At 47.8% G+C, this 576,716-nt stretch overlaps 1 protein-coding gene across 1 annotated transcript; it reads left to right on the plus strand.

The window, feature by feature from the left end:
- Positions 1–4,985: 4,985 nt before the first annotated feature.
- On the plus strand, positions 4,986–300,681 carry CRIP2 (cysteine rich protein 2). The gene is made up of 8 exons (XM_078659569.1): positions 4,986–5,108; positions 166,421–166,515; positions 224,004–224,061; positions 227,186–227,329; positions 241,057–241,125; positions 243,237–243,331; positions 293,487–293,544; positions 296,286–300,681. Exons 1-8 carry the CDS (start codon positions 5,066–5,068, stop codon positions 296,351–296,353), a joined length of 630 nt encoding a protein of 209 aa, XP_078515695.1. The 5' UTR covers positions 4,986–5,065; the 3' UTR covers positions 296,354–300,681.
- The last annotated feature ends 276,035 nt before the right edge of the window (positions 300,682–576,716 follow it).

Raw genomic sequence — 576,716 nt, forward strand, 5'->3', positions numbered from 1 at the left:
CCCCTGCACCTCCACCTGGGACAACACCTGGTGGCCCTCCGCCCTCGGGAAGCCACCCACCCCTACAGACCATGCCCAAAACCTAAGCATCATCCTCGACTTCTCCCTCTCCATGAACCGCCAGATCAACGCCATTGTTTCCACCAGTTTCAACTGCCTGTGCATACTCTGCAAGACCTTCACATGGATCCCCCCACCCCCGATTACAGAAGGACCATCACCCACGCGCTCGTAATCAGCCGACTGGACTATGGCAACCTCCTATACGCCGGAATCAACAGAACTCTTCTACACAAACTCCAAACCATCCAGAACGCCGCAGCAAGACTCGTCCTCGGAACACCACGTCACGAGCACATGACCCAACACCTACGAGACCTCCACTGGATCCCCGTCGAGAAGAGGGTCACCTTCAAGCTCCTCATCCACACCTGCAAATCCCTTAACAACATCGGACCCAAATACCTCAACGAGAGAATCTCCTTCCACGTACCCAGTAGGAACATCCGCTCTGCCGACCTTGCCCTGGCAGAGGTCCCCCGCATCCGCAGAAACAGAGCAGGCGGAAGAGCCTTCTCCTACATCGCAGCCAAGATCTGGCACGAGCTCCCGGTGAACATCAGACGCTCCCCGACCCTGCACACTTTCAGGAAGGACCTCAAGACCTGGGTCTTCGACTGATCCGGAGCTGCCCCCCAGCACCTTGAGACCCACACGGGTGATTAGCCCGCTTTATAAACCCCCTGATTGATTGAAGCTTCAGTACCTCTAAACTTATTCGTGCCCTCCCGGTCCCCCATTAAAGCAATCTGAGCAATTCATCCAAACTGTGAAAAACGGATTTTGGAATGTGCATTGGCATGTGTTGCAATACATACAATACTCTAAGTAACATGATCATTTTGCAGATTGCAATGCGCCCCATTACGGACATCGGGAACTTCAACCACTTGTGTACATATCGTTCAAGGGAGACCAGTAAATTGCCCACATTAGAATCATATATTTCAGAGTATTCTTAGCTCAAATACACTCCTAGGTACTTCACTGGAGTCGTCTGAACTTTTATGTTAAGTAGGTATGCCTCATTAACTATGGTCGCTTGTATGGGATACAACACAGACTTATCTGCGTTAAGGCAGGCCACTGGAATGATATGATTCTGCAGCTGCCGCGTATTCCGCATAATTATGTATTTGCCACATAATTATCATCTTTTGCATACTTGGCAGACTTTAACAAAACAAAATATTGCTTCTAGCTCAAACAAATTGAAACTTACTAAACATGCAGCAACTTGAAAGGCCCTTCATTAAGGTTGACTGGTCACCTTTCAGTAACCTATTGCTGTATTTCGGTATTAAAATAGTACATACAAATTATTTTACTTGTGCTATTACAAAATGTGCTGCGTTATACTGAGTAATTTGCCTTACATTGCCACATAATTTAGTCAAGCCAGCCACATAATTACACCTGCACATTAATAGCCACCCCAGTGGCCTTACCCCTGTCCCTAGGCACTTAAAGTAGCCCAAGGCATTGGCTTATGGTTATAGATGAAAGATACACATGAGGCTTTGTTTGCGAGTCTGCAGGCCCTTGCGATTTTTACATTAAGAAAAAGAACAGAAGATGGTTTCTGGTTGTGATCAGGCCTTGGGTGGGCCACCGAGCTACCCTGGGAGGGCCTGGCCCACCCTCCAGAACCGGACCTGATTCCCCACATACTGCAAAAGGCTCCTGCTTTTCCTTTGAGACGGCACAGTGGTGTGAGCTTACACTTCCCTTTGCACACAAATATGTACCAAAATAGCTTCCCAATAATTCATTTAATTAATAGGCGACTAATGAAGTACCTCCTTGCTCCAGCTGACCTGCAACACAGTTGGAAAAGCATAGCTCTGTAAAGAACTACACCAGCCCAACCTTAGGCGCCACCTTTCAGACGTCTATGCTAGGGATTTCAGAACAAGCGACATGTTAGTGCGTTGAACTAAGCACACAAGCACTCACATCAGTGGCTTAGCATTTCATGGGTAGTCAACCACCCAAAACTAGGGTGACCAACTGGCATGGGTGCAAATTCAGGACAGTGAGTGCAAAAATTCAGGACAAAGGGTCAAAATTCAGGACAAAAATTCAGGACAGAAGGTCAGAATTCAGGACAAAAATTCCGGAATAAAGGTATGTTTTGCATACACATCAGAGGAAGTCCCGCAATACTGCATAAGTAAATAGACAACCAGCACAAGTCAAAATAAGTTTATTTTAGGTTCCGAGAACCTTGTACTCACTGCATCTGTTGTGTATGCAAGTGAAACACACCTGCGTTTGCATATTAAAAAAAAAAGTGAAGAAAAAGATCACAGCTTAAAACGTCTCAGATCTCACATTCCCATAGCTGCCAAGGTTTCAGATTGCTTACGTGTGACATTTTCATAATTTCTGTTGTAATTATGAGTGTCATTCAATGACTATGAGTGAGACTTTCTCACGAGGAGCAAAATCAAGCAATGAAGGCAAGGAAAACATATAAATATCAGAAATTACACCCAGCACCAGAAATGGAAGGGCGGTAAGATGTGTGAGAGGCCCCGCATGGAGACTAAACCAGCCTCACTGAGGCTGAACTCAACTTTGCGCAGACTATGACTGAAGTGCAGAGCTCAGCTCAAGCACTTACTTAACTCATCCTTTCTCTCATCTGCTTGCACAATCATTTGTCCATCAATACAATCTCTTAACCCCTTGCGTGCTTGTGACGGAACCACTCCATCATAAGCACAGCGCGCCCGTGGCTCGTGACGGAGTGGTTCCATCACAAGCATGGTGGCGCCACGTGACCCCCCTCACTCCCAGCGCTGCAGCAGAATTACCGCCGCGGCCAAGGGGTTAAACTATTCATCCATCAATCTGTTCATGCTCTTAGTAATTACTGCATGCACAGTTATTCCTTGATCCATGTATTCTACTATTCATTCACTAATCTATTCAAGTAGCACCCATTCATACATGCACTCACTCATCCATTGACTCAGCCACCATGTCATTCATCTGTGTGCTCACCGACGTACCTCATCTCCTCTTGCATTCATTCATTCACCCACCAATAAACTTGTTCATCTATCTATCCTCACCCATTAATACATTCTTGCAACCATGCACATGTCGCCCCAAAGAGACCTACATGCAGAAACTCGCCAATCAATGAAAAAAACACAAAACAAAAAGCGAACACCTATATTTTAGCTTGTTTTGAAGTGTTTTTACTCACATATCTGCCAAGTTTTCAGTTTCGTTATGAGTAACATTTCCATTTCTGCAGCTTGCTTAAGTGTGACATTTCAATAAATTCTGTGTGACACTTTAAGGGTCACTTTATAATACACTGAATAAAGCAGTTAGTTTCTCTTTGGTTCAACTTATTTGCCAGAGAGGACCTTGAAACAGGTACAGTGCTCAGTCACCTACTTCATGCTTCTATCATTGTAGCCCTAAAAGCGCATGATGTCATAAAAACAGCACAAGTCATTTGTGACAAGACCTCCAAGGACACCTGCGTTACCTCTCCCACTTTGCAGAGTCCCCTGTGAGAGCGGCTTTGCACGGGTCCTTTGACGCACAGTGTTATTTTTTTGTAGAGACCTTGGCCCCTTCCACGTTCTGGCTTTACCAACACTTGACATTCTTATCATGCCAAAGACACATTGCGTGTTATACTGCAGCCCACTCCATACAGAGATGTCCCTCACGCTATAGACGTCTACCATTTTTAAGGACTCATGCAAACCTCTCAGAAGCCCCTATTAAAACACGTACATTGTTTCTAGCAGGCATGTAACAGTTAAAACCTCAGAGATGGTGTAAGGTTTTTTTAAAATTTATTTTATCAGGACATTTCGATTCCCCCTCACCCCCACTGGAAAAAAAACATCGGATCCAAAATGCTCCCACTGGGCAGAGAGGCCCATTATCATTCTGTATGTGATAATTAGGGCAACATACAGAATGATAATGGGCCTGATAGCAATCTGTGCCAGGTCGAGGAGGGGCTGCTGCAGGCCACTAATCCCAGCAGGAGCACGAGCTGGCCCCTGCAGTGAGAGTTACAAGACTCTCAGGCTGCTTGCAGGGGGCGGCTGAAATTACGGACAAAAGGCGTCCGTGAAAGAAGTCTTCACGGACAACGGACAAGAGGCCCAAATTACGGGCAGTCCGTGAAATTTACGGACGGTTGGTCACCCTACCCAAAACACCCATTGGGCTCACGGGGCTTCAGCCCCCTTCTGTGTGTCAGCTCGGGCGGAGACAGCTTTGCGGGCTGGCGAGCATCTAATTGCAGCCGCACCCGAGTACTTAACAGGTCTTTAAAAGACCATTTACCGGTAAATTAGGCTTTTGTAGTGTGTTCATACCTTCTTACAGCCACTCTATGGTTGGGAGAATTAGCCCACCCCGAAATATTTTTCAGCCCCCCCGCCCCCCCCGAAATTTGGCTCTAGTTGCCCGCCTGAGTCAAGTCTGGTGTTTCGCCTCATCTTGGGTGCGTCATGTCAGGAAGTGGTGGCACTAAAGCAATTAGTAGCACTTACAAAGAAGGAGCTCAAATTCTATATTTAATAAAAACAGGACGACTGGTAAAATCGTTGACATTTGAGCTGCTCGTGAATTTCTCAGGCAGGGGTAAGTATGTGTAAAGAAAGGCAGAATAGAATACAAATTGCAGCACTTGGAGCGCGAGCCCTCCCTCCACGCCCACTCGGTGCCTCTGTTTCGGACATTATCTGCCTCGCACAGCAGCGCGAGGCCCGGCGTTGGCGCGCGGGACGGGTTCCAGGAAGGAATGTCCCAAACATCGGTGAGCAGGGCACGCAGATGGCGGAGATGGGAGCCGCGCATCGCTCACCCCGCCTCCTCCAATCCGAGGCGCGCCATGGAGCGGTGGGCGGGGCCTGAAGGTACAGAGCCGGGGCTGGAGCCCGGGCGCTGGATTCAGTTAGAATAGGAGGAGGCGTGGAGACGGGAGGCAGCCAGAGGTGCAGAGCACAGCGCACAGCCGACCATGGCATCCAAGTGCCCAAAATGCGACAAGACCGTCTATTTTGGTGAGCGCGCGCGATTTTTTTTATTCATCTCAGACAATGACTCCTATTATATTTTCCATTCAAAAATATGTACTTTTGCCTATGCCTGCTGTGCACCTGCCTCATTCTCCTGCAGGGCTGCCGACAAAGTGGACAGACCCCGCTATTTTAGTGTTCGAACCGCAGCCTGCCCCTCACATCCATCTTGTTTCACCACAAAAGAGGGATGCTCTTCTAATTGCCTTTCTCCGCTCGCTGCCTGCTCACGTTTCATCCCCCCGCTGTGCTTGTGGTGCTGAAGCTGCTGCTGGTGGCCGACTGCTTCCTTTACGAATCGTGCACAAAAAAAACACATTTCTGTCAAGGCGCCGCAATAGCTGCACGGTGTTTCCTATTTATTAATGGCAAGTTGTAGGAAGGAAATGCAGCGTTGATATGCATTGTTTTTTTGCCCTCCAGGATATTATGAAATCAGGACACAGCGAGGACAGGAGCCGGCAGCGTTGCTTGCTGCCAGCTGCCGGAGCCAAAGTCGGACACGAGTGCCATGGAAACGCCCTAGGCATGTCGGTGTACCATGGGCACTTATATAACCACTAATGTATGCACAGCGCGAGCTGGCATGTGGAACATTCCCACACTGTGTGCATGCCTGCTGCTAGTAAATATGCACTACAAATCCAGGCAGTCTGCCAGAAAGAGAACTGCATTAGAAATGCATTTTCAGACAGCTTCACAAAAGAGCCCCACATTGATTTCCGTCTGTTTGTTTTAACCAGGTTTGCTGATTTTCCAAGTAGTGTATGCACTCTCCGTTTCCCAATTCGGACTTTAGCCCCTTCCCTCTCCACTGGGGTCTCCCTGTAAGGCAGTAGACGAGTCACTCTGAAATGTGATGTTTCATCATATATTGGGTGACCAGGTGCCATGTGCACTGTGAAGAATGCATCCACCATCCTGCCTTGCATTTTACCCCAGGTTCCTTCTTAGAGAGGTGCACACGTGGATTTTCCTCGGTTCTTTAAAAACATCAATAATCATTTTAGTTGTGTCTCTTCGTGGTGATTCAAACACAGGGTGCATTTTAAACAACTCACCCTTAAACCCTCCACGCTTTTCCATGTGTTTACTGCAAGGCTCTTACTTGGGAACACAAGCCTGCCTTGGATACTTAATCACCATGAAACAGGTTACTTTGAAAGCCATTTTTTTCTGCAAGGATTGTGTATGTTTTTTTAGATTTCACGAGGATAAGCTCCTGCCAGCTTTCCTCTCATTGTAACTGATATCAAACTTCCTTCTACCCTGGAGACTCGCGCTGCCGGTTCTCTTCAGAGGTTGTGTGTGGCTGTGTGGGTACATACCTTCATTTCCTCCGGTATTCGGTCTTGTTTATTTATTGTGTAAGTGATGCGCCGTCGACTGTGAGTGGGAGTTCACAAACCCTTGAGAAGAATGGCTGGTTCGCATTCCTCTCCAGAGCATCCTTATTTAAGAAAACATCCAATACATCGTCCCAATGTCTAATAAGATTACCATCTCTCTCAGCCAATCTTCAAGGCTTCCCACCCTTGTTTGTTTTTTAGATTTTTGCTGCAAATGTTGTTTACCACATGCATTTTTCAGTTAACCTCTGACTTGCCAATAGGCACATGAACCTCAATCCAGTTGTGTTTTAGATTCCTTTTTTGGCAGGTGTACTTTATCAGAGGGTTGACGACGTAGGGTTGGAACTGTACTGCTGCACCACAAAAATGTTCTTTTTATTATTACAAAGGTGAGAAATAGTGCATATCTAGAGCATCTGACACTGGCTGTCAAACCTTCCTTTGACGTTTTTTGCAGTCAAAGAATATTCTTTAGACTGTTGCTTTGGCTTGGACATGTTTTTTTGAATTATGATATGGTATGTTGTGCACTTTTGGGCAGCATGCCCCAGTGAATGTGAGTTGGAGCACCAAAATAGGCCTCTCCCCGTACGCCATCTTCACAGGCCACATCCTGTATTTATCAAAGGTCAGAGGGGAAAACGAAGGCAAACTATCTGGTACTATCTGGTCTCAACTCTGTGGCTGACCAGGTTTAGGGAGATGGGGCGAAATATGTATTCTTGACAGAGCCATGAGTGGAGATAGGTAGTGGTTTGCAGCAACTTGAGTAGAAATAACAGAAGAGGTTGGTGCGAGAATAAAAATAAAAAAATGCAAAACTATGGGTCGTCATTGGGTGACTGCTGCGTTGCACAGCAGGTGAAACAAGACAAGGCAGGGAATCAGCGCAAGAAGTGGTAAAAGAGAGGAACCAATGGAACTGGCCAGCTATGGTATGGATGGCATACATAGGCAACATAAGAAAGCAGACATGCAGAGGATTGGAAGTGGGGAAAACTAGGATAGCCAGGTAGCATTATTGCAACTTTTAGACACATAGCTTTATCCAGAAATTGCAATAGGATTGTACCACAGCTGTGAACAAAGGTATCAAATGGTGGGCATGGCGGAGATATAGAGACGGTAAGGTAGTGGTAGGTGGAGAAAAGAGATCAAGGAGTAGGCTAAAGTAATTAGAGGTGGTAATCCACTACCACAGCTGTGGAGAAGGGGAGGCACCAGTGAGCATAGCAGAGATTTAGAGACAGGAAGGGAGTGGTGGGTGGAGAAAAAGAAGGTAACGGGTAGGGCTGTTGTGATTAGACAGGTTAATCTTGGATCAAAGTCAACATCTCAGCAGTGCATGGCTGCTCCACAGACTGACTCAACATTCAACATAAGTGCAGCATGGTCGATGTCAGCTCGTACCACTAAATCTACCTATCACTGCGCTAAGGTTCTTAGCTTCTTGTATAGCTTGACACTCTGCTTCAACACTCATGTGAGTTGGCAAGGAACGTGGGTAAAATGATCTATCTGTAAGAGATACTCGGCGTTGTGGGAGCGACCGTAAAGATCTTCTTGGAGTAATGGCAGAGTTAAAGCGGTGGGATCTCATGGAAGTTCAGCAACAAACATTTGATGGAAGGACTACTTTAATTTGTCTCTGCCACTTCCTGCATCCTAGTCCATCAGTCTTCATCCGCTGTGCCACTGTAGACAGAAACCAGTCAAATGCAAATCTGTATTGGTCCTACGCCAGTAGGAAGAGTACAGCCTGAATTGCTATTTCCCCGACTTTGGCACTCTAGACAGAAACCAGCCACATTCAAATTAGTATTGGTCATGATTCAATAGGAATAGCCCAGCTCAAACTGACAAGATTGGTCCACAATATCACAGCGTGCAAAAAACATTTTTGGGGCTACACCGGTCTTATGGTGCTCAGAATTGGTTTTGAGACTGGAGTTAGTTTGGTTGGGTATGTTTGAAAACGAGTGTGAAAGGAGCTGTGCGTGTTTATGTTTGAAGGATGGTAGTGTTACAGGAGAGTTTCAAGGAGTGCCCTAGTTTGATTTTTAAGGAGAATATTGGTGCACAGTCAATGACTGATGACCATGGTTTACAGATAGTTAAGTGTCAAAGAGAGCAGGTTGTTAATAGTGCATACAAGTTGATGAGGGTGAGGACAAAGTGAGGTATAATTTCAAGGTAAGTGGAGCTGTCAACAGAGTGAGACAGTGTGAGCAAGGTTTGTACCTATTCTTCAAGTTTGAAGTGGTCTTCTTATTCTTGTGCTATTTGCATAAAAGTGTTCGCATGTTGATTTTGAAAGTTATAATATTAGGTGACAGCCAGGGTGTGGGTGTGAGGCAGTGGGTCAGAAGTTGCATATGGATAACATGCATTGAAAGCTTGCTTTATACTAATGAATACAAGGTGCCGTGTCAGAGTCTGCTGTGGTGTGGTCATTGTGCAGTGTGAATCAGGTGTATGGGATGCTGGGAGGGAGTCTGTGAAGTGTTTTTATTTGGAAATTAGGATGTTAGTTGGGGAGGAGGTGCCAGGATGAAGTAGACTTGCATGTGCTGTGAGTTATGGTCAGACAGGAAGGGAAAATAGTTGGTTTAGATTTGATTAGAGCATGGCAGTGTGCTGAATGTCAGTATGAGGTAAGGGGTAAACGATTAGAAAGACATTAGGAGAATAGGACATGTTGCAGTTGATTATAAGTGTCAGGTTAAAGTCACCAAGAAAGATGATGGGCGTGGAAGGTTGAAGTGAGTCAAGAACAGTGTCTAGCTCAACAAAGAAGAGACTAATCATGTCAGATAGCTGGTGGGTATGCTCGCATTCAAGAGTGCCATGACTGAAATGTAGTGGAATTCAAACAAAGGGACAGGGTAGTATTTGTGGTGTGGTGGTCTTCAGTAACTTGTGGAGGAGAAAGCCCACTCCCCTCATTCATGGTTGTTGCTAGATGTTAGTGACAAAGTGGAGTGGTCAGTGTGGAGGGCTGCGGGTGTAGCTGAGTGCTTGCGTCACCTTGATGGCAGTAAAGTGTAATAGAGGGATGCAAGCGCTGAAAATGCTTACACCCAAAATACTTTGTGTGGGGTATTTGTGAAAGTAAGCTGTAGTGCATTCTGATCTTTTCACCACACAGAATAGTTAGCAGTGTTGGAGGTGAGACTCTATGGGAGGGATATAGAAAGAATACATGGTTTCACAGTGTAGTTTGCATTGAGCAAACATCAACTTTCTCCGGCCACTTGTGCTCACAGTGTGCAGTAGATTCCGATGCCCTTGCATGTATCCCTGGCAGAACTGTAATGAGGATGAAAAGGGTAATGTGCGAAGTATATAGGCGGATTGTAGGACTCTGGAGTCAGCCTCTCAGATCACATTAAACTGCGCAGGCAGGATCACACAGGCAATAGAGTTGAGAAGATCATACATTGTGTAAGTGTAGAATTGGAACTTGACCGAAGGGGTTCAGGCACAACATTTAGAGTGACAAAAAGGGGACTCAGTTGTTCCTTGGTGAAGAGTTATATGGTCAAGGAGGGAAGAAGGTTAATAGGAGGGTAGTGCTCAGTGGAGGGCTACCCTGGGCATCCCATTAGTTGGAATGAATGGCCTCACACACTCTTGCAAGTGTCATGCTTCATCATCGGCCGTTGCTCCTCGTTGGACAGGCGGTGCAATGTCCAACGGGCTCACCTCTAGGAGGGGCTCTTTGTCGGAGATCTTTTTTCCAACAGCCTGTGGGTGAAGTGCAAGTGAGGGGCCAGGTGAGGGGTGGATAGTGTAGGTGGGTGCGTTAAAATATAGCACGGGATACCGGAGATCAGTTTATTCTGGTGGTTCCCATACTATAAGTTAAAACCAGTGGGTAGCCTATGATCGCCAGAGGTTAGGTTCCGTATCACGATCTAGGACTACAAAGCGTTCTGTGAGGTCGACATGTTTCTCGCTTTTGCAATTATGCTGCGATTCTTCAGGACCTAATATAATTATACATCTATCACAAGGGAAGACCTAATAAAGTGTCAACCTATAAACATTATATTTTCTGTTGTACTACCTGGTTAAGACTGCTCTTGCCTAGAGGAGACAAAAGAGAGAGTTACCAAAATACACAGACAACAATTTCCCATTCTTGACCGTGAACACACTGTGGTTGTGTGAAGAGAAGTGACTCTGTGGCTGTGACATTCTGTGAGCAGTGACCGTTTAGTATCAACTTAATTCACGTATACCACATGTCACCTCTATCATAATTCAAATTAAAATAAGCTTAAAAATCAAATTAAAACATGATAGCAGCAGTTTCTTCATGGTGTCTACTTCGTAAAACCACTGTGGGTTACTTAGTTACTCACCTACAGGTCAAGGAGTACAGGTGTCAACAGTACCCGGTAGGTGTGACTTCAAGGGGGAGAGCCAATAGGGGTTTAATGGCTATAAGGGAGACAAAGGCACGTAATTCCAGTTTTGTCAGGGGTCCCCAAACGCCAAAACAACTCATGGTTCTAGAATTGGAGATGGTGTTTCTTTTGTGCTTAATGTTTCACGCTAATAGTATTAGACATGCCATTGTAGGGACACTCTTATACATTCATTCTTCCATTCGATAATATGCAGCTTGTTTGGTCAATGCATTCTCTAATTTATGCGGAGGCCTCAGTGTTGTTTTAGCCATGTTCTATTAAATGTTAGCTATGGTTACAGGATATAGGTAAAAACGTCCAAAGTGCAGCATTCACACACTTAGTTCTGTATGCATATGCCAGGGTCACCGATAGTGTGAAAGACACAACCGTGTGTTGGTTGTAATGTCGCCCGTTCCCTTCTATAGCTAGATTGGGGATTCAGAGGCAGTCGTGCTCGTGCATTATCGGTAAGGAAACGCCAGCACTAACTTCAGCAACGCCGGGCAAGCACACAAGTATCCTGGTGTCGGGGCGAGCGAAACAATCTCGCTGCGCTCCCAGCAGACGGTAAAACGCACGCGCCGCTCACTTACTTCTCGAAGCCTTGGTCAGAGCTAGTACGCCTACCCATCGCTACTGGTGTCCGGATAGTAACGGGTTCCCGGTACTCGAATGGTTATATCAGAAGTTTGGGGCGTCACCAGCGCGTCTGGTGTATCACGTGATTAGTGGTGCTAGCGTGGTCGCCATCTTAGAAGGTGCAGTCCAGGTGTATCAACGATTAACCAACCAGGGGTGCATCAAAATAAAGGGTGTTAGTACAATTACACTGTAAGCGAGGAGAGTCAACAGTGTAAAAGACAACTAGAGTTGTGGTCAGAACCCATTATATTGGACGTTGCCAAAGCGCCTGGTATATCGTGTGAAGACCGACGTTAGCATGAGCGCCATCTAGGAGAGGGGAATCAAACCCATTGAGTTTATAGACAATGATGGATTAATATGCATTCGTGTATATAACCCAATGGAACTCATCGTATATTAAGCAATATTTACAGAAGCATGGTCAGCGAGTGTCCCTTCATTGTGAATTGCACACTGTTCTTACAGTGGTCAATCAGACTATTGGAGCTGGTTCCAGACTAGACGTTGGTAAAGTCTAAAAAGGAGGTAGGATGCATACAGGAGGGCATGGGAATTTGAATCCACCATACCTAGGACATAGAGGAGTGGTATTGCATCAATGAAGTCATAGGCTGCTCCATGGGATATCCTCGTTGAGTCCCTGCTTATCTGAGGATAACCTATGTATCCACCGCTGTTCCTTTTGGAATAGATCCTGTTTTGATCTTTTATTGGGGATTTCAAGGATGAGCCACCTTATGGAGTCGGCAGTGTGGTTGTGTTCCAGAAAGTGTCGACACATCTTGGTGTTGGATTTCTTACATCGTATATTGCTTCGGTGTTCCGATATACGAATCTTGACCGGTCGGGTGGTCATACCCACATATTGTAATTCACAAGGGCACCTAATAAGGTAGATGCAATTGGAGGAGTTACAATTGGTAACTCCTCCAATTGCATCTACCTTATCTACCTTATTAGGTGCCCTTGTGAATTACAATATGTGGGCATGACCACCCGACCGGTCAAGATTCGTATATCGGAACACCGAAGCAATATACGATGTAAGAAATCCAACACCAAGATGTGTCGACACTTTCTGGAACACAACCACACTGCCGACTCCATAAGGTGGCTCATCCTTGAAATCCCCAATAAAAGATCAAAACAGGATCTATTCCAAAAGGAACAGCGGTGGATACATAGGTTATCCTCAGATAAGCAGGGACTCAACGAGGATATCCCATGGAGCAGCCTATGACTTCATTGATGCAATACCACTCCTCTATGTCCTAGGTATGGTGGATTCAAATTCCCATGCCCTCCTGTATGCATCCTACCTCCTTTTTAGGGCTCGCCTGCTGTGCACATGTGCACAGCTGGAAGCTCTATAGGGGCTTATCCAGTGTTTAACCACCACTGGCGATTCCACTGGCGATTCCTTTGAGTGCATGTGCTTTTTAGGTCATTGCGCAAGCGCAAGCCCTAAAAAGCGCGTGCACAATGCCACCAGCCGCCTGCCTGCCTGCCTCGCATTACCACATCAAAGGCAGCCCTCCCAGCGCATTTGTCACCACCTAATTATTCACGGCCGCCCGGCCGTACTTTCAGTTTCACGGCCGGAGGCCGTGTCTCCTTTTAAAACCTGTTTAACTTGTTTTGCTTGTTGTTATTCCAGCCAGCATGTCACGGTGCCTCCTGTGTTTCCTTGTCCCCGATGCCTTTCCCTCTGTGCGCTTGTGTCCATTAATCCTATGCTTCCGGAAGCATCTGCCTATTTGTAATTGTGCCCTACACCTTAAAGCAGTCGCCGTCCTTCGTCCCCCCGCTGCTTGGGTCCCATGATCTCAGGTCGCCTTTCCTCTTTGTCCTTTTGTTTCCTTCTGCCTATGCGGACTGGCTCCCCTGCCCCACCCTCTGCTCCGATTGTTCCTATGCTGCTTCGCACCTGTGGACCCCACTTTACTTCCTGGTCTTTATAGCGCCTACTCTCCATGCTCCATGACCGCCATTCTCTGTTCCCCTCTGCTATGCTCCCTGGCTCATGTTTTTTTTTTCTACTTATGTGCCTTATTCTTCTGGTCCGTGTACCCTTTGGACCCCCTGACGCTTTTACCCAAGTAGCACTACGTCACTTTTTGTCACAATTATCCATATTCTGTTTGCTTTTGAAGCCCTATAGCGCCTGGTCCTTGCCCCAAACCATTTTTCCCGCCGTGTGTCGCACTGTGCGCCCCCGAGGATGTCTGCACAGTGGCCGTCCTGGAGTGCCACTCTCTGCACACAGTGGCCTCATTAGCGCCTCGGAACTGGAGCCCCTCGTAGGGTTCGTTAGCAGCTCTGGTGCCCGTGCACACGGGCCCGGTAATTAGAGTGCCCCCGCCCCCGGGATTTCAACTGCACAGTGCACGGCTAATTGTATTCTGCCTGCAGCCACGCAGGCCTATTATAGATGCACAGCTCCCGCGAAGCCTGTATTTTGGGGAAACATGTTTGGTACATCAGGCTCCAAGTCTGGAAATGTGAGCATCCTTTATTTTGAGATATGGCCACAGCGTAGTGCAGAGCAGATGTGGCCATCGTCACTGCAAAGGTACACCAGTGCCCTCATTGCGAAGTATGCTCACATTTCGTTAACATGTGTTTACAGTGAATTGTGAAACTCATTGGAAGCTATGGCACACATCTCCCGCGCTGATCCGGCATCACATACCAGAGAAGGCCTTGCAGTGATCTGTGCGAACTCCATGAGTAGAACATGCTTCATTTAATTACACTGCGGTTTTGGCCGAATATGTGATGCAATGTGAGGCCCGGCACTAGCAGAAACGGCAGGCTGGTCACCCATGCCACAGCCCTTAAAGGGCAATCTCAGAAGCGGGCCTAGAAATGTATGAGGCAGGACAAATAGAATGATAGCAATGAAACTGCTGTAACTTTCAAGGAAGTGACATCATCTTTTGGCAATGTTCCATGAAACATCGCAAGGAATGTAGAACATTCTGGCTTAGTGTATTTTTCCACCAACTAATCTCACACACACACAAATACACATGCTCTCTCTCCCCTCATTTTGGGATTTAAACAAAGAAATAGTTTGGCCTGTTTTTTTGCAGTTTTATGTAAAGCAAATTCGACCCGAAGGTATTCGAGCGCTTCACACAAGCACCAGTTACATGACACAAGGACACATCCTTTTGTTTGAGGCTCGGGCAGTTTAGTGATTTGCCCACAATCAGATGATGATGAGCCGACGCCGAAACTCGAACAGGGTCTCCCAGTTCCAAATTCGGTAGATCTGGCCTTTAACCAATGCTCACATCCTTGCCCCTTGTTCCCTTAATTGTCACAGAACTGTTTGTACGACTTTAAATAGTTTCACTCTTGATTTGCTTTTTATTTGTGTATTTGGAAACGAGATTTGCTCATAGGTTACTCCGGATAATGTGGCTTTTTCTAAGAATGTATTTTCATCTTTCTACAGAACTATCAATTGAGGAATTTGAGCGTGTGAAAGAGTGTAATTAACTCTGCCACACACACACATAACCAAACACACACAACCACAAACACACAACCCCACACACACAACCCCCCCACACACAAACCCGCATGCACACACACACACCCACACACAACGTCCCCATACACACAACCCCCCCACACACAACCCCCCACACACACACAACCCCAGACACACACAATCCCACACAACTCCACTCACACACACAACCCCCCCCACACACACAACCCCACACACACACAACTCCACACACAACCCCCCCACACACACCCCCACACACACAACCCCACCAAACACACAAACCCCCACATGCACAACCCCACACACACACAACCACACACACAGACACAACCCCACACACAACCCCCCACACACAACCCCATACACAACCCCCCCACACACACAACACCCCCACACACACAAACCCCCCAAACACAACCCCACACACAAACCCCCCACACACACAACCCCAGACACACACACAACCCCACACAACTCTACACACACACACACACAACCCCACACACAACCCCACACACAACCCCCCACACACACAACGCCCCACACACACACCCCCACACACACAACACCACACACACACACACCCCCCACACATACAACCACACACACACAAACCACACACACACAACCACAAGCACACACACAAGCAAGCACACAACCACACTCAACCACACAACCACACACACAACCCCACAACCACACACAAAACCCCACAACCACACACACAACCCCAAACACTACACACACACAACCCCAAACACACCACACACACAACCACACACACAACCACACACAACCACACACACATCTATCTATCTATCTATCTATCTATCTATCTATCTATCTATCTATCTATCTATCTATCTATCGCCCTCACTCTATCTATCGCCCTCACTCTATCTTATCTATCCATCTACCTATCTATCTATCGCCCTCACCCTATCTATCGTCCTCACTCTATCTGTCTATCTATCTATCTCCCACATTTTATCTTTCTATCTGTCTATCTATCTATCTATCTATCTATCTGTCTATCTATCTATCTATCTATCTATCTATCTATCTATCTATCTATCTATCTATCTATCTATCTATCTATCTATCTATCTATCTATCTATCTATCTATCTATCTATCTATCTATCTATCTATCTATCTATCTATCTATCTATCTATCTATCTATCTATCTATCTATCTATCTATCTATCTATCTATCTATCTATCTATCTATCTATCTATCTATCTATCTCTCTATCTACCGCCCTCACTCTATCTGTCTATCGCCCTCACTCTATCTAACTATTGCACTCACTCTATCTATCTGTCTATCACCCTCTATCTATCTATCTATCTATCTATCTATCTATCTATCTATCTATCTATCTATCTATCTATCTATCTATCTATCTATCGCCCTCACTCTATCTAGCTAGCTATCACCCTCACTCTATCTATCTATCTATCCATCTATCTATCTATCTATCACCCTAACTCTATCTATCGTTCTCACTCTATCTGTCTATCTATCGCCCTCACTCTATCTATCGCCCTCGCTCTATCTATCTATCGATTTATCTATCGCTATCTATCTATCTATCTATCTATCGCCCTCACTCTATCTATCTATTTATCTATCACCCTCACTCTATCTATCTATTTATCTATCACCCTCACTCTATCTATCTATCGCCCTCACTCTCTATCTATGTATCTATAGCCCTCACTATCTATCTATCGCCCTTACTCTATCTCTCTATCTATCTATCGCCCTCACTCTATCTCTCTATCTATCTATCGCCCTCACTCTAGCTATCTATTGCCCTCACTCTATCTATCGCTCTTACTCTATCTCACTAGCTATCTATCTATCGCCTCACTATATCTATCTATCGCCCTCACTCTATTTATCTATCTATCTATCGCCCTCACTCTATCTATCGCCCTCACTCTATCGCCCTCACTCACTCTATCTGTCTATCTATCGCACTCACTCTATCTATCGCCATCACTCTATCTATCGATCGCCCTCACTCTATTTATCTGTATATCTATCTATCGCCCTCACTCTATCTATCGCATCACCACAGAATCACTCAGCACCACCACAGCATCACTCAGGGGCACCACAACATCACTATGCGTTACCTCAGCATCACTCGTTGCCACCACAACATCACTCAGCGCCACCGCAGCATCAATCTGTGCAACCATTCAACAACAACTAGTTCAAATATGTTCTCTCAATGTTTCAAGCTTTATTACAAATGTCACAAAAAGATGTTAATATTTCACTTCTGTTCTTGGATTTTCGTCACAATAAAATACACTGAACATAATCTTCACAAAAGTTATTTACAAAAGTTTAAGCTATTGCCATTATATATTACAATAACTTTTATTTAAGAATAAAATAAAATAAAAGCCATTGTTATTTGTAATATCATTACATCTAAGTCACGTAAATACAACACATATTGCATTACAAATGCTATAGGTGTCACATTTGCGAAAGTTATAACTATTGGCATTGTACATGACAAAGCTATTAATTTTGCTATTTTCAAAACCAACACATAAATAAAAAATGTGTCATTTACAATACCAATAGCTCAAACTTTACTAATGCGAGACCTATTGCATTGCAAATGCTTGTTAGACTTTACCAACGTCTAGTCTGGAACCAGCTCCAATAGTCTGATTGACCACTGTAAGAACAGTGTGCAATTCACAATGAAGGGACACTCGCTGACCATGCTTCTGTAAATATTGCTTAATATACGATGAGTTCCATTGGGTTATATACACAAATGCATATTAATCCATCATGGTCTATAAACTCAATGGGTTTGATTCCCCTCTCCAAGATGGCGCTCATGCTAACGTCGGTCTTCACACGATATACCAGGCGCTTTGGCAACGTCCAATATAATGGGTTCTGACCACAACTCTAGTTGTCTTTTACACTGTTGACTCTCCTCGCTTACAGTGTAATTGTACTAACACCCTTTATTTTGATGCACCCCTGATTGGTTAATCGTTGATACACCTGGACTGCACCTTCTAAGATGGCGACCACGCTAGCACCACTAATCACGTGATACACCAGACGCGCTGGTGACGCCCCAAACTTCCGATATAACCATTAGAGTACCGGGAACCCGTTACTATCCGGACACCGGTAGCGATGGGTAGGCGTACTAGCTCTGACCAAGGCTTCGAGAAGTAAGTGAGCGGCGTGTGCGTTTTACCGTCTGCTGGGAGCGCAGCGAGATTGTTTCGCTCGCCCCGACACCAGGATACTTGTGTGCTTGCCCGGCGTTGCTGAAGTTAGTGCTGGCGTTTCCTTACCGATAACGCACGAGCACGACTGCCTCTGAATCCCCAATCTAGCTATAGAAGGGAACGGGCGACATTACAACCAACACACGGTTGTGTCTTTCACACTATCGGTGACCCTGGCATATGCATACAGAACTAAGTGTGTGAATGCTGCACTTTGGACGTTTTTACCTATATCCTGTAACCATAGCTAACATTTAATAGAACATGGCTAAAACAACACTGAGGCCTCCGCATAAATTAGAGAATGCATTGACCAAACAAGCTGCATATTATCGAATGGAAGAATGAATGTATAAGAGTGTCCCTACAATGGCATGTCTAATACTATTAGCGTGAAACATTAAGCACAAAAGAAACACCATCTCCAATTCTAGAACCATGAGTTGTTTTGGCGTTTGGGGACCCCTGACAAAACTGGAATTACGTGCCTTTGTCTCCCTTATAGCCATTAAACCCCTATTGGCTCTCCCCCTTGAAGTCACACCTACCGGGTACTGTTGACACCTGTACTCCTTGACCTGTAGGTGAGTAACTAAGTAACCCACAGTGGTTTTACGAAGTAGACACCATGAAGAAACTGCTGCTATCATGTTTTAATTTGATTTTTAAGCTTATTTTAATTTGAATTATGATAGAGGTGACATGTGGTATACGTGAATTAAGTTGATACTAAACGGTCACTGCTCACAGAATGTCACAGCCACAGAGTCACTTCTCTTCACACAACCACAGTGTGTTCACGGTCAAGAATGGGAAATTGTTGTCTGTGTATTTTGGTAACTCTCTCTTTTGTCTCCTCTAGGCAAGAGCAGTCTTAACCAGGTAGTACAACAGAAAATATAATGTTTATAGGTTGACACTTTATTAGGTCTTCCCTTGTGATAGATGTATAATTATATTAGGTCCTGAAGAATCGCAGCATAATTGCAAAAGCGAGAAACATGTCGACCTCACAGAACGCTTTGTAGTCCTAGATCGTGATACGGAACCTAACCTCTGGCGATCATAGGCTACCCACTGGTTTTAACTTATAGTATGGGAACCACCAGAATAAACTGATCTCCGGTATCCCGTGCTATATTTTAACGCACCCACCTACACTATCCACCCCTCACCTGGCCCCTCACTTGCACTTCACCCACAGGCTGTTGGAAAAAAGATCTCCGACAAAGAGCCCCTCCTAGAGGTGAGCCCGTTGGACATTGCACCGCCTGTCCAACGAGGAGCAACGGCCGATGATGAAGCATGACACTTGCAAGAGTGTGTGAGGCCATTCATTCCAACTAATGGGATGCCCAGGGTAGCCCTCCACTGAGCACTACCCTCCTATTAACCTTCTTCCCTCCTTGACCATATAACTCTTCACCAAGGAACAACTGAGTCCCCTTTTTGTCAGTCATTGTTACTTGGGGCTCTGACTCAGGTTGGACCTTCCATTCTACTTTTCTGGAATGGTAATTTGAGCCTTAGGATCAACATTTGATCCAATTCCTTTACCCCTCCTTTGCTACATACCTTGCACGGCTAACCACCGTGGGGAATATACCGTTTGGTGGGTAAGTGTTCCTCTATCCCCCACATCTTTTTGAGTCCCTGACTAATATATCACGGACTGGGTTGATATACTTTCTAGTACTATCCCCTTTTGACCTTACCATTCATATCACCAAATAACCCCTTACTATCCCAATATGGACGGACAGGGCCTTAGTTTTGGTGATGATGATGCAGCAGCTATTCACAGGCTTCCATCTATGCTGGGCATGGAGCTAGAAATTGCAACAGGGAGCAATTCCACAGACTGGAAAGCACTCTCTGATATGAAAAGAGAGTGGGTCAGAATCACTCTACATGGAGCACTAATGGCCGAATACTTTAAGGCAAAAATAGCACCTAATGGCCTCATTGTTAAGAACTTCCCCAGGATTTTCTGGGAGGACGGCCAATTTAAGATAGAATGGTCCCTCATTTCTTGGAAATGTACACATGACTTACTTATTCTTCTGGTGAATACAGCCAAACGTTTGGCTGATGAGCTCCTGACTAAAATCCAGGCAGCAGAAAGTGCCCTCAAAAATTCTGGACAGAACACCGGTTTCAAGACTAAGTTGACAGAGCTCAACAAAGAAATCACAGAACATAAAGATTTCTTAATGAAACAAAAAGTGGCAAAACTACAAAAGGATATTGAACGGTTCTCCAAAGAGAAAGTCTATCCATATCTCAAGGACGACTTTGTCCCTACAGGGACAGGATATCTCTCCGACTCAAGTGCTACCTCTTCAAGGCGAGGTTCCAATAGCGATAACAACTCGAGTGGAGATGAGTGGCAACCTAGACCCCGTGGAGGCAATAGAGGAGGGAAACGGGCACAACCCTTTTATCAACCCCCCCCCTATCAAGGTCCTCCAATGTGGCAATTTCCACATTTTCAACATCCCATGACCCCCTTTGGACCTCCGTACCCCCCTCAGTTTGCCCCACAAAGCATGAACCAGCAGCCTTTTTTAGACAGAGGTTGGGGCAGAGGGCGCGGGCGCAGGCGAGGAAACGCTCTGGACAAAAGGGTCCAGTGGGAGGACACACAAACCCTAGGGATGGAAACGAGGAGCAGGACAGGAAGGAAGTGAGTTTGGTTGTGAACTTATCATCACGCCAACTTACAATACCAGAAGAAAAAGTCCTCCAGAAAGGATTGGGCTTTGTACCCACCCCAAAAATAGACAACTTTGAATTGACTTGTGAAATTCAGAAATTCTTCAGGAAAGTCAGACTGAGAGCTTTCTTCGATGATAAAGCCGTTGAGATACGTTCTGACTCAGGTCTCCATAATCCATCAACATTTACACCACATAGTGGGATGATACCCAACGAAGTCCTAACATATGAGCAGGCTGTGCTCAAGGACATTGGGGCCCTGAGACCATGTAAGAAATACCATAATCTGTCCAATATGGAGACACAGATACTCAATTCTTTGGGCAATGATGAAACCATCACTATCAAACAGGCAGATAAGGGTGGAGCAACAGTCTTAATGGACACTAAAGACTATGAAATAGAATGCCTAAGACAACTCGGGGATAGACGCTACTACACTCCTATCCCAACTGACCCCACTGCACGACTTAAAACCACCATTACATGATTGGTGGAATCTGCAGAGTGCCAAGAGTGGATCACCAAAAAAGAGGCGGAATTTCTTGTGAAAAAGGATCCAAGGGTACCATATTTTTACACCCTCCCTAAAATTCACAAAGGGACAACACCAGTACCCGGACGCCCGATTGTCTCAGGGATAGGCTCTATCTTGGAACCTTTATCACAATTCTGTGACTACTTCCTGCAGCCGCTAGTGAAGAGAATCCCTTCCTATGTTCAAGACACCAAAGATGTCTTACGCCTCCTTGACAACCTGCAGGAGGACATTCAGATTGACTTCCTCATCACCCTAGATGTGGAGGCCCTCTATACGAATATCCCACAGAGGGCCACACTCGGGGTGATAGAGAGGACTCTCAGTATGGAAGTATGGACATCAGCAACACCACCTTCATTTATTATGGAATGTGCTGAACTTGCCCTGACAGGGAACTTCTTTGAGTTCAAAGGACAGTATTATCAACAGACCCAGGGCACGTCCATGGGCAGTACTTTTGCCCCTTCGGTGGCCTGCCTGTACATGGCAGATTTTGAGGAACAATACATCAATGGACCAATGAACCCTTATCACTCCAACATCATACTATGGAGGAGGTTCATTGATGACATCCTCATACTCTGGACAGGGACATCACACCAGTACCTAGAGTTTTTCACGTGGTTGAATACCTTGAATAATTTCCTGACCTTCACAATCACTGCCTCAGACTCCAGGATAGCATTTCTGGACCTTACCATCAGATTGGAAGGGGGTAGGATCAGCACCACAATGTATCGGAAGCCCACGGACCGGACCAGCTTATTACTCTTCTCAAGCCATCATCCAAGAGCCTTGAGATTGAACCTTCCCTTTGGGCAATTTCTGCGGGTTAGGCGCAATTGCACCAACCTCACCGACTACAGGAATGAGTCTAGTATTCTTTCACGAAATTTGAAAGAAAGAGGTTACCCCACTAGGGAGATTTACAAAGCACGGAAGCGGGCACAGAACAACAATAGAGAGGCACTCCTGGAGGATAATATCAGAACCACACAAGATACCAATCCTTTGACTTGTGTGACAACCTTTACACCTATCTCTAATGACATTAAGAGAATTGTCAAGAGACACTGGCAAATTCTCAACACAGGAGAGCTGACTCTTGAGACCCCAAGGTTTGCCTTTAAAAGGTCCAGTAATATAAAAGACATTTTGGTCCACACCAGACCAAAACAAAGTACAGTCCGCAGACAGAACACACTTTGGCAACTCCCTCCAGTTAAGGGACACTACCCATGTGGTTCCTGCAGTGTCTGCCCCTTCACTAATGTCACCAAGTCTATCAACTTAACAGAGACATTCACCTGGGAAATTCGCAACCATACCAATTGTAACTCCTCCAATTGCATCTACCTTATTAGGTGCCCTTGTGAATTACAATATGTGGGCATGACCACCCGACCGGTCAAGATTCGTATATCGGAACACCGAAGCAATATACGATGTAAGAAATCCAACACCAAGATGTGTCGACACTTTCTGGAACACAACCACACTGCCGACTCCATAAGGTGGCTCATCCTTGAAATCCCCAATAAAAGATCAAAACAGGATCTATTCCAAAAGGAACAGCGGTGGATACATAGGTTATCCTCAGATAAGCAGGGACTCAACGAGGATATCCCATGGAGCAGCCTATGACTTCATTGATGCAATACCACTCCTCTATGTCCTAGGTATGGTGGATTCAAATTCCCATGCCCTCCTGTATGCATCCTACCTCCTTTTTAGACTTTACCAACGTCTAGTCTGGAACCAGCTCCAATAGTCTGATTGACCACTGTAAGAACAGTGTGCAATTCACAATGAAGGGACACTCGCTGACCATGCTTCTGTAAATATTGCTTAATATACGATGAGTTCCATTGGGTTATATACACGAATGCATATTAATCCATCATTGTCTATAAACTCAATGGGTTTGATTCCCCTCTCCAAGATGGCGCTCATGCTAACGTCGGTCTTCACACGATATACCAGGCGCTTTGGCAACGTCCAATATAATGGGTTCTGACCACAACTCTAGTTGTCTTTTACACTGTTGACTCTCCTCGCTTACAGTGTAATTGTACTAACACCCTTTATTTTGATGCACCCCTGGTTGGTTAATCGTTGATACACCTGGACTGCACCTTCTAAGATGGCGACCACGCTAGCACCACTAATCACGTGATACACCAGACGCGCTGGTGACGCCCCAAACTTCCGATATAACCATTCGAGTACCGGGAACCCGTTACTATCCGGACACCGGTAGCGATGGGTAGGCGTACTAGCTCTGACCAAGGCTTCGAGAAGTAAGTGAGCGGCGCGTGCGTTTTACCGTCTGCTGGGAGCGCAGCGAGATTGTTTCGCTCGCCCCGACACCAGGATACTTGTGTGCTTGCCCGGCGTTGCTGAAGTTAGTGCTGGCGTTTCCTTACCGATAACGCACGAGCACGACTGCCTCTGAATCCCCAATCTAGCTATAGAAGGGAACGGGCGACATTACAACCAACACACGGTTGTGTCTTTCACACTATCGGTGACCCTGGCATATGCATACAGAACTAAGTGTGTGAATGCTGCACTTTGGACGTTTTTACCTATATCCTGTAACCATAGCTAACATTTAATAGAACATGGCTAAAACAACACTGAGGCCTCCGCATAAATTAGAGAATGCATTGACCAAACAAGCTGCATATTATCGAATGGAAGAATGAATGTATAAGAGTGTCCCTACAATGGCATGTCTAATACTATTAGCGTGAAACATTAAGCACAAAAGAAACACCATCTCCAATTCTAGAACCATGAGTTGTTTTGGCGTTTGGGGACCCCTGACAAAACTGGAATTACGTGCCTTTGTCTCCCTTATAGCCATTAAACCCCTATTGGCTCTCCCCCTTGAAGTCACACCTACCGGGTACTGTTGACACCTGTACTCCTTGACCTGTAGGTGAGTAACTAAGTAACCCACAGTGGTTTTACGAAGTAGACACCATGAAGAAACTGCTGCTATCATGTTTTAATTTGATTTTTAAGCTTATTTTAATTTGAATTATGATAGAGGTGACATGTGGTATACGTGAATTAAGTTGATACTAAACGGTCACTGCTCACAGAATGTCACAGCCACAGAGTCACTTCTCTTCACACAACCACAGTGTGTTCACGGTCAAGAATGGGAAATTGTTGTCTGTGTATTTTGGTAACTCTCTCTTTTGTCTCCTCTAGGCAAGAGCAGTCTTAACCAGGTAGTACAACAGAAAATATAATGTTTATAGGTTGACACTTTATTAGGTCTTCCCTTGTGATAGATGTATAATTATATTAGGTCCTGAAGAATCGCAGCATAATTGCAAAAGCGAGAAACATGTCGACCTCACAGAACGCTTTGTAGTCCTAGATCGTGATACGGAACCTAACCTCTGGCGATCATAGGCTACCCACTGGTTTTAACTTATAGTATGGGAACCACCAGAATAAACTGATCTCCGGTATCCCGTGCTATATTTTAACGCACCCACCTACACTATCCACCCCTCACCTGGCCCCTCACTTGCACTTCACCCACAGGCTGTTGGAAAAAAGATCTCCGACAAAGAGACCCTCCTAGAGGTGAGCCCGTTGGACATTGCACCGCCTGTCCAACGAGGAGCAACGGCCGATGATGAAGCATGACACTTGCAAGAGTGTGTGAGGCCATTCATTCCAACTAATGGGATGCCCAGGGTAGCCCTCCACTGAGCACTACCCTCCTATTAACCTTCTTCCCTCCTTGACCATATAACTCTTCACCAAGGAACAACTGAGTCCCCTTTTTGTCAGTCATTGTTACTTGGGGCTCTGACTCAGGTTGGACCTTCCATTCTACTTTTCTGGAATGGTAATTTGAGCCTTAGGATCAACATTTGATCCAATTCCTTTACCCCTCCTTTGCTACACAACATTTAGAGTCCCAATAGCAAATCGCAACATGTATTCCATGCACCCCTGGCTGAGAGAAGTACGACTCCTTGTAGCCAATAACAAACCTCCGTGTGAGAGTCAGAACCACTTCTGAAGCTGTGCCTTTTGTATGCAAGAGGAGACCCCACCCATGTTTAGATTGGTCTGGCTTTATCTTTACAGCATGATACATTAACGAGGTAAACATGAGAGCGAATTAAAATGTACAGCAATAAGAAGTAAAAAAAACACGCCTGATTATTTTTCTAGGTTTTGTCTGAGACAGTGTATGCGCTGTTGCTTGCGAGAACTCATTAAAAGCGCTTAGAGCCTATCCATTATTTACCGTTGTTGGCTTTAACATCACTCTCATTTCATTGCTTCTCATTGGCCAGCCCTTCTTGCTTCCACTTTCAATTCTTAACCTTTTTTGACGGGCTTACTGTCGACACATGATATTCTTCATGAGATCGGCATATCATTTACACACTTTTGTTGCTCATTGCCATCTTCTATACATCTGAACCACAGGCATTGAATTTGAAATGTCCTGATGGTGATTCTTACATTGTAATAGGGTTGAAACGTCTTTGATCCCACATATGGACCCTTTATTGTATATGTAATTTTGATTGGGCTGGTTTGTGGTATAGTGCATTGTGACATACGTGGATTATAGGCTATAAATTCCACTTGGAAATTGAATGAGAAAGTAAGTTAATACTCTCTTTGACAGTACCCACTATTTTGGATTATCCAAAAATATTTTTTTTTACAAAAATGAGATTCTGACATTGTGTCAGAAGTAAATTAATTGATGCAATTCGCAATTAACTAGCTTTTTGCAGAGACTGTTGTTCCTTTAAAGTAGCATGCAACCTTGGGCGGTGTGTACTTACGGGTTTCCTTGTTTATTGTAAAATAACACTCTGCATAACAACATACGTGAAGGATGTCAAGTGCCTCCTTAAAAAAGTCTGAGCTGGGGGAAGAACACAGTGGGTAAAAAACCTCCATGTCAATTTAGTAGCTCTTGGTTGAAGATTAATACTGAAGTGATTAGCAGGGCTCTAAACTCCCCTGACAGCAAATCAGAGACAAGAGCCAAGCAAGAATATCTAGAAGGAGAATGTAATAGAAGTGTCACCTGCAAGCTCGGAGATTCCATAGCAGTCCACAAGGTGAGGACGTTCAACCACGCACTTGATTGCGGCATTTAGCAACATGCTGCCTGATAGTGCGGGGAGCACTACTTCTTCTCCTTAATATGTGTTATTTCTGGTAAGGGTTTTGCACAACTCTTGGCACAGAAGTAACACTTTCAGGTAATTCCTGGTTTAAGTTTGAACCATACTTAGAAAGTGATCATCATGGCGATATCATTAACTACGACAATACCTGTCATACTTGCAGATTTAATGAATAAGCCCCATGATGGTGTCATCCAAATGTATGCTTACATGACAAAATGGAAACATATAAAATCCTAGTGACAGGCCTGTACAATACAATGCCCATAGAGGTATACTCTCTTACAACACTGTAACAAACCCATGAAACAGGGGAAAACCTCTTAGCAATTGACAACACAGAAGACAAATGGACAGACCTATTAGAAACGTATGACCTGGGCCTACATGAATCACAACCAAAAAGTACTTAATATAAGATATTCCAAAACAACTGGTACTGGACCCTGACATGCTTAGCTAGAGTATGGTGAACACGTGATCCAAACTGTAAACAAGACAACAGTAAATTAAGCCAAATCATATGGTTATGCCCACTAATATTTGGCTATTGGGATATAGTTATGGCCACTTTTGTTACTTGACTTCCCTTAAACTATTTCTTTATTTGTATGTACGTTTTAGACACCAACTGTCATTAAGACTATGCAACTCTGCTCTGTGGCACACATTGTCACAATGGTCCCTGGCAATGAAGGGAGAAAATACTTGTGTGAGGTCTTGTGGAAGAACAGAATGCTGCCACTCGCAGTGAATTTGGCCAATGGCTGCAGTAGGCTGCCCCGGTGCCCCATGCTTTAGGCTGTAGGGGAGGGAAGAACACTATGGTCCTGATTACGAGGTCCTCGTCATTTTCCGACCCATGCGTAAACTCCTATTTACGCATGGGTTGGAATTACGAGTTTGAAGGTATTTAATGCATCCAATAATTGATGGATGCGTTAAATAAACTCAACCTTATTACATTTTTAGCAGGTCAAAACTGCCGAAATTTAACAGGGGAAACATACAGTTTTTACTGTATCATGTGGATTTTGGACATAAACACTAAAACACTAAAATCTGCATGTTATTCTCCATGAATGCGTAATTGGTGTTATTTATCCCCGCACCTGATAAATAACGTATCCTGTGGTATCATTCTTTTTCAGGAGCGATAACGCATTAGCTAGTAATGAGGCCCTAAGAATGGCACAAGAATAGACCAATGGTTGAAGAGAGCTGGCTGAAAGGTCTATAAGGTAGCATATTATACATATTATTTTAGTAATATCAAAAGGTACTGGCTAACAGACATAAAAAAAATAGCAAACGACAATTCAGTTAATTTTCTATTTATTGCACTGTAATCAATCAGTTTATTGCACTGCCTCACTTAAATGCTTGATCAATACTCAGAATGTACTACCAATAGAACAAGTGGGATTCAGAAAGGAGGCATGCACTATGTTTAATCTAATGTTCACCTCTACACTTGTGAAAAATGCCTGTGATAAGGGTTGCAATATACATTGCTGTTAAGTGGATTGTTCTTGAGCATTGAATCGCATACCTGAGACTGCGTCGCTTGGGTTTATCCACTGCTAGTCTTGTCTAAGAATATTTCATGCCAAGACTTAGGTATGAGTTGGCTTGGGATGAGGAGATATACAGTCGTGAACCATTCAATTCAATGCGGCGTTTTGGGCCCAAAATTATATAATGTATTCTTAGCTGACACACCTGATGTCCTTAATGCTGGCTTGATCCTTTCTCCCATAACTGGGTCTAAAGATTCTATTGTTACTACTCTGTGCAGGTGAAATGGTGCCGATAGACCCCATCTCAGCTAGGTTACAAAGACGTTCAGATCTTTTTGGAGAGTACAATCTTGCTGACCAAGTGTGAATTACTTGTGTAAAGTTGGAGGAAATGGTGTTTGGGCGTGGCCACAACAAAACAATTAGGTGGACATTTGTTGGTAAACCACTAGAATTAACTTACAAATAACTTTTATTCCCACCTTAAACTGGGATGTTCATTTGAAAACCCTTGAATCCAGACAATATAGTCCAGATTCACAAAGATACTTATGTTTAGTAAAGTTATGAGTGCGGAGTCTCCACACTTGTGATGGAGTGTTCGCACTCAGGGCGAAATCTACATACAGCGCACTGCAGAGACTGCGCCATGTAGAGATTATGCCTTGAATATGAAAATTGCGCCACAAGTGTGGAGACTCCATACTCGTAAATTTACTTCTTGTAAGTATCTTTGTGAATCGGGCCCTGTCGGTCACAGACAGTTTTATCTCAGTTGAACCCCAATTTGGTGCCATTAGAAGTAGAGTAAGATTGGTGTTAATGTATGGGGCTGCATAGTCCAAATAGTTAAGCTGATTTAAGAATTAATGTTCTAGAGTATCACCAGATATCAAGTTTTCTCTTAAGAGAACAACTCTGTCGGTGCTAATAAGTTTATAACTTGGGTGAGCTGCAGTGTCTCTGCTGACCATCAGAAGACAGGCTTCTGTATGTCCGATGTTTAAAACTTCCTAAACCTGGTACCTTGGCTGCTTTATTACGGGAAAGTAAGACTTATCCAAATAATCAGAGTTAAGGGTTGGCCATTTCTAATTAAATCGATTCTTAACTTTAATTAAGTAAGGGTTGAATTGACATGGATTTCTCCTGGAAAATAAAGGGTGTGGATATTAATGAAGAAGCTAATTGAATTTAGTTTGACTGTGACATGGTTATCAACCTAGAAGTTTGAGTTTGTTTAGCTGCTAGGTGCTCGGCATTAGAACACCAAAGATATTTACTATCTCTCTAAAGACCTAAAGTATGCAACGTTCACTTGAGATATTGTCCGCAGTAGATAAAAGTCTTGGGCCCAGTGGACTCATGGAATACGGTTTAAAGCAAGTTCAATAGCATCCAGTGGAAACACAGGCTTTCATGACATTGCTATAGGCACTCATGTTGGCATCTAAGAAGGGCATATTTTTGGTTGTTATGAGCAGGCTTCTATACACTTGTTTAATGTTCAGTGCAAATTGTCTACCATTGGTGATCAACAATTTATGCCCCTGTTGAGATTGTTCGACCAGTGCACGATTGGTTATTTCATTAGGTTTTATAGAATATTATTCTGTTCATTCATTTTTCACGAAATCCAAGTGCGCTTAGATTTTATGGCTACATCATGTGTTTTTAATGCTATTATTTTTTTAAACACTAAAATAGCGAATAAAGAATTTGATAATGAGGGGGATTTTTTAAATGAACACTAATAGGTGCTCTTATGTAATTGATCTGATTTGCATTTCTCTTTGGTGAAACAGTCACTTCACAGATGTATTGTAACCAGGGAAACCTGCTGCTTAGAGGACTTAGTTTGCAGGAAACTGCTAGGCATTTTATTACAGTAATTTGTTTTGTGTTTGATATGCTTTTTGCCTCTCTTGGGTGTCAGGGTCATGTAGATAACGAGTTTTGTGGTTGTAAATTGCCTTCTGCCCTTGAACATATTTTGGGTCTGCAGCCACTTGATTTCTTTTCGTCTTGCGCCTGCAGCGCACATTTCAGAACTTCTCTCTCTAAATGAGTCCCCTTTACACATACTATGTTAATTTCTTGCTCAGGTAGGAGATTCTTGTTGGCAGCAAATAAATCCTGCTACTGAGACGCCTTTAGAATATGGTTCTCCACAGACTAAAGAGCGTCAGGAAAGTAAAATGAGAAAGTCATGCTGGGAAAGGTTAGAAACGTACTTGAGTCCTCATCTTGTGACTATATTTCATGGTGGGGGAGAGTTGAAACATTAAAATTATGAAAAGCTCCAATTGTCTGCCCACGGAACCCCTGTTGCTTAGATCACCGCCCATACCTTATAATACAATAATGCCTTTACATTGGTGTCCTTTTCAGTTTGTTACCTCTTTTGCTTGTCGTACCTCCTTCCTTATTTGTCCCTGTACTTCTTATTTATTCTTCGTTGGTATTGGTCAAAATATATATTATACGCCCACATCAACTTCGAAATGATAATTTCACAGTCTCTTGAGGCTCTTCTCTAATAACTTAAGATTTCCAACTTTTGTATTGATTGAATATACTTTTAACATTGTTTGGTTTTCTATAAGTTTAATACACCTGTTTTAATTAAATGGAATACAGATGTGCCCAGGATTACACAGTGAGGTCACAGAGTTCTCTGGAGAGCTCAGGTGTGCAGGCAGACACAGAGAGCTGAATCTTGGGGCAGATGGAAAATATTCTCAGAATGTGCAGGTTCAGATTTCGGCGATCCGAATGAATGACTCACAGGCATAAAACACAATCAGATTGTGTGGCTGTAAAAAAAAAGATGCAGGAGCCAATGAACCACGGTGAAGCTAAGAAGATTAAAATGCAGATGTAATCTATTCCCAGACACCAAAATCAATGCAGTGCATTTGTCCTTGGTGTAACTTTCCAACTAAGGTAGTTTTGTGATGAGTGTTTCGTCATACAAAAATATTGTGAAATGCACCAAAGTTTCAGGTACCTGTTAACGAGGTGGTGGCATTGCAACACTATTCCCAGTTAGTAGCTACCTGTGAGTACCCGCCCCTTGCTTAATATTGCTTAAGAGTTCGACTTGTTCCCAGACATTACCATGCAACCCTCTACACTACCTCTAACAACTTCATCTAACACCACTGACTTTTTACTGCTAGCTCTGGCAGACCGACCTTTCACCAAAGCCTTCTTAACTCCAGCTCGTGCCCCACCGTACACAGCTGTGGCAGTCTAAAGAGACACTGTAGTAGGGTTCAATGTCCCAAGGGCATGCTTGGGGTATGAAAGTCCTAACTTGCAGCCTTTCATCTCAGTTCTAGGGGACACAAGTGAGTGGGCTGAGTATTAGGCTCACACTCGGAAAATAAAAGTAGGGTTGTTACTGATGAAGCTCCAAAATTTAGGTCACATTTGTAAACTTCCAAGTTATAACTTCCATACTCCGCAAGTTAGGGGGTCTGTCCCCCTAACCTGGGACCGGATTACCAAAAAAGTAAGAAAAATACAGGCGGAGAGCTCCGCCTCTGCATGAATCTATTTTTCCTGGGAAGGAGGTTAGGTGGCTTTCTATGCGGGCTGCTGTTATTTCTGTACAGAGTTTTCCAGAGTGGACATCTCACTCAACAGGAATAGGATCCCCTCTGCTATTGCATTTTTTTCTCCTAAGGGAACATATTTTTGTGAACAAAGCACTCCCCCGACTCCCCTACAGATGATGGTGGTGATATGTTCTTACCCTGGACAGGTAGTCCCCTACCCTTTGGATGGAGTACATTTCTAACCCTTTCCAGGTTGAAAAGGGGATAGAGAGGAGTTTGGGAATGCGCACAGATGTATGTTTTTGGATGTTCCCAAGCTTTCAAGACTTCCATGCCTTTTAACACTTAGTGACATTTATTGCTGTGTAAATCTCCTTACTCGTGGTAGAGAATATCTCTGCCCCATAAATGGATCTTTGGCTGTCCGGAATCTTTTAATGAATTCTTTTCTGGTGTAAAACATCTACATTCGAACATGGACATATTTTTGCAACCAAATGTACCTTTCTGAATTGGGTCCTTGATCTTCAGAGTCATAAAAAAACCAAAAATCACTATTGTTTATGGATCCTGGAGAACGTATGTTCCAAAGTCGAGCATCTTCTAAGCCACACTGGGCTCACCAAACGTATGATAGTACTCAATATGAGTTTCCCCATAAATTCTGATTGGGGTGGAAAGTGGTGTTCAGAAAAAAAATCAGTTTTACAAGATTTGTAGTAAACCCACACATTTTATGTTTTTTCCCAAAATATTTTGTATGTAAATCGATGGCAGAATTCATCTGGGGAAAAGAGCATTGAGAGAAATCTTTTAAAATCATTGACTCTCTGGGTTATTGCTCTTTTTGAGTGTGAAATGGCATAGTGGTTTGTAATAACACATCCAGTAAATAACTATGCCTTGTGTTACTGGCTTCTTCAGGTATGGCTTTACTGTGTCGATTTTCACGCAGACATCACAAGGGCATGATTATTTGTTTCTCCCCTGAGGCGGAAGCCGGGGGCATCTTTCTTTACACTTTGAAATCGGAAATCTGTTGAGTGTGCGTGTGTTGTGACAATTACTTTCCTGTACGCCTGGTGATTTAATACTAAGAGTACAGACGCTACCACGATCAGCCTATTTTAAAAATTGTATATATTTTAATTGGAGCACTTTTACTGCAAAACAGACCTTTCTGCCGGTCCGGACGAGATTACTTCGTCCCAGTGGCCCGACCTTGCTCTCTCTCCCCCGGCGCAGCCGAGCACAGCGCTCTCGCCGGCCGGGAGAACGCGGAACCGCCATCTTGGGGGGAGGCAGGGTAGCGCTCCAGCTCCTGGACGCCTCCCGCCCTCCCTCACTATTTAAGATCTTCCGCCCCTCTCCACTATAGATTATTTGTTTCTCCCCTGAGGCGGAAGCCGGGGGCATCTTTCTTTACACTTTGAAATCGGAAATCTGTTGAGTGTGCGTGTGTTGTGACAATTACTTTCCTGTACGCCTGGTGATTTAATACTAAGAGTACAGACGCTACCACGATCAGCCTATTTTAAAAATTGTATATATTTTAATTGGAGCACTTTTACTGCAAAACAGACCTTTCTGCCGGTCCGGACGAGATTACTTCGTCCCAGGGGCCCGACCTTGCTCTCTCTCCCCTGGCGCAGCCGAGCACAGCGCTCTCGCCGGCCGGGAGAACGCGGAACCGCCATCTTGGGGGGAGGCAGGGTAGCGCTCCAGCTCCTGGACGCCTCCCACCCTCCTCCCACCGCTAGATGGAGTTGGATAAAAAGAAGGGCTCTTCCCGTCCGCGCAGCGGGCGGGCGCAGCGGGCGCGCCTAGGGCAAGCCCGTCTGCGCCCGTCCGCGCCGGGCCCGCGCCCAGCGCCATGACCCCTGCATCTCGCTCCCCTAAAATCGCCTGGACCTCTGATCAACTGCTTCAACTTCGTCAAGGCACATGCAACCCCACAACTTGTTGTAAACCTTACAACCTGGACGAGACTGCTTTCTCCTGCCTACAATGCAACTTCACTATCCCCGTTATTCACAAATCGCCCCATCAGCCCTTTAGTGTTCATGGCCAGCCCCCGGTCACTATTAAAGCTGCCTTAATTAATTGTAGATCTCTTCCCGCCCACGCCACTGACATCTGGCTATCGCTTGACTCTCACAATTGGGACGTATTGTTTCTCACAGAAACTTGGATTAAAGACTCGTCCAAACCGGACATTAACTTGGCCATACCCCCCGGTTACTGTTTCGTAGGCATTAACCGCGAAAACTCTAAGCCCGGGGGGGGGGGGTCTCGCGGTAATTGCGAAATCCCACCTTAAACTGAACCTCACCAAAATTCCCAACTCCGGCCTTATTGAAGCTGCACATTTTACGATCACGGACTCTGCAAGTACCTTTTTTGCCGGTATCCTGGTCTATAACCCCCCTGCAGCCTCCGTCTCTTCTCTCCATGCCCTGGTACACACTATTGCAGATTTCTCACTCAAACACTCCCACTTTACAGTGTTGGGGGATTTTAATCTCCACATTGATAACCCGTCTTGTACACACGCCTCTTCCCTGCTGGAAACTTTACAAGGACTTACCTTGCCCCAATTAGTCAAGGGCCCTACTCATAAAGCAGGCCACACACTAGATCTCATCTTTTCCAATCACCCTGATATCTCCGTCCTTGCCCCCCTCCCCCTGACTTGGACCGATCACTTTCTTCTTCCCCTCACTATCACTATTCCTCCCCCTCCTCCCCCCTTTCCCCTTAACAGAGACCGTGGTCGCAAATGGACCAAAGTCACCTGTGAGTCCTTGGTGGCCCGTTTTCAATTCCAACTCAATCATTTGGAAGATCTTGACAAAGAAACTGTAAGATTTAACACGGCCCTTTCCTCTGCTCTTGACTCCGTTGCCCCTCTCGTCCCGTTGCCTTCCTCCAGATCTCGTCCCTCTGCCCCTTGGTTTTCCCCCCTGCTTCGAGAGGAAAAGAGCAAATGCAAACAGTTGGAACGTACATGGAGACGGGACTATGACCCTCTAGCCAAACTGGCCTATAAATCTGCCCTGAATAAATTCAAAAAACTGAAACGTTCAACGATGAGAGCCCACTTTTCTAATCTCATTCAACAGGCGCAGAACTCTTCCAAAACTCTCTTCACCATTGTGAAAGATTTTGTGAATCCCCCTGCCACGCTAACCCAATGTACCCCTACTCAAGACCTGTGTAACGGACTCTCGGATTTCTTTCAGAACAAAATAATCAAACTTTCCTCCTCCTTTGATAGCGCCCCTCCTAACCACTATTTTGACAATCCATGCCCCTCCCACTGTTCCTTTAACTCCTTTAGCGATCTAACCCCTGACCTAGCGTTATCACTGCTACATAAAGTCAAATCCGGATCACCTTTGGACCCTGTCCCCGCTAAAGTAATGGGCAATCTTGCCCCTGTCTTAGTCAATCCTTTTCTCTCCATCTGGAATACCTCCTTGTCCCATGGTAAATTTCCCTCTGTGTGGAAACAGGCTAGGTTACTTCCCATTCTGAAGAAACCCGGCGCTGACCCCTCACAATTTTGCAACTACCGGCCCATATCGCTTCTGCCTAAACCTGCCAAGGTACTGGAGAAAGTGGTACAGAAACAGTTGGCGCAGTATTTTGAATTGAATCAGTTGCTACACGATTCTCAGTCCGGCTTTAGAACCGGCTACAGCACCGAGACGGCATTGCTGGAGGTCTCCGAAATTATCAGGGAATCAGTGGATAGGGGCGAGGAGGCCATGTTGGTCCTCCTCGACCTAACCGCTGCATTTGACACTGTTTCCCACAGTATACTTGTAACCCGTTTACAACAGGTAGGGGTCGGTGGTACAGTCCTGGCATGGACCAAATCCCTCTTGTCCAGCAGGTCTCAGAGGGTACTGATGCACCCTTTTGAATCAGAGGACAAACCTCTCCTGTGCGGAGTGCCCCAGGGTTCCGCATTAAGCCCTTTATTGTTTAACGCTTACTTGGCCCCACTCGCCAAGGTAGTAGAGTCTTGGGGTGTCAGGGTGGTCTCTTATGCTGACGATACTCAGCTTGTCTTTTCATTTAGAGACCATTCTGACTCCCTTTTCTCCAACTTTAGAAACTGCCTTGGTAATATCTGCACATGGATGTCTGCTAATCATCTTGCCCTCAATACCGACAAAACTGAGGTACTCTTCTTCAGCCAGAAAACACCCCCCCTGCAACCCTCTGGTGGCCCTCCGTCTTGAACCCCCCCCCCACACCCGTGCAGGCTGCCCGCAACCTTGGCTTCATATTTGATAATACCTTGTCTGGTAGAATTCAAGTCAACAAAGTTGCAGGGGCCTGTTTTAACAAACTGCGCATGATCAGGAAGATTTTTCCCTACCTTCCTCAAACATCCCGCAAAACGGTTGTCCAGGCACTAATCACGGCACATCTAGACTATGCCAATAGTCTATATGCTGGTGCCCCCCAATATCTGATTGACCGTTTGCAAATCATTCAGAACGCCGCTGCGCGTCTCATTGGTAATATCCCTGCCCGTAATTCGGTCAGAGCATACCGGGATGAGCTACATTGGCTTCCCATAGCCCGGCGTATCGACTTCAAAACCCTGATTCTTGCATTCCGTGCAATTCATGGAACTGGCCCGACCTATCTGAGCAAACGACTCAAGATTTCATCTTCTGTAAGACACTTGAGATCCAACAGCCTTCGTCTACTGATCGTCCCAAGATTCAGGCTCTCTCGAAGTGGCGGCAGAACTTTCACCGTCACTGCTGCCAAGCTCTGGAACAGCCTACCTCTTGACCTTAGGTTCATTGAATCCGAGCCAGTTTTTCGTCGCAAACTAAAAACCTGGCTGTTTACTAAACGCTAATTAAATGCCTTAGCATTCCTTTTCACTTTCTTTCGGATTTGAACTAGGCCTCTCGCTTTGGGGATACTCTGGTAATCTTAGCGCCGGGACACCTCCGCTGGAGGTAGCCGCGCGCTTTACAAGCTACTAAATAAATAAATAAATCTGAAGTAATCTTTATTTCGGCCGACGGCCATAAAAGACACACATATATACATTCATTAACTCATACATTTATAAATAAATAAATAAGGGCTTTGTGGTTTGCACTGGTGAGATGCTGTTTGCTAAGAAAGTCAAGAACCCAACCTTTGTAGTATACTACTTACGAAGCGGTTAGTTCATTTGGTACATCTCAATGGTCTTTTTGCCCTTTCTAAGATCCCACCCTCCAGAGATCACTAGATACTGGTCTAGAGTAGGGGATGGCAGCAGTTTATTGAAACATATCATAATTGATGGCGACCCACAAGCCAGCTTCATCAATGCGCCTTCATAAACACCAGTCTATGCACCTTAAACATGCTCCCTCTGCCAAGGTTGTTTGCTATTGGCTGCAGGCAACTTGGATCCTGGCATAGCGCATTGGAAATGAAGCCTACGAGTAGTATTGATCCGCCGTAGTGAAGAATATGTGGAGCTGCAGACCACAGAGCCATGGTGGGATTTACAATGAGTGAGATGGAGCATTGGTAACAAGAATGGGGTTTATGATTATAGACAGGAATCCAGTGCAGTGGATTGTGATTACAGGCAAGAAACCAGTGCCCTGGGCTGTGATTACAGACAATAATTCAGTGTCATGCACTTTGATTACAGATGTGACTCCATTTCTGTGAGTTGTATTACAAGCATGAATCCAGTACTCTGGGTTGTGATTACAGGCAAGAATACAGTGCCATATTCTTTGATTACATGCATGAATCCGACGCTGTGGATTTTGGTTTCAGATGTGACTACAGTTCCTTGGGTTCTGATTACAGTCATGAATCCAGTGCTTTCGGCTGTGAATGCAGTCAAGAATGCAGGGCCCTATTTTTCGATTATAGCCATGAATCCAGTGCCGTGGATGAATCTGATGCTGTGGACGAATCTGGTGCTGTGGGTGAATCTGGTGCTGTGGCCTCATGGCTACATATGACTACGGGGCCTTCGGCTGTGATACAGACATGAATCCGGTCCCTTTGGCTGTGATCACCCCATGAATCCAGTGCAGTGGATTGTGATTACAGGCAAGAAGCCAATGCCAGGGGCTGTGATTACAGGCATGAATTTGGTGCATTGGGCTGTGATTACAGCCATGATCCGGTGCCTTTGGTTGTGATTACAGACATGAATCTTGAGCTGTTGGGCATTTTTTTTAGCTACCTGAAACACCTGCTTATGTTTATTGATAACTACCACAAAGAGAATGTTAAGTCATTATTACTGACTCAACTAATATTGCAAATGTTTTATTTTGCCTAAACAATGATTTATTGCCTACTATTTATGTCTGTTTTTTATCTATGGGTATATATATATGTGCACGCACACACAAACATGTTTTGTCAGAATGCATCCTTATTATCATTTCTTAGTGCGGGATGCAGACATGTTGTGCATTATAAAAGCAGCAGCAGGTGTGAGAGTGGTCCTCCCCAGCAATGCATCTCTCATGGCGGAACCATCGAGCGCTTGCCGCGTGCTCAGGGTGGGGTCAGTCTGGGTTGTGTCGCGAGGAGCTGAATGCGAATTTAGAGGATGGAAATTTAAGTTTCCAGCATTAGCACGTTAACAACAGCAGGGCATTTCTGTTTCCATCCTGGCATTCTGATGTAATCCACCCACTTCCCTTCCCTTTCTTTCTTTGATGGAAAAGAGAGACGTGCTGGCCATCTCACAGAAGAGAAATTAAGGTGTGACGTGTACAAATTTGGAAAAGATTTGCCATGGGCGACCACAACTGAATCACAGTTTGTCTTTTCTGTGGGCCCTTTATAAAACAAGCATTTACAATGCAATGGTTTCGCCTTTGGAAAAGTTTGAGCTATTGGCATTGCTCATGAAATTCCTTTTTTTTTTTTACTTATAAATAAATGGCATTGTTATTTACATTGCCAACAGCTCTGAGAGAGAAACATTGAACATAGGGGGGGGGGGTGGAAATTTTGTGGGGATCACACTGGGGACAGAAGAAAAGAGCTGATAAACCTATGCACTCTCACGGAGTACAATCCGAGACAAAAAAAAGTCATCGAATAAGAGATTGACAAAAAACACAACCAATGGTAAGCAATGGACAGGTTGTAGGCACACAGTAGGCCTTTTGCAATCAGACGCCTTCTCTTCCTTCCTTCTTTTCTCGCTCCACTTTCCTCTTTCTATCTGCCCATCATTTGTCTCATCCATACATTTCTTTTTAACCTTTCTCATGCTCACTCCCCTCCTCCCTCCCCCCCACCCCCCTAGTGTGACCCTCTGTTCCACCATTCACCCTCTCTCATTCTCTGTTCCTTTGCTGTGCTCGCCAGCCCCCCTCCCACCCCCTCTCTCGTGAGCTTCCCTCACATTGTTATTTGTAACATTGCGTCTGCAGCCAGAAGAGGCCCAGCAGCAACACCTAATCCATGGTATAGCGGGAGGTCACCTCTCCATATCTTCGGGCCAGTGTCACCGCTGAAGTGGGGGATCAATGTTTGAATCAACCGTGAACATAGCTGTCATATAAAAAGTGTATTATTTGAAGAAGTGGTAAACGTCTGGGGGAAAATAATATGAAGCCCAAAGGGAACTTTTTGGCAAAATGAATGTAGAACACAGACAAAAAAATATATATAGTTTCAAGGTGTTATGTAAATAGTGCGAGGCGATGCACAACTTGTTGTGAACGAATGATGAGTGAAAAACAAATGAACAAAAACAACACTGGGGGTCTGGCTGTTTAGACATGAAATACCTCAGACAGCACAACAAATTATATTGTCTACTCTCTGGAAAAATCCAATTATGGAAAATCAGCCCAAAACAAATATTACATTGATGTTTCGACCCCTTGGGGCAATGTACACAGGTTCTTCCTCAGGACAAGAGTCAGTCGGACGCTTAGCAGTACCACCATATGCCAATTTATATAAAAGTGTATGAAATCCCTGGATTAGTCAATGGCTAGTCTGAATTAAAGTAGAAAAGAGCCGTACAAGGTGTCACTGCCGAAGCAGGCACAATGATACCCCAAGATGGCGCTCAGTGCTGCAGCTGCCAACACCTCAGTCAGTGGATTTGTGTGGGCCACACGCACACCTCAAGGGCACGTGTGCCTTCGGTCGAACTTCACATCCTTCCTTTGCTTTTGAACAGTCTGTGCGTTAAAACCACTCCAGAAGCTGTTGGCGCACTACGCATAACACAGCACAACCCAGCATAACATAACATGTGGCTGGAAGGTAGTTTCTGCAACATATTTTTCTATTTTAAGTTCAGGAGCTTTGGGTAACTCAGTGGGTGATATAGAGGGACACATCTATAGGTTTGGTAGCTCGGTAGGTTAATGCACTGGTTGTACGGATCTTTTCTTTGTTAATAACAGCAGGTATTTAAAACACCAGTACATAGCTGCGGTGCCAGATAAATTGTAAAGTTTGCGTAATGTTTTTGCAGAATTGTAACGGCCTGTCTGTCCAGTGTGAGTGCGCTCACTGACTGCTTGACCCCTGACCCTTCTCGCCCTGTGACCTGCCTTCACTCTGTCCGGACTCTGAGTTTCTAGTAATATAAACGTGCTGTGTGCATAGCGCTCGCTGTCACCATCGAGCAACTTCTTGGCGCTATCAACAAAGGTGTATTATCGACCTCAGCTTCTAGTGTCTATTTCCAAGTGTATAAAAGTCAAAGCCAATGTCGGTTTCTGGGATTCAGTTGCGCACACACCTCGGCTGGCCGTGCACCAGCCCACCGGCCCTTTCTAGTGCTATCCTCCTCTCTGCTGGGCAGACATCCCTCGGATGCTTGACCTCTGGGTTCAGCTGGCCCAGGAGCATCACTCTTGTCGCATCACAGCGCCGACTTTGAGACTATAAGAACTTTGCCCACTAGTTTCCAACTTGCCGCACCGTGTGATTTCGCGCAAATCGCTATAACACCTGCGACAAACCAAGCCCCCGCGCCCATCCCATACATGGCCCCTTGAGACAGTACGGGCTGAAGGAAACCGGCAGGAGAAACCCGAGGAGGAGGCGAGGCTTCACTTAAAAAAAACACATCTCATAACAGAAAAGACTTCAGAGGCTAGGCTACCATGTAAGCAAATAATAATTCAGTTTTAAAATTAATCACTAGAACTGTGTGTGTGAGAGAGAGAGAGAAAGAGAGCGAGGGGGAGGGGTGTCCTTGTAGCTGGTTGGAAGGCAGGGAGTTTTCAGAGGTCTTTCAGGCTTGCTTACCTTGCACATTAAAACAACTCACACCCCCAGATAGCTCTAGCCAGGAGACGAGACCCCTGGGCACCAGCATTTTCATAGGTAATGTTTTATAGTCGGTGCTTGATGCAGGAAACGAACTGGGAACGCTAAAACTTAACAGTTTGGACCGTGTACAGGCAGACGGGTCTCTGCCAGGAGACGGTGTGTTATCTGCAAATCGCTGACATTCCAAAGGGGAAACGTTAGAAATGTGTTTGCTTTGTTTTTTTCAAAAAAGGCGAGTACGGGAAACAGCAGTTGGCTCTCCGAGCCCACGGAAAGGGTAATTCACAGAGGGTGGCGAGCACAGGTCTGCCGGGAGAGGAAGCAGGAAAAAAATAAAGCGCCCCCGGGAGGGGGAGGGAGTCACCGGGAGAAGGGAGGTGGGGAAAGAGCCAACCGACGACGGCAGCGAAACCACCGCCAACCCAACCACCCTCCCCATGGGTGGGCGAAAAACGTTCAAACCGCTCCCCACACGCACACACAGACGCACAACCGACAAAACCGCATCGGACACGCTGCGAACGGCGGCCGAGAAGGGCCGGAAAACCGACGGAAACAAAACACACACGCAGCACAAACGGAGAGCCCAGGATGGCGGGAGGGGAGTAGAAAGGAAACACAGATGCAGGAAGATGCACGCGTTTTTCTCAAGACTCCCCACTCCTGTCCCACCCCCCATCGCTTAAAGTCCACAAATATCCGTACACGGTTTAAGAGACTTCACCAAAACAGGGCCTCTTGAAACATTGCTTGTTATCATTTTTGCGGCTCACCTCAGCTGCTGGGGGAGGCTTCCCCTTCCTCTCCTACGGACACCGAAGTGAACGCGGCTGTAAATGTGTCAGGCTCTCTCGGGCCGCACGAACATAAAGGGAACAAGCACCTACGAGGACACAGGGGGCGGGAGAGGACACGGACGGCGGGAGGGGGCGGGAGAGGACACGGACGGCGGGAGGGGGCGGGAGAGGACACGGACGGCGGGAGGGGGCGGGAGAGGACACGGACGGCGGGAGGAGGCGGGAGAGGACACGGACGGCGGGAAACGTGCACAGGACAGCGAGGGGGGGGCGGAAAGGCACACGGAGGGGGCGGGAATGGACAGACTTTCAGTGAAAGGGGAGGGAACGGGAAAAAACGTAACTCCGCCCTGGGAAAAAATCTCGGGAACGCCCCCGAATCTGGTCCGGCCTTGACGGACAGATCCGGCACTCAATGGCTAGCCTCCATTTATGGAGCTAGCCAATGAGAGCCGGGGGACGTTCCCGAAGTCCTTATGGTCAACATAGGATTTCACCTGCGCCGAAAAGCTGCGCAGAGCGCAGCCTTCGGCAGGCGAAACCCAATGATGTGTTATAGTGTGGATTTGAAACATGGTACTAGTAAGCACTAGTTAAGGATCCTTTATATGGCATAGTGATGAGCCGAAAGATGGTATAAGTAAGGAATACTAGCATTTAATGCTATAGATGAAACATTGGCACTGCCAGGTTGGACAGCACATTGCTGAGTTAATGTAGCAGGCGACCAGAGAGACGTCTGCTGAGTGCATTTGCTGTGCCATTGCCAGTATTGCAAAAGGACAGGCACCCGCAGAATACTTACTAAAGAAAATCTGTAACTTTTTGTAACTTTTTTCCCATTCTGATTTTTTTCTTTTGTGTTATGGCTCAGCTACCACATTTTTTTCTTTGTTTTGATGTAAGCGGCCTGGCACCAATGGAGATGCATATTTGGAAAATGGCACATCTTGTCCAATGAGCACTTGGTGTCACCACCGGCTGTGTTGTGTTGCCTGCGCTCTCGCTTGCGAGAGATATTGTATACCACAAGGGGCTTGCAGTCCTCTTAACATTCATTGGATTCATTGTGATTCTTATTTGCTGCCTTGTGTTTGGCCAGTGCATGCTAGCCCCACTTCCTTTTCTATCAGCTGGAGCATGGGCCTGCAGTGACAATGACACTCACGTAACGAGGGTTTATTAGGAATACAAGGGTGAATGAGCATACATGTCTTCCCTTACACCAAGTCCCAATCAACTGTCACCACTCTCACAGTTCTGTAGTAGAACCATTACTATGTCACCAACACAAAAGAAGGTAAGCGTGAGGTGGTGCAGGATATTACTGGTAAAGAGACGAAGGAGTGCAAGACAGATGTATGAGGTGCATGACTCTGGTCTTGGGTTGTATGTAAGAATATTGACACCATAAATATTGTCATACACAAATATGTCCAAAGTGCAAATGAAAAATATGTAAGGATCCTATGGGTGGAAAGAGAGCAACAGCTGAGTGGGTGAGGGGAGGGCAGCTAGGGGAGAAGGAGGAGAGAAGCATGTGAAGGAGAGAACAACATAGAGTACTGGTGTGGCAGGGAAGAGAAACACAAGAGAGTGAGCAACACACGGGAAAGGGAGCAAATAACACATGAGGAAGGGATCAACACAGAGGTGGGGTGAGAAGTGCATGATGGAGAGAGTAACAAAGAGATTGGGTGTGGGCAATTGGGCGTAGGAGAAGCACACGAGGGAGAGAGCTGGACAACACATACACCAGAAAGAAAAAAGTAGTTCCCTAAAAGTGAGTGGTGGAAGGATGCAAGTCAGCTAATCAAAAGATGGTAAAGAGGATATGCTCAATGGGAGTGACAAACTCAAGAAGAGGTATGCAAGCCAATACCCAAAACAGAATGCCATTTTAATTTATAACGGATATTATTTTGAATGCACCTCTTAGGCCATGATTATCAGTTGCGCACTACTGGCATAATTTCTGGCATTTTAAGTTATGCATGTTCCATGAAATTTCCTAAATTACGCTGTTATGCCATATTACGTAATTTCAAGTCTATTTGTGTAAAATCATATCACAGGAACAAGGTAAATGAAAAGAATGAGAGTGGCTGTTGCTCGCAGCACTTGTGTTTTTTGCACTATTTTTATGCGGTCAATACTGGGACGTGAGTTCGCACTTTGCACTGAAATATAGCCCCATATTTATCAAAGTCCGGTTTTGCGAGTCCTTAATAGCAATTTTTAAGGAATTGCTATTAAAGACTCGCAAAACGGGATGCATGTAGATATCGCAATATTTTTTGCGATTTTTACTGCTTCCTTATTTGCGATTCGCTAATTGCGAATCACAAATAAGAAATGGCTTTCCCATTCATTCCTATGGGCCATTAGGACACCATGTAGCACCCCTGAAATGGCAATGTACACTGGCGTTGTGCACACACATGTCCAAAGGACATGTGTGTGTGTAACATACAACTTAATGTACTAAAGTGCATTTTTCTAAGTTTTTGCTATTTACCACGTAGTTAGACTTCGCGGTAAATAGCGGCCCCAGATTGCGAATTCGCAATTGAGATTCCTTAAATGCAATTATTCGCAATTTAGCGATTTCTAGAATTTGCGATTTTTGCATTTTGGATGATGAAGCGCTCGCAAAGGGCCAGGTTCTCAGAATCTTGCCCTTTGCAAGCCGATTTTTGCTTGATGAATCTGGCTGATAGTACTAAACACCAGATTTGCAATTTGAGTAATTTCGCATAATTTTTTTGAAATTATGGAAATTTTTCACATGCCTAGTTTCAACTCGAAGGCGAAAGTTATTAGTTATAGAGCCTAGCAACACTGGGAAATTACATTTTTTCTGTTCCTCCAGTTATTGCCCTCCACCTGACATAAATCGCCCACAGCCACGTGTGTCCCATGCAGATTTTGTGCTGCTTCCTGAGTCCTCGACCAATTACCTGTGAAGGCACCGAGGAATGTGTCAGTGCGGGGCCTGCACATTCCTGCACCATGGAGACCACAGGAATGCAGGCAGCCCCCGCCTCTGAGACCAAGGCCTTCCCCGGAGAGGCCGAGTCAAGGCCAGTCCCCTGTGGCACATGTACAGCGCCACTATCAGACGTTATCTCAGTACAAAATGTGTAATGCTCCAGCAAAAAAAAGACAACGCTGTGTGTAGGCGTTTTCATTGGAAACCAAACATAATTTAAAAAGTGTATCTGTGAAATGCGCCACAGTACACATCAGCAGAGAGCTCGATGAGTCTGTCACTCCTCGCCGGGTGAATTCAATTACACGCATGCTTCGCTTTGAAATTCAAAAGCTGTTCATTAACAGAGCGAATTTTGCATTAAAATTTGAGCCATCATCGGAGAGTCTTTGGAGAATGCTGGAGAGAAGATGACACGAATTCCCAGTAATTGCCTCAGCTGGAGGTGAGTGCGGCTTGACAGCTGTGCTGAAAGGGAGGCAAGAGCCCAGCTCACAACTGGATGCTGGGGCAGCAGGGCTGTGGATGAAGTAGCCACACTGGGGCTGCTGGGGGCAGCATTGAGACGAAGGTGACAGCACTGACGGCAAGTGAAGCTTGAGTGAAAGGCAGTGCAGTGGCTACTGTTGTCATTTTGTGCGTGCACTGGCGGTATACATGGGGGCGGCTCCTCTGTTGGAGCAGAGGAGCATCACCCCACATAAATTACCCCCAAAGCCCCAGAGATGAAAAATACAATGATAATTCATTACAATTTTATTTTTCCTCTCCTGTCTCAAACAAAGCATAAGGACAGGGTGGGGCCTGCTGACTGACCACAGCAGCGAGGATGGTGGGCTGTCTATGCACTGTTTAAAGTGCGCATGTCCTTTTGCTCTTGGGACGGCCTGCCACACATGCGCACTTTAAACAGCTCTAACCCAGCTGTCTTAAAACAGCTGGGTTAGTGCAACTGCAGGCCTCTAGTGCGCCTTGGAGAGCCAAGTGAGGCCGCTCCCTCCAATCAGGGTACTGCTCTCATGCTGGTTAGAGCCACTGGGTACAGAGGTTACAATGACAGTATTGATGCTTCAGCGTATTAGCAGCAGTAAGCCGTCTAAAGAGATAGTATATGGACTGCAGGAGCCATGCCGAGCCTGGGGTGGCATAGCGAGTTACCTACAAAACGGGTGCCTGAGCAGTGCTTCTGCAGTACTTAGCATAAAGTGGCGACACTAAAGTACACAAAAAAGGGATGGATGGAATGCTTGAATTAATCTCAGCCACTGGTAATTCCTCGGGCCCCAACTCTGTTCATCATTATTTTGCCCAACATGCCACCTCAGTTTGCACCCAGCCATATGCAAATCTGTCGTGATCCTGCTCCAATAGGAATAGCCTGTCCCGAACTGCAAAGCCACTGGGACATCTTAAGGATTTTCGGGACCCTGGGCGAAACATACTTCGGGGCACCTGTTCGGAACAGCTTTGAACGTATGATACAATTTCTGCTTTTTCATGCCCTCTTTGGCCAGGTCACTGACACCGCACAGGCGGACTGGTTTACATTCTGAATGTGTTTCCCTCTAATATTTAGGGATAGTGATGTGTGTTTTCAATAGTGCAATATAGCAGCAGCTAACTATTGTTAATGCAAATAATGTCTGCGGCGCACTGCCATTTCGTATATATTTGATGCCGTTTTGATCTAAAAGGAACTTTTTAATGGATGTTGCATGGTATTGAAAAACAAACACAACATTTCTCTGCAAATGTCTGTAATAGACTCCCACACATTATCAGTATGGAAAAATAAATTCAAGGAGATGCTATTGAAAACAATCTATTTTTAAATAGCATTCAAGGTAATCAGGGTAGGAATGTGTGGATCTGTCAGTGTGTGTCCCCTGATCGGCTGGGGCCCTAGGCTAGAGAAGACTTTGCCCATGCCTTAAAATGTCTCTGACAAGCCAGGTCCTCCCTGAACCAGAACACAAGCAACCCAAGACCAGTTTCACCGTAGTTAGGGCACATCAGCCAAGTGTAACTTGGTTCCAGTGAGGCAAACTGAGGTGGCATGGTGTGAAATGAAATGAAATGAAATGAAAAAGAAATTTCTAAAGCGCACTGCGGCCAAGCGGCTTCCTGGCGCTAAGGAACACATCAGTATCTGCCGAGAGTCCGAGGGGGATTAGCCGGGAAAAGCCTGGAGAAAAAGAAAAGTTTTGAGGGCTTTACGAAAGTGGGAAAAAATCGGGATAGAGCGAATGGAGAGAGGGAGATTGTTCCAAATCTGGGGGGCCCGCAATGAAAAGCGGGTGCCCCCAGTGCGGGATTTACGGAAGCGGGGGACGTGAAGAAGAGAAAGAGAGGAAGAGCGGAGAGAACGACTGGGGGCATGGGAGGAAATTAGAGAGTTAATGAAAAGCGGGGCAGAACGGGCGTGCGCCCGAAAGGCCAAACAGGCTAGTTTAAACTGGGATCTAAAATGGACAGGGAGCCAGTGAAGGGTTTTGAGGGCCGGAGTGATGTGGGAGGATTTGGGAAGACGAAGGATAAGACGGGCCGCCTGGTTTTGGATGGCCTGGAGACGGCGAGCTTCATAGGCAGGAATGCCTACGTACAAGCCGTTTCCATAATCCAGGCGGGATGTAATGAGGGCCGTGATAATGGTTTTGAGAGCATCAACAGAAAAGAACCGGGAGATTTTGCGAATGAGACGGAGGGAAAAAAAGCAGGAGGACACAACGGAACTAATTTGGGCATGCATAGATAGATCATTACTGATCTTGATGCCCAAAGTCCGGACAGAGGAAGCTGGGGAGGGGGGAGGGCCAAAAGAAAGGGGCCAGTGAACTGAGGACCAGGGATTAGACGAGCCACCAGTGAGGACGAGCTCTGTCTTGTCGGGATTGAGCTTCAAATGATTGAAGCTCATCCACTGGGAAATGAAAACAAGAGTAGAGCAAAACTTGGAAAGAGAGTCAGTTGGGGAGGAAAGATCAAAGACGAGCTGGAGGTCATCTGCGTAGTTATACACAGAGAACCCCAGCTCGAGAAGGGAAAAGATGAGGGGGCGGATGTAAAGGTTGAAGAGAAGGGGGGAGAGGGAAGAACCTTGAGGCACCCCACATGTGACCGGAAGGGGGGGAGCGGAAAAGTCAGAAAGGTGAACTGCCTGTGATCTGCCCTGAAGAAAGGACGCGATCCAGGAGAGGGCGGTGCCTTGGATGCCCGCTGCGCTGACCCGGTCGAGGAGGATGGCATGGTCGACCGTATCAAACGCAGCGGACAGATCCAAAAGGACCAAGGCCTGGGGGAGGTTGCTGTCGGCCTTCCCCTTAAATTAATCCAGGACCGCGAGGACCACACCCTCAGTGGAGTGGCCGGGACGAAAACCAGCCTGGTGAGAGGCCAGGATATTGTTCTCCTCAATGTAGGTGGAAAGGCAGGATGTCACATAGCTTTCGAGAATCTTCCCTAGGTAGGGGAGAAGGGAGATCGGCCTGAAGTTCGATGGAAGGGAGGGGTCCAGGTCAGCTTTCTTCAAGATAGGAAAAACAATAGCAGATTTAAAGGAAGAGGGAACACAACCCAAAGCCAGGGAAGAGTTGAGAAAAGTAAGGGGAGGGATGGGACAACTGGTGTAGAGAGTTCTGAGGATCCGTGCTGGAGCACAGTCCGCGGGGGAGCCGGACTTGACCTTGACAAGCAGGTCGAGGAAAAGCTCAGATGAGATTGGTTCGAAATGATCCAAAGCAGAGGGAGACGGGTAAGAGTGATCAGGCAGGTCAGGTTGAGGCACAATGGGAATATTGGCCTTGATGGTAGTGATTTTATTGATAAAGTAATCATTCAAAGAGTGGCAGAGAGATTGAGAGGGGGCAGGGGAAAGGCATGCACGGTCAGAGGTAGCAAGACTGTGAACCAGTGAGAAGATCTCACGAGATTTGTTGGCCGAGAGGGCCACTCGCTCAGTAAAATATTGAGACTTGGCCGCTAGGATGGCTTTTTTGTAGTTATTGAGGAGGGCTTTGTATTTGAGGCGGAGGGTAGGGCAGTAGTTGCGGCGCCAGCGACGCTCCGAGCGCCTGAGCTCTAATTTCAGGGATTTGAGGTCGTTGGAAAACCACTTGTGGGCGTCATGAAGGCGAGCTGATTTGATCTTTTTGAGTGGGGCGACCTGGTCACAAGCAGAAGAGAGCCAGGTGTTAATGGCATTCGCCTGACTTTCCAAAGGCAGGTCGGTCAGGGTAGGAACCGATGAACCGTGCAAAATAACAATTCACTGGGATGCAGCCCGAACATTTCCCAGTGACTCAGATTAGTTCAAGAGTTCCATCTATAACTTCTTTGTGCACTTACGCATCGAGTGGCAGCACTAAGTATCTTGAGAGGGTGTGCTGGGGCTTTGGTGGCAGTGAAGAGGCTGCAGTGGCAATGCTGTACCTGGGCTAGCAGAGCTAAGCTGCTTACAAAGGTAGTGTTGGGTCTGCGGTGGCAGTGAAAAGACTGCAGTGCTGAGCCTTGAGTAGCAAAGCTAAGCTACCTACTGAGTTCCTGCTGGGGCTTTGGTGGCAGTGTGGAGGCTGAAGCTGCAGTTCTGAGCTTGGAGTTGCAGAGGTAAGACACTCACTGAGGTCATGCTTTGTCTGTGATCGAAAGTGAAGGGATTGCAGCGGTAATGCTTGGCGTGGCACAGCTAGGCCACCTGCAGAGGGAGTGTTGTGTCCGTGGTGGAAGTAAAGAGGTTGCAGCAGAAGTGCTGAGCCTGATGTGCCAGAACTAAGTCGCCTGCTGTGTCAAGAGGCTGCAGCAGCAGTGCTGAGCTTGTAGTGACAACATTGAGCCACCTACAAAGAGAGTACTTGTTCTGTGGTGGCAGTGTAGAGGCTGTAGTGGTGCTGATCCTGGAGTGCCAGAGCTAAGCTGCCTACAGAGTGAGCGTTGTGTTCTTTGTGGCAGTTCAGAGACTGCAGCAGTAATGGCAGCACTGAGCCAGCTACTAAGGAAGTACCAGGGCGGTGGTGGCAGTGAAGAGTCTGCAGCAGCAGTCCTGAGCCTGGGGGAAAGCACAAGCGTAATGGGTGGAGTGCCTGAATTAATCTAAGTCAAGGGTAATTACTCTGGGCCACAATCCAGCCAAGTGTTATTTTGGCCACCATTCCAGCCATATGCAAATCAGCTTTGGTACTGCTCCAATAAGAATTGCCCATCCTGAACTGCCAGGATAGGTCCAGTCTGAATGGGAAACAAGCAGCCACTTCCTGGTTTGAGCCTATTTAGGCCTCATCAGTAGGGCGCAGCTTGGTTCATATTGTGTAGTGAGCATGAGACCCACATATGGGCATACCCGTTGCAGTTAGAGTGCTTGAATTAATCTCCTTCACTGGTTATTTCTCTGGGCCACAATCCAGTCAATTGTTCTTTTGCACATATCTTTATTGCTATCATTGTTGTATTCAAGGCAAGACACTGACAAGCACCGGGCCATCTTTTTAGCTATATATCAACTCCACAGAGGTACACTCCAAATATTCCCTGAGATGCCAATGTGACCTCATTCCAACCTTAATCGGAGCTCACAGGTCTTCGAGAGAAAGATTGAATATGAAACATTTAAAGGCCCTTTTCTCTGAATATTTGTTAGTTTATATATTATTTTATTAGTACAATAGAAATGAGCTGGTTGATGTGCAATGCAGTGTCCCACCAACCCAGTCTGTGGTCACAATATGAATACCTCATGCCACGACAGTGATGACAAAGTGTTGTCTATGTGGTTCTGTCTTAGTGGTGGTTCATAGACATTAATATAAAGAACATACCATGCATGCCATGGCAAAGCAAGTGACCTGTCAAACTGTACCTACCACACACAAATATATTCTTAAAGTTGGAGCCCAATCACATATCTTCCAGGAAGACCAAAACAAGATGCATGCATTCCTAAATGCCTCGTTCTCTATTTTCTTTCATAAACATGTATGTATGTTTCTCACACTGTTTAGATGCTATCTGATAAAGGACGTGCCCCATTTATTCTGATCACACCTCTACAATGTTGTCGATCGCGCCATTTTATTACCATTACTATGAGTAAACAGACACCGGTGCTCCTTTGAGTGAGGATTTCTTTCTGCTCTCTTTCACTTTCTTGAAATTCTGAGATCTAACACATAGCATGAGACTATATCACTGGGCCCTTCTGTTTTGCTAAAGCTGGAATGTCCTTCTCTTTGTGCTGAAACGTTTAGAGATCCACAGAAACAAAGCACTCAAAATGGGTTTCCTATTGAGATACTTGAGAAGGCGTTCATTGATTGGCTTAGAGAGTGGAGGAGGGAGGTCAGCAGACATTGGCTGGAGCAGAAGGGGGTGCACCCGCTTCAGGGTGGTTAAAATGAAATATATTAACACTCAGGGCGTAGCCCTGACATCTAAGTGGCTTGCAGAACCACTGTGGAACTTTGCTCAAGTCCCGCAAGTAGGCAACACCACAATATCTTTTACATCTTTTGCTGGATGTAAAAAAAAATTAAAAATGAGATGAAATCCTCTGGACAGTCCAATACTTGGGTATATCTATTATTCTATTAAAGAGTCCATTATTATGAGTTCATTATTTGTCCATAGTAAGATTGTAGTGTTAAACTCTGATAGTATCAGGTCATCGATTAACCTAACAGAAGTGCATTGTTTGGTTAATTGCTGGCTCATGGAATGGCCTGACATTAACATCATAAATGGCTGAGTATCAGCTCGATCTTTGGCCTAGCACATGCACGATAATTGGCCATAGGTAGGGTTAACACTCTGTTACCCAGTGCCAGCCCATTGACATAAACACATTGATTGGCCCAGAATCAGCTCACTCAGCGGTCAAGCAGAAGTTAATTGCTCAGCCCTGTAAGGTCTCATTGAATGGCCTCACATGAGCATATTGATGAGCCCAGTACTGGCTCACTGATTGGCATCCCATAAGAGCATTGATTTGCAAATATTGTCTCATGGGTTCGCCCAAAATGACATTGATTGCCCGAAGAACAGTACATTGATTAACCTACGATAAGTACTTTAACTGGCATCTTATCGGCTCACTGGTGGCTGTTTGCTGCATGAGGGAAGTAGAGAGCCCTTCACACACCACCCTTCTGCCCAGGTATTCCCCCCCCCCCCCACATAAGTAAGCAAAAGCCGGTGTTTGTTCAGTGGCATTGTGGACAGTGAGGGTGGTTTTGTTGAGCATACCAGCAGGTGGCAACTCTCATGTTGGGCCCAAACCAAAAATTACAGTGGGTGAGTCTGCTGTAGTGCACCCTGAGGCCAGTCACCTGCTTCAAAGCAGCATGGTCTTGGTTTAAGCTGCGGTGTAAGGCAACCACCAGAACCAGTTGGGCCAGCAGTATGCAAAAGTAGGGCTGCAAAACAAATGCCGCAGACTAGCCTGCTGGTCACTCCCCAGGCCACACCCATGACTGCTTGGAAGTCAGTTAGTGAGCTGCCTCTAATTGGCTGGTTGTGGCGTGTGTCCTCTACATCCTGAGCCTGCGCTGCAATCAGACAATTGGAACACCCATAGTCACTGATGTACTTTGGAGGGGACCCACCCCATGTAATTGGTCATGCCTGTAACTAAAGACGTGAATGAAAGGCATCCGCGGGCCATATGTTGGACATTGCTGATCTGGAGTGTGTGCCGGAGGTCCGCCCTCCTTTGGCTCTGTCATCAGGAACAATAATGTCCTCCGCAATTTAAATGAGGCAGAGGAATGCTGAGGAACCCATCAATTTCTAGCAGATTTCAGGGTACCAACCGGCTGTAAATGAACCCTTAAAAACGTGGGTCTGAAAATTGCACCAAATTCAGATCTCATCATGTTAGCCCCAATGCTGCTCAGAATCTGGTACGCAAAAGTAGGGGAGTGCGGAAGTTCAAGAAGTGTTCACATGTGTAGTATTATTGCCCACAGAGCTGGTCAATAAACCTCATTATTGATCCTCACAGATCTTTTAGAGGGTAAGGGGCCATTGAGGCTCAATACCGGCTGCAATGCCCTGTCACCATGTCAGCTGCCTGTTGTAAGAGCTCAAACTGATGGCATCTGCTTTTTAAGCCTGGTTATCTGCCCTCCCCCATCCCCAGAGTATTATAAAATGAAATGCAAAGTGGTTCCTCTAGAAGGAGGGACACTCTGCAAGACTGGTAAATAGTTGTAAAAATGGGATGTAGGTGAAGTTACACACAGCTTCACAGACATGTGGTGGATAGTGTGGAGGCTCTGTTGAAATTAACTACAGATCTCATGAATATATATATATATATATATATATATATATATATATATATATATATATATATATATATATATATAGAAAGAGCAATGCGCCAGGCGCTTTTGTATGCCCCGAAACGCGTCGGACCTTTTGCTAATCTGTGGTGGCAAGCTGTGAGGTTTTTCGGGACAAGCAAGAGACCGGATGGTTCTGGGGTGTTGTGGTGAGCCCTCCCAAAAGCGCCTGGCGCATTGCTCTTTCATATATATATATATATATATATATGTGATCTGGACAGGTAAGGATACCATTTTGTTAGCCCGCCTGTCTTGGTGTAAATGTATCATTTTTGTTGCCGTTTTACCCTGGAACCCTTTTGTGCACCACGTGTCACCAACCCGCTTGCAGCATCTTTTATGTGTTTTTTTCTTTTGTGGTTGCCGGAGGCTGGAGGATGTGAGGAGAAGGTTTCTACTTACAGTCTCATGATTAGGTGTCAACGCAGGTGGGGGGGGGGGGTAAGGGGGGTTACATATGGGGCTAGCTCTATGACGTGGAATGTTGATATTTGGGTGGGTAAACATCTGAATTGAGAAATATATCTGTGGCATTTCAGCACACCTTTTTAAAACTAGCAGAACACATTTTAAAATATTTCAGAATGTTTTTTAAAGGACTGAATGAATTTCACTTTTTAAAAGGACACAAAGTATACCGTCTACCCCCTCCTGAACCTTTGCTTGTGTTTTACGTCCATCTTTGGTCATTTAACCATGAGGGAACCTGAGGGACGAGGAACCCGTAGCTCTGGGGTATTTTGAACAGATGGTGCAGTCCACTTTGAGCACCACTTGCCATGGGTATCACAGAAGTGGGTCTTGGGTTGCAGGCATTTTAAGGGTACCTGTTTGTTCTGCCCGCTTTTGAGCTATTATTTAGAGGCCGTTACAGTACGGTTTTTATAAGAAGAGGGCGAAATGAGTGGGTGGTTTCAGTATTCTGATTGCCATTTTTATGTCTGGTCCACAGACAGCTTTAGCTCTGTGAGGTTGGCTCATGTTTTGAAAAAACTAATAAAAATACATACACATATATATACATAAATGAATTTTGGTCAGACCTCTTCATCTATTGGGCTGTTCAGTTGTCATTCACATTTCTTTTCCACCAACTACATTATATATATCGAAACACTGAGGCAGCTCACTTCAACCATTGGCTGCCTTGTACTGTGAGTGATGGCGCTTTGCCTGATCACACTCAAAAAGCCACCTGAAAAGTAGTGCACTTCCCTGCCCTCGTTGGCGTGTCTAGACTGCACTACACAAGGTTGCCAAAAACATAAATACAAAAATTGCATGCTTAAGAAGTCCAGACCTATTTCCTTTTCAGTGCTTATTATTGGCATTGTTATTGATTTAAGTTTGTTTAGTGAGTGGTTGTAATGCTGCTGGTGTGCCATAGGTGGGATGGAGCTATCAAGTTAACTACTCAGGTGGGTGGATGTAGCTTTTAGAATTTTATTCTGATGGTCAACTGCTGTAACTTTCTAGCATCGCATTTCATAATCCTTTGACACTATGATCCCTGTCCGTAGCGCCTTGATGCCCCTGGGCTAAGTTTGCGCTTTAAATTTTTTATATTCATTCATTCATTCATTCATTTATATTCATTCATTCACAGAACACTTTACAGGGCAAGCAGAAACAAAGGAAAATATGATACAAACTGAGATAGCATACAAATGATGGCATATAACATGTAGAACAATATTTAAAGCACAAATGGGAAGAAGAGAAATGAGAGCACACAGTTCAACATAGTTCCAGGCCTGAGCAAGTCTGATAGGTGGCATAATGCTGTGTAGATGACAGAAGAACGTAGAAGAAAGAACAGTGCAGATCTCGGGGTGCAGGCAGAGAAGAGTCGCTCATGGGGAGAAGGAGGTCAAGTCCTCAATGAGTGATACATTTGTTGGATAGTAGAATTTGTACTTCTTTCTTGAAGATGGATGTGGAAGTGTTGCATATAATCTCGGGAGGGAGAGGTCCAAATGTTAAGACAGGGCCTGTTACTTAAAGATTTTTTTAACAAGATATATTGGGTAGGAGCTGGACTGATCATGTAGCTACAGCGCAGCTCTGAGTGGTTGGTAGCATGGTAAACCTATATGATGGAAGGCTGGAAATGTCAATGGGGATTGAAAGAGGAACAGCAGGGTCCAGGAATACAGAAATGACAGGTAGGTACTGGAATGGTGGACGACCTTCTCTTCTCTTCTCTTCTCTTCTCTTCTCTTCTCTTCTCTTCTCTTCTCTTCTCTTCTCTTCTCTTCTCTTCTCTTCTCTTCTCTTCTCTTCACTTCTCTTCTCTTCCCTTCCCTTCCCTTCCCTTCCCTTCCCTTCTCTTCTCTTCTCTTCCCTTCCCTTCCCTTCCCTTCCCTTCCCTTCCCTTCCCTTCCCTTCCCTTCCCTTCTCGTCTCCCTTCTCCTGTCCTCTTCTCTTCTCTCTTCTCTCTTCTCCCTTCTCCTGTCCTCTTCTCCTGTTCTCTTCTCTTCTCTTCTCTTCTCTTCTCTTCTCTCTTCTTCCTTCTCCTGTCCTCTTCCCCTGTCCTCTTCTCTTCTCTTCTCTCTTCTCCCTTCTCCTGTCCTCTTCTCTTCTCTCTTCTCCTTTCTCCTGTCCTCTTCTCTTCTCTCCTCTACCCTTCCCTCCCCTCTCCCCACTCATATACATATCTGTTATATATGTGGATATATATAGATATGTGTGTGTGTGAATATATATATATATATGAAAAATATATATACAATTAGATAGCTAGATATCGATTTATATAGGTAATAGATATGTATAGTGATTTATGTATGGAGTGTGTGTATTGTTAAGTGTTTTTCTGATGCATGTATTGGAATGGGGCTGTGCACCATGCGCTATGCTTATATTTGTTGGTGTGTGTGTGTAATGTTTGTGATGGGTGTATTGGTATGAGACTTTACACCGTGGCCTGCTGTGCAGTCATAAAAAGGTTACATTGAACTATATTTTCTCCGTTTTATGAGTAGTCTACGGAAGAAGGTTCTGAAATCGATTTCTATTATATTTTTCTGTTGGGAAGGCTATCAGACACAGTCAATACAGGGCTATTTTTATCAGGATAATGGTACTTATAAGACGTGGAACCTAAAGCTATGTTCAGTGTATCCTTTGGCCTGCCAAGAAAGCTGAGCTTCTCACGTCCTCAGGTCTTTTTTTAACGTCTAGAGGACATCCAGCTGCAGAGATCATGTCCAGCTGCCAATTATGTATGACATGCAGCAGTGCACTTGGCTGAGTTAAAGAAGTCCTATGAACTGCCACTTGCCCGAGCAACAAACTTTTCTCTGTTTACATACAAAGTTCATGGAAACCCTGTACCTCTTTTTCTCCCTACTAATAGCTACTTACTCACTCTTGTTTGCCTGTAATATTGAAGACAGCCGGCCCTGCCACATCCCATCACACATCCCCAAAGCAAGCTGGATCTGTCGCTGATTGATTCCCCAAATGGTGCCTCTAGCTTATTACCAGGACTCCTACCTCACATCAGCCCTCATTACATGTATAGTTTCAGAACAGATGAAGAAACAACTATCAAAGGCATCTGTTTCCCTTGAACATTTGCTTGAACTGTACCACCCTCCAATGACTTTGGCTCTGATTTAGATATTGGTGGTACACCCGTTGTCCCACTGTGGCGGAGTATCCAAGTACTCCGCCAAGCTGACGGTATCCCGCCTGCCGGATTTAGATGTGTGCTAGCTGATCCGCCGTCCGCATTGACAGTCACTTTCCTGCCCCGTAAACGGCACACTGTTGTTCAGGCGGCGGGTTCCTCTGCTTGCTAACAGTACTCTGTCGCCGTCAGGTCGGAGTGTTTGCGCCAAGCCTGTTCAGATGCCTCTGTTGTGCTGGTGTTGCCCTAATGGCGGTTTGCAGACAAATGGGTCTCTGGTGGAGGGGAGAGAGGTAAGCACTACTGATTTATATGACAATACACATATATCACATATATATTTTTTGATTGCTTCAAAAATATCTGTAGGTAATGCGCTTTGCCAATTTTCTTACATTTTTTTAGCATATCACACAAACAACACACACTCACACTCTTGAATGCACATGTTCAGGCACCCAGTGCACAACACCCACAACCACCACAACAACATAATTATTAGTGTCAATACAGGTATGTTCATTTTACCTTGATAAGTTGTAATATGTACAGTAATGCATTTTGCATAAAAGAAATGCATGTAAGAGCAATGTGAAAATATACAAGACTTAAGCAATTGTCAACACACAAGTGTAAAAAGAAGCTTACCTTAGATCCTGGGTTCAAGATGGAAACAGAAAATAGGTATGTTTCTACCTCATTATCCTTCGATTCCACCAACTCAAAGTAGGAGGTATCCCTGCCACAGTTTCCCTGACAGAAAAGCACACTGTGATTGGCCTTGAGGGAATCTTGGCTGGACTCCCGCCGACAACCTCTTCTGCCTATGACACCAACGACGTGGGTGAAAATTCATGGCAGAGTTGGCGGCTCTCGTGCGCTCTTTTGTCCATGGATCCGCTAACATCTAAATAGAGCAAGAGTACTGCAAAGTATGCAGGTGGTGAAACAGTCGAAAAAGTGAAGGCTGGACCAGATCCACCCAGATGTAAATCAGGCCCTATGTATTCTTTCTCTTCCAGAATGTACCGTGGTTAGGCCAGTACCCAGCATAACTCAATTAGAACTATTGGGCAACTGATGTCTCGAAGTACTTTGAGACACATTTAGGCCTCACTACCAGACAGCGCAAGCTAACTGTTTGCAAAAAGACCTGTCTGAGCTTAATGTGACTGCACACCAATGGTTTGCTTTATTATCACTCTTATTTGATTGCTTCTTATTTATTAGCTTTTGCAGGCTTTCTTACCTCTTCTTGTGTTTGTACCTCCCCTGAAGCATTGCCTAATTACTTGTGTCCGTCCAAAAGTAATTGGTCCGTCTGTCCACATGTAAGGAGTAAGTCTGTATACTGCTTACTTTTACTTTCCAGACGCAATTTTTTTTGTTTTTTGTTAATCACTCCATGATAGTGCATGTTTTTCCATTCGTTGCTCTCATGTACTTCTGTTCCCCTTTTGCTGCACTCCATGTTGCTCTCTCTCTCACCTATGTGCTTCTCCACTACCCTACCATTTTGCCCTGGCCCTCACGTGCTTCCGCCTCCATTACTTTCTTAACTTTGTGCTTCATCCCTCAGCTTCACTTTCATTTCTCTCGCCTCTGCGTTTTATTCCATTCAAACTCTATGTTGCTTTTTCATCCAAGTCTTGTACTTTCCCCATGTACCTCCCTGTTGCTTGCACCCACCCGCTATCTGTATTGCTTCTGCTGGTGTTTAGACAGAATATCAATAACAAAAATATTGGCGGAAAAAATATTGAGGACAAAACTATTGTGAAGGTAATTTTCTATAGCTAAGCAAACTTTTACCTTATATAACTTCACATATATGTACCTTGACAATAAGGTACGTAGATGTGGCATTAGGGATAGTAGAGCTATACTTACCTACTTGCACTTACCTTCCCGATATTTTGGTCCTCGATGTTTTTGACACGATATTCTGTCACACAATAGTTTTGTTTCTGATATTCTGTCAGTGATCCGCTTCGGAGTCTACCCGCGCCCCCGGTGTTGTGTCTGCCCCTCACTCAAGATGTCTGTGTTTGTTCTCCCACCATTTGTGTTGCTTCCACCACCATGACCTTCCTGTTGCTTCTGGCACCGTGCCCTCTGTGTTGCTTCCCCCCATTTGCTCTACTTTTTGTGGGGGGTAAATTAAAAGGAGAAAAAAAAGCACCTGCATCATTCAGTAGATGCACTGCAGGGGCCATGTTGTAGAACCTTTTTTGGGGGGGTTTCCTCTTTAGCCATGCTGCAGAGCATCAGGAGGCTGTGCAGCACAACTCAAAACCATAGGCTGTTGTGCAGTTGTGTTTTGAACTTCACCAGTTGTATGGCTCCGTAGAACTTTCGGAGTCTGGCAGGGCACAAGTCCTAAAAAAAGAAGTGGGGGATACCCTGACGTCACGACAGGAAGTGACGTCACAAAAGGTGGCTTGCACCATTAGACTCATTGCCTCCCCTCGCTCACCCCTTAGATGTGATTTCATCAGAGAAGCCAGCGCGTGAGCAGCTTTCCGAATTACCTCCAATCACGCCCCAGAGAGGCCAAAGAGTGAGTGTGGCTCCATTTGCTCCAGTTATCGAGCTCCCGGTAAAATAAGTGGGGGGACGCCGTCCACCCGCATGGTACCCCGACTCAAGCCCTGGAGTCTGGTTACTCTGGTTTTGTTTTTTGTCATCAAGTTGTTTGATTGCGCATGGGTTATGAAGATTTGCTTGTCCAGTGTATTGCTCAATAATTCGTCAAGGATTTTAGTAGTGTGCTATGTGTGTGCCAATGCACTTAGCAGTTCATTTTGTTTCACTGAGATGATCGGTTGTCATTGTCCAACTTGAGCCGTGGAAATGGTAAATGTTGCAGTTGTGGCGCTTTCATGGGAATGAATTGATAGATTGGGTGGGAGTGAGAGGCATAGTTTTCCCAGTACACCACAGAGTTAACAAAAAAACAAAAATCTTGGACCCAGCCTCGCAGCATCCTCCCAAACCAGCACAGACTTTTCCTGTTTTTGGACGGATAAACGATGAGTTACGTCTTGGTTTGTGGGTGGTTTTTGTCACTTGTTTGGTTTAAGAGACGATAAAGTGCTGGAAACTATTTTTTTCTGGCTCATAAATTGACTGCTCAGTCGAAACAAAGGCATGAAAGTGTTTATTTCCTCTCCGACGTCTGAACTCATTCAGTTTTAAGCTGATCTAATGACTGCAATATTTCCTGACTTTATCGCCTCTGTTTGGCCTCTTTATCGGCTTCTGCACACCCTGCGTGTGGGCGGGAGCACCGCCTGTCAGTCTTGGTGGGGTCGATTAACGGAGAATAATGCACTCTCAGCGCTTCATTGTCCTATTATTATATGTTCTGTGAAATAACACAGAGGGACTCGAAGATCCCCAGAGCTCTCGACGCCACAAGAGGCTTTTGCAGGCTTCAATATGCAAGCTTGAAAGCACACAGTGTATGTGATATATTTTGCCAACTACAACTTCTATCAGACTTATTTTCTCTCTGCCTCTTCTGTCCAGAGTAAAGTAATCTCCCTTCATTTACTTTTTGATGTCCACTCAGTACTTCCCGTTTTCTGGTTTTAAAACTCGCATTTATTATTAAAAACTAAGGGCCATATTATCAAGCAAGGGCGATACATTATCGCCACTTTTATCGGCAGGAAACTGCCGCTAAAGCGGCGATAATGGGCTTGATAATATGCCCTTGTGAATGCCCATAGAAGCCAAGGCTCTGGTGTTAACCTGGGCTTCTATGGGAATTCACAAGGGCATATTATCAAGTTCATTATCGCCGCTTTAGCGGCAGTTTCCTGCCGATAAAAGCGGCGCTAATGTATCGTCCTTGCTTGATAATATGGCCCCAAATTAACAACAAAACAAGGAGAATATGATAAGAACTTGCACAATATCTGTAGATGGCATAGTTATGGTATAGTGTGTAGAATGTTAAGGCAATTAGGTATATACCAACTTTACAGGATTGCTCACTTTCCATTCAAGTGTTGTCTATTACTATAAATAATTGATGAAGAGTCTAGATATGGAATACTGATTTTCTTATTATGCATAATTAATGATGGCTGTAATACACTGTGTAAATAGCCACAGCTCATTGGTTTTTCTCCCACACATCTGTGTTGTGAGCCAGACTTACTTTTCCACTGGGCCTTTAAGCAAATCTCTGACTCTTGTCCAGAGAGAACATTCTCTTTGCCAATAACCCGATAAGATTGGCAGGGCTCAGGAAATGGAAATGATCTAATTAGGAAATTAGTTCATTTTCTCAAACAGCTCATTGTCTCTGACCGAGAGGCTTGGTGGGGGGCCAATATGCTATGCGTCAGTGCTGGGAGGGCGCCATGAAAGTCCAGAGATATATCGATCCTGCTGATCGGCGCAGACAGTGCCGATGCCGTCATGCCCGAAAGACAGTGTGCAGGTGTCCAAGGTACATGGAGATTCTCAGGACACAAAGCAGTGAGTTTCTGGAAATTTGCTTGAATATGCTCCATCGAAGTGGCAGATTGGACTGCGGCGTGACTGGCATGAGTTTGCGTGTAGCTGTTTTCGTTCAAATTAGATTCAGTGCTGGTTAGGCCACTGTTTGCTTTTGAGGTTACACCTAGTCTGCTTGAGGCAAGTCGATGGTTTTGCACCACTTATTTAAGCCAATGCATTCAAGAATTGTATTGTATTGTAATTGCATTTGTATAGTGCTTACTACCCCTGACGAGGCATCGAAGCGCTTTTCGGTGAGTAGCAGATTACTCCGGGACACATAGAGGATTCGTGTTGAATTAGTATAGTGAAACATGCAAGTAAATTTTAAGTGGTGGATATGTTAGTCAGTTATTTGGATTTGGAAGGGTAGCAGAAGGATAGAAGAGGAAAAAAGGTTTGTATTTGTATAGCGCTTCTTACCCTGATGGGGTGTTTAAGCGCTTTTTTGGGTGAGTAGCGCGCTAATCGGGAAACCCATAAAGGATTAGTGGTGAGTTAGTATGGTGAAATATGAAAGTAATTTGAGTGGTGGATATTAGTTAGTTATTTGGAGTAGACCAAGGAACACAAAGATTGTTGTGTTATTGACATGTTGTAATCCACCAAGAGTTAGGATCTGGCTTAAATTCAGGCAGATTATTGCCACTCTCAGGTTGCGATGCTCCATTTACAAAGCACCATATTGAGTACAACAAACCACAAGCACCAAATGATTGAGAACATATGTCCCCATGATCACTTACTGACAGACCATTTAGTGATGACATTCATGAATGTGTGATGTTAATATCACAGTGCTTTGACAACCAGCAAAGCAACGGACAGCCATTCACCCAGTTCAAAAACAAAATAGACAAGTCCTTCAGCAGACCCATCCATAAACATATGACGCTACAGCTGTCTTTCAAGATTACACTAATTTTACTTTCACACTAAACTACACAAACAATTTTTAAACTAAACTTTGAACACACTACTACCTTCTCATAATCAACCTCTAAAACATCAGACGCTATAGATTGATGGCACTACCTGATGTACATGAAATGGTGTCCAGAAAGATAATCCCATGAATTTGTAGTAAGCACTATACGAATGCGAGTTTAACATAACAGTAATCCCACCTCTTCCTCTTCATACTTTTGATTGGATCAGTAGTGGAACTGGTTACAGTGATGACTTTTGTCTCTCGAACACCCCGTTCCTGCTGTTGTTGGACGACACTGTATTTTCCTGCTACTTCTCTCCTTCCTTGTCTCTACTAATCTTAATGTTAGCTTCTTCAAGTTAAATACAAAAGTGTAAGGCGAAAGCCGAATCAAGGACATAGCAAGTAAGCAAAAATCCCAGTTGGGGTATCCAATCTCCTTCATCTAGAGAGCCTACGTCAGGTTCCATAGTTCAGGAAGTCAGATAAATGATGAGTCTGTAATCCATGCACTCAGATGAATGACTAGTCATTAATCCAAGAAGCCTGATAATTGATGGATCAATAATCTATGAATTCAGAAAAATGGCAATTCAATAATCTAGGAAATCGGATAAAATAATGGTCCAATAATCCTGGAAGTCAGATATTTGGTGGGTCAGTAATCCAGGAAGTGTGATAATTGATGGGGTGGTAATCCAGGAAATCAGTTAAATCACAGCCACGTAATGAATATTTTAGGAGAAACAAAATACCAATGCATCCAAAGCCACAATTTTCATTAAATGATTTAGCTCCCAGTAAAATATGGTGGCTGGGAAACCGATGATCTGTCTGTAAAATAATATGCAGGTGAACATGTGGTGGCTGACAGCCACTCAAGAATGACACCTCAATTTTCATTGACTAATCCCAATCCCTCGCTAGCCAAGCCTGTACTTTAGGGTTAAACCTAAAAGTTCTATGCACATAAGATGGAACTTGTGAAGCTGCTGCTTTGTCTCCAGGGCACCTTTGTGTGTGTGCATAAAAACAGCTTTCAGTCACACATTTTTCATCATTACTGTGCATTGTTTAGTGTGTTTTAGGATTAACTGAGTATCTCTTTGTAGAAAGTAGGTTGTATTCAGCCAAAACTAGGTGATACCCGTATATCTGTGCTTGCAGATGATTTATTGTTTTAGATCTAGGTTTGGCTTTCTGTGGGGTTTGCCTTCCCTCTCTAGATACAAGGAAATTAACCACATATGAATTTAAACAAAAGCAAAATCAGGGTGTTTTGGAGAGGGCAGAACAAGTTCTCTTGGTATGGTGACAGGAGTAAGATTGAGCTGATCAATGCATATGACTTGGTGAGTATAAAATGTATATCTTCTTTGCTTTGTGATTCTGCAGTTGAGTGCTTCGACTTTAAAACGCTGCAGAAGGAGACCTAAAATCTGTAGTTTTTATGTAACTAATCAGGGTGTTATACAATAATATCAACTTCTAATGTCAATCTGCTCTTATATTGACTCCAAGGGATCAATTATAAGACTGTCTTAAAGATAAGTAGCTATGGAGTTAAGAATAGTTGCTCTTTACTTCCCAGAGTATGACAACTTGACCATATGTTGGTAGTTGGAACTATGGAGTGAATCAATCAGTCAATTAATCAATTTGGGTTTATTTGGTATAAAACCATAAAAGATACATAAATGCAGAAGCAAAAAAATCAATACAATTCTATAAATATTACAACATGTTTTACACAGTTATTATTGTAAGTTAATTCTACTGTGGAGTAAATCAATCAATCAATCAGACTTTATTCAGCTTTTACAGAAAACCATAAAAGTCAAGTTAAATTGAAAACCATCAGTGTGCAACATATAAAAATCTATTAACAGTACAATACATCTGACAACTCCTTCAGTTACAGAAATGATTACTAATTAATAGCAAGGCCTATGAAACGAAACAAGTGAGTTCATATAACAAATCTCATCATGACACAGTAGCCAAAATTGACCCCCATTAGTTAACCACAACTGGATCTGAGCCTAACAGCAGACCATAAAAAGATAAGAACATACAGTACTATGTTACTTGAAAGCATTTGTAGAAAAATAAAAGCGGATCTGACCTGCCTCAAATTTGCCTTTTTTAAGATAAGAATGATGTATGACTTTCTTGGTACCTTATAAAAACTACAAAACATTAAAAAGTGCAACATTTCCTGTGGAGACTTTCCGTCGCAGCCACAGAGTGAAAGACTCTGATCTTTTTACGCCGCACACGTGTAGGCCGGGAGATAATGAAAGAGGTCCAGGTCAAACATGGTAGGATGTATGTAATCTGGTGCTCATTTAAAGTGTTACAATGCCCTTGGGCATTGGTGGCGCTATATAAAACTGATCTTGTGTATGCAGATTATATACACAAGGTCAGATTCATTTTATTATAATCACTGAACATAAAGTGATTTGCCCAGAATCAAAGGAGCATGACCCAAATCTGATTTTCACAGATCCAAAGTTGGCAGCTCTGCCCATTAGGCCACATCTATATTTCTTGCCCTATGTGTGAAAGTCATACACAAGTGTTATGGTTGCGCATGATCACATATAGCGAGTATATTCTGAGTTGAAATGGCATTGTGATAAAAAATATCAGGAGCACAGGTTTACTTCAGGGGCAGAGGCATGTTGCCACACTAGGTGGTAGCAGAAGTAAACACTTGAAAAATAAAAAGATAATAAACCAGTTTTATCATCATTTTATTTTTCTTATTACATGTGGCCACCAGCAAGCGCGTCATAGGGCGGGGCCATGCACTCTGTGCAACAGCAGTGGGGAGGAGGGGTGATGGGCAACACTAAGTGCGCATGACTGTTTGGTAGGCCGTCTTAGGCTTTGCTGTACAGCCGGGTGGAGAAAACCCTCATGCTCCCAGTCCCTGTCTGAGCACTGAACCACTCAGACCAATCCCAGCGCTGCTCTCATGCGGGGAATAAGGAATTGGCATTTGGGAGCCTGAACAGTGTGATCAGCCCGGGACCGAACCAGCATCCCCCTCATGCCCCACTGCTTCGGATCCAATGCAGTCTCCACTGGTTTAAAATTAGACTTAGGGACATTGTTCACCACCTTTGCACTAAAATATTACTTACATATAGACCAGGACTTTTGGCACTCACCAAAAATCGGCTCACAACCCACCAGTGGGTCCCGATCCTCAGTTTCCAAAACTCTGACATAAGTATGTAGCTCCAGTACTCTATTCAGTTTCAGTTGTAAAACATTAAAAATTAGTTAGCAGCAAAATTCTTTAATAGTAAGTCACCACACCACCACACGCATGAGAGTTTGGGGACGGATTTACACAGTAATTCAGAATAATTAATCTTCTCCTGTCTAAAATGCAGCGCATGCTCGTCATGAAGAGGAGGGTTTCAGAGGGAGGAGTGGTTTCTTGGAACTATTACTCGGTGGGCTACCTGCTAGATGTTGAAGATACTCTACACAATATTAGACTGGATGCAGGATGTGAGGGGGCGGGGGGAATATGCTCTTAACCAAAGCACAGCTCAGAGTTGAACTCACAGGCACACCTCTTTCCTTACATTCCAGAATCTGTCTATGAGGTTTGAGAACACGTAATGGGCATTCCTGGGAATTAATGAGGGTGAAAAGTACAACAGTTCACCCCTCACAGCAACCAAAGTTTAATTGAGGATTAAAGTGGAGTTTGCATTTAATATCTGATTACCATTCGTGCATTCATGCGATTCTTGATCTCACAGGCAGATGCCAGTGTGAAGAGTTAGTCATGAATGCACTGACCTTTTAGGTTACCAAGGAAATGTGTTTGTTCGGTTTAAATATGTGTGTTTTTTAGTAATACCAAAGACTAACCCTACTTGTCCCATTTGCCACAATTAATTCTTCGACTGTTGAACAAGGAATCTTTTTAGGGGGTGCTGAAGGCAGCAGCCAGTTTTTATGTATGGCTCAGGTTGTTTGAATGTATATAAATTCTTATCTCACACCTATGGCACCAGCTCATGCTTTGGGAGTTAAGATCTCTGCCTGGCTATGTGATTGGCCATAGGTATCTCCCAAATGCAGTGAATTATTGCTGTCCAGCATGTTAATCTAAGGCAGATGTTAGCTGGTGAAAGAGAATGAATTTGTAAGGACAACATGAGCCTGGTCAGCCAGCATCCCTTGTGCTTTTGGAAGAAGCTTCCAGTTCAGCATTTTCACTTTGTAGAAAATCCTCCTTTTCTGCATGGCCACTCAGAGTTTTCACCTTTTGCTGCACCCTATATTTTTGTTGGCTGTAGAACTCTGTGCACTTTACCCCTGCTAACCAGTAGTAAAGTGCTTGTGCCCCCACCCCCCATTAACAATGATTAAATTGGATTATTTCTGAGTGGTATTTGCCTGTAAGTCTTTAGTATATGGTGTGCAACGTGTACTTGGGCCTGAAGTTGAATGCTGCTAGTAGACTGCAGCACTTTTGTGCTATTCAATACAGTGGTAATGCAAACATGTCTTCAGGCCTACCCTGGCCGTGGCAGTGGGAACCCTGCCATGCGACCTGTCAAAACAGCCCTTTTAACAGGTAAAAACCTCCTTTTTTAAATATTAATAAATCACCCCAATATGAGCCTTGTAGCCCAAAATGTTGGGTGCGTGGTATTTAAAAGTGGGACATGTTGAAAAGAAATATTACCATATCCCTACAGTCACAAGGCCCTAAAAGCTATTTACAATGTGTCAGGCCTAGCTGTCCTATATAGAAAACCAGAGTACAGATTAAAATAATACCATATCCCAGGAATGGGACCATCTAGAAAAATAATTAACCACCATTTTAAAAGTGACTGAAAATCTAATTCAATAATAAAGTCAATTTTTTTATGAAATTCAAGGGAAAGGAACTTTCAGAAAGTTACCCTTTACCTGCCTGAACTGTGAGGAGACTAATTACTATTAGCGTCAGCCGGATAGGTTGTGCTCAGCCTTGAATAGGTGTGAAAAAAGGGTGAAATGCCTCCCTTGAGGAAACAACAGGCTGCCCTAAATTGGCAGAGATTACACCTGTGAACTCCAAAGAATATGCAGGATGGGAGCTATGGGCACAATTTTTGATACTGCAGTGTCAAATGCCGCTTGGCAGGTCAGTTGAGCTACATCTAACACTTGAGGCATACTTTAAAGGGAGAGATCAGGAGGCCAAGAATATTCTTATAAACCCCCTGCCTGGCTGTTCAAGGACTTTTATCCTACCAGACTTCTGTTTCTGGGTTTGTTGTGGGTACAATACCTGTGTCAAACTAGATTTTAGTGTTAGATATGGGAGGACACTAGGATTATCATAGTACGCTCCCACCCACACCCCCGAACCCTCAGAGCCAAAATACAGTGTGGCTGAAGACATTCACTATCTTGAAAATGCCCTGGCACGTGGCATTTTGGGTCTGTTTGCGGTAATGCACACTGGAACTGCTGCAAACGTGGGTAAGGCTACCCCTGAAACTTTTAATCCCATTTTTGGCAGGGGCCAGGAGTCACATCCATCCATTAGCTACTGCCCGACATAAATGTGGCATTCCCAGGCACTCTCTTCAGAACGCTTTCTGAATCTGTAGAAGATCAGAAGAAGGCTGACCTGAGGGGAGCCCTGAAGGACTAGACATGCTCCCTCTTGTACCATGGACAAAGAAGCGGACATTAAGAGTCAGCTGGCTGTCCTCCTGGGTGGCTACAGGGAGAAAATGAGCTGCAAGAGGGATTTGGCCTTTTTGTGGAAGTACCCAGCTGACCATTGGCAACAGGACTGGACTGGAACATAGTATTCGCCTCTATCTGATACCTGGGGAGTCTGTAAGTGCTTTCACTGATGCCCTGGGGCCTTAGAAGTGCACTCCTGTGGTTGGTTGGGACTTTAAAATTGACGAAGGACCTGATTTAGATCTTGGCGGTATGGATAATCCATTGCAATGGCGATGGAGTATCCATAGCGCCAAGACTGTGGCCTGCCCATCCGATTTAAATGCTGGAGAGACTACTACATGTCTGCCGTGATTTTACCCCTCCGACTGCCCAATACAGTTGGGGCCATCAGAGGTTGACCTCTAATTCTGCCTACCTAATTTAGATGGGAAGAATTTGAAGCCACTTTTCACTGCCTGTCACTGCCAGGAAAACCTTGGCAGTAGTGGGCAGTGAAAACTGCTAAAGGCTCTCCACGCTATGAGAAATAACTCCCATGGCGAGGGGAGTATTTTATTTTTTTAAATGTTTGATTGGATGGCTCAGTCATGTTGACAGGGCTGTGCACCAATCTTTAAACAGCATTTACAGGAACCACCATGACTATCATTGACACTTTGTGCTTTCTGTAGCTATTTTTACTTTGAATTTTAAAAATTGGTATCTCCAGTTCACCTCATGGATTTTTGTCATTTTGTTGTCATCTTGTGTATTAAATTCTACTCTAGTTTCCTTTTTTTTAAAACTCTTTATTCACAGCCGTATCATCAGAACAATGACAGTGCAATAAATGTCTACATTACATCAGCTGGTATTTTTAATTTTTTTCCCCCAACTACACAACCCACTTTGTCTTGTGTATTCCTAAACGGGGAGCCATCAGCAATACAGTTGTTCTAATTACGGCGTGTGACACATCTCGTTCCCATGTCTGTATTCATTTGCTGTAATTTTGTGGGATCTAACAAATGACCAACTCATCTTCCATCCCCCTCCCTCCCACCTCCCCCGTACATTCCCCTCCCTCCTCGTCTCCTGGTGATCCATGCAACTCTCTATTCATCTGAGCTCGGTTTGTACTGGCTTTCACGTAACATAATAAGTGTTGTATCCTGGCATGTCATACGACCCACGGGAGGCCATCAGATCCCACCTTTACAGTTCCCAACTCCCACCCCCTAACCTTGCGAGCCAAGTCCCGGTGCCGGGGCCAGGTCTACATCTTCGAGTGCTATGAGAATGACCTCCCAGTCTTGGGATATGGGGTATTTTCTGTGACCCCGTATTTCCTCCTTCCTGAGGGCTGCCCCCTCAGCCCTGCCCCATTTCAATACCTCTGTTTGCCATATGTGTGTTCCTGGTGCACTAGGGGATTTCCATCTCATTGTTAATGCCTATATTGCCAGTAGTATAGCAAAGTCCAATAGTTTCAGTCGGGCTTTCTGTGGTTTAGGCCGTCTGCGCAGCCCCAGAAGACAGGGCAGTGCCTCGACTGGCACCGGTAGGTTTGTGACCGTATGGAGCACCCGGCACACCTCTGACCAGTACTCACGAAGTCTTGTGCAACTTCAGACTATATGGAGGAACCCAGCGTCATCCTCCCCACAGCGCGGGCATCTATGGGGTGCGTCCGGGAACATCAAGTGTAGTCTTTTAGGAGTTAGGTATGCCCTGTGCAAAATCATTACTTGTATGAACCTGAACCTAACGTTTCGCGATACTCTCCGGGGATGCTCCAGTACCATACACCACTCTTTCTCAGTCATTATCCTGTCCGTGTCCTGCTCCCAGGTGTGTTTTAGTGTTGTGGTCGGGATCGCGGCGTGTGCCCTGATGCCAGTGTACAGCCAACATACTAGGTGACCCCCTGAGCCCATGTAGTATAGTAGGTGAACTAGTTCATGTTGTGGGGGTCGGAGACGTTGCGGTGCCCATTTGGTGCGTCTGAAATGTGTGACAGTGGCGTGAAGCAAATATAGCTGTGGGGGGGCACCAGTGGCCTGCCGGAAGGCGTCGTGATCCAACAAGTTGTCATCCCCGAAAAAATCACCCACCTCCACTACACCAGCCTCCTGCCAAGGGAGCATTGTTCTGCCAGTGAGTTTACCCTGTGGCGTCGGGATTCCCAATAGAGGGATATTATCCGCATATGCCACCGTTGGGGCTGTGTACGCCAGGGCCCTCCGCCAACGCACTAAACCCGTGCGGAGGAGTGGATGGCAGTCCTCATGGGATGTGGCTCCGCGGGAGTAATAATGTGTATAGTTCACCTCGGTTCAGCCTCTCAGGAGTCTAGCCTATTTCGTGTAGGTTCCGCCCTGCCGTCCAGTAGGAGAGCCATTGAAGTTGACTAGCCAGGTAATAACCTTTGAAATCTGGGGCCCCCAGCCCTCCGTCTCTAGTCCCCAGCTATAGTTTCCGGAGACCTATCCGGCGTCTTCCAGACCCCCATATTAAAGTGACTAGTAGCGTATTAAGGGTGTCAAAAATAGACTGAGGCAAGTTAACAGGGAGGTTAACAAAGAAGTATAGTATTCGGGGAAGCATCACCATTTTGTAAATTGCGATCCGGCCTATTACCGATATTGGCAACGCAGTCCAGAACCCCACCGAGCTGCGGAGCCATGTAATGGCCCTCTTGATGTTTCCGTCTATCTGGTCCTCAGGTGTCCTGTACACCTGTATCCCCAGGTACTTAAACGTAATTGGAGCTACTGGGATAAGATGGGCCCCAAAGGGAATGGGGCCAGGATTTGGGGTGTCCCGGAAGTAAAAGCTGCTAGACTTTTCCGGTTTAATGGCCAGGCCTGAGACCCCTGCAAATTGCTCAAATATGTCATAAATGGCAGTGTGATCCACCCCCAGGTCCCGTAGGTATAACAGAATATCGTCTGCGTAGATCGATATTAGGTCGTATGTACCGTTATGCGGTATACCTCTTTGTCCTTCTTTAGTACGCAGGGCTATGGCCAGGGGTTCCAGAGCAAGAACAAATAGCATTGGGGACAGGGGGCATCCTTGTCTGGTGCCCCTGTGCACCGCATATGTGTCAGACACGTGACGGCCTGTGCGTGCTCGTGCCGTAGGTGCTGTGTAGAGTAGTCTGATCCACGCCAGGATGGAGTCTGGGAGCCCAAACCTCTGCAAAGTTAGATACATAAAGGCCCAGGACAAGGAATCAAAGGCCTGCCTAAGGTCCAGGGCTATGCAGCCTGCTCTAGGGAGGGTCTGCGGGGTTGTTGCCATGATAGCATGTAATCTTCTCGTGTTCATGGAGGTACTTCTACCTGGGAGAAAGCCGCACTGGTCTCTGTGGATTAAGGCAGGGAGGTGGGACTGCAACCTCTGGGCTATTGCTTTGCTAAGAATTTTGTACACGGTGGAGAGCATCGATAGGGGCATGTAATTGGACATGTCGAGTTGATCCCTACCCGGCTTTGGCAATGAGCCCATTAATGCTTGCATAGTGGAGTCAGGTAGGTGGCCTTCCTCCAACGCCGTCCGGTACACCTTTTCCAAGACAGGCACCACGGTGTCTGCGTAGGTCACGTAAAACTCCACAGGGAGCCCATCCATGCCCGGCGTTTTGATACGGTTCAGGGACTTAATGGCAAGGCGTATCTCATGTTGTGTAATGGGTCCCTCAAGGTCCTTCTTAGCGTCTGCGGTCAGTGTCGGGAAAAGAAGGTCGGCCAGGAAGTCAGACATTTGGCCTGTGTCTTCCCGCTCAGGTCGCGCATAAAGCGCTGTCAGATGAGCACAGAATGCCTGGTTGATATCATTCTGTGTGCTAACCAAGGCACCTTCTCGAGTTCGGATTTGAGTCACCCCGGGGTATCCGGGCGATCCCTTCCCAAGCGAGCCAATAATGCCCCTGACCGATCCGCCTCTGTATGTTGTCGACGAAGGTATTCTTTGTGATCTATGACACGAAGCATTTCTAGTGTATCTGCGTGTTCTATGTTTTCCTTCTGCAATTCTATCTTCTTTGCAGGGTCAACTCCCACTTCCCTCTCCAGCAACTGTAACCTAGCCTCTATGCTGCAAAGTTTCTGGTGTATTTCCTGTCGGGCACCTACAAGCTGTCCTATCGCCGCACCACGTATCACCACCTTCATGGCGTCCCACACCACCAAATTGGTAGAGGCAGAGTCCCAGTTGTCCGCAAAATAAGCAACTAGTGTTTCAGACAAGGAAGTCCGGAAGGGACCATCCTCCAGTAAAAGCGGATCAAGGTGCCAGGTGGGGAACGGAGTCGGAACCCTACCCCACAAAAGGCGAAAGGTTAAAGGCCGGTGGTCGGAGAAAGTCTTGGCCAGATATTCGGGGGTCTCAACCTTCGCAACTATGGGGTCGGAACAGAGGAACCTGTCTATTCTAGTGTGTAGCATGTGTATATGTGAATAGTGGGATATTCCCTGGCCTCTGGATAAAGTGCGCGCCACATGTCCCTCAGGCCCCAACCCGCCGTCCATGTTCGGAACAAGTCCGTCAACCTGGACACTCCTGCCACCTGTAGGGGGGGATGTGATCTGTCCAGGTCAACATCTAGAATCATGTTCCAATCCCCTCCTATGACCCAAGGGATGTCCACCCAGTCCGCCAATGCCAGGCCCACTCTCTCCAGGAATTTATCCTGGTCAAAGTTCGGTGCATAAACACAGCACAGGACTATCAGTGTACCATCTAATGTGCCCTTCACTAGTATGTATCTGCCCTGTTCGTCCACCCGTTTCTCCAATGCTACAAACGGCGTACCGTGCCTGACCCAGATTGTCGCCCCCCTAGAGAACGCGGAGTAAGTTGTGGAATAAATAGCGCCCCTCCATTTCTTCCGCATCTTAATGGCTTCAGAGTCGGTGAGGTGGGATTCCTGAAGAAAAGCAATTTGTGTGTGGTGTCTGAGCAGGAACGAGTGTATTCTATGCCTCTTCTGCACCGCCCCCAGGCCCCGTACATTCCCGGTCGTAATACCGTAAGTTCCAGTTACGTCCGCCATAGTCGTCCGGGCACTTGTACTGTGGCCATACCAGCCGATTGACCTGATCCCTTTGCCCTAACCACCAGGAGACGTCCCCTCCCCAATCCCGTGCACAAAACTGAACAATAACGGCGCAGCAAAAGAACAAAGCTGTGCCCAACAGTAAACCTAGGTTAAACGAGTTTGGAGGTCCGGTGCATTCGCCTTCGGGGGGTTGGCCCAGCACCATTTCAGTCGACTTCCCCACCTAGTGGGCTCTACTGGCTCAACGGCAGACTGACTGCAGGGGCATCGTTACCAATGTACATTTGCAACAGGTAAAGCATGAAAACCTAGAACTATCAATCCTGTGCAGCAGCAGAATACTATTGCCGAGTGTGTACCACCCTTCGCCCACCACGGAACAGCATTTCAAAGCATAGTAAAGATTGAACAGCAAGATACAATACAGTTCGTAGGTAGATCAGCCGCTCCCAGTCTGGTCCTCTCTCCCACAGTAGTCCATCACATCATCAGCTGCACGTGGTGTCAAGGTAGGGAACAGCATCACACTGTGGTCCGAGTCCGAGTGGACCGTGCTTTCTTCCGAGTCCATTGCAATTTTCTGAGAATTGTCCCTGAAAGCACTCGTCGCCACCACTGCGTCCAGCTGGGTCTCTCTCTGCTGCTTCCGTGAGGGTCTATGTCTCGGCGGTCCTCGCCGCGGTTTGGGGGATCCTGTCAAGCGCTTGCATGTTTCCGGCTCCATTGGCGTCTGGCTCTTGTGTGGTCCTTTGGCTCCCGTCGATACCCATTACCTCCAGCCACTCTGAGACGTCAGAGGGGCCCTCAAAAAAGTGCGTCTTCCTATCATGTATGATCTTCAGGCGAGCCGGGAAGAGCAGTGCATACTTGATGTTGCCCTTACGCAATATCTTTTTCACCTCCAAGTAAGAAGAGCGTAGTTTTTGGACTGCATTGCGGTAATCTGGGTAGAGGGAGATCTTCTGGTTTTCGTATTGAATGAGGGATTTCTCTCGTGCTCTCTGCAAAAGGACATCCCGATCCCGATATTTCATGATGCGCACTATGTGAGGTCGTGGGAGGTAGCCAGATTTAGGTCTGCCCGTCGTGATCCTGTGTGCTCTCTCCACGCAAAAGTGCGGTGATAGCCCCTCTTCAGCAACGTGATCTCGGAACCATCGCTCCATAAAGTCCGCCGCCTGAGCCCCCTCACACCGTTCCGGAAGGCCTGTGACGCGAATGTTGTTGCAGCGGTTCCGGCCTTCCGCATTGTCGACTCTGCCTATGAGAGAGGTGACCTGTTGCTGAAGCTGTTGTATGGAGACGGTATGTTCCACCACAGTCGGCTTGATCTCCTCCAGCGTCAGTCCGTGGTCTTTGACTTTGTCCGCTAATTTGCCGTGATCCGCCTTAAGCAGGGACAGATTTGTCGTCAGGGTACCCATCTGCTGTTCCAAGATCGCCCTAGAGTCTCTTATTTCCTGTAGGATAATGTCCAGTTTATCCATGGGTTGGCCCTCTGTTTGAGATTGTGCAGTGAATGTTGATGACGCAACCTCTCCTTCTGTTAATGGCATTGTACGGGCCGCGGTCGTTCCCCTCAAATTTTCTGCAGTCTTGGCTCCTTTACGGACCATGGCGCGTGGTATTTACGGTCCCACTGCGGTCCGCCTCATGGGTGCTCCCGCGCTTGGGCCCCTCGAGAGGGAGAGTTCCTGATGTCACTACAACTGGCCGGATGCAGGAGTGGGCGGCCGGGCCAGCGTGGGGGTCGCAGCCCACTCGGTTGTCAGCGCTGTTCTTGCACAATGTTTATCCCACGGGGGGGCCAATCCTCCTCCCTCTTCTTCCACACGGTTCGCCGGTGTGAATATAGTTAAGGGGGGGGGGACCGTTTGCCCGCACATTTTTTTTTGTTTTGTTTTGTTGGGGGGAGGCAGGGGTGGGCGCCCCCGGCGGCTCCCCGCGCTCTCACTGCGTGGCCCCCGGATCCCAAGAGTCTCTCTGCCGCTAGGTGTCCGCTCCCGACCTGGCGGTCCCTCTGTATTTCACAGGGCCCCCCGCTGTCTCAGTCAGTATTGAGGTGGAGGGGGGTCTGTAGGCAATGGTTTCTCTGTCGCCTACATGTAGTCCCCTGCGATCCCCGGCCGCCGGCGAGCCGCAGTTTGATGAGTGCGGGGGTGGGGGGGGGGCGAGGAACGGACACGGGTATTGGGGGGGGAGGCAACCCAAGTTCGAACTAACCTCCTGGGGCTCTAGATCGCCCCCGTCCCCGGCCCTTCAGCTGCACTCCCGGTCTCTCCCCTCGCAACCGGGCCTCCTCGTGTCGTGCCTCGCAGCGGCGGTGTCCTCGGCGGTTCTCCCGGCCTCCGTAGTTCCTCCCCCGGGGCTGGGACGACAACGGGTATTCACCCGCTACCGCTGCGCACGTCGTGTCTCTCCTCCAGTGTCCTCGGCGAGGTACGGGCCGGTCCGCAGATAACTTCCGGCGGCGCCGGCAGCAAGTTCCTCGGCCTCTCGCCCCACTGTGGGACCAGGCTCCAGTCTGCACACAGTCGCCGCACGCCTCACTTCAGGGATCCCAGCGATATTCACGTCGCCTTTACAAATGACCAGCGTCGAGGGCACCAGGGGTCCCCCGCTGCGCTCGATCACAGGATTCGGCACCTTGGGGCCCCCCAGGATGCTTTAAATCCGGATTAAGCCCCCGTCAGCGCCGGAGCTCAAGCAGTGCCCGTCTCCTCACATGGCCCGCTAGCCACGCCCCCCCATTCTAGTTTCCTAATTCGGTTTGAAGATTTTATTATTTTACATTTTGACTTTACTGCTGTTTTGGTACACATGAATACTTTACACATTGTCCTGAGCTAAGCATGTCTGCTGTCCACCATAACTACTAGGTGGCTGAGCTTAGGTAAATATATTGACTTTGAGAGTTCACCCTAACAATATTTGTGATTATTCCCTGATGTGGGTAGTCACCCACACCGAAATAATAATCCAACTTCTAACACACACTCACTGGTTTGTAACACGTAAATGCATAGTCATACATGTGGATACCTCCATTTGTTGGAATGGTGTACCAGTTTTGTGAGTGAGAAGAGTCACATTTGAGGTGGCTGTCAAATGTTTTTATTCTGGCAGGAATTGAGTTTAATGTCTTATTCCTCTGAACAAAGAAGGAGCTTCAACAACTGAAAGACTTTTATGAAGTGAGGGATGGTCATTCATTGGTCAACTTGCCACCAAGTTGATTTTTTCACCGTGATTTTTCAAGTTAGATTTTGCATCGGTGTGAGAGAACCCCATTAAAATCTTGGCTCAGAGTTTCAAGTTTGAACCTCCCGGTGACAAACATAGGATCAAAGAAACAACTCAGGTAGCACCTAAAAGCTCACGTTTCCTGTCGAAAGAAGCAATGAGTACCCTGGGACTATATGGGATCCGGTGCTTAGGGTAGTGACTTTTAAGGGTCTCTGCAGAATAATAAATGTGTTTGGTTCGCACACAGTGTACACTAAGCACTTAGTATGAAACATGATCTGATGCAGAGTTCTGCAGAGTTAGAAAAGGCTGGCCACACTCATCCACTGGGAACCTGACCTGGAGCAGCCCAACCTTGGAAAAACCACAAACCACCTGCTGGGTCTGGGAACCAGTTGGTTCCTCAAGTGATGTTTAATTTGCAGCTTCAACCCTGTGCAATGTGTAGACAGGGGAGCAAGCACGTACCACACATTTGAATGCGATTCGCATGCTAGTGTGTAGCCAACATTCATGCACTTGTCCTTGCCTTGTTGGAAAGCAGTGTGGGAATAAGAGGAGAGGGCATTAGACCTGGATTTCCACATGGGCTATAACCTGTGAAAATACAGTTTGGGATGCACAGCACGCTGGCCGTGCGACTTAAAGGATGAAGTGGGTGCCAGTACCCATGAGTCATCTGATTTCTGTGGGTTGGGAATTGGACGGGGACCCAGTACAGCCACAGAAATGTAGGACCATCCACTGAGTGGCAGTAGCATTCATAACTTATAAAGGTCAAAGGTAATCCAGTCTCTAGAGTACTCACTCATCTGAAACACAACCTTTGTTTGGTGCCAGGGGAACAGTTTAGTCGCTAAGATGCAATTTTGTATGTATATGTTTACAGGGGCGTTATTTCACAAATACACCAGGTGTGTTATAGGCAGGACCATTACAATGAGGTGATTTCAGGGCTGCTGCTTTTTTCGTGTGAATGTGGATTTGCCGCATAATCCACAATCAATCAATCAGGGAATTTTAAGCACACTACTCACCCGTGAGGGTCTCAAGGCGCTGAGGGGGGGTGGGCCGCAGATCTGTTTAACCGAAGAGCCAGGTCTTGAGGGTCTTCCTGAAGGTGTTCAGGGAGGGGCGCGTCTGATGTCTGCCGGTAGCTCGTTCCAGGTCTTGGCTGCATTGTGTGAGAAGGATCTTCCGCCTGCTCTGGCTTTGTGGATGCACAGGGTTTCGGCCAGTGCGAGGTTGGAAGATCAGAGGTTTCTTTTGGGTACGTGTGAGTTGATTCTGTTGTTGGGGTACTGGGTCCGTTGTTGTGTAGGCATTTGTAGGCATGAGTGAGGATTTTGAAAGTGACTTTTTTCTCCACAGGGAGCCAGTGGAGACTTCGTAGGTGTTGGCTGATGCGTTCGTGTCAGGGAATGCCGAGGACGAGTCAGGCTGCGGTGTTCTGTATTGTCTGGAGTTTGCGAAGTAGGGACTTGTTGATGCCTGCGTAGAGTGCGTTTCCATGGTCCAGTCTGCTGGTGATGAGTGCGTGGGTGACTGTCTTCCTTGACTCATATGCTAACTGTGGATTTCTACAAAGAGCACTTTCTTTCTAGCTCAGCGGATCACAATTTCCTAAAACTCAGCACATGGATTATAAATGTCAATTGATCACCTTTTAACTGTTGATTGCTGTATTAGATCAGTGGAAAGGTGACAGTATTGCCCAGAATCTGTTAACATTCTCACGTGATGTTCTGAAGGTAGTGTTTTAGCCTGCAACTGGTACCACCAACACTTTGCATCTCATTTTGAGGGCTGATAGCTTAAATCTTAAAGACCTCCCATTAGGAAACACGCTAAAAAATATGTCATGTAGTGTCGCACAAGGGTGTTTCTTTGTAGAAAGAGGGGCTTCCAGGTGCACTGTAATATCAATAAAGGAGAAAGCGCAAACTGAAGACACGTCTTAAAGGGTAAGTAACAGGATGAGCTGAATAAAAGAGGCACACCTTTTATTACGAAGAGTGTGTACACGTGGATTGGTTTACTCGGGAAGGCAACATTGTAAATGAATTAACCAAGCAATGTAACTATTGGAGGTAAGTCATTTGGGGTTTCCTTGCCACATGATTTAAGCAACACTGCTGCATAAACTGGTCCTTCTTTGCCGCATAGTGCCACTGTACTGGTTATTAGCCGGTCGAGCTACAGAGTTGAAGGGGCTGAGCAGTAGACCCATACACCTTGTTTTTCTGTGCACACAGCTGCATTTCTTAGGGGTGTCGGCATCCTTTGTCCTGGCATCCTCAGTTGACACTGAAGTTCTTGTTGGAAAACTGTGAGCTATTGAAAGCTGCTTCCCTCCCCCTCCACACCCCCACATCAACGTGACGTACCCAATAAAAAAGGAAAAATCCAGTGATTGAGAACGCAGCCTGCACAGAAGCTTTATTCATCTGTGCCCGTCCCGGGAGTGAGTCTGGAAACGGAAGGCGTGGAGGGCGCGGTGGCGAGTGGAGCAGCTGGGATCCAGCGAGGCCTGAGCCAGGAGAAGGTGCCTGGAGTCACACCTGCCGTCTCCCGGTGAGCCGGGAACAGAGACGGCCCTTTGTCTGCCCGTGGGGGCTTGGACTGAACGTTGCACCAGAGATGCCTTCTTGGCATTCCTTCCTCGTTGTCTGACTCCAGCGTCCTACACTTGCGGCTTGGCCCGGCTCTCCTGCCCAGCCAGGGCGCGGCGCCCCGACGTGGGTGTGGCAGGAGTGAGCGCCGCTGACTCGTGCACGTGCTGAGGTGAGCTCACGTCGCCTCCCTCGCACATTCCCGGGGCCTTAATGGGAGGTGTGCAAGTGATGAAATGCACATGGAGAGGGCTGCAAACGTACACATGTATACATGTACCAACGAGGCCCAGTTGCAGAATATGTGATTTTGTTCATTGCCCTGTAATTATCCAGTGATGAAAACAAGAAAGATTCAAATGGTTAAATGAAAATCCAGATGTAAGCCACCTGTGATAACTATTTCCTAGGTGCAAACGTAATCAATTAGGAGTTGCGTAGATGTCCAAAATAAAACACCCAGCATGCCCCTGCAACTGGATCTTCTAGACACTGCTTGAAACTGGTCCACTAGAATTTCCACCAGGCTGTGTCAACCACCTGCCCCCTAAAGACCTGAATAGCCATATTTGCATGGGCTGGATACCCACAGGAAACACTGTTCCACCACCATCTTGGAATGGTTAATTTCCATAAGTCCTCCACGGTGCCTTGCTTCACTCACCCTTCAGCAGACTCTTTAAAGACCAAATCAGCAGCAGGGTAATGCCCCTTAGCAGCATCCTAATGTCTCCACTGGGCATTCGGTCAGTGGTGTAGCTAGGGTGCCAAGGCAAAGAAAGTTGGCTCTTCATCCCCTAGTTGAAAAGTAAAAACACTTATAAGTTGGGTGCAGGAGCCCCTCAAACCCTTGGGCCCTTGCACCTGCTGCCCTATTGTTTACGATGTCCCTGTATTTGGCCACTTTGCGGCTGGTCCACCAGAGATATTTCTTCAAAAACTGAGAGTAAACTACACCCCTGCTTTATTGCATTTGAGAGCTCTCTACTTCAGCACAGAAGCGTGGTCCTGGGGTCAGAATGACTGTTGTTCTTCAGTTGCCATTTTTCTATTCCCAGTCTGAGTGAGCTGTGGCCCTGAACCTTTATCAATCTGTTCCCAAAACGTTTCAGAGATTTGTACCTTGCACCCGGCATTTTCTGTATCAAACAGTTATGGAAGGTGACCTGCATCCTACATTGAAAATTTTCACCATTTTAAAAGATTATTGCCTCCTTTCTGTACTCCACTAAAGTGAGAGCTACTTTGTACCCAGTATTCTCTGCCTAGTTGCAATTTTGAAATATTGGTGCCCAGCATTGTATTTACCTGCAGTTGTGGAGTGACCAGTGTCTTGCATCCTACTTTTTCTGTACCCCACAATCTTGATTGATAAGTGCCCTGGCTTTTAAATCAATCAATCAATATGGGGAATTGTAAGCTTGCTACTCACCCGTGAGGGTCTCAAGGCGTTGAGAGAGGGGGGTCCGCAGATATGTTTAGCCGAAGTGCCAGGTCTTGAGGGTCTTCCTGAAGGTGTTCAGGGAGGGGGTCGCCTGCTGTTCTGATGTCCGCTGGTAGCTCGTTCCAGGTCTTGGCTGCGATGTGAGAGAAGGATCTTCTGCCCCCTCTGGCTCTGTGGATATACTGGGTTTCGGCCAGTGCAGGGTTGGAAGATCGGAGGCTTTTCGATTGTATGTTCCTGTAATTTTTGAGTCACTGGTGCCACACACACCCGCACATGAGGAATCTGTACGCAAACCTCATGGCCAAATCACCATGACGATGAAGAAGCAGATACAACCCAGACCCACCAGAAGACTGAACTGACCTAGACATGGCCCTGAACAACAAGCATTTGCAATGCAATAGGTCGCGCAACTACACGAGTTTCAGCTGGTGGCATTGTAATTGACAATACGTATTATTTATGTTTTGTTATTTAAAACATAAATAGAAGGCATTGTCATTTACAATGCCAAGAGCTCAATCCGGCGTAAATGCAAGACCTATTGCATTGCAAAGGATTGTTTAAAACAAGTCTTAAGCGGTCTGCTGTGGGATGTGGGTGCCATCTCTTCACCCTGCACACTGAATGATCTGTGCACAAGTGCCTGGGAGGACAATGTTCACGTGTGTAATGTTGTGGGATCCTAGGCCCCCCCCATTCATATATAGTAACCACACAGCCACAGTTAGTTAAGAGTGTAGAACAAGCCAAGGGCATGTGCGCCCGTCGCCTTCTATTAACAGGGTCACATATCCTCTGACGCCTGTGCTAGCTGGGTGTGGGGTGGGGTGTAATAAGCCAGCCCACAGGGAGAGGCTGGTCACTACAGCGTGATACGTGTGGGTGGGGTGGGAGGGGGAGACTCGGGGCTCAGCACAGAAGGGAAGTTCTACCTGTAGTAAAGCGGTCCAACAGTAGACCTCCCCCTAAAGCTTTTAATGGTGTCTGCAGCATCCAGCAATTCATTCCCAGCTGAGTTAATGGTCAGTCTGTGCGTGAGGCAGAATAGCCTGGATTTTAAGTCCTCTCAGAATTCAAAGCAGTGCACCAGCTGCAAACCACAGGACTGAGTGATGCAACCCACCAGAAAAAAAACACTGACCAGTGACAACAACGTCCGCCCATTCACGAACACCGGTGACTTTCACCGTTACCTGATATATGGGCCGTGACGTAGTCCACCTGCACGCTTCCATGGCACATACCTGTCTTGGCTGCGCCAGCCCTCTAACCTCTTAACAAAGGGAGAAGATGGCATTTTGGACACACTCTGATGTGTTACTTCTTTCTCGAGTCTGCTGTGTCTCACCTCACTTGCACAAATTACACATTCGTGCCATGGGGGACAGCCAAGGGCTGTGCGATGGCACAAGCGGTCAGACTGACCCAGTGAATGAATAAAGCAGACTGGGCACGTAGTTGGCATGCCCATTACCAACCCACAGGAAGCCACATCCGACTGGAGTGTATTCTAGATGCATTTGTAACAGAGCATCACACTCCTGGCGAGGTGCCACAAGCGCATTTGCACATGCGCAGTACAGAATACCATGGTGGGGTGCTCGGTTGAAAGCGTCTACATTTGCCGTGTGGTGGAAGCGGGTAGCAGGCTTTCCCTGTTATTGTTTAAACCATATCTGTTTTAATTGTGCTGCAGTTTAGACCTCGGTTTGTTTATATGAATTGTGTGTCTAATAAGCTATTATTTGATTGGTTGTGATCCAGCGGGCTATAGAAAATATATCATAAACTACGCTACCCAATTTCATAACCTATAAACAAAATTCTAAACTATACATGGACCCATTTATGAACCTGATATATTTTGGGCCTACTGAATCAGGTGGTCAAATAAATCTATATACACATTATTTACAAACTATAAACATTTTATACATTTGCAGAAAGAATATTGTCATTAGAATAAAACCCAATCATTTAAATGACCACTATAGGCGACGTGATCTAGCTAAAGGTAACCTATACTTCTAAATAACCAAGACCAGCTTGTTTGTCAAAAGTAAGATTTTATTTTCTAAATTATGGTATATAAGTTGTAAGTTTTATAATTGAATTTTATTAGCATTAAAGCAAGCATGATGGTAAGAAATAAGAAAATTACAATTTAAGCAATTGAATCAATTTAAAGAAATTATATAAAGTTTAGCATTTCTAAAACCTATTTCCCTAACTGAGCTAAATAGACAGAAATTAAAGTAAAGTTCTTTGAGGATTCTTACGTGCTCCACGCAAAGTCCAGCAGCACATCACCCTCATCGGAAAGTCAGAAAGCAGCAGCCAGCCCAACCCTAAGGGCATGACTTTTTATACCTTTCTACGTTAACTAAACTAGCAAAGGAAAGTTTTCAGAAATACTCGACGTCCCATTGGCTGAGAGTGACAAGTGACATGTCACCCGATTCTTAAAAAGTTCCACAAAATCATGTCTTACAAAGACCATTGTCTCTTCCACGTGAAGCCAGAGGCTTCCTGCGATTGCAACTTTGTTTTAAGTCATCCTCGCAGCTTCCATAGTCTTACAGTGCAACTTCCGCGGATGCCAAGTTAAGGACTGACAAAAAGTTCACTTTCGACCTTGGCCATGTCCGACAGAATGATGTCAGCTCATCAGTTTTTGCTTTGTGAATGCAGCTTCAATAAACGTTTTAATTCAGAATGGGCGTCTCGTGACTTTCTGCAGAAATATGGATTAGCTCTTTTTGTGCGGCTCAAATAGTTAGGCCTCAAAAGCAGGCAACTTATGATTTCTAGTATAAAACAAACACAAGAAAAGTATTAATGTAAGAAATAAAGTATATTCTGTAGCCACCCCATGGTTTACTAAATAATTAGCCCACCCGATTAATCAAAATGTTACCTAGCCATTGCAAACAAATAAAGCAGCGTTTATATTTACCAGTCTCCGTTTTTCTATGAGACCCATATGCACCTAGAATAGTAGAAATGACATCACACAGACAAGAAAAAGCAAAACAAGCACATGCTTATTTTAAATATGCAGCAGTTAGTAATGACAAAAACGAAAACAATAAATTATTTTATTATTTTGCACGAACAAAAAGATGCAACATTTATGCACGTTTATGAGCACACATGTTAGTCCCCCCACGTGTAAAGTTTAATCTAGGTTGTATTAGCACGACATATCACAAATCATTAATAATTTTATTCATGTTATGGAAATGTGACTTTGCGAGTTTAAACAAAATTTTGTTTTCTATCTCGCTCCATCAACTCCCTCATCTGGTGATTAACAAATCACCACACCAGCACTCAAAATTTTGGTAAATTTAATTTATAAGAAATCGATTCAAATTCATTGTATTAGTAAACCTAAAAGTCTGTTTCAGCATTATCCTTGCAATTAACATGACGCTCTCTATGTAACTCCTGCAACTCAATCTCCCTTTCCTCTTCTTTTCTGAGTTTATAAATTCTCTTCTTTTCTCTCAAATGCTTCTTTCTTTTATGCAACAAACAACTTACTTTAGTCAAAATAAAAATGAATATAATTATAATCAAAGGTGCCAGAATCTTGCCAAGAATTGAACTTCCGATATTATGAAACCAGTTTTTAATTGCTTGAAACCTATTTGAAAGTTTCCCAGTAAAATCTTCTTCTTCTAAAGGAATTATTTCAGAATGCATTTGTGTAATATTCTTAATATACATTTCAATATTTTTACTTTCATCCGGTATATATGTACAGCAATGTTGGACATGTAAAATGCCACAGACTCCTCCCTCTTTTGCTAAGAGTATGTCTAAAGCAAGACGGTCTTGAATTACCATGGATCTAATTGCAATAACTTCAACATTCACTAATTGAAATCCATCAGCAGTGTCAGTTGATAATCTATCAACTATAGTGGACAATTTTCTGATTCTCCCTGCATTTAGGGTTATACCAACAAAAGGTATTACAGCTTGGAAAATATCTCCCAGAACTTCAGTAAAAGTTTCTCTTTTAGCTCTATTTACATAATTATGAATTTTAAATAATCCTTCTGAATCTCTGTCAACATGAAACACTTTAGGAAAAACAATTCCCACATAACAAGTTCCATACCAATGGTCTGGAAGGTTGTAGTAGGCTTTGTCACCACAAACAAAATAAATTCCAGGAAAGATAGGATCTTTTCCACCTTTAAATCCCCAACCTCCCATAATCTGATAAGTATCTTCACAGTTGCTTGCACCTACAAAATAATTATCAAAAAGTGTGTTATCTCTTCTAATGCAAAGCTTTCCACTAACAGGTTTGTCTATGTGAATTGCAATATTTTCAAGCATTCTGCCATTTAGTTTCTCATCCTCTTTTTGCCAGAATGATGACTTAGTCTGCTTGACTAATTCATTTCTCTTATAAATTGCTCTTCTCTCCTCAACCATATTCAGAAATTTCTTCCCTTCAGCACTTAATTTACATGTTAGATTATTCTTGTAAGCATACTCATAAGTGAGTTCATTAGTAACAAGGAAATATTCTCTCAATTGTTTAGCTTTCTTATGCTTATTTAAAGCATTATCAATCTTGATATTAGCAAAAATCTCATCATAATTTGAATAGTAATATTCTAAACGACCAGTTTGATAAAATAAACTAGTTAATACACTACATGTAACAGCATAAGTGAGAGGAAGCATATTATATGTTACTCCCTCAGAAACAGAAGCGGGTAACTTAACGCACACATAACAATCCTTTGCATCCATTACCTTTACATATTCACTCAAAAGCTTTGTGAAAGTATTGCTTGAAAAATCACCTATTGATTTATCTTGATGAATGTTAGGCTGATGATCAATTACTTTTGCAGATGCACTATGTTTAGTTTGGCTAACCAGAGCTTTGCTTGTTATGTTAACTTTGTGTAATTCTCTATTCATTTCTAAAGGTATAATCACAGCTAGTACCAACCAGAGCAGAACTAAAATGAGCAGACACACCAGAGTCATCTTACAGCATCTTTTAAAAACAGAGCATTTTGAAGTGCTCTCCTTAATGTAAGGCATTTTTAGGTTAGTTTTAGCCTCAAAAATAAAATTAAAAATAAATTTTAAATTTTATATACACCCCCCTTTTAAAATATATTTTTCTTTTATAACCCTAAACAAGATTTCTTCGACCTTATGTCATACATAAGTTTTCTTCTATTAGACAGTTTTCTTCGACCTTGTGTCAACTAACAGGATTTCTTCAGCCTTATGCCAATTTAATAAATTTGTACTTCAATCATTGTCACTAATTTCTTGGATTTCGTTTTCTTCTTCACTACTATCATATATGTCTATAACAGGTGGAATTACTAAGTAAGTCCACTCAGGAGACTTGTATTTCTGGTTTGGTTTAATTATTCTCTTCCCTTTTCTTGATATCACTTCTATTTTCCTTCCAACTCCAACCTCTTTTCCAGGACTCTTTTGACTACTGATTTCTTCAACTTGTTCTATTGGCTTTTTAATCAATCTGACTCTCAATCTTCCACCAGGCCAGTAGTCTGCTTTTCTCACGTACTTTTTCTTTGGTTCAGAATTATTCGATTCAGATTTCCAAGTCCTTTTCTTTCTGCTTTCACTTCCACCTTCCACGTCACTTTCCTCAGTTTCGTAGTCTGAAATTTCAATTGACTCAGGAACTTCTCTATACGGCAATTTCACTCCTTCAGGAACTTCACTTTGTCTTCCATCACTGGTACTCGGTAATTCGTTCTCCTCCTCTTCCTCAATTACCTCTAGCTTCCCAGATTTCGGATTTTCGTTCCTTACTTCAGAGCTTGTTCTCTGCCTTTTGATACCCTCCTGGTCTGAAACTTCTTTTGGTTCAGCTTCTCTGTCTTCAATATAGACAACCGAATCCTCAGTTATCTTTCCTTTTAGCAGATTCTCTTCACCTTCAGAATCTATTTCAATTATTTCTAAGTCTTTTCTTGTCAGATTTCCATTTACTGGCACAGTTTCCAGATGTCGACTTTCTTGTCGATCTTCAGAATCTGGAATTACTTCACCTTCTGTTCTGTCTTCTGCTTCAGAATCAGAGTCATCTGTGGTATCACTTTCAACATCAGAATTCTCAGGAGTTGGTATTGGAATAGTATGACTTGGATGAATCCAGCGCTTCAATCCTCTGCACTTTACAGCATTAGTAGTGATCAAGATTACCTGCCTAGGTTTCTGCCATCTAGGAGATAGACAATTCCTCCTCCGATGTACTTTCGTTCTGACCCAGTCTCCAGGTCTCAGATCATGTGTCAAAACTTTGTCATTTGATTGTGCTTCAGTTCCCACCTGATTAGACACAGAAGTTACCATATCAGATAACCTTTTACAGTAATCCAAAATTGCACTGTCATTTATGCTCAACAGTTTACCTACAGGTACAAAAGCTTGCCTCATAACTCTTCCCATCAAAATTTCATGAGGACTCAAACCTGTCTTTTTATCTGGTGTACTTCTTATTGACATCAAAACAAGTGGAAGAGCATCAGTCCACTTAACTCCTGTCTCTAGACACATTTTCCCAATTCTGTTTTTAATAGTTCCATTTATTTGTTCAACTACACCTGATGCCTCTGGTCTGTATGCACAGTGTATTTTCTGCTCAATACTCATAGCTTCGCAAATTAACTTCAACAGTTTATTATCAAAATGGCTTCCTCCATCACTCTCAATAGTGACTGGAAAACCGTACCTTGGGATGATTTCTCTGAGCATTAGTTTTGCTACTGTAATTGAATCACAATGTCGTGTAGGAAAAGCCTCTACCCACCTTGAGAACAAGCATACAATTACAAGTACATATTTCAAACAGTTGTGTAAGGGCATTTCAATGAAATCTATTTGTAACCTGGTAAAGGGACCACCCTCTCGACCAATTATTCCTGTCCCCACCACTGATTTTCTGTTAGGATTCATTTGTTGGCATGACAAACACCTTTGACAAAAAGATTCTGCAATGGTTCTAAATTTGGTATTGAACCATGTTTCTTTAAACAGTCTGACCATAGAATCTCTTCCTAAATGTGCAGGACCATGATATAATCTGGCCATGTCAGAAATCATGCAATTTGGTAAAACTACTCTGCCATCTTTGTAAACCCACACTCCATCTTCATCACGTTGTCTACAATCTGATCTTAACCATAGGTCTTTTTCTTCATCATCTGCTTCGTTTTGTAAATCTCTAATCTCATTCCATGTTTCTACAATAGTTGTTAGCATTAATGAATTTGAATCAGTTTCTGTACTTCTATTCCGATTGTAAGAATAATTTTTCCTTGCGCAGTACTTTGCTGTTTCATCTGCGAAGGCATTTCCTTTGGAAATATAATCAGTCCCTCTAGTGTGTGCTGCACACTTGACTATGGCAATTTCTTTTGGCAATTGTATTGCTTCAATTAATCTTCTAATGAAAACAGCATTTTTAATTGGTGATCCTGTTGATGTCATGTATCCTCTCTGTGATCAGAGTTGTCCATAATCATGCACAACTCCGTACCCATACTGGCTATCAGTAATGATGGTAACTCTTATATCCTTTGATATTTCACATGCACGAATTAAAGCAATCAATTCAGCTACTTGAGCTGAACGAACTCCTTCAAGACATGATGCTTCTTTAATGTTTTCGACTGTACAAACTGAGTATGAAGCTTTCAAGACACCACCTTCGGATCTTAAGCATGAGCCATCTACAAAGTAGACAAAATCCGATTCAGGTAAAGGTCTGTCTTTGATGTCTTTTCTTGGTTTTGTGCAGAATTCCATGACATCTAAACATTCATGTTCTGTCTCGATGTCATCAACAATTTCAGAATCAGGCAGTAATGTAGAAGGATTCAGATTTAAACATCTTGAAATCGAAACATTATCTGCTCCTAGTATGATTTTCTCATATTTTGTCAATCTGCTACTTGTTAAATGTTGAGTCTTACCTCTTGTCAGTAATATTTCAACTGAATGAGGCACAAAAACTTTCACAGGAAATCCCATAATGATTCCTTCACTTTGTTCAAGACTGATACTTGTAGCTGCAACTGCTTTTAAACAACCTGGTAATGCTTTTGCAATTGGATCAAGAACTGCAGAGAAATATGCAATAGGTTTCTTTAGGTTTCCATGTCTCTGAATTAACACAGATAATGCACATCCTTCTCTCTCACTGCAATACAGTTCAAAATCTTTTTCATAATTTGGCATACCCAAAGCAGGAGCTTGGCATAAGCTCTTTTTCAAGTTTTCAAAAGATTCCATCTCAACATCATTGAGAATAATTGGATCTTTTACATCTGATTTGGTCAGTCTTTGTAGTGGTTTCGCAATTACTGAAAATCCACTTATCCATTGTCGACAGTAACCTACCATTCCCAGGAACATTCTGACCTGTCTTTGTGTTTTTGGCGGTAACATTGCTTGAATCATTTTTATTCTCTCTATTGTTACTTGTCTTTTTCCCTTTGCAATTCTGTGACCAAGATATTTCACTTCCTGTTTGCAAAACTGTAGTTTTGCTGGGGACACTTTATGTCCTTCTTCTGCAAGGCGATTTAACAGAATTATTGTGTCTGTTACACAATTTTCTCTTGTCTTAGCAGCTATTAACAAATCATCAATATACTGCACCAACGTAGACCTACCTGGTAAGTCTAAATCTTCTAATGATCTTTTTAACAGTTCGTTAAAGATTGAAGGACTTTCTGTATAGCCCTGAGGGATTCTTGTCCATCCAAGGGTCTTACCTTGGAATCTGAAAGCAAAGATTTCATAACTGTCTGGGTGTAGAGGAACAGTAAAGAATGCATTGCAAAGGTCAATGACTGTGTACCATTCAGCATCATATGGAATCTGAAATAGAATTACTGCTGGATTTGGAACCACAGGACAACATGGAATAACAATTTGATTAACCTTTCTCAAATCTTGTACGATCCTAAATGTTCCGTTAGCCTTTTTAACTCCCATAATTGGTGAATTACAAGAGCTACTCTTCATTTCTTCCAATACACCTTGCTTGATTAATTTTTTAATTACAGGTGTAATACCTTCAATTGTCTCAGTTTTCATTTTATATTGTGGAGTGTTTGGAAATTCTATTCCCTGCTTCAATGCAATTTTAACAGGATCTACGTTTTTCATCAGACCCATCTCATTCCCAGTAAAATCCCATATTTCAGATTTCACTGTTTCTTTTAGCTCTTCAGGTAAATCTTTTTCTTCAAATGTAGGAAACAATTTTGTTTCTTCTGCTTCCATCATCATCATTGTCATTCTGTACAAACCATCTTCCTCCATTGTTTGTAATTCAACTCCTTCAGGAGAACAATATATTCTGCAATTCATTTTACATAGGATGTCCCTACCTAATAGATTTACTGGACTACTATTACAAACCACAAATCTGTGTTTGTCTCTGTAATTTCCAATTTCAACTGGTACTGGATCAGTTAGGTCTGTTTTAATTTGCTGATTACTTACTCCGACAACTTGGATGGTATCCCCAGAGAGAGGTAGGTTTTCAATTTCCACTGATCTAACAGTAGAACGGGTAGCACCAGTGTCCACTAGAAAAGTGATGTCTACATCATTAACTTTCCCGTTTACATAAGGACCAGACTGGTCAACCTCAAGAGTGGCTCCAACAACACACTCTTCCTCCTCTCTCGGGCACCGTCAGCAATAATCATCAGAATCACTGTCTTGGCTTTCTGTCAATAAAAATTGTTGTGAAACATTTTGCATTTGAACCCTTTGCTGTTTTTGCTGTTTTTGTGGTTTTATTACCTGTTCACATCCCTGAAATCCCACGTTTGGATTATATTTTTGAACTCCCCCACAATTCGGAAAAGGTGGTTGTGGCAACTGGTCCTGACGATTATTCACCTGTTGTTGTTGCTGTTGTTGTAACTGTCGCTGAATATTAAATTCATTTAACCCCTGTTGCATCTGTAGCTGTTGCTGCACGTTAACACCATTCTGCATCTGTGGATTCAATAAGGGATTCTTTAAGTTTCTAGGAGGATGAGGACACTCGTCCCTCCAATGTCCAATTTCGCCACAATTAAAACAAGGTAATCTTTGTTTCAGCTCTTCTATCTTTGGGCTAAATTTCTTTTGGAAATTATTACCTTTAAACTTTCCTTGTATCTGGTTCGTATTTCCAGTTTGAACAAAATTAGTGTTCTTATTTCCCATGCTGGCAATCTGTTGCTCAGCCACTTTTACCTGTGCCCACATGGCTTTCTCCTTCAGCTTCTTCTGTTTTACTTCTAATTCATCGCTACAATATTTTGCTTTTCTCAGAATATCATCAATAGATAGTGCTTGCCATCCGACAATACTAGTTCTGATCATTTCTCCAATTTCAGGTTTTAGTCCATAAACAAATCTATAGATAAAATGACTCATGTCTTTCTCATCTAATTTTTCATAACCACTGTATTGTTTAAAGATTAACAGTAGTCTTTCATAAAAAGAATGAACTGATTCTTTTGTTTCCTGCTCTGTTCTTTCTATTTTAACCCAATCAACTTCTTTGGGTGGAATTTTGTTTTTCATCCAAACAATTACTTTCTCATAAAAATCCATTACGAGTGGATTTGGGGCACCTGTTTCTTTGATTCGCTCAGGTTCTGTTTTTGGCCAACTAATAGATATTTTACATTCTGTCCAAAGATCAGATGGAACAACAATGTCAAAAAATCCATCCAAATCAATCCACAGAACTTTTGACACTTTGATAAATCTATCGACTTGCCTGTACCACTCAACAGGTTTCTCTCTTAATTTAGGAAAATCATTTGTGAATAACAGAATGTCTTGTCTCGACCATGGGACATGAACATATCCTCCACCTGCAACTTCTCTCATTGGAAATTGTTTTGACAATTTTTCTAATCTTTCATCTTCCTTCCTTTTAGTCCATTTCACTCTCCATTTGTTCAGTTCTCCTAGCTTTTTGATATAGACAATTAAATCTTTAATGTGAACTATTCTTCCCATTGAGTTCAAACTCTCAATGTCACTTTCTGAAAAATCTAATCTGTAATGTTTTGCAAAATTCTTTTGTTTACTCACATCGATTTCAAGTTCTGCAGCTAGATCCTCTAATTGATCATATTTATTTTTCGTTTTCCACTGAATACTTTTGCAAATGAATAATAGTTCATCATCCCGATAGTAATTTAAACTATCTGGGCCAATTGTTCCAATTATTAATTCTTCAATATTTGCTTTTAATTTGGCCACATCAAGTTTTGGTGTGGTTACCCTGACTTCAGGACTTCCTACATCTGACATAGCACCCATTGGTGTTTTTGGAGATAAATCCTCATTAAAGGTTAAATCAGGCATTCTCGATCTAGAAGTGTTTAATTCTGTCAAATCTGAATAAAATTTTTCAGCAGGCTTTTGAATTTCTGTATTTAAAGGAATAGTTAATCCAGTTTTGTTTGCATTTCTTTGATCAAATACAGGCTGAACAGGACCTATTGTTACTGGAACTGTGACAGCTTCCATGCCTTTTGTCATTCTTTTGATTAATTCTTCTTTAGACCTTAAGTATTCATTATAATCATCGTCCTCAACATTTCTTGTTTCTCTTGTATAATCTTTTGGAGGTTCCCTTGCTCTTGGAGTCATTGAAAAATGTCTACCCTCATTTCGAGCATTCTCAAATTCTGGTCTTCTAGGAGTTTCAGTGATTTCACAATTATTTGGATAAAGTTTAGGAGCTTCATTAATTGGAGGTGCACTCGGTGAAGTTTCAGTAGAAACCACCGGAGTAGACCATGATCTAGGAGGTCTCAAAGGCTGATTAGGTTGTTTATTTTTAGCAGTTGTATATATTTCTTCCATAATTGCATCCTCAGATTCACTTTCCATAGATTTTCCTGTAGGAGAACCCATTACCATTTCATGAATTAAATACAATCCTTCACTCATGTTTCCCTGTCTCCACATTCGTAATCTATCTTCATGAGTTTCTCTTTTCCATGATGGATTTTTAGAAGGTCTTTTAATTCCACTAGCTTCTCTTTGTAATTGATACATCTCATCTTCCCACTCAACTAAAGCTTCAAATTGAGTTGGTCTCGGTTTTGGAACAAGAGCATTCATTTTCTCTCGTAAGTTTCTTAAAACTCTTACATTAAATGAACCATCATCAGGCCAAGCCAAAACACCATCGTTTTTAGTATAACGTTTCCAACTGTCGAACCATAAGACAGTATGATATCCGTATTCACCTTCCATGTACGCTGCAGGTGTTTTATACTTATGAAGTAATTTACCACCTCGCGTTTCGATTTTCTTGTCAGGTGAAAATAAATTCTTAAATTTCTGAAATAATGTTGTCTTTTTCTCAACATGTTTAAAATGATAACTCATTTTTAAAAGTAAAATTTATTTCACAAAATCGTTCGTAAAATATTTCCGGGATGTTCCGCAAAACAACCAATCCGTGCGCGAAACACACCAACAAGCCAATGGCAGTTGAGCTGCGTCACTTTTCAGCTCGACCAATAATTTTGGAGATTTTCCTAAGGACCAATCAGCTCACAGGCCGTCAGAGACTCAGGAGCCAATCAGAATACAGCTTGTGACATAGGTCACCCAATCCCAGCGCGGCTCTGTGACGTACACAGCAGCTGCGGTTTCTCGCTTCTCACTCCTGGCGCTTACCCCTCCTTCACAAAATCTTTTCACAGCGCCATTTTAAGAACACTTTTCAGTGTAAATTAATTCTTAACAATGACTTATAAGACAACATCTGTTCGTTTCACTAATTAGGATAGTTTACATACATTCAAGTATCCACACTTCGGAATAGACGGCGCTATTCACACTAAGGATAATATTCAATTGTCAGTAGAGTAACCTTACCCCACCCTTCAAGCAAGTATAATTATGAACTCGCTTTGCTCTGAACCCACCGCGAAGTGAAAGTTCTAAGAGTTCCACTTGAACATAAAATACAATTCAAACTCGCACTTTTACACGGAAAATTCCCTAAATTCAAACACACACGAAATCCGTACAGGACTCTCACCTGTTTATAGAAATCATGCACCGTTAGCAAAATAACGACGTTATCCGTACAGGGCTCTCACCTGTTTATAGATATGAAACATGTACCCGTACAGGACTCTAACCTGTTTATAGATAATCATGCACCGACGCTAATTTTACCCTTCACTCAAGCTCGGATATAACTAATACTCTCATCACAGTGAGTTTTATGGAAGGCGCTTTGTCCCTATTCTCATGCTGCTTTGATTTCTTAGAAAATCCTCACTATACAAGAATCAGACCTAGCCCTAAACTGTGCTGCTCGGCGACAACACTATGGTACACGGCGATACCTCTTGTGATACTCGGCGATATCACTACAAACGAACAGATGGCTTGCGTGACTAATTTCTCGCCACACAATCTATACCGGTATAGCTTACAGATAGGCACGAAAAACGAACTTAACGAGTGTTAAAACATTGATCCTATTTTCATACCATGACGCAATCCTTAGCAACCAACATGTTACCTTGGTTACCCCTTAGCAACCATCAATTTCTGCTACCAGATAATTGATCCAGCGGGCTATAGAAAATATATCATAAACTACGCTACCCAATTTCATAACCTATAAACAAAATTCTAAACTATACATGGACCCATTTATGAACCTGATATATTTTGGGCCTACTGAATCAGGTGGTCAAATAAATCTATATACACATTATTTACAAACTATAAACATTTTATACATTTGCAGAAAGAATATTGTCATTAGAATAAAACCCAATCATTTAAATGACCACTATAGGCGACGTGATCTAGCTAAAGGTAACCTATACTTCTAAATAACCAAGACCAGCTTGTTTGTCAAAAGTAAGATTTTATTTTCTAAATTATGGTATATAAGTTGTAAGTTTTATAATTGAATTTTATTAGCATTAAAGCAAGCATGATGGTAAGAAATAAGAAAATTACAATTTAAGCAATTGAATCAATTTAAAGAAATTATATAAAGTTTAGCATTTCTAAAACCTATTTCCCTAACTGAGCTAAATAGACAGAAATTAAAGTAAAGTTCTTTGAGGATTCTTACGTGCTCCACGCAAAGTCCAGCAGCACATCACCCTCATCGGAAAGTCAGAAAGCAGCAGCCAGCCCAACCCTAAGGGCATGACTTTTTATACCTTTCTACGTTAACTAAACTAGCAAAGGAAAGTTTTCAGAAATACTCGACGTCCCATTGGCTGAGAGTGACAAGTGACATGTCACCCGATTCTTAAAAAGTTCCACAAAATCATGTCTTACAAAGACCATTGTCTCTTCCACGTGAAGCCAGAGGCTTCCTGCGATTGCAACTTTGTTTTAAGTCATCCTCGCAGCTTCCATAGTCTTACAGTGCAACTTCCGCGGATGCCAAGTTAAGGACTGACAAAAAGTTCACTTTCGACCTTGGCCATGTCCGACAGAATGATGTCAGCTCATCAGTTTTTGCTTTGTGAATGCAGCTTCAATAAACGTTTTAATTCAGAATGGGCGTCTCGTGACTTTCTGCAGAAATATGGATTAGCTCTTTTTGTGCGGCTCAAATAGTTAGGCCTCAAAAGCAGGCAACTTATGATTTCTAGTATAAAACAAACACAAGAAAAGTATTAATGTAAGAAATAAAGTATATTCTGTAGCCACCCCATGGTTTACTAAATAATTAGCCCACCCGATTAATCAAAATGTTACCTAGCCATTGCAAACAAATAAAGCAGCGTTTATATTTACCAGTCTCCGTTTTTCTATGAGACCCATATGCACCTAGAATAGTAGAAATGACATCACACAGACAAGAAAAAGCAAAACAAGCACATGCTTATTTTAAATATGCAGCAGTTAGTAATGACAAAAACGAAAACAATAAATTATTTTATTATTTTGCACGAACAAAAAGATGCAACATTTATGCACGTTTATGAGCACACATGTTAGTCCCCCCACGTGTAAAGTTTAATCTAGGTTGTATTAGCACGACATATCACAAATCATTAATAATTTTATTCATGTTATGGAAATGTGACTTTGCGAGTTTAAACAAAATTTTGTTTTCTATCTCGCTCCATCAGTTGACAATGTGGTAGGTGCTCCAAGGCTGTGCGTGCTTGCCTAGAATGGTGCCCTTTGCCTGTCGTGGGTTCCAGTGTCTTGGTATGTAGTGGCTGGAAGAGAGGTCAGTCAGGGAGAGAGCGCTACATTGAAGTGTTGTTACAAGCAGGAGACGTGGGGCTTTCTTGGGTCCAAAAGGGCGTGGCAGGAAGCAGAGGAATATCACCCACAGACATGAGTCACTCACTTTGGATGGACTGAGTTCACCCCGCGTGGCCGCCCAGACCAGCAGCACACCCACCGGGCCAGTCTCCTGGGTGTGGCACTAGAGTACGGAGTTTTAAATACTGTGCTACAAGACTATCACAGCAAAGATGTCGGCGACCAAAATATTGTCAAAGTGTACACCGACAGGCATAGGTTTGATATACTTCACGCCACATGTACGTACCATGACGGTATATTTATCTTAAGGTATGTGGATGCGCAGTCCAGAACTCTTATCAATGTATTCTTAACTCCACGATTCACTGTTTGTCAGTCATTTGTCTCTGATATTTTTTGGGGGGAGGAAGGGGAAGTTAAGTTCCGTACCGCCTTTATTCCTTCACGCCCCCGCCCAGTTCTCCCTGTTGAAGACGGGTTGGAAAGCTCGCCGTCCAGAGTTGTGATTTCTCCGCCTGGTCCACGGTCACGTGCCGTTGCCTGCCTCAGTTTTGTCTTGTTTGCTTCTGTTCTCTCTGTTGACATTCTCGTTAAGGACGGGTGAACGACTCCACCGTTCTCCATTGTGGTGTGTTTAAGGGGCTGTGATTCACACGCACGTATTCCCTCCCCCCTTCTTCCCTTCTTCGCCCACTGGGCAGACAGATACAATCGAGGATGCAGGCGTGTTAATTTGCCCTTTGAGGTGCCCTGCCAGCCATTCCAGTGTGGGCTCGGGACACAGAAACAAAGCCCCATTCATGGCAAGGCCGGGGTGCGGGGGGTCGGATGACATTTTTCCCTTCGGCCCGGGCAGGCTCGAGCTCTGTTGTGGCGCGCGCGGCATCAGCAGCCACTCAGCCATGGAAGGACAAAAAGCCCTGACCCCTGGGGAAGTGTCCAGAAAGGGACAGGGGGGAGGCCCCAGCCGCTTGAGGACGGCTTCCTGCTGCCTGGGAAGGGACAGATTGTCCATGCCCATAAAGGCGGCTTCCTGTTGCCCTGGAGGGGACAGAGGGCCTTTGCCTGTGAAGATGGCGCCATGCTGCATAGAAAGGCACACTGGATCCTGACCCATAGTGATGCTGTTGTGGTACCCATCATGGTGCAGAAGGGAAGGCCCGGCCCATGACCTCAGAGTATGATGCCGCGTTGCTCAGGAGCACTGCGGGCCTTTGCTCTAATGGATACAGTGTCATGCCTCCCGTGAAGGTGTATAAGGCCCTTGTCATGAAGATGGCACTATGCTCCCCAGGTACAGAAGATTATTTTTGCACATAATGACACAATAGGACACAAAACATAATGACCCCTGTGTACTAAGGTGTCATCCTGGCCAGTGTGACACAGAAGATGCTGTCCCCGCGCACCATCCTGCTAAGCAACAAAGTGGTCCATACGAGGGAAGTGTAGCCCTTGACTTCCACGGCAATAGTATTAAAAAGAAAAACCTCTAATGCGAGTAAGTTTCTGTTATGCGTTTAGTGCATTTATTTGATCAAATCCAATTTCATAATGCAATTATGAATTTTAACAGTATAACACAGTTTTTACACTTCCTGAGAGAGACAGTGCTCCTAAAAAGTGACGACGCAGTGAAAGTGATATATAGTGAATGAAAAGTGCGCTTGTGCTATATACAAGAATACATACATATGGCTGATAGGGACAATATGATGTTATAACCAACACCCATAATATGAGTATCGAAATCCACAATAATTTTTTTTTTTTAAAGTCCACATATGTTATTGTCAACGTTTCGACCCCCTAAGAATAGTTATTTAGACCAGGGTCATCATCATAAACTTAGTTGCATGTGAAGTTTTTCTTTGCAAAAACGATTGCCGTGGAAGTCAATGGCTACACTTCCCCTAGAGGTAGGGACCACTTTGTTGACAGCAGTTGTCCAGGCAGGTTGCTGGGTTATTGATTGCCCCTTCTAGAATACTGCTAAGAAAGGCACAGAAGACAGTGACCCCTGGGTATGTTGTGCACTGAAGGGTCCTGCTTGTAAAGCTGGCACCATGCTGCCCTCGAGCATACAAGGCCGCTGCATCATACTCCCAATGAAGGCATCCTCCATGAAGATGGTGTTATGATGCCACAGAAGACTCTCACCTTTGACATCAACCCTGCACCTGTAGGATAGAAGATAAGAGGGTGGCACCATTATCCTAAGGAGGGACACAGTGGGGGACTCTGAAAACGTTGCCATGATCACTAGAGAGGCACAGATAGTTTTACCGCTGAGTATGGCACCATGCTGCCCATGGGGGCACAAAAAACTATTGTGTAGGACGAAATGCTGCCTATGCAGACCTTTCTGCACAGGGACGCACACAAGGCCCAGGGGCGGCTCGAGGCTCATGGTGGCCCTGGGCAGGGAGCGTAGGTAGGGGGCAGCGGAAAAGGGGGTCCGGGCCGGGCGGAGCCCCCCGGAGCTCAGGAGGGGGGGAGTCAGGGTGCTAGGAATTGGAACAGAGCCGGAGGCTGCCAAATCCCTGCCAGGGGCCGACACGCAAATATGTATCCATCCTTAGAGGATTATTATATTAAGGATATATATTGGCGTGGAGGCCCCTGGGGTTTGGTGGCCCTGTGCAGGTGCACAGCTTGCACATGCCTAAGGCCGGCCCTGCAAGGCCCAACAACACCCTGTGGGCAGGGCCGAGAGCCCAAGGAGGCACAGAGCTCTTGGCCCCTGTGCATGAGGCATGCTGCCCAGGTGGTTTAGTAGGTCATACTGCCCAGGGAGGCACAGAAGGCCATGACGTCTGGATATAGTGCTGGGCAGTGCTGTGAATGGGCAGGTACTGTCCGGTACTGAGTACCTGCACTGCTTTAATTTGAAAGGGAGAGTACTGGCACTTCTCAGCACTGATCTAATACATTTAATAGGAGAGTACCGGCACTTCTCCTAATACTGAGTACCTGCACTTCTGCATTTCCATTTAAAGCACTGGTGCTGAGAAAATATCAGTCCTCAGCCCAGCCCCTTATTTATTTCCATATTTTGCGCCATTATAAGTACCATAGCAGTATTATTTGCATAGAAAAGATGAAGACTTGTCCCTTGCGAGATACCTCGATATGATCTAAATCCTCTATCCCCAGGGAGCTCTGGTCTTGATTACAGATCGCCCAGGCTCACTCTTGGAACTCAGTCTAGCCTTTTGTGTCGTCGTATGTTTTATATGTGGCCCAGGGCACAGTCCTAAAAAAAGAAGTGGGGGAACGCCCAAGTTAGGTGGTGTCATAGGAAGTGACGTCACAACAGGAAGTGATGTCACAAAAGTAGTCCCCTGTTATTACAAGGAGTCCCGCTGCACTTGGCACCTGATATAACCTAGCGGCTAGCAACTTCGCATCGCAATATGGTGGCAGACATCAACTCAAGTGCAAAATGTAAATGGAACACTTGGTTGTTATTGCCGTACCCTGAAAGTAAAAGCGGTGCATACTTCTTGAATACTTCATGGCACTTTTGGGCTGGGGGAACGGCGTCCACCCGGTAAAATAAGTGGGGGGCAGGTCCGGACTGAGAACCAAAACCGGCCCTGGCAAAGTGCTCGGCGGCCTCCCCCCTCCACCCAGCCACCGGGGGTTGGGGGTACTGCCGAGCACTATGCTGCAAAAACGGCCCTGTAACAAAAACAGCCCCCAGGGGCCCAAAACCGGCACCCACCTGTGCGGCGCACCGGGGGATTGCCCAGTGCCCCCAATACGGCCAGTCCGGGCCTGGTGGTGGTACGCCGTCCACCCGCGTGGTAACCCGACTCGAGCCCTGATGTTGCCCATGGATGCACGGGACTCGCGCCCTTCGATAGATACTTTTAGTAACTGGCACACAACATGGGTAAATATCCTTTGATGGACGGCGCAACATTTCACCCTTCTGTGGTAGCTAAAGGAGCAATAATAAACTGCTCCGGGATACCGCCTTTTTATTGAAGCGCCTCGACCCAATTCAGTTGATGTGTGCACTACATGATAGCATTTCTGAATTACTGAGTTAGGAAGCATCTCGTGTTACGCACAGCCCTGGTCACTCGCTGGAGAAGAAGGCCTGTGGTCTCTGCTGTGCACACGTGCACGCATTTCAAAGCCGCTCCTTTCCTCCCACCCCTGCAGCCCGCGGAAGCGTGCATGCTGTGAAGCTAACTAGCCACACAATAGCCCTGGAGACGTCTTCCTGCTGAGACAATTTAAAGGCCTCCATGTATCCGGTTACACGCCATCCTGCCAGCCTAGTTTCACTCAGTGGATGCAGGAGTAACTTCCCTTTATTGTTACACCCACCCCCATCCCCGAACCAGCTATCGTGCTATGCACTGCTCAAACATGTACATTAATAGGGTCCCATATCAAATAAGTACTGTTCATTAGTTTAAAGCACAAAGGTTGGATCTGATTGGCTCGTGTGAAATATTTGAGTCTACCAGGAGTACTCGAGCCGAATCACCAACTCAGATAACATTCTAGAATATTCTACAAAATGGGCTCCCCAAACTATGCACAGAAGATGCTGCACTGTCGTGGCACAATAATTCACACGTCCCCATTGCAGAACATTTTTGTTGTAGCAGGATCATCGCTAACCAGAAGCGCAGTCTGGGCAGCTCTTGGGAGCACATGAAAACTGAATACATAAAATAGGATCCGATGGGAGGTGGGGGCGGAAACATGTAATTGGCACGGTATAAGTTACATTTCAACGAGGTAGTATGCGCCATAGCAATATATATAACAGCGTTACAGTGTCTTCAGAGACAAGGAGATTAAGTGAATCTCCCATAAACTCAAGAGCCTGAGTAAAAATTGGGCACCCAAGTCTCGTTTTCCAAAGTCTGAGCCTTTTCCACCGGACAACATCCAGGTCAGGATGCTTGACTATTGACTGCCACGTCACTGGGGCAGTGCTTAATTTGTAAAATAGTAAGTGCCAGGGCTCTGACCGGGAGGCCACTGCAGCTTACACCACCCATCGCCCTTGTCATCACTGCCAAAACAACTACTAACCATCTCTCTCGCGTGTAAATGCAATAGTTCCGATTCTTTCAGGTCCCCAAAGCTAAAGGAATGGCTGGGAGGCACTTATTTGCAATTTTAATCTATATTGTATTCCTAAACAACTATTGTTCTGCTCATCTCTAAATTAGATGAGCAGAGCCACCATGTAGTAGACTGTTCTATGTATTGTGTTTACAATTAGGTGCTGGTGTCGAGCATCGGAAACAAATTAAGTGCCGGTGCTTAGCATCGGAAAGCCCCGGCTCAAAATAAGCACTGCACACGGGAGTGCACAGCACAAACACAGTGCTTATGGCAGGAGCATATATTTTGCCCATGGGCAGCAAGCGTGGCCGACATTTCATCCATGGGGATGGGTGCATGGGTTCATGCCTTATTTTGTGAGCATCACATGTGATAAATTAGCATCCAAGACATCTAATTCTGAGTTATTTACGTAGTGGTTATCCTGAAAATCTGGTGTGGATCAGCCTTGGGGGGTGGGGGGGCTCAGTGGTGGATAACCCCGACCCAAACTCTCGCGTGATGCAGGTGTGTTTATGCCAGAGATTTAACACCTCCCTTTTACAGGACTGAGGGTTATAAAGACTCGGAAGGCTTAAAGTGCTCAATGGTTAATCCACTTAAAGGAGCCTCGTTCCTACTTAAACCGTGAGATTCATCGGGATATCACTGGATACTCCTGTGTCTGCCATGCTGCTGTCCCTGGGTGTCTCCTTTGCTGTGCCCATGCACATGACTCACAGCCCTTTTTTTAAAAAAATGTCTCTTATGTTGAAAGTTTTGTTTACTCTCTGTTGTGTCTACGACTCAACTGGAAAGTAGGCGGAGAAGATTTAAGAAAATCAAAACATCAGATAGGGACCTGCAGAGCTGATCAGAGCTGCCAGCATGCTGTATGATGCAAGCCGCAAAGGCGTTTCTATCTCTCACATTTCTTCATCCATCCCACCGCTACGTACTGTGCACCAAGTTATCCATCACGTACGGCATAGAAACACTTCAAAGACACAACCCGCTAACCACACTCCCTGAGCGACACAGCGTGCTGGCAAGTGCTTCAACACAACTCTTAGTGGTAAGGTTATGTAAGTCAATTCTAGGCTAAAACACAATATTGAGACCACACACATTTCTCTCACTGCCATCAACAGACAGCTGTACAATACCACATGAATATAAGACGTTACAAGGCAAACAATTACAACGCATGCCTTTACAATGCGGTTTTTACTTCACAACTACCATTACAACGCATGATTTTACAACGCATGCCATTACAACACATTTTTAGAAACTACCATTACAACGCATACCATTACAACGCATAATACTTTTGGGGCAACAGTGGGGTAAGTGTTGGATAGTGTAGGGGTAAAAATTACTATTCCCACTCCAGTGAGTGCAACAGTAGGGTAAGTGTTGGATAGTGTAGGGGTAAAAAGACTATCCCCATGTTCCCCAACACCCATACTCACCCTAAAACTAAAACATCCCCATTACTTACCTTATAATGCATTGTAGTGGCATGCATTGTAATGTTATGCGTTGTACTGGCATGCCTTGTAGTGACATGCATTGTAATGGCATGCGATGTAAAGGCAGTTGCGTTGTAACAGCTACGTTCTAAAGGTAGTGCGTTGTAATGGTTGTTTCCCTACTACAGAGAATATCAGTCTTCAAAAGAAGTTTGAAGATACATATATTCAAGGAGATTTTGGACACTCAACATGCCACCATCGAGAGGGTCCACCCATCCTTTGAAAAGGGTATGGCCCCCTTTAACAGTCAAGAATCTATTGACCAGTGTTAACCTGACTAGGTGTGATAGACCCCATGATCCGGTGCTACACAAATGGAATACAGATCTAAACTCCCTAAAATGCACAGGGCCTCTACACCAGTTACCATAATAGAGCAGAAAAATTAAAAAATGCCACCGATCTCAAATGACAACAGTTTCAAATTGACTATATTTTTTATAAGACTTAAGAACGATACACCCACCCTCCCTTATCTAGTCTTGTGAATCTTATATTTTTCCTAAAGGCATGAACGATGCATTTGTCCTTGGTTCACTATTTCAGTTACAGGGGCCATTTACTTTCTCTTTACCCAATTCTACTTCTCCAACAATAGAATCCAACATTTCAATTTGTTCGATGATGATCTGTTTGGATTTTGGACAAACTGTGAAATCACAAGTGAGTTACGACTGCCAAAACCTGTATTGCAGACCACAAAAATGACTGAACAGTATCCTACCCTTCTGTGTTCTAAAAATGAAACTCTCCTCTTTTTTAGAAGGTTTTCTGTCTTGGGTTCTTAAATTTAGCTGCTCTATGCAGTGCCCTACCCTGTGGAACCGTGGTCCATTATCACGCAAACATATTGTGCCTTGTTGTCAGGCAGTAGTAGTATTGCAGTGGCAAAGGTGCTGGCTTAGGATCACATGGTTTTATTCCTAGCATCTTTAATTGACCAACTCACATTTTCCCCCCTGGCCTCCTCACAACATTGGCCAAAATCGAGATCACATAATAACTGGATGCATGCCTTCATTAAGATTGGGGTGATTCAGTTCATTATATTGTGCATTATAAGTCTAGTGGTTGTGCACAGCGTCTAGACAAAGAACGTGGTCATGAATGCCAGGAGTGATTCTCTTGGAGCCATGAAGTGGTGCAGAGTGGCATGCAATTCTATACAGTTAACTGTTTCTCTCTTGATCCTCCACCCATAACTCACTTGTCCTACGTATTAGGCTGATATCACAGACCCACATGGACTCATAGAACGAAAAAAACACAAAAGGTCTTATTTAGCCATTGGTGGAAAGAGTACCATCCATCAGGTTGGTTAGGACCTAAGGTCCACCACCCTGACGGACGATAGCCCATTCTATCCAGAGATGACCTCCAGCTCAGTGGTCATCTCTGTCTGTTGAAGGGAACCTTCGTCACTGCAGTTTCCTTCAATGTGCAAAAAGTTTGGTGGATGGCCCGTTGGTTTTGACCACCAATCTTTTAAAATTTTCTATTTTTTTTTGTTTAAATATTGATGCTCACACCGTGGAAGTTTACTTTCAGGGTGTGGGGTGAATGTTTTTTTGCTGTCCCTTACTGTCAGCGTTTTACTAGCGGTGAGAGAAGAGAGAAAAAAAAACATCAGACCGTCTACACTAAGTAGAATGGGCAGTGTGATGGCCTTACTCCGATGGTCAATACTTTGTCAGGGGATTGGCGGGGCGCTTTCTGACGATGAAGCTAACGGGGCTCCCTTGACGGGAAGCTGACAGTCCACCGACCCAAAATAGGACCGCTCAGTTTGTTGCAAACGCATTGGAGTACCCTGTCTGCCATGGTATCCTGTCCACCAAACTCTAAATCACCCCTTTAGACTGCGACAACATGGGCTCAAAATCATCAACCACCAAAATATCTAACAGGCATAAATGATTTCCTACAAAAATGTAAACCTGTTTGAAATTCATGAATACAGCGAACCTTGTGGTCCACCTACTCTAGGGCTGGATTTACTTATGCCTGTAACACCACTACTAGTGCATTCAGGGGCATGTGCTTGATTATAGATTTACTGCATGTTGATTTTTATAGGGAGATGTTTGTGTATGATAGATATTTTGGAAGTGGATAGTTTGAGTCCATTTGTTTGTCTTTTATGCTTTTTCAGTCTGCGTTTTTAAATGCTACAAATTTCACATGCACCCTTGTAAAATGCATTGATGCCTGTAACTGTAGGGTTAGCACCAACCTATTGCACATACGCTTGTAATGAAATGATGCCTTAACTCACAGCACTTGCAGATTAAGGTGAGGTTATAGCACAATAAATCTAAGTTATATTGTGTGATATTTGGATTAACACTACGGTTCTGATCATGTTGAGGAAGGAAATTCTGTTTTGGGGGCAATCTCCAGCTTGGCCCCAAAAAGTGAGTAGAATTTAAGTGCAAATCGGAGTTTGCTTCCACAGTTTGCAGTAGGTCAAAGCTCCTGCAACTTCTGGAAGCAAATAGCACACATGCTCTGTTCGCATCTTAAATTGAGGAATAACCAGCGCTGCTGGGGAATTTCATAGAATCAAGCAATTTCTGAACCCGCTAATTTGCACACCTCGTGCAAATGCAAATTAGTGGGTGGGAAGTATGCACCTGCATTTTGTGACCACATTGTGATTGATGCTTGTTTTTATAAACAATTTTAGTGGCATGACCGTATCTATCATGCACACACTAAAAGAAAGATCCCTGGTCAGGGGTTACCAGACTGAGAGTGTGACAATCAGCTTTTTACCACTGGCGTCCTGGGGCTTACCCTTACTATTGACTGCAAAACCCTGCACCAAGTACACCCTATTATGGTTGCCCCTCAGTGTAGTGAAGTGGAGCTCTCCATGGTTCACTCAGGGAGGTGGTGTGGCGCTAGAGACTCATTACTCAATAAAATAACCAATCCAAGTTAATAATTCAATGTTCAGTCTGTGTTTAGTCTCTGAGATAGAAGAAGTAACTTACTCAAATCACACACACAAAGCTGTACATAATATATTAGAAAGCAGCAAAGTATACAGGGTGCTGCTTGTAACCTTTATAGGATACTAAGGTGTTCACGTCGGACATTATCTTTTGGTACCCAGAGTACTACAGTTCACAGCTTTCCCTTGAATGGACGTGGAATGCTGTAAGTCTTTGGGGGACTCCAGCCTGGCTGAATGCAGTGAGTTGGTGAATGGGAACAGCACCACGAGAGGGCTTCAGCTGCCAGTAACAGTGACTTTCCGTTCTGGGAACCATACCCAAGGCATGTGTGGTGGGGAAATACTTGCGGGAAAGGCTGGGCTGACAGCTGTGTGAACCTTGGAACTCCGAGGAGCATGTGAAGAACTTCAGTCATGGACTAGAGTCGAGGCAGGGGCTGCTTATCCTGCACCTTTTGGACAAGGAGCCTTCCACAGGGCTACCTTCCACTGGGATACTGCATGCCCTGGAGGTGGTCCAGTTGGGAAATCTGCAGGTAGTTGTTTCTGGCTACCACTGCTGCTTTGCAAGATCTCTTAGAGCAAGAATCTTCAGAGACGAGGTGCTCAGAAGCAACAGCTGTATGGATAGAAACATGGCAACTCTTTTAACAACCGTTTGTCAGTCCAGCTTTGATTTATTTTCTTTGGCGAGCAGCACATGTTCATCAAGATAACCTGGCTCTTGTTGTGTCTGCATATACTCTAAATCAGGTAACCTGGCACTTGTGACTGTATATGCTCCAAATCAGGGTAACCTGGCCCCAATGTGACTCATGTGCTTTGAATCAGGGTATCCTGGCACTCATTGTGTCTGTACATGCTCTAAATCAGGGTAACCTGGCACTCATGACTGTACGTGCTTTGAATCAGGGTAAACTGGGGTTTAGTGTGTCTGTACGTACTCTGATCAGTATAACCTGGCACTCATTGTGTCTACACGTACTCTGAATCAGGGTAACCTGGCACTCATTGTGTCTGCACATGCTCTAAATCAGGGTTACCTGGTCCTCAGTGTGTCTGCACGTACTCTGAATCAGGGTAACCTGGCACTCGTGACTGTACGTGCTTTGAATCAGGGTAACCTGGCACTCGTGACTGTGCGTACACTAAATCAAGGTAACGTGGCCCTCAGTGTGCCTGCACATACTCTGAATCAGGGTAACCTGGCACTCGTGACTGTACGTACACTAAATCAAGGTAACCTGGCCCTCAGTGTGTCTGCACGCACTCTGAATCAGGGTAGCCTGCCGCTCGTGTCTGCACATGCTCTAAATCAGGGTAACCTGGCACTCATTGTGACTGCACGCACTCTGAATCAGGGTAACCCCTCACTCACTGTGTTTGCATGTGCTTTTTATATCGGGGTAACCAGTCGCTCACTGTGTTTGCACGTGCTCTGAATTAGGGAAACCAGCCACTCACTGTGTTTGCACGCTGAATTGGAGTAACCAGTCACTCACTGTTTGTACGTGCTCTGAATCAGGGTAACCAGTTGCTCACTGTGTTTGCACGTGCTCTGAATCAGGGTAACCAGTCACTCACTGTATTTGCAGGTGCTTTGAATCAAGGGCCAGTCACTCACTGTGTTTGCAAGTGCTTTGAATCGGGGTAACCAGTCATTCATTGTGTTTGCACACGCTCTGAATCAGGGTAACCCGTCACTCACTGTGTTTGCACGTGCTTTGAGTCAGGGTAGCCCGTCACTCACAGTGTTTGCACGTGCTTTGAATCGGGGTAACCAGTGGCTCATTGTGTTTGCATCATGTGCTCTGAATTGGGGTATCCAGTCACTCACTTTGTTTGCACGTGCTCTGAATCAGGGTAACCAGTTGCTCACTCTGTTTGCACATGCTTTCAATCAAGGTAACCAGTCACTCAATGTGTTTGCACATGCTTTGAATCAAGGACCAGTCACTCACTGTGTTTGCACGTGCTCTGAATCGGGGTAACCAGTCGCTCACTGTGTTTGCACGTGCTCTGAATTAGGGAAACCAGCCACTCACTGTGTTTGCACGCTGAATTGGAGTAACCAGTCACTCACTGTTTGTACGTGCTCTGAATCAGGGTAACCAGTTGCTCACTGTGTTTGCACGTGCTCTGAATCAGGGTAACCAGTCACTCACTGTATTTGCAGGTGCTTTGAATCAAGGGCCAGTCACTCACTGTGTTTGCAAGTGCTTTGAATCGGGGTAACCAGTCATTCATTGTGTTTGCACACGCTCTGAATCAGGGTAACCCGTCACTCACTGTGTTTGCACGTGCTTTGAGTCAGGGTAGCCCGTCACTCACAGTGTTTGCACGTGCTTTGAATCGGGGTAACCAGTGGCTCATTGTGTTTGCATCATGTGCTCTGAATTGGGGTATCCAGTCACTCACTTTGTTTGCACGTGCTCTGAATCAGGGTAACCAGTTGCTCACTCTGTTTGCACATGCTTTCAATCAAGGTAACCAGTCACTCAATGTGTTTGCACATGCTTTGAATCAAGGACCAGTCACTCACTGTGTTTGCACGTGCTCTGAATCGGGGTAACCAGTCGCTCACCGCGTTTGCACGTACTCTGAATCGGGGTACCCAGTCGCTCACTGTGTTTGCGCATGCTCTGAATCGGGGTAAGTGCTCACTGTGTTTGCACGTGCTCTGAATCGGGGTAACCAGTTGCTCACTGTGTTTGCACGTGCTTTCAATCAAGGTAACCAGTTGCTCACTGTGTTTGCGCATGCTCTGAATCGGAGTAACCAGTCGCTCACTGTGTTTGCACGTGCTCTGAATCGAGGACCAGTCACTCTCTGTGTTTGTACGTGCTCTGAATCGAGGTAACCAGTCACTAACTGTGTCTGCACGTGCTCTGAATCAGGGTAACCAGTCGCTCACTGTATTTGCAGGTGCTTTGAATCAAGGGCCAGTCACTCACTGTGTTTGCAAGTGCTTTGAATCGGGGTAACCAGTCATTCATTGTGTTTGCACACGCTCTGAATCAGGGTAACCCGTCACTCACTGTGTTTGCACGTGCTTTGAGTCAGGGTAGCCCGTCACTCACAGTGTTTGCACGTGCTTTGAATCGGGGTAACCAGTGGCTCATTGTGTTTGCATCATGTGCTCTGAATTGGGGTATCCAGTCACTCACTTTGTTTGCACGTGCTCTGAATCAGGGTAACCAGTTGCTCACTCTGTTTGCACATGCTTTCAATCAAGGTAACCAGTCACTCAATGTGTTTGCACATGCTTTGAATCAAGGACCAGTCACTCACTGTGTTTGCACGTGCTCTGAATCGGGGTAACCAGTCGCTCACTGTGTTTGCACGTGCTCTGAATTAGGGAAACCAGCCACTCACTGTGTTTGCACGCTGAATTGGAGTAACCAGTCACTCACTGTTTGTACGTGCTCTGAATCAGGGTAACCAGTTGCTCACTGTGTTTGCACGTGCTCTGAATCAGGGTAACCAGTCACTCACTGTATTTGCAGGTGCTTTGAATCAAGGGCCAGTCACTCACTGTGTTTGCAAGTGCTTTGAATCGGGGTAACCAGTCATTCATTGTGTTTGCACACGCTCTGAATCAGGGTAACCCGTCACTCACTGTGTTTGCACGTGCTTTGAGTCAGGGTAGCCCGTCACTCACAGTGTTTGCACGTGCTTTGAATCGGGGTAACCAGTGGCTCATTGTGTTTGCATCATGTGCTCTGAATTGGGGTATCCAGTCACTCACTTTGTTTGCACGTGCTCTGAATCAGGGTAACCAGTTGCTCACTCTGTTTGCACATGCTTTCAATCAAGGTAACCAGTCACTCAATGTGTTTGCACATGCTTTGAATCAAGGACCAGTCACTCACTGTGTTTGCACGTGCTCTGAATCGGGGTAACCAGTCGCTCACCGCGTTTGCACGTACTCTGAATCGGGGTACCCAGTCGCTCACTGTGTTTGCGCATGCTCTGAATCGGGGTAAGTGCTCACTGTGTTTGCACGTGCTCTGAATCGGGGTAACCAGTTGCTCACTGTGTTTGCACGTGCTTTCAATCAAGGTAACCAGTCGCTCACTGTGTTTGCGCATGCTCTGAATCGGAGTAACCAGTCGCTCACTGTGTTTGCACGTGCTCTGAATCGAGGACCAGTCACTCTCTGTGTTTGTACGTGCTCTGAATCGAGGTAACCAGTCACTAACTGTGTCTGCACGTGCTCTGAATCAGGGTAACCAGTCGCTCACTGTGTTTGCACATGCTTTGAATCAAGGTAACCAGTTACTCACTTTTGCACGTGCTCTGAATCGGGATAACCAGTCGGTCATTGTGTTTGCACGTGCTGTGAATTGGGGTAACCAGTCGCTCACTGTGTTTGCATGTGCTCTGAATCGGGATAACCAGTCGGTCATTGTGTTTGCACGTGCTTTGAATCAAGGTAACCAGTCGCTCACTGTGTTTGCACGTGCTGAATCAGGGTAAACAGTCGCTCACTGTGTTTGCACGTGCTTTGTTTGAATCAGGGTAACCAGTCACTCACTGTTTTTGCACGTGCTGAATCAGGGTAACCAGTCGCTCACTGTGTTTGCACGTGCTTTGTTTGAATCAGGGTAACCAGTCACTCACTGTGTTTGCACGTGCTTTGAATCAGGGTAACCAGTCACTCACTGTGTTTGCACGTGCTTTGAATCAGGTTAATAAGTCGCTCAATGTGTTTGCACGTGCTTTGTTTGCATCAGGTAACCAGTCACTCACTGTGTTTGCACGTGCTGAATCAGGGCAACCAGTCGCTCACTGTGTTTGCACGTGCTTTGTTTGAATCAGGGTAACCAGTCACCCACAGTGTGTACACTGAATAAGGGTAACCGTCCTCTCGTGCACGCATCCGTTCTGAATTACAAAGGCCATGGGTCTGGGCAAGGCCAGGCCATTAAGCATTTTTTTGCGGAAGCCCGTGTTCTTTGCTCGTCTCTTTTAGTGGTAAATATGGCCGGACTGCAGTGAGGGGAAGGAACCGTAGTGCCTTGATCCGGCTTTGGAATGAACATTTTACGATCCACTGTGTACGCCACAGGCAGCTTCGCATCCAAACCGCCCCGGGCATTATCCTTCGCCGTCTGGTTCCCCCAGTTATTTTTAGTTTCCTGTGTGTGACCTCGATTTCTTTGGCAGAAGCAGTACTTGAAATCTGTGTGTGATAAAAGCTGACAAAATGAGGGCTGGAAAAGAGAGAGCGAGAGGGGGGACATTCTACGCAGAGGCTACTAGTGAGCAGGGCATTCTGGGACACCGGTTCATTCAGGTCGCTGCAGCCCCCGGTTGAAAGGGCGGGAAAAGGGTAGGCTCTGAATACCAATAGCTTTATCTTTGTAAAGGGAAAGTGTTGCACCTTGTAGTGCTGTTAGCACTCTAGCTGTTGCACGCACGCATCCACTCATCCGCAGGCCAGGCGTGGCCTGCGGGGAACCAGTAAATGGAAGGCGTGCGCTCGGGCACGTCACTTCCGACTAGCATTGGGTGTGAGGCTGACTGGTGTTCGTTGCGCGCCTCCACCCCTGCGCTAGCGATCAGCATAAGGCCTGGTCCCACACCTTACACCATTACACTGGCGATGAGCGGAGGGGGCCCAACCCTCGCCCGTGCACCTGCACCCGACGGAGCGGTCCGCTCCTCTTCCGCGGCGCAGACCGCGCATGTCCCGGCTCCTACCAGTGAGCCTGCTGCTGCCGGAGCGCTCCTCCCTGACACTGCCCTGCCTGCCTGCTGGGGCGCGACCTCCCTCCTCTGGCTGCCCTCCGGTGAGGGTGCGAGCCGTCTGCTGGTTCCCGCGGTGCCCCGGTTTGGTGTTTTTGCGACGCCTTGCCGAACCTCACGCTTCTCACGTGGCTCGCGGCACTGACGCCTTGCCGAACCTCACGCATTTCGCGTGGCAAGCGGGAAAACGCCTTGCAAACCCTCACGCATCTTGCGTGCACCGCGTTTTGGCTTGCTGTGACCCGGGGGAGTGTTCCGACGCCTAGAGGAACAACTGCCAACACCCTGGAAACCTGGAAGTTCGTTTGGAGCAGTCCTGAACATCCCGCGCCTGGCCAGACACGGCGCACGTGGCGCAGGAGGAAGCCGCGGCACGAGGTGAGCGGATGGTGCGGATCCCTGCACAGGTACACGTGCTGCTGCGAATTCCTGAGGGGACTGACTAGACCAGAGGTTATCGCCGCCCTAATTGGGAGTCGCCGCCATGGGGGATGGAGATGGGGCAGCGCCTGTCATTAATATCCCATTCCAGCACGCCGCAGCCGGGGTTCTGCCGCTATTCAGCGAAGCAAGTGACCCGTCCACGGCCTCACCTCGCTGGAAGATTTGGCTAGAAAGACTAGAGAACTACTTTGTAGTCACACGAGAGACGGATGACGCAGTAAAAAGTTCCTTACTACTCCACTACGCAGGGGATGAGATATTCAGACTTTTCAAACACCTCCCTAACACGGGTACGGCGGCCAGCTATACTGCCGCGGTTGCCGCTCTCAACGGACACTTTGATCCCCAATTGAACGTGGACTTCGAGGTATTCAAGTTGGGACAGGCACGTCAACGAGACGGAGAAACTATGGATCAATTTCACACGCGCGTCAGGGAGCTGGCCAGTTCCACTGACGAGGACCAGCCCAGAGCCATAAGGAGGCAATTGATCCAGGGATGCCGGGATAAGACATTGAGAGGCCAAATCCTTCGCAAGCCCGGAATCTCCTTGGAAGACATCCTCATCCTGGCGAGATCCCACGAGCTCTCGGAAGTCAGAGCGACGGCCATGGAACAGGCCCTACACAAAACCCCGATCAAGACGGAGAACATCAAGATAGAACGCGCGGACGCTGTGCGGCCTAGGACACGTGGTCAGGCACAGAAAGGATATCGAAGGAAGTCACCTAAGGCCCGCTGTGGATACTGCGGCCATGAACCACACGCGGCCAAGGACTGCCCGGCTCAGGGACAGACCTCTGGGAACTGTGGGATCCCAAACCACTTCGCGTCAGTCTGCCGCAGGAAGAACCAGACTAGAAACCCCAAGAAGTCATGGACACCCACTAAAGCAGTCCGCCAACTGTCACTAGCCGACCCGGCCCCGGAGAAGTCAGAGAAACACCTGCCCACGGTCTATGATGATTCAGATTCGGAAGACGAAGAGGCGTACGTCGTCTCTTTCGCCCAGGAACTCAAGCAGCGGCGACGTCCACAGCCAACCTGCGTGGTACAAATGGGACAAAACGAAGTGAAGGCGATCATCGACACGGGGGCCACCGTGAATGTGATGGGACTGCAACAATTCAACAAGCTGCGTCCCCGCCCCGAGGTTCTACCGTCCAAAACGAGAATCTTCGCCTATGGCGCGGACACACCCCTACCTCTCAAGGGGAAGATCGTGATACCCATCCGAGCAGATGAGGAGGAAGTAACGGCAACAATCCACATCATCAACCGGGAAGCTGACACCCTACTGAGCAGCCATACGGCAGAGGATCTGAAATTGATAGCCTTCGCCAACCGGATCCGAGCTCACCAAGTGGACGAATTGCTAGAGCGGTTCCCTGAATTGTTCAAGGGATTAGGGTGCATCAAATGTGACCCCATCAAGCTCCACATTGACAAATCGATCTCCCCCACAGCTTTGCGCCACCGCCGGATACCCTTCCACCTCCGACCCCTGGTGGAGAAAGAACTTGAGAAACTAGAGAATCTTGGGGTCATTGAAAAAGTGACGGGACCTACCCCATGGGTCTCACCCATGGTCATTGTCGAAAAGCCTAAACAACCGGGAGAAATCCGTTTGTGCATCGATATGCGATTACCGAACACAGCCATCCGGAGAGAGAGACACCTGACGCCCACAATGGACGACATAGTGGCCGACATGAATGGATCAAAATGGTTCTCCAAAATTGATCTCAATGCTGGATACCATCAACTACCCCTTGCGGAGGAAAGCCGATTCATCACCACATTCAGCACTCATCTCGGCCTCAGGCGCTACAAACGCCTCAACTTCGGCATATCGTCAGCAGCTGAGGTGTTCCAAAACACCATCAGAGAGCTCCTATCGGGGCTGCCAGGAGTTATCAACATCAGCGATGACATCCTAATACACTCATCCACCGCATCTGACCATTACAAACATCTGCGGAACGTCCTGAAGAGACTAAGTACATATGGAGCGACACTCCACAAAGACAAATGTCAATTCTTTCAGTCATCTATTGAATTCTTTGGTTACATATTTAACCAGGAAGGAATTCAGGTCGACCCGAGGAAATCCAAGTCCATCAAAGACGCTCCAGCGCCCAAGTCACCAACGGAGGTGAGAAGTTTCCTTGGGATGGCCACATACTGTGGCCGATTCATACCGGGTCTGGCCACGAAAAGCGAACCCCTACGAGCCCTCACCAAAACGGACGTCGTTTGGCAGTGGGGCACTAAGGAAAATGAAGCATTCCAGAGCATCAAGGATGCCCTCCTGGAAAACGCCACACTGTCCTACTTTGATCCTGGGAAACGCACCGAGGTCATTGTCGACGCCAGCCCGGTAGGCCTGGGGGCAGTCCTGACCCAGGAACACGAGCCCGGACAATGGACAGCACTAGCGTTCGCTAGCAAGGCTTTGACCCCCACCGAGACCAGGTATGCCCAAATCGAGCGGGAAGCCCTGGCGATCAAGTGGGCCTGCAGCCATTTTCACCTTTACCTACAGGGCCACCCATTCGTTATGGTCACAGATCACCAACCCCTAGTACACCTCTTCAAGGGCACAGCCCCGCATCCACCACCACGCATTGAAAGATGGGTGATCCAGCTGCAATCGTATGGAATGGAGGTGGTGTATCGGCCAGGAGCCAAGAACCCGGCGGACTATCTATCACGCCATCCACTACCTCAGGAGCCGACCTCCACCGATGATGACTGCGAAGAGTACGCCTGATGGGTGGCACTCACATCCTGCCCCCTGTGCATGACCATCAGTGAAATCAAAGAAGCGGCTGCTGATGACAACCCGTACATGAGATCGCTACAAGCCACCCAGGAAGGGACCTGGGCCAATTACCTACACCCCCCAAACACCTGGACGGCAGCAGACAAGGAGGCCCTCACAAAGTTCTGGCATGTCCGTCATGAACTCAGTGCCACCGACGATGGCGTGCTACTAAGGGGAACACGACTGGTGGTACCACGACGCCTCAGGCATCGAGCTACGCAGCTCGCCCACGGCGGCCACCAAGGCACCACGAAAATGAAGGCCCGCATGCGGGAGAAGGTGTGGTTTCCCGAGCTGGAAACTATGGTGGAAGAATATGTGAAGAACTGCCTATCATGTCAGCTGGCGGGTGATCCGGAGAGGCCGGCCCCGATCATCACGGAGGAGGCCTGCACCACACCGTGGACCAAAATAAGTGTGGACTTCGGAAGTTTTCCGGGAGAAGGACACACACTAGTGGCTATTGATTCATACTCGAAATACCCATTCGTTGAAAGAATCAACTCCACTGCTTTCACACACGTGGGGCCAGCATTAGAAAAATTATTCTCCATGTTTGGATACCCGGAAGAACTAAAAAGCGACAACGGACCACCGTTCCAGGGAGCAGAGTTCGCAACTTTCCTGAAGGCCAGAGGCATCACACACCGGCGCATAACACCCCAATGGCCGCAAGCAAATGGGGAGGCCGAAAGATTTATGCGAACTCTAAACAAGACATTCCGGATAGCGATGGTAGAGCAAGCAGATCCGGAACAGAGACTACATGACTTCCTACGGGAATATAGAGGGACCCCTCATTGCACCACCCAGAGAAGCCCGTGGGCCCTCATGTTCCAAGGACAACGCAGAGATCTCCTCCCCACTGCCCCGGGGATGGTACCGACCCCGAATGACACAGATGAGACCCAGGAGCGGAGGCGACAGAACAATCAGCGAGCAAGTCAGCGTCGAAGAGCAACACCACGACGGCTGTGCCGGGGAGACCAAGTGGTCATACGGAACAGACGCCCTGGAGGGAAGTTCCAGACGCCCTACGAACCGGGACCGTGGATTGTGACAGCCACCAAAGGAACTATGGTGACCGCGCGCAAGGAAGGGGAAGAAGTGTCGAGGAACACCTCGTGGTTCAAAGTGGTATCCCCTGGGCTGGCCAACAACTCGAAATCGTTAGACAACACTGGGGCATCGCCCAGGGCTCTAACGCAAGAGGATGAAGACAACTCGCCAGCAGGGACACAAGAAGTAATGCCGGAGCCAGAGTGGATCATCAACGACGCAAACCCCTACCTGGAGCACCCCACACCACCGAGAACATGGTCGAAGCCAACCCCAGCGATACAACCTACGGCCCAATCCACCCCTGAGTCAGAAGCTAAAGGACTATGCCTGTCAGCTGAGCCCCTGAAGTCGTCAACAAGGGACACGCAAGTACAGCGCTTCATGTTGAAACTATGATAGACTGATCACCCAATTCTGGAACATTTGCGAGGACAAAATCAAAGTTTGTAAAGTTGGATAGGGATGTAGTGCTGTTAGCACTCTAGCTGTTGCACGCACGCATCCACTCATCCGCAGGCCAGGCGTGGCCTGCGGGGAACCAGTAAATGGAAGGCGTGCGCTCGGGCACGTCACTTCCGACTAGCATTGGGTGTGAGGCTGACTGGTGTTCGTTGCGCGCCTCCACCCCTGCGCTAGCGATCAGCATAAGGCCTGGTCCCACACCTTACACCATTACACACCTCTCAACAGAGCGGACATACTTTAAATAGCACAGGATATACGTTCTATAAAGCAGTGCGTAGTTACACTTCCATTCCTTAATTTGATTTATTTATCTGTAGGAGTTTGTCACGGGACTCCGTTCCCATCACTATCATATTAGAACGCTGTAAAGGTCGAATCAACTACTAATAGTTATGGGGTCACTGGAATTCCACCAGATGTGGGAGATTCAGCATTTCTCACACACTAAGAATCATCTTAGCAATTACTCAATGTCAAGCCGAAAAGTGGGAGTTTCCTGATCACATGTGGCTTTAGTTGGGTTCTACCCTCAAGGTCAGGTTCAGACCATCCACAACTTTGGGCTTTGTTATTGAATGCACGTGCACGCGCGCGCACGGGCAAACACACACACACTCTCTCTCTCCCCCCCCCTCTCTCCCTCTCACTCACCACCCCCGCATTGGCCATAGTTACCAAATAAATGACTTATGCCACAAGGTTTTAACCCATTCGGGTTTTTCAGCCAGCAGAACTAAGCATGGTCAGTCTTGGTCTAAAATGTAGGTAAACTGAAATTAATAGTCCGACGCGCTTAGTGCCGTTGATTGGACAAACAAGGAGTGGCTGAGGGTCGGCTTCAACATTCTCTAACGGCACTGTTTTTTTCTGGTTTAGCTGAGCTATGTTTTCCTTAATACATTTTACCCTCATATGCAAGTGGAGGACAATGTTTGAACATGGATGTCTACTCTGTCTGTTGTGAGCATGCATACAGCGCAAGCTGCTACAATGGTTTATTATAAAGGTGACCGGATATAGGTTTGTCTCCCACTTTCTGTAGGTGCCTTCAGGGCTGGACTAATTCCACCCCCCACTGCATGCATGTATAAGGGGTGACCTGGTCTCAGTCACCCTCGTGTCTGCATACATTCTGAATTATAAAGGCCACAGTCCCATATGTCCTAAAAAGTAATTTGACTGTTCTGTGGGAATCAACTTGCTCGAGCCTGGGCCTTTCTTCCTTGTTGGAGCTTACTTTGGGCACACGGGTGTGGTGGACGTGATGGTCTTAAGATCATTTTTTCTTAGGAGCATCCTTTCAGTGAGGATAAGTTTGCTTCCAACGTCTCTGCTGACAATGCGCTTGATTACATTTTTCTGCCACAGTGCAGAGGTTTTCCGTACACGCCCTTGTTCTGGTTTTTCATGGTGATGGAATAATGATTTTAAGTCGGTGTTAATTGTGCATATTTATCTTGAGCTCAATTAAAGCCCTCAAGCAATAGAGCCTCATAACGCTAAAGTGAAATCCGCCTGATGTTTTGCATAACTAAGACTTCTGGAGGAGCCGATCAGCTCTTGAATATTTATGTCGTCCAGAGCCTGTCTCTACAGCATCTCATTTTACATTTTTGCAAGCTTTGTTTTATGGTATGAATCAGCAGGTCAGCCCGCTCTTGAATATACCAAGCAGAGATTCGTTTGTGGAAGGGAATGTAATTCAACTTTTATGAGAAGCGCCTCTTCTGGCGATCAGCTTGTCTCTACCCTCTATTCTCCTAACTCTACACACATTATTTCAAGCAACGAGCTTGGATTGGTCATCCTGTGCCGCTGATGCTTGATCTCCTCACTCGGGTGTTGGGCACTGCTTCAGATTCACTCAAAGACTGACAGCTCCACAGTGAAGAACTCTTGAGAAGCAGGAACTACAGTCCAACCTGGTAACTACTACTTCTGATGAGTAGGGGGCTTCAGATAGCTATTATATCCTTCAGTTTCCACCATCCCATGAGGTACCGGGCAAAGACCAATCATTGCCTTATGGGTAGAAGTGCTTCAAACGGAGGGTTTTCTTCTTAAGCATACAGGGATAGTACGCTGATGCTCTACTGTGCATTCTGGCAATTTATGAAGCTTCCATCCTTGATAAGTCTTTGCATATTCTTTGGATTTTCTCCTTCGGCATAACCTACTTAGCCTTAGGTTGCCGCTCCCTAAATGCCCTCGATCCCACCCTTGTGGTGCACTTCCATATGGAAATTTCAAGGTCAAAAAGTCGATGATGCTCTCTATTTGGACTGTTATCTTTTTATGAGTTTCATTGGTAATCGATACTCATTGAATATTTGTAAACCAGAAAGTATTAACAATCATTTGACTTTCACGTTCTCCTTATTTGTTGATCCACACTTGTCTGTTTTACGCCCTTGAACACTGCACCGCTGCTTGTTTCTGTTTTACATCTTACTCTTTTTAATCATAAACTAAAGGTATGCCAGTAAGCTTTCTAAGGGTCCTTTTTGATACAATGACTTCATATGTGCTCATATATGAAAACTGTTGGACCCTGATTAATTCTTGTAAAATTCGATTGACATTCAAAAATATTAAATATATGTTTACGTGGCCCAGAATGAAGCACTATTTTTCTGCAAGTGTCTCAAATTGAGGTTTTGCGGTACCCTGTATAATGGTGCAGGTGTTTGCGATAGGAAAGATATGCCACAGCCACTCTTGGTTAAATATAGTTTTTCCAAGTGCTCTATGTATTTTACCCTGGAGCACAGTGTACTTGGAAAAGCAACAAATCTTTGGGTAAATTACTATTTCCAAGTCATCAGGTCTGCATATTCCCTATAATAGTCATTAGAACATGGCTACGCTGAACCATGTTGTACTTAGAACCATTTAAACATACCTCTCTGTTTGTGCTAGCAAGTCGCTCTAGGTCCATTTCTAGTCTGTTTTCAGTTTCTGCTGATTGAGAGGCATTGCAAAAGTTTTTGGTTAATCTGCTATTTGAATTTAGAGATGGATTGTGCTCTATGCCCTGGAATATATTGAAAAACAACTACCGGCTTCACAGGGGTATGGTTATGCAGTATGTTCTCTATGTCCTGCTATGATGAACATGGTTGGATAGTCAACGGGACCCAGCGGTAGCAACTTGGGATGCTGTCCTCCGACCCATATGGATTTATCATGTCTTGGGCAAATGAGGTATTGTGACTAAGTTTGCTCTAACGTGGGTGAACAGCCTCCTAACCATTATGTCCTAACCGAGTATTTCGTGCATCTAATGCCAAACTCTTTAGAGCACTGGTCCTTACTTCTGCATGGAATGTTACAATCAGTAAATCATTTTAGGTGTACTCAGTGCTGCACATGTGATAAATAGGTAATATATCAACATAGAAATCATAAAATAGGTATACACATTTTTTTACCACAAGCAGAATTGCAAAAGAGACAGTAATAGTTGGACCGGGCTTGAAAAATATTAACATGGCCATATTTGGTCTCTTTGAGGCAAAACCCTGCTAGACATTGGAAGATACCTTTTTGTCAAATTTCCAGTCAACAAAGAGCCAGAAAATCAGGTAAAAACTCGAAAGAATCATTGAATGGAAAATCACAGTTAGACCAGAGCAATTCTGCCTATTTCACAATTTTTTTTTCGCAAACAATTGTATTTCTCTGTACAGTGTTTGCTTTAGTATAGATCTTACCTGGGAACTAAAAATTGAGAATACGTGAGCTGTAAGTTTTAATTTTAAAGGGACAAACGTTTGTATCCTGGTTCAGTTAGTCCAGAAAGGAGCAGTGTTTGAACCAGCCTCGCAAGACCTAGAGAGGAAAATATAATGTTATACCAAGTTTCTATCAGAGGAACGAAGGCCTCTGGGCAGTTAATATGTGGGAATATTACTCTTATGACATCGTGGAGTTCTCTTATGCCTTCAGGGGTGCTGTTCTGAAGTAGGGCTTATATTCTAAGTGTGTCAGATATGTCTGATAATCGATTGGAGCTAATGATTATGGACTAAACTAAATTATCTGGACCTGTTTTACCACAGTTTACCCTAAACAATATTTCTCGTTCCTGAAAACTATGGACGTTTTTATAGTTTCTTTACATTCCTGAAAACATGGTTAGTTAGCTATGTTTCTTCCTAACTTCTGTCAAAATCTGGAAAAACCTTTTGTCTGGTTCTTTTCACAGCTTCTGTAATTCCAATTAGATTGGTCATTAACACTGTGTATCGGAATATTAGCTGACCGATTGAGTGTGTTCATTTCTAAATCAATGCATCTTTCTCCTGGGTGCACCAACATAATCTGTTCTTTTAAACTTCTCAGCGACTTTAAAATAGCTTGAAAGGGCCTCAGTCAACAAGACAGGTGTTTCTGGTTAGGGTTGCCCTGGTTGGGCGCAATATCACAACAGCACATTGATGCTGGCACTTTAGTCACAATATCAGCTGAGTGATTAAAGATTGGGGGGAGTGTATCCTGGCTGCTGTTGTGACTTCAAATTTTCTGGTGCTAACCCCATAGAACACCAATTTTAAGCACTATTTGGAAAGAACATAAAATAATCATTGGCTCCAGGTCTCATGGGTGGACAGATAAAGTGCTTGGTCACCAGATCATTTCTGAATTGCTGTGATTGTGAAGATTTACTGGGGCTCCCTTCCATAAGTTTCCCCCCACAATTTAATATAGCAAGGTCCTAGCTCTGAGAACTTTACATACAACGTTTTTTATTGCAGTAGAAGCTTTTTCTATAGCTAGAAATTTGGTGTGTGTATGTGCACACACTTGCCATAGTAAAGACTAGCTTATTGAAAGCATTGTGCTGGGAGTGGGTGAGGCATGACATTGGGATAATAATGGTCAGGGTCTCTTCAGCTGTTTGTTAATTATTCATTATACCATAGACATATTGACAACTTGCGGCACAAGGAGTTAGTTATTTTCCTAGAATCACACACATTTCAGGTTAGTCCCAAAGCTGGGATTCGAACCTCGTTTTCCTCATTCCAAGGTCAACACCTTAGCCGCAAGACCACATCTTCTTCACTGTCAGTGGGTGAGTACACCCTATGACGATGGCCCAATTCACGGCTTATGACAAAAAGAAGAGGCTGTGGATTGGTATATTGTTGTTATGTTGTTGAATTGGATAATTTGTCAATTACATGCAATGGACTATAATCCTTGTCTGCCTCTCAGGGAAATATTAACCTTTTCTGCTTAACTATGGTCACAAGGCCACCATTTCCAACCATTTTCAATTCTTTTGATCATAAATGCTAAGCCAGGATCTCCAATCCTGGCTGTAGGAAATAGGTGGCGCAATTGATGACATCACAGAATGGAACATCACACATTTGACAGCGATTAGAGTACAAAAAGTGAAGTCACGGTAAGTGAACAAAAAGTGAAGTCACGGTAAGTGAAACACAATTGACATTGCATGAAGTGATGTAGCGAGAGATAAAATCACTAGACGTTACTCTCATACCATAATAGGGTTACTCTAAAGTAGGAGTCACCCTCTCTGGTGGGGAGGCTTTTGAAAGGTGGTGCGGAGAGAAGCATTAATGGCAACCGTGTGAGTAGGCCTAAACTGCGTTTAATGAACAACTTTAGCTCGCAGACCAACCTGCCACTGACCTGATATTGAAACAAAGCAGAGACAATTTAATGTATCATGTCAACCGAGACCTCCTAGAATAAGGGCAAGCTGAAATCAATTTCTGCCATGCATGGCTGGCCTCCACACCACCTGCAATTATGCTGTGGTCTGTTATTCTTTTATTTCAACATTTAATCGAGGCGCCCACCAGCTTCGAAGTGGAAGTGTCGCTAGGCCGCTCAGAGGTAATTAGAAAGGGAGGAGTGTGCAGTCTTGCATGTAATATGCCTAATGGAGCATAACTTCCAGAGAGAACGTAGGACAAGCAGGGACCACCGGATTTAATGAATTCTTTCTCAACGTAGTTCTGGGTGTCAGCTAGCTTTTCAGTGGAAAAGAGCTAGGTGCCAACTTGCAATAGAGATGGATACCAAGGCTTTCATGAATTCATCTAATGCTTGGGCATCAGAACTCTCCTACGCCCAGGTCAGCCGGGCACATGCTTACCTAGTCAATTTACTTTGTAAAATAATGTGTTGCACAAGTAAGTGCAACGCATTTTCACAATATATATATATATATCCAGCGAAAATCCCTGCTGATCATGCAGGAAAAAACGAGCCACACCAGGTTGCAGATGGAAAGAGTTTTGCGGGTTTATTAGGCAAACAACAATATATATATCGCCAAGGGGCATATATGTGGAATGTTTACAACTGTAAAACTATAGTTGATTACATATACTTGCATTCACGATATTACAGTTGTCAATATTCTGACTACAATATTTTTGAATGAGGACATTTTTTTACTCGATATTCTGACGTCCAGTCACGTACAACACCCGTGGACAGCTGACAAGCTTCTCTTTTGTCCATAGCTCTTTTCATTTTTTTAAGGTGTTTTTTTCTCTTTCAAATTCCGAAGTTGTTTTAATAATAAAAAGATTGCAAATTGTATTCCTTCCCCTACTGTTTCCCACGTGCACCCCACAGCGAGCAGTTTATACAGAATCAGTGGTGTGTAATTAACTTTTTGGCACATTTTCTAAAAGTTATGTTGGCTGAATGTGAGGGTCCTTCCACCAAAAATATTTAATTTGAAATGTAGAAACTATGGTCAAGAGGCAGTAAAAAAGCGAATTGGAACGTGCTCTTTATTTATGTAGATACACATGGACTGAATTTATCCATGATGCGTGGGGGACGAATCTCACCTAAAGTTTACAAATGAGGCAGTGTCTTTTAGTGGAGGGGCAAACACTAGAATTATCGCTGCATATTTTATTAGCACTATCTTCTTGCCCTGTTCCATATTGTAACTTTATTTTTATGCAAAATGTGATACAGTGGGATGAATGACTTCAATTCGGATGTGTAGTTCTTATTGGTAAAACGTCTTAAATCATAGAATTTAATTTTGAAATTTGACCCGAAAGTACAGTTGCATCACAAAAACCACTATTCTGGTCACATGCTGTTGAGCCAGCGTGTGTTGATAATTAAAACCGGTTTGTCTTTACCTGATGAAAATAAAACATCAGGGACAAACATTTCCGCCCTGCGGTATTTGCAACATCATAAATATAAATACATATCTGTGGTTTAGTGTGCTTATTGTAGCAATCTGTATACTTACATGTGGTTTGAGAATTAGTAGGATGGCTTAGGCTTTTGTTATTTTTCAGATAAATGTGCGGCCCATTGTTTACTGACATATGTACTTGTAAGCCTGTGGTACACCTGCTAGTTGAGCCTGTACAGTTGCATTAGTAATGCCATCTACCAATGCATCCTGCCTAGATTCATTTCATGTGTGTGGGGAATGCACCCTTCAGGTGCCTGCTCTGTCTTTGGCTGCCGTGGAAGTATAAAGCGAATTATAGAGAGATCTCACGCCCTTCACGCTGCCAAGCGTGCTCTGTGCATTTTCTAGTGTGCAGAAGCCTCTTGAAGAATTCTTAATGTATGCCTCAGCCCTCTATGCTGATGTCCAAGGTGTTTCCTGCTGCCAGAGCATCTTCTTCCCATGGTGGAGCCACATTGTTCTTGTAGGTTTCCCGAATTTGTCCATGCCAAATATTTGTAGACCCATGCAGAGCAAGTTGTATGAGAAGGAACCTTAGAGGGCATCATACCTTGCAGTTGCATTGTAGCATGAGAATTGTACGACAAATGTGAATTGCATCATGGAATATAACGGAATGGACATTGCTCGTATGAGAAAACACTTTATCATATGTAAGTGCCGGGGGGTGGGGGGTGGGGGGGGGGGAGTTTAGGTAATGCAACAATTGAAACAAAAGTAAACTTGTAATAGCACTTCATGTCTTGGGAGGGGCACAGTACTAAACAAAGTAAACGGAAAAAGTAGGTCTGTTGGTGATAAGCCGATGATGGCACCGTATTATATGTTCTGTACCAATGAGGAGACGAAGTGAATATAAGTGTAATGGTGTCCTTGCTATGACAATAAACATATTTTCAAAAAAAAAAGAGAAGGATCCTTAGAGGGTTAGCTTGTCCAGAGTAATACTACAGGAAGTCTATTAGGTGTCTTTGATTCCAAACATTATCAAGTTTCTAAGAACCCGCAAAGATCCATAATGCAGCTTCATGGTCTACTGTTCTAGCCCATGTACAGAACTTCTACTTGGCTCAGGTGCTCCAGTTGAAACCTGGGTCTATAGGTATTCTCTTATCGAACTGACTCCAGGGGACCACAGCTGCCTTGTTCAGAAATTACAGGGTGAAAATATTTTAAAGTTTACTTAATTGTAAGTATTGGCTGAGAACTGAATACAAATGCAGTGGTTTCTTGGATGCCAAGGAGTCCAGCACAGTGCCAGAAACTTTATATTATCAAAACCACAAATGAGTTAGAAGACACACACCAATATAGGTTCTGTCTCCAGTACAGGGCAGGCAGCGGCGTAGCAAGGTCAGGTGGTACCCGGTGCAGAAAACTTCTTGTCACCCCCTGCTTGACAAAATGGCAAAAATATGTGTTTAAAACACTCATTTTTGCCATTTTGTTACCCCCTTAGTGATTTATTGTCACCCCCGGCTTGACAAAATGGCAAACATATGTGTTTAAAACATTTATTTTTGCCATTTTGTCACCCCCCTCAGTGATTTCTTGTCACCCCTGGCTAGAAAAAATGGCTATAATATATGTTTAAAACACATATTTTTGCCTTTTGTCACCCCCCTCAGTGATGACACCTGGGGCGGCCCGCTCCCACCGCACCCCCATTCCTACCCCACTGAGGGCAGGTTTTTTGCCCGAATGATCAACCGTGACGGATGAAGAGTTACAATTATAAATCCCGTCCATGTCATTACCTCGCACATATTTTTCTTTGGTCTCCGCAACTGTTGAATTTGAATCTAGTTGATTTTCATTCATTCTACCCAAAGTAATTGTTGTCCTGCTCCATAAGATATTCTGTTTACATTTTACAACAGGTAGTACCAGTGAATAACCCTTTAATCTCCTTATGCAATGTTGATTAAAAATATCCAAACTGCTTATTTCTTTTGCAAACTTCACTCATTCTCAATACACTTGATTCATGTCTCACGCTGGAGCATTGCTGGTTATCTGTGGCTAATCCTCATTGGTTCTTGGATAATTATTGTTTTTATTTGTCAAAGCGTTGTACAGTTTGTGATTCTAAAGGGGATGGAATGTGTTATTATATTTCCAAAATCATTCACTGTGAAATTTGGTCTCTCTCTCATTATATTATATGAAAGAAAGCAACGCCACTAAACCATATGGGCCCGATTCACAGAACTAACCTAAGACAAAATCCTAAACTTACTACTTTTGGTATTCACAGAAGTTAGGATTTTGTTTTAAGTTTGTCTTAAGACAAACTTAAGACAGACTTAAGACAGACTTAAGACAGACTTAAGTTAGGATTTTGTCTTAAGTCTGTCTTAAGACAAACTGAAGACAAAATCCTAACTTCTCTGAATACAAAAACTAGTAAGTTTAGGATTTTGTCTCAAGTTAGTTCTGTGAATCGGCCCCTATGTGAGGACTTGTTACAGAAAGTAGTTATTAGTGTAGATGACAATATTCCCATGTCCGCTATCTCGTTTATTACAGCAAAGGAGTTTACAAAGCATTGTAGTCCTCTAAAGAAAACGAGAGAAAGGCTCATTGCAAAAACATTCTTATATTAAATTAAGCATCCTAAAGGAGTTTGAGGATAAAATGCATACGCAATAAATTTTGTTTCTGTGAGAAGCTGCTCAGCTGGTTCAGTGGGCTCAAAGATCCGAAAGATCCTGTCGGTGGCGCTGCAGTGTTGAGTCAGCAATATGCTTGGTGGGACCGCTGCGTTTCATCCTCGCTGAAAACCATGGCGGAGAGGAAACAAAGGGGGCCCCACAAGGCCCCTTGTTGCCTCAGGGCAATAGAATGCATGCAGGGGGGCAAATGATGTTCCACCTTGTGCATCCACCCCAGTACCTGCACGGCATGGACTGCACGAATCCATGCCAGACAGGTACTGTCTTTGACCCTTCCATTGCGGTGCCAATTTCATAGACATTGCCATTGGAACGCCAAAGAACCGCCTGCCAGTGACATATAAAGCTGTAATATGGCGGGCGGTGCGCACAAAGGTTGGACGGGGCGCTCCCGCCGCCACACCGCCAAACTCGTAATCAGGCCCTTAGTCACTGGTCTCTGCATGCTGTTCATTAATATTCATCAACCTTCTCCTATAAGTGTTGCCTAATTGCACTGATTACATTTTCTTCCTGAAATGTGAAGGGTCTCAGTGACATTATTGCATGGGCCATAGTTTAAGTGCCTTTGAGAGCCTCAGTCGATATTTGGATCTCTGCAAAGAGAGCACTCGGATCCTGAAGAACTACTTAAAGTTCAGAGAATGCATAAATTGCTGCGGGTGCTCTTGGTCTTGGTCTAGACCTGGATACATATGCAAAAGTTAGATAAAAAAGCCAAATGGGTTTGAGTTTTGTTATAGATAGAGCTACAATGTTGATGATGCCTCTTTTGCGGCATTTTTTGATGATAGCATTACATACAATGTATTTATTTATTTTTATATTAATTTTGAAGTACAGAATAAGTACAAATAGGTGCTTCTGCCAATAATGATATTCACTAATCGGCTTTGTAATGTATTTGGTTGCAGTCTCTTAAAAAGTTACGCTGGGAAATCAAAAACTAGGTAACATTATGGAAAGCCAAAGTGGAGAAAAAGACCATATTGAAAAAAAGTGAAGTGAAAGTAAGATTTCTTTCCTTCAAAACAGCCAGCCATGCACAAAGACAGTTAAGGCAGGTGAAGAACTGTAATAAAGCCAGAGAGTGAATATGGTTCCAAAGTGTTACACAAGATCTTTTGTGTGCACTGTAATTTCAGTAGTATTTTTTTGATGTCATTTTTCATGTTTGAACAACTCTCTTTTTCTTCTGGAACAATTAAAAATAAAAGGGGAAAAAAAGAAAGAAAATCCCACTAACCTACCCAGCGGCTGGCTCTCCTCCATCCTCTTCGTCAAAGCAGGAGGCACTAAAGGCTCCCATACCCCTGTGACCAATCACAAATTTTGCCTTTAGCAGCATGGTGATTGGTCTGAGCGCCGTAGTTCGGTGCTCAGATGGGAACTGGTAAGCTGGGCATGGTCTCCACACAGGCTGTGTTTTTCATCCGGTGGAGAACATGCCAAGTGCGAATGACTGTTTGGTAGGCCAAACCGTCATGCGCACTTGAAAAGTGCCTATCACTCTTTTCCTGCTCTGTGTGCAGCACAGCCCCACCCTGAAAGAGCCAATAGTGAAAAATAAAATGATTATAACATAGCTACTATCATTTTCCTTAGCGGAGGAGCCGCCACATACTGAGCCGCTCTTGCTCCATCTTTGGATAATAGCGCTGTGGAGGAATCCACCAGCCATTGTAGGAGGAGAAAGAAGACAAAGCAGGATTTAGGGATTTCTTTAATAAGCATCTCTCAGTCTGTACTGAAGGAGCCTTCGGCCACTTTGCAAAGGAAAGCCGAAAATAAACAAGTTTTACATGTCCGGATTTAATTGGTGTTGTGTTGTTGAGTGAACTTGCCTTTCTCTGCTGATGGCGCGGCGGTACAAAGCTGCCAGGGCTCAGAGCTGCACCCAGGCGCTCCGACATTTAAAAGCATTCATCTGAATGAAAGTGCGCGGAGCCAAGTGAGGCTGACGGCGGGCACGTGCCCGGCGGCGTGACGTCCATGTAAATCAAGAAGAAACAAATTGAAAAGCCACTGGCGCCATCTTGGCACGAGACAGCCAGACGTCATTTAGAAAATATACATATAATTTAAGTGTTCTTTTTACAGGAAACGGTTTTTGCCAAGGGTGAACTTTTGAACAAGTCACGGTGTGTGTGTGTGGTCTCCCTCTACTCAGCTAGATGGGAGTATCTTATACCGGGGCAGTAAAATATAACATTTGTGCGAGTTATAGCGCATTGGTTCTTCAGCCTGACCTCCAATACCTTTAGTTTGTCAGGAGCCGGGGGGAAGGAGCAAGGGGGGTACTCTGGGATGATTCAGTTTGTAGTGTGCGATATTATACGAATAAATAACTGAAGTAAAAAGTCAAAGGAGCGACTATAATTTTTAGCAATGGGTTATGAGTCAGAACCAGGCACCCCTTAAGCAGCTGGTGCTTTGTTTAATGTTGGCTTCCGGGAAGTTATTACTACTTATTATGCGAGGCACCATTATACTTAATTATTCAGCTTCAAGGCAGCATAACTGTTGCTCAAGTGTTTAATCGTTTTAGAAAATGGTTAGTAGACTGACCATTGAATGCATGACTATTTTTTAGATTGATAATACTCCCTTTCAGTCTCAATGGACCTTTTTTGCATACTTATTGCGGGCTGATAACATCCAGCTGGTTGGCAGTGTAAGAGGAGCTAAACTCCTGGAATTTAAGGATACGTTTGATCCAGGTGCGTGGGTAAACAAGTACCTACATACACTGTCTCCGCACTTATTGTATTGTAATGTAATTGCATCTATATAGCGCTTACTACCCCATATGAGGCATTGAAGCACTTTTTCGGCGAGTAGCCCGCTACTCTGGAACCCGTAAAGAATTAGTGTTGAATTAGTAGAGTGAAATATGAAAGTAATTTGAGTGGTGGATATTAGTCAGTTATTTGGATTGAGAAGGATAGAGGAGGGATAAAAGAGGAAAAAAAGTTTTGTATTTATATAGCACTTGTTACCCCTGATGGAGTATTGAAGCGCTTTTGGCGAGTAGCACGCTACTCCGGAACCCATAAAGGATTAGTGTTGAATTAGTGTAGTGAAATATGAAAGTAATTTAGAGGTGGATATTAGTCAGTTATTTGGATTGAGAAGGATAGCGTAGGGATAGGAGAGGGGAAAAGGTTTGCATTTAAATAGTGGTTGCTACCCCTGATGAGGTGTTGAAGTGTTTTTTCGGCGAGTAGCACGCTACTCTGGGACCCATAGAGGATGAGTGGTGAATTAGTATTGTGAAACATGAAATTTGAGAAGTGGACATGTTATCTGTTATTTTGATTGAAAGGATAGTGGAGGGTTAGAAGAGTAAAGGATTTAGATTTTTGTTTTTGTTTTTTGTTTTGGAGGTCATAGCAGTAGGGGGTATGAGATGAATATAAAGGGATGTGGAGGGGAAGAGTAAGAGGGAAGAGTTTAGAAAGGCTTGTTTTGGGGCTCGGTATAGTAAAAGAGGTGTCAGATGATGAAAGGAGGGTTAGAGTAGTGGAGAGTCTTGGAAGGGGTTATTTGGGGATCATAGTAGTGGTATGGGGTTTGGGATGAATGCGAGAGAGGATGTAGAGGATATATTGATGGAGGTATAGGGTGAGAAATAGGGTAGTGCATTGGAAAGAGTAGTAGAAAAAGGCTTGAGATGAGCCAGAGAGTTAAGTTTGAAGATATATTGAGAGAGGCATAGGGTGGGAAATAGGGTAGTGCATTGGATATGCTGAATTAGAAGAAAGTAATAAATATATAGATCCATAAGTACATGGAACATATATAGATGAATAAAGGAAGTAAGTGTATGTAGATTAAAGTTATTGATAGAGGTGTAGGGTGAGAAATAAGGTAGTGGAGTAAATATGCTTTTTTAGAAGTAAAGTAATAAATATATAGATCCAAGTACATGGAAGGTATATTGATGCATACATGAAGTATTAGATAAACTCTAGTTTTCAAATGTTGTACTTTTTATTTTAAACATAATTATTCTACATGTTTATACAAAACAATACACATATATAGGTACATATCTATAGTACAAATAATGCGTATATACAGAGTGATAAGCTGTATATTTCTGTTTGCGTATGATGCTTATGTGGGGAAGAGACAATTCTTGAGTAGTTTTCTGAAGATAAGGTGGTTGTCCGTGGATCTTATGTTGGGGGGTAAAGAGTTCCATAGTTTGGCTGCTTAAACAGAAAATGATGTGCCACCCATTGTTTCTTTTCTTGTGCCTTGAGATTTTGAGGCGAGGTGCCACTGTAGAGCGGAGGTTCCTTTGGTGAATGTGTTTGGTGATTTTATTCCTGAAGATGAAGAGCGGTCCCATTCCATGTATCGCTTCGTGGGTGATACAAAGCAGCTTGAACGTGGATCTTCTGGTAACTGGTAATCAATGCAGGGCTTTCAAGGCAGGGTAGATGTGGTCTCGTAGTTTGATATGCAAGAGTAGTCTGGCAGCTGAATTCTGAATTCGTTTTTAGTCTTTTCATGGTCATTAAAGGTGATCCATGGTAGAGGCCATTGGCGTAATCAAGTTTGGACAGAACAAGGGAGATGGTAGCTTGGACCTTGTGTGGAAATCCCAAATGGGGAAAGATTCATCGCAGAGGTTTTAAAGTAACAAAGCTTAATCTTGCAGTTTGTCCACTTGGGCATTCATCTATAGCTTGGAGTCCATGGTCATTCCAAGGTTTATATGTCACAGGACCTGAGTATTTTATGGTATAATTCGAGCCTGGTTACACCAAGAACAAAATTGCATTCCATGTACCTACAACATCTGAAGGGATTTTGGAAGGGAAGGAAATGGATTTTAGCAAAAAAAAGTCTCTTACCTATTAACATTGAACAGGCACATGGGCCAAGCACCGATGAGGGATTTACAATGAGCCCACCAGAATCCAGAAGCAAGACTTTTCTTTTCTCTTGGAACATGGCTGAGCTAAAAACAAAGATAAATAACAGGGATTGGAACAACTTCAGTGAGGGATACAAACTGTGCATGTTCCAAGAGATAGGGGCCATAGACAATGTTTACATGGGTGGCTTCGGGTGATTCTGCATGCCCAGTGTTCATTCATGTGCAAAGAGACCATTGGGGGCCTTATAATGCACCACAAGGAAGTTTTTGTCCACAATACAAGAGACCTACCCATGGGCACTGTAGATATAAGGCTCTTAGGATTATATTTTATCAAGAAATGCCCCTTCTCTTAGTCAACATTTATAATAAAGGTACAAATGCATGAACTGAATCGACCACTATCCAAACCTTTAATGCCATCTTGATGATTTATGCTAGCTCTCACCATCTCCTAGTTGCAGGCAATTTCAATTTTACATATGAACCTTTTGACAAAGGATGAGGGTGCATTGTGAAGTATACCACATTAATCAGTGGCACCTAGAATGTATTTGAGTAGACAAGCTATTCTCGTGGTCTGTATAATCCTTACTCATGGCCTCCGTGCGTCCAACTTCCTTGCTCCCTCTGACATTAATGCTTACCCAACTTTTCGAAGGGAGGCGTGCAGAAGCAATATTGACTATTTTCTTTTGGCCGTAAGGGTCAGAAGTGCCATGATTGATATTTCGGCTGTCTAGAGAGAAGAGAGTGGCCATTTTCCATTGTGTCTTGAAATGCATGGTAAATTTCTTGGAGTACAGCCAACAATTTGGTTCTAATCACCTGGACTCTTTGGCCATTAGTAACAGCCACAGGACTATTAGATGGAAAGCCATTGCCATACTACTATAACCCAACTGATATTGAACCTTGATGCATTCAATTTGGCTTTAGAAGTGAATGCTGATTTTTTTGAAAACCTAAAAGGCTTCTTTCAGAAAGAATATAAACCTGTATCTACAGTTTCCAAGCTCTAAGAATGGTTTACAATTATACAGGGAGACAGGTTCACAATTGCAGCACATAGGGCAACTTATAAAGTTGCACAAGGCACAGAAAAAAAGGGAGTGGAAAAGGGATAGCTAGGAAGACTTATTAAATGCAGGCAAGGCTAATGATGTGAAGAGCTCCTGGCATATATTCAGCCGGGGTGGTCACGACATTGTTTGTCCATGTGAACGTTTATTGTTCCGCACCCAAAATCTGGATGCCTTTCATGAATGTCATGACCAATACCATTGCTACTGGTGGCCCAATTCCCCCTTCGTGGAAAGGAGCTGACATTGTTTCTATCTTTAAAGAGGGTTGCAGAAACCTGCCAAGAAGTTATCGTCTAATAAGTCTCCTCAATAACATCCAAAAGATTTTTGCTAAACAAGTCCTAGCTAAGTTAAATGACTGTATTAAAGAAAAGAATATGTTAAGATCCTACCAGGCAGGGAGAAAACAGGAACAGTTGACCACGTTTTTAGATTTCTTCTGATTAAATTGAGGACTGAAGACATTGGCAGCGGGAATCTATATGGTGCCTTTATCGACCTCAGAGCTGCATTTGACCTGGTGCCAAGAAGGAAGGTAAGTGAAGTCCTCGCTAAATTGAGAGTTCCTCCAGGTCTTTTGAAAATAATAGTGTACCTCCATGAAAAAAAGTTTGGCCAAGTCAGGTAGGACACAAAGGGAAAACTTACAGATGAAATTAGAATTGACAAAAGCGTCTGCCAAGGTTTTGTCCTAGCACCGACCTTATTATTTTTATTTATTAATTGCTGCATTTTGTTTTTGCCCAGCTCCAAAAATTATGCTCCCAGGCCGGCTGGGGAGGGGATACAGGCCTTACTTTTTGTTGATGACTCCATGCTCATTTTCAAATTTTTGAAAGTACTACAAATCTTTGTTTTCTGTGATATGCACAAGCTGGAAGTTAATGTCCGGAAGACCACATTTATGTGTTGCATCTGGGTAGCAATGAGCCAGGGGGAAAACCATCTACGTTTAATCCGTGTACCTGAAATTAAGATATGGGGGTTATTTACAAGCCCCTTGGGCACTTTCCCATATTAAAAGTGACTCACCGGCGGCGGCACATGGGACTTGAAAATAAGCCCCATGGTGTTTTGCCCTTAGCCAAATTTGTATTTTCATGCCTTTCATCGCCTATCAAGCCCCCATTGTGTCCTTTTGCGGCCTTGCAGCAGAATCAGAGGAACGTTTATGGTTCTTTTGCCCTGCTTATTCTAGACCCAGGGTTACATGGCTTGATCTGCAATTTCGTAATATGGGCATATCAGATAGTGTAAATATGCCAAGAATCTGCAAAACTGATTCAAGGGTGGCTATTGTGTACTGTGTTCCTACATTATTAGTAATTCAGACGTAGCTTTTGTTTTTTGTTTGCTCTACCAAATGTTTTTCATGTCTTCTCAAAATTTCTTCTCCAAATGTTTTTAGATTTTTTTAAACTTTTTGTGACTATTTATTCACTCTCCTCTTCAAAGGTTGTAGAACTTGTTTTTAGGGGTATTAAAATGTTTTTGTTCGTATTTTGTTGATGGGTTTAATTATCCTATCAGGCAATAAAGAGTGATTAATCGATTAATTAATTGCAGGAAAAGTGGCCGAAAAGAGTAAAAAAAAATAAGAGAGGGTGAAAAGGGAACATGAATAAATTAATTAATTAAGTGGGAAGAAATGTGACAAAACATATATATATATATATATATATATATATATATATATATATATATATATATATATATATACATATATATATATATATATATATATATATATATATATATATATATATATATATATATCAACACAAAGTTCAAAAGGATTGATGGCACTCCACTCGGGGAAATCTTTCAGAATGTTTTATTTCAACAAGTGAGATCTCACTTGTTGAAATAAAACATTCTGAAAGATTTCCCCGAGTGGAGTGCCATCAATCCTTTTGAACTTTGTGTTGATTAATAACGGGAGACTGCCTTGACCCCGTTGATGGCACCAGCACGATTGAGCTCCCCCTGCGACGAGGCAAGTTGCGAGGGATATATATATATATATATATATTTCTCTCCAAAGTGATCCTTTCGACTCCGGGCGCTCAATTGTGGGTGCTCTGCATGGGGGGCGGATCCTGGCCCGAATACTCAATTTTCTCACAAAGGATGCGGCACACAAAGTTCTGGATTTTTCACACAGAGTTTATTACTCCAGCTCAGACCAACGCGTTTCAGCCTAAGGACAGGCTTGATGTCATTTGAGATGTCATCAGTGATGTCACTGACCATGTCATGAATGATGTAATATGTGACATCCTCAGCAGTGGATTGCTGGTGCGCGAAATATAGTTAGTACAACTAACTATATAGGAGCAATTTCAATGGTTTTGTATGAGTGAAATGTCCAGCTAACTATAACACCCCTAAAACTTATAGTTTTTCGAGTGAATATATATATATATATATATATATATATATATATATATATATATATCTTGAGCCAGCTGGCCTGGTCTCTTGTCTTGCTTGACCCTAGGCAGAGAAGGCAAATTCACACATACAGACGGGGGATGGAAAAATAAATGATTTCCAGCTTGCCCTTTCAAAGAGACATTCGCCCAAATTTACTCTATTTATAGCTAGGACAGGAAATACGGTCATTTGTTCCAGTGAGGCTTTTTTAAGCATACCAGTGGGTGAGGAAGCTGTGAAAAATGGTAAGAAATCCAAGAAAACTGCAACAGATCCTATTCGGCAGGGAGGAGGTCTGAGTGCCTAAAATACACTTCCTTAGTTTAAATAAACAATACATAATTAAGAATAACAGCCTCCCTGCCACAAGATTTGTAATGTGAAGTATTAATGCACTGCCCGCAGCTACACGCGCATTCTTGGAATGCCCGACAGTCTGCCGCTATAAGGATTACACTGTGAGACTTGGCCGCCATCTTTAAGGTTGGGACTTTATTATTTTGTATACCGACAATTATCATCTGGTGTAACAAAAATGTAGCAACTTTAGCAACGAATCAGTTATTGTTGTAAGCATCACAAGCAAGGCCAATCGAATTATGCGATTCTGGGGCTGCTGCGTTTTTCGTATAATTATGAATTTGCACCATTTCTCACATAATCCACCACTTTCTGCATGCACAATCTGCAGATTAGCCTCCTACAAAATAATATAGTAACTTTGCCCAAAATGTGCTGCAATATACCGCAAAATTGGTGTTTTATTGCTGCTTAAGTTTTCTAACCCTGTTGCATAATTTGTTCCTCCCCATGTGCATAGTTTAAGTGGTCCTGACTATATTGAACTTGCAATAAGATTTTGCAAAATTGCACGTTAATCAGGCCTCCTTCAGTGCATGTTATTCCACATGGCATCTAACCTGAACACTGTGTGCACGATTCACAAAGGTTTTTCCAGGTTTTATTCAGGTTTCTGCATGGAAAAAGTCCTAATGTATTCACGCCTGTGCAGCTTGCCTCTGTGGTTCTTGGCGCTGGGCAGGGCTGTGAGGGCCTAGTTGAAAATTAACTGGGTAAAATAATGTGCCCCCTGGAGTCAGTCACACATGAGGAGGTCGTGTTCTGAATGGTGCAAATAAACACACTCTATAAAAAACAGATCCACCCTGAAGGTAAGGAAGCTACACACCTTCCTTCTAGATAAGCAGACACAATTCTCTCCTATTACATGAATGTGAAATCACAGAACTCTGATATGTTACTTTTAAGTGAAATATTTCTACTGCTGTCTGCGGAAATGCTGCATTAATATCCAACAACCCAGGCTGCATGTCCAGAAGGCTGGAGGGAAGGCGACCAGAGAGAGGGGAAACCATGTGCTAGACCTGCTGCCAACAGCACTATGCAATTGGGACAGACTCTTCCTAACCGGCTCCATTAGACATTGATCTGCCGCTGTTTAAGAGCTTGACCTGCTCAACAGGTCGAGCATCACTAAGGAGTCGATTCTGGAATTGACAAGTCCGGTGGCGCCGCAAGCAAAAACAAAGTTTCTGCCCGCCATCTCACTGCCTACTTGAGGCCGCCAATCAAATCTTGCAGCAGAGTGAAAGGGCCTCCCAAGTGTCCCATATCTTGCAGATATTCATAGGTATTGGGTGAAATGGGGCCCCTCTGAAGAGTTTGGGTCCCCTGGTAGGTTGAGGGCCCCCCTGTGCCACAGGGGCTATAGGGGCCTGTATTATGGCCCTGTTATGTGGGTGGTTTGGGGCAGAGACAGCGGGGCAGGTAGACGCTGCAGCCAGCATTAAGGTCATACGACAAGAATCCAGAGCACACTTAGTATATCAAATCAAATTTCAATCTTCAAGTGGTCAAATGGCCAAACCAATGGGATAGATCAAACAGACATAAGTTTTCAAAAAGTTTTATTGTTCAACAGTGTTCTTTTCTCAGAATCACTGTGCCTGTCACTCTAGCCTACACGTGTTTCATCACAGCATGTGGCTGTGAATCTTCAGGGCTGATCTAAATGATCGAGGCGCTTTATCGGGAGACCGGTGATAATTCCGTCCCGGTCCTAATCGGGATGTTTCTGTATACACGAGAGCGGTACCGAAAATAATCGGTTTCCGTTTCGTCAGAATGGGGGTAGTGTGTGAGTTTACACAGCGTCGGTATTTTCGGGCCGTTTGTTGCCCGTGGGTTGAGCTAGGTGCAGCTCCTGTTTCCAAGTGCGCTGGAAACAGGAGCTGCACCTAGCTCAACCCACGGGCAACAAACGGCCCGAAAATACCGACGCTGTGTAAACTCACACACTACCCCCATTCTGACGAAACGGAAACCGATTATTTTCGGTACCGCTCTCGTGTATACAGAAACATCCCGATTAGGACCGGGACGGAATTATCACCGGTCTCCCGATAAAGCGCCTCGATCATTTAGATCAGCCCTGAAGATTCACAGCCACATGCTGTGATGAAACACGTGTAGGCTAGAGTGACAGGCACAGTGATTCTGAGAAAAGAACACTGTTGAACAATAAAACTTTTTGAAAACTTATGTCTGTTTGATCTATCCCATTGGTTTGGCCATTTGACCACTTGAAGATTGAAATTTGATTTGATATACTAAGTGTGCTCTGGATTCTTGTCGAATTACATTAGAGAGAGGTCCTTGATCCTTTTCTCTTACAGAGGTTAAGGTTTTCCTCTGCCAAGAAGCACCTAATTCTATACCATGACATTGTAATACTTACCGTGATAAGCTGAGCGCCACATTTCTGAACACTTAAAAACCTGTTCACAGATTGTATACAGCATTAAGGTCATAGTCAGTACAACTTCACTGACAGGTTTTATATACCTAGAAATTACAATTATTTTGTTATTGAATATATGGGATAGTATAACTTATATATCTTGTATTTAGCTAAAATAATTCGGTTTATATTTAGCAGTGGCCTAATACTTTGATCATTTTCATTTTGCTCCATTTCCTCCTATTTGTGGTAAATATTTCATGGTGGTCAACTATACTTAACTGTAATGTCTCCACATGGGATCCATTGTTTGGAAGAGTCCTGTTGAATCAGGCAAAATGTTTTTTAATAATATGGATTAACAGAAATTAATATTTTCAATGTACTGGATCTGTGATGCGCCATGGCATTTATATTCTACTGTATTGTAGCATTTATATAGAGCTTATTACCCCCTACATGAGGTTCTGAAGTGCTTACCCACCTGGATAGCAAGTTGCACCATAAAGGGTGTTTGGTTCGAAGGATGTTTATTTTGATCTATGTTGGAATGTTTTTAGGTCAGGCTTGATGACCTCCAGGTTACAGCTGTCGCATTATGGAGCACACACCTAGCGGGTTTATGGGTGAGGGTATGTGCTAGAAGTTCAAATTATAATTGTAACAAAAATTTAAATATATAGGCAGCCACAGAGCACCAGAATAACCATAGGGCAGTATAGTATGGGTATGTATTCCAGAGATTATTTCAAATGAGAAAAAGGATGTCAAAAAGGACAAGAAATGGAATTAGTGAATTTAAGCAGTAGCCATGCTCCTTTTTTAAAGGCAAGGATACTGCTTACTGCTGAACAAAGACATTGCATGAACGGGGAAGGAAGTGGAAGAGCAATCAAGGCTGGCAACCTGAGCACACACTACACAGTCCTCAAAAGGCCTGGATTCCACCAGTTTCTGCTAGGCTAAAGGAATCCAAAATTTTGATCCACGGTTCAGCTCAAATGCAGTGATCCAGTCAGGAGAGCCCTAATTAGGTTGTGGCTCAGTCCCTAGCCAAACAATCAACAGAGGAAACCAATTTGAGTTTTTGTATAAAGCCCTCACTCACCAACCTGGTTGGTGAACATGCTTCATCATCGGGCCCAACCAGGAGTGGCCGAGTGCCACCCTAGTGTGCTACAACGCCAGGTTACTGCGGAGCTGGTTTCGTGATGGTGAAATGTGATTAAAGTGAATTTTAAAAAATCCAAATTGTGTCAATTTTTTTTATTGGTTTTGCAAAATTGGATATAGATAAAATCAAAGTGTAGGATGTTAACTAAATTATAAGTTATAATTCATCCTAGAAGTGAGGTCAACATGTTTTTGCCTTTAATGAGCGATTACTCAGGCTTTCGTCAGGACCAAAAGGTGAAGGTGAAGTGAAGGCCCTTGGCGGTATGGGCAAGCTAAGGCCCACCCTAACCTAAGGGTACTAGTGTTCCATTTTTTATTAAAAATTCCACTTTGAGATTCCGTCAGATTAGAGTGGAACCGAGTTTATTAAATGGTGCAATCAGTCAAAGCACCATGGGTCACGGGAGGGGGGTGAAAGCGACTCGGCACACCGCCCACAACGCTCAGCACCCGTTTGGAACCTGCATCATCCCTTGTACTACCGGAACTGAGGATCCCTAGCCAGACTCACAATCTGTGCATGTGAGGGTGAGAGACGAAGCAGTTGTTAAGTTGATACCCCCACAGGAATCCATGAAACTGTTCTGTGGAGTCCCACAGGGAATGTTACTTAGCACAACCCTGTTCAACATCTGCATGACACCGCTCACCAACATAATCAGATCCCAAGACATCTCCATCGTATCCTACACAGATGGCATCCAACTCCTCCTTTCCCTTGCCAACAAGTCCACCACCACCATAAGCAACATCTCCAACTGCATGATTAATGTGCCAGACTGGATGAGCTCTAACTGCCTGAAACTCAACAGAAGTGTTGATCGTTGGGAACAAGAACTCTCCTTGGGACTACACCTGGAAGCCATCAGAGGTTGGACCTACACTGACACCAACTGACCATGCCAGAGACTTGGGAATCCTTCTGGGGACAAGCTCAACATGACATTAGAAGGCAACGCAGTCAGTTTATCCTGTTCCATGTTCTTTGCATGTGCTGCAAAATCTTCAAATAGCTATCCCTGAACACCAGGCGCCCTGTCTCCTCTTGCTTTATCACAAGCAAATTACTCTACGTCAATGCCGGGATCTCCAATCATCTCCTCCCCTGACTCCAGATATTCCAGGACACTAATTCTTGACCTCCCATGATGCACCTGGAAGGGCGAGATTTTGATCGATACCTTATCACTATAGATCTAAACCCCGATCTGGTCGACTGAACCTTTGTTGCCTGTCATTGAAGGAAGAAAGTGCCTCTCTTACCAAGTTAGTTCACCCAATAAAGGACTCCGCTCCAAAAGATCACAAACAACTTCTAGCTTTCAAAAGTTTATTGTAAGGTTAGGATAAGCTGCAAATACAGGCATCTCAGAATGAGATTCACGAGATACACAGGTCCAACTACATACATGTGCTCTCTGAAAGCCCTCAGACGAGCAACGGAAATTACCAGCACAAGTTCTAAGAATAATAAAGCTATCAGCATTGACGCATATTGAGATCTCTCCTTCATTTAAGTTGGAGGAAAACACACAGGTTAGGCTGTCCCTACCCTGCTCTAGATGGTATCCCTACTTAACCAAGTCTCAACCTAACAAAAGGTGTCAGCAGTGAATGACCCCCAAGGGAAGTCACTCACTCTTAGTCTCTTGGTGAAAACCTATAGTTCTCCAGTCATGACCCCTCTCTGCCTACCCATCCGCTCTCTAAAGGGTCCTCAGGCATCTGCTCTAACTCCACCCAGGGGTGCTGTCCCTAATACAAAACAGTCAACAACATTTGAGACGCCCCTCGTGAGACGCCCCTCACGTGGTGTAGCTTCTGGCTTTTTCCATGCTGCTTTGTATTGGGCCTCATACGTTGGAGTTGACCTTGCTTCTCAGACTCTTCTCCGGCCCGCTGATACCCCTTAAAACATTCCGGAACCCTCCTCCATGTCTGGGCCGTCTACTGAACAGACCTCTATTCATATTATTTATAATCGGATCCTCCCTTTTCTCTTGCAGACAGACATCTGCAGCCAAGAACCCAACTCTCATAGACTTCCAAAAAGGTTCGCAACATTTCTCGGCCCAGACATGTACGTGTAAATCAATGTTAAAACATTTCAGGCCTACAACATTTCTCATAATGATTATAGCATTCAACTTCTTCATTAATTAAAACATGTTAATACTCTTATTCTATTATTCAGTAAACACATCTATAAATCATGGCCCATTAATGCAATGACCAAAACATTAGTGCAATCTATGTCGTGAAAAGAAACACCTTCTAGCTCTGGCCCTGAGGCCTACCACATTCTGCGTTTAACCACATGCCATCTTACATTTTAGCAGCTACACGACATGGATTCAGGAATAATCACATCTAATAAAATCATATAGTGTCACACATTTCTGTATTAGTTCCACTTCTACTTAAATCTCTACATTAGCTATACATTCAGAATATAATTGCAGATACTACTAGCACTCATGGCATTTCTCCTCATGATTTGTGCTTACTACAGGTAAGTGTGATGCACTCATACATTTAGGTCAGTTTGCGCTCTCTCAGTTCCCCCCTTTGATGACCTCTCGGGGTCATCACTAACATTTAAACTGCAGTTATTGCTAGCATAACTTGTCTCTGCGCTTCCAGAGCCCTCAGACTCCTGTACTGATTATCTTGTATGGCAGCCAATCTCTGCAGCTGCTCTCTTTGGGCCCTTTCTGACCTTTTTGCTCTGTACCATTTGAATACCCTCACCAATCCCCACAATATGATCCCACAGATCAATATTATGATGATAGGTTTTAGTATATACCACACAAAGCTTTTGCCTAGGGTGGAGATCCACCCTCCAACTTCACTCATTCCGTGGCCCATCTTTTCCCAGACATTTTCTCTACTCAAGTCTTCGATCTCCTTGTGAATATCAGTTATGTTCCTAATAACTTTCTCAAGGGGCTTTGAATTGTCTGGAATGTAAGTACAACATTCCTGGACCTTCAAAGCCTTACAGACTCCGCCCTCTTTTGCTAGTAGGACGTCTAACGCAAGACGGTTCTGAAGAACCATAGCCCTTATCGATTGCATCTCTCCTTCTACCAGCATTAAGGACTGAGCAGTGCTGGCAGACAACCTGTCGACGACTGTTGCCAGTCGTCTAATCTTAACATCATTAAGGATTAGTCCCAAAAGAGGGAACATAGCTCCAAAGACATCTCCAACCATTTCTGCATCTCCTATATCTCTCCTTCCCCTCGATGATGTCTTGCCCTCGATGATCTCTAAGTCTTGTGCATGATATATTTTGGGGAAGACAATTGCTAGGTAACATGATCCATACCAGTTGTCAGGTAGTCTCACGTAGGCATTTCTTCCACATACAAAATACACATTTGGAATCACTTGCATTTCCTTCAGGAAATCTTTAGTATAGTACTCTATATTGAAAGCATGTTCACAGCTGACTTCTCCCACGTATACATTTTCGTAATACGTTTTGGCTCGGTGAAGACATAGCTTTCCTTTCTGCGTCTTATCTAAAGCTATTGGACCACTACTACCCTTTCTCTTGTGTGCCTTCTCTTCCTCGGTCCAATCTGTTTTCCATTGTCCTGATTTTTTCAAAATCTTTTGTCTCCTGTAACGATCATCCACCTGCCCTATGAACTTCTTCTCGACTTCTGACACTTTGCATGTCAGGTTATTTCTACGGGCATGTGAAGTATCTAAGGTAATCCAAGGAATGAAGAACTTGGCCAATCTGTCTTCACTCTTCCAGTAATCCCATTTGTTCATCTGCTTATAATTTGGGACTTCTGGCAACACTGAATCATAGTTGGAGAAATAGTATTCAAAACTATCTCTCCCATAAAATATACTAAGCAATAAGCTACATGTAATGCCATATGTCAGCGGGAGGTGATGATATCTAATGCCTTCATCTACAGACGCCGGCAACTGCATGCAGACGTAACAGTCCTTAACCTCCATGGCATCCACGTATTCATATAAGAGTTTAGCATAAGCATTTGACCTAAAGTCTCCTTGGGACTCATCTACGTGTAACCTGCGGGCTTCTGCAGCTAATAACGCTTTCTCTTGAGTGTTTTCCCTTTTCTCACCAGCAACAGTGGGTGTAAGCGTTTCTACAGATTTCACATCAGTTACCTTCGCCTCTTCCTCATGTCCCTTTACATAAGAAATTGTTACCACTAAAGCTATTAATATTATCACTCCTACTATTAGTGTACCTATTATACATTTAGCTCTGCGGTTCTGGGTGCCGGCTTCCATTTCGTCAGACAATATGGCTCTCTCTTATCTTGGCACAAAGTTCTTTTCTTCTCGTTCCTTTACAGTCTCTTTTTACTCTTTTTGTCTTTAAAATCCACACAACTGGAAGCTGACAACCTTCTTCGCAAAGGTCCTTTAACAGTTCAATACAGACAACCCTAGCCCTTCTCCATCAACTCAAGGGAAAGTCCCTAATATTCTCTGCTTCCTGGGCGCTAGGTAATCTTCTTGTTCTGCTCGCTTTATTTACAAAGTCCTTTAAGCATCTACTATCAGGTTTGTGCCTGCAGCTTCGATAGCAAAGTTCAGTATTTCCAAACGAAGATTGTGCTCTTCATGGGCTGTTATCGTTGTACCAAAGTCGGGGAATTGCAATTCTGAGAGAAACATGTGTTTTAACTTGCTGAGGCGGGGAGGTCTGGGGAGCATGAATGTTAGTGACCCTTCTTGTTCGACTCCGGGTACCAACAGTCGTATTTCCACAGTGACGATGGGCTCAGAACTGGACACCACCACCGCTCGAATCCTCCCTGTCTCCTGTTTCAAAGACATTTGTCGCCAGATATGTCCACTCAGGGGTGGAGTATCTTCTGCTAGGCACACGCACTCTTCTTGACCTTCTTCGGTCCGGTGCTTCAGCGCCCTGAGCACCTTCTTCCGGGTCTGAGTCTTCTGATATCGGAGGAAGGGTTATCTCTGGAGTTGACCTCAGGCTAGAGCTCCTTCTTTGCGGCCAATTAGCTTCTCCACGTGCCCTTCTACTCCTTCTCCTTCTTGTCTGTTCTCGCTCTCTGTCAGACCTGTCAGTGTCTGACTCGTACTCCCAGCTACTTTCTCCTTCTGTAGCGTCGTCTGTTTCGCTGTTGTACTGACCGTCCTCAGCTTGGTCAGACTCGTTCCCTGCTTCCGCTGGCACCTCTACAGCTTGGCTAGCCCCCTCTATGGCTTCTCGGTCCTCTGCTGGACGTCTATCCGAGAGAGGAGCTGTTTCTTCCCGAGGTGCTGGAACCCTTCGCGTATGTGACGCGTGGATCCAATTGGGCAGGCCTCCCACCTTTACAGCCGTATTCGCGATCAGGATGATCTGGAAGGGCCCACGCCAACGAACATCCAAGCAGCTTCTTCTCACATGTTTTTTCACCAGGACCCAGTCCCCAGGGTACAGGTCATGGCACGGGCCCTGGCACGATGGAACCTCGGCAGCCTGCACCTGAAGGGACACAGAATGAATGGCGTCAGACAGCCCCTTACAATAGTCCAGGATCATATCATCTGTGATATTTAACAGTGCAGTAGTTGGGACAGATGGCAGCCTCATTGCTCTCCCCATTAACACCTCATGTGGTGACAACCCCGTTCTTCTGTCTGGGGTACTACGAAGGCTCATGAGGACCAATGGCAGGGCGTCAGGCCAACTCAGGGTCGTTGAGGAACACACTTTTGCAATTCTGGCTTTGATCGTGCCATTGATCTGCTCCACAATTCCTGAGGCTTCTGGTCGGTAACTGCAATGCAATTTCTGATCTATGTTCAGAGCCGCACAAATCATCTTCACAAGCTCGCTGTTGAAATGCGTTCCCCTATCTGATTCCAAAGAGGCCGGCACCCCGAAGCGCGGAATGAGTTCCCTAAGCAGTAACTTGGCCACTGTGAGGGTATCGCACCTACGTGTAGGGTATGCCTCAACCCATCTGGAGAATACACAAACAACCACCAGGACATAGCGGAGGCGGTTGCACCTCGGCATTTCAATGAAATCTATCTGCATTCGATTGAATGGACCTCCAGACCTTCCTATGTGGCTTAGTGCAACTGGTGTTCTTTTCCCTACGTTCAGCTGCTGACAGGTCACACAACGCTGGCACACTGCTTCTGCTGCTATTCTAAACTTAGGATTGTACCAAGTCTGTCTAAACACTCTCAGCATAGCGTCTCTCCCTAGGTGTACGGGACCATGTATGTGTCTGGCCATTGGGCTCACCATCTCATTGGGCAACACTGCTCTGCCATCTGCTGAGACCCAAAAATGGGACTCACCCACTACACATCCTGCCTTTTCCCATGTTTCTTTTTCAAAATCAGGAGCATTTTCTTGCATGTTTGCCAGTTCGTCCCAAGTATCAACAGTTTCCAATATCATGGCTAATTCAGTCCTTACATTTATTCCACCCACTTCCACCTCTGTGAAAGAGTACCCTTGTTCTGCGCAATACCGCGCGACTTCGTCGGCATATCTATTGCCTTTCGAGACGAAGTCCTCATTTCTGGTATGTGCGGTGCACTTTACAACTGCGATACCTGCTGGACATTGCAACGCCTCTAACAACAGGCGCACAAACTCTCCATTGCGAATGGGAGAGCCTGAAGAGGTCATGAACCCTCTTTGAGACCATAACTGCCCGTAATCATGAACCACCCCATAACCATATTGGCTGTCGGTGTATATGGTGACTCGAATTTGATTGCTTGCCAAGCAAGCACGTGTCAAGGCAATAATCTCGGCTACCTGAGCGGAGTGTACTCCTTCCAGGCACCCAGCTTCTACAACTCCAGTAATTGTACAAACAGCGTAAGCTGCTCTCAACTGCCCAACTTCGTCTCTTACACATGAGCCATCGACAAAGAAAATTTCATCTGGGTCAGTCAGTGGCTCATCTACGATGTCGGGTCTGGGTTTGGTGCATAGTTCAGTCACATCGAGGCAGTCATGGTCTGTACATTCATCATCATCCTCGATATCATTTGGGAGTGGCATCAAGGTGGCAGGGTTCAAAACAGAGCATCTCCTGAGGGTCACATTCTCTGCAGCAAGAATAACTTGCTCATAGCGCGTGAGCCTGCTGTTGGTCAGATGCTGTGTTTTGGTCCTGGTCATCAACAGTTCAACAGAATGGGGCACGCACACCTCTAACGGGTGCCCCATGACGATATTTTCACATCTCTCAATGCTGACACCCGTTGCAGCAACGGATTTGAGACATCCGGGCAACGCTGCGGCTACTGGGTCTAAAGTAGCCGAGAAATAAGCAACTGGTCTACGGGCATTCCCATGGATTTGGACTAACACAGACAACGCGCAACCTTCTCTCTCACAACAGTAAAGCAAAAATGGTTTATTGTAATCAGGCATTCCCAATGCCGGAGCACGACACAGGTCCTCTCGCAGCTGTAGGAATGCCATCAAACAGTCTTTGTCCCATGGTACCGGATCGCTCACCTCCTTATGCGTCAGTTTTTGCAAGGGCTTTGCTTTCAGTGAAAAGTTCGCGATCCACTGTCGGCAATAACCCACCATCCCTAGGAACATCCTGACCTCTCTCTGTGTCTTAGGCGCATTCATTTTCATGATCGCCTCTATCCTGTCTGGTGACACCTTTCGTTTGCCTTTCTCTATTCTGTGTCCCAAGTACTGCACTTCTGTCAGGCAGTACTGCAACTTTCCCGGGGACACCTTGTGCCCATTGGCAGCTAGGTGATTTAACAAAGCAATGGAGTCCTCCCTGCAAGCTTCTTCTGTTTCTGACGCCACGAGGAGGTCGTCTATGTACTGGACCAGAACTGACTTCTGGGGCAGCACTAGACTTTCAAGATTTTTCTTCAAAAGCTGGTTAAAGATCGATGGGCTCTCTGTATACCCCTGAGGAATACGACACCATGTTAGGACGCGACCTTCCAGCTTAAATGCGAAAAGAAAATGGCTTTCTTCGTCCAGAGGGATCGAAAAGAAAGCCTGACAAAGATCAATCACAGTGAACCACTCAGCTTGGAATGGAATCTGAAACAGTATCACTGATGGATTCGGTACCACTGGACAACACGAAACGACTATGTTATTAATCTTTCGAAGGTCCTGTACTATCCGGAATTTCCCATTTGGTTTCTGCAGACCCATAATCGGGGAGTTGCATGGACTACCCACGATTTCTTTCAGTATTCCCTGTTTAATCATGGACTCGATCACGGGTTTTATGCCTGCAATCGTTTCTGGAGTCAATTTATATTGGGGTGTTCTTGGGAACTCAGCATGCGGTTTCACTACAATTTTCACTGGGTCCACCCCTTTGACCAATCCAATCTCTTCCCCAGTGAAGTCCCATACTTCTGGTGCCACTGTCTCTCTCAAGTCCCAGGGGAGCTCATCTACTGTCATAGTAGGGTACAGCTCCACGCATATTCTTGAGTTTGCAACTTTGAAGTCTGCGTCATCATCATTGGTCAATACCTCCACTCCCTGAGGTGTACAGTATATTGTACAATTCAATTTACACAACAGGTCTCTGCCTAGCAGACACACAGGACTTGAATCGCAAACCACAAACTGGTGCTCATCGCTGTACTTCCCTATTTTCACCTGTACCGGTTCTGTCAATTGGCTGGTTATTCTCCTGTTTGCGACCCCCACCACTTGTATGGTCTCTCCAGACATGGGCAGGTCTGGAACTGCAGCTGATCTGATCGTGGATCTAGTGGCTCCTGTGTCCACCAGAAATGTCGTGGGGCACCCTGCTACTTCTGCTTCGACATAGGGTCCCCTCTGGTCCACCTCCAAGGCTGCCCCGAGGGTGCAGTCTTCTCTTTCCACTCTCTGTCCGGTTAATGGGTCCACATAATAGCACTCTTCTCCTTCTACAAACAGGGGCATCTGTCTATAGGTCTTACCCATATTCCCTACTCGGGGAGGTTGCGGGAACTGGGCTCGGGGAGGAGCCCCCCCCCCTTTGAGCACCTTTCCCTGGTATGGCGTCACCCCTCTCGTAGGCGCGCTCTGGACCTCTTCCTCCTCTTCCTCTTGTTCTCCTATCTCTACATTGTAGGGACACTCGCGTTTCCAATGCCCCACCTCGTTACACTGGTGGCACCTAGTCGTTTTCTTCAAGGCAGCTATGTCTATTCTGGGTCTAAAGGTGGAACTCTCCTCATTGCCCTTGTTCTGACTGTACTGCTTCTTTCCTCCTGTACCTGTTCCTTGCTGCTGTTGCTGCTGTCCCCCCTTCCCTGCTGCCTGCATCTGTACCACCATCAATTTTTCTTTTAGTTTCTTAGCCTTGGAGTCTATCTCATCACAGCAGTACCTGGCATATCTCAGTATTTCGTCTAGGGGTCTATTTTGCCAACAAATCAAGTGTTGCTGAATCATTAAACTAATATCCGGTCTCAGTCCCAGGACGAACTTGGACACAAATTGCCCTATGTCTTTTGGATCCATTACATCCAAGCCGCTATACTGTTTAAACGCCTTCAGCAATCTCTCATAATATTCGTGAACTGTCTCTTTGGGTTCCTGTCTGGTTCGGTCTATTTTGACCCAATCTATGTCTTGCATTGGCACTTTCTCTTTCAGCCAAGTCATCACTCTCTCGAATTTTGCCATCACAATCTCGGACGGCCCATTAGTCTTAGCATCTCTCTCCGGCTCCGTTGTGGGCCACTCAGCGCTAACCTTGCATGCTGTCCACAGATCTCCTGGTACTACAATGTCAAACAGCGTGTTCAGATCTATCCATAGGACCTTTGAGATTTTTACAAATCTCTCAACTTGCTTGTACCACTCCACTGGGCTTTCCCGCAATTTGGGGAAGGAGGTGGTAAAAGCAGCTAAATCTCCCCTACTCCAAGGGACATGTACATAATTCCCATTTGCGACTTCACGCAAAGGGTATGCTTCTATTCCCTGCAGCCTTCCTGGTGTCGTACCAAGCGTGCTTCTCCTGACGGTCCCTTTCTTGGACCACCTCTCTTCCCACTTATCTAGTGCCCTCCATGTCCTTATTCCAGTGATCAGTTCCCTTATGTGCGTTTTCAGCCCGATCGTTCTCCTCTCATCTAGGTCTCGATCTGTATAATGTAGCCTGTGGTTACCCTGTAATGCTTTGGTTCTTGACAGGTCCACCATATATTTGCCTGCTAGTTCGACTAACTTCTCATGGATTGCTCTCGCTTTTCGAGTGATGTCCTTTGCCATATACAGTATTTCATCCTGCTCATACATTTCCATTCTTTCTAAAGGCAGGGTACCATCTATCATGTCATCCAGGTCTGACCTTAAGCTGGCGACATCGAGTCTCTTAGCTTTTATCTCAGCTCGCAATATGTCTTTCGAAGGGGGCTCACTGGTCTCCCTACCATCCCAACTCCGAGCTCTACGTTTGGGCTCGGGAGAGTTAATGAGTGCTCTCCCTTGCTCCCATCTCTCCAGGTCCCATGCTCGGCCATCCGATCTTGGAAGGTGATGGAACACGGGCCTGTTACCCCCACTCTTGCTCTGCCCACTCTCTCCTGCTTCTCTCCTTTCACCGTACTCCTCTCTGTTATTTTCCCTCTGGTCGCTACTCTCCCTTTGCCTAGTATCGCTCAGTATCCGATACGATCCTTCCTGATTCCCCATATTCCCTGGGCTGCGCTCGTTTCCGTCATCACAGGGACTATGGTGCGACCTCTCACAACTCCCATTCAGTTCTCTGGTGCCGGGCACACAGTGGGTACACTTAAAGCTGTTTCTGTACTCTTGCGTTCTCCTCTCCCCTTCACTGAGTATTGGGCGCGCCACCCCTCCACTCCCGGGGCCCCCGTTTTCCAGGTCCGTTCTATCTCCACTCCGGGCCCAATGGGTGACTCCCCTACTATCTCTCTCTCTCCAGTCCCACTCCGGGCTGCTCTCCCCAGCCCCGCAGTGAGTCCGAGCTCTGCTGTCCTGACTTTCCCTTTCAGCTTCTGCAGCTATGATGCTCTTGTGAGCCTCCACTGCCTCATCCCACTTCTTCATGTACTCATTTAGCTCTTGAAAGGATTTTCGTCCAGATCCCCTCAGATCCACTGGCCATCTAGGGCCCCCAGGATCCCCTCCTGGATCCCCTGCTGTGTGCATCGGGGTGCTCCACTCTCTGGGTATCGGCATCTGACTTGGGGAATTGATCGTATCGTTCCTCCTTGCCGTCTCTGCTCTTTCTCCGTCCTTCCGTACCCGTTCTTCCCCTCTTGCTCTCTCTGGGTCATATATCGATACTATAGGACCTATGGTAACAGGTACCTGTAGTGCAGCTGGTAATCCGTAGGATGTGGCGCACTCCGTTTCCGGCGCTCTTTGTACCACAAACCTCCCGACTACCTGTTGCACCTGACTAGGCTGGGACAGCTCTTTCTTTGCCTCAGGATCCCACTCTGAACTGGGAAGCGGTCCATGCTCTCCTGCATTGCCCCCCTTTTCTCTTTCACTATGCTCGACCTCTCCCCCTGCTCTATTATACGGGGGTGGCCTGTCTGTCAATAATCTGTTTATCAGGCTGTCCTCTGTTTCGCTCTCATCATCTTCTTCTAGGGGGCTTTTATTTCCGGGCACCTCTAACACCGGGTACAGTTTATTTACTTCCATGTTATGCACTCTCCATCTTTTAGCATCCGCATCCCACCTGGCATCCTGCACTGCCCTTACCGATCGTTTCACCCTTTCTTGTCGTCTGTTCATATTTTTTTCATGCGCTGCCCTAATCCATGCATCAAGGGCTTCAAACTGGGTCGGTCTAGGCAAGGGTCTCATTGAGGTCATGACTGATTTTAATCGATGTAACACCTCTAATCTGAACGTCCCGTACTTCGGGAACGTCAGTTCCTCATTTCCTTCCGTAATCTTACTCCACTCTGATATCCAAAGGATCGTATGCAGCCCAACATTCACTGCCATGTAACGAGCCGGCGTACCCTCCGGCGGGGCTTCTTCCCCTTCATCCGATCCCCGCTTCTCTTTTTTAAACGCCGCTCTCAGCCATTTAAAACACTTCATAATTATGCGCACAATATCCAGCCTCGCTACTCTGTTTACTTCCTGATGACAATCCACCAATCCTAACGCAGCTTTGCTAACTTGGCCTATCGCAGCGCGGTCTTTCTCCGGTCGGCCAATCCCAGCTCGACACTTTCTAACGTCTTTGCTAGCTGGCCTATCACAGCGCGGTCTTTCTCCGGTCAGCCAATCACTGCGCGACACTTCCTGACGTCACTTTTCTCCGCTTCGCAGCAGCACCCCTCCTTTCTCAACTCGTCTCCCGGTCATGCATGCGTCCCATTCATACACCGAAAAATGACTACTTCCGACCAAGCGGTCACTTCCCTCGACTGTACGTCCACAGTCTATATGTAATTGTCAACACAACTGACGAAATGTCTATCGTCTCTCTGATAGGTTGCTTACACACACAGTAACCTCCGACCAGCGTCCGTTACTCACGCACTCACTCTTACGTTCCCCCTATCTCGGTCTTTCGGGTGATCAATGGTACCTCATGACCCCCTTCACACTATTTGACAATTACTCTGGGTGTCCGATACACCCGAACCACTTAAGCTCTCCTTGAACTTAAGATTTCCACCGGTTGCGCGCGCTCACAACCTGTTCCACAGTCACTCTACAGACATTCAACTCCGCCAGACATTACAACATAGATACAATACAAAAACACCGCAATCTAACACGCATGACCCTTTATACTCACTCTCGACCGATACTGCTGCTTTTTCTGTCTCACGTCATCCGGATCTTCTTCGGCGGGCGGTTCTTCCGATCATCGATCTCTAGGGGCCTTGGGGTAAGCTAACCTGGCCTAGGTCACCGTCCTCAAGAAGGCAACCATCCTCTATAGCTACCAACTGGAAGGGCGAGATTTTGATCGATACCTTATCACTATAGATCTAAACCCCGATCTGGTCGACTGAACCTTTGTTGCCTGTCATTGAAGGAAGAAAGTGCCTCTCTTACCAAGTTAGTTCACCCAATAAAGGACTCCGCTCCAAAAGATCACAAACAACTTCTAGCTTTCAAAAGTTTATTGTAAGGTTAGGATAAGCTGCAAATACAGGCATCTCAGAATGAGATTCACGAGATACACAGGTCCAACTACATACATGTGCTCTCTGAAAGCCCTCAGACGAGCAACGGAAATTACCAGCACAAGTTCTAAGAATAATAAAGCTATCAGCATTGACGCATATTGAGATCTCTCCTTCATTTAAGTTGGAGGAAAACACACAGGTTAGGCTGTCCCTACCCTGCTCTAGATGGTATCCCTACTTAACCAAGTCTCAACCTAACAAAAGGTGTCAGCAGTGAATGACCCCCAAGGGAAGTCACTCACTCTTAGTCTCTTGGTGAAAACCTATAGTTCTCCAGTCATGACCCCTCTCTGCCTACCCATCCGCTCTCTAAAGGGTCCTCAGGCATCTGCTCTAACTCCACCCAGGGGTGCTGTCCCTAATACAAAACAGTCAACAACATTTGAGACGCCCCTCGTGAGACGCCCCTCACGTGGTGTAGCTTCTGGCTTTTTCCATGCTGCTTTGTATTGGGCCTCATACGTTGGAGTTGACCTTGCTTCTCAGACTCTTCTCCGGCCCGCTGATACCCCTTAAAACATTCCGGAACCCTCCTCCATGTCTGGGCCGTCTACTGAACAGACCTCTATTCATATTATTTATAATCGGATCCTCCCTTTTCTCTTGCAGACAGACATCTGCAGCCAAGAACCCAACTCTCATAGACTTCCAAAAAGGTTCGCAACATTTCTCGGCCCAGACATGTACGTGTAAATCAATGTTAAAACATTTCAGGCCTACAACATTTCTCATAATGATTATAGCATTCAACTTCTTCATTAATTAAAACATGTTAATACTCTTATTCTATTATTCAGTAAACACATCTATAAATCATGGCCCATTAATGCAATGACCAAAACATTAGTGCAATCTATGTCGTGAAAAGAAACACCTTCTAGCTCTGGCCCTGAGGCCTACCACATTCTGCGTTTAACCACATGCCATCTTACATTTTAGCAGCTACACGACATGGATTCAGGAATAATCACATCTAATAAAATCATATAGTGTCACACATTTCTGTATTAGTTCCACTTCTACTTAAATCTCTACATTAGCTATACATTCAGAATATAATTGCAGATACTACTAGCACTCATGGCATTTCTCCTCATGATTTGTGCTTACTACAGGTAAGTGTGATGCACTCATACATTTAGGTCAGTTTGCGCTCTCTCACACCCTCATCTCACCAAACCTCAGAGAGCATCACTGGCTCCCCATCCACAAACACAGTCAATTCAAACTCCTCACACACGCAAACAAGGCAATGCACAACATTGGGCCAACATACTTAACATCCTTCTTCATGTTCACCAACCCTCCAGACACCTACACTGAGCCTTAATCTCACACACCCTTTTATTTATTTATTTATTTATGAGTTTTTATATAGCGCGGACTTTACCCGAAGGTGTCAGAGCGCTTCACAATAGCAAAAGAACTGAAACATGAGAACATTACAAGTGAACAAATTACAAAAGCAAAAGTTACATTACATGAGGCAAAAGTGACAATCGTGAGCAAACAAAATACAAGAGGTAGCAAACGGTGCATTACAGAAGGAAAAAGTGACGTGTGCAGGTTACAAAAGCGTACAAAGTACAAGTAGAGGTATAATACTGCAATAAATGGAGGACACTCAAACACAAGAACAAACGTTACGTAGGCAATGGTGGCACTTGTGCAAGTATCGAAAGCAAACAAAATATAGGAGGTAGCAAACAGTGTTACAAGAGAACAGTGACGTGTGCATGTTACAAAAGAGTACCAAACACAGGTAAAAGGGTATTACTGCAATAAATGGCAGTCTCTCAAACCACACGAACACACTGGGAAGGCACTTCCATAGTCATGGAGAATAGAAATGTTCTATACTAAAGGGTCTTCCTTCAGATAATAGTGAAAAAGCAAACACCTTCAGTCTTACACCTGTACACCTGCTCCAGCGACTGAGTACCCTCATCGGTGATTAATTGGGCTCTGCAAACCCACATAACATAGCATAGCACAATGCAACAGCAGATCAGCCTGCCTCATGTTACCCTTCTGTCCTCACCCCTGCATACAAAACTAATATGTTTTGTGAGATCCCAGAGACCCTTGCTCTTTCTAGTTTACATAAAGAGGCATCCTCCTTATCTTCTGGAACTTTTCAGGGTATATAGAGACAATGTGTTAAAAGGAGACTTATCCTGCTTCATTGTTTTGGCTAGGGCAGCAGCGGCCAGTGCAGGTAAGTACGGTGGGGCAGGGCGGGGGGTGGGGGGGATGTCGACAGATGACAGAATAGGGCAAATAACATAAATAAATAACTCATATTCTGTAGACATTGCCCCTGCAGCGCCCGCCTCACCGCACTTACATTCACCAGCTTCTGCTGTGCTAGGGTGGCAACATGGCACAGAGTTCGTAGCTCTCATTTTGTTCAATTTTAGTCTAACTCTTATCTCATGGATTTGCCATGAAATCGAACTGGTTAGTGTCATTGCCAAAACTCTTGATGTGTGTGAGGAAGGATTGTTTTCAGATATTCATTAAATATCCAGATGTTTACTTTCCACACTTAACTGAACACCTCTGGAAGTTCTGGGGTAAGTAGTGCACAAAAGTTCCCTCGTAAACCCAGTTTTGCCATCGTTGAAAAAGATTTGTTGCATGGAAAACAACAGTGCCATTAAAACATCACACTTTTCACAACCATAAGTAAATATGCACATTGTACACATTGCTTACACAGTATCTGTAGTGTTCGAAAAAAGGCATATGTCCCCAATGCATGTGCATATCAGATGAATGTGTGCAAAAAATAAAGCATACATTGATTAATACACAAAATGTAGCAAACTACATGTTGATAGTTCTTGAATCTAAAGTGCAATCTTTGTAAATCTGCCCTCTGTTTGCAGAAGACTTTAGCTCAAAAATGAAAAAAAAAGCCACACTCTTTTATATTCGCTGGATCTACAGTGCACTGTGTGCGCCTGTAATATTTCGCAAGGCAACCGTTTGTTTCCATGATTCGATCAATAAGTCAGTAATCAAATCAGCCTGCTGGTGACTCGGCTGGGCAGTAATCTAATTTATTGGTTCTTTTTTTGGTCGTAATTAGTAATATTTTTTCCCAGTGAAAAAAACTGCTCTGTGACCTGTGCCTTTTTTGCTGGCATTTTTGCCCTTATGCTCTTCTCTAATCGTGTTTTATGCCATGTACCTCAACTGTAAGTGGACAGATGGGACATTTCAAAAAGGTCACAGGCGCGCTAGAAGCGTGCATTCATGTATCTGGTGAGTTAAGCCCAGTCCTTCATTGTGCTTTTTTGTGTCTCTGCTTTCTGAAAAAATCCACCATTTCAGTGGGTCAGCCTGGGGGGATAGGACAAGTAATTATAATGTCTGAGTGATATGAATATGGTTTAATTTGTGGAAATTATGCAAACTGCACCAAAGACGACGCAAAATGATGGGAAATGCCGGCCTGACTTTTTGTGCTGTTTTTTAGCGCAAAACGCGTTCTGTGTCCATTTTGGATGCAAAGACACATTTTGTGCTACAAAAGCTTCTCAAATCGCACGTGACCCAAACATCAGTCCCCTGTGTTCTGTTCGTTTGCGTTGGTTCTCGTGCTCCATCGATTGGATTTTTATCCGAACAAACTTTCAATTATGCGACGTGCCCTAATTGTGTAGGTGTGGGCATTTCGCGTAAAAAACCTATTGCAAAGTCCTCAAAATATGTGAGATTACGCCAATATGAACACAATTTTGCCTGGGCCTACTTGTTATCCACTGGTAACATGTAACCAACCTAACACGCTGATTTTCCTTTTCTCTGCCTCGCCCAGCCGTCTTGTGTGATTTGCTGTCGGCGGCGGTGGGCGCCATTTTAGGTAGGGCTGGGGGTGCGCTCTAGTCGCGCCGCCCTCCCGCCCTCCCAGGCTATTTAGAGCTGCTCATTGAAGCCCTCGCTGCCTATTTTAGAGCTCTCCCTAGCGAGAGACACTAGGGCTGCGAGTGTTTTTACCTGGAACCTACTTGCTGGCATATTTACTAGTGAAACTGTGTTTTAAGCTGCAAAGAGATCGTTTTTCTGAATTTTACTTGGGGGTTTCTAAATAGAATTTTAACTTGGGAATTTATCTAGGCACACTAACATCTCTCTAACACGCTGATTTTCCTTTTCTCTGCCTCGCCCAGCCGTCTTGTGTGATTTGCTGTTGGCGGCGGTGGGCGCCATTTTAGGTAGGGCTGGGGGTGCGCTCTAGTCGCGCCGCCCTCCCACCCTCCTCACACCCTATATAATGTGTATTCCGGCCAGACGGCGCAGCGGGCTGGCGCAGCGGGCGCGCCGGATGCGCGCCGAAGCCGCGCCTAAGCCAAGCCCGTCTGCGCCCGTCCGCGACCGGACACGGCCCAGGGCCCCTACCCCTGGCCCGGATTGTAGATTCTCCTGGAGCAGGAGTGAATTAGTAAGTTTTGCCTCTAATGTGTGCACTCCTGGCCACCACACTGTAAGGATAGGGGAGAATGAAGGGTGTAGTCACTGCCAATTCCGCTTCAGCACAGCGCTAGCAGACACCAGGGCTAGCAACTCCTCGCTGTCCTGCGGCCTCATTAATGTGAGGTCGCTTAGCTGTCATAAACACGATGTATATGACCTTCTCATTGATAAACATCCTGATCTGCTGTTTATCACAGAAACTTGGCTTGATGCCAACTCTGATCCCGATATCATTCAGGCCTTACCGGTATGCAGCATTTAGAACGCAAGCATTACCACGGAATACCTTTACAACGCAGGCGTAACAACGAAAGTTGTTACCACGCATTGCACTGGGGGGCGCTCAAGGATAGTAAATGATTTAATTTACTATCCCAACACCTTCCCTACTATCCACGGGGACTGGTGTTGGAATAGTAAATTAAATTAATCAAATTTGCGCCCCCCAGCGCAATGCGTGGTAACAACTTTCGTTGTTACGAACGCGTTGTAAAGGTACGCGTTGTCAATGTATGCGTTCTAACGTCATACATCCGGCCTTACCAGATGATTATCAGATGGTGCGCCTGGACAGGCCGGTAGGCAGAGGAGGCGGAATTGCGGTCGCCTTCAAACAGCAATGGGCCTGCAAACTAGAACCAGTTAATCTGGCAGGATGTGAGGCGGGTGTTTTCACCATAACAATCGACGGGAGCATGACTGTAAAGGGTCTGCTAGTTTATCGCTCACCGGGTCCTATGTCCAGATTTAAAGGCAGTCTTTTAGAGTGTGTCACAGAAACAATGATAAGGAGGGACAAGTTTCTGCTGTTGGGAGACTTAAACACACACCTGGAAGACTCACTAGACAAAGGAGCGGTGGAATTCCGGGAAGAACTTCACACCCTACAGCTAGAGCTAAAGGGGCAACTTCCAACACATAATCGTGGGCATCTGTTAGACCCTATATTCGCCAATTGGGAGGATGTCTTAGTTGCTCCCCCAGTGCCCCTGCCCTGGACAGATCACTTCTTTGTTCCTTTTGTTATTCACTTGCCCAAGCATAAAGCTATCGCTCCCACCTCTCTTAACTACCCTCGACGTAGGTGGGCAAGATTCTCCCTGCTAGAGTTTAATAAGGCTCTTACCGCGGAAGGGCCCCCAGGAGGCAATGACGTGGCAACGGCGAATAAATTGCTCAATGACCACATCACGGCTGCTCTGGACTGCACAGCCCCATTGGGCCGGTCAACCAAAGGTGTCCATAGACAAAGAACCGCCCCCTGGTTCAGCGAGGTGCTGCGCTGCGCCAAAAGGGACTGTAAACGAGCAGAAAGACAATGGAGAGTGGCATATGATGACCGGATGAAAGAGGCCTATCTCATTAAGAGACGTACCTATCATAACAAAATCCGGATAGAGAAAGCCACATACTATGCAGACAGAATCCACGGGGCAGAGAATTCTGCCAGGGAACTGTTCAGCATATATAAGTCCCTATCCACCCCAAAAACCTTTACTAAAGATGAGGACCACTCAGTAGCAGCATGCAATCGGATTGCCAACTATTTCGGAGACAAAGTGTCTAAGATCTATTCTGCTTTTCCCGACATACCACCTGCAGCGGAAGAGCCTGCAGACTCAGCAGGAGATGAAGCCGATCAAAATCTGCTATTTAATTTCACTATCCCCTCATCGGAGGATTTAGTTAGAATTTGCAGATCTGTCAAATCTGGCTCTCCTCGAGATCCCGCATCCCCAAAAAGGCTGAGTGACAGTCTGGAGACACTAGAACCTTACATCAGGCACCTGCTAGATGTCTCCTTCCGATCCAGTTCTATACCTGAGGATTGGAAACAGGCTGTGGTGCTTCCCCTACGTAAGAAGCCTAACATTAGCTTTGAGAAGCTGGACAATCTACGCCCCATTTCTCTGCTGCCTTATTTCTCTAAGGTAGCGGAGAAGGGGGTAAACAAACAGCTAATGAAATATGTGGAGGAAAGCAACCTTCTTCATCCTACCCAATTCGGGTTTCGGCCCCGTCATTCTACGGAGTCCGCCCTTCTCAGGGCTACCGAAACCCTCAGGCAAGGTGCTGACGAGGGACAAACCATGGCTCTAATCCTCTTAGACCTCAGCGCGGCGTTCGACACTGTAGCACATTCCATCTTGCTACAGTGTCTGAACAAAGGTGGGGTGAGAGGGGCAGCGCTGAAATGGATTTATTCATTTCTTGCAGGCCGAGGCTTCCAAGTGAGGCAAGGTGACCACTACTCTGAGCGTATCTCTTTGGACCAGGGGGTGCCGCAGGGCTCGTCCCTGAGTCCAACACTTTTTAATCTTTATGTTGCCCCGATTGCCACCTTAGTAGAGAGTCACGGCCTCCGATTGGTGTCTTATGCCGATGACACCCAGTTGGTTATCTCCCTGTCGCGTGCACCCGGTCTTTCGGCGGACATCTTCAGAGCTTGCATGCAAGATCTAGCTGCCTGGATGTCCGCCAATTGTCTCAAGCTCAACGGAGGCAAGACCGAGGTGCTGGTCGTGGGGGAGGCCAATCGGCATGGACATCGGCATGGTGACCGCCATGCCTAGGTCCAACACCCATTCCGTGCCAGAAAACAAAGAACTTGGGCATCTGGTTCGATACTGACCTGACCTTTGGCCCCCAGATCAATCGGGTGGTCGGATCATGTTTCGGGACCCTCAAAAGTCTCAGGAAGGCATTGAAGTTTTTACCTGTGAGAGCCCGTCAAACCCTGGTGCATGCACTAGTCACATCAAAGATGGACTATGGCAATCTTCTCTATTTAGGGACCTTGGAGAAGAATTTGAGCCGCCTACAGATCTTACAGAATGCCGCTGCCCGACTAGTGCTTAGACTACCCAGAAGAGCCGCATCCTCAGCGGCCCTCCGGTCTTTGCATTGGCTCCCGATCAGAAGCAGGGTAGAATTCAAAGCACTATGCACGTGCCATCGGATCATCAATGGGAGGTCTCCTCTCCCTTTGAAAGGACTGCTGACGTCTTACGATCCGTCTCGCTCCCTGAGATCTTCCGGCTCAGGACTCCTGGCTATCCCCAAGGTGTCTAGAGCACGGATGGGCGGAAGATCCTTTAGGTACCTTGCAGCTTCTAGATGGAACAAACTACCCATAGCATTGCGATTAGAACCATCAGAACTAATCTTTAGAGCCAAGCTTAAAACTGCACTTTTCGCACAGTAAGGTATTCCGCTTCTGTAGGTTCCAGTAGGTATCTGCTCCTCAGCGCGGGGACACGCCACTGTGCGTCACCAAGCGCTTTACAAAAACCCCTAAATAGAAAATAGAAAATAGAAAAAAGGAGGCAAGTAGTGCACAAGAGAGCCTGATTAAATTAAATTGACAGACAACTCACACCATACCATTACAGCAGTAGCCAGTAAAACTCCTGCTACCAAATGAACGTGTCATGCTGCACCTGTTGCTGAGAGCTTGTCGTTGACTCGCTATCTTTATGGGAAAATCATGAAACAGCAGAGGAGTTTCTTCTGTCTCTTTGGCACTATAGTCTTAAGGTTCAGGACAGATGCCAAGCCTGGGCACATGCTTATGTGCCATGCTGCCTGTGGCACAGTAAGGTCACATCAGGCTGGTGACTGGGTGTGGGTAGCCCACCTGCCTCATTGAAAGTAGGAACTGGCACTGTGGGCATGTGAAAAAACAGGATGAGGTCACAACAATCTAGGTTGGGCAAATATGGACAATTATTTGATAGGTTTGGAGCAGCAGCAATGAAAAAAACTAAAATACTGACACCCTTTGACATTTATAAGACGGTGTGTTTTTCATTATGATTTTTTAAAAATAAGACTGTACGTCATGCATCCCAGCAGCTAGGTGACTTGAGCGGGTGGACCACTTAGGTCTTGTACATAGAGGAAGAGCAGCGTCTACTGACCTAAAAGAACCCTATTGCGAAAACCCTGTATACGTGAAGACAAGACAACAAATCCCAGGGCCCAGATTTACAAGTCCTTCTGGCAATGCAGTAAGGCAGCTTGGCACTGCATTAAGTGAAAGACAGAGAGCAGAAATGGCACAAATTTGCTAAAATGTGGTGCACTTCTGCTCCACCCTTGCATTGGTGCACTGTGTGCAGCCTAGCGCCAATGCAGGCACCATTGCGCCATGCTGCAAGGGTGTCTGCATGACAGGCAGGATTGTTCTTGTGATGGAAGGTGCACCTTCCTGGACAAAAACAATCCCGAAAGGTATTTTCCTCCATGTAGGTGTTTTGCAAAATGCAGCAGGCATGCAAAGAGAAAGTAACAAGGAGAAATAAAGATATTTCTCCTTGTTACGCAAAGCTCAGGGATGCACACCATTTTCGCACCAGCCCAGGTTTACAGACCTTTGTAAATCTGGGATTGTGTCAAAAACCATGGGTAGATGCGTGAGAACTCCCATACTCCATCCATGGAGCACCTCCCTGCAGCAAGGTAGTGCAAAGCAAGGCTTGTGTTACTTTGGTTTAATTAAACCACTCAGAGACACGCACGGTGATTTTGTTTGGCTTAGTAACTCCTTCTTAAAGAATTGTGTTGCACTTGCATTGCAACAACTTGCGTCACACAAGGACAACACATTCCCTTAGTAGGTCTGCACCTAGTTTTTCAGTGCTTTATTGATACCCCTTAAATAGCAATATTTAGGTAGTACAACATAACATAAGCCAGATCAGTATACTCTTACATCCTCATCTGCTCTCTGAAATCAGAAACTCTCTCCCACAATCCACTTGCACCATCATCTGGTGTTTTATTCTGACTCACCTCACCCTTTATAGCTTCTCTTTCCTCTCTAGCTTAAGTGTGCAGCTGAACAGCTGTTGCAAACAAAATGTATAATACATTTCCTTCCCACTGCATCCCACGGTCCTTAATGCTCTTTTTCTCTAAAAGCGTTAAATGAATAATGTGCTGCACAGTTACCTCTTACAGTCCACTTCAAACTATTTACTATCAATTTCACTGTGTGGAATCCTTTCACATGTGTCTGGGTTTTCCTCACTTCTCCTCACCACAATAATCTTCCCTCAATGCTTCTTTTCCCTTTTGACGCGGTTTGTCACTCTAACATGGTCCTGCCCCGTACCTCTTTAGGTGTTTCTGGAAAAGGTGCTGATGGGTCCTTCTTTTTCTTTCAGATCAACCTTTCCAAGTGTCTTAGAGCACCGCCTGCTTCTCTACTGGTCGGTGTACCTCAGATCTGTTCTAGATCCTCTATTGTTCCTCAGTACCTTCTAGAATGGTGAAATAATCTCTTGGTCGGCTACTTATGCCATCTATACCACCAACCCACCCTTCACACTAAAACACCAGTCCATTGCCAGACCGTCCCAGGCATCGGATGCTCTTTGCTCCGTTATCCCAAACTCATCAAAAACGGAATGCTTTGCTTCTATACCGCTTCTGCTCCTGCCTCCGTCTCATATCCCATCCTATTACATAGTGTTGTGTATCTTCTAACCAATCTTATAGGTATTCATTACTTTGATGACAACAGCTGTCTGTTCAGACTTATCAACATTAAAGGAATCTGCCAATGCCTCACGTTGAAATCACAAAATTGTAATAGGTTCATTTGGTTTTAGTACGCTAAGATACTAGGATAACCTGCTTCAGGGACTCCGCAAATACAAATTCCCTATATTGATAGAATCATTGACTTTGCTGCAAGGATTATCTCCGCCCTGACCAAAGGATTCCTCTCCTCGATGTAATGACAGCGGAATGGGCATTGGCCAAGCACAGGGCACAACATAAACTTCTCAGCGTGGTCCACCAAGTAATTCCTGGACCAACTCCTACTTACCACCTTCAATTTAAATGTTGTCGTAACTCATTTCCGTCACATGTCTGGTATCGACCTTGGAAGGATGAAAGCCTTTATCCTCTGTGCAGGCTTAAAGCCTGTGGCCGTACAAAATATACCCAGATCCCCACAGTGGCCATTGGACACCTTTATCAGCCAGCTTCAGCCAGCACAGTCCTCGTTTGATTGGCATTCATCTTTGTCACCAAATCATCTTTTGTTTTACCATGGTGATGGTCAGCCAAGGTCAAACTGATGTCCTGCTGTGAGAATCCAATGGTGGGGTTGTTAAATATTAAAATTCATTGCAAAGTTGTCATTCAAAGACAGGCTGACAGGCCCCTCTCACCTTTTGTATGGTAATAAAGCCTTTTAAACATGCTGCCACTCACCCATGTCAGAAAGATGAATAAATCATGTGATACATTTTGAGAATATAGGATTCCTATTGACTGCACGTGGTAATCCAGTAAGCGTGCATCCCCAGGCACCAGGACCGTGAAATGAGAAAAGGCGTCTCGACATTGTGCAGTGACTGTCAGGCACGAAGTTCACCCACATATTTTGACCACAGAAGTCTCATTCCATTCCTTAAACCAATTTGTTGTGATTGTGTTTGTTTCTTACTCGGAGTATACTGATGTTTATAAGCACCCTCCAGTGTGCACGTTTCGTTTATTATCTAGGAACAGAAAGTCAGGTTTAGGACAGGGAAACAACCTTTACAACTCAACTTTCACAACGCACTACCATTCCAACTCAACTTTTACAACGCATGTCATTACAAAGCAGTCATTACAACGCATACCATTACAATGCATAACATTACCATCGAACACTTACCCTACTGTTGCACCCCCTGGAGTTAGAATAGTAATTTTTACCCCTACACTATCCAATACTTACCATACATGCAATGTAATGTTATGCGTTGTAATGGTATGCATTGTAAAGGTAGTATGCGTTGTAATGGAATGCGCTGTAAAGGTAGTTTTTAAAAATTTGTTGTAATGGCAGGCGTTGTAATGGAATGCGGTGTAATGGATGTTGCGTTGTAAAAAATGCGTTGTAAAGGTATGCGTTGTAAAAGTATGCGTTGTAACGTCATACATCCTTTAGGACAACACTGAAAACAGACTGCACACAAGGAGGGGTTCGAGGAAAGACAGCTGTGGGCACGAGCCTCAGGTTGGAAATGGTTCACATTCAGATTCTTGAAGTCGGTTTGTCAAACTTGTATATATTGGCGGCATACTTTGGATTCTAACACCTTCTCTATGTTGATAACAATGTTCCATTTCCACACCCCTCATGCACTCCACAGTTTCTGGCTGCCTCAGTGCTGTGATACACTGTTGTATTCTTTAATGCTCACCTCCTCCAAGCCTGAGCTCATCTACCACACCCTGCATTAGCAGCAGAAAAAATACATTTAGTCTCCTTTGCCCTCTCAGCTGCCATCTTGACAACTCCACCCTCAGCAGGAAACCAAGTTGTTTTAAGTCTGAAAGGACAGTGCATCTGAAATAGTGACCGATTTTATAAATTCTTTACAAAAAGAAAGGGATAGGGCTCGGCTCAAAGGAGTAAATGTTTTCTCACTTCATGTTGTTTGGTGTATCAGGCAAACTTCTAGGAAGTGCTCCCATTGGAATGTATGAAGGACTATTTTACATCTGAAATACACAGATCTACTGCACTATTTGTCACATCCACTTAAAACAATAATTTTCTGCTGCTGTTTCCCCAGGATTAGCAAAGACAATGGGCCAGATTCACAAAAGTAATCTGAGACAAAATCCTAACTTTACGACTTTTGGTATTCACAAAAGGCATATAGGAATAGTAAAGTTAGGATTCCTAACTTTACTACTCCTAAACTGAGACAAAATCCTAACTTTACGACTTTTGGTATTCACAAAAGACATTTAGGAGTAGTAAAGTTAGGAATCCTAACTTTACTTCTCCTAAACTGAGACAAAATCCTAACTTTACGACTTTTGGTATTCACAAAAGGCATTTAGGAGTAGTAAAGTTAGGAATCCTAACTTATAAAACTTTTTTTTTTGTAAAAAAAAAAAAAAAAAAAAAAAAAAGGAATCCTAACTTTACTACTCCTAAATGCCTTTTGTGAATACCGAAAGTCGTAAAGTTAGGATTTTGTCTCAGATTACCTTTGTGCATCAGGCCCAACATCTTTAATGTGTTCACAGACATGAAGACATTAAAGCCAGACCTACTGGCATTACCAGTGCTTGTTAATTTGTCCATTTACACCATGCAGGCTGTACTTACTGGCAGTGGTTAATTTGTAAAAAAATAAGTCTCAGGGCCCTTTGCAGCAGACCAGTGCATCTTTCACCTGCCATCACCCCTGCAGGTCCTGCCAATGACAGTACCAATGCAGCTACTAACCATGACAGTCTTACAAGTGTTAGTTACTATTCAGGCCGTTCTAGGCCACCTAAAGCTATAAGAATCGTTGGGTGCCAGGTATTAGTAATTTTTAATGTATATTGAATTACTAATCAACTGTTGTGCTCATCTCTAAATTAGACAAAAGCGCCACCATGTGGCAGACTGTAAAAAGTGCAGGTGCGGACAGTGATGTGCTGGTACTGAGCACTAGAAACCACTGGCCCAAATTAAGCACTGGTTACTGGCAAGCGCTGTGGGTGGCAAATACTGTGCCAGGTGAAGGAGCTGGTACTGATTGGTCAGGTTATTGTAGTAAATGGTGATAAAGTGAGGGAAGCAGGTGGAAATGGGAAATAATTGTGGGAGGATTGCATGCTTTCTCTAAGACTCTTTTCATTATGTTCCTTTCTCACAGTGTTTTCAGTTTGTCACTGGCTGTTCAGGCGGTATCTAGGTTTTTATGTAAACCTGTGTAGCAATGGCACAACTGCTAAGGTTTAACAGCATTAATCCTCATTGAAGCGAAGTACTTGCAGTTATGGCATTTATAACCACAATTCATGTCAGAGATTTGTGGAAGGACAAAAGTCCCTGCTACTGAATGCATCTGTGTCATCTCTGCCATTTTTCCTTTGTCCTTGAACATTTCCCTGTCTTTTTCGGTTGGTCGAAAGTATTTGGCAATGCTGACTTTGAAGAAGCCCCCAAACTGCAAAATTGGTGCCCTTAGGGGACACCCCTTGGATGCCAGAGATGGGAAGTTTAGGACGATGGGTTGCCCAGTGAGGCAAATTCTATCACCACTATGACAAAACAAGCTCTTGTTAGGCATAACAAGAGCTACCTCTTAGTAACCTCTTAGTAACGCAAGACTGGGATGAAAGGCAACTCCAGAAAAGGTGTTAAGGTTTAGCAGTACCAGCACAACACTTACATCAAGAAATTACCCAGTAAAGCTACCAGACCTTTTTAGTAAAATCAAAAAATATTTTACTATTAAAATAAGGCCAAAATGACAAAAATTAGAATAGTTACTAGAAAGTTATAGCTTGTTAAAGCTACAGTTCCATTCCACATTGCTCCTTCATTCTGCATGGACAGTCAATGAAAGTCCCTGTGCAGTACTCACAAGTGGCCACTGGTTGCTTCTTCACCCTCAAGTCAGAGAGCACAACTCCCAGCTTCAGGCTGCCTCTAGTCATCAGTCAAGTTGGAGGGGGTTGCTGAGTCAGTTGCAGGCACAGTTCACTGCTTCCAAACTTATTGTAGTGGTGTCTCCATGGCAGATAGAGTCTCTCCGATATTTCCAATTCTGCATAAGCCAGTAGACGCTACCGCCCTCGTCTCGTCCTCAGCTCTCAGCCCAGTCCTTGGTGTTGACTTCAAAGTGCTCTGGACAGTTTTTTTTCTAGATACCAGTTAAAAGTGAGTGTAAGGTAACTTTGTCACTCACTGACCAGTTCCAAAAGTAAATCTCCACCAAGTCCAATGCCAGAGCAGTTACAACTGGCCGACTGGTCTACTTTTCAAGAAAAGGAATTGGGTGCTCTTTTGCGGTCGCCGATTGAGCCAATCAGTCTCATCACTGAATGTTCACAGAACAAAATACAATAGATCTTGATTGAGATGGGTCACCCTCACACCCACGGTACAAGAAGATTCGATCCGCCCCGAAGTCCGGCATGACACAAACCTCTGTGGGTCTGTCCATCTTCTCTCACTTCCAGCTTGGTTTCAGTTTGGCCTCAGTTGCTATCCGGCCCCACACAACGTTTACTTCCCTTTCAGAGGATTTGTGTTTCCGGGTGTCTCAAGGAAGCAACATGCAGCAGCATCATGCCTGTCTTCAGTCCAATCCAACATGTCCCACTGAAGCATCAAGCGACATAGCAACTCTCTACATATCGTATTTCAGTGCTCTTGTTTGTGCTCATAAAAAGCAGTTTGTTATTTTGTTTGTTACTTTCACAATATTGTCCTCTTAGATATATACCCTCTTGAATCCAATATTCCAATGGTACCAATACTCTATATATTGTTATAACCAAGAAAGACGGTGTTTGGTGTAATCTGTGACCCCTAAGAAGTTGAATTGAGGCAACATTCTCTCCCCATAACTATACTTGTAATGTAGGGCTACATTATGTGAGTGCTTCCCACAGAAAGTGGTTTAGGATATGGTATAACATGAGGGATTTTGGGCGGCTGAGCCCAGGGTTGGTCCTGCATCAAATCCGATAATTTCAACACTGTGTATGAGTGATGCAGTATGCCATAAGTTGATTGAAGTTTTAGTATCTTTTTTAAATGCCTTTATGTTCAGTGCCTTTTTGTTGTACATAGACATTTATGGCACAATTCCTCTTTCCCTTTTAGCGGAAAAGGTGAGCTCGCTGGGGAAGGACTGGCACAAGTTTTGTCTGAAGTGCGAGCGCTGTAACAAGACTCTTACTGCGGGTGGACATGCAGAGGTAAGATCGAGATAATGTATGTTTACTCCTAACATCTTACTTTTCGTCCCAGGCGAATGAAGGATTGCTAGGTGCCTCCCATTCCAATGTTTGCCTTGATTTCCAAAATGACTCAATGGCTAATCTAAGGATTGGTATCCTTCTCATCTGTTGGTTGCTAGTTGTCTGACCATGATTTGTTACAACTGGAGACATCTGAAAACTAGTCAATGTTAGGAGAGCTGACTGTTTTCATCCAGTTCCCCGTGGGCTTATGGACGTTCCATTGGAAATCGCACTTGGTATTCAACCAGGGTTGGTCCTGATTAGGACCAGTGATTGGCCAGGCATGAAGTTTCCATGCCGTGTGGCAGTCAAATAGAGACATTTGACCCACTGATGCTTGTGTAGTATTCACAATGCCATTGTCTTCACACAAGCTCTGAATTCAGGCAATCACTTGGATCATGTCCAGAGTGTTGTAGGGTAAAGTGATGGTAAATTGGACGACTCATATTGCTACTTGATCATAAAGAGCTCAAAGACAGAGAAATTGATTCTCAAATCTACTTTTCATGATTAGAAGTTTCTTTGTCCTTGAAAAGGATTAATAGGTCCCGATGGATACAATACAATTGCTACAATTGCACAAGTAAATGCTTTGTCACTGGAGCTCAAAATGTTTATATTCTAAAGAGTTTGTAAACCTTCGCTTTAGTATTCGTACTGCATTTGATTGCATTCTTATCGCAAGTAAGTGCAGTGACAACTTCTAAGGGTAGATGGACACCCCACTTAGGCATAGTGTGTGCGAACCTTTCAAATATGTATTGCTCTTGTAGTGTCATTTCAGAAAGCCGTATCCAGGATAGACTTCAGCCAAATGATATCTTCAAAGAATTCCACGGTTACATGATGACACTTTTCATAAAAACTAAAATCACCATTCATTTCTTTGAACACTCAGTCACACAAAGACTCCTCCCATGAAAACTACAATAATACTTTCCAAGAACACTGTAGTCACACAGACACCTTCCATGAAAACTGCAATCACAGACACTTTCTATGAACACTGTAGTCGCACCAAGACACTTTCCATGATAACTTCAATCACAGGCACTTTCCATGAACACTGTAGTCGCAACAAGACACTTTCCATGATAACTACAATCACAGGCACTTTCCATTACCACTGTAGTCACAGAAACATACCTACCGTGAAAACTACCATCACAGACTCTTTCTATGAACACTGTAGTCACACAAAGACACCTTCCATGAAAACTGCAATCACAGACACTTTCTATGAACACTGTAGTCGCACCAAGACACTTTCCATGATAACTTCAATCACAGGCACTTTCCATGAACACTGTAGTCACACAAAGACACCTTCCATGAAAACTGCAATCACAGACACTTTCTATGAACACTGTAGTCGCACCAAGACACTTTCCATGATAACTTCAATCACAGGCACTTTCCATGAACACTGTAGTCGCAACAAGACACTTTCCATGATAACTACAATCACAGGCACTTTCCATTACCACTGTAGTCACAGAAAGATACCTACCGTGAAAACTACCATCACAGACTCTTTCTATGAACACTGTAGTCACACAAAGATACCTTCCATGAGAACTACAATCACAGCCACTTTCCATGAACACTGTAGGCACACAAGTACTCCTTCCATGAAAACTACATCAAAGACACTTTCCAAGAACGCTGTAGTTTCACAAAGATGCCTTCCATGAAAACTACAATCACAGACTTTTTCTATGAACACTGTAGTAGTGTGAAGGCATCTTCAATGAACACTAAAGCCATGCACACACACAGGCACATAAACCTACTCTACAGTTGTACAGACTGGCTCCATGAACACTGCAGTCACAGGATTATCTTTCTATGAATACAGTAGTGACACAAACATACCTTTCATGAAAACAAGTCACACAAAGGCACATTCTATGAAACGAGAATCACAGATAACTTCCATGAACTCTGCAGGCACATGAAACCCCCTTATATGCACAGCGAATTCACACCAACACAGCACCCATGAAAACTGCAGTCACACATACTACCTTTTATGAAAATTGCGGTCACAGGAAGAAACTTTCCATGAAAACTATGTTCATACAGACATCTTGTGAATACAGTCAACACAAAAACATCACCAGTTAGCAAAGACTTTTAATTCGAAAAAAACTGCAGCCATGAGAGGAGACTTCCAAGCATGCTGTAGCAAGACAAAACACCTGCTGTGATTTCTGCAGTCAAACAGAGACATTGACAGTGGCCAGTGCAATCACAGAGACATCTTCCATGAACACGAGAAGGTGCATTCTATGAATATGAAGCTAACATTGGCATCTTCCATGAAGCAACACAAATACACCTTCTATGGAACCAAAAGTCAGATGAACATCCAACAAACTACATTTAAAAAAGACTAATTTCATGAACTACTCCATGTCCTGCCTACCAGTTAGAACTACATCCACCTCTGAGAAGACAAGAAACATAAAATATGCAATGAGGCTGAGGCAGCCGAGGCACGTGCAGCTAAGAACGGTGGGGCCGGGTGAGGGGGGATTTCAACGGACGATGCCGATGAAAAAAAAAATAATTTCCCCTCTTCATCGTACCCGAAATCCCCCCCTTACCTGGCCCCACCGCTCAGCACAGCTCAGGTTGTGCTGAGGTGGAACGGCATCCCGCAGTGGAGAATTCCTATCAGCAGATAATTTTCCTCTCCGACTCATCAGATGTTCTAAGTAACCCTGGGCGTAGGACTACGCTACACTCGCGTAGTTTGCGCAACTACGCGCTACGTGAATTGCACGTAGCACAGTGCAAAAATGCGTAGCGCAGCGGGCATATTTTGCTTGCTCGCGGTCCTCAACATCAAGTTGGCGACCACGAGCTAGCAAAATGACTTCCCGGCGAGACTTTTTCCTCGTTCGCGATCAGCAACATCAAGTTGCCGATCGCGAGCGTGGAAAATAAACCTCCCGGCGAGATTCTCAATGCTGAGAGGTCAGGTTTCACATTGCGAGTGGTCGCGTATGCTCGCGACCGCTCACGATGAGAAACTACCAGTCTGCTTTGAGAAAACTGCTGCTTGAGTACAGATCTACTTGAGCAGCAGAAAACGACTGCTTGCACTGTGCAAGATGCCGTTTGCAATGATTGCACAGTGCGAAAACTGGCATCCGGCACTGTGCAATCAGTGCAAAAAGCATTTTCCCTACCGCACTATGCAGTTCGCATAGCTACACTTAGCTTGCGAAGTGCACTTTGCGTAGCTACGCGTAGCGCGACTACGCGAACTACGCCCAGGGTTAGTTCTAAGGCTTACCTGCATGCTGTTGTTCTGTCTCTTCTAGGTATTGCATGAGGCACATGTGGTGCTGTTTCTAGTAGAAGATACAAGGGGCCAGAGTAGGGCAGAGTAATGGTGAACAGTCAAAGGAGGTGCAGACCCAGAAGATGAGATTAGGCTGCATAGCTAGTTGAGTTACCACATGCTCTTTCGGTTTTCTCTAGCCTAAAGACCAGTGTCTTGGAAACACTGGTAGAAGCACCACAGAGCCATATTGGTTCACTAGGAAATGTCCAGAAAAACTAGTGTCTTTGTACCTTCTGGTGCTTTACCTTTAATTAAGATTTTGTAGAGGCTCCAGAAGGAGGTGAAGGCAAAGCACCCCGGCACAGCAGAAGGAACTAGCATATCTCTATGAGCAGCACCACTGGCACCCTAAATGAGTGCTGCGGATAGTCTGGCACATCGAGATGCATTTCAATTTCAATTGGGGCACCCTGGAGTATCTGAACAGCGCCATGGGAGCATGTGCAACGCCCTGGACTATTAGAGTACTCAGATGTTATGTGAACACTTGGGTATAATTGAGCAGGAGTCACACATACAGTAGCATTAAACTGGTATATGATGGCTGCTGCATGGCAGATAATATTTGAAATTAGGATCGTATGTTATTTTCGATCACATGCATTTTTAAGGGCGGATTTCTGGTTATAAACATTGATGGAAGGGGGCGTGGCCAAGATGGCGGGCTGAGAGGTCGCACCGTCCGCGAGCTCCCGTAATCCTGGGCCCTTGAACCTCTACGCTTCGCTGATCTCCCCCCAACTGCCTGGAGACCGGCGCCAGACACGAGAGAGCTCGTAGTGACGCTGCTTAAAGCTCTGTGCGGCTCTAAGGTTGCGGCGAAGAGGCTCCGGAGTGGACCCAGAGGCGGAGACGGCTTGGGGAGCCGGTCAAGTGCTGGAACGGCTGGGGTCGCGGAGTGGCGGAGCTGTGATGGGGCAGGCTCGGAGCGGCACCAGCTGTCTGAAGGTAGCGAGCGGCCCCCGCACGAGCCCCCGGCGGGATCCGGCGGCGGGGAAGCACGCAGGGCCCGGGGCTGAGTCTACTGCGTGAGGGACCGGCGTAGAATCGCTACACCAGGCCGGGGACCAGACCTGTCAGTGGGCCTCCGGCCGTACAACTTCCCCCCGCCCATCGATAACCAGCACCGGAGGTGAAGGCGCGCACATGACCACCCGGGGGCTCGGGGGAGCCTGCACGCGGCGCTGACTGCCGGGGGGAAACTGCCGGCCACCGCGCGACCCCCGGGGAGAACTAGCAGCGGAGGTGCACGCGGAACCTAGAGGTTGACGCCGCTGAACGGCGGACCGGCGTGGAGTCGCTACGCAAGCCAGAGGACGCGGCCCGGAAGTGGGCCTCTGACCGCACCACTCCCCCTCGGCGGCGCCGTTGCTCGGCGCAGGGGGTAGGGGCGCCCTCTACGAACCCTCTGGCACCCTTGTAGGGCCCCGGGCCTAGCATCGTGGGCCCCCAGAGATGGCTAAGCACATTGACGATCTGTAGAGGGGCCGCGACACGGCGTGGGACAAACCGCGAGGCCTGTGGCGGGACTCGCTTCTCGGCGGAGAGGGGGCTGCCCTGCTGTGTTCCTGGCCGGCTGCGGCGGGACCCCCAAATCGGCGAGCGCGACGCCCTCTGAAAGGTGTGTGGACTGCGCGACCGGACTGAAGAGACCTGTGACGGGTCAAACGCACCACAGACACACCGCCCCACGGCCGTGGCAACCCAAGATCGCTTGGACCACATAACCTTGCCCCTTGACTGAGTGCGCCCTTATTGCGACCACCACTGGAGGTGGAATTCGACCACCCCCCCGGTCAGGGCTCTTGGTGCGACCCGGGGGCCCGGAGGCAGGAGTGACAGTTAGCTAAGATGCCCGTTGGTGTTGCATTGGACCCGGATCCCACGAGGGGTCGACTCGCCGGGCAAGGGGTCTCCCCAGAGTGGTGCCGCGTCGCGCGGTTCCCGCCGGAGCGCTACATCCTTTGGAGTGCCCCCCACCTTCCAGATGTCCAGTAACAGAGGGGGCAAGAAGGGGGACCGGACATTGCCGGAGATGCTGGGAAGGGGTCCCCCACGACAAGATAAAAATCAGCACTCGCCGGGCCCCTCGGGCAGCTCACGAGGGGCGGAGGGGGGGGAACCCCCGGTCACCAGATCCTTCCTGGAATCGCTGTTTAGTTCACTCAGGGATGACTTCCAAGCATTGAAGCAAGAAGTGGCCGGAGAGGTTCGGGAGGTAAGGAGAGAGGTCGACACCCTTGGCGAGAGAGTGGCTACTGTGGAGGAAGCTGGCCACACTCGAGATGAAGAGATCGCGCAGCTACAACAGGAAGTGTTGCGACTAAAGGATCAACAGCTTGACCTCCAAGCACACAATGAGGACCTCGATAACAGATCTCGATGCAATAACATCCGGGTCCGGGGAATTCCATCTAAAGAAGAAGGCGATGATGTCGCTGGATACCTAAGAGACCTGTTTAGAGAGATACTGGACGGACCGGGGGACTTCCCTATAAGAATTGACAGGGCGCACAGGGTGGGACTGCCGCGCCGAGCCTCAGCGCCGCCCCCTGATATCTTGGCCTTCCTGCCGGACTTCCCTCTGAAAGAACGGATTTTCCGTGAGGCGCGGAAGCAACAGTCCCTGTGTTTCCGGGGACACCAGGTGGCTCTTTTTCAGGATTTATCAGCAATCACACTGCAAAAACGCAAAGCATTTAAAATAGCAACCGATTTCCTGTGAGAACACGATACGCAGTATACCTGGGGCCATCCTTTCCGACTCATCTTTCGGTGGAATGGGACTTTGCACCAACTTCGGTCCCTTCAGGACACCTGCGGAGTGCTGGGAATCACCGCGATGGATGAAGATGCGCCTACTCCCCGTCGTCGGCGCGTCACCAGGGACGGTTGACAGACGCTCCCCGGACGGCGATCTCCTTCTTGGCCCACGCGACCAGACTCGCCCACCATCCGGGCAGAAATGTACAGCGCAGTGCGGGAGGTGGCCAGAGACACGGCGTCTGGTGAGGTGGCCCTAACGGCCTGAGCACACTCCGGGGGGAGATCGACACAGCTGTCTCATCAATGCAGGTTCGAGGGGGAGGGGGGTTGCGTAGTGGCTGGACGTCCACTTGAATAACTTTCCACGGACTTGTCCTCTAGGACAGGACTTGGACAATGGGGTTTTGGAAGCAGTTGGTCAAGGGGGATGTGGGAGAGGGGGGCAGTTGGGGAGGTTTCGGATTTGGGTGGTGGGGGGGAAGGTTGGAGGTGGGAGTTGGGGGGGTTCCAGTTGGGAAGGGGGGAGTTGGGAAGAGAGGGTGAGTCGTCCAGTACACTCTAAGGATTTTGCTCAAGCTAGCGGTGTTTATAGGCCCTAACCCGCTCTGGGGAAGCTCATGCGATTCTATTTTTACTCTGTCTTATGCCTCCCACAGCTCTTAAGGTGGTAACCCTCAATGTCAGGGGCTTAAACAACCCGGTTAAGAGAAGGGCCGTGTTGTCTCTTCTGAAGAACACCCATGCAGACATTTGTCTTCTTCAGGAGACACACTTGCTAGCCCGCGACTCACATAGACTCCGGTCCCATAAATTCCCGACACAATTCTTCTCCTCTAACGCTACTAAGACAGCGGGGGTGGCAATCCTGGTGGCGCGACACTTCAGGGGCGAAATCCTTCATAAATTTGCAGAACACAAAGGCAGACTCTTGGTATATAGGTTCAGGGTGGGAGGGGTCCCTTTCACAATTGGGTCCTTGTATAGCCTGAATGACCAGCAGGACCGCTTCCTCCGCTCGGCAGTGGTGGATGTCACCGCCTCACCGGATAGGCACATTATGATCGGGGGAGACTTTAACATGGTCTTTGATTCGGCTCTCGATAGGTCCACCCAACGCTCTCCACAAGTCGGGGAATTTTCTGCCGAGAGTCGGGCACTCCTGAAGGAGTTCGACCTACACGACCTCTGGCGATCAAGGCACCCCACCGACCTGGGGTACTCTTATTATTCCCATGCGCACAAGACCTACGCGAGGCTAGACCACATTTTGGTCACAACTCCAGTGCTTGCTATGGTCTCCTCGTCCGATGTAGGAGTGTTATCCTTGTCGGACCACGCCCCGGTCACCGCCACACTCTGTTTGCGGCCGATGTCCTGCCCACCCAGAGTTTGGCGTCTCAGAGATACCCTGCTGCATAAGAAAGTGGTAGTTAACCTCATACAAGACGTGATTCGGGATTACCTATCACATAATGATAACCCTGATACGTCCCTGGCGACGCGGTGGGCAGCCTTGAAGGCGTTTCTTCGGGGTGAGTTTTTGGCCATCTCCTCAGCTGAAAATAAAGAGCGTTGAGACAAGAGAGAGGAACTCACCCAACGGGTCCGAGAACTTGAGCAAATACACCGCCGGACCGGGGCACCCCGGATCTGGAGGCAGCTCAAGGAGGCGAGGAAACTCCTAACGGCTCTAGATATGGACCGTGCGGAATACGCGGCACTTCGTTTACGTCACGCCTACTACACTGGAGGGGACCGTTGTGGCAAGCTACTGGCCAATAAACTCCGGGTGGCGCACCAGAGTCGGGTAGTTAAGGAAATCTCTGACCCTACCGGGTCGACGGTCACGGAGGATGCACACATTGCCGAAGCCTTTCGGAGGTTCTACACGGATCTTTACACTGGGGACCCTCCAGACGGGAATGCCACCTCGGACTACCTAGATTCGGTCACCCTCCCGTCTCTTACCCCCTCGCAAGCGGAACATATGGAAAGGGACATCCGGCCTGAGGACGTGATCTCTGCCATCGCTAAACTTAAGCATGGCAAGGCTCCGGGCCCGGACGGATATACGTCCCTCTTCTACAAAACATTTTGCGTGTCCCTAGCCCCTCTCCTCACCTGCTTATTTAACTCAATCAATCAATCAATCAAAGTATTTGTATAGCGCGCTACTCACCCGGAGGGTCTCAAGGCGCTTGGGGAGGGGGGATCCGCTACTGCTCGAACAGCCAGGTCTTGAGCTGCTTCCTGAAGGCGAGGTGGTCCTGGGTCAGGCGGAGGTGGGTCGGGAGGGAGTTCCAGGTCTTGGCGGCGAGGTAGGAGAAGGACCTTCCCCCTGTGGTAGCTCTTCGGATGCGGGGGACGGCGGCGAGGGCGTGGCCGGTCGATCGAAGCTGGCGTTTGGGAGCGTAGAAATTGAGGCGGCTGTTGAGGTATCCGGGTCCTTGGTTGTGCAGGGCTTTGTGTGCGTGGGTGAGGAGACGGAAGGTGATTCTCTTGTTGACCGGGAGCCAGTGCAGGTCTCGCAGGTGTCCGGAGATGTGGTTGGGACGGGGGATGTCCAGGATGAGTCTTGCTGAGGCGTTCTGGATCCGCTGGAGTCTCTTCTGGAGTTTGGCGGTAATTCCGGCATAGAGGGAGTTGCCGTAGTCCAGTCGGCTGGTGACGAGGGCCTGGGTGACCGTCTTCCTGGTCTCGGTGGGTATCCACCGGAAGATCTTGCGTAGCATGCGTAGGATGTTGAAGCACGACGAGTAGACGGCGTTGACTTGTCTGGTCATGGAGAGGGATGAGTCCAGGATGAAGCCCAGGTTGCGTGCGTGGTCTGTTGGTTTGGGTGCGCTGCCGAGGGCCGGGGGCCACCAGGAGTCGTCCCAGGCAGAGGGTGAGGATCCCAGGATGAGGACTTCCGTCTTGTCCGAGTTCAGTTTCAGGCGGCTGTTCTTCATCCATTCGGCTACCTCCTTCATCCCTTCGTGTAGGTTGGCTCTGGCGGTGGCGGGGTCATTGGTGAGGGAGAGGATCAGCTGGGTGTCGTCGGCGTAGGAGATGATGTTGAGGTTGTGCTGTCGTGCGATGGCTGCGAGGGGACTCATGTAGACGTTGAAGAGGGTTGGGCTGAGCGAGGAGCCTTGAGGAACGCCGCAGATGACTTCGGTGGCTTCTGATCTGAACGGGGGGAGGCGGACTCTCTGTGTCCTTCCGGCGAGGAAGGAGATGGTCCACTGCAGCGCCTTCTCCCGGATTCCGACGTTGCTGAGGCGCTGTACTAGGGTACGGTGGCAGACGGTGTCGAAGGCCACGGAGAGGTCTAGGAGGATGAGGGCCGCTGTTTCTCCGTTGTCGAGCAGAGCTCGGATGTCATCGGTGGCTGCGATCAGGGCGGTTTCGGTGCTGTGGTTGGCCCTGAAGCCAGACTGCGAGAGGTCGAGGGATCTGTTCGTCTCGAGGAAGGCGGCCAGCTGCTTGTTGACGGTCTTCTCGATGACTTTTGTGGGGAACGGGAGCAGCGAGATGGGTCGGTAGTTCTTGAGTTCGGAGAGGTCGGCTGATGGCTTCTTTAGTAGGGCGCCGAGTTTGGCGTGCTTCCAGTTCTCCGGGTAGGTGGCGGTGTTGAAGGAGGTGTTGATGATCTCCCGTAGGTGGGGTGCGATGACAGCGTCGGCCTTGTTGAAGACGTGGTGAGGGAGAGGGTCGGTCGGAGATCCGGAGTGGATGGTGTTCATCGTGCGGATGGTGTCTTCGGTGCTGATCGGGGTCCAGGCGCGGAGGGTGGTGGTGGGGGGCGGTGGTTCGGTCGTGGCGTGCGTCCGTTGAGTGCTGAAGCTGTTGTGTATGTCCGCGATCTTGTTGTGGAAGTAGGAGGCGAGGGAGTTGCAGAGGTCTTGCGAAGGGGTGATGTCGTTGTTTCCGGCGTTGGGGTTGGAGTGCTCTTTAACCACTTGGATGCTAAGGCATGCCGATCATGCCCATTGACTTTCCATTGAAATCAATGGAAACTCCATGACGAGTTACCCTTGTCATTAGCGCTGAAGGGGTTAACGATGTTGAAGAGTTCCTTGCTGTTGTGTGCGTTGTTGTCCAGTCGTGCCTTGAATGCAGTTTTCTTAGTGGCGTGGATCAGTTGGTGGTGTCTTCGGGTGGCGAGCTTGAGGGCAGTCATGTTGTCCGGTGTTGGGTCTCTGCGCCAGGCTTTCTCGAGGGCTCTGCAGTTCTTCTTCGAGTTCTTGAGTTCGTCGGTGAACCATGGGGCTTTCTTGCTGCCGGGTCTGCTAGGCGGGGTCCTCAGGGGGGCGAGGTCGTCTGCGCAGTCGTTGATCCACTTCGTGAGGTTGGTGGCCGCTTGGCTGGGGTTCGATGCGCTGGAGGGTGGGTTCTTGCTCAGGGAGGTTGCGAGCTGGTCGGCTGTGATCTTGTTCCAGCTTCTGCGTGCAACTTGTTGCTGGTGGTGGTGGATCATGGTCCTTTTGAAGCTGAAGTGGACGCAGCTGTGGTCCGTCCAGTGGAGTCCGGTGGCGTGGCTGAAGGCGATGTCCTTGCTGGAGGAGAAGACGGGGTCGAGAGTGTGTCCGGCGTAGTGGGTGGGGGTGGTCACCAGTTGCTTGAGTCCGAGGTTGGCGAGGTTGTCCAGCAGGGTGGTGGTGTTGCGGTCGTTGTTGTTCTCCAGATGGAAGTTGAGGTCCCCGAGGAGGATGTAGTCAGCGGAGGGGAGGGCATGCGGGCTGACAAAGTCGGCGATGTCCTCGCTGAATTGTGTGCGTGGTCCCGGGGGTCTGTAGATGAGGGTGCCTCTGAGGGTGGTCCTGGGGTTGATGTGGATCTGGAAGTGCAGGTGCTCGGCGGGTGCGAGGGTGTCGTCGGTGTTGGTCGTGATGCGGATGGAGTTCCTGTGGATGATGGTGATGCCTCCTCCTGTCTGGTTGGTGCGGTCCCTCCGGATGATCTTGTAGCCGTCCGGGATGGCGATGGCGATGTCGGGCGCTGAGGAGGCGTTCATCCAGGTTTCCGTGAGGAAGGCGACGTCTGGGGCTGTGGTGGTTCCAGAGCTCGACGGCGTGTATGTGGACGGAGCGGGTGTTGAGCAGGATGCACTTCAGGTGGCTGCTGCTGTTGCTCGTCGAGGTCTTGGGCACTGCTGGAGTGGTGCAGGTCCGGATGCAGGTGAACTTGCAGGCGTTGCAGCAGAAGGGTCCGTGGGTGCGTCTCGGGGTGGCTCGGTAGCAGCCCGGGAGTCTGCCGGCGTTGAGTGCGTAGAGATCGGTGGTGGCGTAGGTCCGGCGGGGGGCTGGTGACTGCGGGAGCCAGGGGTCCTGGCCCTGGGCGCGGGCCAGGCGCGGACGGGCGCAGACGGGTTTACCTTTGGCGCACCCTCGGCGCTCATTCGGTGCTCCCGCTGCGCGCGTCCGCTGCGCGGTCGCTCTGGGGGCGTCATAAGAAGGGAGCCGGTAGGGAGGGTCTGCGGGGAGGCGGGAGCGGGTTAGCCAATCGGCTGGCGGGGGGGCGGGGCCGCGGGCTGGCAGCGGTGGGAAAATTGAGTGCGGGCTTGGCGGGCAGCCCTGCGGCGGCTGGGGTGCTGGCGGAGGGAGCAGGCGGCGGCGGCGGCTGCGGCGGCAGGCACAGGAGCAGGTAGGCAGGTAGGAGCGGGATACAGGCGGAGCGTGGGGGCGACCAGGCCGGTAGAGGCGCAGTGGTCGCTCCCTGGCTGGCGTCTGGGTCCCCTTAAGAAGGGAGCCGGTAGGGAGGGTCTGCGGGGAGGCGGGAGCGGGTTAGCCAATCGGCTGGCGGGGGGCGGGGCCGCGGGCTGGCAGTGGCGGGAAAATTGAGTGCGGGCTTGGTGGGCGGCCCTGCGGCGGCTGGGGCGCTGGCGGAGGGAGGAGGGAGCAGGCGGCGTCGGCGGCGGCAGGCACAGGAGCAGGTAGGCAGGTAGGAGCGGGATACAGGCGGAGCGTGGGGGCGACCAGGCCGGTAGAGGCGCAGTGGTCGCTCATTCGCCGCTCCGGGGGCCATCCCACCTGACCTTCTGAGGGCCTCTATCACGGTCATCCCCAAACCAGGGAAGGATCGTTCACACTGCGGCTCCTACAGGCCGATCTCTCTCCTCAATGTCGATCTTAAACTATACACCGAGATCCTCGCGGCCCGCCTGGCCCCCCACCTGCCCGGTCTTATAGACCCGGATCAGGCTGGGTTTGTCCCGGGGCGACAAACGGTGGATAACCCCAAGAGGATTGTCCACCTCATAGAGAAAGCCTCCCGAATCCCTGGCGAGAGGATGTTGCTGGCGATTGACGCCGAAAAGCCGTTTGACCGAGTCCACTGGCCCTTTTTGGAACGGGTTCTACTGAAGGCGGGCATGGGAGAGAAATTTCGCTCCATGATTCTCAACTGCTATAAGTTCCCGACCGCAGTGGTACGAGTGAATGGTTACAATTCCGGCAGCTTCTCAATCGAGAGGGGTACTAGGCAGGGGTGCCCGCTTTCGCCCCTGCTTTTCGCTCTCTATATGGAGCCCTTTCCCCAGCGGATACGATCCAACCGGGCGGTGACGGGAATAAGATTTGGAGGCTTTACCCACACCATAAGCCTCTATGCGGACAACGTTATATTGTCACTGGACGAGCCCAGGACCGCCCTTCCGGCGTGCCTTGAGGAGCTCGACTCTTTTGCTGCGGTTGCAGGATTCCGCATGAACATGGGAAAGTCCGTAGCCCTAGATGTCTCCCTGACATCAGCCACAAGATCTTACTTACAGGGGCGGTTCCCACTGCTTTGGTCCTCAGATTTGGTGCCCTACTTGGGGATTCAGCTGGCCCCTACCCTACCGACCATGTTCACGGCCAACTACGCCGCGCTGGGTCGGAAGATCCTAGAGGAACTGGGGCGATGGGGCCGTGGAACCCTCTCCTGGTTGGGCCGGATAGCGGCAGTCAAAATGACGATCCTGCCCCAGGTCCTATACCTGTTCAGGGCATTGCCACTTCAACCCCCCACTGGGTGGATCCAACAAACGCAGGCAGACCTTTTGCGTTTTATTTGGCAGGGCAGGAAACCCAGGATGCGTAGAACACTTTCTATGCTGACTCCTGAGGCCGGGGGTCTTGGGATCCCGGATCTCTGTAAGTACTTTCAGGCAGCCCAGCTGCGCTATCTAGTAGAATGGAGCAGGTGGGAATCGGATAAGCACTGGCTTTTCCAGGACCAGGCGGTGGCGGGCCGCCCCCTTCAGGAGGTGCCATTTCTACGCCGGCCTCATCGGTCTGCGAACTTATACGCCACTTTCGTTACCAGAGTGCCCCTACGTGTTTGGGACGCCACCTACTCCGTATACAATCTTACTACGTTCCCGTCCCCGCTCACACCACTGGTGGACAACCCGGACTTCACTCCGGGGATGGAGAGGGGAGCCTTTACCCACTAGAGGGCAGCCGGGTGCCGGGCCCTTTGCCATTTATACGGCCCGGAGGGGGTGGTTTCCTTCACTCACCTCCGACAGGAGCATTCATTCCCGGAGACTGATAGACTCCGCTACATGCAGGTCCGCCACTGGGCCTTGCAACCACAAGTACGGGAGGCGGCGGACAGGCAACTACTCCCGTACAAAAAATGGCTCATGACGCGTAAGACTGACTCGAAACTGATTACGGACCTCTATAAGATACTGCAGCCACCCCCTTTTCACTCTTATAATGCAGGGAGGGAACGGTGGGAACGGGAGTTGGGCAGAACACTGAGCCATAAAGAATGGGAACAGATATACCACAGGGCACGACACTCAGCTTACCACATGGGACTCACCGAGACAATGACAAAGATTTCCACCTACTGGTACTACACACCGGTACGAATACATGAAATGGATAGGAGTAGGAGTGCTGAATGCTGGAGGGGGTGCAAACTGGAAGGCACACTCTCACACATACTATGGGACTGTCCGCTGCTCGCCCCCTACTGGAAAGAAGTGCTGGATGAGATTGACTCCCATTTTGACACTGAACTCCCACGCTTCCCGGCATACATCCTCTTGGGGCTCCCGAACAGACTCATGTATCCACTTAAATCCCGTAGAGGCAAGCAGATAGCCATAGCATTAGGCTCAGCGGTCCAAAACATCTTACAGCTGTGGCGCACCACTACACTTCCCTCTATCACAGGTTGGCTTCATCGGCTATGGCATATTCTAGGTATGGAGAAATTATCACTCACGGTGGCGGGGGACGTAGAGCAATTTGCAGAACTCTGGCAGACGTTTCAGTCCCTGCTGACCACAGAATTCAGGAAACTCACCTGCCCCAATTACCTCCGACTTCTGAGGCTCACGACATCTACTGAATCGACCACCTGACTGACCTCATGATTTGTCTCCTAGACCGGTGACACCCTGGGTGATAGGCGGGGATCCTGTGCACTGGACGAGGGTGAGAGGGGGAGGGAGGGGTCCCGGGAGTTGGGGCGGGTGGGCCGGGAGTTTTGGGTTTGAAATGTTATTCTCTTCATGCAACACTCTAAGTTCTTAACCGTCGCTGTGGACGGGTCTGCAGCCTCACCGTCCTTTCGTAGATGCGAAGTAAGAGAGTTGCCTAAATCGCGGTGGCTTTCCACCTCATGCGTGTTGTATGTTTGTTTCTATGTGATATATCAATAAAATACTTTAAACCATAAACATTGATGGACACGTAAAACTCGTATCATGCATTTACAGCTGGTACCATGTAACCTGCCTGGTAATTTTTGTAAATGTATTTTTATTTTTCCCCTCAGATTAGAACCACTGCCACTGTTGTGTTAGGACCTTCCACACTGTGTTGGAGGCAATCCTCTTCTTACTGTTTGAGAAGCGCCGGGACGCCCCTTAGCTGGGGCAGCTGAGCGCTATATAAAAACATGTAACATAACATATAACATTTTTGTTTTATATATTTAGGTTATCTCAAGTTGACAAGCCACAATATGAACATGCACCATAAGACAATTATGGTGCATGTTCAGACAATGGTGCATGGTGCAGACAATTATGTATTATTCAATTAGATTTAAACGCATAGAATTCCAACTATTACTGCCTTACTTCAGAGTTCATAAAAATCTACCTGATAGGCATTAGTTTCTTCACAAATCGACATTGAATACTTATCAATCAATTTCATTCATCCAATATAAAAGAAAGAACACTCCCATAAAATATGCTCAAGAGATTCATTATCGGTAACACAAAATCCGCACAATCCATTCTCATTTTTTATCTTATTCCATGCTCCAGGGGTATCATTTAATGTGCCTGGCAGAGATTCAGCGTATTAATGGTATCAGTGTCTTGATCATTTTAGCACAGTCTTACCCATTGTATTTCAGTAGAAAAAAACAGCATTTACAGTAGTTTGTGTAATGCCCTAATCGCTATTGCTATTGATATTACAGCTGGTGCTCGAAGCTTTTCAGAGATCACAATTTTAACACAGAGCTTAATTTGGATTTTGTATCTTTATCTTGGATTTCATCACCCAAACAGAAGAGCTCTAATCATTTTAAATAATCTGCTAGATAGTTTGTCAAATTACCACTGCTTTGCTTCTGTACTTCCATGCATTTCCAACGTACCAAAAAGAGCTCTCGGTAGCCCAAATACCCAGGACAAATTAGAGATTAATGCCACACACTGGCTTGAGTGAACTCCAAGTTTTAATCTTAATATTTCGATCGGAGTAACAGATCTCAGTGGTTACAGCCTCCGTCACGGTATAGGCTCTTCCTCGGTCAGTGCGGGTCTGGTTTTAAGACACACTATATTTTGAGTAGGGTCAGAGGCCAGGGTTTATAGACACAACGGGATATGCAGCCCCATTATCAACTAGTCAATACACAATATATACCCCGAAGTCTAATGAAGAAGAACAAAGAATACCAAAACTAACCAAGACTCTATAAAAATACACAAAATTTGTATGGATTCCCATCACTCACCATTCCAGGTGACATGCTTCATCATCTGGGTCTCCTTTGACAGGGCTAACACTCCACCCTAATGATGGAGGAGCCCAAGGATGTTTTCAAAGTTGTTAGTACAGATGTGAGCAGGTTTAATTTGTCGAGTGTATGGGAGAATCCAGGGTGAGTTTGTCCCTCCCAAGGAGTAAAGCCTTTTCACACCAACTCACCTTGTATTCTTCTACGAGTATTCCTTCCTGTAAATCTTGTTCTTATCTTGTCACATTTGCTGTGCATTTAAAGACAGGTCAAATGTCAGGCTCAGTCTTTCGAGGGAGCATGGTGTTTACTTTTCGTTCTCTAACTTCAAAGTGGGAGGGTATATGTGACAATCTTCCTCGATCCTCGGGGAAGGAAATAATTTTTTCTCGCACACAACATTTAAGTGAACTGTTAAAGTATTTCAGAATATTTCAGAATTAAGAACGCACAAACGCAGCACAATTTTTGTAAATTTTGAAGTGTGTTGGAAACAAATACTTTAATATTATCAAATCAATAGATGATGTCATTTCCACGCATTATCATTTGTGCGCTGTGTAGTTTTATTAGTAAAACTATGTCTGTGCAAATTTAATAGTAATTTAAATTGAAATGGCAGTGTGCTACCACACCATGCATACTCCACTTTACACCACTGCGCTCTACTCTGCACCACTCCACTTTACACCACTCCAGGCCACAGCACTCTACATCACTCCAGTCTAAGCCACTCCAATCTACTCTGCACAACTCAACTCTACGCCACTCTGCAACACTGCACTCTACGCCACTGCACTCTAAGCCAGTACACTTTGACAATGCACTTTACTCTATAACACTCAACTCTACTCTTCTGCACTATATGCCATTCCAGTGTACACCACTCTAATCTACTCTGCACCACTCCACTCTGTGCCACTGCACTGTACACTACTTTACTCTATCCAAAATCGTTTTTATCCACACTATGTGTGGGAGGGTATACTCAGACGTGAGTCCCTTGCTCATTGCACCATCAGGATTCAAGCAAGCCGGGCCGAAGAAGGCTGTGATGCCAGAAACCGGTCCCCGGAAGCTTGTTTACTTCCCAGTATAAGAATTGGCTTGGTAGTTTGGTTTGCCCTGTTCCCATCATGCACTGGGACAGGAACAGACTAATTTGCATATAGCCAGGTTTTGAGCTGGGATGGTGCAGTGAGCTAAAAAACGGTGATGGATTAAAACCATGATCTATTGACTTGGTAAGAGTATTCTGCATCATTCAGAAACTCTGTCCATCACCACCCCCCTTTTCCAAAATCAGTTTTATCCACACTATGTGTGGGATGGTATACTCAGACGTGAGTCCCTTGCTCATTGCACCATCAGGCTTCAAGCAAGCCGGGCCGAAGAAGGCTGTGATGCCAGAAACCGGTCCCCGGAAGCTTGTTTCCTTCCCAGTATAAGAATTGGCTTGGTAGTTTGGTTTGCCCTGTTCCCATCATGCACTGGGACAGGAACAGACTAATTTGCATATAGCCAGGTTCTGAGCTGGGATGGTGCAGTGAGCTAAAAAACGGTGATGGATTAAAACCATGATCTATTGACTTGGTAAGAGTATTCTGCATCATTCAGAAACTCTGTCCATCACCACCCCCCTTTTCCAAAATAACTACTTTACTCTATGCCATTACACTCTACAAAACTATAATCTACCCTGCACCACTCCACCCTATGCCACTTCACCCTACACTAAAACAACCTGCTCTACTCCATTGCACTCTTTGCCACTGCACTCCACCCTACTGCACTCTATGCCGCTGCACTCTATGTTTCTACTCTAAACCACTGCACTCTATGCCAATGCACTCTACTCAACTGCACTCTCTGCCACTGCACTCTACTCTGCACCACTGCACTCTATGCCACTCTACTCTGCAACACAACACTCTCCACCACAGAACTCTCAGTCACTCTACTTTGCACTACTGCACTCTACGCCTGTGCACTCATTGCCACTCTGCTATTCTCTGATCTTGTGGGAAAACATAGCTATGATACTAGTTACAAAAAACTTGGAAAGCTATTCAGACCCTGGCGGCGAAACACCCAGGACAATATGCTGCATGGCTAAACACTAATAAGGTCGCAAAGGCGAGATTTATTGGCAATGCCTCTGCTTATTTGTATAGCGCACAGAATGAGAAATGGGAAACTCCCCAAAGTTAACCATACTTGAAAATGGGACCCACAGCGGAAGAACCAGGAAGGCATTTATTTGTAGAACCTCTTGCACTTCTCACTAATATGTATAGAGCAGGGTTAAATTAATTGTTATTTTTATTTTATTTTAGGAACGGGCAGATTAAGTGATTTGGCCAGTATCGCAGAATCTTGAGCTGATGCCAGGACTCTATTCTGGGACCAGATGTACAAATATCTGGTCACAAAATACTGGTTGCAAATTGCGACCAGTATTTTGCAACCAGTAAAGATTTTTAAGAACGGACAATGTACTAACAGGGTGGTTCTTAAAAACCTGTTTCGTAGTGGGTCACAATCCGACCTGGCTCATGCAATGAAGAAGGTTGCAAATTATGGCTCCGTATTATTGGACGCCATCACAGGTATGTTGACCTGCTGGGGCCAGCACACCACCATGTTTGTGAGTGTCTTTCAATAAAGTCAACTTTTCTTAAAATTCAGCCTGTTTTCCATAAAGCAAACCGGGCTACATTTAAAAAGAAAAGTTTCCTTTTTTTGTTTATTTATGACTTGGTAGTAGTCCTGTGGATCACTGCATACTCTTCAACAATATTTTTTAGGTCTCGTGACCTACAATGCGCGCAAGCGCATTGAGGGATCGAGAATTCAAGTGCTCAAAATCCTCATGAAACCACCAGCTTTTTGCTGGCGTTTTCATGAAGTTCACGTGGCCACAGGGACGCGCTTTTGGGCCATAAACTTGCATAGCCAGCTTCCCCCAGGCCGTAGCAGCACTCCTCCCACACCAGCACCTCCCCTCGCAAACACAGCCTTTACTTCTCCTCCCCTAACTTTTCCGTCAGAACTCTGCTCTCCCCTCAAGCGCCGTGACATACTTCAAAGGCTTATCACTTCACACGGCCGCAGGCCGTGCAACCAGAGCACTTCAGTTGGTGCGCAGCCCCCCTCCCAGCACTGCCTTGTTTTCCCTTTCTTTTCTTTTTCTTTACATTTCCTTTTAACCGTTTTACTTGGTCGTTAGTCGTTTATTAGAAGATTCTTAAACTATCAACAACAATTACAATACAGCAGCTGAAACAACAGCACTTTGAAATCGAGAGTTTTGTGTTTTTTACAATATATTTAGTATTGTTAAGTTGTACTGTTTTCTTCTCCTTCCTGCTACCCAGGCTCCGCATTTCACCCATTGAAATAACTTTAGAGCAGCATAAAAGGGTATACAAACAAAGTAATGTAACTAAACAGAACATATATTCGTAACTAAATGTGGCATATACATGGATAATATATGGAACGTATGTAAGCATAACATACCATATGTAGAGTGCAGAGTGCAGATTCAGAGTGCAGAGTGCAGATTGTGAGTGCAGATTGTGGGTGCAGATTGTGGGTGCAGATTGTGGGTGCAGATTGTGGGTGCAGATTCAGAGTGCAGATTCAGAGTGCAGATTGTGGGTGCAGATTGTGGGTGCAGATTGTGGGTGCAGATTCAGAGTGCAGATTCAGGGTGCAGATTGTGGGTGCAGATTGTGGGTGCAGATTCAGGGTGCAGATTGTGGGTGCAGATTGTGGGTGCAGATTGTGGGTGCATATTCAGAGTGCAGATTCAGGGTGCAGATTCAGAGTGCAGATTGTGGGTGCAGATTGTGGGTGCAGATTGTGGGTGCAGATTGTGGGTGCAGATTCAGAGTGCTGATTCAGAGTGCAGATTCAGAGTGCAGATTCAGAGTGCAGATTGTGGGTGCAGATTGTGGGTGCAGATTGTGCGTGCAGATTGTGGGTGCAGATTGTGGGTGCAGATTGTGGGTGCAGATTGTGGGTGCAGATTCAGAGTGCAGATTCAGAGTGCAGATTCAGAGTGCAGATTCAGAGTGCAGATTCAGAGTGCAGATTGTGGGTGCAGATTGTGGGTGCAGATTCAGAGTGCAGATTCAGAGTGCAGATTCAGAGTGCAGATTCAGAGTGCAGATTCAGAGTGCAGATTTTGGGTGCAGATTCAGAGTGCAGATTCAGAGTGCAGATTCAGAGTGCAGATTCAGAGTGCAGATTCAGAGTGCAGATTCAGGGTGCAGATTCAGGGTACAGATTGTGGGTGCAGATTCAGGGTGCAGATTGTGGGTGCAGATTGTGGGTGCAGATTCAGAGTGCAGATTCAGAGTGCAGATTCAGAGTGCAGATTCAGAGTGCAGATTCAGGGTGCAGATTCAGGGTGCAGATTCAGGGTGCAGATTCAGGGTGCAGATTCAGGGTGCAGATTGTGGGTGCAGATTGTGGGTGCAGATTGTGGGTGCAGATTCAGAGTGCAGATTGTGGGTGCAGATTGTGGGTGCAGATTGTGGGTGCAGATTCAGAGTGCAGATTCAGAGTGCAGATTCAGAGTGCAGATTGTGGGTGCAGATTCAGAGTGCAGATTCAGAGAAAACTCAGCAGCACCACCACCACAGCATCAATCTGTGCAACCATTCAACAACAACTGGTTCAATTATGTTCTCTCAATGTTTCAAGCTTTATTAAAAATGTCACAAAAATATGTTATTTCACTTCTGTTCTTGGATTTTCATCACAATAAAATACACTGAACATAATCTTCACAAACGTTGTTTACAAAAGTTTAAGCTATTGCCAATATAAATTACAATCACTTTTATTTAAGTATTAATTATTTTAAAAAATTAAAAGCCGTTGCTATTTGCAATATCAATACATCTAAGTCACGTAAATACAAAACATGTTGCATTACAAATGCTATAGTCGTCACATGTGCGAAAGTTATAACTATTGGCATTGAAAATGACAAAGCTATTAATTTAGCTATTTTCAAAATCAACACATAAATAAAAAAATTGTCATTTACAAGACCAATAGCTCAAACTTTCATAATGCGAGACCTATTGCATTGCAAATGCTTGTTTATTTTACCATTCACAAAGGTGAAGGGATCCTTTTGCGAAGGCATTACCACCTTCTTGTAGGTGTCTTGTAAAATATCAATGTTTTGCAACCAGATTTCAGCTGCAAGACATTGATACATCTGATACCGAATCAATATTTGGAAGGGATACCTTCAACACGGCCCTTGCAGATATGTAATTGGTATCCATTCGCAGACCCATTTTAGTAGTTGGAAAAACATTTCGGACTCCTAAAAAGGGATTTAGTACATAAGAAAAAGCATTCTAACAGTTGCAAATGCCGAATTGGAGAGTTTGTGACAATTAAAATGCTTGGTACATCTGGCCACTGGTTCCCCAGTCTCAAAGTTAGCAGATGTAGCCTTTAAGCCACACCTTCTCCTCACCCATCAAAAGATAGGACGAAAGACCACAGATAGGGTGCTATTTTTTTCTGTATTCTCGCCTCTGCCCTAATAGATCACCTTACCCCCGAGCCTGCAGCCCAGTCCTCTTCTGACTTTAAGAAGCTTCCTTACACTATAATAGTAGTTACTCCACCCAGCTCCAGTATATCAGTAGCTTATGAAATAAAGCCTTTATGAAATAGAGGTTTTATTGTAAGTGTTGCTTTTCCTACCCTGAAATCAGAGATTGGTTCTGCGCGACCACAATCCTGAGAGCAGCTCCTTGTGAGACACTTTCAGATCCAATTTGCCTCCCTCCCCTGGGAAGCATTGCTAAATTACAGCTTGGTCGTGGCTGCAGAAAGCCCTGCTCTGTTTAAGGTCGGGTTGCCATGGAAACGGGTAAGGTTATATGCTTCTGGTCATGGAAGCAATGTTGCAAGAGGGGAGCAGTGGGCTCCCAGGAGGCCACAACTATTCGGTGCTAAAAGGAGAAGGAACAGGGCTGCCCACTGACCCACCCCTAAGGCACGAAGTGACCAAGGCTGAGAAGGGAGCTCTGAAAGAGATATAATCCCTCAGTAAAGGGCTGGGCAGACATGGGAAAAGCAACATTGCTGCAGCATGCCAGTCATGAAATGCCCACTCTGATGCAGGGCCATAGCTACCAATGGTGCAGCAGGTGCAGTGGCACCGGAGTCCCGGGACATGAGGGGCCAGTTGAACCTTGATAATTGGTGTATTTTACTACCTCAAAAGCAGTCAAAGGGGGCATTACTTGCTTGCACCAGGGCCCATGGCATCCTTGCTACGCTGCTGCCCAGATTGGGTCTGGTGGCTTAGTGGACTAATGCGTCCACTGTAGAGGCCTGTGTTCGACCTCTTGGTCACAGGTTCAAATCTCAGCAGGTCCACTCAGCCTTTCATCCGTCTGAGGTCAATAAAATGAGTACCATTGAGTTGGGTAATAATAAACACCTGTTATGTTTATGTTATGATGGAACATCATTGGCTTCCTTTGCTGATCCGCACCATCTTCAAAGAATGTATGATGTAATCCCGCAGCCTTTTTCTCCGTGGGGAATCACAGCGCGGTCATTATCACGACCGCGTTGTGATTCTGCATACCTTTACTCCGCAAGTCGTAACAACGACTTGCGGAGGGGGGGCGCTGGAAGTTGGAATAGTATATTTTACTATTCCAACTCCAGTCTATGCGGACACTAGGGAAGGTGTTGGATTTTAAATCCAACACCCCCCCCCCCCTCCTCCGCAAGTCGTTGTTCCAACTTGTGGAGTAAAGGTATGCGGAATCACAACGAGGTCGTGATAACGACCACGTTGTGATTCCACGCGGAGACAACATTTCGTTATAAATGTTGTTTACCTCTTCAACATCAGCTGCATCACCTACAAAGCCATCACACCCAGCCACCTTGCCTATTCGGCTGGCAAGCTCGCCTTTTCATTTGTCTCTCGGGACACCCGTAGCCCAGGCTCCATTGGATTGGAGACGAAGAAGATCAGAAAAGAAAAAACAAGGAAGGATGCTTTCTCCATTTGTGCACCCAGGATCTGTAAACAACATCCCTGTATCTACTAGGACTGCCCTCATCCTGTTCCAAGGTAGAAAAGAGCTGAAGATGTGTCTCTTTGCAGAATGCTACATCAAGACGGAACAGTCACTCCTTGACAACCGTTACCCCTCTAATCCCACGTCAATGTTGTCAGCATATTTTATTTTATATTAAGAGGTTTTTCATAAGTGCAGATTTGCCATGGATTACTTCTTGGCGCTGCCTGATCAGATGCATTGGCTTGGCAGGGTATTCCATTGTTGCCAGAGTTAATACAGACGTATTCCTAATGAACAAAACAGCAGTATCAATGCATTTTTATGACACAAAAGATATTAATATAGCTGGGAATGCATGCCTGAGATTACATTGTGTCTAGCCTTATAACAGGATGTGATGTTTCCTGTAGCTCTTCCTGTCCTCTCGTTGTGTCCTCTTTAACGTGATGCATTATTTTTCTCTCAATTTTTTTCACTTTTGCCTACAAAGGCTCTGACCTTCAAGGCAGCTTCAATCAGATCTCTGTGTTTCTCTATGAAGCGTGTGCCTTGAATGATGCAAGAGAAAATTAAACAGTTTCTGTATCTTTACTGTGATGCCAGGTGCAGAGCTCAGCCTCTGTGGACCTCTCCACTGTCACGCCATGTACAGAGCCTGGCCTCACCGAGTGCACATCCCAGCCTCTGTGGATCACTCCCCTGCCACCCCATGTAAAGAGCCGAACCTCACTGAGCGCGGAGCCCAGCCTCTGTGGATCACTCCACTGTCACACAATGCACAGAGCCTTGCCTCACTGAGTGCACATCCCAGCCTCTGTGGATCACTCCACTGTCATACCATGTACAGAGCCTGGCCTCACTGAGCGCGGAGCCCAGCCACTGTGGATCACTCCACTGTCACACAATGTACAGAGCCTTGCCTCACTGAGTGTGGAGCCCAGCCTCTGTGGATCTCTCCACTGTCGCACAATGTACAGAGCCTGGCCTCACTGAGCGCTGACCCAGCCTCTGTGGATCTCTCCACTGTCGCACAATGTACAGAGCCTGGCCTCACTGAGCGCTGACCCAGCCTCTGTGGATCTCTCCACTGTCACACAATGTACAGAGCCTGGCCTCACTGAGCGCTGACCCAGCCTCTGTGGATCTCTCCACTGTCACACAATGTACAGAGCCTGACCTCACTGAGCACGGAGCCCAGCCACTGTGGATCACTCCACTGTCACACAATGGACAGAGCCTGACCTCACTGAGCACGGAGCCCAGCCTCTGTGGATCTCTCCACTGTCGTACAATGTACAGAGCCTGACCTCACTGAGCGCCCGGCCTCTGTGGATCTCTCCACTGTCACACCATGTACAGAGCCTCGCCTCACTGAGCGCTGACCCAGCCTCTGTGGATCTCTCCACTGTCACACAATGTACAGAGCCTGGCCTCACTGAGCGCCCGGCCTCTGTGGATCTCTCCCCGTCACACCATGTACAGAGCCTGACCTCACTGAGCACGGAGCCCAGCCTCTGTGGAGCACACCACTGTCACATCATGTGCAGAGCCTGGCCTCACTGAGCGCTGACCCAGCCTCTGTGGATCACACCACTGTCACACAATGTACAGAGCCTGGCCTCACTGAGCGCTGTACCCAGACTCTGTACCATCACACTCGGTGCCGAGCTAGGCCTCACTGAGTGCAGAGCCCAACGCCGGTGTATCTCTCCGCTGTCTCAACAGGTACAGAGCCTCGTCTCACTGTTGGCAGAGCCCCGCCTCTGTGGATCTCTCCTCTAACTCAACAGGTGCAGAGCTGCCTGCTCATACTCAACGGCTTTGCAGTGATATGTATCAGCTCGCCTGCTGTATTTGACCATTTTGCTGTGGAAATACGAGGTGTCAGTAGATGTTATGGGAATTACACTAATGGCCAAGTGTTAAAAAGTGACCAATCCAAAAAGTATGTCTGAACATGGCACACCTGATGTGCACCATGAAGGTAGAGCTGACCATACCTGTCCTTTGGAGTCAAAAGTAGTTTGCGCTTCAGTAGTCCTGCCAAAAATCACGAGGAACTTTCAAAAAGGATGAAAGCTGGGTGCTTTTGGTGACACCACCACTGCCCGATAGTGGACATGATGGCAGGGTCAGAGGTGTTAGGCTCTCTCTATCTTGTCCATCAACCTTCCTCTGCCCATGAAGGCAGGATGATGCAGATGGCATAGAGAGCTTCAGCCATTTTATAGTAGCACTAGTGTTACACCCTCCGCTAAATATGGCTGGTAGTCATTACAATGTCCACAAACTTCAGGATCCCGTGTCTTAAAATGGACAGCACTCAAAGGTTCAGCTACAGGGGGGTTAGTTACCTATTCCTGTGGGGCAGGTGGACAGAGTATAGTGAGACCCACGGAAGCCAAAGGGCTTATTCCCCACCATGGAAGATGTGTGCGGGCTTAGGAGTTAATATTGTATGCGAAACCCACACCCTCACGCCACCTAGGCACAAGTTTACCTTGATTTTCTCTTGAGGCAGATTGACAAGGGGTGTCGAATATTAGGTGTGAGGAGATGAGGTGTATTATATGTTGTGATTGGGAAACATCACTATGTAATACACTTCTTCCCCATTTAGGACCAGTCAGGTTTCATTTGTCAAACCTTAGCTCAATTCTGTTTAGCTGTGGCTTCGAGCAGTCAGCCTTCAGCAAAGGAACATGTGTAAAGCCTTGAAACAGCACCAAGACAACTGAAGAAGAAAGAAACATGACTCAACAAATCTGATACCAATTTATAAAACTAGACTGTATTTTTATGAATTTATGGACACCAAATCAAAAAAGATCCACTGAAGGGTTCCGGCAATATAGAACATTGGCAAATTCAACGTTTTCCAGAAAACCTTTAGTCAAAGTGGAATGCCATTACTTAGAATTACTTTGGGCAACCAACTCCGGCAGAGAGCCAGTCAGGGGGACCAATGAGGTCTAAAGAAATAGTTACAAGGAAAGCAATCTCCAGTCCAGTTCTAGCATTTATGGCCGATTGCCATTAACTTCTATGAAATGGTCTTAATGCAAGGGATACAGAATGCTGAATATGCTCTAAGATTCCGATGGTGCTGTGCAGTCGACAAGGGTATTCCTGAGGCTACTCCTCGGTCCTAGTGAGGCCACTTTGGCCACAGGTGTCAACATCTCTTGAAGTTCTCTCAGGGTCAGCTAAAGTCCAGTCGCCACCGGACTACTTGTGGTCTCGCACTATCAAGTCATCATTTTTCTTCTTTTGGTGATAACTCTCCTTCTGGCTGACCAAACTGCACTCCGGCAAATCTCTGGCTCCAGTAGACTTGGGTGGAACTTTTGAGCATTGGGTCTCAGTCCATCAGTCTGCATGGGGGCTAGGAGCGATGATCCGGTGATCTTGGCTACCAACTCGCCAGGCAGGCTTCTCCAGCTTTTGTGGTTCTGTGCTGCGAACAGGAAGTCAACCAACTTACTCTTGGAGTCTGCCCTTCTGTCTGCGACCTGGGGATGTGTTATCCTTGAGCAGAACACATCTGGCACAGTCCTTTCCTTCACTAGCTCAATGAGCAGCAGGTGCAGTCTAACTGCTGTGCAGCCTCTCTTTGCCAGGTCCAAGGTCAGCAGGGCAGTCCTTCTTCGGTCCTCTTCTCCAGTCTAAGTGAGATCTGAGTTCTTGGTGCCAGGAATGCCCCTTTTATGCCCATAAATTAATGACAGGGGAGGTCGCAGCCACTAGCCAATGAGCTACTATGTACCTTTCCACCTGATGACAATTTCCTGTTGAGTGTGGCATCTAACTATTACAGAAGGCTCTAATCAGGCAACACTTCCAAGATGTTGGGACCTTTCTTTTGGTGTGTGGAGCTTGGTAGCCCGCCCTAGAGATGTGCCTACCTGGGGTCTACACACCCAGTGCCCAGGGGCCAATGTTTTCCCATCTCTGTCCTTTGTACCAACCTGTTTACCCAGACAGAAGAACAGGCCCTCTTGTGGGTGGTCGACATTTGCCCTTCATAGGTGGCTTCCCCTTTGAATCTCGTCTTTTGGGCTAACACCTCAGGGGCTTCCTGCCAAGAGGAGGTAACACCGCCTTCAGTGGCAGGCCTCCATTGTTACCTGTCCTGGGTGCTCTGTACACATCTTCCCAGGCGGGCCGAAGGCTGTCCCATAACCAGCATCTTCAAATGGTCACTGGAAAACTTGGGCAACAGAGTGACAACTTTCTAAAAGTTGCATGTAGCAACAGGTTACATTCGTTTTAACTTGAGCATCTGGTCAGGCTTAATGTAACGAGTTGTTTGATACCTTGAAGAACCAACTTTAGTAGTCCCATTCAAGAGTTAGCCCAGCTGAGCTGTCAGCATGTAATCTTGTACTCGCCAATGGGCCTCTCTCACAGTAAAAACGACAATTGCAAGTGATGACTGTCAGAACATGTAAAATACATCTTCTACTGTTTAACATGCTGCACCCTGTCTAAGGACTCGATAGGCCAGCTTTAGAGGTGGCTAGTACATATTAAAAAGGGAGGTTTGGGCTTTGCCATTGTTTTAAGTTGCAAAGTCGAGCTTAGCAGTTGCAAGCTGCTTTACCAGTCTGCGGTGGCAGGCTGGGTGACATATTTTACCTTGTTCCACTCAGTGTGGTACAATAAGTGCTGCAGTTCCTTAGGAGACATTTACTTGCAGGCCCTGGGTACCCCTCGTACCATATACTAGGGAATTATAAGTAAGTTATCCTAGGCCAATTGATTATAGGGCAATCAAATGTGCACATTTAGGGGTCAGGCCACTGGCACTGAGGTCTGGTTAGCAGGCTTCAGTGCACTCTCAGAGTTGAAAATCCAGTAGCATCAGTCCAAAGCTTTGGGGGTGACAGACAAAAAGAGGCATCTCCTTACATGACTGACCTCCAGACGAAAGGTGATGAGCAAATAAACCTATACCATAGTAGTTTTCATCACCTAAGTGGAAGAACCTGGAAGGATCATCTGCATTGGCATGGTCAACCCCAGGTTTGTATTCCACTGTAAAATAAATACCCTGTAGGGAAATGCAACACCAGAACAATTTGGGATTCTCTAATCTCATCTGAATCAGCCCCCAGGGAGGCCTGTGGTCGGTTTGGACTCTGAAGTGAGTCACAAACAGGTAGAGAAACAACTTCTTCAGGGACCAGACCACAGAAAAGGCTTCCCTCGGAGTGGCAATTCAATGCTGCTTTCTGGGGAGGAGTCACCTACTGATAAAGGCAACTGGTTGACCCTGGCCCAAATCATTTACTTATGACAACACTGCCCCAATCCCATGTTCAGAAGCATCTGTCTGGACAAATAATTCCATACTGACATCAGGTGCCTTTAGGACAGGTGCTGAGCACAAAGCTTCCTTGAGGGTGTTGAAAGTCTTTTGACACTGCTCAATCCAGATAACTTTTCTGGGTTGTTTCTTAGAGGTGAGTTCTGTTAGTGGTGCCACTAACCTGTAACAAACCTCCTGTAATACCCTGTTAGGCCATGAAAGGCTCTGACTTGGGTCTGGATTTGAAATGCTTCCCAGGCCAGAATGTTCTGGAGTTTTGAGTTGAAGAGGCTATACATGGACTCTACCTACTTGGTGGCCCACAAAACAACAGATCCTTGCTCTATCGGGCACTTACTTGCCTTGATAGTCAGGCCTGCCTGTTGCAGGGCCTGAAGCACTTCCCTGAGGTGGACAAGTGATCCTCCCAGGTGGAACTGATTCCAGCAATTTCATCCAGATATGCTGCATTAAATCTTTCCAAGCCTGAAAGAACACTTTTCACCAACCTCTGGAAGGACGTGGGTGCATATTTCAGGCTAAAGGGCACCACTTTGAATTGAATGTAGCCTTCAGCTGTAAAAAAAAGCTGACCTCTCATTGGCTCCTGGTGTGAAGGCAACCTGCCTGTAATCTGAGATCAGGTCAAAGGTACTCAGATATTTTGCAGCCCTCCACTTATCAATGAGCACATCAGCTCTTAGTATGGGGTGGGCATCAGTCTTGGTGACTGCATTTAGGCCTCTGTAGTCCACACAGAACATAATCTCTGGTTTCCCTCCTTTTGGATTTGGTGTGTGCACCAATACCACTGGGCTGGCCCAATGACTACTAAAGGGCTCTGTCACCCCCATCACTTAGATTTTGGCAAACTCTGCCGTGATACTAGCTTTGCCATGGTCTGACATTCTGTACATTTTACTTTTGACAGGCAGGCCGTCACTTGTGTCCACATCATGGGTACACCGAGTTGTCAGACCTGTGGTCAATGAGAACAGTTCATCAAGCTGCCTCAGCAACTGATAGCTGTCCCTCTGTTGCCCGGCTGTTAGGGTGGTGGAGAGAGCTACTCCTTCCACTGTCCCATTTTTAACATCTGATGACAGTAGGTCAGGAAGATTCTCAGCGCTGCGAGGCCTCCGGGTAGCTATGCGCTATACAAGTGCAATTTTCATTTCATTTCATTTTCCAGAACAGGATACGATTAGTCCACGTATCTTGAAATGCTCTGGGTGCTACAGGCTCCGATACCAACAGCAACTATCCTGGCTGGTATTTCACCATTAAGGTATCTTGGCTGGTATTCTACCATTAAGGACTTCTGATCATACCAGTGCCTTACAAGCACGTGTCTGGCCTCCAAGTTTTTGTTTACCTATTTCATGTATTCAACTATTCTAGAGTGAAGGCCCAATACATTGTCCACAATGTCTTGCTTGGGCCCCTTGATGGGTCTCTCCCAACCCTCTCTTGCCAAGCTTAAGTGAACCCTCACAGAGTGTCAAAAGAGTAGATTGGCAGGGGACACAGGAACTGCAAAACTCCCCTCACCTTTTCAGCCATCTGGGGCAGAAAAAGATTGACTAAACTTTTCCCAGGTCTAGATGTGCCCCAGGTGTCCAGCTACGGTGATGTTGTGGGCCAGGTTAATGGGGGACTCTCTGCATTGTTGGTGGACCACCAGACTCCTATTTGCCCCTGGTTTGGGGGTCCCTTGCCTCAGTATACCTTGTGAGTACTACTGGCATCCCCTTGTCCCTATTCGACAGCTAATTGTCGCAGGTCCTCAAGAGTGGGTCAAGTCCTTTGTCACTGGCTCAAGTCCTCCCTGGAGGGACCTCCTGTCAGTGGAGTTGTACCAGCTCTGCCACATTTCCTAGGGAGCCAGCCTCCTCTTCAGGCACCAGGTTCCTTCTGTGCCTGTGGACTTTGAAAGGCGGTTTAACAGCCTTATTGCCCCTTCTCATCTCTTGGTGCTAGGGACCTGGTCCATTGTTTCGTGCTCCAGGATCCCCTAACTTTCCCTAAGGGCATTTCGTGCCCTTTCTAGATGCCCCCACCCATCCAGAGAGACTTAGCATTATTACATGGGTCCTCCTCTCCACCTCTGCCCAGGTAGAAGTCTCCAGGTCATTTCCCAGCAGACACTGTTCTGGGATGACAGGGGACACAGCTACCTTATTTAGGCCAGTAACCTCTCCCCACTCAAAGTCCACCATAGCCATGGGAAGGGACTTTGTGATATTGTCAACACTGACTACTTGGTGCATTTCTTTTGGTATAATCTGGTCTGGAGGGTTGTATGTTAATACAACGCGGGCTTTTACCCCGCATGCCATTACAACGCGGGGATTACAACGAAAGTCGTTACAACGACTTTCGCTGGAGGGCGCTGGATAGTGGAATAGTTTAATTTTCTATTCCAACTCCAGCCCACGTTGACAGTAGGGAAGGTGTTGGATAGAAAATTAAACTATTCCCTATCCAACAGCGCCCTCCAGCGAAAGTCGTTGTAATGACTTTCGTTGTAATCCCCGCGTTGTAATGGCAGTGCGGGGTAATCCCCGCTTTGTTATCGCTGTTCTCCGGTCTGGAGAAACCAGCTAAGCCATAACCATTGTAATGCTGGCACCTGTATCCCTCAGAGCCTGCCCGTGCTGATCTGTTGGAAACCTACTATCCTGATGACTAGATGACAGATGCGTATACCTCTAAGGCTTCCAACCCTAGAATGGGCAGTAGCCTTCAAGATCATCATTAGTGATGACCATATGGGAGAAGCCAGCATTTCTTGGGGCAGTCTTAATATCATGTTAAAGGGAACACACTTGTCACATATGGATAGTCATGTGTCATCAATAAGAATGACTGTGTGGTTTTTAGGGCTCGGGCCTACGTCACCACAAAGTGGAGGCGGAGCTTCCGAGCTCTTATGTACTCGAAAAAAAAAGAATTCTGAAAGGGGTCCTGGCTGGCACATTCCGGCACATTCCTTAGTGCGCGCCGCGTTTTTTATGGCATCTGCCTAGTGATTCGTCTTCGCTGTGGTGTCATTTTAGTAGCCTTGACGTGATAGGCTATATTTACTTTTCGTCCGCCATTGATTTCAGTTGCATGGCATATTCTCGGCGGTTTCGCGCACAGCAGACTTATTAATCTTAATTAGGAGCTGTCAGAGTGCCCGTGTAATGCAATCCAGATGGTGCGAGCGCGTTCACCATTGCATTGCATGTATCATGCGCGCGTTTAACATTTACCTTTCGCGCACGGCAGTCCATTCATTTTAATTAGGAGCTGTCAGAGTGCCGCGTTCACGGCGGAGATAATGGAAAGAAGTTTCCTGTAGCTTCAAGGGCAGTCACAGTATTTTTTAAGATACCTCGCATACAAGCACCCTTGCCTCGCCAATGCGCGTGTCTTCTAAAATAAAAGTGCGCAGTCTTTCAAGATTTCTGAAAAGATATTTCTGTTGTTGCACGAACATTTGCCTCTTCTCTGCGAGGAGTGATTTCCGTAGCTGTTTTCTCCTCCCTTCAATATGTTAGAGTTTAACAGAGATTTTCGCAATAAACAAAAGCACCTATGTAGATTTCTGCGTGTTTTATTTGCCATCACCTTGAGTTGATTTTTACGTACATATTTCACACACACACACACACAGTAGTGAGGGCAGAGTAGTGAGTGCAGAGTAGTGAGGGCAAAGTGTAGAGTAGTGAGGGCAGAGTAGTGAGGGCAGAGTAGTGAGGGCAGAGTAGTGAGGGCAGAGTAGTGAGGGCAGAGTGCAGAGTAGTGAGGGCAGAGTAGTGAGGGCAGAGTAGTGAGGTCAGAGTAGTGAGGGCAGAGTAGTGAGGGCAGAGTAGTGAGGGCAGAGTAGTGAGTGCAGAGTAGTGAGTACAGAGTAGGGAGTGCAGAGTAGTGAGGGCAGAGTGCAGAGTAGTGAGGGCAGAGTGCAGAGTAGTGAGGGCAGAGTAGTGAGGGGAGAGTAGTGAGGGCAGAGTAGTGAGGGCAGAGTAGGGAGTGCAGAGTAGGGAGTGCAGAGTAGGGAGTGCAGAGTAGGGAGGGCAGAGTAGGGAGGGCAGAGTAGTGAGGGCAGAGTAGTGAGGGCAGAGTGCAGAGTAGTGAGGGCAGAGTAGTGAGGGCAGAGTAGTGAGGGCAGAGTAGTGAGGGCAGAGTAGTGAGTGCAGAGTAGGGAGTGCAGAGTAGTGAGGGCAGAGTGCAGAGTAGTGAGGGCAGAGTGCAGAGTAGTGAGGGCAGAGTAGTGAGGGCAGAGTAGTGAGGGCAGAGTGCAGAGTAGTGAGGGCAGAGTGCAGAGTAGTGATGGCAGAGTGCAGAGTAGTGAGGGCAGAGTGCAGAGTAGTGAGTGCAGAGTAGTGAGGGCAGAGTGCAGAGTAGTGAGGGCAGAGTGCAGAGTAGTGAGGGCAGAGTAGTGAGTAGTGAGTAGTGAGTAGTGAGTAGAGTAGTGAGTAGAGTAGTGAGTAGTGAGTAGAGTAGTGAGTAGAGTAGTGAGTAGAGTAGTGAGTAGTGAGTAGAGTAGTGAGTAGAGTAGTGAGTAGTGAGTAGAGTAGAGTAGTGAGTAGAGTAGTGAGTAGTGAGTAGAGTAGTGAGTAGAGTAGTGAGTAGAGTAGTGAGTAGAGTAGTGAGTGCAGAGTAGTGAGTAGAGTAGTGAGTAGAGTAGTGAGTAGAGTAGTGAGGTGAGTAGAGTAGTGAGTAGAGTAGTGAGGTGAGTAGTGAGGTGAGTAGAGTAGTGAGTAGAGTAGTGAGTAGAAAGTAGTGAGTAGAGTAGTGAGTAGAAAGTAGAGTAGTGAGTAGAGTAGTGAGTAGAAAGTAGTGAGTGCAGAGTAGTGAGTAGAGTAGTGAGTAGTGAGTAGAGTGGCGAGTAGTGAGTAGAGTAGTGAGTAGAAAGTAGTGAGTAGAGTAGTGAGTAGTGAGTAGTGAGTAGAGTAGTGAGTAGAAAGTAGTGAGTAGAAAGTAGTGAGTAGAGTAGTGAGTAGTGAGTAGAGTAGTGAGTAGTGAGTAGAGTAGTGAGTAGAAAGTAGTGAATAGAGTAGTGAGTAGTGAGTAGAGTAGTGAGTAGAAAGTAGTGAGTAGAGTAGTGAGTAGTGAGTAGAGTAGTGAGTAGAGTAGTGAGTAGAAAGTAGTGAGTAGAGTAGTGAGTAGTGAGCAGAGTAGTGAGTAGTGAGTGCAGAGTAGTGAGTAGTGAGTAGTGAGTAGTGAGTACTGAGTAGAGTAGTGAGTAGTGAGTAGAGTAGTGAGTAGTGAGTAGAGTAGTGAGTAGAGTAGTGAGTAGAGTAGTGAGTAGTGAGTAGAGTAGTGAGTAGAGTAGTGAGTAGAGTAGTGAGTAGAGTAGTGAGTAGTGAGTAGAGTAGTGAGTAGTGAGTAAAGTAGTGAGTGCAGAGTAGTGAGTAGTGAGTAGAGTAGTGAGTAGTGAGTAGAGTAGTGAGTAGTGAGTAAAGTAGTGAGTGCAGAGTAGTGAGTAGTGAGTAGAGTAGTGAGTAGAGTAGTGAGTAGTGAGTAAAGTAGTGAGTAGTGAGTAGAGTAGTGAGTAGTGAGTAGAGTAATGAGTAAAGTAGTGAGTGCAGAGTAGTGAGTAGAGTAGTGAGTAGAAAGTAGTGAGTAGAGTAGTGAGTAGTGAGTAGAGTAGTGAATAGTGAGTAGAAAGTAGTGAGTAGAAAGTAGTGAGTAGAAAGTAGTGAGTAGTGAGTAGAGTAGTGAGTAGAGTAGTGAGTAGAGTTGTGAGTAGTGAGTAGAGTAGTGAGTAGAGTAGTGAGTAGAGTAGTGAGGTGAGTAGTGAGTAGTGAGTGCAGAGTAGTGAGTAGAGTAGTGAGTAGAGTAGTGAGTAAAGTAGTCAGTAGTGAGTAGAGTAGTGAGTAGTGAGTGGAGAGTAGTGAGTAGTGAGTAGAGTAGTGAGTAGAGTAGTGAGTAGAGTAGTGAGGTGAGTAGAGTAGTGAGTAAAGTAGTGAGTGTAGAGAAGTGAGTTGTGAGTAGAGAAGTGAGTAGTGAGTAGAGTAGTGAGTAGTGAGTAGAGTAGTGAGTAGTGAGTAGAGTAGTGAGTAGAAAGTAGAGTAGTGAGTAGTGAGTAGAGTAGTGAGTGGAGAGTAGTGAGTAGTGAGTAGAGTAGTGAGTGCAGAGTAGTGAGTAGTGAGTAGAGTAGTGAGTAGAGTAGTGAGTAGAGTAGTGAGTAAAGTAGTGAGTAGTGAGTAGAGTAGTGAGTAGAGTAGTGAGTAGAGTAGTGAGTAGTGAGTAGAGTAGTGAGTAGAGTAGTGAGTAGTGAGTGCAGAGTAGTGAGTAGAGTAGTGAGTAGAGTAGTGAGTAGTGAGTGCAGAGTAGTGAGTAGAGTAGTGAGTAGAGTAGTGAGTAGAGTAGTGAGTAGTGAGTGCAGAGTAGTGAGTAGAGTAGTGAGTAGAGTAGAGTAGTGAGTAGGACATCACAGGCAGCAGCTGTGCAAGCTTCTTACACTCACAAGGAGACCACAGGCAGCTGAGGTGCAATCTTCTCCCACTGACAAGAACGACATCACAGGCAGCAGCAGTGCAACCTTCTTACACTCACAAGGAGACCACAGGCAGCAGAGGTGCAAGCTTCTCACACTCACAAGAAGGACATCACAGGCAGTAACGGTGCAATATTCTCACACTCACAAGGAGATCACTGGCAGTACACACCACATGAACACACTCCATAACACATAGCAACAATACATTGGCATTTACAATGCCATTAGCTCAAACTCAAATAAATCCGAGCCCGATTGCATTTCTAATGCTTGTTGTTTATCCCACCGTTACTGGATATCATGATGCACTGTGAAATCATTTAGTTATTGTGTTGGATTACTTGCTGAAAATGTGTAGTAACATGCACCATTTTATCCCCTATATTTTTCAAAACATTCTTGGGGAGAACCATCTTCCCTCTACTTCCTCCCTCAAACAGTGGCTTGGCTGGAGCCTTGGGGGGCGATTCACAGAACTAACTTAAGACAAAATCCTAAACTTACTACTTTTGGTATTCACAGAACGCATTTAGTAGTAGTAGTAAAGTTATGATTTTGTCTTAAGTTTGACTTAAGACAAACTTAAGACAGACTTAAGACAGACTTAAAATAAACTTAAGACAGACTTAAGACAGACTTAAGACAAACTTAAGACAAAATCCTAACTTTACTACTACTAAATGCCTTCTGTGAATACCAAAAGTAGTAAGTTTAGGATTTTGTCTTAAGTTAGTTCTGTGAATCGGGCCCTTGGAGTTGCTCAGTGCAGTATGTTTGCTGATATGACTCAACCAGCCAGGGCTGCTTTTGATTCCCAGGCCGGCCATTCCTATGGTGACTGAATGGACTGCGATGAGAGATATATCAGTGTAATTAGTGAAAGTGGAATAACAAGAAATATTTCATGAGAAAGAAAGACCTGGTTGTCTAAAGGAGTCTCATAACGTGGGAAGGATCCATGCGTGCCCCTCACATTTAAGATATTCACCTGACCCAAATTTGATTCTCTTCATTCGGTTATTTGCGTTATTATTCTATGTGGACATTCTGTAAAGTATATGCTAATAGTGCCCTTCACAACTAAACAATGTATTCCCACAATGAATGTTGATGACAGGTGGAAATTCTGTTCCCGAGTGGTGCTGGTCGCCAGCAAGAGAGGAAATCTCACCTAGTGTCATAAGGAGGAGGGGAGTTTTAAGTGTTGTTTCTTCAGGTCATGTGGCTGTTTTTGCAAGCTAAAATGTGTCCTTAACTACATTGTCAGTGCCTAAGAACCCTGACTCCAGTGGTCGGCTGTGATGCAAAAATTGTCAGAAAGTAGGACCAAGTGGGGTTTTACCTCCTAGCGAAAAAGACAATTCATTTCAATCTGGTGTCCCCTAGAGGCCTTTTGTGGTGGTGCGGTAAAGTAGCTGTTCATAGCCGCAGCCTCCCCTTGATTATCACACTGGCTCTGCATGTTGTACTGTAGAGAGACATTCTCAGCCTTTTCAAAAAGACATTAGTTGCGGCTGGGAAATGGGCGGGTGACTGCATATACACAGTAAATAAAGAAAAGAAAGAAAAAGGCACTTACCTGCACGAAGGTCCTAGTCGCTTCTGTGCGTTTTTCTTCTTCTCGGCTCTGCCTCCAGAGCGGGACTCTCAACAACTCCCTAAATCAATCCTGGAGCTGCTCTCATGCTATTAACCAGCATGAGAGCAGCACCAGGATTGGAGGGAGCGGCCTCTCTCGGCGCTCCGGAGGGCACTGGAGTCCTAGGCTTGATATACCCCAGCTGTCTTAAGACAGCTGGGTTAGAGATGTTTCAAAGTGCACATGTCTGGCCGGCCGTCACAAGACGGCCGGCCAAAGGGACATGCGCACTTTGACCTGTCCATGAAGCACACCCTTCTCCCTGCTGTTGTCACGCAACACGCCCCGCCCTGTCCTGACACCCGGTTCAGGACGGGTGGATGAGAAATAAAATGGCAATAAATAAACTTTATTACTATTTTATTTTTCATCTCCGGGGCTTTTTGGGGGCATTTTGGTTAGTGGGGCGATGCTCCGTCCTCACTCAAACGGAGGAGCCGCCCCTGAATGACATTCATAGACTCATCTGATCCTGTACCAGTTACAGAGGGGAGATGTGACAAGTGAGAAAAGGGAGATAAACGGATGAAATGTTTGTAGGCGATGATGTGGCAACAACCAGAGCTGCCACTTTGGAACTGGGGAACTGGGTTCGAGTCTCGGCGCCCGCCCAACATCCTGTGATTCTGGGCAAATCACTTCAACTCCTTGTGCCTACAGAAAATGAATATGTTCTTGTGTAATGCAACTGGTGCTCATGTAAAGTTCTCCCTACCTTCGGGTCGTATTTTGCACTATAAAAAAACTGCAAAACAAAAACGTTAATATTCACTGGTGTGGTTTACCTCACACCTTGCACTATTCCTAACTAAATTGTACGACTTGTTGGTCGTCCAGTGATCGAGAGGTTTCCCCGGAGTATCTAAAGTCCACTAGTGTTCCTCTAACCAGGGCACGTTGAAAACTAATGAAATGGGTGATTTGGCTATGGTGTCTTCATCTAGGTTTCAGTGCCCTGTGTGCAAAGAGAAGCAGCTCAAAAGGGGGTGGTGATGGACGGAGCATCTGAACCAATCAAACACTCACACCCAGTCAAAAGATCTGGGTTTAATCCATCACCGTTCTTTAGCCCACTCTGCCACCCCAGTTCAGACATGGCCATATGCAAATCAGTCTGACCCTGTGCCTCATGGGAACAGTCCAGCCCAAACTGCCAAGCCATGCCTTCCCTGGACCGGAATCAAGCTTCCTAGGACCGGTTTCTGGCATTTCAGCCGTCTTCAGCCAGGCTTGCTTGAATCCAGTGGCAAAGTGAGCAAGGGACTCACGTCTGAGCATACCATGCCAACTTTTGGCAAACAAAGCAGTACAAAAGGGGGTGGTGGTGATGGACGGAACATCTGAACCAATCAAACACTTACACCCAGTCAAAAGATCTGGGTTTAATCCATCACCGTTCTTTAGCCCACTCTGCCACCCCAGTTCAGACATGGCCATATGCAAATCAGTCTGACCCTGTGCCTCATGGGAACAGTCCAGCTCGAACTGCCAAGCCATGCCTTCCCTGGACCGGAAACAAGCTTCCTAGGACCGGTTTCTGGCATTTCAGCCGTCTTCAGCCAGGCGTGCTTGAATCCAGTGGCAAAGTGAGCAAGGGACTCACGTCTGAGCATACCCTGCCAACTTTTGGCGAACAAAGCAGTACAAAAGGGGGTGGTGATGGACAGAGCATCTGAACCAATCAAACACTCACACCCAGTCAAAAGATCTGGGTTTAATCCATCACCGTTCTTTAGCCCACTCTGCCACCCCAGTTCAGACATGGCCATATGCAAATCAGTCTGACCCTGTGCCTCATGGGAACAGTCCAGCCCGAAGTGCCAAGCCATGCCTTCCCTGGACCGGAAACAAGCTTCCTAGGACCGGTTTCTGGCATTTCAGCCGTCTTCAGCCAGGCTTGCTTGAATCCAGTGGCAAAGTGAGCAAGGGCTGTGTGCAAAGAGAAAGCAGCAGTGACGTCACAGGCGCTCACTTATAGTAAGAAAGACCAAAGACAAGTCTCTAAGAAACATTAAATACCCCTGGGGGTCTAAATACTACATAGAGATCATGCCCCACTACTTACTCTAATTTTCAGAGTACTCCCTCCTTCAAGTCATTTGTACTGCAGGAAGTAACTGCTGCTGAGGTGTGGGGGAGAACGAGGTCACATATGGTGTGGTGTGCTGTCTGGACACAATAGAAGTGGAAACCACCGGTGGAGTGCTAAGTGAGCCTTATGCATGATGTGATACTGATGCATAATGAACCCTGTCCGTAGCTTGCATGCTGGGCATAATGGAGCAGACCGCCCTATGCTATCAGGCAGTTTGATCTTGCTACTATGTGCTGAATGGACCTATTGTAAATAGTCAATGATATGCCGAGTGGGCAAAATGGAAACTTACCATGGTGTACTAAAAAGGCATATGGTAAGCTGGCTGTTATGTGCTACTTGGTATAATGGAAACTGGTCATGAGGTGCCTATGAGCATAAAGGAATCTGGCAATCAGAGTGTTGACTGGAACTATTAGAAACTGACCATGATGCGCTAACATGGCATAATGGAATGTAGAAATGTGGTGCTGACTGGATATGCTGGAAACCAACATTAAAGTGCCAACAGCACTTAAAGTTAACTGGGCATAATGGTGAAATGGCTAAGATTGTAAATAGCCATTAAGAAAACTAAGTGTCATCATGGAAACTAGCCAATTTGTGCAAAGTGTGATTGTGGAAACTATCCAAGTTGTTCAAAGTGTTATTGTGGAGACTGGCCACGTTGTGCAAAGTGTCATCATGGAAACTAACCAAGTTGTGCAAAGGGTCGTCATGGAAACTGCCATTCAGACGGTAACTGGACATAACGGAAACTGGCAAAGAGGCGCCAGCAGAGCACATAGGATTTTACCAATGCTGTTACCACTATCTAAGACCAAGTATCCCAAAATTCCTTGGAGTGTTTCCTAGCAAGTTGTGACCTATGCTGCTTACTGAAAGTGTTTTAAAATGTATAATGTGCTGCTAGTTTTATCCAGGGATTTATGGAAGGAGATTTTCAAACCATCATGTAAAGTGGTCTTTAAACTATTATAATCTTTAATACATTTTTATAGAAATACACCATATGCAATCCCAAAATTGTCTTTAAAATGACCACCCTCTTATGAATGTTCCTGGCTTAATATGCTGTAGAAAGTGCTGTTTCACATTAAATTTCCAGAAATGTCCTTCTATTGCACAAGGACGTTTAGAATGCGCAAATGCCCAGTTTGTCCCAAATTTCTTCTAGGAGAAATCTCCCAGGAGACTTCTGACAAGACGTCTGTGGGGCCTACACAAATTATGTCAGACATTTTGGTTTTGAAATGTCGGCAGGTATGAAATGTGTCATCTCTTATGATGTTAATGGCACAACCTCATAAGTATCTGTCTTCACCCTTCTTGAGTAAACACAAGAGAAACATTGGCACTGTGTGTGGGAATGTGGTGATTTACAGGCTTGGGGGTTTGTGAACAGCTCAGTCTGGCAGAATTTGTTGAACAGACTCCTTCATCAAAATAGTAGATAATGAAAGGACATACAAGCGACACCCACACACTCAACTAAGAATGCAGAATAGAGGCAATCAAATTCACAGCCTGCAGGATCAAGACTGATGGGCATATGGCTGAGGTGGCATTGTGGGTAAAAACACGATGGAGTGGGATGCAGCCCGATTAATCCCTCGGCTGCTTCCGCGATTTCGCGGCAGTGCGGCCGTTTTAAAAAACCGTCGGGGCTGCGTCGGCCATTGGCCGATGGCAGCACCAGCGAGGTAGCGTTGCCGTCAGCCAATGGCCGACGGCAGCATGGAAGGGGTTAATTATCAGTGGCTAAGATTAATTCAAACACCACACCCATCCCTTTTTCATGGTGTGGCTTGACAGCACAGCTGTCGCCAGGCAATTATGTGAGCATTACTAGAGAGGGGCTTTGGCTCCGCCCCCATGTTGGGAGCAAGGAGTACAAGTTTTGATTGGGAAGAAGTTGTGTGCTTCCACATAAAAATGTGCTTGCCCTTTACCAAGCTGTGATTCTTTTGTTTATTTATGCAGCTAACCAAGCTTGAACTTTCAGGGGCACAGACATGACATTGGAATGCTGTTAAAAAGTGTCTTAGATAACCAGGTAATTATGTTGATTTTCTCTGCAGCACCACACATAAAAGGCGGCCAATCTTTTACCTACAAGGATGCTTAGGTGTGGATTGAGAGTGCAACTGTCTTCTGGCCTTTTAACCCACACCAATATAATTCTACAGTTCTTTGCTTCCGTACAAATATATATCCATTCACATGCTATTTACTTGTAATGCTTCATATTACCATATAACATTCTCTTAAAGCAAGACCTACTGACTTTGCCAGTGCTTGTTTGTTTACTGTAGTGCGGCACCTTAAGTGCTACGGGTATGCCCAGACTGAGTTCCATGGTCAATTTGCCACTGGAACCAAGTTGCACCCTACTGATGAGCCCCAACTAGGGCAAAACCAATCTTGGGCTGCTTGTGTTCTGGTTCAGGGAGGATCAGCCTTGACAGTTCAGAATGAGCTTTTCCTATTGGAGAAGGAGCAAGGCTGATTTGCATATGACCGGGTCTAATTTAAAATGGCTTTGTCTGTGAAAAAACAATGGACTGGGATGCGGTCCTGAATAATTACCAGTGACTGAGATCAAGCATCCCACCCATCACTTTTTTGTTTACTCCGATGCCATATAGCAGTAGTGAGCGCAGAGCTGACTCTAATGAATCAGGGTATTTATGAGATTGGTGTGGGGGCGAGCCTTCCCACTTTATGGCAGGGTTCCTGCTCCACCAGTCCTGCCAAGTATCACGCCTCACGTGTGACACTAGCGCATTTCAGTGTTGTGATCCGCATCACCACACTGAAATGCATTGTCACGCGTATATAGCACCTACTGAAATGTTAAGCAGGAGTGCTACTAGTAACATTGTACAACTGAGCTGTATGGAAACTAACGCTGGAGGGAGGAGTGGCAGTGCGCCCTGCACTCTGCTCCCGGGGCTGTCTCACAGTCTGCAGCTATGGCTGCTAAGTGCTAAAATGTAACATTTAAAGTAGGATTCACCTCCAGCAGCAGCAGGGCATATTTGCTACTTTCCTAACTTCCGTGACTCAGAGTCAGGAGGTCAGGACAAGTTTTGTAGCACTCGCGTCCTGCTGCCGCCAGTGGCCGGAGTTAAGGTTTAGGCAGGCACGCACCGCGCGGCGCGGTTAATTCGGCTGCTCAGGCTCGCACCGCGGTTAATTTAAATTAATACACATGTGTGCTCTAGCACCGGAGGGAGCCGACTCAATGCACTGGGGCGCTGGCGGGTGAGTAAACAGCCCGGGGCAGGCCTTGCGCTGGATTCAGTTGTTCAGCACATAAGGCGGCTGGCGCACCAGTCTCTCCACGCAGCTGCTGAACATCAGAAGGCGTTGAAGCATTGAAACCACCGCAAAGGCAAAGTGAGTGCACTCTCATTATAATATGCGTTTACTATATAGCGCTTGCCGCACCCTGTCTTCCTCCTTCACCCTTGTCGATCCCCCGGTCCACCCACTTCGTGCTTTTAGTCTTCTGCGTAACATTCAACTTGCCATCCCAAGGGCCTTTGCTAAGCCACGGTGTTGTGGCTAGTAGCTATCGCTTGTACACCAGCTTTTGGTCCCCGCTGGTGGCCTAGCTCCCAGTTCACTTCCCCACACGTAGGCGCGGCTCTTCACCGCATTTGCGCTGACTAATGGCAGGACCGACCCCGTGACCAGCCTTGGGAGCCCCACCCTGAAACAAGACATCTGGGGGACTAACTCCTATCATCTTGAAAAGGCTGGGCTCCGGTACAGGTAGAGAGTGGTGACAGGGAGAGTATGGAGTGGGAATATAGCCGCCAGGGATGATGGTTAGGTAAGGGTCAGGTGTGCGAGTGGTGGCACGCCCTTCTAGAGGTTGTGCTTTTCACCTGAGACATTGGACATCGGCCCGGGAGTGGACACTTCGTCCCTGGGCTGCTGCGTCTCTCCTTCCCCCGCTCTCACCTCCAGGCCCTGCCGCGAGAACCTTCCCAGCAACGAGCCTGGGGGATGGCCTCAATTGAATCCACCGTGGCCCTTCTCTGGACAGCGGGAGCTGGGGACCCCTGACTGGTGTCTCCCGCAACACTTCCAAGACCTGGGCCTCCTCCCGCTGGTGTGCCTGATACGGCAGTCCTTGCGTGCCTGCTGGAGGGCCATTAGGATTCCTGAATTTGGTTAAGTACGAGCGCCTTAGGTGCCGCGCTGGGCCCTGGTCTCTGGAGGGGCGGGGGTCTGCCGGCGGGATTCTGAAGAGGGGCGGTGGATCGTTCTCTCTACACGCCAAGGATGTGGCCCGCATTGGAACCCTAAGATTCCCCCCCCCCCGTCCCTGGCCGGATCCTGCTGCAGAGAGTAACCAGGGCCTCAGATGCGCTCCTATGAGTGTGGCCCCTGACCTATGAGCTTGGAGGTCCGGTGCAGCGGGACTCCGTTTCTTCCTTGGGCCCTCGGGCATGTCCACTCACCCCCGGGGAAGATGCTCCTGAATCTGAGAAACGGAGATTCACTCCACACATTGACCACGGCTCGACCTGATTTAAGAGGCTTGCGTGAATGAGGAAGGGCTTTGCTGCATAGAGACCAAGTGTGTGTTTCTGTCCCCTCGTTTGCGGTTTATTTCTCAAAACTGCCGGAAGTAATTTAAACCTAAATTGTTTGCTATGTTGTATGAGAAATTACTGTGCTGGCCTCAGCCTGTGAGGATAATGCAAAATGGTGTTTGACAGCCTGTCTCCTGCTAGTCAGCTTAGACTGTGTGACATTTAGACAGCTCAGATGCCCCCGTGTGTAACATGTTCATGTTGGACCCTCGCATATCCTTCTTGTTGGGCTGTGTCCCACGTGGACAGAGAGACCATTTCTGGTGCTTTGCAGCAGTTTTAAAATCTTCTTGGAGTTTCTTGTTGCTCAAATGGGTGTAAATGCTGATATTTATATGTTTCCTTCGTCTACATTGCTTGATTTTGCTCGAAAGAAAGTGTCACTCATAGTAGTTGAAATGTCACTCATAATTGCACTGAAAATATTGAAATGTCACACATAGCAAGCTGAAACCTTGGCAGCTATGTCCACCAGACTCAAAATTATTGCTATCTCTCAAACTTATCCCTCTCTGGTTAGCTTCTAAACATATTGAACTGAAAAATAAAATATATATTTCATCGGAGCCCTGGTCAGGTCCCAGCCGCGGCCGGTAGTGGGAGTACCGGCCGGGCGGTGATGGGGGGAGGGGGAGGGGCGGGGGTAGTATTGTATGGATTACGGACTTTAACAGGTAAGTAAACATAAAAATGAATTTCGTTGCACACACTGCATCACCAAATGCGATGCAATGTGTGCAACGAAATTCGTTTTATTTATTTTTATGTTTACTTACCTGTTAAAGTCCGTAATCCATACATTACTACCCCCCACCCTCGCCCTCCCCCTCCCCACGTCACCGCCCCGCCGGTACTCCCACTACCGGCCGCGGCTGTCAGGTCCCCCATCTTATATTGTGAGAACGGGTGACAGGAGGTTATCTGTCTTTGACATTACAAGGCTACATGAGAGGGGTATCCTCACTTCTGCTTTCCTGGATACATGGTTATTTTGATCGTGTCTATCACTGGTGCAAGCATAGCCCTGGGCTGTTCAATGTGATTGATTTTATTCTCCATTGTTTTTTTTTTTTTGCGTGTGCTTCTTTTTACTGATGTGTGTTTAGTTGCTAGTTCAGTTGCCATAGAGATATCTACTAGGGTCTGTTTCATGAAGTGGCTAATCTCAGAGGAATAATTTACTTTATTATGGGGCTCTATAAACAGAATAAAGACAAACATAAACATTCATTAAACTGCACATTCATCTTCCTCTTGCACCGACATGGAAATCAATGCAGCATTTCCCACGTAAGTGCCGCATGCCGGAGATCTGGGCTGCGAGAGAGAGGCAGATTAGGAATGATGCGTTGTGAAATTGAAAAATTGCGAAAAGGTGGTTGGGTGTGGGTAGTCACACATACGCTAAGCATATCATGTCACTAAGGACATATATACAAAGCTTTTTTGGGGTCACAAACGGCGAGGTTCACAGAATCGAGCCGCTTGTCATCGCTAAAAAGCTTTTTAGAATGTACCAAAGGCAAATTGTGATTCAGTAACGTGTTACCGAATCGCAATTCGTGTAAAATACCAAATCAGTATTGGGAAGGGGTGTCCCTTACAAATGCTGATCAGAATGGTTAAGATTACTGTTTTGCAACCAAATTCCGGTCACAAAACAGTAATACTTTACCACAAGTTAATCCAAAGGTAAATGGGTTCCTTGGGTGACCCCTTCCCTTTTGACAATGTAAAAAAAAAAATTTAAGAGCAGGCAGTGGGCAGAGCTCCCATGGACCACTGGTTACTCTAAAAAAATTAAACTGCAAAGTTTAATTTTATCTTTTTAAACACATCTCATTTTCTTTAAAGGAAATTGGGCTGCATTTTAAAAAAATGTCGCTTTATTGAAAAGCAGTCACAGACATGGTAGTCTGCTGACCCAAGCAGGCCACCATCCCTGTAATGGCTGCGATTCCTAATGGGTCGCAAATTGAGACCTACTTCACAGTGGCGGTTGGTGACATTTGAAAGTGATGAGGCGTACAAGTTGTGGCTGAGTGCACTATGGCGAGCGAGCGCAGCAAGCAAGCCTTACTTGCCCTGCTAATGGCTGAAGGGAATAACAAAATGTGCATCTGACATTACCATGCTAAGATAACTTTGCTCATTTTCCCCACGGGCTGCTTAATGCTGGATAAACTAGAGTCAAAGCACAATTATCTTCATGTAAGCCCCGGAGTGCAATCATTTGGTAGGATGCACAGAATGATTTTCCTTGAGGCCTGCCTTTACATATAGGGTAGGTGAAACAGAGATTTGGCAGGGAAAGAGCACTATTGATTTATGGCACTCTCTTCAATGTACCCCAAGCCTGATCCCTCACCAGCCCGCTAGTTCTTTTTTCACCTCCTCAGAGCCCAGGTGTGTTCTCTTCACACTTTCTTGTGATTTCTCTCTCTGAATACAGCTACCCCACACTCCTTTTCATCGTCTTGATTTCTGTCTCCAAACTCCGCTTGCCCTTTGATTTACAAAGATCCTTCTCTTGGTCCTCTACATCTCTATATTCTGCTCCGCCTCGCTTCTCTCGGTGATGTGGATCCCTCGACCCATTCTGTAGCTCAAAAGTACCTATCCATTCAATCAATTTAATACGGATGAAAGTCTGAGTCGACCCAACATAATTTTTATCTGGGTCGTTCAATTCAGGCCATAGACTCTGCAGTGCACAAGCAAACAACTGAGTTATGTCATCTACGGTCATCTAAACAGTTATTGAACCTCTGCACTCTGATATTAATTTTGCATAGAAGCAAGTGCTTCTAAGGGAGATAGTTCCCTGTCCTGACTTTCTTATGGAGTCACGACTTTTAATAATCAAAATACACATCCAATATTTAACTGTATGTAGAGAACATCCAAAACATGAGATATCTTTGCTGTTTTATTTTGCACAATTATTATCTACACAATGTCATATTGTTGATACATGTTACAAAACTCGTTGTTAGGGGTTCTTCTGTACATATATCCCAGAGGGGGAACATCCTTTACAACGAAACTTTTACAACGCAGTGCTTTTACAATGCAGGTTTTACAACGAAAACCATTACAACGCATTGCGCTGGGGGGCGCTCTAGGATAGGGAATAGATTTAATTTACTATCCAACACCTTCCCTAGTGTCCACGGGGACTGGAGTTGGAATAGTAAATTAAACTATTCACTATCCAGCACCCCAAAGCGCTATGCGTTGTAAAGGTTTGCGTTGTAAAAACTGCGTTGTAACAGCATGCGTGGTAAAAGCATGCGTTGTAACGTCATACATCCATCCCAGAGAAAAACACAACAGGCAGCCGACACGTGTTTTGTTTCTGGAAAGTAACTTCCTCAAGGCAAAAAATGTGCCCTCAAATTGGATACTGGGAACCCTGATATGTCCCTGAGCAAAGCCGGTAAGAAGTCTTAAACGCTAAGTAAAGATATCTCATGTTTTGGAAATTCTCTACATACAGTTAAATATTGGATGTGTATTTTGATTATTAAAAGTCCTGACTCCATAAGAAGGTCATGCCGAGATACAATAACTATTTAGCTAGCTTATTACAACTGATCTCTTTCGGGAATTCAGTTGAAGTTGACATCTGTGGTAGTGGGATGTCACTGTTACCTCGAGGGGCACCATCACCTTATTGAAAATTAATCGGGTTGACAAAATCAATTATAATAAAATCTCACCAAAATCTTAAGATTGGTAGTGCGACAGTCTATACCACCACTACCTGTGCTGTATCATCTACGGTCATGTTTCTGTGCATCAATTACTTAGTGATTTCGTTTCGCTATGTAAAGCCTCTTGGTAAGCACCATCTGTAAGAGGTCTGGTGTTATTATTTGCATTTTCATGGATGTAAGAAACACACTCTGTGGCTGAAACGTTCAAACAAGTTAATGTACACTCTCTTGCTTTTAACTGCCTATTTCTTTGCCAGAAATTGTACAACACACATTTTTCTTACTAATGACATTCTCAGTCTTGTGATTCATATCGTCTTTCCTGCTAACAAAGGTACTCAGGATTAGTGCGCCTACTGCACACATCTGTGCCCAACCTACGGGTCAAAAGCTGTGACCTTGGATTTCACAGAGGGTCAATGATTGTAAATATCCTTACAATCATTTTACTAACAGCAGAAAAGGGGCAAGTGCTCTGTTTGCATCAGATCCCTCCATTCCATATAGGCCTCATGAAAACTTTTGCCATCTGCCAAATTTCAGGGCAGCCATGACGGCCCTTTTGAAAAATATGAATGCACACACAGATACATGCATATACACGCAGTAACGAATGTCAATAGCATTTGTTTGCATATGTATTATTTATTCTATGCCCGATTGCATTTTATTAATCGGTGGTCCGACAAGTGCAAATTATTAGTTAACACAAGGTTGTGATAATCGTAAAATATTCCGTAATCATCCCTGGCCATTAATTTATTCCACACATTACAAGCACCTCTCCAACACACGTTTAGCAAGGGATGAAGGGGGTGAGGGGTAGCAGGGAAGGGTGGGGAATTACCATTTATCACTAGTAATAATTAAAACCGTACAAAGGAAGGTGATTCCAGACATTGCAGTACCGTCCGCGTGCCGCCTCTCATTGGGGCACTGAGGCTGGCGCAGGCTTTGTGGTCATGTGCCTGGGTTGGTGAACTATTGCAGGCACGCACCGGCCGCTTCAACTCTCTCTTCCCGTACCCGGTTCTGCGGCACCGTTATTTTCACAATAATCACTCCGAATCCGTTTCAGTATTCCTGCTTTCAAAATGTTCAGTGCAGACAATGCCTTCAGAGTTCAGGATAGCTTTAGCCTTGTTAAATCAGACCTTAGGATGCAGTTTAGAAAAATATGCAGTCATGGCCGGCATTACGGGCGCGGGCGGGTGGAGGCGAGGGGGGTGGAAATGGGGTCGTCGGGGGGGAATATGGTGCGGAGGCGGGAGGGAGGGTTTAATAAAATAAAGATGTGAAATAAAACTTACTGAGCTTCTGGATGGGTCCGACAACTCCCGACTCCCGCCGTCCGGTCCTGCGCCAATTCCTGCAGCTCCTCGTCATCAGGAGAGGAAAGGCAGCCTCCCTCACTCCCTCCCCTCCCTCCGCCAATCACACGGGGAGGCGCAGGGGAGAGCGCCCCATCCGCGCCATTTTCTCCTGCATAGAGAAAGTGAGAGTGGGCGGTCGTGTTCGAGTGCAGGGGGTGTGGCTTACCCACTGTTGTGGGTACTGACTGTTTGGTCGGCTCCAGGGTCGACCAAACAGTCAGTACCTACAACAGTGGGTAAGCCACTCCCCCTACCCTCGAGCACGACCGCCCACGATCCCGCCCCCAACCAGGCACTTCGGCTTTCTCGCAATATGAGAAGCAGAACATAAAATGGTAGTTTTTACCATTTAATGTTTCTGCTTCTCGCACTGTGAGAAAGCAGTGGGGTGACGCCCAAACGCCCCTATGAAGGAACCGCCACTGCTACTTCATTAATATGCATGAGGTAGGTCTATTTGCGACCCACTCGGAATAGCTAATAACACTCAAAAGAGTTTCCTATATTAGGAATACAAATCGCAATTAGGAAGATGGTATTCCTAATGTTTGTACATCTGGCCCTGAATTCTTTACTCCTATTTGTGATTTCACTCTGGCCTTTTACAGGCACCAGCCTGTAAAGACTTTTTAGGTCTCGCGCCTAGCGTTGCACTGCGTAGCAGTGCTTCGCGCAGCGCGAGGCATTTTGTAAACAAAAAAAGGGGTTTTCAGAGCCACTTTTCACAGTAAAATGCTCGTGCGTGTCCTTTTTTGTTTACTGTTACTTCATTGGCCTTGGCGTTGTTTCCATAATGAAAGACTTAAATCTATTGGCTTTTTCCGCGAGCATTGCTCCTCCCATGGCCTATTGGTGTCTATTACGCGCATGAAGCTCGTAACTGACACCAATAGGCCGTAGGAGGAGCAACAGAGCTACGGGCATGGTAACAGAAATGACACGCCTTGCTGTAGCGCGCGCGCGTGTGTTTAGCAATTATGGGCTTCGAAATGACACGCCTTGCTGTAGCGCGCACGCGTGTGTCTTTATCGATACATAGAAGTACAATGGTAGGAGTGAGATACAAGCTGGAAGAATGCGCATGTTTACCAATTACTTTACTTATTTATTTATGCATTTTTATGTACTACGGACTTTACCGAGGCGTCAGAGCGCTTCACACTAGGAACAGAACTGATACATGAGGAGAACATAACACTTGAACATATTACAAAAGCAGACGTTAACTTACATAAGGTAAAAGTGATAGTTGTGAGTAAACAAAATACATGAGAGCAATGACACGCCTTGCTGTAGCGCACGCGTGTGTTTCGCAATTACGGGCCTTTTTTTTTTGTTGAACGCGTGCTTTAAGGAACAGTAATAGAAATGACACGCCTTGCTGTACCGCGCACGCGTGTGTCTTTATCGATACAGAGAAGTACAATGGTAGGAGTGAGATACAAGCTGGGAGAATGCGCATGTTTACCAATTACTTTATTTATTTATTTATGCATTTTTATGTACTACGGACTTTAACCCGAGGCGTCAGAGCGCTTCACACTAGGAACAGAACTGATACATGAGGAGAACATAACACGTGAACATATTACAAAAGCAGACGTTAACTTACATAAGGTAAAAGGGATAGTTGTGAGTAAACAAAATACATGAGAGCAATGACACGCCTTGCTGTAGCGCACGCGTGTGTTTCGCAATTACGGGCCTTTTTTTTTTTGTTGAACGGCGTGCTTTAAGGAACAGTAATAGAAATGACACGCCTTGCTGTACCACGCACGCGTGTGTCTTTATCGATACAGAGAAGTTCAATGGTAGGAGTGAGATACAAGCTGGGAGAATGCGCATGTTTACCAATTACTTTATTTATTTATTTATGCATTTTTATGTACTACTGACTTTACCCCGAGGCGTCAGAGCGCTTCACACTAGGAACAGAACTGATACATGAGGAGAACATAACACGTGAACATATTACAAAAGCAGACGCTAACTTACATAAGGTAAAAGTGATAGTTGTGAGTAAACAAAATATGTGAGAGCAATGACACGCCTTGCTCTCACATATTTCGCAATTACGGGCTAGAAGTACAATGGTAGGAGTGAGATACAAGCTGGAAGAATGCGCATGTTTACCAATTACTTTATTTATTTATTTATGCATTTTTATTGTTATTACCTCCCTCGCCTTCGCATAATAAAGTTGTCTAGGTTCAGGGGCAAAGTAGAAGCAATCGGACACTCTTGGTTTATTTATTTAATTAATTTGGAGCTCGGTCCGCTCACTTTAGTGGCCGAGCTTGTTCTGCTTGCTGCCCGTTTTCACAGGATAGAATTTCACGACCCGAGTGTGTTCTTTTTTGAGTTCCTAATGGTATGTAAAGATGACGTGTGATTTTTTTTTAGTGGTAAAACTCGCTTGTACTAAGTGGCGTCCTGCCTCGTGGTGCTTGCTTGCTGTGCACAGGGTTTGTAGAAGATGTGGCTTCTAACTTTTTTTCTAGCACGAGTAGAAATCCTGTTCTCATCCGAGTAGCCTTCCATCTTTGGTAGAGCCCTCACGGCTGTGGGCGAAACTGGATTCACGAGATTCAAATGGCGCTAACAAAACATTCTTCAGTCATAATCCAGCCAATCATTTTTTGTAATCCCCCAAAAAACAAGCATTTGCTATGCTATAGGTCTCGCATTTATGCGAGTTTAAGCTATTTGGCATTGTAAATGACAATGCATTTTATTTAAATTTTAAAAACAAAAACAAAAATAAAAGGCATTGTTATTTCCAATGTCAATAGCTCAAACTCGCCTAAATGCGAGACCTATTGCATTGCAAATGCTTGTTCTAATATCCAGTAGGTCAGGCTACCTCTACTTTCAGTGCCAATTGATACAGTCTCTCTGGCTGGGCTCTCAGTCTAGCCTTCTTGGACTTTTCTGCTCGATTCCAGTTCTTTATGCACTAAAGACCTAAAGAATTATCGACTGAAACAATTGGAGGAATTTTATCCATTGAATCACCAAGAGTCAGACATGACTTAATGGACTAGAACAACGGCAATGCATTAACGTATGTGGCTGTATCGAAGAAACTGGGGGGGGGCTCCCTAGGGGGTCCTCCAGTGATCCGGGGGGGGGGGGGGTGAGAGGGAGGGTGGTGTGCCAGGCTCTAGCCAAAAGAAGCATTATGCTGATAACAGTGCTTTGTTTTCATCAGGAAAAAATGAGCGGAGCAAGATGAGTGGCAGAAGCCGCTCTGTAGTAAGCCACCACTAACATATCTTTTGTCAGTTAAATCCCGGCCGGGAGAAAGTGTCAAAAGGGAAGGGACTCCAAATATTCTTCAAACCCCATCCCCATTTTTAATAACCACACTGGGAATACTTTTACACGTTAATAAGACCTGCCTGAGCAGAATAGTATGTTTGGCAATCATGTAATTGATTGCATTTTTTAAATGGTAACAGAACTTACGTGCCATGTTTAAATAAGTCTAGAAATATTTAAACATTGCCAGTTTAATAGAATTTCTGTGAAAAACGTTGAGGGGGGGAGCCGATGATTTTTTTTTTCCAAAAATTTGAAGACCACTGCCGCACAGCATACACCTACCTACAAAGCAATATAGTGCTGCACAGGAGGGTGACTTTACAATAGGGAATTTTGCAAAGGTGGGCTTGAGATGGAGAAGGGGGTAACTGAGGGCGAATGGCAGATATGGTGGAGCGCAATAGTTTTTTTGCAGGTTTATATAGCGCAATCTCAGCCCACGGGCTTTGGAGCACTCTACATGTCCACCAGATTACATTACACAAGATCTGGTTGATATTTCTAAGGCTCGGGCGATGAAGTGATATGCCCAGGATCACAGAATGTTGAGGCTGCGCCGGGACTCAACTCTGTTGCTCATCCAGTTCCAAGGTCGGCAGCTAAGGCCGTTAATGAAGAATCGAGCTGCACAAAAGGCAGTATGAAGGGCACGAGAATGGAGTGTGGGTGATGATCTTCAAGGGGAGGTCGGTGATTGGTTGAATAGAAGGCCGCGTATGATGGAAGTCTCGAAACACAATACCACCTCCTAGGTCAGCAGTTAATAGATGAAACACATCCTCTTCTTGGGACCTGCACACTCAATAAACACAAGGCATTGGCTAGGACGCTAAATCGCACAACTTGGTGTTCAGGAAAGTTTCATTTTGAAAACGGGAGAAATTTGATAAAGATAGTTTCCACAAGACAATGATGTTTTCCAAAGGGTTTGAGGTATGCATGGTCTGTCCAAAGAATTGAAGCGCACACTTCAGAAAGCAAATGCCACACTGTGATGTTCACAATATTTCTGTGAGCTCCTCTGTGCCGAACTAGATCTGTGCGAGCTCTGAAAATCGACTTTTTCGGTTGTAAGGGGAGTGCTCCAACCTGCGAAAGCCTATTTCGCCTGGGCCTCTAAAACCCTGGCATCGCTCCTGGGGGTTTCCACTGGGATCGCTGGTGAGGAACCATATCAATGCAGACTAGCCCACTCCAGTCACTGGAGGTCAGCGCCAAGAGGCCCAGACGGGTGGTGTGCGCTATATAAGTGCTGTTTGTTGTCGTGAACCGTTTCATATGATCGGCGCGGGTGCACCGCGAAGATGGCGCCTCTGAAGTTTGAGGACGGTCTGAATGATAACAAGAATGTGACGTCATCCTAATAAAGACAGGTGGTGTGATCTACGTCTACTGGGATAGCTCGGTGGGTGAGGCGGTAGTTGGCAGAAGTGTGACGCGTTCTGGTGGGGTGCAGAATGTGCGTAAAAAGGCTCTACCCCGGCTGTGTTCGCTGTGAGTGACCTGCGGTGTGGGAGCCGGAGTACGTGCCCGGCAGCCATCTGGATTTCGCATCCTGACAGCTCCAATCTGCCCATAGTAGCAATGGCATCCGTCAGATTAGGCGGTGACACCCCCGGCAGGGTGCGCGCGAGCCGTCCTAATCGCCTGCCTCTGCAGGCCTTGGGGGGGGGGAGGGGGGGGGGAAACTCGGGGAAAGGAGAACTGATAACCAGCTGTCTCAGCTCCGAGGAACCGGGAATGGTGGACGTCGGCCACCCGGAAGCCTTTTTATGGGACGGGGCTCCCATAAAAAGGCATTTTTTTGGGCTCCGAATCCGTGACCACTGAGGCTGAAGACCCATCATGTGGGTTCATTACTAAACTATAGGTTCAACATCAATGAACAAGTTTCTCCTTCGACGTTGGGGGCCTGGCGTCTGTATGTGAATTGTATAATATAGATATTAAAAAATCCCAAATCCAAAGGTGTGACCTACTGGCTGTGCCAAGGCTTGTTTTTTTTCTTCTGCAGTTAGAAACGATGTTATTTGATTTGTATTTTGAAACCGGAAATCGTAGACCAGTACTAAGCAGGGTCAAATGCAAATCACAGTTAAGGGGTCTGCTTTGTGTCGATAGGCTGCCCTGGCTTTGCCTGAGTCCTGAGCTTCATATTCCCTGCAGGTGTGACACGCACAGAAGTTGAGATTTAACAAAAGAAGTAGAAAAAACTGTCAGAACTCGTTTCAGAGGGCCACGGGGCACGCAGAGGGTATTGCCCCCAACCATGGAGATTGAGGCACTTTACCCCGGGTGTCCCTGGGCCTGGCCTACTATGGATTCTGAGCAACTGGGCGAAGTACCCCTTCTGCACTGGACTCTCAGTGGTAAACTCTGTCAAGCAGTCCAAGGCTCCCGCAATGGAGGGGTGTGGGGGGGGGGAGGGGAGGGGATACATTAGTGAACATGGTCTCCCAACTCAAAACGTGTGCAGCAGCAATAAATCACTGTCCAGGTAAATGAAGACTTTTATTAAACAAGAGAAGTATTTTATTTCTATTGCTAACCACACAAAGGAAAAATACAGCATTCATAAACAAGAACACTATTCCATCTGAGGTCGAGGCTCTAGTATTTCAATGCCAATACCCTTTCTAGTTCCCTCCTGTTAGCACTAGTGGTTATTCCCCATTCACTGTTGGCAACATCCAGGAAATGCCTTACCAGCAGTCCGTGTCTCAAGAGTCCACTCTGACTCTTAAATTCAAGTCAAAAGTGTCCTGGCGCGACAGCGCTCTCAGCAGCGAGTTCCCCTGGGGCCAGTAAGAGTGGAGAGTGCAGGGTCCTGGAATGTGACCTTCTGCGGGAGGTCGCAGCAACTCAGGTCTGGATCAGGTGAGTCAGCTGCACGCAGACTCAGCAGCAAGTGCAAGCTCTGTTTCCCTCACAAAAGCGCTCAGAGTTTTCCTGCACTCCTTCTGCGGGGTAAGTGTCTCCATCCTCCTGATTGGGGGTAATGATTCCTACGCTCTGGTCCTCAAACCTGAAATTGAGAGACAATGCTTTCAAGCTGTCCTCACTCGCTTAATGAGGTCGGACCAGTCACAGTCCTTGTTGCTCTCGGAGACCTACGGGCCACCACCGCTCACGGTCTACAGGCTCCGGCTGATCAACACTCCACAAGTATTCCCGACAGACCCTCCTGGTATATGGGGTTAACACACAGCTGCCACACAAGGCTTTAGCTCACACAGCATGGCAGTCTTTATTTAGCATGCAGGGTCACAGCAACGCTGCTGCCCAGGCTTCGGCCCTTACCGCACGGCAGTGTTTACCAAAGCAGTCACTCCTGCCTATGGGGTTGCCGCAGCGTTACCACTCAAGGCTTCAGCCCTTACCACGCAGCAGGCTTTTCCATGGCTATATTCACGGCGGCCTTTTCCTGGCATACGAGGGTCACGACTCAGTCTTGCACATGGGCAAAGATCCGATTGGATCAATAGTCGTTTTCTCACACCTTGCTCAGGAAGTCCACTCGACATGGTTCCCCGCTGGACTTTGCTCCCTCTGACACGCTCCTCTTCCTCACTAGGCACACTGGTCTTGGCAAGCAGGCAGGTACTGGTAGTCCAGGCTCCAGGGTGGGTGGTCTTGATTTCTTGGGTGATGTCCTCTCATTCAGCAGGGAGACTAGCAGTCCTGGGCCTCCAGTCCTGGTCACTCTTGCAGAGCTAACTCCCCTCATTCAGCCTGTCTTTCTGCTTAGCAAATGACAATTTGTGGCCTCTTAACCTCTGCTTCTGTAGTCCTTTTCCAGATGCCAAATGTTATTTAAGGTCTGAGTCTTCACAGATTTATGTAGGGGTTCTGCTCCTTTAGAACTATCTACTCTTCTTTTCCCCCTTCCTCTGGAAGAGCAGTCTGTCACAGTAGGAGTGTCTCCGAAGCTTATAGTCCACCAACTCAGGCCATGAGAGTGACTAGAGGTCCACCTGGATGTCAGACACAGTGATAAGTGTTTCCGAAGTTTGGCCCAGGGCTTCCAGCCATACTCTTTATGATTCCCTATTCAACCCCATCTCCTTCCTGAGATGTGTCCAGGCCACTTCCTTATGACCTCTCATTGAATCAAAGAGACCCCTTGAAGTGTACAGGGTCCCCCCTGCCTAGTGTGTGCCCCACTCAGCTTATAGGAATGTAGCCATCGACAAATCTGGGGGAATATCTGTACCTCCACACCATGTTTCACCATGCATGCCTTTGTCTCCCTTTATGGAACCCAAGGCCCTCCATGTATTATACCATCCACAGTTCGCACATACACCCAGTGCATTTATACAGCATGCACACACTGCACAGTGCTGTATCTTCCCTGTACTGTGCCACTCACAGGCACATATACATATGTATTTGACACATACCCACTGCCCAGCACTGAATCCTTTATCTACTGTACCACTCGTAGGTACACATTCATCCAGCATTTGCATCTAACATGCACGCACTGCACCCTCCATGTATTGCGCCACTCACGGGTACACATACAACCAGCACATGACGTTTTATTTTTTATTTTTTGTAGGGTTTTATATAGCGCGAACTTGACCTGAACCGAATTGGGTATCAGAGCGCTTTACATAGCACCAATTACGTTACATGAGGACACACATTCATTTTTTTTAGGCACGGGGAGATTAAGTGATTTGCCCAGAATCACAGGATGTTTGGCGTCGTTATCGAGACTCGAACCCCGATTCTCAGGTCCGCGGTCGAGCATCCTAGCCTGACTGCACAGCACTAATTCCTTCAGGTACTCTCCCACTAATAGGCACATGCACCTCCAGCACATGCATGCACTATGCACACACTACTCTGTACTGCATTATACCTGTATGGCACCCTTCCCAGGCGCAGGTACACCACTTCTGCGCTGCGCAGCATTCCACACTGACCTGATGTAGGCCAAGGGTGAGTTAAGCACACAGCAGCGGAACCTTTATAAAAGTGAGTCCGCCTGTAGGCCTCACTCAAGTGATGAAGATTAAAAAGGACCTGTTCACTCCTACTGATCACTACGCTGTATTCTTCCACCATCGCGCTCGTGCTGCTTCACTTCTGGCGAAGTTAGCAATCTTCCACCACTTTAAGGGCAGCACTTTGGGCAACCCTCCCAGTCCAACTAGACCGCAATCCATGAGACAGTCATGGTGCACATGCATGATCCATGTTTGCCTCTGATAACAAAAGTCAGCATTAGTGATCCAAACATCAGTACAGTTAGGCACTCAGGGCAGGGGGGCACGTCCGTTAGCATGAAGTGGACCTTTCTGTCCCAAACGTGACTGTAACTGGCTGGGTGGGGATAAGGCAGGGCTGGATGTTGTGATGGAATTGTGGCTTGTCAAAATATATTACAGTTGAGAGGCCTCCTAGTTCATCAGGAGCACAAGTGAAACAGCTTTAAATTGTGCGTATTACCATTGTAAATTAAAGAAGGATGCATGAACGTCAAAAAGACAGTCACCGAACTGTGAAAATAATTGTAATACTACTGCAAGCATAACTCAGAAAAATAAAAGTATTGGAATGCTGTTCCCATTAGCTGTTGTTCACTTCAACCTCTGGACTTGTACATGAAAATCGTTGCTAAATTCATTGTGATTGTGTGCAGATGTTTCTTCTTCTATTTTTTAACCTGCCTCTTTTTCTGCTTTTGTTTCATTTACAGCATGATGGGAAGCCATACTGCCACAAGCCCTGCTATGCTACGCTCTTTGGTCCCAAAGGTACGTAAATTCACAATGCATTATTTTACTAAACCTTTTGAAGCTACACCAGCTGTTTTGTTGTTTAGCTTTTTGATTGTCTTGACCTGAATATCTCTGAATGACTCTACTTTCTTGGCACCCAAATCCAGTTGATGAGTGTCAGTACAACCGATTTAAAAACATGGCACCAAGGTTTAGAGGTCCCCGCAGTATCCCAATCTTTTTAATCCTGGCCCTTTAAAAGTATGACTGTTCTGCAGAGAAGCACAGTAATCCTGTGCTGATAGGTTTATCATCACGCTGTCACGCATCTCATAATGAGGATTGGCCTTTGGACCGAAATGTGCATTGATGGCCATAAGAGCTGTGTCATATGTGAAGAAAGGCCTAATTTAAGTCAGTAAGTTCTATGATTGAGAGACTTCATCACCTGCCAGATGAAGGAATGATGGTTCTTTGATTTCCTAACCCATTGTAGTGTCTGAGAAGTAGACTTCTAAAGGGATCAACTTAGGGCCAGATGTACAACTGTCTTTTGCGGTCGCAAATGGGAAATCGGCTTGTATGCAACAGCAAAAAAGGGTGGTGGTAAGTACAAACGCAATTTTGCAAATCGGTGACTCGCAAAATAGTGTTTGTGAGTCGCTATTAGGAAGGGGCGTGCCAAGGGCGTCCCTTCCTGGAAGCGAGTCAGAGTGGTATGCACCATTATTTTGCAACTGCATTTGCGGTTGCAAAACATTCACAGTTTATCACCTACTTCAAGTAAGTGGTAATCTACCCGCAAATGGGACCTCTTCCCTTTTGAGAATTAGTGCGAAAATATTTTTTAAGAGCAGGCATTGGTCCAGGAATGAAAAGAAACTTTCAATTTTTTAAATTTTAACGCATCCCGTTTTACTTTAAGGCAAACGAGCTGCATTTGAAAAAAATATAGCTTTGTTGAAAAAGCAAATGCAGACATTGGGGCCTGCTGTCGCCAGCAGGCCACCACCCCTGAGAGTGCTGGCCATTCCCAATGGGTCGCAAATTGCGACCTGCCTCATGAATATTAATGAGACATGTCATTTGCGACCCCATTAGGAATCGTAAACAGTGTCTCAGACACTGTGGTACATTCTACTTTTTGAGAGTCGCAAATTGCGAGTAGCAAAATGTCACAATTTGCGACTCGCAAAATGGAAGGGTTGTTCACCTGGCCCATGGAGACTCTACTTCGGGGCTGTGCAGGTCTGTCCTTGTCGGTTCAAAGTGGCTCACCATCAGGATGTTTGACCTGGCTGCACATGGCAGGACACATGTTGGTTTTTTTGGCTGCAGTCGCGATGGTGACGGGATGGTGGTTGCCGGTGTGGAGGAAGATGGCGTTGTCAAAAGAAGAGGAGGTTCGAAAAGGGATTTTCTCACACAAAATTACAACAGCATGGTAATGTTTTGTGGAAGCAAATGTTTGCACAGGTGCAAGTTGTGGACTTTTCAAGGTGGGGTCCGCCTGCAAACTTTGTTGATCCCTACTTGTAAGTTTGTGAGTGTTTTTCAACTCCTTTGCATATAGTTTAGTCTCTTGAAAATTGTCCAAGATTTACTAATCGTTTTTGTGGTAGGAATGGGGAAGGAACACCTCCATAAGAGGTGTACAGAAAGATAACCTCTACCGCGAAAAAAGTTGTTCTACGTACAGAAATGAAATGAAAGATGCACTTACCTATTACATTTTTCAATTTGGAAGTGTTCACCTGTTACATTTTTGAATAAATGTTCACATGTATGAGTACTTGTGGGAAGCTACGGCAATTACAGTTTACTAACAGTGTCCCTGAAGCTGTCTGTGAATTCCTAAAAAATCTGAATTAGCTCCAAAAGTGGGAGTAAACCCTATATAGTATTTTTTGGCTTCTTTGTCAATCAAAAAATAGTTTCTTCCTCACAGCTCTTAAAAAAGGGGGGCTCCACAACATGCTGTAGAGGCTTGGTTTTATGGATAAGTTGCCAATCTCAGGCCCAAGAAAATTGGACTCCAATCCTGGATTTTCCACTTCATCAACAGTTTTGCAATTCTAGACAAATCTCTGCCTCCTTATCCTTTAAGCTATAAACCTGGGCCATCCTCATTGGCATTTGTCTAGTGCACAGCTGTGTCCAAAGGTTTTACAAGCTGGAGCTCAGATCAATGCATTGGTCCAGCATATCCTATATGTAGAGGGTTGGCTGTCATGCGTGAAGGTAAGAGATTAGCTGTTGTTGAGTAGCGGCGAGCACCTAAGCCTGATGGCATCCGGAAGTGGTGAAATGGCAGTGGCTGTGTCCTGCTGGACGGCTGGAGAAGTCCATGCCTGCAGTTGCCCTACATGGGAAGATTAGTGTACTGTGGATGAGGCCAGTGATGTGCGCCATTCATCTAATCAGGTATGTGAGTTAGTCGCCAAAGGTTGTTATAGTGAGAAGCTGTGATCGTACATACGCCATTGATGCATTGTTTGAAATCACGATTGACTGTTCTGTGTACAGTATCTGAAGTGCCCAGAGAGTGGTCTTTCTGGCTGTTAAATACCCTTTGTCCTGCAGGAAGAAGGAGCACATGTTCATCAACAAAATATGGCTCCCTTCGACAGGACCAGGCCTCTGTGGCTCCAGTCTAAGGGAACATGGCTGTGACCTCACTATTGAGGCCACCATCTTGCTTAGATCAGACCTTACCTACTGCCTTGTATTTGTTATGCATCCCTCCTCAGACTTCTCACCTACAGCCTATTCTTGTATGAGAATCACGTAAAATAATATGACCTCTGCCAAGATGTCGATATATACATATAGCATGTTATATTTTATTGGCCTACTCAAATGCCTTGACCGCCTTTATTCTTGACCACGATAATGTCACCAGAGTTCTTCTTTGCTGGTGATACTTTGTTTTGCAAGTAATACATGCAGAGTGGGTTAGAGATATCCTTCGTCAAGTCTTATGTGTACCAGTGAACGCTGCACAAGGAGAGCCCCTATATTGTTTTTCAAGATCTTGTACAACCTTTGTTCTGTAACCTCATTCTCAGGTCACATATAGGGGACCATTTATCAAACCAAGGGGACAGTTGTGGGTCTTCTTCAACCAGTTTAATAAGGCTGCATGTTTCTCTTGTTCCAGGTGTTAATATTGGTGGGGCTGGTTCATACATCTATGAAAGAACTCCCAGTGAAGACCAGCCCATTTCTCCACCTCCCACTGACTTTGTTCCCAAACTACTGGAAGAAAGGAAAAGCAATGCACCACCCAAGGGTCCCAGCAGAGGTAAGTGCACCCAGCATCTATTATGAAAAAAGCATGAAAACATGAGCACCATCTGTCTGTTGTCCAGGAACGAGCAGAGGTGAGCTGCTTCTGTCTAAAGTCAAAGGACCTAGGAAAGAAGAACCCAGTCTGCCAGGTGTCAGTACAGCGCTGCTGTAGTTTTATCTGCGAGTCTGTTGTTCCTCTGGTCAACCACCAGAGAGCAATGCTTGTCTGATGTTGCTGCATCTGATTATGATGCATAATGACATGTTGGCTCGTGCCTCTGGTCCTCCAATATAGTCTATGGGCTAGATCCACTCTATATGAAGACCTGAAATAAAGTATACAGAAATTAAGTGACTTCAATATATATGGATATGTGTGTAGTTTTTCAAGACATAATTGAATCGCAGTGCCTTCAGATACTATGGGGATTTCTGAGTAGGTCCATTTGAAAAATGCAGTTGGATGGACTTAGGGGGCATATTTACAAACATTCCACAGAACGCAGGACAGCAAGCAAAGTTGCTGCACAGTGTTGTGTGAAAGGGAGATAGCTAAAAAATGCACCATGTCTGCTAAGATATGGCACATTTCTGATGTCTTCTAGCGCTGGTGCACTGTATGCTGCCTAGAGCCAACGCAGACACTTTGCATAACGGTCCAAGGGCGTTTGTGTTACAGGCAGAATTGTTTTTGTGCAGGAAGGTAGATTCCTGCACAAAAACAATCCTTAGAAGCACTCTCCTCTGTCTATGTATGCTGCGCAATACCATGCAAAGTGGTTTTGCGTGGCTTAGAAAATGGCAAAACGTATTTTGCATAGGGCTGTGCCATAAAAGGAATGCAAAGCTGATGCAAAACCATAGTAAATCTGGGTCCTGGTGTTTTATACTTCGATATGAACTTGCCACACTTGCCATGTGCTACATTATATGCTACAGAATTTGAAAATTTTACCAAATTGTTTTTTTCTAGCAAACCGATCAAAAGTTGTTAAAACTGCTGCACACATGGTGTAGTGCTGTGTCAGACACTTTACGAGAGTTGCTTGACCAGCCTCAGCCATTGATCACTGTAGGTAATCACTTAGGGCCTGATGTACTAAAACTAGTCACAAAAAACTGGTCCCTATTTGCGACCAGTATTTTCGAGACCAGGAAACATTTTTATGAATGGACCAATGTACTAATAGTTCATTTTGTGAAATTGCCATGAATATTAATGAGGTGGGTCGCAACTTGCCACTCACTCCCATAGTGGTCATTACATGACTTGTGGCCTGCTAGGGTCAACAGATCATTTCTGTGATCTCCTTTAAATAAAGAAAACTTTTTTTAGTAGCAGCTTTCTTTAAACTAACGAGTGCTGCGTTTAAAAAAAACAAGGTTTACTGTTTTAAAAAAGTTTGTTTTACACGCCCTTTCCAAATGTCCATTTGCTATGGAATCGCAAAATACTTTTAGGATTCAGTAAAAATGTACTGACTCCTAAAATGCTATTAGTACATAAAAAAAACCTTTGGCAGTTGCAAATTGGGATTAAACCTTATAGTACATCTGACCTTTAAACATAAGGCAATTTTGCTCCATACAATAAACACTCTTATTCATGGGCTAGGAGGTAGTGCTTTTTTTCTGCAGCAGGAAACAAACACTTTACATTCTTAAGTGTAATGCAAATAATCTACATCGAATGAGTCTTTCTTCTCATGCTTTTGTATTTCTCTGTTTCCACAGATTCATGTTTGCATTGCATGCACTGTTCTCAAAGCTGCAGTTATTTGAACAGAGTTTATAGACTTTAGAAGAATCACAAATATGTTGCACCTCATTTTAGTGCTCCATGTTTTGAAACCTAGAGTACATCTTAGTGAGACATGTACATAGTAAATCTAAAATATACTAAACTGTTCTGCAGAGCTGTCTTAATCAAAAGAAGTGCAGTGTTATTGCAGCATACTTGGCCTTTTCTTGTCACATAATTTAGTGGAGGCTGATGCATAATTTGCTCCTCAGCGGCTGCATCATTTTAGTAATCCTACCTATCAATTATCACTTGTGCAAGGAATTATATTTGTGGTTAAACAAAAGGGATGCTGTTTTGGAAGCATTGTGGATTGACAGATGCACACTGCAGATGTTGACCCCTCATTACCACCACATGCAGAAAATGCATTTTAGGGACCATGTTTGCTCCACTGTTTAGACATAAACTGTAGCTCTTGGCATTGACGTCATAAAACAGCAGCACAGGAAGTCCCAGGTTTTGTTTTTTGGGATACATTGGGAGCGGAGAGTGTTTGTTCCCCGCTGAGTGTTTCCACTGTATTCAATTTAGGCCATTCCAGATGTTAACACTTATCAACCATATCAGAGAGGCTGCCAGTTCCCACTCACAGAACTGCTGGAAGGGATGAGCAGATCACACCCGGCTGCTTCCTGCATCTGGAAAAAAGATTAGTGACTTTGGCGGTGAAGATAAGCCTTGATAAATGTGTGTGAAACTGATGTGTCGCTTGAGGGAGTAAACACAGTAATGCCAGTGGATTAGGCCATTGGGTGTGAGGTGCACAATCACCAGGCAGGGTTCAGCTCTTTAGCTAAGAGCTTTAGAAACAGGTTAGTCGTGAATGTGGGGTGATGCCTTTGAGCCCCTCGCTTGATGACAGAGAGGGATACTCACTATCAATGATTCCCTTTTAGAATAATTGTATGTACATTTATCTTACATGGTTAGGCTGGAAATCTGGCATGGCTCTGGTCTCAAAGGACCAATGCTATGTTTAGGTATATAGATGTGTAGAGCACACTAAGACCCAGGAGTATGACCTGGCACTGAGCAGGTGTGAGCCTAACAAAACCTAGGGCCTACTCAAAAAGCAGTGTCTCCTGCTTCGTAGAATTCAAAAAGAGAGGAGGAGACTCATATGCGTAGTTACAGGTAATTCCACACTTTAGGAGTGATGTAGGAGAAGCCTCGACCGCCGGATGCGGTTTTCCTCTAGTGAGTTTTTTGCTGATCTCTGCATAGATGGTTATCTTGTAGGCCAACTTGCTTGTGACAAGGGCGTGTGTGATGGTTTTCTGTGTGTTGATTCGGAGTTTTACAAAAATCTTCCTCAGCATCTTCAGGGTATGGAATCATGAGGTGGTGACAGCATTGGCTTGGTTGGTCCTGTTGAGTGTGCTGTCGATGACGACTCCGAGGTTCTTGGCATGGTTGTTGGGGATAGGTGTCAGTCCTGGCTCTGTTGGCCACCAGATGGAGCCCCACGGTAAAGTGCTCGTCCCAAAGAGCACTATTTTGGACTTGTCGGTGTTCAGCTTTAGACAGTTGATCTTCATCCAGTGGGTGATTTCAGTCACATGGGCATTGAACTTGATCTGGGCACAGGATGTTGTACACCCTTGCATCAGACTATGCCAAAAATCGAGATGCAACACTTAAGAGGCACATCCCTCAGAATCAGTTTTAAGTCATTTGGAAAGTGATACACATCTGCCAAGTGTTACCTGCACTCCCACTATCCCCGATCTGCGACCAATGATTTTCACAGGAGATATCTTCTTATCAAAGAGACTTGGCACCAAAACCTTCAGGGGTTGTCATTCAAATCCGAGATCTTTCAGGGTTTATTGCTGATTCATTTGCGGTGCTTGCAGCAGTTTCGCTCAACAGCCAACAGTGACCTTAACTCTGTGATGGATATCACCCTTGTTCCTCAGTAGCTTTACCAGCCTCATCTAATTAAAAACATAAATAAGACATGCATACAAATATTTATAAATACATAGAGGCTTTGGGTCAGCCCTCCTGACTCATTGGTGTTTTCATCTGCAATTCACATTTTCCTGGTGCCCCCTACAACATGGAGCAGTGTGTCAATCCACTTCAGCTAGTGGCTCTTTTGCACTATGAGTGAAGTGAACACATTTTGATTATTTGCCTGTGAATATCCTCTTAAAAAGTGCACTTTATTTGCAGTGAGGTGGGGCGAGCAATTGTTTACTTTGCTGCTGCTTTATTATTTCTATTGTTTACTCTTCTTTTTTTTCTTAGTCATCTTTGTGTGTTTAAACTATGTCGTCAGGTTACAGTAATTCAAAGCTAATAGTACATTGTCCTTGAGGTAGTGAGAATCAGACTGTCCTGTAATGTTAATTAAACTAAAAAGAGTTTCATACTTGTTCTAAGAACATCTAATGGCTAGGAAGCTCCTGTACTCTTCTAATGAAATTATATGCAAAGGCTCATTTTTTCAAAATATATTTTATTGCATGTAGTCAGCTGCTATGTATAAGAGAGGAGATGGTTTCTTTTTTCCTTCTGTTTTAGTTTTGTAGCATATGGTTGCATTGAAAAAATAATAACAAGAAATAACCATGGCACAGCATTGCCAGACTTATTGGCTTTGCTAATGCTTGTTAATTCCTGTATTCCTTAAGGACTTTCTTTTTGTTAAAGATTAGGACATTTTAGTTGTATACATTTTTAAGGAGAACGAAGGTCTGGCCCCATAATGAGTTGTGCAGATTTGTTCATGGGAATAAACTAAATATCCCTAGTGATCCATGAAAGCGTGCCCATGTGAATGATGAAACGACCTCCACAAGACGCGAGAAGTCGTCTTCCCTAGCCTTTGGCTTGAGAGGGCAGGTGACAGCGCCAGCACTGTGCTTTTAGCATGGAGAGCTGGTTCTGGGAGCCAGGTTTACCAGGGCTCTAATAAAGGGGAGAGGATGTAGCCTTGCGGTTAGAGCGGTCAACCTCGAAGCTAGGAAACCAGGTTCGAGTCTCAGCAACGACGCTCAACATCCTGTGATTCTGGGCAAATCACTCAATCTCCCTGTGCATGAATGTGTCCATCTATAATGAAACTGGTGCTCATGTAAGGCGCTTTGATACCCGAAGTCTCGGGTCTAGTTCGCGCTCTAAAAAAATTGAAAATAATAATAAAAAGCATAAAAGAGATTACGAAAAGAGCACAAGGTCTTCTCCTGTGCATGGAATGCGATTGAACTGATACTGTTGGGTTTCTGTGTACTTATCGCCCTGAAGCCTTTGGGCATGTGAGCACTTTATAAGATATTTTTCATTTCATCTCACTGAGGCATATTCAAGCTGGTGGTAAGTGCCTTGGCAAAGATCAAGGCAAGAGCAGTTAGGGGTGTGCTTCTTCTGAAGTTGAGTGATTACATAGGCTCAAATTCTATTTGGACCCTTTGTAGTACTTTCCAACATGTCTTAAGGGCCCTCTAAGGACTATATCACAGGAAACTAAAGGGAGGTGGGCATAGATGTACATAAGATTGCTGAAGGTGTACATATCTTTGTGGAGGACAGTCTCTTGTCCAAAGGGAGCACCTCCACGGAGGTGCTAATGGTCAAATAACTGAAAAAATACATTACGAATGTATAGTAAAACGCACAGGGAGGATGGCACAGCTTTTGCAACCATGCAAAGATCCTTTTAGCCACAGAAGGGAGTGTTGACACAGAAGGGAGTGTTGATGCTAGTACAGAAAGGACATCCAGGTACAGGGGAGTCTCCTCCACGTGGGTGTTGGAGCGTCGCCCACTGCTTTCTCGCAGTGCGAGAAGCAGAAACATAAAATGGTAATAAGTTTCAGTTATTACCATTTTATGTTTAGTTGCGGGCGGGCGGGTGGGCAGGGTTGATCTGAAAGTAGAGCAGCGGAGGAGTGGTGCCTGCCCACTCCTGAATGCGCAAAGACTGTTTGGTCGGCCCCCTGGGGCCGCCCAAACCAGTCATGCACAATCTGCCCTTCTCCACGCAGGCTGCAATGCAGCCTACATGGAGAAAATGGCGTCCCCATAAGCTCCTGGCTGGACGGCATCCAGACCAATCACAACACTGCTTGCAGCATTGTGATTGGCTTAGGGGAAGGAGAGAGCCTGGCTGACTGCTTCTCCTTCCTGTTCTTCTGCTTCCTGTTCCTAGAGAGCAGAGACGACACGTGACCCGCCGTGACCTCTACTCCCCACGCTTCCGCCCCGCCTCCCCTCCCGCGAGTCATGCCGTCCGCGACTGCCCAGCCAACCGAAGAAGACATCGGAGATTTGTCCCGGCTTCGCACATGACCCAACTAACACAGATCCTTTAATCTGTTGATAACACCCACGCCTGCCGGGGTGGTTTTGCTCTACTCATACGGGATCCTGAACATACCCCACCGCTCCCTCCAATTTCCTTCGGCCCCCTGTGGCCTTCGAACTATTTGTTGCGTCAAAAAAACAAGCATTGGCATAGCCAATAGGTCTCGCCTTTTGGACCTTATGTCATGCACCTTTAAAGTAATTTCTGCTCAAGCACTGTTTAACAACTTGTCTTTCCAACAGCACGGGGAAAGAAAGGCATAGAGAAGCCTTTAGCAAAAACAACACAATTTTAAAATATCCAATGTCATGGAATGTTATTCATAAATGTAAGCTTTGGCAATAAAAATAAACATGTTATAATTATGAATTTGATGTTTGCCCTCGTGGGCTGTTGGACACTCATTACGTATAAAAAGTGAAGGGATTACTATGTCTTGTTTACAATGTTAATTACCATGGAGAGGGTAGAGTTAATTGTGGACCGAAACAGCAGGCCCAAGGCATCAGATCAATGAAGGGGTGTGAGGAGGATGAGGAGCAACAAAATCGTAACACGTGAAATGGAAGGAGGAAGTTTGTTATGAACCATCGGAACATGGGTGGGTGATGGAGAGAGAGGGGCAAGCAAGAAGAACGGAAGGTGAGAAGGAGCATTTAAATAAACAAAAAAAGTTCAACTAAAAAAATGATCAACTCCATAAATGCATGTGTTGTCATTGCTTGCACGAAGTTGAGAGCATGCGTGACTCACACAATAATGAATGTTCTGCCTTTCCCAAGATACAACAGAAGTTTTTTTTCCAAGGTCTGTTGTTGGCACAGCAAAGTAATTTGTGCCGTAGCACTGATTAACAACTCGCCTTTACAACGCAACGCAGGAAGGAAGACAAAACTAGAGGTAAAATACACAGCATACCACCCCTCCTGCTGAGCCTGTGCCATTTTCATGCACTCTCAGGGCCATATGCACAGAGAGGCTGCATGCAGCGCTATGTTTTTGTTATAAGCTGCAAGCGGGTGTGACTCTGTACTGCAGTGAACATACTATCAGTCTTGTGCACAGAGCGCCTACTTCACCCATTGAGGCGCGGGCTCCATGCTTAATTAATATTAATAATGGCATGAATCGTCTGTGCGCCTCAGTGCACACAGCAGCAAGCGCTGTAACTTCCGTCTGCAAAGGACAGCAGCACTCCACCTCTGTGGTAAAGTTTCTCCATTTAATATGGTAGGCGAGGAACAATTAGTTAAGTAAGGTTAGGGGAATTTGTGCCTTGCACTCTCCCCGTGCCTAAAAATGAATCCGCCGTCTGTACTGCTACGAGTGCTCGCAGAACGCTAGGCAAATCGCTCACTCTTCCTGTGCCTAAAAATGAATGCCTCCTTCTGTAATGCAACCAGAGCACCTCACTCCATACGAACCAGTGCTTACAAAAAAGCTAAGCAAATTGCTCACTCTCCCCAAGTGTGACAGATGTATGATGAGGTCTCTACAGTGGTAGACACTGCGTAATGAGGAGTTCAAAAAGCTTTGCATGTGACGGCAAGTGGTCCACGAAGACAGATGAAATGTATGAGAGGTGCCGATGATGGCAGATGTGGTCTAATAATGGTCGGTCCATGGTGGCAGGGTGGACTGTACTGGCTTGGGATGCGTAGCGGAAGGGAGTGGGGTGTACAGTGGTGCAGTACAGTTAGGTGGGGGTAATCTGCAATTACCAACCCACCTTGGTACCATCTCAGCCCCACACCTTGGGTGACCACCAAACTCACTCCATGTTCATCACGTACCCTGTGTTTCTGGTGCGGGCCTTTTACTTCCAATTAATTGCAACACAAAGTATTGATGTTGAAAAATCAGTGGAATTAAAACCAAGCCTACAACACCCAGAATGCATCAAGGAGTCACTGGAAAGCCCAGTCCGGGGAAAACAGCATTAATGAGTACATGAAGCGAGACAACCACCCTAAACAACGCACCCAGCTCCTCAGGAGCTGCCCTTTAAAGGCACTGCATGTAATCATTTCCAGCTGCTGGAGACATTTCTACTCCCACGGGTAACGTTGTCGCTGTTCATATAACCCCACTGAAAGTCCCACCCCTTGCCTCACAACACACAGGCCGCCCCTCTCCAAACCATAGACACCAGGGACTCTCCTTTTATCTCTGCTAATAGGAGGAGCTCGAGCCAGGGGTGTCCAAGCACCCTTGTGCTTAGGGTTTTTGGGCGCTGCAATCACTGGTTACTATTCGAGGTGTAAAAAATCAGCACATCTCAGCCCACAGTATGAAAACAGCGCCAGCTGCTGTAATGTATGGCAATGGTGGGGACGTTAGGGGGCAGCCTAGGACATGATGCGCGGTCTTGAGTTCTTTATAGGGCCCAATCGCGCGCGGTAATGGGGTGAGGGGTTCCTGGGTAAATAGAAGCCTCCATGGTGGGCATTAAGGTTGGAAGTGATGCGTGAACGGGTGCTAAAGGAAGCGGGGCTAGCATGCAGGCAGTGAGGAACGGGGTGGATCCCTTGGTGGTGGGGGGCAGTGGGGGGAGTCTTTGTTCAGATAAAGGTTAATGATGATAATGGAGGCTCTGGGCAGGGGGTCTGACATACCTTGCTAAGGCAATTGCAGCCCCATCAAGACCCGCCGATCCACCCGGCCTGTCGGATACGACTCTTTGTGAAATCCGAGACCCGTTCGGTGCAATCCACTGGTTTCCCCGGGAGATGCAATGGTGCGAGAGGGTCCAAGGGTACGGAAAGATCCAGCGGTTCGGGGAGCCTGGAGGGTCCACGGGGGTCGACACCCGGGGCCTAAACCGAGAACCTTGGGACTGAACCGATGCGCCGGGCCCCGGTATTAGCACCATAACCGGGGGCGAAGCGCTGGGCGAGCGAGAGCACAAAGGAGGCAAAAAAACACAAGTTTCCAATCTGAGAAAAAACAGAGAGTGGAGAAAAGAGGGGAAGGAGGAAGGGGGGTTGGAGGAGGCGAGGACATCGATAGGAGGAGGCAGCAGGGGAAGGGGGAAGAGGAGGGGGCGAGAGAGAAAAACCGAGAGGAAAATGGACATGTAAAGAAGGCGACTGGGGTGGGGTTTCCAAAGGGGTGGTGGAGATAAAGGGGAGGAGAGAAAGGAAGAGTCGAATGACAATGGGAAGGAGAAGTGAAGGGGAAAAATCGGCTGAGCGGACAGACGTGTCACTACGTTTTGAATCTCACGGTGGGGAAAGGGGGCGCAGCTTCGAGGCTCAGTCCATGTATGGCGTTTACCTTGTGGGAGCGAGCGGGATAATTGCAAACCGATGGCGCCGCTGCTTGCTCCCGCAAGGTAAATGCTGTACATGCATGAGTACTAATAGGAAACAGTGCAAAACATGCACGAGTTTCAACAAAAGCCCCGAGTGATTCCAAGAGTTCACTCCAAGGTAGCGCTTGCGAGCTGCGTAGGCGAGACCTAAAAATCTGAAAACGATTGCTGGTGCATGTGAAGGTGCTGTGACATCAAGACACCCGAACTTGCCGTAGTGGTTATTTTGGAATGTGTGTTCGATACGAAAACACCATGGGCACTGCGGTGTGCACGTATTGTGATGTCTCAACCCAATCGCAGGCACTGATGGCCATCCTGGCACGGTGAGTTCTCAGAGAAAACAATTTTCACTATACTCATCCCTGTGTGTTTATCCGTCACCATGCACCAGCAGTAAGGTTGCAATTTGTATTGTTTATAATTTACCGTTTGAAGATTTCCCATAGCTATTTTTCATCTGTAAATTCCATTCCCAAAAGTGAAGCGCGGGAACGCAAAAATAAAGAACCAAATTACCCAACAACGGAGCACAGCTGCTGGCACTTGGAAAAAAAGTAGAAAAAAATAATAAGCCAAGAGAGGGGGAGGAGTGGAGAGGAGGAGCGGTCCATCAGGCGTGTGCAGCTGCAAGGCCCTCACAATGAAAAACAAAATCGAGAAGGAAAAATGTGGGTTGGAGAGCATCAGAGAGAAGCATGAAGCCTGGCAGCTGTGTACAGATGCCAGGCCATCATTAATAAGTAAAACAAATTAAAGATGATAAATAAACATAACGGGCATAGAAAAAAGAATTTGGAGGGAACAAAGGAGAGGAGAAAAGACTTGCTCGTATATGGAATATTATGTAGAAAATGAAAAAGTAGCTTCCTGATGCCAGCAGTGGAAGAATACAAATCAACCAATCAAAAGGATGCTAAAGAAGTAATACTCCAGGGGCGGGACAAAACAAGAATAGGGAGGAAAGCTTTTGATTAGGAGCATGGAAGTGAGATGGATAGTGAAGCCCCCAATCGTGAGCATGGGGCTCACCCTACCCCATTATTTGTTTTATTTTGTGACTGTGAAGAATACCTTATGCTCCAGACCAGTGCTGTCTACTTATCGACCATTGCACAACACATATTCACGTTGCGCTCGCTTGTCCATTACCAGTTTATTGCAGCGGTTTCTCCCGGGTCTAGACCAGACACGCTGAACCGTTGTGACATGTAAACACGTTATTTTGCCTTTTGTGCGCCGTCCAGTTCTCATTCTAAAGGTCTTGGCGCCCCCTTGTGGCTGCAAAGATAAAGACGTCTAATCTACTATAATTAATTGTAGTCCTACTTCCATCACCTTTTAAAACCTATCACTTTCCCTTCACTAATTAATAAAGAGAGCATAAAAGACGGAGAGGGGGAAAGAACGACCTAGAGGGCCATTTCCGAGCTTCATCTGGTGTGAAATGAACCTGATTGGCTGTGCTTTTTATGATGTGACGCAGGATAACACAACTACTTTATACTGCAGTTATGGCCAGCTGGGCCTGGCACATTCGAATGATGGTCTTGGATAGGCAAATGGGTGCTGGGTGGGTGCAAGCATGCAGGACGAGTGACGACTATAAATAAAAAGAAATATCCAACTACCTTGCTTGCTGCACAACATCCTCCTTGCTCAGGTCCGTCTTCTACTTCTTTCTCCTCCAGGCTCCTCGGGTTCCAGCCAATTCTCCTAATCAATCCTGGCACTGTTTACGTGCTGTTAACCAACATCAGAAAAGTGCCAGAATTGGAGGGAGAGGCCTCTCTCAGTGCTCTCAATAGCGCTGGAGGCCTGTACTTTCTCTAACTGGGTTAGAAAGGTGTCAATGCGCATGTCTGCCTGGCCGTCGCAAGACACCTAGCCAGATAGACATGTGCACTTTAAACCTGTCTAGTAATTACAAGCATCCCTAATGGAACAGTGTACTATGATTTCATACAAGCCAGTGTTTGTAAAGTCCCATCCATTCCTCAAACCCTCAGTCTTGTACCAGTACACTAGCGCACTCTCCAACTGCACCAGCTTCTGCAGCTGTTCACAAGTAACCATCACCACTCCTGGCAACACCAACAAAAGTTGCTCAAAGACACTGGCTTGGCCGCGCTCTGCTGTATGACATTTCTCTGGTTCATCGCCAAACCTCTCTACAGCCCATGTGTTGAATGCAGACATATGGTTGGTTAATCACACTCATTCAGCGTGCTACCGTTTTTCACAGGTGTGCGTTTCTAGAGGGCTTGGCTTCAGTAGCCTTTACTTTTTCTCCCATTGCATTATAGCCTTTGAGATTATTATGCAGTCCAAAAACTATATGTGAAACCTTTTCTACCTCCTTCCTAGATTTATATTGCCACCAAAGACCTTTTTTATGTAGGATAGGTGGCAAGTTAGCCACCCATTGTATGGCTGTGGTTACCTTTTGCACTGGCCCAGCTCATGAGCAAGCGTCACTCAGTCACTTGACTGGCCAATGGGACTGTGTCACTTGACTGGCCAATGGGACCTGTACAGTTGACCTCATCCCTCCGCTCTTTGTCTGCTCTAGCCGCCACTACCCTGAGGCAGTCCACTCAAGAGTTTTTTTAATTACATTTTTTTAAATTTGCATTTCAACAATAGGAAGACAGTCATGATCATGAACAAATCATATCATCAGAGGGGGCACTGGCACATGAGGTAGCCGCATAGATCCACACAGGTTTTATGAACTTGGTTTAAGTGCCATTCTGCATATCCACACAAGGGTTGCTGCCTCACCTAGGGGGTGCTTTCTTTTGGCAGCCTGTGTGTCTGGCTGAGAAAATATAGATTTCGAGGGCGGGTCGAAAGCCATCCTCTTGCATCTGTAATGTACTTAGTTTGACTGCCTCTAGTGTCCAACACCCTGAAGCTGTCTCTGCTGCCAGACCCAGACCTGGGACTTTTTAATCAGTTCATACTGTGTCTCAGTGAGTTTTTGCAATACCCTAAAATAGTTTTTTTTTTTCTGGTTCCTGTATACATGTTTTGGGTCCTACAGCTTCAATAATCTACCATTTTGTACCTGTTGTGTTATTTTAATGACATACTGTTTATATGAGATTAATGTAATTGTAATTGCATTTATATAGTGCTTACTATCCCTGATAAGGCGTCAAAGTGCTTTTTTGGTGAGTAGCTAGCTACTCCAGAACTATTATTATGTAATAGTAAGTAACTGCTGGACTATATGCACAAAACATTTATTAGAGATTTTGAGTTCTTTTTTTTATCAAAGATATGTATCAAGGACTTAAATATAATCAAAAGCTCTAACTGTTTTAATAGTGCCTGGCCTGCTCTGGAATCGACCAACTGTTGACGTCACTGCTCCTGGATTAATTTGTAGGCGCTCTGCCACCAGATGATATACAGCAGTATTTGCATACATTCAAACATTAGAGTCAAACACAGAGATGTTTTGAGCTAGATACATGGACATTTTCAAATGCCCCTTTAAAATGTTTTAAGGAAACTGAGTTTTGAAAATAGCAGCAGCGGCCACTCCATTAAAGCAGAGGATCGCCACCCCCCTGCCACCACCAGCAAATTAAAATGTTAATAAAATGGTTTTTATCCCGTTTTATGATCATTTTATTTTAATTCCTTGGACCCACCCCCAGTACTCTGATGAGTCATGGGGGCGGGTCCAGAGGAGGACACTGCTGGTGAGGGAGTGGTGGGCACTCCCTTCACTGCACATGAGGTGTTTGGCCAGCCGTCTCAGGCCGGCCAAACTCCTCATTTGCAGTGAAGCTCTCTCCAGCCCCAACTGCACTGCTGGGCCTTGAGAGAGAAAGCGCAGGCTCCCATTCTGACTGGGAGCGCAAGTTGCCGACACTCAGTCCAATCCTGTAGCGGCTCTCATGCGAGAGCAGCTTCCTTATTGGCCGCAGGGCAGGCAGGGAGCCTGTGCCCAGGGCCAGAAGCAGGAAGAGTGCGATGTGGTAGGAGACGGCGGTGGCGTTAAGGTAAGTTTATTTATTTTTTGTGCCCGAACCCTCCCCATTTCCCTCCTCCTTCCTCCTGCATGCCCTCCACCCCCACGCCCCCCCACTTTGGGAGGGGCCAAGCCGCTACTGTAAAAATAATTTAAAATGGCCCAGGAAGAGACTCCGATGGAGATTGTGCCTCAAAAAACGAGTGTTGAGGCGATGTACATTCGTATCAGGGGTTGTGGTTTATGTTTGAACACTTGTTTACACTCGCAGAATGAGGTGAATCAGGGCATGGAGGGTGGCTGAATCTTCTCTCTTTGTTTTCTAGCTTCTTCTGTGACCACTTTCACCGGAGAGCCCAACATGTGTCCACGCTGTGCCAAGAAGGTGTATTTCGGTAAGGCTTGCCTCATATTTCATCTCGTCTTCACGTAGGCTAAGGATTGATGGTAGGGAAGTTGCAAAGCTGTCATTCGCAAATTTTATTTTCAAAACCTTCATGAGAATTCTGTTAGGAAACTGAAAAAAATCTTTCTGGACAGCAATTCTGCAATAGTGGTTTTTGAAGGATGTAAGCCAAGTAAATGCACACTTTTATTGGGATAATCTTGTTGCAAATAACATTTTATTGTGAGAAAATGAGTCCACAAAACCGTTGATGGGAGGAATTTATAACAGGAAACAAAGTGTTGCAAAGGTGACAAACATTGCACATTCATTAATTTGTGAACGTGGTTGCTTTTGCAATACAACAAATAATTTTCAGCACTCAAAAAGAAAAATATTAGCTTCTAGTCAACTTGAAGTCTAAAACATGTTTATTATACACAAATAAACAAGCAGCGATATCACAGCCCAGCCATCCAGAGATTTGTCTGACCAAGCATTTGACCATCTAAGGCTGACCCCTCACCAAATTTCCCCAACTTTTTCACTCACATAGTAGGGTGCATGTGACAGAAATGGAAACTTTTAGTTAATGGTACTAACAGGTGCATGGTTTTCATATTAGGAAACAGAAACGTACTGAAGAGATGCAACAGTGGACATCTCAGACAGTGAGTGAGTTAGCTTAATTGAGAGCTGTGTCAAAAGCAAAAAAATACTGGGCACATCAGAGTTGAGAGAACTCAAACGTATGGCATGCAAAACGACTGCAGGTTAATCAAAGTGACAGTCATTAATATGGTATTAAATCTTTATAAGACAACAAAATGAGTTCCTCAGCACCCTTATATACACCTGCAGGATAGTGTACAATCTCCTGTAAGGGATGAGCTCCTAATTTGTTTGAAAGGAGTGGTCTGACCAGGCTTGGCATGAAGATAATACCGACTGCTGATGTTCACAAACTATGAAGCCTGCATTTTCTTTGCTATAATATCTAAATTTGCTCCATATGTCAGTAGTTGGTCCAGTTCTGTATTCCCATCTTTTCTGGTGTTTCTAATTTTGATGTTCTGTTTACAAACCCAGGTCTACAAGTGCCATGGCAGAAAGACAAACACATAATTAGCTATGCTGACCTGGGGCAATTTGGGATCTTTGGACGTTTGTAACCATATCTCCAGCATCGGATCTTTCTTAGATTCACATAGCTGAATTATTCTCCTTAATCAGACTCAGTAATATATTAATTGTTACTTCTTTACCTGGATTGAATCTTTCATAGATTCACATTTGGATTATTGCCCATCATTGGATTTCTGGGCTGGCAATGTGGAATAATTCTAGCACGCCAATCTATCAAAGATGCCAAAGTTGGAGAATCGTGGATACAGTTAACTTGTTTCTTGCGTCAGTCAGTGTCTAAATCCAATGGCACATTCCACAGCACAAGAGCCATATTGTAAATCAGAAAATTGAGACACATTTACTGTTATACTGTTGTCAGGTTGAATGTGTCAGACCAGTTCCCAGTAGAATATGTGTCAAATTACGTAAGAAATCTGCATGAAAATTGGTCCAAAACATTATTGATCATGGAGTGGTAACTGGCATCTGAAAACACTGAGGCCCACACCTTCCAATGAGCCAGGATGAGGCCAGCTGTTGTAGGAATGTGGGGAGCTGGAATCTAGAGCTGACTTAACCCCATGCTGGAATAATGGAGGAAGCCAGATTCAAAGTCTCTCGGTCCCAACAAGTTCTGTACGCCTCTGCCACTGGAAGACACTCTAATATTGCTTCGCAATCAAAATGAAATCCGCAGAACAAGAAGAAATCAGGCAGCTACGACCTGAACCAGGCTCTGCGGTCCTCACTGAGTTACTTAGGTGTGGGCTATGCCTGTCTTGTGTACATTCCTTGTACACTGGCCCAACTCGGGGCACTGTTTCAGTGGACCGACCTTTCTCCGGTTTCACTGGGCTTTCCCCCGCTGACAAAGTCAAAATGCTAACTTGTTCGGCCATCACACTTGAACACGCCGCCCGTAATCGCAGCATCCAGCGTTGCTATATACATTTTTATTGATCTTCATTTTTAATTGTGTTTCCTTTTCTGAAGCTGAGAAGGTGACTTCCCTGGGCAAAGACTGGCATCGCCCCTGTCTACGTTGTGAACGCTGTTCGAAGACCCTGACCCCAGGAGGGCATGCCGAGGTAAGAACACACCAAAACAAAGCTTCTATGTGGACTCTACGCTCTAGTCTCAGAGGTGGTCCTAGCTGAACAGAACATTCCCAGTCTGTGATTTTACCTCTCAACGAAGGTGGGACGAGGCCATTATATTTCACACCAAATCCTGTTTGTTAATGAAGTCCAGTTTGTTTCAATGTGTGATCTTCACCTCTCCAAACACATAACTGAAATGGCTGGAGAAATATATAACATCAATAATAAGGTATTGTTTTACATAGTTTGAACACTTGGAAGAAGGTTCAAAGACTCTTTAAGGTGACTACTGTATATGTGTACATATATATGTGGTATTTGTATAGCACAAATCTGCATACAGAGTATAGCCAGAATGTGAACCAGATATTAGCAAGCGACAAACCGCTCTCAGTAGATCCCTTTCAGGCCATACTCCAAATTAGAATCAAATGTGCGCCTTCCTGTTCTGGTGGCTTAGTTGACTAATGCGTCCACTGTAGGCACCTATGTTCGACCTTATGTTCACAGGTTCAAATCCCGGCAGGTTCACTCAGCCTTTCATCCTCCTGAGGTCGATAAAATGAGTACCATTGAGTTGGGCAACAATCAGCATCTGTTATTCAGCACCATGATGCCCACGGGTGAATGTAGCTACTGTAGCAGAGAGAACAATCCTGAACTAAAAATATTTCACACCTACCTACAAGAACATACACCTTTTGTAGCTGAAGGGGCATCTCCAGGCAATGTTCGGTATTTTAATTGGCTCCAATATCCGGAATGGGAAATGTGGAACCTGCTTTTACTTTTGATAGGGCCCTCTTGTTCGTGGTCTTCAAGAGTTGCTGTATTTTACCCTCACAAACTCTTAATGTTATGGTGGACTAACTCTGAGCACCGTGACTCTACTGTATCATGAGAGGAAGTCCCGCCTCATCACAGGAAGTGGCGGCTAATAAAGATTGCAGCGCACAGTGTGCAAAACTTTCTTCTTGATGACTATTTCCTCTCCAAAGCTTCAGAAAGAAGAAAAAAACAGCTGTTCCAAATGAGGAGAGTTGGGGCAATAACAGAACCAACAAAACATTTTGGGCTGAGTTAATTCCACAAAGCACAGTTGAAAAAAAGTGATTGTGTCTTCCACCACATCCTGTCCCTCCCTCAGCAGCTGGTGAGGATTTGCCTTTAAGTCTTTTCTGCTTGGCTCAGAAACCCCACTTTTCCAGCTGCTTAATAGAGACACTCCCACCTTACCCTACTGTGAAGCAGGTCCTATCGAATCTCTATTTCTTTTCTGTGATGCAGGCATCTGAGGTGACACCAGCTTCTAATTTCTGGATCCATTCTTGTGGGACAATCTTCCTGTTGCTTTCATAATCGAGAAAAGCCTCTTTAGCGTTAGGAAGTCTTTTAAAACCTACCTTTCCCCGAGTAATGACCCTCGCTGTTATATTGCTCAGGGTAGGCTTTTTTTTTTATTTCCAATACTTTTTATTGAGGTATTTACAAGGTACAGTATACAGGAGTAGAGTCACTGTCCCCTAGAGGGTGTAGCATTGTGCTACAAATAATCACACACTCTGATTGCATTATACTGGAGCTTTATTTAATACATCTTACTCATGCCCTGTCCCTACTCTAACTAACTTCCTCTCGCTCCGGCTCCTCCTCTTCCTGCCCTCCCCTGTCTCCACCCACAACCACTAGTCTGCTAACTTCACAACATCTCCCCCTTTTGTAACAAAACAAATGAAAACTCTGACTTCTTAGTCCATTTCTGCAATAAGTGTTCTGGGTGGACGGGTGTCCCGATGAGGTCGTGGCGACTTGACACTCGGAACAATGCTGTTCGGTGTTTCATTGACAGGACTAATGTTCTCGCAATCATCTGTCCGTGGTTCAGCCGAACCAGGACTGGCTACTTCACTAGATGCAGTTTCAGTGGTGTCTTGTGATAGTTTCTTGAAGTGTGAAATGTTTCTGGTGATTCGCCGCTGCTCCGATTCGGCAGTCAACATAGTTCCTTTCCGTTTTGTGATTACTAGCGGTTCATCCTTGAAAGGGCAGTCAGTCTTCCTCTGCTGCTCTTGTCTGACAAGTACCTGGTCCCCTTCATGTAACGAGAGTGACCTTGCTCTCCTCCGTCGATCTGCGTATGACTTCATCTTGTCTTTTCGGTGTTTGTCAGTCACCATCATCTCTTGATGTTCTCGAGCAGGTGACACTGATGGTCGTAAGGCCCCTTCCCACGTTGGAATGCGGTTCCGCATGGGACGTCCCAACATGAGAGTCGCTGGGCATTGCCCTGTGGTTGCATGAGGGGTTGTTCGGTAGGCTCGGAGGACCTCATTGAGGGCTACTTGTAAGTCCTTTCCCTCCGCCGTGGCATGCTGAAAAGTCTTTTTAAGCGTGGCCATGAATCTTTCGATTGTTCCATTGGCCTGTGGCCAGAGAGGCGTAATCTTACGGTGGTGGAAATCTAGATGTTTTGCAAACGCTGCAAAGTCTTGTCCATTGAATGGGGGCCCATTGTCCGTTTTCACTTTAGAGGGAACTCCCCAAGCCGCAAAGACTTAATCAAGCACCTTGAGAGTGCTCGCGGCATTAGTCGATGGTACAAAGTGTGCAAAGGGATATCTGGAATGTTCATCAATGATGGCCAACACATATTTGCCCGATGACAAGGGTCCATAGAAATCAATGGCAATCCCTTGCCACACTCCCGGTGGAAGGGGGGTCATGTTCAATGGTGCTGGAGGATCATTTTTGCTTGTGAGCTGACAGAGGTGACAATCCTTCAAAGTGGCTTCCACCATTTGGTCAAGGTATGGAAACCATACCCGCTCTCTCAGTGCACGCTTGGTTGATACAATACCCCGATGTCCTTCATGAGCAAGTGCAACTACTCCTTGTCTCAGTTTGGTAGGAATCACGATTCGCTGGTCTCTCAGCAGTATGCCATCAGTGGTGGCAGACAGTTCACTGCATACATGTTGGAAAGCTTGCATTTCCTGTTTGAGGAGTGGATCAGTTTCTTCATCCTTAGAGTCGTGTCTCCACCTGTTGTGTCGAATTCGGTGTAAGACCTTCTGCATGACAATGTCGTGGGACGTACTTTCTCGGATGGTGTCCATTGGAATGGCAGGAGGGAGAGCTTGATCTGTCACAAAGTGTATGTATTCTTCCGCAATGGAGGGATTGGAGGCTGACGATGCAAGTGGATGCCTAGACATGTAATCAGCCGGGTTTTCTGACTTCCCCGGCTTGTGGACGATGGTGAATGTGTATTCCTGTAACCTTAGGCCCCACCTCTCAATTCTTGGGGGCATCTTGGATCGGGGATTTCCGTAAATGGTGACAAGGGCTTGGTGGTCTGTGATTAGAGTGAAGTGCTTACCATATATGAAAACATGAAAATGTTCACATGCCCACACTACGGCAAGACTTTCCTTCTCGGGCTGCGAGTATGCCCTCTCCGGGTCAGTTAGGCTGCGACTCGCATAAGCAATGATTCGACGTTGATCTGAATCGTTGTCATACTGTGCCAGGATGGCTCCAAGCCCAACAGGGCTGGCATCCACAGTTATTTCCGTTTTTCGTTGTGGATTGAAGTATGACAAGTGATCTGCAGTTGCCACCGCCTTCTTGATTTCTTTGAATGCTTTCTCACATTGGGGAGTCCATTCAAACGGTTGACCCTGTTTGGTCAAGAGGCGGAGGGGGTGGCTGATCGTCGCATAGTCCTGTATATACCGAGCACAGTAACTGGCCATCCCGAGGAATGACCGGAGCTCATTGACGTCTTGAGGACTCTTGGTGTTATTCAGAGTCCCAATTTTGTCGGGGTCAGGTTTCATGCCAGCACCGGAGAAGATATGACCAAAGAATTTTAATGTGTCTTGATGAAATTCCCATTTGTCCCTGTTCAGGGTCAGGTTTGCTTCTAGTAGTGCGTGACAGACACGATTGAGTGCAATGTCATGTTCTCGTAGATCAGAGCCATACACAAGGATGTCATCACTATAGTTGAGCGTATTGGGAATGTTCTGGATGACTTGTCTAATAGCTTCTTGAAATATTTCAGCTGCTGAAGAGACTCCAAAGCTGAGCCTCTTATATCTAAACAACCCAAGATGAGTTGCAAATGTGGTGATGTATCTGGATTTTGCCTCTAGTTCCAGTTGATGGTATCCCTTATTTAAGTCCAATTTGGAGAACACCTTCGCCCCGTTGAGAGCTGAGATCATGTCGCTCAAGTGTGGTCCTGGATGTCTCTCTCTCTCGATTGCAGTGTTGGGCAAACGCATGTCTACACAGAGTCTGACTTTGTTGGCGGTGCCCTTTTTGGGGACAATGACTACTGGGGATACCCATGGTGTTGGGCCTTCGGTGCGCTCGATGATGTCAGCGGCTAGCAGGTCCTGGAGTTCTTCTTCCACCGCGGTCTGTAAATGGAATAGCACCCTTCGTGGATGCTGAGCAGCTGGCCTGACTTGTTCGTTGATGTGCAGCCGCACTTGACAGTCCTTTAACTTGCCTAGCCCTTGAAATAGTCTGGGGAACTGACGGGTCACGTCTTGGTTTCCACTAACTTTGAAAAGAATTTCCACTAGGTGAAGGCGTTCTGCTGTCGGTAAGCTCAACAGACAGTCTGCTTCGGGGCCTTTGATAACGTGGATGACTGCCGAAATGGTTGTGTCTTCATGTTGAAGGGTTGTCGAGAACTTCCCCAGGCAAGGAAGTGGCTTCTTGGCCATCCATGTGAAGACTCTGACGGGTGCGAACGACAGAGGGGGACGCGGACTCATTCTTTCGTATTCAGTGACTGGAATATAGTTCAGAGACGCACCTGAGTCCAGTACAAATTTGGTGTCGTGATTGCCAACCTTGATGTCTAGCCTCGGATATGTTTTGAGCTGATCTGGATCCGCAGCTAAGTTCAAATATTCAATAGTATATACAGAGTCTCTGGATGACGGCCTGGACTCCTTGGACTGTGATCTCCGGTCCCACCTGGACCGACGTGACTCCCTGCTGGAGTGTGACGACCCTGACGACAGCTCAGTTTGGTCTTGAACCGCTCGCTCGTGCATGGTATCTTCGGCTATCAGATCGGGACGTTCGTGAGGTACCTCCTCGTGGCTCAGGCTGAACTGTCCTGTTGGTTCCACCTCTTCTCTCTTTGTGGTACTCCCCACACATCGCTTCAAAATGATTGGTTCTGCCGCATTTCCGGCATTTCTGACCCATGGCAGGGCAGCTATCCACATGGGGGTAATCATACCCACACCGAAAACATTTCCTTATATTGTCAGATCTTCTTTCTTTCTTCCATGGTTCTCGCCGCTGATGTCGTGATTGTTCTTGACGAGATGACGGGCGTGACCTCCACTGCTTTTCTCTCGAGCTTCTTCACTGGTCACTTCTGGTGTGCACACGTCGCACTAACTCGCGACTCCCTTTGTGCCCTGTTTCGATAGCAGCTGCATGCTCCTCCGCTTGATCAAAGATCCGAGTCATCTCCTCGATCTCATCTAGTGTATGTTCTTTCCTCAACAACCGTCTCCTCAGTTGGTCGGAGTGACAACCATCAATTATTTGTGATTTTACTGCAGCATCAGTAGAGAAGTTATCAAATGCACAATGCTTGGCTAGTCTCCTCAGTCGCATCATAAACGCACTCATCGGTTCTTCCTTCCCTTGACGCGCTGAGTGGAAGGTGTGTCGTTCATAGTCGACGTTCTTTTTGTGAAGGAACCTTTTGTTCAGTGCGTCACGCACTTTGTCATATGTGTCCGCCTCTGTGGCAGGAAGGTCCTTAATTATTTTGACAATTTCCCGCCCCGCCAAGTTACGCAGGGCAATCAACTTCTTTTTATCTTCAGTCACTTCTGATCCTTCGATATAGTCTTCGAATTCTTCGAGCCATTCTTGCCATTTGGGGCCCATGGTTCCCCCAGTGGTCACTTTGAGGGGCTCGGGCGCTCGCAGGTGTGAACCGCCTGGGACCGTAGGCTTGACATCTGCCGCCTGGCGATCGTCATCAGACATCGTTGCCGTGTCCGTTAATGTTTCTATCACGCTCACTTGGTCTCGCCAATGCTTGTTTATTTTCAGCTACCACTGCTTGTTTTCTTTGCCAATGCTTGATTATTTTCAGGTACCAATGCTTGTTTGTTTTAGGTACCAATGCTTGTTTGTTAGCCAATGCTTGTTTGTTGTACCTGTGCCTGACTTCAAAATGGCCGCCTTTACTTTGCACAGGGTTGTCCTTCCCAGATGCCTGACTTCAAAATGGCCGCCGTCACTGCAGGCACACACGAGGCTGGCTCTCCAGGCTCATTCGTTCGGGGGCACTCAGGACTCACCGGCGGTCGGCTTCTGGGGCAGTCCACGCCAGGATTCACTCCTCCTCAGCCACCATGGACATCAGGTGAGATCGGTGTGGGCTCCCAGCTCACCTCCACAGTTCCCGCTCTCTCTCTCGCCGACAACCTGCTAAGCCTCACGCATCGGGCGTGAGATTCTCCGATGCTGGGATTCCTCGAGCTCCGTCCTGAGCTCAGTTTCTGTTGCGTTCGTTGGCGCCTGCCAGCGGATCCTTCGGGGGCACTCCCCTTTACTTTGAGCACCTCTCCTTCACTGTGGGGCGCAGGGCAGAGCCGGGGTGGGCACCCGACCTCTGTTGCAGTCGGGGCACATCAAGTTACACGCATCAAGCGTGAGTCCCGTTTTGGCGCGAGTGCGCGTTTCTTTTCTGCCGACGCTCTGGTGCTCGTTTTCCGGTTCCTTTGGGCCTCAGGCGATCCCCTGGCGAGGGTCACTCACTGCTGGCCTTTTTCTTTGGGCGGTACACAGCGCCACACAGCAGCGTTCTCCTTCTTAAGACGCCGCTCGGGACAGGGTGTTCTTGCTAGGGTTCTGGGGCACTGGACATGCCTATCCCACCTTCGTCGCCAGTTGTAGCATCGTGCTACAAATAATCACACACTCTGATTGCATTATACTGGAGCTTTATTTAATACATCTTACTCATGCCCTGTCCCTACTCTAACTAACTTCCTCTCGCTCCGGCTCCTCCTCTTCCTGCCCTCCCCTGTCTCCACCCACAACCACTAGTCTGCTAACTTCACAACAGAGGGGAGGAAGCAAAGTATTCAGAACAGTTATGTTTGCCGGTGGGGTTACAACGGCTTGTAGGGCCTGCGTCAAAACATTCGTATGCTTATATGTCGTTTTATAGGTGGTGCGGAAGTTCTCCTCTAGGTGACTGGAAAGGAAATTGAGAAGAGAAAAGAGAAAAGGGAGTGAGGAGATGGAGGAACAACAGTGCGCTATATCTTTTGGCTTTGGACAGGCTTGTCCGCCTGCGCCGCTCTGATTGTGTGTTGCTAGGGTGGTTGCTTGCGTCTAGGGGGGCTTGTGTGAGGACAGGTAGTTGGCCAGGGATAGCCACATTTCTGGTCTGGCATGTGTTGCTGTTGTTTGATTTGATGTTATGGCGTCTGCCCCGCGTAGAAAGGTGATCCAGTTGACCCACGTCTTGAATGATGCTCTCCCCGTATCTTTCCAGTTGTTCAGGATCGTCTTGATCGCTGCGGTGAGTAGGAGGTCGATCAGGTCTTTGTCTTCTTTGGTCTGTATCGATGGGGTCATGAAGGCTGTGACCAGTTTGTGGAAGTCTAGCTGTATTGAAAGGCCTAGGATGTTGTTTATGAAGTCGCTTTTAGTGCCATGAAATCCTCAGTGTGACAGACAAAGAACTCGAATAAAATAATATCCCATTACTATTTGAAGTTACTTCCTGATTCCTGAGAGTCCAGGCACTTCTTGTTGAGTTCCTTTTTTAAGTCCAGATATAAAAGCGATGGGCGGTGCTGCCTGCATAATATTACTGTGCACGACCCTTTGGCTGCAGCTGGAGCCGTTCCATCCGGGCACTCTGCTGAAAATGTAATTACAGGCGAGCTTGGCAGCCCGACAGCTCCCCCCGCGGGGGAGGAGGGCTGCTGCTGCCATTACCGTGCCCTCCTGAAAATCACTGAGTCTGGGAGGAGTCCACCTTATGAAAAATAAATTGAGAATAAGCTACTGTACAAATTACTAGCGGCGGCAGGGTTTTGGGTAATTAGCTCTGTAATTATTTCTTGAAAGTGATTGATGTCAGCAGCCATTTTGTTTCATAAGAGGCTTATTCTGTGACCTTTGCTTTGCTGGTTCTATTGCAGTTACATTCACTGTGGTTTTTAGTGGCGCATACCGAAATCACCCATTTTATGTGCTCTCGGGTGCTTACTACTAATCCGACATAATTCCAAACAAATACCTTAACCACGGTATTAGGATGAGAACTGATAGGGTGAGGGCATTTGAATATGACTTGTGAATAAATATTGCCATTTCACAGTATAAAAAACAGTAACATCAGCAAAAATAAAGCGCTGCAAAATATGTTGATACACAATATTATTGTTAAAATGATGCTTAGTAGTCAGAAGTGGGAATGAGCAGTTATCATTGGAAACAGAGCTCCACTAATTGTATGTATTGTTCTATATACTCCAACTACTTTTTTGAGAATCGTTTTCAAAGTTCCAATATTTTTTCTTTTACATTTAGAGAATACATCATTTTTTATTTTATTTCTTAGGCTAAAAAAAACCCCCAATGCACTTCTGTTCCTGGAGAGAAGCATTAAAATTGTAATTTAAGTTGATGTCCCATGCTCCAAACCAAATCATCATATATTCGTTTTTTTAAAACATTGTGCTTGGAATTTTTGCCAGCGCCTTGACTTTTTTGACGCAATTTCTTCATCAGGCCTGCGTCGCTTTTCCATTTAATCGTGGACAAAACGGGTGGCACTCAGGAGCATATTTACAATAGAAGTGGTGGAGCGCAGCGTTAGCCTCCTTGGCTTAACGCCGCGCACCGCCACTTCTGAAACACAGGGCTGCACCATGTTTACAACAATATGGTGCAGCCCTGCCTTTCCCCTTGCACTGGTGCTAATCTTTTTAAAGATTATGCTTGTGCAGGAAGAGACACCTTCCTGCACATAAACAATCCATGGCGTTTTTCTGTTTCCATGTGTGCTGCACAATGCAGCACACATGCAAACTGCAAAAACGAGGAGAAATTAAAACATTTCTCCTCATTGCGCCAGGGTAGGACCATGTTTTCCCTGGTCTTAATTTTTGAAACACCCACTGCGACATCCATTGCCCACTCCTTTCACGCTAAGTATAGTGTGAAAGGGTGCCTTATTCACAAAGTGACGTTAAGCCACATTAATGCCTTAACCGCGGCGGCAATTCCGCCGCGGTGCGGGGCGTTCCATTAGGTGGGCGGGGCCACGTCGGCCAATGGACGTGCGCAGCACTACCGAGGTAGTGCTCGCGACGGATGTTGGCCGACGGGCGCACTTAAAGGGTTAAGTGGCTTAATGCTGCCTTGTAAATAAGGTGAAGGCTCTATCACCACCACAACGTCGTGAAAAGTGATGTGATGGCAGTAGGGGATTGTAAATATGCCCTTTAATGTTTATTGTGAGCATGTTTAGGAGACCGAGAAAAGATAGGTGTTTGCCTGTCAGATCTGTAAATCCTCTTCCAAGCTTATTGTGTGGCATAGTCTTTGTAAACTCCCTAACAAACTCGTTTACAAAAATATCCTTAAAAATGCCGGCGTGTATTCCTTAAATCAGTATTAACACACACAGATGATAACCTTCCATTTCATATTACATACATTTAGTGGTTCACCACTAACAGTAGCAACATTTCAAATGCTAGCAAGATTATGTCTCACTGGTTAGAGGTGGCAGACCCTGAAGCAGAGGTCAGACCCGGGACCAGAGTTCAATTCCCGACGCGGCAGGGTCTTGAGCCCAAATATCCACGGACTCGATAATTCTCGTTTCGGTGCCTACTCGAGTTACAGGTTCACACTCTGCAGCTCTGGGCATTAGCTTGCTTAATCTCCACTATGGCCCCCCCGTGGCGGGATGCCTGGCTTTCACCTTGGGGATGCCCAGTACGGGTTCTCACAGGGAAAAACCAGGACGGGTTCCCAAGGCAAGCGCCGAGATGCCTACGGGTAATCGAGCGCTATATAAGAATGCTTAATAATAATAATAATTATTATTTAGTAAATCATATGGCCACTGCTGACCTAAGAGGTTCCATTGTTAGCACTAGGTGAACAAAAGAATAGAGGGTAAAACATTCCATTATTCCCCTGTAATAATTGGGGCCAAGTTGAGGGACAGGAAGAACTGATGCTCTGGTCTTGATCCAAGGAAGAATGAACTAGGCATTGCCTCAACCTGTCGAACACGGAAGGCACCGTTTCGTAAGAGAGCTACATCAATGATGCACATGATTGCTTCATGTAACCAGTGTTGAATCAAGGGAGGAGACCGAAGAAACAACATTATCAGAAGCACCCACAACCCAGCTTCCGCGTATTGTCCTAGCCTACAAATTGCAGTCGGATATGTCAGATCTGTTAGCTCATTAAAGCTAGCCTCTTCTCCATCCTCACACACTTGTGATTGCAATCAGAATAAATATATAAATCCCTCCAGGACCTGGTTGACCAAGGGGGCAGAAATAAGTGAAGAGTGGGAGGTAACGCTTGTTTTATTTTGCCGGGGATCCACCATGAATGTGAGGCAACACTTTAACGCTTCCACCTCGCCTATGGATTCTGGATATTCCCACCCTGCCCCCTTCTGTTTTATTTTTATTTTGGGGACTCAGGCTGAGTCCTGAGTCCCAATAAGGCTGCCACCACTTCCTGGTTGAAGTGGTGGTAGCCAATCAGATCTCATTTTGAGATCTATCTGATATGCAGAGGAACCATGTCCTTAGATATACATAAATCTTTTTTTTTTCTATTAACTCCAAAACTACTGAACAGATTTGCACCAAATTACAAAAAGCACTCTTTGTAGGTCAAGATTTAGCTTTCTGCCAAATATGGTGTAATTCATTTCAGCAGTTTTTGCTTAGTTGTGTTCAAAATCCCCATGGGAAGTTGCATGAGTAAAATGTGTTTTGGGACCCCCCGTTTTCCCTGCCCCCACTTTACAAATCACCCCAAAACTTTCCAAACAGCAGCTGAAGTGAGAGGCAAACTAGTTTTGAAAATCTAGTGAAGATTCGTCAAATGGCATCAAGGTTGTTAGCGAAACAAAAAGCACTAGGTCCTAACTGTAACTACCTACTGGTAAGTTTTATATATATATATATATATATCAGAATATCAGCGTCTCTTCTCCAAGTGCTAGGAATCCTCCACGCCAAGGATCACGCAGACACGGACCAATTGAGGTGCTAAACTCATTTATTTAGTGCAAGTTAGCCGCATGACGTTTCGGCTCCGAGTATATATATATACGCGTCATGCTGCCATCCCCATTGATGGAATAAAGCACATTACTTTCTTCTAAATCCTTGGTTTGTGGTCTGTACCTGGCTGTGTCCGTTTGCTGTTCGGCGCTTCAGGATTGTGGTTTCTCATATATATATATCAGACGAAACAGGACATTCATGAACGTTTCTCTGGGTCTCTCTGCTATTTGAAGCTTGCTATTAGTAATAAAGGCTTCTGGACAGTATCCCCGTGAGTGAGGTCTGTGTTTTCACACGTGAGCTTTGATATATATATATATATATATATATATATATATATATATATATATATATATATATATATATATATATATATATATATATATATATATATATATATATATATATATATATATATATATATATATATATTTATATGTATATATATATATATATAAAACACCCAATCCTGTCCACCTCAAAGTACTTGCCAAGACGTAAAGACAGGAACGGGCCACCACTCAGGTATCAAGTGAAGTTAAAGTGCTTTATTTCTCCTTTCTCCCAACATGACGCGTTTCGATCTGGTCACCCCGGTCTTGATCACATATATATATATGTATATATAAATATGGATGTGTGTATATCAAAATGTTCACACACACATACACACATATATATGAGGTTTTACCCCCAAGCCCGGCCCTTTTTTAGTGCTTTTTAATATTTTGGAGGTAACCCTCAAATCCCAGATTTTATTATAAAAATCCCTTACTTCACTTTACTTTTACCCACCCCTGAACCCTAACTAACCCTTTCTCTTTTTACCTGTACTCACCCCTTAACCCTAAAATCTCCCTTTACCTCTATCCACCCCTTAACCCTAAAATCACCCTTACCCCCTTTGACTGTGTCCCCCAGCTCTTAAAATCACATTTACCTTCTTTGCTTCTACCCACCCCTAAATCTTAAAATAACCTTTACCCCAATCTCTACCAACCAATTAACCCTAAATCACCCTTACCTCCCTTTAACTTTACCCAACCCTTAGCCCTAAAATCACCCTTACCCCATTTACCTCTACCCATCCCTAAACTCTAAAAATACATTCACTTGCGGAGAAAAGCCATGCGGAGTAAAGGCCTATGGAGTAAAGGCTATGCAGGGCATCTTGCTAGGCCTCACATCTGACACTGACATTTTCCTCAGCATCGCAGGAGGTTGCAATTACCCAGAAATTACTTAAACTGGCAAACCCTATGCTGGTATTTCTCCCGGGACCGTGAGGATTACCGCAGTTCCTGAAGACCGGCACCAATCTAAGTGCTGGAGGAAGGGCATGTTGTCCCTCATATGCTTCAATCATTTCTTCATATGGTAGACCTAATAGGTCCAATGATGTGCACCATGAATGAAAGTTTGAACATTCTCTAACGTGGATGGACTATTACCAGAGTTTTTATTTCACTCTTGAAACAAATATTGGATTAATTTAGGACCATTACTTTGGATGACGATTACACTCTTTGATACATTCTTGTGCCCTGAAGAAGTCCACCTTGATGTGGACGAAACGCATTGGCTTGTTGTCTTTGACACATACCTATTAAGCACAATAAAAGGAAGATTTTCTAAACAACTACTTTACAGTCTTTGGATATACCTTTAATCAACAGATACATTGCAAGAGTGGTGCACCAAGGGTTACATGCCATTTGAAATATGTCTGGCATTCAACCCCCATATACCAGTGGTCTTCAAACTGTTGGGCGCACCCCCCTGGGGGTCATTGTGGCATTCACAGGGGGGCACAAATGCATCAGTAAACACTTGTAAATAAAGTTGGCCTGGAGGTGTGATTTTGTTTACTTTTTGCACTTACAGGCCGTCTTCTTTTACAAGAAGCGAACAAAATTAGGAATACCTCCTTTCACAGAGAAAAGCCCATCTGCTCATGTTTTATGATTCTGCAAAGGCCTGGACATGGCTAAGTAGAACGTTATATGAACTCGTCTGTATTCATTCTTAACATGGTTTTTCAAAGCGTTTTCTCCTTACATTTTCTGTTCAAAGTATGTACTGATAACAGGGAAAAATACCAGCTTTAGGTTACTTTTCTAATTTTTATACCAGACATTAAAATACGGGCCATGCCGGTAAGTGCGATCCTGAGCCCTGTGGTGGCTAAAAACAACATATTCTATTCATTTTTTTTTTCACCTTCCCAGCAACTGCATCTGAAATAACGCATACACCTTAAATGAAAAATGAATGCAAATTAAACTGTTAGATGGGAAATGCACTCTTTTATATTATGAAACAATGTATGTATGTATGTATGTATGTATAGGCATTTATATAGCGCACTACTTACCCGTAGGGTCCCAAGGCGCTTCGACCGCTGCAAAACCCTTCCTGGCTTCCCTGAGGGATGGTCCCTCAATGGGTATCTCCAGGGTGAGACCAGGCATCCCCGGCGGTCTGGTGGGGCCGTTAGTGAAGATGAGGCAAGCTAATGCCCAGAGTCGCCGAGTGTGATCGCTGATCAGAGTGGGCACCGAGGCGAGAGAATTATCGAGTCCGCTGACCCTGGTCCAGAAACCTGCCGCGCCGGGAATCGAACCCTGGTCCCGGGCCGTCCTCTGCTCTCGGGTCTGCCGCCTCTAACCAGTGAGCCACACTACTTCACAATAATTCACAATAATTAGTTAATGTGCTCACTGCAGATGTATTTTGTGAGGCTAGAGAGTCACATAATGTAATCCCCCTTGATGCAGTGTAGAATAGTGACCTGTGTATTATTAGAGCCCAACAAGTAACAGAAAGCACTGTGAATATGTAAGTCATTATTTTAAAATTGTATTACACACAGCATCAGATACACTGCCACACACTGATTTAGTGTATCTGATAAAAACAAGTGCTTTCCAAGAATACATATTAGTCATAGCTAACCAGACTATACTTAGTGCAGACATTTGTATAGGTTAATTAAAAAGACTCTTTTCAAAAGTCAGCATCTTTACATTAGCTCTAAAAAATAAGTAATGTTTGTCTTCATACTTCAAGTGACTCATTAAATCAATGCACTTTAGATTATCCTCCCTGTCAGTACTCTTCAGGTACTCCAGGTCCACATTAACAATTGAGGGATGGTCATTTTTAACATAATGTATAGGAACTTTTTTTCGTGAAATAAAAAGCATGTAGATCGCCATCCAACTGAACAACTTTGACCTCTGTTTACATGCAGTTGTCCTCTCAGGTGAGTTGAGGGCATGGCAGGGAGGAGGCCAAATGGGTCATATTCAGAGCCCTGAACGCCCTGACCCCTGGGCCATCAGAGTATTAGCCCAGGAGAAAGCAGAATGGAGCAAAATCCATGGATAGCGTCAAAGTGATGGGTTAGCGAAGGGGACGCTATGTGGGGTTCTAATATTTTCTTTTACAAATGAACAGAGATATCTTCCCCACTTCCCCAAAGAGATGCCCTGAAGAAGGTGTTGAGAAATGCGGACTGATTTAAAAAAAAAATTACCATCACTATCATTAGTTCAGCAGGTGCACTGGCACAGGGGCAATGGTGCGAGGTACCACTGCACTCCAATTAAGGAAATGTTACTACCAAAAGGAGGGTGGGGAGCCATTTCCTTGTTAGCTTTGTGGTTCAGGTCCAACTTGCGGCATAGGGAACAGGTTCCAAGAAACCCGGAAGGGCGAGATGTGGGGCTTTTTCCCACTTTTGATACACAAGGGGGCAGACAGCCCGTTTTGGCCCTGTAGCCTATGAGTAATGACCCAGTAGTGTGGGCAGAGGAGTATGTATTATTGGCGTTGTAGGTGCAGTAGCACTGGGGCCAAGAGGTGTGGGGACCCAAACTACACCTCTACCAGCAGTTTTACCATCATTCCTTGCATGTGTTCAGGCTTAGTGCACCCTTGCTGTGTCAGCTTTGCTTTGGGCTTTGATCCAATGGCCCATGAAATGAAAACACTGAAGCAGAGGAAACACCTTAGCTTGAGCTTCAGTGTGTGGCAGAAAGGAGGATGGGGCAGTTTAACAAGGGACAGAGGAGGCTGCCTGGTGCATGAGGCATTAACTCTTATTAGTGAGGCAGGTGCAGTGGCACTGGCACTGGGCCCCAGGAGTGTGAAGGGCCCACTGCATCCAAATTATGACTGTCTTACTGTACAATCATGGCATGGTGGGTAGCGTTAGGGCTGAGAGCCCCCTTGCTGCAAAGAGGCAGGCAACGCATGAATGCTACTTTTTTCTGAAAAGAACAGACTCTGTTTCAAGATCAGAGTGATGGCCAGGTTTGATGGGGATAGCCTGCTACTCAGTGCTGCAGCTATCATTAGTGAAGAAAGTGCAGTTGCATTTTGGTCCAGCAGTGTGATGGGTTCACAAGACCCCAAATAATGGGAGAAGTATTTGTATCTAGTTCAGGATTTTATTTAATGTATTTTCTTATTTAAAAGTCTCACATTTAGTGTAGCTTGTGAGATACTGAAAAGCTACCATAATACACCCGCTGAATTAACTCATCCCTGCCCCTCTTGCCCCACCAAGTCTTTCCATAACGTTTTGGGGGTTCGGGCGACTTCAAAATATTTTGGTTAGGGGGCTCAAGAGTAAAACATTTTTAAGTCCTCTGCTGAATGCTGTAACCAGGAGCACTGGAAAAGTCCATATCTCAAAGCACGCACCTGGGGGACACCCTTCAAAGGGTTGTAGAGTCTCAAAGCTTCATCGTTTCACAGTTCAAGGAGTTCATCACCCTTCCTTCTGATGCGGTAGCTGCAGCATTTCATTCAGATAAAGGAATACGATATGGTAACCAAAATGCACAGCTTTTCAAACACTACCATTATGTTATGGACATTGAGAACACTTTTTGTTGGCCCTCCACCCTATAGTCACCATGCACAAAAGGGAATTTTCAGACTTTCCCAGTGGCGACTTGGTACATGTTGCAGGTGGGTTCTACCAGAGCAGCACTTAGAAAAGCTCCATAACTGCACCAATGCTAGGTACGCCCTTGTCCATGAGTGGATGCAAACAAAGGCATGGAGGCTTGCAAGTGACAACAACATGAAATCCTGCCTTTGCTTTCTCTTCTTTGAAACAATTTTTTAATCACCACGTGTCCCTTAACTGAACTAATGCTTCTTTGAACAAAAATAATTCCAGGTTTAGAAGATATTGGGCAGGCCATGCAGTCGTCACTTGGACCAGTGTTTGCTCTGAGCCACAAAAAGCAAACTTTCCCATGTGCAACTTCCCTGTAACAAAGTACCGGCTTGTTTCTGAGAAGTGCAGGTACACTCCAATTAAAAGTTTTACATTTCTCTTGAGAAGTTCCAGTACTCTCCCGCTCAAAATAAAAAAAGTGCTGGTACTCAGTACCGGACAGTAACAGCCGATTTAAAACACTGGCTGTAACCATAGTTTAATTACTTAGCAAACTGTGCAACTCTCAGCCTTATCAATAATAGCAGGCGGCACCACACGCTGGACCTCGGGGTAGTGCTCAGCTATTGCTTTTTAATTACACTGCTAAGTAGGGGCACTTGGTTAGTGAAGTGTGCTTCCATTTCTGGTGCTTTGCACCAGTTTTAAGATCCTCTTAGAGTTCCTTGCAGCTCAAATGGGTGTACTTTCTGCTATTTATGTTTCTCTTATCTTCATTGCTTGAATTTGCTCGCGAGAAAGTGTCACTCATTAGTTACACTGAAATTATGAAAATGCTACACACAGCATTCTGAAACCTTGGCAGCTATGCATACGTACATATTCTATCCATCCCTGTGCTGTCGCCCACCCCCAAGTCTTCACATCACACTCTATTAATATGTACTCAGATTAAAATGCTTACATTCCTAGCTCTTTCCGTGTTCATTGATAGCTGCACATCTTCAAGTATTGTATTAATCGAAAATTGAAATAGCAGTTCGGCAGCCCTGTTTGGGTCACATTCACAGTAGATAGGTATTGATGATGTTCCAGACATTGCCACCAGGTGGCGCCATGTGACCAATAAACCAGGAACAATTTTGCGCTTATTGTGCGATTTAGAAAGTGAAAAGAAAATATGTTACCCGTAGTAAACACGAATTGATTATCTTCCTGTACTACTGTTGTAAATGTATTTCTAGTGAATAGCGACTACAAAAAAGCGACCAAAATACTGTCTTTTAAAAAGAAGATTATATAATGACAATAATGGCAGTTATTTACAAAAACTGCACTATATACAATAAATAGATTTCCACTCATCAAGTTTCTTTAAAATACCACGTAGGTAAGTATGCAAACAAACATTAATATGATTGTCTACACACACGTGTGTGTGTGTGTGTATGTGTATGTGAATTTCTATGTGTTCAGCGACGACAATTTATTTAAGAAGTTTTCTATAGGGCTGTCCAGACCCAAGGGTATTGGAGAGCTTTACAGTAGGAGTATAGCATATAATCATCAGATACATAACATAGGAGCGATATAACAACCAACGAGTGTCAGAGTAAAGAGCGGCGTATTGTAATGCAAAGCCTCTTTGGCTTCAAGATTCTTCGGAGTCTTAGGATTGGAGCATAGCTCTGTGGTTGCTGTCTCTCCCAGGTTATCCACAGCCTAGGGAGCGGTTGAGGAACAGGGATTTGAGTTTTCTTTTGAATTCCACAAAGGAAGGTAAGGTTCTGATGTGCTGGGGGATGGAAATACAAATTTTGGGGGCGCTTCCAGTGAAAGAGCATTCTGCTGTTCTTTTCCTTCCAGTTTTAGGTGGGATGAGTATGAGTGAGTTAGAGCTTCTCAGATTCCTGGATTGGCCTGCTTTTTTGAGTTTTTTCACCAGGTATTCGGGCGTGGGTTCTATGAACAGAAGGGTGCCTGTGCGGGGGGGGGGGGGGGACGGACGGAGTGAGTCTATCAAGATGGATGTGCGGTGCGAGACTGTGTTAATATTTCCCGTTGGGGACTGGTCGGGACTGTTGATAGGTGTAGCCAGGACTCAGGCCAGATAGGGACCTAGGAGGGGTCGTAGATTCTGGTTGGCTTAGTGATCTACTTCCCGGGATCTTCTTAAGGCAGGGCGTGGGATCTGTTTAGATGGTAGGCTGTGGCTCGAAGAGATCTAGGGGGTAGGCGTCCTAAGGTCAAACAGCCTTGGCAGGGGGCGAGGAGTTTTTTGCTGGGGTGTGGGTTCTATGGAAGAGGATTCATCTTACTTATGTGGTAGAGGGAGATTTGTGCCAGAGGTGTAGGCATCAGATCTCAATATAGCCAGCGCGTTCAAGTGAAATGACGCAAGTCTTGATGTTGAGGTAGGCTGTGGCTCGTAGGGATCTAGGGGGTAGGCGTTTTGAGGTCAAACAGCCTTGGCAGGGGGCGAGGAGCTTTTTGCTGGGGTGGGGGCTCTATGGAAGAGGATTCATCTTGGTTATGGGACAGAGGGAGACTTGTGCCATAGGTGTAGGCAGAGGGAGACTTGTGCCAGAGGTGTAGGCAACGGATCTTAGTATAGCCAGCACGTTCAAATGAAATACCGCTAGTCTTGATGTTGAGGCAGAGTGGGTGGCCTCTTCTGTGCTGGTGGGCGCACTATTGGGCGACGGGACCTATTCTTTAAGGGCGGGGGTTACACATGGCAGCCATTTTAGGGTTGGTTAGCTACTCACACTACCAGACTTATTGCCGGGTCGTGGTTAGGCCAGCGTGTTCCATGCAGCCGCGCTAGTCTTGTTGATGAGGTCGGGTGAGTGACCTCTGCTGGTCTGGAGGATGCGCTAATAGATGGGGGGACCTATTCTTTGAAGAGAGGGTCTCGCGTGGCGGACATTTAAAGGTCAGATTGATCTTTGAGTGTCCAGACTTGCTGGCGTGATGATAGCAGGAGCGATTAGTTTTTTCAGGGATCCCCTTTGTGCTCCCCAGGGCGTCTTTGCTCCGGTAGACAAATTGGGGGCATTAGGAGTCGGAGAGTTTAATTTGTTATCGGGGAGGTCGCTAAGCTATACAACCCTCATGTTCACCAATGCACTGCTAGTGACCTCACGAATAACATAGCATTACCCAGCAGGAAGTGGGCAGCCTTGCAGCAATCCCACTGCTTATTACCACAGAGCCTGAGCCTGAAGGCTGACACCTTGCACTGTTTCCAAGAGCACAGGGTAACCGCTGGGGCAGAATCCACTGGACATATTCTGCAGTCCGGTCAACAATGGAGTAATAATACTCAGTATATATGGCCTGAAGCTGTGTCATCGTTCACTGGACATACAACATGTGCTTTGGCCATTCCCTGTTCTCAGTACTTCTCAGTAATATATTTGTGTGAACCGTTGGCATGTTGTAATCCCCTGCTGGTGTTCAGTTTTATATTTGTGTCTGATGTGCTTACTGGAAGACAATTTGTTAAATTGGCCTTCTGAACTGATGTAAGAACCTCTTATCGCACATAGGTATTTTTTGTGTGAAAATGGGCACTTACCTCTCTTCTTGGGAATACTTTGGCCCACAAAGAGTGAGGTTATATGGCCATAATATTTTTTTCACTGCGATGATTTTGAACAGTTAGTCAACAGTGATTCTCCAAAATTGGTAGTCTGTACTAAAAATGATCAGCCAATCATATTCTAGACTTCAAACTTCGGCGTGTGAATGTATTTACGACACAAAGGGCTACATACCGCTTTTGTAGGGTCTTCAACGAACACTGAAGGGATTTACACCAAAGCAAGGATTTATGATGAGCCAGGATTGGCGTAAACCAATTCAGCAGTTTTTGTTGCAGTGGGAAGCAAAATTCCCATTCTGAATTGTCATCTGTTTGGCGGTGCTTGAGTGTGCAATCCACAGCGGTCGGAGGAGGGAGTTGGCATTGGATCCTACTCTTCTGCATTGGTTATTGACCATATTTCACTTTGTGAGATCCTTGATACTCATTTGCCCAGGCCTTGTGACGTATTTCCGGAACGTCTGACTCCACCTTCAGTGGGCGGCGCTTGAGCGGTGCGTCTCCAGCACTTCCCGCTCCAGGTTTGGCACCCAGTGTACGTGGAATGGCTTTTCATAGTTACGTCAGTGACCACTCTTACTAGCTGCTAAGAAGAGGCCAGAAGCAAATAAAAGCCCTGTTCCTATGTGTAGTCTCCTAATTAGTGCCACAATGTTGCCCTTGACCCTGCCACTTGACAAGCAGTGGAATATTCGATGCTGTATCCAACGCGGTGGTGCAAATTTTATTTGACTGTGAAAGTTTAACGGTTGCGTTGGAACATGTGATGTTTAGGTCTTTGGGCATTTTCTTATCTTAGCTAAGCAGATCCAAGAACTTATGTAGATACAAGTTTTGCAGATTTCCAAAGTCGCCACTGCACAGCGTGATTACCTTTTTACATGCACAGTGTTGATTTGTAGTGCACTAAAAAGCATTGTGATTTTCAGTTGTTATAATGAGCCAGTTTTGGACAGCTTACTCTCTGTATGTACAAGCTGCTTGTGTCAGGCGGAGCAAACAGCAGACCCATAACCTACTGCATGCTTCCCTCCATGTGACTTTCCCATTGTGTCTTCTTTTTCAGGCTTTTAACCCCTTTGTCTTTATATGGAAGGGAATTTTCAGACCAAGGTCTGCTGTCCATAGCAGGCCTCAGTCCCATGCATCTGTACTATGCACAGCCAGTCCCTGCCTCATTGGAACTGATGAAGCAGGTGACATGTACCCCATGGTTCAAAGACCCTTTAACATTTGCCCGATTAGTTTACAGGGTGCACTACAATGATCTAGCCTCTCAGCCTTGCATCATGCAGAGCCCCAGTTACTAGTGGTGGGCACTTTAGCTTGAGATTTCAAAGAATAAAAGACCCATCTGCCTCTGAGCAGGATATAATCAGCTGCCCATTGCATGGCAAACTGCATGAAGTCAATGGGTGCTGTTTGCCCTCCTCCGCGCACTCCAGCATCCTTTGATCAGAGGATGTAAATAACTTCTGCCTGATTGGATCTGGCACAGGACACAGCACTGGCTTCTGAGCACATTACCAGAGGAACTAAATACAGACGCCTTCCTGTGAGGGGAAAACAGGAAGAAAGCCCTTCCAGGAAAGGGACAATCTAAAGAACACTGCCCAGGCCCATTCAGAGACCTCAACAGCGAGTTCCCAGGCAGCTGACAGATGAGCCAACAAGTGGAAAGTTTGCAGCTCCAACTGTTGCTGCTAGAGACGTTTCCACCCTATGTGAGGCGCGGCAGAAGCAGAAACAGATATGTCAGGCAAGACCATACTGGCCATACAGGACACAGGGCAAACCCTAGTGGCCTGGGGGGACTGTGAGCTACTTTCTGGGCTGGGTTGCCAATAGGATTCTTTGCCACCCAACCCCAAACCCCAAACCCTGACATCGGCTCTGAGAGAGCGGCACATGATTATTCTTATGGACACATACGTGTTTTCTTGCTGCAGAGAAACAATACATCTGCAAACATGATAGACCTCAAAGTATTAGACTACGCCGTGAACTTCTGTTTCTGCCGCCAAAAAATGTTGATTTATTTATACATTATGGTGTGCAATTAATTATAGAGCCCTAAAATATTTTTGATGAGATTCCCTTCGACACAGTCTTCGGACAGGGTAAAAAAAATCATTTCACTCACTCAATCACTCACTCACTCACTCAATCACTCACTCGCTCACTCGCTCGCTCATGCGCGCACTCGCTCGCTCACACACGCACCCGCTCAGTACTTTGCTTGATTAGAATTGACATGTTTTCCTGGGCTGTTTTTAGCTTCCAGGCCAGCCTTTCTACCAGGATAAATTGGAGTTAAGCCAAATGTGGAAGACAACCAGGTTTGAGCTCTCTTAGATACACCTCCTGCGAGAAGACCACCTACTGATCTCCACAGATAACCATCTCAGGCACGAGGCAGGCGTGAAAAGGCTCTTACAGGTAATCTGACAGTGTATTAAGGCAAAACCTCATACACATGCTCATTGTGGCTTATTCATGCCCTGACGCGTCTGGAAAATGACTAGTCATTTGGAAACTTCAACACTAAGAAACACTCCCATTTGACAAGTTAAGTGGGTCTTTCTTGCGTTATAGGCATCAGCAGTTCCTCTTTGAAGAGCGAATGTTTCCCAAAACTTGGGAGACCTATGTCCTCTCTTCTAAGAGAATCCTCTTTGGAGGCCTCTGAGTTTTAACTTGGAGGTTTGATATCAGCAAGCAGCTAAACTGCTAGAACTATTATAGCGCATACCCAGTACCCTAATCAGCATCTCGTGTCATAAGCATTAAGTTGGAATTTTATATGTCAAGGCGCCCGTGGAAAGCTCTTTAAACGACAAAACATGTGCTCTCAAACTTTGATGGTTGTATGTCTGGACTAACTCCTTGAAAGTAAAGTTCCACCCTACATATTTTCTGGGCGTTGAATGGCCAAACAACACAGAAACACCAGAATCATTCAGTCATTTTATTTTTTTCGGTGTATCTTCTGTAACTTTTTCCAACTTCAGCAGCTGCAAATTCCCATTGACAACAGTCATCTTTCAGCCTTCTGTTTATTTCCTGAGAGATTTCATGGGGAAAAGAGGTTCGTGATACTTAGTTATTCCACGCGAACACACTGTGATATGTGCTGCTTATAAAGTAACAAAGTAACACGTGTCTCTGCTACACTTGTAATTTGTGGGAGAATAACAACTTTCCCTTTTAGTGTATGTCGCTGCCCATAGGCCTAGTGTTCTATTAGAACAACAGTAACAACAAGTAAGATGAGCATTTTAGCAAGGGGCGTAACACAGGCCCCTGCAACCCCTGCCGCGCAAGGGGTGCTCAACTCTTCAGGCCATTCAGGCCAAAGCATATAAATATTTAAAGGTAAGAACATGCTGTTGCATGAGTTTTTTTTATCTTTATATACCTTTTTTATTATTCTAACTGGTGTTTTTATAGCTTTTTTGAGACAAGCGGTCAAAATAAACCTTATACATGCATACATATTTGTGAGATATTGTCTACTCGGGTTACCTCATCACATTCTGCAGGGGAACCCCATCATTTTGCGTTACTCCACTAGTTTTAGTTGATATTCCTTGAAAAGGTGAGTTTTAAGGTCTTGTGCGACCTAAGTGAGGGCCATGGTTTTGGCACATTGCTGGAGAACACTATTGACCTTCATTTACTAAAGTTTATGTGGTCTCTTGCACTGAGCAATCCTGTCCTGCCATGCACATGTGTGCCTTTACAGTGATAAGTACATTGACACTATTTTCTTGCATTGCGTTGTGTTGCGCGAGCACCCACGTAAAACTTTAGTAAATGAGGACCTCAGTTCATAGTGTTCATTTTTGTAGGCGTTGGGGTTTGCAGCATTAGGTGGGGATACCTTCTGGTATCACACGCACCTCTAAATTGACACACAACTCTAGCAGTTCACACCCCACATCCTTCCCAGAGAGTCTCACACCTTCTGGCGCCCCAGGGGAAGCTAGTCTGACCTCATTGGTAGAGCTGCCCCTACACCTTGCCATCGTAATAAGAGTGCATGTATGTGTAAAACACAGCTGGCGCTCACTGCTGTAGTGATTGTATTAACCACTACTACCAAGCCAGTGCATCCCTCCACCTTGTGAGTAGCTGTTCACAATAACTGTGCGTCCCTCCTGAAGGTTCCATTGTCCGTGTTGAATGTATATGGCATGCTGAATCCCCTAGTGCTAACGGGCGTGTCCTAGGCAGAGGCATGACACAAGCCCATGTAGTGCAGGGTCTCGCACCCCTCACCAGGCATCTTCTCAGGCCATTGCATGTGCACATCTGTGAAGGAGACAGCCTCGTTGGAATTTAGGGGCACAGACTCCATATTTCAAGCAGCTTCATAATTTGTGGTACATCCAGGGTTGCTAGGAAGTGCCCCTGTGCAGGTGTCTCAGCTATGTGCACCATGACCGATAGACTTCCATTTCATCGGTAGTCCCAGGGAACACGCTGTGATGATACTTCATGCTCACAGGTAGAACATCCGTCCATAGAAAGGATGTGTGTTCAGTGGGAACACGTGTATTCTCTCTGTCCTTTTCCATTACCCTTCCAACTGGAAATGACAGTAGCTCCATTGAGTGACAGTAGCCCCATTGAGTGACAGTGGTCCCATTGAGTGACAGTGACCCCATTGAGTGACAGTGGCCCCATTGAGTGACAGTAGCCCCATTGAGTGACAGTGGCCCCATTGAGTGACAGTGTCCCCATTGAGTAACAGTGACCCCATTGAGTGACAGTGGCCCCATTGAGTGACAGTGACCCCATTGAGTGACAGTGGCCCCATTGAGTGACAGTGGCCTCTTTGAGTGACAGTATCTCCATTGATTGACAGTTGCCCCATTGAGTGACTGTGGACCCGTTGAGTGACAGTGGCCCTGTTGTGTGACAGTCTCTCCATTGATTGGCTGTGACTCCATTGAGTGTCAATTGCCACATTGAGTGACAGTGGCTCCATTGAGTGACAATAGCTTTCATTCATTGACAGTGGACCCATTGAGTGACAGTGGCCCCATTGAGCAACAAGGGCCCCATCGACTGACAGTATCTCCATTGATTGACAGTGGCTCCATTGAGTGACAATTGCCACATTGAGTGACAGTGGCTCCATTGAGTGACAATAGCTCCATTCATTGACAGTGGACCCATTGAGTGACAGTGGCCCCATTGAGCAACAAGGGCCCCATCGACTGACAGTATCTCCATTGATTGACAGTGGCCCCATTGAGTGACAGTTTCTCCATTGATTGACAGCGGCCTCATTGAGCAACAGGGGCCCCATTGAGTGACAGTGACAAGGGCCCCATTGCGTGACAGTAGCCTCATTGATTAACAGTGACCCCATTGATTGACAGTGACCCCATTGATTAACAGTAGCCCCATTGAGTGATAGTGGCTCTATGGAGTCGCTGAATTTTTTTCATTGCCTCTAAACATACTCTTGCTTTTGGGCCAGCTGCAGATCTTTGTCATCCAGCAAACACTAAATGCCTTATCTCCTTTGTGCCTGCAGGGGTCGCTCTTGAAGCTTGAATCAGCTTTGCTCCAGCACCTCCATTGCAGTGTCTGAAACATTCTAGTCGTGACACCTAAACCCTGCAGGCAGCACAGAGCACATCTGAGAGGCCAACGTACGCCATCAGTAGCCCCTTCTTTCGATGCTTGAATATTTGTAATATTTGCCATTCCTCACAGTTGTAACTTTTACCCCGATTGAAATAATAAATCTTATCACACAGTACTATGTCACACATCGTATGACATCATATTCGAGTGTCATAGATTCTGGCGGCTATGACGTCATCACTGCGTCCCTTTTCTGTCTTTGGAGGAAGGGTTCGTGTTTGCTTTATTTTAAAGTATAACCCCTGTGGAGTCCCGTGGCCGCATGCGCATGGTGGGGATAAGCGCTACGGCCGCACAGAGACTCGGGACACCAGTTTTACTTTCCGCGTGGTCCGGACTGTCTCGCCAGCCACGCCTTCTTTATTTTATAGCTCATACGCGTGACGTACTACGCTTGCGTATGCGCACGCCAGTGTGCGCGGTTAACTGGACTGCTAACCCGCAGTCCCAAACACTACATTCCTTTCAACCTTTATTTGAAACAAAAACAAAACATACGGGTATAGTCATTGTGGCAGTGAGAAAAATAAAGATATTGGGCCATCCAGCCATTTACCAGTCTGGTAAGTAGAAAGTCTGCGATCAGCCCACGGCAAAGTCCGCCAGTTGTGAAGACGGGGCCGGATTTCTTTTCAGTCCATACCCCGCTGCTTCTCCCCGGTGGAGTGCCCTCCGTGGGGTCTCTTGAGGCGATTCTCTGGCACTCCAGGGGTCATTTGGGGACCGGGGGCTGTTGATTATCGGCGACTCTGTGACCGATGGACCCATCGCCGAGTCCTCGTACCGGGTTTCAAGTTCACCTCCTCTTGGACTGCCAGGTCTTTCTGCCTGATCTGATGGTTCTTGGCCTTGAGGACCTGGGGAGTTTGGGGAAGCTTTCTTGAAGAATGAGATGTTGCGCGTGACTGTTTCCATTCCCCGTTGAGCGGTCCCCATGGTGCCCGTGCGGCGCATGACTGTCCATGGTCGAGGTTCAAATGGGAGTCTGAATTTGCTCCCCGGATATCTGTCCTTTACGTAGACCTGGTATCTTACTCGGATTAGCGGTTCTTTGGCTCTGCGTCGGAAGCTGGCATAATCGTTTGACCGGCTCCGGTTAGATAGAGTCTTCTGTGGGTCTGCGCTGTTCGGGGACCAGGTGTGATGATTGGGGATTGTGTCTCTGACTATCCTTCCCATCGCAGAGGGGCCTGGGGCTGCTTCTGTGGTGCGATGTGGTGTGAGTCGATATTCTCTCAGGAATGTGTAGATTGCTCTCTCTAAGGGGGCTTCCTCTGCATGGGCGATCCGGATGACTTTGTTCAGCGTGCGCATGAACCTCTCTACCTCCCCGTTGGCTTGAGGCCAGCGGGGGGTCACTTTCCGGTGACGTATCCCCCACTCCTTGAGGTAGTCTTCAAATTCTTGTCCTTGAAATGGTGGCCCATTGTCCGTCTTGACGCACTCGAAGATGCCATGCGTGGCGATTGCTTTCTCAAATTTTGCAATGACTTCTTTGGCAGTAAGAGTTGCTACGATTTCCACCTCCAGGTATTTTGTGACGAGCATATGTCTTCCATCTGGAAGGTGCCCAAAGTCTGCGCTGACACGTTCCCATGGCCTCTGTGGGTCGTCTTCGGTGATGATCGGGGGTGGATGTTCGGGTGGCCCCGCAGCTTGGCACCATCGGCACTCTCTGACGGCTAGTTCCACTCTGGCGTCCATGTCCGGGAACCACACTTTTGCGCGGAGCCTGCTCTTGATCTTCACTATCCCCTAGTGTCCGCGGTGTGCTAGCTCGATTGCTTGTGGGGTTAGGCTTTGAGGCATCACGATCCGTGGTCCTCTCAGTAGGCACCCTTGGCTGTCGACCAACAGTTCTTCCTTCACCTTCAGGAAAGTCTCCATAGAGCTTCTCGCTTGCGGCGTCCTTTTGCTCAGTGATGCTTGAATGGCCTTCCAGTCGTTGGCTTGTAAGGCGCTCACCACCAGTTGGAGGATTTCGTCACTGCGAGTTGCTTCGATGATCATCTCCATACTCATTGGCAGGGGTCTTGATCTTTCTAGCACGACCTTCACGTATTCCTCGGTTTCTTCTGCATCTTCCATTTCGCCATGGGTTGCAGTGCGGGGATGCCTCGAGAGGTAATCCGCTGGGTTTGTCGCTCCCGGCTTGTATTCCAATTGGTAGTTGTATTCTTGTAGTTGCAGGATCCACTTCTCTATTCGGGGTGGCGGTTTGGACACTGACCCTCGGAATAGTGGGATCAGAGGCTTGTGGTCCGTGGAGACGATGAATGGGTGTCCATATACGTAGACATGGAAATGCCTACAGGCCCAATGGATTGCAATCGCCTCTCTCTCGATCTGAGAGTACTGTTGTTCTGTTTCGGTTAGGGACCGACTGGCATAGGCAATGGGTGCCCAGTCGTCTTCTCCTTGGCGTTGAGTCAGCACAGCTCCTAAGCCGTACGGGCTGGCATCCACGGCTATGTTGGTAGGCTTTGCCGGGTCGAAGTACGATAGGGTCTTGTCCGCCGACAGTGCGGCCTTGGTGTTCTGGAAGGCGGTGTCCTGTTCTTCCCCCCACTGCCAGGGGGTGGTGGACTTGGTGAGCTCTCTGAGGGGTATGGTGAGATTGGATAAATCCGGGATGAATCTCACGCAGAAATTCACCATGCCCAGGAAACTCCGTACCTCCGATATGTTAGAGGGGGCCGGGGCTGCTTGCACATCTCTCACTTTGTCTGGATCGGGGGCGATCCCTTAATCCGAGAAGGTGTAGCCAAAGAAACTGATCTTATTTTGGAGGAATTGGCACTTCTCGCGGTGCAGGGTCAGGCCTGAGTCTTTGATTCTTCGCAGCACGCCTCTCAGCCTTCGGTGGTGTTCTTCAACGGAGTTCGCATATATGAGCAGATCATCGCTCACGTTCAGGACTCCTGGGAGCCCGCTTAGGACCTCTCTGATCGTGTTCCGGAAGACTTCCGCCGCACTGGAGATGCCGAAGTTGAGACGTCGATACCGCCTGAGGCCTACGTGGGTGGAGAAAGTGGTTATGTAGCGGGAGTCTGGGTGAAGGGGCAGCTGGTGATAGCCCGATTGGAGATCCATCTTGGAGAACCACTTTGCCCCGTTCAGTTCTCCTAGAATGTCGTCAATGGTGGGGGTTAAATGCCGTTCCCTCTTGACTGCTGCGTTGGGTAGGCGCATGTCTACGCAGATGCGGACCTGGCCTGGTTGCTTGGGCTTGCGCGCCCCCACGATTGGAGACACCCACGGGGTGGGTCCACTGACCTTCTCAATGATGCCCTGTCTCTCGAGGGCCTCTAGTTCTTCCTCCACTTTTTTTCTCAGGTGGAATGCTAGTTCGAGGCATGTGGGCTGCTAAATTCATATCTATTGCATAGATCGCCGCCTAGTGTTGGGTCCGGATGATTGCACATTGTTGTCCTGGAAGAAGTACCCACACATCGACGTGCATCCTGTATGCAACAAGTGCCTGTCGCCGGACCACAACGAGGCCAACTGTATGGCCTGTTCCAAATTCAGGTCGAAGAAGACGCTCAAGCTACGGCGCGTGACGTGCCTCGAGGCCCAGCGATCGGCACCGGCGCCTGTCGACATCTTCGTTGACCCCGAAGCAGACGAGCAAGAGCTTCACCTGCAGATCTCACCCGCATCGGCGGAGGTCGAGCCCGACTATGGGGAACCTGTCGAGGGCCAGGACCTAGAATACATCGAAGAGGTAGGGGACGACGAGGAAGCTTATGGGGCCGTGGAAGATAGCTCGGAGGAAGAGCTATGCCCCGTACGTACAATTACTAAGGCTCAGGTCACGGGATCGCCACACGGCCTTACCCACGACCCTACACCTCAATCCTCGGCCCCGCCTTCTGGCCCGGCTACGGACATACTAGTGGAGCCTCCATTACCTAAATCGAAACCGAAACTAAAAACATCGGAATCGAAAGCAACAAAGATGGCCGACACACCATCGAAACCGAAGACGTCTGCGACTCCATCGGCGCCGTCGTCCTTGGAGACTTCGAAGCCGAAGAAGGCTGTCGAACAGGCTAACGTACCAAAAGGGGTCAAGGAGCCAAGCTCGAAAAAGGTCGTCGAGCAAGTGTCGAGCAAAGCGGTCGAGTCGAAGTCAAGGAAGACTGTCGAAACGCCTTCAGCCACGACTACCGCACCAACAGGCAAACGGGCAGTCGAACCGAAGTCCGCGAAGGGCGCCGAGCCAAAGTCTGGAGCCCCGACGCAAAAAGAAAAAGCTGTCGATCCGCAGCCTGCGGCGTCGACGCCTAAACCCGTAGCAGGGGGCCGGAGTGCGGTCGTCGAGGGAGAGTCTGCGTCTCCGGCGACCAAAGAGAAATCGTCGACGCTCGGATCTTCCCCTGTAGGTGGACCGAGGTCATCGGTCGGATCGACGAAGCCATCCGCTTCTTTTACTAAGCAGGTAGCAGACTCCCTTAAGCGGATACGGGAAAAGGGGTTGACGTCGGAGCCGAAAACGCCCTCGGTACCACAGTCGATAGCCCCACCGAAGAAGACTTCGACGCCGTTACTTTATACTCTACCGCCGAAGGTGGCGCCGAAAGCCTTTGCACCCCGATCGGTGCCAAGGGACACAGAAGGGTCGGGGAAAACGCTACAAAGTGGACGTTCCGATCGGCAACCTTCACTGGAAGAGCAGTCGGAACATTATATCGACGCCGACACGGGAAGATTAACACTCCACAAGAGGAAAATTACTTCCGCGCCTTTGGAGTCGTTTGTGATACCTCTAAAGAAGAAGAGGCCGGCGCCAGAAACACCAGAACTCGTTGAACCCCTCCCTCAAAGACCTAGGAGGAGTCCAACACCTTCACCCACTTGCTCAGATGGAGATGAGGGTGAACAGGATGAAGAGTATAACTTTCCAGACAATACGGACCCTGATGAGCAGCAGGACTCATGGGTGGACTCTGGTGATCAGGGGGACCAACAAGTGGTACATGACCCACAGGTTTTTGGTGTGAAAACTTCTCCAACGGAAGACTGCGGCATTTAATGCCTTAATTGAAAGGGCGACTACAAACCATAAGGTGGAACTGCATGCCGACCCGGTAGAAGTTGACTTTTTGTTTGACACTTTCTCTGCATCAGAAAAGACTGTGAAAACACTTCCTATGCTCATAGGGGTTCTCAAGCATGCCACAGACATTTTCAAGGAACCCACGCGAGCTGGGGTGGTAAATCCTCGGATAGAAAAGAAATACAGACCGGCACCCGGAGACCCGACTTATAAACGGGGCCAGTTGCCTCTGGACTCTTTGGTGGTTTCAAATGCCTGCAAGAGGGCGAATTCACAAACCACGGGTGAAGCTCCTCCCCCAGACAAGGAGTCAAAAGTGCTGGAGGCATCGGGGAAAAGGGTGGCAGCGCAAGCAGCCAACATCTGGCGCATAGCTAACACACAAGCCCTGTTGGCTAGATATGATAGGGCACACTATGACACTTTAGAGCAGCTATTACAACACCTTCCAGACAAGTTTAAAGAAGGAGCTGAGATGCTAATACAGGAGGGCAAGCTCATTTCCAACGCTGCAATCAAATGTGCGCTCGATGTTGCAGATACTGCGGCACGAGCGATAAACACTAGTGTGATGTTGAGGCGTCAAGCATGGCTCCGCATCTCAGGGTTCAAGCCAGAGATCCAGACAACCATCCTCAACCAGCCCGTTAACCCAGACAGACTGTTTGGCCCAGAGGTTGACACCACCCTCGAGAAGATCAAAAAAATACTGAGACAGCTAAATCCATGGGTGCGCTTCAGTCTCAGCAATTCAGAGGGAACACTTTTCGTCGCTCAAGTTCACGGGGTGTTACCAGAGGACACTTGGCACAGCAGACGCAGTTCAATCGAGGAGGCGCACAGTCCTCATACCCCAAACAGGGTAGAGGAGGTTACAGAGGAAACAGCGCCAAGGGCAGAGGCAGAGGCAACAACAGTTCCCGTTCCTCTGCTGCCAACAAACAGTGACTCCCTGTCACTGCCCCCCCGACCATCTAACACCCGTCGCAGGGAGACTCCAACAGTTCCTGCCAGTCTGGAAGTCCATCACCACAGACAGGTGGGTAAGGAAACTTATCCAGTTCGGCTATTGTCTGGAGTTAACGTCCACTCCACCCAACATACCCCCAAGACAACGTCCTATGTCAGCAGAGCACTTGCACTTATTGCAGCAGGAAGTCCTTGTAATGCTGCAAAAAGGAGCAATAGAGCTCGTGCCGGTGGAGGAAGAAGGCACAGGGGTTTATTCCCTGTACTTCTTAATCCCAAAGAAGGACGGCTCGCTCAGACCCATTCTGGACCTACGCCCCCTCAACCTGTACATACTCTCAGAACACTTTCACATGTTAACACTACAGCAGGTTCTTCCATTGTTAAACCAGGGAGACTTCCTCGCAACCTTGGACCTCAAGGATGCTTATTTTCACATACCACTCCACCCATCCCACAGAAAGTACCTCAGGTTCACAATACAAAACAGGCATTACCAGTTCAAGGTCCTACCCTTCGGAGTGACCACTGCCCCCAGAGTGTTCGCAAAGTGTCTGGCGACCGTGGCTGCGCACCTCAGGAGACAAAACATACATGTCTACCCTTACCTGGACGACTGGCTCGTTCAAGCCAAGTCGGCACAGCAGTGCGCCGCACACATGTCCCACACCATTCACCTCCTTCACAGTCTGGGGTTTTCGTTAAACTATCCGAAGTCGCACCTCCTGCCAGCCCATGTGCGGCAGTATCTGGGCGCGACAATAAATACTCTGACTGCTACAGCTCAGCCGAACCCAGCGAGAATCGACAACATACAGTCGCTCATCCAGAGGTTCAGACCGCAACACTCACTCCCAGCGAGAGTGTTCATGCAGTTGATAGGCATGATGACCTCCTGCATCTTCATAGTCCCGCACGCGAGATTGCATATGCGTCCGCTCCAAGAATGCTTGGCGAATCAGTGGACTCAGGCTCAAGGACAGTTAAAAGACCTAGTGTTGGTAACCGGTCGGGCATACAACTCTCTGCATTGGTGGATTCCACACAACCTTTGCAAGGGCCGACCGTTCCAAGAGCCTGTGCCACAGATCATCCTGACGACGGACGCTTCTCTCCAGGGTTGGGGAGCTCATGTGCTCCACTACACGGTGCAGGGACTATGGACGACACAGCAAAGGAAGATGCACATCAACTATCTAGAGTTGATGGCAATCTTCATGGCACTCAAGTCCTTCAAGGAACATCTGTGCAACAAAGTCGTGTTGATCCGGACGGACAACATGACAGCCATGTACTACATCCAGAAGCAGGGAGGTACGCACTCTCCACAGCTGTCTCATCTGGCTCAGAGCATGTGGAAGTGGGCCATTCAAAGGAACATCTTCCTCATGGCGGAACACCTTCCGGGCGAGGACAATCAGATGGCGGATCTGCTCATCAGGTACAGCCATCAAATGCACGAGTGGGAGATACACCCATCAGTACTCCACCCGTACTTCCAGCAGTGGGGTCATCCAGAGATCGACCTGTTTGCCACAAGGGAAAACGCAAAATGCCAAAGCTTTGCCGCCAGGTTCCCTCACCCACACTCGCAGGGCAATGCGATATGGATGAACTGGTCAGGCAGATTTGCGTACGCTTTTCCCCCAGCACCTCTCATCCCGCTGGTGGCAAGAAAGCTAAAACAACACTCGCTGACGCTCATCCTGGTTGCTCCAACGTGGGCACGCCAACCTTGGTACACCACGTTTCTAGAACTCTCCGTGGTACCGTATCAAAGGTTGCGTCTCACACCCAGGCTCTTGACGCAGAACCATGGCGACATTCAGCATCCAGATCCGCAACAGCTCAATCTGGCGATCTGGCTCCTGAAGTCTTAGAGTTTGGCTACCTTAACCTGCCTCCGGAATGCATGGACATCATCAGGGAGGCAAGGAAGCCCACTACCAGAGCTTGCTATGCTGCAAAATGGAAGCGGTTTGTCATTTACTGTACAGAACATCACATAAACCCGCTAGATGCATCTATTCCTAACATCATCTGTTATTTGTTACATCTTTACAAATGCAATCTAGCGTACGCTTCCATTCGGTACACTTATCCGCCATAGCGGCTTATCTCCAGAACAGGCAGCATCTCTCTGTTTTCAGGGTGCCTGCCATTAAAGCCTTCCTGGAAGGTCTGAAACGAGTCATTCCTCCCAGAGCCCCACCAGCTCCTATGTGGAATCTCAATGTGGTTCTCACTAGGTTGATGGGCCCACCTTTTGAGCCTCTACATTCATGTGAGATTCAGTTCTTAACATGGAAAGTGGCTTTCCTCATTGCGATTACATCTCTTAGACGTGTTAGTGAGCTACAGGCGCTCACAATACAAGAGCCATTTATACAAATTCACGCAAACAGGGTCGTGCTCCGCACTAACCCCAAGTTCCTTCCAAAGGTTGTGTCACACTTTCATGTCAATCAAACAATTGAACTGCCCGCATTCTTTCCAAAACCGGAAACAGTAGCAGAAAGAATGCTCCATACGCTGGACGTCAAAAGGGCATTGATGTACTACATTGACAGAACACAGCAATTTAGAAAGACACAGCAACTTTTTGTTGCCTTCTCAGCCCAGCACAAAGGCAACCCAATTTCCAAGGCAGGAATAGCCAGGTGGATCGTTAAATGTATTCAGATTTGTTATCAGAAAGCTAAACGCACTTTAACGGTCCCCCCCAGAGCACACTCCACACGCAAGTTGGGAGCCTCCATGGCTTTCCAGGGGAACATTCCTTTGGAAGACATTTGCAGAGCAGCCACGTGGTCAACACCACACACGTTTACCAAACATTACTGTGTAGATGTGCATTCCAAGCAGCAGGCAGCTGTAGGACAGGCTGTTCTCAAAACTCTTTTTCAGACTTCTGCAGCTGGCACGGGCGGCCGCCGTTAATGGAGGGACTGCTATGTATTCTATGCAATAGATATGAATTTAGCAGCCCACATGCCTCAAACTGAATATGCTACTTACCAGTATGCATCTGTTCTTGGCATGTAGGGCTGCTAACATTCATATCGCCCACCCTCCTCCCCGGTGCCCGTAGCGGCTGCAGATTATTTCTTGCATTCAATCATTAGCATGGACATCAGTTACACTATTTCACTCCATCTCTGACACAATGGCTAAAAACAATCTGGGGATGGAGTCGATGCCCATGCGCACTGTGGTCCAGGGGAGGAGCCACCTATCTCGTGATACTTCGAAGACTCTTCCAGGACAACAATGTGCAATCATCCGGACCCAACACTAGGCGGCGATCTATGCAATAGATATGAATGTTAGCAGCCCTACATGCCAAGAACAGATGCATACTGGTAAGTAGCATATTCATTCTCCAAAGTCTGAGGGCAACAGGTTGGATGGATGGATCAATGTGGAGCGATACCTCCTTCCCCTTGAGGCATCCGATGCCTCGGAACGTGTCTTCGAACTCCTCTAGTATTGTGTCGAGCTCCTCTTCTAACACCGCCATTGCGAAAGATATTAGTTGGAGTTCTTCAGCTGCCTGCCCACTGAGGAGCATACCACTGCCCTCTTTTGTGACGTAGACAGTCGTCAGAACTTTCCGGTCTTGGTGCTGTAGTTCCGTTTGGAAACATCCGATTAGCGGGATTGGGGTCTTCTGTCCGTATGCGAATACCCGGATTCTTGCTGCTTTCAAGGTTGGTTTCTCTCGCAGTTGGTTGTATACGTTTGCCGCCATGAGCTCGATCGAGGCCCCCGTGTCGATCGTGGCTCGTACTTCCTGTTGGTGTATTCTTATGCGACACTTTGGGAGACGCCTCTTCTTCCTCTGTGGTTGGTCGATGGCGAACACATAGTGGGCCGGGTAGTCGTTGGAGTCATCGTTCATGTCTTCACTGTCTGGGCTTTCTCTGATGGCGTGGGCTGCTTCACTCTTTGCCTTCGTGGATCTGCATACTGCAGCAAATGGTTCATCCGTCCGCACGAGCTGCATCTTTTCCCGCACGCTGGGCAGTCTTGAGCGCGGTGGGGCACGCCTCTGCAGTACCCACATTCTTTGCGCCTTTCCTGTGGCCTCCTTCCTCCGAATTGGCGCGATTTCGGCCGGACGACATTGCCCTGTTCGGCCGTATTGACTTGTTCTGCTTTGACGGGCCTATGGAGGGCAGCTTCCATGTGTGACGCTCTCACTTGCGACAGTTCCTTGGAGCGTCCTAACTTCAGGATGTCTGTCAGCGGTTTACCGTCTTCTTGGAGGATCTTCACTCTCAGGTTGGACGAGTAGCACCCTTGTATTATTTGACCTCGTATCTCCTCTTGCTCATCGCGGAACCCACAGGTGCTGGCGAGTTCTTTAAGCCTACCATGGAATGCATCAAGCGATTCTTCCGCCTCCTGTTTGGCTTGCCTGAATATGAATCGCTCATAATCTTTGCTGGCCATCGGTTCGAAATGTGCGTTGAGCGCATTGAGGAGCGTGACGTAGGTGTGCGGTGTGGCTTCTACTAGGGTCTTATAGATCCTATGGATATCCTTCCCTCCCAGATGGAGTAGTAGCGCCCTGCGGCGTTCTCTCGCTGTGCCTGCGCCCTCACAGTAGAATTGTAGGCGTTCCGTCCAGTACTTCCAGCGCGGCGCCAAGGAAGCGGGGGCGCCGTCCACCACAAAAGGCTCAATTGGGGGAATGGCTGTCATGCTGGCACGTGGAGCGGTCTAGCATGTGGCAAGGAGCGATGCAGGTGCAGTTCGTGTCTGGCGCAGCCTCACCATTGTTCTGCCTCGCTGGGGTCAAACTGGCTGCTGGTGCAGCTAGGCCGGCGCAGCTGGGGCCTCACGCAGTGGCAAATTCACTTCCAGAGGCAGTGCTACGGCCTAGGGCTTCTGCCGCCTGTCGCATGGCCAGGGGGCGGCGCTCTTACCCCTGCACCTGGGATCCAGGCGCTAGCACTGCCACTCGGGGCTCTTCACGCCTTCGGCGGCCTCCGTGTCTCGGGCGGGCTGCTCAGTCTCGGCCCGCTGCACACGGGGGCAGGCTGCCGGTCAAGCGTCTGCACATCACCGGAGGGCAGATGGGGTGAGGCGGACGGGGCACAGCAGGGGTCCTTACTCCCTCGTCGCCATTGCGGAGTCCCGTGGCCGCATGCGCATGGTGGGGATAAGCGCTACGGCCGCACAGAGACTCGGGACACCAGTTTTACTTTCCGCGTGGTCCGGACTGTCTCGCCGGCCACGCCTTCTTTATTTTATAGCTCATACGCGTGACGTACTACGCTTGCGTATGCGCACGCCAGTGTGCGCGGTTAACTGGACTGCTAACCCGCAGTCCCAAACACTACAACCCCCTCGATTTTTGAAGGACTCCGGAATGAATGGCGCACACTGAATTTAGAAATGACAGCCAGAGAGCCCTCTCTTGAGCAGCTAACAGCGCCGCCTGCTGGTATTTTGTGGAGTGTCAGATGATAAACTGTTTGCAGCGCTGGTGCTGCTGGGGGTCACGCTTCGCAGGCGGCCTGCAGCTCAGGGAAATGATGTTGTGTTGGCAAACACCCGCCTGCGTCTGTTGCTCAAGAGGATAACTGGTCTGTTGCCTTTGTTACTTTTCATCCTTTGGTCCCAGCACCCGTCTCCATCACAAAACTGCCCATCAGAGGGAAGGAAGATTCATTTCAGAAGCTCAGTGTGCATGTCAACGTTTTCAGAAGAAGAAAGATGTCTTATTTCTGCGAGCTGGAAAATTCTCTTATGAAGGCAGCAGCGCTGTGCGTTAGTCCCCCGCCCTGAGAACAAGTCATCTGCACGCCCCCGCTCTTACCTGCACCGGGCGGCAAACTACTGCCCCAGGTGGCAGTAGGTCTAGCTATGCCACTGCTTAGACAGCTTTGTCTGGGTAAACATCGTTCACCCCGAAACCGGAACCCTGCATGCCATTATAACCCGGTCTTTGCAATTACTCCGCAAGTCAGAACAACGACTTGCTCTGTTGGTCGGAAGGTGTTGGATTTTAAATCTAACACCTTCCCTACTGTTGCACAGTCTGGAGTTGAAATAATAAATTTTACTATTTCAACTTCCAGCGTCCCCCCCCAGAGCAAGGCATTGTTCCGACTTGCGGAGTAATGGCATGCATTGTTACAAGCAGTAATGTCCGCGTTGTAATGGCATGTGTAAAAAAAGAATGCAGGAAAACTAGGCATATTCCTTCCTCTGTGTTCACAGCAGGTGAGGTTGTCTAACTTGTGTGTTTGTGCTAGTTCGAAGGCGGACCAATGTTATGCACATGTGTGGGAATGTTTGTGAGCCTATGCATGTGTGTATACATGTATTTAGTGGAGTGTCTGCTCACCAATATTTCCTACACACACTTTAGTGTATGAATCTGTGTAATTCAGGACTTTGTTAAAGCTATTGTTGAACATATATGTTTATATAGATAACTCAGTAAGTTCTGCCACAGAGTTATGATTGTATTTTCTTGATATGGTTGTTATCCAGTGTGTACACATTACAGCCACTGCCTGTCAATGCAAAGACCTGACATATACTTATTTTCAGATCATTGGGCGGGGGTTAGGGGAGGACTAGCAATTCGGAAACCCGAACACATGATTTAGTAACACATTTGAGAACCCTAACTGGTATGTTTCTCTGATAAGGTGGTGGTTTGGGATATCCACAGTTCCCCTCACTGATTCTTACAGGCAAGTACCGTTCTCTTTACGTTGCCTGGGTACAGCAGCTTCTTCATATATTAGCTTTGGACAAGCAAAGGAAGCTGGCAGTATTGTTTGGTTGGAAGCATATGTGGCAAATTAGATTCTCATGACAAGACTTGGCATAGGATGTATAATCAAAGGGCGGACACTGATCTCACCGGGTATCACTCAGTGGTTGCAAGAGAGGGAAGTTGAGATACCCAAGGCCCCTTATATCTTTCTCCCACGTGTAGGGTTTTCTCACCACGGGCCGCATTATGTAAAGGGTGCACTGCCCCTGTTTGCACCATGGTGCACCTTTTAACAAGGTGCACCAGGCACAACAGTGTGCCCAATTTCAGATAATGTGCAGTCCCAGGGCAGCCACAAAGTTGGATCTGCCCTGTGGCAGTGCACTTATGATCGCCCTGCAGGCGGATACAGTGAATAAGTACACCCTTCTACGGGCCAATATCTGTGGCTCCATAAGTCTGCCTATTCCCCCTTGTGAAGGTTGACCTCAGGTGTGGAGCGGCACTGACTTTATGTCTGCTCTTTGTGGCTCACAGTCTGTGCGTCTTCTCACATCCTCTTTGCCTCTGATCCCACATCCATAATATGACGCAGGCACAGTGCAAAGTGTTTCCCTCATTTGCATGGAAACGCATTCTCATGCAAATGAGGGAAAGCACCCTTTGGGACCATGCTGGCGTTATATGTGCATCAGCGTAATCTATATTACAGAAGGGGTTGGTCAAGTGTCTTTGGTCCCTTCTCTAATAACAAAGTCCCCGCGGCCACAGAAAGTTGGCGCACATGCCTTTTGTGCCCTCAGGAACTTTATGTAATGTCTCCGAGTGTTTCACGAATGTAGTTGTATAAGTGTGTTGGTAACAACTTGAGAAGGCTAGGATGAGATGCACAGCTTTCAGATTGTGTGCCTATGTAGGGATGTATGACATTACAACGCATGCTTTTACCACGCATGCTGCTACAACGCAGTTTTTACAACGTATAGCGCTTTGGGGTGCTGGATAGTGAATAGTTTAATTTACTATTCCAACTCCAGTCCCCGTGGATTGTAGGAAAGGTGTTGGATAGTTAATTAAAACTATTCCCTATCCTAGAGCGCCCCCCAGTGCAATGCGTTGTAATAGTTTTCGTTGTAAAACCTGCGTTGTAAAAGCACTGCGTTGTAAAAGTTTTGTTGTAAAGGATGTTTCCCCCTATGTAGCAACCATTGTATGTACAGGGCTGCTGATTGATAAACCTTCAGCCACCGTAAGTAATAAGAAGGAATCCTGTGGCACAATAACTGCTCACTCACAAACATTATTTGGCAGAATAACCCATGAAGGAGCACTCTGTGGCACAGTAGCTATAGGGACCATTCAGTGAATGGCATATCAGTCGATCTCAAAACTCAAGCAGGCATCATCAGACAAGGGAATATTGTGGGGAGAGGAGTTGGCCTAACGGCTAGGGCGGTGGACCTCCAATCTGGGGAACCGGGTTCGAGTCTCGGCAAAGACGCACAACATCCTGTGATTCTGGGCAAATCACTTAATCTCCCCACGCCCAACCAAACCCCCCCCCCCAAAAAAAAAACATGAATGTGTCCTCATGTAACAGCAACTGGTGCTCATGTAAAGCGCTCTGATACCCGATTCCTTTGGGTCAAGTTCACACTATTTAAAACTCTGTAAAATAAAAATAAAATAAATACTTGTGGTTGCCTGAATGTTGGTGATTGTTAGAGATGTGGAACTGGATCAAGAGATCTGGCTTGTTTTCTCTACTCTACCTGGTTCCTCAGAAGAGTCACCTCTTCCAATGACTCTAAGTACATTTTCTCTATGGCGCGACCACGGAACATGGAGCTCCAAGCACCTTGCTGAAGAACACCTTCTTGAGAGACATCTTCTATGTGGGCCATTTGAATGTCCTACCGTTATGCCATTTATCTCAGCTGAACTCAGTTCCTCTTGCCACATTATTGCTGCTCTACTTTAATCAATTTACATAGTCTCTGTATTAATATATACAACATACATTTTTCACTTAATTAATACGAGTGATATGCATAATATATTATTTTTAAAAGTTATACTAAATTAGTGCTACTTCACTGATCTCTGTAAACTCTTTGGCACCCTCTGGGGCCTGGTTCACACTTATCAAAACTGCAAAATAAAAAATAAAGAACAACTACGATCACTTTCCAAACTTTTCCCCACTCCTAAATATAACAGCAGACCTAGACTGCCTTTATACTTTTTAAAGCATGTCTGTGGGAAGGTTATGCCAGTTTCTTAAGTTCATGCTTTTAAAAGTATACTAGGAATCCAAGCCTTGGTTTCAGACTCTTGCGCTTACGTTCATTAAAAGGATGGATGGGATTTTACAACTTCGGTCCAGGAGAGCTGGCTCTCTTCAAGATTTTCACAGAATAAGTAAGCAATTCCCATTTAGATTCATTGCAAGTACATTTATCTCCTACACAGAGACTGAAATCTGTACAAGATCAAGCGCATCAGCTGGGAATTTGCATGATTATGTTGCACACATATTTTTAGAAACATTATGTGATTTGCCAGATTTACGTGCTTTTAAGATAAACCCTAGAGCCAGGACTAGAACTGAGGCTCCAAAGTAACTGCTAGACCACACCTCCTTCAAGCAAAGCAGTCTTGAAATAAAAACCAAAAGGGAAATGGTTTTAAACAAAATGCAGTGTGGGACGATACCCCTGGACCAGTAAAAGGATACAAATTCACTTGAGTTGAGCAATTCACTTTCACAATTTTCTTTTTCCTCTTTTTCCACAAACGTGGGGTCACTTATCTCAAACTACATGGCTAACTAAAAGGGAACACAGACCCCACGGCAGTAGCATGGGTAGCAGGGTGGTGAATGGGCTGTGGCAGGGCCTCTTACCGCTGTTTTACTACGCTGCTGAAGGCTGTGGGTGCTGCACCTGGAGCGTGCATTTTTATGTTAGAGTGGTCACTTGTGCTTTTAACAATAATTTTTTAGACTGCACTTTACCTGCTCTGGAGGGCACGTTAAAGATCTCCCAAGGCCTGCTCTCGATCTCCTCCTTCCCGCCCCGGTCCGACGCGGTGAATAGCACCGTTGCACGGAGGGCGAGGAAGGGTAGAGACAGGTACTTCCGGTCGGCTAGGGGGACGGTTAGCGTTCTAGTCGCCAGCCCCTGATCAGTCGTTGGGGATATAAGGCTAATGCTTCCGCAACTGCGCAGCGGACGCGCTGCTGGCGCGCCGAAGGCGTGCCAAAGGCAAGCCCGTCTGCGCCCCGTCCGCGGCCGGACGGGGGCCAGTACCCCTGGCCAAAATGTGGTGATATTACATTATGATAGGGCGGAACTGCTGGCCTTGTGCCCCCATATGGAAAGGATTTGCAAGCACAGCATGATGGCTACTCAAGGTAGCGTCTGTCGGCACTGTTCATTTAGCTGGAGTTTAGACAACACTAGGAAGGGAGGAGTGTGTCTTCTTTGTGGGGGTCTATTGAATTGTATATCTCTCTGTAAGCATAAAATAGAAATTTCGGATTTGCTAGCTGACAGTAAGCTGGACTTTCTTTTTCTTACTGAGACTTGGTTGGACGCTAACTCCGACCCAGATATTATAGCGGCACTCCCCCCCCCCCCGGATATACTATAGCGAGAATTGACAGAGCGGTAGGCAGAGGAGGTGGGATAGCGGTGATTTTTAGATCTCCCCTGGAGTGCTTCATTGAATCTGTTACATTATGTGATAGTGAGGCCGGTGCTTTTACACTAAAGGTAAGCCCTAACCTGACGTTGAAAGGGCTTCTGATTTACAGACCCCCCGGGTCCCTCCGCACGCTTTCTGCCGAGTCTGTCGGAGGGTATTGCTCACCTAGCCTTAAGACAAGACAAGCTTCTTGGTTTGGGGGACCTGAATCTTCATTTAGAAGACCCCTTGAATAAGGAATCATCAAATTTATGTCACGACCTTCAGTCATTTCATCTAGGCTTGAGATCTCTCGCCCCAACCCATCAACACGGACGCCTACTTGCTCCGGTGTTCGCAAGCTGGGAGGATGTAGTAGTGTCTACTCCTCTCCCCGTCCCTTGGTCGGATCATTTCGTGGTGCCATTTGCGATAAGGATGCCAGAGAGTGAAAGTCGGAAGGCAGTCAGCGGTATCCACCCGTGTAGGAAGTGGAAAACCTTTGTTCAGGACGACTTTAATAGAGCGCTGATAGAGGGTGGCCCTCCAGGTGGGTTCGACAGTGAAACCGCATGTCTGAATCTGGAGAGGCGCATAATCAATGCTCTTAACAAGGTGGCTCCGTTGCAATCAAACAAAATTGGAGGCAGAGAGCGTAAAACTGCTCCTTGGTTCACCCAAGCGTTACATAGCGCAAAAGCGGAATGTAAACGTTTGGAGAGGCAGTGGAGAAAGGGATTTCGCAACCAGGATAGACTGTTATATAGGTTGGAACAGAGGAAATACCAAAGACAGTTGAGACAGGCCAAAGCCACTTACTACAAGGCCAAAATCGAAATGGCGGAGAATTCTACAAAGGAACTTTTTAAAATATACAAGGAAATCTCCTCCTTGGCTGCGAGGGCTATGCCTAGCAGAGGTGATGTTGAGGTATGTAATCGCATCGCAAACTACTTCTCTGAGAAGGTAGAGGTTATCTACTCATCCTTCTCTGGGATTGTAAGAAGAGAGGCGGATCTTGAAGAACTGATGGTAGAGTCTAAGGCAGCGCTGAGACTAAACAACTTCTTTGTTCCCACTCCTGAGACTCTTAAGACCATTTGCCTTGGTGTCAAATCTGGGTCACCCAGATATCCTGCTCCTCCTAAGGTGATATGTGAGAGTTTGGATATTCTTGAACCATTCATTAGACACGTGCTGGATCTCTCGTTTAGGCTGCATACGCTGCCAGAAAACTGGAAACGTGCTATCGTTCTTCCTGTTAAGAAGAAGCCGAATGTTAGCCTAGACAATTTAGATAATCTGCGGCCTATTTCGCTTCTGCCTTTCCTGGCAAAGGTGGCGGAGAAGGTGGCTAACTGCCAACTTATGACACATTTGGAAGACGCGAGTCTCCTTCACCCGTCGCAATCTGGATTTCGGCCAGGGTATTCCACGGAAACTGCTCTATTAAGGGCCACGGAAACCATCAGGCAGGGGGTGGATGCGGGACACACTATGGCTCTAATAATGTTAGATCTTAGTGCCGCCTTCGACACTGTAGCACACAACACCTTGCTGCAGTGTCTGAATAAAGGCGGCGTCTCGGGCTCCGCTCTGAAGTGGCTGAAATCCTTCTTAACTGAACGTAGTTTTCAGGTTAGACTAGGTGCACACTATTCCAAAGATATTAACTTGCGGCAGGGAGTGCCTCAGGGCTCTGCCCTGAGTCCCACCTTGTTCAATATATATATATGTCACCACTGGCAGAGATAGTGCAGGGCTATGGAGTTGGGGTGGTCTCCTATGCGGATGACACCCAGCTGCTGATCTCCTTATCCCAGGCACCAGAGATTGCTGCCTCCAACTTCAGGGCGTGCATGCAGGAGCTTGCCTCCTGGATGGATAAGAACTGCCTGAAATTGAATGGCAGCAAGACCGAGGTGCTGGTGGTGGGAGGCAGTACCTAGAGTTGGTTAACGGAATGGTGGCCTTCGAGTTTGGGTCCTACCCCCGTACCGTGCATCGAGGCGAAGAATCTGGGGGTCTGGGTAGATCTTGCTCTCTCCTATGAAGGACATATTAGAAGGGTAGTTGAAAAGTGTTTTGGAGTCCTGAAAAACTTGCGTAAAACGCTGGATCTTCTCCCGGTAGGGGCCAGAAAGACTATAGTGCATGCGCTTATTACATCACACCTCAATTATGCCAACATACTCTATCTTGGGGCCACGGATAAGGGTCTCGGGCGACTACAGGTTCTACAGAACGCCGCCGCTCGGCTGGTCCTTAAGCAGCCTAGGAGGGCTGTCTCAAAAAAAGCCCTTAACTCATTGCACTGGTTGCCAGTGAAGGAAAGAGTTATGTTTAAGACATTATGCACCTGTCATCGAATTCTTAACAATGCTGGTCCGTCTTATCTGAGTGACTTGATCACAAGGTATGTGCCTGGGAGGTCTTTGAGGTCTACTGGAACCAGGCTAGTGGTGATCCCTAAGGTAAAGAAGGCCATGATGGGGGTTCGCTCTTTTAGGTTCCGGGCCACTCAGAACTGGAATTATTTATTTCCTTTATAAAGCGCAGCTGTCACCTAGAGAAGGCATCCTGGCGCTGACAGACTCATAATAACGGAGGCAGCCGGTGGCGAGCTAGCTCTCTCCCAAACTCAGGTTGGAAAGCTCTGAGATTAAGTTCAGAAAGATGCTTAAAACATATCTTTTCTCTGGCAGCATGTAGTGGTCCTCAGCTGCGGTGAACTGTCTCATCCCTCTCACACACAGCGCGGGGACACGCCGAGATGGCGTAACCATGCGCAATATAAATTTCTTTATTATTATTATTTTATAATTATGTGCCCCTGGCAGCACGTCTTGAAGGCAGTGATGCTTGCATACCTTTTGTAGCTCTAGTCAAACACAGCCAGGCGCCAACCAAAATATGAAAATAAAGAATACAAAGACTGTGCTCCTCATTATGAGAGACCTGGTAACCTCTGCCACTGCACATATCTCAACCATGGGTTTTGTGATTAATATAAACAAGTCAATCCTAATATTTCTCTGAGGAAGATGCCCAGCATTTACCAGACAATGAGGAATCTGGTCCAAAATCCACTTGCTTTTATCCAAAAAGTGATAATTGACTCATATTTATAGTACCCAATAAATTCCAACTTGGCGGAGTAGAATTTTAGCAGGTGCAATGTATATCACACCACTTACCAGGCCGCTCGTGATGAGGGCCATTGACTCAAAAAGAGGCACTGGTAGTTATGTTACGTTATGTTATATCGTTTTATAAAGCGCACAGCTGCCCTAGCAAAGGGGCGTCCCAGCGCTGATAGCAGAAAACTGGAGAACTACAGACCACACAGGCAGCCTACAATGGAGAGCAGAGGTGAGTTTTGATTGCCTTACGGAATGCCCAGTAATATTTTAAGCTGCGACTGCCGATGAGGAGCGTGTTGCACAGAAGACGTTTTAGTTGCTATGGGCATGAGTTAGAGCTCTGTGGATGAGTTACTCCATCACAAGGTCATCCAAGTCATCTGATTACAAGTGCTATAGGAGATAATGGAGTTGTAATGAGGCAACGGGACATGCGTGACGCGTGAGACGAAGTAACCTGTCCATCACGCTTTGAATCCGACCTTATGTTGCTTGGCTGCAGCACAGTGTCCGTCCAATCACATGCTGTCCTTTTGAATATGACCGTAATTGGACTTGGCTCCTATTTCCCTCTGGTCAAAAGATGAACCAGTCTCCCTTGCTTTAGTTTCGTGCCGTGACGCCATTTTCAGTCCAGTGACCCCACTCAATTTGGTTAAGGATTTATAAAGCTTCCGTTGACCCTGAAACTCAGCAATACGTGAATAAATTAAGAGGGCGTCCAAACCCTTCGAGGGGGCTGGCATGTGGTAGATGCCTGAGTATTATTCATGCGTTCATTGTTGTCTAATTGTCTGCGAATTCCACAGTCTGTGGCTTGGAAGCAAGCTAGTGGATGGGTTGGGGGTCAGCCAGACATTCTTGAATGTGTTTTTGTAAGTAGAGAAGCAAAGTAAGATTTTTATGTTTAATGTGACCAAGCAAGAACGTTTCATTTATGTAGCAAGGCTGCGCCGCATTCATTGTTAAATAAAGCCACGCAGACAAATAAATAGTTTTAAAGCAAGATCAGGACCAATTTTAGGTTCACACATAGTTCAAAAGAATAAAATGAAAAATATCTGAACTCTCAGAATAAAATGGGAGCAGGAGTCTGGACTCATTTGCTTCCCAGGCTGGATATCAACCAGTAGCCCTTTTGCAGATTTTTGTACCCCTGTTACCTTTGAGTATGTGTACTGGGTTTGCTGCGACTGCTTGTTGTACCCTCCTTTGCCAGTCCTTTAGCATGGTCCGGAAGACCCTTTATTTATACATACATCTTATCGGGTGCACACCTTAACTAGGAGCAGTATTGCAGGCCCAGATTGAGCTGTGCTGTCAAGGACTGGTTGCTGAGAAGGTCTGTCAAGTTTCATTATCATAAACTTTATTCGACAGTTAAGTCATAAAAGTACAAACATTAAAAAACATTCATCAAAATTCAATCCAATCTAAAAACATACATTTTAAGACCGATTATATAAATATCTAAGATACAATTCGTTGACAACTATCAAATACTTTAATACATTTTCTAAAGATAAAATCATTTGTGAGGTTAAAAAACATTACTACCACATTGTGACAATTCATTTCGTATAATGGGTTGTAATTCAAAAAAACTACTAGGAATCTGTCAAGTTTCATTTCTGACTGTCCGAGGAAAGGGTGATGCCTCCCAGTAGCCGTGTTACCATCCTGTGCTTTGATGTAAGTGTGTAAGTTGTCAAGTGACTACTTAAGAGAGTCCCAGTTAGGAGGAAAAACCTCAAAGGGCAAAAAAACACCTTGACATTCTTGTAGTTCATGATTGAAGTTTAATGCAAATGTAAATTGCAAGTCTCCAATCTCTCCTTTACATTAGGGAGCGGAAAGAACCAAGCAGACACATCCGGCAGGAAATCCACAAGAAAATTCTAACACTAAGGAGAGGCAATGAGGGACAAAAATAGTAGCAAGAAGACAATAAACTTGATGAAAAATAAGGGAACAAACATTTTATGAGACATCCATCACTCTTAAACACCTCTTTCTGTATGATTTGAACAGAAACAGACATCCCAACAAAAGTCTCAAATTCATCTTAGATTGGGAACTTCAGGCAGAGTTCCCAGAATAGGCTATCATCTTGAAAAGAGAAGTTCATAAGGTTTTCCCATACTCCTTTCTTGTAATTCATGGCTTCGGCCGAACAGATAAGCTGCAATCTAACATTGTTGCATATCCTGATTGCGGGACACCCCTTAGATCGAATGTGACCATGGAAACTCCAGCGTAGTCAAGGCCGAAAGTACACCCAGGCACAGGCTGAGTGTGGTGTCCGACGACATGCTGCCTCCGGTGCAGGACATGCACTATCTTTCTCTTGATACTTGCGAGTTCTGGTAAGGCCTAGGCTTTGATGAAACATGTTGCTACACACTCTACCCCAGCCCACCTTCAGCTGTACGTCAGCATGCCACTTCAGTTGCACTAGAACCTCTTCTCGAGTCCACCTTCAGCAACCTGCCGATTCTCAAATTTCAAAAGGAGCCTGAGCTTTGTTTCCAACCCACTGTGCCCCAGTACACCATTAATGGCCACTTTCATTTGAGCCTCAAACATGTTTCTTGTACCTTTTTTACATGGGCCATCATCTCCTTCAGATATCCATTGCATTTGAACCCCAGTCTTCTTCAGAGGCTACCAGCCACAGGACATCAATTTCTTAGGCTGCACTCTTTAACTGCGATGTCAATCATTTGAACATCAGCTTATTTTATGCATTCACCTTCCCTTGAACCTAAGCTTTCATCGAGTAATAGCCTTCACCTGGATCTCCCATGTACGAGGAGTGCCTTATAAAATTCTTACCTATCCTTTTACTCTCTTCAAGTTAAGCTCACCCCCCACTAAGTTCCCACCTTCACTTGGAGCTGACCTTACTGTAGTGTCCATCTTTGCTGGGGATGAATTATGTTCTGTTACCAGCATGCATCTTAATTGGAGAAAGTGACTTGCAGTTTTGAGCCAGCACACTTGTTGAACACACTCTTTTATAACTACACCTGCTACCCTGCCTTTGCCTAGTCAAATCTCTGACTGAGCTCCAAGAAAAGCTGAACATTATGGTGCCAATCAGTTCAAGTTCTCTTTCTCCCTTTTCTTATATTCTGGCCACTCCAGTGTTTCAATTCCTCCTCCATGTTCTTTATCCAGCTGTTGGTATGCTCTTCATCCTTTGACCGCATAAGGTTTGTGTGAGAAGTGACTCAAGAAGTGGACGCAGCTCAGCTCATCTTTGTTTTGTGCACCTCAGTGGTGGTTGACTCAAGACCAGGGGTCTTCAAAGACCTGAAATGCAGAGACTACTTCGGTATTGGAGTTTGGAAACCTGTAAAATGATACATTATATGGTGTTATGCACATAGTTTGACAGACTGTTAGAACCTAATAGTGATAAGTGTTGGTGAAGGACAGTGAGCTAAACAAGGAGTCTGCGGAGAACCCGCAGGGTTGGAGTGGCTCACGGTTTGAGCAGGAGCGGTGTTTTTAGATACTTCCTAAAATGTGTCCAAGCTGGGGCAAATCCTATTTAAAGTTATGTAATCGCTTTTGTATTGTGCTCTTCTACACTAAAGGATGTCTCTTAGTGAATTTTCAAGTCGCAAAGAAAACAAAATAGGCCACCATTATTGATTGCAAAGAAGTCTTTCCTAAGCTGCAAGTAGTAGTTTTACAAAGAGATGTGGATTTGCAGGGGCTCCTGAGAGTAGACACCTGCACGCAAAAATCCCAAAGCCGGACAATTCCAGACGTGGCAAGACAGGGTGACATGGTCCCTGGAACTGCTGCGTCTTGGATCTTAGTGGAGAGGCTTTTTATTTCACTCATGTATCTTTCAGGAATGCTGGTCCACAGGCAAGGAAGGCTTTATGTACAATACCCTCTGGGGATCCTTGTTGCCCTTCTTATGCTGCGCTCAGGTGCTTGTGGATCAGTAAAGGTGGGACAGCTCACCGTTTCTGAGTAGTTGGTTATAGAAAATGCATTGCTGAGTGTTGTGTCCTTGCATGAACCCTGTTTAACATTGTTGTGAGTGACCTTCCTTCAATCCTTATTCCAGTGGTGCATACATTCAGGTTGGGTCTTTGGAAGCTAGCCTCCAGAGAACATCAAAACTACATTTAACACCAGGGGACCCCTACGTTCAACTAAATTTATTAAAGGAGTATATGCAAAACAATATTTTTTTTATACACACCACCAAACAAAAATGATGGTCTTTGTACAGCGCTTTGTCTTCTACAAGATTCTTGCTTTATAAATTCATAAATTAATTAATCAATATATTTGGGGGGGAAATGGAAATGTAGGACAGTTACTGGGTATTAAAATGGCAAACATTTACCCTTTTTTAAATATCTAGCCCACTATATATGTGAGACTGGTAGATGGGAAGTCTATCGTATCCCTATGTAATGTAAAGATACTTGAGCTGTGAAATTTCTTTCCAAGTTATTTTACATGTGTATTTTCGACGGACCCATTACATTTATCGCGTCAATCTGGTGAGGGATACCAGGAGCAAATACAGGCCACAATGAAAGGAGATGTGGACGAGAGTTTTGTTCCTCTGACCTGGGACTTCTTTAAGGGCTACTATTTGGGCAGTGGGAATGCTTCCTTTGTCCTTTCATATTATTATCTTGCTTTACCTGTTCTTAAGAGTAATTGTACCTTAGCCAGTCATGCTTTCCTGGGGAAAGAAAAATGGTTTTCCAACAGGATTAGTTACTTTATTGATTACTAAATTTGAGTTAACTCTACAAAAATATTGTTGATTTATTGAAATGATTTGTTGACCTTCCTAGTTGACATCAATAGAATATTGTGTAGGTCCTGGTAATTTGAAGAAAGACAATCTTAATGCACCAAGTGTCTCCATACAACCAATTACTTATGTTATTTTAGAGTAAATATATGTAGCTGACCATGCAGAAAAGACAGATCTGTTTGTTAACCCAATGTTTTCTTCTCTCCTTCTTCGTCTCCGACAGCACGATGGACAACCCTACTGCCACAAGCCTTGCTATGGCATTCTCTTTGGACCAAAGGGTGAGATATTTTGCATTATCACTCTTACTCCTCTTGCTTCTTCCTTTGAGCTAGTTCTGAAGTGACATTCAGAGCTTTCCTAATAGTTCCCTGCCTTTAAAATGATCATAAGGTTGTTAACATTAAGTTATCTCTCAGGACAGATAATCACATGTCAGGCAAAAATTCAAACTGTGCACATTTGCTAAGCCTGGGGTGTGTATTCATCCATATCTCCATTACCTTTTCAGAGACAGTAACTTCTTTGCAAATACCTATCGGGGCATATCAGCAAGGGCCAGCGATAAAATTATCGCTGCTTTAGCATCCGTTTTCAGACGAAAAGTGGCGATAATTTTATTGCACTATCAGCATGGACCCGCTAACGCGTGTTTCCATGCCTCAACGCCATTTACCTTAACGTCCAGCTTTGCATCTCTAATGAGATGCAAAGTGGGCGTTCCTCCCCAAAATAACAGGAGAAATTTCACTAACCAACATTTCTCCAATGATCAAGCTGCACGCTAACATGCATAGCGTTAAGAAAAGTAGCGCTAACCGCGGTTATCGCTACTTTCCTTATGCCTGCTTTTAGTCTTACTTAGCCATGATATCCAATGGAAGGTGGATATCATGGCTGAATCTGCCCTGCCCTATGATCAAGCTATCACCAAACGTTGTGCGATTATCGCTGGATTGCCAACGATAATCCCACATTTTGCAACTTGCGCCTGGAATTTTATCGCTGTTGAGATAAGCGTTGCTGATAGCACGCTATCTCAGCGATAAAGCTGAGCGTTAGCCGGCGATATTTATCCTCGCGCTAAGCGCGCTGAGCAATAATTATCGCCGGCCCTTGCTGACATGCCTCCTATTTTTCTTAAAGGCTGGGCTGCCTCTGCATTCACTTGCTAAAGAATTTAGGGTGCCCCTAATTATTTTGTTTTTAGAATGAGCCTTTGTGTACAAAACATCCATAGGACGGTTCTGACACATTAACACGGTTTTATAGACTGCTTTTGAAGCACCTTTTTGTGAATGGGATTTGTTTGGAGGCTGGTGAGCCTGAAGAATTAACTAGAGTTATCAGCTCAAAGTTAGAGCCTGATTTTGACTTTGGCAGATGGTGTTAATACCGTTCCATGGCGGCGTACTTTATTTCCACCATAGCGAAAGTACTCAGCCCTCCAAATTGACAGATGTCCACTGGCCCAGCGGACATCTCTTGCATTTACAGGAACCGCCACCATGGCATTTCTTGTAAATGCACTGAATGTGTGCCATATGGCTCGTCAGCATGATGGTGCCACACTGCACACTTTCATTTTTTCATTTTCAATTTTCACAGTTTCGATTTTCAAAAGCAAAATCCCAAATACGGACTTTGTTTGTAAAAATAAAAAAGCAATGACGCTGTCCTCCAGATGGCGTGGGGGTTATATAAGTTTTTACCTATACATAATAGCACGTTTTAGGTGGTAGTTTGTATAGGTAAAAACTGGCCAAGTGTCTGTTTATATAAAATCAGGTGGACAGAGACATGGCCAAACCATCTACGACCCTTAGTCTGTTGGGCCATCGAAGGGATGCTAGTCGGCGGAGAAGGAGCAGTTTCTGCCATCTACATACTGAAGGTCCGCTCGCCTGAAAATCAGAGTGGGCGGACCTCCAGTTTGATGAAGAGGGTATTCCATCACCTTTGTGACAGAGTACCTTCTCTGCCAAACTCCAAATCGAACCCTTAGTCCTTAGGAATGCCTCTTAAGTATACGTGGAGGTTTACACAATCAGAAGTGGTCCTTCAGGTCCCATATTTCTCCTTGTCCTTGGAGGTGCTTGTCTTTCTTGGATTTGGTTTCTGAAAGTACCAAGCCTTACTCCGAAGCAAGAACTCCCAAAACAAAAAAACACTGCCAAAATTCTCAAAGGTGAAAAATATTCAGATATCAAGATGACATTAAGAGCATAAAGGGATCTAGGCATGTGTTTTGATACCCATCTACCTCTCAGGAGGCATTGCTCACCCATTAGCAGCCAGTGTTGCCCCTCAGACTTACCTAGGTAGCCTGCTTGCACATCTTGGGGAGTAGTATTCAGGCCTGTGAGCCCAGTGTGGCTCCTAGATGGCAGTGGCAGTACCTCAAGAGTCTTCTTAAACTCTTTTTTGTCTCATGGTCCGAAGTCACTTCACCATGCCGATTGCCAACAGCAAGTTCTCTCATAATGTTTCTGTTGTGAATTCATCAGACCCCTTACCCAAAAAAAGGTCTTAGTACTTTTCTTAATATTCACGTTTTCCTTTTCTTCAAATAAATTAATGACAGCACTTGCTTCGAAAATGAAACTGTCAAATGGATTTTATAGGTCAACCATCACCTTAATCTTTGTATTTTCTGATTTCTAATGATTTTCCTGAAAGAAAACTGTAATTAATAGTATTACTATAGTCTCTGTTTATCAATATACGTGGATTCTATTAGAAATTCATATTTTGAAGAGAAATCTGATTGAACTGGCTATTTAGGGATTATTTTAGAAGTATAGAGAAAAGCTAAATATCCTTCTAATGTAGACTTTTCAGCCTCTAGTACCCTGAGGCCGGTGTTTTTGGAATTGCTCATCCTCAAGAATTAGCTTTGTGTTGCGGTTGTAAGAGCCCATAATTATGACAAATCACTCATCATTGGCAGAACAGGAAAACACTGGTCATACTCATAAATTGTGGATCTGATAGAGCTCTTCTCCTCTCTGTGCCCCTACAGGAGTAAACACTGGATCCGTTGGAAGTTACATCTACGACAAGGAGCCGGACACCAAGGCCCAGCCGTAGGAAGAGAATTTGCGTCCTTTTCATCCAAAGGCAATAGAGGGACTCCAACACCTTCGCCTACGAGATTATCTGTCTGTACCTTTCACTACACTGCAGCCTGTAGAAGTATTGTAGATGTCCATGGCTTCTTTGCGGCAGAAGAAAAGTTGGAATCCTTTGGATCGTAATAGCTTATTCAACGAGGCCAAAAGTTAAAAAGAAAAAAGTAGCTGTCACTTAGCTTTCTTATTGTATTGTGTAAGGATTGGATTCGTGTACAACTATTGTGCTTGCTGGATGTCTCCGGTGTGAAGCGACAAGGAACTCTTATTATTGTCAACTGAATTCAAATCAGAAGTTGTAAAACATCAGTGGAAACCTAAGATCCACTTTCAATGTAAATGAGAAGGTGCTTAAGTAATTCAATGTCACTTCAAGTCTTCTGGTGTTAATACAGGTCATTTACAGAGAGTTGCTATTACTAAGTTTCCTAGGTGAAGTATTTCACAGGGCTCAAAGTTTAAAAACTTTCATTGATCAAAATGTTGTTTTTGCAGATGGGTGGGAAGACACTCGTTTTGTTGTGATCTAGTTCAGAATTAGGACTTGGATGCTCCTAACTTGGCAGGGTAGATACCCCGGGGACCTCAGATCAAGGTGGGCTTTGTTTGGTATTGGCTCGGCTCCTGGATTCTCAAGGAATTGCAAATTGGGACTCTCACAAAGGCCTTTGCATAATTCACATGGTCTTCAGTAAAAGGGAGGGCACCTCTTAGACAATTCTGACTTCCTTGAGCTGCAGTCAGCTGAAGGTAGTGGCTACGTCAATTGTATTAGCAGCTTGTTGACTACTCCTCAATTATTGAAATGTCCTGCCTTGCCAATCAATTCATCTAGTTATCCATATTACTTTGTATTGGACATAATGTGCCCCTAGCTCATACAAGAGTATATTACAGTTGGCGCTCATTGAAATGTTTCAGGTAAATATGCCAGTTAGTGAAATCATTCCAGTGATAGTAAAATGTTTGTTAAAATATATCTTTAGGAATAGACACCTACAGATATATTCTATTTCTATATCTCTAGATTAAGCACTGATTTAAAAAAAGATGGCAATCTGAAGGATGAAAACATATTTATTAAAGCCATCATTTCCTTGAACAAATACAGAAAAAAGACTATAATGGCTATTTTTGACTTAGCATTCCCACAATTAGGCAAAATATAAAGTTCGTGCATGTTAGAAGTGTTTTCACTGAAATATAAAACTCTAGTAGTAAACAGGCATTTTAATTATTTATATGGTATGTAAAGTAATATTTTATAGAGTGCACAGACTCCTGTGAGCCTCTGAAAGGCCTTTGCCATTGTAGTCTTTCTTCTGTTTCTTTTGGATGAAGTTTGTCAATTACTTGGAGCCTAGCGAGGCGTTTTTTTTTCTTGCTGCAAGGTCCTTACATAGAGTCTTCACATCGTAAACATGTTTAATATATATTTTTTTCTGTATTGTATTCTCTACACAGTGATTTACTTAGTGTTCTTGGCTGCAATCTGGATTGAAATGTACTTACTGTGTAGCCTATTTAATGTTCAGCTCGCCACAGAAGAATTGGCGGTTTCATGATTGATTTGAGTTGGTTCTTGCTAGGCACATACTTTTCTGCACCACTGCTTGCAGCACAATGGTGTGCTTGAACCATGATTTATGTTATGAATGTACAGTATTGCTTTTATTGTATTATGGGAGACTCCTGCTGCAAACATTATGCTGACTTTGATTTACCCTGCAGAGAGAACTGTATGACACACCCATGTCATGACACAGAGGCTAAGCAAGACCTTTCAGGGATTCTAGAAAGCTCTGGATTTTTTTGTACTGGGGCCACCATATATACCACCAACCATGTATCTCTCACACACACGCACACACACTCGCTCTCTCCGTCCTTCACTGCTTCTCTCTTTCATACTCTCTCTGAGTTGTGTTCTCTGTCGCTCCCTTTTTCACGTGCGTGCACAGGCCACTTTCCATCCCCTATCCATCTTAAGCAAAGAAATTTGCCACTATTGTAAACTTTATAGGCAACAAGACTGTTGGAAGGCATTCGTTTAACCTGATGGTTGAGCGGTGCACACTGTTGTCGTGTCACAATGTCACTGGTGTTATTGCATCTACAAGAAGGTACTCTTGCGTTTTTCCTACCAGTGCGCTTCAGCGCAGCGCCGAAACGTGTTATTTGACAATCCGATACTGCAAACTTTGATGAATTTCCATGGCTGCTATTAAATGACTGTTGGTATGCAACACAGGGACATGGCCCATACAAGGGGTCCTCTGGCAGACGGGTGCGCATTCTACCACCAGGCACAGTGGTTTCGGAAAAAACCAAATGATTTCTAGTTAGGTTTTTTTAGCAAATTGTTTTAGAAAAATACTTTACCTGCTGCAGAGCCTACTTATTAAAAATCTAGATAAGTAACCATGATTAAAAGATTGAGCATGTTTGAAAAATAAACATTTTCAAGCAAGGCATTTTATTCAGAACCATCCCAACTAACAGTGGTCTGGATTTGCCACTTGGTGATTTGAATCCAGCGTTTCTACATTAGCCCGTATAGAAATCAGCATGGTAGGGACATCTTAAGCCTTCCTTGGATGCATGCCAGTTGTGATGTCAGTGGCCAATCCCCTGATCAACCTCCCACTGTGACCACTGTCTCCACCTGCAGTAATCTGCACGCTATAGCACCTTTCCATACAAAAATTTGCCAATCACCTATCCCTAGGAATCCCCACCCTCTTCACATTTGCTTCCAACCACAAGTGATCCTCGCTCAGGAGCCCCAATAGTTAGGTGACCAGCCCACAGTCCTGAGGCAGGACCTTTCCAGCCATACCCTTCCCATGCCCCATCCTTTTCTTGTTCCCACCAAACCAGCCTCTAATGCCTTTTTCAGGCATACAGTGATTTAAATGTAATTTGACCAATTAGATGGAATCTGTTAGGTGAACAACCTTGAACATTAACATAAAAAGTAACACGAGTGCACTCACCAGTCCGCCTTTTAAGTGTAGGCCTCTGTAAAGCATTCGATTAACACAGGAGTGCAGCCGCCTTTTTCTGTGTTCTTTTGCATTTGTGTTTTTTGAATGTTGTGTTACACCTAGTATTATCTCATAATTGAAGACGCAAAAAAGTGCATAACGCACTGATAACTATCTTTAGGCACAATACTGACAGATCAAAATAGATAGGAGTAAAGGTAAAGGGAATCCATAGGCCTAAAGGTTAAAAAGGGACCATTACTTTATTAAAAAGTAGAAGCAGTCACACTAGAACGAGTGACTGCCTTTGAGGTTAGCATGGTGAACAAATTTGAGCATGGGAACCAATTGACCGGTATAAATGGCTTTCAGCAACCTCCCCCACCCTCTTTCTCCCTTTTATGTAGATCATCCTGAGATGAGGACCCAGAAGCTTCTGCTTTCCTTCTAGTACCTCTGCCCCAAATATTTCCCAGCATCCCAGTTTTAGTTTGGTCATCTTTGCCCTCAATGGCGCTGGAGAAGCAGCTTTGATGAGAGAGCTGGGAAGGTGATGGGTAGAGATTTAAAGGAAAATGTCGGTGGAGGTTGCAGAAGAATACCTCCACCTCACTGAGATTACACATGCAGGAAAAAAAGGTGTAATGTTGGGGGGAGGGGTAATTTTTAGTTGCCAGTGTTCCTGGCCATTTGCATCTTAAAAACAGACCCCCTCTCTGTTGCATGGATTTGGCATTATGTTCTCTCTGCTGGTAAAAAAAAAAAAATGTACACATCACTTGGGGTCTGGATTGCACAGGCCTGGACTCTTGCCCAGTGCTTGATTTACAGATTTCACTGTATTTGGTAAACTATTTTGGGTAATGAGAGTGCACACAACGGCTTTCTGATATGTCTGCCTGCTTCAGAAGTAAAGATGAACGTTTTTTATTGTGATTATTGGCGATTATTTATAACGTGTCATTTGCATTGAGAAATGAAACCAAAGTAAAATGCGATGCCTACAATTCACAGTATTGGTTTTTCAAGTTTCTGACCGCGCTGGACACTGAAAAAAGGAATATAAATGCTATTTGAAATCCGACACAGGGCACCAGTGGTTAAGCCTCCAGTAAGTGTCCTTCCTATGAAAAAATGACTGAATTTCCCCTTTCAGCTCCCTGCGCTGCCAATTCAACGTTTCATTGCCGGCAAATTTCATACAAAATGTATTTCTTTTGAAGGTATGCCACAGTATTACTGCTGAGAACATGTGGGTAAAGTTGGGAAATAAGATTAAAACTCCACTGGGTCCGTGTTACTTCCAGACTTTGCTTCTCAGCTTTCTTGTCTGTTAGTTGTCTGAATAAAGTGGATTTTGGCTGAAGCGTATGGGTGTTTGCGTTAAGGAGTGTGTTTGCATGTGGGATGTAGGCAACAAAGACTAAAGGAAGGGCGTCTCCGGCCTGGATGAGTTCACTGAGAGAGAAGCCATGAGCACTTAAATGACACTTTATATTTTTGTTCTTTACAACAAAATATGTTTCCTACGTTCAGGAAGCAGCCTGCAGTTATGGCTTCCACGTGCGTAAATAAAACAAACACTGTCAAAGCTAAGTTTGTTGTTTGTGAAGTTCACATTGTGGCGGCATACATGCTCACACACCAACACAACTTCAGATAATTATGTTCACAAAGCCCAACAAACATATGGTGCCCCTGTGCACACAGACAAACTGACTTACAGGCCACACGTCACGCAGAGCAGGGGGTTGTGTGTGTCTGCAGAGCTCAGGGGGATGTGCAGCAAGAGACACATGACAGTGTCCACCAGGGGAACTCCAGTGAAGCAACCCAGGGGGGAGTGAATGACATACCACGGTAGCACTGGCTGCTATGCATTATGGGATGCACAGGTTAGGAACATAGTGCTGTGCACATAATGGGACGGTGGCTCGTGCACAAAGAGGGAACATGCTGATGTGTGGCTTGTCACTTGTAACATCTTGAGTCACTCCTGTCCTTTTGGTTAGCAGCATGGAGCACGCCGGGGCTGTTACCAAGGTCAAAGGAAACCCTGAAGTTCAAGGGGGAGATTTGCAAGCCCCTTGCACCTCCTTGCGCCGCCATTGCGTCACTTTCTTTGACGCAACAGCGGTGCAAATAATACAGCCAATTTACAACGTGACTCATCTAGGGAGATGCGCCACGTTGTAAAGCTCTGCGTCACATTATACCTGCATCAAGTATAATGTATGTAGAGTGGGCGTTCCCACGCAGGAAATCCTCATAAAAGTGGCGCAGTAAAATCTATAAGATTTCACTGCACCACTTCTAGGATGCCACTGCGTCAAAACCTTACGCCTTCTTGATGCAGGCGTAAGGAGTGATGCAGTACAATGAGTCAATGCATTGCTGGAGTTGTGTTGTGCTTGCGACACGACTCCAGCAATGCGTGACTTTTGGACCAACAGATGCGTCGAAATTACTGACACATCTGTCAATCCTTGTGCCATGGTGCGCCGTATTGTAAATCCGGTGCATCCATGGTGGTGCAAGGGTATCGCAAGCTGGCACAAGGAAACTGACGGATCTCTACAGATGTGTCAGTTTCTTGTAAATCTGCCCCCAAGAATACAAAGGTCTGTTGACTGAAAGATAACTAGAGCTGTCTGAAGGGGCCACCCCTCATTCGGCCCACTTATCCGCGGCATCCATCGACTGATGGGTGAAAAATAAGCAGTATAACTGACCTCGCACGACTCCCTTTCCAAAGCCCAGCCATTGGCCAGGACTTATCCGTCCTAGATTTCATAAAGAGTGCCGGATAAACATATAGTCTATGGTACACATGCTATGTAGGTTTACTCCAACTGGTCCCTCCTTTCTGAGACAAAGCTCTCTTTAGACTAGCATCTAGAAGCAGTTGGATCTATCCTATGGGTCATACCATCAACACACAATACACAGAGAGTGGCAGTAGTTCAGTCCCACTCAGCCATTCATTGGTGTATCATGTGGTTATTGTAACTGTTGCTCCTGCATGATTGGGTGTTACCTTGTTACAGGATTTTCCTTTGTGGCAGCCACAGTACTGATTTTATAGTGTTTGCTGTCAGGGCTAAAGGTCACAGAATGCAAGCAAAAGTCTGGACTGTTTGAGCCACTCACATGGATCCGGGACTCGACAGGTGTGCGGGGACCTTCTTTTGCGCCTTTTGTTTTGTGCAGCCAGGGAGACTGTCTAATCAGCCTATGGGGAGAAGACAACAGCAGGGCCCAGGGAGGTGTACACTTCTCAGGCCCCCATCATTATAGCATCCAAGTACCAGCAGATTAGAAACAGTGGCCCTCAGCAGCTCCTGTGACTTGCTGCACTCAGCAGGCAGGGGAAGTGTCAGCAGGCAGAGCTTGGTTCTGGGCTGACAAAAGTCTCTCATCTCTAGATTGTGTGGCATCAGTACTCTCAGCTGAAGCCCTCATTCCCCTAGTGCCTATGCTGCAACGCTGCTACATGTAGCGCTATAAGACCTAGGCACTTGTTTAGTAAATTACATCTGCTGGACGGGGGTGCATTTGGGGTTTCAGGCCTGGACGAGTCTCAGTCCCTCTTGCCCAGAAAGTAGCCCTAGAGTGGCACACAATTTTCTTAAACAAATTCTCAGCCTTTGAGGCTGAAGTAGTGCTTTATATTGACTGTTCTTTTGTTTAAAAGGGAGAGTTCTACCGCTTCTGAGTCTGTTTCACCACTTTAGACCAAGGTACAATAATTTGAATAGGAGCAGCAGCACTTCTCTGCTGCAAACAGGCACTCTTGTATAGTGAGTACTTGCACTTTTATATTTCCATTTCAAGCACTGGGATGGAGAGAAATAATGCTCTTGCTACTATGCTAGGCCTTGTAATATCAATGACTCATGCAAATAAATCTGGGAAATGGCACCATAAATAAATGCTTCTCACCATTTTAAATAAATTAGGAGGGACACCCCATAGCCCCTATTCAGGGTGAGATTCGTTTGCTGAACATACTCGCTTTCAACTATATGGGGCTGTTATAAACTAACCCAGTGTGCTTTTAGCTCCCATTCCAGGAGAGTAAGACTGCACGGTTGAGAAGGACTTCAGTTTCTTACCTGTAGAACTTACACCTTAGAAAGGAACTGAGGGCCATATTACTAAGGTGAATTGACACTTTTACGCATTGTTTACATCTGTTTTTGTTAGGTCGAGCCTAGAGCCAGCGCATATGCGCTGCTCTGTGATACTTATTGTAGAGGAGTAGGGAATAGAAGCTTCGCCATTTCTGTGCCCATATTTACCATTGACTTGTGTCATTGTCCGTCCTGAATGCTGGCTTCTGATTCGTCAATAGGCTTGTTAGTCCCTCCTTAGTACCGCCTTCTCTTCGTTTGTCACCTCCCAGAGCGACTGGCCCCTTTACTTTGGTTGTTACTCGGTAGTGTATTTAGACTGTGAGCACTATTTTCTTAAATGAGATTCTCCTACTGCAGGCATGACATGCTTTGGTGCCTTCTTTACTCCACCCCCTCCCATTGTCGGGCCTTCTTCCACCCTCCCTCCAGTTGTCCGTGCATTCTCGCCCCCCACCCACCCTCCTGTAGTCTGTGCCTTCTTGCCCCCCTGTCCCGCCCTCCCTCCCATTGTCCGTGATGCCTACCATTTGCAATGCAATGGAGACCTATTGCATTGCAAATGCTTGTTTGGAGCTAGTATTCCACTCAGTATTATGTCGTGAAGCTTTGAATGACTAAGGTAGGTAGGGGGTTACGTTAGCTCCTATGGGTCTTAATGAAGTTGCCCCTCTGTGTGGCACACTTTCCATACATTATGCTGGGTTTTGTACTATACAGCACAGTAATATTCAGCGCAAAAAAAACTTTTGTGCGCAAACATTATTCAATGCTATCACTCACATAGCATGTGTTGCACAAGTGGAAAAGGGTGAATCTGCCATGGACGCTAGACAAAAAAACATGCTTATTCACTTTTGTTTAAATACCTAGTACCTTTCATTATATAATGACTGCAAACAATATGTATTTTAAAGGATGCAAACATTTGTTAATCATGATTACATTTAGCTTTTCTTTCATACATCTATTCACATCCTTGGTATTTCTATGGTATTGTAGCTTTAAGTGGTGTAATATCTACTAATGGCGCCCTTAGATGAATTCCATTAAATGGTACATTTGCAGCAGGTTGCAACCAGGATTGGACTGGTCTATATGGCAATCAGGCATTGCCAGATGGACTGGTCTGACGTCAGAATGTGGGCATTTTGGGGGGCTATTCTTGGGTGTTATTGTTTTCACTATTGATTTCCCTGATATTAAAACAAACATTGCCTGCAGCAAGCTCAAATCCATGCAGTCTTCCATGCTTTGCAAAACACTTACGCTGTGTGGGCCCATGCGCAAAGCGGCTCTGCATTGTGGCGGAGGTCCCATAGTTGTGGTGGGGGCCCAGACTCATGGTGGGACCTACGCATTGCAGCTTCTCATTGCGGTGGCCCCACCACTAGTGTGGGGCCCCCACCACAACTGCGGGGCCTGTCCACAAGTGCGGAGGCCCTTTGTGAATTAAACCCTGTGTCTTTACCAGTTCAAAATGTCCCCAGTTTCCATAATGGGTCCCTTTGTTAACTATCTAAATTACTAATGGTGACCACTTTTAGCTTGGTGCCCGGGCCTATTTTCAGCCCCAGTACCACCCTGCTTGCAACAGGCTGCAACATACACTTTCGTTTACAACATACAATGTGAGGAGAATCAACTCTAGGCCCTTGAGCTTTCTTGGGATTGAGGATGCTGGAGGCTGAAGTCCATGCCTGCCATTTTTGGTTACCTCACTTGGAGATTATGAAATAGCAAAGAGTGACTCATTGAACCTTTCTGATGGATTAATGGATTTCTTGTGCAAGCATCTGATTGAATCTATTTAGTTACATAGCCAATAGATCACTAACTATATGAAGAAATACTTTGTTGGTGCTCAAGAAGAAATAGAAATTGTCATGTGTGACCACTCATATCAAATCTTTGCTATTACCCGTGTGGCTGATGCTCTGTGTGCCAGTTATAAGTAGTCATACGAACAGTACCAGTGATAACGTTTTCAGTATGATCACTTGTCCATGTGGGCTCAGGTACATACGGATGACGTCATGTAAGGTACACATCAGATTCAATGAACACTGTAGCATAATAAGGTACAAAAAGAGCTCGACCAGCATGACTAACCACTACCTTGAGATAGATGAGGCATACAGAAAACAATCTTAAGTGGGTGGTAATTAAAAAAGTACTTCCAAACTCACAAATATTCGACAATGTCTCCTTAACATGTAACAAAGATGGTTATATCACCGATGTACCCATATGATGGGCCTGAACGACGACATCCTATGGTTGGAGATGAATTGATCATGATGTACTCACACTATTAATGAAAGAGTGAGTATCAGCACACAGAAAAACTGATATTAAAGCGTGACTAACTTTCCCTGATAAAATGATGGTACATTCCGTGTCCATCCTTTCAGCAAGATCTTGTATAACAATATCTCTCCGCTGGGAGTATAGAATGCCTTGACTATTAAATGAAAAATTGAGATTCCAGAGATGACTACAAAACCATCATAAGTAATGGCCCGGTTACTTACCAGTAATCTTCATTACTCTGAGTCCAGTTCCTCCCTGATGCAGTCCTGTTTTTTCGTACCTGCCCGCCCGGGGGAGGGGGGGGGGTTATAATATAGAGGATTGCTGTAATTTGCTTATCACAGGATGTGATGTCATTATTATTACTCCCCTTTTCTGCTGCCTCACCGGAATGGCGGCATGTTGGGAGGATTTTTTTACGTCAGCTAGGGAACAGGTTCTGCGAGACGGAGGTTGAATCTCGTAGGTAAGGACTGTAGCGGGAGAAGATGGACGAGGTGGTAATGCACATATACACACCTAAAATATGCATAGATTGCCTTGAGAATTAAATGACAGTGATACACTACACTATTTCACCATCACACGTATGTGAACACATACAATTCTGCAAAAAAAGAAACATGCTGAACTACGCTACCTACCTCTTATTGTGATATCATTACCCCTCGGAGACAGCTATGTTGGGAGGATTTTTTTGTAGTCAGCTAGGGGACAGGTTCCTTGGCACGGAGATAGAATCTCGCAGGTAAGAACTATAGCCGGGAAGACGGACGAGGAAGTATTGGCCCGGTTACTTACCGATAATCTTCATTACTCCGAGTCCAGGTCTTCCCTAATACAGTCCTGTTTTTTCCCACCCGCCCGCCCATGGGGGTGGGATTGATTATGTTTTGAGGATTGTTCTTACTTGCTTTCATATATACACAATGTGATGTCACTACTTCACCTTTTCTACTGCCACATAGTAATGGCAGCCATTATGGGAGAATTTGTTTGTATGTCAGCTAGGGAACAGGTTCTGCAGGAAGGAGATTGAACCTTGCAGGTAAGAACTGTAGTGGGGAAGATGAACGAGGATGTAATGCACATATACGCACCTAAAATGTGCATAGATTGCCTTGAGAATTAAATGACCCTGTTACACCACATTATCACATGTATGTTAACACACATACAATTATGCTGAAAGAGTAACACATGTGGGACTACGCTTCCCACTTCTTTTTGGGACACTCATAGCACTAATGGATGTGCACGCATGTATCAAGAGCTACGGGTTTCGGCATACAAAGGAGTATGCTGATGAAGTGAACCCCGACAGGTTGGAAAACACAAGCCTCCTCCTGGAAAAGTAATATCTGGAGAGCTTGTGCATGATTATACGTCCAGTGGCACTGGCAGGGAGGGAACCTTTAATAAAGTGGGCAAGGTGGAAGTGTATGGGGCCATACCTGAATATCGGGGACATAAGCTGCTATTTACAATTAAACTGTTATACCTATTAGAGTGTGACAATGAGGCTCCCTTCTATGAGCTCATCCGGGTGGTCCACCTTTGTATAGAGAGGTGTAAGAAGGCATGAATGAAGGCTCCCTTCTATGAGCTCATCTGTGGGGTCCACCTAAGTATAGAGCGGGGTAAGAAGGCATGAATGAAGGCTCCCTTCTATGAGCTCATCCGTGGGGTCCACCTACGTTTAGAGCGGGGTAAGAAGGCATGAATGAAGGCTCCCTTCCATGAGCTCATCGGTAGGGTCCACCTTCGTATAGAGCGGGGTAAGAAGGCATGAATGAAGGCTCCCTTCCATGAGCTCATCTGTGGGGTCCACCTAAGTATAGAGCGGGGTAAGAAGGCATGAATGAAGGCTTCCTTCCATGAGCTCATCTCTGGGGTCCACCTATGTTTAGAGCGGGGTAAGAAGGCATGAATGAAGGCTCCCTTCTATGAGCTCATCCGGGTGGTCCACCTATGTTTAGAGCGGGGTAAGAAGGCATGAATGAAGGCTCCCTTCTATGAGCTCATCTCTGGGGTCCACCTACATTTAGAGCAGGGTAAGAAGGCATGAATGAAGGCTCCCTTCTATGAGCTCATCTCTGGGGTCCACCTACATTTAGAGTGGGGTAAGAAGGCATGAATAAAGGCTCCCTTCTATGAGCTCATCTCTGGGGTCCACCTACATTTAGAGTGGGGTAAGAAGGCATGAATGAAGGCTCCCTTCTATGAGCTCAGCTGTGGGGTCCACCGAAGTATAGAGCGGGGTAAGAAGGCATGAATGAAGGCTCCCTTCTATGAGCTCATCTGTGGGGTCCACCGAAGTATAGAACGGGGTAAGAAGGCATGAATGAAGGCTCCCTTCTATGAGCTCATCAGTGCGGTCCACCTACATTTAGAGCGGGGTAAGAAGGCATGAATAAAGGCTCCCCTCTATGAGCTCATCCGTGGGGTCCACCTAAGTATAGACCAGGGTAAGAAGGCATGAATGAAGGCTCCCTTCTATGAGCTCATCTGTGGGGCCCACCTACGTTTAGAGCGGGGTAATAAGGCCTGAATGAAGGCTCCCTTCTATGAGCTCATCCGTGTGGTCCACCTACGTTTAGAGCGGGGTAAGAAGGCATGAATGAAGGCTTCCTTCCATGAGCTCATCAGTGGGGTCCACCTACATTTAGAGCGGGGTAAGAAGGCATGAATAAAGGCTCCCCTCTATGAGCTCATCCGTGGGGTCCACCTAAGTATAGACCGGGGTAAGAAGGCATGAATGAAGGCTCCCTTCTATGGGCTCATCTGTGGGGCCCACCTACGTTTAGAGCGGTGTAAGAAGGCCTGAATGAAGGCTCCCTTCTATGAGCTCATCCGTGGGGTCCACCTACGTTTAGAGCGGGGTAAGAAGGCATGAATGAAGGCTCCCTTCTATGAGCTCATACGTGGGGTCCACCTACGTTTAGAGCGGGGTAGGAAGGCATGAATGAAGGCTCTCTTCTATGAGCTCATCTCTGGGGTTCGCCTACGTTTAGAGCGGGGTAAGAAGACATGAATGAAGGCTCCCTTCCATGAGCTCAACCGTGGGGTCCACCTACATTTAGAGCGGGGTAAGAAGGCATGAGTGAAGTCTCCCTTCTATGAGCTCATCCATGGGGTCCACCTATGTTTAGAGCGGGGTAAGAAGGCATGAATCAAGGCTCCCTTCTATGAGCCTATCTCTGGGGTCCACCTACGTTTAGAGCGGGGTAAGAAGGCATGAATGAAGGCTCCCTTCCATGAGCTCATCCGTGGGGTCCACCTACATTTAGAGCGGGGTAAGAAGGCATGAATGAAGGCTCCCTTCTTTGAGCTCATCCGTGGGGTCCACCTACATTTAGAGCGGGGTAAGAAGGCATGAATGAAGGCTCCCTTCTATGAGCTCATCCTTGGGGTCTACCTTCGTTTAGAGTGGGGTAAGAAGGCATGAATGAAGGCTCCCTTCTATGAGCTCATCCGTGAGATCCACCTACGTTTAGAGCGGGGTACGAAGGCATGAATGAAGGCCCCCTTCTATGAGCTCATCTGTGGGGCCCACCTACGTTTAGAGCGGGGTAAGAAGGCATGAATGAAGGCTCCCTTCTATGAGCTCTTCCGTGAGGTCCACCTACGTTTAGAGCGTGGTAAGAAGGCATGAATGAAGGCTCGCGTCTATGAGCTCATCCGTGGGGTCCACCTATGTTTAGAGCGGGGTAAGAAGGCATGAATGAAGGCTCCCTTCCATGAGCTCATCCGTGGGGTCCACCTACATTTAGAGCGGGGTAAGAAGGCATGAATGAAGACTCCCTTCCATGAGCTCATCCCTGGGGTCCACCTACGTTTAGAGCGGGGTAAGAAGGCATGAATGAAGGCTCCCTTCCATGAGCTCATCTCTGGGGACCACCTACGTTTAGAGCGGGGTAAGAAGGCATGAATGAAGGCCCCCTTCTATGAGCTCATCTCTGGGGCCCACCTACATTTAGAGCGGGGTAAGAAGGCATGAATGAAGGCTCCCTTCCATGAGCTCATCCGTGGGGTCCACCTACATTTAGAGCGGGGTAAGAAGGCATGAATGAAGGCTCCCTTCTATCAGCTTATCCGTGGGGTCCACCTACATTTAGAGCGGGGTAAGAAGGCATGAATGAAGGCTCCTTTCTATGACCTCATCCGTGGGATCTACCTACGTTTCGAGCGGGGTAACAAGGCATGAATGAAGGATCCCTTCCATGAGCTCATCTCTGGGGTCCACCTACGTTTAGAGCGGGGTAAGAAGGCATGAATGAAGGACCCCTTCCATGAGCTCATCTCTGGGGTCCACCTATGTTTAGAGCGGGGTAAGAAGGCATGAATGAAGGCCCCTTCTATGAGCTCATCTGTGGGGTCCACCTACGTTTAGAGCGGGGAAAGAAGGCATGAATGAAGGCTCCTTTCTATGACCTCATCCGTGGGATCTACCTACGTTTCGAGCGGGGTAACAAGGCATGAATGAAGGATCCCTTCCATGAGCTCATCTCTGGGGTCCACCTACGTTTAGAGCGGGGTAAGAAGGCATGAATGAAGGACCCCTTCTATGAGCTCATCTGTGGGGTCCACCTACGTTTAGAGCGGGGAAAGAAGGCATGAATGAAGGCTCCCTTCCATGAGCTCATCCGTGGGGTCCACCTATGTTTAGAGCGGGGTAAGAAGGCATGAATCAAGGCTCCCTTCTATGAGCCTATCTCTGGGGTCCACCTACGTTTAGAGCGGAGTAAGAAGGCATGAATAAAGGCTCCCTTCCATGAGCTCATCCATGGGGTCCACCTACATTTAGAGCGGGGTAAGAAGGCATGAATGAAGGCTCCCTTCTTTGAGCTCATCTGTGGGGTCCACCTACATTTAGAGCAGGGTAAGAAGGCATGAATGAAGGCTCCCTTCTATGACCTCATTCTTGGGGTCTACCTTCGTTTAGAGTGGGGTAAGAAGGCATGAATGAAGGCTCCCTTCTATGAGCTCATCCGTGAGATCCACCTACGTTTAGAGCGGGGTACGAAGGCATGAATGAAGGCCCCCTTCTATGAGCTCATCTGTGGGGCCCACCTACGTTTAGAGCGGGGTAAGAAGGCATGAATGAAGGCTCCCTTCTATGAGCTCTTCCGTGAGGTCCACCTACGTTTATAGCGTGGTAAGAAGGCATGAATGAAGGCTCCCGTCTATGAGCTCATCCGTGGGGTCCACCTATGTTTAGAGCGGGGTAAGAAGGCATGAATGAAGGCTCCCTTCCATGAGCTCATCCGTGGGGTCCACCTACATTTAGAGCGGGGTAAGAAGGCATGAATGAAGACTCCCTTCCATGAGCTCATCTCTGGGGTCCACCTACGTTTAGAGCGGGGTAAGAAGGCATGAATGAAGGCTCCCTTCCATGAGCTCATCTCTGGGGTCCACCTACGTTTAGAGTGGGGTAAGAAGGCATGAATGAAGGCCCCCTTCTATGAGCTCATCTCTGGGGCCCACCTACATTTAGAGCGGGGTAAGAAGGCATGAATGAAGGCTCCCTTCCATGAGCTCATCCATGGGGTCCACCTACGTTTAGAGCGGGGTAAGAAGGCATGAATGAAGGATCCCTTCCATGAGCTCATCCGTGGGGTCCACCTACATTTAGAGCGGGGTAAGAAGGCATGAATGAAGGCTCCCTTCTATGAGCTTATCCGTGGGGTCCACCTACATTTAGAGCGGGGTAAGAAGGCATGAATGAAGTCTCCCTTCTATGAGCTCATCCATGAGGTCTATCTACGTTTAGCGTGGGGTAAGAAGGCATGAATGAAGGCTCCCTTCCATGAGCTCATCTCTGGGGTCCACCTATGTTTAGAGCGGGGTAAGAAGGCATGAATGAAAGCTCCCTTCTATTACCTCATCCGTGTGATCTACCTACGTTTTGAGCGGGGTAACTAGGCATGAATGAAGGATCCCTTCCATGAGCTCATCTCTGAGGTCACCTACGTTTAGAGCGGGGTAAAAAGGCATGAATGAAGGCCCCCTTCTATGAGCTCATCTGTGGGGTCCACCTACGTTTAGAGCGGGGAAAGAAGGCATGAATAAAGGCTCCCTTCTATGAGCTCATCTGTGGGGTCCACCTACGTTTAGAGCAGGGTAAGAAGGCATGAATGAAGGCTCTTTTCTATGAGCTCATCTGTGGGGTCCACATAAGTATAGAGCAGGGTAAGAAGGCATGAATGAAGGCTCCCTTCTATGAGCTCATCTGTGGGGTCCACCTAAGTATGGAGCGGGGTAAGAAGGCATGAATGAAGGATCCCTTTCATGAGCACATCTCTGGGGTCCACCTACTTTTAGAGCGGGGTAAGAAGGCATGAATGAAGGCTCCCTTCTATGAGCTCATCTCTGGTGTCCACCTACGTTTAGAGCGGGGTAAGAAGGCATGAATCAAGGCTCCCTTCCATGAGCTCATCCGTGGGGTCCACCCACATTTAGAGCGGGGTAAGAAGGCATGAATGAAGGCTCCCTTCTATGAACTCATCTCTGGGATCCACCTATGTTTAGAGCGGGGTAAGAAGGCATGAATCAAGGCTCCCTTCCATGAGCTCATCCGTGGGGTCCACCCACATTTAGAGCGGGGTAAGAAGGCATGAATGAAGGCTCCCTTCTATGAACTCATCTCTGGGATCCACCTATGTTTAGAGCGGGGTAAGAAGGCATGAATCAAGGCTCCCTTCCATGAGCTCATCCGTGGGGTCCACCCACATTTAGAGCGGGGTAAGAAGGCATGAATGAAGGCTCCCTTCTATGAACTCATCTCTGGGATCCACCTATGTTTAGAGCGGGGTAAGAAGGCATGAATCAAGGCTCCCTTCTATAAGCTTATCCGTGGGGTTCACCTACTTTTAGAGACGGATAAGAAGGCATGAATGAAGGCTCCCTTCTATGAGCTCATCTCTGGTGTCCACCTACGTTTAGAGCGGGGTAAGAAGGCATGAATCAAGGCTCCCTTCCATGAGCTCATCCGTGGGGTCCACCCACATTTAGAGCGGGGTAAGAAGGCATGAATGAAGGCTCCCTTCTATGAACTCATCTCTGGGATCCACCTATGTTTAGAGCGGGGTAAGAAGGCATGAATCAAGGCTCCCTTCTATGAGCTTATCCGTGGGGTTCACCTACTTTTAGAGACGGATAAGAAGGCATGAATGAAGGCTCCCTTCTATGAGCTCATCTCTGGTGTCCACCTACGTTTAGAGCGGGGTAAGAAGGCATGAATCAAGGCTCCCTTCCATGAGCTCATCCGTGGGGTCCACCCACATTTAGAGCGGGGTAAGAAGGCATGAATGAAGGCTCCCTTCTATGAACTCATCTCTGGGATCCACCTATGTTTAGAGCGGGGTAAGAAGGCATGAATGAAGGCTCCCTTCTATGAGCTTATCCGTGGGGTCTACCTACGTTTAGAGTTTTAGAGTGGGGTATGAAGGCATGAATGAAGGCTCCCTTCCATGAGCTCATCTCTCGGGGCCACCTACGTTTAGAGCGGGGTAAGAAGGCATGAATAAAAGCTCCCTTCTATGAGCTCATCTCTGGGGTCCACCTACATTTAGAGCAGGGTAAGAAGGCATGAATGAAGGCTCCCTTCTATGAGCTCATCTCTGGGGTCCACCTACATTTAGAGTGGGGTAAGAAGGCATGAATAAAGGCTCCCTTCTATGAGCTCATCTCTGGGGTCCACCTACATTTAGAGTGTGGTAAGAAGGCATGAATGAAGGCTCCCTTCTATGAGCTCATCTGTGGGGTCCACCGAAGTATAGAGCGGGGTAAGAAGGCATGAATGAAGGCTCCCTTCTATGAGCTCATCAGTGCGGTCCACCTACATTTAGAGCGGGGTAAGAAGGCATGAATAAAGGCTCCCCTCTATGAGCTCATCCGTGGGGTCCACCTAAGTATAGACCAGGGTAAGAAGGCATGAATGAAGGCTCCCTTCTATGAGCTCATCTGTGGGGCCCACCTACGTTTGGGGTGGGGTAATAAGGCCTGAATGAAGGCTCCCTTCGATGAGCTCATCCGTGTGGTCCACCTACGTTTAGAGCGGGGTAAGAAGGCATGAATGAAGGCTTCCTTCCATGAGCTCATCAGTGGGGTCCACCTACATTTAGAGCGGGGTAAGAAGGTATGAATAAAGGCTCCCCTCTATGAGCTCATCCGTGGGGTCCACCTAAGTATAGACCGGGGTAAGAAGGCATGAATGAAGGCTCCCTTCTATGGGCTCATCTGTGGGGCCCACCTACGTTTAGAGCGGTGTAAGAAGGCCTGAATGAAAGATCCCTTCTATGAGCTCATCCGTGGGGTCCACCTACGTTTAGAGCGGGATAAGAGGGCATGAAGGAAGACTCCCTTCTATGAGCTCACCTGTGGGGCCCACCTACGTTTAGAGCGGGGTAAGAAGGCATGAATGAAAGATCCCTTCTATGAGCTCATCCGTGGGGTCCACCTACGTTTAGAGCGGGGTAAGAAGGCATGAATGAAGACTCCCTTCTATTAGCTCTTCCGTGGGGTCTACCTACATTTAGAGTGGGGTAAGAAGGCTTGAATGAAGGCTCCCTTCCATGAGCTCATCTCTGGGGTCCACCTAAGTATAGAGCGAGGTAAGAAGGCATGAATGAAGGCTCCCTTCTATGAGCTCATCTGTGGGGCCCACCTACGTTTAGAGCGGGGTAAGAAGGCATGAATGAAGGCTCCCTTCTATGAGCTCATCCGTGGGGTCCACCTACATTTAGAGCGGGGTAAGAATGCATGAATGAAGGCTCCCTTCTATGAGCTCATCCATGGGGTACACCTATGTTTAGAGCGGGGTAAGAAGGCATAAATGAAGGCTCCCTTCTATGAGTTCATCCGTGGGGTCCACCTACGGTTAGAGCGGGGTAAGAAGGCATGAATGAAGGCTCCCCTCTATGAGCTCATACGTGGGGTCCACCTACGTTTAGAGCGGGGTAAGAAGGCATGAATGAAGGCTCTCTTCCATGAGCTCATCTCTGGGGTTCGCCTACGTTTAGAGCGGGGTAAGAAGACATGAATGAAGGCTCCCTTCCATGAGCTCAACCGTGGTCGCACCTACATTTAGAGCGGGGTAAGAAGGCATGAATGAAGGCTCCCTTCTATGAGCTCATCCTTGGGGTCTACCTTCGTTTAGAGTGGGGTAAGAAGGCATGAATGAAGGCTCCCTTCTATGAGCTCATCCGTGGGATCCACCTACGTTTAGAGCGGGGTACGAAGGCATGAATGAAGGGTCCCTTCTATGAGCTCATCTCTGGGGTCCACCTACGTTTAGAGCGGGGTAAGAAGGCATGAATGAAGGCCCCCTTGTATGAGCTCATCTGTGGGGTCCACCTACGTTTAGAGCGGGTAAGAAGGCATGAATGAAGGCTCCCTACTATGAGCTCTTCCGTGAGAAACACCTACGTTTAGAGCGTGGTACGAAGGCATGAATGAAGGCTCCCTTCTATGAGCTCATCCGTGGGGTCCACCTACATTTAGAGCGGGGTAAGAAGGCATGAATGAAGGCTCCCTTCTATGAGCTCATCTGTGCGGTCCACCTATGTTTAGAGCGGGGTAAGAAGGCATGAATGAAGGCTCCCTTCCATGAGCTCATCTGTGGGGTCCACCTACATTTAGAGCGGGGTAAGAAGGCATAAATGAAGGCTCCCTTCCGTGAGCTCATCTCTGGGGTCCTCCTACGTTTAGAGCGGGGTAAGAAGGCATGAATGAAGGCTCCCTTCCATGAGCTCATCTCTGGGGTCCACCTACGTTTAGAGCGGGGTAAGAAGGCATGAATGAAGGCCCCCTTCTATGAGCCCATCTCTGGGGCCCACCTACATTTATAGCGGGGTAAGAAGGCATCAATGAAGGCTCCCTTCCATGAGCTCATCCGTGGGGTCCACCTACATTTAGAGTGGGGTAAGAAGGTATGAATGAAGGCTCCCTTCTATGAGCTTATCCGTGGGGTCCACCTACATTTAGAGCGGGGAAAGAAGGCATGAATGAAGTCTCCCTTCTATGAGCTCATCCGTGAGGTCTATCTACGTTTAGCGTGGGGTAAGAAGGCATGAATGAAGGCTCCCTTCCATGAGCTCATCTTTGGGGTCCACCTATGTTTAGAGCGGGGTAAGGAGGCATGAATGAAGGCTCCCTTCTATGACCTCATCCGTGGGATCTACCTACGTTTCGAGCGGGGTAACAAGGCATGAATCAAGGATCCCTTCCATGAGCTCATCTCTGGGGTCCACCTACGTTTAGAGCGGGGTAAGAAGGCATTAATGAAGGCCCCCTTCTATGTGCTCATCTGTGGGGTCCACCTACGTGTAGAGCGCGGAAAGAAGGCATGAATGAAAGATCCCTTCTATGAGCTCATCCGTGGGGTCCACCTACGTTTAGAGCGGGGTAAGAAGGCATGAATGAAGACTCCCTTCTATTAGCTCATCCGTGGGGTCTACCTACATTTAGAGTGGGGTAAGAAGGCATGAATGAAGGCTCCCTTCCATGAGCTCATCTCTGGGGTCCACCTAAGTATAGAGCGAGGTAAGAAGGCATGAATGAAGGCTCCCTTCTAGGAGCTCATCTGTGGGGCCCACCTACGTTTAGAGCGGGGTAAGAAGGCATGAATGAAGGCCCCCTTCTATGAGCTCATCCGTGGGGTCCACCTACATTTAGAGCGGGGTAAGAATGCATGAATGAAGGCTCCCTTCTATGAGCTCATCCATGGGGTCCACCTACGTTTAGAGCGGGGTAGGAAGGCATGAATGAAGGCTCCCTTCTATGAGTTCATCCGTGGGGTCCACCTACGTTTAGAGCGGGGTAAGAAGGCATGAATGAAGGCTCCCTTCTGTGAGCTCATACGTGGGGTCCACCTACGTTTAGAGCGGGGTAAGAAGGCATGAATGAAGGCTCTCTTCTATGAGCTCATCTCTGGGGTTCGCCTACGTTTAGAGCGGGGTAAGAAGACATGAATGAAGGCTCCCTTCCATGAGCTCAACCAAGGGGTCCACCTACATTTAGAGCGGGGTAAGAAGGCATGAGTGAAGTCTCCCTTCTATGAGCTCATCCGTGGGATCCACCTATTTTTAGAGCAGGGTAAGAAGGCATGAATCAAGGCTCTCTTCTATGAGCCTATCTCTGGGGTCCACCTACGTTTAGAGCGGGGTAAGAAGGCATGAATGAAGGCTCCCTTCCATGAGCTCATCCGTGGGGTCCACCTACATTTAGAGGGGGGTAAGAAGGCATGAATTAAGGCTCCCTTCTTTGAGCTCATCTGTGGGGTCCACCTACATTTAGAGCGGGGTAAGAAGGCATGAATGAAGGCTCCCTTCTATGAGCTCATCCTTGGGGTCTACCTTCGTTTAGAGTGGGGTAAGAAGGCATGAATGAAGGCTCCCTTCTATGAGCTCATCCGTGGGATCCACCTACGTTTAGAGCGGGTACAAAGGCATGAATGAACGGTCCCTTCTATTAGCTCATCTCTGGGGTCCACCTACGTTTAGAGCGGGGTAAGAAGGCATGAATGAAGGCCCCCTTCTATGAGCTCATCTGTGGGGCCCACCTACGTTTAGAGCGGGTAAGAAGGCATGAATGAAGGCTCCCTACTATGAGCTCTTCCGTGAGGTCCACCTACGTTTAGAGCGTGGTAAGAAGGCATGAATGAAGGCTCCCTTCTATGAGCTCATCCGTGGGGTCCACCTACATTTAGAGCGGGGTAAGAAGGCATGAATGAAGGCTCCCTTCTATGAGCTCATCCGTGGGGTCCACCTATGTTTAGAGCGGGGTAAGAAGGCATGAATGACGGCTCCCTTCCATGAGCTCATCCGTGGGGTCCACCTACATTTAGAGCGGGGTAAGAAGGCATGAATGAAGGCTCCCTTCCATGAGCTCATCCGTGGGGTCCACCTACATTTAGAGTGGGGTAAGAAGGTATGAATGAAGGCTCCCTTCTATGAGCTTATCCGTGGGGTCCACCTACATTTAGAGCGGGGAAAGAAGGCATGAATGAAGTCTCCCTTCTATGAGCTCATCCGTGAGGTCTATCTACGTTTAGCGTGGGGTAAGAAGGCATGAATGAAGGCTCCCTTCCATGAGCTCATCTTTGGGGTCCACCTATGTTTAGAGCGGGGTAAGGAGGCATGAATGAAGGCTCCCTTCTATGACCTCATCCGTGGGATCTACCTACGTTTCGAGCGGGGTAACAAGGCATGAATCAAGGATCCCTTCCATGAGCTCATCTCTGGGGTCCACCTACGTTTAGAGCGGAGTAAGAAGGCATTAATGAAGGCCCCCTTCTATGTGCTCATCTGTGGGGTCCACCTACGTGTAGAGCGCGGAAAGAAGGCATGAATGAAAGATCCCTTCTATGAGCTCATCCGTGGGGTCCACCTACGTTTAGAGCGGGGTAAGAAGGCATGAATGAAGACTCCCTTCTATTAGCTCATCCGTGGGGTCTACCTACATTTAGAGTGGGGTAAGAAGGCATGAATGAAGGCTCCCTTCCATGAGCTCATCTCTGGGGTCCACCTAAGTATAGAGCGAGGTAAGAAGGCATGAATGAAGGCTCCCTTCTAGGAGCTCATCTGTGGGGCCCACCTACGTTTAGAGCGGGGTAAGAAGGCATGAATGAAGGCCCCCTTCTATGAGCTCATCCGTGGGGTCCACCTACATTTAGAGCGGGGTAAGAATGCATGAATGAAGGCTCCCTTCTATGAGCTCATCCATGGGGTCCACCTACGTTTAGAGCGGGGTAGGAAGGCATGAATGAAGGCTCCCTTCTATGAGTTCATCCGTGGGGTCCACCTACGTTTAGAGCGGGGTAAGAAGGCATGAATGAAGGCTCCCTTCTGTGAGCTCATACGTGGGGTCCACCTACGTTTAGAGCGGGGTAAGAAGGCATGAATGAAGGCTCTCTTCTATGAGCTCATCTCTGGGGTTCGCCTACGTTTAGAGCGGGGTAAGAAGACATGAATGAAGGCTCCCTTCCATGAGCTCAACCAAGGGGTCCACCTACATTTAGAGCGGGGTAAGAAGGCATGAGTGAAGTCTCCCTTCTATGAGCTCATCCGTGGGATCCACCTATTTTTAGAGCAGGGTAAGAAGGCATGAATCAAGGCTCTCTTCTATGAGCCTATCTCTGGGGTCCACCTACGTTTAGAGCGGGGTAAGAAGGCATGAATGAAGGCTCCCTTCCATGAGCTCATCCGTGGGGTCCACCTACATTTAGAGGGGGGTAAGAAGGCATGAATTAAGGCTCCCTTCTTTGAGCTCATCTGTGGGGTCCACCTACATTTAGAGCGGGGTAAGAAGGCATGAATGAAGGCTCCCTTCTATGAGCTCATCCTTGGGGTCTACCTTCGTTTAGAGTGGGGTAAGAAGGCATGAATGAAGGCTCCCTTCTATGAGCTCATCCGTGGGATCCACCTACGTTTAGAGCGGGTACAAAGGCATGAATGAAGGGTCCCTTCTATTAGCTCATCTCTGGGGTCCACCTACGTTTAGAGCGGGGTAAGAAGGCATGAATGAAGGCCCCCTTCTATGAGCTCATCTGTGGGGCCCACCTACGTTTAGAGCGGGTAAGAAGGCATGAATGAAGGCTCCCTACTATGAGCTCTTCCGTGAGGTCCACCTACGTTTAGAGCGTGGTAAGAAGGCATGAATGAAGGCTCCCTTCTATGAGCTCATCCGTGGGGTCCACCTACATTTAGAGCGGGGTAAGAAGGCATGAATGAAGGCTCCCTTCTATGAGCTCATCCGTGGGGTCCACCTATGTTTAGAGCGGGGTAAGAAGGCATGAATGAAGGCTCCCTTCCATGAGCTCATCCGTGGGGTCCACCTACATTTAGAGCGGGGTAAGAAGGCATGAATGAAGGCTCCCTTCCATGAGCTCATCCGTGGGGTCCACCTACATTTAGAGTGGGGTAAGAAGGTATGAATGAAGGCTCCCTTCTATGAGCTTATCCGTGGGGTCCACCTACATTTAGAGCGGGGAAAGAAGGCATGAATGAAGTCTCCCTTCTATGAGCTCATCCGTGAGGTCTATCTACGTTTAGCGTGGGGTAAGAAGGCATGAATGAAGGCTCCCTTCCATGAGCTCATCTTTGGGGTCCACCTATGTTTAGAGCGGGGTAAGGAGGCATGAATGAAGGCTCCCTTCTATGACCTCATCCGTGGGATCTACCTACGTTTCGAGCGGGGAAACAAGGCATGAATCAAGGATCCCTTCCATGAGCTCATCTCTGGGGTCCACCTACGTTTAGAGCGGAGTAAGAAGGCATTAATGAAGGCCCCCTTCTATGTGCTCATCTGTGGGGTCCACCTACGTGTAGAGCGCGGAAAGAAGGCATGAATGAAAGATCCCTTCTATGAGCTCATCCGTGGGGTCCACCTACGTTTAGAGCGGGGTAAGAAGGCATGAATGAAGACTCCCTTCTATTAGCTCATCCGTGGGGTCTACCTACATTTAGAGTGGGGTAAGAAGGCATGAATGAAGGCTCCCTTCCATGAGCTCATCTCTGGGGTCCACCTAAGTATAGAGCGAGGTAAGAAGGCATGAATGAAGGCTCCCTTCTAGGAGCTCATCTGTGGGGCCCACCTACGTTTAGAGCGGGGTAAGAAGGCATGAATGAAGGCCCCCTTCTATGAGCTCATCCGTGGGGTCCACCTACATTTAGAGCGGGGTAAGAATGCATGAATGAAGGCTCCCTTCTATGAGCTCATCCATGGGGTCCACCTACGTTTAGAGCGGGGTTGGAAGGCATGAATGAAGGCTCCCTTCTATGAGTTCATCCGTGGGGTCCACCTACGTTTAGAGCGGGGTAAGAAGGCATGAATGAAGGCTCCCTTCTGTGAGCTCATACGTGGGGTCCACCTACGTTTAGAGCGGGGTAAGAAGGCATGAATGAAGGCTCTCTTCTATGAGCTCATCTCTGGGGTTCGCCTACGTTTAGAGCGGGGTAAGAAGACATGAATGAAGGCTCCCTTCCATGAGCTCAACCAAGGGGTCCACCTACATTTAGAGCGGGGTAAGAAGGCATGAGTGAAGTCTCCCTTCTATGAGCTCATCCGTGGGATCCACCTATTTTTAGAGCAGGGTAAGAAGGCATGAATCAAGGCTCTCTTCTATGAGCCTATCTCTGGGGTCCACCTACGTTTAGAGCGGGGTAAGAAGGCATGAATGAAGGCTCCCTTCCATGAGCTCATCCGTGGGGTCCACCTACATTGAGAGGGGGGTAAGAAGGCATGAATTAAGGCTCCCTTCTTTGAGCTCATCTGTGGGGTCCACCTACATTTAGAGCGGGGTAAGAAGGCATGAATGAAGGCTCCCTTCTATGAGCTCATCCTTGGGGTCTACCTTCGTTTAGAGTGGGGTAAGAAGGCATGAATGAAGGCTCCCTTCTATGAGCTCATCCGTGGGATCCACCTACGTTTAGAGCGGGTACAAAGGCATGAATGAAGGGTCCCTTCTATTAGCTCATCTCTGGGGTCCACCTACGTTTAGAGCGGGGTAAGAAGGCATGAATGAAGGCCCCCTTCTATGAGCTCATCTGTGGGGCCCACCTACGTTTAGAGCGGGTAAGAAGGCATGAATGAAGGCTCCCTACTATGAGCTCTTCGGTGAGGTCCACCTACGTTTAGAGCGTGGTAAGAAGGCATGAATGAAGGCTCCCTTCTATGAGCTCATCCGTGGGGTCCACCTACATTTAGAGCGGGGTAAGAAGGCATGAATGAAGGCTCCCTTCTATGAGCTCATCCGTGGGGTCCACCTATGTTTAGAGCGGGGTAAGAAGGCATGAATGAAGGCTCCCTTCCATGAGCTCATCCGTGGGGTCCACCTACATTTAGAGCGGGGTAAGAAGGCATGAATGAAGGCTCCCTTCCATGAGCTCATCTCTGGGGTCCACCTACGTTTAGAGCGGGGTAAGAAGGCATGAATGAAGGCTCCCTTCCATGAGCTCATCTCTGGGGTCCACCTACATTTAGAGCGGGGTAAGAAGGCATGAATGAAGGCCCCCTTCTATGAGCCCATCTCTGGGGCCCACCTACATTTATAGCGGGGTAAGAAGGCATGAATGAAGGCTCCCTTCCATGAGCTCATCCGTGGGGTCCACCTACATTTAGAGTGGGGTAAGAAGGCATGAATGAAGGCTCCCTTCTATGAGCTTATCCGTGGGGTCCACCTACATTTAGAGCGGGGTAAGAAGGCATGAATGAAGTCTCCCTTCTATGAGCTCATCCGTGAGGTCTATCTACGTTTAGCGTGGGGTAAGAAGGCATGAATGAAGGCTCCCTTCCATGAGCTCATCTCTGGGGTCCACCTATGTTTAGAGCGGGGTAAGAAGGCATGAATGAAGGCTCCCTTCTATGACCTCATCCGTGGGATCTACCTACGTTTCGAGCGGGGTAACAAGGCATGAATGAAGGATCCCTTCCATGAGCTCATCTCTGGGGTCCACCTACGTTTAGAGCGGGGTAAGAAGGCATGAATGAAGGCCGACTTCTATGAGCTCATCTGTGGGGTCCACCTACGTTTAGAGCGCGGAAAGAAGGCATGAATGAAGGCTCCCTTCTATGAGCTCATCTGTGGGATCCACCTACGTTTAGAGCAGGGTAAGAAGGCATGAATGAAGGCTCTCTTCTATGAGCTCATCTGTGGGGTCCACCTACGTTTAGAGCGGGGAAAGAATGCATGAATGAAGGCTCCCTTCTATGAGCTCATCTGTGGGGTCCACCTACGTTTAGAGCAGGGTAAAAGAAGGCATGAATGAAGGTTCTCTTCTATGAGCTCATCTGTGGGGTCCACCTAACTATAGAGCGGGGTAAGAAGGCATGAATGAAGGCGCCCTTCCATGAGCTTAACCGTCGGGTCCACCTACTTTAGAGCGGGTAAGAAGGCTTGAATGAAGGCTCCCTTATATGAGCTCATCTGTGGGGTCCACCTAAGTATGGAGCGTGGTAAGAAGGCATGAATAAAGGCTCCCCTCTATGAGCTCATCCGTGGGGTCCACCTAAGTATAGACCAGGGTAAGAAGGCATGAATGAAGGCTCCCTTCTATGAGCTCATCTGTGGGGCCCACCTACGTTTGGGGCGGGGTAATAAGGCCTGAATGAAGGCTCCCTTCTATGAGCTCATCCGTGTGGTCCACCTACGTTTAGAGCGGGGTAAGAAGGCATGAATGAAGGCTTCCTTCCATGAGCTCATCAGTGGGGTCCACCTACATTTAGAGCGGGGTAAGAAGGCATGAATAAAGGCTCCCCTCTATGAGCTCATCCGTGGGGTCCACCTAAGTATAGACCGGGGTAAGAAGGCATGAATGAAGGCTCCCTTCTATGGGCTCATCTGTGGGGCCCACCTACGTTTAGAGCGGTGTAAGAAGGCCTGAATGAAGGCTCCCTTCTATGAGCTCATCCGTGGGGTCCACCTACGTTTAGAGCGGGATAAGAGGGCATGAAGGAAGGCTCCCTTCTATGAGCTCATCCGTGGGGTCCACCTACATTTAGAGCGGGGTAAGAATGCATGAATGAAGGCTCCCTTCTATGAGCTCATCCATGGGGTACACCTATGTTTAGAGCGGGGTAAGAAGGCATAAATGAAGGCTCCCTTCTATGAGTTCATCCGTGGGGTCCACCTACGGTTAGAGCGGGGTAAGAAGGCATGAATGAAGGCTCTCTTCCATGAGCTCATCTCTGGGGTTCGCCTACGTTTAGAGCGTGGTAAGAAGACATGAATGAAGGCTCCCTTCCATGAGCTCAACCGTGGTCGCACCTACATTTAGAGCGGGGTAAGAAGGCATGAATGAAGGCTCCCTTCTATGAGCTCATCCTTGGGGTCTACCTTCGTTTAGAGTGGGGTAAGAAGGCATGAATGAAGGCTCCCTTCTATGAGCTCATCCGTGGGATCCACCTACGTTTAGAGCGGGGTACGAAGGCATGAATGAAGGGTCCCTTCTATGAGCTCATCTCTGGGGTCCACCTACGTTTAGAGCGGGGTAAGAAGGCATGAATGAAGGCCCCCTTGTATGAGCTCATCTGTGGGGTCCACCTACGTTTAGAGCGGGTAAGAAGGCATGAATGAAGGCTCCCTACTATGAGCTCTTCCGTGAGAAACACCTACGTTTAGAGCGCGGTACGAAGGCATGAATGAAGGCTCCCTTCTATGAGCTCATCCGTGGGGTCCACCTACATTTAGAGCGGGGTATGAAGGCATGAATGAAGGCTCCCTTCTATGAGCTCATCTGTGCGGTCCACCTATGTTTAGAGCGGGGTAAGAAGGCATGAATGAAGGCTCCCTTCTTTGAGCTCATCCGTGGGGTCCACCTACATTTAGAGCGGGGTAAGAAGGCATGAATGAAGGCTCCCTTCTATGAACTCATTCTTGGGGTCTACCTTCGTTTAGAGTGGGGTAAGAAGGCATGAATGAAGGCTCCCTTCTATGAGCTCATCCGTGAGATCCACCTACGTTTAGAGCGGGGTACGAAGGCATGAATGAAGGCCCCCTTCTATGAGCTCATCTGTGGGGCCCAACTACGTTTAGAGCGGGGTAAGAAGGCATGAATGAAGGCTCCCTTCTATGAGCTCTTCCGTGAGGTCCACCTACGTTTATAGCGTGGTAAGAAGGCATGAATGAAGGCTCCCGTCTATGAGCTCATCCGTGGGGTCCACCTATGTTTAGAGCGGGGTAAGAAGGCATGAATGAAGGCTCCCTTCCATGAGCTCATCCGTGGGGTCCACCTACATTTAGAGCGGGGTAAGAAGGCATGAATGAAGACTCCCTTCCATGAGCTCATCTCTGGGGTCCACCTACGTTTAGAGCGGGGTAAGAAGGCATGAATGAAGGCTCCCTTCCATGAGCTCATCTCTGGGGTCCACCTACGTTTAGAGTGGGGTAAGAAGGCATGAATGAAGGCCCCCTTCTATGAGCTCATCTCTGGGGCCCACCTACATTTAGAGCGGGGTAAGAAGGCATGAATGAAGGATCCCTTCCATGAGCTCATCCGTGGGGTCCACCTACATTTAGAGCGGGGTAAGAAGGCATGAATGAAGGCTCCCTTCTATGAGCTTATCCGTGGGGTCCACCTACATTTAGAGCGGGGTAAGAAGGCATGAATGAAGTCTCCCTTCTATGAGCTCATCCATGAGGTCTATCTACGTTTAGCGTGGGGTAAGAAGGCATGAATGAAGGCTCCCTTCCATGAGCTCATCTCTGGGGTCCACCTATGTTTAGAGCGGGGTAAGAAGGCATGAATGAAAGCTCCCTTCTATTACCTCATCCGTGTGATCTACCTACGTTTTGAGCGGGGTAACTAGGCATGAATGAAGGATCCCTTCCATGAGCTCATCTCTGAGGTCACCTACGTTTAGAGCGGGGTAAAAAGGCATGAATGAAGGCCCCCTTCTATGAGCTCATCTGTGGGGTCCACCTACGTTTAGAGCGGGGAAAGAAGGCATGAATAAAGGCTCCCTTCTATGAGCTCATCTGTGGGGTCCACCTACGTTTAGAGCAGGGTAAGAAGGCATGAATGAAGGCTCTTTTCTATGAGCTCATCTGTGGGGTCCACATAAGTATAGAGCAGGGTAAGAAGGCATGAATGAAGGCTCCCTTCTATGAGCTCATCTGTGGGGTCCACCTAAGTATGGAGCGGGGTAAGAAGGCATGAATGAAGGATCCCTTTCATGAGCACATCTCTGGGGTCCACCTACTTTTAGAGCAGGGTAAGAAGGCATGAATGAAGGTTCCCTTCTATGAGCTCATCTCTGGGGTCCACCTACTTTTAGAGCAGGGTAAGAAGGCATGAATCAAGGCTCCCTTCCATGAGCTCATCCGTGGGGTCCACCCACATTTAGAGCGGGGTAAGAAGGCATGAATGAAGGCTCCCTTCTATAAGCTTATCCGTGGGGTTCACCTACTTTTAGAGACGGATAAGAAGGCATGAATGAAGGCTCCCTTCTATGAGCTCATCTCTGGTGTCCACCTACGTTTAGAGCGGGGTAAGAAGGCATGAATCAAGGCTCCCTTCCATGAGCTCATCCGTGGGGTCCACCCACATTTAGAGCGGGGTAAGAAGGCATGAATGAAGGCTCCCTTCTATGAGCTCATCCGTGGGGTCCACCTACGTTTAGAGCGGGGTAAGAAGGCATGAATGAAGGCTCCCTTCTATGAACTCATCTCTGGGATCCACCTATGTTTAGAGCGGGGTAAGAAGGCATGAATGAAGGCTCCCTTCTATGAGCTCATCCGTGGGGTCCACCTACGTTTAGAGCGGGGTAAGAAGGCATGAATGAAGGCTCCCTTCTATGAACTCATCTCTGGGATCCACCTATGTTTAGAGCGGGGTAAGAAGGCATGAATGAAGGCTCCCTTCCATGAGCTCATCTCTCGGGGCCACCTACGTTTAGAGCGGGGTAAGAAGGCATGAATAAAAGCTCCCTACTATGAGCTCATCTCTGGGGTCCACCTACATTTAGAGCAGGGTAAGAAGGCATGAATGAAGGCTCCCTTCTATGAGCTCATCTCTGGGGTCCACCTACATTTAGAGTGGGGTAAGAAGGCATGAATGAAGGCTCCCTTCTATGAGCTCATCTGTGGGGTCCACCGAAGTATAGAGCGGGGTAAGAAGGCATGAATGAAGGCTCCCTTCTATGAGCTCATCAGTGCGGTCCACCTACATTTAGAGCGGGGTAAGAAGGCATGAATAAAGGCTCCCCTCTATGAGCTCATCCGTGGGGTCCACCTAAGTATAGACCAGGGTAAGAAGGCATGAATGAAGGCTCCCTTCTATGAGCTCATCTGTGGGGTCCACCTACATTTAGAGTGGGGTAAGAAGGCATGAATGAAGGCTCCCTTCTATGAGCTCATCTGTGGGGTCCACCGAAGTATAGAGCGGGGTAAGAAGGCATGAATAAAAGCTCCCTTCTATGAGCTCATCTCTGGGGTCCACCTACATTTAGAGCAGGGTAAGAAGGCATGAATGAAGGCTCCCTTCTATGAGCTCATCTCTGGGGTCCACCTACATTTAGAGTGGGGTAAGAAGGCATGAATGAAGGCTCCCTTCTATGAGCTCATCTGTGGGGTCCACCGAAGTATAGAGCGGGGTAAGAAGGCATGAATAAAAGCTCCCTTCTATGAGCTCATCTCTGGGGTCCACCTACATTTAGAGCAGGGTAAGAAGGCATGAATGAAGGCTCCCTTCTATGAGCTCATCTCTGGGGTCCACCTACATTTAGAGTGGGGTAAGAAGGCATGAATGAAGGCTCCCTTCTATGAGCTCATCTGTGGGGTCCACCTACATTTAGAGTGGGGTAAGAAGGCATGAATGAAGGCTCCCTTCTATGAGCTCATCAGTGCGGTCCACCTACATTTAGAGCGGGGTAAGAAGGCATGAATAAAGGCTCCCCTCTATGAGCTCATCCGTGGGGTCCACCTAAGTATAGACCAGGGTAAGAAGGCATGAATGAAGGCTCCCTTCTATGAGCTCATCTCTGGGGTCCACCTACATTTAGAGTGGGGTAAGAAGGCATGAATGAAGGCTCCCTTCTATGAGCTCATCTGTGGGGTCCACCGAAGTATAGAGCGGGGTAAGAAGGCATGAATAAAAGCTCCCTTCTATGAGCTCATCTCTGGGGTCCACCTACATTTAGAGCAGGGTAAGAAGGCATGAATGAAGGCTCCCTTCTATGAGCTCATCTCTGGGGTCCACCTACATTTAGAGTGGGGTAAGAAGGCATGAATGAAGGCTCCCTTCTATGAGCTCATCTGTGGGGTCCACCGAAGTATAGAGCGGGGTAAGAAGGCATGAATGAAGGCTCCCTTCTATGAGCTCATCAGTGCGGTCCACCTACATTTAGAGCGGGGTAAGAAGGCATGAATAAAGGCTCCCCTCTATGAGCTCATCCGTGGGGTCCACCTAAGTATAGACCAGGGTAAGAAGGCATGAATGAAGGCTCCCTTCTATGAGCTCATCTGTGGGGCCCACCTACGTTTGGGGTGGGGTAATAAGGCCTGAATGAAGGCTCCCTTCTATGAGCTCATCCGTGTGGTCCACCTACGTTTAGAGCGGGGTAAGAAGGCATGAATGAAGGCTTCCTTCCATGAGCTCATCAGTGGGGTCCACCTACATTTAGAGCGGGGTAAGAAGGCATGAATAAAGGCTCCCCTCTATGAGCTCATCCGTGGGGTCCACCTAAGTATAGACCGGGGTAAGAAGGCATGAATGAAGGCTCCCTTCTATGGGCTCATCTGTGGGGCCCACCTACGTTTAGAGCGGTGTAAGAAGGCCTGAATGAAAGATCCCTTCTATGAGCTCATCCGTGGGGTCCACCTACGTTTAGAGCGGGATAAGAGGGCATGAAGGAAGGCTCCCTTCTATGAGCTCATTTGTGGGGTCCACCTACGTTTAGAGCCGGGTAAGAAGGCATGAATGAAGACTCCCTTCTATGAGCTCACCTGTGGGGCCCACCTACGTTTAGAGCGGGGTAAGAAGGCATGAATGAAAGATCCCTTCTATGAGCTCATCCGTGGGGTCCACCTACGTTTAGAGCGGGGTAAGAAGGCATGAATGAAGACTCCCTTCTATTAGCTCTTCCGTGGGGTCTACCTACATTTAGAGTGGGGTAAGAAGGCTTGAATGAAGGCTCCCTTCCATGAGCTCATCTCTGGGGTCCACCTAAGTATAGAGCGAGGTAAGAAGGCATGAATGAAGGCTCCCTTCTATGAGCTCATCTGTGGGGCCCACCTACGTTTAGAGCGGGGTAAGAAGGCATGAATGAAGGCTCCCTTCTATGAGCTCATCCGTGGGGTCCACCTACATTTAGAGCGGGGTAAGAATGCATGAATGAAGGCTCCCTTCTATGAGCTCATCCATGGGGTACACCTATGTTTAGAGCGGGGTAAGAAGGCATAAATGAAGGCTCCCTTCTATGAGTTCATCCGTGGGGTCCACCTACGGTTAGAGCGGGGTAAGAAGGCATGAATGAAGGCTCCCCTCTATGAGCTCATACGTGGGGTCCACCTACGTTTAGAGCGGGGTAAGAAGGCATGAATGAAGGCTCTCTTCCATGAGCTCATCTCTGGGGTTCGCCTACGTTTAGAGCGGGGTAAGAAGACATGAATGAAGGCTCCCTTCCATGAGCTCAACCGTGGTCGCACCTAAATTTAGAGCGGGGTAAGAAGGCATGAATGAAGGCTCCCTTCTATGAGCTCATCCTTGGGGTCTACCTTCGTTTAGAGTGGGGTAAGAAGGCATGAATGAAGGCTCCCTTCTATGAGCTCATCCGTGGGATCCACCTACGTTTAGAGCGGGGTACGAAGGCATGAATGAAGGGTCCCTTCTATGAGCTCATCTCTGGGGTCCACCTACGTTTAGAGCGGGGTAAGAAGGCATGAATGAAGGCCCCCTTGTATGAGCTCATCTGTGGGGTCCACCTACGTTTAGAGCGGGTAAGAAGGCATGAATGAAGGCTCCCTACTATGAGCTCTTCCGTGAGAAACACCTACGTTTAGAGCGTGGTACGAAGGCATGAATGAAGGCTCCCTTCTATGAGCTCATCTGTGGGGTCCACCTACATTTAGAGCGGGGTAAGAAGGCATGAATGAAGGCTCCCTTCTATGAGCTCATCTGTGCGGTCCACCTATGTTTAGAGCGGGGTAAGAAGGCATGAATGAAGGCTCCCTTCCATGAGCTCATCTGTGGGGTCCACCTACATTTAGAGCGGGGTAAGAAGGCATAAATGAAGGCTCCCTTCCGTGAGCTCATCTCTGGGGTCCTCCTACGTTTAGAGCGGGGTAAGAAGGCATGAATGAAGGCTCCCTTCCATGAGCTCATCTCTGGGGTCCACCTACGTTTAGAGCGGGGTAAGAAGGCATGAATGAAGGCCCCCTTCTATGAGCCCATCTCTGGGGCCCACCTACATTTATAGCGGGGTAAGAAGGCATCAATGAAGGCTCCCTTCCATGAGCTCATCCGTGGGGTCCACCTACATTTAGAGTGGGGTAAGAAGGTATGAATGAAGGCTCCCTTCTATGAGCTTATCCGTGGGGTCCACCTACATTTAGAGCGGGGAAAGAAGGCATGAATGAAGTCTCCCTTCTATGAGCTCATCCGTGAGGTCTATCTACGTTTAGCGTGGGGTAAGAAGGCATGAATGAAGGCTCCCTTCCATGAGCTCATCTTTGGGGTCCACCTATGTTTAGAGCGGGGTAAGGAGGCATGAATGAAGGCTCCCTTCTATGACCTCATCCGTGGGATCTACCTACGTTTCGAGCGGGGTAACAAGGCATGAATCAAGGATCCCTTCCATGAGCTCATCTCTGGGGTCCACCTACGTTTAGAGCGGGGTAAGAAGGCATTAATGAAGGCCCCCTTCTATGTGCTCATCTGTGGGGTCCACCTACGTGTAGAGCGCGGAAAGAAGGCATGAATGAAAGATCCCTTCTATGAGCTCATCCGTGGGGTCCACCTACGTTTAGAGCGGGGTAAGAAGGCATGAATGAAGACTCCCTTCTATTAGCTCATCCGTGGGGTCTACCTACATTTAGAGTGGGGTAAGAAGGCATGAATGAAGGCTCCCTTCCATGAGCTCATCTCTGGGGTCCACCTAAGTATAGAGCGAGGTAAGAAGGCATGAATGAAGGCTCCCTTCTAGGAGCTCATCTGTGGGGCCCACCTACGTTTAGAGCGGGGTAAGAAGGCATGAATGAAGGCCCCCTTCTATGAGCTCATCCGTGGGGTCCACCTACATTTAGAGCGGGGTAAGAATGCATGAATGAAGGCTCCCTTCTATGAGCTCATCCATGGGGTCCACCTACGTTTAGAGCGGGGTAGGAAGGCATGAATGAAGGCTCCCTTCTATGAGTTCATCCGTGGGGTCCACCTACGTTTAGAGCGGGGTAAGAAGGCATGAATGAAGGCTCCCTTCTGTGAGCTCATACGTGGGGTCCACCTACGTTTAGAGCGGGGTAAGAAGGCATGAATGAAGGCTCTCTTCTATGAGCTCATCTCTGGGGTTCGCCTACGTTTAGAGCGGGGTAAGAAGACATGAATGAAGGCTCCCTTCCATGAGCTCAACCAAGGGGTCCACCTACATTTAGAGCGGGGTAAGAAGGCATGAGTGAAGTCTCCCTTCTATGAGCTCATCCGTGGGATCCACCTATTTTTAGAGCAGGGTAAGAAGGCATGAATCAAGGCTCTCTTCTATGAGCCTATCTCTGGGGTCCACCTACGTTTAGAGCGGGGTAAGAAGGCATGAATGAAGGCTCCCTTCCATGAGCTCATCCGTGGGGTCCACCTACATTTAGAGGGGGGTAAGAAGGCATGAATTAAGGCTCCCTTCTTTGAGCTCATCTGTGGGGTCCACCTACATTTAGAGCGGGGTAAGAAGGCATGAATGAAGGCTCCCTTCTATGAGCTCATCCTTGGGGTCTACCTTCGTTTAGAGTGGGGTAAGAAGGCATGAATGAAGGCTCCCTTCTATGAGCTCATCCGTGGGATCCACCTACGTTTAGAGCGGGTACAAAGGCATGAATGAAGGGTCCCTTCTATTAGCTCATCTCTGGGGTCCACCTACGTTTAGAGCGGGGTAAGAAGGCATGAATGAAGGCCCCCTTCTATGAGCTCATCTGTGGGGCCCACCTACGTTTAGAGCGGGTAAGAAGGCATGAATGAAGGCTCCCTACTATGAGCTCTTCCGTGAGGTCCACCTACGTTTAGAGCGTGGTAAGAAGGCATGAATGAAGGCTCCCTTCTATGAGCTCATCCGTGGGGTCCACCTACATTTAGAGCGGGGTAAGAAGGCATGAATGAAGGCTCCCTTCTATGAGCTCATCCGTGGGGTCCACCTATGTTTAGAGCGGGGTAAGAAGGCATGAATGAAGGCTCCCTTCCATGAGCTCATCCGTGGGGTCCACCTACATTTAGAGCGGGGTAAGAAGGCATGAATGAAGGCTCCCTTCCATGAGCTCATCCGTGGGGTCCACCTACATTTAGAGTGGGGTAAGAAGGTATGAATGAAGGCTCCCTTCTATGAGCTTATCCGTGGGGTCCACCTACATTTAGAGCGGGGAAAGAAGGCATGAATGAAGTCTCCCTTCTATGAGCTCATCCGTGAGGTCTATCTACGTTTAGCGTGGGGTAAGAAGGCATGAATGAAGGCTCCCTTCCATGAGCTCATCTTTGGGGTCCACCTATGTTTAGAGCGGGGTAAGGAGGCATGAATGAAGGCTACCTTCTATGACCTCATCCGTGGGATCTACCTACGTTTCGAGCGGGGTAACAAGGCATGAATCAAGGATCCCTTCCATGAGCTCATCTCTGGGGTCCACCTACGTTTAGAGCGGGGTAAGAAGGCATTAATGAAGGCCCCCTTCTATGTGCTCATCTGTGGGGTCCACCTACGTGTAGAGCGCGGAAAGAAGGCATGAATGAAAGATCCCTTCTATGAGCTCATCCGTGGGGTCCACCTACGTTTAGAGCGGGGTAAGAAGGCATGAATGAAGACTCCCTTCTATTAGCTCATCCGTGGGGTCTACCTACATTTAGAGTGGGGTAAGAAGGCATGAATGAAGGCTCCCTTCCATGAGCTCATCTCTGGGGTCCACCTAAGTATAGAGCGAGGTAAGAAGGCATGAATGAAGGCTCCCTTCTAGGAGCTCATCTGTGGGGCCCACCTACGTTTAGAGCGGGGTAAGAAGGCATGAATGAAGGCCCCCTTCTATGAGCTCATCCGTGGGGTCCACCTACATTTAGAGCGGGGTAAGAATGCATGAATGAAGGCTCCCTTCTATGAGCTCATCCATGGGGTCCACCTACGTTTAGAGCGGGGTAGGAAGGCATGAATGAAGGCTCCCTTCTATGAGTTCATCCGTGGGGTCCACCTACGTTTAGAGCGGGGTAAGAAGGCATGAATGAAGGCTCCCTTCTGTGAGCTCATACGTGGGGTCCACCTACGTTTAGAGCGGGGTAAGAAGGCATGAATGAAGGCTCTCTTCTATGAGCTCATCTCTGGGGTTCGCCTACGTTTAGAGCGGGGTAAGAAGACATGAATGAAGGCTCCCTTCCATGAGCTCAACCAAGGGGTCCACCTACATTTAGAGCGGGGTAAGAAGGCATGAGTGAAGTCTCCCTTCTATGAGCTCATCCGTGGGATCCACCTATTTTTAGAGCAGGGTAAGAAGGCATGAATCAAGGCTCTCTTCTATGAGCCTATCTCTGGGGTCCACCTACGTTTAGAGCGGGGTAAGAAGGCATGAATGAAGGCTCCCTTCCATGAGCTCATCCGTGGGGTCCACCTACATTTAGAGGGGGGTAAGAAGGCATGAATTAAGGCTCCCTTCTTTGAGCTCATCTGTGGGGTCCACCTACATTTAGAGCGGGGTAAGAAGGCATGAATGAAGGCTCCCTTCTATGAGCTCATCCTTGGGGTCTACCTTCGTTTAGAGTGGGGTAAGAAGGCATGAATGAAGGCTCCCTTCTATGAGCTCATCCGTGGGATCCACCTACGTTTAGAGCGGGTACAAAGGCATGAATGAAGGGTCCCTTCTATTAGCTCATCTCTGGGGTCCACCTACGTTTAGAGCGGGGTAAGAAGGCATGAATGAAGGCCCCCTTCTATGAGCTCATCTGTGGGGCCCACCTACGTTTAGAGCGGGTAAGAAGGCATGAATGAAGGCTCCCTACTATGAGCTCTTCCGTGAGGTCCACCTACGTTTAGAGCGTGGTAAGAAGGCATGAATGAAGGCTCCCTTCTATGAGCTCATCCGTGGGGTCCACCTACATTTAGAGCGGGGTAAGAAGGCATGAATGAAGGCTCCCTTCTATGAGCTCATCCGTGGGGTCCACCTATGTTTAGAGCGGGGTAAGAAGGCATGAATGAAGGCTCCCTTCCATGAGCTCATCCGTGGGGTCCACCTACATTTAGAGCGGGGTAAGAAGGCATGAATGAAGGCTCCCTTCCATGAGCTCATCTCTGGGGTCCACCTACGTTTAGAGCGGGGTAAGAAGGCATGAATGAAGGCTCCCTTCCATGAGCTCATCTCTGGGGTCCACCTACATTTAGAGCGGGGTAAGAAGGCATGAATGAAGGCCCCCTTCTATGAGCCCATCTCTGGGGCCCACCTACATTTATAGCGGGGTAAGAAGGCATGAATGAAGGCTCCCTCCCATGAGCTCATCCGTGGGGTCCACCTACATTTAGAGTGGGGTAAGAAGGCATGAATGAAGGCTCCCTTCTATGAGCTTATCCGTGGGGTCCACCTACATTTAGAGCGGGGTAAGAAGGCATGAATGAAGTCTCCCTTCTATGAGCTCATCCGTGAGGTCTATCTACGTTTAGCGTGGGGTAAGAAGGCATGAATGAAGGCTCCCTTCCATGAGCTCATCTCTGGGGTCCACCTATGTTTAGAGCGGGGTAAGAAGGCATGAATGAAGGCTCCCTTCTATGACCTCATCCGTGGGATCTACCTACGTTTCGAGCGGGGTAACAAGGCATGAATGAAGGATCCCTTCCATGAGCTCATCTCTGGGGTCCACCTACGTTTAGAGCGGGGTAAGAAGGCATGAATGAAGGCCGACTTCTATGAGCTCATCTGTGGGGTCCACCTACGTTTAGAGCGCGGAAAGAAGGCATGAATGAAGGCTCCCTTCTATGAGCTCATCTGTGGGATCCACCTACGTTTAGAGCAGGGTAAGAAGGCATGAATGAAGGCTCTCTTCTATGAGCTCATCTGTGGGGTCCACCTACGTTTAGAGCGGGGAAAGAATGCATGAATGAAGGCTCCCTTCTATGAGCTCATCCGTGGGGTCCACCTACGTTTAGAGCAGGGTAAAAGAAGGCATGAATGAAGGTTCTCTTCTATGAGCTCATCTGTGGGGTCCACCTAACTATAGAGCGGGGTAAGAAGGCATGAATGAAGGCGCCCTTCCATGAGCTTAACCGTCGGGTCCACCTACTTTAGAGCGGGTAAGAAGGCTTGAATGAAGGCTCCCTTATATGAGCTCATCTGTGGGGTCCACCTAAGTATGGAGCGTGGTAAGAAGGCATGAATAAAGGCACCCCTCTATGAGCTCATCCGTGGGGTCCACCTAAGTATAGACCAGGGTAAGAAGGCATGAATGAAGGCTCCCTTCTATGAGCTCATCTGTGGGGCCCACCTACGTTTGGGGCGGGGTAATAAGGCCTGAATGAAGGCTCCCTTCTATGAGCTCATCCGTGTGGTCCACCTACGTTTAGAGCGGGGTAAGAAGGCATGAATGGAGGCTTCCTTCCATGAGCTCATCAGTGGGGTCCACCTACATTTAGAGCGGGGTAAGAAGGCATGAATAAAGGCTCCCCTCTATGAGCTCATCCGTGGGGTCCACCTAAGTATAGACCGGGGTAAGAAGGCATGAATGAAGGCTCCCTTCTATGGGCTCATCTGTGGGGCCCACCTACGTTTAGAGCGGTGTAAGAAGGCCTGAATGAAGGCTCCCTTCTATGAGCTCATCCGTGGGGTCCACCTACGTTTAGAGCGGGATAAGAGGGCATGAAGGAAGGCTCCCTTCTATGAGCTCATCCGTGGGGTCCACCTACATTTAGAGCGGGGTAAGAATGCATGAATGAAGGCTCCCTTCTATGAGCTCATCCATGGGGTACACCTATGTTTAGAGCGGGGTAAGAAGGCATAAATGAAGGCTCCCTTCTATGAGTTCATCCGTGGGGTCCACCTACGGTTAGAGCGGGGTAAGAAGGCATGAATGAAGGCTCTCTTCTATGAGCTCATCTCTGGGGTTCGCCTACGTTTAGAGCGTGGTAAGAAGACATGAATGAAGGCTCCCTTCCATGAGCTCAACCGTGGTCGCACCTACATTTAGAGCGGGGTAAGAAGGCATGAATGAAGGCTCCCTTCTATGAGCTCATCCTTGGGGTCTACCTTCGTTTAGAGTGGGGTAAGAAGGCATGAATGAAGGCTCCCTTCTATGAGCTCATCCGTGGGATCCACCTACGTTTAGAGCGGGGTACGAAGGCATGAATGAAGGGTCCCTTCTATGAGCTCATCTCTGGGGTCCACCTACGTTTAGAGCGGGGTATGAAGGCATGAATGAAGGCTCCCTTCTATGAGCTCATCTGTGCGGTCCACCTATGTTTAGAGCGGGGTAAGAAGGCATGAATGAAGGCTCCCTTCCATGAGCTCATCTGTGGGGTCCACCTACATTTAGAGAGGGGTAAGAAGGCATAAATGAAGGCTCCCTTCCATGAGCTCATCTCTGGGGTCCTCCTACGTTTAGAGAGGGGTAAGAAGGCATGAATGAAGGCTCCCTTCCATGAGCTCATCTCTGGGGTCCACCTACGTTTAGAGCGGGGTAAGAAGGCATGAATGAAGGCCCCCTTCTATGAGCCCATCTCTGGGGCCCACCTACATTTATAGCGGGGTAAGAAGGCATCAATGAAGGCTCCCTTCCATGAGCTCATCCGTGGGGTCCACCTACATTTAGAGTGGGGTAAGAAGGTATGAATGAAGGCTCCCTTCTATGAGCCCATCTCTGGGGCCCACCTACATTTATAGCGGGGTAAGAAGGCATCAATGAAGGCTCCCTTCCATGAGCTCATCCGTGGGGTCCACCTACATTTAGAGTGGGGTAAGAAGGTATGAATGAAGTCTCCCTTCTATGAGCTCATCCGTGAGGTCTATCTATGTTTAGCGTGGGGTAAGAAGGCATGAATGAAGGCTCCCTTCCATGAGCTCATCTTTGGGGTCCACCTACGTTTAGAGCGTGGTAAGAAGACATGAATGAAGGCTCCCTTCCATGAGCTCAACCGTGGTCGCACCTACATTTAGAGCGGGGTAAGAAGGCATGAATGAAGGCTCCCTTCTATGAGCTCATCCTTGGGGTCTACCTTCGTTTAGAGTGGGGTAAGAAGGCATGAATGAAGGCTCCCTTCTATGAGCTCATCCGTGGGATCCACCTACGTTTAGAGCAGGGTACGAAGGCATGAATGAAGGGTCCCTTCTATGAGCTCATCTCTGGGGTCCACCTACGTTTAGAGCGGGGTAAGAAGGCATGAATGAAGGCCCCCTTGTATGAGCTCATCTGTGGGGTCCACCTACGTTTAGAGCGGGTAAGAAGGCATGAATGAAGGCTCCCTACTATGAGCTCTTCCGTGAGAAACACCTACGTTTAGAGCGCGGTACGAAGGCATGAATGAAGGCTCCCTTCTATGAGCTCATCCGTGGGGTCCACCTACATTTAGAGCGGGGTATGAAGGCATGAATGAAGGCTCCCTTCTATGAGCTCATCTGTGCGGTCCACCTATGTTTAGAGCGGGGTAAGAAGGCATGAATGAAGGCTCCCTTCCATGAGCTCATCTGTGGGGTCCACCTACATTTAGAGAGGGGTAAGAAGGCATAAATGAAGGCTCCCTTCCATGAGCTCATCTCTGGGGTCCTCCTACGTTTAGAGAGGGGTAAGAAGGCATGAATGAAGGCTCCCTTCCATGAGCTCATCTCTGGGGTCCACCTACGTTTAGAGCGGGGTAAGAAGGCATGAATGAAGGCCCCCTTCTATGAGCCCATCTCTGGGGCCCACCTACATTTATAGCGGGGTAAGAAGGCATCAATGAAGGCTCCCTTCCATGAGCTCATCCGTGGGGTCCACCTACATTTAGAGTGGGGTAAGAAGGTATGAATGAAGGCTCCCTTCTATGAGCCCATCTCTGGGGCCCACCTACATTTATAGCGGGGTAAGAAGGCATCAATGAAGGCTCCCTTCCATGAGCTCATCCGTGGGGTCCACCTACATTTAGAGTGGGGTAAGAAGGTATGAATGAAGTCTCCCTTCTATGAGCTCATCCGTGAGGTCTATCTACGTTTAGCGTGGGGTAAGAAGGCATGAATGAAGGCTCCCTTCCATGAGCTCATCTTTGGGGTCCACCTACGTTTAGAGCGGGGTAAGAAGGCATTAATGAAGGCCCCCTTCTATGACCTCATCCGTGGGATCTACCTACGTTTCGTGCGGGGTAACAAGGTATGAATGAAGGCTCCCTTCTATGACCTCATCCGTGGGATCTACCTACGTTTCGTGCGGGGTAACAAGGCATGAATGAAGGATCCCTTCCATGAGCTCATCTCTGGGGTCCACCTACGTTTAGAGTGGGGTAAGAAGGCATTAATGAAGGCCCCCTTCTATGTGCTCATCTGTGGGGTCCACCTACGTGTAGAGCGCGGAAAGAAGGCATGAATGAAAGATCCCTTCTATGAGCTCATCCGTGGGGTCCACCTACGTTTAGAGCGGGGTAAGAAGGCATGAATGAAGACTCCCTTCTATTAGCTCATCCGTGGGGTCTACCTACATTTAGAGTGGGGTAAGAAGGCATGAATGAAAGCTCCCTTCCATGAGCTCATCTCTGGGGTCCACCTAAGTATAGAGCGAGGTAAGAAGGCATGAATGAAGGCTCCCTTCTATGAGCTCATCTGTGGGGCCCACCTACGTTTAGAGCGGGGTAAGAAGGCATGAATGAAGGCTCCCTTCTATGAGTTCATCCGTGGGGTCCACCTACGTTTAGAGCGGGGTAAGAAGGCATGAATGAAGGCTCCCTTCTGTGAGCTCATACGTGGGGTCCACCTACGTTTAGAGCGGGGTAAGAAGGCATGAATGAAGGCTCTCTTCTATGAGCTCATCTCTGGGGTTCGCCTACGTTTAGAGCGGGGAAAGAAGACATGAATGAAGGCTCCCTTCCATGAGCTCAACCAAGGGGTCCACCTACATTTAGAGCGGGGTAAGAAGGCATGAGTGAAGTCTCCCTTCTATGAGCTCATCCGTGGGATCCACCTATTTTTAGAGCAGGGTAAGAAGGCATGAATCAAGGCTCTCTTCTATGAGCCTATCTCTGGGGTCCACCTACGTTTAGAGCAGGGTAAGAAGGCATGAATGAAGGCTCCCTTCCATGAGCTCATCCGTGGGGTCCACCTACATTTAGAGGGGGGTAAGAAGACATGAATTAAGGCTCCCTTCTTTGAGCTCATCTGTGGGGTCCACCTACATTTAGAGCGGGGTAAGAAGGCATGAATGAAGGCTCCCTTCTATGAGCTCATCCTTGGGGTCTACCTTCGTTTAGAGTGGGGTAAGAAGGCATGAATGAAGGCTCCCTTCTATGAGCTCATCCGTGGGATCCACCTACGTTTAGAGCGGGGTACGAAGGCATGAATGAAGGGTCCCTTCTATGAGCTCATCTCTGGGGTCCACCTACGTTTAGAGCGGCGTAAGAAGGCATGAATGAAGGCCCCCTTCTATGAGCTCATCTGTGGGGCCCACCTACGTTTAGAGCGGGTAAGAAGGCATGAATGAAGGCTCCCTACTCTGAGCTCTTCCGTGAGGTCCACCTACGTTTAGAGCGTGGTAAGAAGGCATGAATGAAGGCTCCCTTCTATGAGCTCATCCGTGGGGTCCACCTACATTTAGAGCGGGATAAGAAGGCATGAATGAAGGCTCCCTTCTATGAGCTCATCCGTGGGGTCCACCTATGTTTAGAGCGGGGTAAGAAGGCATGAATGAAGGCTCCCTTCCATGAGCTCATCCGTGGGGTCCACCTACATTTAGAGCGGGGTAAGAAGGCATGAATGAAGGCTCCCTTCCATGAGCTCATCTCTGGGGTCCACCTACGTTTAGAGCGGGGTAAGAAGGCATGAATGAAGGCTCCCTTCCATGAGCTCATCTCTGGGGTCCACCTAGGTTTAGAGCGGGGTAAGAAGGCATGAATGAAGGCCCCCTTCTATGAGCCCATCTCTGGGGCCCACCTACATTTATAGCGGGGTAAGAAGGCATGAATGAAGGCTCCCTTCCATGAGCTCATTCGTGGGGTCCACCTACATTTAGAGTGGGGTAAGAAGGCATGAATGAAGGCTCCCTTCTATGAGCTTATCTGTGGGGTCCACCTACATTTAGAGCGGGGTAAGAAGGCATGAATGATGTCTCCCTTCTATGAGCTCATCCGTGAGGTCTATCTACGTTTAGCGTGGGGTAAGAAGGCATGAATGAAGGCTCCCTTCCATGAGCTCATCTCTGGGGTCCACCTATGTTTAGAGCGGGGTAAGAAGGCATGAATGAAGGCTCCCTTCTATGACCTCATCCGTGGGATCTACCTACGTTTCGAGCGGGGTAACAAGGCATGAATGAAGGATCCCTTCCATGAGCTCATCTCTGGGGTCCACCTACGTTTAGAGCGGGGTAAGAAGGCATGAATGAAGGCCGACTTCTATGAGCTCATCTGTGGGGTCCACCTACGTTTAGAGCGCGGAAAGAAGGCATGAATGAAGGCTCCCTTCTATGAGCTCATCTGTGGGATCCACCTACGTTTAGAGCAGGGTAAGAAGGCATGAATGAAGGCTCTCTTCTATGAGCTCATCTGTGGGGTCCACCTACGTTTAGAGCGGGGAAAGAATGCATGAATGAAGGCTCCCTTCTATGAGCTCATCCGTGGGGTCCACCTACGTTTAGAGCAGGGTAAAAGAAGGCATGAATGAAGGTTCTCTTCTATGAGCTCATCTGTGGGGTCCACCTAAGTATAGAGCGGGGTAAGAAGGCATGAATGAAGGCGCCCTTCCATGAGCTTAACCGTCGGGTCCACCTACTTTATAGCGGGTAAGAAGGCTTGAATGAAGGCTCCCTTATATGAGCTCATCTGTGGGGTCCACCTAAGTATGGAGCGTGGTAAGAAGGCATGAATGAAGGCTCCGTTTTATGAGCTCATCTCTGGGGTCCACCTACTTTTAGAGCAGGGTAAGAAGTCATGAATGAAGGCTCCCTTCTATGAGCTCATCCGTGGGGTTCACCTACGTTTAGAGAGGGATAAGAAGGCATGAATGAAGCCTCCCTTCTATGAGATCATCTCTAGCGTCCACCTACGTTTAGAGAGGGATAAGAAGGCATGAATGAAGGCTCCCTTCTATGAGCTCATCTGTGGGGTCCACCTACGTTTAGAGCGGGGTAAGAAGGCATGAATGAAGGCTCCCTTCTATGAGCTCATCTCTGGGGTCCACCTACGTTTAGAGCGGGGTAAGAAGGCATGAATGAAGGCTCCCTTCCATGAGCTCATCCATGGGGTCCACCTACATTTAGAGCGGGGTAAGAAGGCATGAATTAAGGCTCCCTTCTATGAGCTCATCCGTGGGGTCCACCTACGTTTAGAGCGGGGTAAGAAGGCATGAATTAAGGCTCCCTTCTATGAGCTCATCCGTGGGGTCCACCTACGTTTAGAGCGGGGTAAGAAGGCATGAATGAAGGCTCCCTTCTATGAGCTCATCTCTGGGGTCCACCTATGTTTGGAGCGGGGTAAGAAGGCATGAATGAAGGCTCCCTTCCATGAGCCCATCCGTGGGGTCCACCTACATTTAGAGCGGGGTAAGAAGGCATGAATGAAGGCTCTCTTCTATGAGCTTATCCGTGGGGTCTACCTACGTTTAGAGTTTTAGAGTGGGGTATGAAGGTATGAATGAAGGCTCCCTTCCATGAGCTCATCTCTGGGGGCCACCTACGTTTAGAGCGGGGTAAGAAGGCATGAATAAAAGATCCCTTCTATGAGCTCATCTCTGGGGTCCACCTACGTTTAGAGCGGGGTAGGAAGGCATGAATGAAGGCTCCCTTCCATGAGCTCATCTCTGAGGTCCACCTACGTTTAGAGCGGGGTAAGAAGGCATGAATGAAGGCTCCCTTCTATCAGCTCATCTCAGGGGTCCACCTATGTTTAGATCGGGGTAAGAAGGCATGAATGAAGGCTCCCTTCCATGATCTCATTAGTGGGGTCCACCTACATTTAGAGCGGGGTTAGAAGGCATGAATGAAGGCTCCCTTCTATGAGCTCATTTCTAGGGTCCACCTACGTTTAGAGCGGGGTAAGAAGGCATGAATGAAGGCTCCCTTCTATGAGCTCATCCGTGGGGTCCACCTACGTTTAGAGCGGGGTAAGAAGGCATGAATGAAGGATCCCTTCTATGAGCTCATCTGTGGGGTCCAGCTACGTTTAGAGCGGGATAAGAGGGCATGAAGGAAGGCTCCCTTCTATGAGCTCATTTGTGGGGTCCACCTACGTTTAGAGCGGGGTAAGAAGGCATGAATGAAGGCTCCCTTCTATGAGCTCACCTGTGGGGCCCACCTACATTTAGAGCGGGGTAAGAAGGCATGAATGAAAGATCCCTTCTATGAGCTCATCCGTGGGGTACACCTACGTTTAGAGCGGGATAAGAAGGCATGAATGAAGACTCCCTTCTATTAGCTCATCCGTGGGATCTACCTACATTTAGAGTGGGGTAAGAAGGCATGAATGAAGGCTCCCTTCCATGAGCTCATCTCTGGGGTCCACCTAAGTATAGAGCGAGGTAAGAAGGCATGAATGAAGGCTCCCTTCTATGAGCTCATCTGTGGGGCCCACCTACATTTAGAGCAGGGTAAGAATGCATGAATGAAGGCTCCCTTCTATGAGCTCATCCATGGGGTCCACCTACATTTAGAGCGGGGTAAGAAGGCATGAATGAAGTCTCCCTTCTATGAGCTCATCCGTGGGGTCCAGCTACATTTAGAGCGGGGTAAGAAGGCATGAATGAAGGCTCCCTTCTATGACCTCATCCGTGGGGTCCACCTACGTTTAGAGCGGGGTAATAAGGCATGAATGAAGGCTCCCTTCTATGAGCTCATCCGTGGGGTCCACCTACGTTTAGAGCAGTGTAAGAAGGCATGAATGAAGGCTCCCTTCTGTGAGCTCATATGTGGGGTTCACCTAAGTATAGAGTGGGGTAAGAAGGCATGAATGAAGGCTCCCTTCTATGAGCTCATCTGTGGGGCCCACTTACGTTTAGAGCGGGGTAAGAAGGCATGAATTAAGGCTCCCTTCTATGAGCTCATCTGTGGGGTTCACCTAAGTATAGAGCGGGGTAAGAAGGCATGAATGAAGGCTCCCTTCTATGAGCTAATCTGTGGGGCCCACCTACGTTTAGAGCGGGGTAAGAAGGCATGAATGAAGGCTCCCTCCCATGAGCTCATCTCTGGGGGCCACCTACGTTTAGAGCGGGGTAAGAAGGCATGAATGAAGGCCGACTTCTATGAGCTCATCTGTGGGGTCCACCTACGTTTAGAGCGCGGAAAGAAGGCATGAATGAAGGCTCCCTTCTATGAGCTCATCTGTGGGATCCACCTACGTTTAGAGCAGGGTAAGAAGGCATGAATGAAGGCTCCCTTCCATGAGCCCATCCGTGGGGTCCACCTACATTTAGAGCGGGGTAAGAAGGCATGAATGAAGGCTCCCTTCTATGAGCTTATCCGTGGGGTCTACCTACGTTTAGAGTTTTAGAGTGGGGTATGAAGGTATGAATGAAGGCTCCCTTCCATGAGCTCATCTCTGGGGGCCACCTACGTTTAGAGCGGGGTAAGAAGGCATGAATGAAGGCTCCCTTCCATGAGCTCATCTCTGAGGTCCACCTACGTTTAGAGCGGGGTAAGAAGGCATGAATGAAGGCTCCCTTCTATCAGCTCATCTCAGGGGTCCACCTATGTTTAGATCGGGGTAAGAAGGCATGAATGAAGGCTCCCTTCCATGATCTCATTAGTGGGGTCCACCTACATTTAGAGCGGGGTTAGAAGGCATGAATGAAGGCTCCCTTCTATGAGCTCATTTCTAGGGTCCACCTACGTTTAGAGCGGGGTAAGAAGGCATGAATGAAGGCTCCCTTCTATGAGCTCATCCGTGGGGTCCACCTACGTTTAGAGCGGGGTAAGAAGGCATGAATGAAGGATCCCTTCTATGAGCTCATCTGTAGGGTCCAGCTACGTTTAGAGCGGGATAAGAGGGCATGAAGGAAGGCTCCCTTCTATGAGCTCATTTGTGGGGTCCACCTACGTTTAGAGCGGGGTAAGAAGGCATGAATGAAGGCTCCCTTCTATGAGCTCACCTGTGGGGCCCACCTACATTTAGAGCGGGGTAAGAAGGCATGAATGAAAGATCCCTTCTATGAGCTCATCCGTGGGGTACACCTACGTTTAGAGCGGGATAAGAAGGCATGAATGAAGACTCCCTTCTATTAGCTCATCCGTGGGATCTACCTACATTTAGAGTGGGGTAAGAAGGCATGAATGAAGGCTCCCTTCCATGAGCTCATCTCTGGGGTCCACCTAAGTATAGAGCGAGGTAAGAAGGCATGAATGAAGGCTCCCTTCTATGAGCTCATCTGTGGGGCCCGCCTACGTTTAGAGCGGGGTAAGAAGGCATGAATGAAGGCTCCCTTCTATGAGCTCATCCGTGGGGTCCACCTACATTTAGAGCAGGGTAAGAATGCATGAATGAAGGCTCCCTTCTATGAGCTCATCCATGGGGTCCACCTACATTTAGAGCGGTGTAAGAAGGCATGAATGAAGTCTCCCTTCTATGAGCTCATCCGTGGGGTCCAGCTACATTTAGAGCGGGGTAAGAAGGCATGAATGAAGGCTCCCTTCTATGACCTCATCCGTGGGGTCCACCTACGTTTAGAGCGGGGTAATAAGGCATGAATGAAGGCTCCCTTCTATGACCTCATCCGTGGGATCTACCTACGTTTCGAGCGGGGTAACAAGGCATGAATGAAGGATCCCTTCCATGAGCTCATCTCTGGGGTCCACCTACGTTTAGAGCGGGGTAAGAAGGCATGAATGAAGGCCGACTTCTATGAGCTCATCTGTGGGGTCCACCTACGTTTAGAGCGCGGAAAGAAGGCATGAATGAAGGCTCCCTTCTATGAGCTCATCTGTGGGATCCACCTACGTTTAGAGCAGGGTAAGAAGGCATGAATGAAGGCTCTCTTCTATGAGCTCATCTGTGGGGTCCACCTACGTTTAGAGCGGGGAAAGAATGCATGAATGAAGGCTCCCTTCTATGAGCTCATCTGTGGGGTCCACCTACGTTTAGAGCAGGGTAAAAGAAGGCATGAATGAAGGCTCTCTTCTATGAGCTCATCTGTGGGGTCCACCTAAGTATAGAGCGGGGTAAGAAGGCATGAATGAAGGCGCCCTTCCATGAGCTTAACCGTCGGGTCCACCTACTTTATAGCGGGTAAGAAGGCTTGAATGAAGGCTCCCTTATATGAGCTCATCTGTGGGGTCCACCTAAGTATGGAGCGTGGTAAGAAGGCATGAATGAAGGCTCCGTTTTATGAGCTCATCTCTGGGGTCCACCTACTTTTAGAGCAGGGTAAGAAGTCATGAATGAAGGCTCCCTTCTATGAGCTCATCCGTGGGGTTCACCTACGTTTAGAGAGGGATAAGAAGGCATGAATGAAGCCTCCCTTCTATGAGCTCATCTCTAGCGTCCACCTACGTTTAGAGCGGGGTAAGAAGGCATGAATGAAGGCTCCCTTCCATGAGCTCATCCGTGGGGTCCACCTACATTTAGAGCGGGGTAAGAAGGCATGAATGAAGGCTCCCTTCTATGAGCTTATCCGTGGGGTCTACCTACGTTTAGAGTTTTAGAGTGGGGTATGAAGGTATGAATGAAGGCTCCCTTCCATGAGCTCATCTCTGGGGGCCACCTACGTTTAGAGCGGGGTAAGAAGGCATGAATAAAAGATCCCTTCTATGAGCTCATCTCTGGGGTCCACCTACGTTTAGAGCGGGGTAGGAAGGCATGAATGAAGGCTCCCTTCCATGAGCTCATCTCTGAGGTCCACCTACGTTTAGAGCGGGGTAAGAAGGCATGAATGAAGGCTCCCTTCTATCAGCTCATCTCAGGGGTCCACCTATGTTTAGATCGGGGTTAGAAGGCATGAATGAAGGCTCCCTTCTATGAGCTCATTTCTAGGGTCCACCTACGTTTAGAGCGGGGTAAGAAGGCATGAATGAAGGCTCCCTTCTATGAGCTCATCCGTGGGGTCCACCTACGTTTAGAGCGGGGTTAGAAGGCATGAATGAAGGCTCCCTTCTATGAGCTCATTTCTAGGGTCCACCTACGTTTAGAGCGGGGTAAGAAGGCATGAATGAAGGCTCCCTTCTATGAGCTCATCCGTGGGGTCCACCTACGTTTAGAGCGGGGTAAGAAGGCATGAATGAAGGATCCCTTCTATGAGCTCATCTGTGGGGTCCAGCTACGTTTAGAGCGGGATAAGAGGGCATGAAGGAAGGCTCCCTTCTATGAGCTCATTTGTGGGGTCCACCTACGTTTAGAGCGGGGTAAGAAGGCATGAATGAAGGCTCCCTTCTATGAGCTCACCTGTGGGGCCCACCTACATTTAGAGCGGGGTAAGAAGGCATGAATGAAAGATCCCTTCTATGAGCTCATCCGTGGGGTACACCTACGTTTAGAGCGGGATAAGAAGGCATGAATGAAGACTCCCTTCTATTAGCTCATCCGTGGGATCTACCTACATTTAGAGTGGGGTAAGAAGGCATGAATGAAGGCTCCCTTCCATGAGCTCATCTCTGGGGTCCACCTAAGTATAGAGCGAGGTAAGAAGGCATGAATGAAGGCTCCCTTCTATGAGCTCATCTGTGGGGCCCGCCTACGTTTAGAGCGGGGTAAGAAGGCATGAATGAAGGCTCCCTTCTATGAGCTCATCCGTGGGGTCCACCTACATTTAGAGCAGGGTAAGAATGCATGAATGAAGGCTCCCTTCTATGAGCTCATCCATGGGGTCCACCTACATTTAGAGCGGGGTAAGAAGGCATGAATGAAGTCTCCCTTCTATGAGCTCATCCGTGGGGTCCAGCTACATTTAGAGCGGGGTAAGAAGGCATGAATGAAGGCTCCCTTCTATGACCTCATCCGTGGGGTCCACCTACGTTTAGAGCGGGGTAATAAGGCATGAATGAAGGCTCCCTTCTATGAGCTCATCCGTGGGGTCCACCTACGTTTAGAGCAGTGTAAGAAGGCATGAATGAAGGCTCCCTTCTGTGAGCTCATATGTGGGGTTCACCTAAGTATAGAGTGGGGTAAGAAGGCATGAATGAAGGCTCCCTTCTATGAGCTCATCTGTGGGGCCCACTTACGTTTAGAGCGGGGTAAGAAGGCATGAATGAAGGCTCCCTTCTATGAGCTCATCTGTGGGGTTCACCTAAGTATAGAGCGGGGTAAGAAGGCATGAATGAAGGCTCCCTTCTATGAGCTAATCTGTGGGGCCCACCTACGTTTAGAGCGGGGTAAGAAGGCATGAATGAAGGCTCCCTCCCATGAGCTCATCTCTGGGGGCCACCTACGTTTAGAGCGGGGTAAGAAGGCATGAATGAAGGCCGACTTCTATGAGCTCATCTGTGGGGTCCACCTACGTTTAGAGCGCGGAAAGAAGGCATGAATGAAGGCTCCCTTCTATGAGCTCATCTGTGGGATCCACCTACGTTTAGAGCAGGGTAAGAAGGCATGAATGAAGGCTCTCTTCTATGAGCTCATCTGTGGGGTCCACCTACGTTTAGAGCGGGGAAAGAATGCATGAATGAAGGCTCCCTTCTATGAGCGCATCTGTGGGGTCCACCTACGTTTAGAACGGGGTAGGAAGGCATGAATGAATGCTCCCTTCCATGAGCTCATCTCTGAGGTCCACCTACGTTTAGAGCGGGGTAAGAAGGCATGAATGAAGGCTCCCTTCTATCAGCTCATCTCTGGGGTCCACCTGCGTTTAGAGCGGGGTAAGAAGGCATAAATGAAGGTTCCCTTCCATGAGCTCATCCGTGGGGTCCACCTACATTTAGACCAGGTGAGAAGGCATGAATGAAGGCTCCCTTCTCTGAGCTCATTTCTAGGGTCCACCTACGTTTAGAGCGGGGTAAGAAGGCATGAATGAAGGCTCCCTTCTATGAGCCCATCTCTGGGGTCCACCTACGTTTAGAGCGGGGTAAGAAGGCATGACTGAAGGCTCCCTTCTATGAGCTCATCCGTGGGGTCCACCTACGTTTAGAGCGGGGTAAGAAGGCATGAATGAAGGATCCCTTCTATGAGCTCATCTGTGGGGTCCACCTTCGTTTAGAGCGGGATAAGAGGGCATGAAGGAAGGCTCCCTTCTATGAGCTCACCTGTGGGGCCCACCTACGTTTAGAGCGGGGTAAGACGGCATGAATGAAAGATCCCTTCTATGAGCTCATCCGTGGGGTCCACCTACGTTTAGAGCGGGGTAAGAAGGCATGAATGAAGACTCCCTTCAATTAGCTCATCCGTGGGAACTACCTACATTTAGAGTGGGGTAAGAAGGCATGAATGAAGGCTCCCTTCCATGAGCCCATCCGTGGGGTCCACCTACATTTAGAGCGGGGTAAGAAGGCATGAATGAAGGCTCCCTTCTATGAGCTTATCCGTGGGGTCTACCTACGTTTAGAGTTTTAGAGTGGGGTATGAAGGTATGAATGAAGGCTCCCTTCCATGAGCTCATCTCTGGGGGCCACCTACGTTTAGAGCGGGGTAAGAAGGCATGAATAAAAGATCCCTTCTATGAGCTCATCTCTGGGGTCCACCTACGTTTAGAGCGGGGTAGGAAGGAATGAATGAAGGCTCCCTTCCATGAGCTCATCTCTGAGGTCCACCTACGTTTAGAGCGGGGTAAGAAGGCATGAATGAAGGCTCCCTTCTATCAGCTCATCTCAGGGGTCCACCTATGTTTAGATCGGGGTAAGAAGGCATGAATGACGGCTCCCTTCCATGATCTCATTAGTGGGGTCCACCTACATTTAGAGCGGGGTTAGAAGGCATGAATGAAGGCTCCCTTCTATGAGCTCATTTCTAGGGTCCACCTATGTTTAGAGCGGGGTAAGAAGGCATGAATGAAGGCTCCCTTCTATGAGCTCATCCGTGGGGTCCACCTACGTTTAGAGCGGGGTAAGAAGGCATGAATGAAGGATCCCTTCTATGAGCACATCTGTGGGGTCCAGCTACGTTTAGAGCGGGATAAGAGGGCATGAAGGAAGGCTCCCTTCTATGAGCTCATTTGTGGGGTCCACCTACGTTTAGAGCGGGGTAAGAAGGCATGAATGAAGGCTCCCTTCTATGAGCTCACCTGTGGGGCCCACCTACATTTAGAGCGGGGTAAGGAGGCATGAATGAAAGATCCCTTCTATGAGCTCATCCGTGGGGTACACCTACGTTTAGAGCGGGGTAAGAAGGCATGAATGAAGACTCCCTTCTATTAGCTCATCCGTGGGATCTACCTACATTTAGAGTGGGGTAAGAAGGCATGAATGAAGGCTCCCTTCCATGAGCTCATCTCTGGGGTCCACCTAAGTATAGAGCGAGGTAAGAAGGCATGAATGAAGGCTCCCTTCTATGAGCTCATCTGTGGGGCCCACCTACGTTTAGAGCGGGGTAAGAAGGCATGAATGAAGGCTCCCTTCTATGAGCTCATCCGTGGGGTCCACCTACATTTAGAGCAGGGTAAGAATGCATGAATGAAGGCTCCCTTCTATGAGCTCATCCATGGGGTCCACCTACATTTAGAGCGGGGTAAGAAGGCATGAATGAAGGCTCCCTTCTATGACCTCATCCGTGGGGTCCACCTACGTTTAGAGCGGGGTAATAAGGCATGAATGAAGGCTCCCTTCTATGAGCTCATCCGTGGGGTCCACCTACGTTTAGAGCAGTGTAAGAAGGCATGAATGAAGGCTCCCTTCTGTGAGCTCATATGTGGGGTTCACCTAAGTATAGAGTGGGGTAAGAAGGCATGAATGAAGGCTCCCTTCTATGAGCTCATCTGTGGGGTTCACCTAAGTATAGAGCGGGGTAAGAAGGCATGAATGAAGGCTCCCTCCCATGAGCTCATCTCTGGGGGCCACCTACGTTTAGAGCGGGGTAAGAAGGCATGAATGAAGGCCGACTTCTATGAGCTCATCTGTGGGGTCCACCTACGTTTAGAGCGCGGAAAGAAGGCATGAATGAAGGCTCCCTTCTATGAGCTCATCTGTGGAATCCACCTACGTTTAGAGCAGGGTAAGAAGGCATGAATGAAGGCTCTCTTCTATGAGCTCATCTGTGGGGTCCACCTACGTTTAGAGCGGGGAAAGAATGCATGAATGAAGGCTCCCTTCTATGAGCGCATCTGTGGGGTCCACCTACGTTTAGAACGGGGTAGGAAGGCATGAATGAAGGCTCCCTTCCATGAGCTCATCTCTGAGGTCCACCTACGTTTAGAGCGGGGTAAGAAGGCATGAATGAAGGCTCCCTTCTATCAGCTCATCTCTGGGGTCCACCTGCGTTTAGAGCGGGGTAAGAAGGCATAAATGAAGGTTCCCTTCCATGAGCTCATCCGTGGGTTCCACCTATATTTAGACCAGGTGAGAAGGCATGAATGAAGGCTCCCCTCTATGAGCTCATTTCTAGGGTCCACCTACGTTTAGAGCGGGGTAAGAAGGCATGAATGAAGGCTCCCTTCTATGAGCCCATCTCTGGGGTCCACCTACGTTTAGAGCGGGGTAAGAAGGCATGACTGAAGGCTCCCTTCTATGAGCTCATCCGTGGGGTCCACCTACGTTTAGAGCGGGGTAAGAAGGCATGAATGAAGGATCCCTTCTATGAGCTCATCTGTGGGGTCCACCTTCGTTTAGAGCGGGATAAGAGGGCATGAAGGAAGGCTCCCTTCTATGAGCTCACCTGTGGGGCCCACCTACGTTTAGAGCGGGGTAAGAAGGCATGAATGAAAGATCCCTTCTATGAGCTCATCCGTGGGGTACACCTACGTTTAGAGCGGGGTAAGAAGGCAAGAATGAAGACTCCCTTCAATTAGCTCATCCGTGGGAACTACCTACATTTAGAGTGGGGTAAGAAGGCATGAATGAAGGCTCCCTCCCATGAGCTCATCTCTGGGGGCCACCTACGTTTAGAGCGGGGTAAGAAGGCATGAATGAAGGCCGACTTCTATGAGCTCATCTGTGGGGTCCACCTACGTTTAGAGCGCGGAAAGAAGGCATGAATGAAGGCTCCCTTCTATGAGCTCATCTGTGGGATCCACCTACGTTTAGAGCAGGGTAAGAAGGCATGAATGAAGGCTCTCTTCTATGAGCTCATCTGTGGGGTCCACCTACGTTTAGAGCGGGGAAAGAATGCATGAATGAAGGCTCCCTTCTATGAGCGCATCTGTGGGGTCCACCTACGTTTAGAACGGGGTAGGAAGGCATGAATGAATGCTCCCTTCCATGAGCTCATCTCTGAGGTCCACCTACGTTTAGAGCGGGGTAAGAAGGCATGAATGAAGGCTCCCTTCTATCAGCTCATCTCTGGGGTCCACCTGCGTTTAGAGCGGGGTAAGAAGGCATAAATGAAGGTTCCCTTCCATGAGCTCATCCGTGGGGTCCACCTACATTTAGACCAGGTGAGAAGGCATGAATGAAGGCTCCCTTCTCTGAGCTCATTTCTAGGGTCCACCTACGTTTAGAGCGGGGTAAGAAGGCATGAATGAAGGCTCCCTTCTATGAGCCCATCTCTGGGGTCCACCTACGTTTAGAGCGGGGTAAGAAGGCATGACTGAAGGCTCCCTTCTATGAGCTCATCCGTGGGGTCCACCTACGTTTAGAGCGGGGTAAGAAGGCATGAATGAAGGATCCCTTCTATGAGCTCATCTGTGGGGTCCACCTTCGTTTAGAGCGGGATAAGAGGGCATGAAGGAAGGCTCCCTTCTATGAGCTCACCTGTGGGGCCCACCTACGTTTAGAGCGGGGTAAGACGGCATGAATGAAAGATCCCTTCTATGAGCTCATCCGTGGGGTCCACCTACGTTTAGAGCGGGGTAAGAAGGCATGAATGAAGACTCCCTTCAATTAGCTCATCCGTGGGAACTACCTACATTTAGAGTGGGGTAAGAAGGCATGAATGAAGGCTCCCTTCCATGAGCCCATCCGTGGGGTCCACCTACATTTAGAGCGGGGTAAGAAGGCATGAATGAAGGCTCCCTTCTATGAGCTTATCCGTGGGGTCTACCTACGTTTAGAGTTTTAGAGTGGGGTATGAAGGTATGAATGAAGGCTCCCTTCCATGAGCTCATCTCTGGGGGCCACCTACGTTTAGAGCGGGGTAAGAAGGCATGAATAAAAGATCCCTTCTATGAGCTCATCTCTGGGGTCCACCTACGTTTAGAGCGGGGTAGGAAGGAATGAATGAAGGCTCCCTTCCATGAGCTCATCTCTGAGGTCCACCTACGTTTAGAGCGGGGTAAGAAGGCATGAATGAAGGCTCCCTTCTATCAGCTCATCTCAGGGGTCCACCTATGTTTAGATCGGGGTAAGAAGGCATGAATGACGGCTCCCTTCCATGATCTCATTAGTGGGGTCCACCTACATTTAGAGCGGGGTTAGAAGGCATGAATGAAGGCTCCCTTCTATGAGCTCATTTCTAGGGTCCACCTATGTTTAGAGCGGGGTAAGAAGGCATGAATGAAGGCTCCCTTCTATGAGCTCATCCGTGGGGTCCACCTACGTTTAGAGCGGGGTAAGAAGGCATGAATGAAGGATCCCTTCTATGAGCACATCTGTGGGGTCCAGCTACGTTTAGAGCGGGATAAGAGGGCATGAAGGAAGGCTCCCTTCTATGAGCTCATTTGTGGGGTCCACCTACGTTTAGAGCGGGGTAAGAAGGCATGAATGAAGGCTCCCTTCTATGAGCTCACCTGTGGGGCCCACCTACATTTAGAGCGGGGTAAGGAGGCATGAATGAAAGATCCCTTCTATGAGCTCATCCGTGGGGTACACCTACGTTTAGAGCGGGGTAAGAAGGCATGAATGAAGACTCCCTTCTATTAGCTCATCCGTGGGATCTACCTACATTTAGAGTGGGGTAAGAAGGCATGAATGAAGGCTCCCTTCCATGAGCTCATCTCTGGGGTCCACCTAAGTATAGAGCGAGGTAAGAAGGCATGAATGAAGGCTCCCTTCTATGAGCTCATCTGTGGGGCCCACCTACGTTTAGAGCGGGGTAAGAAGGCATGAATGAAGGCTCCCTTCTATGAGCTCATCCGTGGGGTCCACCTACATTTAGAGCAGGGTAAGAATGCATGAATGAAGGCTCCCTTCTATGAGCTCATCCATGGGGTCCACCTACATTTAGAGCGGGGTAAGAAGGCATGAATGAAGGCTCCCTTCTATGACCTCATCCGTGGGGTCCACCTACGTTTAGAGCGGGGTAATAAGGCATGAATGAAGGCTCCCTTCTATGAGCTCATCCGTGGGGTCCACCTACGTTTAGAGCAGTGTAAGAAGGCATGAATGAAGGCTCCCTTCTGTGAGCTCATATGTGGGGTTCACCTAAGTATAGAGTGGGGTAAGAAGGCATGAATGAAGGCTCCCTTCTATGAGCTCATCTGTGGGGTTCACCTAAGTATAGAGCGGGGTAAGAAGGCATGAATGAAGGCTCCCTCCCATGAGCTCATCTCTGGGGGCCACCTACGTTTAGAGCGGGGTAAGAAGGCATGAATGAAGGCCGACTTCTATGAGCTCATCTGTGGGGTCCACCTACGTTTAGAGCGCGGAAAGAAGGCATGAATGAAGGCTCCCTTCTATGAGCTCATCTGTGGAATCCACCTACGTTTAGAGCAGGGTAAGAAGGCATGAATGAAGGCTCTCTTCTATGAGCTCATCTGTGGGGTCCACCTACGTTTAGAGCGGGGAAAGAATGCATGAATGAAGGCTCCCTTCTATGAGCGCATCTGTGGGGTCCACCTACGTTTAGAACGGGGTAGGAAGGCATGAATGAAGGCTCCCTTCCATGAGCTCATCTCTGAGGTCCACCTACGTTTAGAGCGGGGTAAGAAGGCATGAATGAAGGCTCCCTTCTATCAGCTCATCTCTGGGGTCCACCTGCGTTTAGAGCGGGGTAAGAAGGCATAAATGAAGGTTCCCTTCCATGAGCTCATCCGTGGGTTCCACCTATATTTAGACCAGGTGAGAAGGCATGAATGAAGGCTCCCCTCTATGAGCTCATTTCTAGGGTCCACCTACGTTTAGAGCGGGGTAAGAAGGCATGAATGAAGGCTCCCTTCTATGAGCCCATCTCTGGGGTCCACCTACGTTTAGAGCGGGGTAAGAAGGCATGACTGAAGGCTCCCTTCTATGAGCTCATCCGTGGGGTCCACCTACGTTTAGAGCGGGGTAAGAAGGCATGAATGAAGGATCCCTTCTATGAGCTCATCTGTGGGGTCCACCTTCGTTTAGAGCGGGATAAGAGGGCATGAAGGAAGGCTCCCTTCTATGAGCTCACCTGTGGGGCCCACCTACGTTTAGAGCGGGGTAAGAAGGCATGAATGAAAGATCCCTTCTATGAGCTCATCCGTGGGGTACACCTACGTTTAGAGCGGGGTAAGAAGGCAAGAATGAAGACTCCCTTCAATTAGCTCATCCGTGGGAACTACCTACATTTAGAGTGGGGTAAGAAGGCATGAATGAAGGCTCACTTCCATGAGCTCATCTCTGGGGTCCACCTACGTTTAGAGAGGGGTAAGAAGGCATGAATAAAAGCTCCCTTCTATGAGCTCATCTCTGGGGTCCACCTACGTTTAGAGCGGGGTAGGAAGGCATGAATGAAGGCTCCCTTCCATGAGCTCATCTCTGAAGTCCACCTACGCTTAGAGCGGGGTAAGAAGGCATGAATGAAGGTTCCCTTCTATGAGCCCATCTCTGGGGTCCACCTACGTTTAGAGCGGCGTAAGAAGGCATGAATAAAAGCTCCCTTCTTTGAGCTCATCTCTGGGGTCCACCTACGTTTAGAGTGGGGTAGGAAGGCATGAATGAAGGCTCCCTTCCATGAGCTCATCTCTGGGGTCCACCTAAGTGTAGAGCGAGGTAAGAAGGCATGAATGAAGGCTCCCTTCTATGAGCTCATCTGTGGGGCCCACCTACGTTTAGAGCGGGGTAAGAAGGCATGAATGAAGGCTCCCTTCTATGAGCTCATCCGTGGGGTCCACCTACATTTAGAGCGGGGTAAGAATGCATGAATGAAGGCTCCCTTCTATGAGCTCATCCATGGGGTCCACCTACGTTTAGAGTGGGGTAAGAAGGCATGAATGAAGTCTTCCTTCTATGAGCTCATCCGTGGGGTCCAGCTACATTTAGAGCGGGGTAAGAAGGCATGAATGAAGGCTCCCTTCTATGACCTCATCCGTGGGGTCCACCTACGTTTAGAGCGGGGTAATAAGGCATGAATGAAGGCTCCCTTCTATGAGCTCATCGTGGGGTCCACCTACGTTTAGAGCAGTGTAAGAAGGCATGAATGAAGGCTCCCTTCTGTGAGCTCATCTGTGGGGCCCACCTACATTTAGAGCGGGGTAAGAAGGCATGAATGAAGGCTCCCTTCTATGAGCTCATTTCTAGGGTCCACCTACGTTTAGAGCGGGGTAAGAAGGCATGAATGAATGCTCCCTTCTATGAGCCCATCTCTGGGGTCCACCTACGTTTAGAGCGGGGTAAGAAGGCATGAATGAAGGCTCCCTTCTATGAACTCATCCGTGGGGTCCACCTACGTTTAGAGCGGGGTAAGAAGGCATGAATGAAGGCTCCCTTCTATGAGCTCATCTGTGGGGTCCACCTACGTTTAGAGCGGGATAAGAGGGCATGAAGGAAGGCTCCCTTCTATGAGCTCATTTGTGGGGTCCACCTACGTTTAGAGCGGGGTAAGAAGGCATGAATGAAGGCTCCCTTCTATGAGCTCACCTGTGGGGTCCACCTACGTTTAGAGCGGGGTAAGAAGGCATGAATGAAAGATCCCTTCTATGAGCTCATCCTTGGGGTACACCTACGTTTAGAGCTGGGTAAGAAGGCATGAATGAAAACTACCTTCTATTAGCTCATCCGTGGGATCTACCTACATTTAGAGTGGGGTAAGAAGGCATGAATGAAGGCTCCCTTCCATGAGCTCATCTCTGGGGTCCACCTAAGTATAGAGCGGGGTAAGAATGCATGAATGAAGGCTCTCTTCTATGAGCTCATCCATGGGGTCCACCTACGTTTAGAGCGGGGTAAGAAGGCATGAATGAAGGCTCCCTTCTATGAGCTCATCTGTGGGGCCCACCTACGTTTAGAGCGGGGTAAGAAGGCATGAATGAAGGCTCCCTTCCATGAGCTCATCTCTGGGGTCCACCTAAGTATAAAGCAAGGTAAGAAGGCATGAATGAAGGCTACCTTCTATGAGCTCATCTGTGGGGCCCACCTACGTTTAGAGCGGGGTAAGAATGCATGAATGAAGGCTCCCTTCAATAAGCTCATCCGTGGGGTCCACCTACATTTAGAGCGGGGTAAGAATGCATGAATGAAGGCTCCCTTCTATGAGCTCATCCATGGGGTCCACCTACGTTTAGAGCGGGGTAAGAAGGCATGAATGAAGTCTCCCTTCTATGAGCTCATCCGTGGGGTCCAGCTACATTTAGAGCGGGGTAAGAAGGCATGAATGAAGGCTCCCTTCTATGACCTCATCCGTGGGGTCCACCTAAGTTTAGAGCGGGGACATAAGGCATGAATGAAGGCTCCCTTCTATGAGCTCATCCGTGGGGTCCACCTACGTTTAGAGCAGTGTAAGAAGGCATGAATGAAGGGTCCCTTCTGTGAGCTCATCTGTGGGGTTCACCTAAGTATAGAGCGGGGTAAGAAGGCATGAATGAAGGCTCCCTTCTATGAGCTCATCCGTGGGGTCCACCTACGTTTAGAGCAGGGTAAGAAGGCATGAATGAAGGCTCTTTTCTATGAGCTCATCTGTGGGGTCCACCTAAGTATAGAGCGGGGTAAGAAGGCATGAATGAAGGTGCCCTTTCATGAGCTTAACCGTGGTGTCCACCTACTTTAGAGCGGGTAAGAAGGCTTGAATGAAGGCTCCCTTATATGAGCTCATCTGTGGGGTCCACCTAAGTATGGAGCGGGGTAAGAAGGCATGAATGAAGGCTCCCTTTCATGAGCACATCTCTGGGGTCCACCTACTTTTAGAGCAGGGTAAGAAGGCATGAATTAAGGCTCCCTTCTATGAGCTTATCCATGGGGTTCACCTACTTTTAGAGACGGATAAGAAGGCATGAATGAAGGCTCCCTTCTATGAGCTCATCTCTGGTGTCCACCTACGTTTAGAGCGGGGTAAGAAGGCATGAATGAAGGCTCCCTTCCATGAGCTCATCCGTGGGGTCCACCCACATTTAGAGCGGGGTAAGAAGGCATGAATGAAGGCTCCCTTCTATGAGCTCATCCGTGGGGTCCACCTACGTTTAGAGCGGGGTAAGAAGGCATGAATGAAGGCTCCCTTCTATGAACTCATCTCTGGGATCCACCTACGTTTAGAGCGGGGTAAGAAGGCATGAATGAAGGCTCCCTTCTATGAGCTTATCCGTGGGGTCTACCTACGTTTAGAGTTTTGGAGTGGGGTATGAAGGCATGAATGAAGGCTCCCTTCCATGAGCTCATCTCTCGGGGCCACCTACGTTTAGAGCGGGGTAAGAAGGCATGAATAATAGCTCCCTTCTATGAGCTCATCTCTGGGGTCCACCTACGTTTAGAGCGGGGTGGGAAGGCATGAATGAAGGCTCCCTTCCATGAGCTCATCTCTGAGGTCCACCTACGTTTAGAGCGGGGTAAGAAGGCATGAATGAAGGCTCCCTTCTATCAGCTCATCTCTGGGGTCCACCTACGTTTAGAGCGGGGTAAGAAGGCATAAATGAAGGCTCCCTTCTATGAGCCCATCTCTGGGGTCCACCTACGTTTAAAGCGGGTTAAGAAGGCATGAATGAAGACTCCCTTCTATGAGCTCATCCGTGGGGTCCACCTACGTTTAGAGCGGGATAAGAGGGCATGAAGGAAGGCTCCCTTCTATAAGCTCATTTGTGGGGTCCACCTACGTTTAGAGCGGGGTAAGAGGGCATGAATGAAGGCTCCCTTCTATGAGCTCACCTGTGGGGCCCACCTACGTTTAGAGCGGGGTAAGAAGGCATGAATGAAGGCTCCCTTCCATGAGCTCATCTCTGGGGTCCACCTAAGTATAGAGCGAGGTAAGAAGGCATGAATGAAGGCTCCCTTCTATGAGCTCATCTGTGGGGCCCACCTACGTTTAGAGCGGGGTAAGAAGGCATGAATGAAGGCTCCCTTCTATGAGCTCATCCGTGGGGTCCACCTACATTTAGAGCGGGGTAAGAATGCATGAATGAAGGCTCCCTTCTATGAGCTCATCCATGGGGTCCACCTATGTTTAGAGCGGGGTAAGAAGGCATAAATGAAGGCTCCCTTCTATGAGTTCATCCGTGGGGTCCACCTACGGTTAGAGCGGGGTAAGAAGGCATGAATGAAGGCTCCCCTCTATGAGCTCATACGTGGGGTCCACCTACGTTTAGAGCGGGGTAAGAAGGCATGAATGAAGGCTCTCTTCCATGAGCTCATCTCTGGGGTTCGCCTACGTTTAGAGCGGGGTAAGAAGACATGAATGAAGGCTCCCTTCCATGAGCTCAACCGTGGGGTCCACCTACATTTAGAGCGGGGTAAGAAGGCATGAGTGAAGTCTCCCTTCTATGAGCTCATCCGTGGGATCCACCTATGTTTAGAGCGGGGTAAGAAGGCATTATTCAAGGCTCCCTTCTATGAACCTATCTCTGGGGTCCACCTACGTTTAGAGCGGGGTAAGAAGGCATGAATGAAGGCTCCCTTCCATGAGCTCATCCGTGGGGTCCACCTACATTTAGAGCGGGGTAAGAAGGCATGAATGAAGGCTCCCTTCTTTGAGCTCATCCGTGGGGTCCACCTACATTTAGAGCGGGGTAAGAAGGCATGAATGAAGGCTCCATTCTATGAGCTCATCCTTGGGGTCCACCTACATTTAGAGCGGGGTAAGAAGGCATGAATGAAGGCTCCCTTCTATGAGCTCATCTGTGGGATCCACCTACATTTAGAGCGGGGTACGAAGGCATGAATGTAGGTTCCCTTCTATGAGCTCATCTCTGGGGTCCACCTACGTTTAGAGCGGGGTAAGAAGGCATGAATGAAGGCCCCCTTGTATGAGCTCATCTGTGGGGCCCACCTACGTTTAGAGCGGGTAAGAAGGCATGAATGAAGGCTCCCTACTATGAGCTCTTCCGTGAGGTACACCTACGTTTAGAGCGTGGTAAGAAGGCATGAATGAAGGCTCCCTTCTATTAGCTCATCCGTGGGGTCCACCTATGTTTAGAGCGGGGTACGAAGGCATGAATGTAGGGTCCCTTCTATGAGCTCATCTCTGGGGTCCACCTACATTTAGAGCGGGGTAAGAAGGCATGAATGAAGGCTCCCTTCTATGAGCTCATCTGTGGGGTCCACCTATGTTTAGAGCGGGGTAAGAAGGCATGAATGAAGGCTCCCTTCCATGAGCTCATCTGTGGGGTCCACCTACATTTAGAGCGGGGTAAGAAGGCATGAATGAAGGCTCCCTTCCATGAGCTCATCTCTTGGGTCCTCCTACGTTTAGAGCGGGGTAAGAAGGCATGAATGAAGGCCCCCTTCTATGAGCCCATCTCTGGGGCCCACCTACATTCATAGCGGGGTAAGAAGGCATGAATGAAGGCTCCCTTCCATGAGCTCATCCGTGGGGTCCACCTATATTTAGAGTGGGGTAAGAAGGCATGAATGAAGGCTCCCTTCTATGAGCTTATCCGTGGGGTCCACCTACATTTAGAGCGGGGTAAGAAGGCATGAATGAAGGCTCCCTTCTATGACCTCATCCGTGGGATCTACCTACGTTTCGAGCGGGGTAACAAGGCATGAATGAAGGATCCCTTCCATGAGCTCATCTCTGGGGTCCACCTACGTTTAGAGCGGGGTAAGAAGGCATGAATGAAGGCCCCCTTCTATGTGCTCATCTGTGGGGTCCACCTACGTGTAGAGCGCGGAAAGAAGGCATGAATGAAAGATCCCTTCTATGAGCTCATCCGTGGGGTCCACCTACGTTTAGAGCGGGGTAAGAAGGCATGAATGAAGACTCCCTTCTATTAGCTCATCCGTGGGGTATACCTACATTTAGAGTGGGGTAAGAAGGCATGAATGAAGGCTCCCTTCCATGAGCTCATCTCTGGGGTCCACCTAAGTATAGAGCGAGGTAAGAAGGCATGAATGAAGGCTCCCTTCTATGAGCTCATCTGTGGGGCCCACCTACGTTTAGAGCGGGGTAAGAAGGCATGAATGAAGGCTCCCTTCTATGAGCTCATCCGTGGGGTCCACCTACATTTAGAGCGGGGTAAGAATGCATGAATGAAGGCTCCCTTCTATGAGCTCATCCATGGGGTCCACCTACGTTTAGAGCGGGGTAAGAAGGCATGAATGAAGGCTCCCTTCAATGAGTTCATCCGTGGGGTCCACCTACGTTTAGAGCGGGGTAAGAAGGCATGAATGAAGGCTCCCTTCTGTGAGCTCATACGTGGGGTCCACCTACGTTTAGAGCGGGGTAAGAAGGCATGAATGAAGGCTCTCTTCTATGAGCTCATCTCTGGGGTTCGCCTACGTTTAGAGCGGGGTAAGAAGACATGAATGAAGGCTCCCTTCCATGAGCTCAACCAAGGGGTCCACCTACATTTAGAGCGGGGTAAGAAGGCATGAGTGAAGTCTCCCTTCTATGAGCTCATCCGTGGGATCCACCTATTTTTAGAGCAGGGTAAGAAGGCATGAATCAAGGCTCCCTTCTATGAGCCTATCTCTGGGGTCCACCTACGTTTAGAGCGGGGTAAGAAGGCATGAATGAAGGCTCCCTTCCATGAGCTCATCCGTGGGGTCCACCTACATTTAGAGGGGGGTAAGAAGGCATGAATGAAGGCTCCCTTCTTTGAGCTCATCTGTGGGGTCCACCTACATTTAGAGCGGGGTAAGAAGGCATGAATGAAGGCTCCCTTCTATGAGCTCATCCTTGGGGTCTACCTTCGTTTAGAGTGGGGTAAGAAGGCATGAATGAAGGCTCCCTTCTATGAGCTTATCCGTGGGATCCACCTACGTTTAGAGCGGGGTACGAAGGCATGAATGAAGGGTCCCTTCTATGAGCTCATCTCTGGGGTCCACCTACGTTTAGAGCGGGGTAAGAAGGCATGAATGAAGGCCCCCTTCTATGAGCTCATCTGTGGGGCCCACCTACGTTTAGAGCGGGTAAGAAGGCATGAATGAAGGGTCACTACTATGAGCTCTTCCGTGGGGTCCACCTACATTTAGAGCGGGGTAAGAAGGCATGAATGAAGGCTCCCTTCCATGAGCTCATCTCTGGGGTCCACCTACGTTTAGAGCGGGTAAGAAGGCATGAATGAAGGCTCCCTTCCATGAGCTCATCTCTGGGGGCCACCTACGTTTAGAGCGGGGTAAGAAGGCATGAATGAAGGCTCCCTTCTATGAGCTCACCTGTGGGGCCCACCTACGTTTAGAGCGGGGTAAGAAGGCATGAACGAAGACTCCCTTCAAATTAGCTCATCCGTGGGATCTACCTACATTTAGAGTGGGGTAAGAAGGCATGAATGAAGGCTCCCTTCCATGAGCTCATCTCTGGGGTCCACCTACGTTTAGAGCGGGGTAAGAAGGCATGAATAAAAGCTCCCTTCTATGAGCTCATCTCTGGGGTCCACCTACGTTTAGAGCGGGGTAGGAAGGCATGAATGAAGGCTCCCTTCCATGAGCTCATCTCTGAGGTCCACCTACGTTTAGAGCGGGGTAAGAAGGCATGAATGAAGGCTCCCTTCTATCAGCTCATCTCTGGGGTCCACCTACGTTTAGAGCGGGGTAAGAAGGCATGAATGAAGGTTCCCTTCCATGAGCTCATCCGTGGGGTCCACCTACATTTAGAGCGGGGTAAGAAGGCATGAATGAAGGCTCCCTTCTAAGAGCTCATTTCTAGGGTCCACCTACGTTTAGAGCGGGGTAAGAAGGCATGAATGAAGGCTCCCTTCTATGAGCCCATTTCTGGGGTCCACCTACGTTTAGAGCGGCGTAAGAAGGCATGAATGAAAGCTCCCTTCTATGAGCTCATCCGAGGGGTCCACCTACTTTTAGAGCGGGGTAAGAAGGCATGAATGAAGGCTCCCTTCTATGAGCTCATCTCTGGGGTCCACCTACGTTTAGAGCGGGATAAGAGGGCATGAATGAAGGCTCCCTTCTATGAGCTCATTTTTGGGGTCCACCTACGTTTAGAGCGGGGTAAGAAGGCATGAATGAAGGCTCCCTTCTATGAGGTCACCTGTGGGGCCCACCTACGTTTAGAGCGGGGTAAGAAGGCATGAATGAAGGCTCCCTTCCATGAGCTCATCTCTGGGGGCCACCTACGTTTAGAGCGGGGTAAGAAGGCATGAATGACGGCTCCCTTCTATGAGCTCACCTGTGGGGCCCACCTACGTTTAGAGCGGGGTAAGAAGGCATGAACGAAGACTCCCTTCTATGAGCTCATTTCTAGGGTCCACCTACATTTAGAGCGGGGTAAGAAGGCATGAATGAAGGCTCCCTTCTATGAGCCCATCTCTGGGGTCCACCTACGTTTAGAGCGGGGTAAGAAGGCATGAATGAAGGCTCCCTTCTATGAGCTCATCTGTGGGGTCCACCTACGTTTAGAGCGGGATAAGAGGGCATGAAGGAAGGCTCCCTTCTATGAGCTCATTTGTGGGGTCCAACTACGTTTAGAGCGGGGTAAGAAGGCATGAATGAAGGCTCCCTTCTATGAGCTCACCTGTTGGGTCCACCTACGTTTAGAGCGGGGTAAGAAGGCATGAATGAAAGATCCCTTCTATGAGCTCATCCGTGGGGTACACCTACGTTGAGAGCGGGGTAAGAAGGCATGAATGAAAACTACCTTCTATTAGCTCATCCGTGGGATCTACCTACATTTAGAGTGGGGTAAGAAGGCATGAATGAAGGCTCCCTTCCATGAGCTCATCTCTGGGGTCCACCTAAGTATAGAGCGAGGTAAGAAGGCATGAATGAAGGCTCCCTTCTATGAGCTCATCCGTGGGGTCCACCTACATTTAGAGCGGGGTAAGAATGCATGAATGAAGGCTCCCTTCTATGAGCTCATCCATGGGGTCCACCTACGTTTAGAGCGGGGTAAGAAGGCATGAATGAAGGCTCCCTTCTATGAGCTCACCAGTGGGGCCCACCTACGTTTAGAGCGGGGTAAGAAGGCATGAATGAAGGCTCCCTTCCATGAGCTCATCTCTGGGGTCCACCTAAGTATAAAGCGAGGTAAGAAGGCATGAATGAAGGCTCCCTTCTATGAGCTCATCTGTGGGGCCCACCTACGTTTAGAGCGGGGTAAGAAGGCATGAATGAAGGCTCCCTTCTATGAGCTCATCCGTTGGGTCCACCTACATTTAGAGCGGGGTAAGAATGCATGAATGAAGGCTCCCTTCTATGAGCTCATCCATGGGGTCCACCTACGTTTAGAGCGGGGTAAGAAGGCATGAATTAAGTCTCCCTTCTATGAGCTCATCCGTGGGGTCCAGCTACATTTAGAGCGGGGTAAGAAGGCATGAATGAAGGCTCCCTTCTATGACCTCATCCGTGGGGTCCACCTACGTTTAGAGCGGGGACATAAGGCATGAATGAAGGATCCCTTCTAGGAGCTCATCCGTGGGGTCCACCTACGTTTAGAGCAGTGTAAGAAGGCATGAATGAAGGCTCCCTTCTGTGAGCTCATCTGTGGGGTTCACCTAAGTATAGAGCGGGGTAAGAAGGCATGAATGAAGGCTCCCTTCTATGAGCTCATCTGTGGGGCCCACTTACGTTTAGAGCGGGGTAAGAAGGCATGAATGAAGGCTCCCTTCTATGAGCTCATCTGTGGGGTTCACCTAAGTATAGAGCGGGGTAAGAAGGCATGAATGAAGGCTCCCTTCTATGAGCTAATCTGTGAGGCCCACCTACGTTTAGAGCGGGGTAAGAAGGCATGAATGAAGGCTCCCTTCCATGAGCTCATCTCTGGGGGCCACCTACGTTTAGAGCGGGGTAAGAAGGCATGAATAAAAACTCCCTTCTATGAGCTCATCTCTGGGGTCCACCTACGTTTAGAGCGGGGTAGGAAGGCATGAATGAAGGCTCCCTTCCATGAGCTCATCTCTGAGGTCCACCTACGTTTAGAGCGGGGTTTGAAGGCATGAATGAAGGCTCCCTTCTATCAGCTCATCTCTGGGGTCCACCTACGTTTAGAGCGGGGTAAAAAGGCATGAATGAAGGTTCCCTTCCATGAGCTCATCCGTGGGGTCCACCTACATTTAGAGCGGGGTAAGAATGCATGAATGAAGGCTCCCTTCTATGAGCTCATCCATGGGGTCCACCTACATTTAGAGCGGGGTAAGAATGCATGAATGAAGGCTCCCTTCTATGAGCTCATCCATGGGGTCCACCTACTTTTAGAGCGGGGTAAGAAGGCATGAATGAAGTCTCCCTTCTATGAGCTCATCCGTGGGGTCCAGCTACATTTAGAGCGGGGTAAGAATGCATGAATGAAGGCTCCCTTCTATGAGCTCATCCATGGGGTCCACCTACGTTTAGAGCGGGGTAAGAAGGCATGAATGAAGGCTCCCTTCTATCAGCTCATCTCTGGGGTCCACCTACGTTTAGAGCGGGGTAAGAAGGCATGAATGAAGGTTCCCTTCCATGAGCTCATCCGTGGGGTCCACCTACATTTAGAGCGGGGTAAGAAGGCATAAATGAAGGCTCCCTTCCATGAGCTCATCTCTGGGGTCCTCCTACGTTTAGAGCGGGGTAAGAAGGCATGAATGAAGGCCCCCTTCTATGAGCCCATCTCTGGGGCCCACCTACATTTAGAATGGGGTAAGAAGACATGAATGAAGGCTCCCTTCTATGAGCTTATCCGTGGGGTCCGCCTACATTTAGAGCGGGGTAAGAAGGCATGAATGAAGTCTCCCTTCTATGAGCTCATCCGTGAGGTCTATCTACGTTTAGCGTGGGGTAAGAAGGCATGAATGAAGGCTCCCTTCCATGAGCTCATCTCTGGGGTCCACCTATGTTTAGAGCGGGGTAAGGAGGCATGAATGAAGGCTCCCTTCTATGACCTCATCCGTGGGATCTACCTACGTTTCGAGCGGGGTAACAAGGCATGAATGAAGGATCCCTTCCATGAGCTCATCTCTGGGGTCCACCTACGTTTAGAGCGGGGTAAGAAGGCATGAATGAAGGCCCCCTTCTATGTGCTCATCTGTGGGGTCCACCTACGTGTAGAGCGCGGAAAGAAGGCATGAATGAAAGATCCCTTCTATGAGCTCATCCGTGGGGTCCACCTACGTTTAGAGCGGGGTAAGAAGGCATGAATGAAGACTCCCTTCTATTAGCTCATCCGTGGGGTCTACCTACATTTAGAGTGGGGTAAGAAGGCATGAATGAAGGCTCCCTTCCGTGAGCTCATCTCTGGGGTCCACCTAAGTATAGAGCGAGGTAAGAAGGCATGAATGAAGGCTCCCTTCTATGAGCTCATCTGTGGGGCCCACCTACGTTTAGAGCGGGGTAAGAAGGCATGAATGAAGGCTCCCTTCTATGAGCTCATCCGTGGGGTCCACCTACATTTAGAGCGGGGTAAGAAGGCATGAATGAAGGCTCCCTTCTATGAGCTCATCCGTGGGGTCCACCTACATTTAGAGCGGGGTAAGAAGGCATGAATGAAGGCTCCCTTCTATGAGTTCATCTGTGGGGTCCACCTACGTTTAGAGCGGGGTAAGAAGGCATGAATGAAGGCTCCCTTCTGTGAGCTCATACGTGGGGTCCACCTACGTTTAGAGCGGGGTAAGAAGGCATGAATGAAGGCTCTCTTCTATGAGCTCATCTCTGTGGTTCGCCTACGTTTAGAGCGGGGTAAGAAGACATGAATGAAGGCTCCCTTCCATGAGCTCACTCAAGGGGTCCACCTACATTTAGAGCGGGGTAAGAAGGCATGAGTGAAGTCTCCCTTCTATGAGCTCATCCGTGGGATCCACCTATTTTTAGAGCGGGGTAAGAAGGCATGAATCAAGGCTCCCTTCTATGAGCCTATCTCTGGGGTCCACCTACGTTTAGAGTGGGGTAAGAAGGCATGAATGAAGGCTCCCTTCCATGAGCTCATCCGTGGGGTCCACCTACATTTAGAGGGGGTAAGAAGGCATGAATGAAGGCTCCCTTCTTTGAGCTCATCTGTGGGGTCCACCTACATTTAGAGCGGGGTAAGAAGGCATGAATGAAGGCTCCCTTCTATGAGCTCATCCTTGGGGTCTACCTTCGTTTAGAGTGGGGTAAGAAGGCATGAATGAAGGCTCCCTTCTATGAGCTCATCCGTGGGATCCACCTACGTTTAGAGCGGGGTAAGAAGGCATGAATGAAGGCCTCCTTCTATGAGCTCATCTGTGGGGCTCACCTACGTTTAGAGCGGGTAAGAAGGCATGAATGAAGGCTCACTACTATGAGCTCTTCCGTGAGGTCCACCTACGTTTAGAGCGTGGTAAGAAGGCATGAATGAAGGCTCCCTTCTATGAGCTCATCCGTGGGGTCCACATACATTTAGAGCGGGGTAAGAAGGCATGAATGAAGGCTCCCATCTATGAGCTCATCCGTGGGGTCCACCTATGTTTAGAGCGGGGTAAGAAGGCATGAATGAAGGCTCCCTTCCTTGAGCTCATCCGTGGGGTCCACCCACATTTAGAGCGGGGTAAGAAGGCATGAATGAAGGCTCCTTTCCATGAGCTCATCTCTGGGGTCCACCTACGTTTAGAGCGGGGTAAGAAGGCATGAATGAAGGCTCCCTTCCATGAGCTCATCTCTGGGGTCCACCTACGTTTAGAGCGGGGTAAGAAGGCATGAATGAAGGCCCCCTTCTATGAGCCCATCTCTGGGGCCCACCTACATTTATAGCGGGGTAAGAAGGCATGAATGAAGGCTCCCTTCTATGAGCTCATCTGTGGGGTTCACCTAAGTATAGAGCGGGGTAAGAAGGCATGAATGAAGGCTCCCTTCTATGAGCTCATCTCTGGGGTCCACCTACGTTTAGAGCGGGGTAGGAAGGCATGAATGAAGGCTCCCTTCCATGAGCTCATCTCTGAGGTCCACCTACGTTTAGAGCGGGGTAAGAAGGCATGAATGAAGGCCCCCTTCTATGAGCCCATCTCTGGGGCCCACCTACATTTATAGCGGGGTAAGAAGGCATGAATGAAGGCTCCCTTCTATGAGCTCATCTGTGGGGTTCACCTAAGTATAGAGCGGGGTAAGAAGGCATGAATGAAGGCTCCCTTCTATGAGCTAATCTGTGGGGCCCACCTACGTTTAGAGCGGGGTAAGAAGGCATGAATGAAGGCTCCCTTCCATGAGCTCATCTCTGGGGGCCACCTACGTTTAGAGCGGGGTAAGAAGGCATGAATAAAAACTCCCTTCTATGAGCTCATCTCTGGGGTCCACCTACGTTTAGAGCGGGGTAAGAAGGCATGAATGAAGGCTCCCTTCTATGAGCTCATCTGTGGGGTCCACCTTCGTTTAGAGCGGAATAAGAGGGCATGAAGGAAGGCTCCCTTCTATGAGCTCACCTGTGGGGCCCACCTACGTTTAGAGCGGGGTAAGAAGGCATGAATGAAAGATCCCTTCTATGAGCTCATCCGTGGGGTACACCTACGTTTAGAGCGGGGTAAGAAGGCATGAATGAAGACTCCCTTCAATTAGCTCATCCGTGGGATCTACCTACATTTAGAGTGGGGTAAGAAGGCATGAATGAAGGCTCCCTACCATGAGCTCATCTCTGGGGTCCACCTACGTTTAGAGCGGGGTAAGAAGGCATGAATAAAAGCTCCCTTCTATGAGCTCATCTCTGGGGTCCACCTACGTTTAGAGCGGGGTAGGAAGGCATGAATGAAGGCTCCCTTCCATGAGCTCATCTCTGAGGTCCACCTACGTTTAGAGCGGGGTAAGAAGGCATGAATGAAGGCTCCCTTCTATCAGCTCATCTCTGGGGTCCACCTACGTTTAGAGCGGGGTAAGAAGGCATGAATGAAGGTTCCCTTCCATGAGCTCATCCGTGGGGTCCACCTACATTTAGAGCGGGGTAAGAAGGCATGAATGAAGGCTCCCTTCTAAGAGCTCATTTCTAGGGTCCACCTACGTTTAGAGCGGGGTAAGAAGGCATGAATGAAGGCTCCCTTCTATGAGCCCATTTCTGGGGTCCACCTACGTTTAGAGCGGCGTAAGAAGGCATGAATGAAGGCTCCCTTCTATGAGCTCATCCGTGGGGTCCACCTACGTTTAGAGCGGGGTAAGAAGGCATGAATGAAGGCTCCCTTCTATGAGCTCATCTCTGGGGTCCACCTACGTTTAGAGCGGGATAAGAGGGCATGAAGGAAGGCTCCCTTCTATGAGCTCATTTTTGGGGTCCACCTATGTTTAAAGCGGGGTAAGAAGGCATGAATGAAGGCTCCCTTCTATGAGCTCACCTGTGGGGCCCACCTACGTTTAGAGCGGGGTAAGAAGGCATGAATGAAGGCTCCCTTCCATGAGCTCATCTCTGGGGGCCACCTCGTTTAGAGCGGGGTAAGAAGGCATGAATGAAGGCTCCCTTCTATGAGCTCACCTGTGGGGCCCACCTACGTTTAGAGCGGGGTAAGAAGGCATGAATGAAGGCTCCCTTCTGTGAGCTCATCTGTGGGGCCCACCTACATTTAGAGCAGGGTAAGAAGGCATGAATGAAGGCTCCCTTCTATGAGCTCATTTCTAGGGTCCACCTACATTTAGAGCGGGGTAAGAAGGCATGAATGAAGGCTCCCTTCTATGAGCCCATCTCTGGGGTCCACCTACGTTTAGAGCGGGGTAAGAAGGCATGAATGAAGGCTCCCTTCTATGAGCTCATCCGTGGGGTCCACCTACGTTTAGAGCGGGGTAAGAAGGCATGAATGAAGGCTCCCTTCTATGAGCTCATCTGTGGGGTCCACCTACGTTTAGAGCGGGATAAGAGGGCATGAAGGAAGGCTCCCTTCTATGAGCTCATTTGTGGGGTCCACCTACGTTTAGAGCGGGGTAAGAAGGCATGAATGAAGGCTCCCTTCTATGAGCTCACCTGTGGGGTCCACCTACGTTTAGAGCGGGGTAAGAAGGCATGAATGAAAGATCCCTTCTATGAGCTCATCCGTGGGGTACACCTACGTTTAGAGCGGGGTAAGAAGGCATGAATGAAAACTACCTTCTATTAGCTCATCCGTGGGATCTACCTACATTTAGAGTGGGGTAAGAAGGCATGAATGAAGGCTCCCTTCCATGAGCTCATCTCTGGGGTCCACCTAAGTATAGAGCGAGTAAGAAGGCATGAATGAAGGCTCCCTTCTATGAGCTCATCCGTGGGGTCCACCTACATTTAGAGCGGGGTAAGAATGCATGAATGAAGGCTCCATTCTATGAGCTCATCCATGGGGTCCACCTACGTTTAGAGCGGGGTAAGAAGGCATGAATGAAGGCTCCCTTCTATGAGCTCACCTGTGGGGCCCACCTACGTTTAGAGCGGGGTAAGAAGGCATGAATGAAGGCTCCCTTCCATGAGCTCATCTCTGGGGTCCACCTAAGTATAAAGCGAGGTAAGAAGGCATGAATGAAGGCTCCCTTCTATGAGCTCATCCGTGGGGTCCACCTACATTTAGAGCGGGGTAAGAATGCATGAATGAAGGCTCCCTTCTATGAGCTCATCCATGGGGTCCACCTACGTTTAGAGCGGGGTAAGAAGGCATGAATGAAGTCTCCCTTCTATGAGCTCATCCGTGGGGTCCAGCTACATTTAGAGCGGGGTAAGAAGGCATGAATGAAGGCTCCCTTCTATGACCTCATCCGTGGGGTCCACCTACGTTTAGAGCGGGGACATAAGGCATGAATGAAGGCTCCCTTCTATGAGCTCATCCGTGGGGTCCACCTACGTTTAGAGCAGTGTAAGAAGGCATGAATGAGGGGGAGGAGCTTGGCGGGCATCCGAGATGGTCGCTTGAGCACAGCGCTCTCCGGACCCTCGCCGCTCCCGACATTTTATCCTGGCTGAATCCTGATTTCTTGCAAGAATTCGTGTAGGGGACGTTTGGCTGATTACCCTGGCACTTTTCAGAAATCGATTTGGATCTCGTATTCCTGAGATATGGTGCTCTGAACTTTTGGGCTCCACCCTGGAGGTACGCCTGGGACGGGGTGCGGTACTGTGGCCGTCCTGCAATTGAACAACAACGGCAGGAGATCTGGCCTTGTGGGTCCCCCCTTCCTAAGTTTCGGTTTCGATTCCGTTCCGACTTGGGCCACGGATGTGGATGTCGTGTTGCGACTGAGACTTGGAGGCAGATCGGCTGTTGGGCTTTCATGTGACCTATTTGCTGGTTTGGCGACCTCTACCCGAGTTGTGCCCCCCTTTTATGTACTTTTGATCCTGTACTTTGAGTGTCGGGCCCGTCGAACCTAGTGGCTTGTCCTGTGACGCATCTTCAAAATGGCGGGCAGAGGGGACAGAGAGACGCGCAAGACGAAAACACCTCTGCGCGGAGCTCCAGTTCAATCAAATGTCATGGACCGTTATACCCATTCTAAGGGGTCCCCCGGAGCTGCCCTGCCTGGTTCTAGTATTGCGTCCGAACGAATTTTGGAAGAGTCGGCGGAGCCCTCCTTACAGGATATCATGGGCGCCATCTCGGGTGTGAGGGAATCCATCGGCCTACAGTACGAGGCCTTGGCCCACAAACTTGACACCGTGGCTATTGAGGTGAATCTGATTCGTGCCGATCTCGGCAAGACGAATGAGAGGGTACAATCACTGGATATTAAATCCTCTAGCCTTACGAATGACGTCTCGGAGCTCCAAACAGAGATTGGAAATCTCCGTCGGGGGAATGACTTCATGACCCGTCGCCTGGAGGACTTTGAAAATAGGGCGCGTCGCTGCAATGTTCGCCTGGTTGGTGTACCGGAAAACCCTGAACCCCACTCGGTGGATCTCCTGGTTGAGGATCTGGTCTTGAACCATTTGGCCCCTTCTGGTCTCACAAAATTTTTCACGGTGGAACGTGCACATCGTGTTCCAGGGGGCAAAGTCAAGCCGGGAGCCCCGCCGAGACCCATTGTAGCGAAGCTTTTTCATTATAGAGACCGGGACGCTATCCTGCAGGCCTCGCGGGTGAAGGGCCCGGTGGCCTTTGAGAATGCTACGGTGAACTTTTACCCGGACTTTTCCCAACAGGTTCAGAGACAACGTATGGAGTTTCGTGTTGCCAAGAAACGTCTCCGGGATCGGGGCCTACGTTACGCCATGCTCTTTCCCACTAGACTCCGGGTTGAATACAATGAACGTACCCTTTTCTTTGATCGGCCAGATGCTGTTAATGACTGGCTGGACTCATTGCCTGACCGTCCTCCTGAGACAGACTCCGCCGCTCACCCTGGCGGTGCCGAAGGTGGTGTGGAGATCTAACTGTTCGGCTCTTATGTCTTATTTTGAATACATTCTCAGGAGTGTTGGCCGGCGTCCCTCTACATTGTGGTCATTCTGTCTTTTCGTTTGTTATTTTTGTTCTTGCTGAGGTCGGGGGGTGGATGGAACGGAGACCTTTCCTCCTCCGGGGTCTTTGTGTAGAATAGGGGTTCTTGGGCGACAGGCACACTGCAGGTTGGGGTGGCTCTTTAGCTTTTTGCAGGGGTGCAGGGTGGGGGGTGTTTCTCTTCAGTTTGGGGGAGAGGGGTTGGGAAGTTTTTTCTTTTTTGTGTGTTGTTTTCAAGGCGAGTTGCTCCTGTGTTTGCTGCTGTTTCTGATGTCTAGCTCATGGGCGAGGGGTCTTGGCTCGGGTGGTTGGGATGGGGGGTAGAGGGTTGAAATTTCTTTCCTGGAACGTTAATGGCCTGGGAGATCGTATTAAGCGCAGTGTTGTCTTAAAATGTATACGACGTTTGTCACCGGACATTGTTTTCATGCAAGAAACCCATTTGATTGGTAATGTTTGTTATGCAATGAATAGATGGGGCTACCGCCTTGTGGCGCACTCAGGGTTTACCTCCGGATCTAGGGGTGTGGGTATTCTTGTTCGAACCTCCCTCCCCCTGGCTATCGATGAGGTGATTCATGATGACCGTGGGAGATATACTGTCCTGGTGGGTAGATATGAAGGTCGCACCTTATCTCTCTTCAATGTTTATGTTCCCCCGGGTTTGCAGGCCTCTACTTTTACGGACTTGGGCCGTGTTCTGTTGGATCTCCCTGATAGCACTCTCTTTCTTGCCGGTGATTTTAATTCGGTGCTTTCCGGCCTTCACGATCGCCATCCCCCTAGAGATACCCCGCAGGCTCAGCAGTGGTTGGGTGGGTTTTTAGATACCTTTGGCCTTGTGGACTGCTGGCGACTGTTGCATCCTACTCAACTCCAATACACCTTCCATTCTGGGGCCCATGGCAGTCTGTCCCGGCTGGATTATTTCCTGATGCCCGCAGCCCAATCATCGGCGGTTCGTGAGATTTTACACTTGCCGAGGGGTATTTCTGATCACTCGCCGCTCTGGCTTCGTTTCGAGGTTGGGGTAGAGGCGGCGGGCCGAGTGGCTCCCATTAACCCTTGGTATCTTTCCTCCCCTGAGACTCGTACCCTCTTGCTCAAGTCCATGGATGCATATTTCCTGGAAAATGAGGGATCGGTCTCTTCGGCTGTGTCCCTGTGGGAAGCTTTTAAAACTGTGATTCGTGGACAGGCCCTTTCCTTGATTGTTGAAGCTAAGAGGGCAGGGAGGAAGGAGGTGGTGGACCTTGAGGGGGAGATCTCTGCTTTGGAGGACGAGTTGGAATCTGGTGTCACGCCTGACAAACTCCATGCCCTGGGTCTAAAACAGTTTGCATATAAATCTCTGGTCACTGACGCTGCAAAGGTGATGTTTCGTGAGCAGCAGGGCAGATTGTACGATGTGGGTGACAAGGCGGGCAAACTCCTAGCGTGGTTGGACAAGAAAGAAAGAGTTAATCGTGTGGTGCCCGTGATTCAGTCTGCGAGTGGTGAGAATGTGATTGATCCGACCGCCATTGTTGATCGTTTTGCGGAATATTTCCGTGTGGTATATGCTCCCGTGTCTGTGAGGGATGTTGCCGACTCCCGCCTTCTTCTGCGTGATATCACTTTGCCCTGCGTCACCGACTTGGACCGTATTGCTTTGGACTCCCCTTTTACGAATGATGAGATAGCCAATGCAGTTCGATCGCTCCGTTCGGGCAAAGCACTGGGCCCGAACGGTTTGCCTATTGAGTTGTACAAATTACGCCCCGATAAGGTGGCGCCGTATCTCCGCGCCATGTTTCTAGAATCTCGTGAGCGGAACATGCTTCCCTATGATCAGCGTCTGGCGACGATCGTCGTCATTCCCAAAGAGGGTAAACCGCGTGACCTCTGTTCCTCGTATAGGCCCATATCCCTATTAAATGTTGAACCTAAGGTGTTGGCTAAACTTTTGGCGACCCGTCTCCTTTCGGTTCTTGGGGAGTTGGTCCATCCGGATCAGTCTGGCTTTATCCCGCATCGCAACACTGCTCTGAATTTACGTCGCCTTCACGGCGCGCTGGCGAGGGCGGGGCTTTTGACTGAACCGGCCATTTTGGCGTCCCTGGATGCCTCCATGGCCTTTGATACTGTGGAGTGGCCCTATTTATGGGCGACACTTGAGAAATTTGGATTCGGGTGCGAGTTTATTAGCTGGGTTAGGCTGTTGTATGCGGAACCTCTGGCGCAAGTTGTAGTGAACGGTAGAGTGTCGGCCCCCTTCTCCTTGGGCAGGGGTACCCGTCAGGGTTGCCCCTTGTCCCCTCTGTTGTTCGCGCTCGCTCTTGAACCGTTGGCGGCCTGGCTCCGTTGGGAACCGTCCCTTAAAGGTATTCGTTGGGCCCCGGACTTCGAAGACCGCGTCTCGCTTTATGCGGACGACATCCTCTTGTATCTTACTTCCCCTCGCAAGTCTTTATCTGTTTTATTTGACGTTCTTGCGTCCTTCGGCACTAACTCAGGCCTCGTCATCAACTGGTCTAAATCCTGTGTATACGTTTTATCTGGTATCTTGCCTCCGTTGCCGAGTAGACTTCCTCTTCAGGTGGTCCGGGATGGTTTCAAATACTTGGGGGTTTTCGTTACCTTGGATCCGTCCCTTCGTTTTGATCGTAATCTCCTTCCCCCGTTGCTTAGGCTCCGTTTGGACGTTGCCCACTGGCGCAAACTTCCCCTGTCTCCACTGGGTCGGGCGGGCATGTTTAAGATGTTGTCACTACCGCGGTTTCTCTACGCTCTCCAGAATTATTATGATCCTATCCCCAAGACCTATTTTCGGGAGATTGAGAGCCTTCAGAGGCAACTTATTTGGGATGGGCGACCGCGCATTGCTCTCGCGAAACTTTCCATCCCGTGGTACGATGGGGGCATGGCGCTCCCCGATATTAAGAGATACTACTGGGCTTCCCATCTGTCCGCTATTAATCACGCTATGTTCTCTCCGGGTCGTAATCCGGCGTTTGAGATGGATAAACTACAGCTTCCGGGAGGTGACTTTAACAGAGTACTCTATTCTCGCTCCGCTGGGCGCCGTCTTGTGGGACCTACTTTGACTGCTTTGACAGTGTGGCGTGCTGCGAATGTGAGCCTGGGCTGGGAGGATCGCTTGACGTTGGCAACACGCTTTATGCTTCGGAACGTTTGGGCGGTCTTTGGTCTTCCAAGGGTTTTGACCGTTGGGACTTGATTGGGATCTCTAAAGTGGGGGATGTATATTCTAAGGGTTCTGTGCGCCCGTTTCAGGCCCTCCAGGCTGACTACGGCCTGAGTAGTCGGGAATTCTTTCGTTATTTACAGATCAGGCACGCTTTGGTTTCGGTGTTTGCTCCTGGTGAGATTCCGCCTGACTCTTCCCCACTTGAAGACCGTATCCTTGACGGACATCTTCCTGATAGCACTATCTCCCTGATTTATAAAAAGTTGATCAACAATCGGACTGACTTATTGGCCCGAATTCGGGAACAGTGGATGGGAGATGGGTTGGAACTTGATGATGAGGATTGGCAATCGGCCCTCTCCTCTCCGAAGGAGGTGGCTATACCGGCTCGACTCCGTCTGGTCCAATTGAAGATCCTTCATCGGGTGTACGTGACGGGCCCGCGACTGATGGTGATGGGCTTTTCCCCCGATGGACTGTGTAAGCGTGGATGTGGTTTGCGTGCTACTTTCCTGCATATTCTTTGGGAGTGCCCGATGGTGGCTGCTTATTGGGTGGCCGTGCTTGATCTGATGACTGTGGTGACGGGGATATCCTTGCGACCGGAACCTCGTCGCTGTCTTTTGAATGTTTGGGAGCCCACGGACTATTCGGTGGCACAGACTAGATGGGCCACCCTGGGCTATATGATTGCGAAGCGAGATATTGCGCAACTCTGGGGGGCCTCCAGGCCCCCTGCCCTCTCGCAATGGGAGGATAATATGGATTGGTCCATGTTCCGTGAGAAAACTGTTTATGTGGCCAGGGGTAGACCCAGGGCATGGGTGAAGGTGTGGGGTCAATGGAACGAATACCGTGGCGACATTTGTACTCCTCCCCTTGTGGACACTGTCAAAAAAAAAAAAAAAAGAAAAAAAAAAAAGAAGGCATGAATGAAGGCTCCCTTCTGTGAGCTCATCTGTGGGGTTCACCTAAGTATAGAGCGGGGTAAGAAGGCATGAATGAAGGCTCCCTTCTATGAGCTAATCTGTGGGGCCCACCTACGTTTAGAGCGGGGTAAGAAGGCATGAATGAAGGCTCCCTTCCATGAGCTCATCTCTGGGGGCCACCTACGTTTAGAGCGGGGTAAGATGGCATGAATAAAAACTCCCTTCTATGAGCTCATCTCTGGGGTCCACCTACGTTTAGATCGGGGTAGGAAGGCATGAATGAAGGCTCCCTTCCATGAGCTCATCTCTGAGGTCCACCTACGTTTAGAGCGGGGTAAGAAGGCATGAATGAAGGCTCCCTTCTATCAGCTCATCTCTGGGGTCCACCTGCATTTAGAGCGGGGTAAGAAGGCATAAATGAAGGCTCCCTTCTATGAGCTCATTTCTAGGGTCCACCTACGTTTAGAGCGGGGTAAGAAGGCATGAATGAAGGCTCCCTTCCATGAGCCCATCTCTGGGGTCCACCTACGTTTAGAGCGGGGTAAGAAGGCATGACTGAAGGCTCCCTTCTATGAGCTCATCCGTGGGGTCCACCTACGTTTAGAGCGTGGTAAGAAGGCATGAATGAAGGCTCCCTTCTATGAGCTCATCTGTGGGGTCCACCTTCGTTTAGAGCGGGATAAGAGGGCATGAAGGAAGGCTCCCTTCTATGAGCTCACCTGTGGGGCCCACCTACGTTTAGAGCGGGGTAAGAAGGCATGAATGAAAGATCCCTTCTATGAGCTCATCCGTGGGGTACACCTACGTTTAGAGCGGGGTAAGAAGGCATGAATGAAGACTCCCTTCAATTAGCTCATCCGTGGGATCTACCTACATTTAGAGTGGGGTAAGAAGGCATGAATGAAGGCTCCCTTCCATGAGCTCATCTCTGGGGTCCACCTACGTTTAGAGCGGGGTAAGAAGGCATGAATAAAAGCTCCCTCCTATGAGCTCATCTCTGGGGTCCACCTACGTTTAGAGCGGGGTAGGAAGGCATGAATGAAGGCTCCCTTCTATCAGCTCATCTCTGGGGTCCACCTACGTTTAGAGTGGGATAAGAATGCATGAATGAAGGTTCCCTTCCATGAGCTCATCCGTGGGGTCCACCTACATTTAGAGCGGGGTAAGAAGGCATGAATGAAGGCTCCCTTCTAAGAGCTCATTTCTAGGGTCCACCTACGTTTAGAGCGGGGTAAGAAGGCATGAATGAAGGCTCCCTTCTATGAGCCCATTTCTGGGGTACACCTACGTTTAGAGCGGCGTAAGAAGGCATGAATGAAGGCTCCCTTCTATGAGCTCATCCGTGGGGTCCACCTACGTTTAGAGCGGGGTAAGAAGGCATGAATGAAGGCTCCCTTCTATGAGGTCATCTCTGGGGTCCACCTACGTTTAGAGCGGGATAAGAGGGCATGAAGGAAGGCTCCCTTCTATGAGCTCATTTTTGGGGTCCACCTATGTTTAGAGCGGGGTAAGAAGGCATGAATGAAGGCTCCCTTCTATGAGCTCACCTGTGGGGCCCACCTACGTTTAGAGCGGGGTAAGAAGGCATGAATGAAGGCTCCCTTCCATGAGCTCATCTCTGGGGGCCACCTACGTTTAGAGCGGGGTAAGAAGGCATGAATGAAGGCTCCCTTCTATGAGCTCACCTGTGGGGCCCACCTACGTTTAGAGCGGGGTAAGAAGGCATGAATGAAGGCTCCCTTCTGTGAGCTCATCTGTGGGGCCCACCTACATTTAGAGCGGGGTAAGAAGGCATGAATGAAGGCTCCCTTCTATGAGCTCATTTCTAGGGTCCACCTACATTTAGAGCGGGTTAAGAAGGCATGAATGAAGGCTCCCTTCTATGAGCCCATCTCTGGGGTCCACCTACGTTTAGAGCGGGGTAAGAAGGCATGAATGAAGGCTCCCTTCTATGAGCTCATCCGTGGGGTCCACCTACGTTTAGAGCGGGGTAAGAAGGCATGAATGAAGGCTCCCTTCTATGAGCTCATCTGTGGGGTCCACCTACGTTTAGAGCGGGATAAGAGGGCATGAAGGAAGGCTCCCTTCTATGAGCTCATTTGTGGGGTCCACCTACGTTTTTGAGCGGGGTAAGAAGGCATGAATGAAGGCTCCCTTCTATGAGCTCACCTGTGGGGTCCACCTACGTTTAGAGCGGGGTAAGAAGGCATGAATGAAAGATCCCTTCTATGAGCTCATCCGTGGGGTACACCTACGTTTAGAGCGGGGTAAGAAGGCATGAATGAAAACTACCTTCTATTAGCTCATCCGTGGGATCTACCTACATTTAGAGTGGGGTAAGAAGGCATGAATGAAGGCTCCCTTCCATGAGCTCATCTCTGGGGTCCACCTAAGTATAGAGCGAGGTAAGAAGGCATGAATGAAGGCTCCCTTCTATGAGCTCATCCGTGGGGTCCACCTACATTTAGAGCGGGGTAAGAATGCATGAATGAAGGCTCCATTCTATGAGCTCATCCATGGGGTCCACCTACGTTTAGAGCGGGGTAAGAAGGCATGAATGAAGGCTCCCTTCTATGAGCTCACCTGTGGGGCCCACCTACGTTTAGAGCGGGGGAAGAAGGCATGAATGAAGGCTCCCTTCCATGAGCTCATCTCTGGGGTCCACCTAAGTATAAAGCGAGGTAAGAAGGCTTGAATGAAGGCTCCCTTCTATGAGCTCATCCGTGGGGTCCACCTACATTTAGAGCGGGGTAAGAATGCATGAATGAAGGCTCCCTTCTATGAGCTCATCCATGGGGTCCACCTACGTTTAGAGCGGGGTAAGAAGGCATGAATGAAGTCTCCCTTCTATGAGCTCTTCCGTGGGGTCCAGCTACATTTAGAGCGGGGTAAGAAGGCATGAATGAAGGCTCCCTTCTATGAGCTCATCCGTGGGGTCCACCTACGTTTAGAGCAGTGTAAGAAGGCATGAATGAAGGCTCCCTTCTGTGAGCTCATCTGTGGGGTTCACCTAAGTATAGAGCGGGGTAAGAAGGCATGAATGAAGGCTCCCTTCTATGAGCTCATCTGTGGGGCCCACTTACGTTTAGAGCGGGGTAAGAAGGCATGAATGAAGGCTCCCTTCTATGAGCTCATCTGTGGGGTTCACCTAAGTATAGAGCGGGGTAAGAAGGCATGAATGAAGGCTCCCTTCTATGAGCTAATCTGTGAGGCCCACCTACGTTTAGAGCGGGGTAAGAAGGCATGAATGAAGGCTCCCTTCCATGAGCTCATCTCTGGGGGCCACCTACGTTTAGAGCGGGGTAAGAAGGCATGAATAAAAACTCCCTTCTATGAGCTCATCTCTGGGGTCCACCTACGTTTAGAGCGGGGTAGGAAGGCATGAATGAAGGCTCCCTTCCATGAGCTCATCTCTGAGGTCCACCTACGTTTAGAGCGGGGTAAGAAGGCATGAATGAAGGTTCCCTTCCATGAGCTCATCCGTGGGGTCCACCTACATTTAGAGCGGGGTAAGAATGCATGAATGAAGGCTCCCTTCTATGAGCTCATCCATGGGGTCCACCTACATTTAGAGCGGGGTAAGAATGCATGAATGAAGGCTCCCTTCTATGAGCTCATCCATGGGGTCCACCTACGTTTAGAGCGGGGTAAGAAGGCATGAATGTAGTCTCCCTTCTATGAGCTCATCCGTGGGGTCCAGCTACATTTAGAGCGGGGTAAGAATGCATGAATGAAGGTTCCCTTCTATGAGCTCATCCATGGGGTCCACCTACGTTTAGAGCGGGGTAAGAAGGCATGAATGAAGGCTCCCTTCTATCAGCTCATCTCTGGGGTCCACCTACGTTTAGAGCGGGGTAAGAAGGCATGAATGAAGGTTCCCTTCCATGAGCTCATCCGTGGGGTCCACCTACATTTAGAGCGGGGTAAGAAGGCATAAATGAAGGCTCCCTTCCATGAGCTCATCTCTGGGGTCCTCCTACGTTTAGAGCGGGGTAAGAAGGCATGAATGAAGGCTCCCTTCCATGAGCTCATCTCTGGGGTCCACCTACGTTTAGAGCGGGGTAAGAAGGCATGAATGAAGGCCCCCTTCTATGAGCCCATCTCTGGGGCCCACCTACATTTATAGCGGGTTAAGAAGGCATGAATGAAGGCTCCCTTCCATGAGCTCATCCGTGGGGTCCACCTACATTTAGAGTGGGGTAAGAAGGCATGAATGAAGGCTCCCTTCTATGAGCTTATCCGTGGGGTCCGCCTACATTTAGAGCGGGGTAAGAAGGCATGAATGAAGGCTCCCTTCCATGAGCTCATCTCTGGGGTCCACCTATGTTTAGAGCGGGGTAAGGAGGCATGAATGAAGGCTCCCTTCTATGACCTCATCCGTGGGATCTACCTACGTTTCGAGCGGGGTAACAAGGCATGAATGAAGGATCCCTTCCATGAGCTCATCTCTGGGGTCCACCTACGTTTAGAGCGGGGTAAGAAGGCATGAATGAAGGCCCCTTTCTATGTGCTCATCTGTGGGGTCCACCTACGTGTAGAGCGCGGAAAGAAGGCATGAATGAAAGATCCCTTCTATGAGCTCATCCGTGGGGTCCACCTACGTTTAGAGCGGGGTAAGAAGGCATGAATGAAGACTCCCTTCTATTAGCTCATCCGTGGGGTCTACCTACATTTAGAGTGGGGTAAGAAGGCATGAATGAAGGCTCCCTTCCGTGAGCTCATCTCTGGGGTCCACCTAAGTATAGAGCGAGCTAAGAAGGCATGAATGAAGGCTCCCTTCTATGAGCTCATCTGTGGGGCCCACCTACGTTTAGAGCGGGGTAAGAAGGCATGAATGAAGGCTCCCTTCTATGAGCTCATCCGTGGGGTCCACCTACATTTAGAGCGGGGTAAGAAGGCATGAGTGAAGTCTCCCTTCTATCAGCTCATCCGTGGGATCCACCTATTTTTAGAGCGGGGTAAGAAGGCATGAATCAAGGCTCCCTTCTATGAGCCTATCTCTGGGGTCCACCTACGTTTAGAGCGGGGTAAGAAGGCATGAATGAAGGCTCCCTTCCATGAGCTCATCCGTGGGGTCACCTACATTTAGAGGGGGGTAAGAAGGCATGAATGAAGGCTCCCTTCTTTGAGCTCATCTGTGGGGTCCACCTACATTTAGAGCGGGGTAAGAAGGCATGAATGAAGGCTCCCTTCTATGAGCTCATCCTTGGGGTCTACCTTCGTTTAGAGTGGGGTAAGAAGGCATGAATGAAGGCTCCCTTCTATGAGCTCATCCGTGGGATCCACCTACGTTTAGAGCGGGGTACGAAGGCATGAATGAAGGGTCCCTTTTATGAGCTCATCTCTGGGGTCCACCTACGTTTAGAGCGGGGTAAGAAGGCATGAATGAAGGCCCCCTTCTATGAGCTCATCTGTGGGGCCCACCTACGTTTAGAGCGGGTAAGAAGGCATGAATGAAGGCTCACTACTATGAGCTCTTCCGCGAGGTCCACCTACGTTTAGAGCGTGGTAAGAAGGCATGAATGAAGGCTCCCTTCTATGAGCTCATCCGTGGGGTCCACCTACATTTAGAGCGGGGTAAGAAGGCATGAATGAAGGCTCCCTTCTATGAGCTCATCCGTGGGGTCCACCTATGTTTAGAGCGGGGTAAGAAGGCATGAATGAAGGCTCCCTTCTTTGAGCTCATCTGTGGGGTCCACCTACATTTAGAGCGGGGTAAGAAGGCATGAATGAAGGCTCCCTTCTATGAGCTCATCCTTGGGGTCTACCTTCGTTTAGAGTGGGGTAAGAAGGCATGAATGAAGGCTCCCTTCTATGAGCTCATCCGTGGGATCCACCTACGTTTAGAGCGGGGTACGAAGGCATGAATGAAGGGTCCCTTCTATGAGCTCATCTCTGGGGTCCACCTACGTTTAGAGCGGGGTAAGAAGGCATGAATGAAGGCCCCCTTCTATGAGCTCATCTGTGGGGCCCACCTACGTTTAGAGCGGGTAAGAAGGCATGAATGAAGGCTCACTACTATGAGCTCTTCCGCGAGGTCCACCTACGTTTAGAGCGTGGTAAGAAGGCATAAATGAAGGCTCCCTTCTATGAGCTCATCCGTGGGGTCCACCTACATTTAGAGCGGGGTAAGAAGGCATGAATGAAGGCTCCCTTCTATGAGCTCATCCGTGGGGTCCACCTATGTTTAGAGCGGGGTAAGAAGGCATGAATTAAGGCTCCCTTCCTTGAGCTCATCCGTGGGGTCCACCTACATTTAGAGCGGGGTAAGAAGGCATGAATGAAGGCTCCCTTCCATGAGCTCATCTCTGGGGTCCACCTACGTTTAGAGCGGGGTAAGAAGGCATGAATGAAGGCTCCCTTCCATGAGCTCATCTCTGGGGTCCACCTACGTTTAGAGCGGGGTAAGAAGGCATGAATGAAGGCCCCCTTCTATGAGCCCATCTCTGGGGCCCACCTACATTTATAGCGGGGTAAGAAGGCATGAATGAAGGCTCCCTTCCATGAGCTCATCCGTGGGGTCCACCTACATTTAGAGTGGGGTAAGAAGGCATGAATGAAGGCTCCCTTCTATGAGCTTATCCGTGGGGTCCACCTACATTTAGAGCGGGGTAAGAAGGCATGAATGAAGTCTCCCTTCTATGAGCTCATCCGTGAGGTCTATCTACGTTTAGCGTGGGGTAAGAAGGCATGAATGAAGGCTCCCTTCCATGAGCTCATCTCCGGGGTCCACCTATGTTTAGAGCGGGGTAAGAAGGCATGAATGAAGGCTCCCTTCTATGACCTCATCCGTGGGATCTACCTACGTTTCGAGCGGGGTAACAAGGCATGAATGAAGGATACCTTCCATGAGCTCATCTCTGGGGTCCACCTACGTTTAGAGCGGGGTAAGAAGGCATAAATGAAGGCCGACTTCTATGAGTTCATCTGTGGGGTCCACCTACGTTTAGAGCGCGGAAAGAAGGCATGAATGAAGGCTCCCTTCTATGAGCTCATCTGTGGGGTCCACCTACGTTTAGAGCAGGGTAAAAGAAGGCATGAATGAAGGTTCTCTTCTATGAGCTCATCTGTGGGGTCCACCTACGTTTAGAGCGGGGAAAGAATGCATGAATGAAGGCTCCCTTCTATGAGCTCATCTGTGGGGTCCACCTACGTTTAGAGCAGGGTAAAAGAAGGCATGAATGAAGGTTCCCTTCTATGAGCTCATCTGTGGGGTCCACCTAAGTATAGAGCGGGGTAAGAAGGCATGAATGAAGGCGCTCTTCCATGAGCTTAAGCGTGGGGTCCACCTACTTTAGAGCGGGTAAGAAGGCTTGAATGAAGGCTCCCTTATATGAGCTCATCTGTGGGGTCCACCTAAGTATGGAGCGTGGTGAGAAGGCATGAATGAAGGCTCCGTTTCATGAGCTCATCTCTGGGGTCCACCTACTTTTAGAGCAGGGTAAGAAGTCATGAATGAAGGCTCCCTTCTATGAGCTCATCCGTGGGGTTCACCTACGTTTAGAGAGGGATAAGAAGGCATGAATGAAGGCTCCCTTCTATGAGCTCATCCGTGGGGTCCACCTACGTTTAGAGCGAGGTAAGAAGGCATGAATGAAGGCTCCCTTCCATGAGCTCATCCGTGGGGTCCACCCACATTTAGAGCGGGGTAAGAAGGCATGAATGAAGGCTCTCTTCCATGAGCTCATCCGTGGGGTCCACCTACGTTTAGAGCGGGGTAAGAAGGCATGAATGAAGGCTCCCTTCCATGAGCTCATCCGTGGGGTCACCTACATTTAGAGGGGGGTAAGAAGGCATGAATGAAGGCTCCCTTCTTTGAGCTCATCTGTGGGGTCCACCTACATTTAGAGCGGGGTAAGAAGGCATGAATGAAGGCTCCCTTCTATGAGCTCATCCTTGGGGTCTACCTTCGTTTAGAGTGGGGTAAGAAGGCATGAATGAAGGCTCCCTTCTATGAGCTCATCCGTGGGATCCACCTACGTTTAGAGCGGGGTACGAAGGCATGAATGAAGGGTCCCTTCTATGAGCTCATCTCTGGGGTCCACCTACGTTTAGAGCGGGGTAAGAAGGCATGAATGAAGGCCCCCTTCTATGAGCTCATCTGTGGGGCCCACCTACGTTTAGAGCGGGTAAGAAGGCATGAATGAAGGCTCACTACTATGAGCTCTTCCGCGAGGTCCACCTACGTTTAGAGCGTGGTAAGAAGTCATGAATGAAGGCTCCCTTCTATGAGCTCATCCGTGGGGTCCACCTACATTTAGAGCGGGGTAAGAAGGCATGAATGAAGGCTCCCTTCTATGAGCTCATCCGTGGGGTCCACCTATGTTTAGAGCGGGGTAAGAAGGCATGAATGAAGGCTCCCTTCTTTGAGCTCATCTGTGGGGTCCACCTACATTTAGAGCGGGGTAAGAAGGCATGAATGAAGGCTCCCTTCTATGAGCTCATCCTTGGGGTCTACCTTCGTTTAGAGTGGGGTAAGAAGGCATGAATGAAGGCTCCCTTCTATGAGCTCATCCGTGGGATCCACCTACGTTTAGAGCGGGGTACGAAGGCATGAATGAAGGGTCCCGTCTATGAGCTCATCTCTGGGGTCCACCTACGTTTAGAGCGGGGTAAGAAGGCATGAATGAAGGCCCCCTTCTATGAGCTCATCTGTGGGGCCCACCTACGTTTAGAGCGGGTAAGAAGGCATGAATGAAGGCTCACTACTATGAGCTCTTCCGCGAGGTCCACCTACGTTTAGAGCGTGGTAAGAAGGCATGAATGAAGGCTCCCTTCTATGAGCTCATCCGTGGGGTCCACCTACATTTAGAGCGGGGTAAGAAGGCATGAATGAAGGCTCCCTTCTATGAGCTCATCCGTGGGGTCCACCTATGTTTAGAGCGGGGTAAGAAGGCATGAATTAAGGCTCCCTTCCTTGAGCTCATCCGTGGGTTCCACCTACATTTAGAGCGGGGTAAGAAGGCATGAATGAAGGCTCCCTTCCATGAGCTCATCTCTGGGGTCCACCTACGTTTAGAGCGGGGTAAGAAGGCATGAATGAAGGCTCCCTTCCATGAGCTCATCTCTGGGGTCCACCTACGTTTAGAGCGGGGTAAGAAGGCATGAATGAAGGCCCCCTTCTATGAGCCCATCTCTGGGGCCCACCTACATTTATAGCGGGGTAAGAAGGCATGAATGAAGGCTCCCTTCCATGAGCTCATCCGTGGGGTCCACCTACATTTAGAGTGGGGTAAGAAGGCATGAATGAAGGCTCCCTTCTATGAGCTTATCCGTGGGGTCCACCTACATTTAGAGCGGGGTAAGAAGGCATGAATGAAGTCTCCCTTCTATGAGCTCATCCGTGAGGTCTATCTACGTTTAGCGTGGGGTAAGAAGGCATGAATGAAGGCTCCCTTCCATGAGCTCATCTCCGGGGTCCACCTATGTTTAGAGCGGGGTAAGAAGGCATGAATGAAGGCTCCCTTCTATGACCTCATCCGTGGGATCTACCTACGTTTCGAGCGGGGTAACAAGGCATGAATGAAGGATACCTTCCATGAGCTCATCTCTGGGGTCCACCTACGTTTAGAGCGGGGTAAGAAGGCATAAATGAAGGCCGACTTCTATGAGTTCATCTGTGGGGTCCACCTACGTTTAGAGCGCGGAAAGAAGGCATGAATGAAGGCTCCCTTCTATGAGCTCATCTGTGGGGTCCACCTACGTTTAGAGCAGGGTAAAAGAAGGCATGAATGAAGGTTCTCTTCTATGAGCTCATCTGTGGGGTCCACCTACGTTTAGAGCGGGGAAAGAATGCATGAATGAAGGCTCCCTTCTATGAGCTCATCTGTGGGGTCCACCTACGTTTAGAGCAGGGTAAAAGAAGGCATGAATGAAGGTTCTCTTCTATGAGCTCATCTGTGGGGTCCACCTAAGTATAGAGCGGGGTAAGAAGGCATGAATGAAGGCGCTCTTCCATGAGCTTAAGCGTGGGGTCCACCTACTTTAGAGCGGGTAAGAAGGCTTGAATGAAGGCTCCCTTATATGAGCTCATCTGTGGGGTCCACCTAAGTATGGAGCGTGGTGAGAAGGCATGAATGAAGGCTCCGTTTCATGAGCTCATCTCTGGGGTCCACCTACTTTTAGAGCAGGGTAAGAAGTCATGAATGAAGGCTCCCTTCTATGAGCTCATCCGTGGGGTTCACCTACGTTTAGAGAGGGATAAGAAGGCATGAATGAAGGCTCCCTTCTATGAGCTCATCTCTAGCGTCCACCTACGTTTAGAGCGAGGTAAGAAGGCATGAATGAAGGCTCCCTTCCATGAGCTCATCCGTGGGGTCCACCCACATTTAGAGTGGGGTAAGAAGGCATGAATGAAGGCTCCCTTCTATGAGCTCATCTCTGGGGTCCACCTACGTTTAGAGCGGGGTAAGAAGGCATGAATGAAGGCTCCCTTCCATGAGCTCATCCATGGGGTCCACCTACATTTAGAGCGGGGTAAGAAGGCATGAATTAAGGCTTCCTTCTATGAGCTCATCCGTGGGGTCCACCTATGTTTAGAGCGGGGTAAGAAGGCATGAATGAAGGCTCCCTTCCATGAGCCCATCCGTGGGGTCCACCTACATTTAGAGCGGGGTAAGAAGGCATGAATGAAGGCTCCCTTCTATGAGCTTATCCGTGGGGTCTACCTACGTTTAGAGTTTTAGAGTGGGGTATGAAGGTATGAATGAAGGCTCCCTTCCATGAGCTCATCTCTGGGGGCCACTTACGTTTAGAGCGGGGTAAGAAGGCATGAATAAAAGATCCCTTCTATGAGCTCATCTCTGGGGTCCACCTATGTTTAGAGCGGGGTAGGAAGACATGAATGAAGGCTCCCTTCCATGAGCTCATCTCTGGGGTCCACCTACGTTTAGATCGGGGTAAGAAGGCATGAATGAAGGCTCCCTTCCATGATCTCATTAGTGGGGTCCACCTACATTTAGAGCGGGGTAAGAAGGCATGAATGAAGGCTCCCTTCTATGAGCTCATTTCTAGGGTCCACCTACGTTTAGAGCGGGGTAAGAAGGCATGAATGAAGGCTCCCTTCTATGAGCCCATCTCTGGGGTCCACCTACGTTTAGAGCGGGGTAAGAAGGCATGAATAAAGGCTCCCTTCTATGAGCTCATCTGTGGGGTCCACCTACGTTTAGAGCGGGGTAAGAAGGCATGAATGAAGGCTCCCTTCTATGAGCTCATGTGTGGGGTCCAGCTACGTTTAGAGCGGGATAAGAGGGCATGAAGGAAGGCTCCCTTCTATGAGCTCATTTGTGGGGTCCACCTACGTTTAGAGCGGGGTAAGAAGGCATGAATGAAGGCTCCCTTCTATGAGCTCACCTGTGGGGCCCACCTACATTTAGAGCGGGGTAAGAAGGCATGAATGAAAGATCCCTTCTATGAGCTCATCCGTGGGGTACACCTACGTTTAGAGCGGGGTAAGAAGGCATGAATGAAGGCTCCCTTCTATGAGCTCATCTCTGGGGTCCACCTAAGTATAAAGCGAGGTAAGAAGGCATGAATGAAGGCTCCCTTCTATGAGCTCATCTGTGGGGCCCACCTACGTTTAGAGCGGGGTTCGAAGGCATGAATGAAGGCTCCCTTCTATGAGCTCATCCGTGGGGTCCACCTACATTTAGAGCAGGGTAAGAATGCATGAATGAAGGCTCCCTTCTATGAGCTCATCCATGGGGTCCACCTACGTTTAGAGCGGGGTAAGAAGGCATGAATGAAGGCTCCCTTCTATGAGCTTATCCGTGGGGTCCGCCTACATTTAGAGCGGGGTAAGAAGGCATGAATGAAGGCTCCCTTCTATGAGCTTATCCGTGGGGTCCGCCTACATTTAGAGCGAGGTAAGAAGGCATGAATGAAGTCTCCCTTCTATGAGCTCATCCGTGAGGTCTATCTACGTTTAGCGTGGGGTAAGAAGGCATGAATGAAGGCTCCCTTCCATGAGCTCATCTCTGGGGTCCACCTATGTTTAGAGCGGGGTAAGGAGGCATGAATGAAGGCTCCCTTCTATGACCTCATCCGTGGGATCTACCTACGTTTCGAGCGGGGTAACAAGGCATGAATGAAGGATCCCTTCCATGAGCTCATCTCTGGGGTCCACCTACGTTTAGAGCGGGGTAAGAAGGCATGAATGAAGGCCCCTTTCTATGTGCTCATCTGTGGGGTCCACCTACGTGTAGAGCGCGGAAAGAAGGCATGAATGAAAGATCCCTTCTATGAGCTCATCCGTGGGGTCCACCTACGTTTAGAGCGGGGTAAGAAGGCATGAATGAAGACTCCCTTCTATTAGCTCATCCGTGGGGTCTACCTACATTTAGAGTGGGGTAAGAAGGCATGAATGAAGGCTCCCTTCCGTGAGCTCATCTCTGGGGTCCACCTAAGTATAGAGCGAGCTAAGAAGGCATGAATGAAGGCTCCCTTCTATGAGCTCATCTGTGGGGCCCACCTACGTTTAGAGCGGGGTAAGAAGGCATGAATGAAGGCTCCCTTCTATGAGCTCATCCGTGGGGTCCACCTACATTTAGAGCGGGGTAAGAATGCATGAATGAAGGCTCCCTTCTATGAGCTCATCCATGGGGTCCACCTACGTTTAGAGCGGGGTAAGAAGGCATGAATGAAGGCTCCCTTCTATGAGTTCATCCGTGGGGTCCACCTACGTTTAGAGCGGGGTAAGAAGGCATGAATGAAGGCTCCCTTCTGTGAGCTCATACGTGGGGTCCACCTACGTTTAGAGCGGGGTAAGAAGGCATGAATGAAGGCTCTCTTCTATGAGCTCATCTCTGGGGTTCGCCTACGTTTAGAGCGGGGTAAGAAGACATGAATGAAGGCTCCCTTCCATGAGCTCACTCAAGGGGTCCACCTACATTTAGAGCGGGGTAAGAAGGCATGAGTGAAGTCTCCCTTCTATCAGCTCATCCGTGGGATCCACCTATTTTTAGAGCGGGGTAAGAAGGCATGAATCAAGGCTCCCTTCTATGAGCCTATCTCTGGGGTCCACCTACGTTTAGAGCGGGGTAAGAAGGCATGAATGAAGGCTCCCTTCCATGAGCTCATCCGTGGGGTCACCTACATTTAGAGGGGGGTAAGAAGGCATGAATGAAGGCTCCCTTCTTTGAGCTCATCTGTGGGGTCCACCTACATTTAGAGCGGGGTAAGAAGGCATGAATGAAGGCTCCCTTCTATGAGCTCATCCTTGGGGTCTACCTTCGTTTAGAGTGGGGTAAGAAGGCATGAATGAAGGCTCCCTTCTATGAGCTCATCCGTGGGATCCACCTACGTTTAGAGCGGGGTACGAAGGCATGAATGAAGGGTCCCTTCTATGAGCTCATCTCTGGGGTCCACCTACGTTTAGAGCGGGGTAAGAAGGCATGAATGAAGGCCCCCTTCTATGAGCTCATCTGTGGGGCCCACCTACGTTTAGAGCGGGTAAGAAGGCATGAATGAAGGCTCACTACTATGAGCTCTTCCGCGAGGTCCACCTACGTTTAGAGCGTGGTAAGAAGGCATGAATGAAGGCTCCCTTCTATGAGCTCATCCGTGGGGTCCACCTACATTTAGAGCGGGGTAAGAAGGCATGAATGAAGGCTCCCTTCTATGAGCTCATCCGTGGGGTCCACCTATGTTTAGAGCGGGGTAAGAAGGCATGAATGAAGGCTCCCTTCTTTGAGCTCATCTGTGGGGTCCACCTTCGTTTAGAGTGGGGTAAGAAGGCATGAATGAAGGCTCCCTTCTATGAGCTCATCTGTGGGATCCACCTACGTTTAGAGCGGGGTACGAAGGCATGAATGAAGGGTCCCTTCTATGAGCTCATCTCTGGGGTCCACCTACGTTTAGAGCGGGGTAAGAAGGCATGAATGAAGGCCCCCTTCTATGAGCTCATCTGTGGGGCCCACCTACGTTTAGAGCGGGTAAGAAGGCATGAATGAAGGCTCACTACTATGAGCTCTTCCGCGAGGTCCACCTACGTTTAGAGCGTGGTAAGAAGGCATGAATGAAGGCTCCCTTCTATGAGCTCATCCGTGGGGTCCACCTACATTTAGAGCGGGGTAAGAAGGCATGAATGAAGGCTCCCTTCTATGAGCTCATCCGTGGGGTCCACCTATGTTTAGAGCGGGGTAAGAAGGCATGAATTAAGGCTCCCTTCCTTGAGCTCATCCGTGGGGTCCACCTACATTTAGAGCGGGGTAAGAAGGCATGAATGAAGGCTCCCTTCCATGAGCTCATCTCTGGGGTCCACCTACGTTTAGAGCGGGGTAAGAAGGCATGAATGAAGGCTCCCTTCCATGAGCTCATCTCTGGGGTCCACCTACGTTTAGAGCGGGGTAAGAAGGCATGAATGAAGGCCCCCTTCTATGAGCCCATCTCTGGGGCCCACCTACATTTATAGCGGGGTAAGAAGGCATGAATGAAGGCTCCCTTCCATGAGCTCATCCGTGGGGTCCACCTACATTTAGAGTGGGGTAAGAAGGCATGAATGAAGGCTCCCTTCTATGAGCTTATCCGTGGGGTCCACCTACATTTAGAGCGGGGTAAGAAGGCATGAATGAAGTCTCCCTTCTATGAGCTCATCCGTGAGGTCTATCTACGTTTAGCGTGGGGTAAGAAGGCATGAATGAAGGCTCCCTTCCATGAGCTCATCTCCGGGGTCCACCTATGTTTAGAGCGGGGTAAGAAGGCATGAATGAAGGCTCCCTTCTATGACCTCATCCGTGGGATCTACCTACGTTTCGAGCGGGGTAACAAGGCATGAATGAAGGATACCTTCCATGAGCTCATCTCTGGGGTCCACCTACGTTTAGAGCGGGGTAAGAAGGCATAAATGAAGGCCGACTTCTATGAGTTCATCTGTGGGGTCCACCTACGTTTAGAGCGCGGAAAGAAGGCATGAATGAAGGCTCCCTTCTATGAGCTCATCTGTGGGGTCCACCTACGTTTAGAGCAGGGTAAAAGAAGGCATGAATGAAGGTTCTCTTCTATGAGCTCATCTGTGGGGTCCACCTACGTTTAGAGCGGGGAAAGAATGCATGAATGAAGGCTCCCTTCTATGAGCTCATCTGTGGGGTCCACCTACGTTTAGAGCAGGGTAAAAGAAGGCATGAATGAAGGTTCTCTTCTATGAGCTCATCTGTGGGGTCCACCTAAGTATAGAGCGGGGTAAGAAGGCATGAATGAAGGCGCTCTTCCATGAGCTTAAGCGTGGGGTCCACCTACTTTAGAGCGGGTAAGAAGGCTTGAATGAAGGCTCCCTTATATGAGCTCATCTGTGGGGTCCACCTAAGTATGGAGCGTGGTGAGAAGGCATGAATGAAGGCTCCGTTTCATGAGCTCATCTCTGGGGTCCACCTACTTTTAGAGCAGGGTAAGAAGTCATGAATGAAGGCTCCCTTCTATGAGCTCATCCGTGGGGTTCACCTACGTTGAGAGAGGGATAAGAAGGCATGAATGAAGGCTCCCTTCTATGAGCTCATCTCTAGCGTCCACCTACGTTTAGAGCGAGGTAAGAAGGCATGAATGAAGGCTCCATTCCATGAGCTCATCCGTGGGGTCCACCCACATTTAGAGCGGGGTAAGAAGGCATGAATGAAGGCTCCCTTCTATCAGCTCATCCGTGGGATCCACCTATTTTTAGAGCGGGGTAAGAAGGCATGAATCAAGGCTCCCTTCTATGAGCCTATCTCTGGGGTCCACCTACGTTTAGAGCGGGGTAAGAAGGCATGAATGAAGGCTCCCTTCCATGAGCTCATCCGTGGGGTCACCTACATTTAGAGGGGGGTAAGAAGGCATGAATGAAGGCTCCCTTCTTTGAGCTCATCTGTGGGGTCCACCTACATTTAGAGCGGGGTAAGAAGGCATGAATGAAGGCTCCCTTCTATGAGCTCATCCTTGGGGTCTACCTTCGTTTAGAGTGGGGTAAGAAGGCATGAATGAAGGCTCCCTTCTATGAGCTCATCCGTGGGATCCACCTACGTTTAGAGCGGGGTACGAAGGCATGAATGAAGGGTCCCTTCTATGAGCTCATCTCTGGGGTCCACCTACGTTTAGAGCGGGGTAAGAAGGCATGAATGAAGGCCCCCTTCTATGAGCTCATCTGTGGGGCCCACCTACGTTTAGAGCGGGTAAGAAGGCATGAATGAAGGCTCACTACTATGAGCTCTTCCGCGAGGTCCACTTACGTTTAGAGCGTGGTAAGAAGGCATGAATGAAGGCTCCCTTCTATGAGCTCATCCGTGGGGTCCACCTACATTTAGAGCGGGGTAAGAAGGCATGAATGAAGGCTCCCTTCTATGAGCTCATCCGTGGGGTCCACCTATGTTTAGAGCGGGGTAAGAAGGCATGAATGAAGGCTCCCTTCTTTGAGCTCATCTGTGGGGTCCACCTACATTTAGAGCGGGGTAAGAAGGCATGAATGAAGGCTCCCTTCTATGAGCTCATCCTTGGGGTCTACCTTCGTTTAGAGTGGGGTAAGAAGGCATGAATGAAGGCTCCCTTCTATGAGCTCATCCATGGGATCCACCTACGTTTAGAGCGGGGTACGAAGGCATGAATGAAGGGTCCCTTCTATGAGCTCATCTCTGGGGTCCACCTACGTTTAGAGCGGGGTAAGAAGGCATGAATGAAGGCCCCCTTCTATGAGCTCATCTGTGGGGCCCACCTACGTTTAGAGCGGGTAAGAAGGCATGAATGAAGGCTCACTACTATGAGCTCTTCCGCGAGGTCCACCTACGTTTAGAGCGTGGTAAGAAGGCATGAATGAAGGCTCCCTTCTATGAGCTCATCCGTGGGGTCCACCTACATTTAGAGCGGGGTAAGAAGGCATGAATGAAGGCTCCCTTCTATGAGCTCATCCGTGGGGTCCACCTATGTTTAGAGCGGGGTAAGAAGGCATGAATTAAGGCTCCCTTCCTTGAGCTCATCCGTGGGGTCCACCTACATTTAGAGCGGGGTAAGAAGGCATGAATGAAGGCTCCCTTCCATGAGCTCATCTCTGGGGTCCACCTACGTTTAGAGCGGGGTAAGAAGGCATGAATGAAGGCTCCCTTCCATGAGCTCATCTCTGGGGTCCACCTACGTTTAGAGCGGGGTAAGAAGGCATGAATGAAGGCCCCCTTCTATGAGCCCATCTCTGGGGCCCACCTACATTTATAGCGGGGTAAGAAGGCATGAATGAAGGCTCCCTTCCATGAGCTCATCCGTGGGGTCCACCTACATTTAGAGTGGGGTAAGAAGGCATGAATGAAGGCTCCCTTCTATGAGCTTATCCGTGGGGTCCACCTACATTTAGAGCGGGGTAAGAAGGCATGAATGAAGTCTCCCTTCTATGAGCTCATCCGTGAGGTCTATCTACGTTTAGCGTGGGGTAAGAAGGCATGAATGAAGGCTCCCTTCCATGAGCTCATCTCCGGGGTCCACCTATGTTTAGAGCGGGGTAAGAAGGCATGAATGAAGGCTCCCTTCTATGACCTCATCCGTGGGATCTACCTACGTTTCGAGCGGGGTAACAAGGCATGAATGAAGGATACCTTCCATGAGCTCATCTCTGGGGTCCACCTACGTTTAGAGCGGGGTAAGAAGGCATAAATGAAGGCCGACTTCTATGAGTTCATCTGTGGGGTCCACCTACGTTTAGAGCGCGGAAAGAAGGCATGAATGAAGGCTCCCTTCTATGAGCTCATCTGTGGGGTCCACCTACGTTTAGAGCAGGGTAAAAGAAGGCATGAATGAAGGTTCTCTTCTATGAGCTCATCTGTGGGGTCCACCTACGTTTAGAGCGGGGAAAGAATGCATGAATGAAGGCTCCCTTCTATGAGCTCATCTGTGGGGTCCACCTACGTTTAGAGCAGGGTAAAAGAAGGCATGAATGAAGGTTCTCTTCTATGAGCTCATCTGTGGGGTCCACCTAAGTATAGAGCGGGGTAAGAAGGCATGAATGAAGGCGCTCTTCCATGAGCTTAAGCGTGGGGTCCACCTACTTTAGAGCGGGTAAGAAGGCTTGAATGAAGGCTCCCTTATATGAGCTCATCTGTGGGGTCCACCTAAGTATGGAGCGTGGTGAGAAGGCATGAATGAAGGCTCCGTTTCATGAGCTCATCTCTGGGGTCCACCTACTTTTAGAGCAGGGTAAGAAGTCATGAATGAAGGCTCCCTTCTATGAGCTCATCCGTGGGGTTCACCTACGTTTAGAGAGGGATAAGAAGGCATGAATGAAGGCTCCCTTCTATGAGCTCATCTCTAGCGTCCACCTACGTTTAGAGCGAGGTAAGAAGGCATGAATGAAGGCTCCCTTCCATGAGCTCATCCGTGGGGTCCACCCACATTTAGAGCGGGGTAAGAAGGCATGAATGAAGGCTCTCTTCCATGAGCTCATCCGTGGGGTCCACCTACGTTTAGAGCGGGGTAAGAAGGCATGAATGAAGGCTCCCTTCCATGAGCTCATCCGTGGGGTCACCTACATTTAGAGGGGGGTAAGAAGGCATGAATGAAGGCTCCCTTCTTTGAGCTCATCTGTGGGGTCCACCTACATTTAGAGCGGGGTAAGAAGGCATGAATGAAGGCTCCCTTCTATGAGCTCATCCTTGGGGTCTACCTTCGTTTAGAGTGGGGTAAGAAGGCATGAATGAAGGCTCCCTTCTATGAGCTCATCCGTGGGATCCACCTACGTTTAGAGCGGGGTACGAAGGCATGAATGAAGGGTCCCTTCTATGAGCTCATCTCTGGGGTCCACCTACGTTTAGAGCGGGGTAAGAAGGCATGAATAAAGGCCCCCTTCTATGAGCTCATCTGTGGGGCCCACCTACGTTTAGAGCGGGTAAGAAGGCATGAATGAAGGCTCACTACTATGAGCTCTTCCGCGAGGTCCACCTACGTTTAGAGCGTGGTAAGAAGTCATGAATGAAGGCTCCCTTCTATGAGCTCATCCGTGGGGTCCACCTACATTTAGAGCGGGGTAAGAAGGCATGAATGAAGGCTCCCTTCTATGAGCTCATCCGTGGGGTCCACCTATGTTTAGAGCGGGGTAAGAAGGCATGAATGAAGGCTCCCTTCTTTGAGCTCATCTGTGGGGTCCACCTACATTTAGAGCGGGGTAAGAAGGCATGAATGAAGGCTCCCTTCTATGAGCTCATCCTTGGGGTCTACCTTCGTTTAGAGTGGGGTAAGAAGGCATGAATGAAGGCTCCCTTCTATGAGCTCATCCGTGGGATCCACCTACGTTTAGAGCGGGGTACGAAGGCATGAATGAAGGGTCCCTTCTATGAGCTCATCTCTGGGGTCCACCTACGTTTAGAGCAGGGTAAGAAGGCATGAATGAAGGCCCCCTTCTATGAGCTCATCTGTGGGGCCCACCTACGTTTAGAGCGGGTAAGAAGGCATGAATGAAGGCTCACTACTATGAGCTCTTCCGCGAGGTCCACCTACGTTTAGAGCGTGGTAAGAAGGCATGAATGAAGGCTCCCTTCTATGAGCTCATCCGTGGGGTCCACCTACATTTAGAGCGGGGTAAGAAGGCATGAATGAAGGCTCCCTTCTATGAGCTCATCCGTGGGGTCCACCTATGTTTAGAGCGGGGTAAGAAGGCATGAATTAAGGCTCCCTTCCTTGAGCTCATCCGTGGGTTCCACCTACATTTAGAGCGGGGTAAGAAGGCATGAATGAAGGCTCCCTTCCATGAGCTCATCTCTGGGGTCCACCTACGTTTAGAGCGGGGTAAGAAGGCATGAATGAAGGCTCCCTTCCATGAGCTCATCTCTGGGGTCCACCTACGTTTAGAGCGGGGTAAGAAGGCATGAATGAAGGCCCCCTTCTATGAGCCCATCTCTGGGGCCCACCTACATTTATAGCGGGGTAAGAAGGCATGAATGAAGGCTCCCTTCCATGAGCTCATCCGTGGGGTCCACCTACATTTAGAGTGGGGTAAGAAGGCATGAATGAAGGCTCCCTTCTATGAGCTTATCCGTGGGGTCCACCTACATTTAGAGCGGGGTAAGAAGGCATGAATGAAGTCTCCCTTCTATGAGCTCATCCGTGAGGTCTATCTACGTTTAGCGTGGGGTAAGAAGGCATGAATGAAGGCTCCCTTCCATGAGCTCATCTCCGGGGTCCACCTATGTTTAGAGCGGGGTAAGAAGGCATGAATGAAGGCTCCCTTCTATGACCTCATCCGTGGGATCTACCTACGTTTCGAGCGGGGTAACAAGGCATGAATGAAGGATACCTTCCATGAGCTCATCTCTGGGGTCCACCTACGTTTAGAGCGGGGTAAGAAGGCATAAATGAAGGCCGACTTCTATGAGTTCATCTGTGGGGTCCACCTACGTTTAGAGCGCGGAAAGAAGGCATGAATGAAGGCTCCCTTCTATGAGCTCATCTGTGGGGTCCACCTACGTTTAGAGCAGGGTAAAAGAAGGCATGAATGAAGGTTCTCTTCTATGAGCTCATCTGTGGGGTCCACCTACGTTTAGAGCGGGGAAAGAATGCATGAATGAAGGCTCCCTTCTATGAGCTCATCTGTGGGGTCCACCTACGTTTAGAGCAGGGTAAAAGAAGGCATGAATGAAGGTTCTCTTCTATGAGCTCATCTGTGGGGTCCACCTAAGTATAGAGCGGGGTAAGAAGGCATGAATGAAGGCGCTCTTCCATGAGCTTAAGCGTGGGGTCCACCTACTTTAGAGCGGGTAAGAAGGCTTGAATGAAGGCTCCCTTATATGAGCTCATCTGTGGGGTCCACCTAAGTATGGAGCGTGGTGAGAAGGCATGAATGAAGGCTCCGTTTCATGAGCTCATCTCTGGGGTCCACCTACTTTTAGAGCAGGGTAAGAAGTCATGAATGAAGGCTCCCTTCTATGAGCTCATCCGTGGGGTTCACCTACGTTTAGAGAGGGATAAGAAGGCATGAATGAAGGCTCCCTTCTATGAGCTCATCTCTAGCGTCCACCTACGTTTAGAGCGAGGTAAGAAGGCATGAATGAAGGCTCCCTTCCATGAGCTCATCCGTGGGGTCCACCCACATTTAGAGTGGGGTAAGAAGGCATGAATGAAGGCTCCCTTCTATGAGCTCATCTCTGGGGTCCACCTACGTTTAGAGCGGGGTAAGAAGGCATGAATGAAGGCTCCCTTCCATGAGCTCATCCATGGGGTCCACCTACATTTAGAGCGGGGTAAGAAGGCATGAATTAAGGCTTCCTTCTATGAGCTCATCCGTGGGGTCCACCTATGTTTAGAGCGGGGTAAGAAGGCATGAATGAAGGCTCCCTTCCATGAGCCCATCCGTGGGGTCCACCTACATTTAGAGCGGGGTAAGAAGGCATGAATGAAGGCTCCCTTCTATGAGCTTATCCGTGGGGTCTACCTACGTTTAGAGTTTTAGAGTGGGGTATGAAGGTATGAATGAAGGCTCCCTTCCATGAGCTCATCTCTGGGGGCCACTTACGTTTAGAGCGGGGTAAGAAGGCATGAATAAAAGATCCCTTCTATGAGCTCATCTCTGGGGTCCACCTATGTTTAGAGCGGGGTAGGAAGACATGAATGAAGGCTCCCTTCCATGAGCTCATCTCTGGGGTCCACCTACGTTTAGATCGGGGTAAGAAGGCATGAATGAAGGCTCCCTTCCATGATCTCATTAGTGGGGTCCACCTACATTTAGAGCGGGGTAAGAAGGCATGAATGAAGGCTCCCTTCTATGAGCTCATTTCTAGGGTCCACCTACGTTTAGAGCGGGGTAAGAAGGCATGAATGAAGGCTCCCTTCTATGAGCCCATCTCTGGGGTCCACCTACGTTTAGAGCGGGGTAAGAAGGCATGAATAAAGGCTCCCTTCTATGAGCTCATCCGTGGGGTCCACCTACGTTTAGAGCGGGGTAAGAAGGCATGAATGAAGGCTCCCTTCTATGAGCTCATGTGTGGGGTCCAGCTACGTTTAGAGCGGGATAAGAGGGCATGAAGGAAGGCTCCCTTCTATGAGCTCATTTGTGGGGTCCACCTACGTTTAGAGCGGGGTAAGAAGGCATGAATGAAGGCTCCCTTCTATGAGCTCACCTGTGGGGCCCACCTACATTTAGAGCGGGGTAAGAAGGCATGAATGAAAGATCCCTTCTATGAGCTCATCCGTGGGGTACACCTACGTTTAGAGCGGGGTAAGAAGGCATGAATGAAGGCTCCCTTCTATGAGCTCATCTCTGGGGTCCACCTAAGTATAAAGCGAGGTAAGAAGGCATGAATGAAGGCTCCCTTCTATGAGCTCATCTGTGGGGCCCACCTACGTTTAGAGCGGGGTTCGAAGGCATGAATGAAGGCTCCCTTCTATGAGCTCATCCGTGGGGTCCACCTACATTTAGAGCAGGGTAAGAATGCATGAATGAAGGCTCCCTTCTATGAGCTCATCCATGGGGTCCACCTACGTTTAGAGCGGGGTAAGAAGGCATGAATGAAGGCTCCCTTCTATGAGCTTATCCGTGGGGTCCGCCTACATTTAGAGCGGGGTAAGAAGGCATGAATGAAGGCTCCCTTCTATGAGCTTATCCGTGGGGTCCGCCTACATTTAGAGCGAGGTAAGAAGGCATGAATGAAGTCTCCCTTCTATGAGCTCATCCGTGAGGTCTATCTACGTTTAGCGTGGGGTAAGAAGGCATGAATGAAGGCTCCCTTCCATGAGCTCATCTCTGGGGTCCACCTATGTTTAGAGCGGGGTAAGGAGGCATGAATGAAGGCTCCCTTCTATGACCTCATCCGTGGGATCTACCTACGTTTCGAGCGGGGTAACAAGGCATGAATGAAGGATCCCTTCCATGAGCTCATCTCTGGGGTCCACCTACGTTTAGAGCGGGGTAAGAAGGCATGAATGAAGGCCCCTTTCTATGTGCTCATCTGTGGGGTCCACCTACGTGTAGAGCGCGGAAAGAAGGCATGAATGAAAGATCCCTTCTATGAGCTCATCCGTGGGGTCCACCTACGTTTAGAGCGGGGTAAGAAGGCATGAATGAAGACTCCCTTCTATTAGCTCATCCGTGGGGTCTACCTACATTTAGAGTGGGGTAAGAAGGCATGAATGAAGGCTCCCTTCCGTGAGCTCATCTCTGGGGTCCACCTAAGTATAGAGCGAGCTAAGAAGGCATGAATGAAGGCTCCCTTCTATGAGCTCATCTGTGGGGCCCACCTACGTTTAGAGCGGGGTAAGAAGGCATGAATGAAGGCTCCCTTCTATGAGCTCATCCGTGGGGTCCACCTACATTTAGAGCGGGGTAAGAATGCATGAATGAAGGCTCCCTTCTATGAGCTCATCCATGGGGTCCACCTACGTTTAGAGCGGGGTAAGAAGGCATGAATGAAGGCTCCCTTCTATGAGTTCATTCGTGGGGTCCACCTACGTTTAGAGCGGGGTAAGAAGGCATGAATGAAGGCTCCCTTCTGTGAGCTCATACGTGGGGTCCACCTACGTTTAGAGCGGGGTAAGAAGGCATGAATGAAGGCTCTCTTCTATGAGCTCATCTCTGGGGTTCGCCTACGTTTAGAGCGGGGTAAGAAGACATGAATGAAGGCTCCCTTCCATGAGCTCACTCAAGGGGTCCACCTACATTTAGAGCGGGGTAAGAAGGCATGAGTGAAGTCTCCCTTCTATCAGCTCATCCGTGGGATCCACCTATTTTTAGAGCGGGGTAAAAAGGCATGAATCAAGGCTCCCTTCTATGAGCCTATCTCTGGGGTCCACCTACGTTTAGAGCGGGGTAAGAAGGCATGAATGAAGGCTCCCTTCCATGAGCTCATCCGTGGGGTCACCTACATTTAGAGGGGGGTAAGAAGGCATGAATGAAGGCTCCCTTCTTTGAGCTCATCTGTGGGGTCCACCTACATTTAGAGCGGGGTAAGAAGGCATGAATGAAGGCTCCCTTCTATGAGCTCATCCTTGGGGTCTACCTTCGTTTAGAGTGGGGTAAGAAGGCATGAATGAAGGCTCCCTTCTATGAGCTCATCCGTGGGATCCACCTACGTTTAGAGCGGGGTACGAAGGCATGAATGAAGGGTCCCTTCTATGAGCTCATCTCTGGGGTCCACCTACGTTTAGAGCGGGGTAAGAAGGCATGAATGAAGGCCCCCTTCTATGAGCTCATCTGTGGGGCCCACCTACGTTTAGAGCGGGTAAGAAGGCATGAATGAAGGCTCACTACTATGAGCTCTTCCGCGAGGTCCACCTACGTTTAGAGCGTGGTAAGAAGGCATGAATGAAGGCTCCCTTCTATGAGCTCATCCGTGGGGTCCACCTACATTTAGAGCGGGGTAAGAAGGCATGAATGAAGGCTCCCTTCTATGAGCTCATCCGTGGGGTCCACCTATGTTTAGAGCGGGGTAAGAAGGCATGAATGAAGGCTCCCTTCTTTGAGCTCATCTGTGGGGTCCACCTACATTTAGAGCGGGGTAAGAAGGCATGAATGAAGGCTCCCTTCTATGAGCTCATCCTTGGGGTCTACCTTCGTTTAGAGTGGGGTAAGAAGGCATGAATGAAGGCTCCCTTCTATGAGCTCATCTGTGGGATCCACCTACGTTTAGAGCGGGGTACGAAGGCATGAATGAAGGGTCCCTTCTATGAGCTCATCTCTGGGGTCCACCTACGTTTAGAGCGGGGTAAGAAGGCATGAATGAAGGCCCCCTTCTATGAGCTCATCTGTGGGGCCCACCTACGTTTAGAGCGGGTAAGAAGGCATGAATGAAGGCTCACTACTATGAGCTCTTCCGCGAGGTCCACCTACGTTTAGAGCGTGGTAAGAAGGCATGAATGAAGGCTCCCTTCTATGAGCTCATCCGTGGGGTCCACCTACATTTAGAGCGGGGTAAGAAGGCATGAATGAAGGCTCCCTTCTATGAGCTCATCCGTGGGGTCCACCTATGTTTAGAGCGGGGTAAGAAGGCATGAATTAAGGCTCCCTTCCTTGAGCTCATCCGTGGGGTCCACCTACATTTAGAGCGGGGTAAGAAGGCATGAATGAAGGCTCCCTTCCATGAGCTCATCTCTGGGGTCCACCTACGTTTAGAGCGGGGTAAGAAGGCATGAATGAAGGCTCCCTTCCATGAGCTCATCTCTGGGGTCCACCTACGTTTAGAGCGGGGTAAGAAGGCATGAATGAAGGCCCCCTTCTATGAGCCCATCTCTGGGGCCCACCTACATTTATAGCGGGGTAAGAAGGCATGAATGAAGGCTCCCTTCCATGAGCTCATCCGTGGGGTCCACCTACATTTAGAGTGGGGTAAGAAGGCATGAATGAAGGCTCCCTTCTATGAGCTTATCCGTGGGGTCCACCTACATTTAGAGCGGGGTAAGAAGGCATGAATGAAGTCTCCCTTCTATGAGCTCATCCGTGAGGTCTATCTACGTTTAGCGTGGGGTAAGAAGGCATGAATGAAGGCTCCCTTCCATGAGCTCATCTCCGGGGTCCACCTATGTTTAGAGCGGGGTAAGAAGGCATGAATGAAGGCTCCCTTCTATGACCTCATCCGTGGGATCTACCTACGTTTCGAGCGGGGTAACAAGGCATGAATGAAGGATACCTTCCATGAGCTCATCTCTGGGGTCCACCTACGTTTAGAGCGGGGTAAGAAGGCATAAATGAAGGCCGACTTCTATGAGTTCATCTGTGGGGTCCACCTACGTTTAGAGCGCGGAAAGAAGGCATGAATGAAGGCTCCCTTCTATGAGCTCATCTGTGGGGTCCACCTACGTTTAGAGCAGGGTAAAAGAAGGCATGAATGAAGGTTCTCTTCTATGAGCTCATCTGTGGGGTCCACCTACGTTTAGAGCGGGGAAAGAATGCATGAATGAAGGCTCCCTTCTATGAGCTCATCTGTGGGGTCCACCTACGTTTAGAGCAGGGTAAAAGAAGGCATGAATGAAGGTTCTCTTCTATGAGCTCATCTGTGGGGTCCACCTAAGTATAGAGCGGGGTAAGAAGGCATGAATGAAGGCGCTCTTCCATGAGCTTAAGCGTGGGGTCCACCTACTTTAGAGCGGGTAAGAAGGCTTGAATGAAGGCTCCCTTATATGAGCTCATCTGTGGGGTCCACCTAAGTATGGAGCGTGGTGAGAAGGCATGAATGAAGGCTCCGTTTCATGAGCTCATCTCTGGGGTCCACCTACTTTTAGAGCAGGGTAAGAAGTCATGAATGAAGGCTCCCTTCTATGAGCTCATCCGTGGGGTTCACCTACGTTGAGAGAGGGATAAGAAGGCATGAATGAAGGCTCCCTTCTATGAGCTCATCTCTAGCGTCCACCTACGTTTAGAGCGAGGTAAGAAGGCATGAATGAAGGCTCCATTCCATGAGCTCATCCGTGGGGTCCACCCACATTTAGAGCGGGGTAAGAAGGCATGAATGAAGGCTCCCTTCTATCAGCTCATCCGTGGGATCCACCTATTTTTAGAGCGGGGTAAGAAGGCATGAATCAAGGCTCCCTTCTATGAGCCTATCTCTGGGGTCCACCTACGTTTAGAGCGGGGTAAGAAGGCATGAATGAAGGCTCCCTTCCATGAGCTCATCCGTGGGGTCACCTACATTTAGAGGGGGGTAAGAAGGCATGAATGAAGGCTCCCTTCTTTGAGCTCATCTGTGGGGTCCACCTACATTTAGAGCGGGGTAAGAAGGCATGAATGAAGGCTCCCTTCTATGAGCTCATCCTTGGGGTCTACCTTCGTTTAGAGTGGGGTAAGAAGGCATGAATGAAGGCTCCCTTCTATGAGCTCATCCGTGGGATCCACCTACGTTTAGAGCGGGGTACGAAGGCATGAATGAAGGGTCCCTTCTATGAGCTCATCTCTGGGGTCCACCTACGTTTAGAGCGGGGTAAGAAGGCATGAATGAAGGCCCCCTTCTATGAGCTCATCTGTGGGGCCCACCTACGTTTAGAGCGGGTAAGAAGGCATGAATGAAGGCTCACTACTATGAGCTCTTCCGCGAGGTCCACCTACGTTTAGAGCGTGGTAAGAAGGCATGAATGAAGGCTCCCTTCTATGAGCTCATCCGTGGGGTCCACCTACATTTAGAGCGGGGTAAGAAGGCATGAATGAAGGCTCCCTTCTATGAGCTCATCCGTGGGGTCCACCTATGTTTAGAGCGGGGTAAGAAGGCATGAATGAAGGCTCCCTTCTTTGAGCTCATCTGTGGGGTCCACCTACATTTAGAGCGGGGTAAGAAGGCATGAATGAAGGCTCCCTTCTATGAGCTCATCCTTGGGGTCTACCTTCGTTTAGAGTGGGGTAAGAAGGCATGAATGAAGGCTCCCTTCTATGAGCTCATCCATGGGATCCACCTACGTTTAGAGCGGGGTACGAAGGCATGAATGAAGGGTCCCTTCTATGAGCTCATCTCTGGGGTCCACCTACGTTTAGAGCGGGGTAAGAAGGCATGAATGAAGGCCCCCTTCTATGAGCTCATCTGTGGGGCCCACCTACGTTTAGAGCGGGTAAGAAGGCATGAATGAAGGCTCACTACTATGAGCTCTTCCGCGAGGTCCACCTACGTTTAGAGCGTGGTAAGAAGGCATGAATGAAGGCTCCCTTCTATGAGCTCATCCGTGGGGTCCACCTACATTTAGAGCGGGGTAAGAAGGCATGAATGAAGGCTCCCTTCTATGAGCTCATCCGTGGGGTCCACCTATGTTTAGAGCGGGGTAAGAAGGCATGAATTAAGGCTCCCTTCCTTGAGCTCATCCGTGGGGTCCACCTACATTTAGAGCGGGGTAAGAAGGCATGAATGAAGGCTCCCTTCCATGAGCTCATCTCTGGGGTCCACCTACGTTTAGAGCGGGGTAAGAAGGCATGAATGAAGGCTCCCTTCCATGAGCTCATCTCTGGGGTCCACCTACGTTTAGAGCGGGGTAAGAAGGCATGAATGAAGGCCCCCTTCTATGAGCCCATCTCTGGGGCCCACCTACATTTATAGCGGGGTAAGAAGGCATGAATGAAGGCTCCCTTCCATGAGCTCATCAGTGGGGTCCACCTACATTTAGAGTGGGGTAAGAAGGCATGAATGAAGGCTCCCTTCTATGAGCTTATCCGTGGGGTCCACCTACATTTAGAGCGGGGTAAGAAGGCATGAATGAAGTCTCCCTTCTATGAGCTCATCCGTGAGGTCTATCTACGTTTAGCGTGGGGTAAGAAGGCATGAATGAAGGCTCCCTTCCATGAGCTCATCTCCGGGGTCCACCTATGTTTAGAGCGGGGTAAGAAGGCATGAATGAAGGCTCCCTTCTATGACCTCATCCGTGGGATCTACCTACGTTTCGAGCGGGGTAACAAGGCATGAATGAAGGATACCTTCCATGAGCTCATCTCTGGGGTCCACCTACGTTTAGAGCGGGGTAAGAAGTCATGAATGAAGGCTCCCTTCTATGAGCTCATCCGTGGGGTTCACCTACGTTGAGAGAGGGATAAGAAGGCATGAATGAAGGCTCCCTTCTATGAGCTCATCTCTAGCGTCCACCTACGTTTAGAGCGAGGTAAGAAGGCATGAATGAAGGCTCCATTCCATGAGCTCATCCGTGGGGTCCACCCACATTTAGAGCGGGGTAAGAAGGCATGAATGAAGGCTCCCTTCTATCAGCTCATCCGTGGGATCCACCTATTTTTAGAGCGGGGTAAGAAGGCATGAATCAAGGCTCCCTTCTATGAGCCTATCTCTGGGGTCCACCTACGTTTAGAGCGGGGTAAGAAGGCATGAATGAAGGCTCCCTTCCATGAGCTCATCCGTGGGGTCACCTACATTTAGAGGGGGGTAAGAAGGCATGAATGAAGGCTCCCTTCTTTGAGCTCATCTGTGGGGTCCACCTACATTTAGAGCGGGGTAAGAAGGCATGAATGAAGGCTCCCTTCTATGAGCTCATCCTTGGGGTCTACCTTCGTTTAGAGTGGGGTAAGAAGGCATGAATGAAGGCTCCCTTCTATGAGCTCATCCGTGGGATCCACCTACGTTTAGAGCGGGGTACGAAGGCATGAATGAAGGGTCCCTTCTATGAGCTCATCTCTGGGGTCCACCTACGTTTAGAGCGGGGTAAGAAGGCATGAATGAAGGCCCCCTTCTATGAGCTCATCTGTGGGGCCCACCTACGTTTAGAGCGGGTAAGAAGGCATGAATGAAGGCTCACTACTATGAGCTCTTCCGCGAGGTCCACCTACGTTTAGAGCGTGGTAAGAAGGCATGAATGAAGGCTCCCTTCTATGAGCTCATCCGTGGGGTCCACCTACATTTAGAGTGGGGTAAGAAGGCATGAATGAAGGCTCCCTTCTATGAGCTCATCCGTGGGGTCCACCTATGTTTAGAGCGGGGTAAGAAGGCATGAATGAAGGCTCCCTTCTTTGAGCTCATCTGTGGGGTCCACCTACATTTAGAGCGGGGTAAGAAGGCATGAATGAAGGCTCCCTTCTATGAGCTCATCCTTGGGGTCTACCTTCGTTTAGAGTGGGGTAAGAAGGCATGAATGAAGGCTCCCTTCTATGAGCTCATCCATGGGATCCACCTACGTTTAGAGCGGGGTACGAAGGCATGAATGAAGGGTCCCTTCTATGAGCTCATCTCTGGGGTCCACCTACGTTTAGAGCGGGGTAAGAAGGCATGAATGAAGGCCCCCTTCTATGAGCTCATCTGTGGGGCCCACCTACGTTTAGAGCGGGTAAGAAGGCATGAATGAAGGCTCACTACTATGAGCTCTTCCGCGAGGTCCACCTACGTTTAGAGCGTGGTAAGAAGGCATGAATGAAGGCTCCCTTCTATGAGCTCATCCGTGGGGTCCACCTACATTTAGAGCGGGGTAAGAAGGCATGAATGAAGGCTCCCTTCTATGAGCTCATCCGTGGGGTCCACCTATGTTTAGAGCGGGGTAAGAAGGCATGAATTAAGGCTCCCTTCCTTGAGCTCATCCGTGGGGTCCACCTACATTTAGAGCGGGGTAAGAAGGCATGAATGAAGGCTCCCTTCCATGAGCTCATCTCTGGGGTCCACCTACGTTTAGAGCGGGGTAAGAAGGCATGAATGAAGGCTCCCTTCCATGAGCTCATCTCTGGGGTCCACCTACGTTTAGAGCGGGGTAAGAAGGCATGAATGAAGGCCCCCTTCTATGAGCCCATCTCTGGGGCCCACCTACATTTATAGCGGGGTAAGAAGGCATGAATGAAGGCTCCCTTCCATGAGCTCATCCGTGGGGTCCACCTACATTTAGAGTGGGGTAAGAAGGCATGAATGAAGGCTCCCTTCTATGAGCTTATCCGTGGGGTCCACCTACATTTAGAGCGGGGTAAGAAGGCATGAATGAAGTCTCCCTTCTATGAGCTCATCCGTGAGGTCTATCTACGTTTAGCGTGGGGTAAGAAGGCATGAATGAAGGCTCCCTTCCATGAGCTCATCTCCGGGGTCCACCTATGTTTAGAGCGGGGTAAGAAGGCATGAATGAAGGCTCCCTTCTATGACCTCATCCGTGGGATCTACCTACGTTTCGAGCGGGGTAACAAGGCATGAATGAAGGATACCTTCCATGAGCTCATCTCTGGGGTCCACCTACGTTTAGAGCGGGGTAAGAAGGCATAAATGAAGGCCGACTTCTATGAGTTCATCTGTGGGGTCCACCTACGTTTAGAGCGCGGAAAGAAGGCATGAATGAAGGCTCCCTTCTATGAGCTCATCTGTGGGGTCCACCTACGTTTAGAGCAGGGTAAAAGAAGGCATGAATGAAGGTTCTCTTCTATGAGCTCATCTGTGGGGTCCACCTACGTTTAGAGCGGGGAAAGAATGCATGAATGAAGGCTCCCTTCTATGAGCTCATCTGTGGGGTCCACCTACGTTTAGAGCAGGGTAAAAGAAGGCATGAATGAAGGTTCTCTTCTATGAGCTCATCTGTGGGGTCCACCTAAGTATAGAGCGGGGTAAGAAGGCATGAATGAAGGTGCTCTTCCATGAGCTTAAGCGTGGGGTCCACCTACTTTAGAGCGGGTAAGAAGGCTTGAATGAAGGCTCCCTTATATGAGCTCATCTGTGGGGTCCACCTAAGTATGGAGCGTGGTGAGAAGGCATGAATGAAGGCTCCGTTTCATGAGCTCATCTCTGGGGTCCACCTACGTTTAGAGCGGGGTAAGAAGGCATGAATGAAGGCCCCCTTCTATGAGCTCATCTGTGGGGCCCACCTACGTTTAGAGCGGGTAAGAAGGCATGAATGAAGGCTCACTACTATGAGCTCTTCCGCGAGGTCCACCTACGTTTAGAGCGTGGTAAGAAGGCATGAATGAAGGCTCCCTTCTATGAGCTCATCCGTGGGGTCCACCTACATTTAGAGCGGGGTAAGAAGGCATGAATGAAGGCTCCCTTCTATGAGCTCATCCGTGGGGTCCACCTATGTTTAGAGCGGGGTAAGAAGGCATGAATTAAGGCTCCCTTCCTTGAGCTCATCCGTGGGGTCCACCTACATTTAGAGCGGGGTAAGAAGGCATGAATGAAGGCTCCCTTCCATGAGCTCATCTCTGGGGTCCACCTACGTTTAGAGCGGGGTAAGAAGGCATGAATGAAGGCTCCCTTCCATGAGCTCATCTCTGGGGTCCACCTACGTTTAGAGCGGGGTAAGAAGGCATGAATGAAGGCCCCCTTCTATGAGCCCATCTCTGGGGCCCACCTACATTTATAGCGGGGTAAGAAGGCATGAATGAAGGCTCCCTTCCATGAGCTCATCAGTGGGGTCCACCTACATTTAGAGTGGGGTAAGAAGGCATGAATGAAGGCTCCCTTCTATGAGCTTATCCGTGGGGTCCACCTACATTTAGAGCGGGGTAAGAAGGCATGAATGAAGGTTCTCTTCTATGAGCTCATCTGTGGGGTCCACCTAAGTATAGAGCGGGGTAAGAAGGCATGAATGAAGGTGCTCTTCCATGAGCTTAAGCGTGGGGTCCACCTACTTTAGAGCGGGTAAGAAGGCTTGAATGAAGGCTCCCTTATATGAGCTCATCTGTGGGGTCCACCTAAGTATGGAGCGTGGTGAGAAGGCATGAATGAAGGCTCCGTTTCATGAGCTCATCTCTGGGGTCCACCTACTTTTAGAGCAGGGTAAGAAGTCATGAATGAAGGCTCCCTTCTATGAGCTCATCCGTGGGGTTCACCTACGTTTAGAGAGGGATAAGAAGGCATGAATGAAGGCTCCCTTCTATGAGCTCATCTCTAGTGTCCACCTACGTTTAGAGCGAGGTAAGAAGGCATGAATGAAGGCTCCCTTCCATGAGCTCATCCGTGGGGTCCACCCACATTTAGAGCGGGGTAAGAAGGCATGAATGAAGGCTCCCTTCTATGAGCTCATCTGTGGGGTCCACCTACGTTTAGAGCGGGGTAAGAATGCATGAATGAAGGCTCCCTTCTATGAGCTCATCTCTGGGGTCCACCTACGTTTAGAGCGGGGTAAGAAGGCATGAATGAAGGCTCCCTTCCATGAGCTCATCCATGGGGTCCACCTACATTTAGAGCGGGGTAAGAAGGCATGAATTAAGGCTTCCTTCTATGAGCTCATCCGTGGGGTCCACCTATGTTTAGAGCGGGGTAAGAAGGCATGAATGAAGGCTCCCTTCCATGAGCCCATCCGTGGGGTCCACCTACATTTAGAGCGGGGTAAGAAGGCATGAATGAAGGCTCCCTTCTATGAGCTTATCCGTGGGGTCTACCTACGTTTAGAGTTTTAGAGTGGGGTATGAAGGTATGAATGAAGGCTCCCTTCCATGAGCTCATCTCTGGGGGCCACTTACGTTTAGAGCGGGGTAAGAAGGCATGAATAAAAGATCCCTTCTATGAGCTCATCTCTGGGGTCCACCTATGTTTAGAGCGGGGTAGGAAGACATGAATGAAGGCTCCCTTCCATGAGCTCATCTCTGGGGTCCACCTACGTTTAGATCGGGGTAAGAAGGCATGAATGAAGGCTCCCTTCCATGATCTCATTAGTGGGGTCCACCTACATTTAGAGCGGGGTAAGAAGGCATGAATGAAGGCTCCCTTCTATGAGCTCATTTCTAGGGTCCACCTACGTTTAGAGCGGGGTAAGAAGGCATGAATGAAGGCTCCCTTCTATGAGCCCATCTCTGGGGTCCACCTACGTTTAGAGCGGGGTAAGAAGGCATGAATAAAGGCTCCCTTCTATGAGCTCATCCGTGGGGTCCACCTACGTTTAGAGCGGGGTAAGAAGGCATGAATGAAGGCTCCCTTCTATGAGCTCATGTGTGGGGTCCAGCTACGTTTAGAGCGGGATAAGAGGGCATGAAGGAAGGCTCCCTTCTATGAGCTCATTTGTGGGGTCCACCTACGTTTAGAGCGGGGTAAGAAGGCATGAATGAAGGCTCCCTTCTATGAGCTCACCTGTGGGGCCCACCTACATTTAGAGCGGGGTAAGAAGGCATGAATGAAAGATCCCTTCTATGAGCTCATCCGTGGGGTACACCTACGTTTAGAGCGGGGTAAGAAGGCATGAATGAAGGCTCCCTTCTATGAGCTCATCTCTGGGGTCCACCTAAGTATAAAGCGAGGTAAGAAGGCATGAATGAAGGCTCCCTTCTATGAGCTCATCTGTGGGGCCCACCTATGTTTAGAGCGGGGTTCGAAGGCATGAATGAAGGCTCCCTTCTATGAGCTCATCCGTGGGGTCCACCTACATTTAGAGCAGGGTAAGAATGCATGAATGAAGGCTCCCTTCTATGAGCTCATCCATGGGGTCCACCTACGTTTAGAGCGGGGTAAGAAGACATGAATGAAGTCTCCCTTCTATGAGCTCATCTGTGGGGTCCAGCTACATTTAGAGCGGGGTAAGAAGGCATGAATGAAGGCTCCCTTCTATGACCTCATCCGTGGGGTCCACCTACGTTTAGAGCGGGGTAATAAGGCATGAATGAAGGCTCCCTTCTATGAGCTCATCCGTGGGGTCCACCTACGTTTAGAGCAGTGTAAGAAGGCATGAATGAAGGCTCCCTTCTGTGAGCTCATCTGTGAGGTTCACCTAAGTATAGAGCGGGGTAAGAAGGCATGAATGAAGGCTCCCTTCTATGAGCTCATCTGTGGGGCCCACTTACGTTTAGAGCGGGGTAAGAAGGCATGAATGAAGGCTCCCTTCTATGAGCTCATCTGTGGGGTTCACCTAAGTATAGAGCGGGGTAAGAAGGCATGAATGAAGGCTCCCTTCTATGAGCTAATCTGTGGGGCCCACCTACGTTTAGAGCGGGGTAAGAAGGCATGAATGAAGGCTCCCTTCCATGAGCTCATCTCTGGGGGCCACCTACGTTTAGAGCGGGGTAAGAAGGCATGAATAAAAACTCCCTTCTATGAGCTCATCTCTGGGGTCCACCTACGTTTAGAGCGGGGTAGGAAGGCATGAATGAAGGCTCCCTTCCATGAGCTCATCTCTGAGGTCCACCTACGTTTAGAGCGGGGTAAGAAGGCATGAATGAAGGCTCCCTTCTATCAGCTCATCTCTGGGGTCAACCTGTGTTTAGAGCGGGGTAAGAAGGCATAAATGAAGGCTCCCTTCTATGAGCTCATTTCTAGGGTCCACCTACGTTTAGAGCGGGGTAAGAAGGCATGAATGAAGGCTCCCTTCTATGAACCCATCTCTGGGGTCCACCTACGTTTAGAGCGGGGTAAGAAGGCATGACTGAAGGCTCCCTTCTATGAGCTCATCCGTGAGGTCCACCTACGTTTAGAGCGGGGTAAGAAGGCATGAATGAAGGCTCCCTTCTATGAGCTCATCTGTGGGGTCCACCTTCGTTTAGAGCGGGATAAGAGGGCATGAAGGAAGGCTCCCTTCTATGAGCTCACCTGTGGGGCCCACCTACGTTTAGAGCGGGGTAAGAAGGCATGAATGAAGGCTCCCTTCTATGAGCCCATTTCTGGGGTCCACCTACGTTTAGAGCGGCGTAAGAAGGCATGAATGAAGGCTCCCTTCTATGAGCTCATCCGTGGGGTCCACCTACGTTTAGAGCGGGGTAAGAAGGCATGAATGAAGGCTCCCTTCTATGAGCTCATCTCTGGGGTCCACCTACGTTTAGAGCGGGATAAGAGGGCATGAAGAAAGGCTCCCTTCTATGAGCTCATTTTTCGGGTCCACCTACGTTTAGAGCGGGGTAAGAAGGCATGAATGAAGGCTCCCTTCTATGAGCTCACCTGTGGGGCCCACCTACGTTTAGAGCGGGGTAAGAAGGCATGAATGAAGGCTCCCTTCCATGAGCTCATCTCTGGGGGCCACCTACGTTTAGAGCGGGGTAAGAAGGAATGAATAAAAGCTCCCTTCTATGAGCTCATCTCTGGGGTCCACCTACGTTTAGAGTGGGGTAGGAAGGCATGAATGAAGGCTCCCTTCCATGAGCTCATCTCTGGGGTCCACCTAAGTATAGAGCGAGGTAAGAAGGCATGAATGAAGGCTCCCTTCTATGAGCTCATCTGTGGGGCCCACCTACGTTTAGAGCGGGGTAAGAAGGCATGAATGAAGGCTCCCTTCTATGAGCTCATCCGTGGGGTCCACCTACATTTAGAGCGGGGTAAGAATGCATGAATGAAGGCTCCCTTCTATGAGCTCATCCATGGGGTCCACCTACGTTTAGAGTGGGGTAAGAAGGCATGAATGAAGTCTTCCTTCTATGAGCTCATCCGTGGGGTCCAGCTACATTTAGAGCGGGGTAACAAGGCATGAATGAAGGCTCCCTTCTATGACCTCATCCGTGGGGTCCACCTACGTTTAGAGCGGGGTAATAAGGCATGAATGAAGGCTCCCTTCTATGAGCTCATCGTGGGGTCCACCTACATTTAGAGCAGTGTAAGAAGGCATGAATGAAGGATCCCTTCTGTGAGCTCATCTGTGGGGCCCACCTACATTTAGAGCGGGGTAAGAAGGCATGAATGAAGGCTCCCTTCTATGAGCTCATTTCTAGGTTCCACCTACGTTTAGAGCGGGGTTAGAAGGCATGAATGAAGGCTCCCTTCTATGAGCCCATCTCTGGGGTCCACCTACGTTTAGAGCGGGGTAAGAAGGCATAAATGAAGGCTCCCTTCTATGAGCTCATCCGTGGGGTCCACCTACGTTTAGAGCGGGGTAAGAAGGCATGAATGAAGGCTCCCTTCTATGAACTCATCTGTGGGGTCCACCTACGTTTAGAGCGGGATAAGAGGGCATGAAGGAAGGATCCCTTCTATGAGCTCATTTGTGGGGTCCACCTACGTTTAGAGCGGAGTAAGAAGGCATGAATGAAGGCTCCCTTCTATGATCTCACCTGTGGGGTCCACCTACGTTTAGAGCGGGGTAAGAAGGCATGAATGAAAGATCCCTTCTATGAGCTCATCCGTGGGGTACACCTACGTTTAGAGCGGGGTAAGAAGGCATGAATGAAAACTACCTTCTATTGGCTCATCCGTGGGATCTACCTACATTTAGAGTGGGGTAAGAAGGCATGAATGAAGGCTCCCTTCCATGAGCTCATCTCTGGGGTCCACCTAAGTATAGAGCGAGGTAAGAAGGCATGAATGAAGGCTCCCTTCTATGAGCTCATCCGTGGGGTCCACCTTCGTTTAGAGCGGGATAAGAGGGCATGAAGGAAGGCTCCCTTCTATGAGCTCACCTGTGGGGCCCACCTACGTTTAGAGCGGGGTAAGAAGTCATGAATGAAAGATCCCTTATATGAGCTCATCCGTGGGGTACACCTACGTTTAGAGCGGGGTAAGAAGGCATGAATGAAGACTCCCTTCAATTAGCTCATCCGTGGGATCTACCTACATTTAGAGTGGGGTAAGAAGGCATGAATGAAGGCTCCCTTCCATGAGCTCATCTCTGGGGTCCACCTACGTTTAGAGCGGGGTAAGAAGGCATGAATAAAAGCTCCCTTCTAGGAGCTCATCTCTGGGGTCCACCTACGTTTAGAGCGGGGTAGGAAGGCATGAATGAAGGCTCCCTTCCATGAGCTCATCTCTGAGGTCCACCTACGTTTAGAGCGGGGTAAGAAGGCATGAATGAAGGCTCCATCCTATCAGCTCATCTCTGGGGTCCACCTACATTTAGAGCGGGGTAAGAAGGCATGAATGAAGGTTCCCTTCCATGAGCTCATCCGTGGGGTCCACCTACATTTAGAGCGGGGTAAGACGGCATGAATGAAGGCTCCCTTCTAAGAGCTCATTTCTAGGGTCCACCTACGTTTAGAGCGGGGTAAGAAGGCATGAATGAAGGCTCCCTTCTATGAGCCCATTTCTGGGGTCCACCTACGTTTAGAGCGGCGTAAGAAGGCATGAATGAAGGCTCCCTTCTATGAGCTCATCCGTGGGGTCCACCTACGTTTAGAGCGGGGTAAGAAGGCATGAATGAAGGCTCCCTTCTATGAGCTCATCTCTGGGGTCCACCTACGTTTAGAGCGGGATAAGAGGGCATGAAGGAAGGCTCCCTTCTATGAGCTCATTTTTGGGGTCCACCTATGTTTAGAGCGGGGTAAGAAGGCATGAATGAAGGCTCCCTTCTATGAGCTCACCTGTGGGGCCCACCTACGCTTAGAGCGGGGTAAGAAGGCATGAATGAAGGCTCCCTTCCATGAGCTCATCTCTGGGGGCCACCTACGTTTAGAGCGGGGTAAGAAGGCATGAATGAAGGCTCCCTTCTATGAGCTCACCTGTGGGGCCCACCTACGTTTAGAGCGGGGTAAGAAGGCATGAATGAAGGCTCCCTTCTGTGAGCTCATCTGTGGGGCCCACCTACATTTAGAGCGGGGTAAGAAGGCATGAATGAAGGCTCCCTTCTATGAGCTCATTTCTAGGGTCCACCTACATTTAGAGCGGGGTAAGAAGGCATGAATGAAGGCTCCCTTCTATGAGCCCATCTCTGGGGTCCACCTACGTTTAGAGCGGGGTAAGAAGGCATGAATGAAGGCTCCCTTCTATGAGCTCATCCGTGGGGTCCACCTACGTTTAGAGCGGGGTAAGAAGGCATGAATGAAGGCTCCCTTCTATGAGCTCATCTGTGGGGTCCACCTACGTTTAGAGCGGGATAAGAGGGCATGAAGGAAGGCTCCCTTCTATGAGCTCATTTGTGGGGTCCACCTACGTTTAGAGCGGGGTAAGAAGGCATGAATGAAGGCTCCCTTCTATGAGCTGACCTGTGGGGTCCACCTACGTTTAGAGCGGGGTAAGAAGGCATGAATGAAAGATCCCTTCTATGAGCTCATCCGTGGGGTACACCTACGTTTAGAGCGGGGTAAGAAGGCATGAATGAAAACTACCTTCTATTAGCTCATCCGTGGGATCTACCTACATTTAGAGTGGGGTAAGAAGGCATGAATGAAGGCTCCCTTCCATGAGCTCATCTCTGGGGTCCACCTAAGTATAGAGCGAGGTAAGAAGGCATGAATGAAGGATCCCTTCTATGAGCTCATCCGTGGGGTCCACCTACATTTAGAGCGGGGTAAGAATGCATGAATGAAGGCTCCATTCTATGAGCTCATCCATGGGGTCCACCTACGTTTAGAGCGGGGTAAGAAGGCATGAATGAAGGCTCCCTTCTATGAGCTCACCTGTGGGGCCCACCTACGTTTAGAGCGGGGTAAGAAGGCATGAATGAAGGCTCCCTTCCATGAGCTCATCTCTGGGGTCCACCTAAGTATAAAGCGAGGTAAGAAGGCATGAATGAAGGCTCCCTTCTATGAGCTCATCCATGGGGTCCACCTACATTTAGAGCGGGGTAAGAATGCATGAATGAAGGCTCCCTTCTATGAGCTCATCCATGGGGTCCACCTACGTTTAGAGCGGGGTAAGAAGGCATGAATGAAGTCTCCCTTCTATGAGCTCATCCGTGGGGTCCAGCTACATTTAGAGCGGGGTAAGAAGGCATGAATGTAGGCTCCCTTCTATGACCTCATCCGTGGGGTCCACCTACGTTTAGAGCGGGGACATAAGGCATGAATGAAGGCTCCCTTTTATGAGCTCATCCATGGGGTCCACCTATGTTTAGAGCAGTGTAAGAAGGCATGAATGAAGGCTCCCTTCTGTGAGCTCATCTGTGGGGTTCACCTAAGTATAGAGCGGGGTAAGAAGGCATGAATGAAGGCTCCCTTCTATGAGCTCATCTGTGGGGCCCACTTACGTTTAGAGCGGGGTAAGAAGGCATGAATGAAGGCTCCCTTCTATGAGCTCATCTGTGGGGTTCACCTAAGTATAGAGCGGGGTAAGAAGGCATGAATGAAGGCTCCCTTCTATGAGCTAATCTGTGAGGCCCACCTACGTTTAGAGCGGGGTAAGAAGGCATGAATGAAGGCTCCCTTCCATGAGCTCATCTCTGGGGGCCACCTACGTTTAGAGCGGGGTAAGAAGGCATGAATAAAAACTCCCTTCTATGAGCTCATCTCTGGGGTCCACCTACGTTTAGAGCGGGGTAGGAAGGCATGAATGAAGGCCCCCTTCCATGAGCTCATCTCTGAGGTCCATCTACGTTTAGAGCGGGGTAAGAAGGCATGAATGAAGGTTCCCTTCCATGAGCTCATCCGTGGGGTCCACCTACATTTAGAGCGGGGTAAGAATGCATGAATGAAGGCTCCCTTCTATGAGCTCATCCATGGGGTCCACCTACATTTAGAGCGGGGTAAGAATGCATGAATGAAGGCTCCCTTCTATGAGCTCATCCATGGGGTCCACCTACGTTTAGAGCGGGGTAAGAAGGCATGAATGTAGTCTCCCTTCTATGAGCTCATCCGTGGGGTCCAGCTACATTTAGAGCGGGGTAAGAATGCATGAATGAAGGTTCCCTTCTATGAGCTCATCCATGGGGTCCACCTACGTTTAGAGCGGGGTAAGAAGGCATGAATGAAGGCTCCCTTCTAGCAGCTCATCTCTGGGGTCCACCTACGTTTAGAGCGGGGTAAGAAGGCATGAATGAAGGTTCCCTTCCATGAGCTCATCCGTGGGGTCCACCTACATTTAGAGCAGGGTAAGAAGGCATAAATGAAGGCTCCCTTCCATGAGCTCATCTCTGGGGTCCTCCTACGTTTAGAGCGGGGTAAGAAGGCATGAATGAAGGCTCCCTTCCATGAGCTCATCTCTGGGGTCCACCTACGTTTAGAGCGGGGTAAGAAGGCATGAATGAAGGCCCCCTTCTATGAGCCCATCTCTGGGGCCCACCTACATTTATAGCGGGTTAAGAAGGCATTAATGAAGGCTCCCTTCCATGAGCTCATCCGTGGGGTCCACCTACATTTAGAGTGGGGTAAGAAGGCATGAATGAAGGCTCCCTTCTATGAGCTTATCCGTGGGGTCCGCCTACATTTAGAGCGGGGTAAGAAGGCATGAATGAAGTCTCCCTTCTATGAGCTCATCCGTGAGGTCTATCTACGTTTAGCGTGGGGTAAGAAGGCATGAATGAAGGCTCCCTTCCATGAGCTCATCTCTGGGGTCCACCTATGTTTAGAGCGGGGTAAGGAGGCATGAATGAAGGCTCCCTTCTATGACCTCATCCGTGGGATCTACCTACGTTTCGAGCGGGGTAACAAGGCATGAATGAAGGATCCCTTCCATGAGCTCATCTGTGGGGTCCACCTACGTGTAGAGCGCGGAAAGAAGGCATGAACAAAAGATCCCTTCTATGAGCTCATCCGTGGGGTCCACCTACGTTTAGAGCGGGGTAAGAAGGCATGAATGAAGACTCCCTTCTATTAGCTCATCCATGGGGTCTACCTACATTTAGAGTGGGGTAAGAAGGCATGAATGAAGGCTCCCTTCCGTGAGCTCATCTCTGGGGTCCACCTAAGTATAGAGCGAGCTAAGAAGGCATGAATGAAGGCTCCCTTCTATGAGCTCATCTGTGGGGCCCACCTACATTTAGAGCGGGGTAAGAAGGCATGAATGAAAGATCCCTTCTATGAGCTCATCCGTGAGGTACACCTACGTTTAGAGCGGGGTAAGAAGGCATGAATGAAGACTCCCTTCTATGAGCTCATCCATGGGGTCCACCTACATTTAGAGCGGGGTAAGAAGGCATGAATGAAGGCTCCCTTCTATGAGCTCATCTGTGGGGCCCACCTACGTTTAGAGTGGGGTTCGAAGGCATGAATGAAGGCTCCCTTCTATGAGCTCATCCGTGGGGTCCACCTACATTTAGAGCAGGGTAAGAATGCATGAATGAAGGCTCCCTTCTATGAGCTCATCCATGGGGTCCACCTACGTTTAGAGCGGGGTAAGAAGGCATGAATGAAGTCTCCCTTCTATGAGCTCATCTGTGGGGTCCAGCTACATTTAGAGCGGGGTAAGAAGGCATGAATGAAGGCTCCCTTCTATGACCTCATCCGTGGGGTCCACCTACGTTTAGAGCGGGGTAATAAGGCATGAATGAACTCTCCCTTCTATGAGCTCATCCGTGGGGTCCACCTACGTTTAGAGCAGTGTAAGAAGGCATGAATGAAGGCTCCCTTCTGTGAGCTCATCTGTGGGGTTCACCTAAGTATAGAGCGGGGTAAGAAGGCATGAATGAAGGCTCCCTTCTATGAGCTCATCTGTGGGGCCCACTTACGTTTAGAGCGGGGTAAGAAGGCATGAATGAAGGCTCCCTTCTATGAGCTCATCTGTGGGGTTCACCTAAGTATAGAGCGGGGTAAGAAGGCATGAATGAAGGCTCCCTTCTATGAGCTAATCTGTGGGGCCCACCTACGTTTAGAGCGGGGTAAGAAGGCATGAATGAAGGCTCCCTTCCATGAGCTCATCTCTGGGGGCCACCTACGTTTAGAGCGGGGTAAGAAGGCATGAATAAAAACTCCCTTCTATGAGCTCATCTCTGGGGTCCACCTACGTTTAGAGCGGGGTAGGAAGGCATGAATGAAGGCTCCCTTCCATGAGCTCATCTCTGAGGTCCACCTACGTTTAGAGCGGGGTAAGAAGGCATGAATGAAGGCTCCCTTCTATCAGCTCATCTCTGGGGTCAACCTGCGTTTAGAGCGGGGTAAGAAGGCATAAATGAAGGCTCCCTTCTATGAGCTCATTTCTAGGGTCCACCTACGTTTAGAGCGGGGTAAGAAGGCATGAACGAAGGCTCCCTTCCGTGAGCTCATCTCTGGGGTCCACCTAAGTATAGAGCGAGCTAAGAAGGCATGAATGAAGGCTCCCTTCTATGAGCTCATCTGTGGGGCCCACCTACGTTTAGAGCGGGGTAAGAAGGCATGACTGAAGGCTCCCTTCTATGAGCTCATCCGTGGGGTCCACCTACATTTAGAGCGGGGTAAGAATGCATGAATGAAGGCTCCCTTCTATGAGCTCATCCATGGGGTCCACCTACGTTTAGAGCGGGGTAAGAAGGCATGAATGAAGGCTCCCTTCTATGAGTTCATCCGTGGGGTCCACCTACGTTTAGAGCGGGGTAAGAAGGCATGAATGAAGGCTCCCTTCTGTGAGCTCATACGTGGGGTCCACCTACGTTTAGAGCGGGGTAAGAAGGCATGAATGAAGGCTCTCTTCTATGAGCTCATCTCTGGGGTTCGCCTACGTTTAGAGCGGGGTAAGAAGACATGAATGAAGGCTCCCTTCCATGAGCTCACTCAAGGGGTCCACCTACATTTAGAGCGGGGTAAGAAGGCATGAGTGAAGTCTCCCTTCTATCAGCTCATCCGTGGGATCCACCTATTTTTAGAGCGGTGTAAGAAGGCATGAATCAAGGCTCCCTTCTATGAGCCTATCTCTGGGGTCCACCTACGTTTAGAGCGGGGTAAGAAGGCATGAATGAAGGCTCCCTTCCATGAGCTCATCCGTGGGGTCCACCTACATTTAGAGGGGGGTAAGAAGGCATGAATGAAGGCTCCCTTCTTTGAGCTCATCTGTGGGGTCCACCTACATTTAGAGCGGGGTAAGAAGGCATGAATGAAGGCTCCCTTCTATGAGCTCATCTCTGGGGTCCACCTACGTTTAGAGCGGGGTAAGAAGGCATGAATGTAGGCCCCCTTCTATGAGCTCATCTGTGGGGCCCACCTACGTTTAGAGCGGGTAAGAAGGCATGAATGAAGGCTCACTACTATGAGCTCTTCCGTGAGGTCCACCTACGTTTAGAGCGTGGTAAGAAGGCATGAATGAAGGCTCCCTTCTATGAGCTCATCCGTGGGGTCCACCTACATTTAGAGCGGGGTAAGAAGGCATGAATGAAGGCTCCCTTCTATGAGCTCATCCGTGGGGTCCACCTATGTTTAGAGCGGGGTAAGAAGGCATGAATGAAGGCTCCCTTCCTTGAGCTCATCCGTGGGGTCCACCTACATTTAGAGCGGGGTAAGAAGGCATGAATGAAGACTCCCTTCCATGAGCTCATCTCTGGGGTCCACCTACGTTTACAGCGGGGTAAGAAGGCATGAATGAAGGCTCCCTTCCATGAGCTCATCTCTGGGGTCCACCTACGTTTAGAGCGGGGTAAGAAGGCATGAATGAAGGCCCCCTTCTATGAGCCCATCTCTGGGGCCCACCTACATTTATAGCGGGGTAAGAAGGCATGAATGAAGGCTCCCTTCCATGAGCTCATCCGTGGGGTCCACCTACATTTAGAGTGGGGTAAGAAGGCATGAATGAAGGCTCCCTTCTATGAGCTTATCCGTGGGGTCCACCTACATTTAGAGCGGGGTAAGAAGGCATGAATGAAGTCTCCCTTCTATGAGCTCATCCGTGAGGTCTATCTACGTTTAGAGTGGGGTAAGAAGGCATGAATGAAGGCTCCCTTCCATGAGCTCATCTCCGGGGTCCACCTATGTTTAGAGCGGGGTAAGAAGGCATGAATGAAGGCTCCCTTCTATGACCTCATCCGTGGGATCTACCTACGTTTCGAGCGGGGTAACAAGGCATGAATGAAGGATACCTTCCATGAGCTCATCTCTGGGGTCCACCTACGTTTAGAGCGGGGTAAGAAGGCATGAATGAAGGCCGACTTCTATGAGTTCATCTGTGGGGTCCACCTACGTTTAGAGCGCGGAAAGAAGGCATGAATGAAGGCTCCCTTCTATGAGCTCATCTGTGGGATCCACCTACGTTTAGAGCAGGGTAAGAAGGCATGAATGAAGGCTCTCTTCTATAAGCTCATCTGTGGGGTCCACCTACGTTTAGAGCGGGGAAAGAATGCATGAATGAAGGCTCCCTTCTATGAGCTCATCTGTGGGGTCCACCTACGTTTAGAGCAGGGTAAAAGAAGGCATGAATGAAGGTTCTCTTCTATGAGCTCATCTGTGGGGTCCACCTAAGTATAGAGCGGGGTAAGAAGGCATGAATGAAGGCGCTCTTCCATGAGCTTAAGCGTGGGGTCCACCTACTTTAGAGCGGGTAAGAAGGCTTGAATGAAGGCTCTCTTATATGAGCTCATCTGTGGGGTCCACCTAAGTATGGAGCGTGGTGAGAAGGCATGAATGAAGGCTCCCTTCTATGAGCTCATCCGTGGGGTTCACCTACGTTTAGAGAGGGATAAGAAGGCATGAATGAAGGCTCCCTTCTATGAGCTCATCTCTAGCGTCCACCTACGTTTAGAGCGAGGTAAGAAGGCATGAATGAAGGCTCCCTTCCATGAGCTCATCCGTGGGGTCCACCCACATTTAGAGCGGGGTAAGAAGGCATGAATGAAGGCTCCCTTCTATGAGCTCATCTGTGGGGTCCACCTACGTTTAGAGCGGGGTAAGAAGGCATGAATGAAGGCTCCCTTCTATGAGCTCATCTCTGGGGTCCACCTACGTTTAGAGCGGGGTAAGAAGGCATGAATGAAGGCTCCCTTCCATGAGCTCATCCATGGGGTCCACCTACATTTAGAGCGGGGTAAGAAGGCATGAATGAAGGCTCCCTTCTATGAGCTCATCTCTGGGGTCCACCTACGTTTAGAGCGGGGTAAGAAGGCATGAATGAAGGCTCCCTTCCATGAGCTCATCCATGGGGTCCACCTACATTTAGAGCGGGGTAAGAAGGCATGAATGAAGGCTCCCTTCTATGAGCTTATCCGTGGGGTCCACCTACGTTTAGAGCGGGGTAAGAAGGCATGAATTAAGGCTCCCTTCTATGAGCTCATCTGTGGGGTTCACCTAAGTATAGAGCGGGGTAAGAAGGCATGAATGAAGGCTCCCTTCTATGAGCTAATCTGTGGGGCCCACCTACGTTTAGAGCGGGGTATGAAGGTATGAATGAAGGCTCCCTTCCATGAGCTCATCTCTGGGGGCCACCTATGTTTAGAGCGGGGTAGGAAGGCATGAATGAAGGCTCCCTTCTATGAGCTCATCTCTGACGTCCACCTACGTTTAGAGCGGGGTAAGAAGGCATGAATGAAGGCTCCCTTCTATCAGCTCATCTCTGAGGTCCACCTACGTTTAGATCGGGGTAAGAAGGCATGAATGAAGGCTCCCTTCTATCAGCTCATCTCTGAGGTCCACCTACATTTAGAGCGGGGTAAGAAGGCATGAATGAAGGCTCCCTTCTATGAGCTCATTTCTAGGGTCCACCTACGTTTAGAGCGGGGTAGGAAGGCATGAATGAAGGCTCCCTTCTATGAGCCCATCTCTGGGGTCCACCTACGTTTAGAGCGGGGTAAGAAGGCATGAATGAAGGCTCCCTTCTATGAGCTCATCTGTGGGGTCCAGCTACGTTTAGAGCGGGATAAGAGGGCATGAAGGAAGGCTCCCTTCTATGAGCTCATTTGTGGGGTCCACCTACGTTTAGAGCGGGGTAAGAAGGCATGAATGAAGGCTCCCTTCTATGAGCTCACCTGTGGGGCTCACCTACATTTAGAGCGGGGTAAGAAGGCATGAATGAAAGATCCCTTCTATGAGCTCATCCGTGAGGTACACCTACGTTTAGAGCGGGGTAAGAAGGCATGAATGAAGACTCCCTTCTATTAGCTCATCCGTGGGATCTACCTACATTTAGAGTGGGGTAAGAAGGCATGAATGAAGGCTCCCTTCCATGAGCTCATCTCTGGGGTCCACCTAAGTATAAAGCGAGGTAAGAAGGCATGAATGAAGGCTCCCTTCTATGAGCTCATCTGTGGGGCCCACCTACGTTTAGAGCGGGGTTCGAAGGCATGAATGAAGGCTCCCTTTTATGAGCTCATCCATGGGGTCCACCTACGTTTAGAGCGGGGTAAGAAGGCATGAATGAAGTCTCCCTTCTATGAGCTCATCTGTGGGGTCCAGCTACATTTAGAGCGGGGTAAGAAGGCATGAATGAAGGCTCCCTTTTATGACCTCATCCGTGGGGTCCACCTACGTTTAGAGCGGGGTAATAAGGCATGAATGAAGGCTCTTTTCTATGAGCACATCCGTGGGGTCCACCTACGTTTAGAGCAGTGTAAGAAGGCATGAATGAAGGCTCCCTTCTGTGAGCTCATCTGTGGGGTTCACCTAAGTATAGAGCGGGGTAAGAAGGCATGAATGAAGGCTCCCTTCTATGAGCTCATCTGTGGGGCCCACTTACGTTTAGGGCGGGGTAAGAAGGCATGAATGAAGGCTCCCTTCTATGAGCTCATCTGAGGGGTTCACCTAAGTATAGAGCGGGGTAAGAAGGCATGAATGAAGGCTCCCTTCTATGAGCTAATCTGTGGGGCCCACCTACGTTTAGAGCGGGGTAAGAAGGCATGAATGAAGGCTCCCTTCCATGAGCTCATCTCTGGGGGCCACCTACGTTTAGAGCGGGGTAAGAAGGCATGAATAAAAACTCCCTTCTATGAGCTCATCTCTGGGGTCCACCTACGTTTAGAGCGGGGTAGGAAGGCATGAATGAAGGCTCCCTTCCATGAGCTCATCTCTGAGGTCCACCTACGTTTAGAGCGGGGTAAGAAGGCATGAATGAAGGCTCCCTTGTATCAGCTCATCTCTGGGGTCAACCTGCGTTTAGAGCGGGGTAAGAAGGCATAAATGAAGGCTCCCTTCTATGAGCTCATTTCTAGGGTCCACCTACGTTTAGAGCGGGGTAAGAAGGCATGAATGAAGGCTCCCTTCTATGAGCCCATCTCTGGGGTCGACCTACGTTTAGAGCGGGGTAAGAAGGCATGACTGAAGGCTCCCTTCTATGAGCTCATCCGTGGGGTCCACCTACGTTTAGAGCGGGGTAAGAAGGCATGAATGAAGGCTCCCTTCTATGAGCTCATCTGTGGGGTCCACCTTCGTTTAGAGCGGGATAAGAGGGCATGAAGGAAGGCTCCCTTCTATGAGCTCACATGTGGGGCCCACCTACGTTTAGAGCGGGGTAAGAAGGCATGAATGAAAGATCCCTTCTATGAGCTCATCCGTGGGGTACACCTACGTTTAGAGCGGGGTAAGAAGGCATGAATGAAGACTCCCTTCAATTAGCTCATCCGTGGGATCTACCTACATTTAGAGTGGGGTAAGAAGGCATGAATGAAGGCTCCCTTCCATGAGCTCATCTCTGGGGTCCACCTACGTTTAGGGCGGGGTAAGAAGGCATGAATAAAAGCTCCCTTCTATGAGCTCATCTCTGGGGTCCACCTACGTTTAGAGCGGGGTAGGAAGGCATGAATGAAGGCTCCCTTCCATGAGCTCATCTCTGAGGTCCACCTACGTTTAGAGCGGGGTAAGAAGGCATGAATGAAGGCTCCCTTCTATCAGCTCATCTCTGGGGTCCACCTACGTTTAGAGCGCGGTAAGAAGGCATGAATGAAGGTTCCCTTCCATGAGCTCATCCGTGGGGTCCACCTACATTTAGAGCGGGGTAAGAAGGCATGAATGAAGGCTCCCTTCTATGAGCCCATTTCTGGGGTCCACCTACGTTTAGAGCGGCGTAAGAAGGCATGAATGAAGGCTCCCTTCTATGAGCTCATCCGTGGGGTCCACCTACGTTTAGAGCGGGGTAAGAAGGCATGAATGAAGGCTCCCTTCTATGAGCTCATCTCTGGGGTCCACCTACGTGTGGAGCGGGGTAAGAAGGCATGAATGAAGGCTCCCTTCCATGAGCTCATCTCTGGGGGCCACCTACGTTTAGAGCGGGGTAGGAAGGCATGAATGAAGGCTCCCTTCCATGAGCTCATCTCTGGGGTCCACCTAAGTATAGAGCGAGGTAAGAAGGCATGAATGAAGGCTCCCTTCTATGAGCTCATCTGTGGGGCCCACCTACGTTTAGAGCGGGGTAAGAAGGCATGAATGAAGGCTCCCTTCTATGAGCTCATTTTTGGGGTCCACCTACGTTTAGAGCGGGGTAAGAAGGCAGGAATGAAGGCTCCCTTCTATGAGCTCACCTGTGGGGCCCACCTACGTGTGGAGCGGGGTAAGAAGGCATGAATGAAGGCTCCCTTCCATGAGCTCATCTCTGGGGGCCACCTACGTTTAGAGCGGGGTAAGAAGGCATGAATAAAAGCTCCCTTCTATGAGCTCATCTCTGGGGTCCACCTACGTTTAGAGTGGGGTAGGAAGGCATGAATGAAGGCTCCCTTCCATGAGCTCATCTCTGGGGTCCACCTAAGTATAGAGCGAGGTAAGAAGGCATGAATGAAGGCTCCCTTCTATGAGCTCATCTGTGGGGCCCACCTACGTTTAGAGCGGGGTAAGAAGGCATGAATGAAGGCTCCCTTCTATGAGCTCATCCGTGGGGTCCACCTACATTTAGAGCGGGGTAAGAATGCATGAATGAAGGCTCCCTTCTATGAGCTCATCCATGGGGTCCACCTACGTTTAGAGTGGGGTAAGAAGGCATGAATGAAGTCTTCCTTCTATGAGCTCATCCGTGGGGTCCAGCTACATTTAGAGCGGGGTAAGAAGGCATGAATGAAGGCTCCCTTCTATGACCTCATCCGTGGGGTCCACCTACGTTTAGAGCGGGGTAATAAGGCATGAATGAAGGCTCCCTTCTATGAGCTCATCGTGGGGTCCACCTACGTTTAGAGCAGTGTAAGAAGGCATGAATGAAGGCTCCCTTCTGTGAGCTCATCTGTGGGGCCCACCTACATTTAGAGCGGGGTAAGAAGGCATGAATGAAGGCTCCCTTCTATGAGCTCATTTCTAGGGTCCACCTACGTTTAGAGCGGGGTAAGAAGGCATGAATGAAGGCTCCCTTCTATGAGCCCATCTCTGGGGTCCACCTACGTTTAGAGCGGGGTAAGAAGGCATGAATGAAGGCTCCCTTCTATGAGCTCATCCGTGGGGTCCACCTACGTTTAGAGCGGGGTAAGAAGGCATGAATGAAGGCTCCCTTCTATGTACTCATCTGTGGGGTCCACCTACGTTTAGAGCGGGATAAGAGGGCATGAAGGAAGGATCCCTTCTATGAGCTCATTTGTGGGGTCCACCTACGTTTAGAGCGGGGTAAGAAGGCATGAATGAAGGCTCCTTTCTATGAGCTCACCTGTGGGGTCCACCTACGTTTAGAGCGGGGTAAGAAGGCATGAATGAAAGATCCCTTCTATGAGCTCATCCGTGGGGTACACCTACGTTTAGAGCGGGGTAAGAAGGCATGAATGAAAACTACCTTCTATTGGCTCATCCGTGGGATCTACCTACATTTAGAGTGGGGTAAGAAGGCATGAATGAAGGCTCCCTTCCATGAGCTCATCTCTGGGGTCCACCTAAGTATAGAGCGAGGTAAGAAGGCATGAATGAAGGCTCCCTTCTATGAGCACATCCGTGGGGTCCACCTACATTTAGAGCGGGGTAAGAATGCATGAATGAAGGCTCCCTTCTATGAGCTCATCCATGGGGTCCACCTACGTTTAGAGCGGGGTAAGAAGGCATGAATGAAGGCTCCCTTCTATGAGCTCACCTGTGGGGCCCACCTACGTTTAGAGCGGGGTAAGAAGGCATGAATGAAGGCTCCCTTCCATGAGCTCATCTCTGGGGTCCACCTAAGTATAAAGCGAGGTAAGAAGGCATGAATGAAGGCTCCCTTCTATGAGCTCATCTGTGGGGCCCACCTACGTTTAGAGCTGGGTAAGAAGGCATGAATGAAGGCTCCCTTCTATGAGCTCATCCGTGGGGTCCACCTACATTTAGAGCGGGGTAAGAATGCATGAATGAAGGCTCCCTTCTATGAGCTCATCCATGGGGTCCACCTACGTTTAGAGCGGGGTAAGAAGGCATGAATGAAGTCTCCCTTCTATGAGCTCATCCGTGGGGTCCAGCTACATTTAGAGCGGGGTAAGAAGGCATGAATGAAGGCTCCCTTCTATGACCTCATCCGTGGGGTCCACCTACGTTTAGAGCGGGGACATAAGGCATGAATGAAGGCTCCCTTCTATGAGCTCATCCGTGGGGTCCACCTACGTTTAGAGCAGTGTAAGAAGGCATGAATGAAGGCTCCCTTCTGTGAGCTCATCTGTGGGGTTCACCTAAGTATAGAGCGGGGTAAGAAGGCATGAATGAAGGCTCCCTTCTATGAGCTCATCTGTGAGGCCCACTTACGTTTAGAGCGGGGTAAGAAGGCATGAATGAAGGCTCCCTTCTATGAGCTCATCTGTGGGGTTCACCTAAGTATAGAGCGGGGTAAGAAGGCATGAATGAAGGCTCCCTTCTATGAGCTAATCTGTGAGGCCCACCTACGTTTAGAGCGGGGTAAGAAGGCATGAATGAAGGCTCCCTTCCATGAGCTCATCTCTGGGGTCCACCTACGTTTAGAGCCGGGTAAGAAGGCATGAATGAAGGCTCCCTTCCATGAGCTCATCTCTGAGGTCCACCTACGTTTAGAGCGGGGTAAGAAGGCATGAATGAAGGCTCCCTTCTATCCGCTCATCTCTGGGGTCCACCTACGTTTAGAACGGGGTAAGAAGGCATGAATGAAGGTTCCCTTCTATGAGCTCATCCATGGGGTTCACCTACGTTTAGAGCGGGGTATGAAGGCATGAATGAAGGCTCCCTTCTATCAGCTCATCTCTGGGGTCCACCTACGTTTAGAGCGGGGTGAGAAGGCATGAATGAAGGTTCCCTTCTATGAGCTCATCCGTGGGGTCCACCTACATTTAGAGCGGGGTAAGAAGGAATAAATGAAGGCTCCCTTCCATGAGTTCATCTCTGGGGTCCTCCTACGTTTAGAGCGGGGTAAGAAGGCATGAATGAAGGCTCCCTTCCATGAGCTCATCTGTGGGGTCCACCTTCGTTTAGAGCGGGATAAGAGGGCATGAAGGAAGGCTCCCTTCTATGAGCTCACCTGTGGGGCCCACCTACGTTTAGAGCGGGGTAAGAAGGCATGAATGAAAGATCCCTTCTTTGAGCTCATCCGTGGGGTACACCTACGTTTAGAGCGGGGTAAGAAGGCATGAATGAAGACTCCCTTCAATTAGCTCATCCGTGGGATCTACCTACATTTAGAGTGGGGTAAGAAGGCATGAATGAAGGCTCCCTTCCATGAGCTCATCTCTGGGGTCCACCTACGTTTAGAGCGGGGTAAGAAGGCATGAATAAAAGCTCCCTTCTATGAGCTCATCTCTGGGGTCCACCTACGTTTAGAGCGGGGTAGGAAGGCATGAATGAAGGCTCCCTTCCATGAGCTCATCTCTGAGGTCCACCTACGTTTAGAGCGGGGTAAGAAGGCATGAATGAAGGTTCCCTTCCATGAGCTCATCCGTGGGGTCCACCTACATTTAGAGCGGGGTAAGAAGGCATGAATGAAGGCTCCCTTCTAAGAGCTCATTTCTAGGGTCCACCTACGTTTTGAGCGGTGTAAGAAGGCATGAATGAAGGCTCCCTTCTATGAGCCCATTTCTGGGGTCCACCTACGTTTAGAGCGGCGTAAGAAGGCATGAATGAAGGCTCCCTTCTATGAGCTCATCCGTGGGGTCCACCTACGTTTAGAGCGGGGTAAGAAGGCATGAATGAAGGCTCCCTTCTATGAGCTCATCTCTGGGGTCCACCTACGTTTAGAGCGGGATAAGAGGGCATGAAGGAAGGCTCCCTTCCATGAGCTCATCTCTGAGGTCCACCTACGTTTAGAGCGGGGTAAGAAGGCATGAATGAAGGCTCCCTTCTATCCGCTCATCTCTGGGGTCCACCTACGTTTAGAGCGTGGTAAGAAGGCATGAATGAAGGTTCCCTTCTATGAGCTCATCCATGGGGTTCACCTACGTTTAGAGCGGGGTAAGAAGGCATGAATGAAGGCTCCCTTCTATCAGCTCATCTCTGGGGTCCACCTACGTTTAGAGCGGGGTGAGAAGGCATGAATGAAGGTTCCCTTCTATGAGCTCATCCGTGGGGTCCACCTACATTTAGAGCGGGGTAAGAAGGAATAAATGAAGGCTCCCTTCCATGAGTTCATCTCTGGGGTCCTCCTACGTTTAGAGCGGGGTAAGAAGGCATGAATGAAGGCTCCCTTCCATGAGCTCATCTGTGGGGTCCACCTTCGTTTAGAGCGGGATAAGAGGGCATGAAGGAAGGCTCCCTTCTATGAGCTCACCTGTGGGGCCCACCTACGTTTAGAGCGGGGTAAGAAGGCATGAATGAAAGATCCCTTCTTTGAGCTCATCCGTGGGGTACACCTACGTTTAGAGCGGGGTAAGAAGGCATGAATGAAGACTCCCTTCAATTAGCTCATCCGTGGGATCTACCTACATTTAGAGTGGGGTAAGAAGGCATGAATGAAGGCTCCCTTCCGTGAGCTCATCTCTGGGGTCCACCTACGTTTAGAGCGGGGTAAGAAGGCATGAATAAAAGCTCCCTTCTATGAGCTCATCTCTGGGGTCCACCTACGTTTAGAGCGGGGTAAGAAGGCATGAATGAAGGCTCCCTTCTAAGAGCTCATTTCTAGGGTCCACCTACGTTTAGAGCGGTGTAAGAAGGCATGAATGAAGGCTCCCTTCTATGAGCCCATTTCTGGGGTCCACCTACGCTTAGAGCGGCGTAAGAAGGCATGAATGAAGGCTCCCTTCTATGAGCTCATCCGTGGGGTCCACCTACGTTTAGAGCGGGGTAAGAAGGCATGAATGAAGGCTCCCTTCTATGAGCTCATCTCTGGGGTCCACCTACGTTTAGAGCGGGATAAGAGGGCATGAAGGAAGGCTCCCTTCCATGAGCTCATCTCTGAGGTCCACCTACGTTTAGAGCGGGGTAAGAAGGCATGAATGAAGGCTCCCTTCTATCCGCTCATCTCTGGGGTCCACCTACGTTTAGAGCGTGGTAAGAAGGCATGAATGAAGGTTCCCTTCTATGAGCTCATCCATGGGGTTCACCTACGTTTAGAGCGGGGTAAGAAGGCATGAATGAAGGCTCCCTTCTATCAGCTCATCTCGGGGGTCCACCTACGTTTAGAGCGGGGTGAGAAGGCATGAATGAAGGTTCCCTTCTATGAGCTCATCCGTGGGGTCCACCTACATTTAGAGCGGGGTAAGAAGGAATAAATGAAGGCTCCCTTTCATGAGTTCATCTCTGGGGTCCTCCTACGTTTAGAGCGGGGTAAGAAGGCATGAATGAAGGCTCCCTTCCATGAGCTCATCTGTGGGGTCCACCTTCGTTTAGAGCGGGATAAGAGGGCATGAAGGAAGGCTCCCTTCTAAGAGCTCACCTGTGGGGCCCACCTACATTTAGAGCGGGGTAAGAAGGCATGAATGAAAGATCCCTTCTTTGAGCTCATCCGTGGGGTACACCTACGTTTAGAGCGGGGTAAGAAGGCATGAATGAAGACTCCCTTCAATTAGCTCATCCGTGGGATCTACCTACATTTAGAGTGGGGTAAGAAGGCATGAATGAAGGCTCCCTTCCGTGAGCTCATCTCTGGGGTCCACCTACGTTTAGAGCGGGGTAAGAAGGCATGAATAAAAGCTCCCTTCTATGAGCTCATCTCTGGGGTCCACCTACGTTTAGAGCGGGGTAAGAAGGCATGAATGAAGGCTCCCTTCTATCAGCTCATCTCTGGGGTCCACCTACGTTTAGAGCGGGGTAAGAAGGCATGAATGAAGGTTCCCTTCCATGAGCTCATCCGTGGGGTCCACCTACATTTAGAGCGGGGTAAGAAGGCATGAATGAAGGCTCCCTTCTAAGAGCTCATTTCTAGGGTCCACCTACGTTTAGAGCGGTGTAAGAAGGCATGAATGAAGGCTCCCTTCAATGAGCCCATTTCTGGGGTCCACCTACGTTTAGAGCGGCATAAGAAGGCATGAATGAAGGCTCCCTTCTATGAGCTCATCCGTGGGGTCCACCTACGTTTAGAGCGGGGTAAGAAGGCATGAATGAAGGCTCCCTTCTATGAGCTCATCTCTGGGGTCCACCTACATTTAGAGCGGAATAAGAGGGCATGAAGGAAGGCTCCCTTCTATGAGCTCATTTTTGGGGTCCACCTACGTTTAGAGCGGGGTAAGAAGGCATGAATGAAGGCTCCCTTCTATGAGCTCACCTGTGGGGCCCACCTACGTTTAGAGCGGGGTAAGAAGGCATGAATGAAGGCTCCCTTCCATGAGCTCATCTCTGGGGGCCACCTACGTTTAGAGCGGGGTAAGAAGGCATGAATAAAAGCTCCCTTCTATGAGCTCATCTCTGGGGTCCACCTACGTTTAGAGTGGGGAAGGAAGGCATGAATGAAGGCTCCCTTCCATGAGCTCATCTCTGGGGTCCACCTAAGTATAGAGCGAGGTAAGAAGGCATGAATGAAGGCTCCCTTCTATGAGCTCATCTGTGGGGCCCACCTACGTTTAGAGCGGGGTAAGAAGGCATGAATGAAGGCTCCCTTCTATGAGCTCATCCGTGGGGTCCACCTACATTTAGAGCGGGGTGAGAATGCATGAATGAAGGCTCCCTTCTATGACCTCATCCGTGGGGTCCACCTACGTTTAGAGCGGGGTAATAAGGCATGAATGAAGGCTCCCTTCTATGAGCTCATCGTGGGGTCCACCTACGTTTAGAGCAGTGTAAGAAGGCATGAATGAAGGCTCCCTTCTGTGAGCTCATCTGTGGGGCCCACCTACATTTAGAGCGGGGTAAGAAGGCATGAATGAAGGCTCCCTTCTATGAGCTCATTTCTAGGGTCCACCTACGTTTAGAGCGGGGTAAGAAGGCATGAATGAAGGCTCCCTTCTATGAGCCCATCTCCGGGGTCCACCTACGTTTAGAGCGGGGTCAGAAGGCATGAATGAAGGCTCCCTTCTATGAGCTCATCCGTGGGGTCCACCTACGTTTAGAGCGGGGTAAGAAGGCATGAATGAAGGCTCCCTTCTATGAACTCATCTGTGGGGTCCACCTACGTTTAGAGCGGGATAAGAGGGCATGAAGGAAGGCTCCCTTCTATGAGCTCATTTGTGGGGTCCACCTACGTTTAGAGCGGGGTAAGAAGGCATGAATGAAGGCTCCCTTCTATGAGCTCACCTGTGGGGTCCACCTACGTTTAGAGCGGGGTAAGAAGGCATGAATGAAAGATCCCTTCTATGAGCTCATCCGTGGGGTACACCTACGTTTAGAGCGGGGTAAGAAGGCATGAATGAAAACTACCTTCTATTGGCTCATCCGTGGGATCTACCTACATTTAGAGTGGGGTAAGAAGGCATGAATGAAGGCTCCCTTCCATGAGCTCATCTCTGGGGTCCACCTAAGTATAGAGCGAGGTAAGAAGGCATGAATGAAGGCTCCCTTCTATGAGCTCATCCGTGGGGTCCACCTACATTTAGAGCGGGGTAAGAATGCATGAATGAAGGCTCCCTTCCATGAGCTCATCCATGGGGTCCACCTACGTTTAGAGCGGGGTAAGAAGGCATGAATGAAGGCTCCCTTCTATGAGCTCACCTGTGGGGCCCACCTACGTTTAGAGCGGGGTAAGAAGGCATGAATGAAGGCTCCCTTCCATGAGCTCATCTCTGGGGTCCTCCAAAGTATAAAGCGAGGTAAGAAGGCATGAATGAAGGCTCCCTTCTATGAGCTCATCTGTGGGGCCCACCTACGTTTAGAGCGGGGTAAGAAGGCATGAATGAAGGCTCCCTTCTATGAGCTCATCCGTGGGGTCCACCTACATTTAGAGCGGGGTAAGAATGCAAGAATGAAGGCTCCCTTCTATGAGATCATCCATGGGGTCCACCTACGTTTAGAGCGGGGTAAGAAGGCATGAATGAAGTCTCCCTTCTATGATCTCATCCGTGGGGTCCAGCTACATTTAGAGCGGGGTAAGAAGGCATGAATGAAGGCTCCCTTCTATGACCTCATCCGTGGGGTCCACCTACGTTTAGAGCGGGGACATAAGGCATGAATGAAGGCTCCCTTCTATGAGCTCATCCGTGGGGTCCACCTACGTTTAGAGCAGTGTAAGAAGGCATGAATGAAGGCTCCCTTCTGTGAGCTCATCTGTGGGGTTCACCTAAGTATAGAGCGGGGTAAGAAGGCATGAATGAAGGCTCCCTTCTATGAGCTCATCTGTGGGGCCCACTTACGTTTAGAGTGGGGTAAGAAGGCATGAATGAAGGCTCCCTTCTATGAGCTCATCTGTGGGGTTCACCTAAGTATAGGGCGGGGTAAGAAGGCATGAATGAAGGCTCCCTTCTATGAGCTAATCTGTGAGGCCCACCTACGTTTAGAGCGGGGTAAGAAGGCATGAATGAAGGCTCCCTTCCATGAGCTCATCTCTGGGGGCCACCTACGTTTAGAGCGGGGTAAGAAGGCATGAATAAAAACTCCCTTCTATGAGCTCATCTCTGGGGTCCACCTACGTTTAGAGCCGGGTAAGAAGGCATGAATGAAGGCTCCCTTCCATGAGCTCATCTCTGAGGTCCACCTACGTTTAGAGCGGGGTAAGAAGGCATGAATGAAGGCTCCCTTCTATCAGCTCATCTCTGGGGTCCACCTACGTTTAGAGCGGGGTAAGAAGGCATGAATGAAGGTTCCCTTCCATGAGCTCATCCGTGGGGTCAACCTACATTTAGAGCCGGGTAATAAGGCATGAATGAAGGCTCCCTTCCATGAGCTCATCTCTGGGGTCCACCTACGTTTAGAGCGGGGTAAGAAGGCATGAATGAAGGCTCCCTTCCATGAGCTCATCTCTGGGGTCCACCTACGTTTAGAGCGGGGTAAGAAGGCATGAATGAAGGCCCCCTTCTATGAGCCCATCTCTGGGGCCCACCTACATTTATAGCGGGGTAAGAAGGCATGAATGAAGGTTCCCTTCTATGAGCTCATCCGTGGGATCTACCTACATTTAGAGTGGGGTAAGAAGGCATGAATGAAGGCTCCCTTCCGTGAGCTCATCTCTGGGGTCCACCTACATTTAGAGCGGGGTAAGAAGGCATGAATAAAAGCTCCCTTCTATGAGCTCATCTCTGGGGTCCACCTATGTTTAGAGCGGGGTAAGAAGGCATGAATGAAGGCTCCCTTCTAAGAGCTCATTTCTAGGGTCCACCTACGTTTAGAGCGGTGTAAGAAGGCATGAATGAAGGCTCCCTTCTATGAGCCCATTTCTGGGGTCCACCTACGTTTAGAGCGGCGTAAGAAGGCATGAATGAAGGCTCCCTTCTATGAGCTCATCCGTGGGGTCCACCTACGTTTAGAGCGGGGTAAGAAGGCATGAATGAAGGCTCCCTTCTATGAGCTCATCTCTGGGGTCCACCTACGTTTAGAGCGGGATAAGAGGGCATGAAGGAAGGCTCCCTTCCATGAGCTCATCTCTGAGGTCCACCTACGTTTAGAGCGGGGTAAGAAGGCATGAATGAAGGCTCCCTTCTATCCGCTCATCTCTGGGGTCCACCTACGTTTAGAGCGTGGTAAGAAGGCATGAATGAAGGTTCCCTTCTATGAGCTCATCCATGGGGTTCACCTACGTTTAGAGCGGGGTAAGAAGGCATGAATGAAGGCTCCCTTCTATCAGCTCATCTCTGGGGTCCACCTACGTTTAGAGCGGGGTGAGAAGGCATGAATGAAGGTTCCCTTCTATGAGCTCATCCGTGGGGTCCACCTACATTTAGAGCGGGGTAAGAAGGAATAAATGAAGGCTCCCTTCCATGAGTTCATCTCTGGGGTCCTCCTACGTTTAGAGCGGGGTAAGAAGGCATGAATGAAGGCTCCCTTCCATGAGCTCATCTGTGGGGTCCACCTTCGTTTAGAGCGGGATAAGAGGGCATGAAGGAAGGCTCCCTTCTAAGAGCTCACCTGTGGGGCCCACCTACGTTTAGAGCGGGGTAAGAAGGCATGAATGAAAGATCCCTTCTTTGAGCTCATCCGTGGGGTACACCTATGTTTAGAGCGGGGTAAGAAGGCATGAATGAAGACTCCCTTCAATTAGCTCATCCGTGGGATCTACCTACATTTAGAGTGGGGTAAGAAGGCATGAATGAAGGCTCCCTTCCGTGAGCTCATCTCTGGGGTCCACCTACGTTTAGAGCGGGGTAAGAAGGCATGAATAAAAGCTCCCTTCTATGAGCTCATCTCTGGGGTCCACCTACGTTTAGAGCGGGGTAAGAAGGCATGAATGAAGGCTCCCTTCTATCAGCTCATCTCTGGGGTCCACCTACGTTTAGAGCGGGGTAAGAAGGCATGAATGAAGGTTCCCTTCCATGAGCTCATCCGTGGGGTCCACCTACATTTAGAGCGGGGTAAGAAGGCATGAATGAAGGCTCCCTTCTAAGAGCTCATTTCTAGGGTCCACCTACGTTTAGAGCGGTGTAAGAAGGCATGAATGAAGGATCCCTTCTATGAGCCCATTTCTGGGGTCCACCTACGTTTAGAGCGGCATAAGAAGGCATGAATGAAGGCTCCCTTCTATGAGCTCATCCGTGGGGTCCACCTACGTTTAGAGCGGGGTAAGAAGGCATGAATGAAGGCTCCCTTCTATGAGCTCATCTCTGGGGTCCACCTACGTTTAGAGCGGAATAAGAGGGCATAAAGGAAGGCTCCCTTCTATGAGCTCATTTTTGGGGTCCACCTACGTTTAGAGCGGGGTAAGAAGGCATGAATGAAGGCTCCCTTCTATGAGCTCACCTGTGGGGCCCACCTACGTTTAGAGCGGGGTAAGAAGGCATGAATGAAGGCTCCCTTCCATGAGCTCATCTCTGGGGGCCACCTACGTTTAGAGCGGGGTAAGAAGGCATGAATAAAAGCTCCCTTCTATGAGCTCATCTCTGGGGTCCACCTACGTTTAGAGTGGGGTAGGAAGGCATGAATGAAGGCTCCCTTCCATGAGCTCATCTCTGGGGTCCACCTAAGTATAGAGCGAGGTAAGAAGGCATGAATGAAGGCTCCCTTCTATGAGCTCATCTGTGGGGCCCACCTACGTTTAGAGCGGGGTAAGAAGGCATGAATGAAGGCTCCCTTCTATGAGCTCATCCGTGGGGTCCACCTACATTTAGAGCGGGGTGAGAATGCATGAATGAAGGCTCCCTTCTATGACCTCATCCGTGGGGTCCACCTACGTTTAGAGCGGGGTAATAAGGCATGAATGAAGGCTCCCTTCTATGAGCTCATCGTGGGGTCCACCTACGTTTAGAGCAGTGTATGAAGGCATGAATGAAGGCTCCCTTCTGTGAGCTCATCTGTGGGGCCCACCTACATTTAGAGCGGGGTAAGAAGGCATGAATGAAGGCTCCCTTCTATGAGCTCATTTCTAGGGTCCACCTACGTTTAGAGCGGGGTAAGAAGGCATGAATGAAGGCTCCCTTCTATGAGCCCATCTCTGGGGTCCACCTACGTTTAGAGCGGGGTAAGAAGGCATGAATGAAGGCTCCCTTCTATGAGCTCATCCGTGGGGTCCACCTACGTTTAGAGCGGGGTAAGAAGGCATGAATGAAGGCTCCCTTCTATGAACTCATCTGTGGGGTCCACCTACGTTTAGAGCGGGATAAGAGGGCATGAAGGAAGGCTCCCTTCTATGAGCTCATTTGTGGGGTCCACCTACGTTTAGAGCGGGGTAAGAAGGCATGAATGAAGGCTCCCTTCTATGAGCTCACCTGTGGGGTCCACCTACGTTTAGAGCGGGGTAAGAAGGCATTAATGAAAGATCCCTTCTATGAGCTCATCCGTGGGGTACACCTACGTTTAGAGCGGGGTAAGAAGGCATGAATGAAAACTACCTTCTATTGGCTCATCCGTGGGATCTACCTACATTTAGAGTGGGGTAAGAAGGCATGAATGAAGGCTCCCTTCCATGAGCTCATCTCTGGGGTCCACCTAAGTATAGAGCGAGGTAAGAAGGCATGAATGAAGGCTCCCTTCTATGAGCTCATCCGTGGGGTCCACCTACATTTAGAGCGGGGTAAGAATGCATGAATGAAGGCTTCCTTCCATGAGCTCATCCATGGGGTCCACCTACGTTTAGAGCGGGGTAAGAAGGCATGAATGAAGGCTCCCTTCTATGAGCTCACCTGTGGGGCCCACCTACGTTTAGAGCGGGGTAAGAAGGCATGAATGAAGGCTCCCTTCCATGAGCTCATCTCTGGGGTCCACCAAAGTATAAAGCGAGGTAAGAAGGCATGAATGAAGGCTCCCTTCTATGAGCTCATCTGTGGGGCCCACCTACGTTTAGAGCGGGGTAAGAAGGCATGAATGAAGGCTCCCTTCTATGAGCTCATCCGTGGGGTCCACCTACATTTAGAGCGGGGTAAGAATGCAAGAATGAAGGCTCCCTTCTATGAGATCATCCATGGGGTCCACCTACGTTTAGAGCAGGGTAAGAAGGCATGAATGAAGTCTCCCTTCTATGATCTCATCCGTGGGGTCCAGCTACATTTAGAGCGGGGTAAGAAGGCATGAATGAAGGCTCCCTTCTATGACCTCATCCGTGGGGTCCACCTACGTTTAGAGCGGGGACATAAGGCATGAATGAAGGCTCCCTTCTATGAGCTCATCCGTGGGGTCCACCTACGTTTAGAGCAGTGTAAGAAGGCATGAATGAAGGCTCCCTTCTGTGAGCTCATCTGTGGGGTTCACCTAAGTATAGAGCGGGGTAAGAAGGCATGAATGAAGGCTCCCTTCTATGAGCTCATCTGTGGGGCCCACTTACGTTTAGAGCGGGGTAAGAAGGCATGAATGAAGGCTCCCTTCTATGAGCTCATCTGTGGGGTTCACCTAAGTATAGAGCGGGGTAAGAAGGCATGAATGAAGGCTCCCTTCTATGAGCTAATCTGTGAGGCCCACCTACGTTTAGAGCGGGGTAAGAAGGCATGAATGAAGGCTCACTTCCATGAGCTCATCTCTGGGGGCCACCTACGTTTAGAGCGGGGTAAGAAGGCATGAATAAAAACTCCCTTCTATGAGCTCATCTCTTGGGTCCACCTACGTTTAGAGCCGGGTAAGAAGGCATGAATGAAGGCTCCCTTCCATGAGCTCATCTCTGAGGTCCACCTACGTTTAGAGCGGGGTAAGAAGGCATGAATGAAGGCTCCCTTCTATCAGCTCATCTCTGGGGTCCACCTACGTTTAGAGCGGGGTAAGAAGGCATGAATGAAGGTTCCCTTCCATGAGCTCATCCGTGGGGTCCACCTACATTTAGAGCGGGGTAAGAATGCATGAATGAAGGCTCCCTTCTATGAGCTCATCCATGGGGTCCACCTACATTTAGAGCGGGGTAAGAATGCATGAATGAAGGCTCCCTTCTATGAGCTCATCCATGGGGTCCACCTACGTTTAGAGCGGGGTAAGAAGGCATGAATGAAGTCTCCCTTCTATGAGCTCATCCGTGGGGTCCAGCTACATTTAGAGCGGGGTAAGAATGCATGAATGGAGGCTCCCTTCTATGAGCTCATCCATGGGGTCCACCTACGTTTAGAGCGGGGTAAGAAGGCATGAATGAAGGCTCCCTTCTATCAGCTCATCTCTGGGGTCCACCTACGTTTAGAGCGGGGTGAGAAGGCATGAATGAAGGTTCCCTTCTATGAGCTCATCCGTGGGGTTCACCTACATTTAGAGCGGGGTAAGAAGGCATAAATGAAGGCTCCCTTCCATGAGCTCATCTCTGGGGTCCTCCTACGTTTAGAGCGGGGTAAGAAGGCATGAATGAAGGCTCCCTTCCATGAGCTCATCTCTGGGGTCCACCTACGTTTAGAGCGGGGTAAGAAGGCATGAATGAAGGCCCCCTTCTATGAGCCCATCTCTGGGGCCCACCTACATTTATAGCGGGGTAAGAAGGCATGAATGAAGGCTCCCTTCCATGAGCTCATCCGTGGGGTCCACCTACATTTAGAGTGGGGTAAGAAGGCATGAATGAAGGCTCCCTTCTATGAGCTTATCCGTAGGGTCCGCCTACATTTAGAGCGGGGTAAGAAGGCATGAATGAAGTCTCCCTTCTATGAGCTCATCCGTGAGGTCTATCTACGTTTAGCGTGGGGTAAGAAGGCATGAATGAAGGCTCCATTCCATGAGCTCATCTCTGGGGTCCACCTATGTTTAGAGCGGGGTAAGGAGGCATGAATGAAGGCTCCCTTCTATGACCTCATCCGTGGGATCTACCTACGTTTCGAGCGGGTTAACAAGGCATGAATGAAGGATCCCTTCCATGAGCTCATCTCTGGGGTCCACCTACGTTTAGAGCGGGGTAAGAAGGCATGAATGAAGGCCCCCTTCTATGTGCTCATCTGTGGGGTCCACCTACGTGTAGAGCGCGGAAAGAAGGCATGAATGAAAGATCCCTTCTATGAGCTCATCCGTGGGGTCCACCTACGTTTAGAACGGGGTAAGAAGGCATGAATGAAGACTCCCTTCTATTAGCTCATCCGTGGTGTCTACCTACATTTAGAGTGGGGTAAGAAGGCATGAATGAAGGCTCCCTTCCATGAGCTCATCTCTGGGGTCCACCTAAGTATAGAGCGAGGTAAGAAGGCATGAATGAAGGCTCCCTTCTATGAGCTCATCTGTGGGGCCCACCTACGTTTAGAGCGGGGTAAGAAGGCATGAATGAAGGCTCCCTTCTATGAGCTCATCCGTGGGGTCCACCTACATTTAGAGCGGGGTAAGAATGCATGAATGAAGGCTCCCTTCTATGAGCTCATCCATGGGGTCCACCTACGTTTAGAGCGGGGTAAGAAGGCATGAATGAAGGCTCCCTTCTGTGAGCTCATACGTGGGGTCCACCTACGTTTAGAGCGGGGTAAGAAGGCATGAATGAAGGCTCTCTTCTATGAGCTCATCTCTGGGGTTCGCCTACGTTTAGAGCGGGGTAAGAAGACATGAATGAAGGCTCCCTTCCATGAGCTCACTCAAGGGGTCCACCTACATTTAGAGCGGGGTAAGGAGGCATGAGTGAAGTCTCCCTTCTATGAGCTCATCCGTGGGATCCACCTATTTTTAGAGCGGGGTAAGAAGGCATGAATCAAGGCTCCCTACTATGAGCCTATCTCTGGGGTCCACCTACGTTTAGAGCGGGGTAAGAAGGCATGAATGAAGGCTCCCTTCCATGAGCTCATCCGTGGGGTCCACCTACATTGAGAGGGGGGTAAGAAGGCATGAATGAAGGCTCCCTTCTTTGAGCTCATCTGTGGGGTCCACCTACATTTAGAGCGGGGTAAGAAGGCATGAATGAAGGCTCCCTTCTATGAGCTCATCTCTGGGGTCCACCTACGTTTAGAGCGGGGTAAGAAGGCATGAATGAAGGCCCCCTTCTATGAGCTCATCTGTGGGGCCCACCTACGTTTAGAGCGGGTAAGAAGGCATGAATGAAGGCTCCCTACTATGAGCTCTTCCTTGAGGTCCACCTACGTTTAGAGCGTGGTAAGAAGGCATGAATGAAGGCTCCCTTCTATGAGCTCATCCGTGGGGTCCACCTACATTTAGAGCGGGATAAGAAGGCATGAATGAAGGCTCCCTTCTATGAGCTCATCCGTGGGGTCCACCTATGTTTAGAGCGGGGTAAGAAGGCATGAATGAAGGCTCCCTTCCATGAGCTCATCCGTGGGGTCCACCTACATTTAGAGCGGGGTAATAAGGCATGAATGAAGGCTCCCTTCCATGAGCTCATCTCTGGGGTCCACCTACGTTTAGAGCGGGGTAAGAAGGCATGAATGAAGGCTCCCTTCCATGAGCTCATCTCTGGGGTCCACCTACGTTTAGAGCGGGGTAAGAAGGCATGAATGAAGGCCCCCTTCTATGAGCCCATCTCTGGGGCCCACCTACATTTATAGCGGGGTAAGAAGGCATTAATGAAGGCTCCCTTCCATGAGCTCATCCGTGGGGTCCACCTACATTTAGAGTGGGGTAAGAAGGCATGAATGAAGGCTCCCTTCTATGAGCTTATCCGTGGGGTCCACCTACATTTAGAGCGGGGTAAGAAGGCATGAATGAAGTCTCCCTTCTATGAGCTCATCCGTGAGGTCTATCTACGTTTAGCGTGGGGTAAGAAGGCATGAATGAAGGCTCCCTTCCATGAGCTTATCTCTGGGGTCCACCTATGTTTAGAGCGGGGTAAGAAGGCATGAATGAAGGCTCCCTTCTATGACCTCATCCGTGGGATCTACCTACGTTTCGAGCGGGGTAACAAGGCATGAATGAAGGATCCCTTCCATGAGCTCATCTCTGGGGTCCACCTACGTTTAGAGCGGGGTAGAAGGCATGAATGAAGGCCGACTTCTATGAGCTCATCTGTGGGGTCCACCTACGTTTAGAGCGCGGAAAGAAGGCATGAATGAAGGCTCCCTTCTATGAGCTCATCTGTGGGATCCACCTACGTTTAGAGCAGGGTAAGAAGGCATGAATGAAGGCTCTCTTCTATGAGCTCATCTGTGGGGTCCACCTACGTTTAGAGCGGGGAAAGAATGCATGAATGAAGGCTCCCTTCTATGAGCTCATCTGTGGGGTCCACCTACGTTTAGAGCAGGGTAAAAGAAGGCATGAATGATGGTTCTCTTCTATGAGCTCATCTGTGGGGTCCACCTAAGTATAGAGCGGGGTAAGAAGGCATGAATGAAGGCGCCCTTCCATGAGCTTAACCGTGGGGTCCACCTACGTTTAGAGCAGGGTAAGAAGGCATGAATGAAGGCTCCCTTCCATGAGCTCATCCATGGGGTCCACCTACATTTAGAGCGGGGTAAGAAGGCATGAATGAAGGCTCCCTTCTATGACCTCATCCGTGGGGTCCACCTACGTTTAGAGCGGGGACATAAGGCATGAATGAAGGCTCCCTTCTATGAGCTCATCCGTGGGGTCCACCTACGTTTAGAGCAGTGTAAGAAGGCATGAATGAAGGCTCCCTTCTGTGAGCTCATCTGTGGGGTTCACCTAAGTATAGAGCGGGGTAAGAAGGCATGAATGAAGGCTCCCTTCTATGAGCTCATCTGTGGGGCCCACTTACGTTTAGAGCGGGGTAAGAAGGCATGAATGAAGGCTCCCTTCTATGAGCTCATCTGTGGGGTTCACCTAAGTATAGAGCGGGGTAAGAAGGCATGAATGAAGGCTCCCTTCTATGAGCTAATCTGTGAGGCCCACCTACGTTTAGAGCGGGGTAAGAAGGCATGAATGAAGGCTCCCTTCCATGAGCTCATCTCTGGGGGCCACCTACGTTTAGAGCGGGGTAAGAAGGCATGAATAAAAACTCCCTTCTATGAGCTCATCTCTTGGGTCCACCTACGTTTAGAGCCGGGTAAGAAGGCATGAATGAAGGCTCCCTTCCATGAGCTCATCTCTGAGGTCCACCTACGTTTAGAGCGGGGTAAGAAGGCATGAATGAAGGCTCCCTTCTATCAGCTCATCTCTGGGGTCCACCTACGTTTAGAGCGGGGTAAGAAGGCATGAATGAAGGTTCCCTTCCATGAGCTCATCCGTGGGGTCCACCTACATTTAGAGCGGGGTAAGAATGCATGAATGAAGGCTCCCTTCTATGAGCTCATCCATGGGGTCCACCTACATTTAGAGCGGGGTAAGAATGCATGAATGAAGGCTCCCTTCTATGAGCTCATCCATGGGGTCCACCTACGTTTAGAGCGGGGTAAGAAGGCATGAATGAAGTCTCCCTTCTATGAGCTCATCCGTGGGGTCCAGCTACATTTAGAGCGGGGTAAGAATGCATGAATGAAGGCTCCCTTCTATGAGCTCATCCATGGGGTCCACCTACGTTTAGAGCGGGGTAAGAAGGCATGAATGAAGGCTCCCTTCTATCAGCTCATCTCTGGGGTCCACCTACGTTTAGAGCGGGGTGAGAAGGCATGAATGAAGGTTCCCTTCTATGAGGTCATCCGTGGGGTTCACCTACATTTAGAGCGGGGTAAGAAGGCATAAATGAAGGCTCCCTTCCATGAGCTCATCTCTGGGGTCCTCCTACGTTTAGAGCGGGGTAAGAAGGCATGAATGAAGGCTCCCTTCCATGAGCTCATCTCTGGGGTCCACCTACGTTTAGAGCGGGGTAAGAAGGCATGAATGAAGGCCCCCTTCTATGAGCCCATCTCTGGGGCCCACCTACATTTATAGCGGGGTAAGAAGGCATGAATGAAGGCTCCCTTCCATGAGCTCATCCGTGGGGTCCACCTACATTTAGAGTGGGGTAATAAGGCATGAATGAAGGCTCCCTTCTATGAGCTTATCCGTAGGGTCCGCCTACATTTAGAGCGGGGTAAGAAGGCATGAATGAAGTCTCCCTTCTATGAGCTCATCCGTGAGGTCTATCTACGTTTAGCGTGGGGTAAGAAGGCATGAATGAAGGCTCCATTCCATGAGCTCATCTCTGGGGTCCACCTATGTTTAGAGCGGGGTAAGGAGGCATGAATGAAGGCTCCCTTCTATGACCTCATCCGTGGGATCTACCTACGTTTCGAGCGGGGTAACAAGGCATGAATGAAGGATCCCTTCCATGAGCTCATCTCTGGGGTCCACCTACGTTTAGAGCGGGGTAAGAAGGCATGAATGAAGGCCCCCTTCTATGTGCTCATCTGTGGGGTCCACCTACGTGTAGAGCGCGGAAAGAAGGCATGAATGAAAGATCCCTTCTATGAGCTCATCCGTGGGGTCCACCTACGTTTAGAGCGGGGTAAGAAGGCATGAATGAAGACTCCCTTCTATTAGCTCATCCGTGGGGTCTACCTACATTTAGAGTGGGGTAAGAAGGCATGAATGAAGGCTCCCTTCCATGAGCTCATCTCTGGGGTCCACCTAAGTATAGAGCGAGGTAAGAAGGCATGAATGAAGGCTCCCTTCTATGAGCTCATCTGTGGGGCCCACCTACGTTTAGAGCGGGGTAAGAAGGCATGAATGAAGGCTCCCTTCTATGAGCTCATCCGTGGGGTCCACCTACATTTAGAGCGGGGTAAGAATGCATGAATGAAGGCTCCCTTCTATGAGCTCATCCATGGGGTCCACCTACGTTTAGAGCGGGGTAAGAAGGCATGAATGAAGGCTCCCTTCTGTGAGCTCATACGTGGGGTCCACCTACGTTTAGAGCGGGGTAAGAAGGCATGAATGAAGGCTCTCTTCTATGAGCTCATCTCTGGGGTTCGCCTACGTTTAGAGCGGGGTAAGAAGACATGAATGAAGGCTCCCTTCCATGAGCTCACTCAAGGGGTCCACCTACATTTAGAGCGGGGTAAGGAGGCATGAGTGAAGTCTCCCTTCTATGAGCTCATCCGTGGGATCCACCTATTTTTAGAGCGGGGTAAGAAGGCATGAATCAAGGCTCCCTACTATGAGCCTATCTCTGGGGTCCACCTACGTTTAGAGCGGGGTAAGAAGGCATGAATGAAGGCTCCCTTCCATGAGCTCATCCGTGGGGTCCACCTACATTGAGAGGGGGGTAAGAAGGCATGAATGAAGGCTCCCTTCTTTGAGCTCATCTGTGGGGTCCACCTACATTTAGAGCGGGGTAAGAAGGCATGAATGAAGGCTCCCTTCTATGAGCTCATCTCTGGGGTCCACCTACGTTTAGAGCGGGGTAAGAAGGCATGAATGAAGGCCCCCTTCTATGAGCTCATCTGTGGGGCCCACCTACGTTTAGAGCGGGTAAGAAGGCATGAATGAAGGCTCCCTACTATGAGCTCTTCCTTGAGGTCCACCTACGTTTAGAGCGTGGTAAGAAGGCATGAATGAAGGCTCCCTTCTATGAGCTCATCCGTGGGGTCCACCTACATTTAGAGCGGGATAAGAAGGCATGAATGAAGGCTCCCTTCTATGAGCTCATCCGTGGGGTCCACCTATGTTTAGAGCGGGGTAAGAAGGCATGAATGAAGGCTCCCTTCCATGAGCTCATCCGTGGGGTCCACCTACATTTAGAGCGGGGTAATAAGGCATGAATGAAGGCTCCCTTCCATGAGCTCATCTCTGGGGTCCACCTACGTTTAGAGCGGGGTAAGAAGGCATGAATGAAGGCTCCCTTCCATGAGCTCATCTCTGGGGTCCACCTACGTTTAGAGCGGGGTAAGAAGGCATGAATGAAGGCCCCCTTCTATGAGCCCATCTCTGGGGCCCACCTACATTTATAGCGGGGTAAGAAGGCATTAATGAAGGCTCCCTTCCATGAGCTCATCCGTGGGGTCCACCTACATTTAGAGTGGGGTAAGAAGGCATGAATGAAGGCTCCCTTCTATGAGCTTATCCGTGGGGTCCACCTACATTTAGAGCGGGGTAAGAAGGCATGAATGAAGTCTCCCTTCTATGAGCTCATCCGTGAGGTCTATCTACGTTTAGCGTGGGGTAAGAAGGCATGAATGAAGGCTCCCTTCCATGAGCTTATCTCTGGGGTCCACCTATGTTTAGAGCGGGGTAAGAAGGCATGAATGAAGGCTCCCTTCTATGACCTCATCCGTGGGATCTACCTACGTTTCGAGCGGGGTAACAAGGCATGAATGAAGGATCCCTTCCATGAGCTCATCTCTGGGGTCCACCTACGTTTAGAGCGGGGTAGAAGGCATGAATGAAGGCCGACTTCTATGAGCTCATCTGTGGGGTCCACCTACGTTTAGAGCGCGGAAAGAAGGCATGAATGAAGGCTCCCTTCTATGAGCTCATCTGTGGGATCCACCTACGTTTAGAGCAGGGTAAGAAGGCATGAATGAAGGCTCTCTTCTATGAGCTCATCTGTGGGGTCCACCTACGTTTAGAGCGGGGAAAGAATGCATGAATGAAGGCTCCCTTCTATGAGCTCATCTGTGGGTTCCACCTACGTTTAGAGCAGGGTAAAAGAAGGCATGAATGATGGTTCTCTTCTATGAGCTCATCTGTGGGGTCCACCTAAGTATAGAGCGGGGTAAGAAGGCATGAATGAAGGCGCCCTTCCATGAGCTTAACCGTGGGGTCCACCTACGTTTAGAGCAGGGTAAGAAGGCATGAATGAAGGCTCCCTTCCATGAGCTCATCCATGGGGTCCACCTACATTTAGAGCGGGGTAAGAAGGCATGAATTAAGGCTCCCTTCTATGAGCTCATCCGTGGGGTCCACCTACGTTTAGAGCGGGGTAAGAAGGCATGAATGAAGGCTCCCTTCTATGAGCTCATCTCTGGGGTCCACCTATGTTTAGAGCGGGGTAAGAAGGCATGAATGAAGGCTCCCTTCCATGAGCCCATCCGTGGGGTCCACCTACATTTAGAGCGGGGTAAGAAGGCATGAATGAAGGCTCCCTTCTATGAGCTTATCCGTGGGGTCTACCTACGTTTAGAGTTTTAGAGTGGGGTATGAAGGTATGAATGAAGGCTCCCTTCCATGAGCTCATCTCTGGGGGCCACCTACGTTTAGAGCGGGGTAAGAAGGCATGAATAAAAGATCCCTTCTATGAGCTCATCTCTGGGGTCCACCTACGTTTAGAGCGGGGTAGGAAGGCATGAATGAAGGCTCCCTTCCATGAGCTCATCTCTGAGGTCCACCTACGTTTAGAGCGGGGTAAGAAGGCATGAATGAAGGCTCCCTTCTATCAGCTCATCTCTGGGGTCCACCTACGTTTATATCGGGGTAAGAAGGCATGAATGAAGGCTCCCTTCCATGATCTCATCCGTGGGGTCCACCTACATTTAGAGCGGGGTAAGAAGGCATGAATGAAGGCTCCCTTCTATGAGCTCATTTCTGGGGTCCACCTACGTTTAGAGCGGGGTAAGAAGGCATGAATGAAGGCTCCCTTCTATGAGCCCATCTCTGGGGTCCACCTACGTTTAGAGCGGGGTAAGAAGGCATGAATGAAGGCTCCCTTCTATGAGCTCATCTGTGGGGTCCAGCTACGTTTAGAGCGGGGTAAGAAGGCATGAATGAAGGCTCCCTTCTATGAGCTCATTTGTGGGGTCCACCTACGTTTAGAGCGGGGTAAGTAGGCATGAATGAAGGCTCCCTTCTATGAGCTCACCTGTGGGGCCCACCTACATTTAGAGCGGGGTAAGAAGGCATGAATGAAAGATCCCTTCTTTGAGCTCATCCGTGGGGTACACCTACGTTTAGAGCGGGGTAAGAAGGCATGAATGAAGACTCCCTTCTATTAGCTCATCCGTGGGATCTACCTATATTTAGAGTGGGGTAAGAAGGCATGAATGAAGGCTCCCTTCCATGAGCTCATCTCTGGGGTCCACCTAAGTATAAAGCGAGGTAAGAAGGCATGAATGAAGGCTCCCTTCTATGAGCTCATCTGTGGGGCCCACCTACGTTTAGAGCGGGGTAAGAAGGCATGAATGAAGGCTCCCTTCTATGAGCTCATCCGTGGGGTCCACCTACATTTAGAGCGGGGTAAGAATGCATGAATGAAGGCTCCCTTCTATGAGCTCATCCATGGGGTCCACCTACGTTTAGAGCGGGGTAAGAAGGCATGAATGAAGTCTCCCTTCTATGAGCTCATCCGTGGGGTCCAGCTACATTTAGAGCGGGGTAAGAAGGCATGAATGAAGGCTCCCTTCTATGACCTCATCCGTGGGGTCCACCTACGTTTAGAGCGGGGTAATAAGGCATGAATGAAGGCTCCCTTCTATAAGCTCATCCGTGGGGTCCACCTACGTTTAGAGCAGTGTAAGAAGGCATGAATGAAGGCTCCCTTCTGTGAGCTCATCTGTGGGGTTCACCTAAGTATAGAGCGGGGTAAGAAGGCATGAATGAAGGCTCCCTTCAATGAGCTCATCTGTGGGGCCCACTTACGTTTAGAGCGGGGTAAGAAGGCATGAATGAAGGCTCCCTTCTATGAGCTCATCTGTGGGGTTCACCTAAGTATAGAGCGGGGTAAGAAGGCATGAATGAAGGCTCCCTTCTATGAGCTAATCTGTGGGGCCCACCTACGTTTAGAGCGGGGTAAGAAGGCATGAATGAAGGCTCCCTTCCACGAGCTCATCTCTGGGGGCCACCTACGTTTAGAGCGGGGTAAGAAGGCATGAATAAAAACTCCCTTCTATGAGCTCATCTCTGGGGTCCACCTACGTTTAGAGCGGGGTAGGAAGGCATGAATGAAGGCTCCCTTCCATGAGCTCATTTCTAGGGTCCACCTACGTTTAGAGCGGGGTAAGAAGGCATGAATGAAGGCTCCCTTCTATGAGCCCATCTCTGGGGTCCACCTACGTTTAGAGCGGGGTAAGAAGGCATGACTGAAGGCTCCCTTCTATGAGCTCATCCGTGAGGTCCACCTACGTTTAGAGCGGGGTAAGAAGGCATGAATGAAGGCTCCCTTCTATGAGCTCATCTGTGGGGTCCACCTTCGTTTAGAGCGGGATAAGAGGGCATGAAGGAAGGCTCCCTTCTATGAGCTCACCTGCGGGGCCCACCTACGTTTAGAGCGGGGTAAGAAGGCATGAATGAAATATCCCTTCTATGAGCTCATCCGTGGGGTACACCTACGTTTAGAGCGGGGTAAGAAGGCATGAATGAAGACTCCCTTCAATAAGCTCATCCGTGGGATCTACCTACATTTAGAGTGGGGTAAGAAGGCATGAATGAAGGCTCCCTTCCATGAGCTCATCTCTGGGGTCCACCTACGTTTAGAGCGGGGTAAGAAGGCATGAATAAAAGCTCCCTTCTATGAGCTTATCTCTGGGGTCCACCTACGTTTAGAGCGGGGTAGGAAGGCATGAATGAAGGCTCCCTTCCATGAGCTCATCTCTGAGGTCCACCTACGTTTAGAGCGGGGTAAGAAGGCATGAATGAAGGCTCCCTTCTATCAGCTCATCTCTGGGGTCCACCTACGTTTAGAGCGGGGTAAGAAGGCATGAATGAAGACTCCCTTCAATTAGCTCATCCGTGGGATCTACCTACGTTTAGAGCGGGGTAAGAAGGCATGAATGAAGGCTCCCTTCTATGAGCCCATCTCTGGGGTCCACCTACGTTTAGAGCGGCGTAAGAAGGCATGAATGAAGGCTCCCTTCTATGAGCTCATCCATGGGGTCCACCTACGTTTAGAGCGGGGTAAGAAGGCATGAATGAAGGCTCCCTTCTATGAGCTCATCTCTGGGGTCCACCTACGTTTAGAGCGGGATAAGAGGGCATGAAGGAAGGCTACCTTCTATGAGCTCATTTTTGGGGTCCACCTACGTTTAGAGCGGGGTAAGAAGGCATGAATGAAGGCTCCCTTCTATGAGCTCACCTGTGGGGTCCACCTACGTTTAGAGCGGGGTAAGAAGGCATGAATGAAGGCTCCCTTCCATGAGCTCATCTCTGGGGGCCACCTACGTTTAGAGCGGGGTAAGAAGGCATGAATAAAAGCTCCCTTCTATGAGCTCATCTCTGGGGTCCACCTACGTTTAGAGCGGGGTAGGAAGGCATGAATGAAGGCTCCCTTCCATGAGCTCATCTCTGGGGTCCACCTACGTTTAGAGCGGGGTAAGAAGGCATGAATGAAGGCTCCCTTCTATGAGCTCATCCCTGGGGTCCACCTACATTTAGAGCGGGGTAAGAATGCATGAATGAAGGCTCCCTTCTATGAGCTCATCCATGGGGTCCACCTACGTTTAGAGTGGGGTAAGAAGGCATGAATGAAGTCTTCCTTCTATGAGCTCATCCGTGGGGTCCAGCTACATTTAGAGCGGGGTAAGAAGGCATGAATGAAGGCTCCCTTCTATGACCTCATCCGTGGGGTCCACCTACGTTTAGAGCGGGGTACTAAGGCATGAATGAAGGCTCTCTTCTATGAGCTCATCGTGGGGTCCACCTACGTTTAGAGCAGTGTAAGAAGGCATGAATGAAGGCTCCCTTCTATGAGCTCACCTGTGGAGCCCACCTACGTTTAGAGCGGGGTAAGAAGGCATGAATGAAGGCTCCCTTCCATGAGCTCATCTCTGGGGGCCACCTACGTTTAGAGCGGGGTAAGAAGGCATGAATAAAAGCTCCCTTCTTTGAGCTCATCTCTGGGGTCCACCTACGTTTAGAGCGGGGTAGGAAGGCATGAATGAAGGCTCCCTTCCATGAGCTCATCTCTGGGGTCCACCTACGTTTAGAGCGGGGTAAGAAGGCATGAATGAAGGCTCCCTTCTATGAGCTCATCCGTGGGGTCCACCTACATTTAGAGCGGGGTAAGAATGCATGAATGAAGGCTCCCTTCTATGAGCTCATCCATGGGGTCCACCTACGTTTAGAGTGGGGTAAGAAGGCATGAATGAAGTCTTCCTTCTATGAGCTCATCCGTAGGGTCCAGCTACATTTAGAGCGGGGTAAGAAGGCATGAATGAAGGCTCCCTTCTATGACCTCATCCGTGGGGTCCACCTAGGTTTAGAGCGGGGTAATAAGGCATGAATGAAGGCTCCCTTCTATGAGCTCATCGTGGGGTCCACCTACGTTTAGAGCAGTGTAAGAAGGCATGAATGAAGGCTCCCTTCTGTGAGCTCATCTGTGGGGCCCACCTACATTTAGAGCGGGGTAAGAAGGCATGAATGAAGGTTCCCTTCTATGAGCTCATTTCTAGGGTCCACCTACGTTTAGAGCGGGGTAAGAAGGCATGAATGAAGGCTCCCTTCTATGAGCCCATCTCTGGGGTCCACCTAGGTTTAGAGCGAGGTAAAAAAGCATGAATGAAGGCTCCCTTCTATGAGCTCATCCGTGGGGTCCACCTACGTTTAGAGCGGGGAAAGAAGGCATGAATAAAGGCTCCCTTCTATGAGCTCATCCGTGGGGTCCACCTACGTTTAGAGCGGGGTAAGAAGGCATGAATGAAGGCTCCCTTCTATGAGCTCATCTGTGGGGTCCACCTACGTTTAGAGCGGGATAAGAGGGCATGAAGGAAGGCTCCCTTCTATGAGCTCATTTGTGGGGTCCACCTACGTTTAGAGCGGGGTAAGAAGGCATGAATGAAGGCTCCCTTCTATGAGATCACCTGTGGGGCCCACCTACGTTTAGAGCGGGGTAAGAAGGCATGAATGAAAGATCCCTTCTATGAGCTCATCCGTGGGGTACACCTACGTTTAGAGCGGGGTAAGAAGGCATGAATGAAAACTACCTTCTATTAGCTCATCCGTGGGATCTACCTACATTTAGAGTGGGGTAAGAAGGCATGAATGAAGGCTCCCTTCCATGAGCTCATCTCTGGGGGCCACCTACGTTTAGAGCGGGGTAAGAAGGCATGAATTAAAGCTCCCTTCTATGAGCTCATCTCAGGGGTCCACCTACGTTTAGAGCGGGGTAGGAAGGCATGAATGAAGGCTCCCTTCCATGAGCTCATCTCTGGGGTCCACCTACGTTTAGAGCGGGGTAAGAAGGCATGAATGAAGGCTCCCTTCTATGAGCTCATCCGTGGGGTCCACCTACATTTAGAGCGGGGTAAGAATGCATGAATGAAGGCTCCCTTCTATGAGCTCATCCATGGGGTCCACCTACGTTTAGAGTGGGGTAACAAGGCATGAATGAAGTCTTCCTTCTATGAGCTCATCCGTGGGGTCCAGCTACATTTAGAGCGGGGTAAGAAGGCATGAATGAAGGCTCCCTTCTATGACCTCATCCGTGGGGTCCACCTACGTTTAGAGCGGGGTAATAAGGCATGAATGAAGGCTCCCTTCTATGAGCTCATCATGGGGTCCACCTACGTTTAGAGCAGTGTAAGAAGGCATGAATGAAGGCTCCCTTCTGTGAGCTCATCTGTGGGGCCCATCTACATTTAGAGCGGGGTAAGAAGGCATGAATGAAGGCTCCCTTCTATGAGCTCATTTCTAGGGTCCACCTACGTTTAGAGCGGGGTAAGAAGGCATGAATGAAGGCTCCCTTCTATGAGCCCATCTCTGGGGTCCACCTACGTTTAGAGCGGGGTAAGAAGGCATGAATGAAGGCTCCCTTCTATGAGCTCATCCGTGGGGTCCACCTACGTTTAGAGCGGGGTAAGAAGGCATGAATGAAGGCTCCCTTCTATGAGCTCATCTGTGGGGTCCACCTACGTTTAGAGCGGGATAAGAGGGCATGAAGGAAGGCTCCCTTCTATGAGCTCATTTGTGGGGTCCACCTACGTTTAGAGCGGGGTAAGAAGGCATGAATGAAGGCTCCCTTCTATGAGCTCACCTGTGGGGCCCACCTACGTTTAGAGCGGGGTAAGAAGGCATGAATGAAAGATTCCTTCTTTGAGCTCATCCGTGGGGTACACCTACGTTTAGAGCGGGGGTAAGAAGGCATGAATGAAAACTACCTTCTATTAGCTCATCCGTGGGATCTACCTACATTTAGAGTGGGGTAAGAAGGCATGAATGAAGGCTCCCTTCCATGAGCTCATCTCTGGGGTCCACCTAAGTATAGAGCGAGGTAAGAAGGCATGAATGAAGGCTCCCTTTTGTGAGCTCATCCGTGGGGTCCACCTACATTTAGAGCGGGGTAAGAAGGCATGAATGAAGGCTCCCTTCTATGAGCTCATCCGTGGGGTCCACCTACGTTTAGAGCGGGGTAAGAAGGCATGAATGAAGGCTCCCTTCTATGAGCTCATCTGTGGGGTCCAGCTACGTTTAGAGCGGGATAAGAGGGCATGAAGGAAGGCTCCCTTCTATGAGCTCATTTGTGGGGTCCAACTATGTTTAGAGCGGGGTAAGAAGGCATGAATGAAGGCTCCCTTCTATGAGCTCACCTGTGGGGCCCACCTACGTTTAGAGCGGGGTAAGAAGGCATGAATGAAAGATCCCTTCTATGAGCTCATCCGTGGGGTACACCTACGTTTAGAGCGGGGTAAGAAGGCATGAATGAAGACTCCCTTCTATTAGATCATCCGTGGGATCTACCTACATTTAGAGTGGGGTAAGAAGGCATGAATGAAGGCTCCCTTCTATGAGCTCATCTGTGGGGCCCACCTACGTTTAGAGCGGGGTAAGAAGGCATGAATGAAGGCTCCCTTCTATGAGCTCATCCGTGGGGTCCACCTACATTTAGAGCGGGGTAAGAATGCATGAATGAAGGCTCCCTTCTATGAGCTCATCCATGGGGTCCACCTACGGTCAGAGCGGGGTAAGAAGGCATGAATGAAGTCTCCCTTCTATGAGCTCATCCGTGGGGTCCAGCTACATTTAGAGCGGGGTAAGAAGGCATGAATGAAGGCTCCCTTCTATGACCTCATCTGTGGGGTCCACCTACGTTTAGAGCGGGGTAATAAGGCATGAATGAAGGCTCCCTTCTATGAGCTCATCCGTGGGGTCCACCTACGTTTAGAGCAGTGTAAGAAGGCATGAATGAAGGCTCCCTTCTGTGAGTTCATCTGTGGGGTTCACCTAAGTATAGAGCGGGGTAAGAAGGCATGAATGAAGGCTCCCTTCTATGAGCTCATCTGTGGGGCCCACTTACGTTTAGAGCGGGGTAAGAAGGCATGAATGAAGGCTCCCTTCTATGAGCTCATCTGTGGGGTTCACCTAAGTATAGAGCAGAGTAAGAAGGCATGAATGAAGGCTCCCTTCTATGACCTCATCCGTGGGGTCCACCTAGGTTTAGAGCGGGGTAATAAGGCATGAATGAAGGCTCCCTTCTATGAGCTCATCGTGGGGTCCACCTACGTTTAGAGCAGTGTAAGAAGGCATGAATGAAGGCTCCCTTCTGTGAGCTCATCTGTGGGGCCCACCTACATTTAGAGCGGGGTAAGAAGGCATGAATGAAGGTTCCCTTCTATGAGCTCATTTCTAGGGTCCACCTACGTTTAGAGCGGGGTAAGAAGGCATGAATGAAGGCTCCCTTCTATGAGCCCATCTCTGGGGTCCACCTAGGTTTAGAGCGAGGTAAAAAAGCATGAATGAAGGCTCCCTTCTATGAGCTCATCCGTGGGGTCCACCTACGTTTAGAGCGGGGAAAGAAGGCATGAATAAAGGCTCCCTTCTATGAGCTCATCCGTGGGGTCCACCTACGTTTAGAGCGGGGTAAGAAGGCATGAATGAAGGCTCCCTTCTATGAGCTCATCTGTGGGGTCCACCTACGTTTAGAGCGGGATAAGAGGGCATGAAGGAAGGCTCCCTTCTATGAGCTCATTTGTGGGGTCCACCTACGTTTAGAGCGGGGTAAGAAGGCATGAATGAAGGCTCCCTTCTATGAGATCACCTGTGGGGCCCACCTACGTTTAGAGCGGGGTAAGAAGGCATGAATGAAAGATCCCTTCTATGAGCTCATCCGTGGGGTACACCTACGTTTAGAGCGGGGTAAGAAGGCATGAATGAAAACTACCTTCTATTAGCTCATCCGTGGGATCTACCTACATTTAGAGTGGGGTAAGAAGGCATGAATGAAGGCTCCCTTCCATGAGCTCATCTCTGGGGGCCACCTACGTTTAGAGCGGGGTAAGAAGGCATGAATTAAAGCTCCCTTCTATGAGCTCATCTCAGGGGTCCACCTACGTTTAGAGCGGGGTAGGAAGGCATGAATGAAGGCTCCCTTCCATGAGCTCATCTCTGGGGTCCACCTACGTTTAGAGCGGGGTAAGAAGGCATGAATGAAGGCTCCCTTCTATGAGCTCATCCGTGGGGTCCACCTACATTTAGAGCGGGGTAAGAATGCATGAATGAAGGCTCCCTTCCATGAGCTCATCCATGGGGTCCACCTACGTTTAGAGTGGGGTAAGAAGGCATGAATGAAGTCTTCCTTCTATGAGCTCATCCGTGGGGTCCAGCTACATTTAGAGCGGGGTAAGAAGGCATGAATGAAGGCTCCCTTCTATGACCTCATCCGTGGGGTCCACCTACGTTTAGAGCGGGGTAATAAGGCATGAATGAAGGCTCCCTTCTATGAGCTCATCATGGGGTCCACCTACGTTTAGAGCAGTGTAAGAAGGCATGAATGAAGGCTCCCTTCTGTGAGCTCATCTGTGGGGCCCATCTACATTTAGAGCGGGGTAAGAAGGCATGAATGAAGGCTCCCTTCTATGAGCTCATTTCTAGGGTCCACCTACGTTTAGAGCGGGGTAAGAAGGCATGAATGAAGGCTCCCTTCTATGAGCCCATCTCTGGGGTCCACCTACGTTTAGAGCGGGGTAAGAAGGCATGAATGAAGGCTCCCTTCTATGAGCTCATCCGTGGGGTCCACCTACGTTTAGAGCGGGGTAAGAAGGCATGAATGAAGGCTCCCTTCTATGAGCTCATCTGTGGGGTCCACCTACGTTTAGAGCGGGATAAGAGGGCATGAAGGAAGGCTCCCTTCTATGAGCTCATTTGTGGGGTCCACCTACGTTTAGAGCGGGGTAAGAAGGCATGAATGAAGGCTCCCTTCTATGAGCTCACCTGTGGGGCCCACCTACGTTTAGAGCGGGGTAAGAAGGCATGAATGAAAGATTCCTTCTTTGAGCTCATCCGTGGGGTACACCTACGTTTAGAGCGGGGTAAGAAGGCATGAATGAAAACTACCTTCTATTAGCTCATCCGTGGGATCTACCTACATTTAGAGTGGGGTAAGAAGGCATGAATGAAGGCTCCCTTCCATGAGCTCATCTCTGGGGTCCACCTAAGTATAGAGCGAGGTAAGAAGGCATGAATGAAGGCTCCCTTTTGTGAGCTCATCCGTGGGGTCCACCTACATTTAGAGCGGGGTAAGAAGGCATGAATGAAGGCTCCCTTCTATGAGCTCATCCGTGGGGTCCACCTACGTTTAGAGCGGGGTAAGAAGGCATGAATGAAGGCTCCCTTCTATGAGCTCATCTGTGGGGTCCAGCTACGTTTAGAGCGGGATAAGAGGGCATGAAGGAAGGCTCCCTTCTATGAGCTCATTTGTGGGGTCCACTTATGTTTAGAGCGGGGTAAGAAGGCATGAATGAAGGCTCCCTTCTATGAGCTCACCTGTGGGGCCCACCTACGTTTAGAGCGGGGTAAGAAGGCATGAATGAAAGATCCCTTCTATGAGCTCATCCGTGGGGTACACCTACGTTTAGAGCGGGGTAAGAAGGCATGAATGAAGACTCCCTTCTATTAGATCATCCGTGGGATCTACCTACATTTAGAGTGGGGTAAGAAGGCATGAATGAAGGCTCCCTTCTATGAGCTCATCTGTGGGGCCCACCTACGTTTAGAGCGGGGTAAGAAGGCATGAATGAAGGCTCCCTTCTATGAGCTCATCCGTGGGGTCCACCTACATTTAGAGCGGGGTAAGAATGCATGAATGAAGGCTCCCTTCTATGAGCTCATCCATGGGGTCCACCTACGGTCAGAGCGGGGTAAGAAGGCATGAATGAAGTCTCCCTTCTATGAGCTCATCCGTGGGGTCCAGCTACATTTAGAGCGGGGTAAGAAGGCATGAATGAAGGCTCCCTTCTATGACCTCATCTGTGGGGTCCACCTACGTTTAGAGCGGGGTAATAAGGCATGAATGAAGGCTCCCTTCTATGAGCTCATCCGTGGGGTCCACCTACGTTTAGAGCAGTGTAAGAAGGCATGAATGAAGGCTCCCTTCTGTGAGTTCATCTGTGGGGTTCACCTAAGTATAGAGCGGGGTAAGAAGGCATGAATGAAGGCTCCCTTCTATGAGCTCATCTGTGGGGCCCACTTACGTTTAGAGCGGGGTAAGAAGGCATGAATGAAGGCTCCCTTCTATGAGCTCATCTGTGGGGTTCACCTAAGTATAGAGCGGGGTAAGAAGGCATGAATGAAGGCTCCCTTCTATGAGCTAATCTGTGGGGCCCACCTACGTTTAGAGCGGGGTAAGAAGGCATGAATGAAGGCTCCCTTCCATGAGCTCATCTCTGGGGGCCACCTACGTTTAGAGCGGGGTAAGAAGGCATGAATAAAAACTCCCTTCTATGAGCTCATCTCTGGGGTCCACCTACGTTTAGAGCGGGGTAGGAAGGCATGAATGAAGGCTCCCTTCCATGAGCTCATCTCTGAGGTCCACCTACGTTTAGAGCAGGTTAAAAAGAAGGCATGAATGAAGGCTCCCTTCTATCAGCTCATCTCTGGGGTCCACCTACGTTTAGAGCGGGGTAAGAAGGCATGAATGAAGGTTCCCTTCCATGAGCTCATCCGTGGGGTCCACCTACATTTAGAGCGGGGTAAGAATGCATGAATGAAGGCTCCCTTCTATGAGCTCATCCATGGGGTCCACCTACATTTAGAGCGGTGTAAGAATGCATGAATGAAGGCTCCCTTCTATGAGCTCATCCATGGGGTCTACCTACGTTTAGAGCGGGGTAAGAAGGCATGAATGAAGTCTCCCTTCTATGAGCTCATCCGTGGGGTCCAGCTACATTTAGAGCGGGGTAAGAATGCATGAATGAAGGCTCCCTTCTATGAGCTCATCCATGGGGTCCACCTATGTTTAGAGCGGGGTAAGAAGGCATGAATGAAGGCTCCCTTCTATCAGCTCATCTCTGGGGTCCACCTACGTTTAGAGCGGGGTAAGAAGGCATGAATGAAGGTTCCCTTCCATGAGCTAATCCGTGGGGTCCACCTACATTTAGAGCGGGGTAAGAATGCATGAATGAAGGCTCCCTTCTATGAGCTCATCCGTGGGGTCCACCTACATTTAGAGCGGGGTAAGAATGCATGAATGAAGGCTCCCTTCTATGAGCTCATCCATGGGGTCCACCTACGTTTAGAGCGGGGTAAGAAGGCATTAATGAAGTCTCCCTTCTATGAGCTCATCCGTGGGGTCCAGCTACATTTAGAGCGGGGTAAGAAGGCATGAATGAAGGCTCCCTTCTATGACCTCATCCGTTGGGTCCACCTACGTTTAGAGCGGGGTAATAAGGCATGAATGAAGGCTCCCTTCTATGAGCTCATTTCTAGGGTCCACCTACGTTTAGAGCGGGGTAAGAAGGCATGAATGAAGGCTCCCTTCTATGAGCCCATCTCTGGGGTCCACCTACGTTTAGAGCGGGGTAAGAAGGCATGAATGAAGGCTCCCTTCTATCAGCTCATCTCTGGGGTCCACCTACGTTTAGAGCGGGGTAAGAAGGCATGAATGAAGGTTCCCTTCCATGAGCTCATCCGTGGGTCCACGTACATTTAGAGCGGGTGAGAAGGCATGAATGAAGGCTCCCTTCTATGAGCTCATTTCTAGGGTCCACCTACGTTTAGAGCGGGGTAAGAAGGCATGAATGAAGGCTCCCTTCTATGAGCTCATCTGTGGGGTCCACCTACGTTTAGAGTGGGGTAAGAAGGCATGAATGAAGGCTCCCTTCCATGAGCTCATCTCTGGGGTCCACCTACGTTTAGAGCGGGGTAAGAAGGCATGAATAAAAGCTCCCTTCTATGAGCTCATCTCTGGGGTCCACCTACGTTTAGAGCGGGGTATGAAGGCATGAATGAAGGCTCCCTTCCATGAGCTCATCTCTGAGGTCCACCTACGTTTAGAGCAGGGTAAGAAGGCATGAATGAAGGCTCCCTTCTATCAGCTCATCTCTGGGGTCCACCTACGTTTAGAGCGGGGTAAGAAGGCATGAATGAAGGTTCCCTTCCATGAGCTCATCCGTAGGGTCCACCTACATTTAGAGCGGGGTAAGAAGGCATGAATGAAGGCTCCCTTCTATGAGCTCATCTCTGGGGTCCACCTACGTTTAGAGCGGGATAAGAGGGCATGAAGGAAGGCTCTCTTCTATGAGCTCATTTTTGGGGTCCACCTACGTTTAGAGCGGGGTAAGAAGGCATGAATGAAGGCTCCCTTCTATGAGCTCACCTGTGGGGCCCACCTACGTTTAGAGCGGGGTAAGAAGGCATGAATGAAGGCTCCCTTCCATGAGCTCATCTCTGGGGGCCACCTACGTTTAGAGCGGGGTAAGAAGGCATGAATAAAAGCTCCCATCTATGAGCTCATCTCTGGGGTCCACCTACGTTTAGAGCGGGGTAGGAAGGCATGAATGAAGGCTCCCTTCCATGAGCTCATCTCTGGGGTCCACCTAAGTATAGAGCGAGGTAAGAAGGCATGAATGAAGGCTCCCTTCTATGAGCTCATCTGTGGGGCCCACCTACGTTTAGAGCGGGGTAAGAAGGCATGAATGAAGGCTCCCTTCTATGAGCTCATCCGTGGGGTCCACCTACATTTAGAGCCGGGTAAGAATGCATGAATGAAGGCTCCCTTCTATGAGCTCATCCATGGGGTCCACCTACGTTTAGAGTGGGGTAAGAAGGCATGAATGAAGTCTTCGTTCTATGAGCTCATCCGTGGGGTCCAGCTACATTTAGAGCGGGGTAAGAATGCATGAATGAAGGCTCCCTTCTATGAGCTCGTCCATGGGGTCCACCTACGTTTAGAGCGGGGTAGGAAGGCATGAATGAAGGCTCCCTTCTATGAGCTAATCTCTGGGGCCCACCTACGTTTAGAGCGGGGTAAGAAGGCATGAATGAAGGCTCCCTTCCATGAGCTCATCTCTGGGGGCCACCTACGTTTAGAGTGGGGTAAGAAGGCATGAATAAAAACTCCCTTCTATGAGCTCATCTCTGGGGTCCACCTACATTTAGAGCCGGGTAAGAATGCATGAATAAAGGCTCCCTTCTATGAGCTCATCCATGGGGTCCACCTACGTTTAGAGTGGGGTAAGAAGGCATGAATGAAGTCTTCGTTCTATGAGCTCATCCGTGGGGTCCAGCTACATTTAGAGCGGGGTAAGAATGCATGAATGAAGGCTCCCTTCTATGAGCTCATCCATGGGGTCCACCTACGTTTAGAGCGGGGTAGGAAGGCATGAATGAAGGCTCCCTTCTATGAGCTAATCTGTGGGGCCCACCTACGTTTAGAGCGGGGTAGGAAGGCATGAATGAAGGCTCCCTTCCATGAGCTCATCTCTGAGGTCCACCTACGTTTAGAGCGGGGTAAGAAGGCATGAATGAAGGCTCCCTTCTATCAGCTCATCTCTGGGGTCCACCTACGTTTAGAGCGGGGTAAGAAGGCATGAATGAAGGTTCCCTTCCATGAGCTCATCCGTGGGGTCCACCTACATTTAGAGCGGGGTAAGAATGCATGAATGAAGGCTCCCTTCTATGAGCTCATCCATGGGGTCCACCTACATTTAGAGCGGGGTAAGAATGCATGAATGAAGGCTCCCTTCTATGAGCTCATCCATGGGGTCTACCTACGTTTAGAGCGGGGTAAGAAGGCATGAATGAAGTCTCCCTTCTATGAGCTCATCCATGGGGTCCAGCTACATTTAGAGCGGGGTAAGAATGCATGAATGAAGGCTCCCTTCTATGAGCTCATCCATGGGGTCCACCTATGTTTAGAGCGGGGTAAGAAGGCATGAATGAAGGCTCCCTTCTATCAGCTCATCTCTGGGGTCCACCTACGTTTAGAGCGGGGTAAGAAGGCATGAATGAAGGTTCCCTTCCATGAGCTCATCCGTGGGGTCCACCTACATTTAGAGCGGGGTAAGAATGCATGAATGAAGGCTCCCTTCTATGAGCTCATCCGTGATGTCCACCTACATTTAGAGCGGGGTAAGAATGCATGAATGAAGGCTCCCTTCTATGAGCTCATCCGTGGGGTCCAGCTACATTTAGAGCGGGGTAAGAAGGCATGAATGAAGGCTCCCTTCCATGAGCTCATCCATGGGGTCCACCTACATTTAGAGCGGGGTAAGAAGGCATGAATTAAGGCTCCCTTCTATGAGCTCATCCGTGGGGTCCACCTACGTTTAGAGCGGGGTAAGAAGGCATGAATGAAGGCTCCCTTCTATGAGCTCATCCGTGGGGTCCACCTACGTTTAGAGCGGGGTAAGAAGGCATGAATAAAGGCTCCCTTCCATGAGCCCATCCGTGGGGTCCACCTACATTTAGAGCGGGGTAAGAAGGCATGAATGAAGTCTCCCTTCTATGAGCTCATCCGTGGGGTCCACCTACGTTTAGAGCGGGGTAAGAAGGCATGAATGAAGGCTCCCTTCCATGAGCCCATCCGTGGGGTCCACCTACATTTAGAGCGGGGTAAGAAGGCATGAATGAAGGCTCCCTTCTATGAGCTTATCCGTGGGGTCTACCTACGTTTAGAGTTTTAGAGTGGGGTATGAAGGTATGAATGAAGGCTCCCTTCCATGAGCTCATCTCTGGGGGCCACCTACGTTTAGAGCGGGGTAAGAAGGCATGAATAAAAGATCCCTTATATGAGCTCATCTCTGGGGTCCACCTACGTTTAGAGCGGGGTAGGAAGGCATGAATGAAGGCTCCCTTCCATGAGCTCATCTCTGAGGTCCACCTACGTTTAGAGCGGGGTAAGAAGGCATGAATGAAGGCTCCCTTCTATCAGCTCATCTCTGGGGTCCACCTACGTTTATATCGGGGTAAGAAGGCATGAATGAAGGCTCCCTTCCATGATCTCATCCGTGGGGTCCACCTACATTTAGAGCGGGGTAAGAAGGCATGAATGAAGGCTCCCTTCTATGAACTCATTTCTGGGGTCCACCTACGTTTAGAGCGGGGTAAGAAGGCATGAATTAAGGCTCCCTTCTATGAGCTCATCCGTGGGGTCCACCGACGTTTAGAGCGGGGTAAGAAGGCATGAATGAAGGCTCCCTTCTATGAGCTCATTTGTGGGGTCCACCTACGTTTAGAGCGGGGTAAGAAGGCATGAATGAAGGCTCCCTTCTATGAGCTCATCCGTGGGGTCCACCGACGTTTAGAGCGGGGTAAGAAGGCATGAATGAAGGCTCCCTTCTATGAGCTCATCTGTGGGGTCCAGCTACGTTTAGAGCGGGATAAGAGGGCATGAAGGAAGGCTCCCTTCTATGAGCTCATTTGTGGGGTCCACCTACGTTTAGAGCGGGGTATGTAGGCATGAATGAAGGCTCCCTTCTATGAGCTCACCTGTGGGGCCCACCTACATTTAGAGCGGGGTAAGAAGGCATGAATGAAAGATCCCTTCTATGAGCTCATCCGTGGGATCTACCTACATTTAGAGTGGGGTAAGAAGGCATGAATGAAGGCTCCCTTCCATGAGTTCATCTCTGGGGTCCACCTAAGTATAAAGCGAGGTAAGAAGGCATGAATGAAGGCTCCCTTCTATGAGCTCATCTGTGGGGCCCACCTACGTTTAGAGCAGGGTAAGAAGGCATGAATGAAGGCTCCCTTCTATGAGCTCATCCGTGGGGTCCACCTACATTTAGAGCGGGGTAAGAATGCATGAATGAAGGCTCTCTTCTATGAGCTCATCCATGGGGTCCACCTACGTTTAGAGCGGGGTAAGAAGGCATGAATGAAGTCTCCCTTCTATGAGCTCATCCGTGGGGTCCAGCTACATTTAGAGCGGGGTAAGAAGGCATGAATGAAGGCTCCCTTCTATGAGCTCATTTCTAGGGTCCACCTACGTTTAGAGCGGGGTAAGAAGGCATGAATGAAGGCTCCCTTCTATGAGACCATCTCTGGGGTCCACCTACGTTTAGAGCGGGGTAAGAAGGCATGAATGAAGGCTCCCTTCTATCAGCTCATCTCTGGGGTCCACCTACGTTTAGAGCGGGGTAAGAAGGCATGAATGAAGGTTCCCTTCCATGAGCTCATCCGTGGGGTCCACGTACATTTAGAGCGGGTGAGAAGGCATGAATGAAGGCTCCCTTCTATGAGCTCATTTCTAGGGTCCACCTACGTTTAGAGCGGGGTAAGAAGGCATGAATGAAGGCTCCCTTCTATGAGCTCATCTGTGGGGTCCACCTACGTTTAGAGTGGGGTAAGAAGGCATGAATGAAGGCTCCCTTCCATGAGCTCATCTCTGGGGTCCACCTACGTTTAGAGCGGGGTAAGAAGGCATGAATAAAAGCTCCCTTCTATGAGCTCATCTCTGGGGTCCACCTACGTTTAGAGCGGGGTATGAAGGCATGAATGAAGGCTCCCTTCCATGAGCTCATCTCTGAGGTCCACCTACGTTTAGAGCAGGGTAAGAAGGCATGAATGAAGGCTCCCTTCTATCAGCTCATCTCTGGGGTCCACCTACGTTTAGAGCGGGGTAAGAAGGCATGAATGAAGGTTCCCTTCCATGAGCTCATCCGTAGGGTCCACCTACATTTAGAGCGGGGTAAGAAGGCATGAATGAAGGCTCCCTTCTATGAGCTCATCTCTGGGGTCCACCTACGTTTAGAGCGGGATAAGAGGGCATGAAGGAAGGCTCTCTTCTATGAGCTCATTTTTGGGGTCCACCTACGTTTAGAGCGGGGTAAGAAGGCATGAATGAAGGCTCCCTTCTATGAGCTCACCTGTGGGGCCCACCTACGTTTAGAGTGGGGTAAGAAGGCATGAATGAAGGCTCCCTTCCATGAGCTCATCTCTGGGGGCCACCTACGTTTAGAGCGGGGTAAGAAGGCATGAATAAAAGCTCCCATCTATGAGCTCATCTCTGGGGTCCACCTACGTTCAGAGCGGGGTAGGAAGGCATGAATGAAGGCTCCCTTCCATGAGCTCATCTCTGGGGTCCACCTAAGTATAGAGCGAGGTAAGAAGGCATGAATGAAGGCTCCCTTCTATGAGCTCATCTGTGGGGCCCACCTACGTTTAGAGCGGGGTAAGAAGGCATGAATGAAGGCTCCCTTCTATGAGCTCATCCGTGGGGTCCACCTACATTTAGAGCCGGGTAAGAATGCATGAATGAAGGCTCCCTTCTATGAGCTCATCCATGGGGTCCACCTACGTTTAGAGTGGGGTAAGAAGGCATGAATGAAGTCTTCGTTCTATGAGCTCATCCGTGGGGTCCAGCTACATTTAGAGCGGGGTAAGAATGCATGAATGAAGGCTCCTTCTATGAGCTCATCCATGGGTCCACCTACGTTTAGAGCGGGGTAGGAAGGCATGAATGAAGGCTCCCTTCTATGAGCTAATCTGTGGGGCCCACCTACGTTTAGAGCGGGGTAAGAAGGCATGAATGAAGGCTCCCTTCCATGAGCTCATCTCTGGGGGCCACCTACGTTTAGAGTGGGGTAAGAAGGCATGAATAAAAACTCCCTTCTATGAGCTCATCTCTGGGGTCCACCTACATTTAGAGCCGGGTAAGAATGCATGAATGAAGGCTCCCTTCTATGAGCTCATCCATGGGGTCCACCTACGTTTAGAGTGGGGTAAGAAGGCATGAATGAAGTCTTCGTTCTATGAGCTCATCCGTGGGGTCCAGCTACATTTAGAGCGGGGTAAGAATGCATGAATGAAGGCTCCCTTCTATGAGCTCATCCATGGGGTCCACCTACGTTTAGAGCGGGGTAGGAAGGCATGAATGAAGGCTCCCTTCTATGAGCTAATCTGTGGGGCCCACCTACGTTTAGAGCGGGGTAGGAAGGCATGAATGAAGGCTCCCTTCCATGAGCTCATCTCTGAGGTCCACCTACGTTTAGAGCGGGGTAAGAAGGCATGAATGAAGGCTCCCTTCTATCAGCTCATCTCTGGGGTCCACCTACGTTTAGAGCGGGGTAAGAAGGCATGAATGAAGTCTCCCTTCTATGAGCTCATCCATGGGGTCCAGCTACATTTAGAGCGGGGTAAGAATGCATGAATGAAGGCTCCCTTCTATGAGCTCATCCATGGGGTCCACCTATGTTTAGAGCGGGGTAAGAAGGCATGAATGAAGGCTCCCTTCTATCAGCTCATCTCTGGGGTCCACCTACGTTTAGAGTGGGGTAAGAAGGCATGAATGAAGGTTCCCTTCCATGAGCTCATCCGTGGGGTCCACCTACATTTAGAGCGGGGTAAGAATGCATGAATGAAGGCTCCCTTCTATGAGCTCATCCGTGGGGTCCACCTACATTTAGAGCGGGGTAAGAATGCATGAATGAAGGCTCCCTTCTATGAGCTCATCCGTGGGGTCCAGCTACATTTAGAGCGGGGTAAGAAGGCATGAATGAAGGCTCCCTTCCATGAGCTCATCCATGGGGTCCACCTACATTTAGAGCGGGGTAAGAAGGCATGAATTAAGGCTCCCTTCTATGAGCTCATCCGTGGGGTCCACCTACGTTTAGAGCGGGGTAAGAAGGCATGAATGAAGGCTCCCTTCTATGAGCTCATCCGTGGGGTCCACCTACGTTTAGAGCGGGGTAAGAAGGCATGAATGAAGGCTCCCTTCCATGAGCCCATCCGTGGGGTCCACCTACATTTAGAGCGGGGTAAGAAGGCATGAATGAAGGCTCCCTTCTATGAGCTCATCCGTGGGGTCCACCTACGTTTAGAGCGGGGTAAGAAGGCATGAATGAAGGCTCCCTTCCATGAGCCCATCCGTGGGGTCCACCTACATTTAGAGCGGGGTAAGAAGGCATGAATGAAGGCTCCCTTCTATGAGCTTATCCGTGGGGTCTACCTACGTTTAGAGTTTTAGAGTGGGGTATGAAGGTATGAATGAAGGCTCCCTTCCATGAGCTCATCTCTGGGGGCCACCTACGTTTAGAGCGGGGTAAGAAGGCATGAATAAAAGATCCCTTATATGAGCTCATCTCTGGGGTCCACCTACGTTTAGAGCGGGGTAGGAAGGCATGAATGAAGGCTCCCTTCCATGAGCTCATCTCTGAGGTCCACCTACGTTTAGAGCGGGGTAAGAAGGCATGAATGAAGGCTCCCTTCTATCAGCTCATCTCTGGGGTCCACCTACGTTTACATCGGGGTAAGAAGGCATGAATGAAGGCTCCCTTCCATGATCTCATCCGTGGGGTCCACCTACATTTAGAGCGGGGTAAGAAGGCATGAATGAAGGCTCCCTTCTATGAACTCATTTCTGGGGTCCACCTACGTTTAGAGCGGGGTAAGAAGGCATGAATGAAGGCTCCCTTCTATGAGCTCATCCGTGGGGTCCACCGACGTTTAGAGCGGGGTAAGAAGGCATGAATGAAGGCTCCCTTCTATGAGCTCATTTGTGGGGTCCACCTACGTTTAGAGCGGGGTAAGAAGGCATGAATGAAGGCTCCCTTCTATGAGCTCATCCGTGGGGTCCACCGACGTTTAGAGCGGGGTAAGAAGGCATGAATGAAGGCTCCCTTCTATGAGCTCATCTGTGGGGTCCAGCTACGTTTAGAGCGGGATAAGAGGGCATGAAGGAAGGCTCCCTTCTATGAGCTCATTTGTGGGGTCCACCTACGTTTAGAGCGGGGTATGTAGGCATGAATGAAGGCTCCCTTCTATGAGCTCACCTGTGGGGCCCACCTACATTTAGAGCGGGGTAAGAAGGCATGAATGAAAGATCCCTTCTATGAGCTCATCCGTGGGATCTACCTACATTTAGAGTGGGGTAAGAAGGCATGAATGAAGGCTCCCTTCCATTAGTTCATCTCTGGGGTCCACCTAAGTATAAAGCGAGGTAAGAAGGCATGAATGAAGGCTCCCTTCTATGAGCTCATCTGTGGGGCCCACCTACGTTTAGAGCAGGGTAAGAAGGCATGAATGAAGGCTCCCTTCTATGAGCTCATCCGTGGGGTCCACCTACATTTAGAGCGGGGTAAGAATGCATGAATGAAGGCTCTCTTCTATGAGCTCATCCATGGGGTCCACCTACGTTTAGAGCGGGGTAAGAAGGCATGAATGAAGTCTCCCTTCTATGAGCTCATCCGTGGGGTCCAGCTACATTTAGAGCGGGGTAAGAAGGCATGAATGAAGGCTCCCTTCTATGACCTCATCCGTGGGGTCCACCTACGTTTAGAGCGGGGTAATAAGGCATGAATGAAGGCTCCCTTCTATGAGCTCATCCGTGGGGTCCACCTACGTTTAGAGCAGTGTAAGAAGGCATGAATGAAGGCTCCCTTCTGTGAGCTCATCTGTGGGGTTCACCTAAGTATAGAGCGGGGTAAGAAGGCATGAATAAAAACTCCCTTCTATGAGCTCATCTCTGGGGTCCACCTACGTTTAGAGCGGGGTAGGAAGGCATGAATGAAGGCTCCCTTCCATGAGCTCATTTCTAGGGTCCACCTACGTTTAGAGCGGGGTAAGAAGGCATGAATGAAGGCTCCCTTCTATGAGCCCATCTCTGGGGTCCACCTACGTTTAGAGCGGGGTAAGAAGGCATGAATGAAGGCTCCCTTCTATGAGCTCATCCGTGGGGTCCACCTACGTTTAGAGCGGGGTAAGAAGGCATGAATGAAGGCTCCCTTCTATGAGCTCATCTGCGGGGTCCACCTTCGTTTAGAGCGGGATAAGAGGGCATGAAGGAAGGCTCCCTTCTATGAGCTCATCCGTGGGGTACACCTACGTTTAGAGCGGGGTAAGAAGGCATGAATGAAGACTCCCTTCAATTAGCTCATCCGTGGGATCTACCTACATTTAGAGTGGGGTAAGAAGGCATGAATGAAGGCTCCCTTCCATGAGCTCATCTCTGGGGTCCACCTACGTTTAGAGCGGGGTAAGAAGGCATGAATAAAAGCTCCCTTCTATGAGCTTATCTCTGGGGTCCACCTACGTTTAGAGCGGGGTAGGAAGGCATGAATGAAGGCTACCTTCCATGAGCTCATCTCTGAGGTCCACCTACGTTTAGAGCGGGGTAAGAAGGCATGAATGAAGGCTCCCTTCTATCAGCTCATCTCTGGGGTCCACCTATGTTTAGAGCGGGGTAAGAAGGCATGAATGAAGACTCCCTTCAATTAGCTCATCCGTGGGATCTACCTACGTTTAGAGCGGGGTAAGAAGGCATGAATGAAGGCTCCCTTCTATGAGCCCATCTCTGGGGTCCACCTACGTTTAGAGCGGCGTAAGAAGGCATGAATGAAGGCTCCCTTCTATGAGCTCATCCATGGGGTCCACCTACGTTTAGAGCGGGGTAAGAAGGCATGAATGAAGGCTCCCTTCTATGAGCTCATCTCTGGGGTCCACCTACGTTTAGAGCGGGATAAGAGGGCATGAAGGAAGGCTCCCTTCTATGAGCTCATTTTTGGGGTCCACCTACGTTTAGAGCGGGGTAAGAAGGCATGAATGAAGGCTCCCTTCTATGAGCTCACCTGTGGGGTCCACCTACGTTTAGAGCGGGGTAAGAAGGCATGAATGAAGGCTCCCTTCTATGAGCTCATCCGTGGGGTCCACCTACATTTAGAGCGGGGTAAGAATGCATGAATGAAGGCTCCCTTCTATGAGCTCATCCATGGGGTCCACCTACGTTTAGAGTGGGGTAAGAAGGCATGAATGAAGTCTTCCTTCTATGAGCTCATCCGTAGGGTCCAGCTACATTTAGAGCGGGGTAAGAAGGCATGAATGAAGGCTCCCTTCTATGACCTCATCCGTGGGGTCCACCTACGTTTAGAGCGGGGTAATAAGGCATGAATGAAGGCTCCCTTCTATGAGCTCATCGTGGGGTCCACCTACGTTTAGAGCAGTGTAAGAAGGCATGAATGAAGGCTCCCTTCTGTGAGCTCATCTGTGGGGCCCACCTACATTTAGAGCGGGGTAAGAAGGCATGAATGAAGGCTCCCTTCTATGAGCTCATTTCTAGGGTCCACCTACGTTTAGAGCGGGGTAAGAAGGCATGAATGAAGGCTCCCTTCTATGAGCCCATCTCTGGGGTCCACCTAGGTTTAGAGCGGGGTAAAAAAGCATGAATGAAGGCTCCCTTCTATGAGCTCATCCGTGGGGTCCACCTACGTTTAGAGCGGGGTAAGAAGGCATGAATAAAGGCTCCCTTCTATGAGCTCATCTGTGGGGTCCACCTACGTTTAGAGCGGGATAAGAGGGCATGAAGGAAGGCTCCCTTCTATGAGCTCATTTGTGGGGTCCACCTACGTTTAGAGCGGGGTAAGAAGGCATGAATGAAGGCTCCCTTCTATGAGATCACCTGTGGGGCCCACCTACGTTTAGAGCGGGGTAAGAAGGCATGAATGAAAGATTCCTTCTATGAGCTCATCCGTGGGGTACACCTACGTTTAGAGCGGGGTAAGAAGGCATGAATGAAAACTACCTTCTATTAGCTCATCCGTGGGATCTACCTACATTTAGAGTGGGGTAAGAAGGCATGAATGAAGGCTCCCTTCCATGAGCTCATCTCTGGGGGCCACCTACGTTTAGAGCGGGGTAAGAAGGCATGAATTAAAGCTCCCTTCTATGAGCTCATCTCAGGGGTCCACCTACGTTTAGAGCGGGGTAGGAAGGCATGAATGAAAGCTCCCTTCAATGAGCTCATCTCTGGGGTCCACCTACGTTTAGAGCGGGGTAAGAAGGCATGAATGAAGGCTCCCTTCTATGAGCTCATCCGTGGGGTCCACCTACATTTAGAGCGGGGTAAGAATGCATGAATGAAGGCTCCCTTCTATGAGCTCATCCATGGGGTCCACCTACGTTTAGAGTGGGGTAAGAAGGCATGAATGAAGTCTTCCTTCTATGAGCTCATCCGTGGGGTCCAGCTACATTTAGAGCGGGGTAAGAAGGCATGAATGAAGGCTCCCTTCTATGACCTCATCCGTGGGGTCCACCTACGTTTAGAGCGGGGTAATAAGGCATGAATGAAGGCTCCCTTCTATGAGCTCATCGTGGGGTCCACCTACGTTTAGAGCAGTGTAAGAAGGCATGAATGAAGGCTCCCTTCTGAGAGCTCATCTGTGGGGCCTATCTACATTTAGAGCGGGGTAAGAAGGCATGAATGAAGGCTCCCTTCTATGAGCTCATTTCTAGGGTCCACCTACGTTTAGAGCGGGGTAAGAAGGCATGAAGGAAGGCTCCCTTCTATGAGCCCATCTCTGGTGTCCACCTACGTTTAGAGCGGGGTAAGAAGGCATGAATGAAGGCTCCCTTCTATGAGCCCATCTCTGGGGTCCACCTACGTTTAGAGCGGGGTAAGAAGGCATGACTGAAGGCTCCCTTCTATGAGCTCATCCGTGGGGTCCACCTACGTTTAGAGCGGGGTAAGAAGGCATGAATGAAGGCTCCCTTCTATGAGCTCATCTGTGGGGTCCACCTTCGTTTAGAGAGGGATAAGAGGGCATGAAGGAAGGCTCCCTTCTATGAGCTCACCTACGTTTAGAGCGGGGTAAGAAGGCATGAATGAAAGATCCCTTCTATGAGCTCATCCGTGGGGTACACCTACGTTTAGAGCGGGGTAAGAAGGCATGAATGAAGACTCCCTTCAATTAGCTCATCCGTGGGATCTACCTACATTTAGAGTGGGGTAAGAAGGCATGAATGAAGGCTCCCTTCCATGAGCTCATCTCTGGGGTCCACCTACGTTTAGAGCGGGGTAAGAAGGCATGAATAAAAGCTCCCTTCCATGAGCTTATCTCTGGGGTCCACCTACGTTTAGAGCGGGGTAGGAAGGCATGAATGAAGGCTACCTTCCATGAGCTCATCTCTGAGGTCCACCTACGTTTAGAGCGGGGTAAGAAGGCATGAATGAAGGCTCCCTTCTATCAGCTCATCTCTGGGGTCCACCTACGTTTAGAGCGGGGTAAGAAGGCATGAATGAAGACTCCCTTCAATTAGCTCATCCGTGGGATCTACCTACGTTTAGAACGGGGTAAGAAGGCATGAATGAAGGCTCCCTTCTATGAGCCCATCTCTGGGGTCCACCTACGTTTAGAGCGGCGTAAGAAGGCATGAATGAAGGCTCCCTTCTATGAGCTCATCCATGGGGTCCACCTACGTTTAGAGCGGGGTAAGAAGGCATGAATGAAGGCTCCCTTCTATGAGCTCATCTCTGGGGTCCACCTACGTTTAGAGCGGGATAAGAGGGCATGAAGGAAGGCTCCCTTCTATGAGCTCATTTTTGGGGTCCACCTACGTTTAGAGCGGGGTAAGAAGGCATGAATGAAGGCTCCCTTCTATGAGCTCACCTGTGGGGTCCACCTACGTTTAGAGCGGGGTAAGAAGGCATGAATGAAGGCTCCCTTCCATGAGCTCATCTCTGGGGGCCACCTACGTTTAGAGCGGGGTAAGAAGGCATGAATAAAAGCTCCCTTCTATGAGCTCATCTCTGGGGTCCACCTACGTTTAGAGCGGGGTAGGAAGGCATGAATGAAGGCTCCCTTCCATGAGCTCATCTCTGGGGTCCACCTACGTTTAGAGCGGGGTAAGAAGGCATGAATGAAGGCTCCCTTCTATGAGCTCATCCGTGGGGTCCACCTACATTTAGAGCGGGGTAAGAATGCATGAATGAAGGCTCCCTTCTATGAGCTCATCCATGGGGTCCACCTACGTTTAGAGTGGGGTAAGAAGGCATGAATGAAGTCTTCCTTCTATGAGCTCATCCGTGGGGTCCAGCTACATTTAGAGCGGGGTAAGAAGGCATGAATGAAGGCTCCCTTCTATGACCTCATCCGTGGGGTCCACCTACGTTTAGAGCGGGGTAATAAGGCATGAATGAAGGCTCTCTTCTATGAGCTCATCGTGGGGTCCACCTACGTTTAGAGCAGTGTAAGAAGGCATGAATGAAGGCTCCCTTCTATGAGCTCACCTGTGGAGCCCACCTACGTTTAGAGCGGGGTAAGAAGGCATGAATGAAGGCTCCCTTCCATGAGCTCATCTCTGGGGGCCACCTACGTTTAGAGCGGGGTAAGAAGGCATGAATAAAAGCTCCCTTCTATGAGCTCATCTCTGGGGTCCACCTACGTTTGGAGCGGGGTAGGAAGGCATGAATGAAGGCTCCCTTCCATGAGCTCATCTCTGGGGTCCACCTACGTTTAGAGCGGGGTAAGAAGGCATGAATGAAGGCTCCCTTCTATGAGCTCATCCGTGGGGTCCACCTACATTTAGAGCGGGGTAAGAATGCATGAATGAAGGCTCCCTTCTATGAGCTCATCCATGGGGTCCACCTACGTTTAGAGTGGGGTAAGAAGGCATGAATGAAGTCTTCCTTCTATGAGCTCATCCGTAGGGTCCAGCTACATTTAGAGCGGGGTAAGAAGGCATGAATGAAGGCTCCCTTCTATGACCTCATCCGTGGGGTCCACCTACGTTTAGAGCGGGGTAATAAGGCATGAATGAAGGCTCCCTTCTATGAGCTCATCGTGGGGTCCACCTACGTTTAGAGCAGTGTAAGAAGGCATGAATGAAGGCTCCCTTCTGTGAGCTCATCTGTGGGGCCCACCTACATTTAGAGCGGGGTAAGAAGGCATGAATGAAGGCTCCCTTCTATGAGCTCATTTCTAGGGTCCACCTACGTTTAGAGCGGGGTAAGAAGGCATGAATGAAGGCTCCCTTCTATGAGCCCATCTCTGGGGTCCACCTAGGTTTAGAGCGGGGTAAGAAGGCATGAATAAAGGCTCCCTTCTATGAGCTCATCCGTGGGGTCCACCTACGTTTAGAGCGGGGTAAGAAGGCATGAATAAAGGCTCCCTTCTATGAGCTCATCTGTGGGGTCCACCTACGTTTAGAGCGGGATAAGAGGGCATGAAGGAAGGCTCCCTTCTATGAGCTCATTTGTGGGTTCCACCTACGTTTAGAGCGGGGTAAGAAGGCATGAATGAAGGCTCCCTTCTATGAGATCACCTGTGGGGCCCACCTACGTTTAGAGCGGGGTAAGAAGGCATGAATGAAAGATTCCTTCTATGAGCTCATCCGTGGGGTACACCTACGTTTAGAGCGGGGTAAGAAGGCATGAATGAAAACTACCTTCTATTAGCTCATCCGTGGGATCTACCTACATTTAGAGTGGGGTAAGAAGGCATGAATGAAGGCTCCCTTCCATGAGCTCATCTCTGGGGGCCACCTATGTTTAGAGCGGGGTAAGAAGGCATGAATTAAAGCTCCCTTCTATGAGCTCATCTCAGGGGTTCACCTACGTTTAGAGCGGGGTAGGAAGGCATGAATGAAGGCTCCCTTCAATGAGCTCATCTCTGGGGTCCACCTACGTTTAGAGCGGGGTAAGAAGGCATGAATGAAGGCTCCCTTCTATGAGCTCATCCGTGGGGTCCACCTACATTTAGAGCGGGGTAAGAATGCATGAATGAAGGCTCCCTTCTATGAGCTCATCCATGGGGTCCACCTACGTTTAGAGTGGGGTAAGAAGGCATGAATGAAGTCTTCCTTCTATGAGCTCATCCGTGGGGTCCAGCTACATTTAGAGCGGGGTAAGAAGGCATGAATGAAGGCTCCCTTCTATGACCTCATCCGTGGGGTCCACCTACGTTTAGAGCGGGGTAATAAGGCATGAATGAAGGCTCCCTTCTATGAGCTCATTTCTAGGGTCCACCTACGTTTAGAGCGGGGTAAGAAGGCATGAATGAAGGCTCCCTTCTATGAGCCCATCTCTGGGGTCCACCTACGTTTAGAGCGGGGTAAGAAGGCATGAATGAAGGCTCCCTTCTATGAGCTCATCCGTGGGGTCCACCTACGTTTAGAGCGGGGTAAGAAGGCATGAATGAAGGCTCCCTTCTATGAGCTCATCTGTGGGGTCCACCTACGTTTAGAGCGGGATAAGAGGGCATGAAGGAAGGCTCCCTTCTATGAGCTCATTTGTGGGGTCCACCTACGTTTAGAGCGGGGTAAGAAGGCATGAATGAAGGCTCCCTTCTATGAGCTCACCTGTGGGGCCCACCTACGTTTAGAGCGGGGTAAGAAGGCATGAATGAAAGATTCCTTCTTTGAGCTCATCCGTGGGGTACACCTACGTTTAGAGCGGGGTAAGAAGGCATGAATGAAAACTACCTTCTATTAGCTCATCCATGGGATCTACCTACATTTAGAGTGGGGTAAGAAGGCATGAATGAAGGCTCCCTTTTGTGAGCTCATCCGTGGGGTCCACCTACATTTAGAGCGGGGTAAGAATGCATGAATGAAGGCTCCCTTCTATGAGCTCATCCATGGGGTCCACTTACATTTAGAGCGGGGTAAGAATGCATGAATGAAGGCTCCCTTCTATGAGCTCATCGTGGGGTCCACCTACGTTTAGAGCAGTGTAAGAAGGCATGAATGAAGGCTCCCTTCTGTGAGCTCATCTGTGGGGCCCACCTACATTTAGAGCGGGGTAAGAAGGCATGAATGAAGGCTCCCTTCTATGAGCTCATTTCTAGGGTCCACCTACGTTTAGAGCGGGGTAAGAAGGCATGAATGAAGGCTCCCTTCTATGAGCCCATCTCTGGGGTCCACCTAGGTTTAGAGCGGGGTAAGAAGGCATGAATAAAGGCTCCCTTCTATGAGCTCATCCGTGGGGTCCACCTACGTTTAGAGCGGGGTAAGAAGGCATGAATAAAGGCTCCCTTCTATGAGCTCATCTGTGGGGTCCACCTACGTTTAGAGCGGGATAAGAGGGCATGAAGGAAGGCTCCCTTCTATGAGCTCATTTGTGGGTTCCACCTACGTTTAGAGCGGGGTAAGAAGGCATGAATGAAGGCTCCCTTCTATGAGATCACCTGTGGGGCCCACCTACGTTTAGAGCGGGGTAAGAAGGCATGAATGAAAGATTCCTTCTATGAGCTCATCCGTGGGGTACACCTACGTTTAGAGCGGGGTAAGAAGGCATGAATGAAAACTACCTTCTATTAGCTCATCCGTGGGATCTACCTACATTTAGAGTGGGGTAAGAAGGCATGAATGAAGGCTCCCTTCCATGAGCTCATCTCTGGGGGCCACCTACGTTTAGAGCGGGGTAAGAAGGCATGAATTAAAGCTCCCTTCTATGAGCTCATCTCAGGGGTTCACCTACGTTTAGAGCGGGGTAGGAAGGCATGAATGAAGGCTCCCTTCAATGAGCTCATCTCTGGGGTCCACCTACGTTTAGAGCGGGGTAAGAAGGCATGAATGAAGGCTCCCTTCTATGAGCTCATCCGTGGGGTCCACCTACATTTAGAGCGGGGTAAGAATGCATGAATGAAGGCTCCCTTCTATGAGCTCATCCATGGGGTCCACCTACGTTTAGAGTGGGGTAAGAAGGCATGAATGAAGTCTTCCTTCTATGAGCTCATCCGTGGGGTCCAGCTACATTTAGAGCGGGGTAAGAAGGCATGAATGAAGGCTCCCTTCTATGACCTCATCCGTGGGGTCCACCTACGTTTAGAGCGGGGTAATAAGGCATGAATGAAGGCTCCCTTCTATGAGCTCATTTCTAGGGTCCACCTACGTTTAGAGCGGGGTAAGAAGGCATGAATGAAGGCTCCCTTCTATGAGCCCATCTCTGGGGTCCACCTACGTTTAGAGCGGGGTAAGAAGGCATGAATGAAGGCTCCCTTCTATGAGCTCATCCGTGGGGTCCACCTACGTTTAGAGCGGGGTAAGAAGGCATGAATGAAGGCTCCCTTCTATGAGCTCATCTGTGGGGTCCACCTACGTTTAGAGCGGGATAAGAGGGCATGAAGGAAGGCTCCCTTCTATGAGCTCATTTGTGGGGTCCACCTACGTTTAGAGCGGGGTAAGAAGGCATGAATGAAGGCTCCCTTCTATGAGCTCACCTGTGGGGCCCACCTACGTTTAGAGCGGGGTAAGAAGGCATGCATGAAAGATTCCTTCTTTGAGCTCATCCGTGGGGTACACCTACGTTTAGAGCGGGGTAAGAAGGCATGAATGAAAACTACCTTCTATTAGCTCATCCATGGGATCTACCTACATTTAGAGTGGGGTAAGAAGGCATGAATGAAGGCTCCCTTCCATGAGCTCATCTCTGGGGTCCACCTAAGTATAGAGCGAGGTAAGAAGGCATGAATGAAGGCTCCCTTTTGTGAGCTCATCCGTGGGGTCCACCTACATTTAGAGCGGGGTAAGAATGCATGAATGAAGGCTCCCTTCTATGAGCTCATCCATGGGGTCCACTTACATTTAGAGCGGGGTAAGAATGCATGAATGAAGGCTCCCTTCTATGAGCTCATCCATGGGGTCTACCTACGTTTAGAGCGGGGTAAGAAGGCATGAATGAAGTCTCCCTTCTTTGAGCTAATCCGTGGGGTCCAGCTACATTTAGAGCGGGGTAAGAATGCATGAATGAAGGCTCCCTTCTATGAGCTCATCCATGGGGTCCACCTATGTTTAGAGCGGGGTAAGAAGGCATGAATGAAGGCTCCCTTCTATCAGCTCATCTCTGGGGTCCACCTACGTTTAGAGCGGGGTAAGAAGGCATGAATGAAGGTTCCCTTCCATGAGCTAATCCGTGGGGTCCACCTACATTTAGAGCGGGGTAGGAATGCATGAATGAAGGCTCCCTTCTATGAGCTCATCCGTGAGGTCCACCTACATTTAGAGCGGGGTAAGAATGCATGAATGAAGGCTCCCTTCTATGAGCTCATCCATGGGGTCCACCTACGTTTAGAGCGGGGTAAGAAGGCATGAATGAAGTCTCCCTTCTATGAGCTCATCCGTGGGGTCCAGCTACATTTAGAGCGGGGTAAGAAGGCATGAATGAAGGCTCCCTTCTATGACCTCATCCGTGGGGTCCACCTACGTTTAGAGCGGGGTAATAAGGCATGAATGAAGGCTCCCTTCTATGAGCTCATCCGTGGGGTCCACCTACGTTTAGAGCAGTGTAAGAAGGCATGAAGGAAGGCTCCCTTCTGTGAGCTCATCTGTGGGGTTCACCTAAGTATAGAGCGGGGTAAGAAGGCATGAATGAAGGCTCCCTTCTATGAGCTCATCTGTGGGGTTCACCTAAGTATAGAGCGGGGTAAGAAGGCATGAATGAAGCCTCCCTTCTATGAGCTAATCTGTGGGGCCCACCTACGTTTAGAGCGGGGTAAGAAGGCATGAATGAAGGCTCCCTTCCATGAGCTCATCTCTGGGGGCCACCTACGTTTAGAGCGGGGTAAGAAGGCATGAATAAAAACTCCCTTCTATGAGCTCATCTCTGGGGTCCACCTACGTTTAGAGCGGGGTAGGAAGGCATGAATGAAGGCTCCCTTCTATCAGCTCATCTCTGGGGTCCACCTACGTTTAGAGCGGGGTAAGAAGGCATGAATGAAGGTTCCCTTCCATGAGCTCATCCGTGGGGTCCACCTACATTTAGAGCGGGTGAGAAGGCATGAATGAAGGCTCCCTTCTATGAGCTCATTTCTAGGGTCCACCTACGTTTAGAGCGGGGTAAGAAGGCATGAATGAAGGCTCCCTTCTATGAGCCCATCTCTGGGGTCCACCTACGTTTAGAGCGGGGTAAGAAGGTATGAATGAAGGCTCCCTTCTATCAGCTCATCTCTGGGGTCCACCTACGTTTAGAGCGGGGTAAGAAGGCATGAATGAAGGTTCCCTTCCATGACCTCATCCGTGGGGTCCACGTACATTTAGAGCGGGTGAGAAGGCATGAATGAAGGCTCCCTTCTATGAGCTCATTTCTAGGGTCCACCTACGTTTAGAGCGGGGTAAGAAGGCATGAATGAAGGCTCCCTTCTATGAGCTCATCTGTGGGGTCCACCTACGTTTAGAGCGGGATAAGAGGGCATGAAGGAAGGCTCCCTTCTACGAGCTCACCTGTGGGGCCCACCTACGTTTAGAGCGGAGTAAGAAGGCATGAATGAAGACTCCTTTCAATTAGCTCATCCGTGGGATCTACCTACATTTAGAGGGGGTAAGAAGGCATGAATGAAGGCTCCCTTCCATGAGCTCATCTCTGGGGTCCACCTACGTTTAGAGCGGGGTAAGAAGGCATGAATAAAAGCTCCCTTCTATGAGCTCATCTCTGGGGTCCACCTACGTTTAGAGCGGGGTATGAAGGCATGAATGAAGGCTCCCTTCCATGAGCTCATCTCTGAGGTCCACCTACGTTTAGAGCGGGGTAAGAAGGCATGAATGAAGGCTCCCTTCTATCAGCTCATCTCTGGGGTCCACCTACGTTTAGAGCGGGGTAAGAAGGCATGAATGAAGGTTCCCTTCCATGAGCTCATCCGTAGGGTCCACCTACATTTAGAGCGGGGTAAGAAGGCATGAATGAAGGCTCCCTTCTATGAGCTCATCTCTGGGGTCCAGCCAAGTTTAGAGCGGGATAAGAGGGCATGAAGGAAGGCTCTCTTCTATGAGCTCATTTTTGGGGTCCACCTACGTTTAGAGCGGGGTAAGAAGGCATGAATGAAGGCTCCCTTCTATGAGCTCACCTGTGGGGCCCACCTACGTTTAGAGCGGGGTAAGAAGGCATGAATGAAGGCTCCCTTCCATGAGCTCATCTCTGGGGTCCACCTAAGTATAGAGCGAGGTAAGAAGGCATGAATGAAGGCTCCCTTCTATGAGCTCATCTGTGGGGCCCACCTACGTTTAGAGCGGGGTAAGAAGGCATGAATGAAGGCTCCCTTCTATGAGCTCATCCGTGGGGTCCACCTACATTTAGAGCCGGGTAAGAATGCATGAATGAAGGCTCCCTTCTATGAGCTCATCTGTGGGGCCCACCTACGTTTAGAGCGGGGTAAGAAGGCATGAATGAAGGCTCCCTTCTATGAGCTCATCCGTGGGGTCCACCTACATTTAGAGCGGGGTAAGAATGCATGAATGAAGGCTCCCTTCTATGAGCTCATCCGTGGGGTCCACCTACATTTAGAGCGGGGTAAGAATGCATGAATGAAGGCTCCCTTCTATGAGCTCATCCGTGGGGTCCACCTACGTTTAGAGCGGGGTAAGAAGGCATGAATGAAGTCTCCCTTCTATGAGCTCATCCGTGGGGTCCAGCTACATTTAGAGCGGGGTAAGAAGGCATGAATGAAGGCTCCCTTCTATGACCTCATCCGTGGGGTCCACCTACGTTTAGAGCGGGGTAATAAGGCATGAATGAAGGCTCCCTTCTATGAGCTCATCCGTGGGGTCCACCTACGTTTAGAGCAGTGTAAGAAGGCATGAAGGAAGGCTCCCTTCTGTGAGCTCATCTGTGGGGTTCACCTAAGTATAGAGCGGGGTAAGAAGGCATGAATGAAGGCTCCCTTCTATGAGCTCATCTGTGGGGTTCACCTAAGTATAGAGCGGGGTAAGAAGGCATGAATGAAGGCTCCCTTCTATGAGCTAATCTGTGGGGCCCACCTACGTTTAGAGCGGGGTAAGAAGGCATGAATGAAGGCTCCCTTCCATGAGCTCATCTCTGGGGGCCACCTACGTTTAGAGCGGGGTAAGAAGGCATGAATAAAAACTCCCTTCTATGAGCTCATCTCTGGGGTCCACCTACGTTTAGAGCGGGGTAGGAAGGCATGAATGAAGGCTCCCTTCTATCAGCTCATCTCTGGGGTCCACCTACGTTTAGAGCGGGGTAAGAAGGCATGAATGAAGGTTCCCTTCCATGAGCTCATCCGTGGGGTCCACCTACATTTAGAGCGGGTGAGAAGGCATGAATGAAGGCTCCCTTCTATGAGCTCATTTCTAGGGTCCACCTACGTTTAGAGCGGGGTAAGAAGGCATGAATGAAGGCTCCCTTCTATGAGCCCATCTCTGGGGTCCACCTACGTTTAGAGCGGGGTAAGAAGGTATGAATGAAGGCTCCCTTCTATCAGCTCATCTCTGGGGTCCACCTACGTTTAGAGCGGGGTAAGAAGGCATGAATGAAGGTTCCCTTCCATGACCTCATCCGTGGGGTCCACGTACATTTAGAGCGGGTGAGAAGGCATGAATGAAGGCTCCCTTCTATGAGCTCATTTCTAGGGTCCACCTACGTTTAGAGTGGGGTAAGAAGGCATGAATGAAGGCTCCCTTCTATGAGCTCATCTGTGGGGTCCACCTACGTTTAGAGCGGGATAAGAGGGCATGAAGGAAGGCTCCCTTCTACGAGCTCACCTGTGGGGCCCACCTACGTTTAGAGCGGAGTAAGAAGGCATGAATGAAGACTCCTTTCAATTAGCTCATCCGTGGGATCTACCTACATTTAGAGTGGGGTAAGAAGGCATGAATGAAGGCTCCCTTCCATGAGCTCATCTCTGGGGTCCACCTACGTTTAGAGCGGGGTAAGAAGGCATGAATAAAAGCTCCCTTCTATGAGCTCATCTCTGGGGTCCACCTACGTTTAGAGCGGGGTATGAAGGCATGAATGAAGGCTCCCTTCCATGAGCTCATCTCTGAGGTCCACCTACGTTTAGAGCGGGGTAAGAAGGCATGAATGAAGGCTCCCTTCTATCAGCTCATCTCTGGGGTCCACCTACGTTTAGAGCGGGGTAAGAAGGCATGAATGAAGGTTCCCTTCCATGAGCTCATCCGTAGGGTCCACCTACATTTAGAGCGGGGTAAGAAGGCATGAATGAAGGCTCCCTTCTATGAGCTCATCTCTGGGGTCCACCTACGTTTAGAGCGGGATAAGAGGGCATGAAGGAAGGCTCTCTTCTATGAGCTCATTTTTGGGGTCCACCTACGTTTAGAGCGGGGTAAGAAGGCATGAATGAAGGCTCCCTTCTATGAGCTCACCTGTGGGGCCCACCTACGTTTAGAGCGGGGTAAGAAGGCATGAATGAAGGCTCCCTTCCATGAGCTCATCTCTGGGGTCCACCTAAGTATAGAGCGAGGTAAGAAGGCATGAATGAAGGCTCCCTTCTATGAGCTCATCTGTGGGGCCCACCTACGTTTAGAGCGGGGTAAGAAGGCATGAATGAAGGCTCCCTTCTATGAGCTCATCCGTGGGGTCCACCTACATTTAGAGCCGGGTAAGAATGCATGAATGAAGGCTCCCTTCTATGAGCTCATCCATGGGGTCCACCTACGTTTAGAGTGGGGTAAGAAGGCATGAATGAAGTCTTCGTTCTATGAGCTCATCCGTGGGGTCCAGCTACATTTAGAGCGGGGTAAGAATGCATGAATGAAGGCTCCCTTCTATGAGCTCATCCATGGGGTCCACCTACGTTTAGAGCGGGGTAGGAAGGCATGAATGAAGGCTCCCTTCTATGAGCTAATCTGTGGGGCCTACCTACGTTTAGAGCGGGGTAAGAAGGCATGAATGAAGGCTCCCTTCCATGAGCTCATCTCTGGGGGCCACCTACGTTTAGAGCGGGGTAAGAAGGCATGAATAAAAACTCCCTTCTATGAGCTCATCTCTGGGGTCCACCTACGTTTAGAGCGGGGTAGGAAGGCATGAATGAAGGCTCCCTTCCATGAGCTCATCTCTGAGGTCCACCTACGTTTAGAGCGGGGTAAGAAGGCATGAATGAAGGCTCCCTTCTATCAGCTCATCTCTGGGGTCCACCTACGTTTAGAGCGGGGTAAGAAGGCATGAATGAAGGTTCCCTTCCATGAGCTCATCCGTGGGGTCCACCTATATTTAGAGCGGAGTAAGAATGCATGAATGAAGGCTCCCTTCTATGAGCTCATCCATGGGGTCCACCTACATTTAGAGCGGGGTAAGAATGCATGAATGAAGGCTCCCTTCTATGAGCTCATCCATGGGGTCTACCTACGTTTAGAGCGGGGTAAGAAGGCATGAATGAAGTCTCCCTTCTATGAGCTCATCTGTGGGGTCCAGCTACATTTAGAGCGGGGTAAGAATGCATGAATGAAGGCTCCCTTCTATGAGCTCATCCATGGGGTCCACCTATGTTTAGAGAGGGGTAAGAAGGCATGAATGAAGGCTCCCTTCTATCAGCTCATCTCTGGGGTCCACCTACGTTTAGAGCGGGGTAAGAAGGCATGAATGAAGGTTCCCTTCCATGAGCTCATCCGTGGGGTCCACCTACATTTAGAGCGGGGTAAGAATGCATGAATGAAGGCTCCCTTCTATGAGCTCATCCGTGGGGTCCACCTACATTTAGAGCGGGGTAAGAATGCATGAATGAAGGCTCCCTTCTATGAGCTCATCCATGGGGTCCACCTACGTTTAGAGCGGGGTAAGAAGGCATGAATGAAGGCTCCCTTCTATGAGCTCATCCATGGGGTCCACCTATGTTTAGAGCGGGGTAAGAAGGCATGAATGAAGGCTCCCTTCTATCAGCTCATCTCTGGGGTCCACCTACGTTTAGAGCGGGGTAAGAAGGCATGAATGAAGGTTCCCTTCCATGAGCTAATCCGTGGGGTCCACCTACATTTAGAGCGGGGTAAGAATGCATGAATGAAGGCTCCCTTCTATGAGCTCATCCGTGGGGTCCACCTACATTTAGAGCGGGGTAAGAATGCATGAATGAAGGCTCCCTTCTATGAGCTCATCCATGGGGTCCACCTACGTTTAGAGCGGGGTAAGAAGGCATGAATGAAGTCTCCCTTCTATGAGCTCATCCGTGGGGTCCAGCTACATTTAGAGCGGGGTAAGAAGGCATGAATGAAGGCTCCCTTCTATGACCTCATCCGTGGGGTCCACCTACGTTTAGAGCGGGGTAATAAGGCATGAATGAAGGCTCCCTTCTATGAGCTCATCCGTGGGGTCCACCTACGTTTAGAGCAGTGTAAGAAGGCATGAATGAAGGCTCCCTTCTGTGAGCTCATCTGTGGGGTTCACCTAAGTATAGAGCGGGGTAAGAAGGCATGAATGAAGGCTCCCTTCTATGAGCTCATCTGTGGGGTTCACCTAAGTATAGAGCGGGGTAAGAAGGCATGAATGAAGGCTCCCTTCTATGAGCTAATCTGTGGGGCCCACCTACGTTTAGAGCGGGGTAAGAAGGCATGAATGAAGGCTCCCTTCCATGAGCTCATCTCTGGGGGCCACCTACGTTTAGAGCGGGGTAAGAAGGCATGAATAAAAACTCCCTTCTATGAGCTCATCTCTGGGGTCCACCTACGTTTAGAGCGGGGTAGGAAGGCATGAATGAAGGCTCCCTTCTATCAGCTCATCTCTGGGGTCCACCTACGTTTAGAGCGGGGTAAGAAGGCATGAATGAAGGTTCCCTTCCATGAGCTCATCCGTGGGGTCCACCTACATTTAGAGCGGGTGAGAAGGCATGAATGAAGGCTCCCTTCTATGAGCTCATTTCTAGGGTCCACCTACGTTTAGAGCGGGGTAAGAAGGCATGAATGAAGGCTCCCTTCTATGAGCTCATCCATGGGGTCTACCTACGTTTAGAGCGGGGTAAGAAGGCATGAATGATGTCTCCCTTCTATGAGCTCATCCGTGGGGTCCAGCTACATTTAGAGCGGGGTAAGAATGCATGAATGAAGGCTCCCTTCTATGAGCTCATCCATGGGGTCCACCTATGTTTAGAGCGGGGTAAGAAGGCATGAATGAAGGCTCCCTTCTATCAGCTCATCTCTGGGGTCCACCTATGTTTAGAGCGGGGTAAGAAGGCATGAATGAAGGTTCCCTTCCATGAGCTCATCCGTGGGGTCCACCTACATTTAGAGCGGGGTAAGAATGCATGAATGAAGGCTCCCTTCTATGAGCTCATCCGTGGGGTCCACCTACATTTAGAGCGGGGTAAGAATGCATGAATGAAGGCTCCCTTCTATGAGCTCATCCATGGGGTCCACCTACGTTTAGACCGGGGTAAGAAGGCATGAATGAAGGCTCCCTTCTATGAGCTCATCCATGGGGTCCACCTATGTTTAGAGCGTGGTAAGAAGGCATGAATGAAGGCTCCCTTCTATCAGCTCATCTCTGGGGTCCACCTACGTTTAGAGCGGGGTAAGAAGGCATGAATGAAGGTTCCCTTCCATGAGCTAATCCGTGGGGTCCACCTACATTTAGAGCGGGGTAAGAATGCATGAATGAAGGCTCCCTTCTATGAGCTCATCCGTGGGGTCCACCTACATTTAGAGCGGGGTAAGAATGCATGAATGAAGGCTCCCTTCTATGAGCTCATCCATGGGGTCCACCTACGTTTAGAGCGGGGTAAGAAGGCATGAATGAAGTCTCCCTTCAATGAGCTCATCCGTGGGGTCCAGCTACATTTAGAGCGGGGTAAGAAGGCATGAATGAAGGCTCCCTTCTATGACCTCATCCGTGGGGTCCACCTACGTTTAGAGCGGGGTAATAAGGCATGAATGAAGGCTCCCTTCTATGAGCTCATCCGTGGGGTCCACCTACGTTTAGAGCAGTGTAAGAAGGCATGAATGAAGGCTCCATTCTGTGAGCTCATCTGTGGGGTTCACCTAAGTATAGAGCGGGGTAAGAAGGCATGAATGAAGGCTCCCTTCTATGAGCTCATCTGTGGGGTTCACCTAAGTATAGAGCGGGGTAAGAAGGCATGAATGAAGGCTCCCTTCTATGAGCTAATCCGTGGGGCCCACCTACGTTTAGAGCGGGGTAAGAAGGCATGAATGAAGGCTCCCTTCCATGAGCTCATCTCTGGGGGCCACCTACGTTTAGAGCGGGGTAAGAAGGCATGAATAAAAACTCCCTTCTATGAGCTCATCTCTGGGGTCCACCTACGTTTAGAGCGGGGTAGGAAGGCATGAATGAAGGCTCCCTTCTATCAGCTCACCTCTGCGGTCCACCTACGTTTAGAGCGGGGTAAGAAGGCATGAATGAAGGTTCCCTTCCATGAGCTCATCCGTGGGGTCCACCTACATTTAGAGCGGGTGAGAAGGCATGAATGAAGGCTCCCTTCTATGAGCTCATTTCTAGGGTCCACCTACGTTTAGAGCGGGGTAAGAAGGCATGAATGAAGGCTCCCTTCTATTAGCCCATCTCTGGGGTCCACCTACGTTTAGAGCGGGGTAAGAAGGCATGAATGAAGGCTCCCTTCTATCAGCTCATCTCTGGGGTCCACCTACGTTTAGAGCGGGGTAAGAAGGCATGAATGAAGGTTCCCTTCCATGAGCTCATCCGTGGGGTCCACGTACATTTAGAGCGGGTGAGAAGGCATGAATGAAGGCTCCCTTCTATCAGCTCATCTCTGGGGTCCACCTACGTTTAGAGCGGGGTAAGAAGGCATGAATGAAGGTTCCCTTCCATGAGCTCATCCGTAGGGTCCACCTACATTTAGAGCGGGGTAAGAAGGCATGAATGAAGGCTCCCTTCTATGAGCTCACCTGTGGGGCCCACCTACGTTTAGAGCGGGGTAAGAAGGCATGAATGAAGGCTCCCTTCTATGAGCTCACCTGTGGGGCCCACCTACGTTTAGAGCGGGGTAAGAAGGCATGAATGAAGGCTCCCTTCCATGAGCTCATCTCTGGGGGCCACCTACGTTTAGAGCGGGGTAAGAAGGCATGAATAAAAGCTCCCATCTATGAGCTCATCTCTGGGGTCCACCTACGTTTAGAGCGGGGTAGGAAGGCATGAATGAAGGCTCCCTTCTATGAGCTCATCTGTGGGGTCCACCTACGTTTAGAGCGGGATAAGAGGGCATGAAGGAAGGCTCCCTTCTACGAGCTCACCTGTGGGGCCCACCTACGTTTAGAGCGGAGTAAGAAGGCATGAATGAAGACTCCTTTCAATTAGCTCATCCGTGGGATCTACCTACATTTAGAGTGGGGTAAGAAGGCATGAATGAAGGCTCCCTTCCATGAGCTCATCTCTGGGGTCCACCTACGTTTAGAGCGGGGTAAGAAGGCATGAATAAAAGCTCCCTTCTATGAGCTCATCTCTGGTAACCACCTACGTTTAGAGCGGGGTATGAAGGCATGAATGAAGGCTCCCTTCCATGAGCTCATCTCTGAGGTCCACCTACGTTTAGAGCGGGGTAAGAAGGCATGAATGAAGGCTCCCTTCTATCAGCTCATCTCTGGGGTCCACCTACGTTTAGAGCGGGGTAAGAAGGCATGAATGAAGGTCCCTTCCATGAGCTCATCCGTAGGGTCCACCTACATTTAGAGCGGGGTAAGAAGGCATGAATGAAGGCTCCCTTCTATGAGCTCATCTCTGGGGTCCACCTACGTTTAGAGCGGGATAAGAGGGCATGAAGAAAGGCTCTCTTCTATGAGCTCATTTTTGGGGTCCACCTACGTTTAGAGCGGGGTAAGAAGGCATGAATGAAGGTTCCCTTCCATGAGCTCATCCGTAGGGTCCACCTACATTTAGAGCGGGGTAAGAAGGCATGAATGAAGGCTCCCTTCTATGAGCTCACCTGTGGGGCCCACCTACGTTTAGAGCGGGGTAAGAAGGCATGAATGAAGGCTCCCTTCCATGAGCTCATCTCTGGGGGCCACCTACGTTTAGAGCGGCGTAAGAAGGCATGAATAAAAGCTCCCATCTATGAGCTCATCTCTGGGGTCCACCTACGTTTAGAGCGGGGTAGGAAGGCATGAATGAAGGCTCCCTTCCATGAGCTCATCTCTGGGGTCCACCTAAGTATAGAGCGAGGTAAGAAGGCATGAATGAAGGCTCCCTTCTATGAGCTCATCTGTGGGGCCCACCTACGTTTAGAGCGGGGTAAGAAGGCATGAATGAAGGCTCCCTTCTATGAGCTCATCTGTGGGGTCCACCTACATTTAGAGCCGGGTAAGAATGCATGAATGAAGGCTCCCTTCTATGAGCTCATCCATGGGGTCCACCTACGTTTAGAGTGGGGTAGGAAGGCATGAATGAAGTCTTCGTTCTATGAGCTCATCCGTGGGGTCCAGCTACATTTAGAGCGGGGTAAGAATGCATGAATGAAGGTTCCCCTTCTATGAGCTCATCCATGGGGTCCACCTACGTTTAGAGCGGGGTAGGAAGGCATGAATGAAGGCTCCCTTCTATGAGCTAATCTGTGGGGCCTACCTACGTTTAGAGCGGGGTAAGAAGGCATGAATGAAGGCTCCCTTCCATGAGCTCATCTCTGGGGGCCACCTACGTTTAGAGCGGGGTAAGAAGGCATGAATAAAAACTCCCTTCTATGAGCTCATCTCTGGGGTCCACCTACGTTTAGAGCGGGGTAGGAAGGCATGAATGAAGGCTCCCTTCCATGAGCTCATCTCTGAGGTCCACCTACGTTTAGAGCGGAGTAAGAAGGCATGAATGAAGGCTCCCTTCTATCAGCTCATCTCTGGGGTCAACCTACGTTTAGAGCGGGGTAAGAAGGCATGAATGAAGGTTCCCTTCCATGAGCTCATCCGTGGGGTCCACCTACATTTAGAGCGGGGTAAGAATGCATGAATGAAGGCTCCCTTCTATGAGCTCATCCATGGGGTCCACCTACATTTAGAGCGGGGTAAGAATGCATGAATGAAGGCTCCCTTCTATGAGCTCATCCATGGGGTCTACCTACGTTTAGAGCGGGGTAAGAAGGCATGAATGAAGTCTCCCTTCTATGAGCTCATCCGTGGGGTCCAGCTACATTTAGAGCGGGGTAAGAATGCATGAATGAAGGCTCCCTTCTATGAGCTCATCCATGGGGTCCACCTATGTTTAGAGCGGGGTAAGAAGGCATGAATGAAGGCTCCCTTCTATCAGCTCATCTCTGGGGTCCACCTACGTTTAGAGCGGGGTAAGAAGGCATGAATGAAGGTTCCCTTCCATGAGCTCATCCGTGGGGTCCACCTACATTTAGAGCAGGGTAAGAATGCATGAATGAAGGCTCCCTTCTATGAGCTCATCCGTGGGGTCCACCTACATTTAGAGCGGGGTAAGAATGCATGAATGAAGGCTCCCTTCTATGAGCTCATCCATGGGGTCCACCTACGTTTAGAGCGGGGTAAGAAGGCATGAATGAAGTCTCCCTTCTATGAGCTCATCCGTGGGGTCCAGCTACATTTAGAGCGGGGTAAGAAGGCATGAATGAAGGCTCCCTTCTATGACCTCATCCGTGGGGTCCACCTACGTTTAGAGCGGGGTAATAAGGCATGAATGAAGGCTCCCTTCTATGAGCTCATCCGTGGGGTCCACCTACGTTTAGAGCAGTGTAAGAAGGCATGAATGAAGGCTCCCTTCTGTGAGCTCATCTGTGGGGTTCACCTAAGTATAGAGCGGGGTAAGAAGGCATGAATGAAGGCTCCCTTCTATGAGCTCATCTGTGGGGTTCACCTAAGTATAGAGCGGGGTAAGAAGGCATGAATGAAGGCTCCCTTCTATGAGCTAATCTGTGGGGCCCACCTACGTTTAGAGCGGGGTAAGAAGGCATGAATGAAGGCTCCCTTCCATGAGATCATCTCTGGGGGCCACCTACGTTTAGAGCGGGGTAAGAAGGCATGAATAAAAACTCCCTTCTATGAGCTCATCTCTGGGGTCCACCTACGTTTAGAGCGGGGTAGGAAGGCATGAATGAAGGCTCCCTTCCATGAGCTCATCTCTGAGGTCCACCTACGTTTAGAGCGGGGTAAGAAGGCATGAATGAAGGCTCCCTTCTATCAGCTCATCTCTGGGGTCCACCTACGTTTAGAGCGGGGTAAGAAGGCATGAATGAAGGTTCCCTTCCATGAGCTCATCCGTGGGGTCCACCTACATTTAGAGCGGGTGAGAAGGCATGAATGAAGGCTCCCTTCTATGAGCTCATTTCTAGGGTCCACCTACGTTTAGAGCGGGGTAAGAAGGCATGAATGAAGGCTCCCTTCTATGAGCCCATCTCTGGGGTCCACCTACGTTTAGAGCGGGGTAAGAAGGCATGAATGAAGGCTCCCTTCTATCAGCTCATCTCTGGGGTCCACCTACGTTTAGAGCGGGGTAAGAAGGCATGAATGAAGGTTCCCTTCCATGAGCTCATCCGTGGGGTCCACCTACATTTAGAGCGGGTGAGAAGGCATGAATGAAGGCTCCCTTCTATGAGCTCATTTCTAGGGTCCACCTACGTTTAGAGCGGGGTAAGAAGGCATGAATGAAGGCTCCCTTCTATGAGCTCATCTGTGGGGTCCACCTACGTTTAGAGCGGGATAAGAGGGCATGAAGGAAGGCTCCCTTCTACGAGCTCACCTGTGGGGCCCACCTACGTTTAGAGCGGGGTAAGAAGGCATGAATGAAGACTCCTTTCAATTAGCTCATCCGTGGGATCTACCTACGTTTAGAGCGGGGTAAGAAGGCATGAATGAAGGCTCCCTTCTAAGAGCTCATCCGTGGGGTCCACCTACGTTTAGAGCGGGGTAAGAAGGCATGAATGAAGGCTCCCTTCCATGAGCTCATCTCTGGGGTCCACCTACGTTTAGAGCGGGGTAAGAAGGCATGAATAAAAGCTCTCTTCTATGAGCTCATCTCTGGGGTCCACCTACGTTTAGAGCGGGGTATGAAGGCATGAATGAAGGCTCCCTTCCATGAGCTCATCTCTGAGGTCCACCTACGTTTAGAGCAGGGTAAGAAGGCATGAATGAAGGCTCCCTTCTATCAGCTCATCTCTGGGGTCCACCTACGTTTAGAGCGGGGTAAGAAGGCATGAATGAAGGTTCCCTTCCATGAGCTCATCCGTAGGGTCCACCTACATTTAGAGCGGGGTAAGAAGGCATGAATGAAGGCTCCCTTCTATGAGCTCATCTCTGGGGTCCACCTACGTTTAGAGCGGGATAAGAGGGCATGAAGGAAGGCTCTCTTCTATGAGCTCATCTGTGGGGCCCACCTACGTTTAGAGCGGGGTAAGAAGGCATGAATGAAGGCTCCCTTCTATGAGCTCATCCGTGGGGTCCACCTACATTTAGAGCGGGGTAAGAATGCATGAATGAAGGCTCCCTTCTATGAGCTCATCCATGGGGTCCACCTACGTTTAGAGTGGGGTAAGAAGGCATGAATTAAGTCTTCGTTCTATGAGCTCATCCGTGGGGTCCAGCTACATTTAGAGCGGGGTAAGAATGCATGAATGAAGGCTCCCTTCTATGAGCTCATCCATTGGGTCCACCTACGTTTAGAGCGGGGTAGGAAGGCATGAATGAAGGCTCCCTTTCATGAGCTCATCTCTGAGGTCCACCTACGTTTAGAGCGGGGTAAAAAGGCATGAATGAAGGCTCCCTTCCATGAGCTCATCTCTGGGGGCCACCTACGTTTAGAGCGGGGTAAGAAGGCATGAATGAAGGTTCCCTTCCATGAGCTCATCCGTAGGGTCCACCTACATTTAGAGCGGGGTAAGAATGCATGAATGAAGGCTCCCTTCTATGAGCTCATCCATGGGGTCCACCTACATTTAGAGCGGGGTAAGAATGCATGAATGAAGGCTCCCTTCTATGAGCTCATCCATGGGGTCCACCTACGTTTAGAGCGGGGTAAGAAGGCATGAATGAAGTCTCCCTTCTATGAGCTCATCCGTGGGGTCCAGCTACATTTAGAGCGGGGTAAGAATGCATGAATGAAGGCTCCCTTCTATGAGCTCATCCATGGGGTCCACCTACGTTTAGAGCGGGGTAAGAAGGCATGAATGAAGTCTCCCTTCTATGAGCTCATCCGTGGGGTCCAGCTACATTTAGAGCGGGGTAAGAATGCATGAATGAAGGCTCCCTTCTATGAGCTCATCCATGGGGTCCACCTACGTTTAGAGTGGGGTAAGAAGGCATGAATGAAGTCTTCGTTCTATGAGCTCATCCGTGGGGTCCAGCTACATTTAGAGCGGGGTAAGAATGCATGAATGAAGGCTCCCTTCTATGAGCTCATCCATTGGGTCCACCTACGTTTAGAGCGGGGTAGGAAGGCATGAATGAAGGCTCCCTTTCATGAGCTCATCTCTGAGGTCCACCTACGTTTAGAGCGGGGTAAAAAGGCATGAATGAAGGCTCCCTTCCATGAGCTCATCTCTGGGGGCCACCTACGTTTAGAGCGGGGTAAGAAGGCATGAATGAAGGTTCCCTTCCATGAGCTCATCCGTAGGGTCCACCTACATTTAGAGCGGGGTAAGAATGCATGAATGAAGGCTCCCTTCTATGAGCTCATCCATGGGGTCCACCTACATTTAGAGCGGGGTAAGAATGCATGAATGAAGGCTCCCTTCTATGAGCTCATCCATGGGGTCCACCTACGTTTAGAGCGGGGTAAGAAGGCATGAATGAAGTCTCCCTTCTATGAGCTCATCCGTGGGGTCCAGCTACATTTAGAGCGGGGTAAGAATGCATGAATGAAGGCTCCCTTCTATGAGCTCATCCATGGGGTCCACCTACGTTTAGAGCGGGGTAAGAAGGCATGAATGAAGGCTCCCTTCTATCAGCTCATCTCTGGGGTCCACCTACGTTTAGAGCGGGGTAAGAAGGCATGAATGAAGGTTCCCTTCCATGAGCTCATCCGTGGGGTCCACCTACATTTAGAGCGGGGTAAGAATGCATGAATGAAGGCTCCCTTCTATGAGCTCATCCGTGGGGTCCACCTACATTTAGAGCGGGGTAAGAATGCATGCATGAAGGCTCCCTTCTATGAGCTCATCCATGGGGTCCACCTACGTTTAGAGCAGGGTAAGAAGGCATGAATGAAGTCTCCCTTCTATGAGCTCATCCGTGGGGTCCAGCTACATTTAGAGCGGGGTAAGAAGGCATGAATGAAGGCTCCCTTCTATGACCTCATCCGTGGGGTCCACCTACGTTTAGAGCGGGGTAATAAGGCATGAATGAAGGCTCCCTTCTATGAGCTCATCCGTGGGGTCCAACTACATTTAGAGCAGTGTAAGAAGGCATGAATGAAGGCTCCCTTCTGTGAGCTCATCTGTGGGGTTCACCTAAGTATAGAGCGGGGTAAGAAGGCATGAATGAAGGCTCGCTTCTATGAGCTCATCTGTGGGGCCCATTTACATTTAGAGCGGGGTAAGAAGGCATGAATGAAGGCTCCCTTCTATGAGCTCATCTGTGGGGTTCACCTAAGTATAGAGCGGGGTAAGAAGGCATGAATGAAGGCTCCCTTCTATGAGCTAATCTGTGGGGCCCACCTACGTTTAGAGCGGGGTAAGAAGGCATGAATGAAGGCTCCTTTCCATGAGCTCATCTCTGGGGGCCACCTACGTTTAGAGCGGGGTAAGAAGGCATGAATAAAAACTCCCTTCTATGATCTCATCTCTGGGGTCCACCTACGTTTAGAGCGGGGTAGGAAGGCATGAATGAAGGCTCCCTTCCATGAGCTCATCTCTGAGGTCCACCTACCTTTAGAGCGGGGTAAGAAGGCATGAATGAAGGCTCCCTTCTATCAGCTCATCTCTGGGGTCCACCTACGTTTAGAGCGGGGTAAGAAGGCATGAATGAAGGTTCCCTTCCATGAGCTCATCCGTGGGGTCCACCTACATTTAGAGCGGGTGAGAAGGCATGAATGAAGGCTCCCTTCTATGAGCTCATTTCCAGGGTCCACCTACGTTTAGAGCGGGATAAGAGGGCATGAAGGAAGGCTCCCTTCTATGAGCTCATTTTTGGGGTCCACCTACGTTTAGAGCGGGGTAAGAAGGCATGAATGAAGGCTCCCTTCTATGAGCTCACCTGTGGGGCCCACCTACGTTTAGAGCGGGGTAAGAAGGCATGAATGAAGGCTCCCTTCCATGAGCTCATCTCTGGGGGCCACCTACGTTTAGAGCGGGGTAAGAAGGCATGAATAAAAGCTCCCTTCTATGAGCTCATCTCTGGGATCCACCTACTTTTAGAGCGGGGTAGGAAGGCATGAATGAAGGCTCCCTTCCATGAGCTCATCTCTGGGGTCCACCTAAGTATAGAGCGAGGTAAGAAGGCATGGATGAAGGCTCCCTTCTATGAGCTCATCTGTGGGGCCCACCTACGTTTAGAGCGGGGTAAGAAGGCATGAATGAAGGCTCCCTTCTATGAGCTCATCCGTGGGGTCCACCTACATTTAGAGCGGGGTAAGAAGGCATGAATGAAGGCTCCCTTCTATGAGCTAATCCGTGGGGTCCACCTACATTTAGAGCGGGGTAAGAATGCATGAATGAAGGCTCCCTTCTATGAGCTCATCCATGGGGTCCACCTACATTTAGAGTGGGGTAAGAAGGCATGAATGAAGTCTTCCTTCTATGAGCTCATCCGTGGGGTCCAGCTACATTTAGAGCGGGGTAAGAAGGCATGAATTAAGGCTCCCTTCTATGACCTCATCCGTGGGGTCCACCTACGTTTAGAGCGGGGTAATAAGGCATGAATGAAGGCTCCCTTCTATGAGCTCCTCCGTGGGGTCCACCTACGTTTAGAGCGGGGTAAGAAGGCATGAATGAAGGCTCCCTTCTATGAGCTCATCTGTGGGGTCCACCTACGTTTAGAGCGGGATAAGAGGGCATGAAGGAAGGCTCCCTTCTATGAGCTCATTTGTGGGGTCCACCTACGTTTAGAGCGGGGTAAGAAGGCATGAATGAAGGCTCCCTTCTATGAGCTCATCCGTGGGGCCCACCTACGTTTAGAGCGGGGTAAGAAGGCATGAATGAAAGATCCCTTCTATGAGCTCATCCGTGGGGTACACCTACGTTTAGAGCGGGGTAAGAAGGCATGAATGAAAACTACCTTTTATTAGCTCATCCGTGGGATCTACCTACATTTAGAGTGGGGTAAGAAGGCATGAATGAAGGCTCCCTTCCATGAGCTCATCTGTGGGGTCCACCTAAGTATAGAGCGAGGTAAGAAGGCATGAATGAAGTCTCCCTTCTATGAGCTCATCTGTGGGGCCCACCTACGTTTAGAGCGGGGTAAGAAGGCATGAATGAAGGCTCCCTTCTATGAGGTCATCAGTGGGGTTCACCTAAGTATACAGCGGGGTAAGAAGGCATGAATGAAGGCTCCCTTCCATGAGCTCATCTCTGGGGGCCACCTACGTTTAGAGCGGGGTAAGAAGGCATGAATAAAAGCTCCATTCTATGAGCTCATCTCTGGGGTCCACCTACGTTTAGAGCGGGGTAGGAAGGCATGAATGAAGGCTCCCTTCCATGAGCTCATCTCTGAGGTCCACCTACGTTTAGAGCGGGGTAAGAAGGCATGAATGAAGGTTCCCTTCCATGAGCTCATCCGTGGGGTCCACCTACATTTAGAGCGGGGTAAGAAGGCATGAATGAAGGCCCCCTTCAATGAGCTCATTTCTAGGGTCCACCTACGTTTATAGCGGGGTAAGAAGGCATGAATGAATGCTCCCTTCTATCAGCTCAACTCTGGGGTCCACCTACGTTTAGAGCGGGGTAAGAAGGCATGAATGAAGGCTCCCTTCTATGAGCTCATCCGTGGGGTCCACCTACATTTAGAGCGGGGTAAGAAGGCATGAATGAAGGCTCCCTTCTATGAGCTCATCTGTGGGGTCCACCTACGTTTAGAGCGGGATAAGAGGGCATGAAGGAAGGCTCCCTTCTATGAGCTCATTTGTGGGGTCCACCTACGTTTAGAGTGGTGTAAGAAGGCATGAATGAAGGCTCCTTTCTATGAGCTCACCTGTGGGGCCCACCTACGTTTAGAGCCGGGTAAGAAGGCATGAATGAAAGATCCCTTCTATGAGCTCATCCGTGGGGTCCACCTACATTTAGAGCAGGGTAAGAAGGCATGAATGAAGACTCCCTTCTATTAGCTCATCCGTGGGGTCTACCTACATTTAGAGTGGGGTAAAAAGGCATGAATGAAGGCTCCCTTCCATGAGCTCATCTCTGGGGTCCACCTAAGTATAGAGCGAGGTAAGAAGGCATGAATGAAGGCTCCCTTCTATGAGCTCATCTGTGGGGCCCACCTACGTTTAGAGCGGGGTAAGAAGGCATGAATGAAGGCTCCCTTCTATGAGCTCATCCATGGGGTACACCTACGTTTAGAGTGGGGTAAGAAGGCATGAATGAAGTCTTCCTTCTATGAGCTCATCCGTGGGGTCCAGCTACATTTAGAGCGGGGTAAGAAGGCATGAATGAAGGCTCCCTTCTATGACCTCATCCGCGGGGTCCACCTACGTTTAGAGCGGGGTAAGGAGGCATGAATGAAGGCTCTCTTCTATGAGCTCATCCGTGGGGTCCACCTACGTTTAGAGCAGTGTAAGAAGGCATGAATGAAGGCTCCCTTCTGTGAGCTCATCTGTGGGGCCCACCTACATTTATAGCGGGGTAAGAAGGCATGAATGAAGGCTCCCTTCTATGAGCTCATCTGTGGGGTTCACCTAAGTATAGAGCGCGGTAAGAAGGCATAAATGAAGGCTCCCTTCTATGAGCTCATCCGTGGGGTCCACCTACGTTTAGAACGGGGTAAGAAGGCCTGAATGAAGGCTCCCTGCTATGAGCTCATCCGTGGGGTTCACCTACGTTTAGAGCGGGGTAAGAAGGCATGAATGAAGGCTCCCTTCTATGGGCTCATCCTTGGGGTCCACCTACGTTTAGAGCGGGGAAAGAAGGCATGAATGAAGGCTCCCTTCTATGAGCTCATCTCTGGGGTCCACCTACGTTTAGAGCGGGGTAAGAAGGCATGAAAGTAGGCTCCCTTCTATGAGCTCATCTCTGGGGTCCACCTATGTTTAGAGCGGGGTAAGAAGGCATGAATGAAGGCTCCCTTCTTTGAGCTTATCCGTGGGGTCCACCTACATTTAGAGCGGGGTAAGAAGGCATGAATGAATGTAGCATGTTTTGAACACAGCTTTGACTGACATTAACAAGTTTGCAGTGATTTGTCTGTCAGTGTTTGATTAGTCCAGTCGCACATTTACACACAGAAGCATACAAAGTGGAACTTTCCTCTCATGATTTACATTTTATGAACAGTTTTGTCTACCTTATTATGTGTAATATATATTTTTTTATTTTGTATACAATTTGTTTACTACAGGCCCTTCGAAAAAAGTTTGCAGGGCAGATGCACATTTTTCAAGCTGACTTCCCAAATTTGGGAATTCATGCTGTGAATGAATGAGTGTGAAAAGCTAGTGAGGTAGGAAACTAGGGACACTGGTCCTGACGAAATCCAGGGAGGGGCCCACCGAATCCTAAAACATATTGACCAAGCAGATGCAGTTATTAAAACCCTAGACATCACTGTGTATCCATTTTGAATCATCCCCAGACCCTTCTTACAGTAAAGTGGATACTTTGGCAAGAGTCTGAAGTTTGTATCTCTTAGATTGGATCCAACAACCCCACTATCCATCATAAGTACTCTACTCCTCTGTACAGGGAGCCCACTTGCCTCTAGACTGTTCTCTGGTGAGTGCGGTGGGCTGATGATGAAGCATGACACCCAGGGTGGTGTCTAAGTCCTTGCCTTACATTTTTGTAAAAATCATTGGTCCTTATGAATAGGTAAATACACAAGAAATTGGGTTACACAAATATAGTAAAGGTTTTCCCTGGTAGATACCACTGTCTCAATGTACTACTCCTGTCTGCCTTTGGTGCTTTAGAGGGATGTAGCTGTGCCAGATCTCAGTGCTGACTATCACTGTGCATCCAGATTTTCTTCAAATCCAACTGGCAATTAGGGCACAGTAGCAGAAAATGAGTGGATTACTAAGGCTGGAACAGAGTGGGGAAGGCCAGGCAGATTACCAAGGCCACTTTTATTGTCTTGGGTCATTAATGTACATTTCTGATGCTTGTTCCAGCCTGGTGACATAATTTAAGCACTGTATGGGTGACATTCATGCTTGTCAGAGCCTGGGGCCGTTAATGCTCGTTACAACCTGGGCCACTGAAGCTTTCTACAGCTTTGGGCCATATTTGATTGTCACAGTCTGCTTTCATTAGCACAAATTACTGTCTGGAGTGTCTGATGTACATTGCTGTCTAGGGCCATTGATGCACATTACTCTATGTGAGCACTTTAGTTGCTGTGATCATTGTTGCACATTATTGTCTGGACCATTGATACACCTTACTTACTATGGCCAAAAAGACATATAATGTCGGAGGCAGTTGATTTTTTTACGCATGTGATGGCACATTAATTGTATGGACCCATTGATACATGTAGTTGCTTGGGCCCTTGAGGCACATTGTTATCATAGGACACTGATACATATCACTGTCTCAAACCATTTACACTTATTCCTGTTTGGGTTCCTGGGTACATATATACTCAAGTACCATTGATGCACATTGATATATGTAGGAACTGATGTTCATTGGTATCTGTGGGAATTGATGCTCATTGGTATCAGTGGGAACTGATGCTCAATGGTATCTGTGGGAATTGATGCTCATTGGTATCAGTGGGAACTGATGCTCATTGGTATCTGTGGGAATTGATGTTCATTGGTACCTGTGGGAATTGATGTTCATTGGTACCTGTGGGAATTGATGCTCATTGGTATCTGTGGGAATTGAAGCTCATTGGTATCTGTGGGAATTGATGTTCATTGGTACCTGTGGGAATTGATGTTCATTGGTACCTGTGGGAATTGATGCTCATTGGTATCTGTGGGAATTGAAGCTCATTGGTATCTGTGGGAATTGATGTTCATTGGTACCTGTGGGAATTGATGCTCATTGGTATCTGTGGGAATTGATGTTCATTGGTATCTGTGGGAATTGAAGCTCATTGGTATCTGTGGGAATTGATGTTCATTGGTACCTGTGGGAATTGATGCTCATTGGTATCTGTGGGAATTGATGCTCATTGGTATCTGTGGGGATTGATGTTCATTGGTACCTGTGGGAATTGATGCTCATTGGTATCTGTGGGAATTGATGTTCATTGGTACCTGTGGGAATTGATGCTCATTGGTATCTGTGGGAATTGAAGCTCATTGGTACCTGTGGGAATTAATGCTCATTTGTATCTGTGGGACTTGATGCTCATTAGTATCTGTGGGAATTGATGCTCATTGGTATCTGTGGGAATTGATGTTCATTGGTATCTGTGGGAATTGATGTTCATTGGTACCTGTGGGAATTAATGCTCATTGGTATCTGTGGGAATTGATGTTCATTGGTATCTGTGGGAATTGATGCTCATTGGTATCTGTGGGAATTGAAGCTCATTGGTACCTGTGGGAATTAATGTTCATTGGTATCTATTCTGTGGGAATTGATGCTCATTAGTATCTGTGGGAATTGATGCTCATTGGTATCTGTGGGAATTGATGTTCATTGGTATCTGTGGGAATTGATGCTCATTGGTATCTGTGGGAATTGATGCTCATTGGTATCAGTGGGAACTGATGCTCATTGGTACCTGTGGGAATTGATGCTCATTGGTATCTGTGGGAATTGATGTTCATTGGTACCTGTGGGAATTGATGCTCATTGGTATCTGTGGGAATTGATGTTCATTTGTATCTGTGGGAATTGATGTTCATTGGTACCTGTGGGAATTGATGCTCATTGGTATCTGTGGGAATTGATGTTCATTGGTACCTGTGGGAATTGATGTTCATTGGTACCTGTGGGAATTGATGTTCATTGGTACCTGTGGGAATTGATGCTCATTGGTATCTGTGGGAATTGAAGCTCATTGGTATCTGTGGGAATTGATGCTCATTGGTACCTGTGGGAATGTATGCTCATTGGTATCTGTGGGAATTGATGCTCATTTGTATCTGTGGGAATTGATGCTCATTGGTATCTGTGGGAATTGATGCTCATTAGTATCTGTGGGAATTGATGCTCATTGGTATCTGTGGGAATTGAAGCTCATTGCTGTCTGCAGGCAATAAAGCATATACGGCCTTTGACACTGAGGCATATACTGTCGGCAGGGATTGTTTTGTGTGCTATCTAGAGTCACTGATGCAGATAAAGCATGTTGCCACTAATGCATACATTGTGTGTGTCATTACTCCTTAAGCTGCCAGAGGCTATTGATGCTTTTAATAGGAAGAAATGAATGCACATGCCTCATGGGTGGCTTTTACCTGTTAGGAGGTAATGCCTCACATGCCCCAAACTTCTCTCATGGTCTGTCATTGTCTCGCATCTCCCCAAACTGCCCATGTGCCTAAAATCATACTGCTTGTGAGCTCGTAGGTACTTCATCTCTCAGACAAAACAAAACACTCAAAAACTACACTGCCGAATTAATATGCAGGCACCCAAATATTTGGCATCGCGTTGGTGCATTTTTGAAGAAAAAAATCCTGTTTTTCCTCCAGGAAGCACTCAGACATGCCTAGCCCCAAGCAGTTTCTGCATATTATTGCTAACCATTTGTAGATCAAAAGTGGGCCATTTGTTTTACTAAAATAAATCACCCTCCACAGTGTGCCCTCCACCCTACCTTTGAAGTTTCAGTAGCCGTTCCACCCATCAGCTTAATTTCTAGCCTAAAAAGCTAAACAGCTAACATCCCATATCCAATGCGGCAGAGTGCTGACTCCATGCCAAGAAAGGATCTTTTTTCCAGACTGAGGAAGCCAAACTCGATTACAAGAACATCAACATCCCCACTGAATTAGTAAAAAAAGAAAAACGCTCCTCTTGTAGTTTTAGAAAGATGATGCTGTGAGCTTCAGACTGTACTTTGAAGTCCATCTGGTAAAAATAAAATCTAAACTCTTGCTTGAAGCCCGGTGTTCTAAACTCCTTCCAAGTTATGCCTGCGGTCCCCAGTACTGTAGGCAGACAGTATTTTCAAGGACAGAGAGAATGTTTTCTGCACCCCTGTTCATATTTATCTTAACAGACAATGGATATATACCTTGGGGCATATTTACAAGAACTGATACATCAGCATCGATGCTTCTGATTTATTGCACCTGATGCAAATGCCCTGACACCATGGATGCGCTGTATTTACAATACAGATCTCCACGGCGCAAGGTTTCATGGATGCGTTAGAAATTCTGACGTATCTTTTGGTGCTAAAGTGACGCATTGCTGGAGTTGGTCGTAAGACTGACACATCTTCAGTAATGCATCAGAACACGGAGCCCTGTGTCAATCCTTACGCCAGGTTTGAGAAGGCATAGGGATTTCGACACAGTCATGTCATTCAGCGTCGCAGTGAAAAGTTGTACATTTCACATTGTCTTTTCTTCGTGGCTTTTAATGTGGGAATGCCTACCTGGCACAGGTATAATGTGACACAGGCCTCTACAAACTGATGCATAGTTCCCAAAGCATAAGTTTGTTAATATGGAACAGTGTGGAGCGCTGCTGCGCCAAAAAGTATTGTGCTGCGGCAGCGCTCGAACTTTGTAAATATGTCCCCTGGTATCTCTCAGTGATGGGCCTGTGGAGAGTCACATGATCAACATCCTTCTCAGGAACTGAGGATGGAAGCCAGCAGAGATGCCCCTTCTTCTCCCTTGTGCAGGTGTTACTGAACCATTTATCTGAAGTACAGAGTTCAAGAGTTGCAGGTAAGAATGAGGCCTCTCTGGACATTAGTGCGCGCTGGTGGCAACTAGGGTTGCCCCATGGCTGTTTTAATATTGGCATTACTGTTATTTTGATGTCCTGCCACTACAAAAATGTGAGAAATCGCCTAAAGCCTGTAATTGTTTTCTCTTAGCAGTACATAATTTAAACAGAAAATGTAAGAAATGTGTTCTACAGCTGCCCTAATAACCTCTGTTAGACCTGTCAGCCCTTTGGATGGCCCCTCCTTTTATTTATATATTTTGTCCACTTTTTGCCTCCTACGCCTTGTCATTTTTATGTCCACTGGAATTTTTGGCGTTGTCCTAGGGGTGAGGGGCTTCCTTGACCCTTGAGTTTTTTTAGGCCTAGTCGCCCACACATAAAATGGGGAACCCAGAGACCTAAAATGGTGGCCTGTAACTGCCAAAACTTTTACCTCAGAAGTTCTGACCCATAGGACTACATAGGGAAGTTCTGGAACCTTCTAGCCAGTTCCAGTAGCCAGAGCCCAGCCTATAAATAGGTTAGGTTTAGGGCGGCCATTTTGTAGAGTGACGAGAGAGCCTGGTGAGGAGTGAAGCGATAGAGTGGGGAGGTTGGCGCACTGTTAAGGGTTAGATCGTCCCTTGGGCCGGCTACACTACTGGCTGACGTGCCCCCTACTTATTGACTAAGCCCTGACATAGGTTCATCACCGCTAGCTCACCAATCCTACTAATTGTCCGGGGAAGAATGCTCCTAGTTGCTAGAAACGAACTGTGAGAAACTGGCCTGGTAGATCCACGGAGAGAACCACTTCCTATATCAGGGATTGTGCGGTATTTCCCCGTTTACCTGTATGACCTAACCTGAGCTGCCTTCAAAGAGAGTGCTGAAGGGGGGGGGGAGGGTTCTGGAGTACCCCTACTTCTGTCCCCGAGTGCTCTCTGTGCCCGAAGAGATCGTTAAAAGAACCCTACCTGGTCGCAGTTGACAGCTGAGGTCCCATTCGTTAGATTGCCGTCGCTCGATTGCGGGCCCCCGCTGTGGAGATTCCACGGGAAGAGCCCAGCTGGTAGCGTAGCAGAGCGGCAGGTCCTGTGAGGCGGAGACGCAGGAGTCAGTCAGCTGAGAGAAGGGGGCGGAGTTCGGAAGAGGCTGGCCCGCGTAAACATCCTTCCTCCTTGACGACGGAGCCGTGAGAAACATCGTGAGGTCCCGGCTCCGAGGCCTATCCCGCGGATTTTGGCGGCGCCGCCCCCATTGCGGGCTGTACTCTTGGACTGGGTGCGGGGGGGCCTGGCATGGAGTGAGGACCCTGGCCGGAGCCCTGTCCGTCCGCCGCGCCTGCCGTGGTGCCCCAGGGGACAGCAGATCAGCGGCGACTTCGCCCTACTATCCGGCTGCAGCTGTGCCCCCCTGCCTGCTCCGGGGAGCACCGGGACCTTGGCCGCCCTGCGGGGAGGTCGCTCTCCCCATCACCGAACCCTAGCTGGGAGGCGCGACCCCCCCCCCCCGAGTGCTGTGCCAGACACTGGGGGTCCACCAACGACTACCTCCTGCACAGAACCCGGGGTTTCCCCGGAAGTAGACGCCGAGACATCGCTTTTGGTGGGGGCCTGCGACGCTCTTCTCTGTGGGGCCCCGAGGCCCGACTAACATACTGCCTGGACTACCCCGACCACCCCGGAAAGAGTAGGTTGATCCTGGATGCACCCCTTTTCCTACCCGCTAGGGACCGGCCATCTGTGGGGATCTTGATCGTGCCCTCTCCTGGGGCACTGACGTCGCAGTTGGGAACCCGAGGGGACCGCTTTCTCGACCCGGGACTGGGGCGCGAGGGCCGACCCAAGACAGAAGACCTTCCCCTCACTGCCTACCCCCTGGGACTCGGCTCGGCGACGCGGGTGCGACATGGGCAAGCCTAGGGGCCCCAAGGGGGACGGGCCCCCTACTACGGACACACCGGAGGACCCCGTGCAACCTGCGACGGACCTACAGCAAATACAGGACAGGATCCTGGAGGCCATTGCAGCCACGAAAGACGCCCTGCACCACGATATAGCGCAGGTGTCGGAGGGGCTGGGACTCCTGCGAGCTGACCACGCGAAGCTGTCGGACAGGGTCAAGGAAGCAGAGACCACCCTGAAGGACCTGGCGCCGGCACAGAAGTCGCTGGATGGGAAACTCGCGGACGCGCTCGACCGGATTCAAGCGCCTGAGAGGAGGGCTGAGGACGCTGAAAATCGCAGTCGGCGGAACAACGTGCGCCTCGTGGGCCTTCCGGAAAAATCAGAAGGAACGGACATGGTGAGCTACCTACAGGAATGGCTGCAAACGGTGGTGGCCCCGGAGGGACTATCCCCTTTCTTCACACTAGAGAGGGCGCACCGGGTGCCGTCGAGACCCCCGAAGCCGGGACTCCCGCCGCGCCCAGTGGTCATAAAATTGCTCCACTACAAGGACAGGGACTTGCTATTGCAGCGGGCGAGAGAGGTGGGCCCATTCCAGGTCGACAACAGCAAGGTGACACTATTCCCGGACTACACATTCGACACCCAAAGACAGCGCGCCTCTTTCCTTTCTCTGAAAAGGGAGCTCAGAGCGGAAGGTATACAGTACTCGCTACTATTCCCGGCCAGACTCCGAGTGGTGGTGGACGAGAACACCCTGTTCTTCCCGACGTCTTCGGAGGCTTGGGCCTGGTGGGACACCTACAAAACTGGCACGGATGGGGCCCGGTTCCGGGCTGAGGAGGAGCGCCAAGGACAATCACTTCGGCGTTCGAGGCGCCACAGGGGGCGCGGACGGGGCTTGAAGGGGCCGACGAACTTCCAAACGGCGGATGAACGGAAGGCGGCGCTACCAGCGGTGAAAGAAGTATCGGGAGCGGCGATGACCCACTCAGAGAAAGGAACGGGCTCGGAGGACCACGGCACGGGCTCGGACACTGATCTATCTGACCTAGGAGGAGCCAGGGGCCCGAAGATCACGCCACAGACATCGGGGGAAATCGTAGAGGGCTGAACTCCTTGACAAGGAACCGGGTGGGGCTGAGGGGGCTTGCTGAGATTTCTAATGCCCTTGGAGCAGAAGTTTATGTGACTGCAATGATGTGGGACTTACTGCGTGTGAATGGGCGGGGGGTCAGGAAACAGCACTTGAGAGACCCGGAAGCTTGTTTGCGCACCCCGAGGCCCATAATGCCAACGCAGCGTTGACTGCGTATTAGACACTACGTGAGCACGTTGCTCAACTGTTTGGATGGGAACGGCCCCTTTGAGGTTGGATCCCATTCTGGGGGAGGGTGGGCCTGGAGAGGTTGGGGTGACTCTGGGGATGACCTGGGGATGGGCAGTTAGGGGCTACTTGGGGACGGAAGAGGGTGGGGTCGAGTCAGTGATCAGGATGCTACACACCAGTGATTCTCCTTTTCTCCATCGGGATAATGGCTAATGTGGGGTTGTTGAAATGTGTATCGTGGAATGTGCGGGGATTACACACAATGGCGAAGAGACACAAGGTCCATTCATACCTGGTTCGTAGAGGGGTGCATATAGCGTTTCTGCAGGAGACCCACCTAACCAAAAAAGAGGGTATTGCGCTCCAGCGCATGTGGAGAGGTCACTTGTTCTACACTGTGTACTCTGCGTTTGCTAGGGTGGTGCTCATTTGGGTTAAGGCGGGAATCCCCCTTCAGGTAACTAGGCATACGGTGGACCCAAATGGGAGGTATGTGGCTGTTGAAGGACTGCTGAGAGGTCGACACATAGTGCTCTGTAGCGTTTACGCACCAAATACGGAACAGGCGACATTCTTTACAGGTCTCTCCATGGGGCTTGCCAGCTATCTTACAGGACCGGTGCTGATGGGAGGGGACTACAATACTGTAGAGGATGTTAGGTTAGATAGATCGCACCCTCCACTACACACCTTCCCTCTACATCGATTAGCGAGATGCAGGACTGACTGGCAGACCACATGGGCCCTGACTGACTGTTGGCGCTCACAGCACCCCACTGAGCACGATTACTCATTCTACTCTAGTATACACGACCTCCACGTGCGCCTCGATTCTTTCCTGTGCTCCCCCCCGGTGCTAGCCGCGGTAACCCGAACGGAATACCTGGCACGCACATTGTCCGACCACAACCCACTTCTCCTGACGCTGGACTGGGTGCCTGAACCTCCTAAAGTTCCGACATGGCGGTTGCGGCCCGACACGCTGGATGATCCACCATTCCGAGCTGAACTGGAGGAGCGGATTGCCCAGTATTTTGCGGAGAATGAGGGCACGGCTTCCTCCAGGGCGGTAGAGTGGGATGCCTTTAAGATAGTGGTGAGGGGACATTGCATCGGGAGGTATGCGGGAGTGCGCAAAACGTTGATAGATGACTTAGACAAGGCTGAGCGCACTCTTCGAGAGGCAGAACTAGATTGACCGAATCGTCCTGAATTGCAGGAGACAGTGAGAGGAGCACGGGAAGCGGTAGCAGTGGAGATGGAATGCCTCCGTAGTTTCGATTATAAGGCATACCTGACGAGGACCCTAGCTGAAGGGGACAAAACAGGGACACTCCTGGCCTGGCTGGCGAACCCCAATAGGCGCAACCAGCCGGTCTTGGCCTTGCGGGGATGTGGGAACCACACCCTTACTACACAATCGGAAATACTGGACTGCTTCAGGTCGTACTATGAGGAATTATATAGAGCGGAGTTGAGTGATCGCGCTGCAGAGTTGGATGTTTTCGTGAGCGACCTGCAGCTACCGCGCCTAGAGCAGGAACAAGCAGATGCTTTGGGGGGCCCAATCGCCCTGTCTGAAATAAGGGGGGCGGTGAAACGAATGGCGCGCAATAAAACTCCAGGGATTGACGGGTTGCCCATAGAGTTCTACGGGAGATACTTAGATCAACTAGCCCCGAGACTCCAAACGATCTATAACGAGGCCAAGGAAGTAGGAAGGCTCCCCCGATCGATGAGCGAAGCCATAATGGTCCCCTTGTTAAAACCTCGTAGGGAGAGCACAGACCCGGCGTCCTACAGACCACTGTCAATGCTTGCAACTAACTACAAGATACTGAGCACAGTGCTGGCCACCAGGCTACTAACACATATGCAGGAGTTGGTCCATAAAGACCAATCTGGTTTTATTCCCACGAGGAACACTACACACAACATTCGCAGGTTGCTTCGATTGGTGGATGCTCCGCCGTCTGAGGCGCGGTCCCCCGTGGTGTTGGCGGTCGACATAGAAAAGGCCTTTGATAGCCTTGAATGGCAGTATCTGTATACGGTAATGCACAACTTCGGTCTAGGGGAGGGATACATACAATGGACAAGGGTGCTCTACTCCTCGGCGAGAGCGAGAGTGAGAGTGGGATCGTTGGTGTCGGACCAATACGAGATACACCGAGGTACCAGACAGGGGTGTGCATTGTCCCCACTGCTGTTTGCGCTCGCGATGGAACCGCTTGCGGCTCAGGCTCGGAAGGGGGCTTGTTACGCCGGGCTGGCTCACGGGGGTGAACTCCATTATATCTCCTTATATGCGGACGACCTCCTCCTCTTTCTAGACAACGCCGAAGAGGCGGTGGAGGGCGCTGAGAGTCTGCTGGAGCACTTTGGTAATATGTCGGGTCTGCGGGTGAACTGGTCGAAAACTTGTCTCTTCCCACTACGGAGGGGGGAGGAATGCCCTTCACTCCGCCAGACTCTGCGCTGGGAACCCCAATGCCTGAGCTACCTCGGAGTGCACATCTACCACGACCCGAAAGACCTTCTCGACGGTAACATAGGCCGCTGTATCCGCTCCCTGAAGAGTTGTATGTCATTCTGGGCCACTCTGCCGCTCTCCACAGCAGGCCGTGTTGCTCTTCTGAAGATGGTCGCTCTGCCGCGTCTCCTATATTTCTTTCGATACCTCCCGGTATGGATACCCGGCGCGATTTTCAAACAGCTGAAATCAGCGGTGGTGTCCTTCTTATGGGGAGCTGGCAGACGTAGAGTGGCTTTGACAACGCTGACCCGTCCAAAGGACGAGGGGGGTCTCACGGTCCCGGACTTTGAGCACTATTATTTAGCGGCTCAGTTGCAATTCTTCACGCAGGAAGTCGCGAGGGTGTACCGGGGCCCAGAGCAGGGGAGGGAGTTCGGCACACCCCGCCATGTCCTAGCATACATCACTCTTCAGCAGAAACTGCTTCTGCGAGAGCTCTCCCTGGAGGAGAGGACCCTTCGCCAGTGCTGGAACCGGACGCAGAGGCGAACCGGAACTGGGCACCCGTATGCTCCGGAAATTCCACTGGGCATGGTAACGGCACTTCCGCGTGGCGGCGATTGGTCGAGACTGCACCTTTGGGAAGAGGCGGGGTTGCAGATGATAGGTGACCTCTACGAGGACGGAGAGTTATCCCCATACCAGACTCTGCAAGAACGGTATGACCTCCCGAGGGGGGACTATCTACTGCATGCAGCAGTGGTGAGAGCCATACAGGCGCATTGGGGTGAGGGCCTGATAGAACCTGCTACATCACTAGCGTGCCAGTATACCATGATGGCGGCGGGAACGATTAAAGCTGTTACGTGCCTTTATCGCAGAATGCACACGGACGCCCTACTACCGCTCACGACGCTCAAAAATAAGTGGGAGGCTGACCTGCAATTAGAGATCCCAGACACTAAATGGACACAATTAGTACGGAGAGTCAAGAAAGGCACCAGGAATGCGTGCTTCCAATTGATACACCTATACATACTCCACCGGGCATACCTCACACCATGCAAGATCGCAGAGTACTTTCATGTAACGAATGCAGCGTGTCCCAGATGTAATCTAACGGGGGCTGACCTGGTCCACATGCTACGGGGTTGTCCGGGGTTACAGATATATTGGACGGGAATTGAAGAGACCCTGAACACAGTCACTGACAGAAACTTACACTACAATAGCGCAGTGTCCATCTTACATTGGTTCCCCCACACGAAGAAGAACAAGCTGACGAGTAAATTTATAGATCTGGGACTACTGATAGCGAAGAGGGAACTGACTAGGGGGTGGAAATCGAATGTGGCACCGACACATAGAAGATGGGTGAATGAATTCCTGAAGTGGGCAACTGCGGAGAGCACGATCCGTTACCAGATGGCCCGCCGTAGTTCAAAGGCTGCAATGTTGTGGGAAACACTGGTACAGGCGCTGAGAGACAGTTTGGCAGAGGGGGAGGAGGAAGAGGAGACACTAGTCGAGACACCTCGAACAGGGTCGAACACGCCCCCGGTACATTCACCAGATGCACACAGACAGTAAGAAGCATTGACTCCGGTTTTTTCCCACGATTTGGGCCTTACGATTGCACCGATCACTGACGCAGACACGGGGTGGGGCAGATAGGGGGAGGGGAGGGATCTTTGTTCAGGGCTCCTGGGGTGGGTTATGTACATCACGAACAACCCAATAGAGGGATGACACACTACATGAATAACAGCAGAGTAAGGAGTTCCTGTAGAGCTCACAGTATGAACGTTCTCGGCCCGCAGAGTATGCGATACAGCGCATTGACGCCGCCCTGCCTCCGGGATGTGGGCTAAATGGCTGTGTTTAACATACATGGGAAACGAATGTTGCAGAGTAACACTGAACTGTATGATGCTCACTATATCGTGATATGTTTTATCTATCCCTGCAATAAAAATTGTTTTACAAAAAAAAAAAAGAAAACGTGTATTCTCTTGCCAGCAATAACCTTCGGCTCTCAAGGGTAACGTATAGACAAGTATAACTGTAAGGCAATGTCATTTTTGCTGTTTTCCTCAACTGAAACAGGGGGTAAATATTCACTGCTTGCATAAGGTGCCGGGGATATTACTGAGTTACCTTTGTGTGAGAGAGTAATGTGTAATTAATACTATGTGAAAATGTGTCTATGCTAATAATCAAATGCGGAGCTATTTAATGAGCGGAATCTAAATTCTGCTAAGAAACAACGAGAAACTACAAAGAGAATTTATAAAGCAGACCGTATTTTTCTAAACCGGTGTGGTGTCCTTTATTTTAGGGTGGTTGGGCGCTGGGTTACTATAAGTGACTGATGTAAGCACAACACACAAGCCTACGAGAATAGCCCCCCGCTCTGTGCCAGGCTACCCTATGTGGACTGGTAACCCCACGTCTAACATAATTGGTGATCAGTGGTGGGATTAGAGCTTGTGCTTGTGTTCACTTAGTAGTAGCTTGGTGTTCACCACAGGCCCACACCTGGAGTTTTCTCCAAGCGGGCTCCCTAATTAAAATTTTGTTTTTCCAAATTATTTCCTGGTGGTAATTGGAGGTAACCCTTACTTCACGCCCTTTCTGGTCTCCTTCTAGTGGCTATCCAAGACCCTGGTGGCAAAATGGAATTTGATCTGGAGGAGTTGGAGACCTACACTGTGGCCTAACTCAGGGAATTCTGCCAAAGTATGGGGGTGTTTTTCAAGCGTGGTGCTAAAAAGGGGGAACTCCAAACCAGCTTGAGAGCATGGGTGGCAGCTCATCCAGATGGGAGGAAGGAGGAGGAAGAGGGGGATCGGGACACTGTCATCGGAGTGGATGTACTGTATCAATCCGAAGGAGGGAACCTTCTAACAGGTCCTAGGACACTTTCGAGGTAGGGCAGTAGTGTCTCTGTAAGGAGCTTGACCGAAGCCGAATTAGCCGACCGGAGAGAAAAAAGGCAGTTGAAGTGGGAGCTAGCTAGGTTGGAGAAGGAGGGGGAGGAAAAGAGGATGGCTCATGAGTTGAGTCTCAGGGAGTTAGACCTCAAGGCCCTGCAAATAGGGACTCCTAATACTCCTGTTGGTGGCAGCGAATCCAAAGACCTAACCAGGGAACCCAGACCCTATTTGCCCAAGGACGTAGTCGCCAGCTACAGCGCAGGGGATGACATTGCAAAGTGGCTGGCTGCCTATGAGGTCTCCTTAAGAGCCCATGGGATATTGGAAAAACACTGGGGGGATGACTTGTATGAATACATGCCTCCTGCAGGAAGGGATACACTTTTGGCCCTAGAGCAGGGAGAGCAGACCCACTACCCTACCATGAAAGTGGCGCTGATAAAAAAGTTTGGGCTGACTCCAGAAAAATACCGACAGAAGTTTAGTATCAGTCACAAACTAGGCACACAGAATTGGGTGGATTTCCTAGACTATGCAAAGAAGGCCCTGGAGGGGTGGGTGCAAGGCAGCGAGGTGGGGGACTACGAGGGGTTGTATGATCTTACCCTTAAGGAGCACCTACTCGAGAAACGTTTTCCCGAGCTGCGACAACACCTGGTGGACAGCAAGCTGACCAGCCCCCGGAAGCTTGCTGAGGAGGCGGACATCTGGGCTAGTACCCGGGTGTCCTCAAAGGGGACTGGAGGGGATTCCCAAAGGACCGGACAGGGCACTCCCCAGAAGAAAGAGGGGGGAGATAAAAAGAGGGAGTTCTCAAGAGGCCCCCAAATCAGTTTCCAGGGAAAGGGAACAGGATTCATTCCCAAGGCTAACCCGCCAAGAAACCCTCAACCTGACCATAGTCAGCAGCCAAGGGTTGTCCGCTGCTATGAGTGTGGTGGGGTTGGGCACTATAATGGTGATGTCAAGTGCCCAAAGAGACCACCCCCTCCCACTGGAGGAAAAACCCCGGGAGTAGCTAGTGTAGTGCTCGGGGAGGAGTTGCCCTTTGATAAGGGGGGGAGTGGGCGGGAGTCACTTTAGTGTCCCTGGGAGATCGGGAGAGGGTTCCTAAGATCCAGGTGCCCTCAAATACTACCAAGTATGGGCAGTGGGTCACCATCAATGGCCAAAGAGGGGAAGCTCTGAGAGACACAGGAGCCAGTATGACTATGGTAAGAAGTCATCTGGTGTCTCCAGAGCAGGTGATTCCACATGTACTCCACCCCGCCGTGATGGCTGACAGCAGAATGGGTCACTACCCGGTGGTCGAGGTTCCATTTGAGTGGGAAGGGGTTGCAGGTTTACTTCGAGTTGCCGAAAGCCCTGGCGTGCCAGTAGATTGTCTGTTGGGGAATGATATGGAGCACAATGCTTGGAAGGAGGTGGAATACCGGACTCATTCTGAGATGCTGGGTAGACCTGACTGGGCCTGTGTTAGCACAAGGTCCGCGACTACCCGTAGGGGGAGTTCGCTTGGGCTGGAGCCTGGAACAAAGGCACAGCCAGCTGCCAGAAAGGGAAAGATTCGGGGACAGGAGAAGTCTGCCTCGGCATCCACCCCCCGTGAGACGGATAGGCCACCGGCGGTGGTGGACCAGGAGTCCGCGGAGGGGGATGTTGTCTCCCTGGAGAACCTACCGATCCCTACCGAGTGGCATGTGGAAGGGGGGCCTACCAGGGAGGAGTTTTGTAAGGGCCAGAAGGAGTGCCCCACCCTTGAGGGACTGAGGCGACAGGTCGAAGCCCAGGCAGCAGGAAACGTTACTGGGAACTACCACATTTACTGGGAGGATGGACTCCTCTACAGTGAACCTAAGGCACCAGTGCACGGTTCGTCATGGGCCTTGGTTGTCCCTCAACGTTACCGTGCCTTTCTTTTAGAACTGGCTCATGAGATATCCTTGGCAGGACACTTGGGTCAGGACAAGTCCTTTGCCCGGCTTGTCCCCCACTTTTATTGGCCTCAAATGAGGGTGGCGTCCGACACTTACTGTCGGACTTGTGTGACTTGCCAAGCCAGTGGGAAAACAGGAGTGAAGCTGAAAGCTCCCCTGGAACTACTTCCTGTCGTTAGCACCCCCTTTGAAAGGGTGGGCATCGACATCGTGGGGCCATTTGATCCACCAACTTCAGCTGGTCACAGGTTTATCCTGGTTCTGGTGGATCATGCCACACGGTACCCAGAGGCAATTCCTCTGAGGACCATTACTGCGCCTGCAGTGGCAAGGGCCCTGATGGGGATCTTTACCCGAGTCGGTTTCTCCAAGGAAGTTGTGTCCGACAGGGGGGCCAACTTCATGCCAGCTTACATGCGGGCTATGTGGAAGGAGTGTGGGGTTACCTACCGGTTCACCACTCCTTACCACCCACAGACCAATGGTCTAGTAGAAAGGTTCAACAAAACCTTGAAAGGCATGATCAGAAGTCTGCCTGAGAGCCTGCGGAGGAAATGGGACGTCCTCCTACCTTGTCTGTTGTTTTCCTACAGGGAAGTGCCACAGAAGGGAGTGGGCTTCAGCCCCTTCGAACTTCTGTATGGGCACCCTGTGCGCGGACCTCTCAGCCTGGTGAAAGACGGATGGGAAAAGACTCCCAGGAAGCTTCCCCAGGATGTGGTGAGCTACATGCTGGCCTTCCGGAGCCAGATGGCTAAGTTGTGGAAGCAAGCTTCTGACAACTTGGAAGCCAGCCAAGCAGTGATGAAGGAGTGGTATGACCACAATGCTCACCCTGTGGAGTTGGAGCCTAGCCAGAAGGTGTGGGTGATGGAACTTGGAGACCTGAGTGCCCTCCAGGATCGCTGGACAGGCCCCTTTGAGGTGATCGAGAAGAAGGGTAAGGCCACTTACTTAGTGGATCTTAAGACCCCCCGGCAGCCCCTTCGGGTGCTCCATGCCAATCGCCTCAAACCCCACCATGAGAAGCCCGAGGTCATCTTGATGATGGTGACTGATGGAGCAGAGGAAGATGAAAGTGAGCCTCTCCCTGATCTATTTTCGTCTCAGGAAAAGGATGGGTCAGTGGAGGGAGTGATTCTCTCCCCATCCCTCACTCCTGAACAGCGTAGGGACTGCCAACAGGTCTTGGAGCAGTACTCCTCGCTGTTCTCCCTTGTCCCGGGAAGGACCCACCTGTGTACCCATGAGGTGGACACAGGAGACAGCCCACCTGTGAAGTCTAAGATCTACCGGCTGTCAGACAAGGTGAAGGCCAGCATCCACAGTGAAGTCACTAAGATGCTGGAGCTAGGAGTAATTGAACCTTCAAGTAGCCCCAGGTCCAGTCCGGTGGTTCTGGTACCAAAAGCTGCTTCACCGGGCGCCACTCCAGAACTAAGGTTCTGTGTGGATTACCGGGGACTGAATTCAGTAACCAAAACTGATGCCCATCCGATCCCTAGGGCGGATGAACTCATTGACCGGCTGGGAGCTGCCCAATACTTGAGTACCTTTGACCTCACCTCAGGGTACTGGCAGATCTCCCTTACAGATGGAGCCAATGAAAGGTCAGCCTTCTATACGCCTGAGGGCCACTACCAGTTCTGTGTAATGCCCTTTGGGCTCAAGAACGCTCCTGCCACCTTTCAGCGGCTGGTAAACGAGGTCCTCTCCGGGATGGAGGCCTTCTCCGCTGCTTATCTGGACGACATTGCCGTCTTCAGCAGCAGCTGGGAGGACCATTTGTGTCATCTACAAGCTGTTCTCCAGGTCCTGAAACAGGCTGGCTGGACAATCACGGCCAGTATATGTCAGATCGGGCAGGGGTCAGTGGTGTACCTAGGCCACTTGGTGGGCAGGGGAGCGGTGCAGCCCCTCCAGGCGAAGATTGAGGCTATCATGGCCTGGGAGCCCCCAAGACCCAAACCGAGGTCCGAGCTTTCCTGGGCCTCACCGGTTACTACTGTTGCTTTGTGAAGGGGTATGGCACAATTGTGGCACCCTTAACTGAACTCACTTCCAAGAAACAACCCCGACGGGTAGTCTGGACAGAGGCTTGTCAGCAAGCCTTTGACACCTGGAGGAGTGTGGCTCAATGGTTAGAGTGGCAGACCCTGATGCAGAGTTCTGGCCAGGGACCAGGGTTCGATTCCCCCCTCGACGGGGTCTCGGGCTCAATTTCCTCGGACCTGTTAATTCTTGTCTCGGTGCCTATTCTAATCATGGGCCCCATGCTGCAACTCTGGGCAATAGCTTGCTTAGCCTCCACACCGGCCCCAACAGCGCTAAGGATGCCTGGCTTCACCCTGGAGGTGCCCAGGAGTGGACACTTCACAGGGAAAGCCAGGAGGGGTTCCACAGCGGTATGAGTATCAGCGCCAGGAAGCCGCATAGACGACACCGCAAGGTGACCGCAAGGTGACCGTCTGGTGACAGTGCGCTCTATAAGTACCATGACATTTACATTTACATTTACCTTAAAACAAGCAATGTGTGCGGCTCCAGCCCTGAGAGCTCCGGATTTTTCTAAGGAATTTATTGTCCAAACAGACGCATCAGAACATGGCATTGGGGCAGTGTTATCGCAACTTAATGAAGAGGGTCTGGATCAACCTGTTGTCTTCCTGTCCAGGAGACTGCTTCCCCGGGAACAGAGGTGGAGTGCAATTGAGCGGGAAGCTTTTGCGGTGGTATGGGCTCTGAAGAAGTTGCGGCCATACCTGTTTGGCTCGCACTTCCTGGTTCAGACTGACCACCGTCCCCTTCGTTGGCTGATGCAAATGAAGGGAGAAAATTCCAAGTTGTTGAGATGGTCTATCTCCCTACAGGGAATGGACTTCCGGGTGGAACATTGGCCTGGAGTGGACCACGCCAATGCAGACGGTCTCTCTAGGTATTTCTGCCTTAGTGACGAGAACTCCCAAGGGGTTGGGTAGCTCTCCCCACTTTCAGCTGGGGGGGACGCGTGTTAGACCTGTCAGCCCTTTGGGTGGTCCCTCCTTTTATTTATTTATTTTGTCCACTTTTTGCCTTGTCATTTTTATGTCCACTGGAATTTTTGGCGTTGTCCTAGGGGTGAGGGGCTTCCTTGAACCTCGAGTTTTTTTAGGCCTAGTCGCCCACACATAAAATGGGGAACCCAGAGACCTAAAATGGTGGCCTGTAACTGCCAAAACTTTTACCTCAGAAGTTCTGACCCATAGGACTACATAGGGAAGTTCTGGAACCTTCTAGCCAGTTCCAGTAGCCAGAGCCCAGCCTATAAATAGGTTAGGTTTAGGGCAGCCATTTTGTAGAGTGACGAGAGAGCCTGGTGAGGAGTGAAGCGATAGAGTGGGGAGGTTGGCGCACTGTTAAGGGTTAGATCGTCCCTTGGGCCGGCTACACTACTGGCTGACGTGCCCCCTACTTATTGACTAAGCCCTGACATAGGTTCTTCACCGCTAGCTCACCAATCCTACTAATTGTCCGGGGAAGAATGCTCCTAGTTGCTAGAAACGAACTGTGAGAAACTGGCCTGGGAGATCCACGGAGAGAACCACTTCCTATATCAGGGATTGTGCGGTATTTCCCCGTTTACCTGTATGACCTAACCGGAGCTGCCTTCAAAGAGAGTGCTGAGGGGGGGGAGGGTTCTGGAGTATCCCTGCTTCTGTCCCCGAGTGCTCTCTGTGCCCGAAGAGATCGTTAAAAGAACCCTACCTGGTCGCAGTTGACAGCTGAGGTCCCATTCGCTAGATTGCCGTCGCTCGATTGCGGGCCCCCGCTGTGGAGATTCCGCGGGAAGAGCCCAGCTGGTAGCGTAGCAGAGCGGCAGGTCCTGTGAGGCGGAGGCGCGGAATTCAGTCAGCTGAGAGAAGGGGGAGGAGGTCGGAAGAGGCTGGCCTGCGTAAACATCCTTCCTCCTTGACGACGGAGCCATGAGAAACGTCGTGAGGGACGCAGTGAGGTTCCGGCCCGGCTACCTGCGAGGAACTAGCAGCGCTGGGGCCGGGATAAAGATCGAGCAGTGCAGCTTAATCAGCGGAGGTAGAATGAACTGCCCAGAACCCGGTAAGACCGTGAAATACACTGCGGGGTTCCTGGGGCTAAGAGGGCCGTGCTGCTGCCTGGAGAGTTGTGGTGGGAGGCAAGAGTGAGTTGGCTCGACTTTCCAGCGGAAGCGAATTAACTGACTGTGACCGGTGACCTTGAAACCGTATTCGGACTTGGGAGATAATCAGCACCTGTTAACCTGTGATAGTGATCGAACCTCCTGAGAATACGAGACATTGCTCTTCAGCCCCTTTTCCGGCCTAACTCAGGGGGAAAGAGATTCCTGTATGGAGTTTGTTTTAGTGCTGAAGGGAGCCAAGTTCATATAGCGGTTCTAGGACTGAGAAAGCATTAGTGAAGGGGGAGTTGCTTCTTTATCGCAGCTTTAATCAAATCCATAGAGTGTCATCAGTTCCAATTGTTAAACCAATGTGATAACAGAGCAAATTGTACGATTGGGTGAAATGACAAAATATCTTGCCTATCTTTATCTAGATGTCCAGCTGTATAAACCAGAGTACTAGGGGGCTGTTTATGGAATATGTACGGAAAATGTGTATTCTCTTGCCAGCAATAACCTTGGGCTCTCAAGGGTAACGTATAGCCAAGTATAACTGTAAGGCAATGTCCTTTTTGCTGTTTTCCTCAACTGAAACAGGGGGGAAATATTCACTGTTTGCATAAGGTGCCGGGGATATTACTGAGTTACCTTTGTGTGAGGGAGTAATGTGTAATTAATACTATTTGAAAATGTGTCTATGCTAATAATCAAATGCGGAGCTATTTAATGAGCGGAATCTAAATTCTGCTAAGAAACAAAGAGAAACTACAAAGAGAATTTATAAAGCAGACCGTATTTTTCTAAACCGGTGTGGTGTCCTTTATTTTAGGGTGGTTGGGCACTGGGTTTCTATAAGTGACTGATGTAAGCACAACACACAAGCCTACGAGAATAGCCCCCCCTCTGTGCCAGGCTCCCTATGTGGACTGATAACCCCAGGTCTAGCAACCTGTGATTGATAATCAGAGTCAACAAAGACAGAAAGGCCATGTTAAAAATTAGTACTCAGGATTTCACATAAAGTTCTACTTAACAATCATGTCCCAGCCTTTGTAGAATTTTAAAACATAAACAGATGGCCTGTATTTTTCTCTGGGAAGGTGGCAGCTCTAATGGCAACCTCTCACTTGCATGTTTAATATTCAAAATTACAATGGGGCCATTGTGCAAAATGCTGTAATCAGTGAGCAGGTCTATAGGTCCTAATTCTGGTATTCTGGGTAGTTTGAAATAAGGAGAGTTATTTATTGCATTGGCTAAATACTATTACCCTGAGGTAAACAACTCTTATTTCGAGTTATGGAGGGTAACATGAAGCATAACGTGTGGATTGAGAGCCATACTCACAAACATAAATCTAACGTGCAGGACAATAATCCTCGTAACACTTGGAAACTTGATTCTTGCACAGTTTCTTGCTAGTGTAGGTACTGGAATTATGTAGTTGACGTAAGGGCAGTAGTGTAGAAAAGGTCACTAACTTCACCAGTTCTATCTATTCACAAAACTACTCTAAACGCCACAGCATAGGAGGGTGTGTAGGGACACAGATGGTCAACCCAGAACTAGTTATGAGGGTGAGGGTGAGGAGAAGGAGGAAAAGGGCAATGGGAAAGAGAAGAAAGGGAAGAGACAAAGAAGACCACGACACACCAATCTGTGATTGAAAACAAATCGGGAAAACAGTGAATTCTAACAGTACGGACGCTGGATGGAGAGATGCCATGATGGAAAAATCAGAAAATCAACACTTGCCTGGAGGGGTGTGCCTTAGGGCGTACCAATGGTTTTGGGATTTTGTCTTAGGGACAGCACCCGAGGGTGGAGAGCAGACGTAGCAGATTCTTGCAGAGAGCAGGATGTAGACAGTTTTAGAGCAGATATTAGGGAACTCAGGGAAGAGTGGGGTGTAGGAAGGAGCATCTTAGAAAGAGCTTAGAAATTGGAAGCAGTAAAAACTTTCTTGTTTCCTTAAATTTTTTCCTGCTCTGTTCTGTCCAGTTGTGTTGTGTTGCTACCTTGTCGGGCGCCAGGACGCTCCTTTGCTGGGGCATCTGTGCGCTAAATAAATGAGCCTAACATAACATAACATAACATAACAAGAGTATTTATATAGCGCCTAACTACCCGAATGCCTCGTAGTGCTGAGAAAGAAGGGTAGAGTGGAGTCAGTCCGTGATGCTATACATGCGTTCCAAACAGATGGGTTTTTAGAAGCTTACGGAAGGCCAACAGATTCTTGTTCCCCCGCAAGGCCTGGGGGAGGGAGTTCCAAATTTTTGCGGCGGTCAAGAGAAGTAGAACGTAAAGTTCTTGACGGGAGATATGATGTTATTAGCGGATGTAAGATAGGTGGACCAGTCCTCCAGATAGCCTTATGTGCCAGACACATAGCTTTAAACTGTACCCTGGCTGATATCGGTAGCCAATGCAGCTGTCTCAATACTGGTCTTGCCGATTGCCACCATGGGGTCTGAAGGAGCATCAGTCCAGCACAATTCTGAATTACTTGTAGTTTGTTGATTGTGGTCTGCGGGGCTCCAAGGTACAGAATATTCCCATAGTCCAGGCGGGACAATATTAGTGCCTGAACCATGATTCTTCTTGCCTGAAAGGGAAGGAGCAGGACAATTTTGCGAAGCATTCTCATCAATCCATAACAGATTGAGGAAAGTGCGGTTGCTTGGTATGCAAAATTGAGGGCGCTGTCAAGCCACATACTAAGGCTCTTTATCTGTGTCTTTGTGGGAGGTGCGGGACCCAGACATGATGGCCACGGGGCGACGGAGGTAATAGGTGATGAATTACCCAACAGCATAATCTCTGTTTGGTCTCCGTTGAGGCGAAGATAGGAGAGCTCCATCCACCAAATTAAACATTTACTGATGAATAGTCCGTGTACTTCTTAGGAAGTCTTCACTGCTGACACCTTTGCTCTTGCCTGGGAAACGTTAAGTGTGGATGTCATCTTAGAGTTAGTGTAGGGACAGACTAATCATATTCTTTCCTCTTTTTGTAAATGCAGTCCAGACTTCAAGTGGGGACTGTCATTGGATGTCTAATGCTACTTGAATTAACTTTGCTTTTTATCTTGAGTCGTCTGAGACTCCTGCGTAGGATTATGTTTGAATTAGTTCCAGTCTATTTTCTGAACCTCTTGTTGAGGTGTCTGTATGTCCAACTATTTTTGTCTTTGTAATAAATCTTCAAATTTTAGTTCGTAGTCAGTGATTCTTTAAGTTGGATTTGGTTGTTGGTTTGCAAAGCTGTTGCAGTTAAGAAATTGGGAAAAGCTCCCGCTACACTTTTTAGCAGGTAAAAAGGTCCGATCGACCTGACCTGGGATTCTGGATATCGGTAAGGAAAATCTAGATAAGAATCCCAGCTTCCCCAATAGCATCCATTTACAAATGTTTTTTCTTCTATTTTTATTCAGTTTTGAACTATGGGTCCTACTAAAAAATTGCACTTTGTAAACCTTTAGTAGTATTATGTGTATTTGCAAAGCTCACATTCACCTAAGGACATCTTGGCCCTGAATAGCAGATGTTTATTGTTGCCCAACCATACTCATTTTATAGAACTCAGAAGGATGAAAGGCTGAGTGGCCCAGCCATGATTTGAACCTGTGACCAGGAGGTCGCACCCAGGGCCCTATAGCGGATGCATTAGTCTACTAAGTCACCAGAGCCAGCTTGCTATAATAGCACTAATCACAGACTACAAAATGCTTTTGACAAATCTACTTGCGGCGATCTCCACTTCACCTAACTTTTCTATGTAGAGGTCTCTGTCCCACTCGTGGAAATCTCTGCAAACATACGCACACGCTTTTGAAGTGAATAGGGGAGAAATATGGGGGAACGAATAGAGAATAGGGACTTATTCCTACTAAATGGGAGGAGATTAGAGATTTTATTGCATTGTAATTGCATCTATATAGCGCCTACTACCCCAGACGAGGTGTTGAAGCTCCTTCTCGGCGAGTAGCACGCTACTCCGGAACAAATAAAGGATTAGTGGTGAATTTGTATAGTGAAATATGAAAGTAATAAGTGGTGGATATGTTAGTCAGTTATTTGGATTGAGAAGAATAGTGGAGGGATAGAAGAGGGAAAAAGCTTTGCATTTATATAGCTCTTGCTACACCTGATGGGGTGTTGAAGTGCTTTGTCGGTGAGTAGCATGCTACTCCGGGACCCATAAAGGATTAGTAGTGAATTAGTATAGTGAAATATGAAATTAATCTGAGTATTGGACATGTTAGTCTGTTATTTGGATTGAAATGGATAGTGGAGGGATAGAAGAGGAAAGGACTTAGAAATCTTTTTTTGTGTTTGTTTGTTTTGGAGCTTATAGCAGTAGGAGGAGGCTTGGGATGAGTAAAAGGGAGGTGGAGGGGGAAGAGGGAAGGGTGCAGAAAGGCTTGTTTTGTGGGATCGGAATAGTAAAAGGTATGAGATGATGCAAGGAGGGGTTTAGTAGGGAAAAATCTAGAAAGGGTTATTTTGGGATCATAGTATTGGTATGGGGTTTGGGATGAAAAAGAGAGTGGAGGTAGAGGATGTATTAATAGAGGTATATGGTGAGAAATAGGGTAGTGCATTGGAAAGTAGTAGAAAGTGGTTTGAGATAAGTCAGAGAGTTGAGGTAGAGGATATATTGAGAGAGGTGTAGGGTGAGAAATCGGGTAGTGCCTTGCATATGCTGAATTAGAAGAAAAGTAAATACATGGAAGGTATATAGATTCATAAAGGAAGGTAGTATATGTAGATTAAAGATGCATTAAATAAACTCAGGCTTTCAAGATAAGTAATGAGAGTTAAGGGAGGGCTTAACACCCACAAAAGACATAGGGGCCTATTATGATGGCGGGCCGGCGGTGGCGATCCGCCTGCCATCTGCACCTGATTTACCGCCGCTATATTAGTATTAGGGTGGACCATCTGCCGCTTTTCCGCCAGCAGGCAATCATTACGATTGCATCTGAGGCATAATATGGAAGCGGTGCCGGGCAGGCACCACCATCCATATTATGATGTCCAAATTTAAAGGCCTTTCCACGACAGCGATGCTGTCATGGAAAGGCTGGTGGAAATTGCTTTGGGGGCCCGTTACGGGCCCCCGGTGAGGTGGGGGGGGGGTGGGCTGCACATGGGGGGTACCTACAGTACCCCCTACATTGCCATACACAAGGTGGGAGGCACCGTTGTGCATGGCAATGCAATCCATTCAGTTTTACCATTGCGGATGGAGCTGCAACCAGCAGCACCGTCCACAATGTTAAAGGCCAGAATGCGCCCGCCACACTGGCGGGCGCGTCCTAATTGGCCTTGTGTGACCGCCACACCTCTGGCGGTCGGTCCCATTTTCTGTTACGGTGGCGGGCGGACTTTGGGGCCCTAAGCCTATTAGCATTCATAAACTGTACCTTTAAAACTATTACAGTTAATGTATTCCAGTTGAACCATGGAGTAAGTAAAACACCTCACAAGGCCATTCACAGGTACCACAACACATTCCCATAGAAATGAAGAGGCCATCAAATAGAAATGTATTGGAAAATAAAAGGATATTTATTTATTTTTTGTAAGAACCATTTAAAAAAAATGGTTTATCAAGTTGTCTAAAACAATACAATTAACAAGCAGGGATTGCCATCATGGGCTCTACTTCATACAAAGTTAAAGCGCCTAAGTGTCGCCCACACAGGAGGGTGAGGAGTCTCATCATCTATGATGCATGCACATTGCAGCTCATATAAAGAACATTTTTTAACAGAAGCTACATATATTGAAAATTAGGTAGATATGGCTTCTTTAAGTATCATTAGTATTGTCTGCTCTAGAAGACAGGTATAGCCTGAAGCGTTCCCAGATATCTTGTGGGCGGCCTGCGGGTGTTGTTACTCTGTGCAGTCCTCAGCTTGTTCCCTGAAAGGTCCACATCCTTCAAAGAATCAGCAATTTTAGGTGGAGGGCTTCTCATTCAACGACAAACTAGCTGTATTTTAGCCAACAGTAACAATGGCCCCACCAGTCTTTCAGTTTATTTCGGTCCACTTTTTGTGTATCCCAACAGGGCAACCAGTGGGGTGCATTCTATCATGGTACCTGCTATCTTGGTTTGATGTTTAATGCATTTTCCCAGTACTGACGGATTAGCGGACAGTCCCACGCAAGGTGGAAAAAGCTCATAGAGCTGCAGGGACATCTGGGGCATTGCGCTGTTCTCTCTGGGTCTATTCTATGTAAATGCTGTGGTGTGCAATACAATCCGTTCAGGAACTTCAAGTGAAGCAGCTTGTGTCTGTAAATGATTGATATGAGTTTGGTTTAGGAGCAGCAGTATCTCCACACATCAGTGTATATAACTTACTCAAGATCTGCCCTCCACTTCTACAGGGCTCTGGTAGCAGTTCTTGTGCCTAGGTTCGTATATAGTGCGTATAAGGAGGAGACTGTACCCATTCGGTCTGGCTTGTTAATGAGTTAGGTGAGGAGGAATAGTTATGTGGCTTAGTTTGAAATGTGGGCCAAAGAGCCTTCAGCTGAATGTCGCAAGTGCATGTAGTTGAAGATATCCAGTGGTGTGGTTCCTCTATGTGCGTCATATTGATGTCCTACCAAAAGCATGTCCGCTTCTTTCAATCAATGTGCAACTTCAATATCTAGCATTGGAGGGAGGGTCGGATTGGGAATGAGAGGCAGAATTGGTGAATACATATTGTCGCACCCAACCCAAGCCGCCATAAGCCATATTGACCATTTGGTGCAATGGACTGTCTGTATGGAACGAGTCGGTGTCAATTCTTTAGAAGCAATACATGTATGGAGCTCCCGCTTCTATATCTGAACTTTCTCTATTGGAACATGGGGGCAGTTCCATCCTAGCGGTACCAGAATGTCACATATGGTGATTGTGCAGCATGATAATATCTCTCCAAGTCTGACACAGCAAATCCACCCCAGTTTTGTGGTTGTGTAAATGTCTTCCTTTGCAGTCACAGATGGTCCCGTTCAGATGAAGAAAGTTTGTCGCAGCGGTATGAGGATATTTTGAAAAAGATATAGGAATTTGAGGAGTACCAACATTGTCATCAATACAATGCGCCTACCCTGAAAAGTTTGCTGCTTTGTATCATGGTACAATTTGCTCTCCTCTCAGTGTTGACTGTAGGGTTACCACTACAGCCAACACTAAGGGCGCTCCCCTTAGCGTTGACTGTAGTGTTGACACCTCAGTCAACTATGAGAGGAGCGCAAATTGTGCTCTGCATGTACCATGATGCAAAGGAGCAAACTTTTCTGGGTTATGATGTAGTGTCTGGCCATACCCTTTTCCCTGCCCAAACTATTTTTCATGACCTCCTCTACCATTTATCACACATGCGTAATGTTCCTTTTTGAAAAATTGCATTCTATTCCATTGATTACACTTTATCCGGCCCAAACCGAGGATTACGGCTCGAGCCGAAAACGGCCCTAGCTGGAGAGTATGGTCCGTGTTCGGAGAGTACTCTCCGGGTGCGGAGATTCCGGACCGACTGCAGACGTAGAGTTAAGAGTCGTAAGTGATTTCTGTGAATACCAAAAATCGGAAGTGCCTTCTGTGAATACCAGAAGTAGTAAGTTTAGGATTTTGTCTCAGATTAGTTCTGTGAATTGGACCCTTAATCTCCGCATGCCTATGGACAGCGCCTGTATATACTCATAGGTAAAAAGCTGAGCTGTACAAATCCGCGTTTCATTTCATAATTTTTTTTACATAACTGCAGATGTATTATTTATATTAAAAAACTATCAAAGTTGCCAATCATCTTGTTTTTACAGACATTAGCAGACTAATTCATGGTATGTTAAATAAATGGTTAAATATCGTGAAGTTGCTTCCAATACCATAATGATTTTTTAATGCGATACACTTTGAAAGTAAGCAAAGAATACAACATAAATAATTTCCTAAACAGATGATAGATACACAGATGATTTTTTTTTAAAAGGTATTCAAATGATTTTCAGTGAGTATTTTAGGGAGAGTGAAGTGAAATTTAGCAACCTCAAAGTAATTTAAGTAACCTTATTTGGCCTTTTATTTTTATAAATTTGTGATTTTGTACACCTCTATGTCAATGTTTGGCGCATCCCTGTACCAACGTGGGACAACTGTGAGTGTTATGCCATCTCACACCAAGTTTGCACAAGGAGATCTGCAAACTGATCCAGGGAACTAAGTGAGTAGTGAAGAAGATTGCACAGTGCTATATACAAAGCATATATACAATACTAGGGGCTGACACATATGCAATTTTGTAAAGCAAGACTCAGTCTAAGAGTATAGAGTGTACTTAAGTGTAGTTGATATCAGTCCATGAGTGAAGTGGTCAACGTTTCAACCCTAAAATACATTATTTAAAAGGGTCATCATCAGGACAGGAAGCATGGTAGCAAATTAACAGAAAAAGCACCAAAATAATTAGCATACAACTAAATACAAGGTGCTACATTGTTTGATGGAGGATTGTAGACAATATGAAACCAGTTATTCGACAATGAATCTTAGTCAAAAATTATATTCAAGTAGGCCAGTGCAAGGAGAGGGCAGAAATGCGCCATATAATGTTAAATATAGGACATTCCCGCCCTCTCCCTTTTACGCAGTGCAACAAGGTGTCTTGCTACGACGAATTGCGTGACAGTTTGATAAATCTGGGCCTAAATACATTTGCAACTTATTCCATCCTATCAATCCATTGTAGTTGTTTATGTGCCAGAAAACTTGATTTGGCTCCGCCTCTGGGGCCCAGTTTCAAGTGTTCAATGACTTGAGATTATATTTTCTCTGCTGTGTGTTGTATGAGCTAGAATTGCTCAACCCAAGGTGCGCTGGTGACCGCACACTGCAACTGGCTGCGTTGTTGGAGAATTTGACTTTTCATCTTTTGTTTAGTTTGGCCCATATAGATCAGGTCAGAGGGACACCAGATAGCATACACCACATCTTAAATCAATCAGTCAATCAGGGAATTTTCAGCACGCTACTCACCCGTGAGGGTCGGGGGGATTCGGGGTAGAGCAGCTCTGGTCATTCGAAGAGCCAGGTCTTGAGGGTCTTCCTGAAGTTGTGCAGGGTGGGGGCATGTCTGATATTGATTGGGAGCTTGTTCCAGGTCTTGGCTGCGGTGTAGGAAAAGGCTCTTCCACCCTTTTCTTGCTCTGCGGATGAGCAGGGGTTTGGCGACTGCGAGGTCGGCAGAACGAAGGTTCCTCTTGGGTATGTGGAAGGAGATTCTATTGTTGAGATATTGGGGTCCGTTGTTGTGGAGGCATTTGTAGGCACGGGTGAGTATCTTGAAAGATGCTATCTTCTCGATGGGGAGCCAATGGAGGTTTCGCATGTGTTGGGTGATGTGTTCGTGTCAAGGGATGCTGATTATGAGTCTGGCTGCAGTATTCTGTATGGTCTGGAGTTTGCACAGCAGACACTTGTTGATCCCGGCGTAGAGGGCATTTCCGTAGTCCAGTCTACTGGTTATGAGTATGTGGGTGACAGTCTTCCTTGATTCAGGGGGGGGGGATCCATTTGAAGGTCTTCTGGAGGATGCGGAGGGTGTTGAAGCAGGTGGAGGTGACGGCGTTGACCTGTCAAGTCATGGAGAGGGAGGAGTCGAGTACGATGCAGTGGTTTCGGACGTGGGGGGCCTACTGAGGATGGTGGGCCACCAGGTGTTGTCCCATGCAGAGGGGGAGGGTCCGAGGACGAGGACCTCAGTCTTCTGCGAGTTGAGTTTCAGGCAGCTGCTGCTCATCCAGGTTGCGACGTCCTTCATTCCTTCCTGGAAGTTGAGTCTGGTGGTGATGGGGTCCTTGGTGAGGGATAGGATAAGCTAGGTGTCGTTGGTGTAGGATAATATGCTGAGTCCGTGCTGTCTGACGATGGCAGCGAGGGGGGCCATGTAGATGTTGAAGAGTATGGGGCTGGCCAACGATTCTTTGGGTACCCCACAGTTGATCTCTGTGGATTTGGAGAGGAATGGTGGAAGTCTGATTCTTTGGGTTCTGCCAGAGAGTAAGGAGCGGATCCAGTCGTGGGTGGTACCCTGAATGCCGGCGTCGTGGAGTCTGGTGGTGAGTGCTCAGTGGGAGACGGTGTTGGAGGCTGCAGAGAAGTCGATTGGGATCAGGGCTACGGTGTGTCCTTGGTCGCGGAGGATGCAGATGTTGCCTGTGGCAGCAAGTAGAGTGGTCTCAGTTGCTGCGGAATCCGGATTGGGAGGGGTCGAGGATGGAGTTCTCTTTGATGAATTTCATTAGTTGTACGTTGACGGTCTTCTCGGTGACTTTGGCCGCGAAGGGGAGGAGAGAGATTGGTCGGTAGTTCTTGAGGTCCGTAGAATCTGCTGAGGGTTTCTTGTGTAGGGGTCTGACTTCTGTACATTTCCAGTCGTCGGGAAAGATGCCCATTTCAGAGGTGGTGTTGATGGTGCATCATAGTTCCGATGCAATGGCGTCAGCGGCTCTGTGGAAGACGTGCGGGGGCAGGGGTCTGTGGGGGCTCCTGAATGAATGCCTTTCATGGTCAATGAGGTGTCTTCGGTGGTGACTGGGGTCCTGGAGGAGACATTTTGGGAGTCACAGTCGGTAAAAGAATTCTGATAAATCTTGACATTGTGACGGGTAGACACCTTTGTATTAACACAAAATTTGCATGCTAACAGTGACCACACTTTAAATGTCCCACAACCCGAAATAGACCCCAATATGAAATTAAAGTGGGCCTAGGTATAACAGGTTGGGCAACTCTAACTAAGGAATCTCTCAGATTCGTACCTCTTTTGAATGAAAATAAAAATAGTGCTTTAATAGCTTCCAGTTTTTTAGAATAATCTTTTTAACCTCATTACTTGTTGTGTTGAATTTACTGACACAAATTATGCGATTGAAATCATTTACTCATTCCCGAGGCTCAAACAATGTCTCGCATTGGTTATACGAGGCCCTCTTGTGTGCTTGCATAACCTGTCTCTTGGGCTGATCTCTTTAAAGAAGATGAGGGTATCAGATTCCCTAAAATAATCAGCTTTTTTGACGCAGTTCCTGGGGATGCACAAAAACTGTCCAAAGGGCAGGTTAACCCTAAGACTCTCGGTGTGATGACTTTCAATTGTAAGAGCGAGTTTCTCTCAATTGGCTTTCTGTAGAGTGAGGTGCATATCTTTTGATCCTCTGCTGTGATCCGTAGATCTAAGAAAGGAATGCGGGTAGGAACAGAGTGTATGGTTAACTTAATGCCTGCTGATAAACCATGTATGGAATTCATGCAATCTCATGTCAGTGCCTTTCCAAATTAGAATTGTTGGACCTGCGATGGGCAAGCCCAGCACAAAGGGGGTAGCTTGGCTCAAGTGACAAGGCAAGTGAAGGCTGTAGTGTTAAGCCGGCTCTGACCCAATAATAACTCCTTGTACATCCACACCAAAAAGAAGGACACCACACCACTGCTGTAGAAAAATACGATTCCTTTATATAAAAGTTCCTTGTTGTAAATAGGGTTGTCTGGGAAAGCACATATACATTTCTTTTGGTCATACAGTTCCGGTAATAAATAGTATTAATAAATAGAATAACTTCAGGAATGAGTATCAGAATAAATATCAGAATAAATATCAGAATAAATATCAGAATAAATATCAGAATAAATATTGGTTCATTTAAATAAACAACCACATGTTTCTTCTGGTATCGCTGCCACCAATGAAATACTTTCGAATCATTACATCTGCAATCCGTTTCAAATGGGAAAGATAACTCTTACAGTTTATGCTGTTTTCAATGACCAGGTATACGGCTTCTCTGAGCACAAAATAAGGTTTGGGACTCTTTAATAATCACTCAAGGCGTATGCGCGTATATCTAGAAGGCAAGGAAACACAGTAAATACATCATTTGCACTCGGCGGTCACCGGTATAGGATCTCTACTTTGCCGGTGAAGTCTATGCGCGCCTACGGGCTTTAGCACCACTTGAGCACAGGCGGCACCAGTTCAAAGTCATTAGACTGACGAACGGGCTGCCGGAGAGGTCACACAACCTTCGCGCACAGTCAAATAAATGCCGGTTCACAGTTCCTTCACAGCGCTGCATTCACTATGAGGAAACGGGCCCACCTCACATCGGCTGCAGTCAAGATACGATTCAGTCGGGCACAGCACTCCTCTCGTTAGCGACGGGGCTCTCAGGGGCTCCACGGACCTCCCTCCGACTTCCGCATACAGGGGGGTTCCCGCCCACAGCTACAGCTCCCGGGTCACTGGGGAGTGGCAGAGACGCTAGTCCCGCCCAACGAAGGCCGGCCTTTCCCCGCCCCGGCGCACCACCTCACCTTCAATCTGCGCAGGAAGCGCTCTATGCTGGTGGGGCTCGGAGACGTCCGAGCTCCCCTCTAGAGGCACCTGTCACGAAGGGGGCACAGCTGACGATCGCGGTCGCGGCGAACTTGCTCTCGCCTCGCGACTCGATAAATCGATCACAGTTCACCACCGGGGGGGGGGGGCGGGGAGGCACACAAATCTGGCCACAGTCTTTTGGGGCAATGAGGTACTCGCTGGGCAGGCGCTGTAGGCGCTAGATCACTTCTCACGTAGCTGACTGGAACGCCAGTCAGACACAACGCCAGCAACCCTTTGCTGCTCTACTGCCTGCGCTACCAGTCACCTCAGGGGTCAACAGGGCAGGTGTCAATCTGGTGTCAAGTCTGGAATCTCTTCTTCTCTAGTCTAATCAATCTTCATCATCATCTAAAATGGCCGCCAGGGACTGGGCCTTATATAGCCAGTGCCCTGGGGTACTGGCACGAGCCAGAAGGTTCTAGAACCTTCTCTGGCTGTGACAATGACATGGCACTCTTGAGGGGTATGTAGGACACTCACAGCCACCGTACTGGGGTTCTAGAGCAGCCATTTTGTGTACCTGAGGAAAATAAAGGAATTCCTGTCAGAAATGTGCGCCAATCAAAGGGCGCCAAAACCTCAAAAGGCCTGGGTTCATGAAGGCTCCAATGGGAGTCACTTCACATGAGGAAAAAGGGTGTCCACCATTTTAGGTTCATTTATACAGGTTGACAACCCCAGTTTGTAATGCCACAGGTTTGGGCCAGGCGCCTTGTAAATAGGTGCCACAAACCTTGTGAGCAACTGGGCGTCAAGGAACATCTAACCCAATGAAACTACACATAAAAAGTCCTGGTAGACAAATAAAAAGCGACAAATTTTGGGAGGTACAGGGGAACAAAAGAAATCATAGTGGTGAGGGGACTCTCAGAAGCAGACGGGTCTAACACGCGTCCCCCCCAGCTGAAAGTGGGGAGAGCTACCCAACCCCTTGGGAGTCCTCAACACTAAGGCGGAAATACCTGGAGAGACCGTCTGCATTGGCGTGGTCAACTCCGGGCCGGTGTTCCACCCAAAAGTCCATTCCCTGTAGGGAGATAGACCACCTCAACAGTTTGGGATTTTCCCCCTTCATTTGCATGAGCCAACGAAGGGGTCGGTGGTCTGTCTGAACAAGGAAGTGTGAACCAAACAAATATGGTCGCAGCTTCTTCAGTGCCCAGACCACCGCAAAGGCTTCCCGCTCGATGGTACTCCACCTCTGTTCCCGGGGAAGCAGTCTCCGTGACAGAAAGACCACGGGTTGATCCAGACCCTCTTCATTGAGTTGCGATAGCACCGCCCCAATGCCAATGTCGGATGCATCTGTCTGGACAATGAACTCTTTTGAAAAATCTGGAGCCTTCAGGACTGGAGCTTTACACAATGCTTGTTTCAGAGTGTCGAAGGCTCGCTGGCAAGCCTCCGTCCAAATGACTCTCCTGGGTTGCTTTTTGGCCGTGAGTTCTGTAAGGGGTGCCACGATAGTGCCATACCCCTTCACGAATCGTCTGTAGTAACCTGTGAGGCCCAGGAAGGCTCGGACCTCAGTCTGGGTCTTGGGGGGTTTCCAGGCCATGATTGCCTCAATCTTCGCCTGAAGGGGCTGCACCGTTCCCCGGCCCACCAAGTGTCCTAAGTACACTACAGACCCCTGTCCAATCTGACATTTGCTGGCCTTGATCGTCAAACCAGCCCGTTCCAGGGCCTGGAGAACGGCTTGCAAGTGCTGCAAGTGATCCTCCCAGCTGCTACTGAAGACAGCTATGTCATCCAAGTAAGCAGCAGAGAATGACTCCATCCCGGTGAGGATCGTGTTCACCAGCCGCTGAAAAGTGGCAGGAGCGTTCTTGAGCCCAAAGGGCATGACGCAAAACTGGTAGTGTCCATCAGGTGTGGAGAAGGCTGACCTTTCCTTGGCTCCATTAGACATGGGAATCTGCCCCTACCCTGCAGTGAGGTCAATGGTACTGAGATATTGGGCAGCTCCCAACCGGTCAATCAATTCATCCGCCCGAGGGATCGGATGAGCATCCGTTTTGGTTACCGAATTAAGTCCTCGGTAGTCCACACAGAATCTCAATTCTGGGGTGGTGCCAGGTGGGGCAGCTTTAGAAACTAACACCACCGGGCTAGACCAAGGGCTACTTGAAGGTTCGATGACTCCTAGCTCCAGCATCTTAGCTACTTCGCTTTGGATACTGGCCTTCACCTTGTCAGACAGCCGGTAAGACTTTGACTTTACAGGTGGGCTGTACCCTGTGTCCATGTCATGGGTACACAGGTGGGTCTTACCCGGGACAAGGGAGAACAGAGGAGCGAATGACCCCAAGACCTGGCGACATTCCTCCTGCTGCTCAGGAGTCAGGGTTGGCGAGAGTTTCACTCCCTCCACTGACCCATCCTTTTCTTGAGATGCAAAAAGGTCGGGGAGAGGCTCCGTGTCCTCTTCCTACGATCCGTTAGTCACCATAACCAACATGACTTCGGGCCTCTCGTAGTGGGGCTTGAGGCGATTGGCATGTAACACCCGATGCGGATGCCGAGGGGTCTTTACGTCCACCAGATAGGTAGACTTGCCCTTCTTCTCCAATACCTCATAGGGGCCTGTCCAACGGTCCTGGAGGGCACTCAGCTCTCCAGGCTCCATCACCCACACCTTCTGGCCAGGCTCCAACTCCACTGGGTGAGCGTTGTGGTCATACCACGCTTTCATTACTGCCTGACTGGCTTCCAAGTTGTCAGAAGCTTGCTTCCACAACTTAGCCATTTGGCTTCGGAAGGCCAGCATGTAGCTCACCACATCCTGGGGAACTTTCTGGGGAGACCTTTCCCAGGAGTCCCTCACCAGGCTGAGAGGTCCACGTACAGGGGGCCCGTACAAAAGCTCGAAGGGGCTGAATCCCACTCCCTTTTGCTGCACTTCCCTGTAGGAAAAGAGCAAACAGGGTAGGAGGATGTCCCATTTCCTCCGCAGGCTTTCGGGTAGACTTCTGATCATACCCTTCAAGGTTTGGTTGAACCTTTCCACAAGACCATTGGTCCGTGGGTGATAAGGAGTGGTGAACCTGTAAGTCACTCCACACTCCTTCCACATGGCCCGCATATATGCTGACAGGAAGTTGGTCCCCCTGTCAGACACAACTTCCTTGGGGAATCCCACTCGGGTAAAGATCCCCATCAGGGCCTTGGCCACTACTGGTGCAGTAATGGTTCTCAGAGGAATTGCCTCTGGATACCTTGTGGCGTGATCCACCAGGACCAGGATAAACCTGTGACCGGATGATGTAGGTGGATCTAGGGGCCCAGCAATGTCGATGCCCACCCTTTCAAAGGGGGTTCAAACGACGGGAAGTGGTTCCAGGGGAGCCTCCAGCTTCGTCCCTGTTTTCCCACTGGCTTGGCATGACACGCACGACTGACAGTATGTGTCGGACGCCACCCTCATTCGAGGCCAATAAAAGTGGGGGACAAGCCGGGCAAAGGTCTTGTCCTGACCCAAATGTCCTGCTAAGGGAATCTCATGAGCCAACTCTAATAGGAAGGCTCGGTAACACTGTGGGACTACCAGGGCCCGTGACAATCCGTGCACTGGCGCCCTGGGTTCACTGTAGAGGAGACCATCCTCCCAGTAAACACGATAGTTCCCAGACTTGTTACCTGCTGCCTGGGCTTCAGCCTGTTGCCTCAGACCCTCGAGGGTGGGACATTCCCTTTGTCCCTTGCTCAGTTCCTCCCTGGATGGTCCTCCTTCCACTCGCCACTCAGCGGGGATAGGCAAGTCCTCCAACGGAACCATGTCCTCCTCCGCGGACTCCGGGTCCACCTCCACAGGTGGCCTATCCGTCTCACGGGGCATGGACATCGAGGCAGGCTCCTCCTGTCCTCGAAATGTTCCCTCATCAGCAGCTGGGTGGGCCATTGTTCCAGGCTCCAACCCACGCGACTTCTCCTCCCGAGCAGCCGCAGACCTGGTACTCACACAGGCCCAATCAGGTGTACCCAGCATCTCAGTATGAGTCCGGTATTCCACCTCCTTCCAAGCATTGTGCTCCATATCATTGCCCAGCAGACAATCGACTGGCACGGCGGGGCTTACGGCAACTCGAAGTGAACCTGCAACCCCTCCCCACTCAAAGGGAACCTCGGCCACAGGATAGTGGCCCATTCTGCCATCAGCCATCGCGGCTGGATGAAGTACGCCTGGAATCACCTGCTCTGAGGACACCAGATGACTCCTTACCATAGTTATACTGGCTCCTGTATCTCTCAGAGCTTCCCCTCTATGGCCATTGATGGTGACCCATTGCCCATACTTGGTAGTATTTGAGGGCACCTGGATCTTTGGAACCACCTCCCGATTACCCAGGGACACTAAGGTGACACCCGCCCACTCCCCCCCCTTAACTAAGGGCATCTCCTCCCCGAGCGCTACACTAGCGACTCCTGGGGCCTTTCCTCCAGTGGGAGGGGGTGGTCTCTTTGGGCATTTCACGTCTCCCTTATAATGTCCAATACCACCGCACTCATAGCAATGGATAACCCTTGGCTGCTGACTCTGGCCAGGATTAGGGTTCTTCTGCGGGTTAGCCTAAGAAGTGGAGAAGAAACTTTTCCCCTTAAAGGTATTTTGGGGGCCTTTGGAGAACTCCTGCTTCTTGTTATCTCCCCCCTCTTTCTTCTGGGGAGCGCCCTGTCCGGACTTCTGAGAATCTCCTCCCGTCCCCTTCGTGGACACTCGGGTACTTGCCCAAATGTCCGCCTCCTCAGCAAGCTTACGGGGGCAAGTAAGTTTGCTGTCTACCAGGTGTTGCCTCAGCTCGGGAAGACATTTCTCAAGTAGATGTTCCTTGAGTATCAGGTCGTACAACCCTCGATAGTCCTCCACCTCATTACCTTGTACCCACCCATCCAGGGCTTTCTTAGCAAAATCCAGGAAGTCAACCCAATTCTGTGAGCTCAGCTTGTGGCTGCCCCTAAACCTTTGCCGGTATTTCTCGGGGGTCAACCCAAACTTCCTGATGAGCGCCACCTTCATGGCGGGGTAATTAACCTGTTCCTCCCGGTCTAGGGCCAATAGGCCATCCCTACCTGTCGGAGGCATGTACCGGTATAATCCACCACCCCAATGCTTCTCATGGATCCCATGGGCTCTTAAGGAGACCTCATAGGCTGCCAGCCACTTGGCTATGTCGTCTCCAGCGGTATAACTGGCGACTACGTCCTTGGGTAAATGGGGCCTGGGCTCCCTGGCAAATTCCTTTGACTCGACACCCTTCGGAGTGATGTTAGGGGCCTGGAATTCGAGTTCTCGTAGCTTTCCATCTCCAGCTTGGACTCATGTTCCAACCTCCTCCCCTCCCTCCTTTCTTCCAACTCCATTTTTGCTATTTCCCACCTTAACAGTCTTTCCTCTCTCCTGTCAGCTAACTCGGTTTCTGACAACCCTCTCGATGACACACTGCTGCCCTCCCGTGAGGTTGCCTTGGGGCTGATTGACATCTCACCCACCCCCAGGGGACATTCCGCAGTCCTATCAATGACAGTACCTCTGTCCGATTCCTCCTCCTCCACCGTTCCCTCCGTGTGTGCTTCCACCCATGCTCGCAGACTAGTACGGAGCTCCTCTCTTTTGGCCCCTCGCCTGACAAACACTCCCCTCTCCTGACAGAAATCCTTGAGCTGTGCCACAGTATAGGTCTCCAGCTCTGACATTTCAAATTCCATCTTGTCAGTGAAAAGTGTGGACAACCACCCCGAAGTAGGTGACCAGGATAAGAACTTTGAGGGTCACTTCCACCCACCTCCAGGAAAGAATTTGGAAAAAAACAAAACGTTGAATTGGAGGGCCGCTAGGAGAAAACTCCGGGTGTGTACCTGTGGTGCACACTGAATTATTATGGGGTTCAAAACAAGCACGGCTCGCAATCCCACCGCTAAGCACCAATTTTATGTTGGACCTGCGATGGGCAAGCCCAGCACAAAGGGGGTAGCTTGGCTCAAGTGACAAGGCAAGTGAAGGCTGTAGTGTTAAGCCGGCTCTGACCCAATAATAACTCCTTGTACATCCACACCAAAAAGAAGGACACCACACCACTGCTGTAGAAAAATACGATTCCTTTATATAAAAGTTCCTTGTTGTAAATAGGGTTGTCTGGGAAAGCACATATACATTTCTTTTGGTCATACAGTTCTGGTAATAAATAGTATTAATAAATAGAATAACTTCAGGAATGAGTATCACAATAAATATCAGAATAAATATCAGAATAAATATCAGAATAAATATCAGAATAAATATCAGAATAAATATTGGTTCATTTAAATAAACAACCACATGTTTCTTCTGGTATCGCTGCCACCAATTAAATACTTTCGAATCATTACATTTGCAATCCGTTTCAAATGGGAAAGATAACTCTTACAGTTTATGCTGTTTTCAATGACCAGGTATACGGCTTCTCTGAGCACAAAATAAGGTTTGGGACTCTTTAATAATCACTCAAGGCGTATGCGCGTATATCTAGAAGGCAAGGAAACACAGTAAATACATCATTTGCACTCGGCGGTCACCGGTATAGGATCTCTACTTTGCCGGTGAAGTCTATGCGCGCCTACGGGCTTTAGCACCACTTGAGCACAGGCGGCACCAGTTCAAAGTCATTAGACTGACGAACGGGCTGCCGGAGAGGTCACACAACCTTCGCGCACAGTCAAATAAATGCCGGTTCACAGTTCCTTCACAGCGCTGCATTCACTATGAGGAAACGGGCCCACCTCACATCGGCTGCAGTCAAGATACGATTCAGTCGGGCACAGCACTCCTCTCGTTAGCGACGGTGCTCTCAGGGGCTCCACGGACCTCCCTCCGACTTCCGCATACAGGGGGGTTCCCGCCCACAGCTACAGCTCCCGGGTCACTGGGGAGTGGCAGAGACGCTAGTCCCGCCCAACGAAGGCCGGCCTTTCCCCGCCCCGGCGCACCACCTCACCTTCAATCTGCGCAGGAAGCGCTCTATGCTGGTGGGGCTCGGAGACGTCCGAGCTCCCCTCTAGAGGCACCTGTCACGAAGGGGGCACAGCTGACGATCGCGGTCGCGGCGAACTTGCTCTCGCCTCGCGACTCGATAAATCGATCACAGTTCACCACCGGGGGGGGGGGGCGGGGAGGCACACAAATCTGGCCACAGTCTTTTGGGGCAATGAGGTACTCGCTGGGCAGGCGCTGTAGGCGCTAGATCACTTCTCACGTAGCTGACTGGAACGCCAGTCAGACACAACGCCAGCAACCCTTTGCTGCTCTACTGCCTGCGCTACCAGTCACCTCAGGGGTCAACAGGGCAGGTGTCAAGTCTGGAATCTCTTCTTCTCTAGTCTAATCAATCTTCATCATCATCTAAAATGGCCGCCAGGGACTGGGCCTTATATAGCCAGTGCCCTGGGGTACTGGCACGAGCCAGAAGGTTCTAGAACCTTCTCTGGCTGTGACAATGACATGGCACTCTTGAGGGGTATGTAGGACACTCACAGCCACCGTACTGGGGTTCTAGAGCAGCCATTTTGTGTACCTGAGGAAAATAAAGGAATTCCTGTCAGAAATGTGCGCCAATCAAAGGGCGCCAAAACCTCAAAAGGCCTGGGTTCATGAAGGCTCCAATGGGAGTCACTTCACATGAGGAAAAAGGGTGTCCACCATTTTAGGTTCATTTATACAGGTTGACAACCCCAGTTTGTAATGCCACAGGTTTGGGCCAGGCGCCTTGTAAATAGGTGCCACAAACCTTGTGAGCAACTGGGCGTCAAGGAACATCTAACCCAATGAAACTACACATAAAAAGTCCTGGTAGACAAATAAAAAGCGACAAATTTTGGGAGGTACAGGGGAACAAAAGAAATCATAGTGGTGAGGGGACTCTCAGAAGCAGACGGGTCTAACACGCGTCCCCCCCAGCTGAAAGTGGGGAGAGCTACCCAACCCCTTGGGAGTCCTCAACACTAAGGCGGAAATACCTGGAGAGACCGTCTGCATTGGCGTGGTCAACTCCGGGCCGGTGTTCCACCCAAAAGTCCATTCCCTGTAGGGAGATAGACCACCTCAACAGTTTGGGATTTTCCCCCTTCATTTGCATGAGCCAACGAAGGGGTCGGTGGTCTGTCTGAACAAGGAAGTGTGAACCAAACAAATATGGTCGCAGCTTCTTCAGTGCCCAGACCACCGCAAAGGCTTCCCGCTCGATGGTACTCCACCTCTGTTCCCGGGGAAGCAGTCTCCGTGACAGAAAGACCACGGGTTGATCCAGACCCTCTTCATTGAGTTGCGATAGCACCGCCCCAATGCCAATGTCGGATGCATCTGTCTGGACAATGAACTCTTTTGAAAAATCTGGAGCCTTCAGGACTGGAGCTTTACACAATGCTTGTTTCAGAGTGTCGAAGGCTCGCTGGCAAGCCTCCGTCCAAATGACTCTCCTGGGTTGCTTTTTGGCCGTGAGTTCTGTAAGGGGTGCCACGATAGTGCCATACCCCTTCACGAATCGTCTGTAGTAACCTGTGAGGCCCAGGAAGGCTCGGACCTCAGTCTGGGTCTTGGGGGGTTTCCAGGCCATGATTGCCTCAATCTTCGCCTGAAGGGGCTGCACCGTTCCCCGGCCCACCAAGTGTCCTAAGTACACTACAGACCCCTGTCCAATCTGACATTTGCTGGCCTTGATCGTCAAACCAGCCCGTTCCAGGGCCTGGAGAACGGCTTGCAAGTGCTGCAAGTGATCCTCCCAGCTGCTACTGAAGACAGCTATGTCATCCAAGTAAGCAGCAGAGAATGACTCCATCCCGGTGAGGATCGTGTTCACCAGCCGCTGAAAAGTGGCAGGAGCGTTCTTGAGCCCAAAGGGCATGACGCAAAACTGGTAGTGTCCATCAGGTGTGGAGAAGGCTGACCTTTCCTTGGCTCCATTAGACATGGGAATCTGCCCCTACCCTGCAGTGAGGTCAATGGTACTGAGATATTGGGCAGCTCCCAACCGGTCAATCAATTCATCCGCCCGAGGGATCGGATGAGCATCCGTTTTGGTTACCGAATTAAGTCCTCGGTAGTCCACACAGAATCTCAATTCTGGGGTGGTGCCAGGTGGGGCAGCTTTAGAAACTAACACCACCGGGCTAGACCAAGGGCTACTTGAAGGTTCGATGACTCCTAGCTCCAGCATCTTAGCTACTTCGCTTTGGATACTGGCCTTCACCTTGTCAGACAGCCGGTAAGACTTTGACTTTACAGGTGGGCTGTACCCTGTGTCCACGTCATGGGTACACAGGTGGGTCTTACCCGGGACAAGGGAGAACAGAGGAGCGAATGACCCCAAGACCTGGCGACATTCCTCCTGCTGCTCAGGAGTCAGGGTTGGCGAGAGTTTCACTCCCTCCACTGACCCATCCTTTTCTTGAGATGCAAAAAGGTCGGGGAGAGGCTCCGTGTCCTCTTCCTACGATCCGTTAGTCACCATAACCAACATGACTTCGGGCCTCTCGTAGTGGGGCTTGAGGCGATTGGCATGTAACACCCGATGCGGATGCCGAGGGGTCTTTACGTCCACCAGATAGGTAGACTTGCCCTTCTTCTCCAATACCTCATAGGGGCCTGTCCAACGGTCCTGGAGGGCACTCAGCTCTCCAGGCTCCATCACCCACACCTTCTGGCCAGGCTCCAACTCCACTGGGTGAGCGTTGTGGTCATACCACGCTTTCATTACTGCCTGACTGGCTTCCAAGTTGTCAGAAGCTTGCTTCCACAACTTAGCCATTTGGCTTCGGAAGGCCAGCATGTAGCTCACCACATCCTGGGGAACTTTCTGGGGAGACCTTTCCCAGGAGTCCCTCACCAGGCTGAGAGGTCCACGTACAGGGGGCCCGTACAAAAGCTCGAAGGGGCTGAATCCCACTCCCTTTTGCTGCACTTCCCTGTAGGAAAAGAGCAAACAGGGTAGGAGGATGTCCCATTTCCTCCGCAGGCTTTCGGGTAGACTTCTGATCATACCCTTCAAGGTTTGGTTGAACCTTTCCACAAGACCATTGGTCCGTGGGTGATAAGGAGTGGTGAACCTGTAAGTCACTCCACACTCCTTCCACATGGCCCGCATATATGCTGACAGGAAGTTGGTCCCCCTGTCAGACACAACTTCCTTGGGGAATCCCACTCGGGTAAAGATCCCCATCAGGGCCTTGGCCACTACTGGTGCAGTAATGGTTCTCAGAGGAATTGCCTCTGGATACCTTGTGGCGTGATCCACCAGGACCAGGATAAACCTGTGACCGGATGATGTAGGTGGATCTAGGGGCCCAGCAATGTCGATGCCCACCCTTTCAAAGGGGGTTCAAACGACGGGAAGTGGTTCCAGGGGAGCCTCCAGCTTCGTCCCTGTTTTCCCACTGGCTTGGCATGACACGCACGACCGACAGTATGTGTCGGACGCCACCCTCATTCGAGGCCAATAAAAGTGGGGGACAAGCCGGGCAAAGGTCTTGTCCTGACCCAAATGTCCTGCTAAGGGAATCTCATGAGCCAACTCTAATAGGAAGGCTCGGTAACACTGTGGGACTACCAGGGCCCGTGACAATCCGTGCACTGGCGCCCTGGGTTCACTGTAGAGGAGACCATCCTCCCAGTAAACACGATAGTTCCCAGACTTGTTACCTGCTGCCTGGGCTTCAGCCTGTTGCCTCAGACCCTCGAGGGTGGGACATTCCCTTTGTCCCTTGCTCAGTTCCTCCCTGGATGGTCCTCCTTCCACTCGCCACTCAGCGGGGATAGGCAAGTCCTCCAACGGAACCATGTCCTCCTCCGCGGACTCCGGGTCCACCTCCACAGGTGGCCTATCCGTCTCACGGGGCATGGACATCGAGGCAGGCTCCTCCTGTCCTCGAAATGTTCCCTCATCAGCAGCTGGGTGGGCCATTGTTCCAGGCTCCAACCCACGCGACTTCTCCTCCCGAGCAGCCGCAGACCTGGTACTCACACAGGCCCAATCAGGTGTACCCAGCATCTCAGTATGAGTCCGGTATTCCACCTCCTTCCAAGCATTGTGCTCCATATCATTGCCCAGCAGACAATCGACTGGCACGGCGGGGCTTACGGCAACTCGAAGTGAACCTGCAACCCCTCCCCACTCAAAGGGAACCTCGGCCACAGGATAGTGGCCCATTCTGCCATCAGCCATCGCGGCTGGATGAAGTACGCCTGGAATCACCTGCTCTGAGGACACCAGATGACTCCTTACCATAGTTATACTGGCTCCTGTATCTCTCAGAGCTTCCCCTCTATGGCCATTGATGGTGACCCATTGCCCATACTTGGTAGTATTTGAGGGCACCTGGATCTTTGGAACCACCTCCCGATTACCCAGGGACACTAAGGTGACACCCGCCCACTCCCCCCCCTTAACTAAGGGCATCTCCTCCCCGAGCGCTACACTAGCGACTCCTGGGGCCTTTCCTCCAGTGGGAGGGGGTGGTCTCTTTGGGCATTTCACGTCTCCCTTATAATGTCCAATACCACCGCACTCATAGCAATGGATAACCCTTGGCTGCTGACTCTGGCCAGGATTAGGGTTCTTCTGCGGGTTAGCCTAAGAAGTGGAGAAGAAACTTTTCCCCTTAAAGGTATTTTGGGGGCCTTTGGAGAACTCCTGCTTCTTGTTATCTCCCCCCTCTTTCTTCTGGGGAGCGCCCTGTCCGGACTTCTGAGAATCTCCTCCCGTCCCCTTCGTGGACACTCGGGTACTTGCCCAAATGTCCGCCTCCTCAGCAAGCTTACGGGGGCAAGTAAGTTTGCTGTCTACCAGGTGTTGCCTCAGCTCGGGAAGACATTTCTCAAGTAGATGTTCCTTGAGTATCAGGTCGTACAACCCTCGATAGTCCTCCACCTCATTACCTTGTACCCACCCATCCAGGGCTTTCTTAGCAAAATCCAGGAAGTCAACCCAATTCTGTGAGCTCAGCTTGTGGCTGCCCCTAAACCTTTGCCGGTATTTCTCGGGGGTCAACCCAAACTTCCTGATGAGCGCCACCTTCATGGCGGGGTAATTAACCTGTTCCTCCCGGTCTAGGGCCAATAGGCCATCCCTACCTGTCGGAGGCATGTACCGGTATAATCCACCACCCCAATGCTTCTCATGGATCCCATGGGCTCTTAAGGAGACCTCATAGGCTGCCAGCCACTTGGCTATGTCGTCTCCAGCGGTATAACTGGCGACTACGTCCTTGGGTAAATGGGGCCTGGGCTCCCTGGCAAATTCCTTTGACTCGACACCCTTCGGAGTGATGTTAGGGGCCTGGAATTCGAGTTCTCGTAGCTTTCCATCTCCAGCTTGGACTCATGTTCCAACCTCCTCCCCTCCCTCCTTTCTTCCAACTCCATTTTTGCTATTTCCCACCTTAACAGTCTTTCCTCTCTCCTGTCAGCTAACTCGGTTTCTGACAACCCTCTCGATGACACACTGCTGCCCTCCCGTGAGGTTGCCTTGGGGCTGATTGACATCTCACCCACCCCCAGGGGACATTCCGCAGTCCTATCAATGACAGTACCTCTGTCCGATTCCTCCTCCTCCACCGTTCCCTCCGTGTGTGCTTCCACCCATGCTCGCAGACTAGTACGGAGCTCCTCTCTTTTGGCCCCTCGCCTGACAAACACTCCCCTCTCCTGACAGAAATCCTTGAGCTGTGCCACAGTATAGGTCTCCAGCTCTGACATTTCAAATTCCATCTTGTCAGTGAAAAGTGTGGACAACCACCCCGAAGTAGGTGACCAGGATAAGAACTTTGAGGGTCACTTCCACCCACCTCCAGGAAAGAATTTGGAAAAAAACAAAACGTTGAATTGGAGGGCCGCTAGGAGAAAACTCCGGGTGTGTACCTGTGGTGCACACTGAATTATTATGGGGTTCAAAACAAGCACGGCTCGCAATCCCACCGCTGAGCACCAATTTTATGTTGGACCTGCGATGGGCAAGCCCAGCACAAAGGGGGTAGCTTGGCTCAAGTGACAAGGCAAGTGAAGGCTGTAGTGTTAAGCCGGCTCTGACCCAATAATAACTCCTTGTACATCCACACCAAAAAGAAGGACACCACACCACTGCTGTAGAAAAATACGATTCCTTTATATAAAAGTTCCTTGTTGTAAATAGGGTTGTCTGGGAAAGCACATATACATTTCTTTTGGTCATACAGTTCTGGTAATAAATAGTATTAATAAATAGAATAACTTCAGGAATGAGTATCACAATAAATATCAGAATAAATATCAGAATAAATATCAGAATAAATATCAGAATAAATATCAGAATAAATATTGGTTCATTTAAATAAACAACCACATGTTTCTTCTGGTATCGCTCCCACCAATTAAATACTTTCGAATCATTACATTTGCAATCCGTTTCAAATGGGAAAGATAACTCTTACAGTTTATGCTGTTTTCAATGACCAGGTATACGGCTTCTCTGAGCACAAAATAAGGTTTGGGACTCTTTAATAATCACTCAAGGCGTATGCGCGTATATCTAGAAAGCAAGGAAACACAGTAAATACATCATTTGCACTCGGCGGTCACCGGGATAGGATCTCTACTTTGCTGGTGAAGTCTATGCGCGCCTACGGGCTTTAGCACCACTTGAGCACAGGCGGCACCAGTTCAAAGTCATTAGACTGACGAACGGGCTGCCGGAGAGGTCACACAACCTTCGCGCACAGTCAAATAAATGCCGGTTCACAGTTCCTTCACAGCGCTGCATTCACGATACGATTCAGTCGGGCACAGCACTCCTCTCGCTAGCGAAGGGGCGCTCAGGGGCTCCACGGACCTCCCTCTGACTTCCGCATACAGGGGGGTTCCCGCCCACAGCTACAGCTCCCGGGTCACTGGGGAGTGGCAGAGACGCTAGTCCCGCCCAACGAAGGCCGGCCTTTCCCCGCCCCGGCGCACCACCTCACCTTCAATCTGTGCAGGAAGCGCTCTACGCTGGTGGGGCTCGGAGACGTCCGAGCTCCCCTCTAGAGGCACCTGTCGCAAAGGGGGCACAGCTGACGATTGCGGTCGCGGCGAACTTGCTATCGCCTCGCGAATCGATAAATCGATCACAGTTCACCACCGGGGGGGGGGGCGGGGAGGCACACGAATCTGGCCACAGTCTTTTGGGGCAATGAGGTACTCGCTGGGCAGGCGCTGTAGGCGCTAGATCACTTCTCACGTAGCTGACTGGAACACCAGTCAGACACAACGCCAGCAACCCTTTGCTGCTCTACTGCCTGCGCTACCAGTCACCTCAGGGGTCAACAGGGCAGGTGTCAATCTGGTGTCAAGTCTGGAATCTCTTCTTCTCTAGTCTAATCAATCTTCATCATCATCTAAAATGGCCGCCAGGGACTGGGCCTTCTATAGCCAGTGCCCTGGGGTACTGGCACGAGCCAGAAGGTTCTAGAACCTTCTCTGGCTGTGACAATGACATGGCACTCTTGAGGGGTATTTAGGACACTCACAGCCACCGTACTGGGGTTCTAGAGCAGCCATTTTGTGTACCTGAGGAAAATAAAGGAATTCCTGTCAGAAATGCACGCCAACCAAAGGGCGCCAAAACCTCAAAAGGCCAGGGTTCATGAAGGCTCCAATGGGAGTCACTTCACATGAGGAAAAAGGGTGCCAACCATTTTAGTTTCATTTATACAGGTTGACAACCCCAGTTTGTAATGCCACAGGTTTGGGCCAGGCGCCTTGTAAATAGGTGCCACAAACCTTGTGAGCAACTGGGCGTCAAGGAACATCTAACCCCATGAAACTACACATAAAAAGTCCTGGTAGACAAATAAAAAGCGACAAATTTTGGGAGGTACAGGGGAACAAAAGAAATCATAGTGGTGAGGGGACTCTCAGAAGCAGACGGGTCTAACAAGAATCATCTATGTATCTCACCCAATGTCTTATGTTATCTAAGTACAGGTTATTTGGTGGGAAAATATAATCTCCCTCAAAGTCAGCCATCAGTCAGTCAAAGCACGCTTTATTCGATTTTCAAAAAAACGATAAAAAGCACATACAATACATATACATTAAAACCACATTTCATAATTAATACAACAACGGGATAAACCCGAAATTTACTAAACTACCTCGTGTCTGATACTAATAAAAGATACCTTATTTACAATAAAATGTTCAGTGGAGCTCGTTTTTTTCTAAAACGGAAAGCTTCTGCTAGGAAACTGGCAACACTAAAAGTAATATAAATATTGCCCAACATCTGGAGGTAAATTAAAGCAGGTCTAACTTGAATAAAACCCGCCTCCCTCAGCACAGGTAATAGATGTTTTTTCCTAGCAGCAGTATAAAACCCACAAAACATCGTAAAATGCATGGTATCCTGCTCAGAGAAATTATCACAGTCACAAGGGGGTGCATCTTTCGAATGATTCCATGAAGGGTAATAGCCTAGAGAAAATTGGATCAGATTGAACCTGAATCTTGTTAATAAAAATCTGTGAAGGGGTCTTGTGACAAAGTTCAAGTATGGTTCCAGGGTTGGGGTAGTGATTAACATAGCATGAGCTCTTATAGATGGTTTCATTATTTCCCTCCCCTCTCTACTAAGGCGGACCCTGTCTGTAAAGTGGACTTTAATCCACTTTACGTCCTCTCTCTTAATGTTGCGAGGAGAAGAGAAAAGTTCCACTCTACCCAAAGCTGAAAATGTGTTTTTTAAAATCTTCAGCCAAGGTATTTTCATGATTCAGAAAAGGGGGTGGTGATGAACAGAGTGTCTGAATTAAGCAGACCACTCTTACCCAGTCCAAAGATCAGGGCTTGATCCATCACCGTTATTTAGCTCACTGCCCCATCCCAGCTCAGAACCTGGCTATATGCAAATTAGTCTGTCCCTGGCCCAGTGCATCATGGGAACAGGGCAGACCAAACTACCAAGCCAATTCTTCACCAGAAAGGAGACAAGCTACCGGGGACCGGTTTCTGGCATTTCAGCCTCGTCGGCCCGGCTTGCTTGAATCCTGATGGAGCAGTGAGCAAGGGACTCATGTCTGAGTATACCCATCCACGCTTATGGTGGACAAAATGATTCAGAAAAGGGGGTGGTGATGAACAGAGTGTCTGAATTAAGCAGACCACTCTTACCCAGTCCAAAGATCAGGGCTTGATCCATCACCGTTATTTAGCTCACTGCCCCATCCCAGCTCAGAACCTGGCTATATGCAAATTAGTCTGTCCCTGGCTCAGTGCATCATGTCCACCCTAAGCGTGGAAGGGTATACTCAGATGTGAGTCCCTTGCTCATTGCACCATCAGGATTCAAGCAAGCCGGGCCGACGACGGCTGAAATGCCAGAAACCGGTCCCCGGAAGCTTGTTTCCTTCCCAGTGTAAGAATTGGCTTGGTAGTTTGGTTTGCCCTGTTCCCATCATGCACTGGGATAGGAACAGACTAATTTGCATATAGCCAGGTTCTGAACTGGGATGGTGCAGTGAGCTAAAAAACGGTGTTGGATCTAGCCCTGATCTCTTGCCTGGGTGAGAGTATTCTGCTTAATTCAGAAACTCTGTCCATCACCACCCCTTGTTGTTAAATAAGGTATTTTCATGGCATGGTCCAAAGACATGACGTCCTCCAGAATAAGATGGTTTAAAGTTAATTCTGGATTCAGCCATGTCCTTGCCCAAAGTAAAAGAGGTGCCAAGTTCAGCTTGTCTGTAATATAACCCAGACCTACTTCCTCGTGAATAGAGAATGTAGGGGTTGATTTTGGAACTGAGAGCAATATCCTAATTAACCTATTTTCTACCCTTTGGATTTTTTCTTGAGTGGCATAACCCCACAGGTCAGCCCCATAGGTGGCAATGGGAATACACTTAGTGTTATAAACCTTCAAAAGTGCTTCCATTGGCCTGGCCCCCAACCTTTTGGTGAAACCCAACAGGGCAGTTGTTGAATGAGCCAAGGCTGAACTCTTTGCCTTACCTCTAAGTACAGGTTATTTGGTGGGAAAATATAATCTCCCTCAAAGTCAGCCATAAATACATTTGGTAAGACTGGGGGTAGCCTGCTCCCATCTATACGGCCTTGGTTTGGAAGTAAAACTGGTTGTCAAATTGTGAATAATTCTATCTTAAAGGTATGTTGGTCAAGGATAGTACAAACCAGATCGGTACTTTCACCTGTTGCTCCCTTTGATTCAATATGCATTCAGTATCCATTCAATAACCCTGAAGGCTTCCGTCTGGGGAATGTTGGTGTATAAGGATTGGATATTCATTGTCACTAAAAGTTCTTGTGTGCTGTCAAAAGCAGTGTCCTCAGGTAATTTGATGAAATGCATTCTGTCTCTTATGTAAGATTTCATCTTAGGAACCCGGGGTTTTAGGATAAAATCAATATACTGGCACAGGGGTTCCAAGATGAACTTACATCCTAAAACTATGCGTCTACTGTGGTATATAAATAAATAATACCGGATCTAGGTTTGACTGGACATAGCAATAACAGATAGCTCAATAAATAAGAGTCAAGATTCGAGGTAGTAGGAGTTTGCAGGTTTAATACAGCATAAAGGACAGGAACAGGACAACCTGCACGGGAACAGGATGGACAGCGCTGCCTGGGGCAGGATCAGAATCGGCGTAACATTTAATAACAGTGCCCAAATATATATACTAAAACAGTTACATTACAATGAATTACAGTAGGCGGAGCAGTGGGTGTGGTCAATAGCAGTCGCAAAAGATAAGGGTGAAAATGGGTGTAACAGGGGCGTATACATAGACATGTGATGCAAATGTAACAGAATATGTCATAAATGGGGCGGAAACATGGAGGGGGCTACCTAAGGAGCCGGGACCTCTAACCTAATGGTGCGCGCAAATTGACAATGACGTGTTACTAGGAGAAGCTGGGGGCTATGAACTCTGTGCTAGGAGCAGAGACTGAAGTCTGGAGAGTCAGGGCGACATGTACCTAAACAGTATCTAGTATCTGATGTTTAGAGAACATGTTGATAGAATCCAAAAGTTATCGGGGTAAAGGCTAACGGACTCTAAGACTGGAGCATGCATTATTCTACATGTAGTGCGTGATGAAGAATATTAAATGACCATTAAATGCAGTATTTCTCTTACATGGAGACGTAAAGGCTAGACAATGACGGAAACTATTGATGCGATTCAGTAGCTTAGGAATGCAGAGAAGGAGGGCTGGGCTGATAACTAGAATCATAACATACTCTTGGCAGACTCGTAGGCAGAGCCAGGCTGAGCCGGGCACTGTGAGGCAGGAAGTAAGTGAAGGGTCGAGGATACAGGTGGGGGCTGTATCGCTCCTCAGCGAGGCTCAGAAGACAGGAGCTGAATCTGGTGTCCGGGCCCTTTTGAGGCCTAGAAACGGGGACTTTACAATGAAATAACGTGCACACTGAGAAACGTGGCAACGTAACTTTACATAGGCCTAATACTCGTAGCTTTCACGAGAACTGGAAACTGGCATACTAGTAATGGACACAACTGTAATTGCGTCTTTAATTAAACATGGGAGATACATATGCATATTTAATCATGCACACATAACATAAGATGGAGGACACGTAGGGACACAGAACATGGCAAAATTTACTTTTCCACATTCCCTCCTTGTCACTACGTTTCCATCAGGAAACATCAATATTCATGATACCATCTATCATTTCATACAGTATCATTTGCTCGTCTCGAATTTTCTTGGAACGGGATTTAGGACGGGACTCGGGACTAGGAATACAAGATGTAGCACAAATGCCGCAAATCGCAGGGCCACATTGTAAACAGAGGCAGCAACTGAATATGATCGCTACTGTAATACCCAGAAATGACAATACTTTCCATCCCCAGGCGGAAATTATATTCCAGAACCAACCGGACCATGTCCAGGTGCCTGGATCTTGGTGTAACATATGGGCAATTTTATGGAGTCTGGTTATAGCTGAATAAACAGACGGTGCGTTATTAGGAATGAAAATGCAGCAACTAGATCCGATGACTCTACATGCCCCGCCCCTATCGGCCAGTATGACGTCAAGGACGAGACGATTCTTGAGCACGACAATTCTCATAAAGGATTGTTCTTCGGTTAAGTTACCTAGAGCAGAAGTAGTCTCAATCACTACTGCTTCAAGTGTTCTGGTTAATCTACGTATCAGTTTACTATTCACGACAGTACCTAAGTAGGGGAAGACACCTTTATTGATATCTATGTATTGTTCTAGAGCAGTTTCAGTATAATCGACAATCGGGAGATTTCTCTTGTGTCTAGTATGTACTAGGTGGGAATTCCTATGATAGTCAGGTGGGGCTAGGAAAACTGGTGGCAGTAGGAAGGCAATGTAACATGTACCATCCCAATCAAGGGGCAGACGAACATATGCGGTCTGACCACAAACAAAATAAGAATGACGTGAAGCTTTAAAAATAGATTTCCTACTGTCACTATATTTGACAACAGTAGTACAATCACTATGTCCTACATGTACGGAACCATAATTTCTGACACATAATTCGCCTTTGACTGGTAGTACTGACATGGCAGGTAAGTCTGGAGTAGAATCAGACTGAACATTCAGGACCATAAAATTCGAAGAACAATTACCCAAATTATAAACTTCATTTTCTAGATCTAACCCTGTTCTGTGGGGAAGACCTTGCTTGTCTGGGAAACATGTACTGTTCAGAAAAGACATATCTGTTAAGGATGACGTTAACGTGGACCATGCTCCACACGAACCATTATGTGAAAATGGATAAGGAAAGAGTGGCAGAACTCCCTTCGGTGTCTGGAAAGGGGGGAGTTGACCACACACCCAACAATTTGTGGCATTGCTGGTCTGGTGTGAATAATGTAACATGCGGATAAAGGAGTTATTACGCATAGCAAGACGATATGAGAGTTCATGAGGAGGCAGATCACTAAACGTGTGCTCTACTGTAACATTGGCAGACTTATTTACATGAGAAACTGAAAAACACAAATAAAATGCATAACTGGTGCAGGAAATCATAATGCTAAAATATAGCAGAAAACATAAAATAATAGTGCAACTTCTAGAGTTCTCACTAACTCTCTCTCTGTGGGGGTCTATTATATACATGTCAGAAACCGGTCTAACCGTTTCACCTAGGGGAGGACTTAGACAATCAAACTGGCTGACTTATTTTACTAGACCTTAGTTTAAGCTTATACTCCTGCTGCGGAGTTTTCTCTAACAGGGAAGGGTTCGTAGCAATGTCTTTTGCGGGACAGTCCTTAAGAATAGTACTTTGGCAGTCTTTAGAATCCTCGGAAATGTTCTTTGAAACAGGCTTTAGTCCAAAAAATCTTTTCACATGTGACAGGTGGACCCAGCCCTTCCTGCCTTCCAGCTTGACGGCAGTACGGGTGGCCAGGAGGACCTGTCGGGGTTCCTTCCAGCGAGGCTCCAGCGGACTTGAACGATCAAAATTCCGGACAAGAACCATGGATCCGGGAACGATTTCATGCGGTGCCACCTCGGTATTGTCTGGAAATGCGGCAGCAACCTGTGAACGACAAGAGTTGAGGGCAGACATCAAGGAAGCTAGGTAATCTGTCAGCATATTACTTGAAACATCGGTAATACTTCGAGGTCTAGGTGTACCCCACATGTTAGGGGGGCGGCCGAATACGACCTCATAAGGGGACAGACCTGATCTGGAATGTGCGACCATGCGCATATAAAATAAGGCAACTGGCAGAGCTACTAGCCAGTCCACACCTTTCTCTTTACATACTTTTGCAATTCGGATTTTCAGGGTCTGATTATGTCTCTCTACGAGACCGGCTGCTTCTGGATGGCGTACACAATGGAACTTCCACTGGTACCCTAACAAAAGGGAAATATGTTTCATGAGCTCGGATGAGAATGGTTGGCCGTTGTCTGAATACACGACCCTAGGGAGTCCATAACGGGGGAAGAATTCACGAACCAACTGCTTGGCAGTGGTCGCGGCTGTGTAATCTGGGACTGGATATGCTTCTGTCCATCTGGACAAAGCGCATACAACTACAAGGACATACTTGAAACCTCGACATCGCTCCATCTGAATATAATCCATCTGGAGGACTTCAAAAGGGTGGTCAGGGGGCTGGAATCCACCTTGTTCCACCGGGACACTTTTACCTGGATTAAACTGACAACATATCATACAGGTACGGACTTTCTGCTTGGCTGCAGCTCGTAAATGCTTGTTGAACCAAATGTTCTGGATACTATCTAACATAGCTTTTTCTCCTAAATGTGCTGGACTATGTGCGGTATTGATAATGACTTGAACCATAGAGTCGGGGAGAAACCATGTGGCTTTACCCTTCGTTACCCATCCCTGATCTGTCTGGACCCCTCCTTGTTCGGACCATTTCTTGATTTCCTCGGGAGTAGCATGTAACTGGATATCTATGACATCTTGAGTGGGGTCCTTAACTGTCATACAGGTAGTCAGATCTGGAGTGTATGTCGGTGTCTTATTAACTGGAATGTCTGGTGTCTGTGCTGTAAGCTTGGCTGTGCGATCTGCTAGATCATTACCTTGAGAAATAGTGTCGGTAACTTTCGTATGTGCTTTGCATTTCATGATAGCAATAGATGTCGGTAGGTGTATGGCATCTAACAGAGCTTGAATAAGGAGACCATGCTGAATCTTGAGTCCATGAGAAGTCATGAAACCTCTCTCCTGCCAGAGCACTCCAAAGTCGTGTACGACTCCAAATGCATAACGTGAATCTGTGTAAACATTAACTTTCAGGTTCTTGGCGTGTATGCAGGCTTGTGTCAGAGCAACTAGCTCTGCTGCTTGAGCAGACAGGGTGTCAATACGGTGTGTTTCAATAACTTCAGTGTCAGTAGTCACTGCATACGCGGCTACTAGTTCTCCTGTACTTGTTCTCATACATGAACCATCCACATAAAGTGTCAGGTCGGGATCTGGTAATGGAATATCTGTCAAGTCTTGTCTTGGCTTAGTCATAATGTTAACTACTTCCACACAGTCGTGTGTGGCAGGATTTGAAGTAACTGACGGTAACAGTGTAGCAGGATTTAAAACGTTGCAGCGTCTGATTTCTATGTGTGGCTGGAACAGTGTCAATTCATAACCTGTTAAACGTGCAATTGTCAAGTGCTGAGTCTGTGTTCGGTTTAAAAGAACTTCCACGGAGTGGGGAACTTGTACTGTCAAGGAATGTCCTAATACTATGGAATCACTTTGTCTGATAGCTAGTGCTGTGGCTGCAACTGACTTGAGGCACGCAGGCAGAGCCTGGGCTACTGGATCTAATGTGCTCGAAAAATAAGCACAGGGCTTGTATTGTCCTGCTTGATCTTGTGTGAGAACAGATAATGCTGTACCTTCCCGTTCTGTGACGAAAAGTGTAAAAGGCTTACTGTAGTTCGGTGTAGCTAGAACTGGAGCTTGGCATAGAGCTTTCTTTAACTCATTGAAACTAAGTGTATGTTCAGATGTCCAAGGGAGGACAGTCGATACGGCTGCCTCCTGTGTCGTTAACTGTATCAGTGGTTTAGCTAGAAATGCATACTGAGGAATCCATTGTCTGCAGTAAGAAGTGAGGCCGATAAAAGCACGTACCTCCTTCTGGGTCTTGGGCTGAGGAAGACTCGCTATTAACTGGATACGGTCAGGTGTCAACTGCCTACCCCTCTTGGACAGTAAGTGGCCTAAGTAGATCACTTGCTGGACACAGAATTGAAGCTTAGAAGGGGACACCTTGTGCCCCATCTCTGCTAGGAAATACAAGACTGTAAGGGATGCTCGCTCGCAAGCACGTTCAGAACGGGCTGTGATCAGTAGATCATCGACATACTGGAGCAGGGCAGTGTCAGTTGGCATGTGAATATTGTCTAGTTGTCTCTTAAGTGCTTGACTGTAAATACTAGGACTTTCTGTGAAACCTTGAGGAGCTCGTGTGAACATATAGCTCCTTCCATTTAAACAAAATCCGAAAAGGAACTGGCTGTCTGGATGAATGGGGACACTAAAAAATGCGTTCTTGAGGTCTATGACTGAAAAAAATGAGGCTTCAGAATCAATGGCTGTCAATAGGGAAGAGATATCTGGGACAACTGGGTACTGGGGAATAATACATTTGTTGAGTTCTCGAAGGTCAATCACTAATCGATATACTGGGGGTGCATTTGGATCAGTACGTTTCATGACTGGAATGATCGGAGAATTACATACATTGGAGTCAGTTTCTACAACTACTCCTTGAGCGATGAGCTCGTCAATAATTTTGGATAAGGCTGCTACAGCCTCAGGTGGCAATCTGTACTGTCTGATTCGTGGTAACACTACACCTGGTTTGAGAGTCACACGATGGGGTGTGATTTGCATATAACCAACATCAGTTGGACCTTGCGCCCATAGATGCTGCGGAACATTAGACAATCTCGGATCAAAATCTCGTAATACATAGTGACCCTTGAAGTCACGTAGGAACAATCGTATTCCCTCTGGGGAACAGCAAATAACTGCACCTAATTCTTTCAGTGTTTTAATGCCTAATAAATTTTCTGGACATGACTTCGTAAGTAACAGATCAGTAGTGCGGGACAATGGACCTACTTCTAGAGTAACTGGCTTAGATATCTCGTTTACAATAGGCTTTCCTGAAAATCCAAGGGAAACATTTCTAGAGCCTGAGAGCGGAGCCCCTGGAACTTCGGCGTGACTGATGGTGGTCCTACTTGCCCCTGTATCAATCAGAAACTTTCTGTCTTTCCCTAATACTTGACTATGAACATAGGGACCCTCTTGATCTACAGGTATCTCGATGAGAGGCAAGCCTACCTCCCTCTCTAGGCTGTTTCATGAATATGGCTGATACTCTGGATACTCGGACTGTGCATACTGGTACATCTGCTGTGTAACATGCTGTGTAGCAGCAATAGGCTGCGGTGCTGGAACTGTCTGTTGTGCATTCTGTGGCTGAGAAGTCTGTGAAACTTGTTCTTGTCTAGGCGGACGTGGTCTTTCTTTAGTCTTACCAGTAGCTATGTTGTGTTTCAGAACTGCACACTCGTTTATATAATGACCTGGCTGTTTACAATAATTGCATGTCCCTTTAACGGGAACTGCAGGATGACTGGCTTGATTCGTACCCCTCTTCTGACTGTCTTGTGGAATAGATTGTGCAACCAGCACTTTCATTTTCGTGTCCTTCATACGTTTTCTCTCGTGTTCTTGCTCTTCTCTGATTCTATTCTGGTGGTATTGGAGCATCTGTAACATCTGGGACGGGGTATTAGCTTGCCAGGTACTTTCGACTTTCAAAACTCGATTCTTAACTTGTGGACTTGAATTCTCGACTAATTTAGTAACAAAAAGATGAGGGTATGACTCGCTACTCGTCTTGAGGCCACTGTTTATACTAAAACATTTCTCGAATCTAGAATAAAAATCACGAGTGTCTTCGTCTTGTTTCTGTTTACAGGCTGAGATTGCATCCCAGTCTTCCTTTTTAGTTGCTAATAATCTGGGCAAAACTTGTATTAACAGTTCAGGTAATTCTTTACATTTCTCTCCTAGACCGGTACCTGGTACTCGTGCCTTATCTTCAGCTTCTAGAACTGCCCAATCGATCTTTTTCTCTCCCACCTCCCAATCTTTTTCCTTGAGTTTCTCGTATACCCCTGCGGGCAATAAGACTTTTAACATTTTAATTATATCTGGATACGTGTATTCTCCCATACGGAGCATGTCTTTTAATTCCCGGTGGAACCCTGCTGGATCTTTATCATGACAGGGAATTAACTTTTTCATCTCTAAGAGTTCCATCTTTGTAATCGGAGTGTAAACAAACACTCGTTGCATTTCACCATCTGTTGTCCTAACTGGGTGTACTTCTCGTAACGGATTCTGTCTGTCTATGTAAAAGGGTTTACTTTCTGGAGGTGAGACATGAACAAAATGCGGGTTCAAAAACGTTCTATATTTGTGGCGCTGTTCTAGAATGACACTAATTAAATCGGTACCTAAACCTTTCCATCTATACTGGAGTAACTCGTTCAGGACATCGTGTAACGGACCTGGATCAGAATGTTGACCCTCATACAGAGTAATGAGGTGCTGGATCATATACATACCCACCAGTCGTTGCTCGGCTGGAGGCAGTTTCAGAAACATTTGTGCCACTATTTCGTCTGGAAAAGTGGTAGAATCAGTAATCCATCGGACCGCTGATCGGACTAGTTCTTGTTCATGCATAGTACTTAACTCGCTATAACCGATTCGTGATTTCAGAATGTGATCGGTAGCTTGAAATACTTGTTCTAGAGAACCTTGTTCTGGTGCCGGATGAGGAACAGTTTTCTTGTAGTCTAGACGTGAAAGTCGGTCTGGAAATCTAGATTTTCCTACATACGCTATTCTGGCGGGATTCTCGTCCTCTACCTCTTCAGTAGAAGAGTCATTTTCTTTCTCGTTTACTTGTGCTGCTTTACGTTGTTCGTGTAACTTTATTATTTCTTTACGGATTTTCTTGTACATACTCTCTATACTACTGATAGTCTTGTGTTTACCCTCGGCTATATTATCACTCCACCTTGTCAGGATTTTCATTTCGGCCTGATCTTTAGTCGGGGAATCTTGTTCTCTTATTAGACAATTAATCAGGAACTTTAATAACATGAGCTGGATCTCAGCTTTCCTTTGAGACATGGCTTCGCCAATACTTTCTGGATCATCCCCTGTACGGATGAAACGATATATTCTGTCTAGATCTCCTTTCATATCTGGTAGGGTGTCTAAATACCCGGTCACCCGTCTTACACGGATGGAATATATTACTGTACTATCATCACCTGCAACTGGATCATAGCGGCATTCAGTAAGAGCTCGTCGGATTTCTGCAACGGACTTAAATTTGGGCGTACGCTGTAACGCACATTCATGTAACTCGGCCAACGTTCTACGTTGGTGCGGTGGCGGGGTACCAGGAGGACCTCCTCCTGCGGCCCCTAAACTGGAATCGTCGACTGATACTCTTCGTACTAGCGCGGCGGGAAATTGTAATGTAGGCTGGACCGGGGGTACCGTAGCAGGTACTGCAAGAGGTGCCCCGGTGTCTGGGGGAGCAGGAATTGCCTGATTTACAGGGACTGGCGGAACAGGATTTGCATATTCCGGGACTGTGTCGTCCAAATAGGACGAGATGAAAATATCAGCTGCGGTCGGTTTGTGACGTAGCTTAGTCGGAACTAGTGGTGGCGGAAAATTACTGGATGCCTCCGGGGTCGCTTTTGGCAAGCCCTCGGCAAGAAGAGGATACATACCCTTAATAAGGGCATGCCTCTGTCTGTCTGACTGTTCTGTTTTAACTCGTTCACCTATCTCGATTAGTTCCCTTTCTTGGGCTCGTTCTAAGGATTCTCTACTTAGTTCTGACTTTCTGATTTCTTTTTCGGTTCTTTTATGAGATTCTTTGCGCCATAACTCGATGGCATCTTTCTGTGACTGTCTGGCTTTCTTCTTCCATAATGCTTCTTCTACTCTCATGATGCACTCGGCATCCCATGTGCCTGATACAGGCCATCTATACTTTTCTTCTAACTGTTTGGTATACTCTACCCATAAATCTAGATATAATATGGCACTTATGCCATGCTTTTGATACATAAAATGACCTGGACTGTCCCTAGGCGGGACAGGAACTGCTGCTTCTAGCAGACCTTTTCTGGTTTTTAACTGACGTAATTTCGAGAATAAAGGCATGACTGAACTGTAATCTAGACACAATACAATACACAACGAACACGATAACTACACCACTTTCATACCACGACATTAAAAATACATGAAGAACATTTAAAATAACAGTTCGAACAGAATACTACCTGGAATACTCAGAATACATGAATTTTCTCGAGAACAGAACTGACTAGAACAGAAACTAGATGCACTGCTGAAACAGTACGAAACTTACCGGTCTCATAAAGAGACACGTCAGGACCCGCATCCACCGAAGTGGACACTTCGTTTGTGGGTCTGTGTACCACCAACCCACGGACCAGAGTCAATTAGATTGACCCTGTCTAGATACTACCCCAGCAATGGTACTCACCGGGCAGCAAGAACGGAAGGCCTCGGACTGGACTGGACTGCTTCGACGCCGGACGTACGAGCTTCGGACTTCTGTTACGGGTGGGCCTCCGGATACCTCGGACCTTGGACTCTCGGCTTGGGCTCTGGTCGGGACTCGCCGCGTTCCTCCACCGCCTCGTCTGGATGCTGGACCGCCACCTCCGTCTCCTCCGTGGGCCTGAGGGATACTTGAAGCAGAAATATCTGCACGTGCACGGTATGGTTCCGTCACGGCTGCAGAGGGTCAGGGGGCCGGCGTGGCTTCACCGGCGCGTGGGGAAAGGGCAAGTCCCTATTCGGGCGCCATTATGTGGTATATAAATAAATAATACCGGATCTAGGTTTGACTGGACATAGCAATAACAGATAGCTCAATAAATAAGAGTCAAGATTCGAGGTAGTAGGAGTTTGCAGGTTTAATACAGCATAAAGGACAGGAACAGGACAACCTGCACGGGAACAGGATGGACAGCGCTGCCGGGGGCAGGATCAGAATCGGCGTAACATTTAATAACAGTGCCCAAATATATATACTAAAACAGTTACATTACAATGAATTACAGTAGGCGGAGCAGTGGGTGTGGTCAATAGCAGTCGCAAAAGATAAGGGTGAAAATGGGTGTAACAGGGGCGTATACATAGACATGTGATGCAAATGTAACAGAATATGTCATAAATGGGGCGGAAACATGGAGGGGGCTACCTAAGGAGCCGGGACCTCTAACCTAATGGTGCGCGCAAATTGACAATGACGTGTTACTAGGAGAAGCTGGGGGCTATGAACTCTGTGCTAGGAGCAGAGACTGAAGTCTGGAGAGTCAGGGCGACATGTACCTAAACAGTATCTAGTATCTGATGTTTAGAGAACATGTTGATAGAATCCAAAAGTTATCGGGGTAAAGGCTAACGGACTCTAAGACTGGAGCATGCATTATTCTACATGTAGTGCGTGATGAAGAATATTAAATGACCATTAAATGCAGTATTTCTCTTACATGGAGACGTAAAGGCTAGACAATGACGGAAACTATTGATGCGATTCAGTAGCTTAGGAATGCAGAGAAGGAGGGCTGGACTGATAACTAGAATCATAACATACTCTTGGCAGACTCGTAGGCAGAGCCAGGCTGAGCCGGGCACTGTGAGGCAGGAAGTAAGTGAAGGGTCGAGGATACAGGTGGGGGCTGTATCGCTCCTCAGCGAGGCTCAGAAGACAGGAGCTGAATCTGGTGTCCGGGCCCTTTTGAGGCCTAGAAACGGGGACTTTACAATGAAATAACGTGCACACTGAGAAACGTGGCAACGTAACTTTACATAGGCCTAATACTCGTAGCTTTCACGAGAACTGGAAACTGGCATACTAGTAATGGACACAACTGTAATTGCGTCTTTAATTAAACATGGGAGATACATATGCATATTTAATCATGCACACATAACATAAGATGGAGGACACGTAGGGACACAGAACATGGCAAAATTTACTTTTCCACACTACTCAGGGGATTCTGCAGTCTGTTAGGAATCTTTGGGAGGGCATAAGTAACCATTGTCATGGGATTGTCTTCATTTAAAAGTAAGTGTTCATTCTTGCTCAGGAAGCCCAGTTCTAAACTCTCATGTGTGAGATCTCCTATAAGGGTCTTAAATCATATGTGGGGTCTGTGGTGGTCTTTTGATAACTCGTCTCATCCCCAAGGTGACTGGGGATCTCATTGAGATAGTCTTCATTATTTTGGATTACTATGCTCCCCCCTTTGTCTGCAGATTTTATCATAATTTCCCAGCTATTTCTCAATTTCCTAATTTACCTGGCTGTGAGCTTCAGTGAGGCTGTAATTCACTCATCTTCTTTGTTTGCTTTAAGAGCCAATCTATTTTATGACCATTTTCTTAAAAGTTATTATCTCGGTGGGCATTGAATGGGAGGGGAGCGCGAAGGATGAGGTGGTCGGAGACGTGTGACATCATGATTAATCTGAATAGGGTTTACCACTAAACAACTGGTTCAATCCAACCTGTTAAAAAAGCCCTCGGTTGAAGACTAAAATTTCCTCAACTGATAGAACATGTCCGGAAGGGTTTAATAAATGTCCATTTCTGTTCTAGTCTCGACGGATGAATCCACCAATAGTAATTGTTACGTTGTGTCTGACGTTTCCCGTGTGTCACCTTTCAGTAGGATCCTCCACCTCGTCTTCTCCCTCTCTTGCCTCTCGGTGGCCCTCAAACTCCTTGGCCTCTCAGTAAAATATTGGTTGATCTAGCCTGGCTGGTAGGATAAAGTATTTGGGCCCACTGCAGTGTCTGTATCAGACCTTTCTGATGCAGAAGTGTCAGTAAACATGACATACCATTTGTGAAAGCCTCTTCCTCTATTGATGTAACTTCCTGATTCCCCCTGCTTTTAATAGTTGTCACTTAAGTATAGCTAAGTTTGAAATTTATCGTATTTGTTAAAGTCTTTGGCCAGTTTAACTAACTTGCGTTGTAGGGTAATGTAATTGATTTGAATACGGTTTTCTCAAGGTCTTCTATGGCCTCCTTGGCATTCGTAAGAGCCTTGTCATCTAGAACTTCTTTAGTCAGCTCAGCGATTCCCTTCTCCCATTTCTTTATATGCTCAACTGCCATGTCAATTCGCACTGGTTCCATACTGATTTTCATGATATATAGGCAATGGGAGGGGTGTATCTAGTTGACCCTGGGAGGTGGGGAGGGAGGGAGTTCTTTGTTTATTTGCATAGGATTTAGATACTGTTCTTTCAGATCCTATTATTTCGGGAGGTGCACAGTACATGGCATCGGATAGCTGTTGTTTCTACAAAATGACAATGTATTGCATTGTCCTTGATTTATATATTGCAAATATTTGTTTTATGACTGTGGGAGTTATGATTGTAACACGCTGAGTTGCTCTGTGCAAGAACAAGTTAAAATAAAAATATATTAAAAAAAAAACTACTGTGTCAATTTTAAAAACTATCCAATGCGTGGAGCACTGGTTGTCCACTAAACTGAAATCCATACAAAATTTGGGGTTGTCTACAAAGATTGCGGGATAATTTCTTACTTGCAACTCCACTACGATTATATTGGACTGCAAATACTGGGGCATATTTGCTATGAAATGGCGCAGCATGGCGCTTTAAGCGATATAGCTGTGCCACACTGTCATTTACAAAATGCAGTGATGTGCTGTATTTACAAGAATATGGTGCGCCCTTGTGTTTTCCCTTGTGCTGGCGCTAAAAAAGCTGCCTAGGGTCAGCGTAGACACACTTGCACTATGGTGCAAAGGTGCCTTCCTTACAGGAATTATTGTGTTTGTCTAGAAAAGGACACCTTCCTGCACAAAAACAATCATTAATGGTGTTTTGCTCCTTCTATATGTGCTGCAGAATGCAGCACACATAGAAAGAGCAAAAGATGAGGAGAAATAAAAGTAATTCTCCTCGTTGGGCCACTCTATTGCCTCCTTTTCAAAGACGTCAGTTTTTGGTGCGGCCTCAGATTGACATATCCTTGTAAATCTGGGGCAGTGTCAAACAGCAATGTGTGTTGCATGGGAACGCCCACAGCAACACACATTTCATGCCGCTTTTCCACTGAAAACTGCGGCAAGGAGGGCCATATTTATAAGGCGGCATTAAGCCACGTAAAGTGGCTTAGTGCCGCTTTGTAAATATGGAGCAGGGCATTGCGCCACTGCAGCGTCGTAAAAAGCGATGCTCCAGTGGTGCAATGCCCTTGTATATATGCCCGACTGGTTCATTAAGTGACCACGCAGCTGGGTCTTGATTTATTTTATATTTATTTTTTCTAGCTTTGCAGTTTTTGAATGTAGTGCATCCCCTACCATCATTGGGTTTGCTTAGTGAAAAAACAGGCAATCTTTTGGCCTAATCATTACTAGGCTAGGGGCTGCTTCTATTCAGCACAGATTGGCTTTGATGGTATTTTACTAATCCAAACTTGTACCAATGTGCCTGGAATGGTAAACTTCTTTTGTCTTCTTTAAGCTCATTGAGGATAACACTAGCTAATGCTATGCTTAAAGACTTTTCTGCAAAGATGACAAAGGGCTTTGCTTCTAACTCATGTGGCTGGCAGCTGTGCTAATCTTATGCTTACATCCTCTGCTAGCAAAACAGACATTTGAGGTGAGCAGATTTAGAGGATTCGGTGGTGTATAGTGTTCCATATAAGAGTTGCTCTCCACCTAAAACTTGGACACTTTCCATGGTTCCCTACTTCCTTTTCTGGTTGCAGCCTTCTAGACAGCAAGCACAGTTGTCTGGTTTGCTGATGACATCTTGGGGACATTCAGAAAGTTGTCCTACGAATGATTCCAACTGTTGCTTACCATTGGCTTTGTGGTTTGTAACTCACATTTTATGGCTTTCTATCTGCTGGCTTGATTTGCCTTAAGCTGTCCAGCTTAATTTTGTCCCTCCTGTTGCCCAAACCATGTTTACTGTACTCTTCCAGGCCTTTAAATCGTGTTCTTATCTTGCCCATTTCCTGTCCATTCAAAGACAGAGGTCAAATGTCAAGCTGTATCCTCCAAGGAGCTTGGTGTTTATTTTTCTTTCTCTGACTACAAAGTTAGAGGATTATGTTACAATCATGCTGGCTACGGGGGAGAGGGGTGTGTGCTTGAGGAAGGCTGTACGATGTTATTTTATTTTCTAACACACAACACAATTTAAATGTCAGTAAATAAACTGTGGTGATGAACAATCAACAACAACAAATTTCCATTTTGTGCTTACTTTCCTATGGGAACCCACAATTATCACATTCAAACAACAATATTAGGTACACATTTGGTCACTCATTAGCAATAATATAAAAGAATGAAAAATGTCTCGCTATGTTTATTATCAATTGAGCGCTGTATACCTTTGCCAGTAAAACTGCATGTGAGTGTAAATGTAATGGTCATTTCATTTGAAGATGTATTGTCTGTAATGGCAGTACGCTACCATACCATGCATACTCCAAGCTACCCCACTCCAATCTTCTCTGCACCAGTCTGTGCCATTGCACTCTACTCTGCACCACTCCACACTATGCCACTCCACTCCACTTTGTGCAACTGCACTCTTATCTGCACCACTGCACTCTACTCCTCTCAATTCTACACCACTCTACTCTACTGTATGCCAATACACTCTACCCACACTACTATACTATGTATCACTACACTCTACATCCCTCCTCAGCACTCCCCTCCATGCCACCCTACTCTGCAGCTCTGCATGCTATGCCACTGCACTCTACACCATTGCACCCTACTCTGTACCACTCCACTGCAGGTCAGTGCAATTCCTGCCAATGCCCTCTACACCACTCTAATTTATTATTATTACTATTATTATTATTATTATTATTATTATTATTATTATTATTATTATTATTATTCATCTTATAGAGCACCTGGTTACTCCAACGGAGTGTCCCCATGCAAGAACACCACCAGAGCCACAGCAACTGGCCTGAACCTTACTCCCTCCCTCTAGCCAAAGGCCCAAGAAGAACAAGTAAAAAATACCTACTTTCGACCCCCCAGGGGGTGCTGGAAAAGCCAAGTTTTTAGTTTTTCTGCAACAAAATCTCTGATGGGCAGATCCTTAATTCAACAGGTAGGTCATTCCAGGCCTTAGCCGCAAGGAAGCCAAAGGAGCTCCCTCCAGCCCTACCTTCTACCCTGTACCACTGCACTCTACTCTGAAACACTACTGCACTCAGCGCCACTGCATTCAGCACTACTCCAGTCTACTCTGCTTCTCTTTACGTCACTGCACTCAATGCCAATGCACTCTACACTACTTTACTCAAAACCAATGTACTCTACACAAATCTACTCCCCACCATTGCACTCTATGCCACTCTACTGTATGCCACTGCACTATATGCCATTGTACTCTATCACTGCACTCTGCACCACAATATTCTATTCTGCATCAGTGTACTCTATTCCACTGCTCTCTACGCCACTCTACTCTGAGCCACAGCACTCTACTTCAATGCACTCCATACCACTCTACTGTACACACCTGCACTCAACAACAGTATACTCTGCAACACTGCACTCTCTGCCAATCTACTTTATGACACTCTACTCAATTCCACTGTACTCTATGCCACTGAACTCTACGCCACTCTACTCTGCATCGCTCCACTCTACGTCATTGCACTCCACGCTAATACATACTAAGCTATTCAAATCTACTCTGCACCACTGCACTCTATGACACTCTACTCTATACCACTGCACTTTACACCGCTTCACTCTACTCTGAAACAATCTACTCTATGCCACTGCAGTCTACGCCACTCTATTCTACTCTGCAGCACTCCACTCCACTCCACTCTACACCACTCCACACTAAGTCACTCTATTCTACACTGCTGCACTTTGTGCCACTGCACTCTACACCAATGCACATTACACCACTTTACTTAAAACCAATACACTCTACTCCACTGCACTCTATGCCAATCTACTCTGCACCAATGCGCTGTATGCAGCTATACTCTACTTTATGCTACTGCACTCTGTGCCACTCTACACCATTATACTCTGCTTCACTTTAATTTGCACTACTCTGCACCACTGCACTCTACATCAATCCACACTGCGCCACCCTACTCTACACCACTGCACTCTATGACACTCTACTCTGCAGCACTGCACTCTCTGCCACTGAACTCTATGCCATTGTAATCTATGCCACTCTACTCCACTCTACATCACCACTTTACTCTATGCCACTGTACTCTACTCTGCACCACTCTATGACATTCTACTGCACTCTACGCCAAATGCACTCTATGCCACTCTAATCTACTGTGCATGACTACACTCTATGCCAGTGCATTCTACTCTACTCTACAGTTCATCCCTGCACTTTACTCTATTCTAGTCTAGACCACTCCACTCTACTCCACTTCACTCTATGCCACTCCACTCTCCAACACTCCACTCTACTCCAATGTGCTCTACGCCACTACTGTATACCACTCCACTCTACCCTACACCACTCCACTCTACACCACTTCACTCTAGTCTGAAACAATATACTCTACACTACTGCACTCTATGGCACTGCACTCTATGCCACTCTACCACACTCTGTGCCACTCCACTCTACGTCACTGCACTCTACGCTGTGCCAATCTACACCACTGAACTCTATGCTACGCCACTCTACTCTACACTAAAGCACTGCATCTATGCCAATTCACTCTACACCACTTTACTCAAAACCAATGCACCCTACACCACTGCAACTATGCCAACTACTTTGCACCACTGTACTTTATGTCACTATACTCTGCAACATTCTATTCCATGCAACTGCACTCTACGTCACTACACACTACGTCACTCTACACCATTGCACTCTATGTCACTGCACTCTATGCCACTCTATTCTACTCTGCACCACTGTTCTCTATGTCACTGCTCTCTGCACCAGTCTACCCTGCTCCACTGCAATATATGCCACTGCACTTATGACAGTGCACTCTGTGATAGTGCGCTTTATGCTATTGTTCTCTAGGACACTGCTCTCTATGCAACTGCACTCTATGCCATTGCACTCTACACCACTGCACTCTGACACTACTCTATATGACTGCATTCTATGCCACTGCACTCTATGGCATGACACTCTGACACCCTACTCTTTATGAATGCACTCTATGCCAATGCACTCTACTCTGCACCACTCAACTCTATGCAACTCTACTTCACTCTATGTCACTGCACTCTATACCATTGTACCTTACTCTGCACTACTCTACCCTATGCCAATGCACTCTATGCCACTCTACTGTGCATCTTCCCACTCTGTGCCACTTCATTCTAGCCTGCACCACTCCACTCTTATCTGCAGCACTTCACTCTAAACCACTTCTCTCCTCATCACTCTATTCTGCAACTCTGATCTCTCCGCCACTGAACTGTATGCCACTTTATTCGGCGTGGCTCCACTATATGCCACTGCACTCTATGCCAAGCCATTTTAATCTATTCTGCACCACTGCACTGCACAGTACCCTACTCTATACCACTGTACTCTAGGCCACTTCACTCTTCTCTGAAGCAATCTACTCAATGCCCCTGCAGTCTATGCCACTCTATTCTACTCTGCAACACTCCACTCTATGCTACTCCACACTGCACCCATATTTTGCACCGCTGCACTCTATACCAATGCACTCTACGCCAATGCTCTCTAAACCACTGTACTCAAAATCAATACACTCTACGCCTCTACACTCTATGCCAATCTGCTCCGCCTCACTGAACTATATTCCACTATACTCTGTTCTACGCCATGCTATTGCACTCTGTCACTTTACTCTGCACCACTCTATGCCACTGCACTTTACACCAATGCACTCTATGCCACTCTACTCTAAACCAATATTCCTACGGCCCTCTACTCTGCAGCACTGCACTCTCTGCCACACTACTCTGCGCGGGGAACATCGTTTACAACAAAACTTTTACCACGCACTACCATTACAACGCAGGAATTACAACGAAAGTCGTTACAACGACTTTCGCTGGAGGGCGCTGTTGGATAGGGAATAGTTTAATTTTCTATCCAACACCTTCCCTACTATCCACGGGGACCAGAGTTGGAATAGAAAATTAAACTATTCCACTATCCAGCGCCCCACAACGCAAGTCGTTGTAACGACTTGCATTGTAATACCTGCGTTGTAAAGGCATGCGTGGTAAAAGCATGCATTGAAATGTCATACAACCCTCTGCGCAACTTTACTCTATGTCACTGCACTCTACTCTGCACCATTCTATGCCACTCTACTGCACTCAAAGCCAATGTACTCTAAGGCACTTGACTTTACGCCACTCTAATCTACTGTGCACCACTGCACTCTATGACACTGTACTCTACACCACTTCACTCTATGCCTCTCCACTCTACTCTGCACCACACTGCTCTATGCAAGTGCACTCTGCCCCATTCTACTATGCACTGCTGTACTCTTCACCACTGCCCCCTACACCACTCTAGTCTAGGCCACTCCACACTGCACCAATCCTCTCTGCACCACACCACTCCACTCTGCAACACTGCACTCTACGTCAATGCACTCTATGCTACTACTCTGTACCACTCCACTCTTCCCAGCAACACTCCACTCTTCCCCGCAACACTCCACTCTATGCCACTCCACTCTATTTTGAAACATATACTGTAGGCCAATGCACTCTATGTCATTGCACTTTATGCCACTCTACTCCACTCTGTGCAACTCCTCTCTATGCCACTGCAATCAATGGTGCACCACTTTACTCTACGTAACTCTACTCTATGCCACTGCACCCTACTCCACTACTCTGTGCCACTGCATTCTACCTTGCACCACTCCAATGCACTTGAAACAATCTACTTTATGCCACTGCACTCCAGGTCAGAGCACTCTATGTCAGTTTACTTCACTCTATTCCACCACACTCTTTGCTGCACCACCTCTGCAGTCTACTTGATGCCACTGTACTCTAAACCACTGCACTCTATGCCAAGGCACTCTACACCACTTTGCTCAAAACCAATGCACCCTCCACGACTGCACCTACGTCAACTACTTTGCACCACTGTGCTTTAAACCTCTGTACTCTACAACATTCTACTCTATGTCATTGCACTCTATGCTACTGCATGCTACATCACTTTACCCCATTGAACTCTATGCCACTGCACTCGACACCACTTTATTCTACACTACCACTGTACTCTAAGTCATTGCTCTCTACACCACTCTATATGCCTACACTCTAAGACCCTTCACTATTTTCCCCTGCACTCTATGCCACTTTACTCTAAACCTTTGCACTCTACCCACACTACTCCACTCTACCCTGCACTACTGCACTCTGTGCCACTTCACTCTACACCACTCTACTGCAGTCTGTGCCACTCTACTCTATGCCATTGCACTCTACGCCAAAGCAATCTACTCTGTTCAGGTCTAATCTATGCCACTGCGCTCTGCGCCACTGCACTTTACACTACTTTACTCAAAGCCACTGCTCTCTACACCAATCTACTCTTCACCACTGTACGCCACTTTACTTTAGGCCACCCAACTATACTCCATTTTCTGAAACTCCACTCCACGGTACTCCCCTATAAGATGCTCTACTCCATTAAACTCTGCTCCACTGACACTCTACTCCACTCAATGCCACTCCACTCTACAGCACTCTACTCCACTCAATGCCATTCTATGACACTACTCCACTCTACCATGCTCTACAAAACTCCCTCTATGCCACTTTACTTCACTCTATTCTATGACACACTACTCCACCCTATGACACTATTCTCTATGACCCTCCATGCCACTCCATTCAATGCCACTCAACTCTAGAGCACTCTCCTCAATTCTATTCCACTCCACTGTATGGGAATCTTGTCTGCTCTACATCACTCTACTCTACAACACTCTACTCCACTCTACACAATACCCTCTATGCCACTCGACTCTACACTACTCCACAACACTCTATGCTACTCCACTCTTTGACCTTCCACTCTACAACACTCTTCTCCCTCCACAGCACTCCACAACCCCGTATGCGGGAAACAACCTTTACAACGCAACTTTTACAACGAACTACCATTACAACGAGATTTTTACAACGCAAAAACTATTACAACGCATGTTTTTTCAACGCATGTTTTTACAACGCAGGTACCTTTACAACGCATACCATTACAACGTAAGTATTGGTAAGTATATAGTTTGTATAGTATTATAGTTTTTGGGTAAAGGGGTATTTTTAGGGTTCAGGGTCAGTTTTTAGTTTTTGGGTAAAGGGGTATTTTTAGGGTTCAGGGTCAGTTTTCAGTTTTTGGGTAAAGGGGTATTTTTAGGGTTCAGGGTCAGTTTTCAGTTTTTGGGTAAAGGGGTATTTTTAGGGTTCAGGGTCAGTTTTCAGTTTTTGGGTAAAGGGGTATTTTTAGGGTTCAGGGTCAGTTTTCAGTTTTTGGGTAAAGGGGTATTTTTAGGGTTCAGGGTCAGTTTTCAGTTTTTGGGTAAAGGGGTATTTTTAGGGTTCAGGGTCAGTGTTCAGTTTTTGGGTAAAGGGGTATTTTTAGGGTTCAGGGTCAGTTTTCAGTTTTTGGGTAAAAGGGTATTTTTAGGGTTCAGGGTCAGTTTTCAGTTTTTGGGTAAAGGGGTATTTTTAGGGTTCAGGGTTAGTTTGTTTTTTTTTGGGTAAAGGGGTACAGGATACATTAAATTAAATTAAAATAAAATTAAATAAATTAAATTAAAATAAATTAAATTAAATTAAATTTAAATAAATTAAATTACATTAATTTAAATTAAATTAATTAAATTAATTAAATTAAATTAATTAAATTAATTAAATTAAATTAAATTAATTAAATTAATTATATTAAATTACATTAAATTAATTAAATTAAATTAAAATTAATTAATTATATTAAATTACATTAAATTAAATTGACTTAATTAAATTAAATTATTTACATTAAATAAATTACATTAAATTAAATTAAATAAATTAAAATAAATTAAATTAATTCAACTAATTAAACTAATTAAATTAAATTAATTACATTAATTAAATTAAAGTAAATTAAATTTAATTAATTTACATTAAAAAAAACATTATATACTTACTAATATTTACGTTGTAATGGTATGCGTTGTAAAGGCACCTGCGTTGTAAATACCAGCGTTGTAATGGTACTTCGTTGTAATGGTTCATGCGTTGTAAAAATTGCGTGGTAATGGTAGTCGTTGTAAAAGTATGCGTTGTAACGTCATACATCCCTGTATGCTACTCCATGAAACGTCACTCCTCTCCACGCCACTCAACCCTACTGTACACCACTCTATGCCACTCCATAACCCCCCGCTTTACGAAACTCCACTCCACGCCCGTCTCTGTCACCCTACTAACATTTAGTCATGCTGAACAGCAGCCACTCTGGTGTACAACATTGCTAAAACATATTGGCAAAGCAAATAGCTCTTGCACAAACGACCTATAGGATTTGCCAATGCTTGTTTGTATTTATGTGTGTGAGGGTCTGGGTGTGTATATATATATATATATATATGTGTATATATATATAATATATATATATATATATATATATATATATATATATATATATATATATATATATATATATATATATGTGTGTGTGTGTCGGAGTGTAATTTGATCTTTTATTGATCAATCAATGCACACAAACACCAAAGCATTTTGGCTACTGCTGATCTTGTTCACAGTGAAGTGAATATGTGTAGTTAAGAGCACCTTTTATGTTTGCTGCCATCACATGATTTTCTCAATGACCTCCATTACAGTAAATTATGGGAGATGTAGTCGATACTTATAAAAAAGAAACCCTGGCATTAAAACAAGTGGAATAAAATTAATAACTTGCATACAAATACCACATTTCCATCTCATCGTAATAGTAATAGTAGGGCATTCTACAAGTGTACATTCATTAGCCCTTTTTCCTATACTGGTCAAATTCCTGTTTTGAGCCACATATAACCATTTATATCACCCTCTAGTGGGCTGAAAACTTTGACATCACATCATGAATTGTGCTTGTTTGTCTTTAAAATTGGTTCTACGACCGACCAATGCAAGGAAATACATTGCATGCCTTAACCACTCATTTTTCACCGCGCATTTTATTACAGCGCATATGTTTTTACAACGTATGCAATTACCATGCATTGTTTATACATAGGTGTTAGACCTAGAAATCCTAGACTACATAGGGTAGCCTGGCACAGAGTGGAAACAGCTAATCTCCGAGGCTTTTGTGTAATGCTTACAATTCACTCACAGTAACTCAATGTCTTACCACTAAAAATAAAGGACACCACACCAATGTAGAAAAATACCAGTACCTTTTATAAAAGTTTCTCTTTGTACCTTTTTCTCTTCCTTTAGTTCAAGATAGTACATACATTCAGTTCATTAGAAGTTTTCACAATCAATTAACAATATTCATTGACTTCTTCATTTTAACAGAGAATACATTCATTTTAGATTAATCAGCAATATTTTCAGCTATGACCACCTCTTCAGCCTAAACAGTGTAGATTGGTTAGGTCACTGTACCAGGTTAAAGCTCTTCGATAAGTAATCGGTCAAGTACATTACTCACAAGAACCCAGGGTCCAAGTTAGCTTGAGTTACAGCTGCACCGTGTTCTACCCCCAGCAGCGTCCCCAGCCAGGGTTACAGCCAACTATACAATCAAAAGAAGATAGCAAATTACTCATACATTTCTTATGGCTTTACTCGAGCTCTATTTTCAGTGGGAAAAATCTGGCTCTTAAGGGCACCTCAACCACCGAGGAATTTCTAGAACACTGTTCTTTGGCCTCTAATGTAGCCCTACAGTCCTGATTTCTATCTCTCGTGGAAGGGGGGGCTGTCTCTCAGAGCACCCTATCCCTCCTCACACCCTCGACACCTCCGCAGCTCCTTAATTTATAGAATCCGATCACTAGCAAGCATTGTTCCAAAGCCTGTAAGTCTAGCTGCAGTTACTTTCTGTGCCAGCGGTTCACAGTTCCCAGGTCTCTCGCTGTGCCGCCTCCCGCTTTCCCCACAAGTTTCCCAGCTTACTTTGCACTAGTGAACTGGCCCGACTCGAGGTTCTGATTTGCTCTGGTCACTTGTTTTCCCGCTGGAGATGGAGAGGCTCCTCTGAGGTTCACGGTGGCCGCTTTTCCTCGCTCGCGTTGCTCCACGTCCGGGGATTCCTCCGATGTAGGCTCCGTCTCTCTAGATGACAACGAAGACTTCCTGGGTCAGGTCCCTGACTCCGCTCGGCCTCGCTCGACGTCACCGCAGAACTCCACCTCCTCTCAGGTGGCTTCCGCCAAGCCGCGCCTCCTACTTTACAGCGGTCGGAAACTGACTCGATGGAAAGGGCAACCAGCCCGCTAAAATGATGACAGCTGATGCCTCACGTCATCCGCCAGTGAGTGCTGTGTCTGCGCACACTGTGCGATCTCCGCCAATAACTGTGCAATCTCCACAGTCAGTTTTGTGTGGAGATCTTGTCTTTATGACAACGTGCGATCTCTCGGTGGCAACCTCTCACCGCTTGTCAGTCTTTTTGTTTCAGTTCTCCGTTCACAAGACTCAGGGGGACAAATGCGAGGTCTCTTCCAAGATTTGGTATTGGATCCCTCAGGTCAGGGTTTGATCAGCTCACAAGGGGCAGCGTCGGTTTAGGAAATCAGCCGGCCCACGGGTCGGTCTATCCCTGCGGAAGCGCTGTCCTCCTTGCAATACCGCCTCCCTCCTGTCCCTGTCCACCTCGCTCTCCCTCTGGTCACTTTCTACACAAAATGGCTACCTTGCCCCTGTCCTTTTATAGACTGACTACACAGGGTCCAGTAGGGTCCAGAAGATTCTGGAAGGTCTCTATGCTATCCTATGGGGCTCCCTCAGAGGTTGGCAGTTATGGCAGTTAATAGCCACCATTTTAGGTATCCTCTAGTTTTTAGTCAGGAAAGACTCCTAGGCCTCAAGAAAAAGGACCATGAGGGCAAGAACACCTAACCCCTAGGCCAACACCGTAAAAAATAATAATCCAGTGGACACAAAAAGTGAAAAAGGTTATGAGGGGCAAAAAGGGGACAAAATAAATAAATAGTTAGGAGGGACTACCCAAAGGGCAGACAGGTCTAACAATAGGTATATAAATAATTTACTTGTGGGGGAGACCCCCCACACCCACCAACTTACCTTAAAAGCATGGTAAAGGCATGCGCTGTAGAAACATACACGTGGAAAAAACATGCATGCTACGAAATGCGTGGTAAAGGGACAACGTGGTACAAACACCGTTGTAAAGGCTGTTTCCATTCAACATTGCAATTTATAGATCCCTCCCACACATAGATGGAAATAACACATTAAAATCACCACTATGCAAAATCAATCCTTGAGAAGCCAAAACATTCAGGCTGATGTACAAAAAACTCTTTGTACTGGTTCAAACCTCTGGGGGTCATTGTCTCCATGTTAAGAATGCACCATGAATCAAATTTGTTTAATACCAATCCCCTATCACTCCCTCTTTCTTTCTTTCCACCATATCAATTCTAAACATTTTGAATTGTTTCCCATAACTTTTATGGTGAATCTCAAAATATCTCACCAATGGGTATGTTCTGTCCTTGTTAGTTATTGCTCTTGTATGTTCTAATATTCTCCTTTTCATTTCACACGTGGTGCTACCAATATACGCCAGATTGCATGGGCAGGTCAGAATATACACTACAAATCTACTTTTGCATGATATTCTCCTATTGATAATTCTCTTCTGCTGATTCCTCATATCTTTATTACACAGTGGTGGTCGCCACTAGGTCGTTACAGAAAGGACCAAGTTTCTCTAGGATTTTTTTTTTGTTTGCTTCTATTCTTGGCGCTGTTTGATGAATCTTCACAAAACTTTCCAAATTAAATGCTTTTCCACTTGAGGTGATCCGTCAAGGGGGCCAAGAAAAATAAAAATGGAATGTCAAAATGCGTTTTCCCCATTTATTTATCCATAGGAAAATTAGACACAGCCAAAACGGCTGAACTGAATTACACCAAAATTGGCAGAATGCTAGATCTTGGTCTAGAAGTTACTCTTTTTGTGATTTTGTGTAATTATGTCCAGTAGGTTTTGAAAAAGTAAGGTGGAAAAACGTTGCAATATTTCACACCATGGAGGATCAGCGCAGTCAACAAATCTAGAGATAAGATCTGATTGGCTGCCACCACATCAACAAAGGTTTGATAGTAGCCATTTTAGAACTTGAGACTTGGTCCCCGGTCCTGGAAGAAAAATTTATAAAAAATATATTAGAGGCAGGCTTTGGATACCATGCCCCTCTAGGCCTGGTGGTAGGTTTCCAGAGGGACCCACACTCTGGCTAAAAATATTTTTTTCGAAAATGTTACTGCTAAGTCATGCCCTCGCCAGGAACCTATGCCTTTACCATGCATAGTTTATGACCTCATATATTACATTAATCATGAATCAATGACATTAATCTTGCCTCCTGTTCCTGCTGGATCTGTCTGCAGGCTTTGATACCATCAACCCTGGTACCTGTCGGGCCCTTGCATCAAGTAATAGGACACAGGCTCGACGTTTGCTTTACAGACTTTATTGTCACGACTGTTCCCTTTCCTTCCCTACTCTACTCTGCCTTATCCTGTTCCCCACTCCTCCCTGTCCGGTCCCTCCCATGTCTCCACCCCCCAAACTACTGGACTGCTACTTGCACCATCACATCATTACATCTCCCCTCTTCTTAAACAAATGCAAAACAAAATTCCTGCCAGCAGCCGCTGGACATCTCAATGTCAAAGTTAGATATTTATAGTTCCTCAATCAACCGTACAGGTCTACGGATAGTCCGTCGTGGTCTCAGATGTGCTTCTGGGCTCTCATTTTCACCCTCAGCATGAGTCTCGGGCCTTGACAGGGTATCACTGGAAACTGCATTCTCACTGGTCAGGATTCTTGAAGGATTGGCAAAGGCATCTCTGACTGCCGAAGGACAGTTTTGAAAGTGTGAGACATTTCGTGTGATCCTCTTATTTTCAGATTCCGCAGTTATCATAGTGCCCTTCTGCTGGGTAACTACTAACGGCTCAGCCCTGTAGCGACAGTCCGTTTTCCGCTGTTGCTCTTGTTTGACCAGAACCCAATCGCCTTCATGAATTGACGGGGTTTTGGCTCTCCTCCGAGCATTCGCATATGACTTCATCTTTTCTTTGTTCTTTTGATCAGTGGCAGCAATGTCATTATGTTCCAGTGCGTGATTGTCCGACTGTAGGGCATCATCCAGAGTGGGTATCCTGGTCCGTATGGATCGCCCCAACATGAGAGTGGCAGGGCATTTGCCGGTGGTCGCATGTGGAGTTGTGCGATACACCCACAAGACTTCATTTAAGGCAACTTGTGGATCTTTCTTGTCAAATGCCGCTTGTTGGAGTGTCTTTTTTAAAGTGGCCATAAACCGTTCAACCATTCCATTGGCTTGCGGCCATAGAGGTGTTATCTTGCGATGCCTAAAATTAAAGTGTTTAGCAAATTCCCCAAATTCTTGCTCGTTGAAAGGTGGTCCATTGTCTGTCTTAATCGTTTTCGGTATGCCCCACGCAGCAAAGATTTCATCCAGGACGGCGATGGTAATGGCAGCTTTTGTGGACGAGACAAACTGGGCGATGGGGAACCTTGAGTATTCGTCCATGACAACTAGAACTTACTTCCCGGACTGAAGAGGCCCAAAGAAATCTAGAGCGACACCTTGCCAAACGCCATTGGGTAACGTGGACATTTGAAGGGGAGCGGGAGGTTCTCCCTGGCTCACGAGTTGACACTGAGGGCAATCTTTTAGAGTCAGCTCAACCATCTGATCCAATAGTGGGAACCACACTCTCTCTCTGAGCGCTCTTTAAGTGGCCACTATTCCGCGATGTCCTTCATGGTCCATATTAATTACACCTTGGCGCAATTGCATGGGGATGACTATTCTTTGGTCTCGGAGCACAAGTCCGTCCTTCGTGACAGATAGTTCATCTCTTACATGTTTGAAGGCACTCAGTTCTTGTCTCTCACTCAGATCTCTCGTTTCATCTTCGTTTCAATGTCGCCAAGTGTTTGTTCGGAGTCGGAGTTTCCCTTGTTGCAGGACAGCGTCTTGAGAGGTGGCATCACAGATGGCTTCCAGTGGGACAGCAGGTGGCTTGGCTTGATCAACCACAAATTGGATATATGCTTCAGCTAAGGAAGGCCCTGATGTGCGTGTGATTTTGGGATGCCTCGACATGTAGTCGGCAGGATTGGCAGACTTTCCAGGTTTGTGGATTATGGTGTATGTGTATTCCTGAAGACGGAGGCCCCATCGTTCTATCCTGGGGGGCATCTTGGCTCGTGGGTTGCCAAAGATGGTGACCAATGCCTGATGATCCGTGACCAGCGTAAAATGTTTGCCATATACAAAGATGTGGAAATGTTCGCAGGCCCACACAACAGCTAGACTCTCCTTCTCCGGCTGGGAGTATGCCCTTTCCGTGTCGGTGAGACTCCTGCTGGCATACGCTACGATGTGTCTCTGGTCAGTGTCATGATCAAATTGTGCTAGGATTGCTCCTAAGCCAACAGGACTGGCATCAACTGTAATTTCTGTTTTCCTCTTGGGATTAAAATATGCCAGGTTGTCGGCCGATTCGACTGCCCTTTTCGTCTCTTGAAAGGCTTGTTCGCATGATGGTGTCCATTTGAATGGCTGTCCCTGTTTGGTTAGATTTCGCAGTGGGTAGCTAATGGTGGCATAGTCTCTTATGTACCGAGCACAATAGCTCACCATTCCTAGAAAGGATCTCACATCTCCGACGTCCTGAGGGCTCTTTGTATCATTCAGTGCTGCCACTTTCTCAGGGTCTGGCTTCATCCCTGCTCCTGAGAATATATGTCCAAAGTATTTCAACGTGGACTTGTGAAATTCACATTTTTTTTTGTTCAGTGTGAGATTAGCGTCCAAAAGGGCATGCCAGACTCTATCTAATGCTATGTCATGTTCCTGCACTGTTGTGCCATATACCAATATATCATCGCTGTAGTTGAGAGCATTGGGAATTTGGTGAATTGTCTTTCTTATAGCTTCTTGAAATATCTCCGCTGCAGAGGAGACTCCAAAACTGAGCCGCTTATATCGAAAAAGTCCAAGATGGGTAGCAAATGTGGTGATATACCGTGATTTTTCATGTAACTCTAATTGGTGGTATCCTTTATTAAGATCCAGTTTGGAAAAGACTTTGGCTCTGTGGAGGGACGCGATCATATCGCTCAGATGCGGCCCAGGATGACGCTCTCGCTCAATGGCAGTGTTGGGTACCCTCATGTCAACGCAGAGTCGCACTTTGTCTGCGGTACCCTTTTTCGGCACGATCACTACTGGTGAAACCCATGGAGTGGGTCCGTCCGTTCTCTCAATGATATCCACTTGTAGTAGTTCTTGCAGTTCGTCTTCCACGGCCCTCTGGAGGTGAAAAGGGACCCGTCTGTGATGCTGGGCTACGGGAGTCACCTGCTCATTAATGTGTAAACGCACTTGACAGCGAGCCATTCTCCCAAGCCCCGTGAACAATTTGGGAAACTTGTGATTAATGTCCGGGTCATCACTTACACGATAGAGGATCTCTACCAGCCATAGCCGTTCAGCAGTGGGGAGGCTGAGAAGGCAGTTTGCTTCTGGTTCCTCAATTACATGTATGTGGGCAGGCACAGTGTGGTCCTTGTGAGTGAACATGGTTGCGAACTTTCCCAGACAAGGGAGCGTTTTTTTAGACATCCATGTGTATACCCTCACATGTGCTGGACTTAGTGGAGGAGGTGGCTTCATTCTGTGATAATCTGTCACTGGGATGTAGTTCAGAGATGCACCGCTGTCGAGCACAAATTTAGCCGCGTGATCACCTACACAGATGTCAAGTCTCGGGTATTTCTTGAGTTGATCAGGGTCAGTCACCATGCAGATGTACTCATCACTATCCTGTGACACAGGGGATGGCGACCGTGATTCTTGCGACGGTGACCTTCTCGACCAGTATGATTTGTGGGACGCCCCACTTGATTGTGATGATCCTGTTGAGGAGCCTCGGTGATCTCGGGCTGCTTTTGCGTGATGGCGTGTGGTGGTTGGGCGAGAAGACCTCACAGGATCTTTCTGTTTGTCTTTCCTATATTCTCCACAGACGTTTTCAAAATGATTGTCTCTCCCACATTTACGACATTGTTGTCCAAGGGCAGGACATGCATCAGTGTGAGGGAAATCATATCTGCATCGGTAACATTTGAGCGGACGTTCTCGTCTCCTCTCCCTTTTGCTGGATTCATGACGTCTGCGACCTACGTGTTGATGATGGGTTTTTGGTCTTGACGTTCTGTGTCTGTCACAAGATTGTCTGCGGGTTGTGCGTTATTGAAGTCGGAAGGCTTGTTCACGCTTCTCGGTGCGTCCTGCTTCCATCTTCTTGGCATGTTCCTCCGCTTGGTCGTGAACTCTGTTCATCTCTTCAATCTCGTCTAGAGTGTAGCTTTTCTTCAGAAGTCATCTCCTTAGCGATTCTGATTGGCAGCCCTCTACAATGCGTAGCCTGAGGGCATCTTCAGTGGAGAATACGTCAAATTCACAGTATCAGGCCAACCGTCGAAGCCGTGTGATGAACGTGCTCATTGGCTCTTCCTTCTCTTGCGATGCGAGATTGAAGGTGTACCTCTCGTAATCGACATTCCTTTTGTGTAGAAATTTCCTATTTAGTGCGTCACGCACTTTGGTGTATGATCTGGCATCCCCAGTGGGCAGTTCTTTTACGAGTTGACCAACCTCCTTTCCTACGAGGTTCCGCAAAGCGATTAACTTCTGATCCTCCTCTGTCACGTGGGACCCTTGCATGAAGTCTTCATAATGTTTGAGCCATTCTTGCCATCGAAGGCCCATTCCTCCTCCAGCCACAAGTGCGAGCGGTTTCGGAGGGCGTAGAAAGGAAACGCCCATCATGCCTGGTAGGATGGTGCCAGCTGGGTTTTGGGCTTTGCGTGACGGTGATCCTGACATCTTTGCGACTAATTCTTTTCAGTCACTTTGCTGATCTCACGTGGTATCTGGCTGTACGTGTCCACTTGTGAGGGCAGGGTACTTGTTGAATGCCTCGCTTCTTTCCTTTTATTATACTCTAGCAGTCTCTGCACCAGTTCGTGGCGCTAAATCAGGTGTCTTGTACTTGCATTTGCTTGTGCTTGTTGATGAAATCACTTCTTATACTTGTATTTGCTTGTGCTTGTTGATGAAATCACTTTGTGCACTTGTATTTGCTTGTGCTTGCTTATGAAAAACACTTTTTTTCATTTGCTTGTGCTTGTTGATAAACTACTTCTTGTCCTTGTGTTTCCTTGTGCTTGTTGAAACGAACACTGACACCTGACCTCAAAATGGCCGCCGACTATCCCTGACAGGGGATAGGTGCAGGGGGCCTGACTACAAAATGGCCGCCGTATTCGAAATCTCGCTCCCCGCGAGATCTGGCTTGCTTCTGGACACCCCGAGACCTCAGTATTCATAGATTGGCACTCACCAGGCGGGCTATCACGGCGATTCCCGGGCACCACGCAGAGACTCGGGGTGGCCTCCCGACGTCACACAGCGAACTCCTGGCAGTCGGTGCACACGGTAAGACCGGAGTGGGCTCCCGGCATCGGCGTTCACCACTCCTGGGCACCACAGGTGGCGAGTGATCTTCTGCACACAGCGCACGTCCGCGCTACTTTTCAGCTCACAGGTTGGGGAGGCTCAGGGCCGGACAGGCAACACTGTCGGCGTCGGCTCTGCTGGAAGCCGGGTACCCAGGTGACCGCGCTTGTCACCACGTGAAACAGATCCGTTGGCCTCAGGGAAAACAGCGCGTTCAGGCCATTCGATGTATCCCACCTTCGTCGCCAGTTGTCGGGTCCTTGCATCAAGTAATAGGACACAGGCTCGACGTTTGCTTTACAGACTTTATTGTCACGACTGTTCCCTTTCCTTCCCTACTCTACTCTGCCTTATCCTGTTCCCCACTTCTCCCTTTCCGGTCCCTCCCATGTCTCCACCCCCCAACTACTGGACTGCTACTTGCACCATCACATCATTACAGTACCCTACTTGACCTTCTAGAACATATGATGGGCCTCTCCAGCAAAATGCTAAAATAGTAATCCTCCTTTTTACACAACAGATCACAGCGCTTTCTAATCAATCCCACTCTTTCTGAGCAGTCTCCGCTATCGCTGGGTATCCCCCAAGGTTCTATCATCTTCCCAGGACTGTTCAACCGCTAAATGAAGCCCTTCACTGAAGGGAACACTGACAAAATATCGACCATCAAAATATCCCCATACCAAAATATCATCACCAAAATATCGATGTCATAACCTATACTTATAATGGTTAGTACAAGAAATATATGAAAAAAGATTGTTCTAATAAATATTGTTGTATTAAATACCATTTTAAAAATATATGTATGAATCCAGTCAATACAATAGTAGGGAAAGTGTAGGATTGCAGAGGGGTAAAACTTACTATTTCCACTCCAATAAATGCAACAGTTGGGAAAGTGTTCGATTGCGGAGTGGTAAAATGTACTAGTCCCACTTCAGTCAATACATCGTTAGGGAAAGTGTTGGATTGTGGAGGGGTAACATTTGCTATTCCCCTCCAATAAATGTAACAGTTGGGAAAGTGTTGGATTGAAGAGGGGTACAATTTAATATTCCCACTCCTGTCAGTACAACAGTAGGGAAAGTGTTGGATTGCAGCGGTCTAAAATGTACTATTCACACTCCAGTCAGTATAAACAGTAGGGAAAGTGTTGGATAGCGGAGGGGTAAAATGCACTATTCTCACTCCAGTCAGTACATCAGTAGGGAAAGTGTTGGATTGCATATAGGGGAAATGTACTATCCCCACTCCAATTAATACAATAGTAAGGAAAGTGTTGGATTGAGGAGGTGTAAAATTTACCTTTCCATGCCAGTCAGTACAACAGAAGGGAAAGTGTTGGGTTGTGGAGGGGTCAAATTTACTATTCCCACACCAGTCAGAGCAACATTAAGAGCAAACAAAATATCTTGAACAAAATAAAAGCCTTTTAAAAATAAAGTACATTAAGAAAAATATAAATATGTACAAAAAACTACAAATATATTTAGTATTAAAAGTTTATAAAATAAGAACATATTACAATGTTAAATACATATGACAAATAACTACAAATATTTTTATGAATAAAATGCAAAAATATTTTTCATACAAATACATCGTCTATTTATTAACAAAAAGCAAAGTATTTAAACTATTAAAATAAATATTTATCAACAAACAATGGGCCCCATTAGGATGTTGGGCGATTCGTCACCGCCCGCCACCCATTTCCCCCCGCCAAATTACTGTGGCGGGGGGGACCACGGAGGACAGAAAGACCATCCGCCGCTTTTCTGCCCGGTCGACAAGTCAACCGGGTGGGAAAGAGATTAACATGTGGCGGTGTCTGTTAGACACCGCCACCCATATTATGATGGGGCGGACACATGCCGCCATGGAAAGGCATGCTGGAATCACTTGGGGGGGGGGCCATTGTGGGCCCCCAAGGGTTCTGGGGGTTGGGGGTGGACATGGGGGGGGGGAGGGCGTACCTATGGTACCTCTGCATTTCAATATACAAAGTGGCAGGCACCGCGCGGTGCCTGTCACGTTGTGCATTGAATTGCATGATGTGCATTTTTAGCATTGCGGCAGCCGGTGCTTTTAGCACCACCCGCCTAGAAACCCCTTAAGGGTGACATGTTCGCGCTCTACAAATAAGAATTATATTTATTTTATTATAATTATGTGTTCTGGCAAAGAGTTCCAGAGTGGAGGGAGGCACCTATCACTCACTCACAGATCAATCAACAGTAAACTTTCTAAATTCTTGCATCAAAACTTCCTAAATAGTTCCAACCTAGGTTTCCAATTTCTAATGTCTAATAATTTCAGCATACAAGAAAAAACGGTTGCTGGCATCACTTTCACTGTGCCAGTTGCTCGTGTCTACCAACAGATGCCCATTCACTACTAAGACCAACAAAGATTCCTAATGCACAAGAGCCTGATGTTGTTGGGCGGCTCCAATGCACAGCTGTTGGCTCACTGTCTAGTGTTTGTCATGACTCCTATAACATTACTCCCTTGATATTCAAGCAGATGATTAAACTTGTTTTCACATTTTTCCAATGTATTTTCACCAAAACCTGTGCTCACTAATCACTCCACTATCTACATAGTGATGCCCCTTGTCCCCTAGTGCAGTACGGGGTGGGCCCATTGTCAGGGGGCAAATTGTGGAGCAAAGATGACAACTCAAAGATTTGTGAACTAAAACAGAGAAAAAGAAAATCATATTACAGTAGTAATCTGTGAATTGTTTATCAAAACACACTGCCCTGTTCACAAAAGTGTACACACACGATGAGGCTCGAAACCATTCCTAGTCGACACAACACGGAATCGTGGCATTTTCAGTGGGCATAACCAGATTTAAGGCAATCATACTTAATGATGGATCAAGAAACATAACATTCTGCATGCATGACGTGGTTCATCACGAGAGCAGAAGACAAAAACCTGCTAACTTCAAGCACAGGAACCCTAGACTAAGGCATTTTGGGGCAGATTTACAAGACCCCTGCATCACCAGTATGTCACTTTTCGTGATGTACTGGTGGCGCAGGGGGCTCCCCCATATTTACAAGGAGAGGAAAAGCCACCCTGCGTGACTTTTC

The sequence above is a fragment of the Lissotriton helveticus genome, chromosome 9, assembly GCF_964261635.1.
Source record: "Lissotriton helveticus chromosome 9, aLisHel1.1, whole genome shotgun sequence".
Taxonomy (NCBI): Eukaryota; Metazoa; Chordata; class Amphibia; order Caudata; family Salamandridae; genus Lissotriton; species Lissotriton helveticus.

What these genes read in the sequence shown, in the direction of transcription:
- CRIP2 (XM_078659569.1), top strand. Translation starts at nt 5,066, where the DNA reads ATGGCATCCAAGTGCCCAAAATGCGACAAGACCGTCTATTTTG. An exon ending in TGCCAAGAAGGTGTATTTCG is followed by an intron (nt 241,126 to 243,236) that starts GTAAGGCTTGCC and finishes CCTTTTCTGAAG; the next exon opens with CTGAGAAGGTGACTTCCCTG. An exon ending in CCCCAGGAGGGCATGCCGAG is followed by an intron (nt 243,332 to 293,486) that starts GTAAGAACACAC and finishes CGTCTCCGACAG; the next exon opens with CACGATGGACAACCCTACTG.